At 46.7% G+C, this 576,716-nt stretch overlaps 7 protein-coding genes and 3 long non-coding RNA genes across 17 annotated transcripts in view; 5 read left to right on the top strand and 5 right to left on the bottom strand.

Moving 5' to 3' along the window:
* LOC308588838 overlaps positions 1–229,178 on the bottom strand; it is a 407,342-nt gene extending 178,164 nt beyond the window's left edge. Inside the window, exon 1 of the long non-coding RNA XR_014008914.1 lies at positions 229,030–229,178. This is a non-coding gene — a long non-coding RNA (uncharacterized lncRNA). The remainder of the gene's footprint in view (positions 1–229,029) is intronic.
* On the top strand, positions 58,718–211,963 carry FCHSD2 (FCH and double SH3 domains 2). Of its 5 annotated transcripts, none has more exons than XM_081197350.1 (20): positions 58,718–59,071; positions 64,251–64,348; positions 88,444–88,489; positions 130,584–130,660; positions 133,726–133,870; positions 138,421–138,554; positions 138,843–138,897; positions 139,932–140,060; positions 161,204–161,326; positions 163,614–163,709; positions 175,249–175,365; positions 178,741–178,845; positions 191,216–191,377; positions 198,503–198,637; positions 201,269–201,352; positions 201,878–202,055; positions 203,478–203,698; positions 206,636–206,765; positions 208,434–208,519; positions 210,242–211,963. In XM_081197350.1, the coding sequence occupies exons 1-20, from the start codon at positions 59,051–59,053 to the stop codon at positions 210,320–210,322; spliced, it is 2,223 nt and encodes a 740-aa protein (XP_081053476.1). In that variant the 5' UTR covers positions 58,718–59,050; the 3' UTR covers positions 210,323–211,963. The 5 variants fall into 5 exon arrangements, with proteins under 5 accessions (XP_081053476.1, XP_081053477.1, XP_081053473.1 ...); XM_081197351.1 differs by having other exon boundaries at positions 58,756–59,071; positions 208,428–208,519; XM_081197347.1 differs by lacking the exon at positions 58,718–59,071 and adding an exon at positions 63,960–64,108 and having other exon boundaries at positions 208,428–208,519.
* A 1,470-nt stretch (positions 229,179–230,648) lies between the features above and the next one.
* Positions 230,649–238,695, top strand: RPS3 (ribosomal protein S3). Its single transcript, XM_081197474.1, has 7 exons — positions 230,649–230,807; positions 232,221–232,351; positions 233,821–233,914; positions 235,157–235,251; positions 235,957–236,144; positions 237,796–237,992; positions 238,623–238,695. Exons 1-6 carry the CDS (start codon positions 230,778–230,780, stop codon positions 237,987–237,989), a joined length of 732 nt encoding a protein of 243 aa, XP_081053600.1. The 5' UTR covers positions 230,649–230,777; the 3' UTR covers positions 237,990–237,992; positions 238,623–238,695.
* Positions 238,696–242,480: 3,785 nt separating this feature from the next.
* On the bottom strand, positions 242,481–260,373 carry SERPINH1 (serpin family H member 1). Of its 2 annotated transcripts, XM_081197427.1 has the most exons (6): positions 260,234–260,373; positions 256,342–256,385; positions 248,237–248,886; positions 246,953–247,051; positions 245,241–245,473; positions 242,481–243,922 (listed from the first exon to the last, which is right to left on the bottom strand). In XM_081197427.1, the coding sequence occupies exons 3-6, from the start codon at positions 248,862–248,864 to the stop codon at positions 243,620–243,622; spliced, it is 1,263 nt and encodes a 420-aa protein (XP_081053553.1). In that variant the 5' UTR covers positions 248,865–248,886; positions 256,342–256,385; positions 260,234–260,373; the 3' UTR covers positions 242,481–243,619. The 2 variants fall into 2 exon arrangements, with proteins under 2 accessions (XP_081053553.1, XP_081053552.1); XM_081197426.1 differs by lacking the exon at positions 256,342–256,385 and having other exon boundaries at positions 260,234–260,355.
* LOC308588845 lies at positions 242,481–508,414 on the bottom strand. Of its 2 annotated transcripts, none has more exons than XR_014008922.1 (2): positions 508,372–508,414; positions 242,481–243,196 (listed from the first exon to the last, which is right to left on the bottom strand). It is a non-coding gene; the product is annotated as an uncharacterized lncRNA (long non-coding RNA). The 2 variants fall into 2 exon arrangements; XR_014008923.1 differs by lacking the exon at positions 508,372–508,414 and adding an exon at positions 383,427–383,546.
* GDPD5 (glycerophosphodiester phosphodiesterase domain containing 5) lies at positions 305,379–469,582 on the top strand. The gene is made up of 16 exons (XM_081197519.1): positions 305,379–305,535; positions 378,734–378,913; positions 421,944–422,047; positions 426,902–426,995; positions 427,430–427,489; positions 429,612–429,710; positions 432,724–432,817; positions 436,719–436,864; positions 444,763–444,845; positions 445,633–445,783; positions 446,418–446,636; positions 450,170–450,327; positions 453,494–453,641; positions 458,111–458,193; positions 467,732–467,844; positions 469,002–469,582. Exons 2-16 carry the CDS (start codon positions 378,797–378,799, stop codon positions 469,115–469,117), a joined length of 1,785 nt encoding a protein of 594 aa, XP_081053645.1. The 5' UTR covers positions 305,379–305,535; positions 378,734–378,796; the 3' UTR covers positions 469,118–469,582.
* Positions 477,628–488,268, top strand: KLHL35 (kelch like family member 35; the record flags this gene model as incomplete). Its single annotated transcript, XM_081196943.1, has 6 exons — positions 477,628–478,508; positions 479,297–479,481; positions 480,719–480,837; positions 482,731–482,919; positions 483,448–483,636; positions 488,009–488,268. 6 exons carry the CDS (start codon positions 477,628–477,630, stop codon positions 488,195–488,197), a joined length of 1,752 nt encoding a protein of 583 aa, XP_081053069.1. The 3' UTR covers positions 488,198–488,268.
* Positions 491,910–498,524, bottom strand: LOC308588782 (uncharacterized protein). 2 transcript variants are annotated; one of them, XM_081197453.1, is made up of 3 exons: positions 498,375–498,524; positions 496,774–496,880; positions 491,910–492,941 (listed from the first exon to the last, which is right to left on the bottom strand). In XM_081197453.1, the coding sequence occupies exon 3, from the start codon at positions 492,908–492,910 to the stop codon at positions 491,999–492,001; it is 912 nt and encodes a 303-aa protein (XP_081053579.1). In that variant the 5' UTR covers positions 492,911–492,941; positions 496,774–496,880; positions 498,375–498,524; the 3' UTR covers positions 491,910–491,998. The 2 variants fall into 2 exon arrangements, with proteins under 2 accessions (XP_081053579.1, XP_081053578.1); XM_081197452.1 differs by having other exon boundaries at positions 498,145–498,509.
* LOC308588830 lies at positions 504,515–507,032 on the top strand. The gene is made up of 2 exons (XR_014008904.1): positions 504,515–504,733; positions 506,451–507,032. It is a non-coding gene; the product is annotated as an uncharacterized lncRNA (long non-coding RNA).
* An 11,647-nt stretch (positions 508,415–520,061) lies between the features above and the next one.
* On the bottom strand, positions 520,062–575,907 carry MAP6 (microtubule associated protein 6). Its single transcript, XM_081197414.1, has 4 exons — positions 574,213–575,907; positions 537,753–537,966; positions 533,455–533,651; positions 520,062–520,270 (listed from the first exon to the last, which is right to left on the bottom strand). The coding sequence occupies exons 1-4, from the start codon at positions 575,037–575,039 to the stop codon at positions 520,171–520,173; spliced, it is 1,338 nt and encodes a 445-aa protein (XP_081053540.1). The 5' UTR covers positions 575,040–575,907; the 3' UTR covers positions 520,062–520,170.
* Between the last annotated feature and the right edge of the window lie 809 nt (positions 575,908–576,716).

Here is a 576,716-nt window from a genome sequence, read left to right as displayed (position 1 = left end):
AGACAGCTGCCCTGGACACTGACTTGACCTGCGCCTCCATGGACAGCTGTGAGTCTAAAATGACTCCCAGGCTGCGCACCTGGTCCTTCAGGGGCACAGTTACCCTATTCATTCAGGACCTGGGATAGTGGTAGTAGCTGCTGACAGTCTTATCCATGGGTAGGCAAACTAAAGCCCAGGGCTGGATCCGGCCCAATCGCCTTCTAAATCTGGCCTGCGGACGGTCCAGGAATCAGCGTGTTTTTACATGAGTAGAATGTGTGCTTTTATTTAAAATGCAGCTCTGGGTTATTTGTGGTGCATAGGAAGTCGTTCATTATTTTTTATTTTTCAAAATATACTCCCGCCCCCCACAAGGTCTGAGGGACAGTGGATTGGCCCCCTGCTGAAAAAGTTTGCCGACTCCTGTTATCCTTCGTGAATTTGCCTTATCCTCTTAAAACCAGACAGGTAAGCAGCCATCACTGCCTTAGATTACTTTGCACTTTGTGAAGAAGTTCTTTCTATCGTCCGTCCTGAATTGTCAGTTTCGCTGGATGTCCCCAAATTCTGAGAGATGGAGGAAAACTTCTTGTTGCTCACGTCCTTTTTGCCACTTCCCTTTACCCTACTCCTCTTTTTTTTTTCTAAACCAAAGAAACCCCAAACCTCAAATGTCATAACCTTTTCCCCCCACAGTGGGATTATTCCAGCGCCTTGGTTGTTTGTTTTTTGCTTTTTCCTGCCTGCCTGGGAGAGAGAAAAATGTGAGTATGCTTACAAAACAGTAGAGGGGCCATTGGACAACAACCTTAAAATAACCATAATTGGCCCCTGCGAAAGATACGTTTGTTTGTACTCATCCATGACAGGCATTCATTCCAGGCATAAGTTTGTTTGTCGGCCTGTTTGCTTGTAATATGCGACAACGCCTGGAACGTCGAGGTGCAGGATTAATGTCAGATGTGTAGGCTTATGCCTTTTACTTTGCCAGAGAATTGCTTACCCGCGTCCCCAGGGCCGAGAAGAGAACAAAAAAAGTTCCAGGAAAGTTTCTTCTTTGGAGAAAAGAGTTTTATTGCAAATCTGTGCACAGTGACAGTCAGCAGAATAATTTCTGAAATCTGACTGTGTTGTTACCATGTTCAGCAAGCATTTTTATACCTGAAAGCATTCACCCTCCTCCCATACCTCCCCCCCAAAACTTCCCCAATCAGCTGGCAAGTTTTCAACTCATTACCTTTTAGGGCATATCTATATTTGCTGGCTAAGGCTGCTAGCTAAGCACTTCCTCTGCTGGTTAAGCATTTTCTCTGCTCAGTAAGCACCCCCTCCCACCTCCTTGTACACGTGTCTTCTTTTGCTAGCAAAGCATTTCCTTCGTATCTTCTTCTTATCTTGCATTACTTAAAAGCAGAAGCAAAGCAGGAAACATCTTGCTAGTGGTTTTTCAGTTAACAGCAGTTTCTGGCTGGGCAGGAAGCGACCTTCTGACCTGTAGCTAACATCAGCAGTTCCAAATAGCTGATTAGGCAGGAAGCGGCCTCCTAACCTGTCTGTTTTAGGCTTTTGCAAATAACTGCATTTTTTTAGCTGTGTAACCATCTTAGCAGAGTGCAGGAATTTACTATGTGTAGATAATATTAATGATTAACCGTTCCCCTCTCCCTTCACTCCCTCCTCTTCTTCTGAACAACCTAATACTTAGGTTCGTTCTGGGGTATGGGCCTATACTCCCTCATCACAGCGATGACCGTGGGTCCTAGCTTTCGTGACAGGAGTCTATGCATCATTTGCTGCAAGCATTGCAATAAGCAGGGGATACAGAGGCAAAGAAGCAAAAGGATTAATAGCGGTCCTGCTAATAATACTATAACATTCCTGAGCCAACTGCCATCAGGGAGCCAGGAATACAACCAACCCCATGCATCACTCCCTGTGGCTTTCAGCGGGTTTTCAGCTATCATTGTTTCCATGTGGTTGATGGTGGCTGAAATACTGACATTATTATCTGGGATGAACATACAACAATGAGAATGAACCAGTGCACAAACCCCACCCTTTGAGGCCAACATCACATCCAAAGCATAGCGATTCTGTAGGACAACCTCCCTCATAGCAGTCACCTCTCGATTGAGCTCCTTCAATGCTTTTATGGTATCATTGAATAATCCTTCTGTCCAATTGGCCAGCAGATGAAGATCTCTATAATTCATGGCTGCTCCTAAAGAAGGTAGCAGGGCTCGTGATATCTGGGTCCCAATATAGTGGCTAATAGGTGTATTAACTGCCCTGCGGTTACGCAGCCTGAGAGATGTTGGTAGCTTTTCCACCTTATATAAAAGGGGGATCACCATTCCCAAGGTACAAACCCCAGTAAGGTCTCGGGGAATAGTTTTGAATGCTGCATCGCCACAAATCAACCATAGTTCCTTCGGAAGAAGGCGACTGGTGTTTCGGCGTTGCTCTGACCACTGGAAGGCTTGCGAAAACAGAAGGCTTATGTGCCATTGCTCCTCAGTGAAGTTTAACAGGGCTATAACGGAAGAGTTGGATCTAGAGCTTTCGTGGAGGTGGTGCATGTCTGTCAGTAACTTGGAGCTAGTATCAGATTGATAACACCGGGAGGTATTACCATAAGGAAAGAAGGCGGTGCAGGTCCTATTGAATACAAAATTTAAGACATATTGGCAATTGGGGTAAATCCCCCTTAGATTTGGCCCTTCAGAAAAATTTAAACAAATAAAGGCTGGCTCGGACAGGGCTATTTTTACAGGTGGCCATTGAGCTTCCTCGGGATTCAACGTATTTTCTATGCTAAAGATGGTATCAATGGGAATTCCGTGTAGCATCAAACCTGGCCGTTGTGCATAAGGTGGTATATGCATACACAGCCAACAATCGGAGAGTTGTAACATAGTAGCGAACTTAAACATATCCTTGATATAAACATTGTCTTCCCACATCTTATGGTAATCTTCTCCCCTGGATGTCTTGTTTAACAAACCAGTTCCCCCTTGGCCTTGCTTGTCAGTCCTTGCCTCTCCCCCTACAATAGCTAACATAAGATATACTATGAGGATCATCATGGGGATAGAAGGATCTGGCCGTCGTCTCCCGCAGAGTCTGTGACGCTCATGCCAGCAAAAGAAAACACACATCCATATGACAAGAGCGGTTGAGATAACCCCTATCCACCAACCCCAATCCTTCCATGGTTCCTCCCACCAATATTCAGGGGGTGTGCTCATTGTTGAAGAGCCCACTGATATTTGTGCCCGACTACCTGCTGAACCTCAAGGATGAGAGCCCACCGGTGAGCTGAGGCTCCCACTATGTGGGTCAATTTTTCTACTAACCCTGTTGGGTGGATTGAACTCTCGTGCTGTCTCTCTTACTGGCACTTGTTTAGCAATTTCAATGTTAAGGCTCCCACCCCTGCAATACTTGCATCAAGATAGGTTCCGTCCCATCTATCACCTGGATTAAGAGTAGGACCTGGTCTATCAAATGAGGTTGGTACAGTGCTCTACCTCCCAGATAACAGTTGATTACCCTCCCACAGCAGCAAGAGCGGTCCAGAACTCGGTAGAGTTCGATCGTTTCTGCAACTTCCCGTATGAGCACTATCCACGCGTGTTGGACAGTGGTGTGGGAGAGGAGCCACAACGGGGCAGTGGGGTGTCTCAATACGGCAATCTCATCAAACCCCAGCTTCCAATAGCCGAAGAGCACACCATCTCTTACCACCGGCAAGACGAACCACTCGTAGCAGAGGCCAGCAGGCCAATAAGGGCGGTATGGCTCAGTGGGGTCAGGGCTGTGGGACATAGAGCAGATAACAGAAAAAAGAAAAGAGAAAGTCCTTATGGAAATATTAAATGTCCTGGTGGACTTCCTGGATTAGTCCCGGCACGGGTTTTCACGTTGGGGACGCTGCCCGCGGGCGCCCCTCCCATCCAATTCTTCAGCCGTGCGTAGAGATATCAGCCTCCGGAGTGATATCAGCAGGGCGGTTGTCTACCGGGCGTCTGGAGATGGTCAGCCGAAGGGAGTTCTCTGGATCTGGTGTTACTGTCCAATCTGAAATGGCTTTCTTCACTCGAGTATGGTGGACCCACGGGGTGATGCCGGCAACCTTCACAGCAGTAGGGGTAGAGAGTAGCACGGTGTATGGTCCCCTCCAGCAGGGCTGTAGGGGGGCTCGCTGCCAGTCTTTCACCCACACTTCGTCACCTGGCTCGAACTGATGGAACGGTTCAGTTAACACACATGGGGTGCGAGCCTGGGTCCACCTGTTGAGATAAGAAAGAACTCGGGAGAGTGACTGTACATAATTATTCAATTGCACATCTTGGCTAACATACGGAGTTAACATTCTAACATATGGGACTGGTCTCCCAAACAGAACTTCAAAAGGTGACAAGTGGGTCCGTTTTGACGGAAGACTGCGGACCCTGAGTAATGCCAAGGGCAACATGGTCACCCAAGCAGACTTGGTTTCCTGTGTCAGCTTGGACAGCTGATTCTTTAGAGTCCTGTTCATTCTTTCAACCTTTCCAGAACTCTGGGGTCTATAAGCAGTATGCAGCTTCCAGTTGATCTGGAGTGCTTTAGCCAGTCCTTGTAGGACTGCATGAACGAATGCTGGTCCATTGTCAGATCCTATGGATCTTGGCAACCCATAGCGAGGGACGATTTCCTTAAGCAGGCACCTGGTTACTTCAATTGCCTTTTCAGTCTTTGTTGGCCATGCCTCGACCCATCCGGTGTAGGTGCACACTGCCACCAGCAGGTAGCGATATAATCCACAACGGGGTAATTCAGTGAAGTCTACCACAAGATCTTCCATTGGTGCAGTTCCACTGTGCTGAACTCCCGGGGGAGCCAGTGGTCCGGTTCTGGGATTATTCTTTTGACATAGCAGGCATTTCCTGGAAACCTGGGCTGCCAGTTGATAAAGGTGGGCTATATAGAAGCACTTTGCCAGCTGCTTGGTGGTAGCATCTGGCCCCATGTGGGTTGACTCATGGTACCTCTGAGTTATCTGTCGAGACAGGGACTCTGGAATCCATATCCTGTCATCAGGTGTGAGGTACCATCCTTCGTTGGTCAATGTCAACTCCTGGGCGTCTGCAGTGTCCCTTTCCTGTTTTGTGTAAGCCGGCTTGTCAGCGGTGCTTAAAATCTCTTCTGGGATCAGTGCTCCAATGATCGGAGCTGGGGCCAGTTCCCGGGCTGCTTCCTTGGCCACTTTGTCTGCCAATCGATTTCCTCTGGCCACTTCCCCTGGTCCAGTTGTGTGTCCATAACAATGGATAACTGCTACCGCTTCAGGCTCCCATACAGCATCCAGAAGGTTCAACAAAGCTTGTGGGTGGGCCACCTGGTTTCCTCTGGAGGTAAGCAAACCTCTTTCTTTCCATAAGGCTCCATGGGCATGTAAAGTCAGGAATGCGTACTTAGAATCTGTATAAATGTTTATTTTCTGATCCTTTGCCAGGCTCAGGGCTCTGGTAAGCGCAGTTAGTTCTGCCAGCTGGGCTGATGTTCCAGGCGGGAGTGACTTTGCTTCGACCACCTGGTCGTCCAGGGCTACCACTGCATAACCTGCCTTCCGCTGCCCAGCCTCGACAAAGCTGCTTCCATCCACAAACCATGAAAGCCAGTGGGGGTTTGCCTCGTCTTTGAGATCAGGCCTGCTGGAATATACTTCGTCCATTACTTCAATGCAATCGTGCGTCTGCTCCTCACCTTCTCCTACCGGCAACAGGGTAGCTGGGTTGAGGGCGGTGGTGACCTGGAACTTCAAGCGCGGGTGCAACAATAGCATCTGGCACTTCCTCATCTTTGCTTGGGAGAGGAAATAGGTACCCTTCATGTCAAGCAGTGCTGGGACTGCATGCGGAGTCACACAAACAGTGTCTTGGCCAAAAGTAAATTTGTCAGCTTTGTTCAGTAGGGTGGCTACTGCCACAACTGCTCTCATACATGGCGGTAAACCTTGTTCTGTGGGCGTCAGGCGCTCAGATAGGTATGCCACGGGCTGTTGCCAGCTCCCCAATTTCTGGCATAGCACTCCCTTCGCTGTTCCCTGGTCCTCATCCACAAACAGGGAGAAAGGCTTCTCAGGATTTGGGATACCCAGTGCTGGTGCTTGCTGCAATGCCCTTTTCAGATCCTTGAAGGCCTGCCGTTGCTCCTCACCCCACACAAAGGGGTCCTTTTCAGTTCCTCTGGTTGACTCGTGCAGAGGCTTGGCAATTGTGCTGAAGTCAGGGATCCATATTCTACAGAATCCTGCCGAGCCCAAGAAGCCACGAAGTTCTCTGCGATTCTTTGGCTCTGGAATCTGGATAATGGCTTGCTTCCTTTCTTCTCTTAGGGTCCGTTGCTGATGGGATATATCAAATCCAAGGTATTTTACAGTGGGTTGGCATATTTGGGCCTTTTTCTTAGATACTCGGTATCCTGCTTCAGCCAAGTGATTTAACAAATCTTTGGTGGCTTTCATACACGTGTCCTCGTCTGAACAGGCCAAAAGAAGGTCATCTACGTACTGTAACAAGACCCTGTGTGGGCTGGTGGGGAAGCTAGACAGGTCCGAGGCCAATGCTACCCCGAAAAGGGTTGGGGAATTCTTGAAACCTTGTGGAAGCCTCGTCCACGTATATTGCACCTTGGTGCCTGTTCCTGGATCCATCCATTGAAATGCAAACAGGGGCTGACTTTCCTCTGCCAGACGGCAGCAGAAGAATGCGTCCTTCAAGTCCAGTACCGTGAAATAGCAGGCAGTAGGAGGTATTAAACTCAACAGTGTGTAAGGATTGGGCACATTGGGGTGGAGGGTTTCCACAGCCTGGTTAACTAATCTAAGGTCTTGGACCGGACGGTACGAGCCATCTTCCTTCTTTACTGGCAAGAGTGGGGTGTTCCACTGAGACTGACACTGTCTCAGGATGCCATGGCGAAGCAACCGTTCCAAATGTATCCATACTCCTTCTGCAGCACGCCGGGGGATAGGGTATTGGTTCACGGCCACAGGGTTAGCAAATGGCTTGGGCTTAACTATTACAGGTGGGATGTTCTTTGCCATTCCGGGTGGGTTGCTTTCTGCCCATACACCAGGGTTAACTTCTTGCAGGAGGTCCTCTGGAATAATCCCCTCCTCTTCTTTTACCATCATTAGGCGCCAGTGTTCCCTTAAGGGTACCTCTAAGGAAAGTTCTCCTGTTTGCCCTGTAGTCATTGTCACTTCTCCTGTCGGTTGAAAGGAAATCTGGGCTTGCAATTTGGATAGCAGGTCTCGGCCTAATAGTGGGATCGGACACTCCGGTATATACAAAAACTTGTGTTGGACTACTTGGCCGCCCAGGCGGCAGATAACAGATTGCAGGAAGGGGGCTCTTTGTGATTTCCCTGTGGCTCCTATTATGTTAATTGTTTGCTTGGTGGGCTTGGACACTGGTATGGGCAAAACAGAGTGGGCGGCTCCTGTGTCAACCATAAAGGGGATAGTTTGGTTCCCTGTTTGTATTTTGACCATGGGCTCACGGGAACCTAAATCAGCTGGGCCCGGTCTGTCCTAGTATTCTTCCTCCTCTCTCAGGCTCATCATGCCGGGCTGCCTTTGGGCTGAGGGGTACCAGGGAGGTCCCTGTCCACGTCCTCTACCCCTGCTGGCATTTGTCGATGACCAAGGTCTCAGTTCCTGTCCAGGTCCCCTGGGGATTGGGCCTGAGACTCGTTCTCCTCGTCCTCTTCCTCCTAAGTGGGCCTGTGGGCATTCTCCTTTCCAGTGCCCTTCCTGCCGGCAGATGGCGCACTGATTCCTCCCCAGGCGGCCTTGCCCTCCTCCCCGGGCACTTCCTCTTTTCTGAGGGATGGGTGCGGTAGCCTGCAACGCCATCAACTTCTTTGCTTGATACTTCTCCTTTTTCTTTTGTTCCTCTTCTTCCCTCTGATTGTAAGTGGTTTGAGCCAGTTCTAACATCCACTCAAGGGTGTGGCCCATGAACCCCTCGTGTTTTTGAATTTTTCGGCGGACATCGGGCGCCGCTTGCGCCACAAAAGCAGCCTTTACAATAAGGGCGTTGGCAGCCTCATCTGGGTCTACTGGAGTATACTGACGGTAGGCTTCCTTCAGGCGTTCCAGGTAAGCCCCTGGGGCCTCTTCATTCCCCTGCACTACCTCTCTGACCTTCACAAAGTTGGTGGGTTTCCTGGCCGCTCTCCTCATACCATTTAACACATTCTGGCGGTAGGTAGTGAGGGTTTTCTGGCCATCAGCAGTCTGATAATTCCAATTCGGTGTACTATCAGGGTATCCTGTTATAATGTCTGCATCCGGTGTTCCCTGTGCTCTCATGTGTACTCGGGCTTCAACATGGATTCGCCTAGTTTCTTCTGTGGTTAGCAGCGCATCCATCAAATACTGCACATCATCAAAAGTGGGATTATAGGTTTTAAAAATCCCTTCAAACAATTTTATAATTTTTGCTGGATTCTCCTCAAAGGAAGGATTTTGATTTCTCCAATTACAAACATCTGCACTTGAAAAGGGTATATGCTGGACCGTGTAGGTCCGTGGTACCTCCACCCCACCAGGCCCTGGAGGTCCCGGTGGGTCATAAACCCTTCGGAGGGGCATTACTCCTGCTGCCTGACCCTTCCTGGTTTTCTCATATTGTCTATGAGACATAACTCTCTTCGCCGCCTCTCCCCACTTACGTTGCCATTTCTTTCTCCTGTCCGGGGTACAACATTCTGCTGCCTCAACTAACAAGGGGCTCACATCCAACTTTTCCGCATAGGGGCTCACGTATGCCGTAATGCGTTCCTCTTGTCCCTTGGTCCACTTCTTATTCTCCTCAGTCCATCTCATCAACTTCTCTATAAATTCCTCATCATCTCCTTCCTCCTTCTTTTCCTCTAAATCATCATTCATTAACAAGTCGCTGTCTTTTTGTTCTGGGCTTGATGGGGGGCTTGCTTGGGCTTGGGGGCCAGTTCCTCCCAGTGCTTGGGGACCTGTGCCTGGGGGATTTGCTAGAGGGGCAGTTGGTGGAGCATAGGGTGGTGGCGGTCTGATGACTCCCCCCTCCTCATCTTCTGGGTCTGGTATCACCGGGGGCTTTTCTGCCTTCCCTGCCGGTCGAACTGCACAAATTGTATTTCGTGGGGCGTCGCCTTGGCAGGCTTTCAACCATGGTGGATTCTTTTCTACATTGGTTTTCCAAGTAGAAATGTAGGGGATTTGGTCTGGGTGGACATTCAATATGTTCTGATATAATGGGCTGATTAGTTGCAAATCAAAGCTTCCTCCTGACGGCCAATTAGTTTGTGCGGGCCAGTCAACTTCACATAATGTCCTCATTCTCTGTTTTCGCAATTTGATTCCCCAATCATCATGCTTTGTGGCCGCTTTCCAGTTGTTTAAAAAACATTCCAGAGGACTACATTGGCTTGCCCCAGACCCCATTTTTTTTTCAGATACTCCGCACCTAACCGGGCTGTAAATTCTTTCACACTCCACACGATTCAGATTGTGATCTGGGCGAGGTCTCCCTGCCAGAAAAATGCACAATCCTGCAATCGCCCGGCCAAGGGGAACGCTAGGCCCCGGCCCACACTCAAAATTCACTCACAAGAGTATCTGAACATGCAACATACAACATACAAATCATTCCATTACAATTTCCACATGCAACACACAGCAATACAATTTCCCCTCTGTTTCCCTTTTTTCCCAACCTTACTGGCGGCCCCCCCCCTGTTGCCACGGCCAGTTCCCTTCCTGGTAGCACTGTACTGCTATGACCAGGTGAGGCTGATGAGGCCTCTGGCCCTTTCCCTCGGGCCCCTAGCCCTTTCCTTCGGGCCCCTAGCCCTTTCCTTCGGGCTTACCTTTTCCTTTCCGCTGCGGATTCCCTTCCCTGGCCAGTCTTGTCTTTTCTCCCTCGACCGAAGTTCCTGCTCAGGAGCGGTGTGGCCGGTTTCCCCCACGAATTGGTAGGGTGCGCGCTGAAAGCCTGCTGACTCCGGTCCGAGCTGTCCACCTGGTCGAGCCTGGCTCTCCCCGGGGCCCCTGGGGTGGGGCGATTCCCGGCCAACACACCAAGCTGTAGGCTTATGCCTTTTACTTTGCCAGAGAATTGCTTACCCGCGTCCCCAGGGCCGAGAAGAGAACAAAAAAAGTTCCAGGAAAGTTTCTTCTTTGGAGAAAAGAGTTTTATTGCAAATCTGTGCACAGTGACAGTCAGCAGAATAATTTCTGAAATCTGACTGTGTTGTTACCATGTTCAGCAAGCATTTTTATACCTGAAAGCATTCACCCTCCTCCCATACCTCCCCCCCAAAACTTCCCCAATCAGCTGGCAAGTTTTCAACTCATTACCTTTTAGGGCATATCTATATTTGCTGGCTAAGGCTGCTAGCTAAGCACTTCCTCTGCTGGTTAAGCATTTTCTCTGCTCAGTAAGCACCCCCTCCCACCTCCTTGTACACGTGTCTTCTTTTGCTAGCAAAGCATTTCCTTCGTATCTTCTTCTTATCTTGCATTACTTAAAAGCAGAAGCAAAGCAGGAAACATCTTGCTAGTGGTTTTTCAGTTAACAGCAGTTTCTGGCTGGGCAGGAAGCGACCTTCTGACCTGTAGCTAACATCAGCAGTTCCAAATAGCTGATTAGGCAGGAAGCGGCCTCCTAACCTGTCTGTTTTAGGCTTTTGCAAATAACTGCATTTTTTTAGCTGTGTAACCATCTTAGCAGAGTGCAGGAATTTACTATGTGTAGATAATATTAATGATTAACCGTTCCCCTCTCCCTTCAGATGAGCATGGTCACAACACATTTCTCCGGGTCAGGACTGAATGCCAACACGTTCTCCACATCAGTGCCGGATTTACATATAAGCTAAACAGGCTATAGCTTAGGGCCCCACTCTCTTGGCCCTCCCCCAAAATTATACTTCTTAATTGTATTTCAATTCAGCAATTACTTTGATAAAATACATATTTTGTTATGTGCTAATGGCTTGAGATACCTATTAAAGCCAAAGGTAAAGGGACCCCTGACCGTTAGGTCCAGTCATGGCCAACTCTGGGGTTGCGGCGCTCGTCTCACTTCATCTACCTGCACTTTGACATGCTTTCGAACTGCTAGGTTGGCAGGAGCAGGGACCGAGCAACGGGAGCTCACCCCATTGCGGGGATTCGAACCGCTGACCTTCTGATCTGATCGGCAAGTCCTAGGCTCTGTAGTTTAACCCACAGCGCCACCCATGTCCCTTGCAAATGGCCTAAGATACCTACTAAAGGTAAAAGTAAAGGGACCCCTGACCATTAGGTCCAGTTGTGACCGACTCTGGGGTTGCGGCGCTCATCTCGCTTTATTGGCCAAGGGAGACAGTGTACAGCTTCCGGGTCATGTGGCCAGCATGACTAAGCCGCTTCTGGCGAACTAGAGCAGCGCACGGAAACGCCGTTTACCTTCCCGCCGGAGCGGTACCTATTTATCTACTTGCACTGGTGTGCTTTCGAACTGCTAGGTTGGCAGGAGCAGGGACCGAGCAACGGGAGCTCACCCCATCGCGGGGATTCGAACCGCCGACCTTCTGATCGGCAAGTCTTAGGCTCTGTGGTTTAACCCACAGTTCACTATTAATACACTTCTTCTTAATTGTATTTCAGTTAAACAATTACTTTGATAAAAATACATATTTTGTTATGTGCAAATGGCTTGAGATACCTATTAGGTCCATAAATTACCATATGGCATATATTCAACACACGAAAAAAGCGACAATTTGTTGTTGACAAAGGACAGCTGGGCATAGAAAGGGCCCCATTACCTTCAGTAGCTCAGGGCCTCATCAAACCAAAATCCGGCCCTGCCCCACACCCCCATTTCCAAAGGAGCGGGGGGAATTCAGCCCCACAGTGTTTCACTTCCAACCAAAACCTGGCGTCCCCTTTCAGACTTCCACATTTCATGTACAAATCCCAGCTCAAGACACACATTCTCTCTCTCTTTTTTAGAAAATCTTTAATAATTTTCACATAGACAAATATACATAACATATAATACAAAAGGCGATACAAATGAATAAAAACAATAAAGAATAGAGAAACAAACATAAACAAATACAATATATTGCATTTACATAACAAATTAACATATGACTTCCAATGATTCTCATTATACTACGTTACTTATGTTATCTGTATTCCTTTCACAGATTCATATTATTTTATTTTGTATATAGATATATAAACCACTATTACATTTTATTCTTGGTTATCAGTATCACTTTATTTCTGCAAGTATCTTATTGTTCGTACAGTACATTTCCAAGTATTCTTTATATATTTTCCATTCCCTAAATACCTTTTGGTCTGACATTCCTCTTAAGTTTTCCAGTCAGTTTTGCTAGTTGCAGGTATTCTGTCCTAAGAATTTGCCACTCTGTGATCGTTGGTAAGGTTTCATTCTTCCAATTTCTTGCCACTATTATTCTGGCTACTGTAACTGCATACATAAACAATGGTCTTGTATATGTTATTATTTCCATTGGTAGTATTCCTAATGGAAAAATTTCTGGTTTTTTTTTTTTTTTTTAGAAATGTAAATTTGAATAGTTTTTTAAATTCGCTGTAAATGTTGTTCCAAAATTCACGGATAGCACAAATTGAGAGGTGGGTGTGGGGAGATGATTCCCTTGCATTGTTTTTGACCTGTCTTAGTAGGACGTCCCCTGGCTCAGGTGGGAAGAAGTAATTTAAAAATCACGCTTGTGACCCTGGAGAGTTGCTGCCTGACAGTGTAGGCTGTTATGTACTGAAGTTCTCACCCTGGGCCAGCAGGGGGATACTGTAGATAGTTATGCAAATGAAGGATCGAAAGTGACGTTCAGTGATTGGATAGTTTTAGAAAGTTGTTACAGTAACGTGGTACTGGAGCTCTATATAAGCAGGCTGGCTGAGCCCTTCAGTTGAGTTCTGTCCTGGCCTCTGAATAAACAAGAGCTGTTTGAAGAATTGCTGTGTCGTCTGATATGTTCACCCACAACTTAACATAGGCAATGTTGGACTAGATGGGTAAATAGTCTGGCCTGCGACAATAGATGTTCCCATGTTGGGGAGGCAACCGCTCTGGACGCAGAAGCCTCCTGGCTGGATGCCTAACCTCCCTCCCCAGTTAAAAGCATCACGTTGCAGGCAGCGGTGGAGGAGAAATCTGATTCGTTTCACATTTAAAGGTGAATCTACCTAAGCACTTCCCGAAACAAGAGGTGAGTCGAAACACAGGAATCCTTCAGTATCCTCACTTCTCTGATTTTTGCAAGGCAGCTCTCCTGCCAAGTAATGTGTGCAAAAACGCATATGCGCCAGGGTAAGGCATGCATGCAAATCATAGAATCATAGAATCTATCAGGTACTTAATCTTGGGGTTTTGAGTTCGAGTCCCGCGTTGGGCAAAATGAGAGCCTGGGAGAAACCAAAATTTGTACATCCATAGCCATGTGTCAGCTTCTACTAGGGCAATCAATCAATCAATCAATCAATCAATCAATTGTCCTCCTGTTCCCCCTCATTTTGAGCCTGGCAACCCCTCAAGACTCATGCATGAGACTCTTAATCTCATACTGTCTCTACACCTTTTCACATGCAATCTTGCCTAAGATGCACATTTCCCCCCCACAAAGAAATAAAACACGTTTTTAAATGCCATTTTCGCAAATGCAGAACTGAATTTGAGGTTGGAAGGACGAAAAATGGAGAGAGAGGCTGCATACCCTCCAACATAACAACAACAACAACAAATTTATTATTTATACCCTGCCCATCTGACTGGGTTGTCCCAGGCATTCTAGACGGCTTCCAACATACATAAAAACATAATAAAACATTAAATATTTAAAAACCTCCCTACACAGGGCTGCCTTCAGATGTCTTCTAAAGGTTGCATCGTTATTTATCTCCTTCACTTGGGGGTCGCATAACCATACCCTCCAACATTTCTCCAGTGAAAATAGGAACGCGGTTGGCGCTGTGGGTTAAACTACAGAGCCTACGACTTGCCGATCAGAAGGTCGGCGGTTCGAATCCCCGTGACGGGGTGAGCTCCCATTGCTCTGTCACTGCTCCTGCCCACCTAGCACTTCAAAAGCACGTCAAAGTGCAAGTAGATAAATAGGTACCACTCCAGTGGGAAGGTAAACGGCATTTCCGTGTGCTGCTCTGGTTTGCCAGAAGCGGCTTAGTCATGCTGGCCACGTGACCCGGAAGCTGTACGCCAGTTACCTCGGCCAGTAAAGCGAGATGAGCGCCGCAACCCCAGAGTCGGCCCCGACTGGACCTAACAGTCAGGGGTCCCCTTTACCTTTACCATACCTTCCAACATTTCTTTGTTAAAAGTCGGGACATCCTAAGGAAAAGCGGGACATTCTGGGATCAGATCAGAAAGCGGGACAGCTTCTGTAAATCCAGGACTGTCCCCTCTCCCTTCACTCCCTCCTCTTCTTCTGAACAACCTAATACTTAGGTTCGTTCTGGGGTATGGGCCTATACTCCCTCATCACAGCGATGACCGTGGGTCCTAGCTTTCGTGACAGGAGTCTATGCATCATTTGCTGCAAGCATTGCAATAAGCAGGGGATACAGAGGCAAAGAAGCAAAAGGATTAATAGCGGTCCTGCTAATAATACTATAACATTCCTGAGCCAACTGCCATCAGGGAGCCAGGAATACAACCAACCCCATGCATCACTCCCTGTGGCTTTCAGCGGGTTTTCAGCTATCATTGTTTCCATGTGGTTGATGGTGGCTGAAATACTGACATTATTATCTGGGATGAACATACAACAATGAGAATGAACCAGTGCACAAACCCCACCCTTTGAGGCCAACATCACATCCAAAGCATAGCGATTCTGTAGGACAACCTCCCTCATAGCAGTCACCTCTCGATTGAGCTCCTTCAATGCTTTTATGGTATCATTGAATAATCCTTCTGTCCAATTGGCCAGCAGATGAAGATCTCTATAATTCATGGCTGCTCCTAAAGAAGGTAGCAGGGCTCGTGATATCTGGGTCCCAATATAGTGGCTAATAGGTGTATTAACTGCCCTGCGGTTACGCAGCCTGAGAGATGTTGGTAGCTTTTCCACCTTATATAAAAGGGGGATCACCATTCCCAAGGTACAAACCCCAGTAAGGTCTCGGGGAATAGTTTTGAATGCTGCATCGCCACAAATCAACCATAGTTCCTTCGGAAGAAGGCGACTGGTGTTTCGGCGTTGCTCTGACCACTGGAAGGCTTGCGAAAACAGAAGGCTTATGTGCCATTGCTCCTCAGTGAAGTTTAACAGGGCTATAACGGAAGAGTTGGATCTAGAGCTTTCGTGGAGGTGGTGCATGTCTGTCAGTAACTTGGAGCTAGTATCAGATTGATAACACCGGGAGGTATTACCATAAGGAAAGAAGGCGGTGCAGGTCCTATTGAATACAAAATTTAAGACATATTGGCAATTGGGGTAAATCCCCCTTAGATTTGGCCCTTCAGAAAAATTTAAACAAATAAAGGCTGGCTCGGACAGGGCTATTTTTACAGGTGGCCATTGAGCTTCCTCGGGATTCAACGTATTTTCTATGCTAAAGATGGTATCAATGGGAATTCCGTGTAGCATCAAACCTGGCCGTTGTGCATAAGGTGGTATATGCATACACAGCCAACAATCGGAGAGTTGTAACATAGTAGCGAACTTAAACATATCCTTGATATAAACATTGTCTTCCCACATCTTATGGTAATCTTCTCCCCTGGATGTCTTGTTTAACAAACCAGTTCCCCCTTGGCCTTGCTTGTCAGTCCTTGCCTCTCCCCCTACAATAGCTAACATAAGATATACTATGAGGATCATCATGGGGATAGAAGGATCTGGCCGTCGTCTCCCGCAGAGTCTGTGACGCTCATGCCAGCAAAAGAAAACACACATCCATATGACAAGAGCGGTTGAGATAACCCCTATCCACCAACCCCAATCCTTCCATGGTTCCTCCCACCAATATTCAGGGGGTGTGCTCATTGTTGAAGAGCCCACTGATATTTGTGCCCGACTACCTGCTGAACCTCAAGGATGAGAGCCCACCGGTGAGCTGAGGCTCCCACTATGTGGGTCAATTTTTCTACTAACCCTGTTGGGTGGATTGAACTCTCGTGCTGTCTCTCTTACTGGCACTTGTTTAGCAATTTCAATGTTAAGGCTCCCACCCCTGCAATACTTGCATCAAGATAGGTTCCGTCCCATCTATCACCTGGATTAAGAGTAGGACCTGGTCTATCAAATGAGGTTGGTACAGTGCTCTACCTCCCAGATAACAGTTGATTACCCTCCCACAGCAGCAAGAGCGGTCCAGAACTCGGTAGAGTTCGATCGTTTCTGCAACTTCCCGTATGAGCACTATCCACGCGTGTTGGACAGTGGTGTGGGAGAGGAGCCACAACGGGGCAGTGGGGTGTCTCAATACGGCAATCTCATCAAACCCCAGCTTCCAATAGCCGAAGAGCACACCATCTCTTACCACCGGCAAGACGAACCACTCGTAGCAGAGGCCAGCAGGCCAATAAGGGCGGTATGGCTCAGTGGGGTCAGGGCTGTGGGACATAGAGCAGATAACAGAAAAAAGAAAAGAGAAAGTCCTTATGGAAATATTAAATGTCCTGGTGGACTTCCTGGATTAGTCCCGGCACGGGTTTTCACGTTGGGGACGCTGCCCGCGGGCGCCCCTCCCATCCAATTCTTCAGCCGTGCGTAGAGATATCAGCCTCCGGAGTGATATCAGCAGGGCGGTTGTCTACCGGGCGTCTGGAGATGGTCAGCCGAAGGGAGTTCTCTGGATCTGGTGTTACTGTCCAATCTGAAATGGCTTTCTTCACTCGAGTATGGTGGACCCACGGGGTGATGCCGGCAACCTTCACAGCAGTAGGGGTAGAGAGTAGCACGGTGTATGGTCCCCTCCAGCAGGGCTGTAGGGGGGCTCGCTGCCAGTCTTTCACCCACACTTCGTCACCTGGCTCGAACTGATGGAACGGTTCAGTTAACACACATGGGGTGCGAGCCTGGGTCCACCTGTTGAGATAAGAAAGAACTCGGGAGAGTGACTGTACATAATTATTCAATTGCACATCTTGGCTAACATACGGAGTTAACATTCTAACATATGGGACTGGTCTCCCAAACAGAACTTCAAAAGGTGACAAGTGGGTCCGTTTTGACGGAAGACTGCGGACCCTGAGTAATGCCAAGGGCAACATGGTCACCCAAGCAGACTTGGTTTCCTGTGTCAGCTTGGACAGCTGATTCTTTAGAGTCCTGTTCATTCTTTCAACCTTTCCAGAACTCTGGGGTCTATAAGCAGTATGCAGCTTCCAGTTGATCTGGAGTGCTTTAGCCAGTCCTTGTAGGACTGCATGAACGAATGCTGGTCCATTGTCAGATCCTATGGATCTTGGCAACCCATAGCGAGGGACGATTTCCTTAAGCAGGCACCTGGTTACTTCAATTGCCTTTTCAGTCTTTGTTGGCCATGCCTCGACCCATCCGGTGTAGGTGCACACTGCCACCAGCAGGTAGCGATATAATCCACAACGGGGTAATTCAGTGAAGTCTACCACAAGATCTTCCATTGGTGCAGTTCCACTGTGCTGAACTCCCGGGGGAGCCAGTGGTCCGGTTCTGGGATTATTCTTTTGACATAGCAGGCATTTCCTGGAAACCTGGGCTGCCAGTTGATAAAGGTGGGCTATATAGAAGCACTTTGCCAGCTGCTTGGTGGTAGCATCTGGCCCCATGTGGGTTGACTCATGGTACCTCTGAGTTATCTGTCGAGACAGGGACTCTGGAATCCATATCCTGTCATCAGGTGTGAGGTACCATCCTTCGTTGGTCAATGTCAACTCCTGGGCGTCTGCAGTGTCCCTTTCCTGTTTTGTGTAAGCCGGCTTGTCAGCGGTGCTTAAAATCTCTTCTGGGATCAGTGCTCCAATGATCGGAGCTGGGGCCAGTTCCCGGGCTGCTTCCTTGGCCACTTTGTCTGCCAATCGATTTCCTCTGGCCACTTCCCCTGGTCCAGTTGTGTGTCCATAACAATGGATAACTGCTACCGCTTCAGGCTCCCATACAGCATCCAGAAGGTTCAACAAAGCTTGTGGGTGGGCCACCTGGTTTCCTCTGGAGGTAAGCAAACCTCTTTCTTTCCATAAGGCTCCATGGGCATGTAAAGTCAGGAATGCGTACTTAGAATCTGTATAAATGTTTATTTTCTGATCCTTTGCCAGGCTCAGGGCTCTGGTAAGCGCAGTTAGTTCTGCCAGCTGGGCTGATGTTCCAGGCGGGAGTGACTTTGCTTCGACCACCTGGTCGTCCAGGGCTACCACTGCATAACCTGCCTTCCGCTGCCCAGCCTCGACAAAGCTGCTTCCATCCACAAACCATGAAAGCCAGTGGGGGTTTGCCTCGTCTTTGAGATCAGGCCTGCTGGAATATACTTCGTCCATTACTTCAATGCAATCGTGCGTCTGCTCCTCACCTTCTCCTACCGGCAACAGGGTAGCTGGGTTGAGGGCGGTGGTGACCTGGAACTTCAAGCGCGGGTGCAACAATAGCATCTGGCACTTCCTCATCTTTGCTTGGGAGAGGAAATAGGTACCCTTCATGTCAAGCAGTGCTGGGACTGCATGCGGAGTCACACAAACAGTGTCTTGGCCAAAAGTAAATTTGTCAGCTTTGTTCAGTAGGGTGGCTACTGCCACAACTGCTCTCATACATGGCGGTAAACCTTGTTCTGTGGGCGTCAGGCGCTCAGATAGGTATGCCACGGGCTGTTGCCAGCTCCCCAATTTCTGGCATAGCACTCCCTTCGCTGTTCCCTGGTCCTCATCCACAAACAGGGAGAAAGGCTTCTCAGGATTTGGGATACCCAGTGCTGGTGCTTGCTGCAATGCCCTTTTCAGATCCTTGAAGGCCTGCCGTTGCTCCTCACCCCACACAAAGGGGTCCTTTTCAGTTCCTCTGGTTGACTCGTGCAGAGGCTTGGCAATTGTGCTGAAGTCAGGGATCCATATTCTACAGAATCCTGCCGAGCCCAAGAAGCCACGAAGTTCTCTGCGATTCTTTGGCTCTGGAATCTGGATAATGGCTTGCTTCCTTTCTTCTCTTAGGGTCCGTTGCTGATGGGATATATCAAATCCAAGGTATTTTACAGTGGGTTGGCATATTTGGGCCTTTTTCTTAGATACTCGGTATCCTGCTTCAGCCAAGTGATTTAACAAATCTTTGGTGGCTTTCATACACGTGTCCTCGTCTGAACAGGCCAAAAGAAGGTCATCTACGTACTGTAACAAGACCCTGTGTGGGCTGGTGGGGAAGCTAGACAGGTCCGAGGCCAATGCTACCCCGAAAAGGGTTGGGGAATTCTTGAAACCTTGTGGAAGCCTCGTCCACGTATATTGCACCTTGGTGCCTGTTCCTGGATCCATCCATTGAAATGCAAACAGGGGCTGACTTTCCTCTGCCAGACGGCAGCAGAAGAATGCGTCCTTCAAGTCCAGTACCGTGAAATAGCAGGCAGTAGGAGGTATTAAACTCAACAGTGTGTAAGGATTGGGCACATTGGGGTGGAGGGTTTCCACAGCCTGGTTAACTAATCTAAGGTCTTGGACCGGACGGTACGAGCCATCTTCCTTCTTTACTGGCAAGAGTGGGGTGTTCCACTGAGACTGACACTGTCTCAGGATGCCATGGCGAAGCAACCGTTCCAAATGTATCCATACTCCTTCTGCAGCACGCCGGGGGATAGGGTATTGGTTCACGGCCACAGGGTTAGCAAATGGCTTGGGCTTAACTATTACAGGTGGGATGTTCTTTGCCATTCCGGGTGGGTTGCTTTCTGCCCATACACCAGGGTTAACTTCTTGCAGGAGGTCCTCTGGAATAATCCCCTCCTCTTCTTTTACCATCATTAGGCGCCAGTGTTCCCTTAAGGGTACCTCTAAGGAAAGTTCTCCTGTTTGCCCTGTAGTCATTGTCACTTCTCCTGTCGGTTGAAAGGAAATCTGGGCTTGCAATTTGGATAGCAGGTCTCGGCCTAATAGTGGGATCGGACACTCCGGTATATACAAAAACTTGTGTTGGACTACTTGGCCGCCCAGGCGGCAGATAACAGATTGCAGGAAGGGGGCTCTTTGTGATTTCCCTGTGGCTCCTATTATGTTAATTGTTTGCTTGGTGGGCTTGGACACTGGTATGGGCAAAACAGAGTGGGCGGCTCCTGTGTCAACCATAAAGGGGATAGTTTGGTTCCCTGTTTGTATTTTGACCATGGGCTCACGGGAACCTAAATCAGCTGGGCCCGGTCTGTCCTAGTATTCTTCCTCCTCTCTCAGGCTCATCATGCCGGGCTGCCTTTGGGCTGAGGGGTACCAGGGAGGTCCCTGTCCACGTCCTCTACCCCTGCTGGCATTTGTCGATGACCAAGGTCTCAGTTCCTGTCCAGGTCCCCTGGGGATTGGGCCTGAGACTCGTTCTCCTCGTCCTCTTCCTCCTAAGTGGGCCTGTGGGCATTCTCCTTTCCAGTGCCCTTCCTGCCGGCAGATGGCGCACTGATTCCTCCCCAGGCGGCCTTGCCCTCCTCCCCGGGCACTTCCTCTTTTCTGAGGGATGGGTGCGGTAGCCTGCAACGCCATCAACTTCTTTGCTTGATACTTCTCCTTTTTCTTTTGTTCCTCTTCTTCCCTCTGATTGTAAGTGGTTTGAGCCAGTTCTAACATCCACTCAAGGGTGTGGCCCATGAACCCCTCGTGTTTTTGAATTTTTCGGCGGACATCGGGCGCCGCTTGCGCCACAAAAGCAGCCTTTACAATAAGGGCGTTGGCAGCCTCATCTGGGTCTACTGGAGTATACTGACGGTAGGCTTCCTTCAGGCGTTCCAGGTAAGCCCCTGGGGCCTCTTCATTCCCCTGCACTACCTCTCTGACCTTCACAAAGTTGGTGGGTTTCCTGGCCGCTCTCCTCATACCATTTAACACATTCTGGCGGTAGGTAGTGAGGGTTTTCTGGCCATCAGCAGTCTGATAATTCCAATTCGGTGTACTATCAGGGTATCCTGTTATAATGTCTGCATCCGGTGTTCCCTGTGCTCTCATGTGTACTCGGGCTTCAACATGGATTCGCCTAGTTTCTTCTGTGGTTAGCAGCGCATCCATCAAATACTGCACATCATCAAAAGTGGGATTATAGGTTTTAAAAATCCCTTCAAACAATTTTATAATTTTTGCTGGATTCTCCTCAAAGGAAGGATTTTGATTTCTCCAATTACAAACATCTGCACTTGAAAAGGGTATATGCTGGACCGTGTAGGTCCGTGGTACCTCCACCCCACCAGGCCCTGGAGGTCCCGGTGGGTCATAAACCCTTCGGAGGGGCATTACTCCTGCTGCCTGACCCTTCCTGGTTTTCTCATATTGTCTATGAGACATAACTCTCTTCGCCGCCTCTCCCCACTTACGTTGCCATTTCTTTCTCCTGTCCGGGGTACAACATTCTGCTGCCTCAACTAACAAGGGGCTCACATCCAACTTTTCCGCATAGGGGCTCACGTATGCCGTAATGCGTTCCTCTTGTCCCTTGGTCCACTTCTTATTCTCCTCAGTCCATCTCATCAACTTCTCTATAAATTCCTCATCATCTCCTTCCTCCTTCTTTTCCTCTAAATCATCATTCATTAACAAGTCGCTGTCTTTTTGTTCTGGGCTTGATGGGGGGCTTGCTTGGGCTTGGGGGCCAGTTCCTCCCAGTGCTTGGGGACCTGTGCCTGGGGGATTTGCTAGAGGGGCAGTTGGTGGAGCATAGGGTGGTGGCGGTCTGATGACTCCCCCCTCCTCATCTTCTGGGTCTGGTATCACCGGGGGCTTTTCTGCCTTCCCTGCCGGTCGAACTGCACAAATTGTATTTCGTGGGGCGTCGCCTTGGCAGGCTTTCAACCATGGTGGATTCTTTTCTACATTGGTTTTCCAAGTAGAAATGTAGGGGATTTGGTCTGGGTGGACATTCAATATGTTCTGATATAATGGGCTGATTAGTTGCAAATCAAAGCTTCCTCCTGACGGCCAATTAGTTTGTGCGGGCCAGTCAACTTCACATAATGTCCTCATTCTCTGTTTTCGCAATTTGATTCCCCAATCATCATGCTTTGTGGCCGCTTTCCAGTTGTTTAAAAAACATTCCAGAGGACTACATTGGCTTGCCCCAGACCCCATTTTTTTTTCAGATACTCCGCACCTAACCGGGCTGTAAATTCTTTCACACTCCACACGATTCAGATTGTGATCTGGGCGAGGTCTCCCTGCCAGAAAAATGCACAATCCTGCAATCGCCCGGCCAAGGGGAACGCTAGGCCCCGGCCCACACTCAAAATTCACTCACAAGAGTATCTGAACATGCAACATACAACATACAAATCATTCCATTACAATTTCCACATGCAACACACAGCAATACAATTTCCCCTCTGTTTCCCTTTTTTCCCAACCTTACTGGCGGCCCCCCCCCTGTTGCCACGGCCAGTTCCCTTCCTGGTAGCACTGTACTGCTATGACCAGGTGAGGCTGATGAGGCCTCTGGCCCTTTCCCTCGGGCCCCTAGCCCTTTCCTTCGGGCCCCTAGCCCTTTCCTTCGGGCTTACCTTTTCCTTTCCGCTGCGGATTCCCTTCCCTGGCCAGTCTTGTCTTTTCTCCCTCGACCGAAGTTCCTGCTCAGGAGCGGTGTGGCCGGTTTCCCCCACGAATTGGTAGGGTGCGCGCTGAAAGCCTGCTGACTCCGGTCCGAGCTGTCCACCTGGTCGAGCCTGGCTCTCCCCGGGGCCCCTGGGGTGGGGCGATTCCCGGCCAACACACCAAGCTGTAGGCTTATGCCTTTTACTTTGCCAGAGAATTGCTTACCCGCGTCCCCAGGGCCGAGAAGAGAACAAAAAAAGTTCCAGGAAAGTTTCTTCTTTGGAGAAAAGAGTTTTATTGCAAATCTGTGCACAGTGACAGTCAGCAGAATAATTTCTGAAATCTGACTGTGTTGTTACCATGTTCAGCAAGCATTTTTATACCTGAAAGCATTCACCCTCCTCCCATACCTCCCCCCCAAAACTTCCCCAATCAGCTGGCAAGTTTTCAACTCATTACCTTTTAGGGCATATCTATATTTGCTGGCTAAGGCTGCTAGCTAAGCACTTCCTCTGCTGGTTAAGCATTTTCTCTGCTCAGTAAGCACCCCCTCCCACCTCCTTGTACACGTGTCTTCTTTTGCTAGCAAAGCATTTCCTTCGTATCTTCTTCTTATCTTGCATTACTTAAAAGCAGAAGCAAAGCAGGAAACATCTTGCTAGTGGTTTTTCAGTTAACAGCAGTTTCTGGCTGGGCAGGAAGCGACCTTCTGACCTGTAGCTAACATCAGCAGTTCCAAATAGCTGATTAGGCAGGAAGCGGCCTCCTAACCTGTCTGTTTTAGGCTTTTGCAAATAACTGCATTTTTTTAGCTGTGTAACCATCTTAGCAGAGTGCAGGAATTTACTATGTGTAGATAATATTAATGATTAACCGTTCCCCTCTCCCTTCAGATGAGCATGGTCACAACACATTTCTCCGGGTCAGGACTGAATGCCAACACGTTCTCCACATCAGTGCCGGATTTACATATAAGCTAAACAGGCTATAGCTTAGGGCCCCACTCTCTTGGCCCTCCCCCAAAATTATACTTCTTAATTGTATTTCAATTCAGCAATTACTTTGATAAAATACATATTTTGTTATGTGCTAATGGCTTGAGATACCTATTAAAGCCAAAGGTAAAGGGACCCCTGACCGTTAGGTCCAGTCATGGCCAACTCTGGGGTTGCGGCGCTCGTCTCACTTCATCTACCTGCACTTTGACATGCTTTCGAACTGCTAGGTTGGCAGGAGCAGGGACCGAGCAACGGGAGCTCACCCCATTGCGGGGATTCGAACCGCTGACCTTCTGATCTGATCGGCAAGTCCTAGGCTCTGTAGTTTAACCCACAGCGCCACCCATGTCCCTTGCAAATGGCCTAAGATACCTACTAAAGGTAAAAGTAAAGGGACCCCTGACCATTAGGTCCAGTTGTGACCGACTCTGGGGTTGCGGCGCTCATCTCGCTTTATTGGCCAAGGGAGACAGTGTACAGCTTCCGGGTCATGTGGCCAGCATGACTAAGCCGCTTCTGGCGAACTAGAGCAGCGCACGGAAACGCCGTTTACCTTCCCGCCGGAGCGGTACCTATTTATCTACTTGCACTGGTGTGCTTTCGAACTGCTAGGTTGGCAGGAGCAGGGACCGAGCAACGGGAGCTCACCCCATCGCGGGGATTCGAACCGCCGACCTTCTGATCGGCAAGTCTTAGGCTCTGTGGTTTAACCCACAGTTCACTATTAATACACTTCTTCTTAATTGTATTTCAGTTAAACAATTACTTTGATAAAAATACATATTTTGTTATGTGCAAATGGCTTGAGATACCTATTAGGTCCATAAATTACCATATGGCATATATTCAACACACGAAAAAAGCGACAATTTGTTGTTGACAAAGGACAGCTGGGCATAGAAAGGGCCCCATTACCTTCAGTAGCTCAGGGCCTCATCAAACCAAAATCCGGCCCTGCCCCACACCCCCATTTCCAAAGGAGCGGGGGGAATTCAGCCCCACAGTGTTTCACTTCCAACCAAAACCTGGCGTCCCCTTTCAGACTTCCACATTTCATGTACAAATCCCAGCTCAAGACACACATTCTCTCTCTCTTTTTTAGAAAATCTTTAATAATTTTCACATAGACAAATATACATAACATATAATACAAAAGGCGATACAAATGAATAAAAACAATAAAGAATAGAGAAACAAACATAAACAAATACAATATATTGCATTTACATAACAAATTAACATATGACTTCCAATGATTCTCATTATACTACGTTACTTATGTTATCTGTATTCCTTTCACAGATTCATATTATTTTATTTTGTATATAGATATATAAACCACTATTACATTTTATTCTTGGTTATCAGTATCACTTTATTTCTGCAAGTATCTTATTGTTCGTACAGTACATTTCCAAGTATTCTTTATATATTTTCCATTCCCTAAATACCTTTTGGTCTGACATTCCTCTTAAGTTTTCCAGTCAGTTTTGCTAGTTGCAGGTATTCTGTCCTAAGAATTTGCCACTCTGTGATCGTTGGTAAGGTTTCATTCTTCCAATTTCTTGCCACTATTATTCTGGCTACTGTAACTGCATACATAAACAATGGTCTTGTATATGTTATTATTTCCATTGGTAGTATTCCTAATGGAAAAATTTCTGGTTTTTTTTTTTTTTTTTAGAAATGTAAATTTGAATAGTTTTTTAAATTCGCTGTAAATGTTGTTCCAAAATTCACGGATAGCACAAATTGAGAGGTGGGTGTGGGGAGATGATTCCCTTGCATTGTTTTTGACCTGTCTTAGTAGGACGTCCCCTGGCTCAGGTGGGAAGAAGTAATTTAAAAATCACGCTTGTGACCCTGGAGAGTTGCTGCCTGACAGTGTAGGCTGTTATGTACTGAAGTTCTCACCCTGGGCCAGCAGGGGGATACTGTAGATAGTTATGCAAATGAAGGATCGAAAGTGACGTTCAGTGATTGGATAGTTTTAGAAAGTTGTTACAGTAACGTGGTACTGGAGCTCTATATAAGCAGGCTGGCTGAGCCCTTCAGTTGAGTTCTGTCCTGGCCTCTGAATAAACAAGAGCTGTTTGAAGAATTGCTGTGTCGTCTGATATGTTCACCCACAACTTAACATAGGCAATGTTGGACTAGATGGGTAAATAGTCTGGCCTGCGACAATAGATGTTCCCATGTTGGGGAGGCAACCGCTCTGGACGCAGAAGCCTCCTGGCTGGATGCCTAACCTCCCTCCCCAGTTAAAAGCATCACGTTGCAGGCAGCGGTGGAGGAGAAATCTGATTCGTTTCACATTTAAAGGTGAATCTACCTAAGCACTTCCCGAAACAAGAGGTGAGTCGAAACACAGGAATCCTTCAGTATCCTCACTTCTCTGATTTTTGCAAGGCAGCTCTCCTGCCAAGTAATGTGTGCAAAAACGCATATGCGCCAGGGTAAGGCATGCATGCAAATCATAGAATCATAGAATCTATCAGGTACTTAATCTTGGGGTTTTGAGTTCGAGTCCCGCGTTGGGCAAAATGAGAGCCTGGGAGAAACCAAAATTTGTACATCCATAGCCATGTGTCAGCTTCTACTAGGGCAATCAATCAATCAATCAATCAATCAATCAATTGTCCTCCTGTTCCCCCTCATTTTGAGCCTGGCAACCCCTCAAGACTCATGCATGAGACTCTTAATCTCATACTGTCTCTACACCTTTTCACATGCAATCTTGCCTAAGATGCACATTTCCCCCCCACAAAGAAATAAAACACGTTTTTAAATGCCATTTTCGCAAATGCAGAACTGAATTTGAGGTTGGAAGGACGAAAAATGGAGAGAGAGGCTGCATACCCTCCAACATAACAACAACAACAACAAATTTATTATTTATACCCTGCCCATCTGACTGGGTTGTCCCAGGCATTCTAGACGGCTTCCAACATACATAAAAACATAATAAAACATTAAATATTTAAAAACCTCCCTACACAGGGCTGCCTTCAGATGTCTTCTAAAGGTTGCATCGTTATTTATCTCCTTCACTTGGGGGTCGCATAACCATACCCTCCAACATTTCTCCAGTGAAAATAGGAACGCGGTTGGCGCTGTGGGTTAAACTACAGAGCCTACGACTTGCCGATCAGAAGGTCGGCGGTTCGAATCCCCGTGACGGGGTGAGCTCCCATTGCTCTGTCACTGCTCCTGCCCACCTAGCACTTCAAAAGCACGTCAAAGTGCAAGTAGATAAATAGGTACCACTCCAGTGGGAAGGTAAACGGCATTTCCGTGTGCTGCTCTGGTTTGCCAGAAGCGGCTTAGTCATGCTGGCCACGTGACCCGGAAGCTGTACGCCAGTTACCTCGGCCAGTAAAGCGAGATGAGCGCCGCAACCCCAGAGTCGGCCCCGACTGGACCTAACAGTCAGGGGTCCCCTTTACCTTTACCATACCTTCCAACATTTCTTTGTTAAAAGTCGGGACATCCTAAGGAAAAGCGGGACATTCTGGGATCAGATCAGAAAGCGGGACAGCTTCTGTAAATCCAGGACTGTCCCTGGAAATTGGGGAGACTTGGAGGGTCTGAGATTGACCGGTTTGCTCATTCCTGATTGCAGGGATCCCTGCTTGAGAACCTAGAAAGCCAATGTCAGAGAGCAGAGTATCTGGGTGAGATGGCCTGTCTGCAGCCTATTTTGCTCCTAATGCAACTGGCCTTCCCTGCGGTCCAAGCGAGAGCCATTCCCATGTTTTCTGCCGGCTGGCTGCCGCTGCCTTGTCAGCAACACAGGGGAAACAGGAAAGTTGTGCTGCTTAGCAAGGGGTGCCGCTGGCGGCTTCTGCTGCTGCTGGCAGGCGCCGGCCCTGCGATGAAATCTGAGCCCTCTGCACATGGATTAAATCCACCAGGAGGCTGCAGAATGCTGTTGCGTCATCCCATTGACTGGCAGGGCCTGATGGTTCCATGCCCTGCGTTGAGGTCACTATTGTGCCGGATGGCTTCGCATTTTCACATCCTCGTTCGTTTTGTTCCCTCCGGCGTTTGGCCGTCGTCCGACATGTGTCTGCCCCCCCCCCAAAGCCACAATCAACTAAATGCACAAGTGGTGCAAGCTGGTTCACTTTTAAACCCATACAAGGATTGTAAAACGGGGGAAATCACTCTGTGGGAAAAACTCTGGGAAAGGGACTTGAAGTTTACACCATGTTATTCTTTGAAGGAGAACTACATGAAAATGATTCACGGATGGTATTTAACTCTGAGGAGGCTTGCTAAGATGTACAGTGGTACCTCAGGTTACAGACGCTTCAGGTTACAGGCGCTTCAGGTTACAGGCGCTTCAGGTTACAGACTCCGTTAAGAACTTTGCTTCAGGATAAGAACAGAAATTGTGCTCCGGCAACGCAGCAGCAGCAGGAGGCCCCATTAGCTAAAGTGGTGCTTCAGGTTAAGAACAGTTTCAGGTTAAGAACGGACCTCCAGAACAAATTAAGTACTTAACCCGAGGTACCACTGTATTTATTTCCAATCCCAAATGGTTTTGAGGCAGAAAGAATCTGTGTGTGTGTGTGTGTGTGTGTGTGTGTGTGTGTGAGAGAGAGAGAGAGAGAGAGAGAGAGGGGGGGGGGGAGGGGGAGAGAGGAAAGAAGGGAGTTGTAGTGCAATTTTGGGGTGTGTAATTCCCAGAGCCTTCCCCACCCTGGCCCTGGGAGGATTACGTCAATGTTTGTTCTGAAGCACCACTTTAGCTAATGGGGCCGCCTCCTGCTGCCGCCGGGCCGCCGGAGCACGATTTAAAATGTAAAATGAGTATTTTAAATTGTAAAACAGAAAAATTAATAAAAATTACATGCAACAAAATATATAAAATGGCTGAAATCACAAAGTTCCAGGCTGCTTGAAAGTTGGCACACGACCGTGGTGTTTTCCGGTTGGCCCAAATAAAGATCTTGTTTTGCTCTTAGCAGAAGGAAGGATGATTTAGCCACCTCCAGAGATGCACTCAAGCAATTTCCTGATGTGCAACTTGGGAATCTTTCTGGGACTTGGCAAGGATTGCGATAATGGTGATGATTTCAGTAACACCTGTGGGAGGGAGTTCCATAGTTTAATTACGTGACCTTTCTTTTATCTGTCCTGAATCTTCATAGCATTTCCAGGAATTCTAGCTTTATGAGAGTGGGAGAGAAAAAATGCTTTCTCTGCCCATTTTCTGCATGTTATTGTTTAGTCGTTTAGTCGTGTCTGACTCTTCGTGACCCCATGGACCAGAGCACACCAGGCCCTCCTGTCTTTCACTGCCTCCCGCAGTTTGGTCAAACTCATGTTGGTAGCTTCGAGAACACTGTCCAGCCATCTCGTCCTCTGTCGTCCCCTTCTCCTTGTGCCCTCCATCTTTCCCAACATCAGGGTCTTTTCCAGGGAGTCTTCTCTTCTCATGAGGTGGCCAAAGTCTTGGAGCCTCAGCTTCAGGATCTGTCCTTCCAGTGAGCACTCAGGGCTGATTTCCTTCAGAATGGATCGCTTTGATCTTCTTGCAGTCCATGGGACTCTCAAGAGTCTCCTCCAGCACCATAATTCAAAAGCATCCATTCTTTGGCAATCAGCCTTCTTTATGGTCCAGCTCTCACTTCCAAACATCACTACTGGGAAAACCAGAGCTTTAACTATACGGACCTTTGTTGGCAAGGTGATGTCTCTGCTTTTTAAGATGCTGTCTAGGTTAATTTTCTCCATACCATGTATAATTTTATAAACTTCTATCTTATCGGGTGTTCCTCGCCTTTTCTCGAAAGTAAAAAGTCCCAGACGCTGTAACCTTTCTTCAGAGAGGAGTGGTCCCTTCCCCTCAATCATTTAGGTTGCCCTTTTCTAAAACTTTTTGGACTCTACAATATCCTTTCTGAGGTGTGGCGACCAGAACATTACACAGGATTGCAAATGCGGTCGCAGGACAGAGTTTCATAAAGGAAATGTGATATTGAGAGTTCTATTTTGGCTGAGGCTGGATAGCTCAGTTGGTTAAGAGCGTAGTGCTAATGATGCCAAGGTTGCAGGTTCGATTTCCATTTGGGAAAGCTGTGATTCAATTATGTTGTTGTTGTTTAGTTGTTTAGTCGTGTCCGACTCTTCGTGACCCCATAGGCCAGAGCATACCAGGCCCTCCTGTCTTCCACTGCCTCCCGTAGTTTGGTCAAACTCATGCTGGTAGCTTCGAGAACACTGTCCAACCATCTCGTCCTCTGTTGTCCCCTTCTCCTTGTGCCCTCCATCTTTCCCAACATCAGGGTCTTTTCCAGAGAGTCTTCTCTTCTCATGAGGTGGCCAAAGTATTGGAGCCTCAGCTTCAGGATCTGTCCTTCCAGTGAGCACTCAGGACTGATTTCCTTCAGAATGGATAGGTTTGATCTTCTTGCAGTCCAGGGGACTCTCAAGAGTCTCCTCCAGCACCATAATTCAAAAGCAAGGTACATTTGTAGATAAGAGAAGTCTGAGTTAGGCCTCAGACTTTCTACCTTGTGGCTTCCATCTTCTGTAAGGATGAGCTGCTGGCTAAGAGCCAGCAGAAGAGTCCAAAAGGGCAAAAAGAAGGCAAAGAGCAAAAAAGGATGATGGCTGTGTGACTGGCCCTTTTATAGGGTCTGCTAGGGTGCTGCCCACACACACAGGGGGAGGATGCTCCAGACCAGGTGTATTTACTACTGTAGGTAAATACAAGCAGCACTCCCCACCCCCTTTTCTTTTTCCGAAGAGGTTCTGTCCTTCAGCTGCTACATTCCAGTCCTGGGAGTTGTCCCACTAAGTCTCTCATGGACCTATCAAGTCAGGTTTACTCAAGGTGGGGACAGCGAGGCAGGGGGTACATGGTCACAAAAGGAGGATCTGCATTCCTAATTCAAAAAAAAGAGGTCTGCAATTATCAGTGGCGTATGGTTGTTTGTATATTTAGCCACGAAGTTAATTGCAATACAGTGGTACCTTGCCAGGTTATCTGATAATGCCTTATCGGATTGCCTTTCCTGGTAGTCTGGCCATTCCTTTGAGATGGTGATTACCCAATTCCTGTGACAAGGAAGGTTTTTTCACCTCCTCCCTCCTTACAGAGAAACATTTGCTCAGTTTGGGAGTCAAAATGGTTTCAGGACTGTCTTCCTGTGCTGCTTCAGACATGTGGTTTAAATATTTATGTACATGTTTGCTTGGTACATTTATGAACATTTACTATATATCAAGCGGGACGCAGGTGGTGCTGTGGACTTGCCTAAGACTTGCCGATCAGAAGGTCGGCGGTTTGAATCCCCGCGACGGGGTGAGCTCCCATTGCTCAATCCCTGCTCCTGCCAACCTAGCAGTTCAAAAGCACGTCAAAGTGCAAGTAGATAAATAGGTACCGCTCTGGCGGGAAGGTAAACGGCGTTTCTGTGCGCTGCTCTGGTTCGCCAGAAGCGGCTTAGTCATGCTGGCCACATGACCCGGAAGCTGTACGCCGGCTCCCTCGGCCAATAAAGTGAGATGAGCGCCACAACCCCAGACTCGGCCACGACTGGACCTAATGGTCAGGGGTCCCCTTTACCTTTACCTTACTACAGTGGTACCCCGCAAGACGAATGCCTCGCAAGACGGAAAACCCGCAAGACGAAAGGGTTTTCTGTTTTGGAGGCGCTTCGCAAGACGAATTTCCCTATGGGCTTGCATCGCAAGACGAAAGCCCATAGGGAAATGCTGGCGGTCAGGAGCAAAGACTTTCGCCCACAGCCGGCCTTCAGAAGAGGACCTCTTCTGAAGGCCGGCGGGGGGCAAAAGTCTTTGCTCCCCCCGCCTGCCTCCCCCCGCCTGCCCCGGGCGATCTTAAAATGCTGGCGGGCGGGAGCGAAGCGTTCGCTGCCGACCCCCAGCATTTTAAAATCTCCCCGTGTCCTGGGAAGATTTTAAAATGCTGGGGGTCGGGAGCGAAGCGCTACAGACCCCCAGCATTTTAAAATCTCCCCGTGTCCTGGGAAGATTTTAAAATGCTGGGGGTCAGGAGCGAAGCGCTGCCGACCCCCAGCATTTTAAAACCTCCCCGGGACACGGGGAGATTTTAAAATGCTGGGGGTCGGCAGCGCTTCGCTCCCCACCCCCAGCATTTTAAAACGCTGTTCCGAAGTGGGGGGGGCGGGAACACCTGGCCCCGCCGCCCCACTTCGGAAAGCTCTTCCGAAGTGGGGAGGGGGGGCGGGAACACCTGGCCCCGCCGCCCCACTTCGGAAAGCTCTTCCGAAGTGGGGCGGGGGGGCGGGGACACCTGGCCCCGCCGCTCCACTTCGGAAAGCTCTTCCGAAGTGGGGCGGGGGGGCGGGAACACCTGGCCCCGCCGCCCCACTTCGGAAAGCTCTTCCGAAGTGGGGCGGGGGGCGGGGACACCTGGCCCCGCCGCCCCACTTCGGAAAGCTCTTCCGAAGTGGGGCGGGGGGGGCGGGGACACCTGCCCCAGCCGCCCCGCTTCGGAACGCTGCTCCGAAGTGGGGCGGGGGGCGGGAACACCTTCTGAAGGCAGGCAGGGGGCGAAAGTCTTTGTCCCCCCTGCCTGCCTTCCCAGGGGCTTTTAAATCGCCCCGGACAGCGGAGAAGTCCTCCGCTGTCCGGAGCGATTTTAAAATGCCGCCCGCCAGCATTTTAAGATAGCCCCGCACAGCGGAGAAGTCCTCCGCTGTCCCAGGGTTTTTTAAAATGCTGGGGGTGGGAAGAAAAGCCCTTGTCCCCCCCCCCCAGCCTTCAGAAGAGGTCCGGGGACAGACTGTCCCCGGACCTGGCCTGAAGGTGGTTTCCCTAGGAACGCATTAATTGATTTTCAATGCATTCCTATGGGAAACCGTGCATCGCAAGACGAAAAAACCGCAAGACGAAGAGAATTGCGGAACGAATTAATTTCGTCTTGCGAGGCACCACTGTATATATCTAAGACCTAAAAATTCTTAAAACAATATGTATGAGCAGTAATGGGAGCCTTCCAGCTACTCTGAGATATGCTGGAAAAGAAACTCGGCTAGCCATGGTTCCTGTAACAAACTCCTGACATGCCTTGCAAAACGACTCCCTCTTTCAGCAGGTGGAGAAAGGAGAGAGGGGGTTGTTCCTGGATTGGACCCAAACCAAGTAAGGAAGATTTGGGGTTGACACGCCGGAAACAGCTAGGCCGCAAAAGGTTACAAACAGGAATGCAACACATCTAGGGCAGTTCTGGTGTTCTGATGCTTCACGCACAATTAACTATGTGAAATATGCTTCCGGAGGCGGGCGGGCGGGGGGGGGGAATATTTCCAGGTGCTGCTCAGATTTCATTGCAACAGCTGTTTGAATGCGGAAAAATGGATCTTCAAAGTGGAATAACTCCGGTTCTTGGGCAATGTGTTTAGTATCAGCACAGGAAGTTTTGCATTGCCATAGTTACGCAATAGGTTTACACCCCCACCCACAATGTGTTTGTTCTGTTTGTTGTAAGGATCCCAGAATCTGCTCCGTAGTAACTCAGAGCAGGGTGAATCAGTCTTTTCCATGAGTGTCTATTTTATATTGTTGGTGTTTTGACCTTCATGGTTATATCAAAGTGTTGGTGCTGACCTTGAAAGCCCTAAATGGCCTCGGTCCAGTATACCTGAAGGAGCGTCTCCACCTCCATCGTTCGGCCTGGACACTGAGGTCCAGCTCCAAGGGCCTTCTGGTGGTTCCCTCACTGCGAGAAGCCAAGTTACAGAGAACCAGGCAGAGGGCCTTCTTGGTGGTGGCACCCGCCCTGTGGAACGCCCTCCCACCAGATGTCAAAGAGAAGAACAACTACCAGACTTTTAGAAGACATCTGAAGGCAGCCCTGTTTAGGGAAGCTTTTAATGTTTAATAGGTTATTGTATTTTAGTGTTTTGTTGGAAGCTGCCCAGAGTGGCCGGGGAGGCCCAGCCAGATGGGCGGGGTATAAATAATAAATTATTATTATTATATCAGCCATGTCACGGTCCGGTCTACGGGAGATTGAAGTCCCAGTTGAGGTAGTCGGGACTGGGGGCAAGATGGCGGGGTGGGAGCAGGAACGTGAGTCCAGAAGCCAGGGGTCCGAAGGTCAGGAAGCAGGGAGTCACAAAGTCAAGGTCCAAGGATCAGGAAGCAAGAAGCCCAAGGCAGGAAGCGTGTTGCTGTGGCAAAGAGCCGAAGGGAAATGCTGACCTTATATCCCCTCCTGGCTCTTGCCACCAGGGGCAGTGAGTTACCAAGCGGCCTCACCTGTGCGGCTGCACCTTGCCTCTCCAGAACAAACTTAGGAAGGCCCCGATCCTGCGAAGCCCTGCTGGTCACAGGGCCCGGCTCCTGCACGCACTCCTGACAAGCCACAGAAAAATAACAACATATACTGGTGGAATATTGAAAAACAGCATTGACCAAAATGTCTTCACATTATTATTATTATTATTATTATTATTATTATTATTATTATTAACAAAAAGGTTAAAAAAGAATAAAACCAACCATATATTAAAATGCAAACGGTTAGGAGAACTAATACATTTAAAAGCATCCAGATAAATTTGAAAATCAAACGATCCAATTAAATCAAGGCAATTTGGCACATTCGTGTCAGTAAGATTTATCCTTCGCTCTTGGGCTATGGCTGCAAATCTTGTAATGTCATCTGTCACACGTTTGTCAGAATCAGACAACAAATACAGAATGTTTGCTCAATCATCAATATCAGGTTTCTTATTTAACAACTGCAGAATAAACTTTGCCCGTGGTTCAGGGACGGTATAGTAAATAATGATAGAGATCTTCAACTGCATGGGCAGCACATAGGTGCTGTTCTTCCAGATTCTTTCCATAAAGTCCTTCGAAATATCAGTTTTCCTGCTGTTTTTCGTGTTATTGGTTGCTTTTTTTTGTACATCGCTTTGAGACAATTGTGTAGAAGGCGATTAATAAACGGTTGGTGATTATCACAAGAAATTCTGACCCTAGTTTATTTCCCACAGAGGTCTGGCGAAATGTAGCTTGTGTAAACTGGTAAACATTAGGATGAGCATGCCGAACTTCTCTGCAACTACTGGAATCATCATGTTAATTACAGTGGTACCCCGCAAGACGAATGCCTCGCAAGACGGAAAACCCGCTAGACGAAAGGGTTTTCCGTTTTTCGATGCGCTTCACAAGACGAATTTCCCTATGGGCTTGCTTCACAAGACGAAAACGTCTTGCAAGTCTTGCGATTTTTTTCGCCCCCCCCCTTTTCTAAGCTGCTAAGCCGCTAATAGCCTTTTAGCCGCTAAGCCGCTAAGCCTTTAATAGCCGCTAAATCGCTAATAGCGCTAATCCACTAATAGGGTTGCTTCGCAAGACGAAAAAACCGCTAGACGAAGAGACTCGCGGAACGGATTATTTTCGTCTTGCGAGGCACCACTGTATTCTTTTCAGGCCATGTCTGAGATAGGAGTTTGCACCAGGGTCGCAGTCACAGACGAAGCGGTTTAGCCATGCTGGCCACATGATCCGGAAAGGCTGTCTGCAGCCAATAAAGCGAGATGAGCATCGCAACCCCAGAGTCGGTCACGACTGAACCTAATGGTCAGGGGTCCCTTTACCTTTACCTTAGGGTGGACAGCACTGGGGACGAGTTTATGGAACCAAGAGGGCAGTAGCCTGAAAAGACTTTGGAAACCACTGCTCTAACTTTTACCGTATTTTTGGCCCCATAGGACGCACCGCCCCATAGGACGCACCTAGATTTTTTTGGGGGGGGGGAAATAAAGAAAAAAATTTATTCCCCCCCAGGTGCGGGGCTGGCGTGGGGGAAGCCCAAGCTTCCCCCCACCCCAGCCCCCAGAACAGGCTGCTGCCTGCAAGACTTGCAAGCCTGGCGGGACCTCCTGCTGGACGTGCGAGGTTTGCGGACATCTGCCCAAAGCACAGGGCGTGCTCCGCAGCGCGCCCCGTGCTTCGGGCTGCAGGCTGCCGCCCCAAGCCTTGCGCGCCCGGCGGGACCTCCCGCCGGGCACGCGAGGCTTGCGGATAGCTTCCTGAAGCCTGGAGAGCGAGAGGGGTCGGTGCGCACCGACCCCTCTCGCTCTCCAGGCTTCAGCGAAAGCCTGCATTCGCCCCATAGGACGCACACACATTTCCCCTTCATTTTTGGAGGGGGAAAAGTGTGTCCTTTAGGGCGAAAAATACGGTAAGTGATGTGCCACTAAACATGGATGGAGCAATATACATATTACACAAGGCAGGAATCCTTCTGCGCTTGTTAACCACGGCAGGTCACTGGCGCCCGCAATGCCATTTGCAGACCGAATATGCCACCTATGTTTCTCAGTGGATTAATAAGTAACAGGGAACTTGTTGGGGCAGATTTCTCTGTGGTGAAGGAAAGATTTGGATGTCCAGGCTGTTGTTGCCTGGCCAGAGATTTTTATAATGCTAAACATCAGGCAGGGACGTCTCTAGCTCACATACAGTACATGTGAAAAGGATCTCGGGGTCTTGGTAGATCACAAGCTTAATATGAGTCAACAGTGTGATGCAGCAGCAAAAAAACTTAATGCTATTCTAGGCTGCATCAACAGGAGTATAGTGTCCAGATCAAGGGAAGGTATAAAGGTAAAGGTAAAGGGACCCTGACCATTAGGTCCAGTCGTGACCGACTCTGGCGTTGTGGCGCTCATCTCGCTCTATTGGCCGAGGAAGCCGGCGTACAGCTTCCTAGTCATGCGGCCAGCATGACTAAGCCGCTTCTGGTGAATCAGAGCAGTGCACAGAAATGTCGTTTATCTTCCTGCTGGAGCAGTGCCTATTTATCTACTTGCACTTTGACGTGCTTTCGAACTGCTAGGTGGGCAGGAGCTGGGACCAAGCAACGGGAGCTCACCCCATTGCGGGGATTCGAACCGCCAACCTTCTGATCAGCAAGTCCTAGGCTCTGTGGTTTAACCCACAGCACCACCCGCGTCCCAAGGGAAGATATAGTACCACTCTATTCTGGTTTGGTCAGACCACACCAGGAGTCCTGTGTCCAGTTCTGGACAACACACTTTCAGAAGGATATTGACAAGCTGGAACATGCGCAGAGGAGGCAACCCAGATGATCAAGGGTCTGGAAACCAAGCCTTATGAGGAACAGTTGAAGGATCTGGGCATGTTTACCCTGGAGAGACTGACAGGAGATATGATAGTTAACAGATTGAGGTTGAATCCTGACAAGACAGAAGTACTGTTTTGGGGGGACAGGAGGCGGGCTGGTGTGGAGGATTCCCTGGTCCTGAATGGGGTAACCGTGCCCCTGAAGGACCAGGTGTGCAGCCTGGGAGTCATTTTGGACTCACAGCTGTCCATGGAGGCACTGGTCAATTCTTTGTCCAGGGCAGCTGTCTACCAGCTCCATCTGGTACGCAGCATGAGACCCTCCCTGCCCGCAGACTGTCTCGCCAGAGTGGTGCATGCTCTGGTTATCTCCCGCTTGGACTACTGCAATGCGCTCTATGTGGGGCTACCTTTGAAAGTAACCCGGAAACTACAACTAATCCAGAATGTGGCAGCTAGACTGGTGACTGGGAGCAGCCGCCAAGACCACATAACACTGGTCTTGAAAGTCCTACATTGGCTCTCAGTACGTTTCCGAGCACAATTCAAAGTGTTGGTGCTGACCTTGAAAGCCCTAAAGGGCCCTGGGCCAGTAGACCTGAAGGAGCGTCTCCACCCCCATCGTTCTGCCCGGACACTGAGGTCCAGCTCCGAGGGCCTTCTGGCGGTTCCCTAACTCAAGAAGCAAAGTTACAGGGAACCAGGCAGAGGGCCTTCTCGGTAGTGGCACCCACCCTGTGGAACGCCCTCCCACCAGATGTCAAAGAGAACAACAACTACCAGACTTTTAGAAGACATCTGAAGGCAGCCCTGTTTAGGGAAGCTTTTAAGGTTTAATGCATTACTGTACTTTAATATTTTGTTGGAATCCCCCCCAGTCGGGGTATAAATAGATTATTATTATTATTATTATTATTATTATTATTGCCATCTTCAAATATTTCAAGGGCTGTCCCATGGAAGATTGAGCAGCTTGTTTTCTCCTGTTCTGGAAGGCAGGACTCAAACCCATGGCCTCAAGTTACAAGAAAGGAGATTCTGGCCAAACATCAGGGGAAACTTCCTGAAAGTAAGAGCTGCTTGACAGTGGAATCGTCTCTCTCTGGAGGTTGTAGACTCTCCTTCCTTGGAGGTTTTTAAGAAGAGGTTGGATGGTCATCTGTCCTGGATGCTTTGGTTGAGATTCCTGCATTGCAGGGGGTTGGACTAGAATCATAGAATCATAGATTTGGAAGAGACCACAAGGGCCATCGAGTCCAACCCCCTGCCAAGCAGGAAACACCATCAGAGCACTCCTGACATATGGTTGTCAAGCTTCTGCTTAAAGACCTCCAAAGTAGGAGACTCCACCACACTCCTTGGCAGCAAATTCCACTGTCGAACAGCTCTTACTGTCAGGAAGTTCTTCCGAATGTTTAGGTGGAATCTTCTTTCTTGTAGTTTGGATCCATTGCTCCGTGTCCGCTTCTCTGGAGCAGCAGAAAACAACCTTTCTCCCTCCTCTATGTGACATCCTTTTATATATTTGAACATGGCTATCATATCACCCCTTAACCTCCTCTTCTCCAGGCTAAACTTGCCCAGCTCCCTTAGCCATTCCTCATAAGGCATTGTTTCCAGGCCTTTGACCATTTTGGTTGCCCTCCTCTGGACACGTTCCAATTTGTCAGTGTCCTTCTTGAATTGTGGTGCCCAGAACTGGACACAGTACTCCAGGTGAGGTCTGACCAGAGCAGAATACTGTGGCACTATTACTTCCCTTGATCTAGATGCTATACTCCTATGGATGCAGCCCAGAACTGCATTGGCTTTTTTAGCTGCCGCATCACACCCTCGGGGTCCCTTCCAACTCTGCAATTCTATTATTCTAGAATTCTAGGGTTCTTCTGATGGGAGCAAAATGATGCATTTTAACCTCGGTTTGCTCCGCTCATGTAGAAGGGCAGGAGTCGAGTTCCTGATAGCGCTGTGGTGAAATATCTTCCTTGTGTTTCTTCTAGTGTTCTCCATCAATGGAAGACAAAAGAAATTGCATTTGAAAATGATCAAAGCTAATATAGGCTTAGACTTGACAATTGCTGGAGACGTGGTTCAGTTAAAGCTGATTTTATACGTATCTCTTGTCTGCAGCTCCAAATCTTTTGGAAAACAGTGCAGAATGATGGGATGTCATATACCTTTGGAACCTAAAGCCTTCCTGCTTAGATATTGTTTTGGAAAACGATTTAGAAATAGTAATTAATCTTCTGAAAGCTTCAAGAATAACGACTGCTAAGACTTGGGGGAAGGCATACAGAATATGAATGGATAAAAAAAAGGTCTGGTCCATTGTAACACTGATTAAGTTAAAATACTACAAAAATATATATCATGTAATAAGTTAATAGAAAAATGGGTGCTCTTTGGAATGATTAGTTTAATGACAACATTCAGTCCTGTGTGATTTTAATCTATTCTAATGGTATCTTTTTTGACAAATGAGGTTTCTTTTTGATCTCTTCAATGTATTAATGGTAAAAGAAAACTGTTATGTACTGAGTTGAATAGGATCCAAACTGCAGCAGTCTGATTGGTCCTAGAACAATAGGATCCAAAATGCAGCAGTCTGCTTGGTCCTAGAACAATAGGATTCAGAATGCAGCAGTCTGATTGGTCCTAGAACAATGCAGCAGTATGATTGGTTCGCAGGAACCACCCAATCCTGCTCCAGATAGAAGTGAATCCACAACCTGATTGGCTTACAGTAGAATTCCGGAATTAGCCAATCATGTGCAGCCCATTGTGTAAATAATGTATATAAAGCAGATACTGTGAGGGGACTTCCATTCATTCCTCCTCACCACTATGAGCTGAATAAAGAGCATGAAATCACTTTGCGACTCTGAGTATATTTCAAAAACTATCAAAGGGAAGAAGAAAAGGCTGATGAGATTCTCAAGCGAGACATGCAGCAATCGTAACTTGCATTAGGCTCAAAATGCCAATCTATGCAGCTCTGCACATTTTCAGTATGCTTTGCACTCTATCCTGAACTGGATAACCACAGAATGAGCACAAGGGGATGTTAGATGGCAGTAGGAGTGTCTCTGTGCTGTGTGATCTGAAGGAAGCCACAGTTGTTCCTACAAATGAGTCTTCCGTGCTGGCTGACTCAGATAAGGGGAAAACCCAGGCTTTTGTTCTGGGAGTTCAGGGAGCCCATTCATCCCACGCAGAAGCCGTGCCAAAGCATTGTACATTGCAAAGCACGATGCCTCCTGGCAGGGGAAAGGATGCAATTCAACCCTATTGAAAATCGCAGGGAGGAGGAAGAAAACACGGCTTCCATTGGGAGTATTTATTGGAGACAGAATTAAAGCCTTCCTTTTCTCTGGGTGTTTCTTGGGGGTTTGAATCACTTCTTCAAGGAACGCATTGTTCATCGTTGGACAGCCTTAAGAAATACCCCCCCCAATAAAGCCACACACACACACACAACAACAACAACTACCAGACTTTTAGAAGTCATCTGAAGGCAGCCCTGTTTAGGGAAGCTTTTAATGTTTGATGCATTACTGTATTTTAATATTTTGTTGGAAGCCACCAAGAGTGGCTGGGAAAGCCCAGCAAGATGGGTGGGGTATAAATAATATTTATTTATTTATTTGTTTGTTTGTTCATTCATTCATTCATTCATTCATTCATTCATTCATTCATACCCTGCCCATCTGGCTGGGTTTTCCCAGCCACTTTGGGCAGCTTCCAGCAAAATATTAAAAACACTATAATTAATCAAATATTAAAAGCGTCAGATGTCTTTTAAAGATAAGATAGCTGCTTATTTCTTTGACATCTGATGGGAACGCGTTCCACAGGGTGGGCGCCACTACCGAGAAGGCCCTCTGCCTGGTTCCCTGTAATCTCACTTCTCGCAGGGAGGGAACCGCCAGAAGGCCCTTGGAGCTGAATCTCGGTGTCCAGGCAGAACAATGGGGGTGGAGACGCTCCTTCAGGTTTACTGGGCAGAGGCTGTTTAGGGCTTTCAAGGTCAGCACCAACACTTTGAATTGTGCTCAGAAACGTACTGGGAGCCAGTGTAGGTCTTTCAAGACTGGTGTTATATGGTCTCGGCGGCCGCTCCCAGTCACCCATCTAGCTGCCGCATTCTGGATTAGTTCATAGAATCATAGAATCATAGAGTTGGAAGAGACCACAAGGGCCATTGAGTCCAACCCCCTGCCAAGCAGGAAACACCATCAGAGCACTCCTGACATATGGTTGTCAAGCCTCTGCTTAAAGACCTCCAAAGTAGGAGACTCCACCACACTCCTTGGCAGCAAATTCCACTGTCGAACAGCTCTTACTGTCAGGAAGTTCTTCCTAAGGTTTAGGTGGAATCTTCTTTCTTGTAGTTTGGATCCATTGCTCCGTGTCCGCTTCTCTGGAGCAGCAGAAAACAACCTTTCTCCCTCCTCTATGTGACTTCCTTTTATATCTTTGAACATGGCTATCATATCCATGGAAGTTGTAGTTTCCGGGTCGCCTTCAAAGGTAGCCCCACGCAGAGCGCATTGCAGTAGTCCAAGCGGGAGATAACCAGAGCATGCACTAAAGGCCAGACATGGCTTCCCCCGATGAGGGAGCCTGTCGTGGGGTGCCTGGTTGCGCCCCCTAAAAAAAAATGCACCGGTGGCTACGGCTCCCAGCCCTGCAAGCTATGCCATTGGCTCCGAGGGAGCATCCCATTTCCTCTCCATGGCTACTGCTGGCGGCCTCCTCCCTTGGGCAGCTCATAGCAGCTGCTGGGGAGCGGACGAGGAGGAGAGGCTGGCAACGCCAAGGCCCAGCCCTGCGTGACGCACCAGCTCTGAGGAGCAGGCAGAGGGCACAGGGCCGCGTTTGGAGGGCCGCATTTGCCTATGCCTGCTTTAAAACAAAACAGTTAAGAGTTAGGCTTCTGCTAGCATCGCTGTTCCTCGGGATTCGGCTCCCTGCCCACTTTCTCTGGAAGTTCTATACAGGGCCGGATTGAGGTTCGATGAGGCCCTCAGCTACTGAAGGTAATGGGGCCCTTGATATGTCCAGCTGTCCTTTGTCCACAACAAACTGTCCCTGTTTTTGATGTTGAATATATGCTATACGGTCATTTATGGAACTAATAGCTATCTAAAGACTTTGCACACAACAAAATGTTTTTTATCTTACATTTTGGAAATGTACGTCCAGTTGTTTTCTCCTTTGATTTTTTTTGGGGCCCCCAAGAGAGTGGGGCCCTACGCTATAGCTTGTTTAGCTTATACGTAAATCCGGGCCTGGTTCTATATCTGAGTGAGGAATGGCAGCATCTCACCGCCAGCACGCTGCTAGATAAATGCACGCCACAGCCTGACACTTCACGCACCGCAGCCACCCGTGACATATTATGAACTGCTGAAAGCATATTGCATGGCAATTACACCGTCTAGTATATTTTTAACTAGAAGCAGCAACACCCTCTCGGCTCTTAAATCAAGGCAGGGTGTTCCACACCAAACAGATGCATCATCACGCAGCAAGAAAGAGCCTGTAGGAATGGGAAGGAAGAAGAACGTGCCTGCGGTTGCTGATGACGCTCGGTCTCCGAGCTAACAGTATATTTTCATCTGCATGCCAGTGTATTTTCATCTATGAGCTTACGCCATCTCACGTGGGGAAAGGTAGATGCAAGACGAACAAGTTCCTTGCGATCTTTGGGCCAAATCTCACAGTCCTTTGCGTCCTGGCCAAGGTGCCTTATTATGCAAGCAATTATTATTATTATTATTTAGAATTTTTATTGCAAATACAGTGGTACCTTGGGTTAAGTACTTAATTCATTCTGGAGGTCCGTTCTTAACCTGAAACTGTTCTTAACCTGAAGCACCACTTTAGCTAATGGGGCCTCCCGCTGCCACCGCGCCACCAGAGCACGATTTCTGTTCTTATCCTGAAGCAAAGTCCTTAACCTGAAGCACTATTTCTGGGTTAGCGGAGTGTGTAAGCTGAAGTGTATGTAACCTGAAGCGTATGTAACCTGAGGTACCACTGTACATCAATACCAAGCCATACATAAAGAATAATATAAAGACAAAGAAAAAAGAAAGCAAAAAAGTGAAAAAAGTAGACAGTAAAAGAATAAAGAAAAGTATACTCCAATACAATAAACACTGTTTTACAAAATAATAGTAATAGACTTCCATCACTCTCACAACACTTCCTTTCACATTTCATATTTTATCTGTATTTCAGTATTATTTTCATCTTAATATATAGTGGTACCTCGGGTTAAGTACTTAATTCGTTCCGGAGGTCTGTTCTTAACCTGAAACTGTTCTTAACCTGAAGCACCACTTTAGCTAATGGGGCCTCCTGCTGCCGCCACGCCGCCAGAGCACGATTTCTGTTCTCATCCTGAAGCAAAGTTCTTAACACGAGGTAATATTGCTGGGTTAGCGGAGTCTGTAACCTGAAGCGTATGTAACCCAAGGTACCACTGTATAGATGTGTGTGTGTGTGTGTGTGTGTGTGTGTGTGTATGTATATATATATATATATATATATATATATATATATATATATATAGTTTCCCCTTTTCCATTCACGAGGTCATTCTAGACACAGTCAAATTTTTACATTAGAACCTCATCTTTCTAAATAACCATTCAACCATTTCCATTCCTTCTGGGCTGTATTCATTGGCTTTAATCTTATTATATCCATCAATTTGGCCAGTTCCAAATATTCACATAATTTACATAACCATTCCTCTTTGGCCGGTACCTGGTTACCCTTCCAGTACTTAGCCACCAGGATTCTCGCTGCAGATGTCGCGTACAGAAAGAATTTAGTATTTTCTCTAGAAATATCACTATTCAATATTCCCAAAAGGTATGTTTCTGGTCTTTTGCTATGTGAAGTTCTTAGTAACTTTTTTATTTCTTCATGGATCATGTCCCAGAACTTTCTGATCTCTGGACATTTCCACCACATATGGTAGAAGGTTCCAATCTGCTTTGTGCATCTCCAACACTTATTACTAAGCAATTTATTCATTTTAGCCAATTTCTCCGGTGTTAAATACCACCTAGGGTGCATTTTCAGGTAGTTTTCTCTTATTAAATAAAGTGAGATGAGCGCCGCAACCCCAGAGTCGTCTGCAACTGGACTTAACTGTCAGGAGTCCTTTACCTTTACTGGCACTGGTTCTATAAGGTAAAGGTCCTTTACCTTTACTGCGCACTTTAGCATATGCATTTTTTAAAACATCACTTGTGTGGGGAACTGCATTTCTGAAAAATGCAAATTTCACAGGACAGCTGTCTGCCTGTTCACATTTCGTTTGGGAAAGCGTTGATTTGGCAGGTTCGCCTTTAAAATGCAAACTTTCTCCTTCAACCCTCAAGAGAAGAGTAGCCGGGCAAATGCCAGGGAGCCTTTAAAGGCAGGACGTCACATTCAGAGAGGTGAATAATAATAATAATAATAATAATAATAATAATAATAATAATAGTAGTAGTAGTAGTAGTAGTAGTAATAATAATAATAATATTTTATTTATATACCCCACTCTCCCCGGCCAGAGCCAGGCTCAGGGCGGCTAAGATCATAAAACTAACACAGTATACAAAGAGCATAAAAACATAAAAACAGGCAATCAATTAATTAAAATACATCTTAAAACTAGTTCAGAACAAATTAAAATCTGGACAGATGGCAGTCCACGGGTAAAATTGAGAGTGGTTAATATTTTCCAGGGCCAAATGTGAACCAAAGAGATAGTCCACCTGATCTAGGATTCTGTTTTCATTTCCCATCTATCTGCGGTTCTACCTCTCCCAAGCCAAACATTTAAAAACCCATGAGAGATCTACGACTGGCAGCTGGCGCTGTGTTGCAGATGTTTCCCATGGAGACTAATCCCGCTACCAACACCCAAGGAACATAAATATTATGAGTCAAAGAGTTAACAGCCAAGCTAGCAGGACGCATGAACGGAATTGCTGCACTCCGGCAGGCTTGAAATAGTAATAAAGAACAAAGGGGGGCTTTCCAGGCTGTTACTATTTTGGGGTGAGATTCCATTGCATGCCAGCAAATTTGGTTTCTGAAATTATGGTCTATGGGGTGTTAGACCTTTAAAGGGTGTTTTAACCTTCAAAGCCCTATACGGCCTAGGACCCTCGTACCTACAGGACCGCCTCTCCTGGTATGTCCCACAGAGGAACCTACGGTCTGCAAATAAAAACATCCTGAAGGTCCCAGGCCACAGAGAGGTTAGGCTGGCCTCAACTAGAGCCAGGGCTTTCTCAGCAGCGGCTCCAATCTGGTGGAACGCTCTGCCCCAAGAGACCAGGGCCCTGCGGGACTTGACATCTTTCCGCAGGGCCTGCAAGACAGAGCTGTTCCACCAGGCCTTTGGTCAGGGCGCAGCCTGACTCCCTCCTCTGGCAACCTGCACAGAATTTTGCTTAACGGTTGCCATTAATTTGATTTTAATTAATTTTTATAATGAAATGTTTTTAGAATGTTGGATTATTTGATTGTTTGATTATTTGATTGTTGTTAGCCGCCCTGAGCCCGGCTTCGGCTGGAGAGGGCGGGATATAAATAAAATTTATTATTATTATTATTATTATTATTATTATTATTATTATTATTATTATTATTATTATTAGTGTTGGGGGGCTCATCAGCCTGGGAAGGTAGCCCGGATTGTACCCAAGAACACCTGAGTAACACCCTGAAAGATACCTTTTCCAGGAACTGCAGCCAGGTTTCCCCCCCCCCCTTCTCAGCCTCAGTTTCCTCTATGTAAAATGGGAGCAACAAGCTAAACCACAGCACTGAGGTATGTGGCAGAATGGCTATTCGAGCACCTCATTCTTTCTGCATCCAACTGACATGTCAACACATTTTTTATGATGGTCTCCCCCTTTATTTTTAAAAAAACAACACCGGGAAGGGATCATGTGACGAGAAGCCATCCCAAAGGTGCAAATAGTCCTGCCATGGATATGAAGAGGCAGCAATGGTTTCACCTGATGGATGCCTGCCTGTTGAAGAGATGCCTAAGTTTGCAGTGGCGCACTGGCATCAGCAGAAAGTTGAATCCGTAATGTTCAACACTTTACCAATCCAGTGCTCCTTAAATATGATCTCATTTTGTCCTTCAGAAATATACTTTCCTGGCCTTTGGTTTGTGAGTAATATCCAAAGGCAACGCGATGCCCAAGTACAACAATGCGATGTCAATATAAACTCTTTATATAATCTTTCAGAGACCTATAAGACTTACGGTATGTTTATTTGGTTCTCTGTTTTCAAGAGAATCCATCAAGAGTGCATGTTTTGTGACTTTCAGAGATTTAGAAGATTTCTGTTTATTTGGTTTTGCAGAGAGTGCATATTTCATATTGTTCAATGTTCTGTATAGATTATATAAAGTTTATATTGACATCGCATTGTTGGACTTGGTCATTGTGTTGCCTTTGGATAGTACCGATACAGTGGTACCTCAGGTTAAGTACTTAATTCGTTCCGGAGGTCCGTACTTAACCTGAAACTGTTCTTAACCTGAAGCACCACTTTAGCTAATGGGGCCTGCTGCTGCTGCTGCACCGCCAGAGCACAATTTCTGTTCTCATCCTGAAGCAAAGTTCTTAACCTGAAGCACAATTTCTGGGTTAGCGGAGTCTGTAACCTGAAGCGTATGAACCTGAAGCGTATGTAACCCGAGGTACCACTGTATTTGTTTGCAACACACAGGGGTTTAATTGTTTGGTTACTTTGGTTTGTGGGAGCAGCTCTCCCTCGTGTGGCAAGAACCAAAACAACAGGGAAAGAGATGGGGGGGAAAGGATGTGTAATAGCTTGCACAAAACAGCAAACCATGGTTTGGGCAGAATACTTAAGCTAACAGCTTTCCCAAATCATCTTCATCATCCCACCATTGCTCCAAGGTGGCATACTTTTGTGCTTCTTCTTTGGAGAGCCCTTGTAGCCAAGTAAGATTGTCTTCCATAAACACAGTTTTAACAATGAGTTCGTAAGTGACTGTGGAGGCCAATTCTGGATCCACACGTCCTTCCACAGTGGGGACATTGATTTCCAGCAGGAGTTGATCACGGTGAGGGTTTGCCAAGCATGCCTTCCTCCTAGCGCTTTTCTCCCTTTCGCCCTGAGTTCGAGTGTCTTCAGAGCCCAGGACACCTTTGGCAAAGGCTGTTCTCCAACTGGAGCGCTTGCAGGCAAGTGTTTCCCAAATGAAAATAATGAACAGAGTTGGGGCAATAACACAACCCTGTTGAACACCTGATCCCACTGTGAATGGTTCACTTTGAGAGCCATTGTTATCTGCGATTGTTGCTCTTATTATCATGGAGGAGCCGAAGGATGTTCACAAATTTATCTGGGCAGCCAATTTTCACAAGGGCAGTCCACAGGGCATTACAATTTAGTGTCAAAAGCCTTAGTCAGGTCAATAAACGCCATATACAGGGGTTGGTTTTGCTCTCTGCATTTTTCTTTACAAGTAGATAAATAGGTACTGCTCCAGCGGGAAGGTAAACGGCGTTTCCGTGTGCTACTCTGGTTCGCCAGAAGCGGCTTAGTCATGCTGGCCACATGACCCGGAAGCTGTATGCCGGCTCCCTCGGCCAATAAAGCAAGATGAGCGCCGCAACCCCAGAGTCGGTCACGACTGGACCTAATGGTCAGGGATCCCTTTACCTTTAACATGAATTTCATTACCGAACGAGACCATTGATCCATAAAATGAAAGCAATAAAGAATAGAAACAACACTGGGGATGCATCACAGAACTAATAAAGAGGAATGGTGCGTGGACTGACCAGCAGAAATCCACCATTCAAGAAATGGGTGACATGTTACACTCTCCACCCTGCAAAAAATCCCCTCATCTAATGGGGCTCATCTCTGGTGTCTTCTGAACTCCAGACAAGATCCAACCAGTCTAGCCTATGACCTGTTCTTCTCCTACACCTAAGACACAGCCTCCAGCCAGGTGAGGAGAGCAAAGTCTGCTCCTCCTTCTGGAAGCCACACTAAGTAAGAAGTTCGCTCGTCACACTGGAAGCGACTGAAAATACTACCTTTTTCCATACAGGGGTACCTCGGGTTAAGTACTTAATTCGTTCCGGAGGTCTTTTCTTAACCTGAAAGTGTTCTTAACCTGAAGCACCACTTTAGCTAATGGGGCCTCCCGCTGCCGCCACGCTGCCGGAGCACAATTTCTGTTCTCATCCTGAAGCAAAGTTCTTAACCTGAGGTACTATTTCTGGGTTAGCGGAGTCTGTAACCTGAAGCGTGTGTAACCCGAGTTACCACTGTACAAAACTGCACCGCCAGTGTTGCTGTGTTATAGCAGCCGTGTGGGTACAGCTGCAGGCGAGGGTACAGATGTAGTGGTGGGGCTGGTGGCAAGGCGGTGCAACGGCAGGCACAGGAACGAGGTAGGGGCATCAGGAAGTTTTGCCTATAGTGCCAAAATGCCGCAGAGTGGCCCTGGTAGAAATCCCTGCCTTTAGAGAGCTGGAATGTAGTCTGCACAGGGAGAATCATAGCACACAACAATAACTACTAGTTATGGTAAAAAAATTCCTTCCAGTAGCACCTTAAAGACCAACTAAGTTAGTTCTTGGTATGAGCTTTCGTGTGCATGCACACTTCTTCAGATACACTGAAACAGAAGTTGCCAGACTCTTCTATATAGTGAGAAGGTGAGGAGGGGTATTACTCAGAAGGGTGGTGGGAATGGGAGATTGGCAGATAGCTGAGATGAGCCTGTTGACGACTCTTAACAACTGCAATAGGTCTTACAGGTCTTTTATTTTGACTATGGCAGACCAACATGGCTACCTATCTGCTACTAGTTATGGGGAGGCCATAATAGAGTTCTAATAGAGTTCTGTCAAGAGAACAAGCTGGTCCTCACAAACATGCTGATGTTGGGAAAGATGGAGGGCACAAGGAGAAGGGGACGACAGAGGACGAGATGGTGGGACAGTGTTCTCGAAGCTCCCAGCATGAGTTTGACCAAACTGTGGGAGGCAGTGGAAGACAGGAGTGCCTGGCGTGCTCTGGTCCAGGGGGTCACGAAGAGTCGGACACGACTAAATGACTAAACAACAACAAATGGGGAGGCCTCTAACTTTTTGCTCAAGGATTACTGTTCATTAATAATCAAAGTTGTTTTATGTGTGTTAAATCAATCACAGTTGTAATTCTGCTTCGTCACATTCCCATTTTGCAGATGAGAGAGCAAGGCACTGGACCTCAGACAGAGATGGGACATGAAACCAGGTCCATTCCCGCCTCCGCCACTTTCCGCTGGGCTACAGCAGCTTTTTGGAGGAAACAGCCCGTTCTTTATCCATCTTCCCATTCCTAAGGAACAACTTGCCCTTTCAAGCCAGGGATTGCTTTAAGGGCTTGTGTATAAAACCATCAATTGATCTGCTGAGTCCATTATCTTATGGAGTTGCTCTTCGCAGCTTTGCCAGAAGGCAACTGAGAATTCAATGCCTCTTATTGTATTTTATCACTGGCTGGTGATCTACAAAAGATTCTTTAAAGGGCTGCCAAACAGATGTCTACAAGCCACTGCGGGCAATGACAGGCAGAAATACACAAATACAATCATTTTTGTTTTGCTGTTAAGAGAAGAAAAAAGACATGGTGGGAAATTCTGATAGCTAGCAATTTTGACGACGAAACCAAAGAAATAACCCTGGCAACATATGCCCCTGTAATGGGATGATTAGCTGCTTGTGCGTAAAATCGTGCTCCCTCAGAGTTTGTGCGTCTCCACAAACCTCTGTGTGTGACAGAGCTCCTCAAACATGTCTGCTCTAGTCACTCGTAGAGTCTGACAGTGGCTGTCTGCGGAAGCGCTTCCAGCAAAGAAGCTCCTTAACGGAAACGCGTCTCCTGGACTCACGGCGTGACAGTTTCCGGCGAGGCGTGGGTCTCCCTATGGGAGCCTCAGATACCTCCCCACTGTTCTCGCTGGAAGCGTCTCTGAGCCCTCCCTCCTGCTCGCATTCCCTCAGAGATCCACTCCTCCCCCTGCTGGTTCCTGCTTCAGCTGTTGAGTCTCTTTCTTCCTCCCTGAGCCCCTTCACCACCTGTTCCTCCGATGGCAGTTCCCTGACATCCACCTCCCCTCCAGGGCCCCCCTCACCCCCTCCCATTTCCTCTCCTCTGGGAGGTGAAGGTGTAAAACCCCAAAAAGAATCTTCTTCATCTTCAGACGTCTCAAACAATTCCCTCCATCGATCGCCGTCCTGGCTCGCTGAATCCTCCTCCTCCTCGGAATCTGTGAACCCCTCCAACTCCTCTTCTTCGTCGGTGGTGGCAAAGTATTCCCTCCGGAACCTCGCTACAGGCTGAGGTTTACGTGGGAACCTCTGATGAAAAGTTTCTATTAAAACTTCGTCATTGACATCCTCTGCCCTAACCCAGGTGTTTTCCGACTCCGGTTCCCCTTCCCACATTACCAAATACTCTACTTGATCTCCCTTCCACCTGGAATCGATGATCTCCGCTACATGGTAGCTGTGTTCCTTCTCCTCCATTGCTGGTCCCCTATTGACCCTCCCTTCTCTGTCCCCTTTATACGGTGACAGCAACGACCTGTGGAAAACTGGGTGCAGCTTCATGTGGTTCGGTAACCGGAGTCTGAAAGCCACTGGGTTGACCTGCTGCGTGACTTCAAATGGGCCCAGCCTTTTGGGTCTTAACTTCTTACAACCCCCTTTGAATGGTAACCCTTGGGTTGACAGCCACACCTGGTCCCCCACCCTAATGCTTTCACCTTCCCTTCTGTTTTTGTCTGCCTGCCTCTTATATTCCTCCTTAGCCCTGTTTAAGTTAAGTTGGAGCTGGCGATGGATCGCTTCCATTTCTTCAACGAACTGTTCTGCAGCTGGAACGCTCCAGTTCTCCCCTTCCCCCCCTGGGAAGGCTCGGGGATGGCACCCGTGATTAGCCAAAAAGGGGCTCATCCCCGTGGACACGTTCTCTGCATTGTTGTAGGCAAATTCTGCCAACGCCAGCTTCTCCACCCAATCATTTTCTCTGTCATTCACATAACACCTCAAATATTGCTGGAGGACACCATTAGCTCTTTCCGCCTGCCCGTTGGTTTCTGGATGACGGGCAGTTGAGAAATTAACCTCTACATGCAGTAAGCTCATGAGCTTCCTCCAGAACCTGGAAGTAAATTGTTTCCCTCAGTCTGAAACCACCCTCAAGGGGGCGCCATGCAACCTAAACACATTTTCTACAAACAATTTAGCGGTTTCTTCTGCTGTGACCGCATGTGAGCAGGCTATAAAGTGGGCCATTTTAGTTAACAGGTCTACCACAACCATGATGGCTGTTTTCCCTCTAGACCTTGGCAGATCAGTCATGAAATCTATTGCCACTGTTTCCCATGGTCTTTCAGGTGTGGGTAGTGGTTCTAATAAACCTGCCGGTGCCCGCCTCTCCCCCTTGGCTCGTTGGCATTGGTCACACCCTCTCACATACTCCCGCACATCTTCCCTGACCTTGGGCCACCAAAATTCCCTGGTAACCAGCCACATGGTTTTGTGTTGCCCAAAATGCCCTGCTGTGGGACTATCGTGCAGTTGCTTGAGTACCTTCTCCCTCAATTCCCCTTCAGGTATATATAACGCTCCCTTGTAGTACAACGCCCCGTTTCTCTCCTCAAAACCCCCGGGTTTGTCTCCCTCCCTCCTGAGACCCCTGAGTTTGTCCCTGGGCGTATTCATCATGCACCGTTCCCTCTACCAATTCCCTTTGCCCCACCAATGCCGCCCCACACACCCAGCGGTCCTCTGGGATGACATGGGTCTCTTCGGGTGCTCCCTCCCCCTCCAAATATTCAGGTTTGCGTGAGAGAGCGTCCGCCCTAACGTTCTCTGGGCCTGGCACGTAACAAATCTCAAAGTTAAATTTGGAGAACTCCTGGGCCCATCTCAACTGCCGTTGGTTGAGCACTCGCGCAGTTCTCCAATACTCTAGATTCTTATGGTCCGTGCACACTTGCACCTTATGTTGTGCACCAATTAGCAGGTGCCTCCATCTCCGGAAAGCCTCATGAATAGCAAGAAGTTCCCGGTCGTACACCGTGTAGTTCCTCTCGGATTTGTTCAGCTTTCGCGAAAAGAAGGCACACGGTCGCCACTCTGACTCCTCCTTCCCCGGCTGCAGAAGAAGAAGCACCGCCCCTATGGCTCTGTCAGATGCGTCTGTTTCGACCCTCAGCTTTTTTTGTAAATCCACATGCAGAAGTTGTCCTTCAGAGGCGAAGGCCCTTTTCAGTTCCTCAAACGCTCGCTCCGCCTCCGCCGTCCAAACAAACTTCTTTTTACTGCTGAGACAGTCCGTAATGGGCGCCGTCAGGTGGGCGAAGTTTCTGATGAACTTATGATAAAAGTTTCCAAACCCTAGGAACCTCTGCACATCCTTCTTGGTTTTGGGTGTTTTCCATTCCAGCACTGCCTGAACCTTGCCGGGATCCATGGCCAATCCCTTGTCTGACAGGCGGTACCCCAGGAATTCCACCTCCTTGGTATGAAACTGACACTTCTCCAGTTTCACCCACAGCCTGTTGGCTTGCAGCCTGCTCAACACTTCTCTGACGTCTCTCACATGTTGCTCCTCATTCTCCGAATACACCAACACATCATCCAGGAAGGCCACGCAATTCTTGTAGAGCAAAGGACCCAGTACGTGGTTCATAAACGATTGAAAGCACGCTGAGCCTGCTTGTAATCCAAAAGGCATAACGAGATATTCAAATGCCCCCAAAGGGATGAACATGGTGGTTTTCCATTCATCCCCTTTCCTTATACGTATCAGGTTGTACACCCCCCCTTAGATCCAGCTTTGTAAAAATCTTTCCCTTCCGCACCCTGGTCAAAATATCATCAATCCTGGGCATAGGGAAAGCCACTGGTTCAGTCACTGCATTTAACCGCCTGAAATCACATACAAGTCTCGGCTTGTCCGTGTGCTTTTTATCCACAAAAAACACTGGGCTACCCCCCGCTGCTTTGGACTCTCTGATGAAGCCTCTCTTCAGGTTCTTGTCAATGAACTCTCGCAACTCCTGCATTTCTCTGTCTGACATGGCATACAACTTGCCTACAGGAAGCTGTGCTCCAGGGAGTAAATTGATCTGGCAATCAAAGGGCCTATGCGGGGGTAGTTGGTCAGCTTCCTTCTCGCTGAACACGTCGCTGAGATCTGCATACTGTGGTGGTACCTTCACCTTCTCCATTACTTCAGTTCCTGCTAGGGTGGCTTGGGCCCCTGCTGAACCCTTTTCCCCTTTGCAGTGTTCTAAGCAATGTGCTGAACCAAAGGAAACCACTCTTTGATGCCAGCCCACCAGCGGATCATGTAGCGCTAGCCAGCTCATTCCCAAAATAATGGGAGCGCCTCCCAAGGTGGCCACATTAAACGCTATCAGTTCTGTGTGCCTTGCCACCCTCATTATCATTGGGACGGTCTGCAAGCTGACTCCTCCTCCCAACAACTCCCTGCCATCGATCGTGGTCACCTGCAGGGGGTTGCTTAAAGGGATCGTCTGTATCTGGTGTTCAGCAGCAAACTCCTTGCTCATAAAATTGCAGGAGCTGCCTGAGTCCAACAGCGCCTTTATTTTTAGGGGGTGTCCATTTTGCAGCTCTAGCGACACTTCAATCACTAGAGCAGGTTGAGGAGCTTCTGGCACGGGCACTTTCACTGCTCTTTGGCCTGGCTGCAGTGCCCAGACTGTGGCAACCAGGCGTTGGCTTTTACCTGCTCTGTTTCTCCCTGCTCTCCTCCATCAACAGCTCCCACCATCCCTTGCCATTCCTTCCTCTGGGGGCAGACTCTGGCAAAGTGGCCTGGCTGTTGGCAGAGATAGCATTTCCGGGCGCCCTTTCCCTCCTTCTTAGCCCCCTCACTGGGCTTTGAAAATGCGCGCGCGCGCGCTGTTCCGATTTCCATCGGCTCTGCCGGCGGGAAAGCTGGCTCAGGAATGTCTGGAATGCGGAACTCCTTCCAACGTTCCCCTCTCCCTTCCCGCCTCTCCAAGGCTCTTGCCTCCTGACGCGCTCCTATGGTCAGCGCAGATTTGGTCAGCTGATCCATAGACACCGCCCTGGGGCTCCGGGACAGTTCGTCTTTCACAGCCGGAGAAAGACCTTCTTCAAATAGCATCTGAATGGGTGCCGCCGATAAATCCCACCCCAATCTGTGAACCAGCATGGTAAACTCAGTCCAGTACTCACGGACAGATCGGCTTCCCTGCTTGCAAGCCATTAGCTGTCTGCGCACCACCCCTTCCTCAATATCGCTGGAAAACATGATATCCATTGCACGAAAGAACTTCATCGTGTCCTTTAGTACGTCATTGTGCGTTGCCATTAGGGGTCGAACCCAGTCCCGCGCCCCTTTCTCAAGATGCCCAATTACGAAAGCAACTCGCGATTCCTCATCAGGGAACTCATCAAACTGCACATTAAGGGCATATTGCATCTCTGTCCTAAAGGCATGGTAATCCTTGGGGTCCCCCCCAAACTTCTGCACCAATCCTGGTACCTTTCTGGGGAACTGAGTGGCTCTCCCCTTCTTGTCTGCATCCTGAGCCCTTCTCTCCTCAAGCCTCGCCGTCTGCAGCGCAAGTTGGACTTCCAACGCTCGGTATCTTTCTTCCAAGCTTGGACCAGCTCCAACCCCTGCTCCTCCGGTTCCGGCTGGGTCGCTCATGATGCTTTCTCCTGCACAGGCAGCGTACAGAGACTGTCAGACTGCTGTAATGGGATGATTAGCTGCTTGTGCGTAAAATCGTGCTCCCTCAGAGTTTGTGCGTCTCCACAAACCTCTGTGTGTGACAGAGCTCCTCAAACATGTCTGCTCTAGTCACTCGTAGAGTCTGACAGTGGCTGTCTGCGGAAGCGCTTCCAGCAAAGAAGCTCCTTAACGGAAACGCGTCTCCTGGACTCACGGCGTGACAGTTTCTGGCGAGGCGTGGGTCTCCCTATGGGAGCCTCAGATACCTCCCCACTGTTCTCGCTGGAAGCGTCTCTGAGCCCTCCCTCCTGCTCGCATTCCCTCAGAGATCCACTCCTCCCCCTGCTGGTTCCTGCTTCAGCTGTTGAGTCTCTTTCTTCCTCCCTGAGCCCCTTCACCACCTGTTCCTCCGATGGCAGTTCCCTGACAGCCCCCTAGTGGCAAAGAGACCAAGATGATAAAAGATCTGGTTTCGTTAGGCAAGGTTGGAATAAAACAGGGGTCAGTAAACTTTTCCAGCAGGGGGCCGGTCCACCGTCCCTCAGACCTTATGGGGGGGCAGACTATATTTGGGGGGGGAAATGAACAAACCTATGCCCTGCAAATAACCCAGAGATGCATTTTAAATAAAAGGGAACATTCTACTCATGTAAAAACACACTAATTCCCAGACTGTCCGCAGGCCGGATTTAGAAGGCGATTGGGCTGGATCCGGCCCCCGGGCCTTAGTTTGCCTACCCATGGAATAAAAGGTAAAGAACACCTGACAGTTAAGTCCAGTCTGGGTTTGCAGCGCTCATCTCACTTTACTGGCCAAGAGACGTTTGTCCGCAGTTTTTCCGGGTCATGTGGCCAGCATGACCAAGCCACTTCTGGCAAAACCAGAGCAGCGCACTGAAACACTGTTTACCTTCCCGCCAGAGCGGTACCTATTTATCTACTTGCATTTTGACGTGCTTTCGAACTGCTGGGTTGGCAGGAGTTGGGACCAAACAATGGGAGCTCACCCCGTCGCAGGGATTCGAACTGCCAACCTTCTGATCGGCAAGCCCTAGGCTCTGTAGTTTAGACCACAGTGCCACCCACGTCCCATTAAGGTTGGAATAGCCATTTATAATTAGTACTTTGCAAGAACTGGAGTACCTATCCATTCTTAAGGAAATCAGCCTTGGACAGATCCTGAAGCTGAGGCTCCAATCCTTTGGCCACCTCATGAGAAGAGAAGACTCCCTGGAAAAGACCCTGATGTTGGGAAAGATGGAGGGCACAAGGAGAAGAGGACGACAGAGGACGAGGTGGTTGGACAGTGTTCTTGATGCCACTAACATGAGTTTGATCAAACTGCAGGAGGCAGTGGAAGACAGGAGTGCCTGGCGCACTCTGGTCCATGGGGTCACGAAGAGTCGGACACAACTAAACAACAAGAACTGGAATGGTCAAGCCCCATGTATAGGAGCCAGCTCCTAGGGGCCGAGATGCCTGCACCCCCCCCCAATAAAATATTTGAGGGCTGGCCCACCCCAAAGTTGATGGACATTGCCATTCAAATAGATGTCTGTGCACCGTGTCATGTGATCAATTGTGCAGGGCAGGGCTTACTTGGGCCGTCCAATCAAGTTAGCACCCCGATTCCATGTAATTTGCATTTTGAGTTTGCCCATTGTTTGGACCTCTATTACAGCCTGGTAGATCCCCAGCACTATCCATTCTCCTTACAAAACGACAAAGACTGAAATCTTATATCCCTTTTACCTGAGAGTAAGCACCACTGAATTCAATGGGCCTTTCAGGTACTTTTGAGTAGATACAGTTAAGGTTGCACTGCCTTGTTTATTTAAAGAGAAGGACCATGCATGCAAAATCCTTGACATCTTCATGTAGGGCTGAGGGGAGCACTGCCTTAAAATCTGAAAGCCACTGTGGTGTAGTAGTTAGAGCAGTGGTTCTCAAACAAGAAGCATATTGGGAAACAAAAATTAAAAAACACCTATTGCTTGATTTATATCACAGAACACAACTACTTTATAATATGATCAAGGGACATCCAGAAAGTATAAAACGATACAGCTACATAAGAATGTGAATCATCCCCAAAATATAATTATAAATGAGCCACTTGCTTTTATACACACACACACACACACACACACACACCTGAAGTATGTAAACAAACTCAGCGAGAGATGTGAGCTTTCTTTTACAGGGTAATCTCATTTATTAGGTCTAATTTTGAGACAAACACACTCCCATCTCCTCATCAATACAAAGAAACCTTTCTCTTTTCTGATCTTTCATATTTGTCAGAGTTGAAAATCCTTCTTCACAACAATATGCTGTGGAGAACTTTAGAATAGGCAATGCTCCTGCTTTCATTTGAAAAGATATATATATATATCCATATTCTGCAAATTTAATTTTCTCCTATAGTATCCTATATGACACTGAAATGTTTCTTTGGTGGTCCTTGAATCTTCCCACACTTGTCATTCCATCCTGCCACACCAATGTGGTATGCCATATTCTTTGAGAACCACTGGGTTAGTGTTGAACTGGGAGACCAGGGTTCAAATTCTCACTTTGCCATGAAGTTTGCTGGGTGACCTTGGGCAAGCCTAAGCTATAAAGCGAGGAGGGTAACTATGTACACCACCTTGAGTTTCTTGAAGGAGCAGGCTAGAAATGCAGTAAGAAACCTTGGAGAGCAGGCTGTGCAAAATCTGTTCACTCTGCATCCAGCACACCTCCACCACTGGTTTTGTGGTGCCGGACACATGTACGTTGGCCATACCCCATTGTTTCTCATGACCTAATGCATTTTTAAAGCGTTAACCGCCGCCCCCCAAAAAATCCTCAGCTCTGATCTGAATTACGAAAAATAATGACTTTTATTTTAAATTGACCCTGAGTCTACAGCCTCAGAATAAGGCAGCTTGCCATGAACGCATGGAGGCTTACTACCCCGCAACCACGCACCGGATGACCGAATTCCCAGGCGATTGCACGCAAGCTCCAGCAGCGGGACCCCAACCCGATCACACGTGCATAGATAGGATCTGCAAATGTATCTCGCTTGCGCCTCCACGACTCGCTGCATTCCCAGCGTCTTTCCGCTAGGGGGCAGCAGCAGCCAAGCCGGCTCTCACTATTTAAGCACGCTCGCACTCGACAGCCAATAGGGAGGCGGGGCAGCGTCGGCGCGCGCGCGCTCCTTCCCCGCCCACTTAATCCGCCTGTCAGTCAAATCAGAGCGCGAGCGCCCCGCTTAAGCCCCGCCCCTCAAGACTCTCCCGTGTTTCCCCGCCCATTTCTCTCCCCGTGTCTAGGTGGTCGTCTGAATCGGCGGGATGCGGGGCTGGCTTGGAAAGACACCCCCTTTTTGGGGAACGAGAGAATGAAACGGAGACGGAAATCATTCGCGTTCTCGTTATCTCCCCGCGCCGCCATCCCTCCCCCCCCCGCCAACGTTGTCACGGATGTGAAGCGCGGCGGGTCCCCCTTCACACGTGCGAGGCGATGAAAAGCCGGTCCCGCCTCTGTCACACCGACACGCGCGAAGACGCCACCCCCTAGAAAAAATAAAATCCTATTTTTTTGTCCCTCATTTTCCGCCTGTCAGGCCGCCGCCTCCTCCTCCTCCCGCTTCTCTCCCCTCACAGTCCTCTCTTCTCCTCACGACGGTGCGGGAACCCGTATCCCGCTCCTCGCCTTTTCTCCCCCGACAAATCTCTCTCTCTTTCTACTCGCTCCCCTCAGGCCCACACGGGAGGGAGGCGGGCACGCGCGCGCATTCCGTTAGCTGGGCGGCAAAGCCGGCGGCGGCGGCGGCGCCTCAGTGAGAAGACCCCGGCGTCGTCGGCGCCGCCGCCTTTTATAACCTCGCCTTCTCGCGCGCCTCCCGCGCGCGCCCCCGACGCGAGGTCTTTCTGCCTCTTTCTCTCGCGCGCCAAGCTCCTCCCCCTTCTCTCACAGACGCTCGGCTCCTTCCCTCCGGCGGCGCGGGAAAGGGCGGGCCGAAAGCCGCGCCCCCTTTTCTTCCTCCCCCCCCCGGCGCCGTAGCCACGCCCACCGCTCGCTCTCCCTCTCTCTCCGCCCTGGCCACGCCCACCCGCAGCTCCCTCTCTCTCTCGCTCGCTTTCTGCCTCTGCCGCAGAGAGAGCGAGACGCGCCGGGGACCGAGCTGGGCCGGCTTCGCCTCCTCCTCCTCCTCCTCCCTCTCCCTCCTCCGCCGTCTCTCCCGCCGCCGCCGCCGCCGCCTCCTCGGAGCCGACCGTTGCCTGCTCCCCTCCCCCTCCAGCTCCCCTCAGCAGAGCCGCCGTTGCCTCCGCCGCCGCCGTTTGGGGCGGGGAAGGGATTGATGTGGAGGCCGAGAGCGGCAGCGCCGCCGCCTCCGCCATGCAGCCCCCGCCGAGGAAGGTGAGGAAATGGGGGGGGACTTGGAGGGGCAGGCCGTGCGGGGGAGACGGGACTGAGGTAAAAATTAAAACGTGGGGGGGGGGGAGGAAGGAGGAGAGGTGCTGCCCCCTCACAGGCGGGGGGGGCAGGCTGAATTGAGGGAGGGGGGCTCTGAATTGAGGAGGGGGGGATGCAGAGAGAAAGCCTTGGTTGCAAAAAGGGGGGACGGGTAGTGATGTGTGGGGAGGGAAAGGGGAGCGAACGAGAGGGGTGGTCCGTGCTTTAGAGAGGTTTAGCGTGGGGGGGGGAGAAGAGGGTCGTTGAAGGCCCCATGGGGGGGAGTGTGATTTGGATTTTGGGAGGGTGGGTATATGTGTGTTATAAATGCGTTGCATTTGGGGGTGCAGGGGCTGCAGAGGTGTCGCCTGCGGAGCTGGATTTCAGGGTGCGGGGCATGGCAGGCTTGGCTCTGTGGGGGTGAAGGCGGCAGCAGACAGGGACTTTTGATGGTGGGGGGGGGTCTATTAGCTGTCAGACAGGCTGCAGGAGCCTCTGAATCGGGATGCAGGTGGAAGGGATGCTTGGTGTTGCAGGCCGGTGGGCAAAGCCATAGGCTTTCGATTTTGGTGGGGGGGGTGGCATCTTGGGGGGAACAGGAAAGGAGGGTTGCAAAGGTGCTATTTGTGTGTCTGCTTGGGCTTCAGAGCTGCTTGTGGCAAAGGTGGCATAGGGCAGGGAGGTGCAGAAGACAGGCATGTCGCTGGGTCTCTTTCCATGAATTGAGGCTTTTTAATTTCAGGGGGAGGTACAGTGCAACTTGTGAATGTGAGCAAGGGTTGCTAGATATACAGTGGAACCTCAGGTTACGTATGCTCCAGGTAGCAGACGCTTCAGGTTACGGACTCCGCTAACCCAGAAATAGTACCTCGGGTTAAGAACTTTTCTTCAGGGTGAGAACAGAAATCGTGCTCTGGTGGCGTGGCAGCAGCAGGAGGTCCCATTAGCTAAAGTGGTGCTTCAGGTTAAGAACAATTTCAGGTTAAGAACGGACCTCTGGAACGAATTAAGTACTTAACCTGAGGTACCACTGTATTACTGGTGGAAGGTAGGTTGCTGTCCCTGTGGGACGACATACACTAAGCGTTTTGGAGGTTGGATTCAGATTGCAGTGGGTGGAGGTTGGTAGCAGGTTGCCCTGGGGCATGGAATTAGTGGGGCCTAAGGGTGCTTTTGACATACTGAGATTTGGGGTGTGTTGAGTGTCGGATGGGCTAGTGCCATGCAGGCTACCTAAAAGTAAGGGGCCGTTGGCACAGTGAAGGGGGCACGGGGCTTTGCAGCAGTGCCATATGCTTGCAGCTGAATTGGTGGAGGGCAGTGTGTAATTGGGATGGTTGTAACAGCAAGAGAACAAGCAGTTGTGAGGTGCTGAAGAGGTGGAGAAAATAGTTGCAGTGAGAGCTGTAGGGATTTTGAGCGTAGGCTGCAGAGGAATGGGAATTGTGGCAGAATATGATTGTTAGGGAGGCAAGTTGGCATCAAAAGTGTCTGAAGGCTGTGGTGGTCAGCTATGGCGATTTGGTCTGTTTGGGGGTCCGGTTGCTTGTAAGGGGGCAGATTGCCTGCCTTGGTTAGATATGGGGCTAAGTGCAATTTCTGGTGGATGCTGGCTGTCATAGGAAGTTGGAAACTGACTGGGTTAAATAGGAATGATCTGCACTGCAGAGAGCAAGGGGGAGTGGAAGGTAGGATTCTGGTATAAGAGGACTAAGGTCCTGATCAAAACAGCTATATGGATGCTTGATTTGCTGTGAGTGCTATGAGATTGGAAGGCTGCTGCTGTTTTAGGGTCGGGTCATGTTGGATCACACAGAACGGGCCACAAAAATATGTGCGGTGGATGCTAGCAGGGGTTGTAGCTCCATTGTAAAGCACCTTCATTGCATGTGCAAGGCCTCAGAAGTTTGCTTACAGGTACCGGTAATTGGCCAGGAGGCCTGCAAAAGACCTTGGACAGCTGCTGTTCATCTGAGTGCATATGTACAGTGCCAAATACACGAGCAGGATACCGAGGCAGCTCCTTAGGGATATAGGATGCATTAGCAAAGTTTGGTGACTTTGTGATGGCGGGGAAAAGAGGAAGTGAGTGTTGGTGACAGCATTAGAGAATAAAGAATCTTTGTGGTGTCAGGTGTCCTAAAGTTGACTTTGACTACATTGGGATGTTAGGAGGTTGGTCAGCTGTTTGCATTGCAGTCATATGATTCAAGAGCTCTGGTAGGTCAGGACAGCACCATGCTAAAGCCTCTAAAGAAATAAGAGAGGGTTGTAGATTCCTTTCTTTTGTGGTGCTTTTGCAGCATCTCTGGCGTTGACACCCAGTGGTGGGGATAATCACTTTGAGAACCTGGGCAGTGAGTTACAGAAGGACTATAAATAGCAATTCAGTCTACAGGACTCGGATGAGGGTGGGTGGAGTTAACCATTTGTGATATAAAAGGGGGAATGAGTAAGTCTCAAGAATTTAGGAGCCTGGATGGATCAGACCAAGACCCAATCTAGCCTAGCATTCTGTTTTCACAGAACTATGCACTGTGTGAAGTACTTCATGTTGTATATCCTGAATCTTGATAACCAGCTTAATTGCAAAGCCCTGAGTTCTAGTATTATCAGACAGCTTGTTTAATGTGATGCACGGGATTGGGGATAAAAAAAAGAATTCAAAAAATGCTTTTGGTAGTGTTAGGAGTGGGGTATAGTGCTGTAAGAGTTGAGGACATTACCCTTGAGATACCGGGGCCTGTTTACTAGAACTCTGTAAAGAGCTGCATATATATGTTTGTGTGTTTAAAATGGAACTTGGATGCAACCGAATATATTGGAGAGAGTGTGTGTGTTTGAACTGTGTAAAACAAAAAGCCTGAACTCCTCAGTGCATCAAGATAGCTTGTTATGTTTGGGGGAGGGAACAAGGATGCTTTTCTCTGCCACTCTGTTGTTTTGAGGGTGGACTTGGCCAGGAAGCAGAGTTTATGTTAAAGGCCATTCTAGTTTCCACTCTGTTTATATTGCATGCAAGTTTATGCATTGTGCACTGTGTTTCAATTTCACAAGGGGATTTTATCTCCATTCCATGGGTTAAGGCAGCTATGCTTGATGAATTTATTTTTTGTGCTGTTTGGATAAAATTCAAACATGTTCAGCTTTTTGGTTTTTAAAAAAAGAATACTGGATTCTCCATTTGTTTAAAAGTACTAAGTCTTGGCTAACTGGGCATAAAAGCTTGCCTCTTCGTGTTTTTCTAGGATTGGGGCATTCTTGTTGCTGGGGGAATATTTTCAGGGTTGGGATTGCCAGAAGAGGGGGAGGTGAGATTTCTGTTGCCTAGTGGATAAGATGGGGAAGATTGCTTTTGCTTGAGGGAAGGTCTGTTTCCCTGTTTTTCTTCTTCTTTCTTTCAGAAGAGTTGTGTTTTTTCTCTATATAATGATCTGGCTCAACATGATGCTAAAAGCAAGAAGGGTTAAAAGGTTTGAGCCTGTGTCTTTTAAAAAATGTTTGTGAATTTCTGTGGTGATGCCTGTAACGAGTCAGTCCAACCCCTGTCATGCTGCTAAGCGGCAGCTTGAAAAAAACATGACCTCAACATGATGTATTGATACGACACAAAGGTATATTTGACTGCTATATTCAGAAAACATCTTTAAGGATATTGGACTCTCGACTGAGATAATTGCATTTAAAGGTTGATGTTACATGGAGTCAACCAATGTGTAATTTAGTTCCATCAATTGCACCGTTCTACAAATCTAATTAATAATAATAGTAATAATAATGATAATATGTCTCTGAATACTAGTTGCTGGGAATTGCAGCCGGGAGATATGTTAAACCCACATCCAGCTTGCAGGCTTCCCAGAGGCATCTTGTCAGCTATCCTGAGAACAAGATGCTGAAGTAGATGGACCATTGGCAATTCAGCAGATTCATCCTGTGTTCTGGTGTTCTTCTTAAACCTCCTGAGTTTTGGAGTGCTTTACCTCTTTCCCCTCAGTATTTGCACTCTTGCTCCAAGCACTACAGAGCTGAATCTCTTGTTGCAAGTGGGTCCGTGCTTGGATGTTTAGAGAGAAGTGAACATATTGCTCGCAGTACCAGGAAGCAGTGATAGGCTGTGGGTATGAAAGTTTAAATTCAATACAGTGTTTAGAACAGAGAGAAATAAGGACTCACGTAATTCACATTATCTGCATTTTAAGAATAATTTTGAGAATCGTTTCAGTAAGCTTTTTTGCACCTTGGAATTCTGAGCACCCTCTCCCTCCTTGTTTGTTTTTTGCCAACTTCATATGTGACCTGACTGCAAGGTGACATCTCAGTAGCTCAAAGCTTGAGACTCTGAGTTCCCTTGATTGTTTGACTGTTTAGCAATCTGAAAACTTTGCTTGCGATACCATCCAAAGGCAAAGTTTTTTGCATTGTGCCAGCTTGAGGTATTCAAAATAGGATATGCAAATGACTTTACTTTGGCAAATGGTATGAATTTAAAAACTCGCCGATGTTAGTTGCTACAGTTGTCAAATTATAAAATGAGAATATTGTGGATTAGGGATCCATAAATTTTAGGCTGGCTCACTAGTTGGCCGTTATTTGCCTTTGCTTCTAACTTGTTCTCAAGCTCCATAGTACATCCTGGGGTAGCTTGGCTGAGTGGGAGAAGAGATTCGGAAAAAGAAAGAGGGGTGTTTTCTGTAATACCAGATTTGGGTAAAATTGTGAGAAACATTCTGCCTTCTTCAGAGCTCACTGCAATAGAGAAGTGGCTCCTACTCTTCCTTCGTGGTGGTGAGGTGCTTTCCGTGCTGACATTTGGTCTGCTTGCTTCAAATCATCATGACATGAGACCTGCTCCTCAAGTTTACTGCAGTTCAGAGAAAATTCAGAGGAGGGGTATGTTTGCTACATGGTGCCTTCCAGGAGTGTAGATCATATACTGTAAACAGATTGGTGGAGGGCATGCTGCCTATTCTACAAAGTTTGGAACTGCAATGTTTAGAAGTAAGCAAAAACATGTCTCTGTTCATGGAGCTTGTAATATGAAATAACATGTTCCAGAATCTAGCATCTTGAGAACCAACTTTACAAGACTAAAACAGATTTTAAATCACACCTTTCGCTATATGTCTTTTTATTTTTTAAGGTGAAAATCACTCAAGAGCTAAAACTTATCCAGGCTGAACAGATGACAAAAATTCAGGCCAAACATCAGGCAGAATGTGACTTACTTGAAGATATGAGGTAAGGCTACGACAAACACTCCCAGATTCCTTTCAGAGCTCCTTTTTGGAAGAACATTTGGGTTACAAAACTCCGGGAACTGACGATGGAATTTCCTCTTGGATTTCCTGCTTTTAGACTCTTAAAGCATTGACACAGCTGGAAATTATAACTGGAACTAACACAATGCATACTTGCTCAGTTTGAAAGAGGGGTGGTTATAAATATGTGTCATGAACAATCCAGGTCCTTCTGGCAATATTCTTCTTATAGAAAGCTCTCCGATGCTTCCTAGCTTTACCTTACAAATGTCTGGGTGTGGCAATTCACCTAAATTTCATTTAACTAACGTTTCTTAATTCAGCCTTTATGCAACTGTCTTTTATGTTGATCAGTACAAAATTCGTTTATAACCTGATCTTAAAGAGGAATTTCTTGTTCTTAGTGTTTATGCATTTTATTGTCAAAGCAACTATGGGGAGTAATGTGTATCTGAGAAGCATCTGGAGAAATAATCAATGGCTCCATTTAGAGACCATTGATTTCTAGGATGGACATGTTGAGGAATATTTAAATGTCAATAAACCTGTAGCTGCCCTTTCCCTCTCAGTACTGTGTTTCACTAACTGCGAATTCAAAAAGATTACCTAGGCTTACATAACAGCACATAGAAAAGGTGGAAGAGACAGATTAGAAAGTGTCGGCTTGATAAAGTCCTATAATCTGACAGTACTTCTGTATCACTGAAATTCTTCTAAAAAGTTCCATAGTCTACGAAGATCAATATCTTAACTAGTTAAACTTGCTTTTTATGGGAAAGATTGCAGCATATGTTATGTAAAAATAGCAAGTATGCATTATTGGTGAAATAAAACTTTAGTTAACCACGGTCAGGTTGATTTGAGTAGGATGTTTATAGGGATTACACTTTATGACCGTGGCACTTGGTTGCAAGTCCAGGAACTCTTCTCTCAATACTTTCTATAACATGACACATGTAAAGTTGTGATATCTAGGATATGTAATCATAGGGTCATCTAGTCCAGCCCCTGCAGTGCAGGAATCTTTTGTCCAAGGTAGGGCTTGAACCCACAACCTGGGATTAAGAGTCTCTGATTGAGCCATCCCAAGCAAATATGTCTGTTGTAATATAATATATGGTAAGTGATTGTTTACAGTCTTCAGTCTTTATCAAGCAAAAGACCTGTGCGGAGCAGTCTATAGTTTCATGAGGGATGTAGCTGCAGCCACCCCACCGCCTGCAAACAAATTCCCAGGATTCCTTATTTGGGGGGGGGGGGGTCCTCCATGTTTTACATGGAATGGCTATGTAGAATTTCTAATATGATAAATTGGGGTAACTCACACGTTCAAAATTTCAGGTATGCCCCTAAAACCTGGGTATTTGTAAATTCAGGCTTACATTCTGTTCTTTTCTATGTTAGTTTCTGAAGCATTGCAATGCAAGATAAGGGGGAAGATAACAGGTGCAACTACATAGAGAGCATCTGTAATAGAGAATTCGTTACCAGTGCTGATCTGCAAAGTGTTTCCGTTCTAGTTTATGAAAAGGATCTGCAGCTGGCCTGCCGTTGTTGTGGTTGGAGTTTGATCTCTTCTTCACTATAGCAATCAAAGGTTCAAGGTTCTTCGGAAATAACAAGACCGTACAGCATAGGCTCTGGCCCTTTTCCAGTTTTGAGGCTTTGGCAGGTTGATGAACACCACCCAGCATATGAGTGCTGGGGAACCTCTGACCTGCTGGATGCCGCAGCAGCTAATATTCTTCCAATACTTGTCAATATCCATGCCCTCTTCATGTGTTATAACTAGAACGCATCTCTGCCCCAAGACTGAGGGACAATCACAGTCCATCAAACTTGCACAATCTCATACAAATCCAGTTGTGAAACTTCTGCAGGGAAACAAGTATCCTGCCTAATAACTGCTAGATCTTACAACAGTTCATGCATTAAAATAAGACAGGCAGACACTAACCAAATGGTTCATCTACTTTAGGCTGTAGCTACCTTTTTTAAAACAACAACAGCAACAACAACAGAGACCTGGGCAACAGCAAACCTTGTCTTTCTGGTGGGTAGAATCAGATGCCCCCTGAAATCCAGATGGGGTGGTTTAGTTATATTTCAAAGTTCTCTTAAGATTCACTAAACTTTAGAGTGTACTGTTAATTAAGTGCCAGCATGCTCTTCTCTTTTTTTCCTCATCTAACTTGTTAAATATGAGCTGAAAAATCTGTTGTCTGCCGACAGCCAATTTTAAGATTCTGTGCTGTTACTGTTGAAAGATATTTGTAAATGCCTGAAACATAAGTAATCTGATTTTTCCAACTGTGCTTCAGTTGTCATGTGTTCCCATTCTGGCTGTGATAATGTCCATTCCTGATCATAAAGTTTTTGGACTGCTTTTAAAAATTATTTTGTAATTTTGGTGTCAAATATGCACTGCTAATTATTGCAGAATAATTGGCACTTCTACACTTAAATGTAACTAGCAATTCAGAGTCAGCACTGATTATTCAAAGCAAGTAGAATTAAGGGGTACTCTTAGCAGAACAGAGGTACATGGACAAAAGCGCATATCTGATTTAACATACAAAGGACTGTTCCCTTCTGCACATGGTAGTTTTGTTTCTATAGTAAGTCTATTGCTGTTGTTATTATTGGCTTAATAATTAGGGTCATATTATACATGGATGGTGAATGCACAAGAGTTCAGGTTCATGCTTCGGCTCTGGTCTTTGTGGCCTGGGTTCGTGTTTGGGCTCTGGTGTGGGCAGCCTGGGCTCAGTTTTGGGCTCTGGCATGGGCGGCCTGGGTTCAGGCTCTGGCTCTGCCCCAATTTCTTAATTGGGTTCAAAAAAATAGGGCTTGTTGGTCTTATTCATGGGGGCATCTTATACATGGAAAAATACGGTACTTAAAAATTCAAATTCAAATAACTCCTAATGAATGGATTTCTGCACCTATTGAGCAATGGAGGGTGATAATTTATGCTCTTCAGCAACTGAGATAGCAATAGAGGTGACAAAATGTTGCAGCGTGAATAGTATCTGTTCAGGGTTCCTGCCATTCCATCCCCCCTCCACCCGGTTATTCAACAGGCTTTGGCTGTTGAGCTGGAGTGGGGGCTTTTGCAAATTTTGAGGTTCCATTTGTGTGTGTGTGTGTGTGTGTGTGTGTGTGTGTGTGGTGCCATTTTTGACTACAATAAGAAGTGGCACTTGGGAGAATTGGGAGCTCTGTTATCATAGATGAAGTGCAACTGAACTTGATAAATGAGCTGTGTTCTTAAAACTGCTATACAGTACAAGTTACTAATTCGTGCTTTAGCAAATGTGATTAGTAAGACTGAGAACATTCTACAAATGTGCACACTTTTTTTTTTTTTTACTCCTGCAATTTGTTTGGGGAAATGGAGGTCCCTCCAGAGGTTACAGATCTTTTTCTGAACTAGCTTCTTTTGCAGTTGCCTTCTATAATGTAAATACACAAGGAAAATGTTTTGTTTTAAACATGAATCTTAATTTACTGTGCACTGTAGTTTGCAGGAATTTTTAGTAACTAGCCACATGGCATATTGTTGTGGAATAGATGACTTCTTTTGACTCCTACTGTGCTGTCCCAGATTTGACTTGGTGTTCAGAACTGTGTTTGTAAAAGAGTGGTGTTTATTTTTAACCACCTTGCTTGTACAAAAAGTGAAAGTAATCTGATGCTGGAACTTGAAGTGATACAAGCATGGAGGTGTGGATTTGGCATGGTAGCTCATCTTCACAGAGGGACAGAAGGTTGCTTGTCTTAGGAGTATGTGTCATGGCTTGTTTATAGATGAGCCAATGCTCTCTATTATGCACCAAAGCTCGCGTTTAATAATGTGCTCCAAAATGAATTCAGTTCTTTTTAGTATTTCTCAGCGGCCACTTTGCTGTAAACCACACCCAAATTAAAAACACAAAAAGCCCACAGATTAAAATATTAAGTCCCCAGCAGCTTCACATCACGGTTAAAATGTATAAATTAGAATGGGTTACCCATGCCATCCACCGGAAGAAAACATCTACTAAAACTGCCATGTCTTCAACAGGCAGTGAAAGAGCCAGGCAGACCTTTCTGAAAATGCGTCCTAAAAAGTGGGGGCTGTTTGGGAGAAGACCTGGCCTGAGCTTAACTGCTTGAAGGAAAGGCTGTAAAGTGAGGCCTTCCAGGTTTAAATAAGGCAGTGCATTCAACAGGTGGTATTCCTTTAGGAGCTTAGTCCTAGCGTTTGCTCTCTTTGCAGGGCTCGGACCTTTAATAATTCACTACAGTACAGTCGCATCTTAAGCACTTTTAACTTGGGTGATTTCAACCATATGTGGCTGAACGCTGGTGACTGAAATCCCACAAGTTAAATGCAAGCAAGGCAGAGAGCTTAAAAGCTTTTTTGTGCTGGTAAAACCTGCTGCAGAAAGAGCTTTTTAGCTCTCTGCCTTGCTTTGAGGGACAGGGAGGCCAAGGCCTTCTCGGCACGCTGCCTGCAGCGGCCCCAGGATGCTCACTGGGGAGTTTCCCCCCCAAGGGTTTAGATATACATGATAGAATTTTATTTGTATGCTGCTTTTCCATGGTTCAAACCATGCTCAAGGGCGGCTTACAACATGAAGAAACACATAATTGCAACATAAACTATCCAAAAACACACAAGCAAATTGAACAATTTCCACATAAATCATAATATCTAAAAAACAAACATCAGTAACAGCAACAAACCCCCCTAAGCAATACTTGAGCCCAAGAGTCTGTTTATCGGCTTATGTTTTGTAGCTGGAGTCAGTCTGGGTCCTGCCTTCCAGGACTCACAGCCACATGCATTTTTGCATATAAGTGCAACCCTTGGAACCAAACACCTGCATAAGATACTGTACAGTATTCTGTCCTTGAACACTGAGATAAAACTAGTGGTGTAGGCTATAGCCACACAATTAAGAACTCTGCTTCCAGCAGAGGCTTCTGTAAATTCATCAGATGGTATGAAACTGATAACTGTCTCCAGCATCTGGCAATCATAAATTAAGCATGTCACCTTCAGAACATTAGGGTTCTTTTCAGCTATCCTGGCCAGAGCTATTGATAAAAAGACACATCTTCCATTGATTTCTCTATTTCTTTTCAAAACAAACTGGCTGACTTAATGCCAACCACTGAAATCCACCCACCACTTCCTGAAGCTCTCCTGGCTTTACCATGTCTTCAGAGGAAGGGAGTTGGTAAACATGAAATAGCCACATGAAAGACAGAACACACCCACTGCAAATAAGATTCACTTCTGTACAGATTCTTCATGAGGCATTGCCTGAACAGAGGTTTTATTATTGAAGCTTTCTCACTGATAATGTGCTTTTTTTGAGCACTGACTTACTGTCTATCTTTTTCACTCTATGAATTGAGCTACTGGGTTTTTCCGGGTTGCATGTATGTGTTTTGCCAGTGCTGGAATGGAATAATAGTAAAATTGAAAGGAACCCAGGCACAATTTGGCCATCCAGTTCAACTCTTGTAACTTGTGACTCATCACACCAAATGGGAGGTAGGGGGCGCTTGGTGGGTCAGTAAACATTTTGTTCTTGCTGCCTGTCTGGAACTACAATGCCAGGGGGATTGTCAGGCATCTGACACCCCCCCCCCCAATATATGCCTGGCTTGCAGCTTGGTAGGTCACAAATTGTGTAAGACCCACCTACCGTATCCTCTGCCCAAATGCAGGGCCATCCATCCACCAACCAAATAAAGCTCAGCTCCCTTACCATCTATCCATTAATTTTGTTGGCATCCATCTGTCTCCAGAGAGAATGGAGTGTACTTTGGGGGGTGAAGTCAGATCCCACTGCATTAGTAGTACTGAAGTGACCTCCCCGAGGCACAAGCCTGGGCAGTGTGTCTGGAGGTCCTGAGAGGCCCAGATAACAAAATCTCCCTCTCAGCCTCGCTTCGCAGTCCAAAGAAAAGCAGAACAATACATTTAGTACCAGCTTAGCTGCAGGAGTTGCTGGAACGAGGCGTACAAGGCACCATCCAACCATCTTAGGGACGCCACTCTAGATTTCTGTAGGATTTACTCCTTAGCCTTTTCTTCTCATGAAGATATCCCACAAGGCAGCAGAGCTTTAGGATCCATTTCCCTTTCCCTAGGTGGGCTCCCTTCCCAGGTTGATGAGCCCCATCTGCCCCTCACTTCCCTCTACAGCTCATGCAGAAACCACCTTCTTGACATCGGACCCGCTATTGGTCTTGTCTGCGCAATCTGCCAGAGCCTGTCTTTGAATGCAGGGATAGTCCTTAACTCACTGAGGGTTTAAGACTCATTGGCTACGCTCACCTGGTTTAGCCGGCCAGTCAAAGCTAGAATTTACTATGTACTAAGGTAAAAGGTAAAGGACCCCTGGACAGTTAAGTCCAGTCAAAGGCGACTATGGGGTGCAGCTCTCATCTTGCTTCAAGTCGAGGGAGCCAGTGTTTGTCCGCAAACAGCTTTCTGGCTCATGTGGCCAACATGACTAAACCACTGCCAATCATTCTCAAATACATAAAAGCTTGGTGGGTTATCCTTCCATCTTTTATGTCACTGCAAAAAAATAATAAGTGTAGATAAAGAATACTTGGTTATGTGGTTTCTATCCAACAAGTATCTCAGTAGGAGGCAGGAATAGATTAAAGTACTGTATCTAAATTTGGAAAGAGCCTAGTCCTACAGAAGTTTGAAATTATGGGGTGAAATCAGAAGATGCTACATACTGCTAACTCAGGTATCGTAAGATAGTTATTCTAGGGCAGCAAATCATGTTTTGATTATTGGGTATATGTCTTAAACGGAATAACTGAGTATAGCCTGTCATTGATGATGTACCTAACAAAACATAAAAGCATCAAAGCAGAAACATTATTTCATTACATTGTTGTAACAATGTTAGTTAACAAGCGACACAGATCCAAGCACTAATTAGAGAAATATGTTCAAGAAATAGACTTCAAAATCAAGATGCCTATTGGACATAGACTGTGGCATTGTAGAGACTCAACATGGGAATAAAAGCAGTTATTGAATTCAATTTTCTCCTAATGTATAGAAATTGAAGAACAGGGTGAGAAAAGGGTACTTGGAGAAAAACTCCTACAAATAAAATGTGCTTTGAATAACTGTAATTCACATCATCTTTAACACATATCTTAGCAGCTACAACTTGGTTTACCATGTGAAAAGGATCAGAGGTGAACATATTAAGGTCTTCTGCTCTTTGAGTAGATTTTAGTAAAAAAGCACTTTCTTTCCACTAATCAAAGTCATGGCTCTAGAAAGAATTATTAAGACTGATCAGATTTCTAGGCTCTCCTTGCACTGAAGGTTTTTCAAATACTATTGATGTTTACCTTGTCCTGTTTCCAGACACCAGCAATCTAAATTTCCTTTCCTTTTAAACTTTCCAGTTACAAGAAAAGCTTCTGAGTCTGCCTTCCAGCCTTAGCATTTTTTGTTTACTGTAGAAGAGACTGCCTTGTGTTTGGGAATGCACCTGAGCATGTAGTGGAAATCTTAAAAGCAAATACGTTCAGCTAGCAGGCACAACTTAATGCGTTGCGTGAGCCATAGAATACAACATGTACAGCAAATATGATAAACAGGGATCTGTGATCAGGAATCTGATTAGAGGAAAGAGGGAGGAAATTGAGAAATGCAATACTTAGTGGCTGAGTTGTGAGACTACAGCTTGCTGTTTGATTTGCATCTCTTTCAAAGCAAATGCTTTAACAATATTGAGCAGGGGAAATGTTATATTGAAAGGACATTAATGCATAGCATGGACAGAGCTCTGGATTTTGCTTCTTTTTGAAGGAATTAAATTAAAAGTGTTGGTGCCTTTCAGTCGTACTCTTATTACAACAGACAGGTAATTTTTGAAAAACAGATAATATTTCCTAGGTTTCTTTCCTTGGGGGCACCTAATACAGTTTCTGCCACTCCTTCATTCTCCACCATAATTATTTTCTTACTAATGCCAGGTCTTTTTTTAAAAAAAACACACACCAAAAAAAGCACACCAAAACACTCTTGAAAGAAAATCAGCAAATCTAGCAATTATTCTTCATTATAGTTACCAGACTATTTTATATTCTAAACCACTCTGTGATCTTAGGATGAAGAGCAGTGTAGAAATGTAATAAACAAACAAAGAAACAAACATTTTACTTATTTGCTGGTAGCCTCTAGACGGTTCTTTGTGCCAGAGTTTGTGAGTCCAACCGCTTTCCCTACTAGCCTTAGGATATTTGGAACACTAGTAGTTTCAGGGGTGAGATCATCCAGCATTTCTTTCTATTATTACTAGAACTTTCTAGCTAAGGTCTTATAGACACATGCTAGTCAAAACCCTCCATGTAACTTCAACACCATTGGCATTTCAAGTTCTCTGAAAGACATGCTGGTCGCTAGTTTGCTTTTCATGAAGCTGTTTTGTTTTGAAATGGAGCAATATTTAGATCACACATGTTGCCATTTATTTGTTTTATTTATTGGTTTAAATTTGTATATCACCCGTCATCGGCAGATTCTCAGGGCTGTTCACAGCGTAATGCAATATAAAAGCACAAAATACACAATAAAAACAGGAACAGAAAGACACAAACCAATAACCCCTCTCCCTTCCACCCATACAGTATGCATACTGGATCCGTTTCAGTCGGGACTTAGGCCTGGGTTTGGCACAGAAACTGCTTTGGTCATCCCGTATGATGACCTGTTGGGGGAGAGACAGAGGAAATGTGTCCCTGTTAATTATCAACATCTCAGTGGCTTTTCATACCATCAACCATTCTATCCTTCTGGAGTAGCTATCCTACTTTGCAGGGTTGTGGGATGACACTGTGTTGTGGTGGTTCCAGTCCTACTTGGATGGCTATTTCCAGAGGGCGATGCTTGGCGAGTGCGACGTGGCCCCTTGGAGCCTTCAATGTGGGGTTGCTCAGGGTTCAGTTTTATCCCCCATATTGCTTAACATCGACATGAAACCACTAAGTGGGGTCATCCAGAGTTTTCGAGCCTGTTGTCAGCAGTATGCTGGTGACACACAGCTCTGCTTCTCATTTACATCTGAAGGTGGGGCGGTGGATGTGCTGGACCATTGTCTTGTCTCAGTAATGGCCTGGATGAGAGCCAACAAACTGAAGCTCAATCCAGAAAAGACTGAGGTGCTATTAGTGGGTAGTTCCCTAGACCGGACGGATGGGAGGTTGCCTGCTCTTGATGGGGAGCAGATATGTAGTTTAGGGTACTTTGGGATCCATTACTGTTGTTTGAGCCACAGCTGGCCTTGGTGACATGAAGAGCCTTCCATCAGCTTTGGCTGGTGGCCCAGCTGTGCCCCTACCTGGGCAGGGATAGCCTAGCCTCTGTCATCCATGCTCTGGTGACTTCTAAGTTAGATTACTGCAATATGTCATATGTGGGGCTGCCTCTAAATACAGTCCAGAAACTTAGGCTGGTGAAGATTTACATTAATCTTGTCTCTGGAAAATTCTGTATCCCATAATATAGCCTCGGGAGATTTGGTAGATTAACTTTGATCGCAGTGACATTTTAGCCAATATTTGGAACTATGGGTTGGAACCCAAGAACCATGAGTGGAGTTCCATTTGTGAATGAGGCATTCCTGCCCCTTCCCTCCTGGCTGTACACATATGGGGCAGCATTTTTGTTAGTACAGTGGTGCTCCGCAAGACGAATGCCTCGCAAGACGGAAAACTCACTAGACGAAAGAGTTTTCTTGTTTTGGAGGTGCTTCGCAAAACGAATTTCCTATGGGCTTGCTTCGCAAGACGACAATGTCTTGCGAGTTCCTGCTGTTTTTTTCCCTCCCCCCCCTTTTCTAAGCCGCTAAGCCGCTTATCAGCTGATCCGATCAGCAGATAAGCCGCTAAAAGCCACTAATAGCGCTAATCCATCAATGGGCTTGCTTCGCAAGACGAAAAAACCGCTAGACGAAGAAAATCACAGAACGGATTCTTTTCGTCTTGCGAGGCACCACTGTACAAGGGTTAATGCTCACATAAGAGGATTTCCTGTTTCCCCATTAATTTCTCTGGAGGGTTTGGTGGAACCACAAAATTACTTTAAAGGGGTATTGGGGGATGAAAGGGGGAGATAATTCCATTGTCGCACCAGCACAAGATTTTTCCTTCACATTCTGCTGAGCGCTATATTGAATATAACCCTTGGTTTCAACTAGCATGTTAGATTTTCTGAGTTGAGCCCAAACCATTGCCCTGGGGATTAGTGAATAATATAGATGGCCTTGGCAGTTATAAACCCTCCAACCTGGCACACAACACCCTTTTAAAGAAAAAAATATACATTTACTTCATTGTTTATAACTAATACTTCATTGTTAACAATGATGGGGTCCAACCCTCCTTTCTGGAAAGTTTAAATGTTGGTTGCAAATTTCCATAGTGGATATTACAGTGTTTCTTGCTATAATTCCTATAGATTGCTATCTTGCTTTGACTACAGAATACCAAAGAGCCAGCCTTTTGTTTATCTGTGACATAAATTGGCACCATGTGGTGTAGTATATCCGTAAAATGGGTGATGTATAGGTGACATGTTCAAAGATTATGATAACACGAGGGGACAGATATCACATGGTTCTGCTTTTTCAATGAAGTGTTTGTGAAGCTTGCAGCTGCTTCAGATAGAATTGTGTGTCAAGTTAAAACTGCACCATACCGGTATGCTTTTGGTATGTGCCATGGAATGCTTTGACTTCATGAAACAGTACCTTCTTTTATCATCTGCAAATCCAAACATCAGTGAGCACTGTGACCTTGACTTCGTGTCTTAGCTGTAACACCTTTGCAAATATCAAAATTCAGTTCTATGTCCATACAACTGTTCTTTCTTTTCTAATGTCATGTGACTCCACCAGAGTACACAAACATTGGATCACAAGTGTAAGCTACTACAGCTTAAAATTTCCATTCCTTCCAAGACCTGAACAGATACTGCTTGGTTATCGCTTGGCGGGCTCATACTTCTTCTGTATTGTAGATCTGTGAGATATAATGACCAGGAGGGGTGAGCAATGAGGTGGTCAAGTTGTAGAAGACTCCAAATTGTTTGTGTGAGCAATGAACACAAAGGGATTTCTAAGAGCTGCAAAATGATCTCTTGAAACGCTGTGAGCAGGCAAGACAATGGCAAATGTCATTCAGTGAAAGCTTAATGCGATGCACACTGGGACAAAAATTCTTCTTTCAACTATACACAGATATAGACTGAGTTGATGGTGGCTAAGCAGGAAAGAGGTCTTGGGGTAATGAGGGATTGTTCAAGGGAACGTCAACCCAGTACACAGCAGCTGTGAAAGGCAGATTCCACACTGAGAATCATTAGCAAGAAGATCAAAAATAAGCCCACATTGTAATGCCTATATAAATGTATATCATGTTCACTCTTAGAATTTTGTTTACAGCTCTGGTTGCTACACCTTGAAAATCTTGAGAAGGCTATCCTGCTCATGTCCTGTTTTTGGTTGGGTGCTGAGAAGAAGATGCTAGACCGCATACTGTATTATTTTTCCAATATTCTTCCCACCTATGCTTTCTGGGATGGCAGTGGGTGTGTTGTGCATGCAGAATCCTCCAAGTTCACAGAGTGCATCAGACCAATGCTCCATGTCATCCAGGTTCAGTACAAGAAGCTGGGTTTTGCTGTATGAGCTGTCAACACTTTGGGTCCTTCCTATATTCAGAAGCTGCCCTCCTCTATGTGTTCCGTTGTGATCTTGACCTCTCAACTTTCCATCAAGCTTGTATGATGGGGTATCCTGCAGTTCTGGCACTCCTTCTGGAGATTTGCCAATAAACTCAAGCACTTCCCAGAAGTGCTGCAATACATTTTTATTTGCACTGGCATTTATAATTGGAAGGTCATTCTCATTCTGATGCTATCTTAGTACATTAATAGGTGTATCTGATGGTTCGCTGTGGACACAGGAGGTTCCTGAATCACAATGAGTGATGACATTTCTTTCTTGGAGGAAAGAGCTGCTTTTATGCTTGACTCAGAAAGGGATACAGGATCACATGTGCAGTTTGCATGCAACTCTATTCCAGGGTTGCAGGTCTTCGCCACCAGTGGAGGCACTTGATAGTTTGACCATGTAGTCAGGCGGCTGTTGAATTCTCTGCTGGAACTGGTGAGATAGTAGTTGCAAAACTCACATGCTTGCTCAAGTAAACTTTATATGTTCTTAAGGATGCTCAGACTTTTTGTTAACTCTCAGGATTGAGGGGAGCTTTAACAGAAAATACCTCTTCAATGGTTTTGCCAGTTAATACCGGATACCCAGAGGCTGTTTTCCACTGTTAAACATGTTGGTGGTACATGAGTCTCCAAGGCTTGTAGGGTACAGGTGGCATACTTTGTAGTCCAGGCATTGAGCCAGCCCTTGAGTTCATCTGGTGATATATATATAAACAATATGTGAAGAGATAACCCATTGGATTGTTGTATCAGCATTCTTGTTAGAGGGGCAGCACTAGCTATTGCCTGCTAATTCTTGGAAATATGAGAAAGGATTGATTTTGTAGAAATTACTTGTATTACTTTTGTTCTTTGTTCAATAAAAAATTAATTAAAGGGTAGCTTAATACTGTCTAGACCAGTGATGGCCAAACTTGGTCCTCCAGCTGTTTGGGACTACAATTCCCATCATCCCTGACCACTGGTCCTGTTAGCTAGGGATTATGGGAGTTGTAGTCCCAAAACAGCTGGAGGGCCAAGTTTGGCCATCACTGGTCTAGATGAAGTAATTACCCACAGCAAAAGCCAGTTAGGGCTTTTATGATATATTTCTAGCATATTTGTCGTTGTGTATATAAAATCAAGCACATCTGTTACTAGCAGCTTTCATTTTAATGTCAGCAATTCTATGATTACCTTCTTCCATAGCTACCCCGCCCTGCCCCTCCCCCCTGGGAAAAACCACCAGTCTTGGTACTCCATTGTGTCTAGGATGAAATGTTCTTCTAAGCATTTGATGTACTCCAGTGTCTTTCTGATGAAAGCAGAATTGCTGCCTAGGATTTACTACTTCTATTGCTAAGGGAATTCTAGATGCCCCAATCTGATTTTTTTTAAAGCTTTGTTGCCAATAGCAACACATTGTAATCCTTTACAGTATGTGGCTTATCCATTTTTAAAACTGTTACACAGACTAGAATATTTTTCCTCTTGGTGTTTACATATATATATATATATATTCATGCTGCTGGGGTTAGAAGGTTTTATATAGACCTTACAAGTCCTAAATAGATACGGTGTCAGGACAATAGAATCTGACTTCTGCATGCAAAATCTTGGGTGACACAGTTTCTGTGCTAAAACGAGACGTCATTTAATTGCTTCTAGTAAAGCTATAAAGCCAAGTTTACAATTTCACAGTGTTGTAGCTGACTGCCACCTGTCCTGTATTGTTGCATATGGCTTCTGGTCAGTAATAAATGACAGCCAGGTAGGAAGAATAGATGTTTCATACTGGTTGAACTTTTGCATTAAACCACAGTGAAAAGACAATGGTTAGTGAAGGAGTTGTCAGTCCCCATGTTTAGTTTTATTTTCCAAGGAACTAAACGGGAAACCCTCCGTGGCAGAAAGATTTACATAATAGCCTTTATAGGGGTAGTTGCTTTTTAGAATTTGGGGCAGTAGAGTGAACACAGTGTGTCAAAGACAGAACTTCATTTCCCAACTTAAGATGTAACTGGCTGGACCTCTTGAAACGAGATGGTTTTTATTATGTGCAATGGTCTAATATTAAATATCTATAGGTAATCAAAGGAAAACAACATATCTTCCGCTTGGCAGCAGAGAAAGCAGCTGCGTGCACTATTAAAGTGTTTTATTCTTTGGAACCTGAGGCAGTCTAGGTTATATAATAGTCCTTGCATAACAGAACATGAACCAACAGGAAGAAAATATTATTTCTCAATGTAGACTTTTTGTTTGCATTTACAACCTGGCAAAACTTTACATACGAAAAGTCAACATGACCTTTGAAGCATAGGACCAGAAGGAAAATAATTTTCTGCATTACGTTTAAAACTTGTCCTGTACCTCTGAAGAATCTTGGAAGCATTTTCAAATGTTAATGGTATAAAAGAATGAAACAAGCAAAATCTGCGCATTCAAAAGCGCAGAGGGTGACATCCAGAAATGAAGCCGCAGCCAAGTGGTAAAACAGCAGGCTGGAGGAATGGCTTCTTGTCAGCTGTGAGGTTCACTTGTTCCAGTTCCAGGCATCCGGAAATATTTTGCCAAAACATTGCAAAACAACAAATAATCCCAAAGTTTGTTTGTTTATTTGTTTTAAAACTGCCTTTTGCTTTTGGAGCCTTGAGGTTCATGTGTTCTCTGCACTGCTAACCTTTTCATAAGCATAAGCTGAAGTTCCCAGGCATTTTGCTCAAGCTGAGAGCCAAGGGCTTAACATTGGAGAAGTTTCTTGTCAAATACTGCAACATTCACGATCAAATAATACAAACTGACAAAAAAACCCCAACACTGTTTAATGTGGGGGTGTAGCAAAGCGCAATAGTGTGCAAAGGCTTTCCTGCAGAAATGGTTTGTGGGTGCCTGTTGAAACTTGCACAGTCAATTGCATATACATTCGTTGAGGGATACAGGTGAGCTACACTGGTAGAAACTGCACTTTTGAGATTTAAGGACCAGTTCATGCATGTATACCATGTCTTACAGTCAGAGCTTGAAGGCTTGCAAGCCAGCGTGTAAACTCACTCCATCAAAATACCGCGTGTGATGGTGCTGTCTCTGCTGTGTGTTTTGTAATGGCTCATAAGCAGTGCTTTTTTTCTGGGGGGACACAGGGGTACACGTACCCCTAAACATTTTGTGAATCTAAGTTCGGCCTCATTGAGGGGCAGTATTTCAATATGAGTAGGAAAATGAGAGTGCCCCTAAACATTTTTTTAAAGAAAAAAAGCACTGCTCAGAAGCAAACTCAGGTCATCAAATGACGTGTAAAGTAACCCTAATAAAGCTGGAATAGCCCTTGGTGGTTGTATTCAGGGGTCCACAATTTGCGGTCACCTAGATTTTACTCCTCCCTAGCTCAGTTTGAACCCTTGTTCCTACACTACACAGTGTGTGGCATTATTTTCATCACATCAATTTGGTATTGGAGAATGGCTTGGGATCCCAAGAATGTTTCAAAAAGTGGAGGCATTGTCAACTATAAGGGATGATGTGCCTCTTTATTACGCCATTTCTTGGTGGATTGAGCATATATCACTTCCATGCGGTTTCTTGAAAATCTGTCATGTGGGAGAGATTGCAGGGAGTGGGAGGCAGACTGAAAAAGACCGTGTCAGGGCCTGCCTCAGTTGTACTGTCGTCGTCACCCCCCAGCAACACAGGGTGATCCACCATCTACTATCGTGTGGGGCAGATCCTGCTATGTCCCCCCCCCTTTAATATGCTACTGTTGTGTATATAATTGAATGTTATTTGAAAGCTGTCTTGATTGGATTTAGATTCAGAAAGGTGTGAGATAATGTTCATAAATAAGGTTTTAAAAGAAAACTTGGATAAGTAGCTTTTAAAGTGCACGTTGAGAGCGATGGCAGAATGGCAACTAGTGTTGGAAAAATTAGACCTGGAGACTTTGAGTCACTGGAAAAGCTTCATCCTTTTGAAAACAAGTGGCAGCACAGACATAGAGAAGCTTTCCTTTGCTAGCAAGTCATATATTTACCCATGTTTTATTGCCTTACAATTGTAAATGAAACAAAGGTTTTTTCCTTCAGTTTCCATCATTGGATGTTATAGTAAAGCCGGGTGGAAAAGTCCACATGTCTTAAAAGAATAAATTCCTTTTTATATTTGCTGGACAGGTGTAGTACTTACTTTTCCTGAACTCTGACTCAGAGCATTATGTACATGTGAGATAAACTTTTAAAAAGACTGCCTGCACTCAGCCTGGTATAAAAGTCTTGGGGGACCATGGAGAATAACTAAAGGGGGAAGGATAGCATTGGACAACTGACGAAAACTGTGAGCAGACTCTGGCAGCCCCAGCAGGTATTTGACACTGGACTGTACAGATGGGTGTCTTGCATTCACCAGTTGAGTACAAAACTAGAATCAGATTGTGTACCGGAGCACTTGAAAGATTCTCCTTGTCAAATGAGGTTCTTCCACACTGTTAGTATACCTGAGAAGATCACCACAATCACAATCCTGTTCATTTTGAAGTCTGGGTACTCTGTTTCATGAACATGCTCCTTTCTATTACCGTTCGATGCCTTTATTAGCTTTTGGCCCCTGCTCCACCGTAACTTTCTAAACCTTTACAATCCCAACCTGCTTCCTGCATTGAATTTCAGTTTCGCATCAATTTGAAAGCTACAAGGGTGACAGAAAGAGGATGTGCTGGCAGGTGTGCCAAATTTAGTTTGAGTCTTCATGATCTTCTGAGAATCATTAGAAGAAGTCTGTTTCTCTGGGTTCAAATGTACCAGCTTCCTAAGATAACGAGAGGGCTTAATCTGACTCCATGCATCGACATAGGAAAAGGAAACAAAGAAAAGAATGCAATTGGTAGGCACTTAAATACTTTTTAAACAAAAAAGGTAGTATTTACATATCACAATCTACTTTCACAATGAGTGGCAGCGAGCCGTGTATGGAACTGGAGTGGTACAGTCTTGGCTTGGGCTTTTTTTCCTGTGCCACACATGCCAAAAAATAGTTGGCCAATTGTGTTATGCGGTAAATGGTAAATTTAAATAGTAATTAGTAATTATTTTAAGCAAAACAAAATCATGCTGCCTTTCCCTCCTGCAGTGTGAACTTCCTTAAAGAGCCTTTATAACTGTAAATTTTATAAATTATAACTTGTGACAGTTCTTGGTACAAGGCAGAAAGCTGATTTATAAACACTGTATTAAAACAGACTCAAAGCCACAAAGCTGTCATCTAGCTCTAGCTCTCTGAAGCTAGTCTTTTCTGTTCATTTAAGCAACACTTTGCTGCATCTTGACTTAAGATCTTGCAGTGGCATTGCTTTATAAAGGCATCCATTTCAAGATGGTGTGTAGAATATTATTTGTTAATCAGGGCTATAAACTAGCTCGCCAGTTGCAGCAAACAATCTATAAGGAGGCTACATTCTGTCTGCAGTGGTACATTTCTTGCAAATCTTCTGAAACTGGAGTTGTTCATGAACCTGCCAAGTTCTGTCAAGTGTGTGTGTATGTGTACACACACACACACACACACTGCTTGCTTGTTTTGGTATAAGGAGGAAGAACTCTTTTAAAAGCCAGACCACATAATACTAGTTTCCTCCACAGTTATGTATAGAGGAAGAACTAACGTATCCCCCTCTCACCAGTTTTAGGTGATTCCCATGGGTACTGTTGCTAGCCTTTCTGTTCCTCTGGAAAGTCCAAAATGTATCTTTGAATGTATAAACTACACTTATATAAAGCATAGTGCAGCTAGCTAGCAGCCCTTGAAAGGAAAAAAGAGAGAGAGAGAGAATTGTTGGCTTCCATCATTCCATTCCCATTGGATTGAAAAAGCTTCCCCTAACTCTTGTGTATGCTTTTTCTCAATGCTTCCTTTGTCCTTCCCTAGTATTTTATTTGTAGAAAGAGGCAGGGGGATCCAGCAGAATGAATGGTGGGGACAGCAAGAAACTTTGGGTCAACCATCTTATTATGCAACAGATTTTTAACCAATGTTAGAAACTCAGATATATAAGCTCAGCGCCAAATAAAACCAGTCAAAATAAAAAAAATCCTTCCAGTAGCACCTTAAAGACCAACTAAGTTAGTTCTTGGTATGAGCTTTCGTGTGCATGCACACTTCTTCAGATACACTGATGCACACGAAAGCTCATACCAAGAACTAACTTAGTTGGTCTTTAAGGTGCTACTGGAAGGATTTTTTTTATTTTGACTATGGCAGACCAACACGGCTACCTATCTGTAAATAAAACCAGTGTTATAGTTGCCAAAACGGAACACCTAGTTGCCATTTTTGGGCCAGAAGGCCCGAAAACCGTGTTTTTCAATACAACTTTTTGGTTCCTGAAATTCATTCTGATCGTGCAGATAAAATATGATGGATGGAATTCTACGGGATGTGTTGCTAGTGTGTGAAAATAGTCAAAATCCGAGGATCCCCAGGCATGCATCTCCAGGAGGTGGAGACTTCAGGCGACATCTTGGCGCCTGGGTGTCTTCACTTGGTCACAAGTGACAGACAGCCAGGTGCAAAATGCACCTGGCGAATTTCAAACGCTGCTTTTAACTGCACATTAGGAAGTCATCCAATGTGAATGGATATCTCCCTTTCCCAATGTAATAGCAGGGACTGGTTAGAAGTGCACCAGAAACGTCCTCACTATTGTGCTCTCTAACCTTGGCTCATGCCTTTTTGCTATCCCCTATGTGCATTCTACACCAGTCTCCTGACATGGCTAATACCTCTACAGTGGTACCTCGGGTTACATACGCTTCTGGTTACATACACTTCAGGTTACAGACTTCGCTAACCCAGAAATAGTGCTTCAGGTTAAGAACTTTGCTTCAGGATGAGAACAGCAGCAGGAGGCCTCATTAGCTAAAGTGGTGCTTCAGGTTAAGTACAGTTTCAGGTTAAGTATGGAACTCCGGAACGAATTAAGTACTTAACCCGAGGTACCACTGTACTGTGTTTCTATCCCCACCCCTTCCCTTTTATTGATTCTAGGAGTTCCCCTGGTTTTGAAGTCTTTGCTGCTTTGAGAAGAGGCCCTCCCTTCTCAGAAAGCATGGTGGAATCTCCCTTTTAGGGCAGAACTGTCAAACTCATGGCTGCCTGTTTTCTATTAGCAACCAACAGAGCGCACAAGACAGAGACTCAAGCTCTTGTTTTGAAGTTTACCTGGGGCTACATAAATTATATTTACCGAGCGCTTGGCAGGCTGCAGTACAAGACCGGCGTGTTACAACTGAGGCCCCGCGGGGTTGCTGGCTTGGCAGGTCTGCCCCAGGAGCCATCCTTTGTCTAGCAAATCTTAATGGGGCAGTAACAAGAAGGCCAGAACATGACAATCTCACTTAATTTCAAATGAATGAGTTGTATATAAAATGCCCATCTGAAGAATTTGCGCAGGAAACCAATTTTGTACCAAAAATGACATCTCTCCTCATCCCCTGGTTGACATAGGATAACTGTTACACATATTCTATTTCCAAAGTTGTTGTTGTTTAGTCGTTTAGTCATGTCCGACTCTTCATGACCCCATGGACCAGAGCACGCCAGGCACTCCTGTCTTCCACTGCCTCCCGCAGTTTGGTCAGACTCATGTATGTAGCTTTGAGAACACTGTCCAACCATCTCGTCCTCTCTCGTCCCCTTCTCCTTGTGCCCTCCATCTTTCCCAACATCAGGGTCTTTTCCAGGGAGTCTTCTCTTCTCATGAGGTGGCCAAAGTATTGGAGCCTCAGATTCAGGATCTGTCCTTCCAGTGAGCCCTCAGGGCTGATTTCCTTAAGAATGGATGCGTTTGATCTTCTTGCAGTCCATGGGATTCTCAAGAGTCTCCTCCAGCACCATAATTCAAAAGCATCAGCCTTCTTTATGATCCAGCTCTCACTTCCATACATCACTAACGGGAAAACCATGGCTTTAACTATACGGACTTTTGTTGGCAAGGTGATGTCTCTGCTTTTTAGGATGCTGTCTAGGTTTGCCATCGCCTTTCTCCCAAGGAGCAGGCGTCTTTTAATTTCGTGACTGCTGTCACCATCTGCAGTGATCCCCTTCATGGATCACTGCCTTGCCATGGCGAAGGGGCTTGAATAACTCAGAGAAGCTATGAGCTATGCCGTGCAGGGCCACCCAAGATGGACAGGTCATAGTGGAGAGTTTTGACCAAACGTGATCCACTTGGAGCAGGAACCGGCAAGCCACTCCAGTATCCCTGCCGAGAAAACTCCATGGACAAAGGCAACAGGCATTTCCAAAGTAAAGCCCTTTAAATCATTTACATGTTTGTTTTCTATCTTGGCAAGCACTTGAGAGGCAAGTGGATTGTTGGGGGCAAGAAAAGATGCATTGCGGAGTCATGAGGACCTGATGTAACTGGGGGGGAATATATGGCTGCACATCACCCTACCCAAAGGCCATTGCTGATTTCTGCCCAGCCCTGATTCCTGGTGTGAGCAGCTTCTTCTGATGTCTGCATATTGTCACATTTTACTCTGCACCCAAGAAACCTAGGAGGTTGCTTTTTAAAGGAGGCATAAGACAGGTACATGATTTCATGCTTGTTCTTCCTGGCCCTGAGTAGTTTAGGAGAATAAATGTGAACTTAAATCAGCATATATAAAAAAAAAGGCAAAGCATTTTCCCCACCTTGGTCATCTAAAACAAAACCTTTTGCTTTTTCTGTGTGCTCTTATAGAAAAAATGAAGGTAAACATTGGAAGCATACTGCATAAATACTCTGATAGGACAAGGTTTCCTTACTTGACAGATTTCTTGAAAACACCAGCTTCTGCCTCAGAGACAAGGTCGGAGGGAATGCAGTTTACCATCTTTAGCCTTCTTTTGTAGCAATTATTAATGTCGAAGTCATGCATATAAAACAGCAGTTATGAATACATGTGCGTAATGCCTAACAGATGGGGGAGGGGGTTGTGCAAGCAAATAGGGTCTTTCCAGGATTTTAATGAGTGCTACAGAAGGCTTTTGTTAATATATAATGCCAAACATTCTCTACTAGAATGCTGGGGAACGAACAAGCCCCCTCCCCTCTCTTGAATTAAACTGTTAAATCTGAAATTCTTGACATTGTACAAATGTGGAATGTCAGATTACTCAAGATAAGACAGTAAACGTTTTAGATCAGTGACTTTTTTCCCTGCTGCTAGCAGAGGTTCTTTACTCTTGGGAAATCTGACTCTTTAAATCTTGTTTCTCTTGATGTCTGGTAATAAACGTCTAGATGTCATAAGAGGGTTCCTGTATAAACTGTCCTGAGGTGGAAAAAAAAGCTTTGTATATGTCTGTTTAGGGATGTCAGTAACACAGCTGGAGAGAACACAAATCCTGAAAACATAAAAGGCTGGTACTGTCAATCTCCAGTATTGCTTCTTCCTAAGTCAATTCTTTGCAAAGAGAGAATAAAATGCAATAGCTAGTTCATGCTGCAATTAAATATTGGGGGCGAGAGAGGCTTTTCCTGTACCTTAGAATAGCATTGCTACAAAGCAAGATTTCTAACATACTGCTTGATAATGATCACAGGGGACAAAAAGAAAGTTTTTAATCATTGTAGTGCATTCTGTGCAACTTAGTGTATCTGCTATTGCAGATGTTGGGTATTCTGTATCTTAAAAGCTGCTTGTCTCTTTCACAAAGTAGCATGAGCAACGCTCATAGTTGCTGTACAGTATTCGTTCCTGCAATAGAGCTTCAAGTTATCTTGAAGGGAGACTCATACAAAGCAGACTTCTGTGAGAGGAAGCAAGTATGAATTGAACTTATGTTTCAAGTCAGCTTCTTAGGGGGAAATCCTCAAGGCCTTATCACTACTGTTAGTTTATGCTTGGGGGGGGGGACAAAAGTTTTAAGCTAAACAGTGAGCCATAGCTTAATGCAATTACACAAATTTGCATATTTCTGCAACTCCTGCTCTCGCATAATTTATCATGGTTTTGCTAATCAGAGGAGGGGCAAGGACTTTGGAAAATTTCACAGATTTTAGCAGTCAGAAACGTGCTTTTTAAAAAAAGCAAGCCGAGATTATGAATAATAACTCCATGCTAAACACTATATTCTGTACTCTTGCAGAATTGTAGGAAACACACAGCCATGACTAAAGCTTGAATGTGTACACCTAAATCTTTTTAAAAAATGAATAAAGGGAAAATATTTATTTAAAGATAATAAAAATATTTGAAATAAAGAATTGGTTTGAATATTTTCATTTGAAGTATATAAAAAGGTAGGTCAGTAACTAACTTGGTTTGAAAAATTGTTAGTATAATTACAGGCGACTCAGAAGGAGATATCTAAATTTTAATGGAGAATGAAAAGAATGAAAATGCATTATTTGAAAGCCGAATGAGCAAATTATTGTCAGGTAGTGATTAATGAAAATATAGAGAGAGCATTTTCTTCATCATCATCATCATATAGTATTATTATTATTATTATTATTATTATTATTATTATTATTATTACTACTACTACTATTACTGTTACTATTACCCACCCATCTGGCTGGGTTTCCCCAGCCACTCTGAGCAGCTCCCAACAGAATATTAAAAATACGATAAAATATCATACATTAAAATTTTCCCTAAACAGGGCTGCCTTCAGATGTCTTCTAAAAGTCAGATAGCTGTTTATTTCCTTGACATCTGATGGAAGGGTGCCACTACCGAGAAGGGCCTCTGCCTGGTTCCCTGTAACCTCACTTCTTTGGGAGGGAACCGCCAGGAGGCCCTCAGTGTCCGGGCAGAATGATGGGGGTGGAGACGCTCCTTCAGATATGCTGGGCCAAGGCTGTTTAGGGCTTTGAAGGTCAGCACCAACACTTTGAATTTTGCTCAGAAATGTGCTGGGAGCCAATGCAAGTCTTTCAGAACCAGTGTTATGTGATCTCAGTTAAAAATCTCAGTCTCAACATGACTAAGTAAAATAAATAAGGATGCACTTGTGTTAGAGATGTGCTGAACCAATACCATATGGCCTTCCAGGTGGGCATGTAGAGATATTCAACAGCTCTGAAAGAAATCTGTCAAAATTATTAAGAATTGCTATGTGTGAATTTATTAATACCATTAAGGCTATTACATGGTTATAATGAGGACCTGGTACCTAAAAGATAACAAGAATTGATGTAAATTCCCACAGCTTGAAGAAAGCTTGCTGAAACTCATCTGTTAAAATTGGAATATATTTTCATGGAAATATAGCTCTGTTGGTCGAGCATGAGGCTCTTAATCTCAGGATTATGGGTTCAAGCCCCCATTTCACAGGGTTGGACTAGATGATCTTTGGTTCCTTTCAACTCTGCAATTCTATGGTTCTAAGTTTCTGGTATAATGTAATATTAATGGGTTATTTTATATAGAGCATATGATTTATAACCATTATTGACCAAAACAATAAGAAAATACTGGGGGGTTTTAATCTCAGTTTTCAGTTACATGGTCTTTATGTTATTTCTCTGTTGAGAGTTTCCTTTTAAGTAGATTATATATATATTTCATTCTGGTGTTGCTTTTATTACCAAGAATTTTAAAATATATCTTGGAATGTTCAGGTTATTACTTGACAAACCTTTACTGAATTTGCTGAAAAGTAGAAAACTGATAAAATAAACACCAATAAAGAATGAATGTCTTTTCACCTCTCAACTAGGACTTGTTCATTACAAGGAATAGAATTGTAAATTGACATGCAGATTTTCAGTCTGCATTTAAAGAAAGCCGTCCTGATGCCCTGGAGAGTGATTTAATTTATTTTAACTTAAAACCTTGCCTAATATTTATTTGTAGTTTGCCGCTAATGAACTTAGGAAATGGAAAAAAAATCCTCAGAAAAATGAAGCACTGGGAAATTTTCCATTTCACTTCACTGACAGTAAGGGGATTTGTGCCAATGTGACTGAAGCAGGGCATTTCTTTGAGAGGGGATGAGAGTCTTGCACTTGGAAAAACTGGCCAAACATGCTAAGGATAGAACTGGAACAGTTCCTTTCAAAAAGCCTGGGTGAGGCTCAGCTGGGCTGGTTGAAATATCTTGTGGCATCCCCAAGAACTGTCCTCCACTTGAGGCGGAAGTGCTTCTGAACCCATAAGCTGCTGGTGCCCATTAATGTTTTAATCATTGAACAGTTCATTGTTTGCGTGTTTTCTTGCCAGGGCAAACCTACAAAGTGAGCTGAGCTTATGCAGAACTTATATTTAAAGTGCATCAGTTGCATTTGCCCTGTAATACTCTCTGTTTTGATGACGTTTCCTTCATGTTTCTTGTAGGATATTCAGTCAGAAGAAGGCTGCAATTGAGAGAGAATATGCCCAGGTAAGTCGCAGAAGAACTCTGTGCTGATTGTCTGAGGGCTGGCAAAGTGTCTCTTTTCCTCTGCTCCAAGTCTTCTCCCCTCCCATCTAACCAAAAAAAGCCCGTCCTGGTGACACGGCCACTGCCAACAAGGCAGACCCAGAAAAGGTAGCAGCGGTCCCACAAAAATTAGGTATAGAGAAACTTAACTAACCTACACATTCCTGGCAGTAGGAATGTTCTTGTTGTATACAGGGTCTTGCTGATGATCTGTTCCCTTGCCTCAGGTATGAGACATTTGGCGTTCCTTCTTCCAGTGCGCTTAAGACAGGGATCGGCAACCCAAGGCCCATGGGCCGGTAGCGGCCCGCGAGGCTTGTCTAACCAGCCCATGGCGACCCCTGCCCGCTCTTACCAGCGCGGCACGGGGACCAACTTCCAGATTGATGGCGCCTATGCGCACGAGTGCTCCTCCATCCTTGATGTGCGCCGGAAATAGCGTGTGTGCATGCGTGCGGGATGGAGAAGCGTCCGGCACCCGTGCGCATGCGCACACACTATTTCTGGTGCTCTTCCAGGTCAGAGTAGCGCCGGAAATAGTGTATGCGCATGGGCGCTCCTCTTACCCGGAAGAGCGTGCATGTGCGCATGCTCTAGCCCATCCTCTGATGGACGGAGCGTCAACCAGCCCACCCTCCGATTAAGGTTGCTGGCCTCTGACTTAAGAGCTGGGAAAGAGACTTTGGAGTCTTTGTGCCACAAGGCTGGGGTTGCATAACGTGGCCCTGCCTTCAGTGTTCTGCACATTGTTCTCTATTCTTAGTACACTTATTGCGTGATCCAGTGTGGTGCTGTTGAATGGCTTTGGACCTCTGAAACCTAGGGATAAGTCTCCTTCACCGTGAAGTCCCTAAATAGCTTTGAGAAATGCAGGGTCTGCCTCATTAAAACAGAAATAGGGGCACTCTTCTCAGGCTCTCTTAAGAAGATGAATTTCGCGAGAAATTGGATATCCTTTGCACATTATATCCCACGTGGACAATAAATAATACCAACAGCACTACTAAAAATGCTACACTGATGCACACAGTTAACTATTCTGGTTTAATTTGGTGCAACTGAACTATTCATGTGCCTGCAAGTGTCTGTGCTTTGCTGGCATGCTGACCATCAGCTCGTTAGGCGAATTCGGACACTAAATAAAAACATTTTCTTTTCTGTCTGTCTGCAACATGTCTGAAATTCATTTTCGTTATTTCTGACAAGGAATACATGTATAATGCCTGCTGGTCGCAGTTCTGTCAGACATGTCACATCCCCCCCCCCCTTTGTGTCTCCCCTTCTGCTATCTTACGGTCTGTCAATTACCAAACATTTATCTTCAGTTGTTTGTTGTTTGAAGGCAGGGGAAGAGTTATTGAGGGGAAATGTAGCTTGCCAATAAATTTTGAGTGGCATGTTGAAGACCACAAGCAGTGAAGAACAGACCTCATCGTGAAACATTTGGCTTCAGCGAGTCCCTCTTATTGCCCCTTCCTTCGGACAGAAATAGTAACCTTTTTTCTTGCTCTTCAGAAAACGAAATGGTACAGATGGAATAAACTGCTTTGTGTGAGTTCTTTGGTGCTGTGCCAGCCATGTCTTGTTGGAAACAAAGAAATGGCAGTGTTTTGTCATTTAAGTCCTATAATAAAACATACTGAATTGCAAAGGCTGTACTCTTTCATGGTCAAAAATGTGTCGATTGAAGGAACATGCGCCAGCATTTCTGAGCAGTAGGAGACCTTGAAGCGGATTGAAACATGAATTGGATGGAATATGTCCATCCTTCAGGCGTAGGTGTTTGTGTATAGTCCTGCTGGGGCCCTTTTCTGTAGCAGTAGTTAAACTATAAAGTTGGCCATGGTTCCCATACATTTAGTACAAATTAAGCCAGACTTTTATTGACCATCCTAAGGACGCCCCTGATTTAGTGAGCAGGACTTTACAGGAGACCCCACCAGATGCATTGGATGGCTACGAGCACAGCTGAGCAAGATGGTTTGAACAGTGCTTTTTTTCTTAGTCTAGGGAATATAAGGGGCATAGTGAACTCCTTAAAGCCTGTTTCCCCTCACTGCAGTGCTAGAAGCAGTGCTTTCAGTCGCAGAGAAATCCAGAAAGTGTTGACAGCTAAAGAAAACAGAGAGAATGTTTAAGTTAAATCTGTTGTAAATGATTATTCAGTATATAAGGTCCTAAGTGTACAGTAGCTGACTTGTTTGGCTTCGAGCAGATAAAAAGCCTTCTATCAGCCCAGCTCTCCAGCCTTACCCTCCCAAGGAAAGAAAAGGGGGGAGAGCGGAAATGTAAGGGTGGCCAAGTCGACTCAGGAAAGTGGCCTGTGCCAGCTGCCAAGTAATAAAAAGGCAGGCTCCTAATCTGACAAATATTTGCTACCTGCAGAGAGAAGTTCCTGTAGGGCCAAAGGTAGTGGGTTATATTTGGCTGACCATCGTGAAGGCTGCAGTGCTGCATCTTCCATTGTCATAATTATCTTAAGCAATTCAGGATCAAATTCCAATTCCTCACCTGAAGTGTAAACATTCACTTGGATAGCCTTATTTCATTAACAAAACTAGAACCCCCCCTCTTTTTTTGCAATTAATGCTGGATCACATGCAATATCACTGAGATCTGAATCCACTAGTGTGACTTAAGGCTGCAATTCTACGCATTTCCTAGGAGTTTATCTTATTGAACTCCGTAGGAATTTCCTCTTGGTCAGTGTGCGTGAGATTATAGTGCGAGGCAAGTTAAGATCTGGGTTGCTGTCCAGACAAGAAAAATACTTACTGAATGAAAGTATTGGATTTAAGTTTAAAACCCACCTCCTGCATCTTTCAGTTACAGCACGTTACTGAACTTGTTGGCATAATGGTAGTGTAACCCATCATGCCATCTCTGTCTAGTAGAACTTGCATTCTCCAGCTTTTCATGGATCCTTTAAGAGTGCTTTTACAGGAAAGGTACACACATCCATTGCCCAGTGATCTGAGGACCACTCCGCCCTGGCTTTGTTTGAACATATTGCATAGAGTGGCATCAGTTTCATGTGGATACCCATTTGGACATCTAGAAAACTTTAAAAACTCATATATTTAGCTTAAGATGCATGCCCTGGTGGTTACTGTATCTTTAATGTGAACTGATCATAGTGGTTTTTTATTACTATTAGTTTTATTTATATCTTACATTTTTTTCTTTCTTAAATTTCCAAATAATAAAGGGTGTGTGAGCTTGGTGCTTAATATTTTAAAATTAAAAGTCCAAATTCTGTTCAGTGGGGTAGTACATTTTTGCAACCTGAACTATTGTGTCTTGCCTATTAGACACAAGTTTGTCTTCTGCTAATGTCACAAGAAACAACACAGAGCATTGCAGACTTCCACTAGGACCTGTTTGGCGTGTCCTTCCCCAGGGTGTTCTGAGATTTCACTAAGCACTTTGAATATTGTCATAACTTTCTCTGTAGCCCTAAGGTCCTTCTTTTTTCTTTTAAAAAAGATTATACCCTAATTTGAAGGAGTGCTGCATTTAGTGATAAGGATCAAACTCCAGTTCAAATGGCCAGAAGACTGACTGCCGTGAGCAATGTGATCTTATTTAGCCACTACAATGGGGTAAAGGAAATATGCTTAGATTTTTCTTCCCCTTTCATAATTTCTGTGCTATGAAGTCATCTGTTAAGGGTTTTAAATTGTGTGTGAAAGATCATGGTTCAGATCCCAGGGACTGGTGAACTTCCTGTGCAAATGTTATTTTGTTCAGTGTGAGAGAGATAACATATAGCTTAATGTCTCCCGCACTGAACAAAATATTTCATACACAATTTAAAACCCTTAACAGATGATTTCATTATAACTCTGCTGGTTAATTGCAAACTATAGAGAAAGAAATCATGCATACATTGACCTTAGGAATGACTGTCTGAAAGTCACACATTCATTTCACAGAATGATCAGCCCTCTCAGTGGGTTATTATTTGGATAAAAGCTGCCTGAAGTTGGACTCTAGTGATGTCCAGAGGGCCAAAGATTCCTCATCCCTGACATAGTAAGTTGCGAGCTTAATGTATATGTAATGACCAAAACAGTTCTTCGATTTTAGCTTCAGCGTGCTTTTTGCTCACGAGGAGTGAAACACGTATTTTAAAGAGTCAGTTTATATGTTTGCATGTCGCCCTTTTACAGAAGTCAGAATGGCGCATGTAAGACTTCCTGTTCCCTTCAGTTAGTGCCCAGCCTCTTCCCACATGGAGAAACATTAGTGGACTAATGTGAGATCTGAACTTCCAATAGTGAGCAAACTCCACTCTCTCCAAGTAGTTTGGTTTTGGCTCATTGCTTTGTCAGAGTTGTAGGGAGTCTGAAATATTTTTAGTCTCTTGGTAACAAGACACCAGTTTTTTTTTTTAGTTTTTTTTTAATCATATTTATTAAAATTTCCAATAATAACAGAATAAGAAAAATAGAGAAGATAAAGAAAAGAAAGAAAAAGAAAGACAAATTTAAATTCTTACTTTCATAACCTTCTTTCTAGGACTCCCTCCTTCCCCTCCCGACTGTATTCCCCTTTCCCTAAGTTGGTTCCACAAGCTCTCATTCCCAATTAAAACCTAATATGTTTAACCCATTAGCCAATTTAAATTTATACAATCTTAGCATCACTCCTCATCTTTAACAGAAATAGAAAAAAGATTTTTCCCCCAAGATCTGCCCCAATTTCCTTCCACGAATTCCCCCTTTTTTAAAAAAAAACATGATAGATCAAGATACCGAAGTTATATAAAGAAATAGAAAATAAAAGATATAAGAAAAATCAAAAAGTTGGTTACATAGCCTTTGGATTCCAAGATTCCCCCTCCATTCCCCGGTTTGAATTCCCCATGTCCATCAGTCTGTATGTTATCGGCCTGGAGGTCTCAAGTCCACAGCCAAATTTTTCTCATTCCACTTTGCCGGTTTTCTTTAAATTTATTTGTTTTATTAATGTTTAACTTCAAAAGTCCAGTCTAATAGAGGCCTTTAGTTTCCTTGGTCTTTGTTGCTCCTCCCATTGTTCTTTCCGTGTCGTAGTTGGTCCTTTGTTCTTTTTATTCCTTACTTTCTCAGGTTTCTTGTCTTGTTCAGCTGCTAAACGTTCTTATTCCGAGATCTGGTATCTCTACAGAGGTTTGTTATTCAGGAACAAAAACTTGCGTCCAGTCCCTTCCTTTCTTCAATAGAAAATTCTATTGTCTCCTTTTAATGTAAACACCTCTGTAGACAAAATACTGTTTCAGTTTTGCAGCTTTCCCAGAGGATAAGACCTGTACACATCCCAGAGTAATTTTCCACATACGACCACTTGTAATGTCCCGAAACCCCTCTAGGGGGATTGCAGTAACTTTGTATCCTCTAATCCAAAAGTCAAATAGTTGTTTCTTTTCTTTTCCCGACAGTTTGTATCCATATTATATCAAATTGTAACAGAATTAACCAGCAAAATACTTGTAACAAAGTCCTCTTTATATTCTCAAGATTTGACAGCTACTTTGACAGCTGTCAAATTCTCTGTCTCTCTTCGCCAGGTTCTACGAATCGCCCCGGTTCCCAGGGGGGGTTGCCTTTTCCCTCTCGCCCTCCACTCTTCTCCTCCAGCACAATTCTTGTAGTTTCCCATCGTGGAATTTATAATTTTTATCAGCAGTAAACTTCTGGATCGATCTTGGTTACCCAGTCCTTGTTTTAGCATGTTTACAATCAGGTGGGGACTGACTTCCTTTTTAGATCCCCCCCGCTCGTGCCGAATCCGAAAAAAAATTCTTTTTTTCTCCTTTTGTACCCTGTTTCCCAATTACTCACGGGTTGTTGTTAAAAGTCCGAATTTCCAATGGAAGAAGCCAGCGCTCTCCGTCGAATGGCATGCGGCTGTGCTCGGCAGGGGAAGCGAAGGACTCACAGCACCACGCCACTCCCCGGCACCCGATCCGAAGCCTTTAAAAAGGCTCCTTCACGAGTCGGGAGGGCGCTATCGGTGCCAGCCGAGTCACCATGTCCACGGGCTCCGTGCCCGTGGTTTTTGAGGGTCCCCGCGTCGCCGGCGCGGTAGGACCCAGCCCCTGCCGAGCAGACTCCCTCCGGAGCTCGGAGGGAGTCCGCCATTCGGCGATGGCGCCAACCCGGAAGTCACAAGACACCAGTTTAATTACTCAGGTTTCCTTATCCACAATGGCTAGGTAACAGTCTTCCTTGGCGATGAGATATAGAAGGTAGCCTCAGTTCCAAGGTTTATCTTGTAAGGTCACACTCAGCTTTGTACAGGAAGAAGGGTTCGATTTCCCTGTCTCTAAAATGTAAGGCCCTTAGTACAATCACGGGAACACCCTTGCCTGACAGCATATTATAGGACAGGACAAATCTGGGATGGAGAAGCAGGGAGTGCAGGCAAAGTCCCCTCCTGAAGATCTGTCTGTTATCGAAGGCTGTGTGTTGTCCTAGGCCGGGAGAGTACAATTTCAAATTCACACCATCCCTCAGCGGAGGAGACGGATAACTATGACATCTCACTGATTTTAAAAGTCTATCTGTGGCCTTCTGTTGGCTTTCAAGCTGCCACTTCTTTCAAAATCACACCATTGCAACATCTGGAAATTCAGCAGAAGCTCAGTTTGTGTAATGAGATTCCTTTAATGGCTGTTGAAGATGGTAACCAAGTTATTGAGAGAGAATCAAGAGTGAGTAGACTTTAATTAAATATCACATTGGCCACAAGCCCAGAAGCAGCGCTTGGATAAAAAGAGGTGTGTTTGTGAGATACAGACTGAGTGAATACTTATTTTTTTTGCTTTATTTATTGCCATTGGCTTCAAGATACTCATGCAATGCAGATGTTCAGTCTGTATACAGGTACAGGAGGAGTATTATTGCGAATTATTGGTATCAGTGGTTCTTCTTTTTAAAAGAAGTTTGCCCTGAGGTTCCTTATTTTTTATATGGAGGAGATAAAAAGGTTACTAATTTTTTATACAGTGGTGCCCCGCAAGACGAATGCCTCGCAAGACGGAAAACCCGCTAGACGAAAGGGTTTTCCGTTTTTGAGCTGCTTCGCAAGACAATTTTCCCTATGGGCTTGCTTTGCAAGACGAAAACGTCTTGCGAGTGTTCCGATTTTTCCCCGCTTCCCCCCCTTTTTCTAAGCCGCTAAGCCGCTAATAGCCTTTTAGCCGCTAATCCGCTAAGCCTTTAATAGCCACTAAGCCTTTAATAGCCGCTAAACCGCTAATAGCGCTAATCCGCTATTATAGCGCAAGACGAAAAAACCACTAGACGAAGAGACTCCCGGAACGGATTAATTTCGTCTTGTGAGGCACCACTGTATGGAGGAGTATTATTGCCAATTATTGGTATCAGTGGTTCTTTTTAAAAGAAGTTTGCCCTGAGGTTACTTATTTTTTATATGGAGGAGATAAAAATGTCCAAACAAGCATAGCTGTGTAGACAAAAAACTGTCTATCCCCATGTGTGCATGTTGTGTGGACTCTGCACAGGAAAATTCCTGAAACCCCCCGACAATTCCTTAAGGGCATAAGAGGTAAGGAGAAAACGTAACAGTTCCCTCCGTTGCCACCTGCTCACTTCTTGAAAAAATGGAGTGATGCAACGCTGGAGTCATATGGGATTGCAGATCTTTCTTTATGAAGTGGAAAATTGAGTTTTCTATTACCTTATCATCCTTTAAATTTCTATACTGCCCCTTCATCTGAGGATCACAGGACCATTTGCAATATATAAAAAAAGAAGTATATAACATGGTAACAAATAGAAACACACGCACACACAAAGTTTAAAAGGCCACAGATTGTTTAATTAGCCAAAGGCCTGGGAGAAGAGGAATGCTTTTGCCTGGCACCTAAAGATATGTAATGAAGGCGCCAGGAGGGCCTCCCTAGGGAGAGCATTCCACAAACGGGAGCCGTTGCAGAAAAGGCCAGCTCTTGTGTCGCCGCCCTCCAGGCCTCTTGTGGAGGCACATGAAGAAGGACCTTCAATGATGATCACAGGATCTGGGTCAGTTTTCTAGCTCGTGTAAGAAGAGCTGTGTGTCTGTCCTCAGATTAGCTTTCGTAGCTTCCTTTACTTTCTCCATTCTCTTAACAAATCTCTGCAGCGCCCTCTTCTCCCTTTAGTGTCTTCCTATATATAGTTTCCTGTTATTGATGGGACTTCTGTATCACACTGGAGTGCAGAGCTAGTGGCTCAGGGAAGGAAGTGGATAGTGTTGTGCTGAGATGATCAGTGTAACTATATATTTAGGAAAACCACTAAGTGTGATATTGGCATCAGCAGTTTGGGAATCTCTGTTTTGATTTATTTTAAGGCAAATTTCTAAATATTACAGTTGTGGTGATCTATTTGAAAATCTTTGGGCAATACCAGATGAAATCTCTGAAGCCAGAAAAGTGATTCAAGGACATGCCGATTGAGCTGCAGTATGTTCCAGTAAAGGAGGGTAGCTGAATGCAAAATGTCCTTATGGATTCATGTCCACATGACCTAGTGACAGTCAGTGGCTTAGACCTACCCTCCATGAGTCAGTTCTGTCAATCATGGAGCCTTACTTGATGCTTGTAATGATAGGTGCTGGTCTGAACTTTCTACATGCTTTATGTCTATGGATCATGGCATTCATGCACCCGGCATGAGTTTAATATAAAATATACAGCTCATGAACTATCTGTGACTTGAACTGGGAAGAACAATTAACATCTTGTTCCACAATAGTTGCAAAAAAAGGAAAAAAGATCAGCATACTAATCCTTGTATGTTCCAGAAAGGTTTAATTATCACTCTCCTGCAAGCAGAAACCAGACTTCATACAGAGAATGAAAACGTTTTAAGGTGACTTAGTGATTCAGGTGTTGGGAAAGTTTGAGGGCCCAAGGAGAAGGGGACGACAGAGGACAAGATGGTTGGACAGTGTTTTCGAAGCTACCAGCATGAGTTTGACCAAACTGCGGGAGGCAGTGGAGGACAGGAGTGCCTGGCGTGCTCTGGTCCAGGGGGTCACGAAGAGTCGGACACGACTAAATGACTAAACGACAACAACAAAGTGATTCAGGAACTGTAAAGGTGAAGTTTGTGGTCTTCACAAAATTAAGGTCATGTCCTCTTCACTTCAAACTCACCTTACTAAAGACAAAGGTGAGCTAGAATGAATAAACAACAGTTCCAAAGACTTATGTGTTACGTTATTCTCTCACTAAGAAACCCCCTCCCCTCTCCATAGAAGTTAGAGTCAAAGTAAACTTAATACCCCCCACTCCATTTAATAATTACTAGTCAGCACACAGACAGAAGCTACCTTTGAAGGTGACCCGGAAACTACAACTAATCTAGAATGCGGCAGCCAGACTGGTGACTGGGAGCGGCTTCCGAGACCATATAACACCGGTCTTGAAAGACCTACACTGGCTCCCAGTACGTTTCTGGGCACAATTCAAAGTGTTGGTGCTGACCTTGAAAGCCCTAAACGGCCTTGGTCCTGAAGGAGTGTCTCCACCTCCATCGTTCTACCCAGACACTGAGGTCCAGCGCCGAGGGCCTTCTGGTGGTTCCCTCACTGCAAGAAGCCAAATTACAGGGAACCAGGCAGAGGGCCTTCTCGGTAGTGGCACCCGCCCTGTGGAACGCCCTCCCATCAGATGTCATAGAGAAAAATAACTACCAAACTTTTAAAAGACATCTGAAGGCAGCCCTGTTTAGGGAAGCTTTTAATGTTTAATAGGTTACTGTATTTTAGTATTTTGCTGGAAGCTGCCCAGAGTGGCTGGGGAAACCCAGCCAGATGGGATGGGTTTAAATAAATAATAATAATTATTATTATTATTATTATTATTATTATTATTATTATTATTATTATTATTATTATTATCTCTCTTGGCCACCTCCACTCATACAACAGAAGGCAGCAATAGCCTAGCAGGCTTTCAAAGAAGATTAGACAAATTCATTGAGGTGAGGGCTACAGTGGTGCCCCGCAAGACGAATGCCTCGGAAGACGGAAAACCCGCTAGACGAAAGGGTTTTCCGTTTTGGAGGTGCTTCGCAAAACGAATTTCCTATGGGCTTGCTTCGCAAGACGACAATGTCTTGCGAGTTCCTGCGGGGTTTTTCCCCTCCCCCCCTTTTTCCCAAGCCGCTAAGCCGCTTATCAGCTGATCCTAAGCCGCTAAGCTGCTTATCAGCTGATCTGCTAAGCCGCTTAACAGCTGATCCGCTAAGCCGAGAAGCCGCTTATCAGCTGATCTGCTAAGCCGCTTATCAGCTGATCTGCTAAGCCGCTAAATCGCTTATCAGCTGATCCGCTAATAGCGCTAATCTGCTAAGGGGCTTGCTTAGCAAGACAAAAAAACTGCAAGACGAAGAGACTCGCGGAATGGATTCTTTTCGTCTTGCGAGGCACCACTGTACTTGCCACTATGGCTACGCTCTGCCTCCACAGCTGCAGCCAGTAATGCGTCTGAAAACCAGTTTCTGGAAACGGAAGGAGGGGAGCGGGCCCTGGTTCTCAGATCTAGCCTGCCAGATTCCCACAGCCATCTGGCCGGGCACTGTGAGAACAGGATGCCGGACAAGATGGGCCCTTGGCCTGATCCAGCAAACCCTTCTTATGTTAAGATGTGACGAAAGCTCCAAAGGAAATCTATAAGGACTCTGACTTGGCTTTTTTAAAAGAAAAAAACAAATCTAAACTTAAACCTGCCTTGGGGTTTATTTCCCCTATTTCCTGCCAGCCATTCTAAGAAATGCGTTTTCAGTGTAATCCTGGAAATACTTTGTTTCCTCCTGCTTTGTAACATTGAATAAAGGAGCTTGAGGCTGTTAGAACTGCGGACCAAAAAAGAAAAGTCCGGTTTTCGTGAAATAGCCTTTGTGGAGGGAAGAGATTTTCCTCCTCTTGGCACATCTTTCAGGGAGACGAGACACTGTCTGGCTTAGCAACTGCTGCTGGCTGTTTTTGTTAAGATGCAGAGCTGGTGTAGTAACTCATGAGTGGAAAAACAAAACCCAAGTGAGAGCTGTCCTTCAGTTGCTGTGTGGTAAGAGCTAGGTTGCATGCCATTAAATTAAACTGGTAATTTGCTATTTCCCAAGTGCCGTTTGCCCATGAAGGAAATTGTCTGGGGAAACCTTTCCTTTCAATTCCTTCTTGCTGCTTCTCTGCGCAACTAGGCATTCCACTGTTATCTTCCCATATTAGTTATGGAAGCCCCAATTCCAAAGACTTAACCGTAGGAAGAGTGTGCAGCCCGGTCTACATCCAGCCCATCACCACCTCCAAGAACTGGTCTAGTGCTTCAACCTCATCTCTTGATTCAGATGGAGTAGAGAGAGAAATCTGGTGTCATCTGCATGTTGGTGATACCAGATCTCCTGATGACAGCTTCCAGTGGTTTCAGGTAGATGTAGAATAGCATAGGGGGCAAGACCGAAGCCTGCAGGATCCAACAGACCAACTTCCATGGCACTGAACAGTCCCACACACACCATATCCCCCTTGGGTGACCAAGGCTTTTCCTGTGCGATGACTGGGCATGAAGTCAGACTGAAATAGTTTCAAATAATCTGTTTCCTTCATCCATGCCTGAAGCTGGCCTGCCACCACCTGTGCCCTCCAAAGAGGATATTTGTCACAGCCTCCAAAGAGGATAGTTGGCATTTCTGGGTTCAGAGAAATCATCTTAAGGAGGGGATGTGCCACCACCTCCACCACCTCCTTCAAGGCAGATGACACAGTACCTCTGTCTCCTCTAGTGAAGCATCACTCACTCCCAGGACCAACCAGTCAGTCCCCTTTGGCTAGCTCTAAGAAGTTAAACGGCTAAACAACAACAAGAAGAAGTTGCCATGGGTCAGGAAGGCAGGTGCTCAGCTGCACTTCCCAACATGTTGTTGTCGTTTAGTCGTGTCCGACTCTTCGTGACCCCATGGACCAGAGCACGCCAGGCACTCCTGTCTTCCACTGCCTCCTGCGGTTTGGTCAAACTCATGCTGGTAGCTTCGAGAACACTGTCCAACCATCTCATCCTCTGTCGTCCCCTTCTCCCCGTGCCCTCCATCTTTCCCAACACTAGGGTCTTTTCCAGGGAGTCTTCTCTTCTCATGAGGTGGCCAAAGTCTTGGAGCCTCAGCTTCAGGATCTGTCCTTCCAGTGAGCACTCAGGGCTGATTTCCTTCAGAATGGAGAGGTTTGATCTTCTTGCAGTCTATGGGACTCTCAAGAGTCTCCTCCAGCACCAGAATTCAAAAGCATCAATTCTTTGGCGATCAGCCTTCTTTATGGTCCAGCTCTCACTTCCACTTCCCAACATACCTCCGCCATATCCGAATATCTTGGGGGAGTTGAGTTTTCAGAGAACTCGTTTTTTTAACAAATCCTGCTCTCCACCTTCAGAAAGATTTTGAATTGAAATTCCATTTATTGTCAGTGCTGTGGAATTCTGTTTGCGTCGGAATTTTGAAAATGAACAGTTTTGCTGTTTTCCAGTATGAACTATATTAAATCTTGTCTGCTAAGCTTGGTATTTAGAATTTGTGGGTGATAGCCATTTGTGTCTACCCATGCGTGGAACAGGCTTCCCTGAGTGGGAAGAGTTCCCAAGAGTTATGGGACTCTCCGGAGCAGAGGCAGAAAAGTCTCATAACTTCGGATACAGGTGTCAGAAAAAGATTTTTTTTCTTCTTTATTCAGGGTAGGCTTTTTTAGTTTATTTAATATTGGCTGGAATCCAAATAATGGAGCGACTAATTCTGTACTGGGGAGGGACAGTTGGACCTGTGTGTGGAATGTTTGATCTGGTGTGTGGGACTGTTGTGGTATTGAAATCTAAAAGTCCTACATTTCTGCACCTGATGATTACTGGCATTGTAGTCTGTTCTTAGTGAGAGGGCTGCATATGTATCAGCCAAAGGTACTTAAATTTTTACACTGTCCTTTAGTGAGATCCTTCAGAATTGGCTCTCAGCCACTGATTATCATAGCTTCAGTTTTGTCATCATTTACTGGAAATTCAGGAAATTAAAGAGCACTTTGCTGCTTGTTACTGCTGACCAGTAACTCATCATCTTAAAAATCAACATGCCAATAAGCAGCAAAAGATTTCATTCAACCTCCTTATTTTACTTTTATTGACCAATGTGTTCTCTCTCTAGGCACTTCAGTTCATCATTTTGAACATGGGATTATTGCTTCCTTTTATTTTATTTTTTTGCCAAATTATTTTGTGCTTGTGTGCTCAAATAATACCCCAGGGTATCTGGTTTCCTGTACAGCATTATATACTTCTTGTTGAGAACGCAAGTCCACAGACTCCTCAAGAACACAGGAAGTGTTCCATTTGAGTGTACACCTTTTATCGGTGATGACTGAGTTAGGTTCCCCGAATTAATGCAGAATATAGTACAGTTGGAATTGGTAGGCTTGAGGATAGGTTGAATCTGCAGAAGTATTATGTGTCTAGGTCCTTGGGCCTTTTTCAACCTAAGGGTCATATTCCCTCATAGGAAACTTTTCAGGGGGATGAATGCCTTTGGTGGGTTGGGCCACAGGTAAAACTGGAGAAAGCAATGGATGTGACTTCTGCCTTTGCACATGCACATTAGGCAACACTCCTGCCACTCCAAAATATCAGAGGGCTGTGTCATTCAGATATGCCATGTGCATGCACACATATAGCCAAGCAAGGAGGAAACATCACTGTTCAATGACACATACCAGCCAAGCAAAAGTTCCTCCTCCTGCTCCTCCTTCTTATTCATACCCCCCCACACACACACACATGACTGGGTTGCCCCAGCTACTCTGGGCAGCTTCCAACATATATAAAATAATAATAATAATTTATTATTTATACCCCACCCATCTGGCTGGGCTTCCCCAGCCACTCGGGGCGGCTTCCAACAAAATATTAAAATACCATAATAATCAAACATTAAAAGCTTCCCTAAATAGGGCTGCCTTCAGATGTCTTCTAAAAGTCTGGTAGTTGTTGTTCTCTTTCACATCTGGTGGGAGGGCGTTCCACAGGGCGGGTGCCACCACCGAGAAGGCCCTCTGCCTGGTTCCCTGTAGCTTTACTGCTCACAGAGAGGGAGATCCTCTCTGCTGGATTTCATTGTCCGGGCTGGACAAAGGGGGTAGAGATGCTCCTTCAGGTTTACTGGGCCGAGGCCATTTAGGGCTTTTAAAGTCAGCTCCAACACATTGAATTGTGCTCAAAAATGTACTGGGAGCCAATGTAGGTCTTTCAGGACCAATGGCCTGGGGAGGGCCCCCCCCAACAAGAACTGGATGGAGGGGCCTGGAGGGCCACATCTAGGTTTGAGGTTCCCCACTTCTGTTCTAGGATATATATGCCTGTTGAAAATGTCAGCAATGGTAGTGATATCTGCAGCCTGCCAGTTCTTGTTGCTCCTCACATGTGGCTTGACAGACACTGGTATGCAATACTCATAGAGGCTTGGCAAAATTGTAATTCTGAAAGGAAGGCAAGTAAGGGAGGAGTTGAAATGAACCAAAAGGAAATTGTCCAACCCCCTGCCCAGCCAGCCTCCACAAATAAACCTACACACTGCTGTAATTACCAGATAGCAGGTAATGTTGCATGCATTTATATTTTTGCATCACTAAGCATATGCTATCAATATTTGCATGGGGGTTCCTATATTATATAAAATCTTTGGAAATGCACTTGATAATCATGAAACTGAGCTTTCGAGGTGTGTAGCAGAATTTGTTTCCTGCAGCTTCAGCACCGCTTTTGACCTGCACAGTCATACAGGTTACAGACACTTCAGGTTGCATTTTTTTGGGTTGCGGACCGCCGAAACCCGGAAGTACTGGAACGGGGTTACTTCCAGGTTTCGGTAGTCATGCATGTGCAGAAGCGCCAAATTGCAACCCACGTGTGTGCAGATGCGGGTTGCGAATGCTGCAGGTTGCGAATGTGCATCCCGCACGGATCACTTTCGCAACCCGAGTATCCACTATATTAACATGTCTTTTAGAGGTAGCACATCTTCTGTTTTGATCTCCCTCCCTCTCCCTCTCTTGCCCACCTCTCTTTCCGATTGTGCCACACTTCTGTGGAACAGCAGGAGAAAGGGGGACTTGGGGAGTGAGTTGCGAGTAAGTTAATTTTGCCCTCTTACACTTCGGCACACACGTCCACAGGCAGGCCTGCACGCTCTCTTCCCCTCTCTCGCTCCTTTCCTCGCCTTTGGGGAACAAGCAGAGAGGGAAATCCTGGTTTGTTTTTCCACATGACTGGGAAACAATCGCTCTTTCCACATGGACCCCTTCTCCCATTCCTGGGAAAATAGCAGGGAATAGTGGCTATTTGCATAATCGTCTTTAGTACTATTGTGGGCGGGCTCTGGGTGCCAGTGTGGAGGAGCAGACTGGCCACCTGTCCAGAACAAATGAACTTAGCCTTTGTGCAACGTTTATCTCTGTTTCCACAGTGTTATTTCTGTGTAATGAATAACTTGATTAAAATATTATAAAACTAATCACTCAGTAAATGCTTGTGCTGGGTTTTTAATCCCCCCTTTCAAGGGAGCGAAGGAATTTCCTACTTCTATGCTAACACAATGATATTTTGAAGGTCCTCTCTGACATAGTTTTATAACTGCCTTTGTGAAATTATCCTCATGAATATTAATTAGGGGTGTGGGAATTGTTGGGGGGGGGGAGAAAGAAACCCCTCCAAACTTCAAAATGTTTTCTATAAATTAAGTGTTGTCCAGCATTCGCTAATGGTCCAGTTCACCTATGCAGAGCAATTAAATAATGATAATATTAATGACGATGATGATGATGATGATAATAAAATAGAAAATGGGGAAAAAAGAAAGTTGCTGGTAACCAATTATGGAGATGATAAACTTCACTGATACTTCATTGCAGGAAGTTACATGAACCTCAGAAAATGCTGCATATGAATATAATTTCTAATAAGCAAACAGAAATAAAGTAGAAATAAAAATACCTACTAAATGCATCCATTATTTTTTTTTTAACCTCCTTGTAAGAGGCATGTGTAATGTTCCCCAGGTGATTATTTGGCCAAGAAAGTGGGCTTACGAAGCTAGATCCGTTTGTACCTCTTTATAAAATGTAATTTTATAAAATGTAATTTTATAAAATGTAAATGTAATGTATTTTGATAAAGTAATATTTGTTGTTAGTTGCTTTGTGCATGGGATTTTGTTGTTGTTGTTGTTTACTGTGGGGGGCGCATTAAAATAGAAACTATACCATTTGGCTGCATGGATTTTCACCGCATCATTCTGACCTTTCTATGTAGCCCCTGTTTGGTTTAGTCATTAACCCTCTTAAGAACAATAAAATGCTGCTGATTTTCAAAGCTGAATAACTGCATTACTTCTTGCCAAACTATATTAAGACATCAAGTTGAAATCCAAATACAAGGACTGTTTATATTTAAAGAGGTATACTATAATATTTCTAGCCAGCCCTTTCTCTCACATCAATTTACTTTTATCTATGTGTACATGTGGGGACGCAGGTGGCGCTGTGGGTAAAACCTCAGCGCCTAGGACTTGCCGATCGCATGGTTGGCGGTTCGAATCCCCGCGGCAGGGTGAGCTCCCGTCGTTCGGTCCCAGCTCCTGCCCACCTAGCAGTTCGAAACACCCTTAAGTGCAAGTAGATAAATAGGTACCGCTTTATAGCGTGAAGGTAAACGGCGTTTCCGTGTGCTGCTTTGGTGCTGGTTCGCCAGAGCAGTTTCGTCACGCTGGCCATGTGACCCGGAAGTGTCTGCGGACAGCGCTGGCTCCTGGCCTCTAGAGTGAGATGAGCGCACAACCCTAGAGTCTGTCAAGACTGGCCCATACGGGCAGGGGTACCTTTACCTTTTTATGTGTACGTGTACATCCACACGTAACACCCAGTATGTAAGGGTTAATTCATGTCACTAGATTACACTCGATAGCTGACTTCCTATGAACTGACGTCATTAGAAAGTATGTTTGAGAAGCTCTTGAAAGGACACAAAAGTTCTGTCTAATGCATGATGTTTTTTGTCACCACTTCCTGATGTAATTGTGGAATGGTTGTGCATTGATGTGTCTCAGGTTGATACACTTTTATGATAACACAGCTTTTTAAGAGCTGCCTTTTGTACTTGGATAATGAAGGGTTTGCAGTAGCATAAGCAATTGTTTGATTTGGTTCCTACAAATGGTACAGTGTCTCCCACTTAATGCCACTTTTTCCGATAAGGTTGCTTCATGAATGTTTAAATATAACATCTCTTTCTGGGATATAGATTTTTGTCCTTTTTTTCTGGTCTGGAATAACAGAGCATCCAAACTGAGATCGTTAGAGATGCTGCAGATAAAAATATAGGGGTCTTTGTATTATACCAGGATTCAGGCCAAAGAGTTGTATACTGGACCTGACAACGATCAGGATGGCACACTTTTGGCAGGCAGGGAAAAATATTACTGAGAGAGAAGCTCTGTGGATCCTGGTTGGTGACAAACCATTGCTCTAGAGCAGGAATAACTCACTCAATGCCTTCCAGATGTTAGACTACAGCTCCCAGCTCTCTCTGGCTGTGATGGCTGGTGCTGCTGGGACAACCCTGGAGGGTGCCATGTTGACTACCCCTGTTTTAGAATCAAGTGATTCCATCCAGCTGCAGTGGTTAAAATTCTGGCAGCTAGTTTGAAGCTTCTGAGTCTTCTCCAAGAGCTCCAAATAACAACAATAATAATAAATTTATTATTTATACCCCGCCCATCTGGCTGAGTTTCCCCAGCCACTCTGGGCGGCTTCCAATCAAGTGTTAAAAACAATACAGCATTAAATATTAAAAACTTCCCTGAACAGAGCTGCCTTAAGATGTCTTTTAAAGATAAGATAACTGCTTATTTCCTTGACATCTGAAGGGAGGGCATTCCAGGGGGCGGGCGCCACTACCGAGAAGGCCCTCTGTCTGGTTCCCTGTAACCTCACTTCTCACAGTGAGGGAACCACCAGAAGGCCCTCGGTGCTGGACCTCAGTGTCCGTGCAGAACGATGGGGGTGGAGACGCTCCTTCAGGTATACAGGACCGAGGCCATTTAGGGCTTTAAAGGTCAGCACCAACACTTTGAATTGTGCTCGGAAACGTACTAGGAGCCAATGCAGATCTCTCAGGACTGGTGTTATGTGGTCCTGGCGGCCACTCCCAGTCACCAGTCTAGCTGCCGCATTCTGGATTAGTTGTAGTTTTCGGGTCACCTTCAAAGGTAGCCCCACGTAGAGCGCATTGCAGTAATCCATGCAGGAGATAACTAAAGCATGCACCACTCTGGCAAGACAGTCCGCAGGCAGGTAGGGTCTCAGCCTGCATACCAGGTGGAGCTGGTAGACAGCCGCCCTGGACACAGAATTGACCTGCGCCTCCATGGACAGCTGTGAGTCCAAAATGACTCCCAGGCTGCGCACCTGGTCCTTCAGGGGCACAGTTACCCCATTCAGGACCCCATTCAGGACCACATATAAAACACATTGCCGCAGAGGTAGCCAACGTGGTGCTCTCCAGCCTCTGGAAGACTGGGAGCGCTCATCAATCCCTGTCTATTGAGCACGAAGGCTGAGTAATTCAGTGGAAAGGCTACCAGATGATAGGTCACTGTGGCTGAACGATCCTTCCCTAGGAATGGTTGTAGCTAATGAACCAACTGATGCCGGGAAAAGATATCCAATGCAGCAGAGACCTCCTGAGCCTCTAGTGACCATGCTTGGATCCAGGAATAACCCCAGTCTGCATATCTGTTCCTACATAAAGGGTACTGTAATAGGTATGAGTTACTCGTGCGTAAACTGGTGCCTTTCTCGGTTAATTTGCTTTGTCAAACCTTTCTGACTGCACAGCCCCTTCTCATCGTGGCTGCCTCAGTCACTGGCAGAATCCGTCAGTGGGCGTTTCTTGAACCTCTTCCAGCATAAAAGTTGCTTGACGCCCAGTCTCCTCCTCCTCTCACTGCGCAGGAGTCTTCTGCGCAGGGAAGGCGTGGGTAGCGGAGGACCTGGGCTCTCCTCACTGATGTCCAGTGAAGAGTCCTGGAGCCCTCTCTCCACTTCCCCCGTCTGCCTCCCTTTATCCCCGGTGTTGCGCTGATTGGCTTCCCCCTCTACTGAGCTGTTTCTCCCCCTGCTGCTGGGTCCTTCGCCAGCATCATCTGGGAGCCTCCCCTTCGCCCCTCCCTCCGATGTCAGTTCCCTGACAGGTACCTTGGTTCTCAAACTTAATCCGTTCCGGAAGTCTGTTCCAAAACCAAAGCATTCCAAAACCAAGGCAAGCTTTCCCATAGAAAGTAATGCAGAACGGATTAATCTGTTCCAGACTTTTAAAAACAATCCCTAAAATAGCAATTTAACATGGATTTTCAGTAATCAAGCAGTAATCAATGTACTGTACAGTGGTACCTCCGGCTAGGAACAGGATCTGTTCCGGAGGCCTGGCCGTATCACGAAGATTTCGTAACCGGAGGACCACTTCTGAGCACGCATGCGCTGCCGCAGAGCGCTACTGCGCACGTGCGAGCGGCACACCCACTTCCGGGTTTGCGGCGGTTGCAACCCAAAAATTATGTTACCCGAAGGTAAAGTAACTCGAGGGTCCACTGTACTAGAAAATAAATAAGCAGTATTGTAGGTAATAAAAATAGAAATTATTTTTTTTCCTTACCTGCACTGATGATAGTCATTGTTTGGATGGGGAGCTTTTATCAATTTCCACAGTCACACAATCAATCAGTAGCTGAACTGGGTTCCGCACAGTCACAAAAACAAATTAACCGAAAAATCCTCAGAAACAAAAACGCAAAATAAATAGCAAAAACAAAAGCGCCAAATACAGTAGTACCTTGGTTCTCGAAGTTAATCCATTCCAGAAGTCCGTTTGACTTCCAAAATGTTCGCAAACCAAGGCACGGCTTCTGGTTGGAGCAGGCGCCCCGGAAACAATAGCCGACAACCGCATCGGATATGCAGCTTCCGAAAAACGTTCTAAAACTGGAACACTTACTTCCAGGTTTTTGGGAACCAAGACGTTTGAGAACCACTGTGCTTTTTTTCACTCCACAGGCTGCAGAAACTAACTCCTGGGCACAGGAACATCTAGCTATACTGTATTTCTGTCTTATTGCGATTTAGCTTCTGTTTTTTGTTCCTCACCCACCCCATTCCATTACTGAATACAAGCATGTTATTTAGGAAGGTCTTCAGCAAAAGAACTTATCTTCTCATGGTGCATATGTTTTGGTTGTTTCCATTTTTTGAGATTTGAGAGTTGCTCTGTGTTGCTTTCGGAATGCTTCTGCTTTTATGAAGCGGTGTTCTCTGGTGTGGTTTAATAATTTTTGTGGATTTATTTTGTATCTTGTATTGTTGCAAGGCGCTTTTGAGTTTTTAGGGGGGATGGGAAGTAAGATGCAAGTTTTAAAAATAGATATAGTTAAGTAAACAAGTGACAACTGGGGACTGGCTGACGCATAAGTGAGTCCATAATATCTATGTTTGTCTTTAAGGTGGCACAGGACTCCTAGTTTATTTGCCACAGTGGAATAACCTCGATATCATCTTCTAGAAACGGTTACAAATTGTTAGATTACTTCCCCAAAAGTTAAAAACCCGTCTACCTGGTGTGCGCACATTCAGGGACTAGAAAAATCTGAAAGCGGTCATCTGAGTATGTCTCCCTTGAGTACCCTAAAGACATAAGAGATTTTCATGATATCTAAAAATCTGACATTTCCTAATGTTTTGCACGAGGAATGACTAATTTTCTGAGCCTGGATGGCTGAATTTTTTCCACCTCTATCATGATGATATTACCCTCTCTCCCCAGCATTCATCATCATCATCATAGACTTTTGTTGTGCTAGTCATAGGCCATGGCATCATTCAGAAAAATAACAAAAAGAAAAACAGCAATAACCATAAAAGTCATCAGGCACCACACATACAAACCACGGTCACAACTACTAAGATTGTTTGTTGCATTAAATAGAATAGCAGAAGATTCTCTAGTAAAATGTGCCAAATTAAATATCCAAATCCCCTTTGCAGTTGACTGCTATTTTATCTCTCCCCAGCAGCTTTTCCAGGAAGATCCTGTTCTCCCAGACTCAGTACGCTTACAGTTCATATAATCATAAAACTGTAGAGTTGGAAGGGACTCCAAGGGTCATCTAGTCCAACCCCCAGCAGTGCAGGAATTTTTGCCTAACGTGGGGCTTGAACCCAGATTAAAATCTATGCCAGGATTCTAAAATTAGAAGCCGTGTACATGTATGCATGCTGGGTTCAATCCAGTAGGTGCTCTTTTCTTTGCAAAATGAAATTTACCCCAGAGGCTTTGGGATAGTCTCTCATTTTTGAATGGGAGAAGTGCCCTTTAAGATAAGTGAGCACATGTCTCTTCTTTGACTCTGCCAACCCAGATTAGACTTTAGCCCTCTTGGTTCCTGATGGGAGGGAGCCGTGTCAGGTAAGAAGCGGTGCAGCTTGATCCCCTATTCTGGGCTACAGAGGGATGGCAGGGGCCAAGGTAACCCAGAAAGATGCATAATATGGCCCCTGGGCCTGAAGGTTACCCACCTTGGGACCTTAGGGTGAAGGATGGGTACAAAATATAAACATATTCATAATCCCAGAGACATCACCTTGCCAACAAAGGTCCGTATAGTTAAAGCCAGGGGTCTGCAACCTTTAAGACAAAAAGAGCCACTTGGACCCGTTTCCGAAGAAAAAACAACAACTGGGAGCCGCAAAACCATTGCGACATTTAAAACAACTAACTAACGCACGCACCGCCCCCATGCGACGTCACAGCCAGTACAGCGCCCGCCACAGTGAGGAGTGTCGGGGCGCACAATGCGCCCCCTCCCCTTGCTAATATCCGCCCCGGAGCCGCAGCAAAGATGTAAAAGAGCCACATGCGGCTCCGGAGCCGCAGGTTGCAGACCCCTGGTTAAAGCTATGGTTCTCCCAGTAGTGATGTATGGAAGTGAGAGCTGGACCATAAAGAAGGCTTATCGCCGAAGAATGGATGCTTTTGAATTCTGGTGCTGGAGGAGACTCTTGAGAGTCCCATGGACTGCAAGAAGATCAAACCTCTCCATTCTGAAGGAAATCAGGCCTGAGTGCTCACTGGAAGAACAGATCCTGAAGCTGAGGCTCCAAGACTTTGGCCACCTCATGAGAAGAGAAGACTCCCTGGAAAAGACCCTGATGTTGGGAAAGATGGAGGGCAGAAGAAGGGAACGACAGAGGACGAGATGGTTGGACAGTGTTCTCGGAGCTACCAGCATGAGTTTGACCAAGCTGCGGGAGGCAGTGGAAGACAGGAGTGCCTGGCGTGCTCTGGTCCAGGGGGTCACGAAGAGTCGGACACGACTAAACAACAGCAACAACAACAACAATTCATAATCCCTGGTTTAATTGTCTTTTAGGCTTGCCTCTGTTATTAAACCAAACGCCAAGCAAGAGCAAGCCAATATTTCCAATAGCAGCCATGAATGCAAGCTTAAGCTGTGCAAGTGTGTTCTGCTGTAAAACTAGAATTCATAAAAGGCGAAAGATTTATACGATCTGAAGAGAATGAAAATGATATATAGGTGGTATTTAACTCTGAGCAGATTAGCAAAGAAGTATAAATCTGAATCTGATGTGTGCTGGAAATGCAAAGAAGTAGAAGGAACATTTTGTCATATGTGGTGGGCATGCAGAATAGTCAAAGAATATTGGGAAATGATATGCAATGAGATGAAAACAATTCCACCCAAAACCAGAGGCATGGTGCAGACAGAGGTACCCAGGAATCAGAAAAACCTATTTATGTATGCAACTACAGCAGCTCGGATTTTGTTAGCCAGAAAATGGAGGGTGAGAGAGGTCCCTAAGGAGGAAGAATGGTAACTTAAAATGATATACTATGCAGAGTTCGCAGGTCTAACCAGCAGATTAAGAGAGCAAGAAGGTCACGTATCTGAAGAGGAGTGGAATATCTTTGTGGAATATTTGGAAAATAATTTTAAACAAGTGAAAATGTTAGCAGGATTAAGGTAAATTTGACAGTATAATGTATAATAAAGAAATAGGATTGGGGAAAATTAAATTAAATGGGGTGGGTTTTTTCAGAATATGCAGAAACTATGGGGAAATTAAAAGAACCATGGGAGGGGAAGAAGGGAAGTCGATTAATGTGGATATTTAATGGTGGAAATGTATATTCAAAACCTTTTTTAAATTCATTTATTTTTTAAACTAGAGTTTGGAAGCATTGTTTTCTAGACAGCTTAAGCAAAAAGCACCTTAGTACTTTCAAAAATAATGCAAACTTTGTTAGGTGATGAAACATATAGCCCAACACTGATGGGTTAAATTTGACACCCATATGGAAAAAAATAAAGGAAGGAAATCCACGGTTAGAGCAGGGTGTTGCACTTTCCTCAGCCACCAGCTGTGGAAAGCATGGTGGCATCACCCTTTCAGCTGTTGCTTTTTATGCCATTTAATTGTAAGGTCAGCTTTCTTAAAAAGCACCTTATGGTCAGTTCGGTATGTGAATAAAATGCAAGTTATTTTGATTTGTCTTTGCAGTTAGCACAGAGCGCAGCTGACTTTGCAGCTTGAAATGATAAATACTTTCAGACACACTTTGCCAGTATTTTGACACCTAACAATTCTGTATCCTGGGGTGTTAAAGCTCGTTACCTTTGGAACTTGAATGCAAACACATCTGCAGTGATTACAAGTCTATCAGGTATTCAGTAATGTAGGGAAAACAAAGGAGGCATTTTCTATTTTAAGAGAACCTCAGGGTTGCATTGGCCACAGCTCTTTTAAAAGGAATCTTTTTAAAGTTGCTCAACTCTCGCTTTGGACTAACATAGCTCAAATACTTGAGCTGTTACAGCGTATTTTTATAAGCACGTCCTCTAATCATGTATGAGATGAAGGGAGCTTTTAAGGGAGCCTTTAAATATATTTTAAATTTGTTTCAGTGGAATTGGGGGGAAAACACTTGGGTTTCAGGGGGTGTATGAGATGCCTTCACACCGTTGCTTAGACATATTTGTCTAGAAAGAACACAGATTAGAAAAAGCACAAATAAAAAGGAGTCAGTATGTTTAATATCAGAGTCAAGAAATAAGTGAAAATCTTATGCAAATGGTTAAGCACAAACTTCATCTAATCCAGTGTAAAGCTCCAATTCGGCATACCCAAAAACAAGCATATAAATATCTGGCAAACAACAAGGTGTCAGCCTTTATTACCTGAATACCACCATCTTTTTGGTAATATGTTAGCTTGGTTGAAACACACACACACACACACACACACACACACACACACACACACACACACACACAAAATTAGCAGCTTTCCACATAGTATTGATTTGTGATATGACCACTTTAAGGTATCGCATGAGAGGCTGGGTGTTAGGATTAGCAGTTCTCCCCCAGTATGAGGAGGAACTATCCTTTCCCTGGCAATGGTTCTAGGATGATCTGATGGGCATCCACATAAAAGATGGTTCTGATGCTTTCTAGTGTCCTGAATCCCCACACTGAGCAGCTATCAACCTATAGGGCATGGAGTACCAAAATGAGAAAGCTGCTTTTTGTAGCATTAGGCTGACATTCTTCTTCAGTCTCCTATGAAGTTGCTCAACAATACCTGTATCTGCAGTTGGACTTCAAATCAATATGCTTCCCTTTTTTAGGTAAAGGGACCCCTGACCATTAGGTCCGTTCGTGACCGACTCTGGGGCTGCGCCACTCATCTCACTTTATTGGCCAAGGGAGCTGGCATACAGCTTCCGGGTCATGTGGTGAACCAGAGCAGCGCACGGAAACGCTGTTTACCTTCCCGCCAGCGCGGTACCTATTTATCTACTTGCACTTTGACATGCTTTTGAACTGCTAGTTTGGCAGGAGCAGGGACCAAGCAATGGGAGCTCACCCCGTTGTGGGGATTCGAACCGCCGACCTTCTGATCGGCAAGTCCTAGGCTCTGTGGTTTAACCCACAGCGCCACCCGCATCCCTACTTCCCTTTTTTTACTTGCTCCTTAAAAAAGGAGGGAGCAGTGTATGTCACAGCAAATGATTCATCTAAAGGGGTTGTTTTTGGAGGATTTGAGAGACTTTCCATGATTTGCAAGAATGAACTGGAGGACATTGACAGGATGATGCCTCCCTCTGGATCTGACAGGTATGGTCTTCAGAGACTTCTGCATCCTAAGGGAAGGAGCTGTCCCACCTAGATCTGATCTGCCTCTTGTCTACAATAGACTGGGTATTTTATTGCTGTGGCTTAGTTTGGCCACTGTGAGCAGGACTTAGGTTAGTGTGGATTCTGTTAGAATTTGGATATTCTGAAGCAAGAATACCATTCTTCATTAAATTTACATATCATCCTTCATCCAAAGATCATGTCTGGTACTAGAAGCAAGAACAGAAGTACATTCAGAACATAAGAACACAGGGATGAAAGGATGACCAGCAAACATCAGCCAAGCAAGAGGACAGGCAGAAAAGAAAGCTAGGAAAGTCGGTGTTAAAAAGAAATGTAAAATACCATGCTGATGAAAAACAGAAGCTAAGGGTTCCTTTCACAGGCTAGCAACAAGTCTTCTCTGAAGGCAGAAGTGGTTGAGCCATCTAAGAGGTAGGAGCTCAGCTGAATGGGATGGAAGAAGGAATGATTCAGTATTCTCAACTAAGTCTCACTCACCACAGCTCAGTCCCCTGATCCTGACACATCCTTCTGGGAAACTGCACTTAATCTTTCCCCCTTTTTTGGTGGTAAAGTAATTTAAACTAGAATTTAATTTGAGGCAGAATAGACTTCCATTCCCATCTGGGTGGGGATTCTGAGGTGCCTGGAGGAAGGGTGAATTCTGAGGCAGTTGAAAAGTGTGGAAAAGTAAAGGGACTGATGACTTGATTAGGGATTAATACTCAATGTGTGTCATGTTCTGTGTCTGGCCTCAGTTTCCCATCTGGCCAGAAGATGTGGCTTTACCAGAGTCCTTAGATTTGGAGGGTGCCCCCTGATGTGTTCCTTGCCCTTACACACTAAGAGCCAGTGACTGCAAAACTGGGCAATGGCCCTTAGCTGGAGTGGGATTAACTGCAGGTCCAGACTAGCCAGCTTTCAGAAGACAACAGCTCTCTTTGGGGAGTTCTAGCCAACACCTGCCACAGTTATCTTTCTATCTATTACCTTGCCTGTTGTGATCTGGCATAGTCTATTTTCACTTTGCACCATGTCACTCTATCAATGAAAGGACACTAGACAATGCTGATCGGATTGCCTCCATCTGTACACTTGCTGACACTCTCAAAGAAACCCTAAAAGATTACAGAGGCCAGAATTACCCTTGCAGAAGCCATTCTGTTTCTGCCTTGGCAAGGCACATTCTTCCATTTGCTTCCTGTGTCTATCCTTAATCATGCTTTCCACCCATTTTCCTGGAGCAGACATTAAGATAGCCAGCTGGTAGTTTCTTGGATCCCCTCTGGGTCCCTTTTTCAGAAGGGTATCACAATGCCCACTTCCCAGAGGCTGATCTTATTTTTTTTTTTAATAAAGTTTTATTGCTTTTTTCCAGGGTAAAAGAAAGGTATATCATCCATAGCACATCAAAAGCAGTTTTACAGAAAAGAAAAGAAGTTATAAAAGAAAAAGAAGAAAAGATTCACATTTTTCACATCCATTTTCATGATCGATCAGACTTCCCCACGTCCCCCATCCCCTGTTTTCTTTACAATAAAAATAAACAGCAAATTAATACCTTATTTCATATGTTTTTGTGTTTTCCTTTAGTTATATAGTCCACAATTTATACATTTCGAAATCTTAACTTAATTTTCAACATTTACCAAATTCAATACTGAAGCATGTTTTTCCAGAACATTTAGCAAATTCTCAACATTCATATAGCTTATAATATTTTTGTAAATAGTCCTTAAATTTCTTCCAGTCCTCTTCCACGGCGTCTTCTCCCAGGTCTCGGATTCTGGCTGTCATTTCAGCTAATTCCATATAGTCCATCAGCTGCAAATGCCATTCTTCCAGCGTGGGTAACTCCTGTGCCTTCCAGTGTTTAGCTATAAGAATTCTTGCTGCTGTGGTTGCATATAGAAAGAAAGTTCTATCTTTTTTTAACACTCTCTGGCCCACAATGCCCAGGAGGAAGGCCTCTGGTTTCTTGTGAAAGGTGTATTTAAACACCTTTTTCAACTCGTTATAGATCATTTCCCAGAAGGCCTTCACCCTCGGGCATGCCCACCAGAGGTGAAAAAAGGTTCCCTCAGCTTCCTTACATTTCCAACATTTATTGTCAGACAAATGATATATCTTTGCAAGTTTGACTGGGGTCATGTACCACCTGTATACCATTTTCATGATGTTTTCCTTTAAGGCAGTACATGCCGTAAATTTCATACCGGTGGTCCATAACCTTTCCCAGTCTTCAGACATAATGTTGTACCCGATGTCTTGTGCCCATTTTATCATAGCTGATTTAACTATCTCATCTTGAGTGTTCCACTTAAGCAGCAAATTATACATTCTTGAAAGCACTTTCGTCTTAGGTTCAAGTAATTCTGTCTCTAATTTTGATTTTTCCACCTGGAAACCAATTTTTTTGTCTTTTTTAAAAGTCTCTAAAATTTGGGCATAATGAAACCAATCTCGCACCTTTCCTTTCAGTTTTTCGAAACTCTGCAACCTCCAAGTGTCACCATCTCTTTCAATTATCTCACAATATTTCAACCAGCCAGTCTCCATATTACGAAATTTTACGGCCTTAGCCTCTACCGGTGATAACCACCTCGGAGTCTTACTTTCGAATAAGTCTTTGTATTTAGTCCAGACAATAAGTAGAGCTTTCCTGACAATATGGTTTTTAAACAGTTTATGAGACTTTGCCTTGTCGTACCAGAGATATGCATGCCAACCAAAAGCATTGCTATGCCCTTCCAGATCTAGGACATCAGTGTTTTCTAACAAAAACCAATCTTTCAACCAGCAGAGGGATGCAGCTTCATAGTACAGTCTTAGGTCCGGCAGGGCAAACCCCCCTCTTTCCTTTGCATCTGTTAATATTTTAAATTTTATTCGGGGCTTTTTGCCCTGCCAGACAAACTTCGCAATGTCCCTCTGCCACTTTCCGAAGCATTCCACTCTGTCCACGATCTGCAGGGTTTGAAACAGAAACAACATTCTTGGCAATACATTCATTTTGACTGCAGCTATTCTGCCCGACAAGGTAAGTCTCAGTCTCGACCATGTTTCTAAATCCTTTTTGATTTCCGACCAACATTTTTCATAATTATCTTTAAACAAATTCAAATTTCTCCCAGTCAGGTTAACCCCCAGGTATTTCACTTTTGGAACAACATTTAATTCTGTTTCCTTCTGAAACCCATCTATTTCTGAAGGTGTCAAGTTTTTAGCCAAAACCTTGGTTTTTTGTTTGTTCAGCTTAAATCCCGCCACCCGACCAAATTCAGAAATTAGTTCTAAGGCTCTTTTTGTACTAGCTTCTGGCTCCTGTAATGTCAAAACCAGGTCATCTGCAAAGGCCTTCAATTTGTATTGTTTTTCCCCGACCTGTATTCCTTCCACCCGCTGGTCCTTCCTAATCATATTCAGCAACACCTCCAGGACAGAAATAAATAACAAGGGTGATAATGGGCACCCCTGTCGTGTCCCTTTTTCGATTTTAAACTCCTCAGTCACCACGTTGTTTACTATCAATTTAGCTTTTTGCTCTGAATAGATTGCTTCAATACCATTTTGGAACGCCCTTCCCACTCCCATCCCTTCCAAATTTTTCTTCATAAATTTCCAAGATATGTTATCAAAGGCTTTCTCAGCATCTATAAATATCAAAGCTGCCTTCGTGTTCAGATTTGTCTGTAATAACTCCAAAACATCAATGATATTCCTAGTGTTGTCAGACATATGCCTGCCAGGGAGAAAGCCTGCTTGGTCTTTATGAATTACTTCATTCAAGACTTTTTTCAATCTGTTTGCCAAAATGTTAGCAAAAATTTTGTAATCCACATTTAGGAGTGAGATAGGGCGATAATTCCTGAGTTGAGTCTTTTCAGATTCCAATTTAGGAATCAAGGTGATGAATGCCTCTTTCCACGATTCGGGTGCCCCCTTTCCTTCCATAATTTGGTTACATACCTCCATTAATGGCTGAACCAAATATTCCTTCAATGTCTTGTAGTATTTGGAGGTAAGCCCATCTGGACCTGGAGATTTGCCTAGTTGCATGTTCTGAATGGCACTTTCAATCTCCTGTTGTGTTATTTTGTAATTCAGGGCTGTTTGCTTGTCTTGTGTTAATTTTTGGAGGCCATAACTTCCTAGAAAATTATCTATCTCAGTCTCCACTTGGGGTCCTTGAGTAAACAATTTTCTAAAATATCTCTGGAAGCACTTTCTAATATCTTCTGGTTTCTGAATACATTCTCCCTCAACCTCTAGATTGGTAACAAAGTTCAACTTTTGTCTCTTTTTCAGCTGCCATGCCAGCAGCTTCCCACATTTATTTGCCGATTCGAATGATCTTTGTTTCATTTGTTTAATTTTCCATTCAACTTCTTGATTTATCAATTTTGCATATTGTGCTTGATGGAATTTTATTTCTCTTAAAACTTCTTTTGATTTTGGGTTTAGTCTCAACTTTTTCTCGCCATCTCTTATCTTCTCCAAGATCTTATCCTTTTTACCATTCCAGAGTTTTTTCTTGATAGAGTTCTGCTGTATCAGAAATCCTCTCATCACAGCTTTACTTGCGTCCCAGATTGTTTTCTTTTCCACCAAAGTATTCAAATTTATTTCGAAATAATCTTTCAGCGTTTTTTGGGCCTTCTTCACAATCTCCTGATCTCTAAACAAATAGTCATTCATTCTCCATCTGAAGGATCCAGCTGGTGCCAGTCTTAAATCTATTTTCAAGGCGTTGTGGTCAGAGCAAGTTTTAGGGCAGATCTCGACTTTTTTTGTCTTAGGTGCCAGTCCTCTAGATGTCCAAATCTGGTCGATTCTTGTCCACGAAAGATGGGCCTCAGAGAAAAAAGTTCCCTCTTTACCTAGAGGGTTCTTTGTTCTCCAGATGTCAATCAAGTCCATATTGTCTGTAAGTTCAAAAAAAGTCTTTGGGAGTCTGCCATCTTTGGTCAAGTTCTGATTTTGAGACTTATCCATATGTGTGGAGACAACTCCATTCATATCACCCATCAGGATGATGTTAGTATAGTCAATATAGTCCAATATTGTCTCATGTAGCTTCTTATAAAATTCCGATTTCCCATCGTTTGGTGCATAAATTCCTACAATCAAAAATTTCTCTCCTTGTGCTTGAATTTCAATCGCCAAAATTCTTCCTTGTTCATCTTTAAAGATCAATTTTGGTGCTAGAGTCTCCTTTGCATAAATCACTACTCCTCTTTTTTTTACCTTATCTGATGAGATAAATTCTTGGCCTAGTCTCTTGTTAATTAATACTCTCCTATGGAGCCTAGTCACATGCGTTTCTTGAAGGCAAATAATGTCTAATTGTTCTTTTCTCAAAATATGAAAAATCTTTTTCCTTCTTTCAGGAGAATTTGCGCCATTAATGTTCCAACTGAGAAGCTGTAGAGACATCTTGGACTAATTATTTACCTGCTGGGGTGTCTCCTTTTTCGTTTTTTTCTGGAGGTGGAACCGGATTCAATCCAGGCGGAGGAGGTGGCCAGGCACCTGCTATTCCTTTCCGAAGGTCTTCCCCGTGGTCGTTTAGGAACTTTTCTTGCTCCTCTGCTGTTCTGATTCTTACCCTCACCCCTTTCAAGGTAAAAGATAATCCTTGAGGGAATTCCCACCTGTATGGGATTGTGTTGTTTCTCAGTAAGCTTGCTAAGTCTTTATATGTGGCTCTTAAGTCCAGAAGTTGTTTTGGTATATCTCTAAAAATTTCTGCCTTTTTTCCCTGGATCACCAATGGATTTTTAAAATGCAAGCCGAGTATGGTTTCTTTTTCTTGCCTAGATCTGAAAATGATCAGGCAATCTCTTGGTTTATCCTTCCTAGCCACTCTTCCTAGTCTGAAAGCGGTGACAATTTTAAAATCTTTTTCCTCTGCCACACCCCAGAATTTGGATAATTCTGTTGTCAAAAATCCAATCAAATCCTCCTTTTCTGATTCTGGAATGTTTCTAATTCTGAGGTTATTTTCCCTATTTTTCAGCTCTGCAAGGGACAGGTACACTTGTTGTTCAGTCACCTGTCTACTCAGTGGTCTGACTTCGCCTCTTAATTCCTCTATCCTCTTTTTATTTTCGTCTGCTTTTGTATTTGCTTCCTGTGCCAGTTTCCGATTTTCTGTTGCAGTCTTTTCAATATTATCTATGGCCTGAGAGTTTTTAGAAACTTGGTCTGTCAATTTGTTAATTGAGGCTGTTACCTGGTCAAGTTTAGCAGCTTGTTCATCAAACCTAAGTGCTTGTTCATCCGCTTTCTTGTTCAGTGCTGCCAACTGCTCCAATATTTCTTTAGATACGGAGTCTATCCCTCCAGCAGCCATCTCTCCAAAAGTAGGCTGTATAGCTTGTCCTTCCTGCAGGCCTGTCACAATTGGGACAGATGATCTGCGTGGCTGCACAGGCAGAGTTAATTGCAAAAGTTCAGTTTGTTTTGCTTTTTTTCTTTCTGCAGCCCTTGTTTTTGCTGTGCCACTCATTCCACAGCTGTCCCAGTATCAAGGTCAAATTGTAAATCCCATGGGAAAATTAATTCCAGAAAAAATAAACATCCGGGCAGGAAAATTCCAAGACTAGTAGCAGTTCTCAAATACTATTAAATCCACAATCCAGCAGGGGGAGCTCCCTAAAAATTAGGGAGAAGGATAGGAAATTTCCACCAAAAGTTCCCTTTACACACAAAAGAAAAATATTATCCAAAACAAGAGGGGGGAGCCCCTCTCCTTAAGCTTAAACTGCAGAGAATAAAAGTTCTTTACCAAGGTGCTTGCAACAGTTCCTTTTCCCGGTTACAAAGTAGCCCAATGTTACTTCTAACTTTGTCTACAGTTACTGCAGACCGATGTTACTTGTATCCAGTCAGACCGAGAACAGGGTTTCAAAAATTTGTAATCCACAAGGTAAAAGAAAGAGGAACATAAAATTGTCACTTATAAAACTGTTATGTCCTTTCTTTAACTTTTGATCAATCAAGGTCGAATTTGCAGATAACTTCCAACTCTTTTAAGATTCCTTTCAGCGCTTCAGCTTTAAAGGGACTTTGCTCAATACTTTAAACAGAGCCGGGAGACTGACTTCCTTTTTAGCGTCTCCCGCTTTCAGCCAAATTTCTCCAAATTTAGTTCGTACAAAGCTTCAAATTTCCTACTCACGAGTAAGTTGTTTCAGTTCGATTGTTGAAGGAAGAAAGGTCAGCGCTGATCAGCAGCAGCCGCGCGGCTTCACTTCCGCGGAAAGAGCGATGGATCCACAGCACCGCTACCCCCTTCACGTTCCGAAACCCCTTACGGGGTCCCTTCTGCGTTTCGGAGGTCGCTCCTGGTGCCCGCCGAATCCCACGGCCACTGGCTCACTCTACCAGTGGTTTTTCTTCATGGGTCGTCGCTGTGCCGCAGCGCACGACCCTTTTCCGCGGAGCCCCTCTTCAGCAACTGAAGAGGACCGCCATTGCTGAGCGCGCCGCCTCCGGAAGTCCCCCAGAGGCTGATCTTAAAGACAAGTTACTCACCCCCCCCCCGTTTCTTTCTTTCTTTCTTTCTTTCTTTCTTTCTTTCTTTCTTCTTTTTTTCAAGATCACCATTTTCACATTTTAGGACTTTGAGAACTCTTCTGTGGTTGCCACCCAGACTCAGGTTTTAATTTGCCAGCAAAGCCTAGAACTTCATCTCTTGTCACCACTCCTTGCCTCAGTTCCGCAATACTTTCCTTCCTGAGAAAGTTAGTTCAATCCCTGGAGTATTATTGTTGATGAGAGGCTGGGTCTGAGACAGTGGTTCACCTAAACTCACTCTTTGTTCATGCTTGAGGTGCTAGTTCAGGGGTCAGCACACTCTTCCAGCAGGGGGCCGGTCCACTGTCCCTCAGACCTTGTGGGGGGCCAGACTATATATATTTTTTTTTGGGGGGGGGAGAAGAAGAACGGATTCCTATGCCCCACAAATAACCCAGAGATGCATTTTAAATAAAAGCACACATTCTGCTCATGCTAATACACCAGGCAGGCCCCACAAATAACCCAGAGATGCATTTTAAATAAAAGGACACATTCTGCTCATGTAAAAACATGCTGATTCCCTGACCATCCGTGGGCTGGATTGAGAAGGTGATTGGGCCGGATCCGGTCCCCGGACCTTAGTTGGCCTACCCATGTACTAGATGAACCAGGGACTTAGTAGCATGTGTCTCAGTCACTACACTAAACCTGTTCTGGGAGAATGTGGCCCACATGCATGCGGAACATAGAGCTCCCCTGGACCAGTCAAGGATACTGTTAACCAAACCAAGAAATAACCATTAATTTGGCTAGCTTGTATGTACTGTGTGATACAGCAAAGTGTTCAGCATTTAATGATAGGTATTTATCACTGGACTTTGGAACAGCACACACAGTTGCAGCAATGTTCTCATTTAATACAATGCAAAGAGAGGACAGAGCAAAAAATATTCCACCCACTTTTATATTTGTTTAGGGCTATTATAGAAGCAGTGTGTTGCAGAAAAGGATATCCGGAAAAGAAGTATATAAAAAAAATCTTCTTTATTTTGCAGTGTAGATGTTATGTGAGAGATCTGGATGGAGCACTTTATAATAAAACTTTAAAAGGTTTCCCTGTGGAAAGGCGCAAGGCCAAATGTATCAGATTTATAATAGTTGACAGCATGGCTATTTTCCAAGTCTTGCTCAATGACCTTCCCACTGCCCCCCGGAGAGGGGCTTGTTTTCCTCACACTACCATCAAAGCTAACTCTCCCCCTTTCATATCCTTTAATAAAAGAAATAATTGCATTTGGAACCACAGCGTGGTTCACCTGTTCCATTTTCATAACCCATATTTGGACTTGTTTTCATTTTTAAAAGAACTGCCCATAATGTGATCAACTGATTAAGACAATCAACATGGCTGGGTTGGGTAGAGCAACAGTACAACTCACTGATTCTGCCCCCGGCATTCACAAACTAAGAGTGGCTCCATATGGTACCATCCCTTTTGAACCTAGGTGCAACTACAGTGGTGCCCCGCAAGACGAATGCCTCGCAAGACGGAAAACCCGCTAGACGAAAGGGTTTTCCGTTTTTGAGCTGCTTCGCAAGACGATTTTCCCTATGGGCTTGCTTTGCAAGACGAAAACGTCTTGCGAGTGTTCCAATTTTTTTCCGCTCCCCCCCTTTTTCTAAGCTGCTAATAGCCTTTTAGCCGCTAATCCGCTAAGCCTTTAATAGCCGCTAAGCCTTTAATAGCGCTAAGCCGCTAATAGGGTTGCTTCGCAAGATGAAAAAACCGCTAGACGAAGAGACTCATGGAACGGATCAATTTCGTCTTGCGAGGCACCACTGTATGAATGGACTTCCTTGGAAGGTGGTGGACTCTCCTTCCCTGAAGGTCTTCAAACAGAGCTTGGGTGGCCATTTGCCAGGGATTCTTTAGCTGTGATTCTTACATCTGCAAAGGGTTGGACTAAATGGCCTCTGGGCTTCATTCCAACTCTACCTTTCTCTATGTGCGCATAAAACAAAAGGCCCAGCCCGTGAACTTCTTAAGTGAGACCATTGGAGCTCCAGTCCGTTTCCGTGCAGCTTCCACCACCATCTCGTAACCCTTTCCTTTTATTACCTACCTTGGTCCTGTTGTTGTTTAGTCGTTTAGTCGTGTCCGACTCTTCATGACCCCCTGGACCAGAGCACGCCAGGCACTCCTGTCTTCCACTGCCTCCCGCAGTTTGGTCAGACTCATGTTAGTAGCTTCGAGAACACTGTCCAACCATCTCGTCCTCTGTTGTCCCCTTCTCCTTGTGCCCTCCATCTTTCCCAACATCCGGGTCTTTTCCAGGGAGTCTTCTCTTCTCATGAGGTTGCCAAAGTCTTGGAGCCTCAGCTTCAGGATTTGTCCTTCCAGTGAGCACTCAGGGCTAATTTCCTTAAGAATGGATGCGTTTGATCTTCTTGCAGTCCATGGGACTCTCAAGAGTCTCCTCCAGCACCATAATTCAGAATTCAATTATGGTGCTGGAGGAGACTCTTGAGAGTCCCACCTTGGTCCTACTTGCAGAGAAATGGTGGGGAGCCTGGGAAGATAGGCTTGAAATCATAATAGGCTGTGACAGGAGTGCTTCCCTTTGCAACAGCAGGTAAGGCTGGAACCTCTGTTGGAGAACTCCAGGGTCCAGACTTGAGAGGCTATCTCGCTTAAGAGTTTGGCTGTACAGTAAGCCTGTTCTTGGCAGTAGCAGTGCATTGAGTGGAGCAAAGCCACCAGTCTGGTGATCCTACTGGTTCAAGCACACAGCCACGACCCCATCTAATTAAACAGCTGTGTCAGTGTCAGCGGCGGTGGCCTCAGCACACAAGACACCTCTAGTCCCTGCACTGCCCCACTTCACTGAGGATTGCATGATGGAGTTCGCCTGTGCGCAAATTTACTTTCAGCAGAAAGCTAAGAGTCCTGGCATAAGCTTTGCCTTCAGTCCTTGTTAGTGATGCATTCTCACAGCAGTGCAGCTACATGCAAAGGAATACGCAGTTAAACACCAGCGCTTTGCTTTTTGTGGACGCGGGTGGTGCTGTGGGTTAAACCACAGAGCCTAGGACTTGCCAATCAGAAGGTCGGCGGTTTGAATCCCTGCGACGGGGTGAGCTCCCGTTGCTTGCTCCCTGCTCCTGCCCACCTAGCAGTTCAAAAGCACATCAAAGTGCAAGTAGATAAATAGGGAAGGTAAACGCCGTTTCCGTGTGCTGCTCTGGTTCGCCAGAAGTGGCTTAGTCATGCTGGCCAAATGACCCGGAAGCTGTATGCCGGCTCCCTCGGCCAATAAAGCAAGATGAGCGCCGCAACCCCAGAGTCAGACACGACTGGACCTAATGGTCAGGGGTCCCTTTACCTTTACCTAAAGTTTGTTCTTATTATTTCATTTTATAATGTATATAAATCAGAGAGAACACTTGTGAAGCACCAGTGCTTTACTGCTCCTTTAAAACAATGAAACCTCTAACCAATTGTACAGATAATTGTATGGGGTTTTTTTTTTGTGGTGCAGGATTTCATACTGTTGCATGACTTCATATCACTGTATATTTGTTACTCTATTGCAATAGCATCTGCAGTTATTTGCGAGGTTTTTTTTAATATCCATTAGTAAGTCGTAATGGAGGAAACAGTATTGTATTGTCTGAAGAGAGAGAAAACATTTCTTGAAGTTTTATCTTGGAATGTAGAATATTGTTACTTCTATAGAAAGAAGGCATTGAAAGAAGCATCTTTCCAGCATTTGCAAAGTGGAGGTGGATTTGAAATTCACATTTCTCTAATGGACATCAGCCCATAATTTTGTGATAGGCAGCTTTATAAAATAGCCCCTTAAAAGAAAAATTAGTTAAGACTTTGATGAATAACTACAAAATTATGTAGTGGCTATACATATACATGTAAATTCACTCAACTAGAACTAGAACATTTTTACAAAATGCATTAAGCTGGATTTGGAAGAGTGACTGCTAACCAGCAATTTGGTTGTGCTTATTATATCAGAATTGCTAGCTGTAAATTGGATAATATTCAGTAAGCATCTCTTTCTCTTCATGATCTGTTTGCAGTTCTCATATTTTGGGATGATGTGCACCCAGAGCACATATTGGAGCTTTCTATGGAATGTTGACATTTAAAAGTTAATTTATGGTTTGTAATCTGTAGAATAAATGAATTGTATGTTTTTAATCGGTTGTGAGTTGCCTTGGAAGGATTTAGTCCTAGAAAGGAACAGACAATAAATTAAATATCTACTTTTTATTTTTAAAACTTGCCTAGGGAGTTTTGGGAAGAGCTTAGGGCAAGAATATTGCCCTTGAAAGTGTTCGCTATAGGTCTAACCTGATGCTCACTTCTTTGAACAATTTGACCACCATATAATTCAGGATTGTCAGTTGACTGGAAGCAGGCAGCCTAGTGTATTTCTGTGCCTTTTAACAGCAGCTTGTTCTGTGAAAATCACCAGGTGAATCTTTTAATGGCATTATTATCAACTAATAGCTTCAGCTAAAGGCACAAGAGCAGACGCTTGTCCAAAAGTTGGCAAATCTTGCTTTTACATATTCTCCCTCTCGAATTGCATCAGGTTTTCTTTAATTCTGGGAAATTTTCGTGGATAAGGTTTAACTATTTGAAACATTAAATAGTTTGGAACTGTTTCCCATTTTTGCCAGAGCATGCAAATGCAAGGAGGAAAACCAGAAAAATATGGGTGTTGGTGCTACAGGAGAATAACAGTAAAAACCTATACGGCTGTGCTCTTTTGTATTCTGCAGTGGGGTTAAGTGATCCCTGAATATACTTTAAAGATGACCTTTTAATATCCTGGGTATGGAGTCCTTAACTGATGCAGCAGTTACTTCTGCCTGTGATAAAATTGCTAAGTGCACTGAAGCAGCTCAGCTAGGCTGGGGCAGAGCATTCTGCAATTTAAATTCCAGTCAGAGGATGGCTTGGTTGCATCGAACAAAATGCATTATCTGGACCAGATAATTTTTCCTTAACAGTGGGGAAAGTTCATCACTACTTTCTCATCTTCTCTCAGATTAGCCTTATTAGGCTGTAAAGGTGGAATATAAAAGCACAGGCTAGAAAGGGGAGAGCTCACTAATTGCATAGGAGGATGTTTTCAGAGGAGCTGGCCTTTGCTTCTCGTAACTTTCTGCTTGACAGATGCATTGATCTTCAGCTTCCTCTCCCTCTTCCCTTTCTAATGGTATATTATGTGAAAGTTTAAGAATAATATCAGAGGACTATGCACGGAGAGGAACAAATGTATTTTCTTATGGCTGGTATAGAAGAGACCATGATTTCTTCTGCTGTGAGTTTATAAAACCTTTACCTGCTCATTGAAAAGAAAAAAAGTGGGGCAAAATAAGAAATAAAAAGCTGAGTTGAAGCACATGCACATCATTTGTGCGCGCACAGTCCATTTGCCTATGTGGACATCACTCCCTGCTCCCAAGCCCAGAAACAGAGTGGAGAGGGAAGGGAGCTGGGGAGCATGTGAGTGCAGTGAAGGGACAATGGTAATGCCCATCAACTGGGGAAGGGGTGGCTGGCACCCTAAAATATTTTATTGGGGGGCCAAAGAGCCCTAGGCCCCTAGGAGTTGGTTTCCTTGCCCACAATGGCTTCCAAAGAGCTGGGCAAGAGCCCTAGCCCAAGCAGAGAGGCTGCAACTGCAGAAATAATCCCTGGAGTCAGGTCTAAAGAGGAAGTATGGTGGGGGGAACCAAAGAGTTAAAGGATGAAAAAAAATTCCTCTTGATCCTTCCTGTCTTCTTTCCATTTTTCAAAGGCTTTTCACTCATCTTGTTAATTATATATTCATGTGAGTATCTAAATGCAAACAGTGTGGCTGCTTGCTACTCTGCCAATACAATTTCTCCATTTGCTTTGTTCAGCAATCTAGAAATTGCCTTGCAGGCAAGCAAGAAAGCAAGCCATAGACTGTTTCTCCAAAGCTTGTTTAGTTTGCCAACATCTGCAGTGAGGTAGCCAAGCACACCATGGTTAAGCGAGGCTTCTAGGTTCATAATAATAATAATAATAATAATAATAATAATAAATTTTATTTATATCCCTCCCTCGCCAGCCGAAGCTGGGCTCAGAGCGGCTAACAACAGTAAAATGATAAAACATTCTAAAATCATTTCATTATAAAATTAATTCAAATCAAATTAATGGCAACCATTGGGCTAGAGTTCTATGAGGATTGCCAAAGGAGGGAGTCAGGCTGTGCCTTGGCCAAAGGCTTGGTGGAACACCTCTGTATTGCAGGCCCTGTGGAAAGATGTCAAGTCCCTCAGCGCCCTAGTCTCTTGTGACAGAGCGTTCCACCAGATCGGAGCCACAGCCGAAAAAGCCCTGGCTCTAGTTGAGGCCAGCCTAACCTCTCTGTGGCCCGGGACCTCCAAGGTGTTTTTATTTCAAGACCATAAGTTCCTCTGTGGGACATACCAGGAGAGGCGGTCCCGTAGGTATGAGGGTCCAAGGCCGTATAGGGCTTTGAAGGTTAAAACCATCACCTTAAACCTGATCCTGTACTCCACCGGGAGCCAGTGCAGCTGGTCTAGCACCGGGTGAATGTGATGTCGCAGCGAGGACCCTGTAAGGAGTCTCGCCGCAGCATTCTGCACCCGCTGGAGTTTCTGGGTCAGTCTCAAGGGCAGCCCCACGTAGAGTGAGTTACAATAATCCAGTCTGGAGGTGACCGTCACGTGGAACACAGTGACTAGGTCAGGGCGAGAGAGGTAAGGAGACTACTGCTTAGCTTGGCGAAGATGAAAAAATGCCACCTTTGTTATACATTAATGCCAAACCATAGTTGGAACATGCCATGGTTCAAAAGCCAATGGTAAACAGTGGCTTCACATCATGGTTTATTTCCAGAAGAGAAACCAGGATTAGTTTGTAGGGCTTGATTTGGACATTCAAACAAACCACACCACATTTTGGCTAAATAAACCGGTGGCTTAGTTTTACGTGTGAACCACGCCTGTGTGAAATGCTGATCATAACTTAGGCTGGTGTGGCTGAAGAATACGATACAATACATATTCTCCATGCTGTTCACAGCATTTGTGGGGATGGAGGGTATTTTTGTCAGGACCGTGATGAGCAGGAAAGGGTTAAATCTACATGTTGCATTCGAAGTGCAGGGCAGTGTCCGGCACAAAGTATTTTAAGATTCTAAAAACTACCAGTTAACATACTCAGGCATATATCATGGATGTCATATATCTATGAAAATTACCTTCCATTGTGTATTATGTGAGCAAACCCTCAGATTGAAATATTAGGGAATCCAGAGGTTAGGCAACAGTACCTTTTAATTTCTACATAGGAATTTTTAAAAAACCCACCCCAGATTTTTTAGCCCGAATCTTTACAGTTGGACTAATTGTCATATGTACAATAATGGGATTTTGCCTTCATTTAAATATTGCAACCACGACTGTTTGAATTAAAAGGTTGCCAAGTGACCCACAAGCAAGTACTGAGCGCACTCCTAAGCCTCATGCTCTATATAACTGTGCCAAAGGTTAAACTATTGGTAGATTTCCCAGTTGGAGCCAAACAGTGATGGTCTTTGTCTTGGGGACCTTTTGAGAGGAGAAGCAGCAAGTGTCCTTGAGAACAGAACAAGGAGCACCTTATATTATACGCTTGCTGCAAATACAAACCCACTGTACTAGTCTTCACTGGAAAAGAGATACTTTTGCTGCCATTTATGGCTACGTATGTGAGATCCCACCCACCAACCCAAAAAATGTGCAGGCCTTTTGACAATTTGGGTGAATGACAGAATTTTTATCTAGGTTCAGTAGTGCAGAGGATTAGCTGGGTATTGGTAAAATCACAATATGTTCTTTTCCACCCTATTGCAAGAGATCATGACTGGTCTCGCAATACTTCAGTTGCGTTCGTGTCCGCAGTAGTTGTGATAGTCGTTTTCTGGTGTCTCCCACATCTAAGCCCCTTGGTCTTTCTACTGTACCATATTGGCTTCATGGCATCTCCCCAATTCCTTGGCAACATTCCCGCAAACCACTAAAAAAATTGTTCAAACAACCATGGCACAAAAAGCGTTGTGGAGGGAAATGTATATAAAAAATCCAGAATTCCTTATTACAATAAAATAAACACTATATTTACAAACAACCCAGTAATAAATCCTTATTAGGCCAGTCCTGTACAGTATATTTTAATATAAGTCAAACACGTTTCAACAGAAAGTCTTCAACATTCGCCTAATATAACATCAGAAAAACTAAACAAAACTGGTTTTTAAAGGAACTTAAGGTCAGAATAAGCAACCATGCATAAAAAACAGGATAGCAATATTCACCACTAAAGAGTCAAAGAAGGGGGAAGTTAAACGTTTACTTCAAATTTCCATTATAAGCAGCCTTCCTGGATAAACTAAAAAATGTCAACAATCACTCATTAAATTAATTTTAAAATCTGCATTCGCAAATACAAAGCCGCAAAAATTAATCTCCACAAACTTATTGAAGTGTTATTTATGGATGCAGTCTTTTGCAGGCCAATTATTATAACCTACAACCAAATTTAACTTCATTCAAGCCTTTAGTGTATACGTGAAACCTTTTCCTGCTTCAGCCATAAGTACTTTATATAAAGGCTGTGTTACCTAATAGCCATACACTACCTTAAAAGGCATAAAGGATTTCACATATAATTCTTTTATTGAAATAGTCAGATTTCTTTTACACAGATCACTAGTAGTAATAAAATAGTGTTAAATACACAGCTAAAATCGCCACTGATGCTCTTCAGGAAAATCTCTCTGCAAGGTTACCAGCTTCATTGAAATTGACAGCAAAAAGCAGTCTTGGGAGTGACAGGCATAAACACAAGCCACTTTGGGGCATAGGCTTTCTGTGAAACAAATGCAGCAACACAAGTTTTCATGCTACCAATATTTAACTCCTGTCGTAAATGTGTACCGTGAAGCATCTTAGTAGCCGTCAGTGCTGTGATCCATGAGGGTATGTTATGCCATTCTTTGAGAGTGTAGATGGGTCTTGGGTTGCTGGTCCTGTTGGGAATTCAAATAGAAGGAATTCAACACCTCCTGAAAAACCACATTTAATATTTTGGAGAAATGCCAAGAGTCCAAATTCATTTGTAAATAATTCATTCTCTCTCTCTCTCTCTCTCTCTCTCTCTCTCTCTCTCTTAACAGGGCATTCAGAAATTGGCTAGTCAGTACTTAAAGAAAGAGTGGCCTGGAATAAAAGCTGATGATCGACATGACTTCAGGTAATTTCAGCAAGTTCACTTGCGTTGCTGACGGCATTCCATGCCGAAGATCAATGCTCTTTATTTTCTTACAGATATTCTATATGGACCTGGATCCCAACTTGGTTTCTGTGGGTAGGAGCCATCCCCAGAGCAGAATTCTGGAGCAAAGGATGCCCCTGCTGGTGAAAGCAGGGGCAACTTTCACTAATTCCCCCTGCAACACTTGCATCCTCTGAAAACCTGCTCCAGATATTGGTGACCCTCCAGAATAGTGGGAGGAGCTGTGGCGTGGGGCAGGAATTAAATAACTTCTCTCCCACCCCATCCCAACTCTGTCGGCAAAGTCTCTGCTGCATCAAAACCTTTTGTGCATTGAATGAACCCTTTGTCAGAGGCTAAATTTGAATTGAAGCTATTGAAATTATGAAGTTCCGTGGCTCATAAAGTTCTGGGCCTAATTCAAAGTGCTGGTTTTGGCCCAGAAAGCCTTCAATGGCTCAGGGCTGCAATACCTCAAAGGCTGCCTCTCCTGGACTCTGCGATCATCATCTGAGGCTCTTTTTTGAGGGCTCTCGGAGAAGTCCAGAGGGCAGCAAAACGAGAATGGGCCTTTTCTGTGTTGGTTCCCTGCTTGTGGAATGCTCCCCCCCCCCCGGCACCTTTGTTATATATCTATAGGTGCCAGGCAAAAACATTCTCCTAGGCCTTTGGATAATTTAACAGTCCGTGGCCTTTTAAATTAGGAGGGTATTGTTTTGTTGGTTACAGTGGTGCCCCGCAAGACGAATGCCTCGCAAGACGGAAAACTCGCTAGACGAAAGAGTTTTCCGTTTTGGAGGTGCTTCGCAAAACGAATTTCTTATGGGCTTGCTTCGCAAGACGACAATGTCTTGCGAGTTCCTGCTGGTTTTTTCCCCTCCCCCCCTTTTTCTAAACCGCTAAGCCGCTTATCAGCTGATCCGATCAGCAGATAAGCCGCTAAAAGCGCTAATCCACTAATCTGTCAATGGGCTTGCTTCGCAAGACAAAAAAACCGCTAGACGAAGAGAATCACAGAACGGATTCTTTTCGTCTTGCGAGGCACCACTGTACTATGTTATGTACAGTGGTGCCTCATGTTACAGACGCTTCAGGTTACAGACGCTTCAGGTTACAGACTCCGCTAACCCAGAAATATTACCTCGGGTTAAGAACTTTGCTTCAGGATGAGAACAGAAATCGTGCTCCGGCGGCAACAGGAGGCCCCATTAGCTAAAGTGGTGCTTCAGGTTAAGAACAGTTTCAGGTTAAGAACCGACCTCCGGAACAAATTACGTTCTTAACCTGAGGTACCACTGTATTTTTGTGTTTTTATATTGTAAACTGTCCTGTGATCCTCAGATGAATGGCAGTATAAAAAATAAGTATGAGCAAATTTGCATATGCTATTGTGCTAAATGTTATAAGTTGCTTCCATGGAGGAAGTTCATGAGAGATGGATTGATAAGGATAGAAAGGTGAAAAAGAATAATGGAGCGTTTCATTCTAGCTGCTCTTTATTAGGCATAGCAAACCACACATTATAAAACAAACACCGTATACAAATTGTGGAAAATACGGATTCAGCATAACAATTTGCATAAATAATACAGTATAACACTACCACATCACCGACCAATCAAGAACCACTAAATTTCTCTATAATGGCCCAGTCTTTCCACATGGACAGCACTCAAAAATTTAGCCACTATTAAAGTAATTTGATCATTCCTGTCCGAGAGCAGGTCCTGAACCGTTGGCAGCATAGAGCCGAGCCTGTTAAGTTGCAAGGCCTCCAACAATTGTCTTCTGGCATAAATGCCAAAATCACAAGGGTAGAAAATATGCTTCAACATATCAGGTTCCTGCCTACCACATTTGCAGAGACACTCTGCTTCTGGGAGAGCTAAATATCTTCCTCTTACTATTATTGAGGGAAACATATTAAATATGGCTAGCGTAAACAGCCTGCACAGTTCATGATTCTTCAGATTTGCCATGTAACCCTTTTGAAAATCTCTACACAAAGGGAGATTTAAATAGAGAGGAGAGCAAGTGCTGTGTTTTGCAACCTTGAAAGTGGAGAGAACACTTTTTTCTGTAAAATATCAGAATTATCGTGGGGTTGAAACAACTTCCCTGTAAGGAAAGGTTGCAGCTATTTAGTAGAGGGGAAAAGGCAAATAAGATGTCGATACAGTAAGTAAAGGTAAAGGGACCCCTGACCATTAGGTCCAGTCGTGGCTGACTCTGGGGTTGCAGCGCTCATCTCGCTTTATTGGCCGAGGGAGCCGGTGTACAGCTTCCGGGTCATGTGGCCAGTATGACTAAGCCGCTTCTGGCGAACCAGAGCAGCGCACAGAAACGTCGTTTTCCTTCCCGCCGGAGCGGTACCTATTTATCTACTTGCACTTTGAGGTGCTTTCGAACTGCTAGGTTGGCAGGAGCAGGGACCGAGCAACGGGAGCTCACCCCGTGGCAGGGATTCGAACTGCCAACCAGTAGAGGGCATGTAAAAATAGACATATTTGTCTCTCTCATATTTGTCCAGGAAAAGGCACAGTTGATGCTGCAACTGAAGCTGGTGATGGGCACTCTTTACCATGAAGGGTCCTGGACCTCATGGGCAGAGATGGTTCCAAGGGCACTGTCTTCTTCAAAGTGCTGCACACCACATCCTCATGCAAGAATATGCCAACTACCCCCTGGATTCACCTGCTCATTCCTCCCCCACCCTTTCACGGATAAACCAGGAAGGGCAAGGGTCAAGAGGGCAAGTAGTGGGATGGACAGCCAGAATCGCTTTATCAGGCCTGATTCCACAGACTCGAAAGTCAGTCAGATTTCACAGATTCGAAAGTCAGTTCCACAGTCAGGCCTGATTCCACAGACTCGAAAAAGTCACCTCACCAAAGACAGGATTGCAGCAGCATGAAGATGAGCGATTTGCCCTCAAATTGCCTAGCAAGCTTATCACAGCAGGCCTTTGATGGTTCCCACAGCCCATTAACTGGTGCAAGTGATACCAACCTTCTCTCTCTCTCTCCTTTTTTTTTGTATTTTAGGAGCATGTATCCAGTGTGGAAATCATTTCTTGAAGGCACAGTGCAAGTGGCTCAATCCAGACTCAATATCTGTGAAAATTACAAGAACCTAATTTCTGAACCTGCCAGGGCAGTCAAGTGTTTTAAAGAACAGCAGCTGAAGAAGGTATTGTCCTAACAGTTCGTCCGATGTTTCAAACGTTTGTGTTCCAGGGTACAGATTTGAAGAGAGAGGAGTGAGGGGGAGATGTACCCCCCACTAAGGTTATTTTGTTAAGTGTGTTTCATCTGAGGCAAAGGGGCTTAGCGATTGAGCCAGATGACCTTGAGGCTTGTCTCAACTCTACTGCTCTTGAGATGATGTACACAGATGCTTTCTGTTGAAGTTAAAACTGAGTTTCTTTTTTCTGAAGCAACGAAGTACCATCATGTGCCTTGTATTTTAGCTGAAATAGCTGGGTGAGAACAGGCATCACAGCTTGCTTTCTCAATGAAATCAAATACATCCCGTGCCGCTGCAAAAAAATCTATGAAAAATAAGCATCTTTGGAGGTAGCTTTGAACTTTTCCCAGTTAGTCTGGGGTAGGCTTTGAATTTAAGGTGTGGTACCTTTTTAAAATGTTTGAGGAATTATTGAAGGATCTAAGGGTGTAGCGGAAATCGAGATGATTCAGCCACATCCTGTAAAGGCATCCCAGGCAGCTGGCCAGAAAAATCAGTACAGAGGCAACCTTGTGCCTTAATACACAAAGGGGGCTATTCTGATTAAAGGAGGCAAATGTTACTTTTCCTTTTCCCCCCCCTCCTTTCCTTTTCCTCTTTTTTTGAGAAATGATTCAGTAGCTGAAGGGTCAATCTCCTAGCTTTGTAGCAATATATTTAATGTATGTGTACCTGAAACATGTCCAGTGTGAAAGGTACCAATTCATCAGTTTAGATGCTAATCTTCAGCTGGTTTTAAAGTGACATCGTGGCAATTAATTTTGCATTGGGTAAATGGGTTGCAGGTCAGTGTTAGGATAGAACTTAATGTATTTTCTGGCATATAAGACTACTTTTTAACCCAGGAAAATCTTCTCAAAAGTCGGGGGTCGTCTTATACGCCGGCTACAGCAGCAACGCCCCACCAAAGGACAAAACGAGAGTAAATGAAATCAGAGGACACCAAGCTCTCTAGATGAAGCAGAAATACGCTTGAAAATTGGCCCCAGGTGCCTCCCCAATCACCAGCAACAGAATGACCCTAACCGCTCCCAGTAGTAGACCACGTGGTCCAAAATGGCAGCCTCGCGTTGCCCCAGCAGCTAGACACGTGGCCCAAGCAGCCCCCGAGTAAAAGAAAAGGAAAGGCTCACAACAAAGGCAGGGAACCAACAACAGCATTAAGCGCACCCCCGGCCACTGGGAAGTGGAGCGGATTTCCGAGCCGGACTGGAGACTGTTGTTGTTTTTTTTAATTTTTATTTGCTGTGTGTTGGAAGAGGGGTAGTCTTATACGACGAGTATATCCCAAACTCTATATTTTAACTGGAAAAGTTGGAGGTCGTCTTACACGCCCAGTCGTCTTATACGCCGGAAAATACGGCAGTTCAAAACCATGTGTCGCTAATTTAACTGCATCTCACAGGGTAAAACAGCTTTGGGGAAAGGGCAGTGGAGAGGTGACAGGAGAAGACTATTTAATTCTTCCTCCAATCCCTGCTTTTCTCCTTCAAATCACCCCTGAAGCTGCTTCTCGCCTCTGCTCGGTTCTAGATGCATGTGTGGAAGAATAATCGTGTCCTGAACTTGTGCACGTGTGTGTAAATGCAGTTGAAAAGCAGCAACTGGGAGAAGCTTCTCATCCCTCTTTGTTTCAGTTCAAGTCACATCCTCCCAAATAAGCAGCTGCCTGGGTTTTGTTCAAAAGCATTTGTGTGTATTGTGTGTTTTAGTCCTACTTTTTTCTTTCTTTTTTTAGTTTTATTTATTCATTAACATTCTTATGTTACATCAGTAAACATTATATTACATTACAAGGCTTGTTATAATATAATTTTCAGCATGTATACAAAGTTTATTTACAAAGTTTATATACCTAAAGAAAAAACACAAAGACAAAAAACTATTCCAAAAATCATATATGCACCAACACTTTGGACTTCCTGTCTATCCCGTTGTATATTCATTTTTTTACAAATGACTGTACTCTTATTATGGTACATTTCTTTACATTTTATCTAATACATTCCTATATCAATATGTACCCTTGGTCTTATTTCTCAACTCAGTCTCTCTCCAGCGTCAATCGAATGCTAGCATAGATAGTGAACCTTTACTGTAATTTTGAACATAAATCTTATATCTATCCCACTTTTCCATAAATTTTTGTTTTGAATTGCTATTTGTCAACGGCGCCATTTCAGCAAATTCTTGTAGCTTGTTATGCCAATCCGTTATTGTCAGGACTTTTTAGTCCTAAATCTTGGGTGTACTTGTGCACCAGTGCAGCAGCTTCTTAAAGAATGCAGCACTTAATTTACATGTGTTGGACAGGTCCGTTTTAAGCCCTGTGCGCATCAGTATAGAAGTATGAGTTGCCTTAACCAAAGGTTTTTGTATCCCAGCTCACCCTACCAACTCCTTTCTTTATGTTGGTTGGTTTAAAATATTTACATGCTGCCCTTAATTATCAAATTCCAGGATGGTTTACGAAATGTATTAAAACAGTGTATATTAAAACAACAACAGGGAACATCACAGTAAAGAAACGAGCGCAGTAAAGAAATCTAAAAACAGAAAGATAGGTCTGTAACAGATGTCAGAACACAGTTGAGATGGGCGCTTGTCATGCTTCAGGGGGGAAGGAATGCCAAAGGCTGAGTCAAAATAAAAAAATTCCTTCCAGTAGCAGCTTAAAGACCAACTAAGTTAGTTCTTGGTATGAGCTTTCGTGTGCATGCACACTTCTTCAGATACACTGAAACAGAAGTTGCCAGATCCTTCTATATAGTGAGAAGGTGGGGAGGGGTATTACTCAGAAGGGTGGTGGGAATGGGAGATTGGCAGATAGCTGAGATGAGCCTGTTGACGACTCTTAACGACTGCAATAGGTCTTACAGGAAAAGGCAAGGGGTGAGAAGGTGAAAAATGGCTTAGTCATGTATAATGAGATAAGAATCCAATGTCTCTGTTCAGACCAGGTCTCTCCATGGTTTTGAGCTTGGTAATGAGTTGCAATTCAGCAGCTTCTCTTTCCAGTCTATTTCTGAAGCTTCCAGTCTATTTCTGAAGGCTGAGTGTCACAGCAAGGAGGCTGCAGGATGTTCAGATGCAGGTGACAGAACAACCAGGAGGGCCTGATGTGTAGATCTCAAGGGTACAGGACAAGGTGCTCCCTCACATAAGCAGGTCTCTAGCTAATTAGCACCTTGTGCTTCAACCTGGCATGGTAATATACTGGCAGCCAGTGTGGTTGTATGAGGACAGGCTTCTGGTAGGCTGCACCATGTAGTAACCTATCCGCTGAGTTCAGCATTCCCTGCAGTTTCTGGACTACCCTGAAGCAAAACTCCCCAGAGAGCACATTGCAGTAGTCAATCTCAAGGTTAATATTGCCGTCCTTGTCCGGCAAAGACTGTAACTGGCACATCAGCCGAAGCTGGTAGACAGCTCTCCTAGGCCCTCCTCCTCTTCCGATTTATCAAAAGACATTCTCATATAAATAGCAGATCCGAAATTAATTATTGTACTTGTTCCCTGTATCCGCAACGGTGAGGTCACAAGAAATGGCATCTATTTGTTGCTTCGCTTGCATTCTGCAAATGGAAGTTGTAATTTTTCCAAGAAAGATCAATGAAAATTTGGAGACCATTGTCATAGATCTGGAGAGACTGCAAATGGTAGCTGAATGCCTCGCTTGGAGTTCCAAACGGGACTTAAGCGCACATTTCTTTGTGTGTGTGTGTGTGTGTGTGTGTGTTATGCAGGGAGAGCTGCTGTCTATAACACACACATTGCATGCCATGTAGCATCTGTAACACTCAAAAAAGAAGCACGTCACAAAAATAACTCTTATATGAGAATTTGCCTTGGGAAGATTTATGTTCTGGAGTAAGAGCCATTCTTTGAGGTGAACTTACTGAGAGTCAAGGTAACCTAGTCACACATACACAGGAATCCAAGGTAAACCAATGGTCCATCTCCACAGATGGTGCCCTACCTGGTGCTCCAGGGATGATCTCAAATAATATTTGATGGAGAAACTCATCCCCCCGTGTGTGGGGTCCCTGAAAATGGAGTTGTATTTCTGGCTATTATAGCTGGCGGTGATCAGTAGAACACCTTCTCTCCAGTGCTCTTTAAAAAACCATTTATCCCAGTGGCCATTGCAGCATCCTATGGCCACGCTCCCATGGAGTAAGTGCAATTACTTGCTATGTTGGCAGTGCAATTACTTGCTATGTGCTGAGCATCTGTTAAACCTTTTTGCCTGCGTCATCTTCCCAAGTATAACAGTTTGCACTGGCTGCGGTTACACTCTGCAATGTTCCCATAGTGGACAATGTCAGCTTGCAGCAGCATGTACAGAATACGAATACTCTGTGTCAATATGTTCAGAATGGAAGGTTTTGTTGTTGTTGTTTTGAATTAGGGATACAATAGTAGCGACTATTCTACTTTGATGATGATAGCAATAATAGTTTTTCCTCTTTTGTGTGTTCTTTTTTGTTCAGTGTGTGGACCAGCTGACCAGAATCCAGGCCGAATTGCAAGAGACGGTCAAAGATTTAGCTAAGGGCAAGAAGAAGTACTTCGAAACAGAGCAGATGGCTCACGCTGTCCGTGAAAAGGCCGATATTGAGGCCAAGTATGTAATGACGTGTCTACAGTTCCTGCGTCTAAATGTGTTTAAAATAGCTTTATGTAATGCACCCTGCTTGAATATTAGTGATGTAATTCAAGCCTGTAAACAGGCACTCTGCTGGTCACCTTTAGAATCGAATCCAGTCGCTAGGAAAGAGTTGTCTCCATTTTCTCTAGTGCTGTGTCTATGTTACATCCATATTGGATCCACATCATCTCCAGATGAGCTGCTTTCTAAATGTAATTCCTGTTCTAGACATCTGCTGATCGATTGTCTTGCTTTCGTTCACAGGTCTAAACTTAGTCTTTTTCAGTCAAGGATAAGCTTACAGAAAGCAAGTGTAAAGGTGAGTGTTGCACAGTATAATTCTAGGGATATATTGGGTCTAGAGGGTGAGCTGGAAATGTCCCTAAAGCAGAGCCTCATTAAACTGGCCAAACTGTGAACCAGGGCGGGCTTGTTTTCTAGGTGTAACAGTAGATTAGAATCCATTCAGAACAACCCAGGAATTTGAAGTTCTAAAGCATTTCTCATCAGCATCACGATATAGCTGTCTATAATCTGCGAGAACTTTTTCCATCTCTGCCACAAGTGCAACTCTGACCTCTTCCCAGAGGAGGAAATACTGCCCAATGCCAAAGCCTTCCCACCTGCTGGGTTTAGCAAGCAGGGTTTTAGCAGAGCTCTTGGCTTTGGCTAGTTAGCCTGTTTACCTGATTATATTTAATATGGTCTTGTTTTGCTTACCTCATTGTGTACGGCAAAGTGTCTCCTGTAGCTACTTTGCCAGCCCAGTTAGTCTGCTTATGGCAGGACAATGTTTTTTTGCACTGAGAACATTCTGCAATACACAATTTGCAGAAGGCAAAAGGGCAAAGACTCAGATTCCATCTCAGGTTATAGGAGTGGCAGGCAATTCTTCTGGTTGTTATGCAGTACTTATGCAACCTTCATAAAATATATTATTTATGTTCCTTACTAGAGCCATTTAGGGGTAGTGTGATGCATTCTTGTCCCCAATGAAGTTAAAATCTCCACCGGTGACATTAAATAACCCACTATGTCAAAAGCTTAGCTTTTCATTTATATTGTGGGGATAATGATCCGCTCTGTGGGGTTATTAGTAAAAGAACATACACGAAATGTTTCGAGCCCTCAATGACAAGTTGTATTATATATTTGTACCCTGCTTATTTTATTTCAAAATTGTGTATCTAATTAGATACCTATTCTAGTCCATAAAGAATTGCAGCAGGTAGCATTGGGAAGATATACTGGGCTGTTAAACTTCATCCTCTTATTGCTTCACAATGTTAAACTTTCATGTCTTAATCATTGCTCATCATTTGTTTACCAACTAATTTTGTTTTATTGATATAGTTAAAAGCACGACGGTCTGAGTGTAATTCCAAAGCTACTCATGCGAGGAATGACTACCTTCTCACTTTAGCAGCCGCGAATGCACACCAAGATCGCTACTATCAGACAGACTTAGTAAATATTATGAAGGTAATGGCAGATAAAATTTAGTCAAATAATTTATATTTCCCCCTCTGTATTATAGATTCTGTTATATGATACAGTGTTGGAATAATATAAGAGCGTTATTGCTTTGTGCTTAAGTTCATGCTGTGTCTTAAGATTCTGGAAGATTCAAAAATATTTCTGTGCTTCCTTACTGTGTAATACCAGCCAAATAAAGCTGTAACTATGTTTAAACACTGTCAAGTTACAAACCCCCTAGATTATGAGTAGAGAAAATGGGTCCGTTCATATATCAGACCGTGCCTGTATGTGTTACTGAAGTCAGAGTATGATGTTTGACTTGAGAGTTTGGTTTATGGTCAGCCGTAAACCAGCACTGGAAATCATAGTTGGATTTTACAGGCCATTGTTGGTGCTGAGAAGATAGTCAGTGAAAGCAGTCACTTTTGGATAGTGTGCATTTGAAAGCTCAAACCGTGATTTGGGTCCTAAACCTATGATTAGTGCATGTGGGTTTGGTGTTAACAACTGAATTGAGCCAGCATTGCTGAAAGTTGAATTGGTGCACACTGAGTATTCTGTAGCCTGGATCTAAAGAACCAGGGAATTACCGTATTTTTTGCACCATAACACTCACTTTTTTCCTCCTAGAAAGTAAGGGGAAATGTCTGTGCATGTTATGGAGGGAATGCCTACGGGTGGCATGCCTACGGATTTTCCTCCTCTAAAAACTACGTGCGTGTTATGGTCGGGTGCGTGTTATAGAGCGAAAAATACGGTAGTTCTACTTGTTCAGAGAGCCTTTGGACTTGTAGTTACCCTTTTACCATGCTTTTGAATTTTGAGTGGTGTCCCAAAGGCGCTGTGGTCTGAATGCCCCACCAAGAGAGGGCACTCCACTGGGCATGCTCAAACCTTTTGAGCACACACGAACAGCATTTTTTAAAATCTCAGCCTGGTTTTTAATGTATGTCCGTAAAATGGTGTTAAATGACTGAGCTTTTTCTACCCTGTCCCCAGTCATCAGCTGTCTGGTGGTAGATTTGAACTGATCTTTTGTAAACAGTCTGGAGATTCTCCACAGTCTGCAGCATCTATTACCATCCCCACCCCTGGCCAAAAAAACCCTGTGCAGTAGTAATAGCAGGCTTTGAAGCAATGTATGGCATATTAGAGGGACACGGGTGGCGCTGTGGGTTAAACCACAGAGCCTAGGACTTGCCGATCAGAAGGTCAGTGGTTCGAATCCCTGTGACAGGGTGAGCTCCCGTTGCTCGATCCCTACTCCTGCCAACCTAGCAGTTCGAAAGCACGTCAAAGTGCAAGTAGATAAATAGGTACCGCTCCGGTGGGAAGGTAAACGGCGTTTCCGTGCGCTGCTCTGGTTCGCCAGAAGCAGCTTAGTCATGCTGGCCACATGACCCGGAAGCTGTACGCCGGCTCCCTCGGCCAATAAAGCAAGATGAGCGCCGCAACCCCAGAGTCGGTCACGAGTGGACCTAGTGGTCAGGGGTCCCTTTACCTTTACCTAGCGGAAGGTCTAATTAATCTTTGCAACTGTACAACAGAGCTCTGTAACCGATCCCAGTGTTTTCCTTGCCTTGTGTGTTTTCCTTGTGTGTGGTCAGCCCTTGCTTATTGCCCTTTTTTAAGGTTTTAGGTCCTCAAAAAAAATTTATTTTATGTTGAGAACAATTTGTAAATACAGGGGAGGCTGGGAGGGGTTTTGTAAAAATTTATCATGTTTTAAGAAATGGTTGATAATGGGAAATATTTTTTCCCAAATCGTACTGTCTCCCCAAATATTTGCAGAGGTTCACATTAAGCAAATAGCTCACCAGGTGGCTAAAGAGCAATTTTCTGTGCTTCTTACACCAAGGTAATAGAAAGTTCCAATTTAAGCAAAGTGTAAGTTTTGTTTTTTTTTAAGTCCTTTCTTTTTGCAGATTTTTGATAAACCATAGTTAGCAAGGGGGAAGGGATCTGGGTCTGCTCGGTCCCTGCTCCTGCCAACCTAGCAGTTTGAAAGCACGTCAAAGTGCAAGTAGATAAATAGGTACCACTCCGGCGGGAAGGTAAACGGCGTTTCCATGCGCTGCTCTGGTTCGCGAGAAGCGGCTTAGTCCTGCTGGCCACATGACCCGGAAACTGTACGCCGGCTCCCTCGGCCAATAAAGCAAGATGAGCGCCACAACCCCAGAGTCGGTCACGACTGGACCTAATGGTCAGGGCTCCCTTTGCCTTTACCTATGGCTTATTTATGGAACAATGATAGATCACAATGAGAAAAGTTTTGCAGGATCTTTGTAATGTATATGGCTGGCAGGGGTTTAGTTTGGAGAACAAAGTTTGTCCCTGACCAGTCTGCTGTTAACTAAATAGCAGTTCATCTGGTGATAGAGAAGCAACAACATTGCAAGAAAAATCCGCAGAGCCAAGACATGCAAGGCATGAATGTATTCTGCTTTAGGTTTCCCTACCCGCTAGTAGAGAACGATAGCCGCCTTCTGGAGCTGGAGGCTAAATGGATCATCGGACTGCAAAACCTGACACTGAAAAGGTTCGATGAATAGCTGCACTTGGTCACTTAGGTCCAGACTGCATTTGAACGGAGCCAGGGAGGGGTCGATTTAAAGTGGCACAGTGCCTTGAATGCATACACAATCCTTCTGTGTTACTTTTATTGTTGTTAGCCGTTCTGAGCCCGGCTTTGGCTGGGGAGGGCGGGATATAAATAAAATTTTATTACAGTGGTGCCTTGCAAGACGAAAACAATCCGTTCTGTGATTCTCTTCGTCTAGCGGTTTTTTCGTCTTGCGAAGCAAGCCCATTGACGGATTAGAGGATTAGCGCTATTAGCAGCTTTTAGCGGCTTTTAGCGGCTTATCGGATCAGCTGATAAGCGGCTTAGCAGCTTAGAAAAAGGGGGGGAGGGGGGAAAACCCGCAGGAACTCGCAAGACATTTTTGTCTTGCAAAGCAAGCCCATAGGAAATTCGTTTTGCGAAGCACCTCCAAAATGGAAAACTCTTTCATCTAGCGAGTTTTCCGTCTTGCGAGGCATTCGTCTTGCGGGGCACCACTGTATTTTTATTATTCCTATTATTCTGCAGTTTTTCCCCAGCAGCACGTAAACTGGGATAGCACAGTTGGTAGAGAATGAGACTCTTAATCTCAGGGACATGGGTTCGAGCCCCACGTGGGGCAGAAAGCTTCCTGCGTTGCCAGTGGGTGGTGGGTGCTGACCTTGAAAGCCCTAAACGGCCTCGGTCCAGTATACCTGAAGGAGCGTCTCCACCCCCATCGTTCTGCCCAGACACTGAGGTCCAGCGCCGAGGGCCTTCTGGCAGTTCCCTCGCAAGAAGCCAAGTTACAGGGAACCAGGCAGAGGGCCTTCTTGGAGTGGCACTCGCCCTGTGGAACGCCCTCCCACCAGATATCAAAGAGAAAAACAACTACAGTGGTACCTCGGATTACATACGCTTCAGGTTACAGACTCCGCTAACCCAGAAATAGTGCTTCAGGTTAAGAACTTTGCTTCAGGATGAGAACAGAAATTGTGCTCCGGCGGCGCGGCGGCAGCAGGAGGCCCCTTTAGCTAAAGTGGTGCTTCAGGTTAAGAACGGTTTCAGGTTAAGAACGGACCTCCGGAACGAATTAAGTACTTAACCCAAGGTACCACTGTACCAGACTTTTAGAAGACATCTGAAGGCAGCCCTGTTTAGGGAAGCTTTTAACGTTTAATAGATTATTGTATTTTAATATTTTGTTGGAAGCTGCCCAGAGTGGCTGGGGAAACCCAGCCAGATAGGCGGGGGTATAAATATATTATTATTATTATTATTATTATTATTATTATTATTATTATTATTATTATTATTATCATCATCATCATCATCATCATCATCATCATCATCACTTCCAACTCTACAATTCTATGATTTTTACCAGCTGGGGCAGTATAGGCTTAGAAGATTTCGGAGACTTTTGCCCCCTCATCACTATTGAGCTTCTGCATTTGTGAACCAGGCGTTATACTGGGTTTAGGACAAAGCCTGCTTCCTGCCTTCCCCGCTACCCCAGAAGCTCAAATCTCAGTGGTGTCACTAATGACTACCCTTCTGCGCACAGACCTTATTGTGAGCCCCTGTGTGCATTTTGGTGGTGCCTGTGCAGGAGCCGTTGCTTGGACTTTGTCTTGAGGGTGAAATATGAGATGGGCACTCTTAAATCCCCAGACAGACAACTGTGCAGTGTGCTTTTCAAAATGCCGTTTTAATTATTAATACAGTCTGGGAGGATGATCCAAAAATCAATTTAATGTCACTTTTCCTGGAGACCCTCCATGCCTCTTAATTTCTTAAATTATTTATGTTTTCTCTCCCCCCCCCACCACTCTCTCTCTCTCTCTCTCTCTCTCTCTCTCTCACACACACACACACACACACACACACACACCACTTTGGCACAGCAGAGCATGATGTAATTTTAGTTCTGTCATACATATTTGGAATACAAATGTGCTGGACCAAAAAAGAAGAAGAAAATCCAGTGATCTGGTCAGATTAGTAATTTGAAGCCCAGGATGAGCTTTCAAGGCACTTTGATTTGCAATATCCTTAAATCATAGCTAAGCTGACGTGTTGTTGTTTTTATTCTAGCCTGTGCTTGTCTTCTTAAGTTTCATACAAATAATTTTGTAACCTCAGCACCAAATACTTGAGCATATCTGATTTCCAATGAGCAATTTGTCTAGCATCATATGACCAGTGGCAATATTTGTGTCTTCAGAGAATTTCTTTGGGAGTAGACATTTAATTATTTATTAAATTTCTATGCTACCGTTCCTTCAAGGATCACAGGGCAGTTTACAATATAAAACCACAAAAATACACAACAAGCAAAAAAATAACCCTCCCACACACACACACTGTTTAAAAGGCTATAGATTGTTTAATTAGCCAAAGGCCTGAGGGAAGAGGAATGTTTTCATCTAGGTCAGCAACCTTTTTCAGCCGTGGGCCGGTCCACCGTCCCTCAGACCATGTGGGGGGCCGGACTATATTTTGAAGAAAAAAATGAACGAATTTCTATGCCCCACAAATAACCCAGAGATGCATTTTAAATAAAAGCACACATTCTACTCATGTAAAAACACCAGGCAGGCCCCACAAATAACCCAGAGATGCATTTTAAATAAAAGCACACATTCTGCTCATGTAAAAACACGCTGATTCCCCGACCGTCCACAGGCCGGATTAAGAAGGCGATTGGGCCGCATCCGGCCCCCAGGCCTTAGGTTGCCTACACCTGGTCTAGTGCCTAAAGGTCTATAACGAAGGTGCCAGGCGATCTTTCATGGGGAAAGCATTCCCCAAACAAGGAGCCACTGCAGAAAAGGCCTGTTATTGTGTTGCCACTCTCCAGACCTCTCGTGTATGGGGCACATGAAGAAAGGCCTCAGGTGATGATTGCCAGGTCTAGGTTGGTTCATATGGGGAGAGGTGGTCTTTGATGTGGTATGGTCCTGAACCTTGACAGTAATGTTGCTTGTACTTTATGCAGAAATGCCCCACCCTTACACTTAGAATGCAGAAATTCAGCTAAATTTCCAAAATGCAACTTTTCCCCAGCTAAATTTCCAAAATGCAACTTTTCCCAATACAGTGGTACCTTGGTTTAAGAACTTAATCCGTTCCAGAAGTCCGTTCTGAAACCAAAGCGTTCTTAAATCAAGGCGTGCTTACTCTTAGCAGCAGGGGACTCAATTTACAAATGGAACACACTCAACAGGAAGCAGAACATGTTCTGCTTCCAAGGAAAAATTCACAAACCAAAACACCTACTTCTGGGTTTGCAGCGTTCTTAATCCAATCCATAAACTAAGCTGTTCTCAAACCAAGGTACCACTGTATTGGGAAAAGTTGCATTACACAAAAGTTGCATTGTACAGTGGTACCTCAGGTTAAGTACTTAATTCGTTCTGGAGGTCCGTTCTTAACCTGAAACTGTTCTTAACCTGAAGCACCACTTTAGCTAATGGGGCCTCCTGCTGCCGCCGCGCCACCAGAGCACGATTTCTGTTCTCATCCTGAAGCAAAGTTCTTAACCTGAAGCACTATTTCTAGGTTAGTGGAGTCTGTAACCTGAAGCATATATAACCCGAGGTACCACTGTATATTTAAATGAGGCTGGGAGATCAATGGCAAAATGAATGCTTCGTATGCAGAAGAACTGAGGGGCAGTTTGTGGCATCTTTTGATTAAAAGAATATGGGCGAAGTCTCCACCTGACGGAGCTATAGCCAGCAAGAGTAGGTGGTCTGCATTGGTTTATGGCAGCATCATTTGTTCATATGAGCCAGGAGGACAAAGAAGGAAGCAACGGGCATGGAAACTGTTTGATGAAGATGTACAAAACTAGCCATCAGAGAAGGGGGGGGGTAATGTTGAGACCCATGTTACATCAAAACAACATGGTGTCTCTGGTAGCAGGCGGGGGCTGCTGCAGAAATTCTTAGTGATCAGAAAGATCTCTAGGAGCACTTAACCTTGTATGTTGCTTTACCTTCTTGGGAGTTAAATTCTTTGCCATATGCTCCCAGGGTTGCTCTTGCGTCCACTCAGACCTTGAAGACAATGGGGTCCAGACTCTCCCCTCTTTCAGGACGCTGCTTCCATTTCAGATTTGTGCAATCTCCAGTGTACAATCAAGAACACCTTGTACTGTCCCAAACTTCGGAAACTTGGGAACAAAACAGATGTGGCACAGCATGTTTTTCCTTTGTTACGAAAGGATCCATGGGAGGGCTGCTAATTTTGACTGAAGGACCAGCACTGGGGGAGGAGAAGGGAGAAGAAGCAGAATGTTTAGCCCTCTGCGGCCCCTGCTACTTAATGCCTCCATGTGCAGCCCCAAAGTGCTGCCAGCGGCGCTTTTGCTAAACGAAAATCCCTGACATTATCTCAAGATGGTTTTGCACCATTTAATTACAATTATTTGATTCTAACCTCGGTGTTTCTCTTGTACCGCAACTGCGATTTTGCAAGTTCAATCTCTTTGTCAGATTATTTTTTCCAAGTACAAGAATTTGTGCTGCGGTTCTTTCCTATCGGAGGGGCAGCTGCCACTGATCTGCTTGACAGTGTGCTTGTTTGATGCCTGACTTGTTTTGCTGGAACGGATCCAGTTCAGAGATTGTACACGTTAATTGCTGTTGACTTGAGGTTTTCTGAGGAGTTGCTTCTGTTGATGCATCTGCCATTGCTGTGACCTTGCCATTGTACAGATGGGTTGTGGTTTTCCTTGAAAGCTTGCTATTCCGTTCTTTATCATTTTCCGAAACTGTTGGGGGAGGTTAAACGCAGTACAGGCTTCATTCCTGGGGTGGGGTGGTATAAGAATCTTCATTGTTGCACTCGGCCCTAGGCTGCGGGATCTGTTGTCTTGTGCAATGTCCTGGACATCTCAGTTTTCACAGTTGCACTGGAAATCTTGGAAATGTGTCCTTGATTGCTGCTAAAGGTTAAAACAGAAACTGAGGGGGCATTGCAGCTGTGTCAAGACAATGATGGCTGCCTCTGGTCTGACCCAGCCTCCTAACCCCTACGGAATTATTCTCCCTTGGGTGTCAACTGTGCGTTATTTCTCCATTTGATGTACAGTACTTACTGGTCCAGGGACGCGGGTGGCGCTGTGGTCTAAACCACTGAGCCTAGGGCTTGTCGATCAGAAGGTCGGCGGTTCAAATCCCCGCAACGGGGTGAGCTCCCGTTGCTCGGTCCCTGCTCCTGCCAACCTACCAGTTTGAAAGCACGCCCAAAAGTGCAAGTAGATAAATAGGTACCGCTCCAGCGGGAAGGTAAATGGCATTTCCGTGCACTGCTCTGGTTCGCCAGAAGCGGCTTAAGCATGCTGGCCACATGACCCGGAAGCTGTCTGCGGACAAACGCCGGCTCCCTCAGCCAGTAAAGCGAGATGAGCACCGCAACCCCAGAGTCGTTCGCAACTGGACTTAACTGTCAGGCGTCCCTTTACCTTTATCTTACTTATTGGTCCAGACTATAAGGACCTTGTGTCTTGTGCTTCTGTATTCTGGGAAGGTGAAGATTGTGTGTGTGCAAAATCTGCTGCTCACCTCTTGGAAGGAAAATGGATCCTGTGGCGTGTGTGTGTGTGTGTGTGTGTGTGTGTGTGTGTGTGTAATGCCCCCTTTCTCATTACAGTGAGCTACAAATGAGACCCTAGAATACATAGTCACAGTATTCTTCAGATGTATGTCTCTCATGAACCCAGGGTAGTCTTTTGTTTCTGCAACTGTTCCAGGCAGAGGACTTCCCAGCTCCAATAGTGGTCAGAGAACTGCCTAGAGAGCTCTGGTTATGGGGCTGCACATAGCTCTGATTAATAAATACATTAAAAGTGATGGTGTGATGTGACTAGAGAATGTTGGACTTCAGCCGGGAGACCAGGCTTCAGGTCTTGGCTTATCCATAAAACTCCCTATATATCTCAGCCTAACCTGCTGCACAGGGTTGTTGTCAATCAGAGGACTGTGTGCATTGCCCTGGAATCCTTGAAAGAAGAGCAAGGTCCCAATAAACAATAAATAAACAAACAAACAATAGTTACAGGTAGGTTGGTCTGCCATAGTCAAAACAAAATAAAATAAAATAAAATTCCTTCCAGTAGCACCTTAGAGACCAACCAAGTTAGTTATTGGTATGAGCTTTCATGTGCATGCACACTTCTTCAGATACCTTATTTTATTTTATTTTAAATAAACAATAAAAGTCAAGTGCTGCTATAACAGCTGCCCTAACACTCCTGGAGTTTTCACTGGTAAAGAAAGCACTGTCATAATCGGTGTGGAATGGGGCTCAGCTAGTATTTTTAGCTCTGTTTTACTTGGATAACCCAATTTGGGTTGCAGTAGGGAGAGAACTGCCTTCTATCTAAACCTTGAAAAAAATAAAACAGTAAATTTTGTTTAGAACAGGCATAAAATACCAGCACTACTTCTGAACTCCCAGCAGAAACTGTGTATGTGTGTTGCAGTGTATCAACTTGAGAGATATCATAGAAAAGGCTTTGCATATGGCAGGTGTCCAAAGCAAATAAGCTTATTAATTATATTTTCCTGGAAAATGTTTGCTTAAGTATTTCTCCCCACACCCACCCAAGAATATGTTAAAGCAGGCCCTGTACAGAAGAACTGTCTCCACAAGGTTTTGAAACATGCTAGAAATAGTATCTCACGTGAGTCTTTTTTGAAATTTTTTTTTGATTGAAAATTAGAAAAATACATAATTATATGTGCACTAAATGTGAGTCTTTATACTTAGCTGTGCATAAAATCCCGGATTTACAGTTGTTTTGGTGAATTATGCTGTTGGCCTCATAAATCACATTTCAGACAATGGGTTGTATCCAATGTTGCTGTGGCGCCAGTGGAACCGACTTCTGCTTGCGCAGTGGGGCTTACCCTCTCCAGATGGGGGGACCCTCTGGAGCAGATTTGGGGTGACGTGTGGGAGGCAGCAGAGGAGAGGAAAGTCCTGTTATCTTAGCAGGGCTTGGCTCACGCAGAACTGGTTACAACCCAACGCTTGTGTTGAAGAAAGTGACAAAAAGAAACTGCGGTGGTCTGCATAACATGGAGCTGTTTAGAGACTTTGATTGATGAAATTACCATCAAATCTGGGGGGTGGGGAACCATTATTGTGAACTTAACAGGTAGTGTCACAAGTCAGATTTTCTACATAGTCTTATAGCCCCCCTCACCAAAGTATGTGCTATTAATCTTATTTTGATTTTTTTAAAAAACGAGAAGGATAGCCCAGACCTTTTGAGATACAGTCATACCTCGGGTTGAAGTAGCTTCGGGATGAGTATTTTTGGGTTTCGTCGCTTGCGCATGCGCAGACGGTCAAAATGATGTCACTCGCGGAAGCGGCAAATCGTGACCCACAGACGCGGGTTACATTCGCTTCAGGGTGCGAACGGGGCTCCAGAACAGATCCCGTTCGCATCCAGAAGTACCACTGTATCTTAGAGAGGTTGCCCGCTTTATTCCTCTCCCTTTCTGTTTGGCAGCTTGCAAAATCCCCTGTCTTCCTTCCGCTCCCTATTGATTTATCTCTCTGCTTTTGTTTGTGGCATTTTAGGGGTGATGCGCAATGTTGGCTCCCCAGGGGGAGTGGGAACCTTAAGCTGCAGGTTCTCTGTGTATTCTAGACAGAGGGCAGCTTACAGACAGACTGTGAGGTACTCTCAGCTTGGTCAGGGAGGTTCCTTTGGGGTGTTTGCTCCACAATACAGTGGATGCTCCGGTTGCGAACATGATCTGTGTGGGAAGCACGTTCGCAACCCGCAGCGTTGCCTCTGCGCACACGTTCTGGTACTTCCAGGTTCGGCGCAGTGCGCAACCCGAAATCGCGCAACCCAAAGCGTCTGCAACCTGAGGTATGACTGTAGTTTCTAGATACTGGAATTCAGGGCTCCTTGAATATACTGTTTGTGCCCAGATGTTGCAACAAATGTAGGAAGAGGTCATCTTGGTAGCCCAGCTGGCAAGTTCTTTCCCCACAGAGGCTTATTAGAGCTGCTTTTGGGGCACATGGGCCTTTTAATCTGGAATGACTTTGAGCGGCTTCATCGAGTGATGGAAAAATGCAGGCTTAAATGTTTCCTAGTTGTAGTGGTTACTTTTTGTGTGCTTTGGGTGTTTCGTTTCTTTGACAAGGGTGGAATTGAATTCGTATGTTTAGGGAGCCAGCCTTGAGGGTGAGTAAGAAGGGAGGTGAGTTTAGGTGTGGATACATTTGAAAACAGGGGAGAAAGAAAGGGCATCTTCATGTGTACTTTTTGGTGCAGCCCAACATGTGCTGAAAGTTCAGTGTCCTCCTCCTTGTTCTAGAACCCTGCCTCCCTCCCTCCGTCCCTTGAAATGCAATGTCACAAAAGACCTTGTTGCCTTTTCCAAAGCCCTGCACACAAGAAAATGAGAACTGACATCAGCTAGTCCCATCTGTCTGTGCTTCCAGAATCATGCCTTAACCTTTAGTAATACAAGCAGTCCTTTGGAGAGCTGGGTTCTGTTTGGTACTAGATGAAAGGTGAACAGGAGCTGACTGCAGAATGTTGGAACTAGTTCCTTTGAGATGTGCCAAGGTGGAAGGAGGCTGCAAAGTTAAAGCCCTGTAGCGTTAAACCTTCAGAACATCGAAAAAGAAAAATGGTGGTATGTTGGCTTCTGGTGACTAAAGAGTAAGAGGCAAGCTGTCTCAAGGAATTCTTTGCATTTTTACATACTGTGAACTCTTCAAGTTGTGGCGGTGTTTCTCCAGTCAGATGCTTCCTCTTTCCTCTCTGAACTGTTCAAATCTTCCTCTGTCTCTAAATCAAAAGACGATGAGCAAGTTCATAGTACTTCATTCCCTCGGGACATCCATGCAGTCCAAAAGAAAGCATTAACCAAACAGTTTTAATTTTGTTGTGGGCTTAGTCTGTGTGTGGTTTTAGTGCTGGCTGTGTGTGAGACAAGCCCCAGTTCCTCACTCCCCTCCTGTTAAAGGCCGCATCCAGCAATCTCTCTGCTTCTCATCTTTTCTGGGTTAGCGAGCTTGTCCTGAAGGGAATGAACTTGTTCCTGGAGAGCCAGCCGCTCATTGCTCATTGGATTTTTGTGCAACAGGGAGATAGCTGTATATGTGACATACAGTAAAAAGAAAGAAAGATAATAACCTGGAAATCCCCCACATGCCTTGCTTGCATTTCACTAACATACAGTAATTAATTTTCTAATTTTAATTGCTTTATTTAGAGGGAGGGTTAAATCAAGGAAAGGAGGGGCAGAGGAGCGTGCCCTGAACTCATTTGTCTGTCAGCTCAGGTTTTTAAACTGTGTAATACATACTGCAGTCCTTTTCACAAGCCCCTGGGATTTGGTGGTACATAAAACAAATTATTTAAAAATAAATAAAATAGATTCACTATAAATCTTCAATGGATGATATATTTCCTCTTTCCCAAAGGGGTGTTTAAAACACACACACATGTCATCTTCTCCATTTCATTTCTTCTCTTTAGCCTCTGCTGTGACAGCCCCTGTTCCCTTACTCAGTCACAGCTTGGTGGCATAACATATTCTTTCATTTCTCCCCGATGTGCAGATTTCAGAATTTATTAACTACTTTTACAGTGCCCTGCATCTATCTATCTATCTGTCTATCTTATCTGTTTAAAATTCAGCCCAGCCGGTAGGAGTTCATGGTTATTTCCCGCAACAGTTTTGGCATTGATTTCACAGAGGCAGTTTTGTTGTTCTTTGCGTTACTGAATGTTGAAGGAAGCCCCTGTGAAACACCCTGCCCTGGAGATGAGAGCAGATTGCTGATAACCGGGTGATTGCTTCAATCTTGTGGCATGCCTTTCAAACAGACCCATGTGATTTGTCAAACAGGTCATTTCTAGACTTTGGGGATCCAAAGGAAACCTTAGCCTTTTATAATGTGTCCTCACCACTATTGCTACCACATCCCTACCCATCTTTTATATAACTCTTTTCTCCTAAGAGGCAAAATATTGTATTTGGTCTCCAGGATCTGTCTGAAACAATTAGGGGAGCGGCTGTCCTTGGCTTGGCTGCTTGCTTGCCTAGAAGCCTGGAGCAAACACCCCATTTGCCTCCTCATTGATCTGCCCCTAATGTTAGTTTGTAAGTTAAAAGATTCCAAATCAGAATGATATTTCGGAACTGTTCTCCAGTGAAAGACAGAGCAGCTATAAGGATTAAAGATAGGGCTAGGAACATGTTTTGAAAGGTGAGAAATATCCAGTAATACAGCTTTGCTAGCATTGCAGACTCTGATCAGTACTGGACACAGTGTAAAACATCTGAGTGAAACAGATTCTCCCTAGTGGATTTAGAGAGAAGGGAAATGGCTTGGTCAAGAGACAGGATAGCTCTTCAAGGCTGAAGGAAGTGCATGGGGGGGGGGTGGATGGAGCAAAAGAGACTGAAAATTGTATTGCTATTTATCTATACCTATAAATCGGTTATATAAACTGATAAAGCAGAGACATCACCTTGCCAACAAAGGTCCGTATAGTTAAAGCTATGGTTTTCCCAGTAGTGATGTATGGAAGTGAAAGCTGGACCATAAAGAAGGCTGATCACCGAAGAATTGATGCTTTTGAATTATGGTGCTGGAGGAGACTCTTGAGAGTCCCATGGACTGCAAGAAGATCAAACATCTCCATTCTGAAGGAAATCAGCCCTGAGTGCTCACTGGAAGGACAGATCATGAAGCTGAGACTCCAATACTTTGGCCACCTCCTGAGAAGAGAAGACTCCCTGGAAAAGACCCTGATGTTGGGAAAGATGGAGAGCACAAGGAGAAGGGGACGACAGAGGCCGAGGTGGTTGGATAGTGTTCTCGAAGCTACCAGCATGAGTTTGACTAAACTGCGGGAGGCAGTGGAAGACAGAAGTGCCTGGCGTGCTCTGGTCCAGGGGGTCACGAAGAGTCGGACACGACTAAATGACTAAACAACAACAACATAAATCGGTTAAAAAAGACCATCTTGGGTGCTTTTTTGTGGCTTAACATTTTACCAAGCAGAGAAAATTTCAGAAAAGAACAACACCTATTGCTTTTTAATGTCCATAGATTTTCAGTTGTTCAAACATCTGCACTGGCTGTCAAATTTACTGTCAAGCCAGCTTCAGTGTCCTTGTGTTCACTTACAAAGCCCTGAGCAACTTGCCTTAGGCAACCCAGAACCGCTCCATCACTGAAATCACCTGTAGGAGCATCACTGTTTGTCCCCAGTGGGTGAGGCTCATTTGACATCAGCATGAAACTGAGCCTTCCGTATGGTTGGCCCAGTCTTGTGGAATGCTCTTCCAGTAGAGATTCACCAAGCACCTTCTGTGTTAACCCTCAAATGCTAGCTTTGCCACCAGGCGACAGTTAAGGAAAAGGTTTTCCATGCTATCTCGTGATCTACTGTAATTTTTGTGTGTTTTTTTAATTGTTTTATAAATCTTCGTCTCAAGATCATTTTATGACACTATTCAGAGGTACGTATGATTGCAGCAATTCCTCGGTGTACATGTTACCCACACAAAGGTCTCTTATTCTGAAATGATAAAGCTGGATAGGAACTTGCTAGAGTGCCTTAGGGACGCAGGTGGTGCTGTGGGTTAAACCACAGAGGCTAGGGCTTGCCGATCAGAAGGTCGGCGGTTCGAATCCCCGCGACGGGGTGAGCTCCCGTTGCTCAGTCCCTGCTCCTGCCCACCTAGCAGTTCAAAAGCACGTCAAAGTACAAGTAGATAAATAGGTACCACTCCGGCGGGAAGGTAAACGGCGTTTCCTTGCGCTGCTCTGGTTCGCCAGAAGCTGCTTAGTCCTGCTGGCCACATGACCTGGAAGCTGTACGCCGGCTCCCTCGGCCAATAAAGCAAGATGTGTGCTGCAACCCCAGAGTCGTCTGCGACTGGACCTAATGGTCAGGGGTTCCTTTACCTTTAGAGTGCTTGAGGTATGGGATAGCCCATCTTACGAACTAAATGATTGCTGGAGTCCCTTGCAACTGTGTTTCCCTAAAACTCTAAACTTTTGATATAATACCTTAAAATGCTTGAGGGGAAATAGTATGGTCTCCAAAAGAATCCCACCTATGGTGCAATCTATGACTAGATGCACACTTTTTAAAAGTCTTGATTGTTGGAAGACACTTGAGGTTGTCTAAAAGGTGAAGCAAGTATCTGTTTTACTTTGGGCCACAAACATGCCAGTTCAAAGTGCTCTACTCTTTCCATTATAAGGCACTCTTTTCAGTTGCCCAGAAATTGACTGTCCAGGCTCAAACTTTCCATAACAAATATGTACCATTAGGCTGAACTGTTTGAGGTTTCTGCCAAAAAACAACTAAAATTCTAGCTTGGGGGAGGTGAGGAGAAGAGTAGATCCCTAGTAAGTGATGTGTGAGGCTTTTGATTTGCTGCCGGGAGAAGCGTCTAAAATATGTAACAAATACACTTTGCTAAGAGACCGAATTGGTGTGGAATGCAGCTACTAGCAATGAGCTTTTCCTGTTCATCCTTCCTAAAAAAAGAAAGTGTTGGCCACCCCTCATATTTTCTGCTAGTCAGAGTGTTGCTGCTGATCTCAGCAGAGTTAAGGTATGTTAAGTTCATTATTAATGTCCAGAAACTGTTAAACTGGAAATTCCATTAAATACAAAAATTGTCCTAAGCAGTAACAGTTCCGTTGACATGGTAATAAGATCAAGACTGTGTTTTTCAGGAATATAAACCTTTTCCTTCTTGTTATTTGAGCGGTTTGCTCGCTGTGTAGTTCACCAGGCCAGTCTTAAGTTGGTGTCGCACCACTACAGCGACACATGGTGCTGTAGCCATCCCATGTTGTGTCCCTTCCCAAGTATAAAGGTAAAGGGACCCCTGACCATTAGGTCCAGTCGTGGCCGACTCTGGGGTTGCAGCGCTCATCTCGCTTTATTGGCCGAGGGAGCCGGCGTACAGCTTCTGGGTCATGTACAGTGGTGCCCCGCAAGACGAATGCCTCGCAAGACGGAAAACTCGCTAGACGAAAGGGTTTTCCGTTTTTTGAGCTGCTTCGCAAGATGAATTTCCCTATGGGCTTGCTTCGCAAGACGAAAAACGAAAACATCTTGCAAGTTTGTTTCCTTTTTCTTAACACCGTTAATACAGTTGCGACTTGACTTCGAGGAGCAACTCATAGAACGCGGTGTGGTAGCCTTTTTTGAGGTTTTTGAAGACTTTGGTATTTTTGAAGCTTTTCCAAAACTTATTTTAAACTTTTAAAACTTTTTTTTGGGGGGGGGTTGGATTTTGGGTTGGGGTGTTTGGAATTCAAGGACTTGGTGTTGGGGAGGGGTTTGCAAGAATCTGGAAGCTTGTGGTTTTTTTCTGCATTTTTATGATTTTCTGTGACCATTGGGCCACTCTGCTGTTTTTTTTAAAAAAAATCTGGATTTGAATTTCTGTGTGGTGGGTGGCTGGGGGAACAGTTGAGGAGGGGGTTATTCAGCAAGAAGCAAAGAGTGGAAGAGGAACCTTCTTCGAGTTGTCCCCCAGAGTCTTAGAAAATGTACTGTACACTTTGTTGATTTTTAAATGTTTTTCTGTCATGTTTAGAAACTTAATTTATTGTTCCTTCAATTTTTGAAATGCTCTTTACAGTATGTGTGACTTTAAAGAGCACTTAATAAACTCTTGTTGTACCAAATTTGGCTTTGTTTGGACTTTTTTTGGCCATAGGAACGCATTAATTGAATTTCAATGCATTCCTATGGGATTTCGTGCTTCGCAAGACGAAAAATTCGCTAGACGTAAAAACTCGCGGAACGAATTAATTTCGTCTTGCGAGGCACCACTGTATCCAGCATGACTAAGCCGCTTCTGGAGAACCAGAGCAGCACACGGAAATGCCATTTACCTTCCCACTGGAGTGGTACCTATTTATCTACTTGCACTTTGACATGCTTTCGAACTGCTAGGTTGGCAGGAGCAGGGACTGAACAGCGGGAGCTCACCCCATTGCGGGGTTTCGAACTGCTGACCTTCTGATCGGCAAGTCCTAGGCTCTGTGGTTCAATCCACAGCGCCACCCGTGTGCCCTCTGCCCAAGTATAATTTGTACAAAAAGCGGGTTATAGGGACAGAATAAGAGAAGCAGGCAGAACCAGGGGCTTCTAAAACACTAGCACAAAATTGTGCCTACTGAGTGCTGAGGCTCATCGCCAAGGAGAGTCAGCACAATAAAGGCTTGTGTGGTACCATTTCTTGTAGGACGTTGAATCATTTTACACCAGTGCAGGTATATGAAGCAATAGGTCCTAGAGAGTAAAAGATACAAGACAGATGCCTTTTTAGTGAGTGTTCTTCTGGTGTGAGTTTGCCAGTTAACAATTAGAGAACATTATTTTTCTCTTAATCCAGGGTGTTTCTGTAACTCAAAAGCTTGCATGCTCTTAAAAGGAATGTTGTTGTTTAGTCGTTTAGTCATGTCTGAGTCTTCGTGACCCCCTGGACCAGAGCACGCCAGGCACTCCTGTCTTCCACTGCCCCCCCAGTTTGGTCAAACTCATGCTGGTAGCTTTGAGAACACTGTCCAACCATCTCATCCTCTGTCGTCCCCTTCTCCTTGTGCCCTCAATCTTTCCCAACATCAGGGTCTTTTCCAGGGAGTCTTCTCGAATAGTCAAAATAAAAAAATTCCTTCCAGTAGCACCTTAAAGACCAACTAAGTTAGTTCTTGGTATGAGCTTTCGTGTGCATGCACACTTCTTCAGATAAAGCTCATACCAAGAACTAACTTAGTTGGTCTTTAAGGTGCTACTGGAAGGAATTTTTTTATTTTGACTATGGCAGACCAACACGGCTACCTATCTTCTCGAATAGGTTTGATTAAATATATAGATAGAACATTTGACCATGTGATGCCACTTTGTCCGTTGGGAGAAAAAGTTAGTTCTTCCATTGGCGCTGGAAGCAGAATCATGCACAGGGCAGTATGAATTCTAGGATTGTCCCTGTGATTCTAAGACTTTATAGCAGAACTGCTATCCTGTGCATAGTTGCTCTTATGCAGCTGTTGAAGATTTGAGCAGGAACTTTGCCTATGTCAAGGAGGAAAAGCTAGAAAGCACATTAAAACAGTATTTGAAGTCATGATAAAACAGTACAAGTCCCACTGGAATTTAAGCCTGCTGTTAAAAAAAGAAACACCTGCCATTTCTCTTGAAGCTGTTGGTTTCACTTCCTGAAAGTCCTATGGATTTTTGAAACCCCAAACCACTGATGATTGGTTCTGTCTCAGATTTAGGAAGCAGGCAGTTGATGCGGTTTATATTATACCGCTTGATGAAGCTCTTATCTTCCTTAAACTCTTAGCCTTCCTCTAAATGAGTTTGTAGAACAGCAGTTGTTTTAAAAGCAAGTAGTGTTCACGTACTGGGGTGGGAGGTGGGGAATCCAACTAAGTTAGCAAAGCAAATATATTTGTTTACTTCTTCAGTCATTTGTACAAGAAATTGTTCCTGACATAAGCTAAACTTGTCGTTTAGTCGTGTCCAACTCTTCGTGACCCCCTGGACCAGAGCATGCCAGGCACTCCTGTCTTCCACTGCCTCCCACAGTTTGGTCAGACTCATGCTGGTAGCTTCGAGAACACTGTCCAACCATCTCGTCCTCTGCCGTCCCCTTCTCCTTGTGCCCTCCATCGTTCCCAGCATCAGGATCTTTTCCAGGGAGTCTTCTCTTCTCATGAGCTGGCCAAAGTATTGGAGCCTCAGCTTCAGGATCTGTCCTTCCAGTGAGAACTCAGGCCTGATTTCCTTCAGAATGGATAGGTTTGATCTTCTTGCAGTCCATGGGACTCTCAAGTCCATGGGACTCTCCTTCATGGATCACTGCCTTGCCGTGGTGAAGGGGCTTGAATAACTCAGAGAAGCTATGAGCTATGCCGTGCAGAGCCACCCAAGATGGACAGGTCCTAGTGGAGAATTTTGACCAAACGTGATCCACCTGGAGCAGGAACCGGCAAGCCACTCCAGTATCCCTGCCAAGAAAACTCCATGGACAAAGACAACAGGCATATAAGCTAAACTAGATACTTTTAAATGACTTAGTCAATGGGCTATGCCTTGCAATAATCTCTTCCACTGCCCTAGAAGCTTCTGTCTATTGCAGGTCTCTGATTCTATGATGTCTCTAAGCATGCACCTTTCCCTCCTATATAAATTGTAGAAATGTAGAGTTGGAAGGGACCCTGAGAGTCATCTAGTCCAACCCTTTGCACTGCAGGAATCTCAACTGAAGCTTCCGTGACAGATGGCCATCCAACCTCTGCTGCCACTGTCTGCCACTCATTCCTAAGGGGAAAGTGTGTTTGAGATGCCATCATGGTGATGTGAACTCCCATAGCCTCAACGCAATACAGCATCAGACATAAAAAACTTCCCTAAACAGGTCCGCCATCAGTTGTCTTTTAAAAGTAAAATAGTTGTTTATTGCCTTGACATCTGGTGGGAGGGCGTTCCACAGGGCAGACGCCACCACCGAGAAGGCCCTCTGCCTGCTTCCCTGCAACTTTGCTTCTCACAGGGAGGGAACCGCCAGAAGGCCCTCGGCGCTGGACCTCAGTGTCAATGAGGACAATGGACAATGGGGGTGGAGACGCTCCTTCGGCCCTCTGCCTTTTGTTATATAATGCGAATGGTTTTGTGGCCAGTCAAAATCAGCCATTACAACCCTGATGGAAGTGTGATATAAATTACATTATGCCTATTCACACATTGTTAGCTTTTTCCTTTCTGAGCAGTTCTCGGATTTTCACTTAGCAAGTAAGTTTATATTGCTCCTAAGGCGCTCCCTACCATGGCTGTATACTTGCTTCGTATCTCTTGCTTGCCGTGAATTAAAAAAAATCTTTAGAGTCCCTGCTTTATCTCAGCTGGTTACAATTAAAGCAGTAGTTCAGTTCATATATGCTGAATGTCAGCATGAATGTTCTCCTGTTTAATTAACTTCTCGCATGATCCAGGGATGTGTTGACAACCACTTTACACTGAACTTGAGAGATACCAACATCTTTAAATGCAGTAGGTGAAATGAGAAAGCTGCAAACATGCTAGCTACGGATAATTCTCTTGCATATCTAGAAATAGCACTGCATACATTTTCACTTTGACAACCTCCGATAATTCTCTGCCAAGTGGCAGAAGCTATCGCAATGGGCATAGGAGTAAGTGAGGGAGTCAATTTTATTGTATGTAGCCAAAGGCCTTTACAATGGACGACAGAGAATAAAAGGGAAAACCTTCTTCTAAAATCATACAATGTAACCTGTAGCAGTTTACAACATAAAAAGGAAATTTACAACATTAGATTTTAAAACTGGAGTGCATTCACATAGCTGGAACGGAGCTTCTTGGCTGCCGGTGCAAATTTGGCTACCTGGTGTGTAATATATAGATGTTTCTCTGCTAGGAGTTCAACTGTCACTTCCTGTGTGGATTGACCTGGAAGCCAGCTAACAATTGGTGCAGATAGCATGTGATGACCTCTACCTGATTGTATCCATTTATACATTTGCGATCCATATGGGGAATTTCCTGATATCTCCCCTTTAAATATGCCAAGGAATCTTAGTTCTACAAAGGCCCTGCATAAGTTATGGGAAGGTCAGAGTCTCAAGGTAATGGGGCCTTGAGTGATTGGCCTTAATTTGAGGGTACCAAGTTAGAGGAACAGGTGGCAATGATGGTTGCTGTCTTGGTTGGCATCCTGGTCAAAAATCCAATTTCTAAGGCCACATGATTAAGGGGTGTTCTTTTTCAGAAGGTCAGCGGTTCGAATCCCCGTAACAGGGTGAGCTCCCGTTGCTCTGTCCCAGCTCCTGCCAACTTAGCAGTTCAAAAGCACATCAGTTCAAATAAATAGGTACCGTTGTGGTGGGAAGGTAAATGGCATTTCCGTGCGCTCTGGTTTCCATCACGGTGTCCCGTTGCACCATAAGCAGTTTAGTCCTGCTGGCCACATGACCCAGAAAGCTGTCTGTGGACAAACACTGGCTCCCTCGGCCTGAAAACGAGATGAGTGCCACAACTCCATAGTCGCCTTTGACTGGACTTAACTGTCCAGGGGTCCTTCACCTATTATTTTCTGTGACTAGTCAACTACAATTTATTAGCAATTAGAGTATCCTTAAATATTATTACTCTTTCAAGTAAAAGCATTTGTTAAGAAAGCAAATGGTTAATCGAATAGGAATTGTGTGTTTCTTGCGGGGACAATCACTTCTGCGGATGAAATGCAACCTTTCTAAGCTAAATATATTATTCAGACCTGATATCTCCAATATATGTTATAGGTACATCTCCTTTGTGAAAATGCAAAAAAAGTGTTTTTATTAGCCCCTATTGGCTTTTGGAATACTCTTTAGTGCCAGCTAGTGGGAATAGATAGCAATTTCAGTTCTGTTGGGGGATGCGTATGAGCCCAAGATGACCAAGCATGAAGGTGAATAAATGCATTTTATTTAGATAGCGGATATTCACTCCACCATTTGAGCATGAATAGGATTTTTCTTTTTTGCTTCTATTTTAATACAGGCTCTTGATGGGAATGTATGTGATCACCTTAAGGATTATTTAATGGCATTCAGCAGGACTGAATTAGAAGTATGCCAAGCTGTACAAAGCACATTCCAGTTTCTTTTGGAAACTTCCAGTCGGGTAAGTTTTTCAGCAAACTAGTTTTTTTGTCTGTGTTCCAAAATAGTTGTGACAGGGTGGGCCCTGTGACCTTTTTTTCGAAAATGGGAGGAGCCTGAAGAGGTCACAACCAGGGAAGTAGAATACTGCACCACCACAGTGTTAATACTAGCCACCATGAAAACGGGTGGTGGGGGCAGAGAGGCCAGCATTATGGAGATGGCCAGCGCTTGGTAAGGTAGTGATTTAACACTTAATAGTGAGCTTTAAATGCAGGCAGTCTGAGGTTCTGTCCGTGGTGTCAGTTAAACATCTATGGTGGCAGAGCTGAGAGACATGTCTTCCTGCAACAGAGGAGAACTGCTGCCAACCAGATTAAGCGCTGGCTGGCTGGCGCAGTGGCCTGAATCTATATAAGGCAGTTTCATATACCTGGGAATAATTCGGAGTGAAAACCTGACATCGCCACCCCCTACTCCATTTCTTACAACAGGGATGTCCAACAGGTCGATCGCGATCTACTGGTAGCTCCCCACAAGGTTTTGGTGGATTGCAGTCGATCGCTGGCTCCCTTTCGTTAGCGGTGGTAAAATCTGGCTCAACGTTGACCTGAACCCCTAAAAAAAGGGACTTTCCTCCCTAAAAAAAGACAACAACTTTGCCCTGAACCCTTAAAAAATGGGACTTTCCTCCCTAAAAAGAAACTGGTAGATCACTGCCAGTTTTTTATTCTGTGAGTAGATCGCAGTCTCTTAGGAGTTGGCCTTCCCTGTCTTACAACAATAGCATTATCCCTTTGACTTGGAGCTCTGCACTGTTATGAGAGTTGGCCTGGAATCCTCCAAGTATAGTTTAAAAGCAGTTTCAAGTTCTGTAACTGTTTACAATGCAGTTACAATGCTCCTTGAGGAATATTTTGCAGCATTGGTTTTTCCTAGGATATGTTTATATAGTCTCCCTTAGCTGGCAGTTTCAATCCATCAAATGGATTTATCCATTACGCATCACCTCTGCTCTGTCCAATCACCTCTGCACAGGACTGTAGTTGTACAGGGCAACTGGAGGAATCCACATAAGACTTTATCTGCATTGCATTTGATACTGATGTGGTTAATCCACCCTTGCTGTCTGTGAAATGTTTGGATATCCCAAGCTCATGATGGTTTAATCCGGCTTCTCTAGTCTCTTCATAAGCCTTGTGACTTTCTGATACTACATTTCACTCTTAATGTTCTGCGGTTTCTAAAAATATAGATATAAATAACAGACACTTACAACTCCAACCCAATTTGTAGAGTTTTAAGAATTAAAATACACCCTGATAAAGATGGCGCACACTATTGAACAGGTGGCTGCATTGGATTCTGGGATCATATATGCGTTCTTAAGTTTCCTGAATAATGTTCCCGTTTAAGATCAATATGCATTCCAGCCATCAGGCATCTACAAATCCTGTATACATTGCAATTGTATACAAATTGAGAGCCAGTGTGGTGTGGTGGTTAAGAGCAGTGGACTCGTAATCTGGTGAACCGGGTTCGCTTCCCTGCTCCTCCACCTGCAGCTGCTGGGTGACCTTGGGCTAGTCACACTTCTCTGAAGTCTCTCAGCCCCACGCACCTCACAGAGTGTTTGTTGTGGGGGAGGAAGGGAAAGGAGAATGTGAGCCGCTTTGAGACTCCTTCGGGTAGTGATAAAGCGGGATATCAAATCCAAACTCTTCTTCTTCTTCTTCTTCAATTGCAAATTGCCAGTTTGCTGCTGGGCCAGGTTTGAGGAATTTACATTAATTCAAAAAGCCCTAAACAGCTTGGACCCAGAGTACCTTAAAGATGGCCTGGTTCCAAAAGCTCCAACTTGAAAGGCTGAGATCCTGTGATCAGGCACCTCCTGTGTTTTCCCTTGTGCCCCCCCCCCCAAGGTTCAGCTGGTCTTCACTTAGGGCCAAACTTTCAGTGTGGCAGGCTCAGCTCTTTTGAACCCCCTACCACTAAAGGTTGGGCAGGAACCATGTCTCCTTTCTGCATATGTCCTGTGAAAACTTTTTTTCTTTAGACAGGCCTTTACAAAATTGTTTTTTTTAAAAAAAAATCCAGTAAGTATTCATTGTTGTTTTATTGGTATTTTAAATGATGTTCTTACAGTATTTTCGTTGATTTCATTTTAAATGTTGTACTGCACCTTGCAGAACTTCTGGTGTTGGCTTAACTATTGCAGTGTTACAGTTTCTTCAGTTTTTCTGTCTCATACATTCTCTCTTTAATATCAGGGATTAAATGCCTGTAAATGTATTCATTGTCTCTTTCAGGTAGTGCGAGATTACAATTTTCAGCTGTTCTTGCAAGAGAACTCCGTGTTTCATAAACCGCAGTCCTTCCAGTTCCAGCCTTGTGACAGTGACACCGTAAGGGCATTTTTAAAAATACATTAATTCCACTCCCTTGGTCAATGCTTTGAATGAGCCACAATCCAGGGAAGCCGCTTTTGTAAGGGGAACAAGGTCTACGTGCAAATAAATTGCCATGTGCAGTTGTCTGCCTGGGCATGACCCAAGAAATTCTAAAATCCATACTTCTGCAGGGAGAAACACACTGATGTGCTGTCCAAGAGTTTTGCAACCTCGCATACCCTTTTTAAGCCTTTCTTCAGCAGACAGGGAACACTGGATTGTGACCCAGGTGTGCTAAGGTGCGCTGAGTCAGGTGTGCTAAGCCTGTTAAAAGGAGTGGCCTCAAGTGCACATAGTTGCTTTGGACAACAGCAAAATTTAATGAGTGCTACCCCTTTTCAAGGGACGCGGGTGGCGCTGTGGCGTTAACCACTGAGCCTAGGGAGGTTGGCGGTTCGAATCCCCGCGATGGGGTGAGCTCCTGTTGCTCGGTCCCTGCTCCTGCCAACCTAGCAGTTTGAAAGCACTCCCAAAAGTGCAAGTAGATAAATAGGTACTGCTCCGGCGGGAAGGTAAACGGCGTTTCCGTGCGCTGCTCTGGTTTCGCCAGAAGTGGCTTAGTCCCGCTGGCCACATGACCCGGAAAAACTGTCTGTTGACAAACGTCAGCTCCCTCAGCTAGTAAAGTGAGATGAGTGCCGCAACCCCAGAGTCGTTCGCGACTGGCCTTAACTGTCAGGGGTCCTTTACCTTTCTACCCCTTTTCGAACATTCAGATCCCATGAGTGGTGGGAGATTGGGATTATACCAACCTACCCCACTCAAGGTGTATCTTCCTCACCCGATACTGCACATTCAACTTAATATATCCGTAGGGACCTTGGTGTCTAGAGCCCAGCACGAGTTCTTCCTGTTGGCCCCACACAAAACTGAGCTGTACAATAGATTGTATTCTATTCGTGCCATTCCCTATGTCCAACATGCAAATGTTGTATGGGGTGAATGCATGATGAAAGGTGAGGCCGGATCCCCTCCCACATGTAGGATTTGAGCAGTTGCACTGGTGGGTTAGAATTTGAAGCTTATTAAGACATCTGTTCATTTAGACACATTTTTAGAGTATGGTAGCAGAAGGTCTGGGACGTGGGTGGCGCTGTGGGTTAAACCACAGAGCCTAGGACTTGCTGATCAGAAGGTCGGCGGTTTGAATCCCTGTGATGGGGTGAACTCCCGTTGCTCGGTCCCTGCTCCTGCCAACCTAGCAGTTCGAAAGCACGTCAAAGTGCAAGTAGATAAATAGGTACCGCTCCGGTGGGAAGGTAAACGGCATTTCCATGCGCTGCTCTGCTTCGCCAGAAGTGGCTTAGTCATGCTGGCCACATGACCCGGAAGCTGTATGCCGGCTCCCTCGGCCAATAAAGCAAGATGAGCGCCGCAACCCCAGAGTCGACCACGACTGGACCTAATGGTCAGGGGTCCCTTTACCTTTACCTAGCGGAAGGTCTAATTAATCTTTGCAACTGTACAACAAAGCTCTGTAACCGATCCCAGTGTTTTCCTTGCCTTGTGTGTTTTCCTTGTTTGTGGTCAGCCCTTGCTTACTGCCCTTTTTTTAAGGTTTTAGGTCCTCAAAAAAAAATTATTTTATGTTGAGAATAATTCGTAAATACAGGGGAGGCTGGGAGGGGTTTTGCAAAAATTTATCGTGTTTTAAGAAATGGTTGATAATGGGAAATATTTTTTTTCCAAATCGTACTGTCTCCCCAAATATTTGCAGAGGTTCACATTAAGCAAATAGCTCACCAGGTGGCTAAAGAGCAATTTTCTGTGCTTCTTACACCAAGGTAATAGAAAGTTCCAATTTAAGCAAAGTGTAAGTTGTTGTTTTTTTTAAAGTCCTTTCTTTTTGCAGATTTTTGATAAACCATAGTTAGCAAGGGGGAAGGGATCTGGGTCTGCGTTGCATTAGGGGAAAGACAGATAAAAATGAGTAAGCCTTGTTAAAAACAACAAACTTGCCCTTGAAATTCAGGTGTTTTCTAACTTCATCCTCAACAAAAGATAAGTTAATTTTGTATCTCTGACTATCCCAGCACATTGTTTACATCAGGTCCAAGGGTATATAAAAGGCAGTGGGCTGAGTTTTCCCTGACTAACCATATTTGCCTAATTGTGTTTGCCTTGCAGTTCTAACTGGTGTGTGTGTGTGTATGTGTTTGTGTGTGTGTGTGTGTTTTGTCCTTGTGCAACCTTTGACATTCAGAGTTTTAATGCCGTTCAGCTGGTGGATATTGAGCCTTCACCTGTCAGTGCTCTGAGAATGACCTTAGTAGAGGTATATGGCAGCATCTGCTCTCACCATTTACTGTCTCGTGGTATTGCTGATATGCATGATGAAAAGGACTGTTATGGTGCAACCTGCTTCCATGCATAAAGTGACAAATGAATGCATAACGTGTTAAAAACCAGATTCCTACTGTCAAGATCTGAGAACTGAACTAAATTCTCGGAGGCCTGCTTAACTTTGCTGGACCAAACAGCGCACAACTTATAATAATTTGGAATTTTGAAGTGAGATGTCAATGTACCATCTGATATCTAGAGTAGCTTTACATAATCCTGTGACCAGAAGTGCCCCCTTCAGCACCATGTACCCTTCTGGGAAAGCGGAATAAAACTACCATACTCTTGATTTCAGTTAAACTAATTAAGATATTTATATGTCATTTTTCTGCCTTAATTGCTAAAGCGCCCGAGGCAGCATACTTCAGCAGCAGCAGCAGCAGCAGCAGCGAACAAATATTATTAAGATAGCAGAGAACAGCAGACAAAAATAATTCATCTGCTAGGACATCCTTCCCCAACCTGCTGCCCTCCAGATGAACTACAACTTCTGTCATCCCTGACCATTGCCCATGCTACCTGGGATCAGTGCGAGTTGTAGTGCAAAACATCTGGAGGGCACCAGATTGAGGAAGGCTGCCCAAGGGATTAAAATACCTTAAGCTGTGGCCAAAAGCCATCTTGAACAATAGTCATCGAGTGGTCCCTGGTGCAAGGTATTGCACAGAAAATGCCCTCTTAAGCACCCCGTTTAACTTCATCTTTGAAGGTACAGTGAGATACAGAAGGCCCCGTAATTAACTTGTCCTAATCTTCAAGGGACGTGGGTGGCGCTGTGGGTTAAACCACAGAGCCTAGGACTTGCTGATCAGAAGGTCAGCGGTTCAAATCCCCGTGACGGGGTGAGCTCCCGTTGCTCAGTCCCTGCTCCTGCCAACCTAGCAGTTCGAAAGCACGTCAAAGTGCAAGTAGATAAATAGGTACCGCTCCAGCGGGAAGCTAAACGGTGTTTCCATGTGCTGCTCTGGTTCGCCAGAAGCAGCTTAGTCATGCTGGCCACATGACCCAGAAGCTGTACGCCGGCTCCCTCGGCCAGTAAAGCAAGATGAGCGCCGCAACCCCAGAGTCGGACACGACTGGACCTAATGGTCAGGGGTCTCTTTAACTTTAATCTGAAGGGGCCGGGTAAAGGATTGGGTACAGAGCTCAGTTAGCCCCGCCCCCCAAAGATGCAGAAGCTTCAAACTATAGTGTAGGCTCCATTATTGAACCAGTACAAATGTATTCAGATACAGTACTTGAATTTTTTCTTTGGTTTTCATTATACTGAAGTTGACATAAAAGCAAGACAAGCCTTGTTTTGCTTTTCCAAAAACACGTGTCATAAAATTGGATCCAGGAAACTGATAGTGGGCTCCTTATTTCTATCAGTCCACGTAGCCAATGTTTCATTTTTGGCCATTTTACTTTCCTACTAAATTTCATCCCGCAAGTCAGTCTTTGGATAATACTCAAAACCAGGAAATCTATATTTTTCTATTCGTCAACAATCCTTGAAGTAGGGGTAAAAACATGCAACTGTTATGCATTTTAGTCACTTCATTTCCATTCTGTGTTGGAGCTGTTCGGCGCAAGTAGCTTTTTCATGGGATATGCATGATTATTTTCAATGGGCAAACTGTGCAGTGAACATTATGGAGTAATCTGCTGACCTGAACTAAAATCAAGACTTCCCCCCCCCCCCCGATCAACGACTAATTTTCAATCAAATAAATAGTTCAACAGAACTTGGGTGCCTCTTCCGAGAGAGGTTTCAGTTGCTTAACTGAAGCAGGGAGAGATAGGGGCATATGCAGTCTAACATTTAGACTTGGCAGGGGGTTGGACTCGATGGCCCTTGTGGTCTATTCCAACTCTATGATTCTATGATTTATAGCTATTCAACTGCTGTGTCATTTTTCTGCTTGGAATAATTCAGCATGTTTTCAGGGTGCGAGTGAGAAGCCGGCTGTCTCTTGGGAGGGTTAGTAAAGTCGCCTACCCAGTATAACACCTTCAGCCACCGAACACATGTAAAAGGGGGTCAGTAATAGAGGCAGGCGACTCTCTTGCTTCCAACAGAGAGTTGTTGCTTATTTTACCATACAGCTTCTCATCCAGCTCCCTGTACAACAGCAAGCAGAAGGTGAAATTTCAACACACAGCCATTCTCAACTTGCTGGATTATCCCAATCGCTTTGTACAGGGAAGGTGTATCCCCAGTTTACACTCCTACAAGATTATCCGCCAACATTTGTATAGTGCTGGGACCCGGTAAAGAATTGAGTACCTGCCCTGGTCACGTAAATTACTGGCTATGGAACATTGGGTTCCCACCCAACCGTCGTGCTACCCTTTGCAGGAGGATGGTAGATCACATTTGAATGTTGTGGTACAAAGCTGGTGGCTGAAGGAATCCAGGCTGAAGGAAAATTAGAAAGACTTTGTCTTGAGGCCGAGGTTGGGGAATTGGAGGGTGGAGGCATAGCAAACAACAGAAGGCAGTGGGAAGAGCAATGGAGGGGAACAAAAATGGGTGAGATCACAGGCTTAAAGGAGGTGGTTTTAACTTAGCAATGGGGTGAGTGGGGTTTGATCAAATTTTGTTAAAAGCAAATGGACTAAAATCAAATCCGGACCACAAAGCTGTCAGCAGGCAAGGTAAACTTCTTAATCAGAAGTTCCCCCAAACTGCAGTGCACAGAGAACTTACTATCAAGCTCACTAATGCATAGATAAGCATATTTGCAACAGCATGGCAAAATATAGGAGGAAATTTGCTAGCTCTTTATATTTCCTGATTGGAAATGGAGGCCCCTTCCTCAAACAGCATGTGATCCTGTGAGAAAATGCAATAAACAACTAAATCTACTGCCAAGATAATGGCCCCAAAGAGCTAAAACGTTTTTTTAAAAAGCAGTTCTTTCCTGTTTTTGCCAAGTTGCTGCCTGTGATATTATATTCTGTACATTGGAGGTTGACTGCGTTAACCTTGGGGTATTGCAAAATTCACACATGCCTGATTCATTCCAGCCAATATGCAGAGTGATGGTCAGTGCTGAAGTGTAGAATTCTAGCTGATACTAAATACTACAGGTTTTATTTATTTATTAAATTTATATCTCACCCTTCTTCTGAAAGGAACCCAGAACAGTGAACACCAAGTGATAAAGCAATAAGCCCATATTTAAAGCACCTTAAAAGCAATCCCGATACAGATTGGAAAAGATATTAGCTTAAAGCAGGCTTCCTCAACCTCAGCCCTCCAGATGTTTTGAGACTACAATTCCCATCATCCCTGACCACTGATCCTGCTAGCTAGGGATCATGGGAGTCGTAGGCCAAAAATATCAGGAGGGCCAAGGTTGGGGAAGCCTGGCTTAAAGGCTTGCTGAAAGAGGAAGGTGTTCAGTAAGCTGCAAGTCTCCTTGGAGTATTGGATCAGAATCCACAAGTTATTTCACATTCTGACCTAAAAGTGGGTCACACCAATGGCACCCCACAATTTTTTGGTGTGTTTTTTCCAGCAAGGGGGTGAAAGGGCTAAGGAAATAAAACATGCAGAAAGAAAGGCGAGTACAAAGAAACAAACGGTGAGTGTGTAGGTTAATTTCTTCTTGCAGATACTGTGGGACCCCAGGTCTGAAACGGTTGAAAACTATCACTCTCACCCTTTGAGAAAACCTGCCACAAATGAAAAACAGGACTGTAAAGTGAGAGCCATTCTTCTCTCCGAACTTCCTTTAGGGTTTTCCGAAACTCCTGGGAAGGCGGTGAATAGATAAGGCAGAACAAAAATAGTATTATTAACAAAGTTGGGTATTTGTGCAGGGGCATGAGTCACTTCATTCTGTGGGACCCAACAGGCTTGTGAACACCCCCATTTAGAAAGTGAACTTTTTTTCTTCTCCTCTTTGCAGTCTTCCTTAGACAATCAAGGAGTCTGTAGTTATGTGCCAAGAGCCTTTCAAAGATGCTTCTCTCCCCGTTCCCGCACCCCGCCTCGGAACTGGGGATGCTTTAACAGGAACCTTTCTTCTGCTTCTATTTAAACATCTGCACGTTGCATGTGAGAAGTGCTAGATTCTAACACAGCTGCTGTGGTAGTTGGCTTGTCTACACAGAACGAGGAATTGTTGGGAGTCTTTGTGCAAGTTTTCACACTGCGTGTGAGCGCTATTAACAGAAGAATACATTATCCCGCAGTGCCTTTCGAGACTCCTCTAAAGTAGAAACGGTACAGCGACTAGTCCTACAACTAAAGTAAAAATAAAATAAGCCACAATAAATCCAGACTGAAAACGAGAAAGAGGGGCATCAGGGTGGTAAATTCAACTGTGCCTTTTTAAAAGGCAGAAGTCTGTGAACCCTAAATCGTGCATATTCTCCTGCTCTCAGTGGTTGGGCCCTACAGTGGTGAGCTGTAGAAACCTCGCCCCATGTCTGTCCAAAGCAATGACTGAGTTGTTTTGTTGCACTTTGTGTATGGTAGCTGGCATGCAATAAATGCTCATTTCTGTTGGGAGTTTTCTGATTTTTACAATGATCAGCTAGGCATTCCCTTTGCAGCTCTAATGAGAGCCTAGCATGTTGCTGGTTTTTTTAGACTTTGAGCCGTTCCTCTCTCAGACTCCTCACTATTTATGAGAAAATAGGTGAGAAATCAGGTTTTCTCCTGAATAAGCAATCAAGCTTGCAACCCAGTCCATCAATACATATTTGACCCAGTCTTTCTGCCTTTCTGTAAGGCAGGTGCGGTGCTTCTGATGGGGAACAGAGTCTAGAGATTCTGAAATACAGGCTGTGGCCTGGTTGAGGTTGGGCTGAGCAACTTCGGACTGGTGGAATGCTCTTCTGTGCGCGCGCACACACACAAATAAATAAATAAAATCTGTGCAAATAGGAAAGTAGCTTGATAGGGAAATGGCTTGGCTAACATAAGAACATAGGGAGAGCCTGCTGTATCAGGCCAATGGCCCAGTGTAGTCCAGCATCCTGTTTTCACATTGGCCAACTAGATGCCTGTGGGAAACAAGGGAGAAGACTATAGGCAAAACCTATTGGTGTTTCGCAACTTTCCGACTAGTTGCAGGACCTTAGCCAGACCTAGCAGAGTAACGCAGAATCCACAGAAGCAATTGGCAACTTGGCTGCAGACAGGATAGACAAAGCAGGAAACAGGAACTTGTAGTTAGGTGTTTATTATATACAGTGGACTATTTACAGGAACAGAACAGAACACGGATCTTTAGCTAACTCTCTCATACACGACTCACAACTCTCAACCTCCAACTCCTACACTCAAACTCGTACTACTGAACTAACACATTCCAGTTAGTAGGCCGTTAATCATCACTCCCTTGAGAGAGCTTGACCAATCATGGAGCTGTCTCCATGCCTCTGTATCACCAGGCAGACTCACTCCTCCACATTGCCTTGGCTGTCTGCCAAACCCTAATTGACTCTGTGTGAGTAGCTGCACGTATTCAGATTCCCAACAAAGACCACCATCATTTTGGTGGCCCTTTTCTGAGCTTTTTACAACTCCACAATATCCTTTTTGAGATGAGACGACCAGAACTATACCCAAATGCAGTCGCACCATAGATTATAAATTGTGATATTGGCAGTTTTATTGAGGAGCGTTTCATTATGCAACCCTGACAAAGGCCCAGTTACTATTTGTAAGTTCTACACAATTGCCTGTAGTTCTTTGATCTAATCTGTTTGAGAATCAGTATGTTAGTTACTAACCTGGCTGGTAGTTGTCGGCTTGCAGTGGGTCCAGAGGCCAGCTGGCTAGCCCTAGCTGGGTCGTCTCCTTCCAGCCATCCCACTGCGAAGACCCATCCGCCTCTGCTCCGACGTAAATCAGCAACCCAGGCTTCAAAGCCAGGGCACACTATATTAGCAGAGCAAACTGCACACACAGAATAGGCGTGAGGCTTGTGGAAGTATACTACAACTACGAATTTATTAATCATAAATCAGGACAAAGAAACATGTCGTCTCTCTCTTTGTCTTCTCGGCAAAAGAATCAAAAGCAAAAGCTATACACGCGATGGAAGTTCGCAGCAAACTGTGCTGGAATGTAAACAGACATGTGACATGTAATAATCCCATGTTTGCTCCTTAAGGTGGAATGGAATTTTCCAACAGTTTTGTCAAGCAGCCAAGCTGGTCTTTGGCTGAAGATGCTGTTAATGTTCATATCTGGGATCCCTAAACAGCATCTCACATTACGTTATAATGTCGTGGTCCCCAGTTTAGATTCTACTTTAGTGCTCCAGGCACAATTTCTGGCTTCCCTTGTTGCTGTTTGAGCAAACCATGCCGTTTTTTGGCATCACTTCCTATCTCATGACGCCTGTCCATTCCCCTGCCTCCTTTTTTGATAGACAGTTATTCTACCACTTCTTAGGAGTAACACTCTTTTCAGGTAGGGTTCATCTGGCTAGATGGTTGCGCCACGGGACGGCTGATATTGTGCCATTTTGTGTACTTGAGTGCTCTCTTTTGCTTTCAAAGGCTGAAGGGTTTTTCAGAGCGCTTTCGCTGCAAGTCTCAAGGCAGAAAGTGAATCTATAATTAGCTCCGCTTTTTGGACTGTTGTTTGTCCTTTCAGGCCAAAATGGGGGAGGGTTTGTTTTCTTCCTCCTGGATGGAGTTGGAACTAAGATCCCGTAATAAACATTGGCACCATCTCAGCAAATACACATCCCTGCTGGAATTCAGTTAGTGTGGCTGAAGCCTATATGAGCTTGTAGCCCACGCAAAAAAAGAGGGGCATTTCAAGAACTGTTGGAATTCTTACGTCAAGCAGCCCACAGCTGAATAACAATGGAATAGACCATTATGTGTCCTGTGTTTCGAGGCAGAAACACGTTGTTCCTAGCAAGTGAGCTGGCACAACATACCAGATTAGGCCATACCCACCAAAGTTTTCCCTGGAGCTGGAGAAATTTTCCTCATGGTGCACAAGACGTGTGATTGGTTGGTTGAAATAAATGGTCCAGCAAAATCTATAATCTTACAGAATAATAGGATTGATGAGCAAATCATGCAATTTTCTTGGTGGGACACTTCAAATAACCCAAGAATCTTACGGCGCTGAACCAATGTGTTGGCATTATGGCAACTGAATACCGTCCATTCCAGCAGAAACAACCAGCACAGCTACCCTTCAGGAAATGTATTGGCATGGTTTCTATTTTATTTCAGAGACAAGCCGTATTTTCTTTGGCAGCTGACACTCAAAAGTGGCACACATCCTTTGTCGGCATCCGTCTGTCTTAAGAGTGTGCCTCTTAAGTGACAGCACTGAACTAGATGAACCCAAAGGTCTGACTTGTGGCTTCCTATGTAGGTGGTGAGAGAACTGAAGTCTTCTACAGTCTGGCCCCTTCTCCCAACATCAGGGTCTTTTCCAGGGAGTCTTCTCTTCTCAGGAGGTGGCCAACGTATTGGAGCCTCAGCTTCAGGATCTGTCCTTCCAGTGAGCACTCAGGGCTGATTTCCTTAAGAATGGATAGGTTTGATCTTCTTGCAGTCCATGGGACTCTCAAGAGTCTCCTCCAGCACCAGAATTCAAAACTATCCATTCTTCAGTGATCCCTGGACAAAGACAACAGGTATAAAACATTAAGAAAAATTAATTAGTGGAACAACAGGGACACTAGTTGAAAGTCACCAGAAATACCCAAACTACCCTAGTGATGCAATGGGTCCATGTGTCTGGCTGTTAACCAGAAGGGTGGTAGTTCAAGCCCACCCAGGGATGGCTGTGGGCTGGATTACTTCATTGCAGGGGATTGTACTAGATGACCCCCCTCCAACTCTGCAATCCTATGATTCTATCAATTTAGTTCTGAGACCTTTTTTTTTTTAAGGAATAAAAATATCTGCCTGGTACTGAAAATATAAAAAGCAAGCCTCCCTGGCCAGGAGTGGGGGGGGGGGGGAGAGAGAGAGATCCACTGGTGGGGTGGATAAGTGTGGGAAATGTCCGCTCCCCAGCTTCCTGCTACTGGGGCACCTTGCGGGAGGGCATCATCCGACAACATCTGTTGCTTAGGGGAGATTTCTTATAGAACCTTTAAAGAGGAGACTGGAGGCATTCGTAAGTGTAGTTTGAAGGATTAAAGTGGCTGGCTCTTCGATTTTCCCCCAATAGACGTAAAAGTCCCTATTCACGGGGAAGGAGGTAATGGGCACAATCTTCCTGCTTTAGAAGAACGTGCTTTTTTTGCATCTCTGCAAGATGCTCTGATGAAAGAGAAGGGAGGAAACCAGCAACTGTTACAGTGGAGGGGATTGCCTCTCCTCAACTTCTGGACCACTTGTACTTTATATGCTTCTTTGGATGATGGAGACCTTTTCCGTTCTGTGACGTGCAGGAGCTCAGGGTTGAATGCATATCCCTTTATCATCCAGCCCACCCCAAACACCCCTGCTGTCGGCTTTTGCAAAACGGGGTTGTCCCATCATAGGACCGTTGCCTGTGATGCGAGAACCGTCCTGTAATGGTGCAAGTAAAGCATTGCATGCGCTTGTCAGCTGCTGGAAATTTCTGGGGTGGGAGTGCGGATCAATACCTTGCTTTTGCCTCGATTAAATGCATGGGCTAGTTTGGTAAGTATTCAGGGTCTTTGTGAAATCATCTTTTGTCCATGTGTTCACCAATCTCGTGAAAGCTTATGAAACATTGGGAAACGCAATGCAGAATAAAGTTTAGATCTCAGCCCCCAAATTCCCTCTTTGCCTGAGGCATTTTGTCTGCTCTTTGTTTAGTTCCTCTGCTTCAGAAATTTATCGTATTAAAGATAATTCATTTTCACTTTACAGCAGCCTCTTTTTTTAAAAAAAAAGAAAGAAAACAACCCGATCTTGCTTTTGAAAAGCATTAAAGAGCAAATTACACTGGTTACAGTTTTTTCATTTCCCCCATGACAAAACTCATGGACAGACGGCAGGGCTTTTTCTGTATTTGAAATTTGCTTGTTATGTTCGGCTTCATATAACAAGAATCTGGGAAAAGCCCTTTTGCGAAGTCTTGTAAGTGAGTTAAATAACATTTTTCGGATGGCTACATAAACGAGGATGTCACAGGTGGGAAGGCCAGACCCAGGAAATCCCCTCACTCACTTTCCTTTCTTGTATGTGTGTGTTTCAGAGTAGACAACTGGAATCTGAGACCGGAACGACAGAAGAGCACAGTCTGAACAAGGAAGCCCGAAAATGGGCCACGCGTGTGGCGAGAGAGCACAAAAACATTATTCACAGTCAACGGGTGGGTTGAAAACAAATAAGATTATTGGCGGCTTCTTACCTGTCCTGTTAATCCAGCCACCTTGGTGAAGGATTACACCACTCATATTCCATTTCACAGCATCTGTCATTCCATGAGGAAAGGAGACAGCTTCCTTGGTATACCCTATTTTTCGCTCCATAAGGCGTGCCAGACCATAGGGCGCACCTAGTTTTTAGAGGGGGAAATCAAGAAAAAAAATCTTATTTCCCCCCCAGCCCCAAAGAGCAGCGGACAGCCTGTGCACAGCCTGTCCGCTTCTCCCAGAGCTCCTCTTTAGCCGTGCGCAACCTCTCACTGCCAGAGGGGTTGCGCGCGGCTATGGCACAAGCCAAGACAGCGAGCGGGATGGATCCCGCTCACTGTCTTTGCTTCCTCTTTAGCTGCACGCAACCTCTCCAGCCAGGAGAGACTGCGTGGGGCTAAAGAAGCCATAGCTGCGTGCAGCCTCTCCCTGCCGGAAGGGCTGCTTGCGGCTATCCCTGAAGTCTTCGGAGCGCAGCACAAGTTCCCGCTGCGCTCTGGAGGCTTCGGGTTCCTTTTGCTGAAACCGGGAGAGCAAGACTCTCCTGGCTTCAGCAAAAGGAACCTGAAGCCTCCAGAACGCAGCGGGAACTCACGCTGCGCTCCAAAGGCTTCAGGCGGCTATCCCTGAAGCCTGGAGAGCAAGAGGGGTCGGTGCGCACTGATGCTTCTCGCTCTCCAGGCTTCAGTGAAAGCAACACGAAGCCTCCAGAGCATGGAGGGAGCGCTCCCTATGCGCTTCGGAGGCTTCGCATTGCTATCGCTGAAACCAAGGAGCCTGCATTCACTCCATAGGACACACACACATTTCCCCTTAACTTTTGGAGGGGGAAAAGTGTGTCCTATAGAGCGAAAAATACGGTATATATTCCATCCTATGGCATCCCACGTAACTCTGGCTTTGGCCTTGTTTGCACTGAGTTATTTGTTCCACATTGTCCCAGTAAATCACCTTGTTCTTCAAAGTGCTTTAACTGGGATGTGTGATAATTAACACATGATAATTACTCTCAGTCATGTTGGCCATGTTTTAAAGGGGCTTGCCTTTGCCAGAGTTGTCTCTTTTGTTTATTAGTTGTGTGCTGCCACACTACACTGCAACGTTACCTTGCCAAGATGTTTCGTTTTTAAGGGCAGTCCAAATTAGAGGTCTCTGGTTCATTTGCAAATCTATGTCCTTGTCAGTTCGCACCAGGAAGGCCTATATGACATTTAGGATTCTGAGAGGTGGTTCTCCTTCTGGTTTTTCAATCCCCTAATTTGTGTAGCTTCCAAGTAGCTTCAGGAAACATTACATGGCACTACCTGTATGCACCGCTGAGGAAAAAAGGTAGTTCTCCAAATATGCAAAGCAGTAGCTTTATACTGGTATAAATCTCAATTCTATTCGGACTCTTCTATGTGCTGTTACACACACATTTGTTTTAAAAACAAGCCTACAAGGTTTGGTTTTTATGTAAGCAAGACAACATGGGTAAAAGCTTGTACCTGAGAGGACATAGAATTGGAAACAAATAAATACTTCCCTCAATGTATCGTCATCTTCTATGTCTTCCTTCAGTTGTCCTTACCTTACAAGTCTGTCATTTAAAATAATCCTTATTTATTTTACAAAATTTATTTTAACGGCTTGCATACTGCTCATTCAAAGACCTCGTAAGCCACCAACAATAAGAGAGCAATTCACATCGCAAATAATTGACCCAGGTGCGCTCCTGCACTCTTTCCATAAATCGTTTACATTTGCAGACATCTATTTTTATATATTCATGGTACTGGAACCACACCTCTTTTCCTACATTTAAGGCTGCACTTTTGTCAATTTTTGTTTGCATTTTGTTTGAGAAGCAAGCAGAGACACTGCCCATATCTGAGCAATTGTATTTGAGTGGAAATGTCCAGATCAAAGGGTTATATCCTTAATTCTCCTTTCCTCCCTCTTCTCCCCAAGGGGGTGGGCAGGGAAAATCTTGGTACTCTGTAGCATGGCTGTGACATTGCTGTTTAAATTTATAAACAAAGCCAGCTGAGTGAGACAGTTACCAAGTTTCTTCCTTTCTTTTCCTCCTGATCTCTTGGAAAGACACCAGTCAGAGTAGGAAAAGTGCACGGCTTGGAACGTCCACCCTTACAGCATTAGAAATCAGAGCAAGCTCCGGCTCTTTTAGTTGTTTGTGCTGTGAGTTGTGGTTTGCATAAAATACAAACTCTGTTCGGTTCAACACGGGCAAAGGCACCGCTGTCTTAAGCAACCATGATGAGATGTGTGGACCTAGATCTGGGTTCAAATGCGAATGTGTAAAGTGAGCAGCATTAAGGGCTACGTGTCTGGTTTATTATTATTATTATTATTATTATTATTATTATTATTATTATTATTATCATTTATTTGTATCCCACCCTCCCCAGCCAAGGCCAGGCTCAGAGCGGCTAACATCATAACAACACAATATGCATAAAAACAGACATCAATTAATTAAAATGCCTCTTAACATTATAGAATCATAGAATCATAGAGTTGGAAGAGACCACAAGGGCCATCAAGTCCAACCCCCTGCCAAGCAGGAAACACCATCACAGCACTCCTGACATATGGTTGTCAAGCCTCTGCTTAAAGACCTCCAAAGTAGGAGACTCCACCACACTCCTTGGCAGCAAATTCCACTGTCGAACAGCTCTTACTGTCAGGAAGTTCTTCCTAATGTTTAGGTGGAATCTTCTTTCTTGTAGTTTGGATCCATTGCTCCGTGTCCGCTTCTCTGGAGCAGCAGAAAACAACCTTTCTCCCTCCTCTATGTGACATCCTTTTATATATTTGAACATGGCTATCATATCACCCCTTAACCTCCTCTTCTCCAGGCTAAACATGCCCAGCTCCCTTAGCCGTTCCTCATAAGGCATCGTTTCCAGGCCTTTGACCATTTTGGTTGCCCTCCTCTGGACATGTTCCAGTTTGTCAGTGTCCATTAATTCAGACAAGTTAAAATCTGGGCAGGTGGCAATTATCAGGTTGGAATTGAGAGTGGTTGATACTTGCCAGGGCCAACTGTTTCCACTGATCATACAAGGACCTGTGAGCGGGTTGGGGGCCTCCTTCGGGCTCGTTTTATACAAAGGGAAGTAAATCAAACTGCATAAGGGAGAGCAGCAAAGAATTCTCTTCTTCCCATTTGTGGCTGTTTGTAAATCAGGATGGCGGTCCGCCTGTTAAAGCCTTGCAAAGGAAGAGCTTCTGCGCGAGGTTTGAAGCGGCGCTTCAGATCCCTTCCAGAAACAACAGTTCAATTAAAAACACACCAAATGTTTTCCCCCTCCCCTTCCTGTTTTTGGCAGACTCTGGAAGAATTAGAATGCCACGGGTCTGTGGTGTCTGAGCAGAGCCGAGCAGAACTGGAACAGAAGATAGACGAAGCGAGAGAGAACATCCGCAAAGCCGAGGTGAGAGGAATGTTAGCTCCAGCCTTATCTCTGATGGTTTAGGGCAGTGGCTCAGATTGCAGCAGCTAGTGGGTCGTCTTGCACCAGCGGTACATTATTTTTTTTAGCAGTTTTCTCGTTGTGTGTGCAGCAGCTTAAAACATGCAAAAGGGTTCCTAAAATCTGTTTTAGATTGATAAAATGCAGAATAAACATGAGGCTGTGAGGAGAGGAAATAGCTCTCTTCCCCCCCAACCCCCCCCCCCCAAAAAACTGGGCAGTGTTGTGTTAAGGGTATGGTCACTGATTCAAGACACCTGTTGGCAAAAACAAGAACTGATGTTGCCAGGTTTCTTGGCTGAATGGGCTGCAGTAATTAAAGCAGCCAAGGGGAGGACTTCAATTACGTCAGTGATGTTAACTCCCAGGTAGTTTTGACAACTCCTCCATCTCCAACTCCTTGAAAGATTCCATCAACGGTGTCTCCGAAATTTTTTACACATGCCTTGGGAAGACAGGCGAACTAATGCCAGTGTACTGGAAGAAGCAAAGATCACCAATGTTGAAGCAATGATTCTTCAACATCAACTTTGTTGGACTGGTCATGTTGTGTTGATGCCTGATGATCATCTTCCAAAGCAACTACTCTATTCCAAACTTAAAAATGGAAAGAGTAATGCTGGTGGTCAACAAAGGAGGTTCAAAGACTCTCTCTGGGCAAATCTTTAAAAATGTAGTATAAACACCAACAACTGGGAAACACTGGCCTGCGAGTTCTCCAATTGGAGAACAGCCTTTACCAAAGGGGCTTTGAAGACACTCGAACTCAGGACACAAGGTGCTAAGAGGAAGGCACGCTTGGTAAATCCACACTGTGATCAACTCCCGCCTGGAAACCAATGTCCCCACTATGGAAGGGTGTGTGGATCCAGAATTGGCCTCCACAGTCACTTACGGACTGATTGTTAAAACTGTGTCTATGGAAGACAATCTTACTCGGCTATGAGTGATCGCCAAAGAAGAAGATTGGGTACAAATTGCTACTGGAAAGGAAACTTTTTTAAAAAAAAAAAAACTTCCCCATGCTTTACCACCTAACATTTATCTGAGTCGAGTCTGTGTCTTGCCAGTAACAGTTCTCTTTTAACTGATCCTCAGTCATGCTTCGCATGTGTCGTCCTCTCTGAAATCCTGCAGCCTTTGTCTGTGTGTGTGTTGCATCTCAGTGCCTGGGCCTATCTTTCAGCCTCCTGGTGTTGGCATATTTTTTGCTCCTAACTTTTCACCTCAGTGCTGACGTTTGCCTGGTTTTCAGCACATATTAATAGAGTCTAAAATTAACCTAGTCTGTTTTGGGGAGAAAATGAGGAAATCAATGAGAAAATGATTTCACACCTTCAGTAAGGCAAAGCAGCTGCTGCTGGCATGTGCCTTAGTGCAGAAAACCTTTGTGAGGGAGGAGGAGAGTGCGAAAGTATTGAATGTTGACTTTTCCCCTCAAAAAAGAACGTAAGGGCCCTGCTTGGAACAGACCAAAGAATCTGGTTCCACATGCTGCCAAGAAGCCCATAAGCAGGTCAGAAAACAAGGATTTATTTTTACTGTTTTTGCAAATTGTGAACATCCACCATGCCTCTGTTTCTTTTCTCTTTTTTTGTTGGCATCTGTCTGTCTCGAGACACAATGCAGTGCACCAAAGTCAAACTACTGGAGAATCACAGCGACTGCTGTGGCTGCAGAGACTGGTAGCTCCTAACTGCTGCCTCCTGCGTTGTTTTTGCTGCTTTAACAGCACGAAAGCCACCTCTCTGGAATTCAAGCCTGGACAGTGTGTCTGGAGGTCCTGGGCTTCCCACACAATGACCCACCTCTTGGCCGCACTGATGAGGTCCAAAGGAGAGCAGGACATTTGGCACCAGCTTGGCTGCAGGAGTTGCTGGAAGGAGGCCTACAAGGCACCATCCAACCATCTTAGGGACTCCACTCTGGATTTGTGTAGTTGACTCCTTAGCCTTTTCTTCTCCCAAAGATGTTCCATAAGGCAGTCGGTATGGATTTTTCCTCTGGGTTTACTCCCATAGCCTTTCTCAGGAATGGGTATAGCTGCAAGGCAGCAGAGGTTTAGCTTCAGAGTTTTCCTTCTCCTAGGTGGGCTCCCGTCCGAGGTTGATGGGCCCCATCTGCCCCACATTTCCCTCTACAGCTCGTGCAGAAACCACCTTCTTGACTGTGGGATCCACTCTTGGTCTCATCCACTCAATCTGCCTGTCTTCACATGCAGGGAAAGTCCCTAACTCACTGAGGGTTTGAGACCCTCACCTGGTTTAGCTGGTCAGTCGAACCTCTCTTCAATACATTACTGCTTTTTATCTTCCAGTGTAGATCATGGTTTCTGTGGCAGCCCCTTTTTGTTGCATGAGTTTTGGGAGTGTTTGCCTCCCATGTACAATGATAAAAATGCTGTGTGCTGAGTAAACCTTATTTGTGTTATAATAAATGGGTTTCCACCAAAGCTGTCATGGGTTACCTGCTAACTTGTGGAACAAGTAAATATTTGTAAGGGGAAATGGCTGGAAAAATCCACTACAGCACTTGCAAAACAGCTGCTAGTAGCTGTTTATAGTTGTACTTTATTTCGTTTCTGCATAGTGCTGTTTTTCTGCATGGATCTGCTCAGACAAAATAATGAACTGTCCTGCTTTTTGTGAAGTACTTTGCTTCCCATAGTTTAATATTTAGGCAAACCCAGGCTTAACAGAATTTCAGGTGTTATTTTTCTGCTAGTAAATCATCTCCTAGGAATGTTCAACTGAGTCATGTTACTGGTCAATTATGTTCAGAGACGCACATGCCTAAAATTAGATGTCCAGTCTCACCAAAGCCATAATACTGCTTTTATGAAATCTGCTTTTAAAACATTCCGAAGAGCCTTGCTGCATTAAGTAGCTAAAAATGATGTGCTCACCTGTACATTGATGAGGGAATGTTGCTTTGCCAAGCTTCTTTGATCAGAAGCTGAGGAGTAGCGTCGGGTTAATTGCCTTGGCTATGTTGATTTTTCACTAAATTCCAGAATATAATGACAGTTAACATTTCCTGTGAATGGTGACCTTCACCAAACTTGGATACAAATTATAGCATCGATGCAAAAGTAACTAAACTAACATCACCCACCAGATTATAGAAGGCCTGGCAAAATCTTGCCTGGAGACTGCTTTTTAAAAAACAAACATCCCCTGTTTCTGCTTACGCATAAGTATATATTGTACAACATTCACTTAGCAATCTTGTGTGTATCCGTATATTTTAATAAATCACTAAGTGCAGGAAGCCAGTTCATGGGTTTTTTTCCAGATAATCACTTCAGAAAACTGAAGAGCTCTGCTGTGCTGTTCTATCCCTGCTCCGGCTTCTGGAAGTTATCCGTGTAGCTTTTGCAGACATCAGCATCTCTTTCCAGCTCTGGGAAACAATTTCCCCTCTCCTGAACATTTGCCATCGCATATCTGCCCCACAGCACTGCTGGGACAGGCCTCCAGCACCTATTTTGCTGTTTTGTGCTGATGTGCTGGAATAGACAATGGAATATTGTGTCCTAAGGACTTGAATCAGCTGGTGCAGTAGTTTTTAGCCTTCACTTGCAATGCAGGGTTGGGTCAACCTGCAGTCCTCAGCCTAATTCCAAACGCAGCCTGCAAATGATTGGTTCAGGCTTGTGGCAGCAGCAGCAGCTTGTCCCTCGACCCCACAGCTTGCTGGGCAGGAAGGTAAAGGGACCCCTGACCATTAGGTCCAGTCGTGACCGACTCTGGGGTTGCGGTGCTCATCTCGCTTTATGGCCGAGGGAGCTGGCGTACAGCTTCTGGGTCATGTGGCCAGCAGGACTAAGCCGCTTCTGGCGAACCAGAGCAGCGCACGGAAACGCCGTTTACCTTCCCGCCGGAGTGGTACCTATTTATCTACTTGCACTTTGACTTGCTTTTGAAGTGCTAGGTTGGCAGGAGCAGGGACCGAGCAACGGGAGCGCACCCCGTCGCAGGGAATCGAACTGCCGACCTACCGATCGGCAAGTCCTAGGCTCTGTGGTTTAACCTTTAGCGCCACCCGCGTCCCCTGGGCAGGAAGGTAGAGATGTGGAAAGACAAGGGTGTGGGGACACACTGGCCACTGTGATCTATGGCAGGTTACCCTCCAGGAAAGACCCTCTACAGAAGAAAGGTTGCTGCTGTTGTTCTATTATCCTTAGTCTTTTCCACTGAAACCTCTGAGGAGACCCAAAACTGCAAGGAGCTTTGCTGTATCGGGTTATGCAGTAGCAAGGTGAATAATAGATTTTATGAAAGCCCATTTGTGTAGGGGGGGGGGGAGAGGCCACCTTATTGCAAGTCAGGTCGGTCCATCTAGCCCAGTTCTGTTTGCACTGATAGGCAGTGATTCCCAGGGGTTTCAGGTGAGGCTTTTCCCAGCCCTGCCTGGGGATACCTGGGATTAAACCTGGGACCGGCAGAGCAGGTGGTCGGCTGCTGAGCTGCAGCCTCCCCCCCATGACCGATCTTTTCCCACAAGGCGCAACCGCTGTGGATTATTTGGGACAAATTCTGGCATTTGTGCAGAGCAAAGGCAAGCACTGCCAGTGCTCCAGGTGGATGGAGTGCAAGCCCAAGGAGAAGTAGTGGAATCTTCTGCAAAGTGCAGGGGAGCCCATGGAAAGTGCATTGGGGTTATTGGAAAGGACTGTAGCTCACTGCTAGAGGACACGCTTTACGTGAAAAAGTCCTCAGGTTCAGTTTCCATGTAAAGGTAAAGGTAAAGGGACCCCTGACCATTAGGTCCAGTCATGGCCAACTCTGGGGTTGCGGTGCTCATCTAGCTTTACTGGCCGAGGGAGCCGGCGTACAGCTTCTGGGTCATGTGGCCAGCATGACTAAGCCGCTTCTGGCACACCAGAGCAGCGCACGGAAACGCCGTTTACCTTCCCGCCAGAGCAGTACCTATTTATCTACTTGCACTCTGACGTGCTTTCGAACTGCTAGGTTGGCAGGAGCAGGGACCAAGCAATGGGAGCTCACCCCGTCGCGGGGATTCAAACATCCGACCTTCTGATCGGCAAGCTCTAGGCTCAGTGGTTTAACCCACAGCGCCACCCAGGTAGTTCTGGAGAATTCTGGTTCCTGAAACTCTGGAGAACTGCTGTCAACTAATTCAGTTGACAGTACTGAACTAGATGAACCCAAAGGTCTGACTTGTGGCTTCCTATGTAGATGGTGTAAAAAGCAGAGACATCACCTTGCTGACAAAGGTCTGTCTAGTTAAAGCTACGGTTCTCCCAGTAGTGATATATGGAAGTGAGAGCTGGACCATAAAGAAGGCTGATCGCCGAAGAATAGATGCTTTTGAATTCTGGTGCTGGAGGAGACTCTTGAGAGTCCCATGGACTGCAAGAAGATCAAACCTCTCCATTCCGGAGGAAATCAGCCCTGAGTGCTCACTGGAAGGCCAGATCGTGAAGCTGAGGTCCAATACTTTGGCCACCTCATGAGAAGAGAAGACTCCCTGGAAAAGACCCTGATGTTGGGAAAGATGGAGGGCACAAGGAGAAGGGGACGAGAGAGGACGAGATGGTGGGACAGTGTTCTCAAAGCTACCAGCATGAGTTTGACCAAACTGCGGGAGGCAGTGGAAGACAGGAGTGCCTGGCGTGCTCTGGTCCACAGGGTCACGAAGAGTCGGAAACGACTAAACAACAACAAATGTAGATGGTGAGAGAACTGAAGTCTTCTACAGTCTGGCCCTAAGGAGGTGACAGAACTGACGGTAGCTCACTATGCCTTGTTTGCAAAGCATTTTGAGGATAAAGTTGCTTGCATCCACTGGGACCTTGGCTCCATTGTTTCAGCAGATGAACCTGAACCAGTCCAGAGCACTGTCTAGTCGTATTACATTACATTAGTAAGGCTCAAAGGCATGGACAAGGTGCTTTCATCGGTCAGGATGACTGCATGCCCTTGCTTCAGCTGGTAGCCCAGCTGCGCCCCTCTCTGGACAGGGATAGGCTAACATCCTCTGAAGACAGTTCAGAAACTTCAGCTGGTGCAGAATTCAGCAGCCAGGTTGCTCACCGGGTTAAGACGGTTTGAGTATATAACGCCAATCCTGGCCCAACTACACTGGCTGCCAATTAGTTTTCAAAGCCCAATTAAAAGTCCTGGTTTTGACCTATAAAGGCTTAAATGGCACAGGACCACAATATGTCAAGGACCCATATGAACCTACCTGGACCCTGAGATCATTCATTCTTCATGTGCCTCCTCCAGGAGAGGTCTGGAAGGTGACCTTTTCTGTGGTGGCTCCCTGCTTGTGGAATGCTTTCCCTAGGGAAGCTCACCTGGTGCCTTCATTGCATATCTTTAGGTGCCAGGCAAAAGCATTACTCTTCTCCCAGGCCTTTGGCTAATTAAATGATCTATGGGCTTTTAAAGTGGGGAGGAAGATATTGGTTTTGATTGTGACTATGGTATGTATTTTTCAGCTTTTAAAAATGCAAACAGTCCTGTGATCCTCAGATAAAGGGCAATATAATTTTTACAACAACAATATTCCTTGGCACATAGGTTGGTGTAGAAAAGATTACCTGAGGATAGAAAGTTGTGACAAATAGTGTGTTAAACTAGGGCTTTAGGAAATCAGACTGGGGAGGTCTAATTTCTTGTAGACAATGAAATTCAGTTTTTGATTTTGATTGTAAGTGGAAGAGGGTAGACTAGAAATGCTGAAGGAGACTCTCCCCACCCCTTTGCGAGCTCATTCTCCTCTTACTTCATGAGAGGTTCAAAGTAATTATTAATGTTACAAGTTCTGTCCAAAAATGTTTCATCTTAACAGGTTAGGATGCAATGTAACTATTGTTACTGTTTTTCTTTCCTTCTGGAACATATTTTTCTGCTTCTGTTGCAAACTCATGATTCTGAGAATTATGCTGACAGGAAAGGACAGTTTAGACGGTTTCCTTGTAACGTGCTTCATTGTTTTAACTCGTTACCCTGAGGCTTGCTTAATAACAGGAAAGAGGGACAGGCCCCATATTAGACCAGTGTGGGCTCACCTTGAGCTGGCTGTGCAATCTCTAATCTTCTGGTCCGAATTCAGGATGCTGATACCAGGGCTGTCTTAAGCATATGCGGCGCTGGGGTACAAAGATCTGCCTGGTGCCCCCTCCCCGGTTGCCAAGTCCCAGGCGCGCAGCAGGGCAGAGCCAGCCAGCCGCCTCAGCATCTCACTGGCTCAGTCGCCCCAAACTCACGGCACCGAGATGCCCGCAACAGAAGAGTCCTCCGTGGCGCTCCAGCCGATGGGCAGGCTCTTCCCCAGACTCAACTCTCGGGCCCCGGACTCTCAGCCTGGTGCCCCTGAGAGCCCAGCACCCGGGTGCCCCACACCCCTAGAGCATATGGGTAAGACGGCCCTGGCTGATACTTCCCTTTAAAGCAAGTTTGGGGAAACTGTGACCCACCAGAGTCATTGGGTCGCAGTTCCCACCTCACTGATCGTTGGCCAAGCTTGGCAGGGGCTGGTGGGAGTTGGAGTCTTAGTAACATTTAGATGGGCACAGATACCCCCCCCCTTGCTTTAAAGCTTTAACTGGCCATGTTCTGATATATTTAAAGGGTGTGCCTTCACCAGTATGATCCTTCCCACTATTTGAGATCTGAGGATGCATCTGTGTTCAGGCTTGCTCTGCTGGAGCATGCGGCGGGCAGCGCTTTATCTGTGGTTGTTCCCACGCTCTGGGTTGCCATCTTCAGTGAGAGACGTGGGTGACCTCACAGTTTTTTAGCTTTAAGTGGAGACTGTTTCTTTTTTTAAACAATTCTGCTGCCAACATGACGGCTTCCGCTGGTGGAGCTTGCATTTTTACACTGGGGTTTTATACTGATTGTGCCACTTTGTAAGGGGTGTTTAAAACTGTGTTTCTGTGGTGGAAGTGCGTTGGTTCTTCCTCACCTGAGGTACCACTTCTCCTAGTAGATTATCAGTCTTGCGCATGCACAGAAGAGACCGGCCACGTTCTCAGCCTGCGGCAGCTCCCCTTAACATGTTCCATGCTGTGCTATCTTACCGGATCCTTGTTTCCTCTTCCTGCCTTTGATTGGATCCTCGGTGTCAGGGGACTGCCTGGGAAGGGAGGCAGAGGGGCAGTTGGGATACAGGGGCCCTCCGAAAATCTTGCGAAGCAGTTCCTATTCCTGCGGTGGGGAAATCCACACCTCCAGTGGGGAAGAGGGGAAGGGACCAGAGGATGCTGCTGGGAGCCCCAGCGCCGCACCTCAACAGTCTGAGGGTGGGGAAAGCCACACCTCCTGGGTAAAGGGCTAGGGGAAAGGGCTAGAGGATGCTGCTGGGAGCCTCAGCACCACTCCTGGCCAAGCCAGCCAGGAGAGAAGCACGCCTCTTCCGTCGCCCACCTTGCGCAGAGGTGTAAAACGCAAAGAAGGAAGGAAAAGGCTGGGGGTGACTAAGCTCTTATGTTGGGGGAGGACCCAGAAACGACCACCCCCGGATTCTGCTAGCGATCGAGGCAGACATGAACGTGTGGCTCTGCACTGTAAATAGTTTTGCACCAAAATAAAACCTGTAAAAGACAGGTCAGAGTCCTGACTGGTTACTCGCGAGCAACCACCATTGCCACCTGACACTCAGCATTTTAATACAAGTTGAAGGCAAACGGTGTGCGGGCACGCATTCGCTGTCGCATGAGAGAATTTTGATTTCTCGTTTGAGAAATTTGCCCGTGAGAATCGGCATCTGTGGCATTAAATCATTAATCCGATGGTTCGACGATAAGCAACATTGCCTGAGCGGCTGTGATGCAGAAACCTTTTCCTGGTTCAGTAGCCGTGCTCTTTCCCACAGAAACGCTGCCCTGAACTCTTGCTCCCATCATCCACTCCCCTATTCCCTCCTTCCAATCCTTAATAGGAGTATAACCTGGTTTTTTTACATGGTGTATTCCAGTGCCTTTTAGGTTGCTGTTCTTGTTGAAAAATACATGCTTGTCACTGTCAGGCCTTGCAAATTGGGGTCAATGAAGTGGGAACCTCTCACCCCCACCCCCTCCGATTCAAGGGCACGCTACTATGAAGTCTGCTTCCCACGGAACGTTCAAGCAATGCTGGATTGGTCTCATGAGTCACTTCCTTGTCTAAATGATCACATGGAAAGAGTTGTTGTTGTTGTTTCCTACTATTTCTGGAAGGAATGGTGCACACTGGCAAGCTGCTCCCAAACCAGCAGTATACCTTTAACCCTTATGCAGACGTCCTGCCGCCACGTGTCAGATTTGATGGGGATCGTGCCCCGCCTCACCTGACATCCGTGAACGGTGCTCCTCCATCCTGTAGTGAAGATCACACAAGTAGGGTCCTCTTTTGATAACCTCTAGACTTCTTGGCCCATGTGAAATCCAACATGTGGGTATACAGGGTAGAGGACCAAGGCAACTTTAGGTGCATTGTATATGGAGTGGTGAAGGGATGCAGGTGGCGCTGTGGGTTAAACCACTGAGCCTCTAGGGCTTGCCGATCGGAAGGTCGGCGGTTCGAATCCCTATGACAGGATGAGCTCCCGTTGCTTGGTCCCTGCTCCTGCCAACCTAGCAGTTAGAAAGCACGTCAAAGTGCAAGTAGATAAATAGGCACCGCTCTGGCGGGAAGGTAAACGGCGTTTCCGTGCTCTGGTTTGCCAGAAGTGGCTTGGTCATGCTGGCCACATGACCCGGAAGCTGTACACCGGCTCCCTTGGGCAATAAAGCAAGATGAGTGCCGCTACCCTAGAGTCAGCCACGACTGGACCTAATGGTCAGGGGTCCCTTTACCTTTATATGGAGTGGGGAGATATCTGCGTGGGGCTTGGGCTTTTGTTAAAGGTAGTGGTATGTTGTATTGTTCACAGTTTGCTCTCTGTGGGAACCCTTTGTTTTTATTTCGTAGATAAATAAAGGTGGTATATAGGGAGTGTCAGCAACACTTGTGCAACACTCATCAAGGAAAGAACACTGAGGTTTTCTGAAATAGCATTTCTGTTGAGATACAATGGGTGCCTCACTTTCTGGAAGGAGTTAAAGACATTTTTGTTCCTACAGGCTTTCGCTGTCAGATGAATGGGTCCTTACCAAGTGTCCACTTGCTAGGGTTTTAGCCTTGTTTTAAATGTATTTGTTGCTTTTGTGTTTTTAACTCCTGTGTGTAAATCACCTTGAGATGGTGTTTTAGAAGGCAATGAATGAATTGTGGCAATAATTTTTTTCTCAAGAGGTTGAGCTATTGTGGGCAAGATGGTCCAGACACTGCCCACCCAACAATAACATTGCAGTAAATGTCCTAGTTTCACAGTCCTTTTCTGGGACACTTCTGGGCCATCTCATTGAACTTTGGGCATATTTGGGAGATGAGAAGCTTCAGGTCCTTCCAGACTGCTTTGCTGTATTTAAAGTTTCCAAAGAGATGGTTCAGGTATACCTGAAGGAGCGTCTCCACCCCCATCGTTCAGCCCGGACACTGAGATCCAGCGCCGAGGGCCTTCTGGCGGTTCCCTCATTGCGAGAAGTGAGGCTACAGGGAACCAGACAGAGGGCCTTCTCGGTAGTGGCGCCCGCCCTGTGGAACGCCCTCCCATCAGATGTCAAAGAGATAAATAATTACCTGACATTCAGAAGACATCTTAAGGCAGCCCTGTTCAGGGAAGTTTTTAATATGTAACGCTGTACTGTTTTTAACACTGATTGGGAGCCGCCCAGAGTGGCTGGGGAAACTCAGCCAGATGGGCGGGGTATAAATAATAAATTGTTGTTGTTGTTGTTGTTGTTGTTGTTGTTGTTGTACTGGCAGTGAGCAATGAGATGGGTACAGTAATGTGTGGAAATTGTTCCTTAGTCTTTGCGTTTGAAAAGCAAGGGATGTTTGCTCTCTTCTTCTTTCCTTCTAGTTTCCGAAGCTTTTAACACTTTGCTTTAAGGTTTTGACAGCATTTGAAACTGCCTTACATTGAGATCAGGCTATTTGTCCATCTAGCCAAGTAATGGCAGCTGCTCTCCACAGTCTCAGGCACAGAGAGAGAGGTCTTCCCCAGCCCCGCTATAGAGTTCCTTTTAGCTGGGACGTACCAGAGATTCAACACAGACCCTCTGTATGCAAACCATGTTCTTAACCACTGAACTGAAGCCCTCAAACCACCAGCAGATCTCAGAATTCTGAGCTTGTATTATTCAGCTTTTATTTTTCTATATGCAGGGGGGGTTGCACAGAGCTATTTTTTAAGCGCTACCTTCAAACAAAACAACAACTGATAGTAAATGTGTAAGTCCGAAAGGGTGGCTGTGATCATGAATCTGTACGTCTCCCCCGGCACACACTGTTTTATTTGTATTGTAACATACTGTTGAATCGTATGATGAAGGGCAATCTAGAAATCATGTTCTGAATAAATACAGTATTTTGGCAAATGCTTCCATAACTCTGTACTACAGATGCTGCAGAATGAAATTTATTTATTAGATTTCTATCGCTCCCCATCTCCCTTTAGTTGAGATTTCTGCATTGCCAGGGGGTTGGACTGGACGACCCTCTGGACCCCTTGTTACTCTGCAACTCTATGATTTCCAAAGGAGCCCGGGGTGGCAAGCAACCAAGCAGAAGACCAAAACAATAAATAAAAGACTTATTTAAATCAGCCCTTTAAAAGCAGTCACACACCCTCGCAGCTAATCATTTCAAGATTACCAGGGACAGTCTCTTTTAGCCATCAAATGCCTGAATGAACAGGAGTGTTTTTAAATTCCTCCTGAATGCTAATAATGAGGGAGGCAAGTGCAGCTCACCAAGGAGTGTGTATTCCGCAAAAGGTGGAAATGCCACCATTAAGGCTCTGTTACGGGTCAGCGCCACTCAGCACTGGCACCACGGGCAGGACCTTTGCTGCTGCTCGAAGGGCCCAAAATGGTGGGTGGGAGGGAGAACAACTCTTTTAGGTACCGTATTTTTTGCTCTATAAGACTCACTTTTTCCCTCCTAAAAAGTAAGGGGAATTGTGTGTGCGTCTTATGGAGCGAATGCAGGCTGCGCAGCTATCCCAGAAACCAGAACAGCAAGAGGGATTCCTGCTTTCACTGCGCAGCAATCCCTCTTGCTGTTCTGGCTTCTGAGATTCAGAATATTTTTTTTCTTGTTTTCCTCCTCCAAAAACTAGGTGCGTCTTGTGGTCTGGTGCGTCTTATAGAGCGAAAAATACGGTACTTCATTCAAAACCAGATCTTCTTGCTGACGTCCGTCTTCCTCAAGCAAGTGCCTCAGGAAGTGCAGGGAGCCTAATTGCTTTCTCTTTTCCCTTCCACCAACAGATAATAAAGCTGAAAGCAGAAGCTCGACTCGACCTTCTGAAGCAGATTGGGGTTTCAGTGGACACCTGGCTAAAAAGTGCAATGAATCAAGTCATGGAGGAACTGGAGAATGAGAGATGGGCCAGCCTCCCCATGGTGGCCAATAACGGCTCTTCGCACTTGGTACATTCCTCTTCATGACGTTTGCCTTTCCCCTCCTCTTTACTTTTCAACCCTTAGTTACAGTCACGCATCCCCGCGGTGCGTCTGCGTCTCCTCTGGTACAGCTTAAGTGGAACAGATAATTGCAGGTTGTCAGTGGGTGTTAGAAACCATCAGAGGTGGCTGTTTCTAACTTCAGCCCAGCAGATCTGTGAGTGCATATTCCAAATCAAAGTGGAATAGAGGGCCACACCAATAACAGGAAAGATGGAAGAGGACTGAGCCAAAAGGTGTGGTTATGATTTCATGAGTATTGATGTGTTTTGGCTATCTCTATACCAGGAGGTTTTATACAGCCAGTAGCTAGGTGGCCAACTGCATCTCCTTTTAATATATCATATGTTGCACAATCTGCAGAACGGAAGACGGAGTTTACTCAGTGAGGCTGTTTGTTTCCTCAGCAATCTGTGAGTGGCCCTCCCAAGAGCTTAGCCTTGATCTCCCCCAAAACGGGGCTTTCCTCCTCCCTAAAAAAAGCTCAAAAGATCACTGCCAGTTTTTAATTCTGTGAGTAGATCGGAGTCTCTTGGGAGTTGGCCACCCCTGGCTTAGCGCATCTGCTCCAATGCAGCCGAGCATTTCATGGTCCAGACAAAGGTTTCACAAGAAACTGCAAACCACAGGCACATTGCTAAGTAATCCCCGTGAGGGGCATTTTTGTGGGAGAGATGGGTACAGGAGAGAATAAGCACTCCTGCCCACTGACCAAGTCCTCCCACTCTCCTTCTTTCCTCACCTCCCTTCCTGCCACATTCCTATTACAGTGGTGCCTCGCAAGACGAAAAGAATCCGTTCTGTGATTCTCTTCATCTAGTGGTTTTTTCGTCTTGCGAAGCAAGCCCATTGCCGGATTAGCAGATTAGCGCTATTAGCGGCTTTTAGCGGCTTTTAGTGGCTTATCGGCTTATCGGATCAGCTGATAAGCGGTTTAGCAGCTTAGAAAAAGGGGGGGAGGGGAAAAAACCTGCAGGAACTCGCAAGACATTTTCGTCTTGCGAAGCAAGCCCATAGGAAATTCGTTTTGCAAAGCACCTCCAAAACGGAAAACTCTTTCGTCTAGCGAGTTTTCCGTCTTGCGAGGCATTCGTCTTGCGGGGCACCACTGTATAACTGCTGTGGATCACTCTGGAAACCCTGCAAGGTTTCCAATGGGTTGTCTCAGCACCGTCCCTGAGAGCTTTATTTCTGCAGATGGTTATAATCAGAATTGCAAACCGAGGTCTACATTCAAGCTGCCGTTGCAACTGGTATCAAGGTGCACATTCCCCCCCCCCTTACATTTATATCACACCGTTCCTCAAAAGAGCTCAAGGGGACGCATGTCACTCTCATGCCTTTCCTCACAGCAACCCTACGAGGGCAAGTTGGGACTGTCTCAAGGTGACTCACATGGCTGAATGGGGGTTGTGAACCCTGGTCTCCCAGCTCCTGTGTCAGATACACAGCCCCCTTACACCACATTGGCTTGACAGGGCAATATGGGGGGGGGGGAGAAAGCCACTTTCTTCCAAGGAGCTTACAGTATACATTTTGATGGTGGGTGGGTTGGGGGTTGGAAAGGATGCAGAGGCTAGGCTCAAGAGGAATGTGAATGCACACAAATGGATTTAAGTGAATTTGGGCTTTGTTTCTGCTGGGAAGAGGCCTGGGGGGATTAAGCCTTAGATCTCTTTTCACCACCACGCAGAAAAAGAAACATCTCATTCCTCCAAGCTGCTTTCTCCCTCCCTCCTTTCATTTGGCTCCCCTCTTCCCTTCCTGTTGCAAATCCTGGATTCTCCCCAACTCTCTTCGTCTGCCCAGTGCAGCATGCCAGCAGTTGGAACGGCATCTATAGCCGTTGCCAGTCTCTGACAAACTGGCAGATGCTGGAGTGTGGGAGGATAAAATCTAATTTCCATTTCCCCCCTTTGACACACACTCCCTCTAGCCAGCTTCCTGGCTTGCCCTTGGCAGGCATGCTGGAGTTAGCTAGAAGCTGGCTTTTTTTACAGCAGTTAAAGGTGCGAGTTTCCGAAACAAAAATACCTGACTGTCTCATTCTTGTTCTCTGTTGTACATTCCCTAGGGGCACGTGCGATTAAAAAAATGACAACAGCAAAGCTATTTCTGCCATTCCTTACCAAACGTATCTTAGCAAAGGTACATTTGTGTTCTTTGCATTTGCATTTGCAGACCCATTTTTTTCAAGAGGTTCTTGACAGCTGTGTGCCGAACAAATTCTAAATAAGAGAATAGCGCCCCTCAAGCAGCTTGAAAGTTCAATATTTAGCCTGTCAAAATGCTTACTAAAGAATCAGTTTCAAGAGGGGTAGCAGTGTTAGGCTGTTGCAACAGCAACTAAAAGATGGTGTTTTACAAGCCAGCAAACTTATGGCATAAGCGTTCATGGACTATAGTCCAAGATTGTATGCTATTACAGAATCCATTTCCCAGTAAGATACTCCTTTGGCCTGCCTTTGTTATTTAATGCGTAGAGGGGGATAATCTGACTGCAAAAAACAGCCCATGTAGTCACTTGTGGCAGCAAAAACGTTTCAGTGCGCCACTGAAGCAACACGAGACCTAATGGATTTGAAGATCCCTTGCAGAAAGCGCTGGAGCTCTCCAATGGATCACGTTGGAACAGTTGTCTCAGGGCAGGAAAGCCTCATGCGTCATTGATCCAAGTTGTGCAGACAGCAGCTTTTGTAATTGCATGTTACCTTTGCTAATACCACCGAGGCCCCTTCGTTCTTCATCTGCAGGTTGAGCAGAGCTTTCGTCAGTAAGTCATTTTACTGTAGGCTCACTTTGAGGAAGCAGTGAAGGCTGGTGGGTTAGGCCCTGCCACCACTTTCCAAGCTGCAAAGTTCTGTGGCCACAGCCAGGGCTTGTTCGCACCTCACTACTCTAGGAATGGCACCTAGAGGATGTAGCAGGAGAGGCATGGAATTGTCCCAGTTGCTGATACGATACAATAATCTTTATTGTCATTGTCCCATACAGAACAACGAAATTGGAAAAATCTACATAAGACATTCAAAAACCAACAAGCCTGCTATCCCAGCCTGGTTAGCCCCCTAAAAACTCTGATACCCCATTCTTAAATACAATATACTCCCATAGAGACTCCTTACACTGCGTTTAAAACCAAAACCACATTTGGATAGGAATTGTTTCTCAGGCGGCTAGTCCTGGTCTTTATAACCCTGGACCTTCTTCCAGAAGGCAGAAGCTGAAAGAGATCATTTCCGGGGTGCGCACTATCCTGCGCTATCTCTGCAGCTTGCTTATGGCACCTGGAAGCAGAGATTTGATCCAAGGTGGGAAGAGTGCACCCAATTATTCTCTCCGCAGTCTTTACAGCCCTGGACAGCATTGTTTTCCCCTGATGCCTACTTACTGTGTGTGGCAGATTGCTACGGACAGCCAGCTTTCCCATATACTTGCACAGAAAAGTAGGACAGGAGAGGATTGCCCTTTATGAACACATAGGTTCTTGCAGATTTGTTTTAGAAAGATCAAGAGATCCAGTTAGAGTATCAAGCATACATGGATTTGTTATTTACAATTTTGAGTCTGGTTTCGAAATTCTTCCACAATAATAACTTCCTCCTCCCGCCCTCAAAAATTACAATTTATTCCAATTCTAGTTTTCCTATATCCTGAATACTGCTTGTTCTGCTTTGCACATCGCACATTTAAGCACCTCTCCCCCACCCTCCTCAAAATGTTTGCCGTTCACAAATGAGCATGTTTTTAAATGAATGATGCCCAAAATTGCTCATACTCTGAAAAGACAATTGAAATAAATGAACTTAAGTCTATTCATTTTGGTGGTTCTCTAGGCTGTTCATGACTTCAGGTAGCTATCACCCTGTGTTTTAAATTACAACAAAGGTGTCTGTAGGCACAGTGTGGTTGTGTTCCACGTTTTATAGGACTACAAGCTGCTGAACTGGCAATAGCAATTGCAGCAGAGTGAGCCAGCTTCTAGCTTGTGACATTTACAGGCTGCCAGCAGTTGTATTGCACATTAAAAAATAAATAAATGCAGGCTTCCAATTGGTTGTTGTTTTTTAAAAAAACATTTTTGGTTTAGAATCTTAAACTTTCAGTAGAATGTCCAGTACACTTCCTATTCAATTACATCCTGCTAGCATTCTTTGATTTATTGATTTATTTCTTAAAATGTTTATTCTGCTTCAAAGTGATGTTTTCGAAGCGTGAGGGGGCACTGGGTACTTGTTTACGTTCTGCAGGTTGGCATTTCTTTGACATTCTTCTTGGGATTCCAGCTTCCCTGTGCAGGAGCAGTGGCTTCCAGGCTGTTTTGGAGCTGTGCATATTCTTTGCTGACATCCCATTGCTTAGCCTCACTTGATCAAATACAGTTGTACCTTGGGTTTTGGAACAGCTTAGTTCCCAAACATTTTGGCTCCCAAATGCCGCAAACCCGGAAGAGACTTTTCCGGTTTGCGAACTATTTTTGGAAGCCGGACGTCCGACAGGGCTTCCTGCTGCCGATCAGAAGCTGCGCGTTGGTTTCCGAACGTTTTGGAAGTCGAACGGACTTCCGGAATGGATTCCGTTTGACTTCCAAGGCACGACTGTACTCATGTGCACAGAGAACCACTTCATAATGTCCGGATGTGACTCTTAAAAAATAATCATCATCATTTTTACTAGGTTTTACAATACAAAATTATTTAAAATTTCAAATACATAAGCATATGCAGAGATTCCTCCGAATCTCAGGACTTACCCCCTCCCTGGAGTCCCGTTTTAAACAATTAAAACTGCTTCTTCTTCCGCACTCTAACTATTATATCAATTCATATTTTCCATGATAATTGTTACACTACAAGTGAGATCAAAATCCTGCCTCTTGCCACACCTCTTTCTTGACTTACCTGGTGACTGTTTCTCTATGGAATTGGGAGATATGCCCACCAGAGCTAACCCTGCTGCTTGGTTTGCACATTTACTTTTCCCTTGCATGAAATACAAAGGATTCAAGAGGCAGCAAATGTTGCCACCCCTAGTTTCTGAATTAACAATTGTACATGCAACACCTTGGAGGCCGGTTAAATCTTTTTGGACGACTGCATTGCAGGCTTCTCAGCATAGGTGATTGTGTAAAAGGGCCCTAAGTTGCAGCAAAATCCTGGCTCTTAACACCTTTTCCCCCACAAATTCATGTAAACCCAAAAGAGCCTCTTGGTTTAAAAAGGAGATCTCCAATTCCAGGACTTCCTGCCCTGAAGCTTCTCAGGCATTTAGGGGCCATAAATCCATTGGATAATCTGATTGTCAATTGCCTCTTCATGTGGAAACTGAGGGGTAATTAACATACAGTTGTCTTAAGGCCACATGGGTTACAAAACTTGAAAGTGCTAGAAGTTTTGACCCTAAGGGCTTAGAATGTGAAAGAATGGAGCATGCCTCCAGTTTTCAATTCAAGTAATGTTGTAAGTCCTCCCAGAGATCAGAGGTTTGGGAAACGCTGGCCTAAGGACCAGACCGCTGGAACACCAAAAGATAGGAAATGCAAAATAGAGCCATTTCTGTTTGCTGGCAGCACTCTGCACTGTCTGTGAAATTGTCAGCAGTCACATTCCGTTCCTTTGAGGATGCCGTGCCAGGATTGTCTGGAGAGAGTTGTTTCCAGGATTTTTCGACTGGTGGGAGAAAAAAGAGGACATTCCTGACTCTCTTTGTGCTACAGCCTCTCCCTGCGTACAAAAAACTACCGTATTTTTTCGCTCTACAGGACGCACCCGACCATAGGACGCACCTTGTTTTAGAGGGGAGAACAAGAAAAAAAAATTCTCCCCCTCTCTGCTCAGCGCCCCTTCAGCAAAGCGGCAGGAGAAACGGAGCCCCTTCCATTTCTCCTCCCGCTTGGCTGAAGGGGCGCTGCGCAGCTCTCCCTCTCTGCTGAAGCCAGGAGGGCCTTGCTGTCCCGGCTTCAGCAAAAGGAACCCGAAGCATTCGGAGCACAGCGCGAGTTCCCGCTGCGCTCCAAAGGCTTCAGGTGGATATCCCTGAAGCCTGGAGAGCGAGAGGGGTTGGTGCGCACTGACCCCTCTCGTTCTCCAGGCTTCAGTGAAAGGAACGCGTAGCCTCTGGAGCGCCACGGAGCCTGCATTCGCTCCATAGGACGCACAGACATTTCCCCTTAATTATTGGAGGGGGAAAGGTGCGTCCTATAGAGCGAAAAAGACGGTAATGCTTTTCTCCATGGATGGTCAAACTGAGACATGGCAGGTACTGCAAGCGACTCAGGGCTTCCGAACAGGAGGCGGAAGATTCATGTGTGTGGCCGTCGGAGAGGTTTGCCATCCACAAAGTAGCGCAGCTGCTTCTGTACGTAGAAGAGGGAAGGAGAGAGAGACACACAGAGTGAATTTCCATAGGAGGGAAGGATCACACAGGCCAACTTGTCGGTCGCTTTCTAACTCATTCATGGAGAAGGCGTACAAGGCAATTCACACCTTTTTGATTTGGTGCTTTTTTCATAACTGACTTCACAGCTGGGATAATATCCAAGGTAGAATGAAATTGTTTGGGCAGCAGTGGTGCCTAAACAGCTTCTTGGCAAATAATGTTGTTATCTCAACAGCTCGGTCCCCTTGCTGCCTTTGCTTTTGGATCCTCACTTGGCAAGTGTCCTGCTGGTGTTCCCTTTAGGTTGTAGGTATAATTGTGGGATGCGGGTGGTGCTGTAGGTTAAACCACAGAGCCTAGGACTTGCCAATCAGAAGGTCGGCGGTTCGAATCCCCACGACGGGGTGAGCTCCCATTGCTCGGTCCCAGCTCCTGCCAACCTAGCAGTTTGAAAACACCTCAAAGTGCAAGTAGATAAATAGGTACCGCTCCGGCGGGAAGGTAAACGGCGTTTCCGTGTGCTGCTCTGGTTCGCCAGAAGCAGCTTAGTCATGCTGGCCACATGACCCGGAAGCTGTATGCCAGCTCCCTCGGCCAGTAAAGCGAGATGAGCGCCGCAACCCCAGAGTCGGCCACGACTGGACCTAATGGTCAGGGGTCCCTTTACCTTATAATTGTAACAGGTTTTTCCTCTTCCAATCTCTCTCCTATTAGCTAAATGTTGACATGGAAAAGGAAGAAGGGGAAGAGCTAGAGGATGGCATGGATGCTTTCGATGACAGCAGCTCCAGTCCTTCTGGTACGCTCAGAAACTACCCGTTGACCTGCAAAGTTGTTTACTCGTACAAGGTATGTAAAAGGGTGGGATTTTGTTGTGAGTCGAGGACCTGCCACCCACATAGTAGTAGTAGTGATAATAATAATAATAATAATAATAATAATAATAATAATAATAATAATAATAATAATAATAATAATAATAATTTATTATTTATACCCCGCTCATCTGGCTGGGTTTCTCCAGCCACTCTGGGCGGCTTCCAACAAAACACTAAAATACAATAACCTATTAAACATTAAAAGCTTCCCTAAACAGGGCTGCCTTCCGAAGTCTTCTAAAAGTTTGGTAGTTATTTTTCTCTTTGACATCTGATGGGAAGGCGTTCCACAGGGCGGGCGCCACCACCACCGAGAAGGCCTTCTGCCTGGTTCCCTTTAACTTGGCTTCTCACAGCGAGGGAACCGCCAGAATGCCCTCGGCACTGGACCTCAGTGTCCAGGCAGAACGATGGAGGTGGAGACGCTCCTTCAGGTATACTGGACCGCATAGGATTATAATAAGACACAAAGACACATTATTTTTGGTTAATGGGCAAAATAAGGCCACAACTTTATTGGTTACAGCATGTGAGTAGTATTGGCTTAGGCACTGGATAAAACAGCAATACATGACTCCACCCCGCTCAGCAAGGAGTCATTTCAGGGTTAACAACCAGTGGGAGGAGCTTGTTGATGCAAATACAACTGGAAGCTTCCCCATGACATCACCAGGGGGTCGTGCCATGGCCCTAGCCACCAGCAGGGCATCGGACAGGATCCACGACCGCCGGATTCCTTTAATGGAATACCCAAAAGAGGAGGCGTAGATTATGGGCATACCCAATCCTCCAACACAGTACAGTGGTACCTCGCAAGACGAATGCCTCGCAAGACAAAAAACTCGCAAGACGAAAGGGTTTTTTGTTTTTTGAGTTGCTTCGCAAGACGATTTTCCCTATGGGCTTGCTTCGCCAGACGGAAACGTCTTTCAAGTTTGTTTCCTTTTTCTTAACACCGTTAATACAGTTGCGACTTGACTTCGAGGAGCAACTCATAGAACGCGGTGTGGTAGCCTTTTTTGAGGTTTTTAAAGACTTTGGTGATTTTTGAAGCTTTTCCAAAACTTTCCCGACACCGTGCTTCGCAAGACGAAAAAACTCGCAAGACGACAAAACTCGCGGAACGAATTAATTTCGTCTTGCGAGGCACCACTGTACACATGCCTAACCGCCAAAGTTGTGACGAGTTGCTACGAGGTAGGCGAAAAAACCAAGAGGCTGGTGCCAATTTGCCAAATGGATAAAAAAAGTCCTACCAGGTCCCTTGGGCAACCGAGGCAACCGACCGAAGTCCATAGCAAGGTCAGTCCACAGAGGAAACTGACCTAAAGAAAGGGAGGGCGGGAGATCCGATGCCAGCAGGAACAGACTGGGGACAGATCGCTGCTGCGGCTGCTTAAATGCAGCTAACCCCGCCCACCAGCCAGCCCTATTGGCCGACTGAAGGGCATGGTCGCGGTAGCAGGGAAGAACAGAAGCAGGGAGCTGAATATGCCTCCCTGCTGCCGCGGGAAGCTGCTCCCACTCACAACCCCTCCCTTCCGGGAAGAGGAGAGGCCTTGGTAAACAAATGATCATATCGACTTTGACATCAATGAAGCCTCAGCTGTGTTCAAAATCAGAGCATCCTTAGCAGACCTGTGTGAAGCACTAGGTTTCGGTTAGAATGAATGCACTGCGTTTGGAGGAAGGGACTGTTTTGCACTAGCTCTGGCCCCTTTCAGAGGAGCAGCTCCTGAATTTCCCAAAGAGATTTCCAAAAGTGGGGAAAGCCATAGTCGTTTTTTGGTTCTCTGCTATAGAGAATGAGGAACACAGAGCTTCATTTTACAGCGCAGCTTCAAATCCAGAGTACATATCGAGGCAGAGGGAGCAGAGAGCGGCATATAAACAGATCAGATTTTTTAAAAATCATTTTTATTTGATTTTACTAATATAAAATTATAACAATCCAAATGCATATCCATATATAGAGATTACTCTGAATCTCGCGACTCCCCCCCCAACCCCTTCCATGGGTCCTATTATTTACAACTGCATATTATTCCATACTCTATATTTTATGTCAATCCAAATTATCCATGGTATCTGCTACATTACAAGTGAAATTAAAATCCTGCCAATCCTTCCATCTGCTTGTAGTAGTCTCCTAGATATGTTATAAATTTTTCCCATCCTTTTTTAAAAGTTTTTCTCCTCTTGGTTCCTGAGTTTTCCAGTCAGCTTTGCCATTTCAGCATAGTCCATCAGCTTAGCTTGCCATTCCTCTCTGGTAGGACCTTCCATCTCTAGCAGATTTTTATTTTTTTTTATGACCAGAATACAAATACAAGGTGAATTTGGGGAGCATAGGTCTCTAGGAAGCGTGATAATTAACTGCACCTGGTTCATATGGGAGTAGGTACTCTTTCAGTTGTGAATAGTTTTTTGTCTTGCGAGGCATTCGTCTTGCGAGGTACCACAAGAAATCGCTTGACGGCTGCTTCAACCAGGGAGTGGCATCCTTGATCCTTCCTCTGCTAAGATTGACCCATTACAAGTTGCGTTTTCCTGAGCCTTAGTATCTATATGCCAAGATATTTATCGCTCTTCTTCACCACAGGCTTCCCAGCCAGACGAGTTAACCATTGAGGAACATGAAGTTTTGGAAGTTATTGAAGATGGAGATATGGAAGATTGGGTAAAGGTATCATTTTGCTTTTCCTGTCGTTGTGGCATGTTGAAAGGGCCGTGGCGGGTGGTAGGCTGCCCCTTTTTAAACGGGAAAAGAAGACAGAAAGGTGTATGTATATATATGTATATATGTATATGTATATATATATATGCTTTCGTAGATTTTCACGGGTACAGGAATGTAGGTTTTGGTGTCTTCGGGTGTCTTCCCGTGTAAGAGTTGGGGTGTCTAGGCGACGTTTCGACGAGGTCTCACTCGTCATCTTCAGGCTGGTGCTTTCGGCTTCTTGTTACTAGAACAGAGCTCTGTTCTAGTAACAAGAAGCCGAAAGCACCAGCCTGAAGATGACGAGTGAGACCTCGTCGAAACGTCGCCTAGACACCCCAACTCTTACACGGGAAGACACCCGAAGACACCAAAACCTACATATATATATATATATATATATATATATATATATATATATATATATATATATATGCTCCTCCATCCATTTGCCCCCTTCTCTTAAGCCTTTCATTTTCTCAACTCCCGCAGGCTCGGAATAAGTCTGGCCACGTGGGCTACGTCCCAGAGAAGTACCTGCAGTTCCCAACTTCCAACAGTCTCCTGAGCATGTTGCAATCACTGGCAGCGTTGGACAGTCGGTCTCACACTTCTAGTAATTCAACGGAAGCCGAGCTGGTCTCAGGGAGCCTCAACGGAGACTCCAGCGGTGAGTGCCAGCAACTTCTGGTGTTCTGCGATGAGCTTCAGTCCTTCAGATGGCGAACGTTTAGGGTTAGGGTTAGGGTTAGAGTTGGGATTAGGGTTAGGGTTAGGGTTGGGGTTACAGTTGGGATTAGGGTTAGAGTTAGAGTTAGGGTTGGGGTTGGGGTTATGGTTAGGGTTAGAGTTGGGATTAGGGTTAGGGTTGGGGCTAGAGTTGGGATTAGGGTTGGGGTTAGGATTAGGGTTAGGGTTGGGGTTAATGGAAGCAATGCTTAAGAACAAATTCGTTTGCTGAAAGATAAGTGGTACACAACACTACCAAACCTATAGTTACATAAATCCAACTGACAATAACACCCACAATGTAACTGGCTGTGTTTAACTATATGAATTCTTTATACATCATATAATCATACCTCTTTTCACATTATCAAATTAAGTAGAAGCAATTAAAGACCAGCACTTGAACAGGAAATACAAATAGATCAGTTCTTATATATGTAATGTCCAAATAGAAGCTTTTTTTGTGTTCCACGTATGTCTTTACGAATACAAGTGTCAGACGCGACAACTTTAAGGAGCAGTACTTGCAATAAATGAACTTTTTCTTTGTAATGTTCCACATATGCCTTTGCGAAGTATAGTTGCATACAGCCGAGCATACTATGCTGACGAAGCCCAGCAGGGGGAAACAAGGTATTATTCCAGGAATCCTTGTCTTAAGTTCTTTCGTCTGATACCTGCATACAGCAACTATATTTTGCAAAGGCATATGTTAAGATCTTTCATATGCATACAGCAACTGCATACGACAACTATACTTTGCAAAGGCACAGCCAGTTACGTTGTGGGTGTTACTGAAAGATAAATGGTAGCCCAAATGAGCCGTAAACCTCTCCCACAAGAACCGCCATTGTCCAGCTTTTGTCAGCCGCGGAAAACTTGCCTGTTTAATATACGACTCCAAACTGATTGTTTTAGCCGGCTGCTTGAATATTTTTATTGTATTCTATAACCTGTTCTGGGATCATAAACTAATGAAGGGCAGGATAAAACTAAAGTACAGTGGTACCTCTGGTTACGTACTTAATTCGTTCCAGAGGTCTGTTCTTAACCTGAAACTGTTCTTAACCTGAAGCACCACTTTAGCTAATGGGGCCTCCCGCTGCCGCCGCATGATTTCTCATCTTGAAGCAAAGTTCTTAACCCGAGGTACTATTTCTGGGTTAGCGGAGTCTGTAACCTGAAGCGTATGTAACCTGAAGCGTATGTAACCCGAGGTACCACTGTATAGCTGTGCTGGGAAAAGCTCCAGGAGCCACCCTTAGGATTCCAGCAGAAACTGATCTAGGAAGCACATTCCACCAAAATACGTTTCAAACCTTGTCAAATTCTTGTATCATGATATTTGCCATTTCTTTCCCAGTATGTTTTGTAAAAGCACTTTATGATTACGAGGGGCAGACAGACGACGAACTGTCCTTCCCAGAGGGAGCGATAATCCGGATCTTGAACAAAGAAAACCAGGACGATGATGGCTTCTGGGAAGGGGAGTTCAACGGATGTGTCGGGGTCTTCCCATCCGTACTAGTAGAAGAGCTAACCGCCTCGGAAAATGGAGAGATTCAGTGCGTTGTGGATGCTCAGGTATGGGAAGAATTTTGCCCGTGCCCTGAATGGGCATGCATGGGACTGGACAAAGGCTTGTTCAGCCACAATGTAATCAGCAATTGCCACATTTCCCCTGTTTCACTAGACAGTTGTGCTTTTCAGAGAGTGCCCTTAACGCTGCAACAAAGGCAGGCAAGTATCTGGGAGCTAATCTCTTCCTCTCCTAGCTCAGGAGCCAGGTGGCAGACTGCTTTAACACTGGCAAACTTTGATTGCTGGATTTCTCGAAAAGGTCAGCTTGCAGCGTTCCGCACAATGACACGTCCAGCAGAGGTGTAATATTTGAAAGAAGTTCCACCTACATGTCTGCGCCACCATCGAGGGAACAGGTGCACAGCCAAAGCAGCAGGGTTCCATCCTGTTCATCTTGGCAAGTTGCAAAGCCCTTCCTGATTCCAGAAAGAGCGTGCATGGAAATCCCTCTCCTAAAACAAAAGTTCCTCCCCTCCCCCACTCATTTTAGCAGAGGATCCCATGTAAACCCGTTTCTGAACCCCTGCTAAAACAAGAAGGTGGGGAGTCTTCATTTTAACAGGTGATACCAATGCAAATGTTCTGTAAGCCACCCAGAGTGGCTGCAGAAACCCAGCCAGGTGGGTGGGGTATATATAATAAAATTGTTGTTGTTGTTGTTATTGTTAATAACAACAACAACAACACCTTCCTGATCCAGGAAGGGGTTTGCATCAGAATTGCCTACTAAAAATGGGGGAGGGGCTTTGTTTTAACATTGGGTTGCGAGGTGCTTTCAAATCCTGAATGTCATTGTGACATCAAGTGATGGACAGATGAGCAGCTCCCTCCACCAATCAAATTTGACCTGTGAAGCCAGCCCCGATGAGAGTCTGGCCTGTGGAGCCAAAAAGGTTTCCCATGCCTGCTCTACAAGGACGAGGCCACATTATGGGCCGACAGAACGTGTAAGGATCACTTATTTCAGTATCTCTGTGCTCCTTAGTTTTTGTAAGTGCTCATCAAAACCCTGGGATCCCTTTGTGGAAGTTGTAACAGCCACCTAATCCTAACTTTCCCCCTATGATTCGGGGTAGTATCTGCTTGTTAGAGCTTTAAATGCCAGCGTAAATGGCATTTAGTTTTTGGAGAATTGCAAACGAAGGCCCCAGCCCTTAGCTTTCTTTGCCCGAGTCCATTTAATATTAATCGTGCTTCGAACATTGGCAAAGGTTAACAGCAGATGTGCACAAAGAATGAAAGGAGTGGTGAGGGGCAAAAAGGAAATAAGAGGCAGAAGAAGGAAGTTCCCCGTCTCCTTCCTGTAATTAATCTCTGTGTGATACATTGAGAGATCAAACAGAGCTTGGCAGCCGGAGAATTGCCAGTTCTTGCAGTTCCAGCCTAGTGTGTTCATTTCTGAAAAATGCGCCTTCATTTTGGAGTAGTGAGTCAACTTTTTATTGTTGAACTTGCTTCCTTGCTTTCTTTTACATTAAAAACGTCTTTCCTTTGTTTGTTTGTTGCCTCCTCTTTCTCCAAGGAGCGAAGGGTGATGCATGTGGGGCTATTCCTGTGTGGCGGCATGGGCTGAAAACACACTCAGTGAACTTCATGGCCTTTATCTTTCACACCGCTTCGGCCGCTTTGCACTATGAAGCAGTCTGCGCATTTGTGGTTTTTTTAAAAAAAAAAATAGACAAGCGGGGATTCGAACTCGGATCCCCGCTGTAGCACATTGATTCTGTAAACCACGCACGTGGCAAAGGCGTGCTTTTGGCCACTTGCATCTTTCAATTACACGCCACGGAACTGGACTTGGCTGCAATTCCATTCTGCATTTACACACACGAGGGCACCACTCCTTTGACACTGCTTAAATGGTGGAGAGGCCTGTAGCCCAGAGCTCTGTGGGTTCTCTGGTACGCAGGGAGATCTCAATGAGCAAGGAGCTTTGGGGGAAGCTCTGCAAATGCCATGCAGATGTGCCCATGAAACTTATCTCCAGCTGTGGAGTTATCTCCCTCAGGAGGTCTACAGGAACCCTCCTGGCCTCCCTAAAATTGTTTTATTCCGTTCTGTTTTTAGAGGGGGAAAGCAAGAAAAAATATATTCTGCGCAGAGCATGTAAGCGGCTCTTGCTTTTCTTGCTTTAAACCCTTCCGTCCCTCCTCCTGCTTCGCTGAGAAGCCAGCAGAGCAAGCTGCGCAGCTCTCGCTGAAGCCAGCAGAGCAAGAGCAATAGCTGCACAGCGCCTCTTCTGCTGGCTTCCCAGCAAAGCGGACGAGGGACGAAAGGGAGCCCTTACAAGGGAGTGCTGAGCAGAGCCTGACACCGTCTCTTGCCGTCTTTTCCGGGAGGTGTGGGAAGGGACAGAGGGCAGCCCATCAGTCCCTTCTCCCACCTCAGGGAAAAGCCCCCAAGAGCCGCACACACACTCCGCGTGGCTCTTTAAAGGGAGCGCTGAGCAGAGCCTCCCGCCTGCATTCGCTCCATAAGGCGCACACACATTTCCCCTCACTTTTTAGGAGGGGGAAGTCCGTCTTAGGGAGCGAAAAATACGGTAATCTCAATTTCAGTGTCTTGCTTTTAAATTTGTTTTCAGCGCATTGGATTTTTTTTAAAAAAAAGTTATGCTTTTGTTTACATAATGCGTGCCTGCCTTTCTTCCCTTTTTCCCCCCGTGAAGCCAAAAGCAACTTACAAAGTAATCTTGTTCTTTGCTCACCTTGAATCACTGTGACAAATCGGTCTTGGATATAGTACTCATAAATAACAAAACATTTTTTTCCAGTTGCAGAATTACGGTGAATGAATGAATGCTTCTATTCCTGTCGTTTGAAATGGTTTGTTAAGATAACCCTGAAAAGAGCCTATTATGCAGGCGCGACTCGTTGTAGGCAGAAACTACCTGGTTTACTTTGTCGCAGCTCTTCCTACTGTTTACTCCTTGTATTGCAGGTATCTCCATCTCCAGCACCCCAGAATTCTCTGGCGCCACTGCCGCTCTATGACCAGCCTCCAACCAGTCCTTTCCACAGCCCTGATAAGAGAAGCTCCCAGTATTTCCCAAGGTCTCCAACGACAAATGGTAAGAGAGATGAAAGCTCTGGCGCTAAGATGAAAGCCTGGGTGTCTCTGTGTACCCTGCAAGAGAGAATAGCCAAATTTTGTAAGGTGTTGGAGCAAGTTTAATGTAAGGTTGTAGCAGGGAGCACTGCAAACCACTGGGGTTTGCCCTTCTGACTTCTCAAAGTCCTGCATACACCAGGAGCTAGGGCAGCAGTGGCGGTGGATAACCAGAAAATAAAGACTCTCAGAATGTTACATTTTGAATGAGGTGTTGTTCTCTTATGTGGCCACACAGAAAACACACATCCCTGAAGTTCCTGAATCTCCATTGCAAAAGAAAAAAGTCTCCCCAAAATTAATGTTCTTACACAAGGCTTGAAATCCTAAAGTTCTCCACTCAGCATATGTCAGTGGTGCAGCCTGTGTGACCGATTTCGTCTAGAAGGAAATATTGTCAGGGACTGGCTGGACGAGGAGGAATGGTGGGAGAAGAGGAAGGCTCAAAGCCCAGGGAGGGGTGGTGGTGGGGACGCTGAAGACAGGTCAGAGTTTGAAGGGAGGGGGGCAGAATGGTTGGATGCTGAACAAGCAACAGGCTGGAGTGAGAGAGAGGAAGAAGAGGCAGAAAGCACTGCAGACGCAGGACAGGCAGCTGAGGAGGAGGGGGGGGCCATAGCTGTCAACTGTCCCTTATTTGGCAGGAAACTCCCTTATCCCAGTGCCGTTTCCTGCTGCTGTCCCGGATTGATGATATCCCGTAAATTTCCCGGGTTTCAAAGGAAGCAGCTCCTCTCCCTCCCTCCCTGCCGGCCAGGGAGGAGGGAGGCTCCAACTGTGTTGCTTGGCTGTGTTGCTCACCCAGTAAGGAGTCTAAGAACAACTGGAGGGTGGAGCTTGCATGCCTTGTGCCTATCAAATCGGCCGCGTTGCCTGGGGACTCGCCTTTGCTCAGCACTTCTCAGCGGAGAGGTGACGGTGGTTTTCCTTGCTGCATCCCCTTTGCTGGGTTGCTGCGCTGTGGGAACCACCACTTGAGGCTTCGTTTGGCTGCTGGCTGGGCTTTTCGCCTTTGGCTCGGAGGGGCTCAGAAGTTGAACATACCTGTGCTCGGAATCGGATGGATACGTCATCGACAGCCCACTCACCCTTGCCGGGGATATGGTTTGTCTGGAGCGGGGGCATATGGTGGGGGGGGGGAGAGAGAGAGAGAGAGAGAGAGAGAGAGAGAGAGAGAGAGAGAGAAAGGAAATCCCTTATTTTGGCGGCTGATCCCTTATTTTCAAATCTGTAAGTTGACAGCTATGGTGGGGGCTGAGGCTGCAACAGATTCACAAGAGCCGGCCAGTCCTACTGTATTTAGCTCCCCTCCTCCCTTGTCTACAAGGGCACGGAGTGCTTTGTGTGGAGCAGAGTAAAGACAACCGAGTCCCTTCCCAGCGGAGTTTAAGACTGCTGGGAAAACAGCCGGACGGGGAGGTGACTAAGGGGGAAGTCGGAGGCACAGGTTGTCAGTTCTGGCAACTGCTTTACAGGGGCCAGTCTTGCCCGTAGCTTTATCTGTTTGTATTCTGTTTCCTTGAATAAAGGATCGGCTTTACTGCTCGTCTCTGTGCTGACCTGCAGCTGCACCAGTCCTGACATACGTTTGTTTTTGTTTTGTTTCTCTCCCCATCCCCACCAGTTTCAGAAAACAGCTACACTGCAAACTCTCCTGGGTTCTCTCAGCCACCACGACCTCTTCCCGAAAGCACTTCGTATGGCAAACTGAGACCAGTAAGTTTTCCTAACACACTGCAGAGCTACAGAAATTGAGTGTTGCTGCTCTGACTCTCGCGGGGTAAAGTCAACAGCTTAACTGCACTGGGCCCAAACACAAACTGGCTTAGAAACAGTCTGCTGCACGCTGCACCTTTGGGCAGAACTTTGTCATTACGTTTCATTGGTGGCCAGCCTGAGATTCGGTTGCCATGGGTAGCCGAGTCTTCTTGGATAAGAGGCTTGTAAGCTAGGTTGTGGCACCTGTTCTCCTCTGTTCTTCTACTTCCTGCTCCCCAGTACAGTAGACCAGAGAAAAAGGTTGCCCTGAGCAATGCCAGCAGCCATGGTGGTGGCAGCAAAAGCGGTGGCCAGCATTGGCACACAGCCCTGGCAACGAGGATGCTGTCCCAGAGACAGAAGATGCCAGGCTAATTGTCGTGGTGCCAGTGGTGCAGTCCTGTGACTCCGTGGGGCTCAGGAACCTTGCAAGATTTTTGAGTGCTGGCAGGGAGCATGTGCAGGAAGTGGTATATAATGACAGGGCCATGTTCTTCCTGCCCCCCTTCCCCCATCAAGGCTGTGCTGGAGCAGTCAAGCAGATCCCAGGGGCGAGGGCAGAAGAGGAGTTTGGTGGCGGATCACCCTCTTTCCACGATGCGATGCTGAGAGGCGTCCAATCTTTCACACCCCAAATGTGGAAGGCCTTAGATGCATGAAGAACCTAAGAAGAGCCACGCTAAGTCAGACCACAGATCTAGCTAGGCCAGCGCACTCTTTCCAACAGGGGTCGGCTGCCTGCTTGCATAAAAGCTCCCCAGTAGTCCTGTTGCTATGGCCACAGCATCTCATGTTCAGAAGCAGACTGAATAGATGGAGGCTCCGTTTAGCTCTCCCGGCACGATAGGCAAAGCATCTCGTAACTTTACCCTTGATTTGTGGCACCCTTCGCCACCTCTGCTGTAAATAAGGAAGTGCACCACCAGTAAAATAGGGAGATAGCCACAAAGATCTTTGCTGAGCACCCAAACCAGCGGCAGCTTGTGGTGGAGGGAGCTATTGATGGCTATCCATGATGGCTACAGTTGGAGGCAGCGATGCTTCTGAATACAAGTTGCTGAAAACCGCAGGAGGGGAGAAGAGAGCTCTTGTTATTGCCTTCTTGCAGGTTTTCCACAGGCACCTGGTCGGCCACTGGGAGAGCAGGGTGCTGGTCTAGGCGGGCCATAACACCGGTCCTGAAAGACCTACAAGTCCCAGTATGTTTCCGAGCACAATTCAAAGTGTTGGTGTTGACCTTTAAAGCCCTAAACGGCCTCAAAGGCCCAGTAGACCTGAAGGAGCGTCTCCACCCCCATCGTGCAGCCCGGACACTGAGGTCCAGCGCCGAGGGCCTTCTGGCGGTTCCCTCCCTGCGAGAAGCAAAGCTACAGGGAACCAGGCAGAGGGCCTTCTCGGTGGTGGCGGCACCTGCCCTGTGGAATGCCCTCCCACCAGATGTCAAAGAAATAAACAACTACCTGACATTTAGAAAACATTTGAAGGCAGCCCTGTTTAGGGAAGTTTTTAATGTGTGACACTCTGATGTATTTTTAAACTTTGTTGGAAGCTGCCCAGATGGGCGGGGTACAAATAATAAATTATTATTATTATTATTATTATTATTATTATTATTATTATTATCCAGCAGGGTCTTCTGTGCTCAGGTTGGTTTCTCATGCTCGGTTTTGGCTGTTTCAGGTGCGAGCTGCCCCTCCCCCTCCCACTCAGCACCGCAGGCCGACAGAGAAGATTGAGGATGTTGAAATCACCTTGGTGTGACCAGCGGGGACGAATTGCGCAGTAGTGCTACAATCAAGGCCAAATGTTGGCGGTGTTTGGTCAGCTCTCATTCTTGGGCACCTTTGCATGACGATGATGATGGAAGAGACTTTTTTTTAAAGACTTGAGGAGAAGCGGGAGGATTCTCCGGGGCCATGGACGTGGCGGTGGCCCCTTCTTCCCACGGTCATTAATATTTTGTGCCTTTTTATTTGTTGCTGTTTGGTTCCACTTTATATATCTGCCATCCTTACTCCTTTAGCACAAAAAGCAAGCAGACGAACGCCTTTGCAGCTGAAAAGCTGGCCGTCTCAGTTTCCGGCGGAGGCTTCTGGGACCTCCCCTTTCCGTGTCGCTTACAGCCGGTCTACAGATCGCAGCTTCCCTTGCGGCAACCGTTCTGCAGGTTGACTCTTCCCCGTAACTGCTGCAGCGTGTAGCAGCACGAGTTAAGGCCCCCTTCCTCGTCGCATCAGACACCTTGAGACCTCTTGACAAGGGAAATGGGGGCGATTTTTATCGGTGCTTGCGGGCTGCAGCAGGAACGGAAAGTCACCGCAGGAATACATTTCTGCAAGGCGGAAGCTGGGCATGTAGACCAGCCCATAGTCTTGCATACATAAACCATGTGCATTAGTACAGTATATTACTGTTGCCATAGGAATGTGTCAAAAAAAATTTCTTTTTCCTATTCAAGTAGCGTTACTTATCTGATTAGGTTTATTAATCAGAATGTATGGGATAGAGGAGGGGATGCACACAAGTGTAAGTTAATGGAGAGGCTGGCTCCTCTCTCCCCCTCTCTCTCTCTCTTTCTCTCCCCTGCCCCGAACAAAAGATGAAACAAACAAAAAAACCCCCAATCCTACAACTAAAGAAAAGCACTGCAGATCCTATTGGGGTTAATTACTTCCGTGCGCACCTCTTTTCGTAATTAACCGCGAAACCCGAGTGCTGAACGTTCCTTTTGTATTGATATTTATGTGGTGCATTTAGTAATAGAGTATCTACTACTACTACAGAAATGCTGACTTAGTAGCAACGACATGTTTTTCTTAGGGTAAAACTGAATAAGCAGGATTCTCATCATAGAGCTGGAACTAGCTGTTCATTTCCTCTTTGAGAGGGTTCCCCCCACCCACCCGTCCTTTTGTACTTGTGTCTCTCCTGGCCCCAGTTCTTGCTGTACTGTAGTTTGCTCTCTTGACATTAGCAGTATATTTTGGACACTGGAACATCCGGCTAGAGTGAAGAAGTTTTAAATGTTTAGAATATTGACGTGTGGTGTCTAGCTTTAGCTTTGGGTAGTGCTAGCTCAGAACGCCGCGCGAAGCCCAACGGCCAGCCTCAGACCCGGGGGGGCAGCGGCGGTGTCGGCTGGAGACGGACAGTCCTTTGATTTCTCCTCCTCACCCCCAACGGCGTTGAAAGAGGCCCAGCGGCGCCGTTGCCACCTCCCGCCTGCAGCACTCGTTTTGCTTGTCCAGCTATCGCCTCTGTTCCAAAAGGCTTTCGAATAATCTCCCCACCCCCAGCCAGCTCTGCAAAAAATCTGCAAAACCTGCTTGGCAGAGGAAATGGCACCGGGTCAAAAGAAATCGACAACAAGGCCTCCGTCTTGCCTCTCTCTCTCTCTCTCTCTCTCTCTCTCTCTCTCCCCGCTCTTGGGACTGGGGCAGGGGAATGGCAACCATGCCCTCCCCAAATCAAGCTCAAAAAGCCATCCCTGGGGTCTTGCCAGCTCCTTCGCCCCACTTTTGAGGGCGGAAAGTAGATGTTCTCGGGGGGGGGGGGCGCAGCAGAGAGGCCCCTTCCAAACCCCGGTTTCTCTGAGCGAAAGCCGCTTGCGACTTTCGAGAGAGGCAGTCGTTTTGTAGTTGAATAACAGTCAAATAAGAGGGAGAAAATGTATTTCGGATGGAATTAGTCTCTGAGGGGCAATACTCAAGAGGGAAAAGGAAGAAGGGGCAACCATTTGAATCAAATTCCGTCCCAAGTAGTTTCCAACCAAAGGGCTGGGATATATATTTTTTAAAAAACCAACTACAGAAATGTTCTCGGAGCTGAAATGTCAGTCCTGTTGAAAGAGCTCTTGTACGTTCCTTCTCCAACCAACCACCCCGGCCCCCCCTGCAAAGCGAGTAAAACCTAGAATCCGTTTCCGCACTTTGTTGCCTAATGGAGTACATCTTCTTTTTTTTTCTTCCTTTTTAATTCTGTGGCTGCATTTCGTGAAACCGTTTGACGAGATTTTCATCTTAAAACTTTGCACAAATAATCTTGGCTGGGTCTCTGGACATATGACTGTTTTTTGCCAATTTTTTATTTCCCTTTCGTTTGGTTGGCCTGAGCGAGGGAGGAGCTGTTTGAAGCATAAAATAGCGCCTTCTGCAGCAATTGCCAAATATCTGGCAGATTTCCTGTGAAGAATTTTTTTGGGGGGAGGGGTGGGGGGGTTGCGGGGGGGGTGCTAATTCTGTCCTGTTGATCTGTTTGAGGTCTTTTAAAAAAAATGTTTATCAAACTTATTCTTAAGTTTTTTTAAAAACAACAACAACACAAATCCAATTTTTTAAAGAGCTGTACTGCATACATTTTGAAATGCTTCATGAAAAACGTTGCCAATAATATCAACATGTTCCATTTGGTTGGCCAGTCTCCCCGCATATTTTTGTGTGTGTGTGTTACCCAGACTCTCAAAATTCAGAAAGTGTTATTTAAAAAATAAAAAAATCTTCTTAGTTATATTTTAAAAATATTTTCTGTAAGAGCTGCTAATTTTTATTTAAAAAATAAAAGTTGTAAAAATACACCTCCTTTTTAAACTTCATACAGGGCATGCAATAGAACATATCACTGTGTACACCGACAGTACACTTGAAAGCAGAACTTTGAATGCTTTCTTTATATTGGCTGTAAAACTTTGTATTTATTATGTATAAAATGTTGAATAATAAAAAGTGGCTTTAAATCATGGGGTGTGGCTTAGTGCATATTGAATGCTGGGGTATTGCCTTTCATCAAGCTTGAACAAGTGGGGCACTTTTATAAAGGGATTTAGGGTGGCGCTGTGGGTTAAACCACAGAGCCTAGGACTTGCTGATCAGAAGGTCGGCGGTTCAATTCCCCGCGACAGAGTGAGCTCCCGTCGCTCGGTCCCTGCTCCTGCCAACCTAGCAGTTCGAAAGCACGTCAAAGTGCAAGTAGGTAAATAGGTACCACTCCGGCAGGAAGGTAAACGGCGTTTCTGTGCGCTGCTCTGGTTCGCCAGAAGCGGCTTAGTCATGATGGCCACATGACCCAGAAGCTGTACGCCGGCTCCCTCGGCCAATAAAGCGAGATGAGCGCCGCAACCCCAGAGTCGGCCACAACTGGACCTAATGGTCAGGGGTCCCTTTACCTTTACCTATAAACCTGAATGTCTGTGGGTGTCTTATCCTGAATCGGACCTTTGGCCCATCTCAGTTCAGTATTGCCTTGACTGATTGGCATTGGCTCTCCAGGGTCTTGGGCAGAGGCTCCGGGGTGACTTACAGATCAATACGATCAAGAATCGTAGAAGTGGGAAGCATCTTGAGGTCATCTAGTAAAAAAAACCAACCCTCAACCAAAGCAATGTCCAGTTCTTCCACTCCATTATCCATACATTTCAAAAATCTCAAAACACACACACATGCTTGTTTGAGATACATCCTAAATATTACAATGCTCATAGAATTTTAGAAAGGACGCAGGTGGCGCTGTGGGTTAAACCACAGAGCCTAGGACTTGCCGATCAGAAGGTCGGCGGTTCGAATCCCTGTGACGGGGTGAGCTCCCGTTGCTCGGTCCCTACTCCTGCCAACCTAGCAGTTCGAAAGCACGTCAAAGTGCAAGTAGATAAATAGGTACCGCTCCGGCGGGAAGGTAAACAGCGTTTCCGTGCGCTGCTCTGGTTCGCCAGAAGTGGCTTGGTCATGCTGGCCACATGACCCGGAAGCAGCACATTTAAGTGAGCAAGGTCCCAACCAAAGAGAACTAGCAACCTAAGTAGACAGAATGTGCGCAGCTTGCAGATTTAACATCTAGAACAGGCATAGGGAAACTCGGCCCTCCAGATGTTTTGGGACTACAATTCCCATCATCCCTGACCACTGGTCCTGTTAGCTAGGGATGATGGGAGTTGGAGTCCCAAAACATCTGGAGGGCCAAGTTTGCCTATGCCTGATCTAGAATAAGAGAGCAAGAAGAAATATGTTTAAAGAAGATTGGAAAACATCGAAAATATACGGCTGAAAACGCTGGCAGCACTAAGATAAGTAATTTTTGATGGATGTAAAAGTAGGAAATTGATTTGAATGGTCATAGTAAAATATGCAGGGATGTATGATATGTAAAATGAACCGTGGAAAGAGAAAGGGGAAGTCATTGGATATTTTAAAGTTCGTAAAACGTTTATTTGGAATTGTAAAACAAAAAATTTAATAAAAATTATCATCATTGAAATAGCACGTGTACAAGCCAGGCGTTGTTACACGTGGAAAAGCTGGATCGATGAGCTGAGTAAAGAGACCAAAATGGCTGGGGAGGGGGGTACAGCAAATAATAATAATAATAATAATAATAATAATAATAATAAAATATTTATACCCTGCCCTCCCTGGCCAGAGCTGGGCTCAAGGCGGCTAACACCAGTAAAATTACAAGAAAAACATAATGGGGGAGGGGGAGAAAAGAAAAGAAAAAAACAATTTAAAATACGGGTTAAAATACTATTTAAAATGCAGCCTCATTTTAATAGTAGCCCATAGATCAAGACCATAAGGGGAGGGAAACATAAGGGTCAGACCGAGTCCAAACCAAAGACCAGGAGGAACAGCTTTGTCTTGCAGGCCCTGCGGAAAGATGTCAAGTCCCGCAGGGCCCTGGTCTCTTGTGACAGAGTGTTCTACCAAGTTGGGGCCAGTACTGAAAAGGCCCTGGCCCTAGTTGAGACCAATCTAACCACCTTGTGACTTGGGACCTCCAAAGTGTTGTCATTTGTAAACCTTAAGGTCTTCCGTGGGACATACCAGGAGGGGCGGTCCCGTAGGTACGAGGGTCCTAGGCCGCATAGGGCTTTAAAGGTCAAAACCAGCACCTTAAACCTGACCCTATACTCCACCGGGAGCCAGTGCAGTTGGTAAAGCACTGGATGAATGTGCTCCCATGGCAAGGACCCCGTAAGGAGCTTCGCCGCAGCATTCTGCACCCGCTGGAGTTTCTGGGTCAGTCTCAAGGGCAGCCCCGCATAGAGTGAGTTACAATAATCAAGCCTGGAGGTGACCGTTGCATGGATCACTGTGGCCAGATCAGGGCACTGGAAGAGCTGCTTTTCCTGCGTGGTAAGAATTGTGCAGTGTGGAAACTGGCAAAATTGGGTATAAGTCTTCCAGGCCGCTGCAAGCTGACTGTGTGAGCGAAAGAGAGAGATCTCTGCCTGTTATCTACACAGCAGGATCCAGGAGATGCTGAAAATGTTCTTGGAAAGGTGAGCTGCTCCTACCTGTCCCCAGCATTAAACCCAGAGGAACTGGGATTATAAAACTGATTGAAGGCTCTGACCGGAATGTGAACGAGCCTCTGCACTGCAGGAGAGGAGGAAGGGAGAAGAGGAACCATTTTTACGGACGGATGGAAAGGGAAATGCACGCCGAGGAAACTAGGAGTCCTTGAGGCAGGGGTTGCTATGTGCAAATGAAGCAAAAAAAAAAAAAAAAAAGCAAAAAGCTGCCCGCAGAGAATCATCCGAGTTGGAAGGGGCCCTCCAGAGGTCATCTGGACCAACCCCCTGCGACGCCGGAATTGCAGCTGAGTTTCTGAACGGGACCCCAACAGATCCACTTTGGTTAACGTGAGTCCATCCCAGAGGATAACTTGTAAGCTGCACAATATTTCCCCCTGAAAGTCAACGATGAGGAAGACCAACCCATTTCACACGCCGTGGGGGGGGGCGGATGGGGGGGGGCGATTCTGCAAGTCACCACTGAAAAGGCCCTTTGGAATGGCTTTCAACCCTTCAATGAGAAAACTAAGACCAAAGAACAACCCTGCAGGTAGAAAGCCAGCAGTGGTGTGCCCCCCCCCCCGCCGGTGTTTTGCACTCGCTGCAAGAATAATAATATAATAATCTATTATATATACCCCACCCATCTGGCTGGGCTTCCCCAGCCACTCTGGGTGGCTTCCAACAAGGATTAAAAATACATCAAAATGTCACACATTAAAAACTTCCCTAAAAAGGGCTGCCTTCAGATGTCTTCTAAATGTCAGGTAGTTGTTTTTCTCTTTGACATCTGCTGGGAGGGTGTTCCACAGGGCGGGGGCCACTACCGAGAAGGCCCTCTGCCTGGTTCCCTGTAACTTGGCGTCTTGCAGGGAGGGAACCGCCAGAAGGCCCTCGGAGCTGGACCTCCGTGTCCAGGCTGGACAATGGGGGTGGAGATGCTGCTTCAGGTCTACTGGGCCTTTGAGGCCATTTAGGGCTTTCAAGGTCAGCACCAACACTTTGAATTGTGCTCGGAAACATACTGGGAGCCAATGAAGATCTCTCAGGACTGGTGTTATATGGTCTCGGCAGCCACTCCCAGTCACCAGTCTAGCTGCCGCATTCTGGATTAGTTGTAGCTTCCGGGTCACCTTCAAAGGTAGCCCCACGTAGAACACATTGCAAACGCAAACCCAAACTTCTGAGGGAGGTAGAACTGCCAAATAGCTTCCACACCTCCTGATCTTAACTGCCGAGAGTGTCTGTAGGGAAGAAGGTGGTCTCTCAGATATGTGGGGCCTGATCCAATCTTCCTGGGTGCAAACATAAAGCTCCTAGCAGAGGTATTCGCTTCATAGGGAATTCCCTAGCAGAAATAATAATAATAATAATAATAATAATAATAATAATAATAATAATAATAATAATTTATTTATTGTTTATACCCCGCCCATCTGGCTGGGCTTCCCCAGCCACTCTGGGCGGCTTCTAACAGAATATTAAAATACAGTTATGCATCAAGCCTTAAAAGCTTCCCTAAACAGGACTGCCTTCAGATGTCTTCTAAAAGTCTGGTGGTTGTTGTTCTCTTTGACATCTGGTGGGAGGGTGTTCCACAGGGAGGGTGCCACTACAAATAGATCAGTTCTTATACAGTGGTACCTCAGGTTACAGACGCTTCAGGTTACAGACTCCTCTAACCCAGAAATAGTACCTCGGGTTAAGAACTTTGCTTCAGGATGAGAACAGAAATTGAGCGGCAGCAGCATGGCTGCAGCAGGAGGCCCCATTAGCTAAAGTGGTGCTTCAGGTTATGAACAGTTTCAGGTTAAGAACGGACCTCCGGAACGAATTAAGTTCTTAACCTGAAGTACCACTGTATATATATGGGGGCACCAAAATATTTTAAGTGCTGTGCGCCTCTAAAGGTTTAATCCAGCACTAGCAGGTGGAAATGAGGCATCTTCATGAGGGGTAGGACAAAGGACCCAGATGGTGAGACCCAGTGGGAACACCGATTTCTTCTCATTGATGTGGCCCCTCTATGTTTGGGGCCCAATACAATTGCCCCCATTATATCCCTCCCATACACAAAGGCCTTCTGCTTCCATAAGCAGATTGTTCATAGAACTGTAGAGCTGGAACAGACCCCAATAGTCATCTAGTTAATGGGTAGGCAAACTAAGGCCCGGGGGCTGGATCCAGCCCAGTCGCCTTCTCAATTCAGCCCGCGGACGGTCCAGGAATCAGCATGTTTTCACCTTAGTAGAATGTGTGCTTTTATTTAAAATGCATCTCTGGGTTATTTGTGGGGCATAGAAATTCATTCATTTTATTTTTTTCTCAAAATATAGTCCGGCCCCCCACAAGGTCTAAGGGACAGTGGACCGGCCCCCTGCTGAAAAAGTTTGCTGATCCCTGCTCTAGTTAGTACAATCCCTTGCAAGGAAGGGATCTCAACATTCAGCCCCCCATCCAAACTGAAACCATACCGGACGCTGCTTTGCTCTGCAAATGTGCTAGAGGTTTTATTCCTGCACCACCCATCAGCAGTTTGAACTTTGTTAAACTTCAGTAGGAACAGAGCAGCGATGTGCAGACACACATTTTTGGCCGATTAGGGAGAATTTGCGCTAATTAATCAAGGGGGAAGGAACGGAGGAGGAGGCATCTAGGACTAACTGCAAGCCTTAACAAGTATTAATTGCTTCTTCTAAAATCTTCTGAACTGGCCAGGTAAAAATCAATGGCAAGGATCCAATTAAAAAATTGTTCTGAGCCCGAGGATTAAATTCATTCTCAGGCATCAAGCGTATTGAATTTTCGCAAAAGCGGGAAAATGTTTTATTTGGTGAACAGAAGCAAAGTTGCCAAAGAAGATCAAACCTATCCATTGTGAAGGAAATCAGCCCTGAATGCTCACTGGAAGGACAGATCCTGAAGCTGAGGCTCCAATACTTTGGCCACCTCATGAGAAGAGAAGACTCCCTGGAAAAGACCCTGATGTTGGGAAAGATGGAGGGCACAAGGAGAAGGGGACGACAGAGGACGAGATGGTGGGACAGTGTTCTCGAAGCTACCAGCATGAGTTTGACCAAACTGTGGGAGGCAGTAGAAGACAGGAGTGCCTGGCGTGCTCTGGTCCAGGGGGTCACGAAGAGTGGGACACGACTAAACGACTGAACAACAACAGTGGCTGATGCAAATAAAGATTCTTCTGATTTTGATTCACTTTAGCTCTAATGATCACGGACTGTAACTTTTGCATCTCATTGCCATTCAGCTCCCACCATGTGATTCTTCCCCCCCCCCCCCTTGGAATAAAGGCCGGGCCAAGATTTAACTTCCTCCTGCATCTCACCAAAGTCGGCTGAAGTGCATGAAAGCTTATTATGATGCCACCAATGTGTTCATCTTTTGAAATGGCACAAGACTCTTAGCTGTTTTCTCCACAAGGAGATGATACAGCTGCCCTTCTGGAAATTCATAGAGCAACATCTGTCCTCCAGGCCGGACATCCTATCATCGCCTTTTCTGTTTCTGCCAACGTTTCAGTTTGTAACTTGTTCTGCTTTTTAAGCAACCTGCTTTTCCGCTTCCTCTTAAATCATGTGAACATTCAGCGGATGCTGACTCTTGACTATATATATGTGGCATGTCTTTTATTATTATTATTCCTTCTTGGAAACAACCTCATCTGGCAAAGGGCCCCTGCGTCTCAACGGCCAGGCTGCCTATCTGCCCAGACCATCTGCAGCAGAAAAGTTCCCTTCCGCAGAAATGCCGAGGGGTCATAATTCTTGCTGCTGCATCACACATGCCAACCTGTCTCTTGGCTCCAGAGGCGGCAGGTTCACTGGGGGGAAAAACTTGTACTAGTGCGTACTCGACTAGACTCAGATTTTAGGAGGAATAAGGGATAGACGCGTGGGCTTTGCCACCCCTCTAACCTCCAGTTTCTTCCCTGAATCTCTCAGTACATAGGAACACAGGAAGCTGCGCTTAGGGTCAGGAGCGAGCCAGCAATAAATCACACGGAGCAATGGGAGTTAACTCTTCATTAGCCAAAATGGTCTGAGCAGAAATGAGCACAGCAACTCATCTCCAGCAGGTCTTGCCGCCATGAAACATGAAGGTTTACACCGCCACACAGCTGTCCAAGTCCCCCCTACTTTCCAGGGCTTTCCCCAAGCAACCAGAGACTGTATCTGCATGCAGCTAACTCAGTTCCGAATTTACCTACAGTGGTACCTCGGGTTACAGACGCTTCAGGTTGCAGATGCTTCAGGTTACAGATTCTGCTAACCCAGAAATAGTACCTCAGGTTAAGAACTTTGCTTCAGGATGAGAACAGAAATTGTGCGGCGGCAGCGGGAGGCCCCATTAGCTAAAGTGGTACCTCAGGTTAAGAACAGTTTCAGGTTAAGAACGGACCTCCAGAATTAATTAAGTTCCTCTCCAGCATTTCGGTGAGGTTCCTGGGCGTATTAGCATTAGACATGGAGACAAATAGAAGAAACCTGTTTGCCGTGCTTCTGAACTCCCACTCAGCTGTCCTCAAAGGGAGCAGTGCTCCCTGCTTTCCAGTCCATGGGTTAACCCAGGCGAAGGCTAAATGCAGCTGCTTCATTAAAGTGTAAAGAGCGGAACAAATGCAGACTAAATCGCTCCTTGTTCTTTCTGTCTTCTTCCTTTCCTATGTTTACACACCCGTCACTTCAATAATTTAGTGGTGCTTTAAAATTAAAAAGAGAGAGAGAAAGGAAACAACCTCTTTGGAGTGAAATGCTACTGGGAAAGCAAATCTCTTGTTTGCAAAAAGACAACAACATTTCCCCTGTTTGTACCTGGATCCTTCCCCCAGCTTCCTGGAGATCAACAACACCGTCATTTTATTTGCAGGCCGCCTTTCCATTGTTAAAACTATTGGTGGCAAGGGGGTAAAATAGGCCTAAAAGGAGAATTCCTGGATGCTAGGATCCAAGTTTTTGGTGAGAGAACCCCGAAGAGATGTAGAATCGCAAAATATGCAACAAAATAAAGCATGGAAATACAGGCTGTTAGACTTTTAAAATATGACCAAGTACCTTCCAAGGTTCCTCTCTTTCCCTACCACAGAAAAAGACCACACATTCGTTAAGTTATTTGATTTACTTACAAACACTTCAAAGGTCAGGTTCATGTGCTTTTCCACACATCAGTCAGAAAACACAGGCCGTAAAACTTGGTTTAGTTTCCTAAATTATTGGTATAGGAACTCAAGAGTGGCTCGTGAAAGTCATGCAGTCTGAGCTGCAGCAACCAGCTCAAAGCCTCTTCACCTTCTGAAATTCTCTGGCAGACTGAAAGTATAACCATAGACTTTTTATCTTCCTCTCAAGGTGAGGGGGGGGTGACCTAGCCAAGCCTGGCAGGACAGCTTACTCTGTGGCATTAACCCCTTCATGCATTAATTAGACTTAAGCATGTTGGTTAGATGAGGCTGGTTATACCACAAAATCCATGTCAAAGCAGCTTGTGCAAATAAATTACACCATTACAAAAGTAGCTGTAAAAAATGGGTAAAACACATAAAAAATGACACAAAATTGAACAATTTCCACATAAATCATAATTAGATTTAAAAATAAATATTCCCAAAAATTCGTGATTTTTGTATACTACTTAGATATTTTTAATAGTAAGTCGCTCAGAAATGCAGACACACAGAGTTATCTGCTGCCCAATTAATCGGAGATGCTTTTCAAAATATTTTGAAATTGATCAGTTTTAATTTTAAAATCAACCAGTTAATTGATTACACATTGCAGCACTGGTGGTTTGTTTGTTTTTTTAAGAAAAACCATGATTTAATTGGGGATCCAGCCTCAAATTTATAAAGTGCTTTCTATTGATCCTGCAAGTGCTCTTTTGGTCTCCTGTAATGGACGGCATTTGAGTAAAGCAAATCCTTTTAAATAAACAGCCAACTTTGCATTTGGTAATGCAAAAGTAATTCTTGGGAGGCAGCAATTTAGCATTTTGGACCACAGGCATTAATCACCCGGTGTTTTAGCACGCCTGTTTTCTTTTGGTTTATAACCCTCTTCGTTGTTCCAGCCCTTCTGGGGTTTGTAGAAGTTCCAGAAATAGCTCTGAGGACGGACTCTGAAGCCTTCTGCAGCTTGTGGGTACAAGGTGAGTTCTTGCCCTTCCGAGGTCTTTTGTCCTCCAGACTTTGAGCATTGAAAAAAGAGAAGAAGTTCCTCTCTAGCAAAATGCTGTTGTTGTTTGGTCGTTTAGTCGTGTCCGACTCTTCGTGACCACCTGGACCAGAGCACACCAGGCACTCCTGTCTTCCACTGCCTCCTGCAGTTTGGTCAAACTCATGCTGGTAGCTTCGAGAACACTGTCCAACCATCTCGTCCTCTGTCGACCTCTTCTCCTTGTGCCCTCCATCTTTCCCAACATCAGGGTCTTTTCCAGGGAGTCTTCTCTTCTCATGAGGTGGCCAAAGTATTGGAGCCTCAGCTTCAGGATCTGTCCTTCCAGTGATCACTTAGGGCTAATTTCCTTTGGAATAGATCGGTTTGATCTTCTTGCAGCCCATGGGACTCTCAAGAGTCTCCTCCAGCACCATAATTCAAAAGCATCAATTCTTTGGCGATCAGCCTTCTATATGGTCCAGCTCTCACTTCCATACATCACTACTGGGAACACCATAGCTTTCACTATACGGACCTTTGTTGGCAAGGTGATGTCTCTGCTTTTTAAGATGCTGTCTAAGTTTGTCATTGCTTTTCTCCCAAGAAGCAGGCGTCTTTTAATTTTGTGACTGCTTTCACCATCTGCAGTGATCATGGAGACCAAGAAAGTAAAATCTCTCACTGCCTCCATTCCTTCCCCTTCTATTTGCCAGGAGGTGATGGGTCCAGTGGCCATGATCTTTGTTTTTTGGATGTTGAGCTTCAGACCATATTTTGCACTCTCCTCTTTCACCCTCATTAAGAGGTTCTTTAATTGCTCCTCACTTTCTGTCATCAAAGTTGTGTCATCTGCATATCTGAGGTTGTTGATGTTTCTTCCGGCAATCTTAATTCCGGCTTGGGATTCATCCAGTCCAGCCTTCCGTGTGATGAATTCTGCATATAAGTTAAATAAGCAGGGAGACAATATACAGCCTTGTCGTACTCCTTTCCCAATTTGGAACCAATCAGCCACTAGCCATAGCAATAAAATAAAATACAATGTACTAAAGATAGAGGTATAAACTTAACTGTACAAAATACATTCTGGAGATTTACATCAATAATCAATAGCCTTATTCTAATTTCCCCTGCTAATTTTTTTGATCTGCTAGGAGAAAGGACACAGTAGCAACAGTTGAGCGATCTGGCATGGATAGTAATAGAGGGGTAATAACTTCACTCCTCAAATTTTTATAAAGAGTGCAAGCTAGAAGCACAAGCCACTGACTTCACTACTGCCATCTCCACATGGGACATAACTGTTTTTCCCGCGGAATTTTTTGAAACCAAAATATATTTACACAGCATCTTTAATCTTGCACAAGTGAAAACGCGTCGGTATTTTGGAATTGTTAAATTTTGCAAATAGGGTGGCAACGTATCAAAATGACTAGGTGGGAAATAATCATACCATGGACAAAATTTCCTTACCGTGGCCAAATTATTCTGCCGCTCGATATCATATAGGTGCTGTCTAATTAAATTATTTAGAGCTAAAGCGTATGATGAGTTCCTGATTAGGTGTGGTGTAGTGGTTAAGAGCGGTAGTCTCGTAATCTGGGGAACCGGGTTTGCGTCTCTGCTCCTCCACATGCAGCTGCTGGGTGACCTTGGGCTAGTCACACTTCTCTGGAGTCTCTCAGCCCCACTCACTTCACAGAGGGTTTGTTGTGGGGGAGGAAGGGAAAGGAGAATGTTAGCCGCTTTGAGACTCCTTAGGGTAGTGATAAAGCGGGATATCAAATCCAAACTCCTCCCCCTCCTCCTCTTCTTCTTCTTCTAGGTTCAAATCAGGAAGAATGTGAATGGCATGTTTCCCCATTTTCTGTGCTCAGACTGCATTTTTAAAGATTTGCCTTGAGAGCATCTGTTATGTACTGAGTTGAATAGGATCCAGAATGCAGCAGTCTGATTGGTCCTAGAACAATGCAGCAGTATGACTGGTCTGCAGGACCCACCCAATCCGGCTCCAGATGGAAGTGAACCCACAACCTGATTGGCCTACAGGAGAATTCCGGAATTAGCCAATCACGTGGGGCCCATTGTGTAAATAATGTATATAAGGCAGACATTCTAGGGGAACTTCCATTCCTCCTCACCACTATGAGCTGAATAAAGAGCATGAAATCCACTCTCGACTCTGAGTATATTTCAGCGTCTTAATATAGAGTAGTTGCTTTGGAAGACGATAATCAGGCATCCGAACCACACAACCAGTCCAACGAAGTTGATGTTGAGGAATTGTGTTGAAGAAGGTGCCCTTGGAGATTGAACCCCTGGGACCTTCTGCATGCAAAGCAGGTGTCCTGCCAACTGAGCTTGTGGCGCTTCCTCTGAAAGCAAGAACCCTGCCTTCCCGGATGTGCTCAAACTGCTAAAATCCACTACACGTCGCCGCTTTCTGCAGAGACCTCTTTCTTGGCGAACAAAGCTGGGTCTGTCTTGCAGCCGTCTTTGCTTTGGCAGCGGAGAAATCAAGGCAGCCTCGCATGAATATTTGCGTGGTCCAGATAAGAAGGTCTGAAGGGGGACTGTGCTCTGCTTGTTTGCCCTTGCTGGGGACAGGATACGAGCCTGTAATTATCTGCGCTTTGTGTTTTTGCCTCCTTGACCTTCTCCTCTTGCTTCGGCTGCAGCCGACAACCAAGGAAAGCAGCCATTTATTTACTATATACTGTATTCGTTGTTTATAAGAACACGAGAAGAGCCCAGTGGACTCTTGCTATGATTATTAACTCTCTACCCTCCAAACGGGGGTTATGAATGGAAATCTCTTTTAGGAAGGCACTACTCATCTCCCTCCCTCTCTCTCTCTCTCTCTCTCTCTCTCTCTCTCTCTCTCTCTCTCTCTCTCTGCAATGTCCAGTATACCTGAAAGAGCGTCTCCACCCCCATCAGACATGGAGGTCCAGAGAGGGTGGTGGCACCCGCCCTGTGGAACACCCTCCCATCAGATGTCAAGGAAACAAACAACTGTCTGACTTTTAGAAGACATCTGAAGGCAGCCCTGTTCAGGGAAGTTTTTAATGTTTGATGTTTTATTGTGTTTTTAATCTGTTGGGAGTCTTCTCTTCTCATGAGGTGGCCAAAGTACTGGAGCCTCAGCTTCAGGATCTGTCCTTCCAGTGAGCACTCAGGGCTGATTTCCTTCAGAATGGAGAGGTTTGATCTTATTTCAGTCCGTGGGCCTCAAGGATGAAAACATTAGCAGGATTTTAATCTCACTTGTAATGTAACAAATACAGTGGTGCCCCGCAAGACGAACGCCTCACGAGAAGAAAAACTCGCAAGACGAAAGGTTTTTTCGTTTTCGAGTTGCTTCGCAAGACGAATTTCCCTATGGGCTTGCTTCGCAAAACGAAGCTTGTCCCCGCACCCCGGACCTCTTTTGAAGCAAGGGGCGGCGGGGAGAAGATCGCTTCTCCCCGTTGCCATCCCCGCAATCTCCGGGGACAGAGGGGAAGGCGCGCGCGCGCCTTCCCCTCTGTCCCCGGACCCCTTTTGAACCAAGGGGCGGCAACGGGGAGAAGCGATTCTCCCCGCTGCCCCTTCCCTTGCTTTAAAACAGGTCCGGGGACAGAGGGGAAGGCCCGCGGTGCTTCCCCTCTGTCCCCGGACGGTCTCCATAGGAACACATTGATTGATTTTCAATGCATTCCTATGGAAAACCGTGATTCGCAAGAAGAAAAACTCGCAAGAAGAAAAAACTTGTGGAACGAATTAATTTCGTCTTGCGAGGCACCACTGTACTATGGACAATATGGATAGATTTAAAATATAGATTATGAAATCATGTGCAGTTGAAAACGTTGCCAACAGGACCCACGGAGGGGATGGGGTGAAATCTCAAGATTCAGAGAAATATTTGTATGGATATGTATTTGGTTTTGTTATAAATTTATCCAGTGGTACCTCGGGTTAAGAACTTAATTCGTCCTGGAGGTCCATTCTTAACCTGAATCTCTTCTTAACCTGAGGTACCACTTTAGCTAATGGGGCCTCCTGCTGCCGCCGCGCCACAATTTCTGTCCTCATCCTGAAGCAAAGTTCTTAACCCGAGGTACTATTTCTGGGTTAGCGGAGTCTGTAACCCGAAGCGTCTGTAACCTGAAGCGTCTATAACCCGAGGTACCACTGTATGTGCAAAATCTAATAAAAACGATAATAAAAAAAAAATACATTCCACCTTTACCGCCCAGGACCTCAAGGTGGTACACGAGGGTCTCTCCTCATTTAATCCTCACAACAACCCTATGAGGTAGGTTGGACTGAGAACCAGTGACTGCCCCCTGCAGGTCACCCAGTGAGCTTCAACTTGGCTCAGTGGGAGATTTGAACCCTGGTCCTAGTCCAACACACTAACCATTACACCACACTGTCTCTCAAACTACAGTTCCCGGGATTCTTTGAGGGAAGCCATGGCTGTTTCAGTCGCCATGATGATGCTTTTTTTTTTGCAGAAGAGTCCTGAAGTTGCATCTTCTCACGGCTTCAGCTATTGGGCTTTAGTCACGGTGTGGCAGTGGCCCAAAAGGCCACAATAAATGTGATAATGTGTACCCCTGTAAATCCTTGAGTGTGCTTCTAATAGAGAAGTTATGGGAGCCTGTTACTTTATGAAACATGATTTTGCAAGTTGCCAAACCCCCCCCCCCCCAATTGGGGCAGAAATACAGCTAATTATGTGAACCACAAAGATACTGCTCAAAGCTAGAACATAAGTTGCTACATGGTCAAATGGCTCCATGTAACACAGTTTCCCAACACGCACACTAACACAATGTAACAGAACACGGTGGGAATCAGAACTTAATCAGCAGAAATTGCCAGTGCTTATTGCGCATGTGTATTGAACATGAAATGAGGTGATGATGTGTATGATTGGTGAAAATTGAAATGCTTTGTTTGAAATTTTATAAATACCACTGCCTTGACCACTGGGCGGGGTTGCAGTTGTAATAAACGAAAATCTGCCTTTATTCCCTTATGGGGGACACAAGAGCCCTTACAGAGTCCTTTGCAGGTTTTCCATCGGTTGGAGAAAATAACAGAAGCTAACCAGAGAATATTGAGAAGCAAAGCAGCTAGTAAGCCTGATCTTTACTGAACTGTTGGAACAGGGTGTCCTCTTTACACGCAGGAGGAGGACCCTGAACCAAGGTATGCCTGCCCTTATATAGACATTTTAAATTGCCCGCCCTGGAGTCCAAGACCAGATACATCATACCTACATCACAGAAAGGGCGGTCTACAACAGAAATCCGAGTGTGTTGTTTATCTCCTGTCTGGCAGGTTATCTGTTAATGGTTACTTGATTGGATACCCTGGGGAGCCTGGCCAGTCTTTTGTAATAACAAATACTTAGTTCCTGAGCCAGGTCACAGGCTCACACCCTATTCATACACAGACATACCCTTAAGGCAGGATTTGTGAATGAAAAGACAATGGGGAGGCTTTTCCATTTTCCTTGACCTTGCAGAGAAACCATTTGGTCAGTTTGGGAGTCAAAATGGTCCCAGGGCTGTTTTCCTGTGCTGCTTCAGACACATGGTTTATATATTTATGTACATGTTTGCTTGGTACATTTTTGTTGTTGTTGTTTAGTCGTTTAGTCGCGTCCGACTCTTCGTGACCCCCTGGACCAGAGCACACCAGGCACTTCTGACTTCCACTGCCTCCCGCAGTTTGGTCAAACTCATGCTGGTAGCTTCCAGAACACTGTCCAGCCATCAGTATGCAGATGACACCCAGCTCTACTTCTCCTTTAAATCAGAACCAGTGAAGGCGGTGAAGGTCCTGTGTGAGTGCCTGGAGGCGGTTGGAGGATGGATGGTGGCTAACAGATTGAGGTTGAATCCTGACAAGACAGAAGTACTGTTTTTGGGGGACAGGGAGCGGGTTGGTGTGGGGGATTCCCTGGTCTTGAATGGGGTAACTGTGCCCCTGAAGGACGAGGTGCGCAGCCTGGGAGTCATTTTGGACTCACAGCTGTCCATGGAGGCGCAGGTTAACTCTGTGTCCAGGGCAGCTGTCTACCAGCTCCACCTGGTACGCAGGCTAAGACCCTACCTGCCCGCGAACTGTCTCGCCAGAGTGGTGCGCGCTCTAATTATCTCACGCTTGGACTACTGCAATGCGCTCTACGTGGGGCTACCTTTGAAGGTTACCCGGAAACTGCAATTAATCCAGAATGCGGCAGCTAGACCGGTGACTGGGAGTGGCTGCCAGGACCACATAACACCGGTTCTGAGAGATCTGCATTGGCTCCCAGTACGTTTCCGAGCATGATTCAAAGTGTTGGTGCTGACCTTTAAAGCCCTAAACGGCCTCGGTCCTGTATACCTGAAGGAGCGTCTCCACCCCCATCGCTCAGCCCGGACACTGAGATCCAGCGCCGAGGGCCTTCTGGTGGTTCCCTCATTGCGAGAAGTGAGGCTACAGGGAGCCAGACAGAGGGCCTTCTCGGTAGTGGCGCCCGCCCTGTGGAACGCCCTCCCATCAGATGTCAAAGAGATAAATAATTACCTGACATTCAGAAGACATCTTAAGGCAGCCCTGTTCAGGGAAGTTTTTAATATGTAACGCTGTACTGTTTTTAACACTGATTGGGAGCCGCCCAGAGTGGCTGGGGAAACTCAGCCAGATGGGCGGGGTATAAATAATAAATTATTATTATTATTATTATCTCGTCCTCTGCCGTCCCCTTCTCCTTGTGCCCTCCATCTTTCCCAACATCAGGGTCTTTTCCAGGGAGTCTTCTCTTCTCATGAGGTGGCCAAAGTATTGGAGCCTCAGCTTCACGATCTGTCCTTCCAGTGAGCACTCAGGGCTGATTTCCTTCAGAATGGAGAGGTTTGATCTTCTTGCAGTCCATGGGACTCTCAAGAGTCTCCTCCAGCCCCATAATTCAAAAGCATCCATTTTTCGGTGATCAGCCTTCTTTATGGTCCAGCTTTATGGTCTTTATGGTCCACCCCTTCATGGATCACTGCCTTGCCGTGGCGAAGGGGCTTGAATAACTCAGAGAAGCTATGAACTATGCCAAGCAGGGCACCCAAGATGGACAGGTCATAGTGGAGAGTTTTGACCAAACGTGATCCACCTGGGGCAGGAACCGGCAAGCCACTCCAGTATCCCTGCCAAGAAAACTCCATGGTACATTTATGAACATTTATTATATATATAAGACCTTACATTTTTTATTTCACAGTTTTGCAGAACGATCCGACTGTAACCTATTGCTTTGCAATAATCAACGCTGGACTCCTAACTCCTCACGTTTCTGAGTTTTATTGGCGTAAAGGAGATAAGTTATTTTCTGGCTTACAACAATGGGAGTGTTGATTTCAGCTGAAAAGGAGGAGGAAGCAATTGGACCATGGAACCAGTGACAATTGTGGACGATGGTGAGCTCTCAGTGGCTCAAGTTCTCTCCTATGTGTGACCTTGGTGGCTCAGCATATGTCTGATACTCGAGACCAACAATTGGCTGTACATCACTAGAGGTTTGTGGGCTCTTGTCTTCTAGGAAATCATCTCTCTTGATTGTCCTCTCATTGAGGAAGCCCCTGATCAGCTTCTAAGGAAGCACAGAGTCCACCCGCCCCCTTGGAAAATGTGTCTATCTTAGGCTAAGCAAAGCATGCATCTTATTCTGCAGGAAGGGAGTGCCTCACTGTGGTCATATCTAGAAATTTTCCTTTTTTAAAAAAAGATACATGGAATCATAGAATTGCAGAGCTGGAAGAGTTCCAGAGCAGTTTTGGAAACTCAGATGTAGAAGCTAATTGCCAAATGGCACCTTAAACCTAGGTTATGGTCAGCACAACGAAATGGCTAGGCACCATTTTTTTTTTTACAATGAAATTTATTATTCTTAGTCATTTCATTTCTATACCGCCTTATATTTTAAAGGGGGGGGGAATCTCGAAGTGGTTTACAACACATCACAACATCAAATAAAACAACAGGAAAAACAGATGCTGTACTAGTGGAGCGACAGCTTTTCCTCTTATTGCATCAGGCCACCTGTTCCAAAATACTCTGGAGGCGGCCAGCCAGATGCCAATGCAAGTACACCAACAGCTTCTCCATTGCTGGCTGTCGCTGTCGTCTGGCACTTAAAGGTAGACTGCCTCTGTTCCTGGAGGTTTCATTTGCCTATTAGCAATTTTATTATATTTTATCATATTTTATTATATGGCCATACTTCCCTCAAGCAGCCCTGTTCAGGGAAGTTTTTAATGTATGACATATTAGTGTATTTTTGGTCTTTGTGGAAGCCACCCAGAGTGGCTGGGGAAACCCAGCCAGATGGACAGGGTACAAATTAATCATCATCATCATCATCATCATCATCAAGCGACTAATGTGCGCTGCTGTGAATTATCTTTGCGCTCATTTAACAATATTTCACTCCTCGACCCCGCAAAGTCTGGCCAAACTCCTTTTAATTTGGGTTAAAAAGCACAGAAAGACTACATTTCCCATGATGCACTCTTGCGGGGGCCACCGCGGACCAATGGGAAGCAGCGAAGCGATGCGACGAAATCCCGCATGCGCTACGAGGCGCGCTGCGAAGGGAATTCGACTACGTTTCCCAGCATGCAGAGCGGCTCCCCCCACGTGACACCCGCGAGCCAACGGAAAGCAGCCTGCCCGCCCTATAATCCTCCGCGGCGGCGGAAGCGGCCTCTTTTCAGCCCGGGCTGCTCGGCTCAAGATGGCGGTGCAGATCTCCAAGAAGCGAAAGGTGAGGAGCTCGGGGGCCGGTGCGGAGCCGCGGGGACTGGAGCAGGGAAATGAGGCTGGGATGAGGAGCAGAGGGCCGAGCTGTGGGGTTTGAGGTCTCCGGAGGGGCCGGCGGCGGGGCGAGACCGGCGGATGGAGGTGGATTGAGGGCGGTTTCCCCCCTCTCCCGGCTGGGCCTGGCTTGAAGAACATGGCGGCAAGGCAGAGGCCGGGTGGGCCCTGGACAGGCCGGGCTGGGGAAGAAGAGAGGGCCGCTCGAGGCCCTCAAAGGTTTGCCCAGGAGTATATATAGAACACAGGAACCTGCGCCATGCCCCGCTTAGGCCATAGGTCTGCCTGGGCCTATATTGCCTGCACTGGCTGGCAGCACCTCTCCAGGTTTTGGGGGAGGGGACCCTCAAAAAAGTTCCTGGAGGGGCCGCTGGGGGTTGAGCGTGGGGCCTGTTGCACGCAGTGCAAGTGCTCTCGCTGCTGAGTGCGAAGAAATGGCTTTCTTTAGTGGGAAAAGGATGAGAAGCTGCATTCCAGTAACAAACTCTTATTCCCAAATGAATAAGAAGGGTCTGTGACTCTCAACTAGATGCCCTTTGGGGACCATTAAAGCACCAGTATCTCGGTGACTGGTATATTTGGCAGGGATGCTGCTTCTCCACGTGGAGGTTCTGGGGGGCTGTCACGGCTAAGAGCAATTGCTAGGTTTGTCCCCGGAAGCTAAATGAAGTGCTGGAGGACCAGGAGTTTTTGCAGGAAAAGGGGACTTCTTGCAGGGGTGCATCGTGTTTTGATGTCACTAATGCATTATTTTCCTGTTGCATGCTGCTGCTCTGACAGGGTAGTACATTGCCTTCGTTCAGGGTAGACAAAAGTACAAGGTTTCGGCTGAAAGTTTTCTTTTAAAAAGTGGCAACCCGGTTCTGTGGACAGCAGGTTCAAGAAATTTGTGTGTGTGTGCGCGCGTGCGCTCATATCTACATTGTACATGAGAGCAGGATCATACCACTTAAAACACTCAGAGCTTCCCCCAAAGCATCCTGGAACTAATTTATTAAGGGTTCTGAAAGTTATTAGACACCCCTATTCTCCCGTAGAAAACTACAGTTCCCAGTTTCCTGTGAAGAGGGATTGATTGTTAAACCACTCTGGGAAGTGTAACTATATCACTTAGCTAAGGTTCTTCCAAGAGTCACTGCAGAAACTTGGGTGGTTCTTAATCCAGTCCATTTCCATTCTGAGTGAAATTCTGAGCCTTTTGGTTATTCTGCACATGCACTGGGCAGGATTGGTGCACATCAGGCCCAGCAGATAGTAACTGCTTGTCGATTACTACATAATATTTTTTAAACCAGACTTTTCCCCTGGGGTTTGCAGGGTTAAACTGCTGCTGGCTTCTAATAATCTGTTTTGCTCTTTGTAGTTTGTGGCTGATGGTATCTTCAAAGCTGAACTGAATGAATTCCTGACTCGGGAGCTGGCTGAAGATGGCTACTCTGGCGTGGAGGTCAGAGTTACCCCAACAAGGACAGAAATCATCATCCTTGCAACCAGGTGACTTGCATCTACGTGTCTGGTGGTGGGCGAACAACTCTGCCGTTGCGATAACCCAAAAGTCTGGCGGTGTGTTCATGTAGGGTGGTTTGACTGAATCCAGGAGGCAATTGAAATATTGAAGCCTGTACCTACTACAGACATGTATACACTGCAGGAAGATTGAGTGGGTTTGTAAATGTAGGGCTCATGTCTTTGAAAACTACCATATCTCCAGTCTCCCACACATGCGAAGTTTGGGGTGGAATATAGGAAGATGCCTTTTACCAAGCCAACCATTGGATCAGCTAACCCTGTATTGTCGACACTGACTGGCAGAGGTTTTCCAGGGTTTAAGACGGAGAATATCCCTGGCCCTACATGGAGAGGCTAGGGCTTGAACACGAGACCTTCTGCATGCATAACACATGATCTGCCACTGCAGCCCCTCTTCTGCATTTTTACCATCTACTTCATTCTTGTTGGATAGGAATGGTTTCTTCCTGAATGTTGGAGTTGGATCAGAACAGTTGCTGTGGTTTGCATGGTTTCCCTATATATATTGCTCTGTAGAAGCAAACAGCTTGCTTTGTATTCCTCACCCTTTTCAAAAACCACGGGTGCAGGAGCCACTTGGACTCACTTGGTCATAGATCCAGATTCAGACAGTACTTTCCCATGAACTGCAGGGTGAAATACTGATCTTCTGCGTGTTGGTGCCCTCTGACTGTTGTAGACGACTGTTATCCTGGTCCCTGACATTCGGTCATACTGGCTGAGGCTGATCGGAGTTGTGATCCGTGAGGGTAGGGGTGGCCTAGGTGCTGCTGCACCTGGAAATCTAACCCATGTTGGGTCAAACAACATGTTTCCAGCATTTTCAGGATTTTGTGCAGCAAAAATTAATGTGGGATTCATCAGTTTCAAGTGTAGCTTAGTTCCTTTTTAAAATGTGTGTTTTTGTAGTTTTAATTCATTTTATGTTGGAAATACTATTATACTTCCTGTTAATGGGTCAGGGACTGTATAATAAAATTGATTTAATTAAGAGCTGGGCCTCTTAATTACATCTGCTGCAAATGATTTGGTGTGGAAAACAATGGCAGACCCTTCCACCTGTGTGTTGACCCAAGGCCTGCTTTTTGCTAAGAAAGAGTCATGTCCAGTCCTAAATGCACAGCCTAATGTAACTGGGAATAATTCACCTTCCTCCATATCAGCCTACACTCACATGGTCAGCTCCTTCAGTTTAACATCTCTTAATGTGTTGAACTCTGGCAGTGTCAGAGTTAGGACGGGACAAATGGTTGCTTTTACACACTGTTTCTAAAAGGGAAAAACCTGCTGGATCAAGCAACCTGCCTCTTATATTCTCAGTGCTGATAACTTCTAGAATACCCCATGTTATTTCAGCGATTTCAAAATGGAGACTAAAATATCTGAACATCTTAAGTGAGGACTTAATGCCTTGCCTTTGCTCCTTCTTTCAGAACTCAGAATGTTCTGGGCGAGAAAGGGCGCCGTATTCGTGAGCTGACTGCTGTTGTCCAGAAGCGGTTTGGTTTTCCCGAGGGAAGCGTTGAGGTAATGGCTTCCACAGTTTTCACTTTCTGCTTATTGTGTGCCAAGTTCCCCCTTCAGTGATGATCTGATGACGAGTCAGAAATGGCCACCTGCCTGCTCAGAGTAAACAGCACAGCGCCACGTTCTGTGGTGCTGTGTGTGGGTGCTTGGGCAAAGGTGTCCTGTTCATTGGATGATCTTGAGGCATTTGTCTGAGAAGGGCGAGTCAAGGTTTGGGGAGTATTTCCTCAAACTGGTTTCGATTTATTGATCTAGGCTAATGTGATTGTAACACTACGAGAATGGGGTTTGTTTTTCAGAGACAAGAGCAGCCTTGTCTAGCCAGCCACCCTCCCTCCAGTTGCCAGTGGTCCACAACTTATATCAGTCCAGTATGGCCAGAGGTTGTGTTTGGTGGAAGCTGGATCCCAAAACATCTGGAGGGTTGCAGGAGTCTAGGTTGGAGCATTGGCTACGAAGGTCAGAGGCTTCAATTCTTCTGGGTGGATGAGGGTTAAAATTAGCAAAGCCCCTAACCATCAGAATTGCGAATCTAAAACAAATTTGCGAACTCAATTACCCTTTCAACTTTCATTTAGCTGCTGGACTCGCCAAACACCTATGTTAACCATTAGTGAGCTTTACAAAGCTGTAAGAATCTACTTTTATGCCACAACCATGCTAGCTGGGGGTGCTGGGAATTGTAGTTCAAAACATTTGGAAGGTGCTGGGCTGTGTTAAGAGACGTTCTCAGCTGTTGGCTTCCCAGCTAGTGCTGTTTTTCCATCCCTTGCGTATATGGCCCTCTTACTATTAATTTCTTTTTAAGTTTTTAGCCCCTTTGCCCCTTCTGTGCTTGGCATGTCTGGAATGATGTTTTTGCCCAGTATTGGCCAAACAGGTTGAGTCACCTGGTTGAGCTTTCCGTAGACACTTTCCACCCTTGGAAGTGTCTCAACGGTGGCATCTCCAAGTTGGCCAACGGTTCTGGAACCAAACTGGCTTTTAAAACGCATTTTCATGATACTGCAACAAGGCACAGCGTAAGTGGGCCCTGCACTGAAAACTGGTGTGTTTATGGGATGCCTTGGCTCAGCCTGTGGAGCGGAGGAGAACACCTACAAACCCTTAAGGTCATGTAAGTATTTTCAGAGAGTTTGTGAGTGCAAAGTGAAGATGAGCCTGTAAAGCAACAGAGGTGCCTGCAAGCCTGAACTTTGCAAAAATGAAAAATGGACAAAATGTTCCTGCTTTCTTTTCCAGCTGTACGCTGAGAAGGTGGCCACGAGAGGGCTGTGCGCCATTGCTCAAGCAGAGTCGCTGCGTTACAAGCTTCTAGGGGGGCTTGCCGTCCGTAGGTAAGCAAGCAACACTCCGTCTAATCATTTTGCAATAGCATTTAGAAAACTGGAGTTTTAATTGTGCCTCTGCGGAAGTTTATAATCAACACATTGGGCTGAATAAATCCCACCTTAATGAACCTTAAAGCTCCCCTCAGCTCTGCACTGGTGCAGTTGCTCCGTTCTCTTCTGCGTAATGGGCAAAATTATTTATGTAGCATGGTGTTTCAGAGGTGAAGACTGCCCTGCGGAGCTTGCAATCTGATGTTCAATATAGGGAAAGGGAGAGCAGAGTGGGGAGACCCTGACCCAGGCAAGTTTATGCCACAAGGAATTTGCGAGATTCTTGTTTCTACTCGAGCTAACTTGCCTTGCCAGATTCCCCCAAAGTATGGCCTCTTCCTTGAGCGTTGTTGAATGGCAACCCTTGTAAGAAAGGAAAGAAAAAACCCTTCAGTGATGATACGATGACGAGTCAGAAACGGCCGCCATCCTGCTTGGAGTAAACAGCTCAGTGTCACGTTCTGTGGCGCTGTGCTTGGGTACTCTCAACAGAGGCGTCCTGTTCATTGGATGATCTTGAGGCATTTGTCTGAGAAGGGATGAAGTCCAATGTTGGAAGTCTATGGGGATGGGGGGTGGGTTGTCCTCCTTAACTTGATAATAAAGCAGTAGATCAGAGGAGAAGGCCCAGCGCAGTTCAACAGAGAGTTTTCCTTCTAGGGCGTGTTATGGTGTCCTCCGCTTCATCATGGAGAGTGGAGCCAAGGGCTGCGAAGTGGTGGTGTCGGGAAAGCTCCGTGGCCAGCGAGCCAAGTCCATGAAATTCGTGGATGGCCTGATGATCCACAGCGGAGACCCCGTCAACTACTACGTCGACACGGCTGTCCGCCACGTCCTCCTCAGGCAGGGTGAGTGGGGGGGGGGGGCAGGCAATCTCTCAGGCAGCCCCCAGTTGGCTTCCTTGTTCCTAAAAAGATTCTGGGCGTTCTGTAAGCCCCGGCTGCTTCGTAGTCTAGCCGGGCTGGTTCTCCTGTTGCGTCAAGCCGTGGTTTGGCAATAGGTCAGAAGCGGGGAACCTTCTTTGGCTCTTCCCAGCCTCCTTGAGTGTTCCCTTCTGGAGGGCCACGTGCCAGTAGTTTAGGGGGCCAGAGGCAAAAAGCAGGAAGAACAGCTGGTGTTACCTCTGCACAGTGTGGGAACTTCTGTGTACTCTTAACATAGGGCCCTAAGGAAGTTAGATTAGCCTCAACCAGAGCCAGGGCCTTTCAGCACTGGCTCTGGCCTGGTGGAACGCTCTGCCTCATGAGACCAGGGCCCTGCGGGATCTGATTTCTTTCCGCATTTCTGGCCTGTAAGACAGAGTTGTTCCGCCTGGCCTTTGGCTTGGAATCTGTTTGATTCCCTCTTTCTTTTTTCCTTTCTCCTCCTGTGATGGAACTCCTATTTGGGGACTTCCCTGGCTTTTTTCCGGCTCAAGTAGGACCAGTCTGGATAGTTAGCCTTGGTGAAGATTTGACATTTTCATCCCCAAAAAAGTTTTGATTTGATTTGAGTTTCTATTGAAATGAGGCTGCATTTTAATGTTTGAATGTTGTCTTTTAATCTTGTTTTTAAGTTGTATTTCAATCAATTTGTTTTTATATTGGTTGTTAGCCGCCCTGAGCCCGGTCTTGGCTGCGGAGGGCGGGGTATAAATAAAATTTATTATTATTATTATTATTATTATTATTATTATTATTATTATTATATCCCTTTCTACCCTGAATCCAGGAGAACAAGGAGCATTATCAAGAGTTCACAGCCAGGGCCGGTGAAGGGTGTGGTCTGGGGAGATAAATCCCAGGGGCCAGATAGAGGCCTGCGTTTGGACCTAAGGTTTCAGACCCCTGCACTAGATGATTGAGCCTTCAAGGACCTTTGGACTTATTGGTACCCCTACTTCCTTGGTTTGAGGCAAACCATAGTTTGCTGTCTTGTCATAGCTTGCACCTGTCTTGCTAACAGTGCTTAAAAACCTCATTTCTTATCTTAGCTTGGTATAAATAATAAAGTTGTTATCATACAATAGTTGCTGGTTGGGACAAAATTGCACACTGGTTTGCCTCAAGCCAAGGGAAGGAACTGCCATGTGTTGAGGGGGGAGCACTGAACCTGTAACTCCTTGAAAGCTCAGTTTCACGGCCTGTGAACCAGCTTGCAGAAGCGTCTCAAGAATCTTTTCTGGCTTGTTTCTCTATTTTTCATGCAGAGGTGTGAGAGGTGCTCAAGGACAATGTTCTGAAACACCAAACCCCCCAATACTGCGAGAGGGGAATTGCCTGCTTGGTCTCTCTCTCTACAAGGACAGCAAAGACTAAGACCAGGCATAGGCAAACTTGGCCCTCCAGATGTTTTGGGACTACAACTCCCATGATCCCTAGCTAACAGGACCAGTGGTCAGGGATGGTGGGAGTTGTAGTCCCAAAACATCTGGAGGGCCAAGTTTGCCTATGCTGTGGGTGGCAGAGGAAAGTCTCGGCCCAGGCTGCTTTTCTTGACAGTGTCTCCTTGTTACTCCAGGTGTGCTGGGCATTAAAGTGAAAATCATGCTTCCCTGGGACCCAAGCGGGAAAATTGGCCCCAAGAAGCCCTTGCCAGACCACGTCAGCATCGTGGAGCCCAAGGAGGAGATCTTGCCCACCACCCCCATCTCGGAGCAGAAAGGCACAAAGCCAGAACAGCCCCCCATGCCGCAGCCCGTCCCCACGGCATAAGGGGTGAGTCGCTTTGCTTTATTCCTCACGGGTTTTTGGGAGAAAACGTTGGGGGTGAGCCGCAGTGTAAACAATAATAATTAATAATTTATTATTTATACCCCGCCACTCTGGGTGGCTTCCAACAAAATATTAAAATACAATAATGCATCAAACATGAAAAGCTTCCCTAAACAGGGCTGCCTTTAGATGTCTTCCAAAAGTCTGGTAGTAGCTGTTCTCTTTGACATCTGTTGGGAGGGCGTTCCGCAGGGCGGGTGCCACTACCAAGAAGGCCCTCGGCACTGGACTGAGGCCGTTTAGGGCTTTCAAGGTCAGCACCAACACTTTGAATTGTGCTTGGAAACGTACTGCTCTTCTTGGCTGCATGTTGCTGCTAGTGTTTCGTAGAGGGCAATCAGTGTATTTAATGCTTTATAACTGCAGCCCATCAGATGTTGCAGGACTACAACTCTATCCCTCACCACTGGCTTTGTTGGCTCATGGGAGCAGGAGTCCGTCAACCTCTGGAGAGCTACAGGTTCCCTGTACCTGCTTTACAGGGATAAAGCAACGCAGGCTGTTGCCCCAGGGATTGTGTTCATGGTATGGGTATTAGCTCCCCACTCACTAATTCTTCGGTTTCTGTTGCAGGTTTAAAAACATCTGGAACAAAGAGTTTGGCGTCTTGTACAAATATCTCTTTAATAAAATCAGAAAAAGACAACATGCTGGAGGTTGTTTCTGTTACCTGCTCACCTTACTTTTTTTTGCCCGCTCTGAGACCTAAATCCTGGCCAACCAATATCTGAAACTTTCTAGATTTGTTCCCTGTTGATACCCCAGCTCAGATTTAACCATTGAGTCACCCATGTGTTCAAAAGTTTCTATGAACATTCTCATTAGCACCGACCTCGATCTTCAAGCTGAAGGGATAGTGATTTTGCTCTCCCCCGTTAATTACAGCTGCTGTTTTATTTGCTGCCCCTTTTTCTGTAGCTGTTTGAGATTCCAACCAACCAGAAATTGCATTCTAGCCATTTCCCAGCACTGTTTATATGCTGATGTCACTAGCTCAAGCAAAGTCTTTTGGAGGTATACTTCCTAGATGTTGGCAACATGAGCAATCCTAGCTCATTGAGATCAATGTTTGAATCAAAGCAATTTCTTAATCCTTTTGCGGTGATCCCTGTAAAACCAATAGCAGGAGAGAAGGGATGGGAAACCTGAATTAGTCTGACTCCTCAGCGAAACACCTGCCGCCATTTTGACTTGACACTCATTCTCTTGCAGCAAAGTGTCTTTGTGTGGAGTGTGCTTGTGCCAGGGTGCCAACTAGCCAGCCATGCCTTAGTTCACGAAGGTCTGGCTGAACATCCTGCCAAATTTTCAGTCTGCATTGTGTGACCACTGAGTGTGCTCATTGGGGTGTTTTCTGCTTCTAATTTATTCCTTTTTGTATTTCTGTACATTTTGAGGATCCCCCAAGCCTCCTGACACCTCCCTTATTGTGGGGGGGGGGATAGTACTATTTGGCTATGGAAGGATTTGCATGGGCAGAGGAGGCGGTGTGTGCTATTTTCACTGGCTGAGAACCCCTTGACTTGCTTAAGGCTAGCAGGTGAGGTGAGATCAAAGCCAAGCACACTCCGCAGATTGCTTTTGTGTGTGCTGTAGTATCTAGGACCCCAGCACAACAAATACTTTCAGAAAAAAGCTGGAACTGTGCCTGGAAGTCTCAAAAGCTGCTGCCCAGCCTGTCCCAAGTCTTCCCTCGATAGGGGCTGCTGCCTTGCGTCTCTTCCCTCGATAGGGCAGTAGCCCAACGCTTTGTGCACAAGTGGGGGCGGAGGGGGGTAGTGTTCAGCGCATGAACCATGTATTGTGTGCAATTCAGTCCCACGGGAAATAAGATTGCCGCCAACGGGGATTAAGAAAAATTCATAGTGTATAAGGTTCTTGCCTCCTGTCAAACGAAACCAGAAAAGCCACCATACCAGCTCCTTGTGTGCTTTTTTCCACTTGGCTAAAATGTGTCCTTGAATTGTAGCAAGACCTTTGGATGGATTGGGTCCTGTGTTGGTGTGTTGCTGTATACAGAAATGCTTTTTTGTTTTTCTGTGAAAGCCAGACCTGCTGCTTCACTCAAACTGGCATGTTGCCCACAAAGTTTCCCTTGAGGTCAGGTGTCCCTCTGGATCATGGGTAGGCAAACTAAAGCCCGGGTGCTGGATCCAGCCCAATCGCCTTCTCAATCCGGCCCGCGGACGATCCAGGGTAGTGAGTAGAATGTGTCCTTTTATTTAAAACGCACCACTGGGTTATTTGTAGGCCCTGCCTGGTGTTTTTACGTGAGTAGAATGTGTGCTTTTATTTAAAATGCATCTCTGGATTATTTGTGGGCCATAGGAATTCGTTCATTTTCACACACACACACCAAATATAATTCAGCCCCCCACAAGGTCTGAGGGACAGTGGACCGGCCCCCTGCTGAAAAATTTTGCTGACCCCTGCGTCTGGATGCCAGGAAGCATCAATGCTTCTGAACACCACTAGCTAGAAACCAGTTGTGCTCTTGCTCTCAAATCCCGAGTTTCCCATAATGGACACCTGGTTGGCCAGAGAGGACAGGATGCTGGAACACATTTGTAGCTCAGTTAGTAGAGCATGAGACTCATAATCCCAGGGTTGTGGGTTTGAGCCTCACATTGAGCCAAAGGATTCCCCGCATTGCAGGCGGTTGGATGATGACCCTAAGTGTCCTTAGGTTCTTACGGTTGTCCACCTGAGCTGTAAAGTAAGAGTTAGTGTGTTCTGGATAATCCATGTGAGAGCTGAGATCCAAGCTTCAGGCTTGAGATTTTTAAAAAGGTGGGGCTAAACCTCTAAGGCAGGGGTCTGCAACCCGCGGCTCCGGAGCCGCATGTGGCTCTTTTACACATTCTCCGGGGCGGATACTAGCGAGGGGAGGAGGCGCATTGTGTGCCCCGACACTCCCCACTGTGGTGGGTGCTGTATTGGCTGTGACGTCGCATGGGGGCGGTGCGTGCGTTAGTCACGCACCGTCCCAACGTGACCTTCCCGGCCGCTGTCAGATCGGACATTAAGGTAAGAAACAATATATGCAGTGTTATATTTGTTTTAAATGTCGCAATGGTTTTGCGGCTCCCTGTTTTTTCTCTTTGGAAACAGGTCCAAGTGGACCCCTGCTCTAAGGGAAGCAGCGATGAAAAATGTCAACTAGAATTAGGAACGGAACAGCCTGGCTGGCAGCAAATGATTGCCTAGTTTAGTTCCCTGTTGCCAATGGTGTCTCCCAAGCAGCATACAGTGGTACCTTGGTTGTCAAACCTAAGCCATTCCGGGAGTCCATTCAAAAACCAAGACGCAGTTTCCGATTGGCTGCTGGACCTTCCTGCACTCAAATCTGAAGCTGCGTCGGACTTTCGGCTTTCAAAGAATGTTCGTAATCTGGAACACTTTCGGGTTTTTGGCGTTTGGAAACCAAAACATATGTACCAAGGCACAAGCCAAGGTACAACTGTACTGGGTCATCTTGGGAGTGGTGGGTGATGAGGAATTAGGTGGCGGCGGCAGCTACCCTTGGCAGGTCCTACAAAACATGGTTGAGGGGCCTGCTATCTTGACGCTGGACTCAAAACTCATCAGCCCCAGCCACCATGACACATGGTGAAGAGTAGTAGATAGGTAGCCGTGTTGGTCTGCCATAGTCAAAATAAAAAAATTCCTTCCAGTAGCACCTTAAAGACCAACTAAGTTAGTTCTTGGTATGAGCTTTCGTGTGCATGCACACTTCTTCAGATACTTCAGATGGTATCTGAAGAAGTGTGCATGCACACGAAAGCTCATACCAAGAACTAACTTAGTTGGTCTTTAAGGTGCTACTGGAAGGAATTTTTTTATTTTGACATGGTGAAGAATGATGGGTGTTTACTGCATCCGTTTATGGAGCAACAAAGCATCGGCTTTGCACATAGATGGCTTCAGTTAAGGCCAGCGGAGAATGCTGGGGAGCTGCTGCCAACCTGTGTGGGCAGTACTGAGCTAGCTGGACCACTGGCCTAAGTAGGAAGCATCTTCCTATGTCCATCCCCCTGTTGTCATGGGCTTTGAAGACACTCGAACTCAGGACACAAGGGAGAAACGTGCTAGGAGGAAGGCACGCTTGGCAAATCCACACCGTGATCAACTCCCACCCAGAAACCAATGTCCCCACTGTGGAAGGATGTGTGGATCCAGAATTGGCCTCCACAGTCACTTACGGACTCCCTGTTAAGACCGTGTTTATGGAAGACACTCTTACTCGGCTACAAGTGGTCGCCGAAGAAGAATAAACTGCATCAACACACAGTATTCATAGATCTGTCAGAAATATGGGAAATATGTGGCCTGTGTTGGAAATCTCGTAGGACCTGCAAGCCTCGAGAGTTTGATGACTTATGCATATGGCAAGAGCCACCCTCCTGCTAAATTCAAGGGTTTTAGGACGAGTCACCGAAAAATATTTTATTGCAAAAAAATCGTACGACAAAGGTTTTGTGCGACCATAGAAAATAAAGGCATCTGATACTTGCATTCACATAACACAAATCAATCATCTCACAATTGCGCTTTGCCCTGTTCTCTTCCCCACCCAGACCCTCTTCCCAAAGTGTATAATAGCACCAGGATTCAGTGTGTGAATTGTTCACTGTAAGGCCCATGTTTTGTGTCCATTGCCCTGCGCCCACCCTCTGGGTTTATTCTTGGCATTCTATCTTTTTTGGCACCCTAAATGCTTCCTTGCCTTACTACGCGAATGCTGTTAAGAAGGGCCAAGAGTTGCCAACGTTAACTCCGGTAAAAGGGAATGTTAACAGTGGGGAGCCTCAGCACAAAGGGAGAAAAAGAAATGGCAAGGTTAAGGTAAAAAGATAAGGCACCCATCGCCAATGCAAGCTTCAGCTGCTCGTTCCTTCAATGATGGATGTAGCCTCTTAGGAGGAAAAGCACCAGTTAGTTACTAAGGGGACATTACAGGAGTTGAGAGGGACGTGGTTGTCTGGAAACACAACTGGGAACCAGAGTGGTTTTTTATGTAACCCATCACAACCGGAATCTTTTTTTCCACTTCAGAAAATGTCCCAACTAAAAACAAAGTGGGCTTTTCAGCTGACAAAAGGATGCACTAATGAGAAATCCTTTTAATTCACCCCTCCCAATGACTACTTGGGTCTTATAAGTAACGGGTACGAACTCAGAATTTCACCTATTAGTGATCAAATATTGCGTGTAGCTGGTTGTACCCCTGTTTCACATTCAACAGCAGCAAAGACACCTACAAATTAAAAGGATCTCTCGCCGGGCAATGGATGCCACCCTGATAGGGATATGCTCATGAACAACGAAATTTGGGAGCTGTTTCCCCCTTTTGGTGCCAGGGCAGGTCTTAAGAGGATAAGGTGTAAAGCGTCAAAAAGTGGTTTCTCGTGGGGATGGCTCCCTGACCCAAACTCCCCGCTGCTTTACGACCTCCAATATTTTTTAGTGAGTTAATGGCATGGGTGCACCAGTTTGTAGAAGATAAACCATATTCCCCCCATTAAAAAAAAAATAAAACACAACACGAATGGCATATTTGGGCTCACACACTACAATTCATCACGCATCTTGTCTCCTTTGGGCCTCACTAGTCGGCCAATGAAAAGGATGGAGTTGGTCTTATTGTCTTTGATCAGGAAGAAGAATGGGTGATCTGCGTAGAAGAGCTTTGGGTTTTTCATCTCTTCCCGGGCGTAGATGTCCCCTTCAAAGGGGTTCCCCTCCGTGTCCCACTCCAGGGCCGCAGCGTGGAAGACGTTGGAGAGGTAGAGATCCTTCTTGCCCGAAATCTTAGAAAGGTCAGCCTTGTTTTTGTCGACGGCTTCTGTAAGGCCAAGATCAGCCAAGTGTTTCTGGAAAACGAGGGCACATATATATTATATTCTAATGGATTGTTGAATATTGCTTTACAGTGGTACCTCGGATTATGAACTTAATCCATTCCAGAAGTCCGTTCTTAAACCAAAGCGTTGTTAAACCAAGGTGTGCTTTCCTATAGCAACGGGGGGCTCAATTTACACATGGAACACACTTAACAGGAGCGGAACATGTTCTGCTTCCAAGGCAAAGTTCACAAACCAAAACACCTACTTCTGGGTTTGCAGCTTTCTTAGTCCAAGTTGTTCATAAACTAAGCTGTTCTCAAAGCAAGGTACCACTGTATTTGACCTGTTGTTACTGTGACTTTTTTTTTGTATTGGATCGGACTCTTATTTGTGATCTTTCCTGTCTGATTCATCGTTTCCTCAGCTTACAAACCACCTTGTGCATAGTAACATACAAAGGTGGTATACAAATTATAATATATATATATTTGAAAACAATGCAATTAGTCAAACATTTTGCAATACACATTCCCTTGGTAATCGACTTCCCTTCCACCCTTCCATGGTTTCCTCAAATTATCTATTACTGCTGCATATTATAATTATTTGAGACCTTCTTTCCTCCACCATATTCTCAGAGTAACTTTTACTGATGAGCTTACTCCAAATCTGCTAGCATTTTAACACACACACACACACACACACACAGAGAGAGAGAGAGAGAGAGAGAGAGAGAGAGAGAGAGTGTCAGAGTCGTACCTTGGAAGTCGAACGGAATCTGCTCCAGAAGTCCGTTCGACTTCCGAAACCAAAGCACGGCTTCTGATTGGCTGCAGAAGCTTCCTCGAAAGCCGCTCCGAAAACCAAGGTACGGCTGTTATATAATCTACAAATGTTTTCCAATCCTCCTTGAAGGCTGTCTCGTCTTGTCCTCCAGTTTTATGAGTTTAACTTGCAAATTCGCCATACAGTGGTACCTCTGGTTACATACTTAATTCGTTCCGGAGGTCCGTTCTTAACCTGAAACTGTTCTTAACCTGAAGCACTACTTTAGCTAATGGGGCCTCCAACTTCTGCCGCCGTTGCACGATTTCTGTTCTCATCCTGAAGCGAAGTTCTTAACCCGAGGTACTATTTCTGGGTTAGCGGAGTCTGTAACCTGGAAGCGTATGTAACCCGAGGTACCACTGTACTCCCATCCATTTCAACTTCCACTCTTCTTTCATATGCCATTTGGAGGCATCAAGTACCCTCCTCATGGCAGTAGTCGCATACAGAGAGAAATTCCTTTGATTCTAGTAGTGTACAAACGAAAAGCGAAATGCAATGCAATGGTGGTACTCACGTGCAGATCGTGGCTGACTTCCAGGCTGACCTTGGGCAGGGAGATGGCGACGGCTCGCTGCTTCATCTTCCCCAGCCAGACCTTCAGCTGTTCCCGGGTCAACAGCTTCTCTAGCCTCTCCAGCGGCTCCACATGGTTGGGCATGATGAAGATCATGCTGGACAGCTTGTGCGCCAGAGGAATCTCCACCATCTGCAGGTTCTCCGCCTCGTCATTGAAATAGTTGTACAGCCCTGCGGAAACAAGGGGGAATGAGTCAGCGGCTGCAGGGAGACAGGCAAAGCAGGCAAGTGCGCAGCGGCACATCAATGCAGATTGCACTATTCTTTTCTGGCAACAATTTTTATAGGGGTTTCTATGGAGGCAAGGCAAGGGACACGGGTGGCGCTGTGGGTTAAACCACAGAGCCCAGGGCTTGCCAATCAGAAGGTCGGCGGTTCAAATACCCGTGACGGGGTGAGCTCCCGTTGCTCGGTCCCTGCTCCTGCCAACCTAGCAGTTCGAAAGCACACCAGTGCAAGTAGATAAATAGGTACCGCTCCAGCGGGAAGGTAAACGGTGTTTCCGTGCGCTGCTCTGGTTCGCCAGAAGCGGCTTAGTCATGCTGGCCACATGCCCGGAAGCTGTACACCGGCTCCCTCGGCCAATAAAGCGAGATGAGCGCCGCAACCCCAGAGTCGTCCATGACTGGACCTAATGGTCAGGGGTCCCTTTACCTTTACCTTTATGGAGGCAAGGCAAAACAGTGCCGAGAACAAGGGAAAAAATTAAGCAACTAAAGAGCAGTCATGCCACTTAGGATCAGAATTAGGGCTGGCCAATGTCTGTTTTTCAACATCGTGATAGATCACCAGCTAAACATCACAATGTAAACCACTTATAAACGCCATCTCCAACTCCTTGAAAGATTCCATCCACGGTGTCTCCTTAAAAAATTACACATCACCTGGGAAGACAGGCGAACTAATGCCAGGGTACTGGAAGAAGCAAATATGACCAGTGTTGAAGCAATGATTCTTCAACATCAACTTCGCTGGACTGGTCATGTTGTGCGGATGCCTGATGATAGTCTTCCAAAGCAGCTACTCTATTTTGAACTTAAAAATGGAAAGCTTAATGCTGGTGATCAACAAGAGAGGTTTAAAGACTCTCTCAAAAAATGCAGTATAAACACCGACAACTGGGAAACACTGGCCTGCGAGCACTCCAGTTGGAGAACAATCTACCAAAGGTGTCATGGACTTTGAAGACACTTGAACACAGGACAAATGGGAGAAACGTGCTAAGAGGAAGGCATGCTTGGCAAATCCACACTGTCATCAACTCCCGCCCGGAAACCTGTGTCCCCACTGTGGAAAGATGTGCGGATCCAAAATTGGCCTCCACAGTCACTTATGGACTCACTGTTAATATTGTGTCTATGGAAGACAATCTTACTCGGCTATGAGGGATAGCCAAAGAAGACAAAGACTATGACTGCATCGATGGCATGTTGTAGAAGATACCCACAAAACACCCATCTGGAGGGACCCTACATTCCATCTTACTTGGCTATGAAGTATCACCAAAAATACTGATATACCACGAAGTCTGAAATAAGGATGGAGCCACGCAGAGGCGAAGGGGGCCATGTCCTGGAAAGTGTTAGCAGCCTAAAACGGAAGCTTTTCCAGCCAAGAATGAGGCCGGGCACCTTTTCCAGGCTCTCTTACCGGTGCGGTGCATCATGGGAATGCCAACCGTGTAGGAACGCGTCACCATAAAGCCACGATTGTCCACCATCTTGTGATGGAACCTTTCGTCCCAGTGAGCTGTGGAAGCAAAGAGATGAAGCAAGGCCGGTTAACAGCAGGACGGACCAGTTTGCTGTATCTCACGCATCTGATTCAATTGCGCGTGCCCCCCCGGCCACAATTCAAAGAACACACAGCTGGTTCTTGCTTTGTAGCTGCGGTTTCAGGCCTTTCAAGAAGCCAAACCCAGAAGCAAGGAACTTGCACAAAACACAGCTGCCGGCATTTTGACTGGCACTTGCAGGCAATGCTATTTAACACTATTTATTCTGTGCCGTCTTTACATAAGCAGGCCAAATCCAGGGTGCTGATATTAATATACAAAGCCCTTAGAAGCTTGGGATTGAGGTATTTATCTGAGTGCCTCTCCCCGGGCCAGCCAGCTTGCACCCTGAATGGATGCCCTTTCAACAATAGGTGTTGCTCACTGAATGGTGACTCAGAACAGGGCCTTCTCTGTGCACCCACAGTTATGCAACTCCTTTCCCCTAAAAGGAACCAATTGCCACCACACTGTTGACGTCTCGTTCTTGCTTGTGCCCAAAGCCCACACTGAGAGTACAGTGGTACCTCAGGTTAAGTACTTAATTCATTCCGGAGGTCCGTTCTTAACCTGAAACCGTTCTTAACCTGAAGCACCACTTTAGCTAATGGGGCCTCCCGCTGCTGGAGCACGATTTCGGTTCTCATCCTGAAGCAAAGTTCTTAACCTGAGGTACTATTTCTGGGCTAGTGGAGTCTGTAACCTGAAGCGTATGTAACCCGAGGTACCACTGTATTGCCAATCTCTCATTACAGCCCTTTACCAATTGATTGATATTCCTCTGTTGCTGATACTTTCACTATATCTTCCATTTTATTTATATTATTTCGGTGATCTTAACGCCGCCAGCGTTTTCAGCTGTACGTCATTATTTCCCATATATTCAATAAACATTTTCCAACCTTCTCTAAGCGCATGTTGTTCTCGTTCTCTTATTCTATACGTTAAGTCTGCGAGCTGCACATATTCTGCCAACTTGAGTGGTCATTCTTCTTTGTTTGGGACCTCGCTCGTTTTCCATTTCAGAAACCCTTGGTTTCATCCAGTGGGGCTCTTCCTGCTGGCTGAACAATTCCACCACTCCTATCTGGACCCCACATGCTCAGCAAGACCTCAGGGCTTGCACCCCAAAACCACCCTCCCCGCCGGCTTCCACTTACGTTTGAAGAACATGGCGTTGACGATGAAGGCTCCGTCCGTCTTCTCCACATCCTTAGTGACCTCGGGCAGCTTGCCGTCGGTGGTCTGGGAGGCCCACTCGTTGATGGACTTGAGGGCGCTACGCTTGTCCCGGAAGTTGATCTTGGAGTGCTCGTAGTTGTAGTGCTTCTTGCTGCTCTTGACGAAGTCGTCGGCGAAGCTGATGGAGCTGGGGCCATATAGGCGGCTGCCCATCTTCCAGGTGACGTTGCGGGCCGTGGAGTTGCTGACCTCGCTCAGGAGCTCCGAGAGGCCACTGTGGACGTAGTCGTCGTTCAGCTTGTCGGCGCTGAGCAGCGCCTTGGCCTGTGAGGCCGTGGTGGCCTTGCCGCCCAGGGACACCAGCCCGAGAGAAGACGCCACCACCACCGGAGACACCAAGATGTTCTCCATGTTCTTCTCCTTGGCCATGGCGTGGTAGAGGTTGAAGGCCAGGGTGGCGCTGCGGTCAGCCAAGGTGGCTGCCTTGTCGCTCAGCTTGTCTCCGGAAGAAGCCTTCTTCTCGCTCTTCTTCTTGTCCTCCGGGGGAACGGCAAGGACCAAGGCGCAGAGCGCAAGGAGTCGGATCATCCACATGGTGGCTGCCATGGACGCTGGGAACCAGCTGAGCCTGCAAGGAAACAGAAGGCAAGGATCAGCGAGGCTGAGCAGTCCCGTTTCCCTGTTCCTTCTCCAACCAGGAGATGTATTCTATGGGTAAAGAAAACCACCAGCGCTGGAAGGGCCTATGTAGGGAAGGGATGTTGCTTAGTGGCAAGTGTAGGGGCAATCAAGGAGTTTAGTGACCTGACATGGTCTTTTCTTCCTGCCTGTGTTTACTTCCCCTCTATCTCTTGTTAAAGCTATGGTTTTCCCAGCAGTGATGTATGGAAGTGAGAGCTGGACCATAAAGAAGGCTGATTGCCGAAGAATGGATGCATTTGAATTATGGTGCCGGAGGAGACTCTTGAGAGTCCCATGGACTGCAAGAAGATCAAAATTATCCATTCTGAAGGAAATCAGCCCTGAGTGCTCACTGGAAGGACAGATCCTGAAGCTGAGGCTCCAGTACTTTGGCCACCTCATGAGAAGACTCCCTGGAAAAGACCCTGATGTTGGGGAAGATGGAGGGCACAAGGAGAAGAGGACGACAGAGGATGAGATGGTTGGACAGTGTTCTCGAAGCTACCAGCACGAGTTTGACCAAACTGCGGGAGGCTGTGGTAGACAGGAGTGCCTGGCGTGCTCTGGTCCATGGGGTCACGAAGAGTCGGACATGACTAGATGACTAAACAACAACATCGCTTGTTCTGCTCTTTGATGGCTGAGAGTAGCCCTTAATGTGTCATCTGGTGGAAGGAAGAAGCGATAATGTTGGCTACCTTTTGACCTTCTTTGATGTACAAGCATTGGGAAGAGGGTGACGAATGAACAACCTGCACGTAGTGACGAATGAATAAACTTCAAACCAGAGGCATATTGACTGGGTATGATTGATGTGGACTTTCCTAATCAATTTCAGGATATCTTTCTCTATGCAACGGTGGCAGGGAGGGTTCTTATAGCCACAATGTGGGAAAGTAAAAAAGCTCCCTCAAGACAAGAGTGGGTCCAAAAAATGATTGACTATGCTGAGTTAGACAGCCTATCTGGAAAATTAAATAAAATTTTATTTTATTTTATTAAGGAAAGGATTTATTTCAAAATAGGAAGCATTTAAAATATATTTGAAAATTAATAATACTGACTTAAAATCCATTGCGGCATTTGAATACCAGCAATATCGTTCATTAGGTATATGGTATAATACATTTTGAACTGATTTGAGATGATAGCAATAACATGTATTGGCAGCAAAGAATGGTAATTAGATTTATGGAGTAGATGGGAAGTCGGATTTAAAAGGAAGAGATCATTACCGTTCATGGATCATGGAATTTATATGAATTCTTTATGTAATGTGCGACTGATGGTATTCTTATTATGGTGGAATATGTCTTTTTGTTGTTGTTATGTGTTGAGGAAATAAAATTTAATTTTTTTAAAAAAAAATAAAAATAAACTGCATCTAGGCAGTTGGACAAGCCATACAGGCTAGCTATCAATAATCTATAAATCAGATGGTTTTGGGACATAGTTCTGAGAAGCTTGCACATGGACTGATGGCCGCAGGGCCGTGCAAACAAAGACCACCTGGCAGATCGATTCACCACTTCTCAAGGGCTTCCCAGTGGCAGATCAAAGTGCTTGCTTGGTAATGTATATAATGCTTGCTGTTCAGAACAGAATCTTTAATCTTCTCACTCGCTTGTGCTTGTATTGCTCCTGAATCTCATTAAAAAGAACCACCTTGCATTTGGCAAGACAACAGGACACCTGCCCTGCATGCAGAAGGTCCACGGTTCCATCCCCGGCATCTCCTGCTAGGGATGGGAATGTCCCGTCTGAAATCCTGGAGAGCTGCTGCTGCTGCCAGCCACGAGTTGACAATATAGAGGTCCATGAATCAGCAGCGCGGCTCAGTGTAAAGCTGTATCTGGAATGCAGCATGTGGTTCTGGTCTCCTCATCTCAAAACGGTGGTGGAAAAGTAGCTGGGGTGTTTTTAATGTATTGTTTCAAGGGGGCCTTTTTTGTCCCAATGTGGGTTTTTGTTTGGTTGGTTACAAGCTGCTGCAAATCACCTTTGGCCAGTAAATAGTAAGAGGTGCAAAACGAGGACACGTCCCTGCCAAGGAATCGAGTTGAACTCCAGTTCCCATCAGGCATGTCTAATGGCTATGGATGATGGGAGTTGTAGTCCAACCATATTTAAAGGGCCACTGGTTCACCATCCCTGCAAGTATTTAGGGCCATCAGGTTAGATAAAAGGAGGAATATGAAGGAGGTTTGCAAAGTCCTGCATGCTGTGGAGGAAAAGGACAGAAATCGGTTGCAATCTCCAAATGTCAACATGCAGCTATTTGCACTTCCTTGTAGGACCCACCAGAGGGAGCTTTCGGATTCTGAGAAAGTTTGAGTATTTAATGGTTGTCCCCCACCCAAAAAAATCGTATCACAATCTTATTCCTCCCATTAATTAAAAATGTGATGTATCCACTACTCTCCCTGCACCTGAAAAAGCTTCGTTTCAGCATGCAAAAAAATTAAAAATTAAAAAAATTTCTGCACCAGCCGTTATTCTGGGAAATACCGTATTTTTTGCTCTATAAGACTCACTTTTTCCCTCCTAAAAAGTAAGGGGGAATGTGTGTGCGTCTTATGGAGCGAATGCAGGCTGCGCAGCTATCCCAGAAGCCAGAACAGCAAGAGGGATTGCTGCTTTCACTGCGCAGCGATCCCTCTTGCTGTTCTGACTTCTGAGATTCAGAATATTTTTTTTCTTGTTTTCCTCCTCCAAAAACTTGGTGCGTCTTGTGGTCTGGTGCGTCTATAGAGCGAAAAATACGGTACTTCTGGCTGAATGGTGTTAATTATTTACTTTAATCCCAGAGCACAGACTCAGGCAACAAAGCAACGGGCAGCCTCTCCCAGAGGTAGGAGATTCTCTTGTGACTCCACATCAGGGCTAACTGAATGTTCCCACTAAAACATCTGTACCACATCTGTCCCAAATCCAATCTCCGGCTACATCCCATAATCTACGACCACTCGTGAGGCCAGGTGAGGCCGATGGGACTTGGAGTCCAGCGACATGAGGACACCAGCTTTAAGGAAGGCTGGAACAGGTTGTTAAATGCTTTGGATTTGTCCGAATTGGCTAAGTGCCTCGATGGTGCAGTATTAATAGTAGCAACTGCCTGTTGAAGAAGCCTTAATCCCAGATATTCCCACTGGGGAGGAAAATGTCCTTTTGCCAAACCGGAGGGTCGAATCAATGCACAGAGCTGCTGCCACTACTGGGACGTTGTCCTTTTTCTCATTCAAGAGAGGTTAAAAAGTAGTTTCCGAACGGGAACACAAAGCCAAAAGAGCATAAAAAGAGCTGGCTGGATCAGGCCAGGGACTCATCTGTGGGAAGCCAGCGAACAGGATTTGAGCACAAAAGCCCTCGATTCTCCTATGGTTTCCTCATAAGCATTGCTGCCTCAAACTGCGAAGGCAAGGCACAGCCTTCGTGGCCAGTAGCCACCGAGACCCTCTGTGAATTTGCCTGACCCTATTTTATTTTAATTTATTCATTTGGTTTTTCAAATTACAGTTTTACAATCACAACATCAAACATAAAAACGAGATTCCAAAGAATCTCATAGACTTCTCTCTTTGACCTTTGTGGGTCCTGTTGTTAATCATTTCCTCCTGCATCTTTTAGGATAATCCAAATCTTTTACCTCTCCATTGTGTCCAAAATTCACCATTAAACTACAAGTGTTATTCCAATCCTACTAACGATTTTAATGGTTTACAGTGGTTTTTAAGGTAAATTATAAATTTCCCCCCATTCCTTATTAAAATCTGGGTCTTCCTGATTTCTGATTCTTCATTTTTGCCATTTCTGCATAATCCATCAACTCCATCTGCCATTCTTCTCTGGTCAGGACTTTATCTTCTTTCCATCTGTCTAACTCTCTTTTAAAGCCCTCTTGAGTCGGTGGCCATTATGACATCTGGCTGGAGCAAATTCTATAGCTGAACTTTGCACTGTGTGAAGAAGCACTTTCTACCTGTTGCAAATATTCCAGTGTTCAGCTTTATTCAATGTTTCTCTTCGGATTTCAAAAAGTGCCCTAAATAATACTATTTATCCATCACTATTATTATTATTATTATTATTATTATTATTATTATTATTACTACTACTACTACTACAGGGACGCAGGTGGCGCTGTGGTCTAAACCACTGAGCCTCTTGGGCTTGCCGATCAAAAGATTGGCGGTTCAAATCCCCGCAATGGAGTGAGCTCCTGTTGCTCGGTCCCTGCTCCTGCCAACCTAGCAGTTTGAAAGCACGCCAGGCCAAGTAGATAAATAGGTACCACTGCGGCGGGAAGGTAAACGGCGTTTTAGAAGACATCTGAAGGTAGCCCTGTTTAGGGAAGCTTTTAATGTTTAACAGACTACTGTATTTTAATAGCTTGTTGGAAGCCGCCCAGAGTGGCTGGGGAAACCCAGCCAGATGGGCGGGGTGTAACTATATTATTATTATTATTTGCGCTGCTCTGGTTTCGGTTTTCCGCTGCGCCAGAAGCGGCTTAGTCTTGCTGGCCACATGACCCGGAAAAACCATCTGCGGACAAACGCCGGCTCCCTCGGCCTGTAAAGCGAGATGAGCGCCGCAATCCCAGAGTTGTTCGCGACTGGACTTATCTGTCAGGGGTCCTTTACCTTTACCTATTATTATTATTACTCCGCCTTTCAGCAATCTGGTGCTCTCCATGGAATCTTAGCGCTAGAAGGGACCCAGGGGTCATCTAGTCCAGCCCCCTGCAATGCAGAAATCTCAGGTCAAGCATCCATGACAGATGAGCATCCAACCTCTGCTTTAAAAGGAAGGAGCGTCCAAAACATCCAGATGTTCCAAAACACCTGGAAGGCACCAGATTAGCAAGGGCCAGTTCAGACAAAACTCTTTTTGAGCTTCCACTCTGCTCCCAATTCTGAATTTTTCTTCCCTGATCCCATCTGGGAGGTAGCCAAGACCTCATCCAGCTGCGCTCTGTGGCACTGTGCCAAGGGTGGGGTCTGAGCTATGTACTCTTCATGCAGCAGAATAAACCAAAGCGAAGGAAGTGGGAGAAGCCATTTTCCCCCGCCTCCCCCCGGGACATTCCATGCAGAAAGGGGGGGGGGGGAGAAGAGCCACGCAGGCAGGCGGGCAGGAAAAAGGCCCTCTGCAATTAACTCCTGGAAATAGCACAGCTTTCCACCGTGGGGTCAAATTATAGTTCCGAGCAATGCAGATAGTTAAAAAAGGTCTTTTTGGTGGCGGTGGTTGGGAGGGAGCAGGGATGGAGATGAAAAAACACAAAGGCTTTTAAAACCAGACGTCTTCTTTCTTGCTATATATATTCTGATCTGGTTAGAACCAGTCCCTGGTTAGATCTGGCGGAACAGGATCTGAAATGTCCACTTTGCGAAAGGTACAGCCTGGAGCAGTGGTTCTCAGCCTGTGGGTCCCCAGATGTTGTTGGACTACAACTCCCATCATCCCTGAGCTCTGGCCTTGCTAGCTAGGGGTGATGGGAGTTGTAGTTCAACAGCATCTGGGGACCCACAGGTTGAGAAAGGCCGGCCTGGAGGGTCACTCTGGATCTCATAGTACTGTAGAGCTGGGTTTATTATTAAGGCAGCCCTGTTCAGGGAAGTTTTTAATGTATGACATATTAGTGTATTTTTGGTCTTTGTGGAAGCCACCCAGAGTGGCTGGGGAAACCCAGCCAGATGGACAGGGTACAAATAATTTATTATTATTATTATTATTATTATTATTATTATTACCCAACATGGGGATCAAACCCATGACCCCAAGCTTAAGAGTTTCATCGTCTTTCCCAATGTGTCTTGAGCAGCTGGTGTCTTTGCAGCTATGCTCCAGCGGCACATTCAGCAGTAACAAATCCCCTATGACGGCTGTAGCTTCGGCCAGCAAAGATTTACTCCTCTGTGGTCCACAGGGCTAACACTCTCAAACTGCAGCAAAAGCTGGTCTTCAGCGGTTAAGCAAACAGCGTTAGCAGCTTGGACACGACAGACAGGGACTATAGGGGAATCTCTGTCCCTCTATATGATTGCGCCAAATATGATGATGGTGATTTGTAATTTGAAACATCTGGAGCAGGGATGGTGACATCTTCCAGATGCTGGTAGACTCCATCTCCCAGCAGCCAGCAAGGAAGATGGGATATGTCGTCCAAAAACAATGGAGGACAAAAAGTTTCGCTACAGAAGCAAAGTAATTGACTGCTGGGGTTAAACTGCTTGTCTCTGAGAACGTTAAGAGTGAGCTCGCCTGGAGCTGCCAACTGCAGAGCTCTCAGTCTCCAACATATTCTCCCAGTATGCCCCGTGGAGGACCTTAAGGTCCACAAATGACAAAACTTTGGAGGTCCCAGGTCACAAGGTGGTTAGGCTGGTCTCGACTAGGGCCAGGGCCTTTTCAGCACTGGCCCCGACGTGGTGGAACGCTCTGTCACAAGAGACTAGGGCTCTGCGGGACTTGACATCTTTCCGCAGGGCCTGCAAGACAGAGCTGTTCCGCCTGGCCTTTGGTTTGGACTCAATCTGACCCTTATGTTTCCCTCCCCTTATGGTCTTGATCTATGGGCTACTATTAAAATGAGGCTGCATTTTAAATTGCATTTTAACTTATATTTTAAATTGGTTTCCCCCCTCTTTATGTTTTTATTGTAATTTTACTGGTGTTAGCTGCCCTGAGCCCGGCTCTGGCCAGGGAGGGCGGGGTATAAATAAAAAAACATCATCATCATCATTATTATTATTAACAGCTCTGCAGCCAGGAGGAAGATACAGGAAAGTTTCTACGCTTGTCCTTCACCTGTGTCTGCAGAGCTGTTAAGACCTTCTCCAGGTTGTGAACTGACGGCCCAATTATTTTCAGACCTGCCGCTCCACCACTCACAAGGTTTTCAGAAAGCAGGCGGTGCCGAGGCTCTATATTAGGTTCCCAGCAAAGAAAAGCGTTTTAACTCTCAAGAAGGTGATTTCAGCTTAAACAGGGAAATAAGCATTAGTTGCAACTGAGCAATGCAGTGACCTGACCAAGGAGGTTGTTGAATTATTATTATTATTATTATTATTATTATTATTATTATTTTTGCAAAAGGCAGCGCTCTTTCAAATGAAAAAGCAATTTTTGGGGTGTTTTTTCCATCAGAAAAACGATTTTGGTAGTCTCCCCCCCCCCACAAAAAAGCTTTACAATTTTCGGGGTATTCTGGTTTTTACTTTTTGAAATATGGCAACCCTATATGGGCCAAACTAGCTATTTTGGATGTTTTTCCTGGACCAGGTTACCCTGTCTCAGGGCAAGACAGAGTGCTGGCTTTTAGGCGTCATTTCATTTTGGATGTGTGCTGTGACAAGTGTGGAGAGTTTTTGTTTAGTTTTTGTTGTTCTTCTAAAGATACCTTGGAACTTTCTCTTAGTGTGGTCAACGTTTGGCTTTTTCATTCTGAAAAAAAACAAGACAAATCAGGCAGTTCCTTCAAGGATCCGAGAACATTTGCACAGAACAGATCAACAGGATGCTTTAGAAATTACAGTTTAGATGTCAGCAGGCCAGGAAGGAATCAGAGGACGCTGCTAGCTAGGAGGTTTGGAGTGGTTCCTTTAATTGCAAGAAACAACTTTCTAGACCTCACTGTTCCAAGCGGACTTTGAAATCGGAAGGGGACCAATCACAGAGCGACGCGGCCGCCCCTCTGGAATTCCTGCCTGCAAGCCAATGCCTGGGCGGTCCTCCTTCTCGCTGTTTTGCATAGCCCCTCCCACTTCCACATGGCATAATGTGGGCAGGACTTCCAAGAAAGAGGGTGGGGCCTCAGGGCCAGGTGGGCGGGGCCAGCAGCTGTGGAACTCCCTGGGACCATAGATATGTGGGGAAAAAGAATTTGGGTGCCCTAACTGAGCAACCCTCCTCCTTTTCTCAACCAAACTGATGGTGCTTCGAGAGCAATTTGTGAGATCTGGGGTTGGCAGTCCTGGGATTTCAATTTTTTTCAATCCACCCTTTAGGAAATTAGTTAGCTACCAGCTTTGGAATGTTAAATATGCAATTATAAGCATTTTAGGAAACCGGTTAGCTACCAGCTGTGGAATGCAAAATATGGGTAGAGCTTGTAGTGTTTGCTACGCACTTGAATCTTAAAATGCTGGTGCTTTTCCTCTACTGGGCTGGTGCTGCCGTTACCTGGGAGACCAGGGTTCAAATCTCCACTCAGTCATAAAAAGGTTCCTTGGAGCATTTAAAAAGGTGTGGCAGAAATGAAAGAAATCTGTAACATGTTCCAGAAGTGTGCTAAAACTTTCCCCAAGTGAATGGGCAAGCTGGAAAATGCACAAATCGACCTCTGGCAGCACATAAAATCAACACTGCATCCTTTGCAGTGTTCCCTCAGCGCTACACATAATGAAGCCCCTCCTACGTCTCTGGCTGCCCCCACACGCCACGTAAGCAAGCCGAGGCAAGACCAGACACCGAGAGAGTTAGCAATGGTATGCCATATCTAAACCAAAGCCGGGCGCAGTCTGCACAAATTAACCCTCGTCAAAAAAGCATCTCAGACAAATATCGCCCACTGTTTATCCGTACGCATCGCAAAAATTGGGCTTTCGTGGAATTTGGTTTATTTTGGCAAAACATTTTAAATGGAGTGACCGGGGATGGGGAGGGGAGAGAGATGCAGAGCTGTACAAAACACACCCATCAAAATGTAAGCCATTGTCCCAAATGTCCTTGCTACGCTGTTGAGACTTTCCCACGAGGGCCTGACACTTATTTTTAAAGAGAACCATTTTTGCATTCTGCGTTGGATTTCAGAGTTTGCACGTGAAACGTGACAGTATTTCTCGGGTTACCAAAAGATCCGACCCTCAAAAGTTAAAAAAACAGATTCTGGGTTTGCAAAGAAACCATTATGTCACAGCGGCTGCAGTTTAGCAAAGAGGTAACATTTTGTAAGTTGTACAAGAGAGCACAATGCGCCTTTTTGAACTTGGCTTTCTTTTACCTTTCCAAGCTTTGCCTATCAGGGGGAACTCTGGGTTCCCACGGCAAAAAGGGAGGATGGGTTTACACTTCTCGTTTCATATTGTAGGCACACTACACCACATTGGACCTGAAATAAGCCTGTCTGCTATGATTCTGGAACACCTACCTTTTGTAAAAATAAAAAAAATTCCTTCCAGTAGCACCTTAAAGACCAACTAAGTTAGTTCTTGGTATGAGCTTTCGTGTGCATGCACACTTCTTCAGATACACTGAAACAGAAGTTGCCAGACCCTTCTATATAGTGAGAAGGTGGGGAGGGGTGTTACTCAGAAGGGTGGTGGGAATGGGAGATTGGCAGATAGCTGAGATGAGCCTGTAGACGACTCTTAACGACTGTAATAGGTCTTCCAGGAAAAGGCAAGGGGTGAGAAGGTGAGAAATGGCTTAGTCATGTATAATGAGATAAGAATCCAATGTCTTTGTCTACTTTGTATTTATTCATCCAAACAAGGGATGAACTGTATGGAATTATTTTTGGAGATTCCAAACCACAAACCCTTCACACTGACCAAGATGCTAATTCTGCTCTCATTTGGGGGGACAAGTTACCCCCTCCCCCAAAGTTAGTGGGGCTTGCAGCTTTTAGCTGTTTTGTTCCCATGCAAGGAACTGATGAGGGCAACAGGTTTCAAAATATATAGATATTGAGTCTGATCCAAAAGCAAGTCTATTCCTACCTTTTAAGGCACTTAAACTTCTCTCATGGGATGTGTTTAGCACTGGCGAGCTTGCGCCCTCTCTGCCTCTTTCCACTGCTTCTGCCATCCCCAAATATTTAGTGGGTGCCTGCCACTCCACCCCACATTTGAGACCTTTGGGCATCAGGGTGGGGGTGGGGAATAACTCAGCATTTAACCTGGAACGCCCTCCCCCAATCTAGGCACTGAACGCAAAGTATAGTACCCAAATCGCTACCACCAAAAACAAACAAACATCCCTTCTATGGGGCCAGGCTTGTATAATCGGGAGCATCCTTCCCCCCACCCTTGCTACTGTTTTTTCCCCGCGGGAGGGGCGGGGGTACATTTCCTCCAGCAATCTTTCCATGCAGTCAGCAGCCGCGAGGAAACCGGAGCAGGCTTAATCCTGCCGGCAAAAGTTGCAGCCAACTAGCTCGCAAGGCCCAGGAATAGCGCTTGGAGGAGGGAGAGAGAGACGGGGCGGAGGCGGCTGCTCCCCACAAGGAAAAGGGCGATCTCACGATCCTCCCTGCTCTCCAGGAGATCCCGGGGGTCCCTCTCGGCATCCGCTCTCCAAAGACGGGTCCTAAAGAGAGCGGGCGCACGGGCATTGCGCGCGCCCTGCAGAGCGCACGGCGAGGCGCATCCTAGAGCGCAAGATGCGCCCCACTTGAGTTGTAGTCCAACAACATCTGGGGACCCACAGGTTGAGAACCGCTGGACTAGACCAACCTTGGCCTCTGGCTCCATCACTGCCAGGAGCCCCCGCCTAACGCATTTCATTGTATAGCCTGGATAACTCAATTTGGATAGAGCCTGGTGTTGATAGTGCCAAGGTTGCAGGTTCGAGCCCTGATTGGGACAGCTGCATATTCGTATTTTCAGGGGGTTGGACTAGATGATCCCCAAGGTTCCCTCCAACTCTACAATTCTGTGATCCTGGATGGGGAGACCGGAGGCGTTGCATGAAAAAGCCGCCTTCCCCAAATAAGGAGAGCTCGACGGCTCACCGACGTGTCTCAAAGGTCCCGCCTGGTGGCGACGGAGGGGGTTTCTTTTGAGCGCACCCCCAAAAAGCCAGCAAATGAATCAGCTACAAAAGGAATGCAGCTTTGCAAAAAGGAGAGGAAACTGATCCCCCTACGCCCCTGCGAAGTTCAAATCCAAGATCCGCTCCACCCATGCTTAATCCGAATTCACGCCTGGGGCAAGCGGGGGTTAAGGAGGCCACCCGGGCGCGGGCCGTTCTCCTGCCAAAGCTTCGGGACCACGACGGCACGGCTTCTCCCAGCGGGGCTCGCGCAAGAGAACCACCCGCAGGGAACGGACGCCTCGCCGTCCGGAAAGGGAGAGTCGCTTTCCCAAGCAAGGCAGGCTTGCCAAAAAGGAAAGCTCCCCAAACCGGCCTTAAGGAAGCTTTGCGCTTCCTTGGGAAGAAGTCCCGCTGAAGGTCAAGGGGCTTACTCCCGAGTAAGCGGCCACTCGGAGCCGTCAGCGGCGCAGCGCGCGCAAGCTGCGCCGGGTTCCCCGAGAGTTGCGCAAAAAGTCTCCAAAAGGCGCCCCGCTCACCTCGGAGATGGCGCTCGGGCGGCGGAAGGAAAGCCGGGCTTCTCTTTGCGCTTTCTGCGACGCGGCGGCCCGGAGGAGGGGGCTATATAACCCCGCGAGAGAAACTTCTGGAAAGTTGTAAGGGGGGGGGGGGAGGAAAAAGCGCTCTCCAGCTGCGTCTTTGCAGCAAAGGATGGGGCCCCCGTCCCGAGCAGCGCTCCTCTCTCCCCACCTCCTGCTGCTCCCTCCCGGCCCTGCAGGGTCCTATAGAGAGTCCAGTTCCCAGGCGCACAGACGTCGCTCTGTCTCCTTTTCCCTCCCACGTCCTTCAAGCTCTCGCTGCAGATCGGCACGAGAAGCGAAGGGTTTCTTGAAACGTTGCAAACGTGAGCTGTTCTCCCTTCCACCCACCACCTCAACCCCGGTCCTAAGTGGAAAGGCAAGGCATAAAATGGATTTTATGCATGTGCTGGTTCTGCTTTAAACTGTCTTTATAGTTATAGAAACAGGATTATAGAGTTGGGTCACCAAGTCCAACTTCTTGCAACGCAGGAATCTCTTTGCCCAACGTGGAATAATGATAATGATAATAAAAATAAAAATAAATAAAATGGCACCCACCTGACTGGTTGCCCCAGCCACTCTGGGTGGCTCCCCCACAAAATATTAAAAGCACAATACAACATCAACCATTAAAAGCTTCCCGATACAGGGGTGCCTTCAGATGTCTTCTAAAGCTTACATGGTTACAGTGGCACCTCGGGTTACATACACTTCAGGTTACAGACTCCACTAACCCAGAAATAGTACCTCGGGTTAAGAACTTTGCTTCAGGATGAGAACAGAAATCGTGCTCTGGCGGCCCAGTGGCAGCTGGAGCCCCATTAGCTAAAGTGGTGCTTCAGGTTAAGAACAGTTTCAGGTTAAGAACGGACCTCCGGAACAAATTAAGTTCTTAACCCGATGTACCACTGTACTCATCTCTTTGACATCTGATGGGAGGGTGTTCCACAGGGCGGGCGCCACCACTGAGAAGGCCCTCTGCCTGGTTCCCTGTAACTTTGATTCTCGCAGGGAGGGAACCACCAGAAGGCCCTTGGATCTGGAACTCATTGTCTGGGCTGAACGATGGGGGTGGAGATGCTCCTTCAGGTATACTGAGCTGAGACTGTTTGGGGCTTTAAAGGTCAGCACCAGCCCTTGAATTGTGCCCGGAAATGTTGTTGTTGTTGTTTAGTCGTTTAGTCGTGTCCGACTCTTCGTGACCCCATGGACCCCATGGAGCCTCAGCTTCAGGATCTGTCCTTCCAGTGAGCACGCAAGACGACAGCCCATAGGGAAATATCCGGGACAGCAGGGAAGCGCAGCGCGTCTTCTCCACTGTCCTCGGACCTCCTCCGAAGCCGGGCGGTGGGGCGGGAACGCTGATTTCCTTCGGAATGGACCGGTTTGATCTTCTTGCAGTCCATGGGACTCTCAAGAGTCTCCTCCAGCACCATAATTCAAAAGCATCCATTCTTCGGCGATCAGCCTTCTTTATGGTCCAGCTCTCACTTCCATACATCACTACTGGGAAAACCATAGCTTTAACTATAAGGACCTTTGTTGACAAGGTGATGTCTCTGCTTTTTAAGATGCTGTCTAGGTTTGTCTAGATTTATTCATAAGACAACCAAATATAGATGGTACCCAAATAGAAACATATCAGCTTAAATTATTTCTAAGAATTACACATAAACGTAAAACACATGACCTGTACAATAAGCAAAAGGTAAAGGGACCCCTGACCATTAGGTCCAGTCGTGGCCAACTCTGCAGTTGCGGCGCTCATCTCGCTTTATTGGCTGAGGGAGCCGGCATACAGCTTCCGAGTCATGTGGCCAGCATGGCTAAGCCGCTTCTGGCGAACCAGAGCAGCGCACGGGAACGCCGTTTACCTTCCCGCCGGAGTGGTACCTATTTATCTACTTGTACTTTGACATGCTTTTGAACTGCTAGGTTGGCAGGAGCAGGGACCAAGCAACGGGAGCTCACCCCGTCACGGGGATTCAAGCCGCCACCTTCTGATCGGCAAGCCCTAGCCTCTGTGGCAAACTGTAGTTTAAAAACAGAATATTAAATCTTGAGGAGGGGGATGCACACGACAGAATTGTAGAGTTGGAAGAGACCCAGAGAGTAATCTAGTTCAACCCCCAGCAATGCAGGGAGCTCACCCAATTTTCAAACCGTACCAAGCCCTGTTTAGCTTTGCAAAAGGCGCTAGCAGTTTTATTGCTGCGCCACCACACTTCCGTTTTGCCCTTCTATTGGTGAGTTCATTCTATCTACCTACTTAACTGTGTACTGCTTTAAATATATATGTGTTGGTTATTGCTGCTCTCCCCTGGGGAAACCCGGTTTTTAGCGCTGAATTGGAACGAAAAGGCAATTGGGTTTCCCGTGGACTGTGGTTTGTTCCGATTTAGCCCTGTTGAAACCAAGACAACAGATATTGCATCTCAGCCACATCACTGAGTGTAGCAAGCACCATGAAAAAGGATTCTCAGTAGGAATGCCTAGCTCTTTCACACAGTTTACAGAATAGCATACAATGCCTGGCTTCCTCTACCCAGGGGCTGCTTCATAGACAAAAGCACCAGTCTCAGAAAATTCGACTCCATTGCCTGCGAGTGTTTTGCAGAGAAAAGGTGGATTCAAGCTCAGATCGATATTTCTCTTCCCTGGTTTCAAAGTGTGTGTGTGTGGGGAGCACTGGAGAAACTAACAGCATCCATGTCTGGTTCTGCAAGCAGAGCTTGGAGTTACTCTTATCAAAAAATAGCTCAAAAAGAGAAAGAGGTGTCCTTACATGTCCTCAGTGTTCCTAGGCAGAAAGAAACATCAGGTGGCATAAGAAAAAGAAAGAAAAAAGGATTTTTGCTAGGGGGAAAATGTCATTCCTGAAGAAGCCACGGGAAGCAACCTGAAGGCCATGTCAGATTGTGGCTCATCTAGGCTGGTATTGTCTGCACTGAATGGCAGCTGCAGAAGCTGCTGTTGTTGTTGCACCCACAAAACATGTTCTCCGCAACTGAGCTGCAGACCTTTGATCTATCTGTTGGGATTCAAGCCTTTATCAGGAGAAACTGGCCACTCTCCAGGCACCCGGCTTGATCTCCGGTTGACCTCCCTGTCTGCATTCCCCGGCAGGATACAGGCTAGGTCGCGATAGGTGATCCTTCTCAGCGTGAGAAGAACACCCCCCCTCTTTCCTGCCCCCCCCCCAGGCAGGGGAAAGAGATAGACAGAAATGTATTTACATGCCTTTATTTCTGTCTTTGCAGCGTTACAGAAAACACGACTGCTCTCTTCAAACTCCAACAGCCGAGAGACAAACTCCTCCTGTACTTCCTGTACAGCTCATATTACACTCTGAGCTAATTCTGGTGCTTCGCACTGTGAATAGACTGTCCCTCTGTTTCCCACGGAACAGTCCCAACATTCCCATTATGTTTTGCTTTCAAGCTAGCAGCTCGCGGCCGCATTGCTTCTATATCATAACACTATCAAGGTGGACTTGTGAGTGTGGAGACACAAACACCCTGTTCAGATGGAATGATGGCCCCCCAGGTAGTTATCTTGACAAGGGGCTCCCTGTTATGTACTCAGTGATCGGTGTTTGCCTGAGCTTGAGTCTAAGGATTGAGTTGAGTCTAAGAATTGAGCTTGAGTCTAAGGACTAAGGATTCTGAGCTCCTGTGTTCTGATTCGATGCACGATGTCCAATCACAGAACATTTCAGGATTTGGGCCTCTGCCATTGGCGCTTGAACTCTTGAGTCGTGATTCGCAGCTTGGAAGTTTAGACAGCCAATCACGTTGGGAGTGGGAGTGGCCCAGGCTTTCAGGAAAGTATATAAGCAGTTGCTTTGCCCCCCGTTTTCCAGTTATGTAGTTCAATGAATGTTCTTGCTGTTATCACTGTGTCTTGCCTCGTGGGAACCCACCTATACTTCACTCCCCAATCACATTGAGTAGGAAAGAGTCACTTAGGGTCCTTCCAGAAGACCCTGTGAATCCATTTTGATTTGTGCGCAAGGAGATTAGAGAAAGAAAGCGGCAGAGATAGTGCAGGATAGTGCGCACCCCAGAAATGATCTCTTTCAGCTTCTGCCTTCTGGAAGAAGGTACAGGGTCATAAAGACTAGGACTAGCCGCCTGAGAAACAATTTCTATCCAAATGTGGTTTTGGTTTTAAACGCAGTGTAAGGTAGTCTCTATGTGAGTATTCAGTTATGGGGTATCAGTTTTTAGGGACTAACAAGGTTGGGATAGCTGGGACAGCAGACTTGTTGGTTTTTGAATGTCTGATGTAGATTTTTTCAGTTTCGTTGTTCTGTATGGGACAATGACAATAAAGATTATTGTATCGTAGATGCTGCCAGCTATTTAATGAACATTCATCCTGACTTGTTCGCAAGGAGGTTCAAAACAATGGTTGCCCCTCCTTCTCCCATGCACCCCTCCCCCATCATTTTTCCTATCACAAAGAGTCTGATCTTTCGGGGAAAGTGGGTTTGTTGCACAAGTCCTCCAATCGCACCACCCAAATTTAATGGCGCAGGATTGACTCCAACCTGAAGAGAGCAAGTGTCTGGAAGCGTCCCAAGGTGGCAATGGTAGGGTTACCAGACGTCCCGGTTTCCCGAGGACAGTCCCCGTATTTGCGAATAAGTCCCTGGGCAAATTCCATACCCGGAATGTCCCCGGATTTCATCTAATGTCCCCGGGAAATGCAGCAGCGGCAGTCTCAGCAGCCCGGAGCAGTTGGCTCTGGCTGGCTTCAGGAGCTGCTCGGAAGTCCCCATGTGATGGTGGTGCAGGGGCTCGAAGATGCCGCTTCCGGGCTGCCTCCACCTTCCCTGACCCCAGCAACTAAGCTGTGAAGGGAGGCTTCATGCTGCCTATCAGAGCTTGTGTGCAAGCAGGAGGGGGCAAGGATCTCTCAGTTAGGCAAGGGGAAGCCTCCCTTCCCAGCTGAGGGATCCCCGCCCCCTCCTGCTTGCATGCAAGTAGGAATGGGATTGGGGCTGCTCCGATGGGAAGGGAGGCATCAAGCTGCCCGAGCCTCACCGCCGCCGCTCTCGGCCCTCTTCAAAGGGGAAACATGGCAGTTAAGGTCAAGGCCGCAGCCGCCCCTCTGCCACCGCCATCACTGCATCATCAATGTCCTGAACTTGTAGTATGTATGTACAGTGGTGCCTCGCAAGACGAAAAGAATCCGTTCTGTGATTCTCTTCGTCTAGTGGTTTTTTCGTCTTGTGAAGCAAGCCCATTGAAGGATTAGCGGATTAGCGCTATTAGCGCTTTTAGCGGCTTATCTGCTGATCGGATCAGCTGATAAGCGGCTTAGCGTCTTAGAAAAAGGGGGGAAAGGAAAAAAAAACAGCAGGAACTCGCAAGACATTGTTGTCTTGCGAAGCAAGCCCATAGGAGATTCGTTTTGCGAAGCACCTCCAAAACGGAAAACTCTTTCGTCTAGCGAGTTTTCCGTCTTGCGAGGCATTCGTCTTGCGGGGCACCACTATATGTATTTAAAGTGTTCATTGAAAAGAATATGGTAACCTTAATGAACCTAACTGCATTCGTATAGGGCCAGAAACTTCCTAGATTCAATTCTTGCAGAGCTGAGCAGGGACCTAAAGCGTGATCTCATCGCAGCTAAATCCTGTTCCGGTTCTTGTTGGGGAGAGAATAAAGCTCTCGTCCAACTTCCTGGCTGGTCTGTCTTCCGAGCTTCCCATTACACACGTGGCACAGTCTTCCTGGGACTGGTTGGGAGCGGGTGTCATGTGATCAAATGCTCCCCCGTGCCGAAAACTCCATTACGTTGGGAAACCTGTACGCCCGGGAGAAGCCAAACCAGGGATACAGAACTCATGCGCCAGGCAGGAACTTTTCTCTATGAGGTTCTCTCCCCTGCGGAAAAGGGAAACCCCAACAAATCCCAGTGTTGCTATTGTTGTTTTGCTGCATGAACAGCTTGGGGTTTTTGGAATCAGGAAGACGGTCCTCTTCCTCTTCATGACCTTACTATCCTGTCTACCTTCTGGAGTTCTGTTGTTCTCCTTCCAGATGACTGCATTTTTGTGCGCTCCATGTGCCGCCTCCAATGTAATAAATGGTTATTATGGGGAACAGATGAAACAAGCTATTTCGCTCACAGCTGGACACAAAAGATGGGCAATAGGAGGGGGGTGAGGAGACATTCCTGTCTCTCTCATCAGCCATAATACCCATTAGCAAAGGCTGGTTGGAGACTAGATGAGGGAGATATATGGAGATTTTGCTCTCAGTTCATCTGAGGGCAGATTAATTTAATTCATTGCCTTCAAGAATCCATGCACTGGTTCCCAACCAGAAAGAAGAGCGAATGCAATGCAGTTTACAAAAGAAATCGAACCCTATGAAACAATAGTTTATAACGCAGGTCCCTTCCCAGACTGTCAGTGTCTTCGGCAAATTCAGGCTGCCACAATTATAGGTGATTGGGAGGTCTTGCACAACAAACCCATGTCCCAAAACAATAGATTTTCAGTAAAGGAAGTGATAGAGAAATTGACTGGAAACCGTGAGGTTAAGTCTTTTAATGCTTAAATGTTTCTTTGAGTGTGCTTGAATCTTCCTGCCACACCAGTGTGATGCTCCACACCCTTTGAGAAGCCCTGCTTTAACTGGAACACATTCTCCCCTGGGGAACATCTGACTGGTACATGCTCTGGTTAACTCCCACTTGGACTACTGCATTGCGCTCTACGTGGGGCTACCTTTGAAGGTGGCCCGGAAACTACAACTAACCCAGAATGCGGCAGCTAGACTGGTGACTGGGAGCAGCCGCCGAGACCATATAACACCGGTCCTGAAAGACCTAAATTGGCCCCTAGTACATTTCCGGGCGGTGACAGCAGCCACGAAATTAAAAGATGCCTGCTTCTTGGGAGAAAAGCAATGACAAACCTAGACAGCATCTTAAAAAGTAGAGACATCACTTTGTCAACAAAGGTCCGTATAGTAAAAGCTATGGTTTTCCCAGTAGTGATGTATGGAAGTGAAAGCTGGACCATAAAGAAGGCCGATCGCCAAAGAATTGATGCTTTTGAATTGTGGTGCTGGAGGAGACTCTTGAGAGTCCCATGGACTGCAAGAAGATCAAAAATAACCATTCTGAAGGAAATCAGCCCTGAGTGCTCACTGGAAGGACAGATCCTGAAGCTGAGGCTCCAATACCTTTGGCCACCTCATGAGAAGAGAAGACTCCCTGGAAAAGACCCTGATGTTGGGAAAGATGGAGGGCACAGGGAGAAGGGGATGACAGAGGATGAGATGGTGGGACAGTGTTCTCGAAGCTACCAGCATGAGTTTGACCAAACTGTGGGAGGCAGTGGAAGACAGGAGTGCCTGGCGTGCTCTGGTCCAGGGGGTCACGAAGAGTCGGACACGAGTAAACGACTAAACAACAACAACAACAAATTAATAAATCTAGAATAGGAATTTAGACGCAACCGACTACAGCTACCCCCCCAACCCCCAGTGCTGCTGCTTCTCCTCCTCTTTCTCCTCCTCCTCCTCCTCCTCTCTCTCTCTCTCTCTCTCTCTCTCTCTCTCTCTCTCTTTAAAAAAACCCTTGCTCTGCAAATTTCTGGTGCAATCGCATGAAATCTGAGAAATCTGAAGGGGTGTGGCTTTGCAACTCTGCATCTTCCAGCCTCCACCCCACCCACTGCCACGCTGGACAGTTTGCCACAAGTCAAGGGGGAACTGGAGCTGAGGGAAGGGGGGGGCGACGTACATTTGTGTAAGCATGGAAGGAGAAGTCTCTTTCTCTAATGACAGGCCTCAGCTGCCAAAGGACCTATCTCCTCCTATAGCACATGCCAATAGACGTAAATAAGCAAATCCCTGCTGCACGCACAGCTCCATCTTGCAACGAAACAGCTCCCTGGATCATCTGCAGCGCTTGTTCTTAATTTTTGCCACTGTCCTCTTTGTCATTGCCCTGTTCTGCTTCTGGATCAGGAACAAAAGCTCCAGAAATTCTAGGATGTGGTTGTGCTAGTTCTGGGGTGGCCAGCCCGATTATTTTATCTCCTGTGCCTGCCGCTGTGCTGTTTTTACCTTGCATACAGTCAAACTTTAATTGCTGCTATCTGTACTTTTTGAATTTGTCTTTCCCTTGATGGTACCGCTGCCTGCGATGAAAGATACTTCATGCATCTGGTGAAAGGGACCACAGTCTACAAAAAGCTTATGCCACCATGAATTTGATCGTCTTTAGGGACGCGGGTGGTGCTGTGGTCTAAACCACTGAGCCTAGGACTTGCCGATCAGAAGGTCGGCAGTTCGAATCCCCGCGACGGAGTGAGCTCCTGTTGCTCGGTCCCTGCTCCTGCCAACCTAGCAGTTCGAAAGCACACCAGTGCACGTAGATAAATAGGTACCGCTCTGGTGGGAAGGTAAATGGCACTTCCGTGCGCTGCTCTGGTTCGCCAGAAGCGGCTTAGTCATGCTGGCCACATGACCTGGAAGCTGTACGCCGGCTGCCTCGGCCAATATAGCGAGATGAGCGCCGCAACCCCAGAGTCGGCCACGACTGGACCTAATGGTCAGGGGTCCCTTTACCTTTACCTAGTGTATTGCAAAGCTCTCTGTCTTTTGACTCAATCAGAAAACATTTTCAGCAGGAGTCCGGTCTACTGTCCCTCACATAATGAACGAATTCCTATGCCCCACAAATAACCCAGAGATGCATTTTAAAGAAAAGGACACATTCTACTCATGTGAAAACACACTGATTCCCAGATCAGGTTTGGGCCGGGTTTAGAAGGCGATTGGGCCGGATCTGGCCCCTGGGCCTTAGTTTGGCTACCCATGCAATAGAGCCTCTGTAACTGACTAGTACCTGCTTGCTTCTCACTGTCCGGTGGCGCAGAAGGCAATTCTTGTCTCTTGCCAATGCGCCCCAAGGGAAATTCCTCCTGCACTCCCAAATGAAAACAGAATGCTGTTATTCTGTGCAGAAGACTCCAGCTTGGGTAATGCCGGCTAGGCAAATTCCCCCAATCCAATTGCAAAGGGTGATGCATAATTTACCGTATTTTTCGCCCTATAGGACGCACTTTTTCCCCTCCAAAAATGAAGGGGAAATGTGTGTGCATCCTATGGGGCGAATGCAGGCTTTCGCTGAAGCCTGGAGAGTGAGAGGGGTCGGTGCGCACCGACCCCTCTCGCTCTCCAGGCTTCGCGGACCTCTCCGCAAGCAGCGGGAGCCAGCGCTGGGCTCCCACGGCTTGCAGAGAGCTGCCTGTTTGGGGGCTGGGGTCGGGGGAAGCTCGGGCCTCCCCCGCCCCAGCCCGCGCCTGGGGGGGAAATAATTTTTTTCCTTTATTTCCCCCCCCCCAAAAAAACTAGGTGCGCCTTATGGGACGGTGCGTCCTATAGGGCGAAAAATACGGTAACTCCAAGGGTGTAAAAGCTTCAGGGTTCAGTGTGCAGCTGCCCCATGTGGTGAAATGCGGGACTGCAGGGGCGGGACTTTCTCAGGGAAGAAGCTTCCGGTCCTGAACTGACTCCACCCACTGAGGCTTACCATTGGATGTCCCTGGCCGGAAGGGGTATAAAAGGGCTTCCTTGGGTCCAGATGTGCCTTCTTTGGACATCAAGAGCTTCTTGGTGGCCTCCATTATCCTTGGTTGCTGTTTGGTCCTTACTATTGCTTCCTCCAAACGACAGAAACTTTAAAGCCCTAAATGGCCTCGGTCCAGTATACCTGAAGGAGCGTCTCCGCCTCCATCGTTCAGCCCGGACACTGAGGTCCAGCTCCGAGGGCCTTCTGGCAGTTCCCTCCCTGCGAGAAGCCAAGTTACAGGGAACTAGGCAGAGGGCCTTCTCAGTGGTGGCACGTGCCCTGTGGAACACCCTCCCACCAGATGTCAAGGAAATAAACAACCATCTGACTTTTAGAAGGCATCTGAAGGCAGCCCTGTTTTCATCTGCTGCTGAAGTGACTTCAGAAATACCATTGAGCCTCTTGGGCTTGCCGATCAAAAGGTCGGCGGTTTGAATCCACACGATGAGGTGTTTCCGTGCGCTGCTCTGGTTCGCCAGAAGCTGCTTAGTCATCCTGGCCACATGACCTGGAAGCTGTACGCCGGCTCCCTTGGCCAATAAAGCGAGATGAGCGCCGCAACCCCAGAGGCGGCCACGACTGGACCTAATGGTCAGGGGTCCCTTTACCTTTACCTAGGATACTGCAAAGCTCTCTGTTGTTTTGACTCAATAGGTGGGAAAGTAAACAGCGTTTCTGTGCATTCTGGTTTCTATCACAGTGTCCTGTTGTGCCAGAAGTGGTTTAGTCCTGCTGGCTGCAGGACCCGGAAAGCTGTCTGTGGACAAATGCCGGCTCCCTTGGACTGACAGTGAGATGAACGCCGCAACCCCATAGTCGCCTTTGGCTGGACTTAACCGTCCAGGGGTCCTTTACCTTTACCTCACCTTTACACCTGTCCTCATCCCTGACCAACAGCCATGCTGTCTGAGACTGAAGGGTGCTGCCTTTCAAAACGGGGCTGGGGAAGGCTGATCTAGGGACTGAACCAAGCGACACGTGTGCATCCAAATTGTGGGCTTGAACATCAAACCGTGGACTCCTCTGCCTGTCACCCAGCTGAGCTCAGTTTCTTCCCGCATGCTCATTGCGATCTCTGCATCTTGGCACCCGGCCCGTGAGAACAGGAAGGGTTCCCAATTCTCACCACCCACATTCTGCAGAAAGCGGATGCTTGCTTTAGCTGACCCTCCAGATGTTGAACTACAATTCCCATAATCCCTTGGGTCGGAGGAACTGGCACTTTTACAGGTTCGCACAACACCTGATCTGCATTTGTAACAGCTCAATCTTTTAGTGTGGCAACTTTGGAACTCCCTGCCTATTGATGTCAGGCCTTTGTCGTACTCTTTTCGGCACCTGCTGAAAGCATTATTGTTTAGACAAATCTACCTAGTTGTTAGGATGCGGGTGGTGCTGTGGGTTAAACAGCACAGAGCCTAGGGCTTGCCGATCAGAAGGTCGGTGCTTCGAATCCCCGCGACAGGGTGAGCTCCCGTTGCTCGGTGCCTGCTCCTGCCAACCTAGCAGTTCGAAAGCACACCAGTGCAAGTAGATAAATAGGTACCGCTTCAGTGGGAAGGAAAACGGCGTTTCCGTGCGCTGCTCTGGTTCGCCAGAAGCGGCTTAGTCATGGGCCACATGACCCGGAAGCTGTACGCCGGCTCCCTCGGCCAGTAAAGCGAGATGAGCGCCGCAACCCCAGAGTCGGCCACGACTGGACTTAACGGTCAGGGGTCCCTTTACCTTTACCTAGTTGTTAAGAATGTTGGTGCGAGTTTTAATCCAGTGTTGAGGAGCACGAAGCCTCTTTCAGGCAGAACTTCCAGGAGAAAAAAGTCAGACTAAGTGTTGACAGCTGGGCCAGAATTGAGGAACTGGTCGGCCAAAATTATGTAAATCCAGAGCTATCTTCCAGAGGCCAGTCCTCAGCATTTTGCCAGCATTCTTTGGATGGCATTGATCTTTTTCTGGGTGAAAAAGAAATCACAGGGATGGCTAGCAGGAACTGCACACAGTGTTTAATTTAGCCCAACACAAATTCTCCCTGTTGAGAAAATTGCCTGTTTCCTTTGCACATTGATGTAATGCCTCCTGCATTGTATAGATATACAATTTAGACTTCAAGCCCCCACAGAGGCAGAGAGATGATTGTCTAGAAAATTCTGGGAGTCGGCATGATGCAACTCTGGAAAAATATTGCCAAGCGATGTCTGCTAAGAGAAATGCAGATGTCGGGAGTCCTGGCCAGCAGCTGTGAGAGGATCTCCTCCACAACTCCCCTCCCTCTTCCCTCCCTTCTTAGGATTCGTGCTTCCAAGCTGGGAACGCTGTGAGTTTGGGGAATGGCTCTTCTCAAAGCTGCATTTAAGAGTCAGGCAGAACACTGTGTTCATTCTGGGGTTAAAATTCAGCTACACTCCACCCCCCCCCCGGGAAAAGGTTCAGAAAAGAGCAGCCAGAATTATCAAGGCTCCTCTATGAAGAACGTTTGCAGCATTTGGAACTTTTAAATTTAAAGAAATGGCAAATAAGAGTTGATATAACAGAAGTTTATGAAAATTACTCATGACTTGGAGAAATTGGATAGAGGAACGTTTTCCTTCCTCTGTCACAACAGTTGAAGCTGAGTGAGTGGGGAGGCCCAGCCAGATGGGCGGGGTATAAATAATAAATTATTATTATTATTATTGGAAGATTCGGGGCAGAGAAAAGAAAGGGCTGCTTCAAGACTGTGCACAGTTTATCTGTGGAGCTCAATCCCAATGCTGGAGGTCATGACGGCCGCCAACCTGGGTGGTTTTAAAGAGGATTCGACAAATTCAGCCCTCTCAGCGAAGACACCCGGAGCGATCCGTCCCCACTGCATCCCGCTTCCTCCGTCCCTGGTCACAAGTTAATGCCAAAAAACCCAGCCTTGTCCGATTGATTCCAAACACAGTTTTGCGCCTAGATGGGCCACTGGCCCAATCCAACCGGCTGCTGTCATGTAATAATAATAATAATAATAATAATAATAATAATAATAATAATAATTTATTTGTACCCCGCCACTCTGGGCAGCTTCCAACAAAGATTAAAGATACATTAAAATGTCACACACAAAAAACTTCCCTGCCTTCAGATGTCTTTTAAAGAGAAGATAGCTGCTTATTTCCTTCACATCTGAAGGGAGGACGTTCAACAGGAAGGACTCCATTGCCGAGAAGGCCCTCTTCCTACTTCCCTGTAACCTCACTTCTCCCAGTGAGGGAACCGCCAGAAGGCCCTTGGAGCTGGACCTCAGTGTCCGGGCAGAACGATGGGGGTGGAGATGCTCCTTCGGGTATAAAGGTTGTTTAGGGCTTTAAAGGTCAGCACCAACACTTTGAATTCTGCCCAGAAATGTACTGGGAGCCAATGCAGGTCTTTCAAGACCAGTGTTATGTGGTCTCGGTGGCTGCTCCCAGTCACCGGTCTAGCTGCCGCATTCTGGATTAGTTGTAGTTTCCGAGTCACCTTCAAAGGTAGCCCCATGTAGAGCGCATTGCAGTAGTCCAAGTGGGAGATAACCAGAGCATGCACCACTCTGGCGAGACAGTTTGTGGGCAAGAAGGGTCTCATGCTGCGTACCAGATGGAGCTGGTAGACAGCTGCCCTGATCACAGAATTAACCTGCGCCTCCATGGACAGCTGTGAGTCCAAAATGACTCCCAGGCTGCGCACCTGGTCCTTTGGGGGCACAGTTACCCCATTCAGGACCAGGGAGTCCTCCACACCAGCCCGCCCCCTGTCACCCAAGAACAGCACTTCTGTCTTGTCAGGATTCAACCTCATGTGCACTTTCTGAATCACAGTTTGCAGGCTGCACCATTTTTAGACGGGGTGACGCTCCCTTCTCTGTGATTCAGCCCCACTTGCGGTTTCTAAGCCATCAAATGGTTTTTCCAAAAAGCCTTCGTTGAGGGCAGCCTTTCGTCACCTTCCTGAAATGCTTCTAACGGGGTCTCCTCCTCTTCGCCGTGCCTGAACACGAAGGATCAAGCTGCCTTTAGAAGGAAACATCTTGCCTGGAGACACTCGGCTCTGTGTGACTCAGCTCGGTGAAGCATTTCACACTCTGCTGTCAAACGGAGGTAGAGTTTCCCAGCCCTCCCTGGGTCAGCAAAACGAAAAGCGTTGCAGCTTTAAATTGCCATTGGAAACGTTCTAACAGTTTGGCCGGGTCTCAAGTTTGGTTCAGTTACGCTTTTCTCCTCAGGGCCTGAGGTGAGGCACTTTGCTATTTCAGTGGACGGGTCCCCCATCTATCCCTGGGCACGAATAGCCAGACCACCGTAGCGCAGAGCTGGCTGTGGCTGATGGGCTTTGTAGTCCAAAACATCTGGCTGGGGAAGACCGCTTTACAGTAGCCCACTTACCCAATGGCCTGCAAGGCAATGTGGAACATGCAAGTCGAGACAAGATTTAGCCCAGATAAATACATCTTGCTTTGTGGAAGCAGAAGAGGCAGGAAGGCAAGATAAGGAGACATTAGCGCTGATTTGGGATGTACAGTGGTGCCTCGCAAGACGAAAAGAATCCGTTCTGAGAGTCTTCGTCTAGCGGTTTTTTCGTCTTGCGAAGCAAGCCCATTGACGGATTAGCGGATTAGCACTATTAGAGGCTTTTAGCGGCTTACCTGCTGATCGGATCAGCTGATAAGCGGCTTAGCGGCTTAGAAAAAGGGGGGGGGAGGGAAAAAAACCAGCAGGAACTCGCAAGACATTGTCGTCTTGCGAAGCAAGCCCATAAGAAATTCGTTTTGCGAAGCACCTCCAAAACAGAAAACTCTTTCGTCTAGCGAGTTTTCCGTCTTGCGAGGCATTCGTCTTGCGGGGCACCACTGTACACCTAGACAGTGAGTCTGACAAATGGCTGCTCTAATTTGTCCCTCTGTCTTCAGTTAGCAAGACCATTCTTCCAGGTTCGCCACACCGAGCAGGCTCAGTACAGGGGGGAAATGCCAGCACTTTTTCAGGGATTAGCAATTGGGAGTCATAGAATCACAGAATCATAGAACTGTATAAAATTATTATTATTATTATTATTATTATTATTATTATTATTATTATTATTATTATTATTAACAAAAGACGAGTAAGAGAGGGTGGCTAGGTGACCTACGCTGCAGAAGACAGTTTTATGGCACCCTCTGGCTGCCTGGTCCAAATCCACTTAAAAAACTAAATATTGCCTATGGAATTCTGCAAACGTCCTTATTCTGCATCCATGATGATTTGTGTTCATGATGGTATCAAGGCATTTATACAGTATCCCACTTTCAGTCCTTTTTGCTCCTGCAAAACCATAATAATAATAATAATAATAATAATAATAATAATAATAATAATAATAATTTATTTATATTTTGGAAATGTGCATCCAGTTTTTTCCCCTTTTAATTTTTTGGGGGCCCCCCAAAAGAGTAGGGCCCTATGCTATAGCTTGTTTAGCTTATATGTAAATCCAGCACTGCCTTTGAACTGCAAACATATGCTTTTTCCACTGAGCCATTACTCTTCCATTCCTTCTGCCCGTGCAGAATAGTACCATGTCATCACGGAGAGTATTTCTGGAGGGGGAAAAGTGCTCAGAGTGCAAAATAATCCTGCATCCAGTCATTCTATTAATAAAGCTGACCTAATAGGAGACTTCCCTTTTTTTAAAACAAAAACAAAAACAAAAAACGAGTGTTAAATTGCTTCCAAGGCAGAGATGTGTGTCTGCCAGCAGGTGGCGAAACGTCACCGTTCCTAAAACACTTTCCTGCAAGCGAAGGATGCTCCAAACACATTTCCTGCAAGGGTAGCAGTTAGAAATGCAATGCACGCATGCCCCCAAAATCGGTTGCAGGAACCAGTGCTGGATTTATTTAGAAGCTAAACAAGTTATAGCTTAAGGCCCCACTCTCTTGGGGGGCCCCCACAAAAATTTAAAGGTAAAAAAACTGGATGTACATTTCCAAAATATAAGATAAAAAACAAATAAAATACCGTATTTTTCGTCCCATAGGACGCTCTGTCCCATAGGACGCACCTAGGTTTTTTTGGGGGAAATAAAGGAAAATAAATTTCCCTTTATTTCCCCCCCCCCAAAACCAGGCCGGGGAAACCGAAACAGGTTGAGGAACAGCGGGATGGCAGCGCTGCGCCTCCCTGCTGTCCCCCAAGCTTGTGGGGCTGGCTGATGTCTGCCTGGCGCGTGAGGTGCTCTGCGGGTGGCAGGCTGCTATCCGCACCGTGGGGAGCCCTGCGGGGAACTCCTGCAGGGCTCCCCACGCTGCGGATGTCTGCCCGGCGCGAGGGGCGCTCTGCTTCAGGGTGCCCCTCGCGCCGGGCGGCAGGCTGCTAATCGCAGCCTAGACAGCCCTGCGGGACCTCCCGCAGGGCTGCCTAGGCTGCGGATGTCTTCCTGAAGCCTGGAGAGCAAGAGGGGTCGGTGCGCACAGACCCCTCTCGCTCTCCAAGCTTCAGCAAAAGCCTGCATTCGCCCCATAGGACGCACCCAGATTTCCCCTTCATTTTTGGAGGGGAAAAAGTGCGTCCTATAGGGCGAAAAATACGGTAAAACCTACATGCAGGAACAGTGTTTTGTGTTGTGTAGGCTCCTATGATGTAAGTCATGGGCCCCGCCTGCTAGCCTGCTCCTTAAAATATCACTGGTTTGCTCATTTCTATATACAGTGGTACCTCAGGTTACATACGCTTCAGGTTACAGACTCCGCTAACCCAGAAATATTACCTCGGGTTAAGAACTTTGCTTCAGGATGAGAACTGAAATCGTGCGTGTGGCCCCATTAGCTAAAGTGATGCTTCAGGTTAAGAACAGTTTCAGGTTAAGAACGGACCTCTGGAACGAATTAAGTTCTCAAACTTAATCCGTTCCGGATGTCCGTTCCAAAACCAAAGCGTTCCAAAACCAAGGTGCGCTTTCCCACAGAAAGTAATGCAAAACAGATTAATCCGTTCCAGACTTTTAAAAACAACCCCTAAAACAGCAATTTAACCTGAATTTTACTATCTAACCAGACCATTGACCCATAAAATGAAAGCAATAATCAATGTACTGTACTACAAAATAAATATAACAGATAAAAAATTAAAATTAAAAAAAATTATTACCTGCATTTCTTACCTGTTAGGTCCATAAATAACCATCTAGCATATATTCAACACAAAAAACAGCAACGATTTGTTGTTGACAAAGGACAGCTGGACACATGAAGCTGGACATTACCTTCAGTAGCTAAGGGCCTCATCAAACTTAAATCTGGCCCTGAATGCACACACGCCCCCAAAATAGGTTGCAGGAACCAAAATTTATTCAGGCATCCTCTCCTGGGCCCAGCTACCTGGGGAGCAACAACAGGAACATAAAGAGATGTTCATAGCAATGCAGAGAAGGGGTCAGGTGTCCATCTTTACAGAGGGCAGCCCTCTCTACCCAATGGGCCATCAGAGGTTGGTTGGGAAATAGTCTATTTTTACAATGAGGCTGTTATCAACATTTGGATCTCCGCTTTGACCCCAATTAAATTGTGATTCATTTATTTATTTTACCCAAAATATAGCCTCTCAGTCACAGGTTAGACAGTCTTAAAATCGTGTCAGCAGGAATATTTGCAGATGTAAACAGACAAGAACATTGGCAGGATTCTTGTAATAACCTGCAGTTTCATAAGCGTATACAGTGGTACCTCGGGTTACAGATGTTTCAGGTTACAGACTCCGCTTCTGCGCATGCGCGTGGCATCATTTTGAGCGTCTGCGCATGCGCAAGCAGCAAAACCCGGAAGTAACCCTTTCCGGTGCTTCCGGGTCGCTGCGGGACGCAACCTGAAAAGACGTAACCTGAACCGAATGTAACAAGAGGTATGACTGTAGATGAATAAATGAGCAAATTTAGTTAATTTGGATATGCGGAAGATATTAAAAATAAACTTTAGCAACCGCACAAAGGGGGGAGGGGAAAGGAAGCTGAGTTTTGAAATGTTGAAATGATTGTAAAATGAATGAGTGAAATGTATAAAACTGAAAAGCAGAGGAAAAGAAAAAAGAACCGTGTCTGCAAGAGTACCTGTTCTGAGACGGAAGAGGGAAGTGAGCAGAGAGAGAAAGAGAAAGAGAAAGAGAGAGAGGAAAAAATTTGGACCAGGGCTGTATCTGCCTGAATGAGCCAGAAACATAAATCTCCTGTTGCATTCTAGAGCCTTGGTGATTTCCAGGAGCCAGTTATGTGCTAATCTTGGGAGGCCACAAATGAGGAAACGTAAGTCAGCAGTTCTGCTTGCTAAGGACTTCGGGGCAAATGCCAGGGCCTCATTTCGTAGAGGAAACAGGAGATTCTTCAAGCACCAGGGACCCAGATTGTGGGTGGCAGAATTCCTCTGTTATTGCCTGCATATTGCGAATGCTTTTCATCGCTGCTGTTGGGAAGCAAGATAGGTATTTTGTTTTCCCCGATGTGTTGCATGGAACATTAAGGGATTCTATCTTTCCCCTCTCCTTCCCTATGGCACAGTCCATTTGTGCAGACATATCCTCTTCAACGAAAGTTACTCTACACGGAGACCCGGCACGACTGTGGTCCAAAACATCAGAAGGCTGCCACCTTTGGCAGAGCTGGTTTTAAGGTAACGCAAGCAGTGCCGGATTTTCGTATAAGCTAAACAAGCTATACAGTGGTACCTCAGGTTAAGTACTTAATTCGTTCCAGAGGTCTGTACTTAACCTGAAACTGTTCTTAACCTGAAGCACCACTTTAGCTAATGGGGCCTCCTGCTGCCGCTGCGCCGCCGGAGCACGATTTCTGTTCTCATCCTGAAGCAAAGTTCTTAACCTGAAGCACTATTTCTGGGTTAGCGGAGTCTGTAACCTGAAGCGTATGTAACCCGAGGTACCACTGTAAGCTAAACAAGCTATAGCTCAGGGCCCCACTCTCTTGGGGCCCCCCAAAAAATATAAAGAGGAAAAAACTGGGTGTACATTTCGAAAATATAAGATAAAAAAACAAATAAAATAAAACCTACATACAGCAACAGTGTTTTGTGTTGTACAGGCTGCTATGATGTAAGTCATGGGCCCCGCCTGCTAGCCTGCTCCCTAAAATATCACTGTTTCGCTCCTTTCTATATATAGGGTGCCTACATTCTGCAGGGACTGTTATGTGCAAATGGCTTGAGATACCTATTAGGTCCATAAATTACCATAGAGCATATATTCAATACAAAAAACAGCAACAATTTGTTGTTGTCAAAGGACAGCTGGACATATAAAGGGCCCCATTACCTTCAGTATCTTAGGGCCTCATGAAACCTAAATCCGGCCCTGGCAGTGCCATATTTTGCAGAGCAAAAAAGAGGACACATTTGCCGACTTCTGCTTTTAACTATGGCTCGCTATGACGACTCTCATTTTACCTACCCATTAAAAAGAGCCTTATTATTTTATATTTTACCTACCCATTAAAATTGCCTTATTATGCCCTGGAAAAAGAGGACATATGGCAACAACGTAGCCAGAGGAAAAAGCTGGCCACGAAGGAACCTGAATTAAGGCAGGGATATACTCTTCTATTTAGGGCATAATCAGGCAATTTTGGGACGCATCTGCTTTGCTTTTTTTGCACTGACAATTACGCACCTATTTTTATCCCCTTTTTTAAGTTTTTCCCAGGTTCTGAAACAGAGCCTTTGTGGGATCCTCAAAATCAGATCTTTGTGGAAGCGGAGCAAAAACCAGGAGAGCTGCTAAGGTTTCAGACTTCAAAAGATACAGAGAGGAACAACGGCAGCTAATCTACCTCCTTGCTGAAACTCTTTAAGATTTGCCTGCCCCTCGCCAGTCAGGGGTGGTTATTTTATTTTGTTTTGCAGCGTGTCTACCTGCTGGGAAGAGCTGAATTTTCCACATAGAGTCTAATCCAGGCTTGCGCTCTCTCTCCCTCTCTCTCTCCCCCTCTCTCTCTCTCCCTCTCTCTCTCTCTCTGAGCTTACATAACTGTTCAGGGCGTTCGATTTTTTACAGTTGCGGGTGCCCCAGCTTCCACCCTAGAACAGCAAACCAGCTTTCTAATTAAGTACACGCTGAACAAGGCGGGCAATTACACACAGATAAGCAGATGAGTCAAATTAGCTGTCTGCCTTGTGGGCCTGGAGCCACACTCACACACTCACACAAACAGTGTCCAGAGCTGGTGGGTTGTGCAAACCGCTAGTCTGAACGATTCTTTTTATAGACTAGGGGGTGCTGGGTTTACGGAACCAAGAGGGCCCCCCAAAAAAGTTTGGGAAGCACTGCGTTCGTCTATATACTGATTGTTCCTTCTAATCAGCTCAGGGGTACATGTTAAAGGACAACAGACTTTTATTCTCCACTCATCCAGATTTGCTTTTGGGACATCTGCACATCTTCCTCTTGGCCATTCATTCAAGCCCCACACTTCAGTGCCTTCTCCTAAAGGTAAAGGTAAAGGGACCCCTGACCATTAGGTCTAGTCGTGGACAACTCTGGGGTTGCGGCGCTCATCTTGCTTTATTGGCTGAGGGAGCCGGCGTACAGCTTCTGGGTCATGTGGCCAGCAGGACTCAGCCACTTCTGGCGAACCAGAGCAGCGCACGGAAATGCCATTTACCTTCCCGCCGGAGTGGTACCTATTTATCTACTTGCACTTTGACGTGCTTTCAAACTGCTAGGTTGGCAGGAGCAGGGACCGAGCAACAGGAGCTCACCCCGTCGCGGGGATTCGAACCGCCGACCTTCTGATCGGCAAATCCTAGGCTCTGTGGTTTAACCCACAGCACCACCCACGTCCCTAGATGGGCAGGGTATAAATAATAAATTATTATTATTATTATCATCATCATTATTATTATTATTATTACTACTACTACTACTTGAAATGTGTAAACCCGAATTCCCTATACGCCCTTTAATCCCTGCTGCCAAACTCATCTGGAGACCCCAGACCATCTTTGTCCCTTATTCATTGCAGAAGTCCTTTCCTGGAAAGAAGAGACCTTTCCCCTTGGGATGCACACACACTTGGGCTGCCGAGTCTCGTGTCCTATAAAAGGCTGGGATTAAACACCCGCCTGCTGCAGAATTTGACCCCCTGTGACCTGCCAGACTTTGCCGAGGTAAGCCCCAGTCAGCTGATGTATCTCTGCACACTCATTAAAGGAATTATTTTCTGCTGACATTCAGTCGGTGGCTGTAAAAAGAGAAAGAGAGAATGGGGAATTCAGAGAGGTGGGAGAGAGGCTGCGGAAACAGCAGGATTGGTTTTATGTAAGCAGGAATTAAAAATGGTTTTTCAGAGAGCGCAGAAAGGATAGACATTCCCCGCGTGTTTTCTGTTTACCTGATGAAGCAGAGTTTAAATCCCTGGATGGTTTTTGCCCCCCCCCTTTTTTTAGTTGACTCCGAACCGCAATTACACGATGATGTCTTTGATCCACGTGTTTTATCTGCCAGACACGCATGCTGGATGTTCTTTGTGACAGCCTCTGCAGTGATGCTCCCGAAGGCCTGCTCCCGCCGACCTATTTATCGAGCATCCTTGCACCAAGTTTGCTCGGAGGTTAAACCAGGCAGTGGCGTAGCGTGGGGGGTGCAGGGGGGCCTGGCCGCACCGGGCGCAACATCTGGGGGTTAGGGTTAGGGGGCGCAAATCCACGGGTTAGGGGGCGCAAATCCACGGGTTAGGGGACACAAATCCACGGGTTAGGGGGCGCAAATTACTTGCCTTGCCCCGGGTGCTGACAACCCACGCCACGCCACTGAAACCAGGGCTTGTTCCAGCTGAGTTCTGCAATGGGGCAGAGGAGGAGGAGGAAATTGGGGGCCAGTGCGGCCCTTTGGACTGGTTGCAAGCAATGAAGCAGGGAGGCAGCGGCCAGCTGAGGTTTCAGGGGCAACACCCCATTTATCCTAATGCACCAGAGTCCACTGGCTTCCGCACTCTTTGGTGACATTTTCCTTGGCCGAATAAAGGGATTGCCCTGATGGGTAGAATAATAGAATCGTAGAGTTGGAAGAGACCACAAGGGCCATCGAGTCCAACCCCCTGCCAAGCAGGAAACACCATCAGAGCACTCCTGACATATGGTTGTCAAGCCTCTGCTTAAAGACCCCCAAAGGAGGAGACTCCACCACACTCCTTGGCAGCAAATTCCACTGTCGAACAGCTCTTCCTGTCAGGAAGTTCTTCCTCATGTTTAGGTGGAATCTTCTTTCTTGTAGTTTGGATCCATTGCTCCGTGTCCGCTTCTCTGGAGCAGCAGAAAACAACCTTTCTCCCTCTCTATGTGACATCCTTTTATATATTTGAACATGGCTATCATATCACCCCTTAACCTCCTCTTCTCCAGGCTAAACATGCCCAGCTCCCTTAGCCGTTCCTCATAAGGCATCGTTTCCAGGCCTTTGACCATTTTGGTTGCCCTCCTCTGGACACGTTCCAGTTTGTCAGTGTCCTTCTTGAACTGTGGTGCCCAGAACTGGACACAGTACTCCAGGTGAGGTCTGACCAGAGCAGAATACAGTGGCACTATTACTTCCCTTGATCTAGATGCTATACTCCTATTGATGCAGCCCAGAATTGCATTGGGTATTTCAGAGATGTATTCAACTGGCTTTCAGGGGCATCTCTCCTCCATTAAGAAGAGGTGGCTTAGGGCCCTCGTATCTACGGGACCACCTCTCCTGGTCTGCCCCATAAAGGACCTTAAGGTCCATGAATAACCATAGTTTAGAGGTCCCGGGCCCTAAGGAAGTCAGACTATCCTCCACCAGGGCCAGGGCCTTCTCAGTGATGGCTCCGACCTGGTGGAATGCTCTGTCCCATGAGACCAGGGCCCTGCAGGATTTAATCTCCTTCCGCAGGGCCTGTAAGACAGAGCTATTCTGCCTGGCTTTCAATTTGAATTTAGCCTGATCTTTTATTCCCCTTCCTTCTCCTCCTCCCCTTTTTATGAAGATTACCTGCTCTGGGATCCCACAGCTAATTCTCGCCTGGTCTCCTCGCTGGCCCAAGTAGGACTAATTTAGCCAGCTAGCCCTGGGGATCATCTAATGTTTATTGGATGGATTTCCCCCCAAAATTGATTTTTCATTTTATTGTTATTCACGTTTTATACCGTATTTTATGCTTATATATTATTATTATTATTAAGAGCACATGCACATCTTGCCAGGAGTGAAACTCATCACGCACCTTTTGCAACATCTCAGGTAGAGGGAGCCAACAAGCTGAGCTGATTCTGCAGCCCCTGACAGGAGCCACTATGGGGCACGCTCTCTCTTCCTCTGCCCTCCCCACCGCTCTCTCCTCCAACCACCAGTCAGCCTTCAGACTCCCAACTCCCACCAGCTACCAGCCAACGCACCCAGGGCAGACTTTGGTCATCTTGTGTGCTCTGGAGAGCCCCAAATTCAGCACCCCCGAATTGATCTTCTCAATTTTGTGCTCCCTTGCATTGCCGCCCTGGGCGGAAACTGCCCACACTTTCCCAAATCCGGCGCTGAGACCAGGAAAGCTGCCCTGGGCAGGACTGCCGCTTCATTCCACATGGCTGGCTTTGGACGCCCTGGAAAAGGGTGTCAGTTCTGAGCAAGCATCCCAGTGACACAAAGGCCATCGCTTGACAGGTCCGCTGCCCGCCTCCTGACAGCCAGGAGAGAACCGGCAAGGGCCATTGCTGATGAATTTGACAGGTTCGTGCCATCGAAGCCGAGGCAAGCTTGCTTTTTAAAATGCTTGGTAAAGGGGTCTAGATCGGACAAAGGAAAAGGGAATTGAAATCTTTCACATATTTTAATATTTTGTTGGAAGCTGCCCAGAGTGGCTGGGGAAGCACAGCCACATAGGCGGGGTATAAACAATAAATTATTATTATTATTATTTATTATTATTATTATTATTATTATTATTATTATTATTATTATTATTGCTACTACTACTACTACAGAATTCTAGAATTGTAGAGTTGGAAGGCGGGTCCCAGGGTCATATAGTCCAACCCCCTGCAATACAGATGAATCTCAACTAAAGCATCCAGGACAGATGGCCAAGGCAACCACGGCATTTTGTGGAGGGTAGTGGTATTTCAGTGTTCTTCTTCCTTGGCGATCCCTTGTAGCCGAGTAAGATTGTCTTCCATGAACATGGTCTTAACAGTGAGTCCGCAAGTGACTGTGGAGGCCAATTCTGGATCCATACGTCCTTCCACAGTGAGGACATTGGTTTCCAGGCGGGAGTTGATCACGGTGAAGGTTTGCCAAGCGTGCCTTCCTCTTAGCACATTTCTCCCTTTCATCCTGAGTCCGAGTGTCTTCAAAGCCCATGACACCTTTGGTGTAAAGGCTGTTCTCCAACTGGAGCGCTCTCAGGCCAGTGTTTCCCAATTGTTGGTGTTTATACTACATTTTTTTAGATTTGCCTCGAGAGAGTCTTTGAACCTCTTTTGTTGACCACCAGTGTTACGCTTTCCATTTCTAAGTTCAGAATAGAGTAGTTGCTTTGGAAGACGATCATCAGGCATCCTCACAACATGACCAGTCCAATGAAGTTGGTGTCGAAGAATTATTGCTTCAACACTGGTGATCTTTGCTTCTTCCAGTACACTGGTATTAGTTTGCCTGTCTTCCCAAGTGATGCATGTCACAACATTGACAAAGGGATGACAGAGGACGGGATGGTTGGACAGTGTTCTCGAAGCTACCAGCATGAGTTTGACCAAACTGCGGGAGGCAGTGGAAGACAGGAGTGCCTGGCGTGCTCTGGTCCAGGGGGTCACGAAGAGTCGGACATGACTAAATGACTAAACAACAACAACATGCCCATTCCTTTTATCATGTCCCCTCTTCCTTGCCTTTTCTGTAGTCTAGACTACAGAAGTCCCCAACACTGCATTGCAACCTTTCTTCGCAACTCCCAGCTCTGCTTGATGGGAGTTGTAGTCCAAAAATATCTGGAGTGCGTTCTGTTGAGGGCGCCTTCCTTTAGCCGTGGGGACTTGGAGTGATGGTTGAGTCACACGCGACACCAGCAAATTCCTCACTTTGGTTCCCGGAGGCTTGTGACCTCTCGGCTTAATTTTTGATGTTTCATAATTAAACTGGCACAGCAAATTATGAAAATGCAATTGGCAAATGCGTGAGAGAACTTGCAGCTTAACACTCTTCAGGTCCGTTCAAGATCAAACAGCTTGAAGCCCAGAAGTGAAGAGACTGCAGCTCAATCAAGCTTTGCATGGATGAGTTTCCGGGTTCAATTCCATTAATAAACAGGTAGAAATTATTATTATTATTATTATTATTATTATTATTATTATTATTATTATTATTATTAAAATATATCCATTCTTATTAATAATACAAAAACGTACAAAAATTCAGATGACATACAAACGCAAATGTCTTTTTCAAAGATTGTGTGTGATGCTTCATTCTTCACAAGTGCTGTTTTATTCATATTACTAGTATTATTGTATTTTCTTTTCTTTTCTTTCTCATGCTCCTTTTTAATACCTGTGCAATCAGGACAACTTCAAAGGGTCTACTTGTTCCCGGCATACGGAGGTAACAATGGGAGAATTCCCCGCCACCCTATTATTAAAGGTTCCCAGCTAGGAAAAAAGCACAGGGAAATCTCATTCATGCAACAGAGCACTCAGAACACATATCGCATGATACGTCTCCAAGCCTGCTTGCAAATAACATCTTTTGTCCGCCCGCCGGACCATCAGAGGCATCTTGCAAAAAACCAGAACGGGTCTGTGAAGCAGGCAAGACAAAACATGCCATTTAGGTTTCCTTCCACCGCAGCTTTTGTAATCTGCCACCTTTACAGGCCAATTAAAGTTTTCAGGAAGATGGACAGTGTTGGTGTAATACAGCCTTCCCCATGCTGATATCGTTGGACTACAACTCCCATCATCCCCAGTCAGCAAGGTCCATGCTAAGGGATGATGGGAGTTGTAGTCCAACATCTGGAGACCCATGGGTACCACATCTCTGGTGTAGGCAGTACTGAGTTAGATGGACCAGTGGTTTGACTTGGTCTAAGATAGCTTCCTGCATCCCTGGAGATGCCAGGATTCGAACGTGGAGCCTTCTGCATTCCAAACAAGTGTTCTGCAACTGAGTGGTGGGCTTTCCTGAGACACCGCAAGCACACTGCAAGTCAGAACTACTTTAATATTTGATATGCTGGAAGGGTGGACTTGCAACACTTCTTTTATCCGTGCACCATTTAGTTTTGCTCCTGTAATTATGATCCTATTTTATTTTCTTGGAGAGGGCAAAATACCCTTTTAATGTGCCTTTTAAAAAACCCCTGCAATTAATGAGCTAGCGGATTCTTTGCGGAAACAGCTTGCAGCCCTTAAAAACCAGCAGGTCCAGGAAAGTTCATGGCACCTGTTGAGGCCAGATTTATGTCACCAGTGTCAGGGTGTTCCCTGGTATTTGGTCACAAGGTACGGATTGCAAAAGGGACATTTTTGAACATGACCTAATGTCTAGCAGAAACCAAGGAGTTGCAACACGCTTTCTGCTGTTTGTGCAAAAGCCAGTAACTGCTGGCTAACTGCACTAAGCAAAAGCATGACAACGGCGAGGAAGTACCGTATTTTTCGCTCTATAAGACGCACCAGACCAAAAGACGCACCTAGTTTTTGGAGGAGGAAAACAAGAAAAAAAATATTCTGAATTTCAGAAGCCAGAACAGCAAGAGGGATTGCTGCGCAGTGAAAGCAGCAATCCCTCTTGCTGTTCTGGCTTCTGGGATAGCTGCGCAGCCTGCATTCGCTCCATAAGACGCACACGCATTTCCCCTTACTTTTTAGGAGGGGGAAAGTGAGTCATAGAGCAAAAAATACGGTAATTAGAGGAAGCATGGAAGGAGTGCTTAGATTGGATGCACGGGCAAGAGAGGAGCAGAGCAGCCAAGAGACTGGCAGATGAATCAGAAAGTCCTTCCCTCAGATCTTGTCTCTGCCACGAGGCACTAGAATCCACTGAATGGATTACTTTCCTTCGGCTGCTCCCTGCTCAACATGCAGCAATTGAGGACCAACCTTATAGTGCCATTCAGTGGCGTAGTGTGGGTTGTCAGCACCCGGGGCAAGGCAAGCAATTTGCGCCCCCTAACCCGTGGATTTGCGCCCCCTAACCCTAAACCCCAGATGTTGCGCCCGGTGCGGCCGGCCCCCCGTGGAACCCCAACGCTACACCACTGGTGCCGTTGTGAGGATATTGCATGCGAAACACTCTTCGACTGAAAAAATACTAAGAACAGTCAACTCCTCCTCACTGACAGTTCTCTCAGGTCTTCAGTGCAAGTAGATGAAACTTTTCCTCCACTTTGCATTTCTTATGTGGCTTTCGATGGTGGCAAAGGTAAAGGGACCCCTGACCATTAGGTCCAGTCGTGGCCGACTCTGGGGTCGCGGCGCTCATCTCGCTTTACTGGCCGAGGGAGCCGGCGTACAGCTTCCAGGTCATGTGGCCAGCATGACTAAGCCGCTTCTGGCAAACCAGAGCAGCGCACGGAAACGCCGTTTACCTTCCCGCCAGAGTGGTACCTATTTATCTCCTTGCACTTTGACGTGCTTTCGAACTGCTAGGTTGGCAGGAGCTGGGACCGAGCAATGGGAGCTCACCCTGTCGCGGGGATTCGAACCGCCGACCTTCTGATCGGCAAGCCTTAGAGGCTCAGTCGTTTAACCCACAGCGCCACCCGTGTCCTTTCAATGGTGGTAGGACAGCAGAATTTCAACAGGTGTGACCCCCCCTGCACCAAATCTCAGCGCTGGAGAAAGCTTCATCGGTTGAACTTCAGCCTGTCATACATTTCTTAAAAGGACAGGAAGCCTGATAGATACATAATGGCAGCCAGTGGTGCCGGGAGGTATCTATTTCTCACATCAGGATATTGCATTCTGTTTTCCAAATGAGATGGAATGTAGGGTCCCTCCAGATGGGTGTTTTGTGGGTATCTTCTGCAACATGCCATCGATGCAGTCAAAGTCTTCTTCTCCTTTGGCGATCCCTTGTAGCCGAGTAAGATTGTCTTCCATAAACCCAGTTTTAACAATGAGTCCATAAGTGACTGTGGAGACCAATTCTGGATCCACACATCCTTCCACAGTGGGAACATTGGTTTCCAGGCAGGAGTTGATCACAGTGTGGATTTGCCAAGCGTGCCTTCCTCTTAGTGTGTTTCATCCTGAGTTCGAGCGTCTTCAAAGTCCAAGACACCTTTGGGAAAGGCTGTTTTCCAACTGGAGCGCTCGCAGGCAAATGTTTCCCAATTGTTGGTGTTTATACTACATTTTTTAAGATTTGCCTTGAGACAGTCTTTAAACATATTTTGTTTAAAGTTCATTTTTAAGTTCAGAATAGAGCAGTTGCTTTGGAAGATGATAATCAGGCATCCACACAACATGACCAGTCCAATGAAGTTGATGTCGAAGAATCATCGCTTCGACACTGGTGATCTTTGTTTCTTCCAGTACACTGGCATTAGTTTGCCTGTCTTCCCAAGGGATGTGTAAATTTTTTTGGAGACACCGTTGATGGAATCTTTTGAGGAGATGGCGTTTATAAGTGGTTCATGTTTCACAAGCATACTACAAGGTTGGTAGTACCATAGCTTTGTAAACAAGCATTTAGGTTTCCCTGCAAATGTCCTGGTCATAGTGCATTAGTGCTGGATGTACAGCGGTACCTCAGGTTACATACGCTTCAGGTTACAGATGCTTCAGGTTACAGACTCTGCTAACCCAGAAATAGTACCTCGGGTTAAGAACTCTGCTTCAGGATGAGAACAGAAATCGTGCTCCGGCGGTGCGGCGGCAGCAGGAGACCCCATTAGCTAAAGTGGTACCTCAGGTTAAGAACAGTTTCAGGTTAAGAACGGACCTCTGGAACAACTTAAGTACGTAACCAGAGGTACCACTGTATACTGGAGCATCTGCACGTCATTCTGCTTTCTTAGTTGTTCTGCGCTGCTTCCCCAGTGGAGGGGAACTCTTGCACTATAGCACAACAACAACAGCAGCAAGGGAACAAATGCAGAATATTTGTCATAGGAAAAGTGGCAGGATTTCAGCAGGAAGCCGCCAGGAATGCATGGATTGAGAACGAAGCGGTGTGTCTGCCCCTAAACTTTTGCAGGCGCAAACAGTATTTGAAGTGGGGTCGTGTATAATGCCCTCAAGAGTGCAAATCATAATCGCATAATAAAAAAATACTTTCATATGCACAAAGATGTAAAAGACTCATCTTTACCAACAATGGAGGAACGACTGTTAAAATGATTGGACTTAGCCGAGATGGAGAAATGTTTAAGCAGAGAAAAATCATTGTTAACACTTGCTAAAGATTGGCAACCTCTTATCGACTTTTTGCATGAAAAAGAAAATGAATTAAGGACATTTGGGCTTGAAGATGATGTTGGTTTATAGAAAGTGGTTTTGATAGGTGTAATATTGGAGTGGATGAGTTGAATAACGTTTATAAATAGCTGATAGACAATGAATTAGGTCTTTATTTTCCTTCTTTTACTTTCTCTCTTTATTTCTTAGCTTTCTTTCTTCTCTTTCCTGTCAATCTTTCTCTCCTCCTTTCTAGCTCTCTCTTTTTTTCTAGGTTGTGCTTTTATCTAGATTAACATTTTGTTGTTGTTATTGTTTAGTCGTTTAGTCGTGTCCGACTCTTCATGACCCCATGGACCAGAGCACGCCAGGCATTTCTGTCTTCCACTGCCTCCCACAGTTTGGTCAAACTCATGCTGGTAGCTTCGAGAACACTGTCCCACCATCTCGTCCTCTGTCATCCCTTCTCCTTGTGCCCTCCATCTTTCCCAACATCAGGGTCTTTTCCAGGGAGTCTTCTCTTCTCATGAGGTGGCCAAAGTATTGGAGCCTCAACTTCAGGATCTGTCCTTCCAGTCAGCACTCAGGGCTGATTTCCTTCAGAATGGAGAGGTTGGATCTTCTTGCAGTCCATGGGACTCTCAAGAGTCTCCTCCAGCACCAGAATTCAAAAACATCAATTCTTCAGCGATCAGCCTTCTTTATGGTCCAGCTCTCACTTCCATACATAACTACTGGGAAAACCATAGCTTTTACTATACGGACCTTTGTTGGCAAGGTGATGTCTCTGCTTTTTAAGATGCTGTCTAGGTTTGTCATTGCTTTTCTCCCAAGAAGCAGGCGTCTTTTAATTTCGTGGCTGCTGTCACCATCTGCAGTGATCATGGAGCCCAAGAAAGGAAGGCAAACCTGCCCAGTCCACGCTTTGCAAAACAGTAGGTGAACCAAAGCACAAACATCTTTCCAAATGCAATTTCTGCATACCTATTTCTAAATTCCAATAAAATCTATTTTTTGAAAAAGAGTGCAAATCATAACTATACATGGATGTTTGGATGGGTCCTAATCCTGGCCCAATATATTGTCTGTGCACATGTAGTGGAAGAAAGAGCTGCTGTCTTTTATTCATTTATCATTATTTATTTCATAAAATTTATACACTGCTTGTTTGCAAAAAGCCTCAAAGCGGTGTACGAAAGGTTGTGGTTGTTGTTTTTTGTAGCCATGGTGCTTGTGCCTTTGGTAAACATTGGTTTGCCAGGCAGACGCCCACAGGCGACACTATCTATTACCAGGCATATTTCTGGACAGAAAAATTGTTGATTTTTTTTTTTTTTTTAGTTTTGGCCAAAGTTGTTGAGCTATTTCTGAGGGAAATCAGCATAAACGACACGGGAGACATGGGTTGCCATACGTACGTGAAATATACTCGGAGCTGAGAGTGGATTTCATGCTCTTTATTCAGCTCATAGTGGTGAGGAGGAATGGAAGTTCCCCCAGAATGTCTGCTTTATATACATTATTTACACAATGGGCCCCACGTGATTGGCTAATACCGGGATTCTCCTGTAGGCCAATCAGGTTGCGGATTCACTTCCACCTGGAGCTGGATTGGGTGACTCCTGTGGACCAATCAGACTGCTGCATTCTGGACCCTATTGTTCTGGGACCAATCAGACTGCTGCATTCTGAATCTTATTGTTCTAGGACCAATCAGACTGCTGCATTCTGAATCCTATTCAACTCAGTACATAACAGTACGGATTTCCCCGGACATTTCGCTTGCGGCTGCAGTATTCCGGACGTCCGGCAACCTTATCTTCTGCTGATTTCTGAAGATGAAGCTCTTGCTGAAGGCACAAGGACAGGACAGTGTCCCCACAAACCTGCTCTCGTTCGCTCCTTGCACATATGCTCAGGTTTCCCTGTTTATGTCCCAACCAAGAGACCAACTTCGCTTTGTTTGCAAAGATCTGGAATTACCGATTGAGGTGGTTGGGATGAAACCCGATTCAATGGCAAAGCAAATGCCATTAAACATTTAGAAAGGAGATGGTACAATTTCGCCCTGCCCTGCCAACCGGCCTTCCTTCTCCCATACAGGGTTGAGATCAGTTGGAAGACAGAGCCTGTGCTGTTTATATTTAATTGCTCTGAATTTCCTTTGAAATTGCAGAGGGCTTGAAGGATTTAATTGGCGGGGCCGAGTAAAAGTGGATGTTTACTCCTTAGGAAACAGCTTAAGCCCCTCTTTAGTTCCAAAGTGAAATTATATATTTTTTCAAGTGAGAAATGTTTGCAGGAAGCCTCGCTGTTTTTGTGGCCGAGGAAATCCGTAATTGGAAATTGCTGAGCAAGGGCTGGTCATCCTGAATTTTTGCAGCTCTCTCTCTGTGTGTGGAGAAGGAATTTCTAAAACACACCCGGTCTATCAGGTGAGGATGAGAGCCACAAACCCATAGTCGCCTTGGACTGGAGTTAACCATCCAGGGGTCCTTTACCTTTTTCCAAGGACAGTCCCGGAATTACAAAAACCATCCTGGCTCCTGATTTGATCCTAGGTAAAGGTAAAGGGGGACGCGGGTGGCGCTACGGGTTAAATCACTGAGCCTTGGGCTTGCTGATCAGAAGGTCGGCGGTTCGGATCCCCGCGACGGGGTGAGCTCCCGTTGCTCGGTCCCTGCTCCTGCCAACCTAGCAGTTCAAAAGCACACCAGCGCAAGTAGATAAATAGCTACCGCTCTGGCGGGAAGGTAAACGGCGTTTCCGTGCGCTGCTCTGATTTCGCCAAAAGCGGCTCAGTCATGCTGGCCACATGACCCGGAAGCTATCTGCGGAGATGTTGCGGGGATTCGAACTGCCGACCTTCTGATCAGCAAGCCCTAGGCTCTGTGGTTTAGACCACAGACCACTCCCCTCCACCAACACTGCTGAGCTTGGGGAAGGATGAGATGATGCTTGTGCTGAGCAATGGCGACTGCGAAGGAGCAGCCCGTTGCCTCTCCATGGCCGCTACTGTTGGCCTCTTCCACACAAGACCCAGCTCCACTTGATGTGTCAGCAGGAAGAGGCCAGGGCTGCCTTGGGCGGAAAAAAGGGGAGAGGAGTGCAAGGAGTCTGGATTTTTTTAAAATAAAAAATGCTTTGTGCATCTGTGTCTATTTTTGCCCCTTTCTAAAATTTATTTATTGGTGTGTGTGTGTTTCCCTTTTTGTAAATCTACCAAAGGATGTAATAAAATAAAACCAGGATAAAGAGGTTTTCTCAGTACAGTGGTACCTCGGGTTACAGAGGCTTCAGGTTACAGACTCCGCTAACCCAGAAATAGTACCTCAGGTTAAAAACTTTGTGTCAGGATGAGAACAGAAATTGCGCAGTGGCGGCGCAGTGGCAGCAGCAGGAGGCCCTGTTAGCTAAAGTGGTACCTCAGGTTAAGAACAGTTTCAGGTTAAGAACGGACCTCCAGAACAAATTAAGTTCTTAACCCAGGATACCACTGTACATTTTTGGTGTCCTGTTGCTGAAATACTGGTGGCAGGGGGGATGGGACAAAAATGGGTGTTTGTGTGTTAAGAAGGGCCAGTTGGTGGGGAGTGAGAAATGTCCTTATTTTCATCTGAGGAATGTTTGGAGAGCATGTGACTTCTCTCCAGACAGGCAGAATGTGGTACATGTGATATTTAGCGCAATACCCTGGAAACTCCCATCACTTCTGCTGGTTTTCAGTCTGCTAAACTGTTTCTTCAGCTTATTATTGAGTTGCTTTTGTGGGCTTCTCCCCAGAAAGATGTACAGAAATGAAGGCCAATCGTACCTCCAGCTTAGAGTTGTCAACTTTCTTTATAGACTGTGCTCCTGTGCCTTTGACAGCAGCGTAGAAGTTAAGCAAGCAAACCTTTGCCCTTCCTTCCTTCCTTCCTTCCTTCCTTCCTTCCTTCCTTCCTTCCTTCCTTCCTTCTTCGTAGCCAAGTTAGATTGTCTTCCATAAACATGGTTTTAACAATGAGTCTGTGGAGGCCAATTCTGGACCCACAAGTCTTTCCACAGTGGGGACACAGGTTTCCGGGCGGGAGTTGATCACGGTGTGGATTTGCCAAGCGTGCCTTCCTCTTTGCACATTTCTCCCTTGCGTCCTGAGTTCGAGTGTCTTCAAAGCCCATGACACCTTTGGGAAAGGCTGTTCTCCAACTGGAGCACTCACAGGCAATCACCTTGTTGTGGTGGGTGGGCTTGCACATTCCTATGACTCTTGTGAGTGAAGCTTTTACTTCTATCCCCGCTGAGAAAACTGCCAATATCTTAATTTCTGCATCACACAGCTGGATAAAAGACCCAGGAAAAAACATTGGCAGTCAGACACATCCCTTTTGGAAGGTGTAAGAAGGAAGGAGTGTTTTTTGATGAGCAAGGCTGGAACTCATAAGCCAATAGTCCCACTGGGATGTGCTTGATAAAATGGGAGATATCTATGTAACCTGTCCCATTAACTGCATTTGGGTTCAGTTCCCAGTCATTGCTGATTCCACTCTGGTTCTCTAATGGCTTTGAAACATCTCTGTTTACAGCTGCGCTGTAACTCCTGTAAATATTTAACTTGGGCAAAAAAGACAAGACAAAAAAAATCATGGAACAGGAGAACAGCTCCTCTGCTTTAAAGAAAGCAATAGGCTTAGCTGCTCTCCTTAGCCATGAGGACTAAAACCTTGGCGTATTCGATGTGACGGAATACCAGATTGCAGGATGTTTTCCTAACCCTGGAAGCAGCCAGAGAGTGCCCCAAACAACAGACACGGTAGATACTTTCCCAGTATTAATCAATAATGGCTAAGAGCTTGTTATTCATTAAAACCTGGACGCCATGCTCCCGGACATCAATCAATCCCTTTCATAGGCCTCTCTTTACAGTCACATTCTTGATAAGTGATCTCTTGGGTTAATATGTTTTTTTGTTCCCAAGGGAGTCACGGAGCCTATGCACTCTCTATTCCCGTATCTTATTCGCAGGCCGTTCGGATGGAGTGACTCTCCCAACAACACGCTACTGACTTGGACCTTGTTTGCTGAACAAAAGGCCTCTTATTGCATTGCCGGATCACATTCCTGCTTATCTCGGTGCCATGCTCTCCTTGGCCAAAAGTTCTGGAGCTGCGCTCGCCTGGCGATGCCATGATGCTTCAGGTTGATCCGCCACACAAACTCAGACCCGTTGGAAGTCCGGTGGATAAAATTTCTTGACTGGTGCAATTCGGGTTGCTGTCATCTGCACATTTTAAAATCTCTATCCTACTGTTCAGCAAGCTGGATCGCTATTTTGATTTATTTATTAATTGCAGCTTGTAATTTGTTTTTTTTAAAGATTCAGACAAACCACAGGGAGCAGCAAGAGCAGCAGCAATAATAATAAAAAGCAGCAATAAAGAAAACAGCGGGAGTGAGATAAATTATCCATGAAAAGTTCTGGAAAATCAGATTGTCTTCATTGAAAGCTGAAAAGCTGAAACCTAGATGCTGCTTATAAGAATATAAAGTTCACATCACCCGTGTCTCTGAGCAGTGAGAGGGGTCCCAGGCACTTGCCAAGCAGGGCCAATCGTGTCTTTAGGATAAATGCTTTTATTACACATGTATACAACCTAGCAGTTCGAAAGCACGTCCAAGTGCAAGTAGATAAATAGGTACCGCTCTGGCGGGAAGGTAAACGGTGTTTGTGAACTGCTCTGGTTCGCCAGAAGTGGCTTAGTCCTGCTGGCCACATGACCCGGAAGCTGTCTGCGGACAAACGTCGGCTCCCTCGGCCTGTAAAGCGAGATGAGCACTGCAACCCCAGAGTCGGCCACGACTGGGTCCCTTTACCTTTACAACCTGAGCATGAGATGGAGGAGCTCAGAGCATTAACACCTCAACAGATCTTAATTCTCCATTAGTCACAACTTTGGATCCAGCACAGAACACGCAGGTCTCTGTGTCTCCCGCTTCCCGTCTGCTTCCGACTCAGCTCTCACACAAAGCTCTAGCTATTGTTCTCCTATACAGAGGTGATATCTGGTTTTCAACTTTGTGATACTGTCATACCTTAGGTTACAGACGCTTCAGGTTGCGTTTTTTCGGGTTACGGACCCGCCGAAACCCGGAAGTACCGGAACATGTGCAGAAGCACTGAATTGCAACCCGCACATGCACAGACATGGCGCTGTGACTTGCGAGCATGCCTCTCACACGGACCACGTTTGCAACCCGAGCATCCACTGTATATCACCAGCTAAACATCACAATATACTGATGTACTGATATATCACAATGGAAGGGAGTGGGTGGTGCTTTGGTCTAAACCACTGAGCCTCTTGGGCTTGCTGATCGGAAGGTTGGCGGTTCGAATCCCCGTGACGGGGTGAGCTCTCGTCGCTCTGTCCCAGCTCCTGCCAACCTATCAGTTCGAAAACATACCAGTGCAAGTAGATAAATAGGTACTGCTGCGGCAGGAAGGCAAATGGCGTTTCCGTGTGCTCTGGTTTCTGTCACGGTGTCCCATTGTGCCAGAAGTGGTTTAGTCCTGCTGTCCACATGACCCGGAAAGCTGTCAGTGGACAAACGCCGGCTCCCTCGGCCTAAAAGCGAGATGAGCGCCACAACCCCACAGTCACCTTTGACAGGACTTAACCGTTCAGGGGTCCTTTACCTTTTTTACCTATATCACAATGCCTGAAATAAAGATGGTGTTATGGAGAGGTATTGGCTGGCTTCATGGTTTTTTTTGTGATTTTTTGCACAGCACACACACACATCTTGATTTGCAATATATTGCCAGGTCAAAAATTGTGAAACCGATAATCACGATATGGTCTTCAAACCAGTTTTGGACGATATATTGCCTAGCCCTAATAGTAGGTAGGAGGGAAAGTCCATCCAAAAGTCTGGAGGGTGTTGCCACTTCACTGTATCTCTTCTAACCTTGCTCATTCTTTTGGGATGTTGATGAGTATACTTAAGTGACAAGGCCCCTGTCATATAAATAAATTTGTCTGACTAGTTCGGCAGCCTTCTGTCTCAGATTCGAACCCTCATTGGGCCAGAAGAACTGGAAGAGATAGGGAAAACAGCCCCAAATCTTACACCGGGTGCTTGGTACCACTCACTCTGGAATATAATGGATAAAATTATCCATAATTTGAGATTTCGACAAGGATCAGAATCCCCAGAGACTTTTCATAAGATTTGGCATTCTTTTAGGACACGTGCAGCAGAACCACCATTTCTCATCACAAACCTCACAAATCTGGGACTAGAATTGATAATCTGATAATCGGGGGCAACTCAGAGATGGGCGGGGTACAAATAATAAGATTAAAATTACTGTTCTGTAGATAACACTGATAGTCTTTACTTGGGCTTTGTTATTTCAACCCACATGCAACTGTGCTCATTCTACTTGCCTATTTTATAGTTTTGTTTCTCATCTTTTAATTTCCATCTGGTGTTATAACGCTTCTCTCTGTTTTATATACCATTGCAAAATGAAATATTAATTTTAAAAAACTTTACCAAAAAAAGCCCCAGATAATTGGAAGGGATTCAGGGCATCATCCAGACTGACCCTGCCAGACCCACAACATCAGTAATAAATATAGCTGGGATACCTCAGTCAGTAAAGTGTAATAATAATAATAATAATAATAATAATAATAATAATAATAATTATACCCTGCCCATCTGGCTGGGTTTCCCCAGCCACTTTGGACGGCTTACAGCATATATAAAACCTAGTAAAATAATCAAACATTAAAAACTTTCTGATACACGGCTACCTTTGGATGACTTCTAAAAGTTGTGTACAGTGGTACCTCTGGATATGAACGGGATCCGTTCCGGAGCCCCTTCGCATCCTGAAGTAAACGTAAGACGTGACTGCGCGTCTGCGGGTCGTGTTTTGCCGCTTCCGCACATGTGCGTGACGTCATTTTGAGCATCTGCGCATGCGCGAGCGGCAAAACCCGGAAGTAGCACACTCCGTTACTTCTGGGTTGCCGTGGAGCGCAACCCGAAAATATTCATCCCGAAGCTACTTCAACCCAAGGTATGACTGTACAGTGGTACCTCGGGTTACAGACACTACGCTTCAGGTTACAGACTCCGTTAACCTAGAAATAGTACCTTGGGTTAAGAACTTTGCTTCAGGATGAGAACAGAAATTGCACGGCGGCAGCGGGAGGCCCCATTAGCTAAAGTGGTGTCTCAGGTTAAGAACGGTTTCAGGTTAAGAACGGACCTCCAGAACAAATTAAATTCTTAACCCGAAGTACCACTGTAGTTCTTTATCTCTTTGGCATCTGAAGGGAGGGACATTCCACAGGGAGGCGCCACTACCGAGAAGGCCTTCTGCATGAAACTCTTAACCTCAGGGCTGTGGGTTCGAGGCTCATGTTGCGCAAAAGATTCCTGCCTTGCAGGGGCTTCTACTAAATGACCCCTTCCAAATCTACAACGCGAAGATTAAAAAATGGAAGGAAACACACATAGATATCGACAACACGTACGTTGGCCTGGAGATTTTGCAGAGCAGAGTGTGTGCATTTCACAGAGCGCCTCCTGGGCTCCCCCTGACACCTCGCGCAAGGTGATCTGCTGCTGCACATGGTGCGCTCCGGAGGCTGTGACGGCTGCTGAGCGAGGGAAGGCGGCCGAAGCACTGATCCTATTATCCGCCTGCTGTCGCTGGAGAGAGCGACGGAAATTCTCCCATTATGTTTGCGGCAATTGCTTTGCCTGCAGTCGGTGCAGCTTCAAAGGGAGCAGGCGGTCTGAACAGCCACAGGGTGCCCAAGCCGCAGGGTGACAGGAACCAGCTGAAAATGCCAGGGCGCCAGCTGAGCAATGTTTGCTCATGGGCTGTGGTGTGGTGCTGTGCATGTAAGCAGGCTGCTCAGGCCTGGCCCAAGACGCTTTTGGCCCTCCCAGCTGCTGGTGAATCGTGGCAAGATGGTTGCACCATCCATTTAAAGGTCCCCGCAAAGGATCCTGGGAACTGTAGTTTGTTAAGGGTAGCTCCATGAGGGGTGAACTACAGTTCCCAAGATTCTTTAGGGGAAGCCTTGGCTGTTAAAAGGGGTACATATGTGCTTTAAATTGTACGTACAGTGCACATGTGAGTGAGTTTGTAGTAGTTGTAATAAATAATAATAATAATAATAATAATAATAATAATAATTTATTTAAACCACACCAATCTGGCTGGGTTTCCCCAGCCACTCTAGGTGGCTCCCAACAGAATTAAAAGCATAATAAAACATCAAACATTAAAAACTTCCCTAAACAGGGTTGCCTTCAGATGTCTTCTAAAAGTCAGATAGTTGTTTATAGTGGTACCTCGGGTTAAGAACTTAACTCGTTCCGGAGGTCCGTTCTTAACCTGAAACTGTTCTTAACCTGAAGCACCACTTTAGCTAATGGGGCCTCCTGCTGCCACTGGGCTGCCAAAGCATGATTTCTGTTCTCATCCCGAAGCAAAGTTCTTAACCCGAGGTCCTATTTCTGGGTTAGCGGAGTCTGTAACCTGAAGCATCTGTAACCTGAAGCGTCTGTAACCTGAGGTACCACTGTATTTCCTTGACATCTCATGGGAGGGCGTTCCACAGGGCAAGCGCCACCACCGAGAAGGCCCTCTGCCTGGTTCCCTGTAACTTCACTTCTTGCAGGGAGGGAACTGCCAGAAGGTCCTCAGAGCTGGACCTCAGTGTCTGGGCTGAATGATGGGGGTGGAGACGCTCCTTCAGGTCTACTGGGCCGAGGCCGTTTAGGGCTTTCAAGGTCAGCACCATACGTTGGATTTCCTTGGCTGCTACCAGGTGCTTCAGAAATATTATTCCCTTCTTCAAGAGTCTGTTTTGGCAACCCAGCCCAGCTGGCAGACTTGATGTGACATCTGACAGAGCTTATTCCGCCTCGCTGGAAATAAAAAGGCCTATAGGGGGAAGGGTTCGGTAGAGCAGTGTTTCCCAAACGTTTTTGGGCAACGGCACACCTGTTTACCGGAAAAAAATCTCGCGGCACACCACCATTAAAGCCCCGCCCCGTGACGTCAGCGCGCAGCGTCACGCCGGGAGGGACGCACAAAAGTGAAAGTTTTTTCCCTCCCCCTTGCCGGGGTGGGAGGAGGCAGCAGAGCGAGGGACTGAGGGACCGCGGCAGCTGAGGCGGCCACCCCTCGTCGCCGTCCCAAAAGCCGCCAAAAAGCCCTAAAAAAAGAGGAGCAGCACAAAAAACACACCACACACGGGGGGCGTGTTCTAATTCGCTTCTAACTCCGGGTTAGAGCGCAGCACGTGGAGGATGGGTGGGGAAAGAGAGAGGAGGCGCACTGATAGAACGCCAGGCACGGGGGCCGCCAGGGAGAGCCAGCGCGCGCCGCGCCCCGGACGCTCGCGGCCACCGCCATCCCTCCCTCCCAGGGAAGGCGGGATTAGAGCAAGCGCCCGGGCAGCAAGAAGCGCGCGCGCGCCGGCCCTGCCCTGGATCCCTCAGAACCGCCAGTCTCTGGGAAAGTGGGCGTGGCTTCAGAACTCTCAGGCAGCAGCACCCGCCGCCCGGCAAGGCTTCCCATTGGGAGGCGCGAATGCTTTAGTGGGCGGGGATTGGTGCAAATATAGGCAGGGCGGGCTGAGAGGAGGAGCCGCCGCCGAGGAGCAGCGACACCAGCAGCGTTTCCTCTCCCCCCTCCCCTCCCGTGTCAACAAGCGGGGCGCCTGCGCCGGGGGTTTGCGCGTCAGGCAGGCAGCCAGGCAGGCAGACGGCGAGAGCCCCGCGCTGGGCGGCCGCTGCTCGCCGCCGCCGCCCCGCGTCTCGCCGCCCGACTCGCCCGCCTCCCTCCCACGGCACACCAGGCAACGTCTGGCGGCACACTAGTGTGCCGCGGAACACCGGTTGGGAAACACTGCGGTAGAGCATCTGTCTCACATGCCACGGATTTCAGGTTCGGCTCCTGGCATCTCCAGGTATGGAATGTGAATATCTGAAAACCCCGGAGAGCCTCTGCCAATCAGTGCAGGTTATATAGGGCAAGGTGGACCAGTGATGATCTGACTTGGTAAATCCCTGGATTCCTAAAGCAATTAGGCTTATCCTAGGTTGGTGGTGTGGTGTAGTGGTTAGAGTGTCAGCCTAGGATCTAGGCTGACCTTGCGCCAGTCGCTCCTCTTCAGCCTAATATTGCTGTAAAGGACAGGATCCGGTCCCTGTTCCTGATAAGCTGCTGATTCCAAACCTTTTGAGTTATCTCTTCGCCTTGAAACCTGTAAAGAAAACCGTGCAAAGAAAATATGGAGGAGGAAGACAGAATTAAGGTTATCAGTCTGTATATTGAGCTGCCTTCAGCCTGTGTTATTGTTGTTGTTCTGCCCGGACACTGAGGTCCACCTCAGTAAAATTATAATTATGGAATGGGTAAAGGTAAAGGGACCCCTGACCATTAGGTCCAGTCGTGGCCGACTCTGGGGTTGTGGCGCTCATCTCGCTTTACTGTCCGAGGGAGCCAGCGTACAGCTTCCGGGTCATGTGGCTAGCATGACTAAGCTGCTTCTGGCAAACCAGAGCAGCGCACGGAAACACCATTTACCTTCCTGCCGGAGTGGTACCTATTTATCTACTTGCACTTTGTTCTGCTTTCAAACTGCTAGGTTGGAAGGAGCAGGGACCGAGCAATGGGAGCTCACCCCGTCACAGGGATTCGAACCGCCGACCTTCTGACTGGCAAGTCCTAGGCTCTGTGGTTTAACCCACAGTGCCACCCGTGTCCCTCTAATTATAGAATAGGATATCCTTATTTTTATCGGAGAAATGTTGGAGGGTCTGTAGGGGAAGCCCTCTCTGGACTTCAATGAGATCCAAAGTGCTGCCCTGGACTTCCCCGACTTGACTAAAGTATGGGGAGAGGGAGCAAGTAAGCGCTGCGCTTCATAACTGATCACATGGTGCAGTGCGCATCCTCCATTTGAATGGCAATGCCCATCAATTTACAGTGGTGCCTCGCAAGATGAAAAGAATCCGTTCTGTGATTCTCTTCATCTAGCGGTTTTTTCGTCTTGTGAAGCAAACCCATTGACGGATTAGCGCTATTAGCGCTATTAGTGCCTTTTAGCGGCTGATCGGATCAGCTGATAAGCGGCTTAGAAAAAAGGGGGGGGAAGGGAAAAAACCTGCAGGAACTCGCAAGACATTTTCATCTTGCGAAGCAAGCCCATAGGAGATTCATTTTGCGAAGCACCTCCAAAACGGAAAACTCTTTCGTCTAGCGAGTTTTCCATCTTGCGACTCATTCGTCTTGCGGGGCACCACTGTATTTATTATTAATGTTGCAATACATATATGCAATCTTTACATATGGATACATATACATTATATTTGTAAATCCACTTTTTCACATTTCATTATGTACCAACAGTTATCCATTTCTTATTTCTCGCCCTGTGTCTTCCTTCCACCCGTGCGTGACTTCCTTGTTATTATGTAACTTTATTATTGAGATTGTAATTTTGTATCTTAGTAATTAAACATTCAATCTTATATATCTGCTTAGCTTAATTTAACTTAACTTTGTGAAATCAGTCTATACATATCAATAAATTCTTGTTGGAGCATCTTTTCGTCATGTATTCTTCTACACATTTCCATTCCTGTTTGAGATTTTGATTAGATCGCATTCTAACTGTTGCCGTCATTTTTGCTAATTCAATCATTTCAAAAAAATTATTTTGCCAGTCTTTCAGTGTTGGTACTTCTTCTGATTTCGCCTCAAATTATTTTATTGGGGGACAAAGAGTTGGCTCTTATGGCTCCTGGGGAAGGGCTGGAGGAGGTCAGCAACAGAACACCTGCCTTGCATTTAGAAGTTTCCAGGTTCAATCCTCAGCATCCCAGGTAAGGATGAGAAACTGCCCTTGGAGAGCTGATGCCAGTCAGAACGGGCAATACTGAAGTCCATGGTAGTCTGACTCTGTTCAGAAAGTGGTGGTGGGGGATGAGTGTTCAGACCCCTGGGCTCTCACTTGTGGGGTGCCTCAGGGTTCTGTCCTCTCCCCCATGCTTTTCAACATCTACATGAAGCCGCTGGGAGAGATCATCAGGGGGTTTGGACTAGGTGTTCATCAATATGCAGATGCTACCCAGCTCTACCTCTCTTTCAAATCAGAACCAGTGAAGGCGGTGAAGGTCCTGTGTGAGTGCCTGGAGGCAGTTGGAGGACGGATGGCGGCTAACGGATGGAGGTTGAATCCGGACAAGACAGAAGTACTGTGTTTGGGGGACAGGAGGCGGGCAGGTGTGGAGGATTCCCTGGTCCTGAATGGGGTGACTGTGCCCCTGAAGGACCAGATGCGCAGCCTGGGAGTCATTTTGGACTCACAGCTGTCCATGGAGGCACAGGTCAGTTCTGTGTCCAGGGCAGCTGTCTACCAGCTCCATCTGGTACGCAGGATGAGGCCCTCCCTGCCCGCAGACTGTCTCACCAGAGTTGTGCATGATCTAGTTATCTCTCGCTTGGACTACTGCAATGCGCTCTATGTAGGGCTACCTTTGAAGGTGACCCAGAAACTACAACTAATCCAGAATGCAGCAGCTAGACTGGTGATTGGGAGTGGCCGCCAAGACCATATAACACCCGTCTTGAAAGACCTACACTGGCTCCCAGTACGTTTGCAAGCACAATTCAAAGTGTTGGTGCTGACCTTGAAAGCCCTAAACGGCCTCAAAGGCCCAGTAGACCTGAAGGAGCATCTCCACCCCCATTGTTCAGCCTGGACATTGAAGTCCAGCACCAAGGCCCTTCTGGCAGTTGCCTCGCTGTGAGAAATGAGGTTACAGGGAACCAGGTAGAGGGCCTTCTTGGTAGTGGCACCCGCCCTGTGGAATGCCCTCTCCCCAGATGTTAAAGAGAAAAATAATTACCAAACTTTTAGAAGACATCTGAAGGCAGCCCTGTTTAGGGAAGCTTTTAATGTTTAATAGGTTATTGTATTTTAGTGTTTTATTGGAAGCCGCCCACAGTAGCTGGGGAAACCCAGCCAGATGGGCAGGGTATAAATAATAAATTATTATTATTATTATTATTATTATTATTATTATTATTATTAGGCAGCTTCCTGTGTCTTCAGGAAAGGGCTGTAATTTGGTGGTTAGAGCATCTGCTTTGCATGCAGAAGGTGTCAGGTTCAATCTCCCGGTAGGGCTGGGAATCCTGGAGCTGCTGCTGCTGCCGGCCAGTGCTGGCAATACTGATCTAAACGGCTACACAAAACTTCCTGTGTTCCCCAGCTGAACTCACCATCTTTCCATACTACAGGGATGAATGCTGGGAGATGTCTGAAAAATAGGTGCTGGGGCTGATGTCTGGGAAGCAGCAAAAGCTTGCTTACGGTAGTAACCCTTTCCTCTCTGGATGCATGCAGGTTTTGTTAAGTTGTGGGTGAACATATCAGACGACACAGCAATTCTTCAAACAGCTCTTGTTTATTCACAGGCCAGAACAGAACTGAACTGAATGGTTCAGCCAGCCTGCTTATATAGAGCTCCACTACAAAGCAATGGTGGGATGTGGGTGGCGCTGTGGGCTTGCCGATCAGCATGTCGGCGGTTCGAATCCCTGCGACAGGGTGAGCTCCCGTTGCTCGGTCCCTGCTCCTGCCAACCTAGCAGTTCAAAAGCATGTCAAAGTGCAAGTAGATAAATAGGTACCGCTCCGGCGGGAAGGTAAACGGCATTTCTGTGCGCTGCTCTGGTTCTCCAGAAGCGGCTTAGTCATGCTGGCCACATGACTGGCTACACATGCTGGCTATACGCCGGCTCCCTCGGCCAATAAAGCAAGATGAGCGCCGCAACCCCAGAGTCGGCCATGACTGGACCTAATGGTCAGGGGTCCCTTTACCTTTTTACAAAGCAACAGTAACAACTTTCTGTAACTATCCAATCACTGAATGTCACTTTCAATCCCTTATTTGCATATGTGGACCTGAGTGAAAACTATCTACAGTATTTCCCTCCTGGCCCAGGGTGAGAACTTCAGTACATAACACGTTTAATACATAGAAGCCAACTCCTAGGGCAGTGGCGTAGCGTGGGGGGTGCAGGGGGGGCCGGCCGCACCGGGCGCAACATCTGGGGGTTAGGGGGCGCAAATCCATGGGTTAGGGGGCGCAAATCCACGGGTTAGGGGGCGCAAATTACTTGCCTTGCCCCGGGTGCTGACAACCCACGCTACGCCACTGCCTAGGGGTCAAGGTCCCTTCGGCTGCCCCAATAAAATATTTGGAGGCTCCCCCCCCCAGTTAATAGGCATTGCCATTCAAATAGTGTGCGTGCGCCGTGTCTTGTGATCGATTATGTGGGGCGGGGCTTAGGCTTACCTGCCTCCCCCCAATATTTTATTCAAGTTGCGCCCCCCCCCCCGTTTAATAATATAAGGTCCCGGGGCTGAATGCTGCTGGAAACCAAACGCTTCCCTACCTGGCTGAGACCGGAAAGCGAACGGTTCTCAAACCAAAAGGTGCTGAAGGCTGGGTCTCCCCGGACACTCTGCCTGCCGTGACCCTTTCCTGGCTGAAAACGGGCAAAAATCACCTTCCCGCCGCGGAGAAAGAAAGGTCCCGGGGCTGAACTGCGTTATAGTCCCCGCTTTCCTGGCTGGCTGCGTGGCTGGGCGGGTCCGGGCGCGGAGAGCTCCGCCTCTGCTTCCTTCTCCGCCTCGCTCGTCTTCGGGCGCCCGGGTTGGAGCAGACGCGGTTCTCTCGGCCGTCCTGGAAGCCCGGTGGCTCGGAGCCGCGATGACCCAGCCCGGGGCTACTCGAGCGGGGTAGCCGAAGCGCCGCCAAGCCGGCCGGGATTAGGAGAAGCGGGAGAAGGGAGAAAGAGGGAGAAGGAGGAGGAGGGCGCACGGCTCGGGCGCCTTGGAGAGCTCGCTTTTGTTCCGCTCCTTGGCGCTGCGGCAACTCCGCCGCCGCCGCCTGCCCGGAGCGCAGAGCCTCGGGGAGGGGGGGGGAGAGAAGCAAGAGACGGGCCCGGCCGCTCCCCGTCCTTCCCCGGCTCTGGGTCCCGCAGGGCCGCCGCTGCGCGAGGGAGGAACACGGCAGAGTCCGGCCAAGGGTCGCTTGCGCCCGGCGCGCCTCGCCTCTCCAAAGGCACCGAGGCGCCCCCGCCGCCGCCGAGGTTACACAAGCGCGCCCAGGGAGCAGGAAGGCGCCGAGGCAGCCCCACAAGTGCCCGCCGGAGCCGGAGCGTTTCTCGACCGAGGCGAGCCAAGGTAAGCGCGGCGCCTCGCCGGGACGCCCAGGCGAGGTTTGCGCGCCCCTTCCCCCAAAACCGGCGCGCCCGGGACTCCTCGCGCTCAGGCTTTTTGCGCGCTCGGGGACGTGGGCTAGGTTTGGGAGGGGGTGCTTTATGGGGTCTGTGGAATCGAGCCTTGTTTTCAACCCCGGTGTTAGTGGCTTTCCCTGGAGCGCATAAGGAGCGCTCCTTAACGCGCGGCTTGGATACGCGCAAGTGTGAGGTTCTTCGGGTTGCCAACTTGCCGGGGTGGTTCTGCTCCTGTGGCTTTGAGAGGAGCTCGGCCGGGGTAGCCTGCTAAGCGCTGGAGGCGGAATTGTGCCGGCGCAGCCACGGAGGCAAGGTTAAAAGTTGGCAACCCTGGGAGTGGCTGCGGATCCCATTTCAACTCCGTTCCATCTATGCAAGTTTGCTGGGAGGTACAGCTGCCTTCAGTGGGGCTTACTCCGAAGTAAGTAGGGCATGCAAAGGAATGCATTCTCAGGTGCATTTTCTGTTAAAGAAAACAGGAGAGAGATCGCCCAACTTAGATTCCTGTATCTTGTTATTCCTTGCCCCTAGTCTTTGGTTTGTGGTGGGCTATATGCATTGTTTGTGTTTATGTGTGAATTATCCTCTCTGAGGGGGCCTGTACTGAAGATGGTGCCACCTCCCTTGAGTAAAGCGATCGACTTCTTTTCATTCCTCTAAGTCTCTTGTGCTGTGTTAGTTGCACGGGAGGTAGATGTCCATCAGGTGTAGCTCACTATCTTCCTTACCCCTGCAGCATCCCAATACCCTGATGGGGAAAACCTTTCCTGGCTGAATTTCTGCTGGGTAAAGGCATAGCAGCCGCACCATTTAAATGAAGGAACCGTGGCTCAAAGATCTCTGGCTCCTCATTGCCCAAATCTACAATGTAAGTGCTTTGGGGCTAGGACTTGTTGTCTCTGACCACATCTGTTCTGTACCTTTAAAGCACTATGCTACTGCTTTAAGCAGTCATGGCATCCCCCAAAGAATCCTGGGAAATGTAGTTTGCTGAGGCTACGGAGAGGTGTAAAGAGACCCCCCTATTTCCCTCACAGAGCTATATAATTTGCAGAGGGGTTTAACCGTCAGTCCCTGCTCCCAGGGAACTCTGGGAATTGTAGCTCTTTGGGGAATAGGGGTCTTCCACCAATGCGTGGACAAACTACACTTCCCAGAATGCTTTGGGGGAAGCCGTGGCTGTTAAAGTGGTAAGAGGGCTTTAAATATTATGGAGCGGCTGTGGCCTCTGTTTATGCTACCGTGAAGCAGGGATGAATGGAGACTGGACTCTGTTGGTTTACAGCAGGAACAGAACTACGTTCTCCCACCCAATTTGGCGGCTGAAATGAAGTGATGTGACTAGGAGTGGATTTTGCATGTGTGTGAAAGGCCTGTGAGCTCATCTCCACTCTGAAAGCAAATTCCTAGGGTTCAGGAGGTGCTTTGGCCACACCCTGTTCTTTCCTTCTAACTGTATGGCTGCTTCCAGGTGATCTGTGCATTGTGTGTTTATCCTGATACGTTCGCAGGGAGGTTAGACCAAGTTGCGTCAAACAAGTGTTGTTCCGCCTTTTTTTGCTGCATTTCCCCTTCACTTCCGTAATTGCAAAAAAAGAGAAAGAAAGTACGATCTTTTTGTGGAGGGAAGCGGGTTTGTGTGCGAGGCCTCCCAGTCGACTATAACTGCTCAACCCGACTGTCCCACTCTGTGATTGGTTCCTTGCCCGCCTCCCCCTGCCTTGAAAATAACAACAGTCTGGAAGCCCCCTAACACCTTTTGCACCTGGCTGTGCATGGGTGGTATTTGTTTGTTGATTTATTTTTCTATTTCTGGCCTCTCTTTTGTGCTTCATCCCACAATCACCTGCCCAGGTGGGTTACATAAACTGAAACGCAATCACGAAATAATAATCAACAAATGGGAAAATGGAAACGTTGGGCTTCTAGCAAAAATTGCGAAGCAGATCGGACGAGTGTGAGATCCACTCATTCTTTTGGTAAAGGACCATGTGTCAGGGATATGGGAGCTCAGGCCTTGTGGCCCTCGAACCTCTCTGAGGGCCACGCTCCCTTCTCAGCCTTGCTTATTCTCTCCACAGAATTTCTCCAGTGTTTTCTCTTGTCCTTGCGCTCTGAGGGTGATGCTTCTTGTTTGCCTGGATGGAGAATAGAGATGGATGCCTGAGAAAATTTGTTGCTCCTCCCACTTTTGCTCCTAGCCCTGCCCACCTGCATGTGGCCCCTGAAAGCTTGCCTAAGAAGGAATGAGGCCCCTGGGCTGTGAAAGGTTTCCCACCCCTGTATTATACTGGGAGGTCTGTTCTGTGATTAGTTCATACGCCTCCCTCATCTTCCTGCTCGCTTCTGCCAAAGTGTTTTGGAACCGGCTTGCCATTAAAACTGATGCTCAGCGTGTCCTGGGTTGTAGCGGAATGTGTATTTTTGAAGTTAATGTTTCCCCGACGTCTTGGACGAGCGTCTCTTGGCTTGCTCGGCTGACTTCGTTCCGCTCATGCCATAAATCTCTGCTTCACTTAATTTAGGACGGAACTATTTGTCTCTCTTCTCCCCCGGCACTCCCTGGCCGAATCTGGACAGGAGAGGTGGCTGCGATGGTCTCACCCTCTACCCGAAAGGCCACATCTGCCTATAGCGTTTCCGCAGTGACCTGTGCAAATCCCTCGTGGCACAGAAGTCTTGAGGCAAATGTGCGATCATCCTTGCGGGGAGCTGATGTTTCCATGCCAGCGGGAATATCCCAAGCTCAAAAGAGATCTCCCTTGACATTTGTTAGTGCAATTTATTTTCCTCTTAGCTACCCTGTCAGCCTTCCCCAACTTGGTGCCCTCCAGATGTTCTATTATCTATCACGTCAATATCCCAACTTTCCCCAAGGACCTCAGGCATGTGGTTCTCCCTCTCCCCTTTCCACCCCCTCACGACAATCCTGCGAGGTGGGTTAGGCTTAGAGGCAGTGTCTGGCCCAAGGACACCCTCAAAGAGCTTTCTATGGCTGAGTGAGGATTTCAACCCTGGTCTCCCAGGTCTGAGTCGGACACTGCCCTACACTGGCGCAGTCGTTGTTTGGAACTACGACTCCCACCGTCACCCTGAACCAGCATGGCTGTGTGGTGCCAGCACGGTTTGAAATTGTTGTTGTTGTTTAGTTGTTTAGTCGTTTCCGACTCTTCGTGACCCCATGGACCAGAGCACGCCAGGCCCTCCTGTCTTCCACTGCCTCCCGCAGTTTGGTCAGACTCATGTTCGTAGCTTCGAGAACACTGTCCCACCATCTCGTCCTCTGTCGTCCCCTTCTCCTTGTGCCCTCCATCTTTCCCAACATCAGGGTCTTTTCCAGGGAGTCTTCTCTTCTCATGAGGTGGCCAAAGTATTGGAGCCTCAGCTTCAGGATCTGTCCTTCCAGTGAGCACTCAGGACTGATTTCCTTAAGAATGGAGAGGTTTGATCTTCTTGCAGTCCATGGGACTCTCAAGAGTCTCCTCCAGACCAGAATTCAAAAGCATCCATTCTTTGGCGATCAGCCTTCTTTATGGTCCAGCTCTCACTTCCATACATCACTACTGGGAAAACTATAGCTTTAACTATACGGACCTTTGTTGGCAAGGTGATGTCTCTGCTTTTTAAGATGCTGTCTAGGTTTGTCATTGCTTTCCTCCCAAGAAGCAGGCGTCTTTTAATTTCATGACTGCTGTCACCATCTGCAGTGATCATGGAGACCAAGAAAGTAAAATCTCTCACTGCCTCCATTTCTTCCCCTTCTATTTGCCAGGAGGTGATGGGACCAGTGGCCATGATCTTCGTTTGAAATTAGCCAGGCGCATTTTGCACCTGGCTTTCCACTCAGGAGCCAGTGGCTGATAGCCGGTTGGAAAACACGCCTGGCGAATTTCGAATACAGCTCCAGTGTTAACCTCTGCTCCCCCCTGGCTGCAGCATTTTGTGAACATCAAAAATTTTGGTTTGCATTTCTTTTTAAATTTCTGCTTGACACCTAAATAGAATTTAAACTTTCCCAGATTTCTTTGGGGGGTGTTATCTGTACAGATATCTTGGACCGCCTGATCAAGATTAATGGTACCTCATCAGCTTAGCCAGGAGGAGTGGGCTGGGTCAACGCGACCAATTAAGAGCCTTCCTTAATGTCTTAATAAGCCTGATGGCTTGGACAAGCTGATGGCACCATGGAGGTATTGCAGCTGAAAGCGCCTTCAGATCTGAGCACTTCTCTCTCGGGGCAGGAGGGAGGGAGATGGTGGCAAAGGTGGGACCTGGTTTTGCGGACAGTGAAGGGATACAATTTATGCCAAAGCCCCCTCCGGTGCAGAGGAAGGCAGCTACTCCAGGCTTCAGGCCGAATAACGTTGCAAGGAATCACTCTTTTAATGTGGCAGCCCGTGTCCCTCTGGAACTCCCTGCCTCTTGATATTACGCCTGTGCTTTTATTGCCCTGGTTTTGATGCCTGCCAAAAGCCTCATCATTTGGGCAAGCCTGATGTTGCATGCTGTTGTATTGTGTACACCAGTTTCTTCTTTTGAACTGTCAATTTTATCTATGTTTTGAGCTCCCGCCCCCCACTGTCATACTGGCAAAGAGGTCGTCTTTTGCTTGCTTTAAAGAATCAGCTTGCCTCTTCCGCAACAGGACCCCTTTCCAGAGAAATTGGGCAGCCAGGTTCAATTACGGGTGCCTGTAGCTCGCATGCCCTCGACGCCTTGCGTATTATTTCCACTGGGGGTTTCCAAGCTCGCCTGGGAGCCGTGGAGCGAGCGAGGTGAAGGGATGTGCTCAACTCCCCCTGTAATGGATGGAAAAAATCCTATTGACACGGTGGATACAAAGGGTTGGGAATGAAGCGTTCCTGAGCTGTCCAAAGGAAATAAAAGAAATCAGATTAATGAGCAGAGGTGGAAAATTAGGAGGGGTCTGTATGGAGCTGCAGAAAAAAATTTGTGGCAATGCCTTGCCTTCTACTCAGGATCCCTTTTCTCATCTGCTCTAAGCCTGTCCTTAAATAACTGCAAGGTGGCGTCGCGCAGCGAGGAAGAACATTGAACTGTGAGCTTTTAAATCCTCACTTCGGCTAAGCAGAGATTTCCGCCCGCTGGGTGGCCTTCGGTAACTGCTCTCTTTCAGCCTTTTGACCCCCGTTCATCCATCAGATGGGTGTGAAACTGGACTACCTGATACAGGCATTTAAAAGGTGGCGGAGGACTTGGGAAATGGCTTTGAGCTGCCTACAAATGGGCTCCCCTGCAGGGGAGGGTTTGGGATACAGTGCTAGAAACTCGGATATATATAAGCTTATTGTCAAATGGCACCTTAATCCTAGGTTACGGAAGCCACAACAGAATGTCTAGGCGCTATATATATTTTTTTACAATGAAATTTATCCCCCTCCTTTTAGAAGTATATCTTTATTGATTTAAAATAAATACATTTATGGGAAAACAGACAAACAAGCATATAATCAAACAAACAAATAATGGAGAAGTCAAACAAACAACCACAATATAATTTTAATTTCCTTCTTTATAAGTTTTATAATTGATTTCAGTATCGGGAGTATAAATGATGCTAATTACACTGATTTGTTGTTTCCTACAATGAAATTTAGTATTGTAATTATTATTATTATTATTAGTTTCATTTCTATACCGCTTTACATTTTAAAGAATACCAAAAACAATTTGTGACACGTAAAAACACATCAAATCAAGCAATCCCGAATAAAACAAATTCAAGCTTCCAGGAAAATATTTCAGATCCTTCTCTGAGTGACCTTTTCCTTTCCCCATGTTTACCCACTTAATTTATAGGGCTGCGCCATAGCAGAAGAACTCTGGAAAGCCCGTGTGCTGTAGTGGTTAGAGTGTTGGACTAGGACCTGGGAGATCAGGGTTCAAATCCCCCCACTGCCATGAAGTTCACTGGGCGACCTTGGAATCAGTCACTGCACCTACCTCACAGGGTCATCGTAGGGATTAACTGAGGAGGGGGGGGATGTACCCCTTGGAGAAAAAGGTTTGATATAAATGCAATCAATAATCTCTTCTTCTGACCTGCTTAAGAAAGCTGGAGGGGCCAGCCAGGTGGAGCTGTCAGTTGCCAACCTGGCAACCCAGAGATCTTGACGTGGTCGCAATTGGACCCACGCCAGTTGCAAAATCTGCCTAGCTAATTTCTAACACTGTTGGGGAACCTATGATCAGTGTTAGAATTTAGCCAAGTGTCAGGTGTGTTTTGCTACTGGTCCAATTGTGACGACGTCGAGATCTTTGGGTTGGTGACAGAGGAAAGCAACATGTCACTTAGGGAAGGACCTGAAATATTTTCCCTGAAGCCTGAATTTGTTTTATTTGATGTTTTAATGGGTTGTGAACCACTTTGAGATTTTCTTTCTTTCTTAGAAAGCAGTATAGAAATAGAAAGCAGTATAGAAATAATAATACAGTCATACCTCGGGTTACAGATGCTTCAGGTTCTGTTTTTTCGGGTTACGGACCGCCGAAACCTGGAAGTACCGGAACGGGTTACTTCCAGGTTTCGGCGGCCGTGCATGCGCAGAAGTGCCAAATCGCAACCCGCTCGTGCGCAGGTGCGCCACTGCGGGTTGTGAACACCTCAGGTTGCGAACATGCATCCCGCACAGGTCACGTTCACAACCTGAGCATCCACTGTAATAATAATAATAATAATAATAATAATAATAATAATAATAATAAACAAAATAACCTGACTACAAAAAAGTGCCTAGACATTCCATTGTAGCAAATGCAGCTGACTGCCTATATGATGATCCTGGACTGCAATTGCTGTCATCTTTGACTGCTGGCGAAGGCTCAGCTCGTGACCAAGCGAAGATTTTGGCAGCTTTGATGCAGAGCGTTCACTGTGGAACAGCTCTGTGTTTGAACATAAGAAAAGCCTGCTGGATCAGGCGAAAGGTCTGTCTCGTCCAGCATCCTGTTCTCTCACAGGGGCCACAATATGCCTTGTGGGAAACACCCAGGTAAGGACCTGAGGTGCAGCGGCGCTTTCCCAACCTGCAATACTCATTGGCTGGCGTTTGAGGCCTAGCGTTCTGGCACTCAGATGTAGCACGCACCCTTATCCTCCACAAATTTCTCCAATCTGCTTCTAAAGCCATCTGAGTTGGTCATCAGTACACCTTGTGGCGGTGAGTTCCACAGGTTCACTACGCGCTGTGTGCAGATATACTTCAATGTGCGGGTCCTGAACCTTCCAGTGTTCAGCTTTGTTGCATGTCCCCAAGGGGCATAAAAAAGTTTTCTTCACAACACACCGTACATAATTTTTATACTGTACACCTTTCCCCGGTCTCCTCTCAACTCTGCATTTCTCTCAACTAAAAAGTCCCAGTGGCTGCAACAGACAGGGCAGTCACTTCATCCCTTTGATTATTTCAGTTGCCTTTCTCTGAACTTTCCCCAACCCTACAGTATCCTTCTCCTTGTGTGTTCAGACCCAGAAACCTCCCCACTAAATAAATTCACACTTGACTCAAATTTTTGGTTTGGTTTTTGGCAGAATTTAGGCCACAACTTAATTGATTAAGGCAAGTGACTGGTTGCATAGGCTCTGGTTCGACTAGCTCTCTGCCATGCAGGTAGCGCTGACCCAGGGTTCCAGCATAGGTCAGCCAAGGGTGAACACCTGGGTAAGCGGGAAGCCAGGAACAGGCTTTCTCCGCCACATAAATGTCCCCTGGACTCAGGCACGGGCACAACCCCCTCTCAGGGCTTGACCAAACCATCGAGTCCCTGGATTCCTTTCACGGAATCCCCTTCACATAGGGATGGTGAGAGCGTTCTCCCATCCCTATCACCTGAACCAGTGCCTGTCCGCAACCTTACAAGTTGTGACGATTTGCTACGTGGCAGGCGAAACCCAAATGGCAACAGCCAATCAGCCAAGTGGGGGAAATTCCTGCTGTGCCCCTGTCCCAACGGCACACGACGGCATAGCGAGGTCAAGCGCAAAGCCCTAAAAGTAGGGAGAGGTGGGCGGCTGGGTCCCCTTTTGGACTGGGTCCCATTGGCCAGATTGAACCCAGGTTTGAGGGACCTACCAATTGGGTGTTGTGGCTGACCAATCATACCCACCCACAACACAGGGAGTCGGTTGTCCAGGTCCCACCGCAATACGTGCCCCCTTTAAGGGAGGACCCAATTTGGCATTCTGCTCAAAGCAACATTCCTACATGTTTTCCCCATTTAGCTTTTGCACCTCCCCCCCCCTTTTTTTGGAAAATCTGACTTTTCCTTTTTCCTTTTTTTTTTAGCACAATGGAACAGATGCTCCATTTCCCTGGGTGTAAATTTCCTAAGCCCACAGCTGTTCGTGTATGAGCATAAGTGGGATATGTGTCTTGCATCCCAATAAACCCTGACTGATGGGACTTAGCAGGCAAATCTAGAGGGAGATGGGTTCAGGGACAGGTACCAAATATACGATGCAAGAGGGGAGGGCATATTCTTACCCCACCAACCCACAACTGAGCACCTGAACAGCAATTAATTCCCCCTCTCTACTTAAATAGGCTTTTTAGCATATTTGTACACCCATACCAGGTGTTTTGCATGAAACTGTTAACAGTCTAATGTAATGGATCTAGGAGCATATTTTTAAAATGCATTGTTAAGCAGAAATGTGTTGTTGCAGTGTTTGGGACTTTTTAATGCAGTCTGGTGCAACCTGCCACAGAGCAACTTCACGTAACGTAAGTGTGGTGTAGTGGTTAGAAGAATATCGGTCTGGGATCTGGGAGACACGGGTTTGAATCACCACTCGGCCATGAAGCTCACTGGGTGACCGTGTCCTAGGCAGTCTCTCTCATCCTAATCTTCCATCTCTTTTAAATGTGAAGGCAGTGAAGGTCCTGTCTGGAGGCGGTTGGAGGATGGATGGCAGCTAATGGATTGAGGTTGAATCTTGACAAGACAGATGTACTGATTTGGGGGGACAGGAGGCGGGTGGGTGTGGGGGACTCCCTGCTCCTGAATGGGGTAACCATGCCCCTGAAGGACCAGGTGCACAGCCTGGGAGTCATTCTGGACTCACAGCTATCCATGGAGGCGCAGGTCAATTCTGTGTCCAGGGCAGCTGTCTACCAGCTCCTGGTACACAGGATGAGACACCACCTGCCTGCGGACTGCCTCGCCAGAGTGGTGCATGCTCTAGTTATCTCCTGCCTGGACTTCAATGTGCTCTACGTGGGGCTACCTTTGAAAGTGACCCGGAAACTGCAATTAATCCAGAATGCGGGAGCTAGACTGGTGACTGGGAGCAGCCGCCGAGACCACATAACACTGGTCCTGAAAGACCTACATTGGCTCCCAGTACGTTTCCAAGCACAATTCAAAGTGTTGGTGCTGACCTTGAAAGCCCTAAACGGCCTCAGTCCAGTAGCCCCGAAGGAGTAGTAGAGTGTCTCCACCCCCATCATTCAGCCCGGACACTGAGGTCCAGCTCCGAGGGCCTTCTGGCAGTTCCCTCGCTGCGAGAAGTGAGGTTACAGGGAACTAGGCAGAGGGCCTTCTCGGTAGTGGCGCCTGCTCTGTGGAACGCCCTCCCAGCAGATGTCAAAGCAATAAACAACTATCTTACTCTTAAAAGACAACTGAAGGTGGCCCTGTTTAGGGAGGTTTTTAATGTCTGGTGATGTATTGTTTTTAATATTCAGTTGGAAGCCGCCCAGAGTGGCTGGGGAAACCCAGCCAGATGGGCTTGGTATAAATAATAAATTATTATTATTATATAAGGTTGTTGTGGGGACGAGAATAAATGTACGGCCACCTTGAGCACCTTGGAGGCAGTGTTAGAAACTCAGATATTTAACCTAGGCCCCAAATAGCTCCTTAAAACCAAGGTTACAGTCGCCAAAATGGAATGTCTAGTTGCCATTTTTTGGGAGGCAAGACACTCTAGATTCTTTGTTTTTCAAATGACGGACTGACTGTGACTGATTCTCAGTTGAACATCTGGCTAGTTCGGATGGCAACCTGGAGCTAGCTTAAGAGCTTTGAGAACCTAAAGAAGAAAAATCACTTGATCCAAACAGTCCACTTTTCGTTTCGCCTATCCTGACCTCTTTTTCCAAATGGCGACTGTTCCTAATCAGGCTGCACAGAAAAAGTTCCAGAAATTCATTCCGATTGTGCAGATAAAATACGACCGATAAAATGGTACAGGATGGGGTGTTAGTGTGCGAAAACAGTCCGGATCCAATGATCCCCGGATGGAGAGATTAGACGCCATCCTGCCCCTGGGCATCAATCACTTGGTTGCAGGTGGCCGATAGCCAGGTGCAATACGTGCCTGGCGCCTGGCTAACTTCGGACACTGCTTGGAGGAGAGGTGAGTTCTGAACGCAATCGATAAACGAAAGTCAGCTCTTCAAATTTGTACGTTTCCCAGCTGTACCAAACTCCATTCATCTTGTCCGTTCTTTGCTACAGCAGGAATTCTGGTCTCTGACCAGATGGCAAACTAGGATCTTTCCACGCCTGAAATCTTTGCCCTCTCCAGATTTGAAGCACTTCCTATTTTTAGAGGCAGCAGGGCTTAATCTGTCTGCAAAGGCTTCCACAAATCCTGTCTTGTTTGCCTGCTTTCGGACAGGAGGAAAGGAATTGGAGTTAGCATGGCAAAGAAGGAGGGCTTTTATCTTTTGCAGCAAGCAAGAATCAGAGATGTTCTGTTTCTGCACGTTACATCTGCTGTCTTAAGCAGACTGCCTTGTTTTTCTGTAAGATCCTATCCCTTTGCCATGCAGAAGGGAGGATGCTTTTGGAATATTAAAAGCAATCATTTAAAAAAAAAAAAGTGGGAGTTTGTGAATTAAAATAAAAACTTCTTAATGAAAATCCTGTCCTTTCAGATTAAGCTCCAAGTGAGTTGCGGTCAGACGAACCTGTTTGTGTGTGTGCTGAGTTTTTGTAGAAGGAAGGGAAAGGGAAGTCACGGAAGGTATAGATTGGCTTCAGATTCCCAGGAACTTTCACATCCAGTTTGAGAATGTGTCTGTTTGAAAGCAAGCTTCTTGTATATGCTGGGGGAAATTTCTCTCGCCAGGTGCTTTCCTCATCTCAAAAAGGATATTGTAGAGCAGGGGTCAGCAAGGTTTAGCTTTGTAAAAAAAACCAGAAGCCTTTTTATTAGGTATTTTAGGTCAAGACATACCAAAAGAAATGAGGACCATATTTATGTATGCCACTACAGCAGCAAGAATGTTGATTGCACAAAATTGGAAGACAGGAGAAATACCAACTAAAGGACAATGGCAATAGAAGTTGATGAACTATGCAGAACTGGTAAAAATGACAGAAAGACTAAGAGAAAAAGGCAACAGAGACTTTGAAAAAGACTGGGAACCATTCGTTACTATATTTGCGGAAACAAAGAAAGGCAATAGACTTGATGGCAGGATTTAAATAAACATCCACATTATTGTTGTTGTTGTTTAGTCGTTTAGTTGTGTCCAACTCTTTGTGATCCCATGGACCAGAGCATGCCAGGCACTCCTGTCTTCCACTGCCTCCCGTAGTTTGGTTCAAACTCATGTTCGTAGCTTCGAGAACACTGTCTCGGCTTCAGGATCTGTCCTTCCAGTGAGCACTCAGGGCTGATTTCCTTCAGAATGGATCAGTTTGATCTTCTTGCAGTCCACGGGCCTCTCAAGAGTCTCCTCCAGCACCAGAATTCAAAAGCATCAATTCTTCGGCGATCAGCCTTCTTCATGATGCTTTTGAATTCTGGTGCTGGAGGAGACTCTTGAGAGGCCCATGGACTGCAAGAAGATCAAACCGATCCATTCTGAAGGAAATCAGCCCTGAGTGCTCACTGGAAGGACAGATCGTGAAGCTGAGGCTCCAATACTTTGGCCACCTCATGAGAAGAGAAGAATCCCTGGAAAAGACCCTGATGTTGGGAAAGATGGAGGGCACAAGGAGAAGGGGACGACGGAGGACGAGATGGTTGGACAGTGTTCTCGAAGCTACCAGCATGAGTTTGACCAAACTGCGGGAGGCAGTGGAAGACAGGAGTGCCTGGCGTGCTCTGGTCCAGGGGGTCATGAAGAGTCGGACACGACTAAACAACTAAACAACAACAACATGGTTCTAATCTAGCCCTGTTTAAGCAACAGATCTTTTTTAGTGTGCCTGTGAGTGAAGCTGTCTCATTCAAGCTTTGCCATTCTGAGACACCCCCGCCCCCCACTCTGCCTTGTCCGGTGAATTTTGCCGTTCGTTCGGCTGATTTTCCATTTGGACGTATCGGATCTGGGAAGGAGCTGTCGCCTTTGTGGCTGAGTGCCGAAGAGCGATCTGCTGCCTCCTTGGGCAGAGAGCCCGGCTGTGATTTATGAGCAAGTTTGCCTTGATTCTTAAGCCGGGGCACGTGTTATCCTTTGGCGTGTCTGTCAGATTGCAAGGTTATTTATGGATCCGAGAACGTCTGCGTTAACCTGCCTTGTGCCGTGACTCTCTGCCTCTCTGTGCTTTTGGGGGGGGGGGGATAAATCGACGGCTGTGGATCTGCTTGCGCTTGCTTCAGAGGAAGCCCCACTGAACTCCATGGGAGTTGCTTTCAGGGAAAGCCGCAAGTAGGATCCTTCCATTTCAATATGTCGCTGACTGGTCTCCTTCCACTTTGGTTGGTGGCCTTGTGAAGGCCAACACTTCCCATGGGTTTGACAGCCAAACAGAATAGCAGAATCCTATTAACAAAAATGTCGTCTTTTTTAATGTTCTTTATTGGTTTTACAGATTTTCCAAATTTTGCCATCATAATCGTCCACCACTGGACCTAACGGTCAAGGGTCCCGTTACCTTTACCTTTAATACATAATACATACCTTATTTCTTTTAACCTTAATACTTTAATTTTAAACAAATTTGTACTTCCCTCTCTCCTCCTTTTGGCTTCTCTATATTTACGCATTTGTCATGTTTACATTCTCTGTGTACTTAATACTATGGAATAATACTATTCAAAATTTCATTCATGTACATCCTTCAACTGTTGCAATATGTTTGTTCAATATTCTTAAATCCAAAACGAATGATTTTTAATAAACATTGTGAGGTCTATTTCCGTCCCGAGAGTCTTTATTTGTGTATACAGTGGATGCTCGGGTTGCGAACGTGATCCGTGCGGGAGGCACATTCACAACCCGCAGTGCCGTGTCTGCGCATGCGTGGGTCACGATTCGGCGCTTCTGCACATGCGCAAAGTGTGATCTAGTGGTTCTGCACGTGCGCAATTGCCAAAACCTGGAAGTAATCCATTTCGGTACTTCCAGGTTTTGGCGCGTCCATAACCTGAAAACACGTAACCCGAAGCGTCTGTAACCCGAGGTATGACTGTAGTTCTTTTCTATGTATGTTGTAAATTTCAACCAATCTCTTTGGAATGCTTCGTTGCCCTGTTCTCTGATTTTTCCAGTCAATTTTGCTATTCGCTGACCCAGCACCCAGAAATCTTCACATGGTCACAGTTGGACCCGCTCCGGAAGCAAAACATGCCTGGTGTTATGTACTGAGTTGAATAGGATCCAAAAGGCAGCAGTCTGATTGGTCCTAAAACAATAGGATTCAGAATGCAGCAGTCTGATTGGCCCAAAGGAGCCACCCAATCCAGCTCCAGGTGGAAGTGAATCCGCAACCTGATTGGCCTACAGGAGTATCCCGGAATGAGCCAATCACATGGGGTCCATTGCGCAAATAATGTATATAAGGCAGACATTCTGGGGGAACTTCCATTCCTCCTCACCACTATGAGCTGAATAAAGAGCATGAAATCCACTCTCGACTCCGAGTATATTTCACGTGGTGATTGAATTTCGAACACCTCATGAGGGTGGCTTCCAATTCCTAGTTTCGAAGTTGTTTTCCTGGAATGGGAATGCGGAGGTCAAGAACAGAAGACGGAACGTAGGTGGCTTTTAAAGGCATTAACCCTCTGCCTTTTTATTACCATCTGATCTGTGCTGCATCTCGGTAGCTGGGCATACATTTTGCATGTGAGGAAAGCCCTGGATCCGGTCTCCCTCCTCCACAAATCTCTGGGGAGAAGAGATCAGGCAGCCCATCCGGCAGAGGTGAACAGCAGCAGCCGCAGCAGTGAGCATAACCAAAGCCGCATTTTGGCCGAGGAGGCCGTTACGGGTGACTGCGTCGCCACGGGCATGGCAAGTGCTTGCGGGCGAAACATCAGGCCACCCAGAGGCCTTGCCAGCTGGAGAACCTGAGGACCTTGTCAAACCAGAGAGAAAATGATGTGCTTCGTAGGGAGAGGCATAGTGGACTTTTTTTTTTTTTTTGCAAATGCATTACTCAGTCGTCTCAATTTCTTAGTCACCCAGGCTGATCTACAGGAACCGCCTGGCCTTCGTATTGAGGCTTCCTGTCAGAGCAGTGATGCCCAACCCGAACGACCATTCTGGGAGTTGTTGTCCTAAACGTCTGGAGGGCACGAGGTTGGAGAAAGCTGCTCTGGTTTAATAATAATAATTGGAGGACGGTTGGAGGATGGATGGCGGCTAACAGATTGAGGTTGAATCCTGACAAGACAGAAGTACTGTTTTGGGGGGACAGGAGGCGAGCAGGTGTGGAGGACTCCCTGGTCCTGAATAGGGTAACTGTGCCCCTGAAGGACCAGGTGCGTAGCCTGGGAGTCATTTTGGACTCACAGCTGTCCATGAAGGCGCAGGTCAATTCTGTGTCCAGGGCAGCTGTTTATCCGCTCCATCTGGTACGCAGGATGAGACCCTCCCTACCCGCAGACTGTCTCGCCAGAGTGGTGCATGCTCTGGTTATCTCCCGCTTGGACTACTGCAATGCGCTCTACGTGGGGCTGCCTTTGAAGGTGACCCAGAAACTACAACTAATCCAGAATGCGGCAGTTAGACTGGTGACTGAGAACGGCCGCCGAGACCATATAACACCGGTCTTGAAAGACCTACATTGGCTCCCAGTACGTTTCCAAGCACAATTCAAAGTGTTGGTGCTGACCTTTAAAGCCCTAAACGGCCTCGGCCCAGTATACCTGAAGGAGTGTCTCCACCCAAATCATTCAGCCCGGACACTGAGGTCCAGCACCGAGGGCCTTCTGGTGGTTCCCTCACTGCAAGAAGCCAAGTTACAGGGAACCAGGCAGAGGGCCTTCTTGGTAGTGGCGCCCTCCCTGTGGAACGTCCTCCCACCAGATGTCAAAGAGAACAAGTACCAGACTTTTAGAAGACATCTGAAGGCAGCCCTGTTTAGGGAAGCTTTTAAGGTTTGATGTATTACAGTATTTTAATATTTTTTTGGAAGCCGCCCAGAGTGGCTGGGGAAGCCCAGCCAGATGGGCGGAGTATAAATAATAAATTATTATTATTATTATTATTATTATTATTATTATTATTATTATTATTATTATTACATTTTATTATTATTACATTTTATTTATACCTCGCTCTCCCCAGCCAAGACTGGGCTGTGGGCGGCTAACACTAAATATAATAAACAATTGATTAGAATACAGCTTAAAAAACAAAATTAAAATGCAACATTAAAACATTAAAGGAGAGTCTTTGGGAACATAGGAAGGTGCGTTGCTCAGTCAGAGTGCTTGCTTGTCCTTCAAAGCCAATATTGCCTATTCTGACTGGCAGCTGCTTTCCATGACCTGAGCTTTCCCCCTTCCCTTGCTGCCAGATCCTAATTAGAAATGTCAGCGATCTTCCCTCTGCTATATCCCATCCATCACTGCCTAAGAGGGAGGTGTTACCAAGAAAAGGGTAGGAGCAGATTTTGCAATGTGGGCAAAGACGTTTGCAAGACGTTGGCCAGGCAGATCCTGCGCAGCAGAGCTCTGAACCTTTTGTGCAAGTTCAGCCCGCGTCAACTCCATAGCTGTCAACTTACAGATTTGAAAATAAGGGACCAGCAGCCAAAATAAGGGACCTGCAGCCTCCCCTGTTCCAGGCACTCCAGTCTTCCTGTCCTCCTGCAGTCTGGTCAAACTCATGCTGGTAGCTTTGAGAACACTGTCCAACCAGCTTTGTAACCAGAGGTTCAACTGAATAGAATCTGAATCACATGCACCACAAGGCCTATGCAGCCTCAACTTAAGATGGCTCCCCGGCCTGGCTTTGCACTGCAAAGTTTTCAGCAGCACGTGCAACAAAATGGCGTCCAGCATTCAAAAAACCCCTCAGCTTGCATTAACTAGCCACACACAAGGCATGCAAGCTCCACCCCCCAGTCGTTCTTAGACTTCTTATTGGGTGAGCAACGCAGCCAAGCAACACAGTTGGAGCCTCCCTCCTCCCTGGCCGGCAGGGAGGGAGGGAGAGGAGCTGCTTCCTTTGAAATTTAAGGGACATCCATCAATAAGGGACAGCAGCGGGACATGGCGCTGGAATAAGGGACTGTCCGTTCAAATAAGGGACACTTGACAGCTATGCAACTCCTTTGCTCTTTCCTTGCGTGGTTTGCTTGTGTGCCGGAATTTAGGAAGCTGCCTTATTATGAGTCGGCCATGTAGTGCAATGTTGCCCACACTGGCTGGCAGCAGCTCCCCAGGGTTAGAGGCAGGGGACAGTCCCACTCCTGTAACAACAACAACAACAACAACAACAACAACAACAACAACAACAACAACAACAACAACAACACTTTATTATTTGTACCCTGTCCATCTGGCTGGGTTTCCCCAGCCACCCTGGGCGGCTTCCACAAAGACCAAAAATACACTAAGATGTCACATATTAAAAACTTCCCTGTTAGCAGATGTTTGATTCTGGATTGCTTTATTGGATCTTTTAATGTGTTGTAGTAGACCGCTTTGAATCCCTCCCCCTCTTTAAAATATAAAGCTGTATCGAAATTAAATGAGTACAGTGGTACCTCAGTGTGATGGGACGATGAGCTGCTTGTGCGTAAAATCCAAGTCCCTCAGAGTTTGATCAAGTTTGCAAACCTCTGTCTGTAACGGAGCCCCTTAAACATGGCTCCCTCAGTCGCTGGCAGATTCCGACAGTGGTTGCTTTCGGAATCGCTTCCAACATAAAAGCTCCTTAACGGAAACACGTCTTCTGGACTCTCTGCGTGACAGTTTCCGGCGAGGAGTGGGTGTCCCTACGCGAGGTCCTGAAACCTCCCCACTGCCCTCGCTGGAAGTGTCTCGGAGCCATCCCTCCTGCTCACTTTCCCGCAGCTCAGCTCCTCTCCCCCTACTGGTTCCCTCTTCAGCTGCTGAGTCTCTCCCAACCTGTGTGAGCCCTTCCACCTCCCTTCCTTCCGATGGCAGTTCCCTGACATCCACCTCCCCTCCAGGGCCCCCTTCACCCCCTCACGCCCCCTCCTCTATGGGCAGTGAGGAGGCAAAACCCCGGAAGGAACTTCCTTCATCTTCCGATGTCTCGAACACTTCTCTCCACCTGTTGCGGTCCCGGGTCTCGAAGTACTCCTCCTCCTCAGAGTCCATCTCCCCTTCCCCTTCCGAATCCGTGAATCCTTCCAACTCCTCGTCCTCCTCATCGGTGGTGCCAAAGTATTCCCTCCGGAACCTCTCCACAGGCTGAGGTTTCCTTGGGAACCTTTGATGGAACGTTTCTATCAATACCTCGTCATTGATATCTTCTGCCATTACCCAAGTGTTTTCTGACTCCGGTTCTCCTTCCCACGCTACCAAATACTCCACCTGATCCCCCTTCCACCTGGCGTCAAGGATTTCTGCCACATGGCTGCTGCATTCCCTTTCTTCTATGACCGGTCCCCGAGTGGACATCCCTTCCCATCCCCCCTCATACTGTGACAGTAACGACCTGTGAAATACTGGATGCAGTTTCATGTGGTTGGGTAACCGGAGCCTGAAAGCCACTGGGTTGACTTGTTGAATGACCTCAAATGGACCCAACCTCCTGGGTCTTAATTTCTTGCAACCTCCTTTGAACGGCAACCCTTGGGTTGACAGCCACACCCGATCTCCCACCCTTATGGTTTCACCTTCCCTTCGGTTCTTGTCTGCCTGCCTCTTGTATTCTTCCTTCGCCCTTTCTAAGTTGAGTTGGAGCTGACGATGGATTGCTTCCATTTCTTCCATGCACACTTGCACCTTATGGTCTGTGCACACTTGCACCTTATGTTGTGCCCCAATTAATAAATGCCTCCATCTCCTGAACGCTTCATGAATAGCTAGTAGTTCTCCGTCATACACCGTGTAGTTCCTCTCAGATTTGTTCAGCTTTCGCGAAAAAAAGGCACACGGTCTCCACTCCGACCTCTCCTTCCCCCCAGGCTGGAGAAGCTGGAGAAGCACCGCCCCCACAGCCCTGTCTGATGCGTCTGTCTCCACTCGCATCGGTTTTTGTAAATCCACATGCAAGAGCTGTTCTTCCGAAGCAAACGCCCTTTTCAGTTCCTCAAAAGCTCGCTCCGCCTCCGCCGTCCAAACGAATTTCCTCTTACTGCTGAGACAGTCCGTAATGGGAGCCGTCAAGTGTGCAAAATTTCTGATGAACTTCCGATAGAAGTTTCCAAATCCAAGGAATCTTTGCACATCCTTCCTTGTTTTCCATTCCAGTACCGCTTGGACCTTGTCAGGATCCATAGCCAATCCCTTGTCCGACAAGCGGTACCCCAGGAATTCCACCTCCTTGGCATGAAACTGACACTTCTCTAGTTTCACCCACAGCTGATTGGCTTGCAGTCTGCCCAACACTTCCCTGACGTCTTTTACATGCTGCTCCTTAGTCTCTGAATATACTAACACGTCATCTAAGAAGGCCACACAATTCTTGTAAAGCAAAGGCCCCAGGACGTGGTTCATAAACGATTGAAAGCACGCGGAGCCTGCTTGTAGGCCGAAGGGCATAACTAAATATTCAAATGCCCCCAAAGGGGTGAACATGGTGGTTTTCCATTCATCCCCCTTCCTTATTCGTATCAGGTTGTACGCCCCCCTCAGGTCCAGTTTGGAAAAAATCTTTACCTGCCTGACCCTTGTCAAAATGTCATCAATTCTGGGCATAGGGAAAGTCACTGGTTCTGACACTGCATTCAAGGCCCTGAAGTCCACTACAAGCCTGGGTTTGTCCGTGTTTTTTTGTCCACAAAAAACACTGGGCTGCCCCCCACCGCCCTGGACTCTCTGATGAACCCTCTCTTCAGGTTCTTGTCAATGAACTCCCTTAGCTCCTGCATCTCTCTGTCTGACATGGCATACAGCTTGCCTACAGGGAGCTGTGCCCCAGGTAGTAAATTGATTTGACAGTCAAAGGGTCTGTGTGGGGGTAGTTTGTCTGCCTCCCTCTCGCTGAAAACGTTGCTCAGGTCGGCGTACTGTTGGGGAACCTTCCCCTTCTCCGTTACTTCTGTCCCTGCTAGAGTGGCTCTGGCCCCTCCTTGAGCCTCCCGCTCTTTGCAGTGTTCTAGACAATGCGCTGACCCAAAGGAGACCACTCTCTGATGCCAGCCCACTAGCGGATCATGTAACGCTAGCCAGCTCATCCCCAAAATAATGGGAGCTCCTCCCAAGGTAGCCACATTAAACGCTATTAGCTCAGTGTGTCTTGCTACCCTCATTATCATTGGGACGGTCTGCTGGCTGACTTCTCCTCCCAGCAGCTCCCTTCCATCGATCGTGGTCACCTGCAAAGGGTTACTTAAAGGGATAGTCTGTATCTGGTGCTCAGCAGCAAACTCCTTACTCATGAAATTGCAGGAGCTGCCTGAGTCCAATAGCGCCTTTATCTTTAGTGGGTGTCCGTTAGGCAGCTCTAGGAACACCTCTATCACTAGGGCGGGTTTAGGAGGTTCCGGCGTGGGCACTTTCACTGCTCTTTGGCCTGGCTGCTGTGCCCCGACGGTGGCAGCCAGGCGTTGGCTTTTACTTGCTCCGGTACCTTTTCCTCCCTCTCCCCAACAGCTCCCGCCATTCCTTGCCATTCCTTTCTTTGGGAGCAGACTCTGGCAAAATGACCTGGCTGTTGGCACAGATAACATTTCTTGGCGCCCTTCCCCTCCTTCTTCCGCTCTACACTGGGTTTTGAAATTGCGCGCGCTGTTCCAATTTCCATCGGCTCTCCCGGCGGGAACGGTGGCTCTGGAATCTCTGGAATGCGAAGCTCCCTCCAATGTTCCCCCTTCCCTTCCCGCCTCTCCAAGGCTCTTGCCTCTTGGCGCGCTCCTATGGTCAACGCTGATTTGGTCAGCTGGTCCATAGACTCCGCCCTGGGCGCCCGGGAAAGTTCATCCTTTACCGCCGAAGCAAGCCCTTCTTCAAAGAGCATTTGAATGGGTTCCGCCGATAGATCCCACCCCAATTTATGGATCAACATGGTAAACTCAGTCCAGTACTCACGAACAGATCGGCTCCCCTGTTTGCACGCCATTAACTGTCTGCGTACCACCCCCTGCTCAATATCGCTGGAATACATCAAATCCATGGCACGAAAAAACTTCCTCGTGTCCTTCAGGATGTCATTGTTTGTTGCCATCAGGGGCCTCACCCAGTCTTTCGCCCCCTTTTCGAGATGCCCAATCACAAAAGCCACCCGCGATTCCTCGTCGGGAAAGTCATCAAACTGCAGGTTAAGGGCATATTGCATCTCTGTCCTAAAGGCATGATAGTCCTTGGGCTCCCCCCCAAACTTCTGCACCAATCCTGGCAACTTTCTGGCGAGCGGGGCGGTTTCCCCCTTCTCTGCATCTTGAGCCCTCCTCTCCTCGAGCCTTGCCGTCTGCAGCGCTAGCTGGATCTCCAACGCCCGGCACCTTTCTTCCAGGCTTGGACCCGCTCCAGCTCCTGCTTCTCCGGTTCCGGCTGGGTTGCTCATGATGCCTTCTCCTGCACAAACTGCTCACAGAGACTGTCGGAATGCTGTGATGGGATGATGAGCTGCTTGTGCGTAAAATCCAAGTCCCTCAGAGTTTGATCAAGTTTGCAAACCTCTGTCTGTAACGGAGCCCCTCAGATATGGCTCCCTCAGTCGCTGGCAGATTCCGACAGTGGTTGCTTTCGGAATCGCTTCCAACATAAAAGCTCCTTAACAGAAACACGTCTTCTGGACTCTCTGCGTGACAGTTTCCGGCGAGGAGTGGGTGTCCCTACGCGAGGTCCTGAAACCTCCCCACTGCCCTCGCTGGAAGTGTCTCGGAGCCATCCCTCCTGCTCACTTTCCCTCAGCTCAGCTCCTCTCCCCCTACTGGTTCCCTCTTCAGCTGCTGAGTCTCTCCCAACCTGTGTGAGCCCTTCCACCTCCCTTCCTTCCGATGGCAGTTCCCTGACACTCAGGTTACATACGCTTCAGGTTACATACGCTTCAGGGTACAGACTCCGCTAACCCAGAAATAGTACCTCGGGTTAAGAACTTTGCTTCAGGATGAGAAAAGAAATCGTGCAGCGGCGGGGCAGCAGCAGGAGGCCCCATTAGCTAAAGTGGTGCTTCAGGTTAAGAACAGTTTCAGGTTAAGTACGGACCTCCAGAACAAATTAAGCTCTTACCCCGAGGTACCACTGTAATAATAATCTACCACTGAACTACAACCAGCTAGATTGGTGACTGGGAGTGGCCACCAAGACCACATAACTCTGGTCTTGAAAGAGCTACATTGGCTCCCAGGACGTTTCCGAGCACAATTCAAAGTGTTGGTGCTGATCTTGAAAGCCCTAAAAGGCCTCGGCCCAGTAGACCTGAAGGAGCGTCTCCACCCCCATCTGGAGGGCCGAGTTTGCCTATGCCTGGTTTATCCACACACCTGAGGTCTGAGTCTGCTCTCTTTTCTTAGCCACGGGCCTTTCTGCCATGCCTTGAACTCTGATAATGCTATTTGATTGCCAGGATAGAGGTAGAGGAGGATTTGTGAGCGAATGAACTTTGTGGCTCCGTCTGCTTTTGGTTCCGGCCCCTCCTGCCACTAGTTGTGGCCCCCATAAAGTTCCTTTGAAGGGGATGTGGTGGCCCCCATCTTGGAAATGGCTCTCCAACCCACTGCTCTGCAAACATCTAATTCTGGTTTTAATGGTGCGCTAGTTGGGCACAACAACAACCTTTTGTATGTATCCCAAATTCTCAGCCGGATCAAAATCAAGGAATTTTGTTTTATATAATTCGTTCTAAATTTGCTCTCTCCTCATTGCGTTTTATGTAATCGGACCTCCGTCAGATTCTCCCCAAATTTAGGCAAATCATAGTTTCCACATTCTGAAAGCCAGTTGACACTTTTGGCCAAATAACACTTATATTTGGGAGGGATAATCACTTCTGTCTTTCCATCATATACTTCTTGTTGTTTAGTCGTTTAGTTGTGTCCGACTCTTCGTGACCCCCTGGACCAGAGCACGCCAGGCACTCCTGTCTTCCACTGCCTCCCACAGTTTGGTCAGACTCATGTTGGTGTCTTCAAGAACACTGTCCAACCATCTCATCCTCTGTTGTCTCCTCCTTGTGTCCTCCATCTTTCCCAACATCAGGGTCTTTTCCAGGGAGTCTTCTCTTCTCATGAGGTGGCCAAAGTCTTGGAGCCTCAGCTTCAGGATCTGTCCTTCCAGTGAGCACTCAGGGCTGATTTCCTTCAGAATGGATCAGTTTGATCTTCTTGCAGTCCATGGGACTCTCAAGAGTCTCCTCCAGCACCATAATTCAAAAGCATCAATTCTTCGGCGATCAGCCTTCTTTATGGTCCAGCTCTCACTTCCATACATCACTACTGGGAAAACCATAGCTTTAACTATACGGACCTTTGTTGGCAAAGGTCTCTGCTTTTTAAGATGCTGTCTAGGTTTGTCATTGCTCCATCATATACTACTCTTGTCTTAATTCTTGCTGTGTTCTCCCCCCCCCCCCCCGATGAATTTTAATACCAGTTATTGCCATTTATTCATTTGTATTCATTTTTTGCTTTGATATCTTAATAGGCAGTGTCCGAGTCAGAAAGTTCGCCTCGGGTAATATCGTTTTAACAGCTGAGATTCTCCCCCGAAAGAGAACAAGGGCAAATGTAATTCCACCCCCGTCTGAAGCAAAAGTGATGAAATATTTCTTCTTCTCCCTTGTTTTCATGCAGTTTCTTCCTATTGCCTGTTAATTTAGTTCTTGGACATTGACTATCCCTCTTTCCCCCCAATTATACTTAACTTTCTTCTTTAATTGTTTTTCTGGATTGCTAAGAATCATGGTTTAATATGAACAATTTTGCCTCTTTTGAAGGTCACCCCCCACTTTACTTTTGCTTGATGCTCAGGCCCAGGGATTTTTTTGCTGTGATTCCTAAATCGCAAAGGGTTGTACTAGATGATCCCTGGGTTCTTTCCCGAAAGACAGTAGCTAAAGAGGGCTCTTTTAGCACCGCTGCGGGTTAAACCACAGAGCCTAGGACTTGCCGATCAGAAGGTTGACGGTTCGAATCCCCACGACGGGGTGAGCTCCCGTTGCTCGGTCCCTGCTCCTGCCAACCTATCAGCTCGAAAGCACGTCAAAGTGCAAGTAGATAAATAGGTACCACTCCGGCGGGAAGGTAAGCGGCGTTTCCATGCGCTGCTCTGGTTCGCCAGAAGCGGCTTAGTCATGCTGGCCACATGACCCGGAAGCTGTACGCTGGCTCCCTTGGCCAATAAAGCGAGATGAGCGCCGCAACCCCAGAGTCAGCCACGACTGGACCTAATGGTCAGGGGTCTCTTTACATTTATGATTCATGCACTAAACCAGTATTGTTTTGCATAGATGGTCACACAAATCATGACACCCCACTCCAATACAGTGGTACCTTGGTACTCAAACACCTTGGTTCTCAAACGCCGAAAACCCAGAAGTAAGTGTTGCGCTTTTTAAATGTTTTTCGGAAGCTGAACTTCCGATGCAGCTGTCGGCTATTGTTTCCGGGGCGCCTGCACCAATCAGAAGCTGTGCCTTGGTTTTCGAACATTTTGGTTGTCAAACGGACTTCCGGAACAGATTAAGTCTGGCGCTTTTGTATTTGCTATTTATTTTGCGTTTTTGTTTCTGAGGCTTTTTCGGTTCATTTGTTTTTGTGACTGTGTGGAACCCAGTTCAGCTACTGATTGATAGATTGATTGTGTGACTGCGGAAATGGATAAAAGCCCCCCATCCAAACAATGACTAATATCCGTGCTGGTAAGAAAAAATAATAATTTTAATTTTTATCATCTACAATACTGGCTTATTTATAGTATAGTACAGTACATTATTGCTTTCATTTTAGGGATCCATGGTCTTGTTAGATAGTAAAATTCATGTCCAATTGCTGTTTTAGGGGTTGTTTTTAAAAGTCTGGAACGGATTACAGTGGTACCTTGGGTTACAGACGCTTCAGGTTACAGACACTTCAGGTTACAGACGCTTCAGGTTACAGACGCTTCCGCTAACCCAGAAATAGTACCTCGGGTTAAGAACTTTGCTTCAGGATGAGAACAGAAATTGCATGGTGGCGGCGCGGCAGCAGCGGGAGGCCCCATTAGCTAAAGTGGTGCTTCAGGTTAAGAACAGACCTCTGGAATGAATTAAGTACTTAACCTGAGGTACCACTGTAATCTGTTTTGCATTGCTTTCTATGGGAAAGCGCGCCTTGGTTTTGGAACACTTTGGTTTTGGAACGGACTTCCGGAACAGATTAAGTTTGAGAACGAAGGTACCGCTGTACTGCAAAACTATTGCATGGATTTTAGTTTAATGGATAAACAACAACAACAACAGGTCTGCAGGGAGAGGGGGGAGACTGAATCGTGACCCAGTACCCTCGAAACGTGGTTGCATGGATCTCAGCTTAATGGGCAAATAACCCAAACGACAAATAAACACATGCCTGCATTGGAAAAAAACCTTTTAGAAGTTGTAATAAGAAAATGCTTGCCAGGCCGTGATATCTAAGAGGAAGCAGAGGAAGGATAAACACCGCCCGGCTTTTTAGTAAATGCAGTTCTGTGTACTGAGGGGTCAGGGATGTTGAAAGTTCCCCTCCTTTTAAGCAAACTCCCCTCCCCATCTGTGTGGTCCCCCCCCCCCGGAGGGAGGGAAATGTTGGCAACTGCCTCACAACTGTAGAAAACGTTGCAGTGGCTTCTGTTTCCCCCCCGCCTGGAAAATGTTCAGAATTGTTTCGTAATTAAAAGGTATCTGGTTTCTGTTCCTTTTTTGAAAAGAAAATGTTAAGAGCCGAGTGTAGCAAGCTGTTCTGCTGGTCCTCTCCCTGCCCAATTAATTTACAAGGATGGAGGCCGTGCGATGGCTTTCTGATGATGAGCCTGTTGCAATGTGATTTCAGAGGAGGGCTAGGTCATGAGTTGGAAGTCTGGTATTTCTCCTTCCCTAGAATCATAGAATCATAGAATCATAGAGTTGGAAGAGACCACAAGGGCCATCGAGTCCAACCCCCTGCCAAGCAGGAAACACCATCAGAGCACTCCTGACATATGGTTGTCAAGCCTCTGCTTAAAGACCTCCAAAGAAGGAGACTCCACCACACTCCTTGGCAGCAAATTCCACTGTCGAACAGCTCTTACTGTCAGGAAGTTCTTCCTAATGTTTAGGTGGAATCTTCTTTCTTGTAGTTTGGATCCATTGCTCCGTGTCCGCTTCTCTGGAGCAGCAGAAAACAACCTTTCTCCCTCCTCTATGTGACATCCTTTTATATATTTGAACATGGCTATCGTATCACCCCTTAACCTCCTCTTCTCCAGGCTAAACATGCCCAGCTCCCTTAACCGTTCCTCATAAGGCATCGTTTCCAGCCGTTCCTCATAAGGCATCGTTTCCCTGACCTCTTCAACTTGCCTTTTCAGAGTTGGAAATATGAACACACCTCCACTTTGTCCGGCCGTGTGGCAATTCATGTTGGCAGTGTTGTTTTGGGTGATCTCCCTTAAAAATAGCAAAAAACGTTTTTCAACAACTTTGGGCAAAAACAAACCAAACCAAAAACCCTCAACAGCTTTTTCGCTTTTTGAAACATGGCAACCCTGCATAATGCCAGAGTACACGGCACCACGCAGAGTGCAAGAGAATGGGTCTCTGCCCCGAGGTGTTTACAATCCAAAACGAAGATGTGAAAACTGCCGCATTAACAGCTTAGTTCTAAAACATTTTGGCTCGTGTACACCGCAAACCCAGAAGTGAGTGTTCCAGTTTGTGAACCATTTTTGGAAGCAGAATGTCCGACGGGGCTTCTGCGGCTTCTGATTGGCTGCAGGAGCTTCCTTATTTGATTGTATGTTTGTTGGTTGGTTGGTTTCCTTTCCTGGCATAAATGCATCTATTCTAAAACAATAAAGATATACAGTGGTACCTCTGGATGCGAACGGGATCCGTTCCAGAGCCCCGTTTGCATCCAGAGCAGAACGCAACCCGCGTCTGTGGGTCGCGATTCGCCGCTTCTGCGCATGCACGTGACTTCATTTTGAGCGTCTGTGCAAGCGGTGAAACCTGGAAGTAATGTGTTCTGTTACTTCCGGGTCGCCGCAGAGTGTAACCTGAAAACGCTCAACCTGAAGCGACTTTAACCCGAGGTATGACTGTATATTTAAATACAGTGGTACCTCGGGTTAAGTACTTAATTCGTTCTGAAGGTCCGTTCTTAACCTGAAACTGTTCTTAACCTGAAGCACCACTTTAGCTAATGGGGCCTCCCGTTGCTGCCACACAATTTCTGTTCTCATCCTGAAGCAAAGTTCTTAAACTGAGGTATTATTTCTGGGTTAGCGGAGTCTCTAACCTGAAGCGTATGTAACCTGAAGCGTATGTAACCCAAGGTATCACTGTAGAGAGTTTGGTCTTAAAGGAGAATGGTGGGATGTGGCGATGGTGCTGATTCAAGCTGCAGAAGTTGGATTTCTCGAGGATGTGAGAGGCAGGGAATTGCCAGCGCCAGGTGAAATATTTCAGAATCTCAACTGTAAACAGCCAGCGAGTGCAGCATGCCATTATCACACCATTACCGGTCCAATTATGGTGCCTGCTCAAAGCTGGAGATAAAGATGACAGAAGAGTCTGGGAGCGAGCTGTGATTATCGTAAGTGGTGTTCAGCTGCGCGTGTAGGCCTCTCCTGCTCCCAAAACAAAGACGGCTTAAGTTTGCAGTATTTATAGACGGGAATTTTGAAAGTTACTGTATTTCCTTTCGTCCTGAACCTTCCAACATAGGGTTACCAGGCATCCCCGGTTCCTGGAGACAGTTCCCGGATTTGCAAATCTGTCCCCGGGAAACATGGCAACGGCAGCTTCAGCAGCCCAGAGCCAGCCTGGTAGCGCAGTTGGCTCTGGCTGGCTTCAGGAGCTGCTTGCTGCTGTGGTCGCCCGTCATTTTTCCATTTTTATGGTGCTGGAGGAGACTTTTGAGAGTCCCATGGACTGCAAGAAGATCAAACCTCTCCATTCTGAAGGAAATCAGCCCTGAGTGCTCACTGGAAGGACAGATCCTGAAGCTGAGGCTCCAAGACTTTGGCCATCTCATGAGAAGAGAAGACTCCCTGGAAAAGACCCTGATGTTGGGAAAGATGGAGGGCACAAGGAGAAGGGGATGACAGAGGACGAGATGGTTGGACAGTGTTCTCGAAGCTACCAGCATGAGTTTGACCAAACTGCGGGAGGCAGTGGAAGACAGGAGTGCCTGGCGTCCTCTGGTCCAGGGGGTCATGAAGAGTCGGACACGACTAAATGACTAAACAACAACAACAAACTGGTATGCATAGTGCTTGTGCGCCAATAGAATTGCTTTCCAACCGCAGGATTGTGAGCCTAGGTCTGCAGCTTCTGTATAAATGTCCTTCAGGGCCATTCAGGGAAGCTCCATAGATCAGTGGCAGAACATTTGCCCTGCATGCAAAGGTCCCAGTTCTGGCCTGCAAGGGAACTCTGCCCCAAACCCTGGAGGGCTGCTGCCAATCAGTGTAGACAATACTGAGCTAGGTGGCCTGGCTCAGTATAAGGCAACCCCCTATGTTTGTATAGGGACATGGGTGGCGCTGTGGGTTAAACCACAGAGCCTAGGGCTTGCCCATCAGAAGGTTGGCTGTTCGAATCCCCATGACGGGGTGAGCTCCTGTTGCTCGGTCCCTGCTCCTGCCAACCTAGCAGTTCGAAAGCACATCAAAGTGCAAGTAGATAAATGGGTACCACTCTGGCGGGAAGGTAAACGGCGCTTCCCTGCGCTGCTCTGGTTCGCCAGAAGTGGCTTAGTCATGACCCGGAAGCTGTACGCCGGCTCCCTCGGCCAGTAAAGTGAGATGAGCGCCGCAACCCAGAGTCGGCCACGACTGGACCTAACGGTCAGGGGTCCCTTTACCTTTACTATGTTTGTATAAGCAAGAAATGCAATTTTTCCGGTCTGCGTATGAGCTCTTCCTCTCCACCTTGGCATCAACCATATCGGCTGGTCCAGCCAAATGATGTCTGCAATCTCTCAAGCCAACTGGAACGGGAACAGTGCCTGGCAATGCCTGGAAGCCACGGGAGATGTAGATGCTTTCCAGTAATTCGTCAGCCGCTTGTCTTGTTTGCTTTTTTAAAATCCTTGGCAACTGGATTGGAGATGATTATTTTTACCCAGCGAGTTACAACAGATATTGCAGGGCGAGGGGTGCTGGGGTCCGCTCCCCTGGATAAGCGCAAAAAACCAGAGAAAATGGAGTTTGTACAGTGGTACCTCGGGTTACATACGCTTCAGGTTACAGACTCCGCTAACCCAGAAACAGTACCTCGGGTTAAGAACTTCAGGATGAGAACAGAAACCGTGCTCTCGCGGTGCGGCGGCAGCGGGAGGCCCCATTAGCTAAAGTGGTGCTTCAGGTTAAGAACACTTTCAGGTTAAGAACAGACCTCTGGAACAAATTAAGTACTTAACCCGAGGTACCACTGTACATTGTTTATTGCTCTGTTAATGGATCGGTAGTCTCGTTATATAGTAAAACTCATGTTCATCTGCTGTTTTAGGGTTTGTTTTTAAAAGTCTGGAACGAATTAATCCGTTTTGCATTACTTTCTATGGGAAAGCGCACCTAGGTTTTGGAATGCTTTGGTTTTGGAACGGACTTCTGGAACGAATTAAGTTTGAGAACCAAGGTACCACTACCTATTATAGATCTCTGTTTCCTTGGAGGTTTTAAAGCAGAGGCTGGATGGTCATCTATGATATTAATAGTTTAAAAAATGCATGCATAAAAAAAAATTTAAGCACACCCACACACTCACATAGAGAGAGATTAAAAAACAACAGTGTGAATATGGTATCTATTCAAATTCAATGCAGATACCAACTCTTTCCCTATTTTCACACAAATATTTGCGCAGGTCACATGAAAGTAACCTGAGCAAAGCATTCCTTGCCACATCCTGAAAATTTTTACAGCAATATTTTCCCCCAAACAAAGGTCTCAGGGCCATTTTATCCCATGGTTAGTACGAAAGGATCAGCCACACCTTGCGGCAATTGTCCTCTTCAGAATTAGTTCAGTTAATCTCCCCAAAGCCTAATAAACCCAGAGAGAACGGAGCCTTCACACACGCCAAAGCAAATTGAGCCATCTCCTGGGTGAGACTGAGTAAATGGAAGTATTTGTCTAGAGAGACCACACATACACACACACACATAACGTGCCGTAGATTCCAGCTCTGGAACTTCCCGGAAAGCTTTTGTTGCAAATCCCTCTGCCACATGCAAAGGCGGCTTGTCAGGAGAGAGAAACAGCTAGAGCTGTAATTATGTCAGCTCCTAAACTCGGCACAATGGAGAGCAGCCCAGCCACCCCATAATTAAAGCAGCATCTGGGAGAAAGAGACACAATGGGAAAACTCCACACATTTTGCAGACCTTGTTCCATGCTCACTTCGCGGGAAGAGGAGCAAGCCATGTTGTTCTAAATGAGCGTCAAAGCTCCTTCGAGGCATTTAAACAGAAAATAAAACAAAATCCAGGCACATTTTTGCCCGAGAGGGGTGGGGGGTGGGGAGAAAGGAGTTGGCTCCTTACCTCTCTTGCCCTGACCTAGCCACTGTGATCCACACAACGGTCACCTCCAGACTTGATTATTGTAACTCGCTCTACGTGGGGCTGCCCTTGAGACTGACCCAGGGTGCTCTTAAAACCTGCTGCCAGCAATGTGATTTCCACACATTCATAGAGGCATTTGAATAAAGATTAAGAAGAGATGCACGTGCTTTCATTGGGCCCTGCAAGATGTCCAAAAATCAATCCCACCCAAGTAAGTTTTCGGGCATTTCAAGGAGTAACGCAATCCCTTTTAAGTATTGAAATCTCCAACCAAGGAAACATAACATCCGGATGTTGATGCTGCAAAATTGCTAAAGAAGGGATGACATCATTTCCATGCAAGCCTCTAGCTCTCCAGACACACACTTGCCACCGGCTTAGGAAGGGGAATTGAGTGCAAGAAGTCTCCTAAAGATGTACAGGATGTGCTTATGGAAATATTTAATTGGGATCCGCCACAAAATGCAGAAATGGATTCTCGCCTCCTAGTAGGTGTTCCTGCATTTTAAGACTGTCACCTTGAACTTTTAGGAAGGGTGGGATATAAATTAGTTCAAGTAAGCGAGGAGGGTACTTGCCAGCCGGCCAGACATGCCCTCCTCCAGAACTCTATTCCATTACCCTCTCCACTTACCGTATTTTTCCATGTATAAGACGCCCCATGTATAAGATGACCCCTATTCCAGCCTGAGTTTGACCAAACTGCGGGAGGCAGTGGAAGACAGGAGTGCCTGGCGTGCTCTGGTCCACGGGGTCACGAAGAGTTGGACACGACTAAACGACTAAACAAAAAAACAACATTTTTCTAAAACCCCAAATTAAGAAATTAAGTTGTTTAGCTTTTTTGGGGGGGTGTCGGAGGTCACTTCTGCCAATCGCTCACCTCACTGCAGCTGCCAATTGTCTGCCCGCTCACCGCCACCAACAGCCCTCCCGCCACTCGCCACAGCCGCCAATCGCCTGCCTGACTCACCACAGCTGCCAATCACCTGCCCTGTTGCTGCAGCTGCAGCAAATCGCCAGTAGGCCTTGCCGCAGCCACCAATCGCCGCTGCCAATCTCCTGCTTGCTGCTGCCATTAATTGCATTCACTATCCATGCATAGGGATGCGGGTGGCACTGTGGGTTAAACCACAGAGCCTAGGACTTGCCGATCAGAAGGTCGGTGGTTCGAATCCCCGCGACGGGGTGAGCTCCCGTTGCTTGGTCCCAGCTCCTGCCAACCTAGCAGTTCGAAAGCACGAAGTGCAAGTAGATAAATAGGTACCGCTCTGGCGGGAAGGTAAACGGCGTTTCCGTGCGCTGCTCCGGTTCACCAGAAGCGGCTTAGTCATGCTGGCCACATAACCCGGAAGCTGTACGCCGGCTCCCTTGGCCAATAAAGCGAGATGAGCGCTGCAACCCCAGAGTCGGTCACGACTGGACCTAATGGTCAGGGGTCCCTTTACCTTTACCTTTATCCATGCATAAGACGATGCCCAATTTTTCCTAATTTTTTTTTAAGCAAAAAGCATTGTCTTATACACAGAAAATTTGGCATTTTCCTGTCTTCCCCAATGGACTGTCAGCATTATGTGGCTACTGCGTGAGCTCATTCTTCATCCAAGGAAGGAGAGGCCATCTCTTGTGGAGGTCTGTTCCACTGTCAAACAGCTCTTGCCCTTGGATAGTGCTCCCTGATGTTTAGTCGGAATCCCCTTTCTTGTGTCTTGAAGCCATGGGTTCGAATCTCGCCCTCCAGAGAATGAGGAAACAAGCTTGCTCCATTCTCCATCCTCCCTGAGATATCCTCCACATAATAGCATTTCCCTTGCCCCGAAGATCAGCTGTGGGGCTGTACCTATGGATGTCTACCCCAGTGAATTCAAGGGGGTTTGCCCTCTGGAAAGCACGTACAGAATTGCATCCTTAGTTACCTTGGTTATGGAAGCTATCCTTGAGGTATTCCTCTTCTTGCTGTTTTTGGTTTTTTTCCCCTTTCCAAGGGCTGCATGTAGTTGAAAAGGAAAGGAAGAATTACCGTATTTTTTGCTCTATAAGACTCACTTTTTCCCTCCTAAAAAGTAAGGGGAAATGCATGTGTGTCTTATGGAGCGAATGCAGGCTTTCGCTGCACAGTGATCCCTCTTGCTGTTCTGGCTTCTGGGATTCAGAATGTTTTTTTTCCTTGTTTTCCTCCTCCAAAAACTAGGTACGTCTTGTGGTCTGGTGCGTCTTATAGAGCGAAAAATACGGTAATTTCTGGTGGTGTAGAAGTGGTGTCAGAAGTGCCCCTAAAACAAGGGTAGCTAATATGGAGCTTTTCAAATGTTCTGGACTACAAATCCCATGATCTCTGAGCTTTGGCTGTGCTGGTTGGAGTTGATGGGAGTTTGGGAGTCCATAACATCCATGCTTGTATGAGACAGAAGGATGGTTTGAGAAGGCAGAGGCCTTCCTATTTGCCCTGGAATTTTAAATTCCGAATGACTTTCCTTTGTTGAAGTTTGTTCTTTAGTTGTTTAGGGGTCCAGTCGTGCTGTCTCGCATTTTATTCGGTCTATTTGCTGGTTCAAAATTACGTTTGTGAAATTTCTTTCCACACTGCCAACGCCTTCAGAAAAAACACCACGGCGGTTTATAAGGTTGTGTTTGGATTATTTAATATAATACAGCCTATTATCCATAAGTATGAAAGCGTTTTCCAGCAAGCAGCACAAAAGTTAATTGAAAGGATGCAACAAAGATTGGTTTAATAGATTGTTAATAAAGCCACAGTTTGTACCGTTCGCTTAAGTGCAGCGTGTTCTAATTATGCTTTATTTGCACATCTTGCACATTTCTGGTTAGGGATACCTAGCAAATATTGTAAGTGATGCATACAATGGTTTATTTTATTTTATTTCCGTGTGTGTGTTTCCCGAAAGACGAGGGGCGCATGGACCCCCTTTGCCACCCGCTGTGTGAATTTATGGGCGGTGGAACAAAAGTCCATTGGCTGAAAGCGTTGCAGCGGGTGCAAGCTGGTCAAGGGTGACTTTGGGTTTGATGTGACCCGTGGGGCATACAGGAAAAGGAAGCAGTTAATCATAAAATGGGTGGGAGGCCTTTGGACAATGGCTTCTCTGTGCTTGGGTCCTGGTTGTGGCTGTCGAAGGCTGAAGCGAGGAGAGGAAGGGAATTGGGTAGAGAATCCTGCTACACTCTTTAAGTTGTCGTCGTCGTCTTCTTCTTCTACTTTTATTTTTATTTTACAAGTGTAGAATTCTAACAACTCAAAATACATATCCATATTTAGAGATTTCTCTGAAGCTCCAGACTTCCAACTATCCCCTCTATTGTCAACTTTTTCGACTATTGTCTATTATTTTGTAATCCATATTTTATATCTATCCGTATTGCCCATGATATTTGCTACATAACAAGTGTTATTAGAATCCTGCTAATACAGCCATACCTCGTGTTGCGTTTGCTTCAGGTTGAGTGTTTTCAGGTTGCGTCCCGCGGCGACTCGGAAGTACCAGAAAGGGTTACTTGCGGGTTTCGCCATTTGCACATGCACAGACGCTCAAAATGTTGTCATGCGCAGAGGTGGTGAATCGCGGCATGCACAGACACACTGTCGCATCTTACGTTCTGTTCAGGATGCGAACGGGGCTCCGGAACGGATCCCATTCACATCCTGAGGTACCACTGTATAATTACAGTGGTGCCTCGCAAGACGAAAAGAATCCGTTCTGTGATTCTTTTCGTCTAGTGGTTTTTTCGTCTTGCGAAGCAAGCCCATTGACGGATTTGCGGATTAGCGCTATTAGCGGCTTTTAGCGGCTTTTAGCAGCTTAGCGGCTTAGCGGATCAGCTGATAAGCGGCTTAGCGGCTTAGAAAAAGGGGGGGAAGGAAAAAAAAATGCAGGAACTCGCAAGACATTTTCGTCTTGCGAAGCAAGCCCATAGGAGATTTGTTTTGTGAAGCACCTCCAAAACGGAAAACTCTTTCGTCTAGCGAGTTTTCCGCCTTGCGAGGCATTCGTCTTGTGGGGCACCACTGTATAACAATTCAAAATACATATCCATATATAGAGATTTCTCTGAAGCTCCAGACTTCCTCCCCTCCCCTCTATTGTCAGCTTTTTCGACTATTGCCTATTATTTCGTAATCCATATTTTATATCTCTCCATATTGTCCACAATATTTGCTACATTACAACTGTTATTCGAATCCTGCTAATATTTTCATCTGCTTACAGTGGTCTCCTAAATAAATTAAATCCCCCCCTCCATTCTTTATTGAAGTTTTTTGTCTTCTTGGTTCCTTAGCTTTCCAGGTTAATTTTGCCATTTCGGTGCACTCCAACAGCTTGGTTTGCTATTTCTCTCTGGTAGAGACTCTTTCCATCTCTGGGCTAGTAGCATCCGTGCGGCTGTTGCCGCATACATAAAAAGTCTTTTTCTGCTCCTTTGGAATGTTGGTACCTACAATTCCTAATTAAAAAGCTTCTGGGTTGTTTTTTTTAAAAAAATAAAGGTTATTTTAAACATTTCCACCCCAGTTCATTATATATCATTTCCCAGAAAGCCTTTATTACCTTACATGACAACCACATATGATAAAATGTACCTTCTTTTTCTTTACATTTCCAGCAAATATTTGTAACTTGTCTTATACATTTTCGCCGGCTTACTAGGAGTCAAATACCACCGGTACGTCATTTTCAAAGTCTTCCTCTTCGTCATGTGGGAATGTTTGAGGGTTACAGGTAGAGAAATGGTGGAGAAATCCGGTTTTGTTTGCATTTTGAAGAGAAAACACCCAGTCCACACATCTTGAAGCAATAAGCAAACTGAAGCAGAGCCACTCTTTGAAATTTGCAATTCCCTGAATTTTGTGATGCAATGTGCACGAAAACCGATCTGCCAAGGAAAAAGTCATTCATCTCTTGATGGTAATCTGTTTTAAATGTTCTGTTTTTGAATTGGTGAAGTTACCTGTCTTGCGGCCTCATGGAGAAGGGTGGGTTAAGAAATAATAATAATAATAATGAAAAAAATGGCTTTCACAAATGTGTATATTAGTGAAAACTGCAGGCAAAAAGTCTGTTTATTATGAGAAATTCACACTAAAATGCTGACGTATCTTCACAGGAATTTAAAAAAAACCAATCTTTGCAAATAGATGCAGAGGTGCGGAGAATGGATTTGAGATTGGGGGAAAAGGAGAAACGGAGAGAAATTAAAACGGGAAGGTTTGTCTGTTCCTAATTCTAGGCTGCGTCTGTAGTAAAACAACCAAGATCTGTTAGAAACATGATGTTTAAACCACATTGCTGGAGTAGAGTAGAGCCAGAGGTGGACCGGTTGCCGAGGACCTTGTAAACAAAGGAGGCGAATGCGAAGAATGGAGAGAAGAAGCCTCTTTTCCAAAAAACACTCAATTTAAATGAGCTTGGAGGAGGTTATTTGCAGGATCACACTGTGGCTGGACCTGCGTTCAAAGGTCTCTAGAGTTTGAATGCATTGACTGCAGTGGCCTTATGTACTGGGGGGGGATGTATAGAAACGCTTCTTTTTATTTATTTATAGGGATGCTGTGAATTATGAATGGGGTGGGGGAAGGTCCTGTTTGGAGCAGCGCTCGAGGTCCCCTGCAGAATTGGCTTCCTAATGCGTGTCCCGATCGATGCATTGTCTAGGACTTCCTGTACGGCGAGGAGGATTTCATTTCCCCCTCCCTGCATATCTCGCAGAGGATGTTTTCCCACGGATATTCCTTCTGCGCTCGAGAACGTCTGTGCTGTTTCGCACCAGTTTGACAGCCCCCTCCTCCCAGCGTCCTCTGTTTTGGACCTCAGAGAAGTGGATTAAAAAATGCATTTAAAAGAAACCCAAATAGCTCCTGTCTGGGCCTCCCTTTGTGGTAAATAAAAGATAACTGATTAGAACCCTGCAGGAGGTGGTATTTGCACAGCGAGTTCACGCCCCCCCCCAGTGGAAATAATGACACAATTATTAAGGTTAATGGGCTAAACAAGGCCACAACTTTATTGGTTACAGGTGATGAGCGGTATTGGCTTAGGCATTGGTCCTAATCGACTATATCTGACTTCAGCCCATCTGCTAGAAGTCCAGGAAGGGTTAACCACCCGTAGGGGGAGTCCTGCTGATGCACATCAACTAGGAACTCCCCCGGGGTCACCAATAGGGGGCGTGCCTTAGGCCCTCACCTCCATAGGCTTTGGACATGCCCATGGCCCCTGGAATCCTTTATCAGACTACCCTTCAACATTTTACCTTCTATTTATTAAATTTGTTAGCTGCTTTATCTTGCCCTGGGGGCAACCCAAGAGCGACTTGCAACCCAACCTCTCTGCTCTCATCGTCCTTTCTGGAGGGGCAGTTAGCATCGACCGGTCCTGAGCTCTGGGCTGAATTGTTGCCCTTCATCTCGGGAGGGCGATCAACCGCCTTCCTTAGTAATAGCATCTAATGGAAGCGGTTTGTAGCAAGCAGCCAGTGCTAAGGTATTTGGAATCCACGGGGAAGATCTCCGGCTCGTAATGGAGACAGCAGGCAGCAATTATTCATGAATTGTCCGAGATGCGTCTGCGCTGCTAATGGCTAAAACCACCACCTCCTGCAGGTGGACCGAAGGAAAGAGTGGCTTCTGCTGAGATGCGGAGCGTGGCCAGCTGGGGCAGACGAAGGCGGTCAGGGGTTTAGTACAGTGGTTCCCAAACTGGGTGGAACTCCCTCCCGGGGGTGGTATGATTATCTAGGGTATGCTTACCAGATTTTTTCCAATGAATCCGTGGACACTTTTATTATTATTATTATTATTATTATTATTATTATTATTATTATTATTAATATTACAGTGGTACCTCAGGTTACATATGCTTCAGGTTACATACACTTCAGGTTACATACTCCGCTAACCCAGAAATAGTGCTTCAGGTTAAGAACTTTGCTTCAAGTTGAGAGCAGAAAACGTGCTCCGGCAGCGCGGCAGCAGCAGGAGGCCCCATTAGCTAAAGTGGTGCTTCAGGTTAGGAACAGTTTCAGGTTAAATACGGACCTCCGGAACGAATTAAGTACTTAACCCGAGGTACCACTGTATTATTATTATTTTGAAGCTGAGTAGCAACAGGATAGGGACGCAGGTGGCGCTGTGGGTTAAACCACAGAGCCTAGGACTTGCCGATCAGAAGGTCGGTGGTTCGAATCCCCGCGACGGGGTGAGCTCCCGTTGCTCGGTCCCAGCTCCTGCCAACCTAGCAGTTTGAAAGCACACCAGTACAAGTAGATAAATAGGTACCGCTTCGGCGGAAAGGTAAATGGCATTTCCGTGCGCTGCTCTGGTTCACCAGAAGTGGCTTAGTCATGCTGGCCACATGACCCGGAAGCTGTACGCCGGCTCCCTCGGCCAATAAAGCGATATAAGCGCCACAACCCCAGAGTCGGCCACGACAGGACCTAATGGTCATGGGTCCCTTTACCTTTACCTAGCAACAGGGAGTCCTCTGGTTGGCAGCAGGGAGTGGTACCTCTGGTTACTTACTTAATTCGTTCTGGAGGTCCGTTCTTAACCTGAAACTGTTCTTAACCTGAAGCACCACTTTAGCTAATGGGGCTTCCTGCTGCCACCGTGCCGCCGGAGCCCGATTTCTGTTCTTATCCTGAAGCAAAGTTCTTAAGTTGGATTTTTAAAATAAAATGCTATTGGAGGGAAAATCTTTCTAAAGATAGTTTTCTATTTAAGTTACATTATAGTCTAAAGGCTATTCATCGGGAAATAAGGATTTCCCTAGCCACTCTGGGCAGTTCCAACAAAATATTAAAATACAACAATTCAATAACTAAAACTATAAGTGATAGCAATGGAAAATCTCCCTGCGTCTCCCAGTTTAATATGGTGAGATATTTGGCCAAAGTTGGCAGGGCTTAGACTCCAGGTCTCTAGAGGTTACCCAGAGGAAAGCTGGCAGCAAAGTCGCAGAATAAAGAAAACGTGTTGTTGTTTTTTAATATGCTGGGGCTGGATGTTGCAGTTGATGGCTGGCGGCTATTGAAAGCGGCACCTCTGCAACAATATGCGATGCGAACGGTGTCATGGCTCTTGCAAGATTCCTCGCACACGGAGATTCCCAGGGACGAGAGCTTTCGCAAATGTACGGAGCTGAATGCTCCTGGGAAAGCGTGGGGGATGGACTGACGTGCGTTTGTGGGTCCGGGGCTTTGAAGAGCTGCTTCACGTGGCCTGCAACGCACACAGCTCCCTCAGAGGATCTGCGTGAATAACCCACAAAAGAACTTCAAAGCATTTATTTGCATTGGAAATTTCCCTGTTTGCATAAGTTGCTGTAAAAAGGGCTCTCTCTGACCAGTGGCTCTCAAACTCTGCTTGGAGCATCCTTTGGGTACCACGGAGGACCCAGCAAACGGCAGGATTGTATCCCTGGGAGGAAGAATGCCAAGCCTGCTCTCCATCTTCCTTTCCTATGCAGAGTCCTGAAGGGGATATTGATTTTACTTCTTTATTTTCTTCTTCTTCTTTCTTTGGCTATCATTCATGGCCGAGTAAGATTGTCTTCCATAAACACGGTTTTAACAACGAGTCCGTAAGTGATTGTGGAGGCCAATTCTGGATTCACACGTCCTTCCACAGTGGGGACATTGGTACTTGAACAGCTTCGACACCTGAACAAATCGGTTCCCGAATGCGGCAAGCCCGGAAGTAATCGTTCTGGTTTGCAAACATTTTTCAGAAGCTGAAAATCCGACGCGGCTTCCGATTGACTGCAGGAAGCTCCTACAGCCAATCGGAAGCTGCCCCTCGGTTGTCGAACTGTTTTGGGAATCGAACAGACTTCCGGAACGGTTTTAAGTTCGAGAACCAAGGTACCACTGTAAAACGTTGTTCATTGCTCCTTCTCAGGCTGCACAGAAAAAGCATTAGGGAAGTTTTTTAATGTTTGATGTTTTAGCGTGTTTTGCATGTTCTGTTGGGAGCCACCCAGAGTGGCTGGAGAAACCTGGCCAGTTGGGCAGGGTATAAATAAATAAATAAATAAATAAATAAAATAATACAGTGATACCTCAGGTTACATATGCTTCAGGTTACACACTCCGCTAACCCAGAAATAGTGCTTCAGGATAAGAACAGAAATCGTGCTCCGGCGGTGCAGCAGCAGCGGGAGGCCCCATTAGCTAAAGTGGTGCTTCAGGTTAGGAACAGTTTCAGGTTAAGTACAGACCTCCGGAATGAATTAAGTACTTAACCCGAGGTACCACTGTAATAATAATAATTACAGTCATACCTTGGGTTACAGATGCTTCAGGTTGCGTTTTTTTGGGTTACGGACAGCCGAAACCCGGAAGTACCGGAATGGGTTACTTCCGGGTTTCGGCGGTCACGCATGCGCAGAAGCGCCGAATCACAACCTGCGCATGCGCAGATGCGCCGCTGCGGGTTTGTGAACGCTGCGGTTGCGGGTGTGCATCCCGCACAGATCACGTTCACAACCTGAGCATCCACTGTATTTATTTTGGTTCCAGAAATTCATTCCGATTATGCAGATAAAATATAACTGATGGAGGCTCTGCAGAATGTGGTGTTAGTGTGTGCAAACAGTCGAGATCCAGTGATGCGCAGACATGCGCCTCCAGAGAGTGGAGACGTCCAGCACCATCCTGGCGTCTTCACTTGGTCGCAAGTGGCCGATGTTGTTGTTGTTTAGTCGTTTAGTCGTTGTGTCCGACTCTTTGTGACCCCTTGGATCAGAGCACGCCAGGCACTCCTGTCTTCCACTGCCTCCCACAGTTTGGTCAAACTCATGCTGGTAGCTTCGAGAACACTGTCCCGCCATCTTGTCCTCCATCTTTCCCAACATCAGGGTCTTTTCCAGGGAGTCTTCTCTTGTCATGAGGTGGCCAAAGTCTTGGAGCCTCAGCTTCACGATCTGTCCTTCCAGTGAGCACTCAGGGCTGATTTCCTTCAGAATGGATCGGTTTGATCTTCTTGCAGTCCATGGGACTCTCAAGAGTCTCCTCCAGCACCAGAATTCAAAAGCATCCATTCTTCGGCGATCAGCCTTCTTTATGGTCCAGCTCTCACTTCCATACATCACTACTGGGAAAACCACTACAAACCTTTGTTGGCAAGGAAGGGCAGTGATCCATGAAGGGGCCAATAGGCTGCTGCAAAATACGCCTAGCTGCTTTTGAACATGGGCTCAGATCACTGGTCCATCTCAGTATTGCCTACACTAACTGACAGCGACTCTCCCGGATTTCAGGAAGTAGTGTCCTTGCTCTACCAGCCTTTCTCAACCTGTGGGTCCCCAGATGTTGTTGGACTACAACTCCCATCACCCCTAGCTAGCAAGGCCAGAGCTCAGGGATGATGGGAGTTGTAGTCTAACAACATCTGGGGACCCACAGGTTGAGAACCGACTATCTGGAGATGGCGGGAATTGAACGCAGGACCTCCTTCTTGCAAGGCGGGTGCTGTTCCACTGAGCTACTGCCCTTCTCGGTTTCAGCAGCTGGATTTAGGCGGGAATAGTGGCTTTGTCTGCATTGTTGAAACAACTGGGAGACAAATGCTTGCTCATCCACTGCAAATCGCGCCCGGGGGCATTGTTACAGCGGCAGAGTTATGAAACATGGCATGATCTATATTCATCAAAAGAAGGAGAATATTCTCAGTGATGTGTAGGAAGGCAGTTGCAATTCTGCCTTTAGCTTTCAACAGAGGAGCAATTTCTGGGCACCGCAAGAAGCCCCAACCTGGAAATGCAACAAAGTCTTTTGAGACAGGGAGCCCAAAAAACAAACAGCTTCCTCGAGATCGCAGGGGATCTCTTCCTTCTCTCATAACAAAGAAGGGAAACTTGCCTCTCTCTGAAAATTATCCATCCATTTCAGAGGGAAACCTTCCAAGTGGCCAGTAAGCTCTTTTTTATCTCTTTTTTTTTAAAAAAAAAAGAGATTTGTTATGACAGGCCTGGCCACAGGATGATCGAGGGGAGGGGGACCATGGTTTGTTATTATATCGGACTGTGAGTTTGACCTGGCAGGGCCCCCTGAGAAAATTGAGGAGAGACTGGCAGGCCTGTGGAAATTAACGGACAGACTTTGGGAATGTTTTGTACGGAGGTACGGAAATGGCATCTGTCTATTTTGATATGGCTCTTGGAGGAGTGTAAAATCCACAAATAACAACGTTTGTTTTCAACCCGCTTGTGGAGACTACCAGAGATCACAAAGAAAGGAATATATGATAACAACAAGAAGATGAGGAAAATAACAAAGAGAAGGTTGAACAGAACTGTGAATACTATTTTGACAGAACTGTGTACATCAGAGCAGCAGCAAGAGAGATGTTTGGATCCCTTTCTGAGCTCGAAGTATGGGTAACCCCCAACAAAATTTAAAAATTTGGCTGTGTAATTTGGAATTAATGTGATTTGATTGGCCTGTTAATAAAAATTATTTGGAAAAAAAGTGGCCAGTAAGCTCCAGCTGGTGGGGTTTCCCCCCCCCTGCTTAAAGACATTTATTGATTGGAAAATAGTTTTCCTCCACGTTTTCAGCGGAGTTTAAATTGCATCCTGTGTGTTGTGTGTGTGGGGAGGGGGGAGGAAAGCAAATAATGAGGCCAGAAATAGCAGCTGTTTATGGCTCTCTGCTCTCCGGGGACTCTCAGAGTTGTTTGCTTTCGTCCCTCGCCTCTGGATGGAAATCTGCATCTGTTTTCTGGGAGTCGTTCAAAACAGACGGCGAAGTTCCTGCAGTCCAGCAGGAATCCGCTTGGCCCCCAACCAATTATTTCCCCACTTACCTAAACATGAAATTTATCCGAGGAAAAGCTGTTGGACGTGCCAGCGTTTCGCAAGCTAACTTCTGCGAGTTCCAGAAGTGTTGCTGTGTTTTGCTTTGTGCGTGTGTTTGGCCGAGTTATGTTTCCAGCGAGTTCCGGGTTCGAAACCCTGGACATGAGCTGCCAGTCCGTGCTGGCAGTACTGAGCTAGATGAACTCAAGGCTCTGACTTGGCCTAAGGCTGCTTTCTAGGTTAGTATGGCAGAAAGTGAGGAGGAATTAAAGAACCTTTTAATGAGGGTGAAAGAGGAGAGCGCAAAATATGGTTTGAAGCTCAACATCAAAAAAACGAAGATCATGGTCACTGGTCCCACCTCCTGGCAAATAGAAGGGGAAGAAATGGAGGCAGTGAGAGATTTTACTTTCTTGGGCTCCATGATCACCTCAGATGGTGACAGCAGTCACAAAATTAAAAGACGCCTGCTTCTTGGGAGAAAAGCAATGACAAACCTAGACAGCATCTTAAAAAGCAGAGACATCACCTTGCCAACAAAGGTCCATATAGTAAAAGCTATGATTTTCCCAGTAGTGATGTATGGAAGTGAAAGCTGGACCCTAAAGAAGGCTGATTGCCAAAGAATGGATGCTTTTGAATTCTGGTGCTGGAGGAGACTCTTGAGAGTCCCATGGACTGCAAGAAGATCAAACCTCTCCATTCTGAAGGAAATCAGCCCTGAGTGCTCACTGGAAGGACAGATCCTGAAGCTGAGACTCCAAGACTTTGGCCACCTCAGGAGAAGAGAAGACTCCCTGGAAAAGACCCTGATGTTGGGAAAGATGGAGGGCACAAGGAGAAGGGGACGACAGAGGACGAGATGGTGGGACAGTGTTCTCGAAGCTACCAGCATGAGTTTGACCAAACTGTGGGAGGCAGTGGAAGACAGGAGGGCCTGGCGTGCTCTGGTCCAGGGGGTCACGAAGAGGCGGACATGACTAAACGACTAAACAACATGCATAGTACAGTGGCCGAGCAACACTGTGGTGACAGAGCGTAGTCACTGCGGCTTGTAGCCACAGATCGCTTTCTCCTCCATGAGTTTGTGACTGCAGTGCCTCTCGAATCTCTTGTTTACACCATTAAAAGTCCATCGTTCGTCCCCCACAAAAAATCCTGGGAACTATAGTTTGCCCCCTCATAGAGCTGCAATAATCCACAGTGTGCTGAACAAACTACATTTCCCAGATTCCTTGGGTGAAATTGTGTGCTTTAAATGTATCATGTGTACTGAAGTAAAAAAATTAAGGCCTTATATATATAATAAATGTTCATAAATGTACCAAGCAAACACGTACATAAATATATAAACCACATGTCTGAAGCAGCACAGGAAAACAGTCTTGAAGCCATTTTGGCTCCCAAACTGACCAAATGTTTTCTCTGCAAAGTCAAAGGAAAATGGAAAAGCTTCCCCACTGTCTTTTCCTTCACAAATCTTGTCTGAAGGGTATGTCTGTGTATGAATAGGGTGAGCCTGTGACCTGGCTCAGGAACTAAGTATTTGTTATGACAAAAGACTGGCCAGGCTCCCCAGGGTATCCAATCAAGTAAGCATTAACAGGTATCCTGCCAGACAGGAGATAAACAACGACAGGAGATAAACAACGCACTCAGATTTCTGTTGTAGCAATCAGCCTACATCTGTGATGTAGGTATGATGTATCTGGGGGTGGTCTTGGACTCCAGGGCTGGCAATTTAAAATGTCTATATAAGGGTGGACACACCTTTGTTCTGGGTCCTCCTCCTTCTCCTGAGTGTGAAGGGGACACCCTGTTGCAACAGTTCAATAAAGATCAGGCTTACTAGCTGCTTTGTTTCTCCATATTCTCTGGTTGGCCTCTGTTATTTTCTCTGACTAATGGAGAACCTACAAAGGACTTTATAAGGGCTCTTGTGTCCCCCATAAGGGAATAAGGGCAGATTTTCGTTCATTACAGTACATAGGCCATAGTACTTTGGTTTGTTCTCTGCCTGCTTTTCTGTTGATGCAGACCTGCAAACGTAACAAGCCGCAGGGTGTTAGCTTGGCAGGCGCAAATTTTTGCCCCACTGCAAATAGCTGGCTGATCCCAGGCTAATTCTGTGTGGCTGGAGAGAGTTTCTGTTGGTTTTTCTAATAATAGGAAGCTTTAAGCGGGCTTAAGAGGGACAGACTCACCTTATCCAATATCCCTAATTCTACCCTGTTGGGTCAAAGGGGAAGCTTCTGTTTCAGCATTTAAGGCCTCACGTAGGGAAATCTTAGGGGTTGAAAAGGCTAGGGAAACAAATATTCAAAACATTGGTACTGTTTGTTCATTGGGAGAGCAATTTGCAGCAGTCGCTCGCTATGACAAATGAGCTTTCTTTGCATGTTCCAGCGGCTGCAATAATTCATTAAAAATGGTTTGGCAAATTGAGTTTAAGAGACATTATCTTGCATCGGTTGTTCCCAGACTCTGGACTGTGACGTGATAGTGTGGTTGGGAATGAAATAAAAAAAATTACAGTGGTGCCCTGCAAGACGAATGCCTCGCAAGACGGAAAACTCGCTAGACGAAAGAGTTTTCCGTTTTGGAGGTGCTTCGCAAAACGAATTTCCTATGGGCTTGCTTCGCAAGATGACAATGTCTTGCGAGTTCCTGCTGGTTTTTTTTCCTTCCCCCCCTTTTTCTAAGCCGCTAAGCCGCTTATCAGCTGATCCGATCAGCAGATAAGCCGCTAAAAGCCGCTAAAAGCCGCTAATAGCGCTAATCCGCTAATCCGTCAATGGGCTTGCTTCGCAAGACAAAAAAACCGCTAGACGAAGAGACTCTCAGAACGGGTTCTTTTCGTCTTGCGAGGCACCACTGTACCTATTAGGTCCATAAATTGCCATCTAACATATATTCAACACAAAAAACAGTGACATTTTGTTGTGGGCAAAGGACAGCTGGACATATAAAGGGTCCCATTACCTTGAGTAGCTTAGGGCCTCATCAAACCTAAATCAGACTCTGGTCAGGGGTTTGATCCCCACACTGGACAAAAAGATTCCTGAATTGCTGGGGGTTGGACTAGATGACCCTGGTACAATGCAGGAATCTTAACTACAGCATCTATGGCAAATGGCCACAGAACGGATTCTTTTCGTCTTGCGAGGCACCACTGTAAGGTCTTATATATATAATAATTGTTCATAAATGTACCAACCAAGACATACATAGATATGTAGACCACATGTCTGGAGCAGCACAGGAAGACAGTCCTGAAACGATTTTGACTCCCAAACTGACCAAATGTTTTCCTGCAAGGAGGGAGGGGGTGAGGGAACCTTCCCATTGTCTCAGGAATTGGGAAATCACCATCTCAAAGGAATGGCCAGACTTCTGGGCTTGTGGTGGCAAGTTGTGGTTACCTCATGGTAATGGAGAATGTACTCTGCACATGCTCAGGAGAAGAGGGAGAGCCTCTTATGCATTATTGGTCTCTGCTTGATCTCTGGCTCGTGTTTTATATTTCTTGATGTTAACCAAATCCCTAAATATTTAACCTTTTTATGGACTTCAGTCTCAATGTTTTGTTCTAATTCGGTTCTTTCTTCTTCCTTCATGTTTTTAACTAATAATTAGTTTTATTCCTATTTAGCTTAAATCCTGCCACTTCCCCAAAATTCTGAATTTTTTTCTATTACTTTAGGGAGTGAAATTTTAGGTTCCTCCACTGTTATCACTAGGTCATCTGCATACGCTTTTAACTTGAATTCACTTTTCCCAGTTTTTACACCTGTAATCTCTTTATTTGCTCTTATGTTTTTGGCAAGTACTTCCAAGACCAGAATAAACAATAATGGTGATAATGGGCATCCTTGTCTTGTTCCTTTTTGGATCTTACAGTCATCCGTTATCACCTGATTTATAATTAGTTTAGCTTTTTGTTCTGAATAGATTGCTGCTATTGCTTTTAAAAACTTGGGACCACTTCTGATTTGTTCTAACAGCTTTATCATGAACTTCCAAGAAACATTATCAAAGGCTTTTTCAGCGTCTATAAACATCATTGCCACTTTCTTTTCATTTTTAGCCTCCAAATATTCTATTATATTCAAAATATTCCTTATATTCTCCTTCATTTGTCTCCCTGGTAGGAACTCGGCTTGATCTTGATGTATATATTCATTTAATTTTTTTTTAAATCTGTTAGCTAGGATATTTGCAAACAATTTGTAACCTGGCTCGTGCTTTAAACTCTCTGTATATTTCATGCTGTTGTAGAAGGTCTGTTCTCCAGAGCTGTCACTTTCGAAACTTTCTCTGCTATCAAGTTGTTTGTTTAGATTAGCCAGGGAAGGACTCTAGTGTTCTACCTGCCAAATAGAATCTGATGAAGGGCATTCTCTGGCTTCTTTTCAGGCACTGTCAAATTACTTTTTTTTTTACTGCCTGTAAACTGCATTTTCTTTTCAATTATCCAAGGTGGACTGTGGGCTCTCTTGGTGCCTAAGACACCGCCATTTGGCCATTTATGCCTGATCCTTGGCCTTGCAAGATTCTCACCTCCCTTGTGCGCTCAGATATCCTTCCTGGCTTCCCGATTCAAACAAACCATGGTTTCCTGGTACACCCAAAGTCCACACTGCAGTTTGTGCAAACCATAGTTTGCCCCGTTTGGCCAACAAAGTAAACGGCAGTTTGCTCTAGTTCCCTACTTTGTTGTTGTTGTTGAGTCGTTTAGTCGTGACCGACTCTTCGTGACCCCCTGGACCAGAGCACGCCAGGCACTCCTGTCTTCCACTGCCTCCCGCAGTTTGGTCAAACTCATGCTGGTAGCTTCAAGAACACTGTCCAACCATCTCGTCCTCTGCCGTCCCCTTCTCCTTGTGCCCTCCATCTTTCCCAACATCATTTTGCAGATAAGTTGCAGGCACATTGCACAAAGCAGCAAACTTTTCAGGTTTATTTCCACTTAGAGCTCAGCAAATTATGCAGAGCCTGCTAACAATCAAAGAGGCAAACTAAACAAAGAACTGGAAAGCAATTATTTCTTCCCTCACCCGTGAAAAAAAGAGGGGGAAGAGTTTTTATCTTCATTTTCTGGTGGCGTTTATGTTGTTGGTTTCCCCTAAATAGCTTTCCTCCATATTAAAATGGAGGGGTGTGTGTTTTTTTTAATGTAAAGGAGACTATCTTTTTGCTTGCATGGCCTCCTTGCCTTTGATGAGGGCTTTTTTGGGGAGGGACTTCTATGGGTGGGGGTGGAAATGGAGGGGAGAAGATTTAGCTGGCTGAAATGGGAGGTTGGTTGTTGTGTGAGAATGGCGAGGAGAGTGTTTTTCAGTAAGCACTGAAAGCAAATGCGTGTCTACTCACAAGCAAGCCCTACTGAATTCAATGGGGCTTACTCCCAGGAAAGTAGAAGTAAGTTTAGTTGAATTCAGTTGGGCTTATGCATGCACAGATTCCACTTAGACCTCTGAGCGGAAAAGCAGATGCAAATTGACTAGTAAATCACTTAAACTACTCATAAATTAGTTGAAAATATCTTAAATATAAAAGGTAAAGGACCCCTGACAGTTAAGTCCAGTTGCGGATGACTCTGGGGTTGCTGGCGCTCATTTCGCTTTACTGGCCGAAGGAGCTGGCATTTGTCCGCAGACAGTTTTTCCAGGTCATGTGGCCAGAAGACTAAGCTGCTTCTGGCAAAACCAGAGCAGCGCACGGAAACGCCGTTTACCTTACTGCCAGAGCGGTACCTATTTATCTACAGTGGTACCTCAGATTACAAACACTTCGGGTTACAGACTCCGCTAACCTGGAAGTAGTACCTCAGGTTAAGAACTTTACCTCAGGATGAGAATAGAAATCGTGCTTTGGTGGCGCAGCAACGGGAGGCCCCATTAGCTAAAGTGGTACCTCAGGTTAAGAACGGTTTCAGGTTAAGAACGGACCTCCAGGATGAATTAAGTTCTTAACCAGAGGTACCATTGTACTTGCACTTTTGACGTGCTTTCGAACTGCTAGGTTGACAGGAGCTGGGACTGAGCAATGGGAGCTCACCCCGTTGCGGGGGTTCGAACCGCCAACCTTCCAATCGGCAAGCCTAAGAGGCTCAGTGGTTTAGACCACAGCGCCACTCTTATCTTAAATATAGGGACATTTATTTAAATTTTTTATTAAAGCTACAACTTCCTTCCATTTTAAGGTCCTCCACTGCCACAGGGAGCCTTGCCAAGGCCCTCGGCTGCTGTGGGGAAGCATGGCACACCCTCTGCCGTTGTGAGGAGGTACGGCGGGACCACCTGCCACTGCGGGGAAGTGTGGCAAGGCCCTTTGCTACTGCAGGGAAGCACGGCACACCCTCCACGCCATGTGGAGGTAGGCGGGACCCTCTGCCGCTGTGGGGAGGTCCGGCAAAGGCTCTCTGCTGCTGCAGATATATATCACGATATATTGCGATATTTATCTGGTGATATATTGCGACGTTGAAAACCAGATATTGCCCAGCCCTATTTCCTGCCTAGCTTTCTGCTTCGTCAGCTGTAGCTACTTTGCTTTTGTATCCAAATGAGGGGTAAACTATGGTTTGTGAAAACCATGGTGCACAGTGGCATATCGTGGGTTGCCTGAGCTGGGGCAAGTGTTGCATCCCCTGGTGGATTGGGCAGCTGGGCTGGAGGCGCGTGGAGCCTGCCAGGAACATGACTCTGGCGTTGCCGCTGCTGCTGTCGGATGCCACGCGCCTTCTCAGCTTGGATGCTCTGCCGCCTCCCGGCTTGGTGAGCCCAGGGGGCATGGGTGTCCCTTTACTGGCCGCAATGAGAAGGAGTCTTCCCGCAGCTGGCCTCCCTGGGGCTCCAGAAGGCTGCAGGACCTCAGCTATGCCAGGGAACCTGTCATGGGGGCACCTGCTTGCGCCCCCTCAGAATTTTGTGCCCGGGACTGCTTCCCCTCCTGCCATCCCATGCTGTACCACTGACATTGTGGGCTTTGAATGCCACAGGAAATACAGTGGTACCTTGGGTTACATACGCTTCAGGTTACATATGCTTCAGGTTACAGACTCCGCTAACCCAGAAATATTACCTCAGGTTAAGAACTTTGCTTCAGGATGAGAACAGAAATCGTGCGGTGGCGGCGCAGCAGCAGCAGGAGGCCGCATTAGCTAAAGTGGTGCTTCAGGTTAAGAACAGTTTCAGGTTAAGAACAGAACTCTGGAAAGAATTAAGTACTTAACACGAGGTACCACTGTGCAGTCATACCTCGAGTTGAATGTGTTTCAGGTTGAGCGCTTTTGGGTTGCACTCCATGGCAACCCGGAAGTAACGCAGCACGTTACTTCCGGGTTTCATCGTTTGCGCATGCACAGACGCTCAAAGTGACGTCATGGGCATGCGCGGAAGTGGTAAAACACGACCCCTGCACTTGCAGACGCGCCGTCGCATCATATGTTCCATTCAGGATGCAAATGGGGCTCTGGAACGGATCCCGTTCGCATCCCAAGGTACCACTGTATAAATAAGCATAAATAGCCAAATCGTGAACCAGTAAGTTTGGGAGGGAACGAGCTTATAAAGGAAGTGAGATGATAGTAGTAGTAGTAGTAGTAGTAAAGGTAAAGGTACCCCTGCCCGAACGGGCCAGTCTTGACAGACTCTGGGGTTTGTGCGCCCATCTCACATCTATTGGCCGGGGGCCAGCGCTGTCCGGAGACACTTCCGGGTCACGTGGCCAGCGTGACAAAGCTGCATCTGGCGAGCCAGCGCAGCACACGGAACGCCGTTTACCTTCCCGCTGGTAAGCGGTACCTATTTATCTACTTGCACCCAGGGGTGCTTTCGAACTGCTAGGTTGGCAGGCGCTGGGACCGAGCAGCGGGAGCGCACCCCGCCGCGGGGATTCGAACCGCCGACCTTTCGATCGGCAAGCCCTAGGCGCTGAGGCTTTAATTTATTATTTATACCCCGCGCATCTGGCTGGGTTTCCCCAGCCACTCTGGGCGACTTCCAACAAAGTATTAAAATACAGTAGTCTGTTAAACATTAAAAGCTTCCCTGAAGAGGGCTGCCTTCAGATGTCTTCTAAAAGTTTGGTAGTTGTTATTTTCTTTGAAATCTGGTGGGAGGGCGTTCCACAGGGCGGGTGCCACCACCGAGAAGGCCCTCTGCCTGGTTCCCTGTAACCTCACTTCTCACAGGGAGGGAACCACCAGAAGGCCCTCGGAGCTGGACCTCAGTGTCCAGGCAGAACGATGGGGGTGGAGACGCTCCTTCAAGTATACTGGGCTGAGACTGTTTAGGGCTTTAAAGGTCAGCACCAACACTTTGAATTGTGCTTGGAAACGTACTGGGAGCCAATGTAGGTCTTTCGAGACACGGTGTTATGTGTTCTCGGCGGCTGCTCCCAGTCACATCATCTGAGCCTATGGCGCGTTTCTCATTCTGCAGGCAGTGGAAGATGGGCAAACTCCCTTTTTAAAGTCATTCTCTCTCCCCATCCCCTGCACATGTACTCTCTTGCCTTGAGTCACTTGCTTAGTGCAGATGTAACATCCTAGATATGCCCTGAGCGTCGCAAGCTGTCTCTGAGGCTGATGTGCGAGGCAGCAACTGCTTTTCAGTGAATCATCTCTGCTCTTGCCGTAATTGTTTGGGAACAAATGTTCCCGGAGTATGGACTATTGTTCCGGCCTTCAAGTATTTTATCCTTATCTGGACATTTCTGTATTATTGTTGTAAGAACAAAGCAGATTGGAAAGCAACTAAAACTAATACTTAACTGCGCATGGAGGAGAGGCCGGCTCGAAAGTCCTTTTATATATATAAATTTTTATTAGTTCTTTTTTAACATACCATTTTCAACGGTGATTAAGCATATTTTTACATCTAATTCAATTTTTTACACTTCCATCAGTCCTGCCTGAAAATTTTCCAATCTAATCTCTTAGTATACATTTCTTATTTTCCCTGTTACATTTAAAACTCATAACCAGTATCTCTATTCCTTATCTACTTTGTAGCACTTCGTATATTTCTCCTTACAAAACTTCTTGTAGTCCTGCTAGCGTAATTTGTTGATTACAGTTGCTCTTCAAATACAGTGGTGCCTCGCAAGACGAAAAGAATCCGTTCTGTGATTCTCTTCGTCTAGCAGTTTTTTCGTCTTGCGAAGCAAGCCCATTGACGGATTAGCGGATTAGCGCTATTAGCGGCTTTTAGCGGCTTACCTGCTGATCGGATCAGCTGATAAGCGGCTTAGCGGCTTAGAAAAAGGGGGGGGGAGGAAAAAACCCCCGCAGGAACTCGCAAGACATTGTCGTCTTGCGAAGCAAGCCCATAGGAAATTCGTTTTGCGAAGCACCTCCGAAACGGAAAACTCTTTCGTCTAGCGAGTTTTCCGTCTTGCGAGGCATTCGTCTTGCGGGGCACCACTGTAGTTCATATACTTCTTCCAATCTTCTGTAAATCTCTGGTCCCGCAGGTTTCGAATCCTTCCTGTCATTTTGTCCAATTCTGCATAGTCCATTATTTTCGCCTGCCATTCTTCTTTCGTCGGAATTTCTTCTTGCTTCCATTTCTGGGCTAACAATACTCTTGCCGCAGCTTGAAAGTCCTTTTAGCTCGCTAGCTGCTGAGCTTCTCTTTGGATTCCAGCTTTCAGGCCATCGCCTTCCACCCTCTCTCCTTGGCTGCCCCAAAACATTGTCTTAAAAACCCCTCAAAGCATAAGAAGAGCCCAGCTGCTGGGATCAGGCCCATAGACACCAGCATCTTGTTCCCAAGGTGACCAAAAGGGAAGGCTGCAAGCAAGATCTGAGCACATCCACCTAGGACCACCTGAATGACAGTGGCTGGTTCTGTCGCCCTCTTGCATTTTAATTGTACCGTATTTTTTGCTCTATAAGACTCACTTTTCCCCTCCTAAAAAGTAAGGGGAAATGTGTGTGCGTCTTATGGAGCGAATGCAGGCTGCACAGCTATCCCAGAAGCCAGAACAGCAAGAGGGATTACTGCTTTCACTGCACAGCGATCCCTCTTGCTGTTCTGGCTTCTGAGATTCAGAATATTTTTTTTCTTGTTTTCCGCCTCCAAAAACTAGGTGCGCCTTGCGGTCTGGTGCGTCTTATAGAGCAAAAAATACGGTATTTTGCAGTGTGGCTTGTCTAGTTTTATTTATTTTGTGGGTGGAAGGTTTTTGTAAGAAGCTTGGTGGGCACAGAGGCAGTGTTAGGGACTCAGATATACAGTAGTACCTCGGGTTACATAGGCTTCAGGTTACAGACTCCACTAACCCAGAAATAGTACCTCGGGTTAAGAACTTTGCTTCAGGATCAGAACAGAAATCATGCTCCAGTGGCGTGGCAACAGCAGGAGGCCCCATTAGCAAAAGTGGTACCTCAGGTTAAGAACAGTTTCAGGTTAAGAACGGACCTCCGGAATGAATTAAGTACTTAACTCGAGGTACCACTGTGTAAGCTAATACCCAATACGTTTCCGAGCACAATTCGAAGTGTCGGTGCTGACCTTGAAAGCCCTAAATGGCCTCAGCTCAGTAGACCTGAAAGACCATCTTCACCCCCATCATTCTGCCCGGACACTGAGGTCCAACTCCAAGGGCCTTCTGGTGGTTCCCTCGTTGTGAGAAGCAAAGCTACAGGGAACCAGGCAGAGGGCCTTCTCGGTAGTGGCACCCGCCCTGTGGAATGCCCTCCCATCAGCTGTCAAAGAGATGTCTGACTTTTAGAAGACATCTGAAGGCAGGTCCAGTTTACCCGGAAGGAGCGTCTCCACCTCCATTGTTTTGAGGGCAAGGGTATGCAAAGTTTTATTGTTCTTTCGTGATGGGTATTTAAGAGGCTGATGTGGGTGGCGCTGTGGGTTAAACCACAGAGCCTAGGACTTGCCGATCAGAAGGTTGGCGGTTAGAATCCCCACGATGGGGTGAACTCCCATTGCTCGGTCCCTGCTCCTGCCAACCTAGCAGTTCGAAAGCACGTCAGAGTGCAAGTAGATAAATAGGTACCGCTCCGGCGGGAAGGTAAACGGCGTTTCTGTGCGCTGCTCTGGTTCGCCAGAAGCAGCTTAGTCATGCTGGCCACATGACCTGGAAGCTGTACACCGGCTCCCTCGGCCAATAAAGCGAGATGAGCGCCGCAACCCCAGAGTCGGCCACGACTGGACCTAATGGTCAGGGGCCCCTTTATCTTTACCTTTTTACCCTGGTTCCGTAAAGTATGTGTGCTATGAGGCAGCTCTATTGTTACGGAAATGACATGGGGAGGGGGGAAATCTTAAAAGTTGTTACAATGTTACAAATATTGTGCCTGAATGTATCCTTTCGACTTGATAGCTAATGGGAAGATACCAAGCTTTAAAAAATTGGAGAAAATCCATACAGTGGTGCCTCGCAAGACGAAATTAATTCGTTCCGCAAGTCTCTTCGTCTTGCGGTTTTTTCGTCTTGCGATGCACGGTTTCCCATAGGAATGCATTGAAAATCAATTAATGCGTTCCTAGGGAAACCGCCTTCAGACCAGGTCCGGGGACAGTCTGTCCCCGGACCTCTTCTGAAGGCTGGGGGGGGGGGGACAAGGGCTTTTCTTCCCACCCCCAGCATTTTAAAAAACCCTGGGACAGCGGAGGACTTCTCCGCTGTCCGGGGCGATCTTAAAATGCTGGCGGGAGGCATTTTAAAATCGCCCCGGACAGCGGAGGACTTCTCCGCTGTCCGGGGCGATTTAAAAGCCCCTGGGAAGGCAGGCAGGGAGGACAAATACTTTCGCCCCCTGCCCGCCTTCAGAAGGTCTTCCCGCCCCCCTCCCCGCTTCGGAAAGCGGGCTAAGCGGGACCTCCCGCCGGGCATGCGAGGCTTGCTGACATCTGCCTGAAGCAGGGGGCGGGCTCCGCAGCTCACCCCCTGCTTCGGGATGCAGACTGCCACCCCAAGCCTTGCGCGAGGCTTGCCGGCATCTCCCCCAAGCAGGGGGCGGGCTCCGCAGCTCACCCCCTGCTTCGGGATGCAGGCTGCCGCCCCAAGCCTTGCGCGCGAGGCTTGCCGACATCTGCCTGAAGCAGGGGGCGGGCTCCGCAGCTCACCCCCTGCTTCGGGATGCAGGCTGCCGCCCCAAGCCTTGCGCGCAAGGCTTGCCGACATCTGCCTGAAGCAGGGGGCGGGCTCCGCAGCTCACCCCCTGCTTCGGGATGCAGGCTGCCGCCCCAAGCCTTGCGCGCAAGGCTTGCCGGCATCTCCCCCAAGCAGGGGGCGGGCTCCGCAGCTCACCCCCTGCTTCGGGATGCAGGCTGCCGCCCCAAGCCTTGCGCGCGAGGCTTGCCGACATCTGCCTGAAGCAGGGGGCGGGCTCCGCAGCTCACCCCCTGCTTCGGGATGCAGACTGCCGCCCCAAGCCTTGCGCGCGAGGCTTGCCGACATCTGCCTGAAGCAGGGGGCGGGCTCCGCAGCTCACCCCCTTCTTCGGGATGCAGACTGCCGCCCCAAGCCTTGCGCGCGAGGCTTGCCGGCATCTCCCCCAAGCAGGGGGCGGGCTCCGCAGCTCACCCCCTGCTTCGGGATGCAGGCTGCCGCCCCAAGCCTTGCGCGCGAGGCTTGCCGACATCTGCCTGAAGCAGGGGGCGGGCTCCGCAGCTCACCCCCTGCTTCGGGATGCAGGCTGCCGCCCCAAGCCTTGCGCGCGAGGCTTGCCGACATCTGCCTGAAGCAGGGGGCGGGCTCCGCAGCTCACCCCCTGCTTCGGGATGCAGGCTGCCGCCCCAAGCCTTGCGCGCAAGGCTTGCCGACATCTGCCTGAAGCAGGGGGCGGGCTCCGCAGCTCACCCCCTGCATGGCGGAGATGCCGTCAAGCCTTGCGCGCGAGGCTTGCCGGCATCTCCCCCAAGCAGGGGGCGGGCTCCGCAGCTCACCCCCTGCTTCGGGATGCAGGCTGCCGCCCCAAGCCTTGCGCGCGAGGCTTGCCGACATCTGCCTGAAGCAGGGGGCGGGCTCCGCAGCTCACCCCCTGCATGGCGGAGATGCCGTCAAGCCTTGCGCGCAAGGCTTGGGGCGGCAGCCTGCATCCCGAAGCAGGGGGTGAGCTGCGGAGCCCGCCCCCTGCTTCAGGCAGATGTCGGCAAGCCTTGCGCGCAAGGCTTGGGGCGGCAGCCTGCATCCCGAAGCAGGGGGTGAGCTGCGGAGCCCGCCCCCTGCTTCAGGCAGATGTCGGCAAGCCTCGCGCGCAAGGCTTGGGGCGGCAGCCTGCATCCCGAAGCAGGGGGTGAGCTGCGGAGCCCGCCCCCTGCTTCAGGCAGATGTCGGCAAGCCTCGCGCGCAAGGCTTGGGGCGGCAGCCTGCATCCCGAAGCAGGGGGTGAGCTGCGGAGCCCGCCCCCTGCTTGGGGGAGATGCCGGCAAGCCTTGCGCGCAACGCTTGGGGCGGCAGCCTGCATCCCGAAGCAGGGGGTGAGCTGCGGAGCCCGCCCCCTGCTTCAGGCAGATGTCAGCAAGCCTTGCGCGCAAGGCTTGGGGCGGCAGCCTGCATCCCGAAGCAGGGGGTGAGCTGCGGAGCCCGCCCCCTGCTTCAGGCAGATGTCGGCAAGCCTCGCGCGCAAGGCTTGGGGCGGCAGCCTGCATCCCGAAGCAGGGGGTGAGCTGCGGAGCCCGCCCCCTGCTTGGGGGAGATGCCGGCAAGCCTTGCGCGCAAGGCTTGGGGCGGCAGCCTGCATCCCGAAGCAGGGGGTGAGCTGCGGAGCCCGCCCCCTGCTTCAGGCAGATGTCGGCAAGCCTTGCGCGCAAGGCTTGGGGCGGCAGCCTGCATCCCGAAGCAGGGGGTGAGCTGCGGAGCCCGCCCCCTGCTTCAGGCAGATGTCGGCAAGCCTCGCATGCCCGGCGGGAGGTCCCGCTTAGCCCGCTGTTCCGAAGCGGGGAGGGGGGCGGGAAGACCCCCCCTGCCTTCCCCCCGCCTGCCCCGGCGATCTTAAAATGCTGGCGGGCGGGAGCGAAGCGTTCGCTGCCGACCCCCAGCATTTTAAAACCTTCCCGGGACACGGGGAGATTTCAAAATGCTGGGGGTCGGCAGCGAACGCTTCGCTCCCGCCCGCCAGCATTTTAAAATCGCCGGGGCAGGCGGGGGGAAGGCAGGGGGGGGAGCAAAGACTTTTGCCCCCCGCCGGCCTTCAGAAGAGGTCCTCTTCTGAAGGCCGGCTGTGGGCAAAAGTCTTTGCTCCCGACCGCCAGCATTTCCCTATGGGCTTTCGTCTTGCGATGCAAGCCCATAGGGAAATTCGTCTTGCGAAGCGCCTCCAAAACAGAAAACCCTTTCGTCTTGCGGGTTTTCCGTCTTGCGAGGCATTCGTCTTGCGGGGTACCACTGTACTTTAACCGACTCTCCTCATTCCAACGCCATTTTAACCATTAAAGAAAGGTGAATTTTCGTTCCACCTCCCTCCATGAACCAAGAAGTCGGAAGTCACATAGCCAGCAGGAACAGGGCATCCCGCCATAATTCCCCAAGCGTGAGAGCACAGACACGGCCCCCCACCCAGGGAGCAACCGGGGGGAACAATCGACATCCACAGAGGCAGTTGAGCAAGTCATGTGTTATGAAAGCCCATCTCCAGGCAAGATTTGAGGGCAAGGATATGTCAAGAGTTTTATTGTTCTTTCGTGATGGGGTCTTAAGACGTTGGGACGCGGGTGGCGCTGTGGGTTAAACCACAGACTTGCCGATCAGAAGGTCGGCGGTTCGAATCCCCGCAATGACAGGGTGAGCTCCCTTTGCTCGGTCCCTGCTCCTGCCCACCTAGCAGTTTGAAAGCACGTCAAAGTGCAAGCAGATAAATAGGTACCACTCCGACGGGAAGGTAAACGGCATTTCCGTGCACTGCTCTGGTTCGCCAGAAGTGGCTTCGTCATGCTGGCCACATGACCCAGAAGCTGTACGCCGGCTCCCTCAGCCAATAAAGCGAGATGAGCGCCGCAACCCCAGAGACTGGACTTAACAGGGGTCAGAGGTCCCTTTACCTTAAGAGCTGTTGGGAAAGGTGTCTGATCAAGTGGCCTAAAGTTGAACTTGTGTAACCCTTGTATACCCCTCCCCATTTGTGACATGCTAGTGATGCAGTGATGCTGTATCAATGATGCTGCTTGAAGTGTATTCTGGGGGGACGAGGGAAGTTTTAAAAAAAGTTCTTACTCCTGTGGGGACCTGTTGTGCAACAATAAAGATCATGATCTACTGACCACTGTTTTAGTTTGTACCCCACCCATCTGACTTGAGTTTTCCTAGCCACTCTGGGCTGCTTCATGCTTATGTAAAAACATAATAAAAGTTCCTTGAAATAACTCTTGTTCTTTGCCACCCTTCAAAAGGAACCAAGCCATTTTCCTGCCATTTCCAGGTTGGCTTAAACCAGGCGGTGTTCATAGGTCTTCCCTGCAAGCTCCTTTAATGAGAAATTCCTTTCATAATTACTTTCTCATCTCATCTCTGGTTTTGTTTTTTTTCCTCCCCTTGCTAAGCTGTCAGGCCAAAAGCTAATGCGTGGGCAAATTATTATATGCGTGTGCGGCTAAAGATCCTTTAATTAACAAACGCTCACTTAACCTCAGCTTAAGTCTTAGACTGAATGAGAGGTCAAAAAAGCATCTTTCGTAGAGGCAGTGAAGAAGTGCAAAATCGGGGGAAACGTCTCCCCTCCTACACACAGGGAGGGTGAATTGTGGCCCCCGCCAAATCAGGATTTGAACACCAAAGTAATAACTCTTCCATGCTTTTCCCAAATCAGGTTTTAATATCAGCACTTCCTTTTGGAATTGCAGTGCAGTGGTACCTTGGTTTTCAAACGCCTTGGTGCACAAAAAAACCTGGAACCCAAACACTGCAAACCCGGAAGTAAGTGTTCTGGTTTGCAAACGTTTTTCGGAAGCTGAACATGCTCCGTTTGAGTGTCACGCTTCCGATTTGAGTGCCACATTTCCGTTTTGAGTGTTACTCTGAGGCCTGTCTGTTTTTGCTATTTATTTTGCGTTTTTGTTTTTGCGTTTCTTTTTCATTTTGTTTTTGTGACTGTGTGGAACCCAGTTCAGTTCCTGATTAGTTGATTGTGTGACCGCAGTGCATTGTTTATTGATTTCATTTTATGGATCAATGGCTCCGTTAGATAGTAAAATTCATGTTAAATTGCTGCTTTAGGGGTTGTTTTTAAAAGTCTGGAACGCTTTAATCCGTTTTGCACTACTATCTATGGGAAGGCACGCCTTGGTTTTGGAACGGACTTCCAGAACGGATTAAGTTTGAGAACCAAGGTACCATTGTAGTCTCATTGGCAGAGAGGACACTGTGGGTCTAATTCCCCCTCGGCCCATTTGACTCACGTTAGGAAATAAGAAACTTACTAGGTAAAGGTGAAGGGACCCCTGACCATTAGGTCCAGTCACGGACGACTTGCCAAGGGAGCCGGTATACAGCTTCTGGGTCATGTGGCCAGCCTGACCAAGCCACTTCTGGCGAACCAGAGCAGCGCACGGAAACACCTTTTACCTTCCCGCTGGAGTGGTACCTATTTATCTACTTTGACATGCTTTTGAACTGCTATGTTGGCAGGAGCTGGGACAGAGCAATGGGAGCTCACCCTGTTGCGGGGATTCAAACCACCGACCTTCTGATCGGCAAGCCCCAGGCTCTGTGGTTTAAACCACAGTGCCACCTTCGTCCCTAAGAAACTTACTAGCCTGCAATTTATTTAGGGGTATTTTTTTGCTAGTATGTGAAGAGGGATAGCGCCTGTATCTCCATTCTGTCTGCAGGTGAAGAGACGCTCTCCCTTTGCTGGCCATCCATCTCTCCTTGGATTGCAGATGGTCCCAGGTACGCTCTCTGGCACCTCCCAGGTATGGTTGGGGATGTCCCCTGTCTCAGACCTTGCAGCCAGGTGCAAGGTGCACCAGTGACCTGACTTAGTAAAAGGTGGCTTCTAGAGAGCGGCAAAGTTTTCCCTGTTTGAGTGCCTTATATCAAGTAAACATAGGACTCTCTTTCATTGGAGGCATTTAAGTAGATCCTGGAAGGCCGTCTTTCAGTGATGGTTTAGTTGAGATTCCTGCATTGCAGCGGGTTCGACTGGATGACCTTTGGGGGCCCTTCCAACTCTTCAGTTCCACAAAAACTGCTTAATATTGGGTGGTATCTCTGGCACCAAGATGGGCAGAGGTGGCCTTTGTGGTTGTTCCTCTAGCCTCAGAGGTTCAATGGCCTGCAACATGGGAGCAGGGCCTTTTCTGCTGTGGCTCCATGTTTGTTCCATCTAGGAGTCTTGGTTGACCACAAACGTGACATGAGCCAACAGTGTGACGTGGCAGCTAAAAAAGCCAATGCAATTCTGGGCTGCATCAATAGGAGTATAGCATCTAGATCAAGGGAAGTAATAGTGCCACTGTATTCTGCTCTGGTCAGACCTCACCTGGAGTACTGTGTTCAGTTCTGGGCACCACAATTCAAGAAGGACACTGACAAACTGGAACGTGTCCAGAGGAGGGCAACCAAAATGGTCAAAGGCCTGGAAACGATGCCTTATGAGGAACGGCTAAGGGAGCTGGGCATGTTTAGCCTGGAGAAGAGGAGGTCAAGGGGTGATATGATAGCCATGTTCAAATATATAAAAGGATGTCACATAGAGGAGGGAGAAAGGTTGTTTTCTGCTGCTCCAGAGAAGTGGACACGGAGCAATGGATCCAAACCACAAGAAAGAAGATTCCACCTAAAGATTAGGAAGAACTTCCTGACAGTAAGAGCTGTTTGACAGTGGAATTTGCTGCCAAGGAGTGTGGTGGAGTCTCCTACTTTGGAGGTCTTTAAGCAGAGGCTTGACAACCATATGTCAGGAGTGCTCTGATGGTGTTTCCTGCTTGGCAGGGGTTTGGACTCGATGGCCCTTGTGGTCTCTTCCAACTCTATGATTCTATGTGGAATGTTCTCCCTAGGGAGGTTCATCTGATGACTTCATTACACAGTGGTCCCTCAGGTTACAGATGCTTCAGGTTACAGACTCCGCTAACCCAGAAATAGTACCTCGGGTTAAGAATTTTGCTTCAGGATGAGAACAGAAATTGTGGCACGGCAGCAGCGGGAGGCCCCATTAGCTAAAGTGGTACCTCAGGTTAAGAACAGTTTCAGGTTAAGAATGGACCTCCAGGATGAATTAAGTTCTTAACCCAAGGAACCACTGTATATCTTTAATTATTATTCTTATTATTCTTATTATTTATTATCTTTATTGCAAAACATACAACACAAACAGACAAAAACAATTCCACAAGAATACAGTGGTTACATACGCTTCAGTTTACATTCGCTTCAGGTTACAGACTCCGCTAACCCAGAAATGGTGCTTTAGGTTAAGAACTTTGCTTCAGGATGAGAACAGAAATCGTGCTCCGGCGGCGCAGCAGCAGCAGGATGCCCCATTAGCTAAAGTGGTGCTTCAGGTTAAGAACAGTTTCAGGTTAAGTATGGACCTCCAGAACGAATTAAGTAGTTAACCCAAGGTACCACTGTATATATATTTTTAAGGAGCAGTTCTGTTGGCTTCTAGGGGGGTGCTCTAGTGTGAACATGCAAGCTCGGTATCTGTCAGTCAATCCTTATTACCCTCAGTGGCTTCACAGCCGTCAGAAGATAATAAAATTGCATCACAACCCACTATCCAATATTGCCAACCTTATTCTTAACCAAATCTGATCCCTGCAGCTGAGATGTGTGGAAAGGGACGTCATTTGCTTCCCCTTTCGCACTCTTGAAAGCATCCCGGGCGACTGAGCATTTAGAATTATCTAGCTAAGCATGAAGGTGCTAAATGAAGAGGCCTAAATTGCAATGCTATGCTGAAGCAGCTGAAAGTCTGTGGCGCGAGCTGTGTGCAGAAACGTCAGTAATTTGTGTACAGCCCTAAGCAAAGGCACATCATGTTGCCATCCGGGAATAGCTTTCAGGGGTTCTTTGGCTGCAGAAACAGCTAATGCGGTTCTAGGCTGCATCAACAGAAGTCGAGTGTCCAGCTCAAGGGAAGTCATAAAGGTAAAGGGACCCCTGACCATTAGGTCCAGTCGTGGCCGACTCTGGACCTGCGGCGCTCATCTCGCTTTATTGGCCGAGAGAGCCGGCGTACAACTTCTGGGTCATGTGGCCAGCATGACTAAGCAACTTCTGGCGAACCAGAGCAGTGCACGGAAACGCCGTTTACCTTCCCACCAGAGCGGTACCTATTTATCTACTTGCACTTTGAGGTGCTTTTGAACTGCTAGGCTGGCACGAGATGGGACGGAGCAATGGAAGCTCACCCTGTCGCGGGGATTTGAACCGCCGACCTTCTGATCGGCAAGTCCCAGGCTCTGTGGTTTAACCCACATCGCCACCCGCGTCCCAAGGGTAGTCCCACTCTATTCTGCCTTGATCAGACCACACCTGGAAGACGGCATCCAATTCTGGGTACCACAATTTAAGAAGGATGTTGGCAAGCTGGAAGGTGTGCAGAGGAGGGAGAGCAAGATGATCAAGGGTCCGGAAACTCAGCCTTATGAGGAACGGTTGAAGGAGCTGGGTACGTTTAGCCTATAAAAGAGGAGGTTGAGAGGAAATCAGAGAGCGAGACTGGTGACTGGGAGTGGCCGCTGAGACCTCATATCGCCGGACCTACATTGGCTCCCAGTACGTTTCCAAGCACAATTCAGAGTGTTGGTGCTGACCTTGAAAGCCCTAAACGGCCTCAACCCAGTAGACCTGAAGGAGCATCTTCACCCCCATCGTTCAGCCTGGAAACTGAGGTCCAGCTCCGAGGGCCTTCTGGCGATTCCCTCGCTGCGAGAAGTGAGGTTACAGGGAACCAGGCAGAGCACCTTCTCGGTAGTGGCACCTGCCCTGTGGAACGCCCTCCCACCAGATGTCAAGGAGATAAAGAGCTACACAACTTTTAGAAGACATCTGAAAGCAGCCCTGTTTTGGGAGGCTTTTAATGTTTGATTCTATTTTTAATATTCTGTTGGGAGCTGCCCAGGGTGGCTGGGGAAACCCAGCCAGATTGGGGGGGGGGTATAAATAATAAATCCGACCAGGGCCGGATTTAGGTTTGATGAAGCCCTAAGCTACTGAAGGTAACGGGGCCCTTTATACTGTATGTCCAGCTGTCCTTTGTCAACAACAAATGGTTGCTGTTTTTTTGTGTTGAATATTTCTCTATGGTAATTTATGGTCCTAAAGGTAAAGGTACCCCTGCCCGTACGGGCCAGTCGTGTCCGACTCTAGGGTTGCGCACCCATCTTGCTTAAGAGGCCGGGGGCCAGCACTGTCCGCAGACACTTCCGGGTCACATGGTCAGCGTGACGAAGCTGCTCTGGCGAGCCAGCACCAACGCAGCACACGGAAACGCCGTTTACCTTCCCGCTATAAAGTGGTACCTATTTATCTACTTGTACTTAAGAGTGCTTTCGAGCTGCTAGGTGGGCAGGAGCTGGGACCGAACGACGGGAGCTCACCCCGCCGCGGGGATTCGAACCACCGACCATGCGATCGGCAAGCCCTAGGCACTGAGGTTTTACCCACAGCGTCACCCGCGTCCCTCAATTTATGGTCCTAATAGGTATCTAAAGTCATTTGCACATAACAAAGTATGTTTTTTATCAACGTAATTGTTAAACTGAAATACAATTAAGTATATTAATAGTGAAATACAATTAAGAAGTATATTAATAGTGAAATAATTATTAAGCTCTAACTTAAAATGATTTTTTAAACTTAATAATGCAAACCAGTGATATTTTAGGGAGCGGGTTAGCAGGCGGGGCCCATTACTTGCATCAGGGGTCAGCAAACATTTTCAGCAGGGGGCCGGTCCACTGTCCCTCAGACCTTGTGGGGGGCTGGACTATATGGGGGGGGGAATGAATGAATTCCTATGCCCCACAAGTAACCCAGAGATGCATTTTAAATAAAAGGACACATTCTACTCATGTAAAAACATGCTGATTCCCGGACCATCCACGGGCCGTATTTAGAAGGCAATTGGGCCGGATCTGGCCCCCGGGCCTTAGGTTGCCTACCCATGACTTACATCACAGGAGCCTACACAACACAAAGCACTGTTGCTGCATGTAGGTTTTATTTTATTTGTTTTTTCTCTTATATTTTGGAAATGTACATCCAGTTTTTTCCCCCTTTACATTTTTTGGGGGCCCCCAAGAGAGTGGGGCCCCAAGCTATAGCTTGTTTAGTTTATACGTAAATCCGGCGCTGCCCACGACCCTGAGATTAAGAGTCTCATATTCTACTGACTGAGCTATTTAGCTTCCAGGGGTCTTGCAGTGATGTCCAAATGCAAAATGAATACAAAATTATAAAACGGAAGAAGATTAAATGACAAAGAGCCCAGGGAAGTACTGATTAAATACCCGCAAGACAAGTGCATCAGGCATCTTAATAAACTGACCGCAATGATTTTGCTTGTGCGTGTGTGTTGAAAGGTGTCTTAATTTGCAAAGATGTTTAACGCCATAATGGATGGTTCTGCACTTTATTGTGAAATGGCTGCAAGCCAAATTCAGATTTTACTGTTTGGTTAGGCAGTTAGACACAGGAGCACATTTTTTTTTTTAATTAAAAAAACCCTTCCTTAAAGGCACTGATTTCTTGGGGGTTGATTTAAGTACCAGAAAGCAGCGATCCTTCCTGATATATGTTGGGTACAGCTGGGCTGAATATTGTTGTATTGGTTTGCGCAATTTAGACCTGCTACTTGCTGCGAGCCGGCAAAATGTGTTTTGTGGCTTTGGCGCAGAAGCAGGAAAATGAGAAAAATATATCAGATGGAAGGAGATAGCAAGCGCTGGACTGCATTAAGAGTTCAGGGTAATAAAAAACGAATTCTCTGCCCCCCCCCCCGGCTTGAAAGCACTTTGACTGAATAGATATTGGAGTCATCCACTAAGAGAGTTGATGATTCCCTCGTGGTTTCTCTTTGTGAAAGGCTGATGAAGGGGCTGCTGATGAAATGGATTTGCAAATAGCCTCTTCCTTCGCCTTCAAAACCCCCTAATATGACCTGCCAGTCAGATGTTCTCGGAGTGAATTGTGATCGATTCTCATCATCCTCAAGGGCTTCCTTGAGCCCGTAAGCTTACAAAATAAAATAAAATAAAATAAATCCAATTGGGCCTGATCCGGCCCACGGGCCTTAGTTTGCCGACCCATGGTTTAGGGGGTCCCTCCCCAAATCCTTAACGTCAGATTCATTGCTCTGGCATGTGGTCTTTGGAAGGGAATGTGGTGTTTGTGGTAATGGTAATAAAAATAAAAATTACAACAATTATTTATATGGGTTTCCCTCTCTACTCTTCTTTTAGGACAAACAAAGTGGTGATCCAATTGGTTCCCGTCTCATTTCAATCATGTTCTTTGTTTTTTTTAAAAAAATAAAAAATTGTCTGGCCTCCCACAGATTCCGAGTTGGCCTTCAGCTTATTCAGGAGGACTTAATTGGGTGCTTCTGGCAGCTCAAGTGGCACTCCTTGAGAGCTTGCAAACACTTCAGCAGGCGGAAAAAAATAAAGAAAAGTTTATTTTTGGTATTCCCCCCAGTGCGCGAGACGGGAAGTAATCTTCTAACGAGCCTGGAGAGATTGCAAATGTGTTTGGCACACAATTACCCAGATCTTTAATAGGCTTCGCAATCGCTTATCGCTTTGTTACCGTGGTTCACCCCACCCTGCTAAAAATGTCACGGATACCCATGCGAAACACATCTGGCTAATTGAGCCCGAGCTGCGTATGCCTCTCCTCTCAAATATTAATTGACTGGAGTTGCGTTATGAAAAAATGGTTGGCTTGAAACATGTGGCAAGGGCATAACCTCACCTGGGTAGTCAAGCTTGATGCTTTAAATTCTGTTTTAATGGGCCATTGGCTTCGCCGCATGTTTTCAAGTTCTCTACCACTGAGCTTATTTCTCCGTTCCTGAATCTTGGGGGAAAGATTGTGTTGTTTCTGATGGACAGGGGGTGGGAAGGTGTGTGGGGCTTCCTGGTCCTGAATGGAGTGACTGTGTCCCTATGTGTTTCCTGCTTGGCAGGGGGTTGGACTCGATGGCCCTTGTGGTCTCTTCCAACTCTATGATTCTATGATTCTGTGGACACATTGTCAACCAAGGTGGAGTCTTGTATCAAAAGAGTGAGACTTGCAGACTTCCTGCACATAATGCGGAGGTGAATATATTTTTTGCGGGTTGGCTGATGGGGAAATGGGGTGGCAGCAGGTGGCAACTGTTTTCATCTATTCATTTGCGCCGTGGAAAAGCTGCTCCGCTTCTCTCCGGCTGTGTTGATTTATTTTCACCCAAACGGCGCTTCACCGGAAATTGTAACGGTAGAAACTTGGCTCTCGACCAAGATGCTCATCAGCAGAACTTGGTCCGCCTGCTAAGGGCAGTGGATGTAAAAGCATTTCCTTTGCTTCCTAATAGCGAGGTGCATATTTGTGGCCAGCTAGTAAAGGAACCACCGAAAAGCCAAAAAATGGGTTTTTTGGAGCTGGTGTCTTGCCTGGCGTTCCCATGTTTGGTGATATTAGCACCTTGCCCAGGGGTCAGCAAACTTTTTCAGCAGGGGGCTGGTCCACTGTCCCTCAGACCTTGTGGGGGCCATACTATATTTTGAAGGGGGGGGGAATGAACAAATTCCTATGCCCCACAAATAACCAAGAGATGCATTTTAAACAAAAGCACACATTCTACTCATGTAAAAACACCAGGCAGGCCCCACAAATAACCCAGAGATGCATGTTAAATAAAAGGGCACGTTCTACTCATGTAAAAACACACTGATTCCCAGACCATCCGCGGGCCGAATTTAGTTTGCCAACCCATGACCTTGCCTGTTTAGCGTTAGTTGTGTTACGCAAATGACATGGGGGGCATTTTTAAGTTGTTACAATGTTGCAAATATCATGCCTGGATGTACAGTGGTGCCTCGCAAGACGAAAAGAATCCGTTCTGTGATTCTCTTCGTCTAGCGGTTTTTTCGTCTTGCAAAGCAAGCCCATTGACGGATTAGCAGATTAGCGCTATTAGCGGCTTTTAGCGGCTTTTAGCGGCTTTTTGTGGCTTATCTGCTGATTGGATCAGCTGATAAGCGGCTTAGCGGCTTAGAAAAAAGGGGGGGGAACCCAGCAGGAACTCGCAAGACATTGTCGTCTTGCGAAGCAAGCCCATAGGAAATTCGTTTTGCGAAGCACCTCCAAAATGGAAAACCCTTTCGTCTAGCGAGTTTTCCGTCTTGCGAGGCATTCGTCTTGCGGGGCACCACTGTATCCTTTCGACTTGACAGCTCAGGGAAGATACCTAGCTCTATATATTCGTAGGAAATTCATACTTTAACTGGCTCTCCTCATTCCAACGCCATTTTAACCCTTAAGGAAAGGTGAATTTGGGCTCCACCTCCCTGCATGAACCAAGAAGCAGGAACTCATGTAGGCTGCAGGAACAGGGCATCCCAACATCATACCCCAAGCATGAGAGCACAGACACGGCCCCCCACCCAGGGAGTGACCAGGGGGCAACAATCGACATCCGCAGAGGCAGTTGAGCAAGCCAGGGTTCTGAAAGCCCATCTCCAGACAAGTCTTGAGGGCAAGGAGGTGTCAAGAGTTTTATTGTTCTTTCAGTGATGGGGACTTAAGAGGTTGGGACGCGGGTGGAGCTGTGGTCTAAATCACTGAGCCTCTTGGGTTTGCTGATCGATTGGAGGTCGGCGGTTCAAATCCCCGTGACGGGGTGAGCTCCCGTTGCTCTGTCCCAGCTCCTGCCAACCTAGCAGTTTGAAAGCATGCCAGAGCAAGTAGATAAATAGGTACCACTGCAGCGGGAAGGTAAATGGTGTTTCCATGCACTCTGGTTTCCATCATGGTGTTCCGTTGCACCAGAAGTGGTTTAGTCCTGCTGGCCACATGACCCGGAAAGCTGTCTGTGGAGAAACGCCGGCTCCCTCGGCCTGAAAGCGAGATGAGCGCCACAACCCCATAGTCACCTTTGACTGGACTTAACCGTCCAGGGGTTCTTTACCTTTTACCTTTTACCTTTACCTTTACTTAAGAGGTGTTGGGAAAGCTGTGTGATAAAGTGACCTAATGTTGTGTGTAACCCTTGTACAGTGGTACCTTGGGTTACAGATGCTTAAGGTTACAGACTCCGCTAACCCAGAAATAGTACCTCGGGTTAAGAACTTTGCTTCAGGATGAGAACAGAAATCGTGCTCCGGCAGCGTGGCGGCAGCAGGAGGCCCCATTAGCTAAAGTGGTGCTTCAGGTTAAGAACAGTTTCAGGTTAAGAACGGACCTCCAGAACGAATTAAGTACTTAACCTGAGGTACCACTGTATACCCCTCGGGGTTCCTTACTCCTTTGGGGGACTGTTGCACAACAATAAAGATCTTGATCTACTGACCACTGTTTTGCTCCTATACAGTGGTACCTCGGGTTACATAGGCTTCAGGTTACAGACTCCGCTAACCCAGAAATAGTACCTCAGGTTAAGAACTTTGCTTCAGGATGAGAACAGAAATCATGCTCTGGTGGCGTGGTGGCAGCAGGAGGCCACATTAGCTAAAGTGGTGCTTCAGGTTAAGAACAGTTTCAGGTTAAGTACGGACCTCTGGAATGAATTAAGTACTTAACCACTGTATTTGACTGGAACTTCCTTCCTTTCTGACCGCATAGACCCGCGGGCTCTGCCCTGACGAGTTAGGCCGTTGAGTAGCCTCTCACCCTAGAACTGTCCTTATCAGTTGTGAGATACGTGGAGGTCAGAGATTCCTCCGGTGGGAAATCTTAGGAATCGCTCCTGAGTTCCAGCATCTTTCTGTAACTTGGTCACACCATGGTGTGACCCTGGCTGCATACATATTGAATGTCCGTAAATAGGGAGTTGCCCCTGTTTGTAAATGGTATAGAAGTCGTTCTGGCATGAAAGCTGCATATTAATGGAAAGCGGCCAAAGCACCCCCCCCCCAAAAAAAAATTGAAAGGGAGTTCTGCAACTGGGGTGCAGCCACAGAGAGGAGCTCGTGCGACGCTTCTCCCTTTGATGTCACCACTGGTTTCGGTCCGAAATAATACCATTGATGGCACAGAACCCAGCCTGCTGCAAAATTCAGGATGCATAAAAGGAAGTTCTTTGTGCAGTGCAGTTAGACTATGGAACTCACTGCCACAGGAGGCCGCTGCAGGAAGTACTGAGTTGGTTGGCTTTTAAAAGAGGATTAGACAAATTAATGGGGGAAGAGAGGGCTACGGATGACTGCTAATCCTGATGGCTATGTTCTGCCTCCTCCAAAGATGGAGAATCATAGAATTGTCGAGTTGGATGGGAACCTGGGGGGTCATCTAGTCCAGCCCCCAGCAATGCAGGAATCTTTTGCCCAAGGCTTGAACCCTTGATCCTGAGATGAAGAGCCTCAAATTCTGAATCCCAGTTTCTGGAAACGTTTCCGAGCACAATTCAAAGTGTTGGTGCTGACCTTTAAAGCCCTAAACGGCCTCGGTCCAGTATACCTGAAGGAGCGTCTCCACCCCCATCATCCAGCCCGGACACTGAGGTCCAGCACTGAGGGCCTTCTGGTGGCTCCCTCCCTGCAAGAAGCCAAGTTACAGGGAACCAGGCAGAGGGCCTTCTCGGTAGTGGTGCCCTCCCTGTGGAACGCCCTCCCACCAGATGTCAAAGAGAATAACAACTACCAGACTTTTAGAAGACATCTGAAGGCAGCCCTGTTTAGGGAAGCTTTTAATGTTTGATGTATCACAGTATTTTAATATTCTTTTGGAAGCCGCCCAGAGTGGCTGGGGAAACCCAGCCAGATGGGCGGGGTATAAATAATAAATTATAACAACAACAACAACAACAACAACAACAACAACAACAACAACAACAATTTATTTATACCCCGCCCATCTGGCTGGGTTTCTCCAGCCTCTCTGGGCAGCTTCCAGCAAAATATTAAAATACAATAATTCATCAAATATTAAAAGCTTCCTTAAACAGGGCTGCCTTGTGTTCGAATCCTGATTGTGGGTTTCCTGCAGGCATCTTGGTCAGCTGCTATAGGAACGGGATGCTGGACTAGATGGGCCGCTGGCCTGATCCTGCGTTCTCATGTTCTCCTTGAGAACAAAACAATTCGCAATTATTCTGCGCAAGCGTTCGTATTGGCACTCAGCAAACCGATTTCATGATCTTTCCTGCGAGGTGATTCTGCATGTCGTCGGAAAGCAATCGCTGATGAGTGGTGCGGGGGGTTCTTTCCTCTCCCCCACCTCCCTGATTTCTCATTTTCTTTTCTGTTTTTTTTTTTACTGGTGCACCTTGCGAAAACGTGAATAATTGATTCCCCCTTGTCCTGCTTCCTGTTTTATTTCTGTACGCGTAACACTAGCCGGCAGAGGCTTCAATCATTCATAGGCTGCGTCTCCCCTGTGGCAGAACTGCGGGGCCAGAGGGGAATCGCTCTCTCGCAGGCCAGAGCCTGGGGGCTGGTTTTGTCAAAGAGAGGACGGGGAATCCGCTGGGACAGGCACTCGGGGGACGAAGAAACAACAAAACCCCGCAGTTCCCGTGGGGGAAGCCCAGAGAGTGGAAATGTTATTCTCGGCCCAGTTGCTGTTTGCTTAGGATGTTGGCTGGATGCTGGAAGGGCCAGGATTCTGCCGCTTTGCATCGTGGGAGTTTGTTACCTGTCGAGGCAGGTGGGTGATGGAGTTTGAAAGGGTGACCGGTCAGACGAAGAGGTTAATCTCTCTCTCTCTCTCTCTCATTGGGTTTTACATTACAGTGGTACCTCTGGTTGTGAACGGGATTCGTTCTGGAGGCCTGTTCACAACATGAAAAGAGCGCAACCTGAAGCGCTGTATCTTCGCAGGTGCGCGGCGCGATTTGCTGCTTGTGCACATGCGCAAAGTTTGATTTAGCGCTTCTGCGCATGCGCGAGCGGCGAATCCCGGAAGTAACCCTTTCCGGTACTTCTGGGTCATTGCGGAACTTAACCTGAAGGAACATAACATGAAGCAAACGCAACATGAGGTATGACTGTACAAATTTGAATTCAAACAATAAACACCATTATCATCATTTAGGATTCCTTGAATCCTTTGACTTCCCCTCCAACCCTTCCATGGTTACCATTTCCAATCTTTCTCCACTGTTTCACTTGTTTTCTCTATTTTTCTTACATAATCCAGTTTTACCTTAATTTTTAGTACATTGCAAATGGTACTCGATTGCTACCAAAGTTTTTAGTTGTTTACAGTGTTCTCTTAAGTACGGTGTAAACTTTTCCCCATTCCTTCTTAAAGTTCTTCTCTTCCTGGTTTCTGGTTTTCCCGGTCAATTTCGCCATTTCGGCGTAGTCCATCATTTTCATCAAACCATTCATCTCGTCTCTCTCTCTCTTAATTAGTAGCAGAAGGAGCTACATTATTATTATTACTATTACTATTATTATTATTTATTATTGTTATTATTACTATTACTATCTATTGCTAGAATCGTAGAGTTGAAAGGGACCACGAGGGTAATCTAGTGCAATGCAGGAATCTTTTGCCCAACATTGGGCTTGAACCCACAACCCTAAGAAACGGGGAGCCACCGCAGAAAAGGCCCTGTTCTCGTGTTACCGCCTTCCGGACCTCTCGTGGAGGAGACACACAAAGAAGGGCCTCAGAAGATGATCTCAGGGTCTGGGTAGGTTCATATGGAAAGAGGCAGTCCTTGAGGTATTGTGGTCCTGAGCCGTTTAAGGCTTTATAGGTCGTAGCAGCACTTTGAATCGGGCCCGGAAACTAATTGGCAGCCATTGCAGTCAGGCCAGGATTGGCGTTATAGCAGCCTTTCTCCACCTTGGGTCCCCAGATGTTGTTGAACTACAACTCCCATCACCCCAGCTAGCAAGGCCAGAGCTCAGGGATGATGGGAGTTGTAGTCCAACAACATCTGGGGACCCACAGGTTGAGAACCGCTGTGTTATAAGATCAAACTGTCCTGCCCAGGTGGGAAACCGGGGCCACGGAATTCTTTATACTGAGTCCAGCCGTTGGTTTGTCCAGCTCAGTATTTTCTCCTACACTGGCTGGCAGGGACAGCATTGCAGAGGGTTGGACTAGATAGCCCCTGGGGGCCCAAACCGAGTCTACAATTCTGTGACTGCGAGCATTCTGGCTGGTACCGTATTTTTCGCTCTATAGGACGCACCTTGTTTTAGAGGGGGAGAACAAAAAAAAAATCTCCCCCTCTCTGCGTAGCGCCCCTTCAGCGAAGCGGCAGGAGAAACGGAGCCCCTTCCATTTCTCCTTCCACTTGGCGGAAGGGGCGTTGCGCCAGTGTGGTGTAGTGGTTAAGAGCGGTGGACTCGTAATCTGGGGAACCGGGTTCGCGTCTCCGCTCCTCCACAGGCAGCTGCTGGGTGACCTTGGGCCAGTCACACTTCTTTCAAGTCTCTCAGCCCCACTCACCTCACAGAGTGTTTGTTGTCGGGGAGGAAGGGAAAGGAGAATGTTAGCCACTTTGATACTCCCTAGGGTAGTGATAAAGGGGGATATCAAATCCAAACTATTCTTCTTCTTCTTCTTCCCTCTCTGCTGAAGCCAGGAGTGTCTTTCTCTCCTGGCTTCAGTGAAAGGAACCTGAAGCCTCCGAAGCGCAGCAGGAACTCGCACAGCGCTCCACAGCGCTCCAGGCTTCAGGCGACTATCCCTGAAGCCTGGAGAGTGAGAGGGGTCAGTGCGCACCGACCCCTCTCACTTTCCAGGCTGCAGCGAAAGCAACGCGAAGCCTCCGGAGCACGGAGGGAGCGCTCCCTCTGCGCTTCGGAGGCTTCGCGTTGCTATCACTGAAGCCAAGGAGCCTGCATTCGCTCCATAGGATGCACACACATTTCCCCTTAATTTTTGGAGGAGGAAAAGTGTGTCCTATAGAGCGAAAAATACGGTAAATGTGGGTTCGCTAACCCACCCCCTTTCCCTTGCCCATCTTGCTTAACGGCAGCGAGCTGCAACAAAAGCCCTGATCTGTGACCCTCCGCCTTCATTCTTTGTTTATCTCATTCCCCACCCCGCCCAATCCGCCCTTTTATTTGATTTCCCCCAGTTCCGTAATACACAATAATCATATATTATACATCCGGTTAATGAAATCATACTGACTTCACATCCATCGTTACTTCTTCATTTCGTTTGTACTGATTCCAGCGGTTACAACTCCGCTCTTCTAATGGCCCCTTCTCTCCCATAATTGCTTGTATCTTGTTTTATTTATAATGATTACATCCCAAATTTTCCACTCCCTGTTTACTTCAGAAATGAAGAAGTGCCTTCCTTAAAACTGTCTGGCTTGGGTTTTGTGGTCGGGGTAGGGAAAGTCTCATAGTCGGCGATGTGAGATGAGATGTTCTGTGGTGGAACTCCTTTCCGGATGAAACATTCTAGCGATGTTCAGATGCACTTTGAATATTTTTCTATTCATCCAGAACTTTGAGGCGTTCTTGAGAATCCTTCCTGTAAACTACATGGGACTGGCAGAAATGACTGGCAGAATCCGAAACCAGGGAAGAGAGACGGCGGAAGAAGATTGGAAGAAATTTAAGGACTATCTTGGGAAATATTAAAAAATTAGGGAATGTTAGATTGATGTTGGATAGAATCTAAGTGGTTATCAGCTGTAATGATAAAGATAAATGGGGAAAAAAGAAGAAAGAAAGGTGTAAAATTAAGTGAAAATTAAGGGTGAGGATTTGCTGAATGAATAATTTGAATTGGAATACAAAAAGGGGAGGTATGAGGAAGTCCGAGAAATAAGTCAAAAGAAAATAAGTGAATGAAATTATATGTGTTTTTAATTTTTGTATTTTTGTTTTTTGTCTTTTTTGTATAAACTTTGCAAAGTTAATAAATATATTTTTTTAAAAAAAGAGAGAATCCTTCTTGACTCAGCTGCTGCTGCTTTGTACACAAGTTTTATGTTTAAGACAGCTTGATGGTGACTTGACCAATCTTTTAATTCTTTCATTACAGTAGTACCTTGGTTCTCAAACGCCTTGGTACTCAAACCCAAACACTGCAAACTCAGAAGTAAGTGTTCCGGTTTGCAAACTGTTATTGGAAGTCAAACATGTTCCGTTTTGAGTGCCACACTTCTGTTTTGTGTGTTGCAAGAGGGGTTGGTCTAGATGACCGCTGGGGGACCCCCTCCCAACTCTGTGATTCTCCATGTTCCTTCTTCTTCTGACTGCCCACTCTCTTTTCTTGTAGGGCATTTCCCAAGGCCCTGATGGATTTCTGGTAGCCCGCTGGTGACGATCCGGGAAGAAGAGCATGGTTAAACACCAACCGCTACAGTACTACGAGCCACAATTGTGTTTGTCATGTCTGACGGGGATTTACGGTTGCCGTTGGAAACGATACCAGCGGTCACATGATGACACCACCAAGGTGAGTCGCTGGAATTTATTCTGTATTTGTTGGCAGGCTGCCCCCGTTTTTGAAATCTTGCGAGGTTGCGGGGGGGGGGGTGTCTGTGTGAGTGTGTGAGCTGCCTCGGATGTGAGAATCTGAGAATGTGATTCATCCGTGAAGATTAAGAAACGTAGACCTTTAAGGTTCGACCACTCTGTCGGTGGTGAGGCGAACTACTTGTGGAACTGTGTGCGAATTCCCCAGGCTCTTTGCTCCTTGTCATTTTTGCTTGCGGAACTACAGGCAGATTTAACTGATTATAGCATTTCTACCCAGTTCTTCAGCAGAAAGGAATAGGCTTCCCAAAGCTGCTTACTAATGGAAGTGGCGAGACAGTTCCTTGGGCTTTTGCAGTCTAAAAGGCGTGGCACGAAAGGAACTGGGCTTGGGAGGGAGGAGGAAAAAAGAAAACACAGGTGCTGTTCCGTACTTACCGAGTTCTTGTAATGGCGATTGGACCGGAGAGATTTCAAGGAGGCGGGGAGCCAAAACTTGCTGGTTTTCCAGCAGACAGGATGAAGAGATCCTGCAGCCTCATTTCTCCCCTTTTTCCTGTAACCCATGGGTAGGCAAACTAAGGCCCGGGGGCTGGATCTGGCCCAATCGCCTTCTAAATCTGGCCCGCGGATGGTCTGGGAATCAGCATGTTTTTACATGAGTAGAATGTGTGCTTTTATTTAAAATGCATCTCTGGGTTATTTGTGGGGCCTGCCAGGTGTTTTTACATGAGCAGAATGTGTGCTTTTATTAAAAATGCATCTCTGGGTTATTTGTGGGGCATAGGAATTCGTTCATTTCCCCCCCCCCAAAAAATATAGTCCGGCCCCCCACAAGGTCTGAGGGACAGCGGACCGGCCCCCTGCTGAAAAAGTTTGCTGACCTCTTCAATGGAACTTGGCTGTGATAATTTCATATGGTTCATATCGTTATGTGGTTTTTGTGAATACTGTGTGCAGGCAAATCTTGCATGCTTCTAGGTTGCTTTAAACAGAAGAATCGCTATTCCAAGTTGGAAGGAAGTTGTAGCTGTTTTTTATTTTAAAAATTGACCAGTGCATGGAGGGAATATCTATGATCTCTTAGCCACATGGAACCTTTTTGTTCTGAGGCAGCCTACCTGCGAGACCTGGGTGCAAAGTACAAACAGTACGTTGCCATCACCTTTGTGCCCTGCTGGTGAACCTACGAAAGGAATCTGACTTTTTTGGAAGTCAGGAAAATAAGTTAACTAAAGAGGAGTTAAAAAAGAGGGAGTTTTTTTTTCTTTTTTATGTGTTTTTCATTTTTCTCCTTTTTTGTGTTTAATGTTTGTATTTTTGTATTTTGTATTGTTGTATTTTGACTTTGTATTTTTCTGTTTTTGTATTTTTTTCTTCTGTTTTTGTATTCTTTTTGAACTTCTTTATTGAGAAAATTTAATAAAATATTAATAAAAGAAAAAAGAAAAAAAAGAACCTACGAAAGGAATCTGACTTTTTGTATTCTCCTTATTTGTGTCATCCACAAGCTACAGCAAAGGAATCAAATACAATCAAATACAGCTATAGCTGGGTGCTTGGCTATGCAAAAAAGAAAGAAAGAAAAAATTTACAACTAAACAAATGAAAGAGTTAATAACAGTCCTTCACTACAAATAAAACATATGAAGGAATGGGCTTTCTTTGCTAGGCATTTAATATGTCAGTCAGGTGGTAGATCTTATTCTGATTGTCCCAGCTAAATTTTTTGCCGTGTTTGCTGTCCTCTGGTAATCTTGGTCTGCAAGAAGGAAGGATCTTGTAGCAGTGGATGACAGAAGGATATCCCTTGTAACTTCTGAGGAGGATAGATTTTGTTGTGCTTTTAAGGGCCGTGATAGCCACAGAGCCCTTGTCATCTCGCCTGTCAAGCAAGAGGATTATGCTCTCCTGTTTCTCCCGATAGCCGTTTACAAGCGATCTTGTCTTCTGTGTCTTTCAAAATCCAATTAATATTTCAAGGTATCAGCAAGGAAAAGGCCCAGCCAGCAGTTTTTTTGTTTTCCGTTTGCCGCGCAAGACTGTTGATTGATGGCTCGCCTAACTGAGTGAGCGAGAGAGAGAGAGAGATCTTCATAATAGCACCCTGTATGTCAAATTCTTGGTTACGGGGTCCCCGGAGCCTTTCAAACCCTTTTCCTTCAGCAAGAATCCTCCTCTGCGAACCTGGGAATGGTTACACGAGAGCGGAGGCTTGTAATAGATGCTGTCAATTTGAAGGGCTGACGCTTAGAATCCTCAAGTCTTGCTTTAAAACCAGAATAGTCCTAAATCCTGAATCCTCTCAAGGCTTTGCTGCTCTTTTTGGACTTCTCAAAATCATCTGTCATCAGTAGGCTGTGGCCCATGAAAACCTATGCCGTAATAACATTTATAACTGTTTGGAGACCCTTTGTTGTATTTGCTACAGCGGGCAAATAGGTCTGGACCTCTGCAAAGTCCTCAGAACATCTGTATACTCATCTCCAGTTACAGCCCCTATTGCACCGGTGTTGTGCAGTGGTTAACTCGCTGGTTCTCAAACTTTTTTCTCTGGGCCACGCTTTTGGAATAAGAATTTTCTTGAGCCACACTGAGTTTTTTTTACTGATAAATACATTGAACAACTCCTAGCAGTGCTTGATTTATAACATATAACACAACTGCTTTAGACAGTGGACGTTCAGGTTGCGATCCATGCGGGATGCACGTTCGCAACCCGCAGCTGCGCATCTGCGCACGCGCGGGTTGCGATTCGGCACTTCAGCGCATTCGCAAAGCGTGATTTAGCGCTTCTGCACATGTGTGACTGCTGAAACCTGGAAGCAACCCGTTCCGGTCCTTCCGGATTTTGGCGGTCCGTAACCTGAAAAAACACAACCTGAAGCGTCTGTAACCCGAGGTATGACTGTAATAGGGTCCTGGTATGTCCAGAAAGTATAAAACAAGGCAGCTATGTAAGAACAGGAGTCATTTCCAAAATATAATGATAAATACAAATACTGTACAACCTTAAATAAAAACTCAGTGAGAGGTGTGAGCTTGCTTTTGCCGGATGATCTCATTTATATTAGGTCTTAATTTGAGACACATTCTCATATCTTCATTAACCCAAAGAAGCCTTTCTCTTTTCTGATTGTTCGTATTGATCAGAATTGAAAATCCCTGTTCGCAACAGTATCGCTGAGGGGAAAACCGTAAAATAGCCAATGCTTTTAGACGAGAGGCATGGATACGCCTCAAGTTTCCAGTGCTCCTGAATGCTTTGGTTTTTATTTTAAATGCAGTGTAAAGTAGTCTCTATGGGAGTGTATTGTATTTAATTATGGGGTATCAGAGTTTTGGGATACAGGTGGCGCTGTGGGTTAAACCACAGAGCCTAGGATTTGCCAATCATAAGGTCGGCGGTTCGAATCCCCGCAACGGGGTGAGCTCCCGTTGCTCGGTCCTTGCTCCTGCCAACCTAGCAGTTCGAAAGCACGTCAAAGTGAAAGTAGATAAATAGGTACCGCTCTGGTGGGAAGATAAACGGCGTTTCCGTGCACTGCTCTGGTTCGCCAAAAGCGGCTTAGTCCTGCTGGCCACATGACCCGGAAGCTGTACGCCGGCTCCCTCGGCCAATAAGTGAGATGAGCACTGCAACCCCAGAGTCGGTCACGACTGGACCTAATGGCCAGGGGTCCCTTTACCCTTATCAGAGTTTTAGGGGGTTAACCAGGCTGGGATACCTGGGATAGCAGGCGTGTTGGTTTTGAATGTCTGATGTAGATTTTTTCATTTTCGTTGTTCTGTATGGGACAATGACAATAAAGATTATTGTATCGTATCGCAGTCACTGAAAAGCTCCCCTTTTTTGCCGAAACCCTGCTGTAGAAATAGTGACAGGTCTCTGAGGCGCCAGGTCACGACACCTGAGCTGAGCAGGCCGAGGATTAGCCCTGACTGGTCCCGCTCCTTGGAGAAGCTGTCTGGGCACAGCGCTCAAACACCTTTTGCCAGCCTGCAAGCAGCCGTTGTGTGTGGGTCTCTTGTGTGCAGAAGCAGTGTGCTTGTGTTGGCAGAGGAAGGAAACTTTCTTTTTAAAAAAATCTGTTGCTGTGTGAAAATGCTAATGGCTTGGCATCTACTTGACGACTCTCTTCCCTGCTGCATAATTTTTAGTTCTGCTTGTCTGGCTATATCGGCCGCCTGCGACCAAGCGAAGATGCCCGGGCGCCAGGTTGCTGCCTGACGTCTCTGCCATCTGGAGGTGCGAGCCTGGGGATCCTTGGGCGTGGGCTGTTTTCACATGCTAGCAAAACACATGTATGGAAGTGAGAGCTGGGCCATAAAGAAGGCTGATCGCCGAAGAATGGATGCTTTTGAATTCTGGTGCTGGAGGAGACTCTTGAGAGTCCCATGGACTGCAAGAAGATCAAACCTCTCCATTCTGAAGGGAATCAGCCCTGAGTGCTCACTGGAAGGACAGATCCTGAAGCTGCACTCGGTCTTACCATATTTTTCGCTCTATAAGACACACCAGACCACAAGACGCACCTAGTTTTTGGAGGAGGAAAACAAGAAAAAAAATATTCTGAATCCCAGAAGCCAGAACAGCAAGAGGGATCGCTGCGCAGTGAAATCAGCAATCCCTCTTGCTGTTCTGGCTTCTGGGATAGCTGCGCAGCCTGCATTCGCTCCGTAAGATGCACACACATTTCCCCTTACTTATTAGGAGGGGGAAAGTGAGTCTTATAGAGCAAAAAATACGGTAAATTGTGCGGCGATATTGTTGTAGCCTGCTGTGGGTCCTCACGGGAATGCCGTATAATATCTTAGAGCTGGAAGGGACCCTGATGGTCATCTAGACCAACCCCCCGGAATATGCAGCTATCCCATATGGAGATTGAACCTGCAACCTTGGTGTTATCAGCAAAGCGCTCTAACCAGCTGAGCTATCCAGGGCCTTAAATGAGGCCGGGTCACAGTAAATTGCAATGCGAACGGATTTCCCCCCGCCCCCCCGTACCTAGTTTTTACTGCCTCCTGCCCCTTTCGGCAGGCAAAGCGGCTTTTGCAGGCTCCGTAGGCAGTAAATTAGGCTTTATCGCAGCAGCGAAACCTTCTCACGTCGCTCTTGAATCAGTGTGTGGGTTTATCGCCACTGCTATATAATCCCAGCGTATGTGATTTCTGACGGGAGCAGGCGGCAAAGAGACGGAAAATATAATAATAACGAACTGGCCTTTTAAGCCGCTTTAATTGAGCTGTAAACCGTGCTTCTGACAATGGTGAATCACTTTTGCTTTGAAGAGGCTTTCCCCCCATCAGCGGCTATGCAGAAACACTTCAAATATTTGCCCTTACCTGCAGCAGCTCAGCGAAGAAGCAAATTCTTAAACAAAATGTGGCTTTTATAATGAATGACCTTGGCGTGGAGGAGAGCAGGCGTTTCCTTGCCTTTTCAGGAATGTTTTGCAACTGCGGCGTCAGGGATGCTTAGTTGGAAAGCGGCAGCGTTCAAAGATTTTGGGCACTTTCAGATTGCTGCTGTTTTCAGGTGGGATTCAATCGCACGCCGGCCGGTACGTTCAAGATGCATAATTATAGTTGATTGGGAGGTCTTGCTCAGCAAGCCCGCTTTCAAACTTCTCGCAATAAGGAAAGCTATCTCATGAGAAGAGAAGACTCCCTGGAAAAGACCCTGATGCTGGGAAAGATGGAGGGCACAAGGAGAAGGGGACGACAGAGGACGAGATGGTTGGACAGTGTTCTCAAAGCTACCAGCATGAGTTTGACCAAACTGCGGGAGGCAGTGGAAGACAGGAGTGCCTGGCGTGCTCTGGTCCAGGGGGTCACGAAGAGGCGGACACAACTAAATGACTAAACAACAACAAACAATGGGGAAAATGCACATGGAATCATAGAACCGTAGATTTGAAGGGACCCAGGGGTCATCTTGTCCAACCCCACCCAATGCAGAAATCTGAGCTAAAGCATCCATGTGAAATATATTCAGGAGTGGATTTCATGCTCTTTATTCAGCTCATAGTGGTGAGGAGGAATGGAAGTTCCCCCAGAATGTCTGTTTTATATACATTATTTACATAATGGGCCCCACGTGATTGGCTAATTCCAGGATTCTCCTGTAGGCCAATCAGGTTGCAAATTCATTTCCACCTGGAGCTGGATTGGGTGGCTCCTGCCAACCAATCATACTGCTGCATTGTTCTAGGACCAATCAGACTGCTGCATTCTGAATCCTATTGTTCTAGGACCAATCAGACTGCTGCATTTGGGATCCTATTCAACTCAGTACATAACTTCTCCTTAAAGGTAAAGGCAAAGGGACCCCTGACCATTAGGTCCAGTCACTCTGGGGTTGCGGCCCTCATCTCGCTTTACTGGCCGAGGGAGCTGGCGTACAGCTTCCGAGCAACGGGAGCTCACCCTGTCACGGGGATTCAAAGCACCGACCTTCTGATCGGCAAGTCCTAGGCTCTGTGGTTTAACCCATAGTGCCACCCGCCTCCCTCACTTCTCCTTAGGCCATCCCTATTTTCAGTGGAGAAATGTTGGAGCATATGGAGTTATGTGACCCCCAAACCAAGGAGATAAGTAACAGTACAACCTTCAGAAGGCAGCCCTGTCTAGGGAAGTTTTTTAAAAAAATATTTAATGTTGTATTATGTTTTTATATACAGTGAGGGGAAAAAGTACAGTCATACCTCTTGTTACGTTTGCTTCATGTTACGTTCTTTCAGGTTACGTCTCACGGCAACCCGGAAGTACCAGAAAGTGTTACTTCTGGGTTTCATCACTCATGCATGCGCAGACGCGCAAAATGACGTCACGCGCATGCGCAGAAGCGGTGAATCGCAAACCATGCGTGTGCAGATGTTCCGCTGCAGGTTGCGCTCCTTTCGTGTTACAAACGGGCCTCTGGAACGGATCCCGTTCTCAACCAGAGGTAGCACTGTATTTGACCCCCTGCTAAATTTGTCCGTTTGAGGAAGAAATGGCCATTCCATAATTTTAATGGAAGGTTCATTGTAGCTGTGAGAGACAGAATAACAACAGGAAAAAAACCCAGTTACCCCATTCAGGACCAGGGAGTCCCCCCACAACAGCACCACCACCACCACCACTTTGTACCATGTTTTTATGTTCCGGCTTGGGTGATTGCATACCATGGCTTTCTCAATTCAGACCGCGTCGTACAAGGAATAGATACCGTATTTTTTGCTCTATAGGACTCACTTTTTCCCTCCTAAAAAGTAAGGGGAAATGTGTGTGCGTCTTATGGAGTGAATGCAGGCTGCGCAGCTATCCCAGAAGCCAGAACAGCAAGAGGGATCTCTGCTTTCGCTGCGCAGTGATCCCTCTTGCTGTTCTGGCTTCTGGGATTCAGAATATTTTTTTTCTTGTTTTCCTCCTCCAAAAACTAGGTGCGTCTTATGGTCTGGTGCATCTTATAGAGCAAAAAATACGGTATGTCAGCTCCTTTAACCCCGGTTTGGTCTGATGCCTCCAGATTGCACTTATATACTTTGCCAGCGTCTCGAGAGCCTTGGCTGATCCATCCCTGCTGTAAGTCATTCTCCCTTTTGAGGAAATTGTTGTGGAAGATTGAAAATAGAAGGCTGAAAATAGAAGGCTGGCTTTCTGCCGGTGTTCTGGGACCATATGCTATGTCTCTCCAGAGTTTCAGAATATCAGGTCGTCCGCCCTCCCCCTCCCCTTCTCCTCCTGCTCTCCCTCCAGGGAAAATTGCCTGATCCTGCCATGATGTGTGAAAACCGCTTGCTGGTATGTCCCTGAGTGTGTCTGCTTCACAAAACCCTAATGTGTGAAAATCCTGCAGTTTCCCCTGGCGCTTGACTGTGAACTGGTCTTGGGCACTTGCGGGCAAATAGCGAAAAGAAGAAGTGTGATTTCCTGTAGTGATGATATATACACTTTCAAAATAGGAGAAATGGCACTGTTTTTCGTTCTCTCTTACTCCGCTCCTTTCATTCGTTTCCTGGCCACGAGGCAAAAGTCTGGGGAATATAATGTGGCTTTAGAGCCAGCGTGTTGTAGTGATTAGAGAAGTCGGAGCAGTTCAGATAAAATACATTTTTAGGATGGGAGTCATGAAAGACACAATTTACCGTATTTTTCGCTCTATAAGACGCACCAGACAACAAGACACACCTAGTTTTTGAAGGAGGAAAACAAGGAAAAAATAATTCTGAATCTCAGAAGCTAGAACAGCAAGAGGGATCGCTGCGCAGTGAAAGCAGCAATCCCTCTTGCTGTTCTGGCTTCTGGGATAGCTGCGCAGCCTGCATTCGCTCCATAAGACGCACACAAATTTCCCCTTACTTTTTAGGAGGGAAAAAGTGAGTCTTATAGAGCAAAAAATACGGTATTTCTTTTTCGGAAATCTAGCACAAGGGGCAAGCACCCCCTGAACAAACAAAATTGCTTCATCCCCTGTTTGTTTCTGCTGTTTCCACACCAGCTTTTCCTCTGAGAATGTGACTTGATTGATTGATGATGATGATGATGATGATGATAATAATAATAGTAATAATTTTATTATTTACACCATGCTCATCTGACTGGGTTGCCCCAGCCACATATAAAAACATAACAAACCGCCACGCATTAAAAAACTTCCCTAAACAGGGCTGCCTTCCGATGTCTTCTAAAGGTTGTGTAGTTCTTTATCTCCTGATAGGAGGGTGTTTCACAGGGAGGGTACCACAACCAAGAAGGCCCTGTAACCTCACTTCTTGCAGTGAAGGAACCCTCAGAAGGCCCTCGGAGATGGATCTCTGTATCTGGGCTGAACAATGGGGTGGAGACGCTCCTTCAGGTCTACTGGGCCGAGGCCGTTTAGGGCTTTAAAGGTTTAAAGCACCAACATTTTTATTTCTATGCATGTATAAAGCTAATGGTCATTTTCTGCAGGCTGATCCAGAAAGGCCAATGGTCAAGGATAACAGCCCAGCAAATCTACAAATGTACAGCCCCCAGCTCAGGTTGGGATGATGCACATAAACTTGCAAAAGATTCTCTCCCATGGACGTTGACTATCGCACCTTCCTGAAGGAACCTGTGAGCCATTGTGGCATGCTGCCATCCTAGGAGAATGAAATAATAATAATAATAATAATAATAATAATAATAATAATAATAATAATAATAATAATAATAATATTGTATTTATACCCCTCACATCTGGCTGGGTTTCCCCAGCCACTCTGGGTGGCTCCCAACAGAATATTAAAAACATGATAAAACATCAGTCATTAAAAACTTCCCTGATGTCTTCTGAAAGTCAGATAGTTCTTTATTTCCTTGACATCTGATGGGAGGGCGTTCCACAGGGCAGGCGCCACCACCGAGAAGGCCCTCTTCCTGGTCCCCTGTAAGCTCACTTCTCGCAGTGAGGGAATTGCCAGAAGGCCCTCAGAGCTGGACCTCAGTGTCTGGACTGAACGATGGGGGTGGAGACGCTCCTTCAGGTCTACTGGGCCAAGGCCATTTAGGGCTTTCAAGGTCAGCACCAACAATTTGAATTCTGCTCGGAAACATACTGGGAGCCAATGTAGGTCTTTCAAAACCGGTGTTATACGGTCTTGGTGGCCGCTCCCAGTCACCAGTCTGGCTGCCGCATTCTGGATTAGTTGCAGTTTCTGGGTCACCTTCAAAGGTAGCCCCATGTAGAGAGCATTGCAGTAGTCCAAGCGGGAGATAACCAGAGCATGCACCACTCTGGCGAAGCAGTCCACAGGCAGGGAGGGTCTCATCCTGCGTACCAGATGAAGCTGGTAGACAGCTGCCCTGGACACAGACCTGACCTGCGCCTCCATGGACAGCTGTGAGTCCAAAATGACTCCCAGGCTGCGCACCTGCTTCTTCAAAAGGACAATTTCCTTCTTCCCATAGATGCAGGGTTCGCGGCGCGGATTCCTGCAAGCTTAATCGAAGATCTGCCCTGCCTTTGCCTTGCCTTGTATATCTCCTCTCTCACTGCGCCCGACAACAGAGGCATTGCCGCCTGTTCTAAAAATGCCACTCGGATGCTGATGAGGAATATCATTAGCATAATTTTAAGCTGAGCACATCACTTGGCTTATGAAAATATTTTGGCAGCTGTCCTACCTTATTTTAGATGAGTGGTGGAAGGGAGGGTCGGATGCAAGCCGCCGTCGGATGTGCCTTGCATGGCAATGACCTCTTTCCTTTGGCGATAAAGATGTTCAGGAGAGCGACTTGTGTTCCAGGCGTTTTGCCAGCGCACCTTCCTTGCATCCAATTCTTGGCTCTGTCCTTCACCTCCCAGGGACCTGGCCAGGATAAATGTGCCCCAGGATTCGCTTTTGCTGTTCAGAAGTCCTCGTGATATTAATATTATAAATCTCTCTCTCTCTCTCTCTCTCTCTCTCTCTCTCGTTTTGTTTTCCTCCTAAACAGATTTCACAATCAAATCTTGCCATTTTGTTAACACTTCATTTAGGATTTTGAGTAGACTAAAAAATAAAAAAAAATCAATTCTTTATTTTTATTTTTTTCAGGGTTCTTCCCCCTCCTTAGCTGCAAATAAAGATTCAGGAAGCTGAAAACCTTGTGCAGGCAATTGAGAACACACTTCACTACAATAGTTAGCTGATTTCTGATTTTAACTTTATTATATATATGGATTTCATGGTACAGTTTTTCTGAAGGGTGGCACGCGAACATTCAGTTTTTAATACTTCGGTTTTTGCATCAACCCTGGGGTTGGGAACAGCCAGCTAAGAACACTGTTTGAGTGCTTTCTCCAGCTGGCAAAAGGTTGCAGTGGGCGACTGAAGGCAGCTATTCGCCTAGCGCTAAAAGCGACTCGCCAGAGGCGAGCTGCAAGTGTTGTTTGTTGCCTGTGGCTTCCTGTTGCTGGACTTTGCCTCCTGTGCAAATGCGTAGAAAGCAAACGGAAGTTGTTGAGTTTGTGGTGGAAAACGAAGCCGAGGGCAGCTGTTCTCAGGGCACTTTCTCTGCAGAGCAGGATATGAAGGAAGGAAGCGCTTGAGAGTCAGCATTCTGAACTGCAAATTCGGGTTTTTTTCTGGTGCTTTTGCTTCTTCCTGCTCCTTGAACTTCCTTCCTTTCGACACCCCACCCGCCAGCTCCTTCCCTTTCTCACCTTAAAGGTAAAGGGACCCCTGACCATTAGGTCCAGTCGTGACCGACTCTGGGCTTGCGGCGCTCATCTCGCTTTACTGGCCGAGGGAGCCGGTGTACAGCTTCCAGGTCATGTGGCCAGCAGGACTAAGCCACTTCTGGCGAACTAGAGCAGCGCACAGAAACGCCGTTTACCTTCCCGCCGGAGTGGTACCTATTTATCTACTTGCACTTTGACGTGCTTTCGAACTGCTAGGTTGGCAGGAGCAGGGACCGAGCAACTGGAGATCACCCTGTTGCGGGGATTCGAACCGCCGACCTTCTGATCAGCAAGTCCTAGGCTCTGTGGTTTAACCCACAGCGCCACCCGTGTCCCTTTCCCACCTTAGGTGGCTTAAAAAAATATAAGCTTGAATCATAAAATGTAGATGCCCCAAAGGTAAGGTTACTAGATTCCCCCCCCCCCCAATGAATCCAGGGACACTTTTCAACTTCAATGGATTTTGTATAGGGACTGATTTATAAATCCAAGAACTGTAACCTTACCCAAAGGGTCATCTCATCTAAACTCCGAAATTTACAGTATACCTGAAGGAGCGTCTCCATCCCCATCGTTCTGCCCAGACACAGAAGTCCAGCTCCAAGGGCCTTCTGGCGGTTCCCTTGCTGTGAGAAGTAAGGTTACAGGGAACCAGGCAGAGGGCCTTTTCGGTGGTGGCACCTGCCCTGTGGAACGCCCTCCCGCCAGATGTCAAGGAAATAAGCAACTATCTGACTTTTAGAAGACATCTGAAGGCAGCCCTGTTTAGGGAGGTTTTTAATGTTTGATCTTTTTCTGTGTTTATAATATCCTGCTGGAAGCCGCCCTGAGTGGCTGGGGAAACTCAGCCAGTTGGGCGGGGTATAAATAATAATTTATGATGATGATGATGATGATGTGGATAATCGGGTTTCTTATTTGGGAAAATTGTAGCAGAGTGCCCCCAGAGCACGCACAGAGTGCCTTTTGTGTATTTCTTCCTTGCAGAATCCAGCGCTACCTTTTCTCCCTTCCATCCTTCCTGCCTTGGGCTTAACTCTTTGAACGCTGTTCCTCTCAAAGACTTGGAGAGCCTCTGTTCCTGGTGCGGGCTTTTCTCCCAGGAAATCTACATCCTTTTATTTTTATTTTTGGAGACAGCTTGCAGTACGCTTGTTGCCTTGGAAGCTTCAGGGAGTCAGCCTGTGTCCTGATACCGAAACCCCTGGGGTTAGAGCTTTAGATCCTGCGCAGCAAAGGGATTTGTTGAGTGTTTCTCACGTTGAACAAAAAGTACATCTGTTACATTTCCCCTGCTTGGAAGATTTCCCCCTTTTATCTTGGGGAATGAAAATTCAAAATGCAAACAAGGGCAGTGATTCTTCTTGAAAAATTTTCAGCGGGCCCATGGGAGGCAGAATCAAAGCGGTGCAGATGCCTGTTCCATTAATTTTTTCCCCAAACATTATTTTGGGCTGCTTCAAGAACATTTGGTTCTTTTCCTGATATTTTGGTTCTAAGTTTTATGGCTGCAATGTTCCTGCGCTCCTTGAGGACTAGAAAATTAGCTGTGTGTTGTTTGATTTTGAACCGAGGAGGCTTCATTTCCAATTTGTGCACTTTGGTTGAGCAGTTCCAAAATTGTAAAAGGTTGTTGTTGTTTAGTCATTTAGTTGTGTCCGACTCTTCGTGACCCCCTGGACCAGAGCATGCCAGGCACTCCTGTCTTCTACTGCCTCCCGCAGTTTGGTCAAACTCATGCTGGTAGCTTCGAGAACACTGTCCAACCATCTTGTCCTCTGTCATCCCCTTCTCCTTGTGCCCTCCATCTTTCCCAACATCAGGGTCTTTTCCAGGGAGTCTTCTCTTCTCATGGCCAAAGTCTTGGAGCCTCAGCTTCAGGATCCGTCCTTCCAGTGAGCACTCAGGGCTGATTTCCTTCAGAATGGAGAGGTTTGATCTTCTTGCAGTCCATGGGACTCTCAAGAGTCTCCTCCAGCACCAGAATTCAAAAGCATCAATTCTTCGGCAATCAGCCTTCTTTATGGTCCAGCTCTCACTTCCATACATCACTACTGGGAAAACCATAGCTTTGACTATACGGACCTTTGTTGGCAAGGTGATGTCTCCGCTTTTTAAGATGCTGCTGTGAAAGGTACATATGCAAAACCACCGTGTTGTTTGGTGCACCCTAAACCAATCACCCCCAAACTGTCACATGGAAGAAAGAACAAATTGTTTTCTCCTGCTCTGGAAGGTAGGATGACCATCCAAGCTGCTTAAAAACCTCCAACGAGTCCCCCACCTTCCGAGGGAGCCCCTTCCACTGTCAAGCAGCTCTTACCGTCAGAAAAGTCTTCCTAATGTTTAGCCGAGTTATCATTTCTTGTAATTGGTTTGGGTTCTTCCTTCCAGAGCAGCAGCAGTAGCAAAAAAGCTTGCGCCATATTCCCTGTGACAGGCTTTTAGATATTTGAATATGGCTGTCACATCACCTCTCGGTCTCCTCTTCAGGGCAAACACACCCAATTGTTAATAATAATAATAATAATAATAATAATAATAATAATAATTATTATTATTATTATTATTATTATTATTATTATTAATAATAATACCCCGCCCTCCCCAGCCAAGGCCAGGCTCAGGGCGGCTAACAAGCAATAATAAAAACAAATTGAATGAATGCAACTTAAAAACAAAAATAAAATACATTAAAACATTGAAACCTCATCGCAGGAGGAGAAACAGGGGGAGGGAATCAAACTGGCTCCAAGCCAAAGGCCAGGCGGAACAACTCTGTCTTACAGGCCCTGCGGAAAGAAATCAGATCCTGCAGGGCCCCATGAGACAGAGCGTTCCACCAGGCCGGAGCCAGTGTTGAAAAGGCCCTGGCTCTGGTTGAGGCTAATCTGACTTCCTTAGGGCTCCCCGGGACCTCTAGGGTCCTGGGCCCTTAAGGTCCCCCGTGGGGCATACCAGGAGAGGCGGTCCCGTAGGTACGAGGGCCCTAAGCCACAAAGGGCTTTTAAGATCAAAACCAGCACCTGAAATCTGACCCTGTACTCCACCGGGAGCCAGTGCAACTGGTAAAGCACTGGGTGAATATGCTCCCATGGCAGAGACCCAGTGAGGAGCCTCGCTGCAGCATCCTGCACCCGCTGGAGTTTCTGGGACAGCTTCAAGGGCAGCCCCGCGTAGAGCGAGTTACAGTAGTCAAGCCTGGAGGTGACCGTCGCATGGATCACTGTGGCCAGGTCGGGGCGGGAAAAGGAAGGGACCAACTGCCTGATGCGGCGAAGGTGGAAAAATGTCGCCTTGGCTGTCCCTCCATGGAAAGGGAGGCGTCAGGGATTACACCCAAACTCTTAACGGAAGGCAATGGCACTAATTGGGCCCCCGCAAGAGAAGGGAGTTGGTCCCTCATCCTCATGCCATCCTGACCCAGCCAGAGGACCTTGGGACTTTGTTGGGATGCTGCCGGGAGATGGGGACATTTGGCAGGCCCCCAGCTGGCTCCAGCCACCGGCTCTTGGAACTCTGGTTCTTGGAACAGCATCAAAACTGCGACTCAAGCCTCAGATACCTTTAGAGACTCTGAGCACGCAAACCAGCAGAGATAAGAACCCTTTTTCAGCAGAAGAGGCGGACAGAGACATATGTAAGCAGTATTTATAGGCGTTTTATTCAACATAGTTCAGGAACCAAGGTAAACATGTCTGCTTCCCTTCATCTCCAACAAAACAGCAGTAATGCAAAGGTTATAGCTCCCAGCAAGTGCTGGAAGTAAACAGGCATGTGACACACAACAGCCTGTTCCCTTTTAAGGTGGAACGGAACTATATCCTAACACCAACTCCCTAACCTGCTCCTCATAAGTTTCCAGACCCTTAGTCATCTTGGTCACCCTCCTCTGGGCATGATCCAGCTTATCAATATCCTTGGAATAGGTGAAAAAGGTAAAGGACCCCTGGACGGTTAAGGCCAGTTGAATTTGACCATGGGGTGTGGCGCTCATCTTCGCTTTCAGGCCGAGGGAGCCGGCATTTGTCCACAGACAGCTTTCCGGGTCGTGGCCAGCAGGACTAAGCCGCTTCTGGCACAATGGGACACTGTGACGGAAACCAGAGCGCACGAAAATGCCATTTACCTTCCCACCACAGTGGTACCTATTTATCTACTTGTGCTGGTGTGCTTTCGAACTGCTAGGTTGCCAGGAGCTGGGACAGAGCAACGGGAGCTCAGCCCGTCGCGGGGATTCGAACCGCCGACCTTCTGATCGGCAAGCCCACCTGCGTCCTTTGGAAAAGGACCACTACTGGTTTAGACCCCTGCCTCCCTAAAACTGCCTTCCTCCTACAGTTTCGGCTCATTGCTTTTAAAAAATAAAATACAATCCCAGTGGGTCGGATTCCTGATTGCCACTTCTTCTGCCTTTTTTACGTGAATGTGTGGAAAGGCAGCGCAGAGAAGACAAAGCCCCAGCTCTTGCTATTATTTACTCTGCTCTTCCCAAGCTAGTAATTAGCCTCCTATTGTACGAAATCTCCCCGTGATGTGCGTTTCTCTTGTTGTCGGAGGCACTTGAGAATGAAATGAACGGATAAAATGGAGGCAGTTTAATTCCAAAAACAGAAAGCAATTTAACCAATTTAATTCCAAAAAAACCCTAGTGAGCTTCATGGCTGAGTGGGGATCCGAACCCTGGACTCCTAGGCCCCATCCTGACACTCTAAACCAGGCATAGGCAAACTGGGCCCTCTGGATGTTTTGGGACTACAATTCCCATCATCCCTGACCACTGGTCCTTCTAGCTAGGGATCATGGGAGTTGTAGGCCAAAAGCGTCTGGAGGGCCGAGGTTGAGGACGCCTGCTCTAACCACTACACCACCACTGCCTCTCAGAGAGCCAGGACTCCGGGTTCCTCATCCCAGCTGTACTGCTTCTTGGGCTTTTGCACGACCTTCCTGCATCCAGTTGCTGCAATAAAGATCTGGAAGCTGGTGTTTTGAAGGGCAGGGAGCTGATTCAGAACACTGCCAGGAGGCGCCTGCTTCCCCATCCCTCTTCCTGGTAGCTTCACAGATGGGCCCAGTGAGATAGAGTAGCTAATCTAAGGAGATTTTTGTGATCAGACAGCTGTTTCCTGTCTGAGGGCTTCCAGAGCCTCGGCCTCATACCAACTGAAAGAAAGAAAACACACTGTGCCAACTTGCTGGCAGCAGGAGAGGGCTCATTTAAAGGGGATCAGCCCCAATTGGGGGGTGGGCAGAGGCGGTTTTAGGGCAGCGCGATTGAATTGGCCATACTGGGTGCCAACCTGCAGGGGACGCGACAGCAGTGCCCTGAAACATAGCGTGAGAGGCCGAGGTTGCACAAGGTCTCCTCGCTGGCCCAAGTGGGACTAATTTAGCCAGTGATTTAGCCTGGTGATCATCTGTCAGGGAACTGACATCGGAGCCTGAGGCGGAGGGAAGGCTCTCAAATGATGCTGGAGAAGGGCCAATCAGGGAGAGAGGCAGTTCCGCAGAGGGGGAAGCAAATCAACGTTACACCAGGGATAAAGGGGGGCAGATGGGGGAATCGGCGAGAGGGCTCCAGGACTCTTCACCGGACACCAGCGGGGAGAGCACGGGTCCTCCGCTACCCACGCCAACCCTGCGCAGAAGACTTCCGCGCAGAGAGAGTAGGAGGAGACTGGGTGTCAAACAACTTTTATGTTGGAAAAGATTTAAGAAACGCCCACTGACGGATTCTGCTAGCGACTGAGGCAGCCACAAATTGAAGGGTTGTCCAGACAGAAAGGTTTAACAAGGCAACATAACCAGGAGAGGCGGCAACTTACGCACGAGCAACCCCATACCCATTACATCATCTAATGTTTATTGGATGGATTTCCCCCCAAACTGATTTTTGATTTTATTGTTATTTACGCTTTATACCACATTTTATGCTGTTTTTTGTAGCATCAATTAAGTGTTTTAAATTTGTTGTTAGCCGCCCTGAGCCCGGTTTCCTGAACCGGGAAGGGCGGGGTATAAATAAATAATTTATTATTATTATTATTATTATTATTATTATTATTATTATTATTATTAAATTTGAAACGCCAAATTCTGCCCCTGGGACCGACAGGGAGAGCCAGCAGCAGAGCTTAAGCAAATTCGCTCTTTGCAAAGTCTATTTCTGGGGAAGAGAATGGACGCACTTGCTGACATTTCCATCAGTAAAAGGTAAAGGGCCCCCTGGACGGTTAAGTCCAGTCAAAGGTGACTCCGGGGTGTGGCGCTCATCTCGCTTTCAGGCCGAGAGAGAAGGCGCCTACTTGATATCAATAGGCAGGGAGTTCCAAAGTTCAGGTGCTGCCACATTAAACCGTTGAGTTCTCACCAATGCAGAATAGGTGTTTTGTGGCACCTGCAATAGTGCCAATTCTGCCGTGGTGTAAAAGGTAAAGGACCCCTGGATAGTTAAGTCCAGTCAAAGGTGACTATGGGGTCGCGGTGCTCATCTCGCTTTCAGGCTGAGGGAGCCAGCATTTATCCGCAGACAGCTTTCCGGGTCATGTGGCCAGCAGGACTAAGCTACAGTGGTACCCCGCAAGACGAACGCCTCGCGAGACGAAAAACTCGCAAAACGAAAGGTTTTTTCGTTTTCAAGTTGCCTCGCAAGACGAATTTCCCTATGGGCTTGCTTCGCAAAACGAAGCTTGCCCCGGGGACAGCGGGTCTTCTCTTTTGAAGCAAGGGGCGGCGGGGAGAAGCGATCTTCTCCCCGCAGCCCCAGGTCCGGGGACAGCGGGAAGCGCTTCCCGCTGCCCCCGGACCTCTTTTGAAGCAAGGGGCTGCGGGGAGATCGCTTCTCCCCACCGCCCCTTGCTTCAAAAGAGGTCCGGGGGCAGCGGGAAGCATTTCCCGCTGTCCCCGGACCTGGGGCTGCGGGGAGAAGATCGCTTCTCCCCGCCGCCCCTTGCTTCAAAAGAGGTCCGGGGGCAGCGGCAAGCGCTTCCCGCTGCCCCCGGACCTCTTTTGAAGCAAGGGGCTGCGGGGAGATCGCTTCTCCCGGTGCTCCGAAGCGGGGCGGGGGGGTGGGAACACCTTCCCCCACCGCCCGGCTTCGGAACGGTGCTCCGAAGCGGGGTGGGGGTGGGGGGTGGGAACACCTTCCCCCACCGCCCCGCTTCGGAACGGTGCTCCGAAGCGGGGTGGGGGGGGTGGGAACACCTTCCCCCACCGCCCCGCTTCGGAACGGTGCTCCGAAGCGGGGCGGGGGGGCGGGAACACCTTCTGAAGGCTGGCGGGGGGCAAAAGTCTTTGTCCCCCCTGCCTGCCTTCCCAGGGGCTTTTAAATCGCCCCGGACAGCGGAGAAGTCCTCCGCTGTCCCGGGGCGATTTTAAAATGCCGCCCGCCAGCATTTTAAGATTGCCCGGACAGCGGAGAAGTCCTCCGCTGTCCCAGGGTTTTTTAAAATGCTGGGGGTGGGAAGAAAAGCCCTTATCCCCCCCCCAGCCTTCAGAAGAGGTCCGGGGACAGACTGTCCCCGGACCTGGTCTGAAGGCGGTTTCCCTAGGAACGCATTAATTGATTTTCAATGCATTCCTATGGGAAACCGTGCATCGCAAGACGAAAAACTCGCAAGACGAAGAGACTTGCGGAACGAATTAATTTCGTCTTGCGAGGCACCACTGTACTTCTGGTGCAATGGAACTCTGCGATGTAAGCCAGAGTGCACAGAAACGCTGTTTACCTTCCCGCCACAGCTATACCTATTTATCTACTTGCACTGGTGTGCTTTTGAACTGCTAGGTTGGCAGGAGCTGGGACAGAGCAATGGGAGCTCACCCTGTTGCGCGGATTCGAACTGCTGACCTTCTGATCAGCAAGCCCAAGAAGCTCAGTGGTTTAGACCACAGCGCCACCTTTACTGTGTATCTGAATGTTATGCACTTCTTGGATGCAGAGGAATGGTGGGAGGAACCAGCTAGGGGACCCCCGAGGGAAGAAGGCGCAGAGCCCAGGGAGTGGTTGTGGGACCACAATGGGTGGTCCGAAGGAGAGGACGGGGAGGAGGTGGTGTTGGAAGCTGAAGAGGTAACAGGGTTTCGTGAGCGGGGAGAGTCTGTGACAGAGGAAGCCCAGAACTGAGGCAGAAGCTGAAGCAGGAGGGTGGGAGGAAGGAGGCCAAGAGGCAGAGAGGAGTCAGGTGCGAATTTAGTCACTGCCCTGTCTCCAGGGCATGGGCAGAAAGTAGCCGAGTTGCGGTTGCATGAAGTGCAACTCCTGTGCCGAGTCCCAAGAAACACACACACACACACGCAGCAGAATTCATGAGCGATAATTTACGGAGGTTTAAGAACTGGATATGGAACAACTGATTGGTTTAGAATTGGGAAAGGAGTACGACAAGGCTGTATATTGTCTCCCTGCTTATTTAACTTATATGCAGAATTCATCATGCGAAAGGCTGGGCTGGATGAATCCCAAGCCGGAATTAAGATTGCCGGAAGAATTATCAACAACCTCAGATATGCAGATGACACAACCTTGATGGCAGAAAGTGAGGAGGAATTAAAGAACCTTTTAATGAGGGTGAAAGAAGAGAGCGCAAAATATGGTCTGAAGCTCAACATCAAAAAAACGAAGATCATGGCCACTGGTCCCATCACCTCCTGGCAAATAGAAGGGGAAGAAATGGAGGCAGTGAGAGATTTTACTTTCTTGAGCTCCATGATCACTGCAGATGGTGAAAGCAGTCACAAAATTAAAAGACGCCTGCTTCTTGGGAGAAAAGCAATGACAAACCTAGACAGAATCTTAAAAAGCAGAGACATCACCTTGCCAACAAAGATCTGTATAGTTGAAGCTATAGTTTTCCCAGTAGTGATGTATGGAAGTGAGGGCTGGACCATAAAGAAGGCTGATCGCTGAAGAATTGATGCTTTTGAATTAGGGTGCTGGAGGAGACTCTTGAGAGTCCCATGGACTGCAAGAAGATCAAACCTCTCCATTCTGAAGGAAATCAGCCCTGAGTGCTCACTGGAAGGACAGATCCTGAAGCTGAGGCTCCACTACTTTGGCCACCTCATGAGAAGAGAAGACTCCCTGGAAAAGACCCTGATGTTGGGAAAGATGGAGGGCACAAGGAGAAGGGGACGACAGAGGACGAGATGGTTGGACAGTGTTCTCAAAGCTACCAGCATGAGTTTGATCAAACTGCGGGAGGCAGTGGAAGACAGGAGTGCCTGGCGTGCTCTGGTCCATGGCGTCACGAAGAGTCGGACACGACTAAATGACTAAACAACAACAACAACCAACAAAAGTGTAGAAATGATTACAAAGTCCAAGTTCTTACTGGATCCCCAGTAAGGCTCAAAACTTCAGCTCATGAGAGTGCATCCAGTTGTAGAAGTGAAGAATAGACAGGATAGACTGTGTGTGCAGAAAGATGCAGAGCTGCTCAGTGGCAGAAGATATAGTTCCCTTCTCTGTGCATTGACCTCGAGTCCCGCAGACTAACCAGAAAAAAACGGCTGCATGCATGTTCTGAAAAAGTTCTGCATCCATAAAACTCACACTCCTTGACAAGGGAGGTGAACACTCAAGGGTGTCTTCCCCTCCTGCTGTGAGAAGCTCGCTTCCCTGCTGTCTCCCAGAACCAGAAGAGGCGTGAAAAGGGCAGAGGAGAGGTTGGCTGCATGCAGGCGTAGTCTCTGATTGCTTGGGGAGGAAACCCTGGAGAGGAGGGATATAAATGCAAGAAATAAACCCTTCCGCCTACCTGCTTAAAAAAGCTGGAGGGACCAGTCAGGTGAAGATGTCAGCCACCCACCTGCCACCCAGAGATCTCCATGTGGTTGCAATTGGACCTGTGTGAGTTGCAAAGCGCACCTGGTGCCTGGGGAATTTTTAAAACTGCTCAAAGGTTAAGCCGAACGAGTGGTATAGATGGCAAACCCTTTTGAGCAAGACTGATTCCATTCATTTGAAAGATGCTTGTTTTAAAAAACTGAGTGTGTATGTTGCACCAGAGTTTAAATGCTTTGACATGCTTCTGAGCATAGCTGTCAACTTACAGATTTGAAAATAAGGGACCAGCAGCCTCGAAAATAAGGGATCAGCAGCCAAAATAAGGGATTTTCCAAACACAGGTATGTTCAACTTCTGAGCCCCTCCGAGCCAAAGGCAGAAAGCCCAGCCAGCAAACGAAGCCTCAAGCGGTGGTTCCCACAGCACAGCAACCCGGCAAAGGGGATGCAGCAAGGAAAACCACCGTCACCTCTCCGCTGAGAAGCGCTGAGCAAAGGCGAGTCCCCAGGCAACGCAGCCGATTTGATCAGCACAAGGCATGCAAGCTTCACCCCCCAGTCGTTCTTAGACTCCTTATTGGGTGAGCAACGCAGCCAAGCAACACATTGGAGCCTCCCTCTTCCCTGGCCGGCAGGGAGGGAAGGAGAGGAGCTGCTTCCTTTGAAACCCGGGAAATTTAAGGGACATCACCAATAAGGGACAGCAGCGGGACACGGCGCTGGGATAAGGGAGTTTCCTGCCAAATAAGGGAAGCTTGACAGCTATGCTTCTGAGGCGCATCTCCCCGCTCCCTGTAGTGGAAAGCTGGAAGGAGCCGCTAAACGTTTCCACCGTGGGGATGTTTATGTTCCTCCTTTGAAAAATGAATCCTGGAGCCAAAGGAATCTGTCTCTCAACTCCCTCGCTGGAAATGAGCAGTTTAAAATGGGCAGCAGTCATTTTTCTCATGAAGCATTTCATATTAATCACTCCTTTATTGCGGCAGCTGAACTAATACTGTGTGGTTCCAGCACAAGGGTTAATCTGCCTGGTTTCTCAGCTAGTCCCCCCCCCCCCGTATTTTCTAGATTTCAGAAGAATGAGCTGCTATTACTTGAGTTAATGGGTGTAATTTTAGTTCAGGGGCGTTCCCCATTTCAATGGTAGGCAGCGGTGATGCCAAGCTCCGATGCCTGTGTGTTACCTTCGCTGTTGGAGGCAGAATGTCTCCGTATTCCAGTTTGGGGAATCATAAATGGAGGGAACTGGGAGAACAGGATGCTGGGCTAGATTTGGGGGTTAGACTAGATGACCCCCAGGTACCCTTCTGTCTCTGCAATTCATTTCCCCCCCTATAATGTTTATTAAATTTCATACAAAAACAAAACTTTAACATAACAGAAAAAGAAAAAACAATAACAAAATAAAAATAAAAAAGAAAAGAAAAGAAATAAAGTATTTCAAACCTCACATAGACCACCACATACAATAAGACTTAGTTAATTAATTAAAATCCAACTTCATAAACATATTACTTGACTTCCTCTAATCTCTTCCAGCTGAATTTCCTTGTAAATAAATGTAGCTGTTTCCAATATCATTATTCCATATAACAATATTCTGGTCATAATCAAATTTCCTAACTTTTCTTATCATACTTTTTCTTATTTATTTATTTAATCCTAGGCCTAATTAGTTCTTTCAAGTGGTTACAAATCTTTAATATTACAATATTTATTCAAATAGTCTTTAAATTTCATCCAGTCTTCTTCATATTCCTCTTCCTTCTGGTCACGGATTCTCCCGGTGAGATCAGCCAGCTCCATAAAGTCCATCATCTTCATCTGCCATTTTTCTATCTCTGCAATTCACGAGGCAGGGATATGCAGGCATCATTGTGTGGGGTGAGATTCTGCGGAGGCACTTCAAAGGACCAGAATTGGGCACTGATTTCAACTTCCTGGGGATCACTCTCTCTCTCTCTCTCTCTCTCTCTCTCTCTCTCTCTCTCTCTCTCTCTCTCTCTCTCTCACACACACACACACACACACACATTTTAAAAAGCAAGTTTATAGTCCTTATGAATTTGCAGGACTTCTTTTTGACTGCACTTTTGGAAATCTCCAAAGGATCCAAACCAGCACAGAGGGCGATAAGGCTTCTTCTAAAAAGACCCCCTTTCACATTGATTGGGCAACTCTAGGGTGCTGGAGGCAGGATCCTTGCTGCACAAATAGTGACAGGATTTGGCTGCCTTGACTGCTGCAGGAATTTATGTATAGTTTTTTGGGGGGTTGCCCCTCCAGCAGATATCATGCACATGGAGCCCACTACCAAAATCAGCACAATCACTTTTGTGACGTTTGTGATTTGTCCCCACAAAACACTTCATCACAGTTTCTTCCTATCTATTCAAAGGGCCTCTGCTGCACGATACCAAATTTAAGAATTCACTGATAAATGTATCTATGTACTGGCTCACTGGGAAAACTTCAGAAATTCATATAGACATGTGAGCTCAGGTCCTCAGCAGCCCCTCTGCCTGAGTGATAATCCCTGGCATCCTGATACCTGAGTGCCAGACAGGTAGCCATTCCAGATATAACAAACCCAGATGAAGACAAAAGGGTGTGATGAACTTGGCTGGGAAACAGGGAAATGTAAATATCTCTTTTGTTACACTTGATGGGTGTTTGGTGGAGGGCAAGGAGAACCATGGGGCAGGGTCCAGGAAGCTCAGATTACTGCCACCAGACCTCTCCTTTCATGATGTAACCATGATGTATTAGTGATGTAGTTTTTTGGGGGGTGTAACATGGGGATTAGCAGCGAAAGCAACGTGAAGCCAAGGAGCACGGAGGGAACGCTCCCTCTGCGCTTTGGAGGCTTCGCGTTGCTATCGCTGAAGCCAAGCAGCCTGCATTCGCTCCATAGGACGCACACACATTTCCCCTTAATTTTTGGAGGGGGAAAAGTGTGTCCTATGGAGCGAAAAATACGGTAATACTGGGATGCATTAACAAATAGACCGGCCTGTTAAAATGCAGATGCGTGTTTGTAAGGAACGAGACCCTGCAAAAGGCACATTTCTGAGCCCACCTCCAAACCCTTGAACGATCCCTGGGTCTGCTTCTAAATGCACGGTTTGTATTTAAGAGTCCTTTAGGGTCTTGGCATTGGACGATGCATCTTGCAGGATTGCAGTTATAGCACAGCCCTGAGCCTTGCCTTGTGTTTATGGCTGCTAGGAATGTCAAGAGAACCTGTTAACGCTCCTGCCCCCCCCCCGGTTTGTGACCTCAGTTGCACTAATGGGCTTCCTGCTTGCACCTGGCTGTCAATATTTCTGTTGCCCCTCCAGGAATCCCTGGAATAACAGTAATAAAAGGAAACACGCCAGGGCTTAATTTAGGCTCCCGGCTGGCAGCAGCGAGCGGCTAGCGAGGCATCGACCCTTTGCTAGGCTGATCCATCTCCCGCTGGTGCTAATTGGAGTTAAGCGAGTGTGTCTGTGCAAGCTGGGATCCCTCCTCTTCTGCTCAGAACGGATCGGGGATGAAGGAACAGATTGGCTGCAGGGCTCTTCCAGGGCAGAATTATTCCGCGCTTCTCAGCTGCCTGCAATGTACCGTATTTTTCGCTCTATAGGATGCACCGGACCATAGGAGGGGGAGAACAGGAATTTTTTTTTTCTTGTTCTCCCCCTCTAAAACAAGGTGCGTTCAAGGTGCATTCACCCAAAGCCTCCGGAGCACAGTGGGAGTTCCCGCTGTGCTCTGGAGGCTTCAGCCGGCTACCTTGGAAGCCTGGAGAGTGAGAGGCGTCGGTGCGCACTGACCCCTCTTGCTCTCCAGCCCTCAGTGAAGGCAACCCGAACCCTCTGGAGCGTGGCGGGAGTTCCCTCTGGGCTCCAGAGGCTTCAGGTTCCTTTCAACCTGCTCTTTGGGGCTGGCGGGGGGAGGCGCTGCTTTCCCCCACTGCCAGCCCAAAGAGCAGGTCAGGCTTGCCGCTGCCCCCCAAGCTTGTGGGGCTGGCGGTGGGGGGAAGTGTTGCTTTCCCCCACCGCCAGCCTCAAAGATCCCTGAAGCCTTTGGAGCGCAGCGGGACCTCGAGCTGCGCTCCAAAGGCTTCGGGTTCCGTTCGCTGACCCAAAGCCTTTGGAGCGCAGCGCGAGTTCCCGCTGCTCTCTAAAGGCTTGAGGCTTCGGGGACAGCCTTTGTAGCCTCCGCAGGGCAGCGGGGTGAAGGCACCCCGCTGCCCTGCAAAGGCTTTGCGCAGCTAACCCCAAGCTAGAAGAGTGAGACGGAGCGCTCCGCTGTGCTCCGTCTCCGGTTCTGGCTTTGGGCTTAGCCGCGCAGCCTGCATTCGCTCTATCGGACGCACGCACATTTCCCCTTAATTTTTTGGAGGGGAAAAAGTGTGTCCTATAGAGCGAAAAATATGGTACAACCAAGGACGGCATGGGGTGCTGTCCTCCTGATCTCTGAGCAGGCTGCAAGCTGCGGTCGCCTGCTCTGGGTCCGGGCTCTGGGTGGAACATAGGAGCCTGAGTCACAGAACTGGTCCACCTAGTTTAGTGCTGCCTACACTGGCCGGCAGCGGCTCTCCAGGATTACAGACGGGAGCCTCTCCTCGCCCTACGTGGAGATGCGGGGGATCGGAACTGGAACCCGCTGCGGGCAAGACAGGTGCTGCGGAACTACAATTCCCAGAGTTCCCTGGGAAGAGGGGCTGGCTATGCTGCACGGGGGTTGGGCTAGATGACCGTTGGGGGTCCCAGTCCTACAGTTCTAGGACTGTTCAACCACTCTGGAAATTGTAGCTCTGTAAGTACTCTCTCATCACTCTGAGCTTTTAACGTTTGAGGTTTTATTAAGTTTTTAAATGGGCCGAAAGCTGCCCAGAGTGGCTGGGGCAACGCAGCCAGCTGGGTGGAGAATAATAATAATAATATTAATACTACAGTGGTACCTCGGGTTACAGACGCTTCGGGTTACAGACGCTTCGGGTTATGAACTCCGCTAACCAGGAAGTGGTTGCTCCAGGTTAAGAACTTTGCCCCAGGATAAAAACGGAAATTGCGCACCAGCGGCACAGCGGCAGCAGGGGGGCCCATTAGCGAAAGCGCGCCTCAGGTTAAGAACCATTTCAGGTTAAGAATGGACCTCTGGAACGAATTACGTTCTTAACCTGAGGTACCAGTGTAGTACTGTTTAAAGTGGCATGATATTGCTTTAAATGTAAAAGGTAACAGTTAAAGGACCCCTGGATGGTTAAGTCCAGTCAAAGGCGACTATGGGGTTGCGGCACTCATCTCGCTTTCAGGCCAAGGGAGCCGGCGTTTGTCCACAGACAGTTTTCTGGCTCATGTGGGCTGCAGGACTAAGCCGCTTCTGGTGCAACGGGACACCGTGACGGAAGCCAGAGCGCAAAGAAATGCCGTTTACCTTCCTGCCAGAGCGGTACTTATTTATCTACTTGCACTGGTGTGCTTTCGAACTGCTAGGTTGGCAGGAGCTGGGACAGAGCAACGGGAGCTCACCCCGTCACGGGGATTCGAACCGCCAAACTTCCGATCGGCAAGCCCAAGAGGCTGAGTATTTAGACCACAGCGCCACCCGCGTCCCTGCTTTAAGTGTACAGTGCAGATGGCACCTAGTTCTCTCTCTCTCTCTCTCTCTCTCTCTCTCTCTCTCTCTCTCTCTCTCTCTCACACACACACACACACACACACACTCCCTCTTTCCCCTTAATAATAATAATAATAATAATAATAATAATAATAAAATAATAATAATAATAATAATAATAATAATAATAATAATAATAATAATAATAATAATAATAATAAAAATAATTTATTATTTATACCCCACCCATCTGGCTGAGTTTCCCCAGCCACTCTGGGCGGCTTCCAATTGAGTGTTAAAAACAATACAGCATTAAATATTAAAAACTTCTCTAAACAGGGCTGCCTTCAGATGTCTTTTAAAGAGAAGATAGCTGCTTATTTCCTTCACATCTGAAGGGAGGGCATTCCACAGGGCGGGTGCCACTACCAAGAAGGCCCTCTGCCTGGTCCCCTGTAACCTCACTTCTCGCAATGAGGAATCCACCAGAAGGCCCTCGGTGCTGGATCTCAGTGTCTGAGCTGAATGATGGGGGTGGAGACGCTCCTTCAGGTATAACTGGCAGCTTTTGCTTTACCTTTCTCTCCAGCCCGCCCGCCCCCCCCGACTTGGTGGTCGCAGATGGGCTCCACAGTCGGATACCAGTAGCTTTTGTACAGGGAAAGGATGTGGGGCTTTCCCAGCCATCTTGCAATTTAGGGAACTTATTCACAGCGATCATCGCAGAGAGAAACTCCCATAATGGCTCGAGAGAGATGCCCTCTGCTTTCCCACTGCCCTGCTCAGTTGCATAGCAAATGGGCCGCGTTAATGTGTGGAGACCTCATTCAGGGGAGCAAGATTCAATTTGGCTTCTAGCGCAATAAAACGGGATAGTGCCACAGGGGCTCTGGCCACCAGAACATCAGCGCATGCATGTGAAAGGCAATAAAGGAGATAAGGAACACGCGAGCGCATGAACATGCTTTGGCAAAGCAGGGAAAATGGAAATCTTCTGCCGCTCTTAAGATGCAGGCACACTGAACCATTTGTAGCCCAAAGATGTGTTTTTTCTCAGTCTTCAAAAAGGGACACAGCCTCCTTCGTGTGGTGGTGGACTTGCTTTCATGGGGGGTTTCTAAACTTAACGATTTTGTGATTCTATGAAACTTTATTGGGGCCTGCAGCTTACTGCTTTTATCGATTTGGTTTTTATAAACCTCACTGTGGTTTTATTGCAAAGGATAAACCGATAAAGCTACCGGTTAAGAGCCAGAATTTAAAACTTTCCCCAAATAATGGAAAGCAACAGTAAGCTTTTAAAAAAGACATGTGTCTGAAGAGGCTTAGCTAAACAAGAAAGCTTTTAGCCAGCACCTAAAACTGAAGGCGCCTGCCTGGTGTCAATAGGCAGGGAGTTTCAAAGGTTAATTCCTGACAAGTGCAGAACGAGGACGTTGTGTCCTTGAGCCTGCCTGATTTTTAAAAACATACAGTATTTTTCACTCCATAGGGCGCACCGGACCATAGGGCACAACTAGTTTTTAGCGGGGGAAATAAATTTTTTTTATTCCCAGCCCCAAAGAGCAAAGAAGCCAAGATAGCGAGCGGGATCCATCCCGCTGGCTGTCTTGGCTTCCTCTTTAGCCACGCGCAACCTCTCCAGCCGGGAGAGGCTGCACGCAGCTTTGGCAGAAGCCAAGACAGCGAGCGGGATGGGTCCCGCTCGCTGTCATGGCTTCGTTTTTAGCCGCGGGGCTGGGGTGGGGGAAGCCCGAGCTTTCCCCCGACCCAAGCCCCCAGAACAGGCACTCCTGCTGCGTTCTGAAGGCTTCCAGATAGCTGCCTGAAGCCCGGGGAGTGAGAGGGGTCGGTGCGCACTGACCCCTCTTGCTCTCCAGGCTTCAGCGAAAGCCTGCATTCGCTCCACAGGACGCACACACATTTCCCCTTCATTTTTGGAGGGGGAAAAGTGCGTCCTATAGAGCGAAAAATACGGTAAGAAGAACATGCTGGATCAGATAATCTAGTCCAGCATCCTGTTGTTGCCAGGGGCAACCAGGAGTCTGTGGGAAACTCGCAGGCAGGATTCGAACCCAAGAGCCCTCTCCCCTGCTGTGGTTTCCAGGAACTGAGATTTAGGAGCATTCCTGCCTCTGACCGTGGAGGCAGAGAATAGCTGTCGTAACAGCCATTGCTAGCCGTCTCCTCCACGAATTTCTCTCATCTTTGCAGCAGAACCTTCCATTTCCCGACTGGGAACCACTGGGTATTTCGGCCGTAAAATTAAAGCAGGAACCCTTTTAATTTCTTTGTGATCCCTTACCCTCCCAGGGTGGCACTTGAGTGCCTCTGCATTGTGACATTTCCCCATAGTCAGGCCCGGCCACTGATATTAATTGCAGCCCTGGGTTTGGCTATACATAGAACGCGCTGCTTATTTTGGGTGGCGAAAGGCAAAAAGCCGCCCTCTGGCTCCCCCGGCAGCCGGGCATTTAAATAACACAGAGTCACCCGCTTGGGGTCCTGCGCAGGGCAGCCGTCGCTTCAGATCTGCTCTGCGGTGAGCTAGGGTGCTCATTTGTGCAGAGAAGGGCTGTGGTTTTCCTCACCCCCACCCTCAGTCTTGGCATGGGTGGGCCTGAATGCTGGTGTCGGTTTTGCAAGCTCTAATCATCTTGAGCAGCCTTCCTGCCAAAGTCGAAATCTTAATTTTTGCTCGTTCTGGGAGAAATCAAAGAGAGCTGGGAGGATGGCGGGGTATGGGGAGAGAGCAGAGGTTTATTATTATTACAGTGGTACCTCGGGTTAAGTACTTAATTCGTTCCGGAGGTCCGTTCTTAACCTGAAACTGTTCTTAACCTGAAGCACCACTTTAGGTAATGGGGCCTCCTGCTGCCACCGCGCCGCAGGAGCACGATTTCTGTTCTCATCCTGAAGCAAAGTTCTTAACCTGAAGCACTATTTCTGGGTTAGCGGAGTCTGTAACCTGAAGCGTATGTAACCTGAAGCATATGTAACCCGAGGTACCACTGTGTTAGTTACAGGTAGGAAGCCATGTTGGTCTGCCATAGTCGGAACAAAATAAAAAAATTCCTTCCAGTTGCACCTTAAAGGTAAAGGGACCCCTGAGCATTAGGTCCAGTCATGGCTGACTCTGGGGTTGCGACGGTCATCCCGCTGTATTTGCTGAGGTAGCCGGCGTACAGCTTCCGGGTCGTGTGGCCAGCATGACTGAGCCGCTTCTGGCGAACCAGAGCACGGAAACGCCGTTTACCTTCCCACCGGAAGGTACCTATTTATCTACTTGCACTTTGACATGCTTTTGAACTGCTAGGTTGGCAGGAGCAGGGACCGAACAAGGGGAGCTCACCCCGTCGTGGGGATTCAAACCCCCAACCTTCTGATTGGCAAGTCCTAGGCTCAGTGGTTTAACCCACAGCGCCACCCGCATCCCATTGAAATAAGACCTCCTTAAAGCAGGAATCAAGGGGGAAAGCCAGGCTAGTCCAGCTTCGCTTTTGGTATTCTCGCAGATCCTCCCTCCTGCACCTGTGATTTGAATTCCCTCGGCGCTGTCTCCATCCTCTAGTGGCGCAGGAGGGCATTCATCTTGGTCTGTGTCTCCTGCTCCTCGGTTGACATGCGCCCTGCTACCTTCCTGGTTCTGCTTCAGCGATGCGCCTGCCTCCAAGCGTCAAACAGAACAAACAAGCCGTCTCTCTAATAAGCCCGAACTCTTCCGTCAAAGTTCGGCCTGTCCTCCTTTGCCCTTGCACGCTCGTTTTCCCTGTCCTTCAGAAATCCATCTCAGCAAGCAAATCCTTTCTCCCTGTGTGTCTTTTAAAGAAGCAAGTCTTCGCTGCAGAAAAGGTCTGGCTTCAAGCATCTCAGAGCCTTTTGGAGCAAGGAACAGTGTCAGAGGGGTGAGGCAGATGATTTCTTCGTTGGGAACAGCATGTGCACAGAACAGCTTCTTCTTCTTCTTTGGTGATCACTCGTAGCCGAATAAGATTGTCTTCCATAAACACGGTTTTAACAGTGAGTCCGTAAGTGACTGTGGAGGCCAATTCTGGATCCACACATCCTTCCACAGTGGGAACATAGGTTACCGGGTGGGAGTTGATCACGGTGAGGGTTTGCCAAGCATGCCTTCCTCTTAGCACATTTCTCCCTTGTGTCCTGAGTTCGAGTGCCTTCAAAGCCCATGACACCTTTGGGAAAGGCTCGTCTCCAACTGGAACGCTCGCAGGCCAGTGTTTCCCAGTTGTTGGTGTTTATACTTCATTTTTTTTTAGATTTGCCCTGCAAGAGTCTTTAAACCTCTTTTGTGGACCACCAGCATTACGCTTTCCATTTCTTTTAGTTCAGAACAGAGTACAGTGGTACCTTGGGGTATAGACGCTTCAGGTTACAGACGCTTCAGGTTACAGACTCCTCTAACCCAGAAATAGTACCTTGGGTTAATAACTTTGCTTCAGGATGAGAACAGAAATTGTGCTCCGGCGGCAGCGGGAGGCCCCATTAGCTAAAGTGGTGCTTCAGGTTAAGAACAGTTTCAGGTTAAGAACGGACCTCCAGAACAAATTAAATTCTTAGCCCGAGGTACCACTGTATTTGCTTTGGAAGACAGAACAGCAGAAGCAAACAAGATTCTGGGCCACAGAGTGTCCTGAGGCTGCTAGGTTTAGATATCTGGAGTGGTGCTGTTGCCAATTACCATTGTCGTTTCTGACAATGCTTGAATATGCCCCCAAGAAGCATTCCATGCCTAGGCAATGTAAATTCCGCAGTCAAATATTAAGCAGGTTTGTATATGGTGCACTTGCATTTGGAATGCTGTGTACAGTTCTCATGGAATTGTAGAGTTGGAAGGGGTCCGAGGGTCATCTAGTCCAACCCCTCGCAATGCGGGAATCTCAGCTAGATCATACACGTTTAGCCTGGAAAAAGAGGAGACCGAGAAGAGGCAGAGCATAGCCATCAATGAATCTGTCAGTGAATTTGTCTATCCCTCTTTCAAAGCATCCAGGTTGGCAGCCATCGCTGCCTCCTGTGGCAAGCTGTTCCATAGTTTAACTGTGTGCAGTGTGAAGACGTATTTTTATCCATGTAACATTTTCTGAAAGCGAGGACATGCCTAGTGCTCAGTGAGACAGTGGCCTCATTACGCTGAAACAAAATTATATCCTGGTTTGCTGTGTTCAGATATCAGCACTGTTTTACAGGATTATCTTGTTCAATTTAGTTAAATCCCATGAGAAGACCTTTTACATTCCTTAGCGTTAATCTGATGCCGACAGGTGTTCCGGAAGGGAGATTTGCCTGCTTATGTTTTTGTGGTGAGGGAGAAACTGAGGATTATTGTACGCTTATCTTTTAAACTGCCTTATTGTGCTGGTCCGGGGGGGGGGGTGTTACCGTGCGGCGTGGTCTAAGTCCGGTCCTAGGTAGAGGGTAAGGAGGCTGTCCGTCAGGGGCGAAGCGAGGAGTCGGGCGTGGTCATGAACTCAGGAGAACAGGACAGGGTGCTGGCAGGAACAGGTTACCAACGATGTTGCTCCCACAACCTGGGACTGGGCTGGCTGGCCTTTATCTCCTCCGAGGCGGCCCCGGTCCACAGGTGCCTCGCCTCTCCTGGCCTGGAGGCGAGCACTTCTCCTGCGGGAACTTGGTTCCCTCCGCCTCTCTGCCCTGAGCCTCTGCAGCTCAGGAGAGGCTGGAGGGTTACTGGACCCAGAGGCAACCTCAGCCTCCCCTGACGGGGCTGAGAGTGGAGCACCTGCAGGCAATGGGTCCTCCATCCCCTCAGGAGCCAGAGCAGACTCACCTGGTGCCTGCACCTGAGGATCCAGCACAGGTGAGGACCCTTCAGGCTCAGGCCCCAGCAGGGACTCCTGTGCAGGCTGGGATCCCTCGGGTTCAGCCTCTGAGTCTGAATCCCAGGCCATCACACATATGCAGAGTCAAACCCCTGGTCTATCTGGCTCCATATCGGCTGCAGCAGCACTCCAGAGTTTCAGACATCTTGGTTAAAAGTATATACCGTATTTTTCGCCCTATAGGACGCACCGGCCCATAGGACGCACCTAGTTTTTTTGGGGGGGAAATCAAGGGGAAATTTTTTATTTCCCCCCTAGGTTTGCGCAGCCATCCCCAAGCTAGAAGAGGGAGACGGAGCGCTCCGTCTCCCTCTTCTGCCTTCAGGGACAGCTCGCCCCGCTGTCCCCCGAGTTTGTGGGGCTGGTGGGGGGAGAAGCAAGCTTGCTTCTCCCCCCCCCGCCAGCCTCCAGATCAGGTCGGGGAATAGCGGGGTGGTGGCGCTCCGCCTCCCCGCTATCCCCAGAGCTTGTGGAGCTAGACCAGGTCTGGGAATAGCGGGGTGGCGGCGCTCCACCTCCCCGCTATCCCGCGAGCTTGTGGGGCTGGCAGGGGGGAGAAGCAAGCTTGCTTCTCCCCCCCCGCCAGCCTCCAGATCAATTCGGGGAATAGCGGGGTGGCGGCGCTGCGCCTCCCCGCTGTCCCCCGAGCTTTTGGGCTGCAGGCTGCTGCCCACAAGCCTTGCGATCCCACGGGATATCTCGCCGACCCCTCTCGCTCTCCAAGCTTCAGCGAAAGCCTGCATTCGCTCCATAGGACGCACACACATTTCCCCTTCATTTTTGGAGGGGAAAAAGTGCGTCCTATAGGGCGAAAAATACAGTATATCCCCCAGTTGTTGGGAAATGAAGAAAACTAACCAGGTTTCAAAAGATGGGCATTATGTTTACAAAGATGGTAATACGCTTGTGAATTGCTGTTGTTATAATATATATGGAAAGTCAATTAACTGGGAATTAATTGCAACCACAGGCCTGAGGTCTTAATTACAGCATAATGTTTAGCAAATTGCCTCATAACGTCCTAGACACTAGGCTGAGTGGTTGAGCTCTGCAAACATTGGAGCCTTTGGCTTGTGATGCTAAAATACTCTTTAAGAAGTTTAAAATGTTTTTTTCCCTGTTAGCGTCCTCCAGTTCTTGCCAGTGCCTAAAATTTTATTTGTCTGTCGTATTTGGGCTTCCCATCCTGGATAGAGCATTGAAAGTAGTTTATCCTCTCAAAACCATGTGCATATATTCGAAACAAAACCATTTAAAAAAAACACCCTTCGGTAGCAAAATCCATTAATTTTGTTAAGATTTTGCTAACACCCCTGCGTTGTGTGACTTCACCACCCGAAAAAGCAGGGAAGGGCTGAGCTCAGGCAGACCTTACTCAGTAGAGAATTCTGTAACTGTGAAACCGCAACTGAAAACGCCCTTCTCTGTTTCCCTCATTGGTTTTAATCAGCGGACCTTGGGTCAGAGGCATCCCTGTTCAATCAACAAAACAATATTTGCGGCCAGTATTAGCTTCGCCAAGTTAGCACATTTTATTTCTGTTCCGCCTTGAAGATGCTTTAATGAGAGCCTCCTTGTTTTCAAAGCTATTGTACTGCCGACCTTACTTGTATGCTTGTGAAAAATGGACCACTTATAAACTCCTCAAAAGATTCGGTGTCTCCAAAAATTTTTACACATCACTTGGGAAGACAGGCGAACTAATGCCAGTGTACTGGAAGAAGCAAAGATCACCAGTGTTGAAGCAATGATTCTTCAACATCCTCTTCATTGGACTGGTCATGTTGTTTGGATGCCTGATTGTCGTCTTCCAAAGCAACTACAGTGGTACCTTGGTTTATGAACTTAATCCATTCCAGAAGTCTGTTCTTAAACCGAAACCATTCTTAAACCGAGGCGTGCTTTCCCTAATGAGGCCTCCCACCGCCGCTGCCCTTCCACCGTTTGGATTCCGTTCTTAGACCGAGGTAAAGTTGTCAAACCAAGACACTATTTCTGGTTTTGCGGAGTTTTTAAACCAAATCATTCTTAACCGGACTGTTCTTAAACCAAGGTACCACTGTACTCTATTCCAAACTTAAAAATGGAAAGCGTAATGCTGGTGGTCAACAAAAGAGGCTTAAAGACTCTGGCAGTGCAAATCTAAAAAAAAAAAAAAAATAGTATAAACACCGACAACTGGGAAACACTGGGCTGCAAGCGCTCCAGTTGGAGAACAGCCTTTATACCAAAGGTGTCATATGGTTTGAAGACGCTCAAACTCAGGACACAAGGGAGAAATGCGCTAAGAGGAAGGCACGCTTGGCAAACCCTCACCGTGATCAACTCCTACTGATAAACCAATGTCCCCACTGTGGAAGGACGTGCGTATCCAGAATTGGCCTCCACAGTCACTTACGGACTTACTGTTAACACCGTGTTCATGGAAGTCAATTTTACTCAGCTATGAGGGAATGTCAAAGAAGATCCCTGCCTGCCTTGTTCTTTACTCATTCCGGAAAGCAAAGAATACGAATGGGCAGAAAATTGGCTCGTATTGTGTCATAATTTGAACCTAAGTCTCATTTAGGGGACGTGGGTGGCGCTGTGGGTTAAACCACTGTGCCTAGGACTTGCCAATCAGAAGGTTGGCGGTTCAAATCCCCGCCACGGGGTGAGCTCCCGTTGCTCGGTCCCTGCTCCTGCCAACCTAGCACGTCAAAGTGCAAGTAGATAAATAGGTACCGCTCCGGCCGGAAGGTAAAACAGCGTTTATGTGTGCTGCTTTGATTCGCCAGAAGCGGCTTAGTCATGCTGGCCACATGACCCAGAAGCTGTACGCCGGCTCCCTCAGCCAGTAAAGCGAGATGAGCGCCGCAACCCCAGAGTCGGTCACGAGTGGACCTGGTCAGGGGTCCCTTTACATCTCATTTCCTGAAACAAGAGAGATAGCTCAGTTGGTTAGAGTGTGGTGCTGATAATGCCAAGGTTGCGGGTTCGATCCTCGTAAGAGACAGTTGCATATTCCTGCATTTCCGGGGGTTGGACTACGTGATCATTGTTGTCCCTTCCAGTTTTATGATTCTGTGACCCAAAATGCAGCCATCCTTTGAAACTTTCACTTCTCCAAATTTTGCGGCACAGTTTTCCAACCCAGTAAACGTGCAGGGGGAAAAGGCAGGTTATTTTGGGGAAGATTCCCTAGGAATGCATATGTTTGTAAAAGGAGCATGCAAAAAGGCGTTATGCTACAGAAGATTGCTCTGCAGAAATGGGCGTATTAGATAAGGCAGGATACAATAATTGGTACCTTTGCAGAAATGCAACAATGTGTGTGCATATTAAGAGAAGTGAATCTTTTGTGAGGACTGTGTGTGTGTGTGTGTGTGTGTGTATATATATATATATATATATATATATATATATATATATATATATGGAGGGCTTGCAAACTGGTGCAGGAATGTGGCAGACGGAATTTAAGATGGGGGAGAAATGAGAAACTGAAACGGACAAATTCTTCCCTCCCCAGGAGAGGAATGTGGGAGCATATCGCAAAGCATTGCTCTGCCAGTGTCAATTTTCTAAATGTGCTCGAGAAGAATTCTTTTACATCAAACAGACTTTGTTGGCTGAGTGGGAGGGCATGCTAGGATATGATGACTAATGGGATCTAGATTAAGCTGTCATGTCAGTTTCTCTGGAACGAAAGGAAAGATGCAGAGGTGATAAAGCCCGAAAGTAGTAAAAATCCGTTCCTTTGTAAACGCGAGCTTAAAGTTCACGAAACCACCGCTTGGGAGTTAATGGCATTGCCTTCAAAGTGGCGATAGCGATGTGTTTTGAGTATAATGCCACCTTTGCACCTGTTCTTCTTTGGCACTCTCTCGAAACCCCCTGGCAGGTGTGTGCATTCCAACAACTCACACTTTCTACTTAGGACTCTTAAACGCACATTACTCATGCACTTAGCATTTCATTATCCCACACAGGAGTGTGATTCTCATTCCTTCTCATATATACCGTATTTTTCGCCCTATAGGACGCACTTTTTCCCCTCCAAAAATGAAGGGGAAATGTGTGTGCGTCCTATGGGGCGAATGCAGGCTTTCCCGGGCTTCCTGCAGCTCTGCGCCACCCTCCGGATCCCGGCGCGAAGCCGCGCGGGGCTCTGGAGGGTGGCGCGGAGCTGACTGCGCTCCAGGGCTTCCTGCAGCTCTGCGCCACCCTCTGGATCCTGGCGCGAAGCCGCGCGGGGCTCCGGAGGGTGGCGCATAGCTGCCTGCATTCCGAAGCCTGGTGCGCGCTGAAGAGCACCCCCGGGCTTCGCGCACCTCTCCGCAAGCCTGGGGAGACCGGAGCGGCTCCCTAGGCTTGCAGATAGCAGGCTGTTCTGGGGGCTGGGGTCGGGGGAAGCTTGGGCTTCCCCCACGCCTGCCCCGTGCCTGGGGAGGGGAATTTTTTTTTTCTTTATTCCCCCCCCCCCAAAAAAAATTAGGTGCGTCCTATGGGATGGTGCGTCCTATGGGGCGAAAAATACGGCACACACACACATACGGAGTTGAGCAGCTGGCTAACGCTGGCTTGTGTTGCCCCCTGTTCCTGCCAGCTGCCCCCCCCCCCGACCCGAGGTTGCCGAGGACAAATAAAATAAAGCACTTCTTCACGCAGCAGAGAGTTAAATTGTGGAACTCATTGCCACATGAGGCAGTGATGGCTGCTGCCAACCTAGATGGCTTTGTAATGTTGCTGTTGTTGGCATTGCGCTGCCTCTGCAGTCGGAGGTGGCATGGTTTTGAATTCTGGTTGTTGGAAACCACACGGGGGGAGGGTCTTGTTGTTGTGCCCGGATTCTGTTTGTGGGTTTCCCACAGGCACCTGACCAGCCATTGTGAAAAGAGGATGCTGGACTCGATGAGCCATTGGCCTGATCCAGTAAGCTCTTCTTTACGTGTTACAGAATGTTTAGGAGTGGTGCATGCTCTGGTTATCTCCGGCTTGGACTACTGCAATGCGCTCTGTGTGGGGCTACCTTTGAAGGCGACCCGGAAACTACAACTAATCCAGAATACGGCAGCTAGACTGGTGACTGGGAGCAGCCGCCGAGACCACATAACACTGGTCTTGAAAGACCTACATTGGCTCCCAGTACGTTTCCGAGCACAATTCAAAGTGTTGGTGCTGAACTTGAAAGCCCTAAAAGGCCTCGGCCCAGTAGACCTGAAAGAGTGTCTCCACCCCCATCGTTCTACCCGGACACTGAGGTCCAGCACCGAGGGCCTTCTGGTGGTTCCCTTATTGCGAGAAGCAAAGCTACAGGGAACCAGGCAGAGGGCCTTCTCGGTGGTGGCGCCCACCCTGTGGAACGCCCTCCCATCAGATATCAAAGAGATAAACAACTACCAGACTTTTAGAAGACATCTGAAGGCAGCCCTGTTCAGGGAAGTTTTTGATGTGTGACATTTTAGTGTATTTTTCGTCTTTGTTGGAAGCTGCCCAGAGTGGCTGGGGAAACTCAGTCAGATGGGTGGGGTACAAATAATAAATTTTTGTTGTTGTTGTTGTTGTTGTTGTTGTTGTTGTTGTTGTTGTTGTTGTTGTTGTTGTTATGAACATTCAGCCGTGTCTGTCAGCACCTAAGTCAGCGTTAAAGGAGGATTTCAGGAACTTCACCCCTTGCACCTGCGACAGGCCCGACGCCTCAGTTACCGCTCGTGCCAACTTGCCTGCTCTCTCTTACCTATGTTGCCCCCATCTCACTGAACAGCCCTTAAAACAAATGCTAACTATCCCAGAGAATCTCATGGGGGATCTTTGTGTAGGGGATAACCGATAAGTTGGGGTCTCAAGCTGGCATTCTTCAAATAAACAGTAACAAATTATTTTTAAAGCAAGGTACAGTCATACCTCGGGTTACAGATGCTTCAGGTTACGTTTTCTCGGGTTACGGACCACCAAAACCCAGAAGTACCGGAACGGGTTACTTCCGGGTTTTGGCGGTCGTGCATGTGCAGAAGCTCTAAATCGCACTTTGCGCATGTGCAGAAGCACTAAATCGCACTTTGCGCATGTGCAGAAGCGCTAAATCGCAACCCGTGTGTGCACAGATGCGCTGCTGTGGGTTGCGAACGCTGTGGGTTGCGAACGTGCATCCCACACGGATCACGTTCGCAACCCAAGCGTCCATTGTAGTAAAATACAAGTGGAAGAAACTCAGGTTATTTCAGAATTGATACGCTAGTTTAATTTAATTCGTTTCACAGAGCTTTCGGCTTTTTAGTTTGGTTCCTTTCTGAGGCGGTACTTTCCTTCAGGTACCCACCCCTTTAACAAATCCAGCTCCTGAGGTTACTTTCAGTAATAGTCTTAAGGGCTCACCACACAGCCCTTCCGTCACTGGGTCTCTGTGTCCCTCTCCCCTTTTAAAAGCCAGAATCTGGCAGGCTGATTGATTTCGTTGAAATGTCAATGAGATTAGGCAATCAATAGAAGAATAGCATTAAACGGCAGTTGTATCAATATCTGCGTATTCCGTAGCAGAGATCGCGCTTATGAAATCTGCGCCTGACCTTTACAGTAATATGTGTGTAGAAAGCAATTTCAGAATTCCAGTGTGCCGTGACGAAAAGGATATTGGATATGCGACTTTGGGCTGAAATTCCTGCTTGGAAAAATTGGAACCTCCTGCTTAGTCTTCCTCACAGGGCCGTTGTCAAGATAAAGCCACTCCCGACATTAGGAGGGGGGGCGTTGCGGGCTCACGCCCCATCTACAACCTCAGCCCCGCGGGACTTGGGAATCCCGGGGATTATCTCTTACGGCGTCAGCCAATCGGCTGGCGACAGGGGCGGGGTTAGGTCAGGTCATTTAAGGTCGGGGCAGCCCTTTCTTTTCCTTCAGCCAGCAGAGGTTTCCCACCCTCCCGCCCTTTAGGTTTTCATTTGGACTTTGCTATGGGCTTCGGCTGGTCGCCGCAAGGGGCCTGGTAGGAGTTTTTCCATTTGGCTAATTGGCTGTATTTTGGAAGCCACTTGGTTTTTTCGCCTACCAAAAGCAAAACGTCACAACACCTTGGTTTGGCGGTTAGGCATTGGCAGGGGTATTATTATGCAAATGAGTCGGGGGAGAGGAACGCCACCACCTCCCCCAAAGTTGAAGGGTAGTCCGATAAAGGACTCCGGGGGGCATCGCCTTGTCCGAAACCTACGGAGGCTAGGGCCTAAAGCGCGCTCCCGAGCGGTAACCCCTCGGGGAGCGCCTAGGAATGTGCATCTTGGGGGCTCCCCCTGTTGGTGCTTAACCCTTCCCGGTTCTATACCGGTTAGTCTGATAGGGCCAATGCCGAAAGCCAATACAGTGGTGCCCCGCAAGACGAATGCCTCGCAAGACAGAAAACTCGCTAGACGAAAGAGTTTTCCGTTTTGGAGGTGCTTCGCAAAACGAATCTCCTATGGGCTTGCTTCGCAAGACGACAATGTCTTGCGAGTTCCTGTGGGTTTTTCCCCCTCCCCCCTTTTTCTAAGCCGCTAAGCCGCTTATCAGCTGATCCGATAAGCCGCTAAAAGCCGCTAATAGCGCTAATAGCGCTAATAGCGCTAATAGCGCTAATCCGCTAATCCGTCAATGGGCTTGCTTCGCAAGACGAAAAAACCGCTAGACGAAGAGAATCACAGAACAGATTCTTTTCGTCTTGCGAGGCACCACTGTACCACTCTTACCTGTAATCAATAAAGTTGTGGCCATTTTTCGCCCATTAACCTAAATTCTTGTGTCCGGTGTCTTTATTTATTCCAACTGTGGGAGGGGGCAGGAATCGCCACGCAAGTGAATACTAACTTTCAGGGCTGCTATTCAAGCAACAAAGGACCTCTCCTAATTTATAGTTTTGGGCTCTGCGTTGAGGTCAAATGTTTTCCGTTTGCTGCTGGCTTTCGGATGCACCGGGTTTGTAAATTCACTGTTAATCTATTCTGCTAAGCCCTGTGGACAGTTTGGTAAGACATTTTAATGAATTAAAAGCTGGACTAACGCGGTATCATTTTTTTTTTTTTGAGCTGTGGTAACCAGAACTGTATTGAGTTGGAACATTTATTCTGGCCGTAAAACTGTTGCTATTACATTGGCTTCAGAGATACGGCTCTCTAATTTAAACTTGCGCAGAATAAATTTTAGCCGTGGGCCTCTGCCATAGCTATGCCTCTGACACACACATATCATTTCTCTCGTTAATCTTGTCCGCCTTTTATGAAGCTACGTCTCACTGGGACGTTGCATGACATGGAAGATACATAAAATGTCGCGGGGGAAGCCACAGATTGGCAGAGCAACCCAACCCCTTTCCATCACAGCAGCTGAAGCGGGAGACGGATGACATAGTACCCCCCAGAGGTCAGGAAAGCCAAATGAGATGCTGGCTTGTTAAATGCAAAAAAAGTTAATGACCTCCTTTTAAAAAACCACAAAACCTTACTTGGTTTATTTATCGAAATTGCTGTCACCCTTGTTTTGAATGAAGCTCAAGGTTATCTCTGATTTTATATACTGTATCGAGAAAGGGTGTATGTTGTGTTATGGGCAGGGTAGTACCTCTGGTGGGGACGCACATGTCCTGCTGGGGTCTTTTATTCACCTTTGGCCCCCACCCTGCACTCAGGGTCCTACTGGGACACGGGTGGTGCTGTGGGTTAAACCACAGAGCCTAGGACTTGCCGATCAGAAGGTCAGCGGTTCGAATCCCCGCGATGGGGTGAGCTCCCATCGCTCGGTCCCTGCTCCTGTCCACCTAGCAGTTCAAAAGCACGTCAAAGTGCAAGTAGATAAATAGGTACTGCTCCGGCGGGAAGGTAAACGGCGTTTCCGTGTGCTGCTCTGGTTCACCAGAAGCGGCTTAGTCATGCTGGCCACATGACCCGGAAGCTGTACGCCGGCTCCCTCGGCCAGTAAAGCGAGATGAGCGCCGCAAGCCCGGAGTCGGCCACGACTGGACCTAATGGTCAGGGATCCCTTTACCTTTACCTGCACTCAGCTCTCACATGTGGTTCATAGAAGCTGTCAGCAGGCGACAGCGGCCACACACCAGGAAATGGCTTTGACCAGGGGTCCCCAAAATAAGGTCCACGGGCCAGATGAGGCCTGAGGGACTCATTTATCCGGCCCACAAGCCCACAAGCTTGCTTCTCCCCCCCCCCAGCCTCCAGATCAGGTCGGGGAATAGCGGGATGGCGGTGCTCCACCACCCCGCTATCACCCGAGCTTCTGGGGCTGGCGGGGGGGGGGGAGAAGCAAGCTTGCTTCTCCCCCCCCCCAGTCTCCAGGTCGGGGAATAGTGGGGTGGCGGCGCTGCGCCTGCACGCTGTCCCCCAGCTTTTGGGCTGCAGGCTGCTGCCCGCAAGCCTTGCAAGCCCGCGGGACATCCCACCGGGCTTGCAAGACTTGCGGATAGCTTCCTGAAGCCTTGAGAGCGAGAGGGGTCGGTGCGCACCTGCCCCTCTCGCTCTCCAGGCTTCTGCGAAAGCCTGCATTCGCCCCATAGGACGCACACACATTTCCCCTTCATTTTTGGAGGGGAAAAAGTGCGTCCTATAGGGCGAAAAATACGGTACTTGCTTGGTTATTTTATTTATTTCTTGTATGGTTGTTGCCCGGAATAGTTGGATTCTGGGGCACTCCCACCACATGTGGAGGTATGTGCCTTTGGAGGTGCACCCTCTCCAGCATTTTGGTGAAGTTCCTGGGTGTATTAGCACTAGTTTTCTTGGTGTTAGGTACCACCTGTAGGTGAGTTGCAGAGTGAGTTCTTTTCTTTTCGTTGATATGGATTTAAAGGGGGGTTTAGACCACATTTTGGTCCATTGAGTGGGGTTAATTTCATAGCCTATGTCATCCTCCCATTGTTTGGCAACGTGGTGGCAGCACTGTGGCTTTTTTTGGAGGCACAGATGGGCAGAAGGGTTTGCCAGAAAAATAAATAAATCCCAGAGAAGCGAGAATGGAGGATAGGGGGTGTTGTCGTTCCCTGGACACAGACTGAGCTCCACCTTCCTCACGATGGTGAGAGGTTAACATGTTTGTTTGTGCAGAGAGAGAGAGAATGCCATTATTTCCGGATTTGCATATATCAGTATAAACCAGCCCAAGGAGATGAATTTATTTGACCCTAACTACATCAAGCTATATTCTATCTTTATCACCAAACTCCGAATATAATTGCACATTGTATTAATTAACATTAATTTTTAATATATTAGTGGCCATGTGATAATTTTAGCTTATAAATTTTATTGTTTAACGTTTTAACTTGTATATTAAGGTACTTTTATAGCTCTGTTTAGAGTAGGTAAGGTCTTGATAATATAATTTTTTAAAGTTTTTTGTGTCAATCCGGTATATTTTCTTTTAATCGTTGAATGATTCTGTGTACGTTGCAGCAGCCTTTGGCTATGTGCAATAAAACTGACCGAGTGGCTGATATCAGTATAAATCAGCCCATGCAGATTTTGTGCAAATATTTGCTCTCTTTTGTCGTTTTTGAATGGCACCTAAACGCCCTTTACTAGCCCCGCCAGCCTCTCACATTTCTTCTTTTCTTTTTGCCTCTGCAGTGGGAACGCCTCTGGTTCTTAATCCTCACCTTCTCTTTCTTCCTGACCCTGATCTGGTTTTACTTCTGGTGGGAAGCGCACAACGACTACAATGAGATCAACTGGTGAGTAGAGAAAGGGAGCGTGTTTTACCTCTTACCTTTACTGGGGGAGGTTGGGAGCGGGACCTGCGCCAAGTGGGGGAAGCAGGTGCCCTGTGTGCAGAAAGTCCCAGCGTCAGTCCCTTCTCCCTCCTGGGGAAAAGCCTGCAAGAGCCGCGCGAAGCTTGTGTGTGGCTCTTGGGGGCTTTTTCTGCTTGCCTCCCCCCCCTGCATTCGCTCCATAAGACACACACACACATTTCCCCTTAGTTTTTAAGATGGAAAAACTGCGTCCTATGGTGCGAAAAATACGGTATTCAACACAAAAAACAGGGACAATTTGTTGTTGACAAAGGACAGCTGGACATATAAAGGGCCCCATTGCCTTCAGTAGCTTAGGGCCTCATCCAGCCCTGGGCATCTTGCATAGGATCTAACATTCTGTGTTGTTTTTTTAATAGCTTGCGTGCCTGCTTCTGCCAAATTCTTTAAGGAAGTTTTCTTAGTGGCTGGCTCTCGATTGTGGAATTTCCTTTCCTGAGCTCTTGCCAGGATCCAGAACTGACTGCTGCAATCCCACTTCAGGGAACCTCTCTGTTCTGGGGCTTTTGCCAATATGACTTTGGTTTACTGTGGGAGACCCTTTTTCTTCCCCACCCGAGACCCTCACTGTGTCTTGGCCAGCCCTGGGATGCGAAGAGGGAATGGTTGCGTTCCATTAATGGGTGTGGCGAGTGCAGAACGGACCACCGTGCAGTACGTGCAAGACATGCGTTGTCAGACGCTTTTAATCATTTTCAAATGTTCAAAACATGTTTTTATTCTTATTTTTCATTGCACCGTTTTGTCACCGGGGCGCTTTTCGACCTGGGCTTCTTCAGAAGGAAAGAAGGGAGATACATACAAATAATGAAAACATGTAATAATGGCATTTTTAAACAGATGGCACTTCTGTCATGGAAGCTTGAGTTGAGATTCCTTTTATTGCAGGGGGTTGGACTAAATGACCGCCGGGTCCATTCCAACTCTAGGAGTCTATGATTGTATTATTCAAATCAATCAATAAAAATATGTAAAAACTGGAGAATTCGAGAGAGATATAGCCCCACTGGCAGCATATCTCTTCTTTCTCATATCCAAAAATGCAGGAAAGGCTTTTACACTCACCAGAAGCTTGGCTTTGCCCTTGCCGGTTCTGGAAGGAGCCTTTAAAAAAGTCCCATATGCTTTGCGCCTGTTCATTGGGGGAGAGAGGAAGCCCAGAGCACTTGTTCTTTAAATGTCCCTTTTATGAAGAGGCACGTAGTGAGACCATTGATCCCCTCTGGTGAGGCTCGCTGACCTCCCAGAAAAGCAAAAACTTGACCTTTTCCTGTTAGGCAAAGATCATAAGACGACCCGGATGGTCGCCAGATTCTGTGTACAGATCTGTAGGCGCAGACCATCCCCCAACCCAAACTAGTTTGTTAAGAAAATCCCCAAACTTGGTTTCATGGGTGACTCTGGGTCATCTCTCTGCGGTAGCTTATCTTAAAGTTTAAGTGTCTCTACGCTTATCGCATTTATAAATTTTAAATTTATTGTTGTACATTGTTTTAAATGTTTGTTTCCCTTCTGGGATTGTACCCCCAAGTGTGTTTTATAAGCTGGTCTCCGACCGTAATAAATTATCTATCTATCTATCTATCTATCTATCTATCTATCTATCTAAAAATATGTAATATACTCATATGTTCCCCCCTGCACAGTGCACCGTTAAACTATGGAACTCCTTGCCACAGGGTGCACTGATGGCCACCAACCTAGATGGCTTTAAAAGAGGATTGTAACTGATCTGTAGAACATACTCTATGACTTGGGGTTGGATGCTTCAGCCCAAGATTCCCGCATTGCAGGGGGTTGGACTAGATGACCCCTGGGTCATCTAGGATTCATCCAATGTTAGGATTCTGTGAAAACAGGAACATACGTACCATTGTTAACTATGGAAATCCTTTAATAACAAAAACTTTGGAGTATTGCAGTCTCAGCTTCAGGATCTGTCCTTCCAGTGAGCACTCAGGGCTGATTTCCTTCAGAATGGATAGGTTTGATCTTCTTGCAGTCCATGGGACTCTCCAGAGTCTCCTCCAGCACCATGATTCAAAAGCATCCATTCTTCGGCGATCAGCCTTCTTTATGGTCCAGCTCTCACTTCCATACATCACTACTGGGAAAACCATAGCTTTAACTAGATGGCCCTTTGTTGGCAAGGTGATGTCTCTGCTTTTTGAGATGCTGTCTAGGTTTGTCATTGCTTTTCTCCCAAGAAGCAGTGATCATGGAACCCAAGAAAGTACAATCTCTCACTGCCTCCATTTCTTCCCCTCCTGAATTAACTTTACCCAACTTGCTCTTCAGGGGTTCATTTTGATCCTTGCACAGAGGCTCACTGTCTTCTCCTCTCTCTCTTTAATTAACTTTGGGTTTAGCGAGCTTTATTAGGAAGTGTGTCTCTATTTAAATGCAAATTTTGACATTTTTGTCTGGGATAGGATGGAGTCAGCGCTTGTGGCAGAGATTTATGGGGACAGCTCTTGGGGGTCTCGCTGCCAGATCAGTGTGGTTCTCAAACTTTTTTTTCCTCTGGGCCACAGTTTCAGAATTAAAAATTGCTCTGTGCCACACAACGAATTTCTTATTGAAAAGAAATACGTTGGAAAACAGCAGGGAAGATCCCCGTGCAGTGCTTTATGTACAGCATAGAACACAGCAACTTCGTGATATGAGAGCCAGTGTGGCGTAATGGTTTGCAGCAGTTCTCAAGCTGTGGGTCCCCAGATGTCGTTGGACTACAACTCCCATCATCCCTGACCACTGGCCATGCTGGCTAGGCATGATGGGAGTTGTAGTCCAAAAACATCTGGGGACCCACAGGTTGAGAACCTCTGGTTTAGAGTGTCTGACTAGGACCTGGGAGAGCAGGGTTCGAATCTCCACTCAGCCACGCAGTGGCATAGCGTGGGAGGTGAAGGGGGGGGGGCCCGGCTGCACCGGGCGCAACATCTGGGGGTTAGGGTTGGGGGCGCAAATCCACGGGTTAGGGGGCGCAAATTACTTGCCTTGCCCTGGGTGCTGACAACCCACGCTACGCCACTGCAGCCACGAACCTAACCTTGGGCCAGGGGGCATCTCTTAGCCTCCTCACCAGCCCAGTGCTGGATATTCATATACAGTGGTGCCTCGCAAGACGAAAAGAATCCGTTCTGTGATTCTCTTCGTCTAGCGGTTTTTTCGTCTTGCGAAGCAAGCCCATTGACGGATTAGCGCTATTAGCGGCTTTTAGCGGCTTATCTGCTGATCGGATCAGCTGATAAGCGGCTTAGCGGCATAGAAAGGGGGGGGGAGGAAAAAAAACCAGCAGGAACTCGCAAGACATTGTCGTCTTGTGAAGCAAGCCCATAGGAGATTCATTTTGCGAAGCACCTGCAAAACGGAAAACTCTTTCGTCTAGCGAGTTTTCCGTCTTGCGAGGCATTCGTCTTGCGGGGCACCACTGTAAGCTAAACAAGCTATAGCTTAGGGCCCCACTCGCTTGGGGGCCCCCAAAAAATTAAAGGAAAAAAACCTGGATGTACATTTCCATAAGATAAAAACAAATAAAATAAAACCTACATACAGCAACAGTGTTTTGTGTTGTGTAGGCTCCTAGGATGTAAGTCATGGGCCCCGCCTGCTAGCCTGCTTCCTAAAATATCCCTGGTTCGCTCATTTCTATATATAGGGTGCCTACATTCTGCATGTGCAAATGGCTTGAGATACCTATTAGGTCCATAAATTACCATATATCAGGGGTCAGCAACCTTTTTCAGGCGTGGGCCGGTCCACCGTCCCTCAGACCTTGTGGGGGGCCGGACTATATTTTGAAAAAAAATATGAACGAATTCCTGTGCCCCACAAATAACCCAGAGATGCATTTTAAATAACACATTCTGCTCATGTAAAAACACCAGGCAGGCCCCACAAATAACCCAGAGGTGCATTTTAAATAAAAGGGCACATTCTACTCATGTAAAAACATGCTGATTCCTGGACCGTCCGTGGGCCGGATTGAGAAGGCGATTGGGCTGCATCCGGCCCCCGGACCTTAGGTTGCCTACCTCGGTATATAGCGTATATTCAACACAAAAGCAGTGACCATTTGTTGTTGACAAAGGGCAGCTGGACATACAAAGGGCCCCGTTACCTTCAGTAGCTTAGGGCCTCGTCAAACCTTAATCCAGCCCTGAGCCTACCTCACAGGGCTGTTGTGAGTGAAATGGGGAATCATAGAATCATAGAATCATAGAGTTGGAAGAGACCACAAGGGCCATCGAGTCCAACCCCCTGCCAAGCAGGAAACACCATCAGAGCACTCCTGACATATGGTTGTCAAGCCTCTGCTTAAAGACCTCCAAAGTAGGAGACTCCACCACACACCTTGGCAGCAAATTCCACTGTCAAACAGCTCTTACTGTCAGGAAGTTCTTCCTAATGTTTAGGTGGAATCTTCTTTCTTGTAGTTTGGATCCATTGCTCCGTGTCCGCTTCTCTGGAGCAGCAGAAAACAACCTTTCTCCCTCCTCTATGTGACATCCTTTTATATATTTGAACAGGGGAGGAGGAGAACCCATTGCCTTTGGGAGATAAAGGTGGCTTATAGATGTACTAAATAAATAAACCACGGAACCAGACCATGTCCAGAAGGACCTGCAGGCTGGTGGTTGTGTGTCAATTGGACGCTCACAAAATAGTCGCCACCTGTATTGATTGCCCCTGAGTCTTCCTGCCACAACTGTGTGATAGTTTACAGAGCATCGTGCCTGCCTCTGATCATCCTTCTCTCTCTTGATCCTTCAGGTTTTTATATAATAGAATGGGATATTGGAGCGATTGGTCCGTTCCGATCCTTGTTTCAACGGCAGCTGGTTTCACGTATATCACAGCGTTATTGGTAAGTTTTCTTTTTTTAAATTCTTATTTATACTTTTCAAAGTTATACATTTCACCAATTTTAGTCATTTTGGCATTTATAAAACTTGACTTCCTTCCCCCTCTTTCTGCGGTTCCCTCAATTTATTTTTTAATATCTTCTGCATATCCCAGTTAACTTAATTTCTCAATTATTCATCTTTAAATATATGCTCTTGTGAAACAGCAGGTTGTTACAGTAATACTGCCAGTATTTTTTTTATCTGTTTACAATTTATCTGTAAATATTCCATAAGAAATCAAGTAACAAACTTTTTATAAACAACTTTTTTAAAAGTTTGAGAACCTCCGGGCAAGACTGACCAATTGCCTTGACTTGGTGGAAGGAAGTTTCCTGGATTCCTAATCAGCTTTTTCCCCTTTCTCTCTCTCCTTCCCAACTTGGTTGCCTTTCAGATTTTAGCACTATGTCACATAGCAGTAGGACAGCAAATGAACCTACACTGGATCCACAAGGTAAGGCACCTTTTGATACACAGTACTGTGGGTGGGTGGGTGGGAATTGGGTTGGCTTTTGCAGCCCAATTCTCCAGTGTCCCCTAAGTCCATTAATCGGTCAGAGAAAAATGAGTGGAAGCAGGAACCAGTAGAAGGAAAGAAAGGCATATCTTCAATTGAATGGCAAGACCCCAAGCCCACCCCATCTCTAGATAATGAAACACACGGACACCAATATTTTGGGTTAATGGGATAAATAAGGCCACAACTTTATTGGCTACAGATGTGAGCGGTATTGGTTTAGGCACTGGAACTGAACCGACTATATCTGACTCCTGCCCGTCATGCGGGTAGTATTATAAGGGTCAGCCACTAGTAAAGGGAGCCCTTTTGATGTACATCAGGGGTCGGCAACCTAAGGCCCACGGGCCACAAGCGGACCGCAGCTGATTGGCAAGCAATGGAGAGGGGGATAAGGGACTCTAGAGATCAAGGAGGCTGCCTGGGAGGGGGGAGGTAAAGACAGCGAACTTGCAAGGAGAGGAGACAGGAATACTAAACAAGCAAAGAGGAGAGAAATTAGAAGAAAAGGAGGAGCAAAAAAACTGCTCCAGCTAAGGAAAAGACACTAAGGCAAACAAGAGGGAAGGGGGTGTTGAAAGGAAGCAGCTGATCGGCAGGCGATCGGGAGGGAGATAAGGGACGCTAGAGATAAAGGAGGCTGCCTGGGAGAGGGGAGGTGAAAGCCCATGGATCCTCAGGATTTTTGCATTGGGTCACCCCAAATTCACCATCAGATCACATAGCATGTCCATGGCTACAGCCTGCACCCCAAAAAAATCACACACCCACTGTTTCATGGGGCCGCAATTACGCAAAAGCATGGTTACAAAGCAGGGATCCACATGGATCCTCAGGATTTTTGCATTGGGCTACCCCAAACTCATCGTCAAATCATGTATCCTGTCTGTGGCCACAGCACGAACCACAAAAATCATACATCCACTGTTTCGTTCAGAATATTTTTTTTCTTGCTTTCCTCCTCTAAAAACTAGGCGCGTCTTATGGTCAGGTGTGCCTTATGGAGCAAAAAATACAATACTCTGGTTGGCCTCTGTTGTTTTCTCCTACCAATAGGGAACCCACTTAAGGTCTCCCACTATACGGGCTCTGGGATACCCCATAAGGGAAAGGGAGCAGTTTTTCTTACAACAGCTGTGAGGGTTGCTGTGTTGGAGCGTGTGGCGTGGCTTAAAAGTGCTTTGCGACTCTTAGGTTGAAGAAAGTTGGGTGGGCAGAACTCTGCAAACACACAGTCACTTTTTTGCACTGATCCTGTTAGTTTCACAGGAGAAATTTGAATCCTACAATGTCTTCTGCTGCCTTTGGTCTTCCTTTGTCCCTACGCCGCCCTGGCCCGGTCTGGCTCATTCTTTCTTGCTTCCGATTCATGCCTCTCCGAATGAAACCGCGTTGGCTTCACAATAGGAACCCGGGTCGCAGTGGTAGATGAGATAAAGGAACAGCTTGGCTATTGCTGCCTTTTAGTCTTATGAGTGATTTTTTTTGGGGGGGAGGCAGCAGGAGAGAGATTCTCCAGTACGTTTGCTGCGCTTCGCCCTTCCAGCGATTGCAATCTGCGGCGAAGTGAATCTCATTACGTTACGCCCGTCACAGTGAAATGTGTTATTAGTGCTTTGCCATTCAAGCTCCTTTTGAGACCCTCTACATCGGTCAGTTCCGGGGATTAATCTAAATCCCTTTTTTAAGAAAAGAAAAGAGAAGAGAAGCGGAGAGAGAATCCCATCAGCCTGTATCTCCTCCTCAAAGAAGAAAAACCCAGCGAAATGGAGCGCTTTCCGCTTCAAACTTAACAGGATTTTGTCTCTGCTCGCTTAGTGCAAACCGTAATATTTGCAGAGCTGGAAGGGACCTGAGGTCATCCAGACCAACCCCTCAGTTTAAAGCTACGGTTTAATTGTCAAAAGCAGGTGTTTGTGAAGTTGAGGGCGGGCTGGCCTTCCACGCTGGCTCGACTCCTTTCTCGGATACAAAGAGTGCCCGAGCTTTGATTAGCGCTTCCTCGCAGCGCCAGAGGGAAGAAATACAATGAAATCTCTGCCCTTTCCTTGCCTTGCAGATTGGGTTGATAACCACCTTGATAACGATCGTTGTCACCATGTGCTCTATAGCCCAGCTATGGGATGATGAGTGGAGCATGGTCGCCATATCCTTGCAGGTAAGTGTCATGGCAGAGGGCAGGAGCCAAGCACGGCTTTTCCGCCCTCCCTAAATAGCTGTCTGGATCAGGGCCGGATTTAGGTCTGATGAGGCCCTAAGCTGCTGAAGGTAACGGGGCCCTTTATATGTCCAGCTGCCCTTTATCAGCAACAAATGGTCCCTGTTTTTGTGTTGAATATATGCTATATGGTAATTTGTGGACCTAATAGGTATCTCAAGCCATTTGCACATAACAAAATACATATTTTATCAAAGTAACTGTTGAACTGAAATACAATTAAGAAGAAGTATATTAATAGTGAAATACAATTAAGAAGAAGAAGTATATTAATAGTGAAATAATTATTACGCTCTACCTTAAAATGACTTTTTATTTATAACAAACTTAATGATGCAAACACATTGGCATTTGGCAATAACAATAGTTCCTTTAGAAACACATTTTACAAAGACCCATAATCTAGACTCTAGAAACTTGCTATAACATGAAATAATAATAGGTGTAAATATAGGATGCAAACTACATTATAAATAGCAGAATGTAGGCACCCTATATATAGAAAGGAGGAAACCGGTGATATTTTCGGGAGCAGGCTAGCAGGTGGGGCCCATGATTTACATCGTAGGAGCCTACACAACACAAAACACTGTTGCTGCATGTAGGCTTTATTTTATTTGTTTTTTATCTTATATTTTGGAAATGTACATCCAGTTTGTTTTTCCCTTTAATTTTTTTGGGGGGTTCCCAAGAGAGTGGGTCCTTGATCTATAGCTTGTTTAGCTTACACAGTCATACCTCGGGTTACAGATGCTTCAGGTTGTGGTTTTTTAGGTTGCGGACCCACCGAAACCTGGAAGTACCGGAATGGGTTACTTCTGGGTTTTGGGGGTGGCGCATGTGCAGAAGCACTAAATCGCGCATGCGCAGAAGCACTGAATTGCAACCCGCGCGTGTGCAGACGCACCGCTGTGGGATGCAAATGTGCATCCCTCACGGATCACGTTCGCAACCCGAGCGTCCACTGTACGTAAATCTGGCACTTTTTCGGACTTTCCTGGGCCACGGCCTTTGTTGGTGCCACTATGCGCTCCAGTGCGTTGGCCTGGCTGGAGACATGTCCTTGAGCTGGGAAATGGCCTCACAGAATCGTAGAGTTGTAAGGGAACCCAATGGGTCATCTAGACCAACCCCAGCATGATTGGATGAAGGCAGACTCAGAGCAACAGATCCTTCAGAGACGTCGAATCAAAGTTAGAAGGGACTTTGGAGGCCAGCTCCCTCATCATTGAAGGTTTCAGTTGCAGCAGCCTGGGAAAATAGCTTCCAAGCATCTGCTGAATTTCCCCCACTGATTGATAGCCAACCGCCTCCTGCGGCAGGCTGGTCCGCAGTTACCTGTTAGGAAGTTTCCAATGAAATCTGCTTCCTTGTAGTTTTTCACCTCTTTTCATTTTGTGGAAGCCGGTTCTGCTCCACCTTCAGCTTCAGATTCTTGAAGGAAGGCCTCCTCAGTTCCCAGGAGTTAATAATAATAATAATAATAATAATAATAATAATAATAATAATAATAATAATAATATTTATACCCTGCCCATCTGGCTGAGTTTCCCCAGCCACTCTGGGCAGCTCCCAATCGAGTGTTAAAAACAATACAGCATTAAATATTAAAAACTTCCCTAAACAGGGCTGCCTTCAGATGTCTTTCAAAAATAAGATAGCTGCTTATTTCCTTGACATCTGATGGGAGGGCGTTCCACAGGGTGGGCACCACGAACCTCACTTCTTACCATGAGGGAACGGTCAGAAGGCCCTCGGAGCTGGACCTCAGTGTCTAGGCTGAATGATGGGGGTGGAGACGCTCCTTCAGGTATACAGGACCGAGGCCATTTAGGGCTTTCAAGGTCAGCACCAACACTTTGAATTGTGCTCGGAAATGTACTGGGAGCCCATGTAGGTCTTTCAGGACCGGTGTTATGTGGTCTTGGGGACCGCTCCCAGTCACCAGTCCAGCTGCCGCATTCTGGATTAATTGCAGTTTCTGAGTCACCTACAAAGGTAGCCCCACGTAGAGCGCATGGCAGTAGTCCAAGCGGGAGATAACTAGAGCATGCACCACTCTGGTGAGACAGTCTGTGGGCAGGGAGGGTCATATCCTGCGTACCAGATGGAGCTGATAAACAGCTGCCCTGGACACAGAATTAACCTGCACCTCCATGGACAGCTGTGAGTCCAGAATGACTCCCAGGCTGCGCACCTGGTCCTTCAGGGGCACAGTTACCCCATGCAGGACCAGGGAGTCCCCCACACCTGCCCGCCTCCTGTCCCCCAAAAACAGTACTTCTGTCTCGTCAGGATTCAACCTCAGTCTGTTAACCGCCATCCATGAATGATCTATTTTAGGCTTCCCCAAGTGGGTGTCCCTCCGACTGTTTAGGACTACAACTCCCATCATCAGCTCCTCCCAATGGGAGTCACAGTCAAAAACACCTGGTTAGGGGAGCCTCATCTGATTAGATGGCTTTTTGTGGCACTCCTGCGGTTGAGCAACAGGGACCCTGTACGTACAGCTGGATTGTATGTAGCTGAAAGGGACCCCTGCGGTCATCTAGTCCAACCCCCTTCAGTGCAGGAACCGCAGCTAAATCGCATTATGATTCCTACATGACATTTCCTACTGCTTTCATTGGCTATATAGCAGGGATGTCCAACAGGTCAATCACGATCTGCTGGTGGATCCCTGCAAGGTCTTGGTAGTGAGTGACCTTTCTCCTTTAACCCCCCCAAAAACAGACGTTCCCCCCCAAAAAAAACCCTTTAAAAATGGGGGATTTCTCTTCCCTAAAAAAAGCTCAACATCTTTGAGCTTAACCCCTAAGAAACAGGAGTAGGTCACTAGATCACTGCCAGTTTTTAATTCTGAAAGTAGATCGCAGTCTCTTGAGAGTTGGCCACCCTACTATATAGCAAACGTATTTGCGTACGTCACCGTTCCCTGCTCTCTTTTTCCTAGGCAACAGCGCCTTTTCTGCACATAGGAGCCCTTGCGGCTGTCACCGCCCTGTCTTGGTTGGTGTCTGGGCAGTTTGCAAGAGCCGAAAGAGCCAGTGAGTAGTTGCTTGTTTCTTTCTTTCTCGTCACGGAGGGCAAGATTTGTGTGTCATTGCTGTGTGTTGTGTGGAGGGGGCTGTACCCAGGGGTTGAACCCTGGTTGGCGAACCCTGGTTAAAGCTAACCATGGTTTACTGTCCTCCTACCTGCAGGCATGAACTTCACCATGGTTAGCATTAAGACGTGATGGGGTGGGGCTTAACTTGGGGCTTGAACCCTGGTTGTTGAATCATTGTTAAAGCTAACCATGGTTTACGGTTCTCTTTCCTGCAGGCATGAACTTCACCATGGTTAGAATTGAGGGATAGGGAGGGGCTTAACTTGGGGCTTGAACCCTGGTTGGCAAACCCTGGTTAAAGCTAACCATGGTTTACTGCCCTCCTTCCTGCAGGCATGAACTTCACCATGGTTAGCATTAAGACGGGATGGGGTGGGGCTTAACTTGGGGCTTGAACGCTGGTTGTTGAATCCTGGTTAAAGCTAACCATGGTTTACTGTTCTTCCTGCAGACATGAACTTCACCATGGTTAGCATTAAGATGGGATAGGGCAGGGCTTAACTTGGGGCTTGAACCTTGGTTGGCGGATCCTGGTTAAAGCTAACCATAGTTTACTGTTCTCCTTCTTGCAGAAATGAACTTGACCATGGTTAGCATTGAGGGATGTGGTGGGGCTTAACTTGGGGCTTGAACCCTGGTTGGTGAATCCTGGTTAAAGCTAACCATGGTTTGCTGTTCTTCTACCTGCAGACATGAACTTCACCATGGTTAGCATTAAGATGGGGTGGGGTGGGGCTTAACTTGGGGCTTGAACCCTGGTTGGCGGATCCTGGTTAAAGCTAACCATAGTGCTCCTTATTGCAGAAGTGGCTACACCGTGGTTAGCGCTGAGACAGAATGGGAGAATTTGTGGAGGGAAGGAAAGTCTGGGAGCCTGCAGCTTGCACCCAGCTGGCTAGTAATTGTGGTTTGATAGGAGAAAGCAGAGCGCAATCCCAGATCGGGACATGACATGACCTGCTCACACAGAGATTAGAGCAAAGTGGGAGTACCCATACTGTGTGCATTGGCACGTTGCATAAGCCAAGTTTTATGGCTTAGTGCAAACATGACCTTCTTGTTTATTTTATCATAGCTTTCCCTCTATTGTTGTGAAGCTAAATTCAGTGCTTTTGTAAGACAAACACAGACCGGAATGGTCCTTCAAATTACCGCTCAGCAGGTAGAGTCTTTGCATGGCATGGCTCCCTAGCACACCTGTACACCTGGATTTACCTGTGTGTTTAGGGATGAGAATTGTCTGCCTTCCACTCAGACAGTGCTCCCCCCCAAAAAAAATGTTTAAGGGTGCTCTCATTTTGACTAAAGAAAACCACCATTTTATAGTTCAAATTGGGGAAAATAAATACAGTGGAGGGACGCGGGTGGCGCTGTGGGTTAAACCACAGAGCCTAGGACTTGCCGATCAGAAGGTTGGCGGTTCAAATCCCTGCGACGGGGTGAGCTCCTGTTGCTCGGTCCCTGCTCCTGCCAACCTAGCAGTTCAAAAGCATGTCAAAGTGCAAGTAGATAAATAGGTACCACTCCAGCGGGAAGGTAAACGGCATTTCCGTGCGCTGCTCTGGTTTGCCAGAAGCAGCTTAGTCATGCTGGCCACATGACCCGGAAGCTGTACGCCGGCTCCCTTGGCAAGTAAAGCGAGATAAGCACCGCAACCCCAGAGTCGGCCACGACTGGACTTAACGGTCAGGGGTACCTTTACCTAATACAGTAAATGGACAAAAGTACAAAGATTCACAAAATGTTTAGGGGTATGCGTACCCCTGTGTCCCACCCCCCAGAAAAAAGCCCTGCACTCAGAGATCTGACTTCTAAAGGTGCTGGCGAGGAGGGAGGCTGAACCTTGGAGAAGGAATTAATGATTTTCAACAAGTCAATTCCCTAAATAAGCTGTGTGGATGATACTATTCTGAGAGAGTGAGAGAGAGAGTGATTTGATTGATTCTATTCCTATGCTGCTTTTCATTCAAACGCATCTCAAAGTAGCTTACAAACAATAAATAACACTAACAGAACAGAACATCAGAAATCCCAGAACAAATAACTCAGTTAGTAGAGCATAGCTCAACATCAAAAAAACGAAGATCATGGCCACTGGGCCCATCACCTCCTGGCAAATAGAAGGGGAAGAAATGGAGGCAGTGAGAGATTTTACTTTCTTGGGCTCCATGATCACTGCAGATGGTGACAGCAGTCACGAAATTAAAAGACGCCTGCTCCTTGGGAGAAAGGCGATGGCAAACCTAGACAGCATCTTAAAAAGCAGAGACATCACCTTGCCAACAAAGGTCCGTATAGTTAAAGCTATGGTTTTCCCAGTAGTGATGTATGGAAGTGAGAGCTGGACCATAAAGAAGGCTGATCGCTGAAGAATTGATGCTTCTGAATTATGATGCTGGAGGAGACTCTTGTGAGTCCCATGGACTGCAAGAAGATCAAACCTATCCATTCTGAGGAAATCAGCCCTGAGTGCTCGCTGGAAGGACAGATCCTGAAGCTGAGGCTCCAATACTTTGGCCATCTCATGAGAAGAGAAGACTCCCCGGAAAAGACCCTGATGTTGGGAAAGATGGAGGGCACAAGGAGAAGGGGACGGCAGAGGACAAGATGGTTGGACAGTGTTCTCGAAGCTACCAGCATGAGTTTGACCAAACTGTGGGAGGCAGTGGAAGACAGGAGTGCCTGGCGTGCTCTGGTCCAGGGGGTCACGAAGAGTCGGACACAACTAAACAACTAAACAACAACAACAACAACAACAAGACTCTTGATCTCAGGCTCATGCGTTCGAGTCCCACAGTGGGCTAAAAATTCCTGGAAGTTAGATTAAATGACCCTCATGGTTCCTTCCATCTCTACAATTCTGTGATTCTATGGCATGTAGCATAAGTCGTATAAAATAATTAACAAACCATCAATAAAACCACTACAATTTGTAGAACGTTATTAACGAAAATACGCTAAACATCGCAGTCGCAGCAAAAATTATGTTATATGATGAACAAATCAATATGGCACTTACAATCTATAAAACAATATTAACAGCATTAGCAAAATAGCAACTAAGAAAAATAAGCAAAGTGAGTGGAAGAGTCAGCAAAGTGTTTCTGGTTCTTATGGAGCTGGAAAAGTGTTTGTTTTGCATAGGCACAGCCTCAGGGTACAGACACGCAACAGATGTTTTGGACTCTGTTGGCTGTACAGTGGCAACTTGGTTCTCAAACGCCTTGATACTCAAACAACTTGGAACCCAAACACCGCAAACCTGGAAGTAAGTGTTCCGGTTTGTGAACTTTTTTCGGAATCCGAACGTGCTCCTTTTTGAGTGTTACGCTTCCGTTTTGAGTGCCACCCTTCCGTTTTAAGTGTTACACTGAGGTCTGTCTGTTTTTGCTATTTATTTTGCATTTTTGTGGCTCTTTTTGTTGTTTTTGTGACTGTGTGGAACCCAGTTCAGCTACTGATTAGTTAATTGTGTGACTGCAGTACATTGTTTATTGCTTTCATTTTATGGGTCAACAGTCTCGTTAGATAGTGAAATCCAGGTTCAATTGCTGTTTTAGGGGTTGTTCTTAAAAGTCTGGAACGGATTAATCCGTTTTGCATTACTCTCTATGGGAAAGCGTGCCTTGTTTTCAGAACGGACTTCCAGAACGGATTAAGTTTGAGAACCAAAGAACCACTGTAGTATTCCAAAATAGCCGGAGGGCACCAGAATGGGGAAGGCTGCTCTGTGGACTTCCTGAATGTCTTGGGAACAGCCTCTCCTCCCTCCTTTTCCTGGATCCCTGTTCACCCCCCCTCTCTCTGTCTGTCTCTCATCTGTTTGCCTCTTCCTGCAGCCTCCCAGTTGCTGACGTTTGGAGCCTACTTTGCGGTGGTCCTGGCGTTGTACCTCGTCCCACTCACGGTCTATTCCCCTTGCATCATGGAGAAGAAGGACCTTGGGTCCAAGCCTGCCATTATTGGACACCGGGGAGCGCCAATGGTAGGATCCCCTTCTTATGACTCCCCCCCCCAGTCATCTATTTTTTTTAAAAAAATATAAATTACCGGTAGTCTCCACCCCCATCATTCTACCCGGACACTGAGGTCCAGTGCCGAGGGCCTTCTGGAGTTGGACCTCAGCTGAACAATGGGAGTGGAGACTGTTAAGTTGTGGGTGAACATATCAGACGACACAGCGATTCTTCAAACAGCTCTTGTTTATTCAGAGGCCAGGACAGAACTCAACTGAAGGGCTCAGTCAGCCTGCTTATATAGAGCTCCAGTACCACGTTACTGTAACAACTTTCTAAAACTATCCAATCACTGAACGTCGCTTTCAATCCTTCATTTGCATAACTATCTACAGTATCCTCCTGCTGGCCCAGGGTGAGAACTTCAGTACATAACAGAGACGCTCCTTCGTAGGAGATGCTTCTGAATGCCAGTTGCAGGAGAGGAGAGTTGCTCACGTGTGTCGGTGCCTCTCCTGCCAGCATCAGTCAAGCGGTTCAGTAAAGGAAGGCAAAATGTGTTTGCCTGTGCTCTCTTAGACAGCTGGAACATAGTGATAGAAGACCCTCTCTCAAACACATATCACCTCCTAGCCTTACAGAAAATAAACCTTTTTTAAAAAATGTCTGGTCCAACTTCTGGAATCCTTCCTCCTAGCCAAGAGTGTTTACTTTTGAACCTCGGCGTCGTCTTAATGCCCTCTGCCCAAGGCTTTCTGTTAAGAGCAGCTAATTCGCACACTAATACTTGTTGATCTTTGGCTCAGAATGAACATATGTTCCGTGAAGAGGAATTTGTTTTGGCAGCTGTTGCTGTGCCAGGAAGGAGTCGACGGCCTAATTAAAAATCTAAAGATGTCTCATTCCCCAGAATAGAGGGTGTGTGTGCAGGAGAGAGATGTTTTTCTTCCACCTTGAAGGTAAAGATGAAAAAGGCTCAAAAGTAAACGAGGGGACATGAATCTGGCGTAATAGGATCGCCCCCTTTAGGATCCAAAAATCTTCATTCATTAGGTCAAGATGTCTTTTGCAGAGAGAAGGCAAAATAAAATCTGAGAGCCAGGATAAGAGAGGCAGCTTCTAGGCAGTGATTGCAGCTTTGATAAATTCGAATAATAATACTAATATGAATCAAACAGGTAACAGCAAATTTGTTGTCGTTTAGTCGTGTCCGACTCTTCGTGACCCCCTGGACCGGAGCACGCCAGGCACTCCTGTCTTCCACTGCCTCCCACAGTTTGGTCAAACTCACGCTGGTAGCTTCGAGAACACTGTCCAACCATCTCGTCCTCTGTTGTCCCCTTCTCCTTGTGCCCTCCATCTTTCCCAACATCAGGGTCTTTTCCAGGGAGTCTTCTCTTCTCATGAGGTGGCCACAGTCTTGGAGCCTCAGCTTCAGGATCTGTCCTTCCAGTGAGCACTCAGGGCTGATTTCCTCAGAATGGATAGGTTTGATCTTCTTGCAGTCCATGGGACTCTCAAGAGTCTCCTCCAGCACCAGAATTCAAAAGCATCAATTCTTTGGCAATCAGCCTTCTATATGGTCCAGCTCTCACTTCCATACATCACTACTGGGAATACCATAGCTTTTACTATACGGACCTTTGTTGGCAAGGTGATGTCTCTGCTTTTTAAGACACTGTCTAGATTTGTCATTGCTTTTCTCCCAAGAAGCAGGCGTCTTTTAATTTCGTGACTGCTGTCACCATCTGCAGTGATCATGGAGCCCAAGAAAGTAAAATCTCTCACTGCCTCCATTTCTTTCCCTTCTATTTGCCAGGAGGTGATGGGACCAGTGGCCGTGATCTTCGTTTTTTTGATGTTGAGCTTCAGACCATATTTTGCGCTCTCCTCTTTCACCCTCATTAAAAGGTTCTTTAATTCCTCCTCACTTTCTGCCATCAAGGTTGTGTCATCTGCATATCTGAGGTTGTTGATATTTCTTCTGGCAATCTTAATTCCGCCCAGGGATTCATCCAGCCCAGCCTTTTGCAGTGATTGTAGCTTTGATAAACAACAACAACAACAATAATAACAACAATAATAATAATATGAATCAAACAGGTAACAGCAAATTTAGGATGTGCAGTTAAAAGTGGATCAGGTGCACTTGCAGGGAAATAATATTTCCTTTGGTCTTTCCTGAATCTTCCAACCTTCAGCTTCGTTGGATTTCACCGAGTTAAAATCCTAGAGTTGGAAGGGACCCTAAGGGTCATCTGCAATGCAGGAATCTTTAGCCCAACGTGGGGTTTGAACCCACAACTCGGAGATTCAGAGCCTCGTGTTCTCTACTGACTGAGCTGTCTGTTACGAGGGCAAGAGGAAAAATCCTTTTCTCTACTTCTGCGCATAATTCCCATCCCATCTCCGCTTCCTCGCCTTTTTCTCTAGAGGAATTACGGTTTCCAGGACTGAAATGGGTGTTAATTCGTAAGTTGTTCTTCAGCGTAGCCGTGCTTCTTCTCAGCGGGTTGGAAGGAAAGTCTCTGCCGCCCCTCTGATCCATAATTTAACAGACGGTTTGGTCTTCCTTTTAAACACTGCAAATCTCTTCCTTCCGGAATCGAGGTTTTTAAGAGCTCCTTTAAACCAGAAAGGACAATCCCCAGGTTTCAAAGCCTTTCTCATCCTTTGTTTTATCTGTTTTGTAGAATCCTCTTCCTTTGCAGTGGATTAAAAGGCTCATTTCCTGCTTAGGCAAGTCGCTCCTATTTTAGCTTCTTCCCCAATTTGACCTTTAGATCGGATTTTGTATTTTTTCAAAATAAAAAAAGTCCAATATTAAATGTCACTCTTGAATCTTTTAACGTGAGGGGAAGCAAGTTGGAAACATCATTGTTCCAGAGATGTATTTTTCCTGTGGGTCATAACTAACAGGCTCACGGTTATTATTATTATTATTATTATTATTATTATTATTATTATTATTATTATTATTATTTTAACACCTACTTAATACAATGCTTCAAACTGACAAATGCTATTGCGCCCTCCTGAAAGGTGAATGCCAATACAATCTGAGGGTATTTCTTCTTCTTCTTTGGTGATCCCTCGTAGGTGAGTAAGATTGTCTTCCATAAACATGGTTCTAACAGGGAGTCCGTAAGTGACTGTGGAGGCCAATTCTGGATCCACATGTCCTTCCACAGTGGGGACATTGGTTTCCAGGCGGGAGTTGATCATGGTGAGTGTGCCAAGTGTGCCTTCCTCTTAGCACATTTCTCCCTTGCATCCTGAATTCAAGCGTCTTCAAAGCCCACAACACCTTTGGTAAAGGCTGTTCTCAAATTGGAGCGCTCGCAGGCCAGAGTTTCCCAATTGTTGGTGTTTATACTGTAATTTTTGAGAGACTCCTGAAACCTCTTTTGTTGACCACCAGCATTACGCTTTCCATTTCAGAGTAGAGTAGTTGCTTTGGAAGACGATCATCAGGCATCCGCACAACATGACCAGTCCAACGAAGTACAATGGTACCTCAGGTTACATACGCTTCAGGTTACAGACTCCGCTAACCCAGAAATAGTACCTCGGGTTAAGAACTTTGCTTCAGGATGAGAACAGAAATCGTGCTCCGGCGGCGCAGCAGCAGCAGGAGGCCCCATTAGCTAAAGTGGTGCTTCAGGTTAAGAACAGTTTCAGCTTATGAACGGACCTCCAGAACAAATTAAGTACTTAACCCAAGGTACCACTGTATTATCAGACACGATAAGGTTACCAGATTTTTTTTCAATGAATCCCTGGACACTTTAAATACGTACATACATACATACTACGTTCGGGACATTGATGCTGCAGCGATGGCGGTGGCAGTGGGGCGGCTGCGGCCTTGACCTTAACTGCCATGTTTCCCCTTTGAAGAGGGCCGAGAGCGGCGGCGGCGAGGCTCGGGCAGCACGATGCCTCCTTTCCCATTGGAGCAGCCCCAATCCCATTCCTACTTGCGTGCAAGCAGGATGGCGCAGGAATTCCTCAGCTGGGAAGGGAGGCTTCCCCTTGCCTAACTGAGAGATCCTTGCCCCCTCCTGCTTGCACACAAGCTCTGATAGGCAGCGTGAAGCCTCCCTTCACAACTGAGAGCTCCCTGCCCCGCTCCTGCTTGCATGCACCTGGGAGTGGGGAGGCTGCTCTGATAGGCAGCATGAAGCCTCCCTTCACAGCTGAGTTGCTGGGCTCAGAGAAGGTGGAGGCAGCCCGGATGTTCGAACCCCTGCACTACCATCATATGGGGACTTCCGAGCAGCTCCTGAAGCCAGCCAGAGCCAACTGCTCCGGGCCATAGCTGTCAACTGTCCCTTATTTGGCGGGAAAGTCCCTTATCCCAGCACTGTGTCCCGCTGCTGTCCCTTATTGATGATGTCCCGTAAATTTCCCGGGTTTCAAAGGAAGCAGCTCCTCTCCCTCCCTCTCTGCCGGCCAGGGAGGAGGGAGGCTCCAATGTGTTGCTTGGCTGTGTTGCTCACCCAATAAGGAGTCTAAGAACGACTGGGGGGTGGAGTTTGCATGCCTTGTGCCGATCAAATCGGCCACATTGCCTGGGGACTTGCCTTTGCTCAGCGCTTCCCAGCGGAGAGGTGACGGTGGTTTCCCTTGCTGCATCCCCTTTGCCGGGTTGCTGCTCTGTGGGAACCACCGCTTGAGGCTTCGTTTGGCTGCTGGTTGACTAAAATCCCTTATTTTGGCTGCTGGTCCCTTATTTTCGAGGCTGCTGGTCCCTTATTTTCAAATCTGTAAGTTGACAGCTATGCTCCGGGCTGCTGAGACTGCCACTGCTGCGTTTCCCGGGGACATTAGATGAAATCCGGGGACACTCATTTGTCCGGGGACTAATTCGCAAATCCGGGGACTGTCCCTGGGAAACCGGGACGTCTGGTAACCCTATGCTGCCAAATGCCAGGGGAAACCGAAATGCCTTTCCTAGGCACCTAAATGTTGGTGCCAAGGCTCATCTATCTGTGGAGAGCAGTCCACAGTCGTGGAGCCACCACCCAGAAGACCCTGTCCTGTGTTGTCACTCTCCACGCCTCCCATGAAAGTGGAAACACCGAGATGGGTCTCCGATGATGGGTGCAGGGTCTGGGTAGGTTCCTGCACAGAGTCCCAAAGGTATTGACGTCCCAAGTCTCATCGCGCTTCATATATTTAGACCAGCACTTCAAATTGAGCCTGGAAATTAATCTCTAGCTGGGACGGGATAGAATTTTACCTGATCGGACCTCCTGCTTCTAGTCCACAGACTGGCTCCAGAATTCTTCAGCGGCTGCCGTTTTTCAGCCAATTGATTGCCATCTTATTAACTGATAATAATAAAGATAATGGTAATAATACTACCTAATAATTACTTATTTTTATCTAAACAATTTATCTACCGCTCAACTGCAGTCGTCTGTAGGCAGTGGAAAACAAATGCAACGTGGAAAAATTAGTTAAAGTGAGCTGGGAGCCAGTGTGGTGTAGTGGTTAAGAGCAGTGGACTCGTAATCTGGTGAACCAGGTTCGCTTCCCTGCTCCTCCACATGCAGCCGCTGGGTGACCTTGGGCCAGTCACACTTCTCTGAAGTCTCTCAGCCCCACTCACCTCACAAAGTGTTTGTTGTGGGGCAGGAAGGGAAAGGAGAATGTTAGCCGCTTTGAGACTCCTTACGGTAGTGATAAAGTGGGATATCAAATCCAAACTCCTCCTCCTCCTCCTCGTCGTCTTCTTCTTCTTCTTCTTCTTCTTCAAGTCAGACTTCAATGATGCGTCTTCCTGTTAATCATTTCTTCATCCTCCTACTTCACTGTAATTCCTGCATCACTTTCCTAACAGCAAAAAGTTCGTTTTTTAAAATAGAAAAAAGCAGGTTTATTGTATGAGTCGACAGAGCACTTTAATCCACTTTAATTTTGCAGACCTCTGTTTCCTTCCGTAAAAGAGTGTCCGTCTAGGAGGCACCCACAGCATTCCCGCAAAGCACCCTTTTATAGAAATATTTGTGCCATGTTCTATATATATATATATATATATATATATATATATATATATATATATATAAAATATTTATTAAAGTTTCACAAATTATACAAACAGACACAACAATACATACAAACACAAACAGAAAAAAACAAGTATAATTTCAAACCCTTATTTTCTTATAACTTACTTCTTCGCCCTCCTCATACCTCCCCTTTCTGCATTCCAATTTCAAATTTTTGTTCAGCAAATCCTCACTCTTGATTTTATCTAATTTTTAATCTTTCTTTTCTTTTAACTTAGTCCTTACAACTGTAATCCACTTAATTTCTAAGCCAGCATCATTCTAACATTCATTAATTTTGCAGTATTTCTTAAGATAGTTCTTAAATTTCTTCCAATCTTCTTCCGCCGTCTCTTTCCCCTGGTCTCGGATTCTGCTGGTCATTTCTGCCAGTCCCATATAGTCTATAACCTTCATCTGCCATTCTTCCAAGGTGGGTAGATCTTGTGTCTTCCAATACTTTGCGATGAGTATTCTTGCTGCTGTTGTAGCATACATAAAGAATGTTCTATCTTTCTTTAACACCAATTGGCCGGGCATGCCCAGAAGAAAGGCCTCTGGTTTCTTAGGAAAGGTATATTTAAATACCTTTTTCATTTCATTATATATCATTTCCCAGAAAGCCTTAATCCTTGGGCATGTCCACCAAAGGTGAAAGAAGGTACCTTCAATCTCTTTACATTTCCAACATTTATTATCAGGCAAATGGAAGATTTTTGCAAGCTTGACTGGGGTCATGTACCACCTATAAATCATTTTCATAATATTTTCTTTTAAGGCATTACATGCCATAAATTTCATACCGGTGGTCCACAACTGCTCCCAGTCAGCAAACATAATGTTATGACCAATATCTTGTGCCCACTTTATGATAGCTGATTTAACTGTTTCATCCTGTGTATTCCATTTCAACAGCAAGTTATACATTTTTGACAAATTCTTAGTTTTGGATTCCAACAACTCTGTTTCTAATTTTGACTTTTCCACCTATTTGTGCCATGTTCTTGAGGGTTCCATATATATATATATATATATATATATATATATATATATATATATGCAGGTTTTGGTGTCTTCGGGTGTCTTCCCGTGTAAGAGTTGGGGTGTCTAGGCGACGTTTCGACGAGGTCTCACTCGTCATCTTCAGGCTGGTGCTTTCGGCTTCTTGTTACTGGAACAGAGCAGGATCTCAGTGTTTGAGTTCCTATAAATACTGTTGAGGGGGTGTGGTGTATAGCCTCCAACGTTCTGGGCAGAGAGGAAGTTCCCAGGTTAGTGTGCCTTTTCTTCTTTTGTTCATTAATTGCTTGAGGGATGAACAAAAGAAGAAAAGGCACACTAACCTGGGAACTTCCTCTCTGCCCAGAACGTTGGAGGCTATACACCACACCCCCTCAACAGTATTTATAGGAACTCAAACACTGAGATCCTGCTCTGTTCCAGTAACAAGAAGCCGAAAGCACCAGCCTGAAGATGACGAGTGAGACCTCGTCGAAACGTCGCCTAGACACCCCAACTCTTACACGGGAAGACACCCGAAGACACCAAAACCTGCATTCCTGTACCCGTGAAAATCTACGAAAGCAAATATATATATATATATATATATATATATATATATATATATATTCTGCAAAACACCCAACGGACTCTGCCCCATCTTTTGATCTCCTCAAATTAATCTCCTCCGTATTCTAGAGATTATCATTTGGCAGCCCGATCCCTTTCTGTGTCCGATGCTATTTTAAACACGTTTGGATAGTCGATGCTGGCATTTTAACTGACTGCTCTATCTCTTGTACGCTGTCCGGTTTGGCAGCTTGCTTAGATGAATAAATGATATTGTTTGTTCATCTTTCTCTCCTTCCCAGATGGCACCTGAAAACACTCTGATGTCCTTCCAGAAAGCGGTGGAGCAGAAACTCTATGGAGTGCAGGCAGATGTGGTAATAAGGCAAGTGCCTCTCTCTGCTCTCAGGTGCAGAGTTGAATTGTAGAGTTGGAAGGGAGACCAGGGGTCATCTAATCTGTTCCCTTGCAAAGCAGAAATCTCAGCCAACGAATCCCTTGTCACGCTAGTTTCTTTTCAAGTTTCCTGCCCTTATTTACATTTCTGGGCTCGGAGGTGTGTAATTTGCCATATTTGTCCAGGCCGAGTGGGCAAGTGAGGATGCTTTTAAGCACAGGGTTGTGGAATTGGGGAACTGGTACCTTTTTCCGAGCACAATTCAAAGTGTTGGTGCTGATCTTGAAAGCCCTAAATGGCCTTGGCCCAGTAGACCTGAAGGAGCGTCTCCACACCCGTCATTCAGCCTGGACACTGTGGTCCAGCTCTGAGGGCCTTCTGGCGGTTCCCTCCCTGCGAGAAGCCAAGTTACAGGGAACCAGACAGAGGGCCTTCTCGGTAGTGGCACCTGCCCTGTGGAACGCCCTCCCACCAGATGTCAAAGAGAAAAACAACTACCAGACTTTTGGAAGACATCTCAAGGCAGCCCTGTTTAGGGAAGCTTTTAATGTCTGATGCATTACTGTATTTTAATATTTTGTTGGAAGCCGCCCAGAGTGGCTGGGGAAGCCCAGCCAGATGGGCGAGGTATAAATAATAAATTATTTTACTGGATAACCCTCGGGTGTCCCTTACAGCTCCGTGAGTCTACATGGAACAGTGGATGCATTCTGCATCAGTCGAGCGCTGCCTTGCAAATGTAAAGGGAGACTCTTTTTCTCTTTCCGTTGCACAGCTACGACGGGGTGCCTTTCCTCATGCATGACAAGACGCTACGGAGGACGACGGACGTGGAGGCTGTCTTCCCAGAGAGGGCCTACACACATTCTTCCATGTTCAACTGGACAGACCTGGAGATGCTGAACGCCGGTGAATGGTTCCTCAAGGTATGGGCCGAATCTGGAGGGTGGGGTGGGTCTCCCCTGCCCTTGCTTGCTTGCTTGCTTGCTTGCTTGCTTTATTCAATCAATCAATCAATCAATCAATCAATCAATCAATCAATGGTGGTTGAAGCATTAGAGGGCGAGGCTCTACTTCCCAAATTGGCCTTTCCAAACCAGCCTGGTTGTCTCCTTCTACCACGATGGATGCTTTTGAGAACAGAACGAAGCACCCCATTAATCAACCTGAAAGACAGAGAGAGATCTTGAAAACGCCCTTGCGTCTTGGAGGAAGGTTTCCCCTTCATCCCTTCTCCTCTTTCTCCTCCTCGCTTTCAAGAAAGCTCGTGATGTGCAAAGCATTTTTTTTGCTGCCTCCCAAGATTCTTTACAAGATGTTTTGTCAGGGGGGCTGAGGGAAAAGAAAAGTTTGCAGAAACGAGTTAACGTGTCTCGTTGGTTTTCCGGAACGGGCTTTTACGTTGTGCGAAAGCTCAAATGAAATCCGGAAATCGACGGCCAGGGAATAAGCTGCCGCGCAGATGTCGCCTAAAAGATGGCTTCCTCAAAAATAAAAACGTTGGCTTCGAAAGCGATAACGTTGAACACTGGTCTCTCTGTTTGCTCCCCCTTCCCTCAGAACGATCCCTTCTGGACCGCCCAGTCGCTCTCCAGTTCCGACTTTGTCCGAGCCGCCAACCAGTCCGTCTGCAAGCTGGCCGAGATGCTAGAGGTGGTCAAGGGCAATGCCACCATCCTCTTAAACTTCCAGAGCTTGCCCCGGGACCACCCTTACTACAGCGCTTTCATCAACATCACCCTGGAAACGGTCCTCGACTCGGGCATCCCTCAGCAGGCTGTGAGTTCCACGTCACTTTTGTAGGTAGATGCTGAATAATGTATGTGGGGGCTTCTGCTTCGGTCGGAGAAGCAGAAACTAGAGGCGGGCTTGGGAGAGGTTTATGGGCAAAACAAGCTTTTGGGGGGGGTCGCTGTAGCTTTCCGGATGATGAGCGAGAAACGTCTCCCCAAAACCTGCCCCCTGCTGCCCACAAAATGCACCTTGCTCATTGCGCTTGCTTCCGTCCTGAGTATTGCGGGGGGTGGGGGTGGACTAGATGTTCCTTGGGGATCCCTCCTGATTCTATGAACTTCCTTTTCGATGTGCCTTGCCTTCTCATTGGCTGCGTGGTCCTAGCCAATCAGGCAGCACGTAGTCATGGTGATCAAATGGCGAGGGTGAATGAAGATTTTCCTTGCCCTCCCTGGGAATGGCCTTCTTGCTGAGGATTCCTAATAATAATAATAATAATAATAATAATAATAATAATAATAATAATAATAATATATTTATACCCTGCCCATCTGGCTGGGCCTCCCCAGCCACTCTGGGCGGCTTCCAATGGGATATTAAAAATACGATAAAAGATCAAACATTAAAAGCTTCCCTGAACAGGGCTGCTTTCAGATGTCAGGTACAGCGGTACCTCAGGTTACAGACGCTTCAGGTTACAGACTCCGCTAACCCAGAAATAGTACCTCGGGTTAAGAACTTTGCTTCAGGATGAGAACAGAAATCGTGCTCCAGTGGCGCGGCAGCAGTAGGAGGCCCCATTAGCTAAAGTGGTGCTTCAGTTTAAGAACAGTTTCAGGTTAAGAATGGACCTCTGGAATGAATTAAGTTCATAACCCGAGGTACCACTATAGTTGTTTATTTCCTTGACATCTGGTGGGAGGGCAGTCCACAGTTTGTTGCTGGTGCCATTGTCAAATCATTCCAGAGATGTTTCTCCTGCTGAGATCTTCCCTCATCCCGGAGCAGCTGTCTTCTCAGTGACAGCCCACCACTGATTATAGTGTCCCCAGTTCAAGACCCAAACCATTTCGTGAAGGTCCATTCAATGTGGGACATCTCTTCCTGATGTCTTCAACCTGGGATATCCGGGCAGCTGGGAGGCATCTGCCTAGAGCAGTGGTTTGGGCGGTGACATTTCCATGTGTCCTGAGATCCTGGCGCTGTGGTCTAAACCACTGAGCCTCTTGGGCTTGCCGATTGGAAGGTCAGCGGTTCGAATCCCCACAATGGGGTCAGCTCCTGTTGCTCTGTCCCAGCTCCTGCCAACCTAGCAGTTCGAAAGCACGCCAATGCAAGTAGATAAATAGGCACCACTGTGGCGGGAAGGTAAACAGCGTTTCCGTGTGCTCTGGTTTCCATCATGGTGTCCCATTTTGCCAGAAGCGGTTTAGCCCTGCCGGCCACATGACCCAGAAAGCTGTCAGTGGACAAACACTATCTCCCTTGGCCTGAAAAATGAGATGAGTACCGCTAGTGCCAGATTTACGTATAAGCTAAACAATCTATAGTTTAGGGCCCCACTCTCTTAGGGGCCCCCCAAAAAATTTAAAGGAAAAAAAACTGGATGTACATTTCCATAATATATGATAAAAATCAAATCAAATAAAACCTACATACCGCAACAGTGTTTTGTGTTGTGTAGGCTCCTATTAGGTCCATAAATCATCATATATAGCATATATTCCACACAAAAACCGCGACCATTTGTTGTTGACAAAGGACAGCTGGAGATATAAAGTTCCCCATTACCTTCAGTAGCTCAGGGCCTCATCAGACCTCAATCCGGCCCTGAGTACCACAACCCCATAGTTGCCTTTGACTGGACTTAACTCTCCAGGGGTCCTTTGCCTTTACCTTTTACCAAACAGCCTTTCCAGTTAAGGGTGTGAGAGTTATGTTGTTGTTGCTCGCCGCGTTCAATCCTGAAGTATCTCACACACCCACATATGGAGCAATTAACTTGGGGGACGACTCCACATTTAGTTTCCATCTGTTCTTCCTAAGAACACTGGCAGCCAGTTTCCAATCCGACGTGTGTCTTGCTCCACTGGGTCCTCATTCAAGGAAGCCGCCTGCTTTCATCCTGTCAGCCTTTTCTCTTCATCCACCCCCAAAAATAACCTTTTGGAGGCAGCGTTTGCGCTTCTAGCTTGGTTTAATTCTGCCTGTTGAGGACACAGGTTCTATCCACAAGGACATCTTATTATGTTGTTACATTGCATTGCATTACATTAGATTGGCATCCCTCCAATGAGCTCACGGTGGTGTATGTAGCTCTTCTGATTTTATCTTTACAACAACCCTGCGAGGTATTTTGGCAGAGAGGGAGTGTGTCAGGCACCGGGCGTTCCAATCTGCCAATTTGGAAGGGTATAAACTCAGCCAGAGAGGTGGGTCCCACAAAACGAAATCCCTTCACTGCCAAAGGACAGGGGAGGCGAAACCTCAGGACCTGGCTATAATTGTACAGCGAAGGCTCTCTAGGTGCCCCTTTGGACTGAAAAGACCAGATGATTGTTAGCAATGGGAAATAATTTCAGGTTGGAGAGAGAGAGAGAGAGAGAGAGAGAGAGAGAGAGAGAGAGAGAGAGATAAAGTATCTCTCTCTCTCTCCAACCTGAAATTATTTCCCATTGCTAACAATCATCTGGTCTTTTATTTGCACTGATCGGACGCGGGTGGCGCTGTGGGTTAAACTACAGAACCTAGGACTTGCTGATCAGAAGGTCAGCGGTTCGAATCCCCGTGACGGGGTGAGCTCCCGTTGCTCAGTCCCTGCTCCTGCCAACCTAGCAGTTTGAAAGCGAGTCAAAGTGCAAGTAGATAAATAGGTACCACTCCGGCGGAGAGGCAAACGGCGTTTCTGTGCGCTGCTCTGGTTCGCCAGAAGCGGCTTAGTCATGCTGGCCACATGACCTGGAAGCTGTACGCCGGCTCCCTTGGCCAATAACGCGAGATGAGCGCCGCAACCCCAGAGTCGGCCACAACTGAACCTAATGGTCAGGGGTCCCTTTACCTTTACCTATTTACACTGATCAGGAAACCACACTCAAGATTGCTGTGCCCAGATACACAATGGTACGTTTACATAACACAGAAATGTTCCATAATTTTAAAGTGAAATATTTGCACCAATTTTAAGCCGTGGTTTTGAGAAACTGTTTTTGCTCCTTGAGCGAGGAGTGCAATCTTTTGAAAAGCAATGCCGACCGTTGAAAAGCTTTTGCAGCCTTGACCTCTTGGTAATGGCTGCTCTTTTCTAACGCTAGAAAAGTGCAACCTGTGCTGCTGATATAAGTAGTACGACTCATGCAACACGTCGGTGACTCATATACACACAATAATTACCAAAATAATTATGCATTCTTTATCAATCTTCTGAGAAAAATATAAAACCTTGTGCAAAGCCACAGAAACTTGCAAACTGTCCAGTCTAAGATGAACTTATAATGTCTGATTTCAATAGATTTTTCAAACGCACTTTTCTAACGGCGACTGCTACCGGGTTCCTTTCGTTTTGTTTTCTGCCCCATCAGGTGATGTGGTTGCCCGACTCTGACCGCCGACTGGTCCAAGAGGTTGCCCCTGGTTTCCAGCAGACCTCTGGCATCAAGGCTGGGGCTCAGCCTTTGAGGGACAGAGGCTTTCAGAAGCTGAACCTGCGTTACACCAAAGTCACCAGGGACGATATCAGGTCTGCTGTGGGCTTTCACTCTTCCACGTGCCTTTGGTCTCGTTCTCATAAGCATCCTTATCTTTCTGGACTGTACCACTTTCGGCCCAAGGGAAGCTTTCATGACGGAACGTTTCTCCCATTTTTTTTAAAAAAAGGGAAACGTAAACCGACACCCTTGCTTCTAGAAAAGTAGAGTGCCAGGGAAGGTAATGTCTGGATTTGGCTTCTCCCTGATGCGCTGGCTTTCTGAGGTCAGGGAAGCCTGCAATCTACATGAATTATGACCAGGGGTGGGGTGCTAGTGTCACACACAGTTCATCGTTCCTCCCACCAAAATATCTAGGGAAATCAGGAAGGGTTTTGCAACATAATGAAATTGTAGAATAAATTCCTCAAGGCAAGATGCTTTGCAGGAGGCTGAACTTTGGGTACCTTCCAGCTCTATGATTTTGTGACTCCTGCAAGTGAAATAGATTGCAGAATTGACCTTCTTGTTAGCAGATACGACTACGGCCCTGAACAGAGCTAGCGGTGGAGGAAAAGGCCTTTTGACAGGGGTGCCTAATGATGACTAAGGGCCTGCAGAGACAATTGCATGCCTGGAACGTAATGGATGGCTTTGTGAGGCTGCCTCTAATATCCTCTCTGGGCACTTTGAGAGACAAGCTCCAAACCACTTGCCACGCTCCTTATCTCTCTAGCAGCCGCTGCTGTTACCATGGAGCTGTGAAGAAGTCCAAGGTCCCGGTTTTTATTTCAGAAATTACTTTGTGCGCAAAAAAACCCAGCCCATTAATAGCCTTTGATCCGTCCGTCTTATCTTTCGACGGACGTTGGCTGGGACACTTTCCTAGAACAACGCGTGGTTGCGGTTTGCCGATTGGGGAACAGGCTGGAATAATATTTTGGGGATGTAGATCGGGAGCAAGTGAAGGCGTTTGTTTTGCAGCAGGATGAGAAACGTTTGCTTCTCAGCCTCGACGTGTTTGCTTGCTTGTTCCCTCGGGGGGTTGAACCAACATTTGCGGGTGCCGCTGTGACCCTCAAAAACCCACAGTGTATGAGAGACACTTTGCTCTTCCTGCTCAAATCAACTCTGCACGGGCTCAGTGTCTCCTGTATTGAACAAAATAAAAAAAATTCCTTCCCGTACCACCTTAGATACCAACTAAGTTTGTTATTGGTATGAGCTTTCATGTGCATACACACTTCTTCAGATAAGTGCACACTTCTTCAGATAAGTGTGCATGCACACGAAAACATGGTCTCTTAGTTGGTCTCTTAGGTGCAACTGGAAGGATTTTTATTATTTTGTTTCGACTACGGCAGACCAACACGGCTACCTACCTGCAACTCCTGTATTGAACATCCCCCTTTAAACGTGCCCACAGTGCATTGCATGCTAAAATCATTTGACCAGCCTCTCCCCTCCCATTCCAAACAGAAGAGAGTTGCAGTGAGCTTGCCTCTGTGAGCGAGCGGGCAATGGGTGACGTGGGCGCCATTGCTTCACTGACAGAGCAGTTGATGGCTTGGTTAGGGCCTGCCTTCATTGCTGCAAATAAAACAGGAGCACAACATATGGCAATGTTGTTCCTAGACTGTACGACTCCATAGTGGTTGGCCTCCATCGGCCTCGAGAGACAATGGAGTGTGCCTCTGGAGGTAAAGCCTAACCGCTGGAGAATCAGCTTTGGCTGCAGAGATCAGTGACTTGAAGCAGCTTCCTCCTGTATTGCTTCTGAAGATATAATAATAATTTATTATTTGTACCCCGCCCATCTGGCCGGGCTTTCCCAGCCACACTGGGCAGCTTCCAAGATTAAAAATACATTAAAATGTCACACATCAAAAACTTCCCTGAACAGGGCTGCCTTCAGATGTCTTCTAAATGTCAGGTAGTTGTTTATCTCTTTGACATCTGATGAGAGGGTGTTCCACAGGGCAGGCGCCACCACTGAGAAGGCCCTCTGCCTGGTTCCCTGTAACTTGGCCTCTCGCAGTGAGGAAACCACCAGAAAGCCCTCAGCACTGGGCCTCAGCGTCTGGGCAGAACGATGAGGGTGGAGATGCTCCTTCAGGTCTACTGGGCCTTTGAGGCTGTTTAGGGCTTTCAAGGTCAGCACCAACACTTTGAATTGTGCTCAGAAACATACTGGGAGTCAATGTAGGTCTTTCAGGACCGATGTTATGTGGTCTCGGCGGCCGCTCCCAGTCACCAGTCTAGCTGCCGCATTCTGGATTAGTTGTAGTTTAGATATCCCTATAGGCAGCAGGTATATTCAGAAGCAGAGTACCCTCAAGTACCAGACACTGAGGACAGGCAGGGGAACGGCCTTCGTTGCTGCCTTTTTGGCGTTCTCCTTCTCGAACCTTGGTGATATGGCCTGAAGCCAAAATTTGACTCCCCCCTCCAGCCCTCACCCAGGCTTGGAGAAGGAAGCATAAGAGCTCTTTCAGGGTCTCAGAGCCCTTCACCCTCCTTCCTAAAGCCCAGTTAGCAGTTGCCCAGCTTTGGGAAGGAAGAGGATGACCCTGGGACCTTGTCAAAGCCCTCATACGTCCTGTGGCGCTGTGGTCTAAACCACTGAGCCTCTTGGGCTTGCCGATCAGAAGCTCGGGGGTTCGAATCCCCGTGACGGAGTGAGGTTCTGTTGTTCTGTCCCAGCTCCTGCCAACCTAGCAGTTCGAAAGCACACCAGTGCAAGTAGATAAATAGGTACCACTGTGGCAGGAAGGTAAACGGCGTTTCCGTATACTCTGGTTTCCGTTATGGTGTTCCATTGTGCCAGAAGCTGTTTAGTCCTGCTGCCCACATGACCCGGAAAGCTGTCTGTAGACAAATGCCAGCTCCCTCGGCCTGAAAGCGAGATGATCGCCACAACCCCATAGTCGCCTTTGACTGGACTTAACCATCCAGGTGACCTTTACCTTTTATCTTTACCTGCCTCCTTCCCAAAGCTGGAGAAGCGCTTACCAGACTTTGAAAAGGTACCACCTCAGCCAGTGCGGCGAGCCAATGGCGCTGCCCTAAAACGGCCTCTGTTCTCCGATGTGGTTCTCTGATGGCAGAATCTGGGACCAGACAGAACCCAGCGTCCCAGCGAGATCCAGCAAATGCCATTTTGACATTCTTCTGCGCTTTTTAAGGCCCGTCCTTCTCCTCGCTCTGCTTTCTCAACAGGGAATACGCCATGGCGAACTTGAGCGTCAATCTGTTTGTCGTGAATGAGCCTTGGCTCTACTCTGTCCTGTGGTGCTCCGGGGTCCAGTCCGTCACCTCCGACAACTCTCGCGTCCTCAGCAGGCTGCGTTCCCCCGTCTGGATGATGGTAAGAAGGGCTGTGGCTTTGCGTCTGTTCATTTCCAGGCGTATGAACGTCAGGAGGAGAAGCAGCCTGCTGGAACAGGCCTGCCGGGTTGTGGGCATCTGAGGGAGCTGAATGCTGCAAGATCCGGTACTGATAAAAGAAAGCCCTTTTTCACACAGCACGGAGTTAAACTGTGGAACTCCTTGCCTCAAGAGGCAGGGATGGCCACCAACTTGTGTGGCTTTGAAAGAGGATCGGACAAATTCATGACAGAGGATAATATAATATAATATAATATAATATAATATAATATAATATAATATAATATAATATAATATAATATAATATAATAATAATATAATATGTGGTACCTCGGGTTAAGAACTTAATTCGTTCTGGAGGTTTGTTCTTAACCTGAAACTTTCCTTAACCTGAGAGACCACTTTAGCTAATGGGAACTCCCACTGCTGCCGCGCCGCCGGAGCATGATTTCTGTTCTCATCTTGAAGCAAAGTTCTTAACCCGAGGTAATATTTCTGGGTTAGCGGAGTCTGTAACCTGAAGCGTCTGTAACCTGAAGTGTCTGTAACCCAAGGTACCACTGTAATATAATTATTTATACCCCGCCCACCCAGCTGGGTTTCCCCAGCTACTTGGGCGGCTTCCAACCCAAGTGAGAGCCTGTGAGAGCCACACTGTGAGAGCCAGTGTGGTGTAGTGGTTAAGAGCGGTAGACTCGTAATCTGGGGAACCGGGTTCGCGTCTCTGCTCCTCCACATGCAGCCGCTGGGTGACCTTGGGCTAGTCACACTTCTTTGAAGTCTCTCAGCCCCACTCACCTCACAGAGTGTTTGTTGTGGGGGAGGAAGGGAAAGGAGAATGTTAGCCGTTTTGAGACTCCTTCGGGTAGTGATAAAGCAGGATATCAAATCCAAACTCCTCCTCCTCCTCCTCTTCTTCTTCTTCTTCTTCTTCTTCTTCTTCTTCTTCTTCTTCCTCCTCCTCCTCCTCCTCCAACAAGAGATTAAAAATGCATTAAAACATCAGTCATAAAAAACTTCCCTAAACAGGGCTGCCTTCAGATGTCTTCTAAAAGTCAGATAGTCCTTTATTTCCTTGACATCTGTTGGGAGGGTGTTTCACTGGGTGGGCGCCACCACCGAAAAGGCCCTCTGTCTGGTTCCCTGTAACCTCACTTCTTGTAGCAAGGGAACCTGCTCCTTCAGGTATATTGAGCCGACGCCGTTTAGGGCTTTAAAGGTCAGCACCAACACTTTGAATTGTGCTTGGAAACGTACTGGGAGCCAATGTAGGTCTTTCAAGACCGGTGTTATGTGGTCTCGGTGGCTGCTCCCGGTCACCAGTCTGGCTGCCACATTCTGGATTAGTTGCAGTTTCCGGGTCACCTTCAAAGGTAGCCCAGAGCGCATTGCAGTAGTCCAAGCGGGAGATAACTAGAGCATGCACCACTCTGGCGAGACAATCCGAAAAGGGCTCTTAGTGGCTACTAGGCGCTGCCTCCACAGCAATGCTTTTGCAGATCCTTCCCCTGCCCAAAGATGCCACAAATACTTATTATTGTTTTTATTATTTATTAAATATGTATCTCCGTCCGTAGATCTCAGTGTAGTTCACAACACAGAAATGCAAATTTAACCCTCCCCCCAAAATCCACATTGAAAACAAGAACGAAACCGGTATACGCTTCAAACGTAGGGCCAAAAGCTTCAGTAAAAAGGAAAGGTTTTGCCTGGTGCCTTAAGCTAGACTACAGAGCATCGGGAGCTTCCCTGGGGGAAGGGCATTCCACAAATGGGGAGCCAACGTTGAAAAGGCCCTGCTCTTGTTTTGCCGCCTGCTGGACCTCCCATGAAGGGGCTCAGGGAAAAGGGCCTCAGAGGATGATCACAGGGTGTGGGCTGCTTCTTATGGGGAGAACCCATAAGAGTCTTTGAGGTACTGGGGTCCTGCATAAGGCTTTATAGGTAAAAATCAGCACTTTGAATTGGGCCCCGAAGCATCATAGAGGAGGCAGTGGTTCATACAGGGCTTATATATATATATATATATATATATATATATATATATATATATATATATATAAAATATTTATTAAAGTTTCAGAAAAAGGAATTACATAAGAACAAAAAATACAAAAGTAAAAGACAAAAATAAAAATACAAGAAAAATACAGAATAGGTACACTTACAGAAAAAAGAAAAAAACGAAAAATAAAAAATCAACCTTTCCAAATCTTACATTCATATCCTTGTTTCCCTGACCTCCTCATACCTCCCTTTTTGTATTCCAATTCAATTAATTAATTCAGCAATTTCTTTCCCTCCTTATTATCCTGATCTTTAATCTTAATATATTATAACATTAAATTTTTACCTATTTAGAAATCCAATTTTTCCATATTCTTTTATATCATTACAGCTAGAAACCGCTTAACTTCAATCAAACATCATTCTAGCATTCATTAATTTTGCATTACTTCTGTAAATAGTCTTTAAATTTCTTCCAATCTTCTTCCACCGACTCTTCTCCCTGGTCTCGGATTCTACCAGTCATTTCCGCCAATTCCATGTAGTCCATCACTTTCATCCATACAGGGCTTACCTGGGGTTATCTTCTTGCTCCGACACACATGCACACGATTATACTTCTTATTTCTGAAAGAGAAAGGGGATAAACCTCTACTCAGGTCAAATCCATTCGTTGGTTAAAGGGGGAAAGCAAATTGACAGTGCTTGCAGCTCCCAGTTTAGTGGCCCAGGGCACCATCTAGTGGTCGCGAAAGTGCTTACTCTTAATTCATGCGCAGGCATTTATTTGAGCTCCAGTCTTATTGCTTAGTTTGGTAGATTAATAAACTAAAGCTTTGGATCGGGGCGGTTCTCCTGACCAAGGGCTGACTTGACCTGTGGACAATACTCTGGCGCCTGAGTGTCAAAATAGACGTGGTCAAAGTGTAAAACTGAGCACGGCCTTTTTAAAAAAGCAAATATTGGGTAGAGGGCCATGAAAACCTTTTGGCAATGCAGCAGGAAGCCTCGGGGAATGATCATATCTATTGATTGATCAATAGATATAGATATGGAAATATTTGGGGGGACTTGAGGGCCGCAATTTGTTTGGCTTCAAAAATTTGCTTTAAAAAGTTTCCTGTTTTAAAAATGAATTTTGAAGGATATTTGGAGCAACAGAAGACCTCTTGCGGTCTGGATTCCATGGCGTAAGCCCCCCTATCCTTTTGTTTTAGAACTGTGAATTAAGGTCACGGTTTTCGAAGCTGCTTCACTCCTGGTGTTACTGTAAGAGAAGGAATAATAATAATAATAATAATTTATTTATACCCACCCATCCAGTTGGCTTTCCCCAGCCACTCTGGGCAGCTCCCAACAGATTAAAAACAGAAAAAAACATCAAACATTAAAAACTTCCCTAAAACAGGGCTGCCTTCAGATGTCTTCTTAAATTCAGGTAGTTGTTTATTTCCTTAACATCTGATGGGAGGGCGTTCTGCAGGGCAGGCACCACTACCGAGAAGGCCCTTTGCCTAGTTCCCTGTAGCCTCACTTCTTGCAGGGATGGAACTGCCAGAAGGCCCTCGGAGCTGGACCTCAGTGTCCGGGTAGAATGATGTGGGTGGAGACGCTCCTTCAGGTATACTGGGCAGAGGCCATTTAGGGCTTTCAAGGTCAACACCAACACTTTGAATTGTGCCCGGAAACGTACTGGGAGCCAATGTAGGTCTTTTGGTACCTGTGTTATATGGTCTCAGCAGCCACTCCCAGTCACCAGTTTAGCTGCCGCATTCTGGATTAGTTGTAGTTTCCGGGTCACCTTCAAAGGTAGCCCCACGTAGAGCGCATTGCAGTAGTCCAAGTGGGAGTTAACCAGAGCATGTACCACTCTGGCGAGACAGTCCACAGGCAGGGAGGGTCTCCTCCTGCCTACCAGATGGAACTGATAAACAGCTGCCCTGGACACAGAATTGACCTGCGCCTCCATGGACAGCTGTGGGTCCAGAATGACTCCCAGGCTGCGCACCTGGTCCTTCAAAAGGACAGTTAAAACAAAAGGCCTGCCCTGGACGCAAAAGAAGGCTTTTCGTTTTAACTGCCAGTTTGTTAAAGTTCCCTTACGGTTACAGGGGCCAGTTAGCCAAATCCAGATGAGTATTGTAGTGGAAACATTTGGAAGCCACCAGGGGGAAGAAGGAAGCTCTCCTATGAGAGAGTTTTATGCATTTTTAATTTTTGCCCTTATTTATGTTATTGCACCCCCTTTGTACGTGTTTCCATTGCTGCCATGCTGCCATTATCTTATTTGTTTTCTTGCGTCACCGAGAGAACTGACTTCATTGCCTGCTAATAAATGTCTCAAATATATCTGAAACCAGAACTCTGCATCCCCACATTGAGAGAAACTATTATTGCGTTAAGCCAACTGCATCCTTGTCTCCTCTTTTTCCCCTCTTCCAGTCTCCGGACGAATACTATCTCATCTGGATAACCGCTGACCTCGTTTCGTTCGTCGTAATCGTAGGAGTTTTTATATTCCAGAAGTAAGTAGCTGGGGGCAGTGGTTTTGCAGTGTTCTTCGCCCCCCCCCACAAAAAACAACAAACAACCCATGTCTGAAAAGGCCCCTTTAAGGGCAGTGGAATATTTTCAGCAACACTTTAGAAGTTGACCCAGTTCCCACAACGCAGCAGCAATGGGGCTGGTGCTCCTTTGAGGTGCCACCCTAGTCCTGTAAGTAGATCGAGAGTGCAAGGGTTGAATGGGGAGGGCACAAAGGAAGTGGGCACCACGCCACATCTGTAACCAAGACGCCACCTGAAAACGTTGAGGGAGGGAGTTGGCATGCACCTCCTCTAAGATGTTTTGTTTGGAAAGGCCCTCTTTTCTGAATCTCCCCCACATGTAGAAAGCTAGCACGTCAGGCTTCTTAGCCCACTCCCTGACACACCAGTTTTCTACATGCGGGGATTTTAATTGTTATTATTTCACGTGCTGTCTGCACCATCATTGCTGAGGTGATCCGGCAGGAGCGAAACCCCGTGCCTCTCTAAATAATTCTTTCGGGGTGGTACGTCCTGGGTTCTGGAGTGAGATTTAGGTGGAGGTCAAGGGGTCCCCCAAATTAGTTGTAGTGAATTCACAGCTGAGCAAGGGTTTAGCGAGGGGGTCATGAATAACACAGGATTTGTTAGCATGGTGCCTGGCACTCTGTTGTTTTCCTACGTAATTCTTGAGGCCTGGGAAGTCACAGTAAGCCTGTAAAAGATGCTGTGTTGGAGTCCCGGGCATCTAGTCAGAAAGAACTCAGAGGAGAGAAAATACAAAGCCAGGATGAAGGCTCTGGTCAGCTGCTGGTTTACTTGGAGGTTGACTTCAGGAAGGCCCCAAAAAACAGCAGGCCAGCACCAAAATCCGGGCACCTTAACCCACTGCCAGGTTGTGTTGCCGCAAATTGCCCTTTCTCCACTTTCACAGCAGCGGGGCAGATTTGGCCTGGCGGGCTTCTAGCTGCTGATCCTTAGCCTTCAAATCCAGCGTAGAAGTAACATCCTAAAGATCCACAGAGTGAGGCGAAGGAGGAAACCTAGGCAAAATTCTTAGATGCTTTGAAAGAAGAGAGGGCAGCCATTTTTCCACCCTCCCGTCCAGTAGGAGAAGAGAGGACTGTTTTCCAGCTGCGAATTCCAAGAGAGGATCTGAGGGCACTTTGCTGACTAGAATCCTCTCCCACAACCCCTTTCGAGCAAAGTTTGGGCAAGCAATATCCACTCAGGGTGCCCTAGGTCAGGGGTGGGGAAGCCCCACGGGTGTTTTTTGGACCCCAAGGTGGCCAGGGATGATGGGAGTTGTAGTCTAGCAACATCTGAAGGGATGCAGGTATCTGACACACTCTCGCCTGGGGTTGGGGTAGAACGCCTTCTCCCAGTTTTTTGCAGCTAGTTGGACGAGAGGGGATTGGCCCAGAGACCCAATGGGACAGATTCTGAGTCTTCCACACCAGCAGTTAAATCTCCTTTGCCCTGACACTGCATTGGTAGTTTTGCTCCCTGGGGAGGAATGATGGACTCAAAGGAGGTGCCCTATTCCTCCTTGGTTTATTTTTCTTACTGCTCTGACCTTGTTGCATGTTCCTCCTTTCTCTCTCTCTCTTTTTCTCTCTTTCTCTCTCTTTCTTTCTCGCTCTCTCTGCTGCTGCATTTTGGCATCTTTACAGCTATCACATAATCAGGTAATTTCTGATGCCTTCTTCCTCATCCCACCTTTCGTCTGTTTCCTTCCTTCCTTCCTTCCTTCCTTCCTTCCTTCCTTCCTTCCTTCCTTCCCACCTCCCTCAAAAAACAAACCAACCAAAAAGCACCGCTGCAAAATTGGGTTAAAAAGCAGGGTCGTTTCCAGAAGAAACCCTCTAGAAGTTAAAAGTAAAAAACCCAGAAAGAACGACCGTCCAGCTCAAGCAACGTACTAGGCGGGGATTTTCCTGCCCGCGGGACTGGGATCTGAGTGCATTCAGCAGCCTCGGTTTGCAAAACTCCAAGTGTCCCTGACAATGGCAACCCCTGAAATGTGTCCTGTTTCTTTATTTAATGCATGTATAAAATAATAGAGAGTTATCTAGGAGTCTTGGTTGACCACAAACTTGCCATGAGCCAACAGTGTGACGCGGCAGCTAAAAAAGCCAATGCAATTCTGGGCTGCATCAATAGGAGTATAGCATCTAGATCAAGGGAAGTAATAGTGCCACTGTATTCTGCTCTGGTCAGACCTCACCTGGAGTACTGTGTCCAGTTCTGGGCACCACAGTTCAAGAAGGACACTGACAAACTGGAACGTGTCCAGAGGAGGGCAACCAAAATGGTCAAAGGCCTGGAAACGATGCCTTATGAGGAACGGCTAAGGGAGCTGGGCATGTTTAGCCTGGAGAAGAGGAGGTTAAGGGGTGATATGATAGCCATGTTCAAATATATAAAAGGATGTCACATAGAGGAGGGAGAAAGGTTGTTTTCTGCTGCTCCAGAGAAGCGGACACGGAGCAATGGATCCAAACTACAAGAAAGAAGATTCCACCTAAACATTAGGAAGAACTTCCTGACAGTAAGAGCTGTTCGACAGTGGAATTTGCTGCCAAGGAGTGTGGTGGAGTCTCCTACTTTGGAGGTCTTTAAGCAGAGGCTTGACAACCATATGTCAGGAGTGCTCTGATGGTGTTTCCTGCTTGGCAGGGGGTTGGACTCGATGGCCCTTGTGGTCTCTTCCAACTCTATGATTCTATGATTCTATGAGAGTTGGAAGGGACCCATGGGGGTCATCTAGTCCAACCCCCTGCAGTGCAGGAATCTTCATGACAGATGGCCGTCCAACCTCTGCTTAAAAACCTCCAAGGAAGGAGAGCTCACCACCATTTCCGAGGGAGGCAGTATATTCCCCTTTTTTTCCTCCTCATTTAATCCCAACAACGGCTCTGCGAGGTAGGTTAGGCTGAGAGGCAGCGACTGGCCCAAGGTAGCACCTAGCGAGCTTCCTCCTGGCCAAGTGGGGATTCCTGGTCTGCCCCACAGAGGACCTTCAGGTCCATAAATAGCAACACCCTAGAGGTCCCTAAGGAAGTCAGATTAGCCTCAACCAGAGCCAGGGCCTTTTCAGCACCAGCACCGTGAGCAGTTGAGGTTTTTCTTCTTGGCCACATTCTGCTGAAATGGAGGCTGCCTCTATGTCCTCAACCCATTCTCATTTTTCCAATTGGCCCCTGCGGTCGTTTTTCTTCTCTTCTGGCGAGCATTTGAAACCTGCCCCCCACCCACCCCACCCCATTTTTGCAGCCAAGCCCCAATTCCTCGTTTTCGTTGTTTACCCAAGCGTTCCGCCTCCACACATTATCTTCCTGCAACGTTTGGTTGTGTCGCGGAGAACCATTCTCATTGGTCTGTCTCTGCCTTTCCCATTTTTTTTTAAAAAAACAGAAATTTCTTTTCTTTTTAAAATATATATAATTTCTGTGCATTATCAGTGTTTTCATGGAATAACCAAAGCGACCGTAGGCCTGAGCGGGATTCGAATCCGCTGCCTCGGCTTTCCTCCGCTGTGCGTTCTGTATTGGAAGGCAGCCTGAAAGCGATGTGTAGATCCGCTATGTGGGATCTCGCTTGGGGGAGCAAGGGGGAAGGTTTCAGGTTCCACTGGATCCCTCCAGAAAGAGGCACACATGAAAATATGTCTGTGTGTTGTGCATGTATTACCTCTAGATGGATTCTGAACTTTCTGGGGTTCCCCCTTCCCACTTCTTCCACACTTTCTCTGCAAGGAACAACTTTTCCATGCGCCGAAGGCACACAGCGAGCGTGCAGCGCTTTTGTAGTTTGTACAATTATGCTTGGCTCGGAGAAAACAGAGAAAAGCTTTCCTCCCTCTCTCAAACTCGAGGCCCTCCGGCAAAGCTGAGCATTCTGGAAACACATGAAAGAAATCGCTTCTTCCTACAGCACAGATTTAAAACTGTGGGACTCACTTCCACAGCAGGCATAAGAAGCGATCAACCCACATGATTTTAAAAAGGATTAGCCGAATTCACAGAGGAGAGGACTATTACAGCATTTTAATATTTTTTTGGAAGCTGCCCAGAGTGGCTGGGGAAGCCCAGTCACATGGGCGGGGTATAAATAATAAAGTATTATTATTATAATATATTATTATTATTATCGGTGGCTGTGATGGGAGACAGCGCTCTGTCTCTGCGGTCAGAGGCAGGAATGCGCCTGAATCTCAGCTGCTGGAAACCGCAGGTCATTTTAAAAAAAGCAAACCTCAAAGTGGTTGCAAGAATATAAAGCCGTAAAATCGAGAAAAAGGCACAGCCCTACTGTTAAAGTTAAAATACTGAATCAGATTAAAATCACCTTGGCTTCTTAAGAATCTGGGTGTGCACGTCCGAACAAAAATGTTTATAGCAGGCGACGAATAGAGTGCGGAAAAGGTGCCTGCTTGATATCTAGAGGCAGGGAGTTCCAAAGTTCACTAAACCGTTGAGTTCTCACCAATGCAGAACAGGTGTTTTGTGGCGCCTGCAGTAGTACCAATTCTGCCGTGGTGTAAAGGTAAAGGACCCCTGGATGGTTAAGTCCAGTCAAAGGTACTGTAGGGTTGCGGCGCACATCTCGCTTTCAGGCCGAGGGAGCCGGCGTTTGTCTGCAGACAGCTTTCTGGGTCTTGCGGCCAGCAGGACTAAACCGCTTCCGGCGTAACGGGATGCCGTGATGGAAGCCAGAGCGCACGGAAACACCGTTTACCTTCCCGCCGCGGCGGTACCTAGTTATCTACTTGCACCGGTGTGCTTTCCAACTGCTAGGTTGGCAGGAGCTGGGGCAGAACAACGGGAGCTCATCCCATTGTGGGGATTCGAACCGCTGACCTTCCGATCGACAAGCCCAAGAGGCTCAGTGGTTGATACCCCAGCGCCACCTGCGTCCCATAAGGCGATCTCGTGGGTGGGGAGAGTTGTTCTCGAATCCTGCTCCCCGGTTTCCCCAGACATCTGGTCAACCGCTGGGAGAAGAGGCTACAGGTCTCTTCTTCTTTGGCCTGGGAAACTTTATAATAATATAATAATAATTTATTATTTGTACCCCGCCCATCTGGCTTGGTTTCCCCAGCCACTCTGGGCGGCTTTCCACAAAGACAAAAAATACGCTAAAATGTCACACGTTAAACTTCCCTGAACACGGCTGCCTTCAGATGTCTTCTGAATGTCAGGTACAGTGGTACCTCGGGTTGCATATGCTTCAGGTTACAGACTCCGCTAACCCAGAAATAGTGCTTCAGGTTAAGAACTTTGCTTCAGGGTGAGAACAGAAATTGTGCTCCAGCGGCGTGGCAGCAGCAGGAGGCCCCATTAGCTAAAGTGGTGCTTCAGGTTCAGAACAGTTTCAGGTTAAGAACGGACCTCCGGAACGAATTAAGTACTTAACCTGAGGTACCACTGTAATTATTTATCTCTTTGACTTTGCGGGAACAGCAGCGATCGCAGGAAGTAAGAAGAAGCGCTTTGGCTGATGTCATCTTCCTCCGTCATTCATCCCGGCTGCTTCCGCACACGTCTCTGCTTTTATCAGCTCAGCGTCTCCTCCTCCTCCTCCTCCTTTCCTGACCCTCTCTCTTTCCTCCCCTTTTACGAAGAGCAACTCCCTTTGGCTTTTCGAGGGCTGCATTTGACACGGGTGTGTGTGTGCGCAATTGGCGTCTTTGCACAAGGAAGCCTGCGCACCACGGCGATGGTTTGTGGCGGAGGGGAGGGGAGAGGGTGTGTGTATTGGACCTAACCCTGGGTGCTGGTCATCATACTGGGTTTCTGCTAAATTTGGGGACTTGCGAGCCTTTTGTACCTCCCTGTGCGTGACCGCGCCAGGCCAAACTTATTCTGTGTTTTTATTTTGTGATGTTACGTTGTGAACCCCTTGGAGACCTGCTGGTATAGGACTCTCTACAAATTTAAAAAAGAAAACAAAATGCAATAAAATGTCGGGAGCAGGGTATCTGTAACCTGCGGGTCTCCACAAATAGTGGTACCTTGGTTCTCAAACTTAATCCGCTCCAAAACCAAAGCGTTCCAAAACCAAGGCACGCTTTCCCATAGAAAGCAATGCAAAACGGGTTAATCCGTTCCAGACTTTTAAAAACAACCCGTAAAACAGCAATTGAACATGAATTTTAGTCTCTCACGAGACCATTGATCTGTAAAATGAAAGCGCTAATCAATGTACTGTACTATAAAATAAATAAGACAGTATTGTAGATGATAAAAATAAAAATTATTTTTTTTTCTTACCTGCACTGATGATAGTCGTTGTTTGGATAGGGGGCTTTTATCCATTTGCACAGTCAATCAATCAATCAATCAATCAATGAGTAGATGAACTGGGTTCCACACAGTCACAAAAGCAAATGAACGGAAAAAGCCTCAAAAACAAAAATGCAATATAAACAGCAAAAACAAAAGCGCCAGACTTAATCCATTCCGGAAATCCTTTGGACTTCTGAAATGTTCGAAAACCAAGGCGCAGCTTCTGATTGGTGCAGGCACCCTGGAAACAATAGCCGACAACCGCATTGGAAGTTTGGCTTCCGAAAAATGTCCGAAAACCGGAAAACTTACTTCTGGGTTTTCATCGTTTGAGAACCAAGGCACCACTGTACTACTGAACCACAACTCCCATCATTCCTGACCATGGGCTGATGGGAATTGTAGTTTGACGTCTAGAGAGCCACTGGTTACCTGCCCTTGATGTAGGAAGACCCAGCTAGATGGGCGGGGTACAAATATTATTATTATTATTATTATTGGAAGGGGAGTTGTAAATGCAAAATTGCTTGCAAGCTTCTCGTTCCAGAAGCACTGCAGCCCATTCTCCCAGCAAGAGGGCCTTTTGGTTTCGGGGTCCCCTTGGGGTGGGGATAGAAGCTGGGTGCACCTGGAGCAAAATGCCGACTCCTCTATTTTTTTTATTGATTTGGCAGCAGACCTGATGCTAGCACACAGGCCTGTTGAAATCGCATCCATTGGTGGTCTTAGGTGGGTGATTTAAATGACCACTAGGAGGTGCAACGAAGGCGAAATTGGGGTGGGGTGTGGCTGCTTTGTTTGTGGTTTCGGTGTTCGTATTTAATCTTACGTATGTATTTGATCTTTTGTGTGTGGTGTGGTGTGTGTGTGTGTATTGGAGGCACTTTTAAAAAGTGCAGATGACAAACACAAGCTTTAGTGAGGCTCCCCCTTTATATATGATTTTATTTTATTTATTTTATTAATTTCATTTAATATGTGTGTGTGTGCGCGCACACACACGCACACACTCTAACAATCTGATTGATTGATTGATCGATCAATCAATCAATCAATCAATCAATCAGGGTCACCTTTTTTAGATGGCTTGATTTAAAATAAATAAATAAACGGATCGGGTTTTTTAAACATCGCAGATCCGGCCCAAGGTTTTTGTAAAGTCGCCGCTTTAAGTGGTCATTTGAGAAGCCCAGAGCTCTCACGCTTTGTGTCAGACTCAAAAGAGCCAGAAATGATTAACTGGAAAATTCAGACTCGCTCTGACTCCTGTTCCCCTTGGTGGGATTAAGTTGCCTGTGCCTGTTTTGCTTAGCATCACCCCTCCCAGTAGACCTGAGATCGAATCCTGCTCATCACACCTTTTTTTTTGCTTTGCTGGAGCGGGGAGGGCGTTGGTCACTGAGCAGCTGCCTCCTTTTGTAATACTTTTGCTAACCTCTGGTCCTTTCTCATATTTCCATTGAAAGCATGTTAATTATAATAATATTTTTTTATTTATACCCTGCCCTTCCTGGTTCAAAAAAACCAGGCTGGCTAACAACAAATTTAAAACACTTAATTGATGCAACAAAAAACCAGTATAAAATACAGTATAAATACAGTATAAAACGTGAGTAACAATAAATTCAGAATTGCGGCCCCCTCCCACTAACTCCCCCCCCCCGCTCCAATTTGAGAGGAGCCTGTCACGGAATCTGTGCTCGGCTCAGCAGAAAAGGCCCGTTCTCATGTTGCCACCCTCCAGACCCCTCGTGTTAGGGGCACATGAAGAAGGACCCCAAAGGATGATTTCAGGGTCTGGGTCAGTTCCTATGCAGAGAGGCAGTCCTTGAGGCATGGCAGTTCTGCGCTCGTTAAGCGGGGGGAGTCCATCAGTTTCGTTAGATCAATTAAACTAAATAGCATTAATTGGTTTTTCAATAAATGTGCCATTAATGGTTGCTGTTTTGGATTTCATCACGTTATTATCTTATTTTTATTGCATTATTATTTATCAGCTCCCTGCTTGTGGAATGCTCTCCCCAGGGAAGTTCGCCTGGTGCCTTCATTACATACCGTATTTTTCGCTCCATAAGACGCACACTTTTTTCCTCCTAAAAAGTAAGGGGAAACATCTGTGCATCTTAGGGAGCAAATGCGTGGTCCCTGGAGCCGAATTGCCCAGGGGCAAAAAGCAGATCGTGGTTTTGGGGTTTTTTTAGAAAGAGGGAAGGGGGTGTTGAAAGGAAGCCGCTGAGCAGCTGATTGGCAAGTGATCGGAGGGAGATAAGGGACGCTAGAGATAAAGGAGGCTGCCTGGGAGGGGGGAGGTAAAGACAGTGAACTTGCAAGGAGAGGAGACAGGAAGACTAAAACAAGCAATGAGGAGAAAAATTAGAAGAAAAGGAGGAGCAAAAAAACTGCTCCAGCTAAGAAAAAGACACTAAGGCAAACAAGAGGGAAGGGAGTGTTGAAAGGAAGCAGCTGATTGGCAAGCGATCAGGAGGGAGATAAGGGGCACTAGCGATAAAGGAGGCTGTCTGGGAGGGGGGAGGTAAAAGCCCATGGATCCTCAGGATTTTTGCATTGGGTCACCCTAAATTCACCATCACATCACATAGCATGTCCATGGCTACAGCCTGCACCAAAAAAATCACGCATCCAGTGTTTCGTGGGGCCACAATGGCGCAAAAACGTGGTTAAAAAGCATGGATCCACATGGATCCTCAGGATTTTTCCATTGGGCTACCCCAAACTCACCGTCAAATCACATATCATGTCTGTGGCCACATCATGAACCACAAAAATCATACACCCACTGTTTCGTTCAGAATATTTTTTTTCTTGTTTTCCTCCTCTAAAAACTAGCGTCTTATGTTCAGGGGTGTCTTATGGAGCGAAAAATACGGTATTTTTTTTAGGCACCAGGCGAAAATGTTTCTCTTCAACTAGGCGTTGGGCTGATTTATATTCTGTAGTCTTTTAAACGTGTCTGTGAGAAGGTGGGGAGGCTATTGTCTTTCTGTTTTTATAATTATTTACTTGTTTTTATTCTGTGTTTTATTCTGTGAGCCGCCCCTGAGACAGTCAGGCCGGCTTGCAGAGTTTCAAAACAGAAGGAAAACGAGTTTTCTGTCGCTGTGCTAGGAGAATAGCGCAGAGTCGCTTCCTCGTGAGTTTGAGAGCCCATGGATTGTGAGCTCCTTGCCTGGAAACCTGGTCAGGCGCATGAAAAGTTCGGTTCCCGACATTCTCCTTGTCCGTTTCAGGTGGCGCATGGGCAGCATCCACAGCTACAACCCCGAACAGATCATGCTCAGCGCTGCTGTCCGAAGGTCCAGCCGGGATGTCAACATCATGAAGGAGAAACTCATCTTCTCAGGTGAGGCAATTCGAGGCTGGATTCCACGTGGCTATAACTTGATCTGTGGCAGAGAAGTAACTTCCTGTGGGGATGTCTTGCTATTCTTCGGGTCTTCAATTCGAATCTCGCCAGAAATTCATTGTCATGCGGCTAAGGTTAAGTCTTTTTTAAACATTACAGCCCAAGGTTTTGCAGAGTCGCTGCTTTAGATGGTAATGTACTTTTGAATAAATAAGGCATACTATTCATTGTATCAAATTGTAGATTTCAGCGGAGGTCTCATAAAGTTCAATGAAAAAAGCAGAAGACCCAGTGGATCAGTTCATTCTCTAGTCAGTTCATGCATAAGGTCCATACATGTATAAGTATTTATAGATCAATTTGATTCCCTCCCCCCTCTTTCTTTTTTCCTTTCTTCTTCTGTGTTGGAACTCCTGTTTGGGGACTTCCCTGGCTTTTTTCTGGCCCATGTAGGACCAGTCTAGATAGTTAGCCTTGGCGAAGACTGACGTTTTTATCCCCCAAAAAGTTTTTGCTTGAGTTTCCAATGAAATGAGGTTGCATTTTAATTTTTTAATGTATTTTAATCTTGTTTTTTAAGCTGTATTTCAATCAATTGTTTTTATATTTGGTGTTAGCCGCCCTGAGCCTGGTCTTGGCTGGGGAGGGCGTGGTATAAATAATTTCTTCTTCTTCTTCTTCTTCTTCTTCTTCTTCTTCTTCTTCTTCTCCTCCTCCTCCTCCTTCTCCTTCTCCTTCTCCTTCTCCTTCTCCTTCTCCTTCTTCGTCTCTATTCCACCTGTCTCTTCAAAGAGTCCAATAATCTACACGAAGGGTTGTTACAGTTCCACAGAAGACAATATGTAATATCATAGGATAGTGGATCTTATAGCATATTACATATGAGCCTGTTCTACTGATGAAGCCTAGGATAGCGATACAAGGCTAATATTCCGGAAATCCTTGTCTTAGACTCTGTGAAAGGATTCTGTGGAACTGTAACAACCCTTCATGTGGATTATTGGCTTCAATAGGGGGGATTCAAACCCTGGTCTCCCAGGTCCTAGTCTGACACTCTAACCACTACACCGCACTGCCTCGCGTTAACCACAGCATCTATTCAGATCCTTCCCCCTCCGCCTTCTAACACCCCACGCTTTCTCTTTCCTCCTCAGAGATCAACAGCGGCATGGAGACGACGGACGAGCTTTCTCTGTGCTCAGAGAACGGCTACGCCAACGAAGTCGTCACCCCCCTGGACCACCGAGAAGTGAAGCTTCGTATCAACTGAGGGGGCAGCGGGGGAGCGGTTGGGGGGCTCCGGAACCTTCCGGCGCTTCCTTGGTCCTTGCGTGGACTGCCTGGGACTCTTAATGCAACGGACTTCGTGCGGGTGGCCTGGTGCCTCTCTGGAAACTGAAGCTGGACTGGGTTTCTTTGATTTTTTTGTCGTTGTTGTAAATATCCCCCCTTTTTGTGACCCCTTTTCTTGCCTATCATGGGATTGGGGGCGGGTGGGGCAGGATTCGGCATGTTTGCGAGGAGCGATCTGGCGATGGGACCCACTAGAAGATAGCCTTCAGAGGTGTTGCCGGACTACAAGTCCCATCATCCAGGACCATGCATGGCTACATCTGATGGGAGTTGTAGTCCAACGTCGTGCAGGGTCATGTGACGGAAGGAACCCCACTGTCTTTCTCTCCTCTCCTCGGTGCAGCGATTGTTAGCTGAACTTATTTAAAGATGTATGTTGTGACCTCTTGGCGAAGCGTGGTTATTATCCGTATTTTTATGGGTTTGAAATCTTCCGGGCACTGGGAAGGTGTCCAGCCTGAAATCTGAGGGCTGCATTGCCCATCTGGACAACGATCCAAGAGCCGTGTGACTGGTGGCGGAGCCAGAAGCAAAAGTGGGGAGGAAATACCGTATTTTTTGCTCTATAAGACACACTTTTTCCCCTCCAAAAATTAAGGGGAAATGCGTGTGCATCTTATGGAGCAAGTGCAGGCTCCATGGCTTCAGCAAAAGCAACGCAAAGCCTCTGAAGCGCAGCAGGAGCTCTCCCGCCGTGCTCCGGAGGCTTCGCGTTGCTTTTGCTGAAGCCCGGAGAGCAAGAGGGGTCGGTGTGCACTGATCCCTCTTGCTCTCCTGGCTTCGCTTCGCTGGAAAGGCGCTGCGCAGCTTTCCCTCTCTGCGCAGCGCCCCTTCAGCGAAGCGGGAGGAGAAATGGAAGGGGCTCTGTTTATCCTGCCACTTTGCTGAAGGGGCGCTGCACAGAGAGGGAGAGAATTCCCCCCCTTGTTCTCCCCCTCTAAAACTAGGTGCGTCCTATAGAGCGAAAAATACGGTACATTCCAAGGACGCATTGAAGACGGGCAAGGGTGCTTGGGGTGAGAAGCAGGGCTTGTGAGGGGTGCTGGGGGCCACATAGAGAGCCCTGGAGGGCCATTTTCAATGGGTTTGAGGTTTCCCGATCCTGATTTGCAGGTAGGATGCTGTGCAGACCGAGAAAAGCTCCAAGCACGAAGAAGGGAGACATTAACTGGAAGTATTTTACAAGCCTGAACATGGAATGACTCTAATCTTCCTACTTTCTCAATGGCAGCAAAAGGGAGCAGGGCTGTCTTACGCATATCCGGCGCCGTGGTGCAAAGATCCTTCCGGCGCCCCGCCATGCAACTCCAAAACAAGGGAGAAGGTGGTAGAAAATGTCCTCTGCCTCCCCCACCGCCCCGATCCCCAGCGTGGTGGCGGTGATCAAGCAGGAAAATGTGCTGGCGGACATGCTCTCTGGCATTGGGGCGCCCAGGAAGGCTATGCGCCACCTTTGGCCAGGAAGCAGGAGGAGGACAACGACTGGGATCAGGGCCGTCTTTAGCTGTGCTGGGCCCAGGGGTAACCCAAGAATCGCAGTCCAGGTCCGGTCCAGAATCCGTAGGTTCTGCTAGGAGTCAGTCCGACAGGGTCAAGGCAGGACACGAGGCAGGAAACCAGGCAAGGACAGGTACAGGATCTCAGGCAGGATCTGGCATACAGCAATGTCGCTCCCGCAACCTGGGGTGGGGTCCAACAGCCTTTTATCTCTGTCAGGGTAATGGCCGGTCCTGATCCTCCGGCGACTCACCTCCCTGTTTCGCCCGAAGGCGAGCACTCCTCCTGCAAGTACTCAGGTCTCTCATTCTCTCAGACCTCAGTCTCTGCAGCTCGGGAGACGTCGGTGGGTTACTAGACCCAGGGGCCGCCTCAGCCTCCCCTGACCAAGCCAGTAGTGATGCTGTAAGTGATGGCCCAGCTGGAGGCAACGAGGTCATCCCCGCATCTGGAGCCAGGGCAGGCTCACGCCCCTGACTCAGCCCAGCTGGTGCTTTTTGCAGGGGAACCTGTGCAGACTGGGACTCTTCAGGATCAGGCCCCAGACTTGGTTCAGATGATGCCTGAGGCAAAGGATCCAGTGCAGACTGAGACTCCTCTGGTGCCAAGCCGCGCAGCTCCCCCACTCGCTGGGGCGCCCCTGAGAGGCCTGCGCCCTGGCGCAACGAACCACCAAGACCAATGGGAAAGACGGCTCTGAGAGGGAGAATGGTGCATGGCAAAAAGCAGTTGTGGGGTGATCAGCGGGTGGCCCCACTGAAGGCTGTGCTAAGAATAAAGGCTGCAAGCAGTATATCCCACATATAGGAGCAAATCTCATTTCCTGGATCTCTCTCTAGGGCAGTGATTCTCAACCTGTGGGTCCCCAGATGTTGTTGGACTACAACTCCCATCATCCCTGACCACTGATCATGCTGGCTAGGAATGATGGGAGTTGTAGTCCAACATCATCTTGGGACCCACAGGTTGAGAACCGCTGCTCTAGGGGAGACCGAGTCAAGATGCAATGCAAGACTGATACATTGTTTCTTAAAACAGGGGGCTTCTCCAGATGTTTTGCTGGACTTACAACCCCAGGAGATGTATTTTCATTCCCCAAGGTTTATGTACTGCTTGATTCTCGTAAAATATCAAAGTGGTTTACAGAAGCAAAAAAGAGGGGCAAAATGACCGGTTAAAATCAGCTCTTTAAAACAGTCCGCAAATAAATAAAATCAGCACACCAGGTTAAAAACACCTGTCGACATTTTACATGTCTTGTTAGGCTTTCCTAAACAAAAATGTTTTCAGCGGGGTGTCAAAAGGAGTGCAGTGGTACCTTGGTTCTCAAACTTAATCCGTTCCGGAAGTCCATTCCAAAACCAAAGCGTTCCAAAACTAAGGCACGCTTTCCCATAGAAAGTAATGCAAAATGGATTGATCTGTTCCAGACTTTTAAAAACAACCCCTAAAACAGCAATTTAACATGAATTTAACTATCTAAGGAGACCATTGATCCATAAAATGAAAGCAATAAACAAGGTACTGCAGTCACACAATTAACTAATCAGGAGCTTAACTGGGTTCCACACAGTCACAAAAACAACAAAAAAGAGCCACAAAAACGCAAAATAAATAGCAAAAACAGACAGACCTCAGCATAACACTCAAAATGGAAGTGCGGCACTCAAATCGGAAGCGTAACACTCAAAACGGAGCATATTCAGCTTTCGAAAAAAGTTCGCAAACCGGAACACTTCCTTCCGGGTTTGCAGTGTTTGGGTTCCGAGTTGTTTGAGTACCAAGGCGTTTGGGAACCAAGGTACCACTGTACAGTGAAGGTACTGATGTCAACCGGCAGGGAGTTCCAAGTGCGAGTTCTGCCACACTAAAAGATTGATTTCTTACAACAGTAAAATATTATTTGGCACCTTTAATAGTGTGAGTCCTGCAGATTGAATGTCCACATACAGGTAAGGTGACTCTACAAGTAAACTGGTTCCAAGCTGTTCAGGGCTTTATATACTAACACCTTGAACTTGGCTCAAACAATCAGGTCCCTGAACAGAGATGTTATATGCAGACAGGGGATGGAAAAACCCCTCGCCTTGTCAGCAATTATGCCGCAGCATTCTGCACTAATGGCAGCTTCCGGATCAAGTGCAAGGAAGCCGCACATAAAGTGCATTGTCGTATTCTTGAACCAATGAATTAGAATTGCAAGAAAGGAGAGTCTGACTGAACGTTAGGAGTAACTTTCTGACGGTGAAATCTATTTGATGGGAACAGTCTCCCTCGGAAGGTGGTGGACTCTTCTCGGACGACTTCAAGCAGCGGTTGGGTGGCCATCTGCCAGGGATTCTTTTCTTTTTTCTAAGCCCAAAGTTTATTCGTCTTATTTCTATGCATTTTTCTTCTTCTAGAAAGCTAACACAATGGAGGACCTATTCACATGGGCTGCACACACCATGCATTTAAAGAACACCAACTCCCCAAAAGAACTATGGGAGCTGTAGTTTTCCCCTCACAGAGCTACAAATCCAAGAACCCTTAACAAACTACAGGGTTCGCTTCCTCTCTCTGTGTGTGTGTGAATTAAATGCATGTATATACATCCATAGGGACGTGGGTGGCGCTGTGGGTTAAACCACAGAGCCTAGGGCTTGCCCATCAGAAGGTCAGCGGTTCAAATCCCCGCGACGGGGTGAGCTCCCGTTGCTTGGTCCCTGCTCCTGCCAACCTAGCAGTTCCAAAGCACGTCAAAGTGCAAGTAGATAAATAGGTACCACTCTGGCGGGAAAGTAAACGGTGTTTCCGTGCGCTGCTCTGGTTCGCCAGAAGTGGCTTAGTCATGCTGGCCACATGACCCAGAAGCTGTACGCTGGCTCCCTCGGAAAATAAAGGGAGATGAGCGTCACAACCCCAGAGTCGTCCCTGACTGGACCTAACGGTCAGGGGTCCCTTTACCTTTATATACATCCATATTTAATTATTTTGCAACATTGCTTTGCTTAAAAATTCAGGAGATACCTCCAAAGTCAATTCGGAAGAGCTAGCCAAAAAGGAGCCATACCTGGAGATGCCAGCATTGAACCTGGTGCCTTCTACTTAGCTGGGATAGCTCATTCAGAAGAGTACGAGACTCTGAACCTCAGGGTTGCGGGTTCGAGCCCCACATTGGGCAAAAGATTCCTGCACTGCAGAGGGTTGGTCTAGATGACCCTTGCGGTCCCTCCCATCTCCATGACTCTATGATTCTCTACATGCAAAACTGATTTTCTACCACCGAGCTGAGACCCTTTCCCGTATTAGTGCCAGCTGTTCTAGAATGGCTATAAAGCTGAGCATCGTCTGCAGGGTCTTGGGAATCCCGCTTAGCTTTCCCTAAGTGGCTCAGGGAGGTGGACCATGGTCTGCAGACACTGGTGTTGCCAGAGCCATGAGGCCATGGGCTTAACCTGGGCCATTCCACCCTGAAAACGTCTCCTTTTCCGTGCAAATTTGCCAGGCTCTCGCTCGAACGATGCTTTTCCTCCGGGCCACAACTGCTTTTCCAGATGGGCCGCTGACTCTAAGCTCTCCCCTGGGTGAACTCCCCTCTGCATCCTCACGCCCTCCCTTCTGCAGAGGCGACAGGGAGATTCCCCCTGCCTGAGCCGTCACTTGGCAGCCGCAGCGAATGCCAGGCAGATCCGCCGAGCGCATCATAATTACCAGGAACAAAGCCGAACCCGATCGTCTCTTGCTTTGTGGCTTGGAGGCTGGAGGGTTATTATTGGTCTTGGGCAAGCGCAAAAGCAAAGGGAGTGCTGGCCAGTTTACATCGGTCAAGGGGTTGCCAAAACCAAGCCGTGATGCTCTTTGGTCCAATGCCTTCGGATGAACATACACCTGAGCCGTTATCCTTCCATTCCAGGTGATGGGATCTCCATCAGACAGGTGAGAAAGACCTTCCCATACAAAGGGGATGATGCCTTATAAGCAAAGAGACCAGGCGAGGGGGGTGTAGGAATCTGCCTTCTACAGAATGTTGGTGCCTCAAGCTGAGCACTGACTGGCAGCAGCAGCTGCCCTGGGTTTCAGGCAAGGGGTTCTCCCATCCCTACTTGGGGATAGGAGGAAGTGTAAAGCATATGCTCTACCATTGAGATGTGGTCCTTTCCCATATTAGATCAAGCTGCTCCACTAGCATGGGTATATAGCTGAATGTCATCTGCAAGGTCTTGGGTTCGAATCTCCGTTCGCTTTTCCTAGGAATTGAATTGAATTCCTGCGGCTTGATGGAGGTAGAAACTGTCTCTCATGTCTTGTTACACTGCCGTTTCTACGGGGATATAGGCTCGGTATTTATCACTCCTGTTATACAAAAATCTCCAAATGGGTCCGAACTTCAATGTCTAAAACTCCTGGTAGAGGACAAGGATCTAGAGATCGCGCTAAGGGTGGCCAAATTCTGTGCAACTGCCATAAAACTTAGGGAACAAGCTGTACTACCAAAACGATTAAGGTTTTAAACGACAATTTTAGGTTATATTTTAGTGATCAAGATTTAATATATATTTTTCCCTTCCGCAGGGCCTGTAAGGCAGAGCTGTTCCACCAGGCCTTTGGTCAGGGCGCAGCCTGACCCCCTCCTCTGGCAATCTGCACAGAATTTTGCTTAATGGTTGCCATCAATTTGATTTTAATTAATTTTTATAATGAAAGGTTTTTAGAATGTTGGATTATTTTGATTGTTGTTAGCCGCCCTGAGCCCAGCTTCAGCTGGGGAGGGCGGGGTATAAATAGAATTTATTATTATTATTATTATTATTATTATTATTATTATTATTATTATTATTTAACTGCCGCTATATCTGAATTGCCTCTGTTATACCCAATTGCAATTCAATGTTTTATGATTTTCCTGATATTGGAAGTGAGCCGGAACTGGTCTGTGACCGTAATAATGAAATTCAATTCAATTCAAGTTTTAAGGCAACCTGATGGGTCTGAGCTGCGAAGGTGAAATGGGAGCTACCCAAGGAATGCTTTCTTGAGCTCCTGAGGTCAAGGTTAGGATACCTGTGCTAAAATGTATTTATATTTATATTTCTTATTGAATTTATACAGTCTATTTTGCTCTTTGATGTAGGTTTTTGGCGTTCTCCAAATCTACTCTCTGGCAGATTTTACCTGTCTGGCAGACTTATCATTGGAAACCATGTTGTGCGCCTTGACATTTTGCAGTTCCCAAACGATGGAACGTTTTCAGAAGCGAGACACGCAACAATGAACGTGCAGGCAAATTTATGTCTGTATGCAAAAGCCTACTCTCTCTGATTTGAAGGAATTGCACAATGGGGAAACCAAGGGTTTGAACTTTCTTTGGGGAATCATGTCCTCAATGAAATATCCAGCTCCTCTTCTCCTTCTTGGTGTTTGAGCTCAGGAGATGGAAGGTGGAGTGGGGGAAAAACCCTATTCCTGGATTGAGGGAAGAAAGAATGTTCTCTTGTCCATGGTATAAATTCTGCTTTGATTTTGCCAGCTATAAGGCTCATTGGAGAGCAAATGAAACAATGATAACAACAAGGGGTACATGCTACTGGGAGGACACAGGGGGCGCTGCGGTCTAAACCACTGAGGCTCTTGGGGTTGCCGATCAGAAGGTCAGCAGTTCGAATCCCTGTGACGGAGTGAGGTCCCGTTGCTTGGTCCCAGCTCCTGCCAACCTAGCAATTCGAAAGCACACCAGTCCAAGTAGATAAATAGGTACCGCTGCGGTGGGAAGGTAAACTGTGTTTCCATGCACTCTGGTTTCCATCACGGTGTCCCGTTGTGCCAGAAGTGGTTTAGTCCTGCTGGCCACATGACCTGGAAAGCTGTCTGTGGACAAACGCCGTCTCCCTCGGCCTGAAAACGAGATGAGCGCCGCAACCCCATAGTCGCCTTTGACTTGACTTAACCGTCCAGGGGTCCTTTACCCTTTACCTTACATGTGACTGTTAGAACCATGGGTCAAATTAGGGCCAGAAAAAGGCTTGCTTTGTAAACAATGGGCTATTGTAGTTAAAGACAGATGGAAAGTACACAAAGTTGAACTTTCGGCGAAATTTTGGCAGGAGTTTGAATATAAACTGTTTGGCATTGGGTGGAGGAGAATTTAAAGGTTTGCGGAGGAAAGTTCCCTCATGCCCCTTTAGGCTCCCCTGTACTGCCAGCCATCATTCTCCCAGCCTACAAAATACCCTGGAACTACGCTATGTCATGAAGAAGCACAATTCCAGATCATAAGCAAGTTCCTAGTCCTCAAGTAAACTTTTAGGTGGGCAATGTTTTCAAATGTTTTATCGTGTTTTTAATATTCTGTTGGGAGCCGCCCAGAGTGGCTGGGATATAAATACAGTCATACCTCGGGTTACAGCCGCTTCAGCTTGTGTTTTTTCTGGTTGCGGACTGCAGAAACCCGGAAGTACTGGAATGGGTTACTTCTGGGTTTTGGCAGTCACACATGCGCAGAAGCGCTGAATCGCAACCCATGCGCAGACGAGGGTTGTGAACACTGTGGGTTGCAAACGTGCATCCCACACAGATCACATTCACAACCCGAGCGTGCACTGTAATATATTTTTATTATTATTATTAAATTAATATGCATCTCCATTATGTCCAAAATTCACCATTAAACTACAAGCGTCACCACTACTTCTCCTTCTTCTCTTCCCTCTTCTCCTCCTGCTCCTCTGTCGTCGTCTTCTTCTTCTTCTTCCTCCTCCTCCTCCTCCTCCTCCTCCTCCTCCTCCTCCTCCTCCTCCTTCCCTTCCTTCCTTCCTTCCTTCCTTCCTTCCTTCCTTCCTTCCTTCCTTCCTTCCTTCCTTCTTCCTTCCTTCACTCCAAGGTCCTGGAGAAGATTGCAGCATTAAAACACACTATTAAAAGCAATTCAACTTTTTCATGCCCTGAATCGGGATGAAACAAGAGTCCCATTCCGGAACGGGCATCAGCGATCACCCTGCCTCTCTGGTACGAGGCAGCGGAAACCTCCACGCAGAACTCTGCAGCGGGTCTCGCCACGCCGAACAGATCCTCCAGACTCTCAACTCCTACCGGCTGGACGGCATCTTCACTGACGTGGTCCTCACCATGGGCGGGCAGGAATTTCCTTGCCACCGGGCTGCCTTATCCGCCAGCAGCACCTACTTCCGGGCTCTGTTTGCCGGGGGCGCGAAGGAAGTCCGCCAAGGCACCGTCCATCTCCGTGAGGTCTCTGCTCCCAGCATGAGCCTCATCCTAGACTACATCTATGGCGGGGACATCCTCATCCAGGAGGACAACGTGGAAGACCTGCTGGAGCTGTCCAGCTTCCTCCAAATCCCAAGGCTCAAGGACGCCTGTGTTGCCTTCTTAGAAGGCCAGCTGCATCCCCACAACTGTCTGGGCATCTTGAAGGTCGCCAACTCTTTTTCCATCCCATCTCTGACCGAGAGGAGCAAGAACTGTCTTCTGGAGGGCTTTGTGGAGGTCTCTCACCACAAGGAGTTCCTGGAGTTGGATGCCAAGGAGCTTACAAGCTGCCTGTCAAGCGATCGCCTGTCTGTCCCCAAGGAGGAAGCCGTCTTCGAGGCAGTGATGCGGTGGGTGAACCACGACGTGGTTGCCAGGAAGGGGGCCCTGAAGGATTTGCTCCAGCACGTGAGGCTCCCCCTGCTAGACCCTGTTTATTTTCTAGAAAAGGTGGAGACGGACGAGCTCATCCAGGAATCCAAGGAGTGCATCCCTTTGCTGCTAGAAGCCCGCAAATATTACGTCCAAGGCAGCGAGGTCAGCTCTCGGCGGTCTAGACCCAGAAGGTAAAAAGAGAGAGAAAAAGTTGCTACTAGGGCTGGGAAACATATCGATATATCATCCCAAACCGGTTTGAAGTCCATATTGTGACACCGATTCCATAAGTTTTGACCTGGTAATATATATAACTTCCCTCCTCCCCTTTGTGGATCCTATAGTTAGTCCTTTCCTCCTGCATTTTTTATAATAATCCAAATAATAATCATAATTTATTATTTATTCCCCACCCATCCGGCTGGGTCTCCCTAGCCACCTTGGGTGGCTTCCAACAAAGTACAGTGGTACCTCGGGTTAAGTACTTAATTCGTTCCGGAGGTCCGTTCTTAACCTGAAACTGTTCTTAACCTGAAGCACCACTTTAGCTAATGGGGCCTCCTGCTGCTGCTGCGCCGCTGGAGCACAATTTCTGTTCTCATCCTGAAGCAAAGTTCTTAACCTGAAGCACTATTTCTGGGTTAGCGGAGTCTGTAACCTGAAGCGTATGTAACCTGAAGCGTATGTAAGCTGAGGTACCACTGTATTTATTAAATTCATATACCGCTCTTCATCCTAAGTTCTCGGGGCTGTTCACAGAATAAAATACAGGATGAAAACAAGTAAATAAGTAAAATAAAAGAGCAAATTATTCAGTTATTAGATTTATATCGTCAGCACTAAAGGTCAGATGTCGTTTGGGTCTTAAGGGGCACAGAGGTCGTTGTCTCCTCCACCTTTATAGGGATGTGGGTCATGTTGTGTTGCCAAAAGGGTCTTGCCGTCCTCTGAGACTAACAAATTTCTTTTCTTATCCCAGATACATGGAGTTAGCAGAGATGATCGTTGTGATTGGAGGCTGCGGCAAGAAAGGGTCCTTCAAACTTCCTTTTGTGGATATCTTCCACCCTGAAAGCAAGCAATGGAAGCCACTATCCAGCGTCCCTGGATATAGCAAGTCAGAGTTTGCTGCCTGCACCTTGAAGAACGACGTCTACATCTCAGGTGAGATGGCTGCATAGAATCATAGAATCGTAGAGTTGGGACCCCGAGGGTCATCTAGTCCAACCCCGCAGAAATAGCCTCCTCCCTTCCTTGGGAGGAGATGGAGAAGACCACTGTATGACTGATGGACTGATTAATTAATTAATTGCATTTCTATTCCGCACTTTTCTCCAAGGAGCTCAAAATGGCACACGCGGTTCTCTCCCTCCTCATTTGATCCCCACAGCGACCCTGTGAGGTAGGTAGGTTAGGCTGAGAGGTAGCAACTGGCCCAAGGTCACCCGGGGAGGTCCATGGCTGAGTGGAGACTAGGTCCCAACCCGACACTCTGTTTCCCAGGTCCCAACCCGACACTCTAACCATTACACCACACTGCCTTTCTGTATGTGTATGAGAAAGAGCCAAGGTGCCCATATCCCCTTCTAAGTTTCTTCCAAAATCCCCCGCTTCCCTCAGCAGAGAAAGAGACCACACATTTGGTCACTTTAAAATGATTTACTTACAAATCCTTCAAAGGTCAGATTCATGAGCTTTCCCGCACAGCGGCAAGAAAAGGCAGGCAGTATCACGTCGGTTACAAAATGTTCAATGCTTCTAAATTATTTGTATAGAAACACAAAAATGACTTCCTTAAGCCACATGGTCTAGGCTTGGAGCGGCTAGCTTAGACAACTTTATTTGTAGAGTTTGCATGGTGGAAGATGAAGGAACAAAGAGTTTGGTAGCCCTTCCTCCCGTAGTGAGCTGGTGTGACCTAGCTAAGCCTGGCAGGACAGCTTACTCTATGGTTTTAACCCCTTCATGCATTAATTAGAGCTAAGCATGCTGGTTATATGAGGCTGGATATAACCCACAAAATGGCCCTGAATACCAGTTGGTAGGAATCTCAGGTGGGAGAGAGCTGTTGAGCTCAGGTCCTGCTTTTGGTTTTCCATTGTGAGAACAGGATGTTGGATTAGATCAGCCGGGGGCCGGTCCACTGTCCCTCAGACCTTGTGGTTATTTGTTTTGGAAAAACAAATAACAAATTCCTATGCCCCACAAATAACCCAGAGATGCATTTTCAATAAAAGCACACATTCTACTCATGTAAAAACATGCTGATTCCCGGACCGTCCGCGGGCTGGATTTAGAAGACGATTGGGCCAAATCCGGCCCCCGGGCCTTAGTTTGCCTACCCATGCCTTAAGTCTTTTGGCTCCTGTGTTATGTGGCTGCCCTGTGTCTGCTTTTGCAGGAGGCCACCTGAACGGCAGAGATGTCTGGGTGCTGAGCTCCCAGCTGAACGCCTGGATGAGGGTCGCCTGTTTGCAGAAAGGGCGGTGGAGGCACAAGATGGCCACCCTCCAGGGAAAGGTACAGGCTTCTCTTTGCTTTGTGATTGGTAGGGGGTGTCTTGGCCGCAGGAGAGAGAGGCATTTGTTCCTATTCCTCAACCTGACCCATCTCTGCCTCTCCTCTCCTGCTTCAGCTTCTTCCTCTGATTCTGGCCGCCTCTCTGCCACCGACTCTCCCCGCTCACTAAGCCCTGTTCCCTCTCCATCTTCTGACGCCTCTTCCTCCCAGTCTTCTCCCTCTTCTCCCTCTGACCACTCATCATTGCCCTACCACCACGCCCCAGGCTCAGCAGCTTCAGTGCTTGTTATGTTATGTATCTAAAATGCAGCAGTCTGATTGGTCCTAGAACAATAGGATTCAGAATGCAGCAGTCTGATTGGTCCGTAGGAGCCACCCAATCCAACTCCGGGTAGAAGTGAATCCGCAACCTGATTGGCCTACAGGAGAATCCCAGAATTAGCCAATCATGTGGGGCCCATTGTGTAAATAGTGTATACAAAGCAGACATTCTGGGGGAACTTCCATTCCTCCTCACCACTATGAGCTGAATAAAGAGCATGAAATCCACTCTCGACTCCGAGTATATTTCAGTGCTGGATTTGCCTATAGCTTAGTGCCCTGCTCTCTTGGAGGCCCCAAAAAATTTAAAGGAAAAGAACCCCTGGATTCACATTTCCAAAATGTAAGATCAAAAAAATAAATAAAATAAAACTTACATACAGCAACGGTGTTTTGTGTTGTGTAGGCTCCTACGATATAAGTCATGGGCCCCGCCTGCTAGCCTGCTCCCTAAAATATCACTGGTCTGCTCATTTATATATATAGGGTGCCTACATTCTGTTGGGAATACTGCCAGGGAGATATAGTCCATCATGGCCCCAAGCCAGCTGCCGGACGTCCATCGATCCCTGTAGTCACGCAGATCCAGCAATTAGCGACACAAAGTTTCCTGGAAATAACTTTGCCACATTCCAGGGCTCGTGCACACTCTATCAGCAGATAAAGCACAGCCAGAAAGTTGCACCGCAGAAGAGCATATTTACAGACTTTATTTAGCGTTGAACAGAACAAAGAAAAACATGACCGTTCTGAGTCAGTGTCTCCGACCGACTGCAAATATAATATAATAATAATAATTTATTATTTATACCCCGCCCATCTGGCTGGGCCTCCCCAGCCACTCTGGGCGGCTTCCATAAAAACCAAAAATACAGCAAAATCGAAAGGAACAGCAAACATAAACATCCTGTGAATAGGACATGCGCAGACTCTGTGACTCACAAAGCCTGCTCCCTTTTAAGGTGGAACGGAAATATCCTAACACATTCTGCATGGACTGGTTATTTTGTTATGTGCAAATGGCTTTCGATACCTATTAGGTCCATAAATTACCATATAGCATATATCCAAAACAACAACAAAAAAAACCCAGTGACAATTTGTTGTTGACAAAGGACAGCTGGACATATAAAGGGCCCCATTACCTTAAGTAGCTTAGGGCTTCATCAAACCTGTATCTGGCCCTGCTTCCATGTATTTCAGTTCTAGCACCTGTGTATTTCCTTTCTATTTATTTATTTGCAAATTTACAAGCTGCACTTCCATTTTTTAAAAATGGTTGGCTTTAACCCAGCAATTTCTGTCATCTCCTTAAATACCCTTTGCCAAAATTCTTTTACACAATTTACACCATTTTACGTTTCACAACAACCCTGCAAAGTAGGTCGGGCGGAACGACTGAGGCTGGCCCAAGGTGGTTTTGCGGCCGAGTGGGGGATTTGAACCCTAGTCCGGCACTCTAACCACTGTACCACGCTGCCTCTCGCTCTGCCCACACCCCGTTTACAAGCCCTGCATCTGGGTGAGATCAGAGATCTGATGAATCGCGTCCCCCCCAATTCTCACCGACAGATCTACGCAGTGGGCGGCTACGACGGCTTTGGCCGCCTGGCCAGGGTGGAATGCTACGACGCCTTTTCCAACAGCTGGGCAGATGTTGCACCGTTGCCTGAGGCAGTGAGCTCGGCAGCCGTGGTGCCGTGTCTCGACAAGCTGTATGTGATCGGGGGCGCCGTGGAGGACGGGGCCAACACAGATAAGGTACTGCCGGGGTTGCCAACCTCTGGGGGGCCGTGGGGACTTTTGCAAACTGAGCCTCTGCAGCTGTCTGCCTCTCCTGGTATGTTTCACCTTACGGTCTTCAAACAAAAACATCTTGGAGGTCCCAGGCCACAGGGAGGTTAGGCTGCCCTCAACCAGAGCCAGGGCTTTTTCGGACGTGGCCCCGATCTGGTGGAACGCTCTGTCCCAAGAGACTAGGACCCAGCGGGACTTGACATCTTTCCGCAGGGCCTGCAAGACAGAGCTGTTCCACCAGGCCTTTGGCCAAGGCACAGCCTGACCCCCTCCTTTGGTAATCCTCACAGAACTCTAGCCCAATGGCTGCCCTTAATTTGATTTGAACTGATTTTATAAGGAATTGATTTTAGAGTGCTGTATTATTTTACTGTTCCCTGAGCCCGGCTTCAGCTGAGGAGGATGGGATAGAAATAAATTATTATTATTATTATTATTATTATTATTATTATTATTATTATTATTTTTTTTTTTTTTTTATTGCTCCCCCAGGTTCAGTGCTATGACCCAGAGGAAAACAAGTGGATCCTTCAGTCGGCAGCCCCTTTCCGCCAGCGATGCCTCAGCGCCGTCACTTTGGATCACTTGATTTACGTTGTTGGGGGACTCCTGAGTAAAATCTTCAGCTACAGCCCCCAGACAGACACTTGGGCTGAAGTGGCGTCCCTCCCAGGACCTCTGGTAAGGAGAATGCCATTGGGCCCTGTAATGGGTATGGGGTTGCTCGTGCGTAAGTTGCCGCCTCTCCTGGTTATGTTGCCTTGTTAAACCTTTCCTGTCTGGACAGCCCTTCAAATCGTGGCTGCCTCAGTCACTAGCAGAATCCGTCAGTGGGCGTTTCTTAAATCTTTTCCAACATAAAAGTTGTTTGACACCCAGTCTCCTCCTACTCTCTCTGCGCGGAAGTCTTCTGCGCAGGGTGGGCGTGGGTAGCGGAGGACCCGTGCTCTCCCCGCTGGTGTCCGGTGAAGAGTCCTGGAGCCCTCTCGCCAATTCTCCCATCAGCCCCTCTATATCCCTGGTGTTGCGCTGATGTGCTTCCCCATCTGCGGAGCTGCCTCTCTCCCTGCTGGGCCCTTCTCCAGCATCATTTGAGAGCCTTCCCTCCGCCTCTAGCTCTGATGTCAGTTCCCTGACAGGCCCTTAGAGAATTTGCTGTGGGCACCAGTTCCAAGATGGGGTGCCACATCTAAAAGGGCAGAAAAAAGACCCCAGAATGGTGAAAACAGGCTCTTCACCAGCCATCAGTAGGGATAAAGGCACCTACACCAGCTATTGTCTTGCTTGCTCACAGGAAGTAGCTATTTTATTATTTTCTATTATTATTCACTAAAATTATTAGTAGCTTTTTACTTTTTTACAAATGTAAATCAAAGCAACTTGCAGCAATAAATAAACAACGCATACCTTAAAACCGGCACGAAACAAACACAGAAAAATCCAAAGCACAGTCGTATTTTTGAAAGGCAGGATTCAAACCTCCCGCCCACTAAAGGAGGCCATAAATAATTTTTAAAAATTGATTGGTAAGTTGTTTTGAGTTGCCCTGGGTGCAAGATAAAGCAACCAAGAAGTTTAATAAAAAAAATAAAAGCCAAAGGCCCCTAGTGGAAAATAAATGTTTTCGCCTGGCGTCTAAATGTATGTAATGATGGGGCCAGGCAAGCCTTTCTGGGGAGAGCATTCTGTAAGCGGGGAGCCACCACAGAAAAGGACCCGTTCTTGTGCTGCTCCTGTTCAGAACCACAAGGAGGGTGGGTGTCCAACCCTGGTATCAAATGAGATGTGGCGGGGCCGGCCCAAGACCTTTTGGTGCCTCATGTCAGGAACGTGGCCCCCCAGAGCACAGGGGATGAGTTAGACTAGAAATAGGTAAAAAGGTAAAGGGACCCCTGACCATTAGGTCCAGTTGTGGCCGACTCTGGGCTTGCGGCGCTCATCTCGCTTTATTGGCCGAGGGAGCCAGCGTACAGCTTCTGGGTCATGTGGCCAGCATGACTAAGCCGCTTCTGGTGAACCAGAGCAATGCATGGAAACGCTGTTTACCTTCCCGCCAGAGTGGTACCTATTTATCTACTTGCACTTTGACGTGCTTTCGAACTGCTAGGTTGGCAGGAGCTGGGACAGAGCAACAGGAGCACAGCCCGTCGCGGGGGTTCGAACCGCTGACCTTCTGATCGGCAAGTCCTAGGCTCTGTGGTTTAACCCACAGCGCCACCCATGTCCCTAGATTAGAAATAGAACTAAGTAAATGAGGGACTGACTCTTCAGATGAGAGTTGACTGACAAAGTCAAGAAAGGGCAATTTGACCCCCCTTCCTGGGGAAGACTGTTAGCTCTCAAGGAGAGGAAGAGTTGGGAGGCAGCCAGAGCGTTGCTAGGCAATCAGCAGATAAGCCGAGATCTGAGTCTGTGTCGAGTGACAGTGGGGAGGAGGGGGCAGGCCCACTTCTCTCTTTTTTAAAAAAATAATTTTTATTAAATTTCATATTTCCAAATTAAACACATCAAATCAATTAGTCCAAATTATAACAATACATATCATATAGTCCAATTGTTTCCAAATATAAATTTTTTTGGGGGGTACCCATGCTTCTTGATTGGCAGGAGTCCAATCCTCGAATATTTGTTCTGCTTCCATATTAAGAATGATGTTTCCAGTTTCCTCTTCTCAATACTTGTCATTACTGTGGTGTAGTGGTTAAGAGCGGTAGTCACGTAATCTGGGTAACCGGGTTCGCGTCTCCGCTCCTCCACATGCAGCTGCTGGGTGACCTTGGGCCAGTCACACTTCTCTGAAGTCTCTCAGCCCCACTCACCTCACAGAGTGTTTGTTGTGGGGGAGGAAGGGAAAGGAGATTGTTAGCCGCTTTGAGACTCCTGAAGGGGAGTGAAAGGCGGGATATCAAATCCAAACTCTTCTTCTTCTTCTACTCATTTTCCTTTCCATTTTCCTCTGATATGCTCCGCAAGTGGGTTGAAAAAGACAGTCTTATTTGTATTTCTGTGTGGGCTTTGTGCTGCTCTCTCGTAAATCACTCTCCTCCAACAGTCCTTTCCGCTCGAGCGAGTAATCACCAATTTTGTCTTTCTGATGAAATACAGTCTAGAAACTCGCTCTTTAGCTTTTCCGACCTGTTGCATCGTAAATTAGTCTTTTTGCAGGAGGGCTGCCTCTTCCAGTTCGCAATCTCCTCGAAAATAATATATCTTCGGCTCGCTCTCCCCAAGACCAACTGCAGCAACACAGGTCTCTTATCAAGTTTCCATTCTTACTGCGTCACAAGAGAGAGCCCTTCTTCTTTCCAAATCCTTCACAGAGTAAAACCTTTAAGTTCATAATTATTCCTGCACAATTCATTTTTAGTCCCATTTGCAATTAATTTCTGTGACAGATCTTCAGGGGGAGGGTTATTAATAATCACATAGAGCAAAAGAAATAAAAAGTCGCCCCCCCTTAGTTCCGGCATTCCAATCCACATACCATCTCAGTCCGTCTCAGTCTTCTTCCTTTCAGTGGTAAAATTGTTAGCAGATAAAAACCTCCTGCCTCTCTTGAAGCATGTGCGTTATCTTTCCCAATTTTTTTTCCTTTTAAGTAACGCAACTAGTTTTGCACCTGGAAGCAGCTTCGGAGGAGTTCCGAGACCCTCCGAGGGTTGTGCACCCAGTGCCTTGCCCCCTCCTTCTTCCGAACTCGGGGGTGATTTATGGCAACAGCGGGTGAAAACGGCATCTCTCCCCCCTGGAGAGATGAAGGGAGACTGATATACTTCCCATAATCAGCCTCTAATTACCTCGTGCAAGCTGGATAGATGTTAATATCCACCATCTTCCAAGGCGCCCCCTAGCGCCCCCATCAGTCCCCGTTCTAGGCATCTGGATAAGATCTGATGGCAACGGAAGGCAACGGCAGGAGTTTGGTGTCCTTCCTGCTGTGGGAGGGGCGAAAATTCAGACTGATCAACTATCGTAAATGCGAGCAGGTGAGAAGCTGTGCTCTGGGTGTGTCTTTTTTTAAATAAACGTACATAAAAATGCTGGAGGGTCATTACTTCTTATCGGGCCTTGCTTGCCTGCCAGAGATCATTACACCTGAGTAGACCTCAAAGTGGTGTCCTTCCTTCCTTCCCACCAGGTGAGGGAAGATCTGCATTTGGAACAAGGAAGGGAAGAACGATCTATACAGTGGTACCTCGGTTTACGAACTTAATCCGTTCCAGAAGTCCGTTCTGAAACCAAAGCTGTTCTTAAACTGAGGCACACTTTCCCTAATGAGGCCTCCCTTCCACCATTCGGCTTTCCCTAATGAGGTGCCCTTCCACCATTCGGCTTCTGTTCATAGACCGAGGTAAAGTTCGCTAACCGGAACCCTACTTCCGGTTTTGTGGAGTTTGTATACCGAATCGTTCATAAGTGGGGCTGTTATTAAACCGAGGTACCACTGTATCGAGATAATAATAATAATAATAATAATAATAAGAAGAAGAAGAAGAAGAAGAAGAAGAAGAAGAAGAAGAAGAAGAAGAAGTTATTTATACCCCACCCATCTGGCTGGGTTTCCCCAGCCACTCTGGGCAGCTTCCAACAAAACACTAAAATACATTAACCTATTAAACATTAAAAGCTTCCTAAACAGGGCCGCCTTCAGATGTCTTCTAAAAGTTTGGTAGTTGTTGTTCTCTTTGACATCTGGTCGGAGGGCGTTCCACAGGGCGGGGGCCACCACCGAGAAGGCCCTCTGCCTGGTTCCCTGTAACTTGGCTTTTCGCAGTCAGGGAGCCGCCAGAAGGCCCTCAGACCTGGACCTCAGTGTCCAGGCTGAACGATGGGGGTGAAGACGCTCCTTCAGGTATACTGGACCCTGTAGGTTTTGCCACCTCACCTTGCCTCATGCATGGGCCGGCCCTGAGATGTGGGCAAGTTTAAAGGGGTGGGTGTTCGAGGAGAAGCTGAGCCAGCACAAATAACAGCTGAGCTGAGAGGCCGTTTTTTGTGGATTTTTGAGGGGATATGGACCTCTCCTCTTTCTGACTTTCCCCTCTTCCTTCAGGAGAACTGCGGCGCCACCGTGTGCTCTGGCAAAATCTACATCCTGGGGGGCACAGATGAAAACGAGCAAGGCACAGACAAGGTGTTCTCTTTTGATGCAGAGACTGGGGTGGTCGAAGCTGAGACCCCACTCCAGCGCTGCACCAGTTGCCACGGTTGCGTGACCATCCTCCGGAGCAGGACCAGGTGACCCCAGTGGTGACCCCCTCCCCTTTTCCTCCTCTACGCAACCATGGCCCATGTATAATTGCTCCTTTGAAAACTGGTCCTCGAGAGAGGGCTCTCCCAATTTGTTGTTTGGTCATTTACTCACGTCCGACTCTTCGTGACCCCCTGGACCAGAGCATGCCAGGCACTCCTGTCTTCCACTGCCTCCCGCAGTTTGGTCAGACTCATGCTGGTAGCTTCGAGAACACTATCCAACCATCTCGTTCTCTGTCGTCCCCTTCTCCTTGTGCCCTCCATCTTTCCTAACATCAAGGTCTTTTCCAGGGAGTCTTCTCTTCTCATGAGGTTGTCAAAGTCTTGGAGCCTCAGCTTCAGGATCTGTCCTTCCAGTGAGCACTCAGGGCTGATTTCCTTCAGAATGGAGAGGTTTGATCTTCTTGCAGTGCATGGGACTCTCAAGAGTCTCCTCCAGCACCAGAATTCAAAAGCATCCTAATAGGGATGGGCAATTTTGGTTTCTCATTCTTCCAACCTTAAGTTCAGCCCCTCTCCATTTCCACAACAGTTGGGCGTTTCATTTCCCCACCCCAGAAAATCTGCACATGTCTTTCTTGTGCTTAACGAGGACCATTTTGTACGCCGTTTTGCCTCTCGCACACATTTCTCCGGTCAGTTTCCTCTGATATAGTGCAGGGTTGTTGTTTTTTGTACATTTTGAATATAAGCACTTTTTTTTTTTGGTGTCTGCTCTTCCCATTGCAAAAGTTGGTGCTGAATTCCAAGAGACAGCTGCCTTTCATTTTGCATACTGCTCAGAAAGTGCCAGTTAACATAGATTTGCATCAAAATGTGAACCGAAGGAATCTCTCTCCTCATCCCCACCTCCAAAAGTTGTTGGACTCCAACTCCCATTAGCCAGACTGACGGGGGCTGATGGGTCAGTCTGAAACATCTGGAGGGCACCAAATTGGGGAAAGCTGCCCTTATAACATAAAACCTTGTGGCTGGTACCATATTTTTTGCTCTGTAGGGCGCACCGGACCATAGGGCGCACCTAGTTTTTAGGGGGGGGGGGAATAAAGGGGAAAAAATTATTCCCCCACCCACCTACCCCAAAGAGCAAAGAAGCCAAGATAGCGAGCGGGATCCATCCCGCTGGCTGTCTTGGCTTTCTCTTTAGCTGTGCGCAACCTCTCCAGCTGGGAGAGGCTGCGCGCGGCTTTGGCAGAAGCCAAGACAGCCAGTGGGATGGATCCCGCTAGCTGTCTTGGCTTCATTTTTAGCTGTGGGGCTGGGGTGGGGGAAGCCCGAGCTTCCCCCGACCCCAGCCCCCAAAACAGGTCCGAGAGCAGTGGCAAGGTTGCGCACAGCCTTGCCACCGCTCCCAGAGCTTGTGGGGCTGGGGGCGCGCTCCGAGGGTTTGCGGATAGCTGCCTGAAGCCTGGGGAGCGCTGCGGGAGTTGGCGCTGCGCTCCCCGGGCTTTGGGCTGCAGGCTGCTATCCGCAAGCCTTCGGAGCCCGGCAGGAACTACCGCCGCGCTCTGAAGGCTTGCGGATAGCTGCCTGAAGCCTGGAGAGTGAGAGGGGTTGGTGCGCACCGACGCCTCTCGCTCTCCAGGCTTCAGCGAAAGCCTGCATTCGCTCCATAGGACGCACACACATTTCCACTTCATTTTTGGAGGGGGGAAAGTGCGTCCTATAGAGCGAAAAATACGGTATTTGGTTTTTTCCAGCCATAATTTTGTCTGTGGCAAATCCCAGCAGCTGCAGAACTGGACTGCTGACCCTCTAATATCATTCTTATATATATATATATATATATATATATATATATATATATATATATATATATAATCAGGAGTCCCCAAAGAGCTTCTTCTTCATTAATTGTTTTAACCTAACGACAGCCCTTCAAGGCAGAACCCATATGAATGATCACCATGTTGCAGACAGAGACAAGGCCTGAGGTGCTTAAGTCTGTGGCTCATCTACAGCTACCTAGAGAGATGAGGAGGGAGGAGATATTCAAATTGTTCATGTTAAATCCTTGGCCCCAATCCTGCCCCATTTCTTCTCTGTTTTTCTCCCAATGAACCCTTTGTTTCTGCTGCTGCTGCTGCATCCCTCTGCTTCCCCCGAGGCCAATTCGTACAGATGTGCCGCCCCGGTTTTAATCGCCTTCATTTTCACATTTATCGTCCGCGCATTGCTAAAGAACTCCTAATCTCACAAAGGCAGACCCCTTTCTCCAATCCTCTGGAGCTGCCACTGTGTTGTGTGGGTGGGTGTTTTCAGAAATATATAATGGGGGTGTCCAGCTGGTGTGGGTTGATAGAGCTCTCAAAATGAGCAACGTTGAAAGACCCCCAGCTGAGAAGGCAGGCGCTCAGCGATTAACGGAGATAAAAGGTCGCCATCGCCATCTGGGAACTCCCGCTATGGAGACAATGAAGGCAGGTCATTGCGGGGCTCGGCAGTATTAAGTGTTTTAAACTGATTTTAATATTGTATTTTTATTTGGTGATAAGATGCCCTGGGAACCTCTAGTGAAGGGCAAGTATGAAAGGCAATGACCATTTGTCGTTTGTTATTACGCAGGTCTGCAGTGTAGGAAATGCAGGAAGATGTCTCTTTGAACACCGCTGACCACAAGGGAAAGAGGCAAACTCTACCTTTCATACAGCAAAACACCAACACCACAAACTGGCTTATAAGTATAAAACCAAATTGACTAGAATAATAGCTAGAATAGAGATAGACCTATAACCATTCAAAGAACAAACATACTAAGGTGCCATGTGCAAGACAAAGCCTGGAGATTGTGTTCCCAACTCAAGACCCATTGAAGAACATCTCATCCAGTTCAATCTTTGAAAACGAACTTTGAAAAACTTTTTCATATTCTCCAGTGTGCTACCCTTGCCGTTGTGGCAGCACGGGGTTGCCGTTCCGTGATTGGACTTACGCTATTTGTTGAACGGCTCATTTATCCAGTCTGTATAACGTTTACTGCACATGTAACTTGTTAAGATAGAGTTCCATGTTCCACTCCATGTTTACAGTATCTCCAGGCTTTGTCTTGCACCTTAGTATGTTTGTTGTTTGAATGGTTATGCCTATCTGTATTCTAGCTATTATTCTAGTAAATTTGGTTTTATACTTATAAGCCAGTTTGTGGTGGTGGTTGTTTTGTTGTATTATTATTACTGTCACCACATTTGATACTTTGTGTATATACTACCTTTCATACCGACCACCCCAGATTTCAGTCCCAACTGTCCTCTCCAGGTGGGGCTGGCTGAGGTTCCCTGCCTGAAATCCTTGAGAGTTGTCACCCATCAGAATATTGAGTACCAATTGTCTGACTCAGCTTAAGGCAGCTTCCCATGTTCCTAAAATGTAATTTAGAGAGATGCTACTTCCTCATCTAAGAGATACGGTTCCTCTTAAGAGACTCTGAACCAATTTTGCTTGCTGGCTCCTGAGATCAAAGAGCAGATTTTTGCCTATGTTTGGATACAGCTGGACACCATTTTGAATCAAGATGGCAGACCAAACCATTAAAAACACGGCATTTTTTGTTTCTTCAAGCAATGCTAAGGTATGAGGCTGCTAGTTAGAGATAAACTGGAGTGGCCTTTGTCTTTTATCTGCCCCTGAATTGACTGTCTTTTACGCCAGCGTAAAAACCAAGCACAATGAAATAAAGAAGGAGAAACAACCAGACCCGTCTATTGAGATTCTTACAAAGTTTTTAAATCCATAGATTTCTAATGTCAAAATCAAGTTGTAGGAGCGCGGAGGAGTCCAGGCGGGCTGCGTTTCAGAAAGGCAACAGGCCGTCGTTCCTCCACGTCAAGTAGTGAGCAAAGCCTTGCACGATTCTGTTGACGTTGTGCTCACCGAGAAACGCCAGGAGAGTCTCCGCCATGAATTCGTGGTTGAAAAAATAGGTGTAGCATAAGGCCAGGGTCAGCAGGAGAACGCAGCCGAGCACCAAGACGCTCAGGACTTTGCCCACCTGCCAGAACCAGTACATGGCTTTCCTGCTCTTTGACTGCTGCAAGGCAACATCCACCAGTTTGGCCTCCACGATTTCGTGCATTAGCGAGCCGATCTGCACCCTGTTTTCCTGGTCCAGCCTCAAGATGGTGGCCTGCTGCACGCAGGTCTCTAGCTGGGCCTGCAGATCTTTGATGTCGTTCCTCTGGCTCTGGCGGAGTTGAAGAAGCGCCCCGACTTTCTCCCTCAGCTGGGAGGAATTGTTCTTCTCCGCTTGATAGTGATGCTCGGTCTCCTGCAGCCTGTCTTCCAGGCTCTTCAGGTATTTTTTGACCTCCACCGACAGGTTCTGCATCTCTCGAAGGTCCTTCTCCTGAGCGGCTTTGTAGTCTTCGAAAAGGGCTACCTGGGAGGTCACCTCGCGGAGTTCCTTGCTGAGCTCTGCGTTAGCTTTCGCCAAGGCCTTGTTCTGGGCATCCAGTTCGTGGATCCTCGCGTTGGTGTGGTCCATCTTCTCTCTGATGTCCTCCACCTTCTTCTGCATCTCCTCCATGGCGGCCTTGAATCTGTCCGCCGTCTCTTGCAGGCTCCGGTTGTGGCCCTTGATGGTGCTGTTGTCCTTCAGCAGGGCCTGGTTCTCAGAATCAAGGTAGGCCACCGTCTCTGTCAGGTCATTGATTTGGTAGCGGAGCTTTTCGTTCGTCGTCGACAGTTCCTCCATCGTCAGCGACATGGTGAAGACGTTTCATTCAGAGCTGGAGACCCTATGAGAAGATCAAAAAGGTAAAGGTAAAGGACCCCTGACAGTAAAGTCTAGTCACGAACGACTCTGGGGTTGCGGCGCTTATGAGGAACGGCTAAGGGAGCTGGGCATGTTTAGCCTGGAGAAGAGGAGGTTAAGGGGTGATATGATAGCCATGTTCAAATATATAAAAGGATGTCATATAGAGGAGGGAGAAAGGTTGTTTTCTGCTGCTCCAGAGAAGCGGACACGGAGCAATGGATCCAAACTACAAGAAAGAAGATTCCACCTAAACATTAGGAAGAACTTCCTGACAGTAAGAGCTGTTCGACAGTGGAATTTGCTGCCAAGGAGTGTGGTGGAGTCTCCTACTTTGGAGGTCTTTAAGCAGAGGCTTGACAACCATATGTCAGGAGTGCTCTGATGGTGTTTCCTGCTTGGCAGGGGGTTGGACTCGATGGCCCTTGTGGTCTCTTCCAACTCTATGATTCTATGATTCTATGATCTCACTTTACTGGCCGAGGGAGCCGGCGTTTGTCCACAGTTTTTCCAGGTCATGTGGCCTGGACTAAGCCGCTTCTGGCAAAACCAGAGCAGCACATTTAATTATTTAAATTGTATACCGCCCTATCCATACCTGCAAGTCTCAGGGCAGTTCACAACATAAAAACACAAAACATATAATAAAAATAAAAAACAAAACATCTCACTAGTCCCCTCCCAAATGCATTTTAAATGGGCGCTGAATGCTGCACATTTCTTCTTATTTTAAATTTTGCGGCCCACCCATTTTGTTGTTTGTTTGAAAGAAAGAAAGGCATTCTATGAATCTCTGCTTACTCAAATCCTACTTAGAATCACTGGTCCCATTCTAAGGCTCCTTCCTTTTCGATTTTGAGGTGCCTCCTGAAGTCATTTGAATGTGGTCAGGCTCATGCAACTCATTTTTGTTTCGTTTTAACCGGTTTGCACTGTTTTTATGGTGTTTTATGTCTCATTGCCTATGCTGTTTCACGCCGTCATGCTGCGTTGCATGAGTTGGCAGTGCGTAAATACTTTTACAAATAAAGAAGATATTGCAGAGAGAGAGAGAGAGAGAGAGAGAGAGAGAGAGAGAGATTTGTTAAGAGGCAGAGAGAAAGCAGTTAATGATGAACGGCTTGACAGCGAAAGAGCCCCTCAAACAGATTAAAGGGACAGAACGATTCTAATTTTGAGCCTCTTATTTGAAGACAGCTAAGCCCCAGAGGGGGAAATGACAGAGATTTATTCCAGCCAAGGGAGCGCCTAATAGCTGATCATCATGATAAATATTTATGCCCAGCTGGGAGCCTTGAGCCTTCAATTCTTCACCCATATGCACTGAAGCTTGGAGCGAGCAATCTGCAGCAAAGCAGATCAGGACCCTGGTCAGCTCCCAGTGGCTTCTCATAGCTGAGCCAAGGAAGATGTTGTCTCAGCCAGAGCCACCTGAAGGCCTAAGAAAGCTGGTGAGGTTGTCTCTTCCAGGGACTTCACCTCCTTAGGAGGGGTGGTCTGCAGTCTTAAAGGGCCCATAGCCAATTCTATGGGAAATAATAAGGGTTTTGACCTTTAAAGCCCTATGCGGCCTAGGACTCTTGGACCTACGGGACCGCCTCTCTTGGTATGCCCCGAGGAGGACCTTAAGGTCCACAAATGACAACACTTTGGGGGTCCTGAGCCTCAAGGAGCCTCAAGGAGGTTAGACTGGTCTCGACTTGGGCCAGGGCCTCTTCATTCCTCGCCCTGACTTGGTGGAACACTCTGTCGCAAGAGACTGGGGCCCTGCGGGATTTGACCTCTTTCTGCAGGGCCTGCAAGATGGGGCTGTTCCACCTGGCCTTCGGCTTGGACTCACTCTGACCACTTACTGTATATGGGATTTGGTATATAAATGTTCCCTTGGCTGTTTTGCTGGCCCATGTAGGACCAGCATGGATAGCTGGCTCGGGTGAATATCTGATGTTTCCTCCCTTTATGGTCTTGATTTATGGGCTGCTACTAAAATGAGGCTGGGTTTTAAGCTGTATTTTAAGCCACATTTTAAATTTTTTTCTTTTCCCCCCTATTGTTTTATTGTAATTTATATTCGGTGTTAGCTGCCCTGAGCCTGGCCCTGGCTGGGGAGGGCGGGGTATAAATAATTATTATTATATTATTAATTATTATTATTATTATTATTATTATTATTATTATTATTATTTTGTTAATTAATTAAATTTGTATACTACCCTATAAAGGTAAAAGGTAAAGGTAAAGGACTACTGGACGGTTAAGTCCTGTCAAAGGTGACTATGAAGTTGCAGCGCTCATCTCGCTTTCAGGTCGAGGGAGCCGTCATTTGTCCACAGACTACTAAACTGCTTCTGGCGCAACGGGACACTGTGATGGAAACCAGAGCGCACGGAAACACCATTAACCTTCCTGTCACAGTGATACCTATTTATCTACTTGCACTGGCGTGCTTTTGAACTGCTAGGTTGGCAGGAGCTGGGACAGAGCAACGGGAGCTCACCCCATCGCGGGGATTTGAACCGCCAACCTTCTGATCAGCAAGCCCAAGAGGCTCAGTGGTTTAGACCACAGTGCCAACTGTGTCCCACCACCCTGTACCCATAGATTTCAGGGTAGTTCACAACATAAAATTACAACACCAAAACCACAAGGTACATAATAAAAACAAAAGGAAAGAGAACCCAATTAACCCCCCCCCCACAACACATTTCAAAAGGACCTGAGAGGTCAATGAGCCAAAGACCTAGTTAAAGAGGAATGTTTTCACCTGGTGACTAAAGGTGTTTAATGAAGGCGCCAGGTGAGCCTCGCTGGGGAGAGCAGTCCACAAATCCTGCAGGGTTTTCATGGCTGCTAGCTATGATGGCTAGGGACGCGGGTGGTGCTGTGGGTTAAACCACAGAGCCTAGGGCTTGCCGATCAGAAGGTCGGTGGTTCGAATCCCCGCAACGGGGTGAGCGCCCGTTGCTCGGTCCCTGCTCCTGCCCACCTAGCAGTTCGAAAGCACGTCAAAGTGCAAGTAGATAAATAGGTACCGCTCCAGTGGGAAGGTAAACAGCGTTTCCATGCACTGCCCTGGTTCACCAGAAGCGGCTTAGTCATGCTGCCCACATGACTGTACACCGGCTTCCTCGGCCAGTAAAGCGAGATGAGCACCACAACCCCAGAGTCGTCTGCGACTGGACCTAACGGTCAGGGGTCCCTTTTCCTTTCCATTTAGACCCATTGAAATCAACAAACATGACTACAACACCATGCATTTAAAGCACTATTCTAGCACTTTCACAGCCACGGAGCAGCCTGGGAACTGTAGTTTGCGAAGGGTGCTGACCTCCTAGAGCTGCCATGCTCAGCCCTCTTAAGAAACTACAGTTCCCAAGATTCCCCTTGTCTGTTAAAGTGGCAGAATAATCCTTTCACTGTGTTTTGTGGATGACACCATGGTTAGGCCCATTCATTTCAATAAGTCTACTCTGAGTAAATTTAATGCCACTCCTTCAGCCAAAATTGTGCCCCCCATCACAATTAGGTTTAGAAAAAGGTTATTTTTGTATAAATGGGACCTTGATTCCTGCTCACAGGGGAGATTTTGCAGGAAGACTGCATATGCCCACTTTAATAACATAACACCTTTCCAGTGCTTGCTCCTGAGCGTAGCTGTTATTTTAATGAATGGGAAGTTGCTTATTCAAGTAAACCTAGGTTTTAAAATCCGTTTTGGTATATATGTAACAAATGACTTTGCCGGCACATGTTTAAGGCAAAAGAGCCCCCTGCTGGTGCATGTGTAGTACTGCAGAAGGTTTTCCAAGACTCACTCTGTCTCCTTGGGACCCACGAAATTTGCACCAGCGGGGAGAGAGAAACTGTTCTCCTCAGGAAAAATGGGGAGGAGCGTTGGCGGATCAAGCCTTCTTTATGGAGCCTGGAGAATGAAAACAAAGGGGGTCTTTAAAACCCTGCCTGAGTGCTTTGCCCGTGCTCCAATGTTCTATTGATTCCACACACAAAAAATAAAAATAAAAAGATTTTCTTGGTTTGCAAAAGTATGTGTGTTCTCTCCTGCGCCACCTCCAGGTTGTAGAATCTTTTGTACAGATCAATTACATTTGATGTGAGACATTACTGTTGTAAACGGTATAATGTTGCCCCTTCTGACCGCAGCAATAATAATAATAATAATAATAATAATAATAATAATAATAATAATAATAATAATAATAATTTATTTATACCCCGTCCATCTGGCTGAGTTTCCCCAGCCATTCTGGACGGCCCCCAATTGAGTGTTAAAAACAATACAGCATTAAATATTAAAAACTTCCCTAAACAGGGCTGCCTTCAGATGTCTTTTAAAGATAGGATAGCTGCTTATTTCCTTCATATCTGATGGGAGGGCGTTCCACAGGGTGGGCGCCACCACCGAGAAGGCCCTCTGTCTGCTTCTCTGTAACCTTACTTCTCGCAATGAGGGAACCACCAGAAGGCCCTCGGAGCTGGACCTCAGTGTCCGGGCTGAACGATGTTTGGAAATGTTCCTCTATCCAAATGCTTGTTACATGAAAATTCATTTAACCAAACTCAAGGAATCAGTTCCCAAACCTCACTAAACGCACCGCAGATTGAGATATCCAAACAGCCGGACCTGTTTTTTCCTTCCTTGTTTGCCTTTTGCAAGGTTTCAGAGGGTTTTCCTGGGTTAGAAATTTCCCCATAGAAATAAATGGAAGTGATTGACTCATTATGTGCTCACCTAAACAAACAATTTCCTGAGAATGCATTGTGTTTGGGAGGTATTGTTCCCTCAGGACAGGAACTACAGTTCCCAGAAATTATTTTTTGGCGGGGGGCATCATGCCTTGGATGTGTGTTCAATATATGGCATGAATCCAGTTTCGCCAATCAAAATAGGCACATCTCAGATGTTGAGGTCTAATTCCAAAGCCAAAAATTGAAACGGCGAGTCCTGCGGTCACCGCACCCCCAGCAGGTGAATGGCCATGTTTCATGTATGACCTAGTTGAGATTCCTGCAGTGCAAGGGGTTGGACTAGATGACCCTTGGGTCCCCGCAAACTCTACAATCCTTTGATTTTTAGTATTTAGCCAGGCTTGGGCATTTTGCGAAATTTCATCCCCGCACGAATTCCCCGCCTCTGACCCTCAGCCTCCGTTCTGGAGATGCTATACCTGTGTGACTCAGCCGCAGGTGCGAGGGCTAGCAAGAGAATTTGGCACTGCCATGGCGCCCCGGTCGGACTCCTCCCTGGCTGGTCGTGATGAGAATCTTTCTGGCCTAGCACCCCAATTCCGCCCTCACTGCGTTGTCCATTGCAACTTCCCTCATTCCCCTGCTTTCCACTTTCAGATATTCAGCATTTTTTGGCCTCCAAGCCCAAAAACACGGGTAGAAAACACACCCCTCTTTCCTATATTGCCGGCTGCCAGCTCCTCGTTTGTTTCCATCTGTCTGTTTTTAATTCGGCACCCGTGTCAGGAAGGTAGAAATCACTCAGGGCGCCATTGTGTTGTCGTTCGTCATGGCAACGCCTCGGCCAATAGCGTCAGTGGGGAGGCAGGGTGATGTCACAAACCTTGGCTCTGATTGGGCTTTTGAATTCCACTTTCTTGAAAGGTTCTTTGAATGCCATTTTTGAGAACTTGCCACTGCATTTTGGGCGTGTGTTCATGGAGGAGTGGGGAGGTGGTCATGGGAGAAGCAGGTATCTTTGTCCTCTAGGCCCATAGCCTAGTGGGTAGGGTGCGGAAGGCCTCAGGTATGACCCCCAGCTTCTCCAGATGGGGCCATAGCATTGGTTGGCCTTCTGCCATGTCCAGAGAAGAGGGAGTTCTCTTAGATGGAACAAGAAGAAAAGGGTGGACAAGCAGGAGGAGAAACCGCCATAAAGTCAAGGAAACTGGTCACTTCTGGTGGTTCCCAGCACAGCTCCTGGGGTTCTGCTGACCATCATCAAGGACCGAGCTTTTAATGTGGCAGACCCTGCCCTGTGGAACTCCCTGCCTCTTGAGGTTTGGGGTGAACCTGTTAGGATTCTTCCTCCGTGTTTGCAGTCATGAGATTGTCTATCACATGACGGTGTATGTTTTCATTCCACAGTGACGGAGACAGGATGTTTGGTATTACTGTGTTCCATGAAGTGGGACTATTGTCCTTTGTCCTTTCTCTCTTTGCTGTCTGATGAGAAAGAGGAAGGAGCTAAGTCAGAATGCTCCGAGTGTATTATATGTAAATAAAGTAGATTAGCCAAGATGCTGAGCTATGGAGTCTGTTACGCGAACCGCCAATACTCTGCAGGTTCCTAAGTGTGCTGATGCTTCTTGGTATCAGTCGCTGCGATGTTCGGGCTGAAGAAAGCTTTTGAAGCTCCCGAAGGACAGACCAGGAGGAAGAGAACTTGCCAGTCGAACATGTGTCTCTGCCAGGGTCCTACTTGCGAGTAGGACGATCCTAACAGAACCATCTCTCCATTCATTCATCCCTTGAAGACTCTCTAGAATGGAGAGGCATCTGCAGTGTGAATTTTCTTCTTTTAATCCGGTTGTAATAATAATTTATTATTTATACCCCACCCATCTGGCTGGGTTTCCCCAGCCACTCTGGGCGGCTTCCAACAAAATATTAAAAACACAATAAAACATCAGACATTAAAAACTTCCCTAAACAGGGCTGCCTTCAGATGTCTTCTAAAAGTCAGAATAGTTGTGTATTTCCTTGACATCTGATGGGAGGGCGTTCCACAGGGCAGGTGCCACCTCTGAGAAGGCCCTGTAACCTCACTTCTCTCAGGGAGGGAACCGCCAGAAGGCCCTTGGAGCTGGACCTCAGTGTCTGGGCTGAACAATGGGGGTGGAGACGCTCCTTCAGGTCTACTGGGCCGAGACCATTTAGGGCTTTAAAGGTCAGCACCAACACTTTGAATTGTGCTTGGAAACATACCGGGAGCCAAGGTAGGCTTTCAGGACCAGTATTATGTGATCTCGGCAGCTGCTTCCAGTCACTGATCAGACCCCTCCTTGTACCTTAAATGGAGTTGTTTTTCACTTTTAACAGCCAGCAGTTAGGTCCCAGCCCCCACCCACCCCAGTTTTGCAGTCAGGCTTCACTGATAATGGGTAATGAAATATACTCGGAGTCGCATAGTAATTTCACACTCTTTATTGCAGCTTGTAAAACAGTGAAAAAATTTCCCCGAAGACCTCAGGCTTTATATACATTATTTACACAATGGGTCCCATCTGATTGGTTGATTCTGCTTCCCTCCTGGAGCCTGATTGGGCTGCTCCTGCAGGCCAATCAGGTTGTTGCATTCTACGATCCTACCTGCCTATTGATTTCTAGGATCCAAGCTCAATACATAACAGGTAAGAGAAATTCCACCTCATTGGGGAAGTAATGGCATTGTCCAATGGGGTCCGTTGTTGTCACAACATGCCCATTGGGGTGAATGAAACTTAGCCAGGTGTCGTCATCTTTGGTGATCACTCATAGCCGAGTAAGAATGTCTTTTATAAATGCATATTTAACAGTGAGTCCGTAAGTGACTGTGGAGGCCAATTCTGGATCCACGCGTCCTTCCATAATGGGGACATAGGTTTCCAGGCAGGAGTTAATCACGGTGTGGATTTGCCAAGCGTGCCTTCCTCTTAGCACATTTGTCCCTTGCATCCTGAGTTCAAGCGTCTTCAAAGCCCCTGACACCTTTGGTAAAGGCTGTTCTCCAATTGGAGCGCTCACAGGCCAGTGTTTCCCAGTTGTCAGTGTTTATACTACATGTTTAAAGATTTGCCTTGAGACACTCTTTAAACCTCTTTTGATCACCAGCATTACGCTTTCCATTTTTAAGTTCAGAATAGAGCAGTTGCTTTGGAAGATGATAATCAGGCATCCGCACATGACCAGTCCAACGAAGTTGATGTTGAAGAATCATTGCTTCAACACGGGTGATCTTTGCTTCATCCAGTAAAGTGGTACCTCAGGATGCGAACGGGATCCGTTCTGGAGCCCCATTCGCATCCTGAATGGAACGTAAGACGTGACGACGCATCTGCGCATGTGTGGGTCGCATTTTGCCGCTTCCGCGCATGCGCTTGATGTCATTTTGAGCATCTGTGCATGCAAGAGTGGCAAAACCCGGAAGTAACGCACTCCATTACTTCTGGGTTGCCGCAGAGTGCAACCCGAAAGCGCTCAACCTGAAGCACATTCAACCCGAGGTATGACTGTACATTGGTATTAGTTTGCCTGTCTTCCCAAGTGATGTGTAAAATTTTTCGGAGACACCATTGATGGAATCTTTTGAGCTGTTGGAGATGGCGTTTATAAGTGGTCCATGTTTCACAAGCATATAGTAAGGTTGTGTCAGTCAAAAACTCACAGTTCCATAATGCAACAGGTACTGACTGCATGTCTGATTTGCAGCAGTCTGATCTGGGTAGAAATAAATGAGCTCCCGATCACAAGAAAAGAGTTTCAAAGCTTTACTGCAAACGGTCTTAAACAAGTTACAAAACAAACGTTGGAAGAATACAAAGTAACACATTGCTCTTTAACAAGCCAGCAACGCAGTCCGGTCTTCTTTTTAATACTGTTCAATAAACTTTCCTCTCTCTGGTGCCAGTGAGAGATCCCATGCAAGTGTCGCTGAGCCGAGCCACTACTGCTGATGGCGCCAACGACTGATTTAGATGCTGAGTTTTCAGGTTTAATTTCATGCTGCAAGAGATCTCTATTTGGGCTTCTGGGATGCGTCGTCAATTAACCTGAAATGGAAACAGCCACCCTTTCCCATGGCATTTGCTCTAGCTAAAATTCCTGAATAATGCAAGCATCTCTGCATAGTATTTTAAGCAAAATGCATTCAAACAAATTTCATGCATATTAAACTGATATCTTTAACACTGCTGTGCGAAAGGAACGTTAGGAAACAGGACAGAAGTTCTAGCTTTGTAACAAGGAAATCTAATGCAATATTCCTTGCATCTGAATGCACCAAACACAAAGGGATGTTATGAAGAAATATATGGAAGCTGCTTCTCACAGATAAGGTGGTAGATCTAAAAGAAATGGGGACGACCTTATAAAAACCTACAGGAATCAAACTTCTTATTCTGCAATGACAGCTTAAGTGTTGTCTTCCTTCTCTCTGTTGCACCTCCCAGCTCATTCCAATGCAAGGCCTCAGGAGGCATCGCCTTCTAAGCTAAACAAGCTACAGTGGTACCTCGGGTTAAGAACTTAATTTATTCTAGAGGTCCGTTCTTATCCTGAAACTGTTCTTAACCTGAGACAGCACTTTAGCTAATGGGGCCTCCCGCCACAGCCACGCCGCCACGCAATTTCTGTTCTCATCCTAAACCAAGTTCTTAACTCGAGGTACTATTTCTGGGTTAGCGGAGTCTATAACCTGAAACATCTGCAACCTGAAGCGTCTGTAACCCGAGGTACCACTGTATAGCTTAGGGCCCCACTCACTCTCTTGGGGTGCCCCCAAAAAATTTAAGGGGGAAAAAACTGGATGTACATTTCCAAAATATAAGATAAAAAACAAATTAAAATAAAACCTACATACAGCAGCAGTGTTTTGTGTTGCTCCTATGATGTAAGTCATGGGCCCCGCCTGCCAGCCTGCTCCCTAAAATATTACTGGTCTGCTCCTTTCTATATATAGGGTGCCTACATTCTGCATGGACTGGTTATTTTGTTATGTGCACATGGCTTTAAATACCTATTAGGTCCATAAATTTCCATATAGCATATATTCAACACAAAAAAACAGCGACCATTTGTTGCTGACAAAGGACAGCTGGACATAGAAAGGGCCCCATTACCTTCAGTAGCTGAGGGCCTCATCAAACCTAAATCCGGCCCTGAACAGGAAAGGAGATTCTGACTAAACCTTAGCCAGAACTTTCTGACAGTAGGAGCCATAGCTGTCAAGCGTCCCTTATTTGGCGGGACAGTCCCTTACCCCAGCACACGTCCCGCTGCTGTCCCTTTATTGATGATGTCCCTTAAATTTCCCGGGTTTCAAAGGAAGCAGCTCCTCTCCCTCCCTCCCTGCCGCCCAGGGAGGAGGGAGGCTCTAACTGTGTTGCTTGGCTGCGTTGCTCACCCAATAAGGAGTCTAAGAATCACTGGGGGGTGGAGCTTGCATGCCTTGTGCTGATCAAATCGGCTGCGTTGCCTGGGGACTCGCCTTTGCTCAACGCTTCCCAGCGGAGAGGTGACGGTGGTTTTCCTTGAGGCTTCGTTTGGCTGCTGGCTGGGCTTTCTGCCTTTGGCTCAGAGGGGCTCAGAAGTTGAACGTACCTGTGCTGAGTGCTCGGATCGGAATCGGATGGATACGTCATTGACGGCCCACACACCCTTGCTGGCGAAAAGGTCTGTCTGGAGTGGGGGCACATGGTGGGGGGAAAGGAAAGGAGATCTCGTGGGAGGGGGGGCTTTTGAATTTGTTTTGGAGGCTCCTTCAATTGACTTATGGGGGAAAAGAAAGGAGCTGGTTGACTAAAATGGTGGGTGACTGGCGTTCTTGTGGTGAGGGGGGGGAGGCTGTGTGTGTGTGGCTAGTTAATGCAAGCTGAGGGGTTTTTTGAATGCTGGACGCCATTTTGTTGCACGTGCTGCTGCAAACTTTGCAGTGCAAAGCCAGACCAGGGAGCCATCTTAAGTTGAGGCTGCATAGGCCTTGTGGTGCATGTGATTCAGATTCTATTCAGTTGAACCTCTGGTTACAAAGCTGGTTGGACAATGTTCTTGAAGCTACCAGCATGAGTTTGACCAGACTGCAGGAGGACAGGAAGACTGGAGTGCCTGGAACAGGTGAGGCTGCAGGTCCCTTATTTTGGCTGCTGATCCCTTATTTTAAAGGCTGCTGGTCCCTTATTTTCAAATCTGTAAGTTGACAGCTATGGTAGGAGCCATGGAAGGAACACCCTTAAAAGCTGGCGGACTCTCCTTCCTTGGGGGTTTTAAACCAGTGTTTCCCAAAGTCGGGACTCCAGCTGCTTTCAGACTACAATTCCCATCATCCCTGACCTAGCTGGTCTTCCTTGCTAGGGACGATGGGAGTTGTAGTCCAAAAACGGCTGGAGACTCAACTGTGGGAAACACTGGTTTAAACAGAGGGTGGTCGGCCATCTGTCAGGGGTTCTTTCTCTGTGATTGAAGGGGGTTGGACTAGATGACCCTTGGGGTCCCTTCTAACTCTAATTGTATTCTATGATTTTGCCCGACCTGCAATTGCCAGCAGCTGGCATTCAGATGCATATGAACAGAGCCACCATGGTTGGTAGCCATTGGTAGCCCTCTCCTCCTCATGAATTTGCCCAGTCCTCTTTCAAAGTCATCCGGGTTGGGGGCCATCACTACATCATGTGGGAGGGAGTTCCATAGCTTTAACTACGGTCTGTGTGAAGAAGTACTTTCTTTGATCTATCCTGATTCCTCCAAATTTCGGCTTCATTGGGCGTCCCCGAGTTCTCGTGTGATGAGTGGGAACGGAGAAACATTTCTCTATCCATTTTTGTCCATGCCAGGCATAGTCACCCGCAAAGGCCAAGTCATTGTTGGCTCACACTGCCTCCGTCAAATGTGATTGGCCTACAGGTTCCCACGGCAATAATGCAAAGGGTCATTTCCCCACCATCCCCTCTGCTCCTGACATGTCCGCTCTGGGGTTGGGGGTGGGGGGATCATTAAGAACAGCTGCGTGAACGAGATCAAGCAGACGAACACCTGGCAGCTGGCAAGAAAGGGGTTTGTTCCGTAGCTTAATATAAGGTGGGTGCCGTCCTTGAATCACAGAGGAGCAGAAGAAACCTGGACCCCCTTAGAAGCCCACGGCCTGGCTGAAATTGTACGGTGCTAGGGGATGGGGTTTTCTTAAGCCCACCCAGTGGTGTAGCATCGTTTGCTGGTGCCTGGGACACCCACACATGCACCAGGTGGGACCAGGAGCTGGGCAGAGAGAGGGAACAAAACCCACCATGCCAGCCCAACTCTCACAGGGCTGGCGTTAGACATGGAGGGTTCACGGGGCCACAGAAAAGTCCCTGTGGTCACAGAGGGTCCCCGGACGTTTCACCATCTATTGATCCCTGTGCCACCACTTTATTTCTCGCTGCCACCTCCCAGGCCCTACCTGGTACAATACTGAGTCCTGTCAGGGTTAAATTGGAACCTAAACTTCTGTTTATTTATTGCAGTTTAACAAGCGTGTGGTTTCATAAACGGTATTGGTGAATTACAATCATGGGGTGCCTATCCAGACCTATAACTTCCGCTACCTCCTCTCCCTCACTAAACCACCTCTCAGATATTGACTTGTCTTCCTAGCTCCTAACTGTTCCTGACTCAGCTTTTTTTGCAACACTAAGTCAACCTACCCAGTGGCGTAGCGTGGGGGGTGCAGCGGGGGCCGGCCGCACCGGGCGCAACATCTGGGGGTTAGGGGGCGCAAATCCATGGGTTAGGGGGTGCAAATCCATGGGTTAGGGGGCACAAATTACTTGCCTTGCCCCGGGTGCTGACAACCCACGCTACGCCACTGAACCTACCCACAAACTCTATCCCAATTCACTCCCACTCCAACCAACCACCCAGCTCCTAACGAACTCCCGCCTTCGCCCCTCTCAGAGCTGCTTTTATAGTCCCTCTGACTCCACCCCCTGGGTCCCTGCTCCTTTGCTGGCACCCGGGACACCCAAGCATGCACCAGGTGGGACAGAGGGGGGACAAAACCCACCACGCCAGCCCAACTCCCACAGGGCTGGCGTTAGACATGGAGGGGTCATGGGGCCACACTACATTGCCCACCTGCCCATCGGTGCAAGGGGGAGACCGGCCAACTGATGCAGCCATTGGCAGGTGACCCTCCCCAACACTGGTCAGACAGCCATTCAAGAAGGGGGCCAGGGGCATGGAGGCCTGGCCCTGGGCTCTGGGGCCCAGAGACCCCCAGCGGCAGGCAGGGCAGGGATCCCTGTGTGGGGTACCCAACTCGCGCTCCTCAAAATAATGTGCCTGGGGTTATGGCCCTCCTATGGGCTCCCCACGCTATGCCCCTCAGCCCACCTTCTATATTTCCCTACATTTCCCTTCTATTTTCCTTCTTTCCTTCTATATTCCAGTCACTGGGTGGGGGGGTAGGCAGAAAAAAAAAAACAAATAGGCACAGGTTACTCAAACAGCAGCATCTAACAAATGGGGAACAAGTGCTGTCCAAAATGGTGCTGGACTACAAGTCCCATCAGCCCCTGCCAGCAGATGGCAGCGGTCAGAGATGATAGGAGTCTCAGCCCAGCAGGAGTGGGGAATCTGTGGCCATCCGGATTTGTTGCTTTCATTTATTTATAGCATTTATAAACAGATTAACAGTTCCAAAATGTATTTGGACTACAACTCCCATCACCCCTGACCATTAGCCAAGCCTAGTACATGAATAAAAATAATTTCGCCCCCTATTTGTATTCAGAGAAGGCCGCCACCGAACGAACAATATCCGCAAGAAGCAGCTGTCTGTACCCAGCCGGCGACGCCACAACGAAACCTAATCCACAATCTCAGAGGCAGCGGGGAAATATTCGATCTGGTTCGCCTCGATCTGGAGAAACGAAATTTGTGCTGGAAAAAGTTTTAAAAGGAAAAGAAGAAGAGGAAGGGAGGAAGGAAGGAACCCAAATATATCAAGAAGATGAGCCAGAATTTGCAAGACACTCTCGAGAAGTTTCGGAACGTGATGGAAGAAATGGAGCGGAAAGTGGCGGCCATGCGGGAAAGGACGGAGGAGGCTTACAGAAAGATCAACGAGCTGGAAGAGCAGAAATATTCGCTGATTGACTCCAGCGAGCAGCTGAGCAGGGAGCTTCACAAATTGTCCTACCAAGTGGCCCTCTTTGAGACCCAGAAAAACCCTCAAGAAAAGATCTATCAGACTCCCAGGCCGAAGGGAAATTTTGCCGTTGAGAAATGAACAGGAGACAAAAGAATAGCAAAAAAAAAATTTTTTTTGCTAATGATTGCAACCAACAGCGTGAATTAAAAAAAATGACACAAACGTGTTGGTTGTCCCACTTTTTAAAATAGCTCAAGGGTCCCCGTCCTCAAGAAAAGACCAGGAGACATAGGGGGCCTGTATGTAGGTTTTATTTGTTTTTTATCTTTATTTTGGAAATGTACATCCAGTTTATTTTTCCTTTAATTTTTTTGTGGGCCACCAAGAGAGTGGGGCCCTAAGCTTGTTTAGTTTATATGTAAATCTGGCACTGTTCCTGTCATTTGAATCCATTGGCCCAGGTCCTTGCTTCTGGAGAGGAGGAATGCAAGCTTGCATTTAGAATCATAGAATCATAGAGTTGGAATAGACCGCAAGGGCCATCGAGTCCAACCCCCTGCCAAGCAGGAAACACCATCAGAGCACTCCTGACATATGGTTGTCAAGCCTCTGCTTAAAGACCTCCAAAGCAGGAGACTCCACCACACTCCTTTTTTTTAAAAAAGACATTTATTAAAAGTTTTAAACAATAAATTCACCAAACACATAAAATACCATCACCAAAATACAACAAACAAAGAAAAACAGAAAGAAATAGAAAGATTAACATATAATAGAAAGCATGCAACAAAATCAAATATCCAACAACCATATTTCCTTAACCTTTTGGACTTCCTCACATCTCCCATTCCTGTGTTCCCAGTTATAAACTTATAAGCAGCAATTTATCACCTTGTTTCAACTCTTATTTGGTAATTTTCAAATATTATGTCTCCGACTTTAGAGACTCCACCACAGTCCTTGGCAGCAAATTCCACTGTCGAACAGCTCTTACTGTCAGGAAGTTCTTCCTCATGTTTAGGTGGAATCTTCTTTCTTGTAGTTTGGATCCATTGCTCCGTGTCCGCTTCTCTGGAGCAGCAGAAAACAACCTTTCTCCCTCCTCTATGTGACATCCTTTTATATCTTTGAACATGGCTATCATATCACCCCTTAACCTCCTCTTCTCCAGGATAAACATGCCCAGCTCCCTTAGCCGTTCCTCATAAGGCATCGTTTTCTGCCAGATATTTTCTGCCAGATATTTGAAGATGGGTATCACATCGCCTCGCAGTCACCTCTTTTCCAGGCTAAACTTCCCCTTCTCCCTCAACCGTTCCTCATAAGGCTTCCAGACCCTTGACCATCTTGGTTGCCCTCCTCGGCACACCTTCCAGCTTGTCAGTGTTCTCCTAAAACTGAAGCCCAGAACACGGGTGTTGCGGTACTCAGGTTCTACTTTTGAGCTGGTGGACTTGTAAAAGGAGTAAAAGATTATTAGGAAATAATTTGTAATGAATTGAAAAAATATATATTTAAAAGTACTTTCCCCAAAATCCAGAGTCCTTTTTGTTGGGAATACCGTATTTTTCGTTCTATAAGACGCACCAGACCACAAGACGCACCTAGTTTTTGGAGGAGGAAAACAAGAATATAATATTCTGAATCTCAGAAGCCAGAACAGCAAGAGGGATCGCTGTGCAGTGAAAGCAGCGATCCCTCTTGCTGTTCTGGCTTCTGGGATAGCTGCGCAGCCTGCATTCGCTCCATAAGACGCACACAAATTTCCCCTTACTTTTTAGGAGGGAAAAAGTGAGTCTTATAGAGCAAAAAATACGGTAATTCAGACAGAAATTCCCAGCATAGCTGTCAATGTTTCCCCCCCCCTTTTTAAGGGAAATTCCCTTATTCTGAATAGGATTCCTCGCAAGAAAAGGGAAAAGTTGACAGCTATGATTCCCAGGTGTCAAAAAAATGTTATTTATGTATTTCACTACTGCGGTCCGTGTTTTGTTAACCCCAAAATGGAAAACAAGTGAGGTCTCAGCCAAACTTAAACTGATGGAATATGCGCAGCTTGCAGACCTAACATATAGAATAAGAGGTCAAGAAGAACATGCATTTAGAGAAGATTGGAAAACGTTTATTGAATATATGGGGGGATATTTGAGAAAATGGGCAGCATTAAGATAAATTCAGCAGTGTAAATAAGTTTTGGTGGATGTAATAATGGAATACTCGATTTAGTTGATATAAAATATGCAGGGATTTATGTTAGGCAAAATGAACCATGGAAAGAGAAGAAGGCAAGTTGTTGATATTTTAAGGTGGTTTAAATGAATATTCTAAAACGTGAAACAGAAAATTTAATTAAAAAATATGGGGGGGGCAGGGAAAGGTTCTGCTTTTGAGCTTTCCAGTTGGCTACTGTGAGAACAGGATCCTGGACATCTTAGCTTAGCAGACTCATCAATCTGCCTTCTCAGAGAAGTGCCATCCCGAATGATCAATGAAGATGAATGATGGGGCTTTCAAATTGCTCGTCTATTGATTGCCCCCTCCTTCTGCTTGCTCCCATCTCACTTTTCAAAAATCCATCCTTAGTTATCAAGAACCATCCTGCAGGCAGTTAATCCTTTTGTGAATACAGTGCTACCTCAGGTTACAGACGCTTCAGGTTACAGACTCCACAAACACAGAAATATTACCTTGGGTTCAGAACTTTACCTCAGGATGAGAACAGAAATCGCACGGTCGCAGCGGGAGGCCCCATTAGCTAAAGTGGTGCTTCAGGTTAAGAAAAGTTTCAGGTTAAGAACGGACCTCCAGAACGAATTAAGTTCTTAACCCGAGGTACCACTGTGTGAGTGTGTGTGTGTGTGTGTGTGTGCGCGCGCGCGTGCGTGCGTGTGACTGAACCCTTTCCCCCTACAAATTCCCACCCCAGAACCAGAGCATCACCACCTGCTCCCCATAAAGGCTCATTGCAGCCACCCATCTGCCTTCTCCCCTCCATCTGTCTTGTCCAATGGACAGTCGTATCTGGGGTTAAGCCAGAAGAAGGCAAGATTTCATGGCAATAAATCACGGAGGGAGAAAATATCACTGTGGATCATAAACAGTAAATCTGGCGCTTTAATTAAACAGTTGGTTAATTGACGAAAACACTTCTGACTACAGTGGTACCTCGGGTTAATTACGTAATTCGTTCCGCAGGTCCGTTCTTAACCTGAAACTGTTCTTAACCTGAAGCACCACTTTAGGTAATGCGGCATCCCGCTGCTGCCGGAGCACGATTTCTGTTCTCATCCTGATGCAAAGTTCTTAACCCAAGGTACTATTTCTGGGTTAGCAGAGTCTGTAGCCTGAAGCGTATGTAACCTGAAGTGTATGTAACCCGAGGTACCACTGTAATGAGAAAGGAACCTTTAATGATTTGGGAGAGTAAACTGTTTTCATCATTTTTTTTTTTTATAAAAACCCTCCTGCCTTGCAGGGGGTTGGACTAGATTACCCTCGGGGTCCCTTCCATCTCTGCTATTCTATAATTCTATATAATATAAATAAATAAATAAATAGCAAAGGCAGCCACCTTGGCCCACAAGGGAGATTCAAAAATCAGGCTGCGGGAGAAGACCCTTTTGGAGCGGCAACCAAAATGTCACAAAATTGTGTGCAAGCTTTTGAGTTCTACAGAAATCTTCATCGGGCTAGATATTAAGAGAGAGAGAGAGAGACTAGTTTTCACAAGTATGGCTGCCTCTGACTGTGGAAGCCGATCAGAGCCATCCTGTTGTTGCAGGAATTTATGTCTAGGTTGTGGGGCGTTTTGCCCCTCCAGCAGATATCGTGCACATGCAGCCCACCAGCAAAATCAGCACAATCACTTTTGTGACGTTTGTGATTTGTCCCCACAAAACACTTCATCACAGTTTCTTCTTATCTATTCAAAGGGCCTCTGCTGCACGATACCAAATGTAAGAATTCACTGATAAATGTATCTGTGTATTGACTCACTGGGAAAACTTCAGAAATTCATATAGACATGTGAGCTCAGCTCCTCAGCAGCCCCTCTGCCTGAGGGATAATCCCTGGCATCCTGATACCTGAGTGCCAGACAGGTAGCCATTCCAGAAATAACAAACCCAGATGAAGACAAAAGGGTGTGATTAATTTGGCTGGGAAACAGGGAAATGTAAATATCTCTTTTGTTACACTTGATGGGTGTTTGGTGGAGGGCAAGGGGAACCATGGGGCAGGGTCCAGGATGCTCAGATTACTGCCACCAGACCTCCCCTTCCATGATGTAACCGTGATGTATGAGTGATGTAGTTTTTTTTTGGGGGGGGTGTAACACGGGGATTAGCAGCTAATAAAAGTTTGGGGGCTCTTTTGTTGGGGGCTTCCATCTTGTTCCACCTTGTGGCAGGTGGGAGTCCTGTCGCGACAGTCTTCAATAAAGACCAAGCCTACTGGCTGCTGTTTTGCTCTGGTATTCCTGGCTGGTGTCCTTGTTTTTTGTCCAAGGGAGCCCTCAGATTTCTCTGTTAACAGAAGGAACACCTTTAAAAGCTAGTGGACTCTCCTTCCTTGGGGGTTTTAAACTGGTGTTTCCCAAAGTGGGGAGTCCAGCTGCTTTCAGAATACAATTCCCATCATCCCTGACCGCGGGTCTCCCTAGCTAGGGATGATGGGAGTTGTAGTTCAAAAACAGCTGGAGACCCAACTGTGGGAAACACTGGTTTAAACAGAGGATGGTTGGACATCTGTCAGGGGTTCTTTCGCTGTGATTGCAGTGGGTTGGACTAGATGACCCTTGGGGTCCCTTCTAACGAAAACCTAAATCCAACCCTGCACAATCAGGATTCGAACACAAATCCCCCCTCTCTCCTTCAGTGGTTTCTGGCAACTAGTATTCCCAAGTATGGCTGCCTCCGACTGTCTGTGACTGCCTCCGATAGTCTCCTCCTCCATGAATTTGTCCAGTTCACCCTAAAAGCTGTCTAGATGGGTGGCCTTCACCGCTTTCTGCAGGGGCGAGTTCCAGAACAGAACAATGCGCTGTGTGAAGGAACACTTTCTCAAGTCAAGTTCAGGACAGGGCATTGAGAAATGGCAGCCAGAGTCATTACGGCCCTTAACTTCCTCTCCCTGCCAAAATGCTACACTAGTTTTTGGAGCGGTTGCTCAGGGCCAGCTCTTAGATGACGGGCATCTCACCCCTTTTGCCCTCGGATTACATAAAAGCTGCAAAAAACGAGCACACGCTAGTCGCTCAGAGTAATCCGGCGTTTGTTTTTATATAACTCTTCTTTAAAAAAAGAAAATCAACGGGTGGAAACAGAGATGAGCTGTAGCTGTTCTCATTTAGCTGTCTCTCAAAGAGCCTTTCTGGTCGTTTGCTTTTGTTGAAAAATGAGGCACAGCTTAGTCTTTCTTTCAAAGTGTTAGTGCTGACCTTTAAAGCCCTAAACGGTCTTGGCCCAGTAGACCTGAAGGAGCGTCTCCATCCCCATCGTTCTGCCCAGACACTGAGGTCCAGTGCCGAGGGCCTTCTGGCAGTTCCCTCCCTGCGAGAAGCAAAGCTACAGGGAACCAGGCAGAGGGCCTTCTTGGTGGTGGCACCTGCCCTGTGGAACGCCCTCCCATCAGATGTCAAGGAAATAAGCAACTGTCTAACTTTTAGAAGACATCTGAAGGCAGCCCTGTTTAGGGATGTTTTTAATGTTTGCTGGACCACTGTATTTTAATATTTTGTTGGAAGCTGCCCAGATGGGCGGGGTATAAATAATAATAATAATGTGCAACTTAGTTTTTCATAAAAGGCTGTATAATAACAATTGTAAAGTTATTTACTAGAAACTACTTCTCAAAATTATATACAGCTACTTCTCAAAATTATATACTAACACGAATAAGTTCCATGTAGCTGTTATATACAGTAACAAACTGTGCACTGATGAAGCCCCTTGGGGTGAAACAGGGAAATATCCAGGAATCTTTGTCTTGTCTGCCTGTGCCAGCATCTACCACTGCCAGTGTTCAAATGATTTGAAGTTGTACTCTTCTAAGGAATACGTCAGATAGAAAAATACAGTGGTACCTTGGATTAAGTACTTATTTCATTCCGGAGGTCCGTTCTTAACCTGAAACTGTTCTTTTTTTAAAAAAAATAATATTTATTAGTTTTCCAACAAATTAAACACAACACTACAAAACACCAAAAAAGAAAAAAGATACTGTCAGGGGTTCAGGAGCAGAGGCGAGGGCATGGGAGGAAACAGAGAGCGAGGGGGAGGAGTCCGAAGAGAAAATGAGTGATGACGACGACCCGAGATCGCCGAGTCTTTCCAGTGAATCAGAAGATTCACAGAAAGGAGCGCCAGTGGCCAGAGCAAGGGGGGAGCCTAGGGGGACACCCCAGGAAGAAGGGTCCAGAGGGGACTCAGAGGGCAGCAGTTGGAAATCGGGGCCAGCGTCACCAACAGAGCGCAGTGGAGAGGAAGGGCGCCAGGTATCGAGCTCTGGCAGCTCGCAGCAGGGGGGAGGGCACGAGTCAGGAGTGGCCACACCTCCATCGGGGAGCGAAGAAACGGTTAAGCAGAAAGTGGAAGGTTGGGCGCGCGCGCCAAGTTCAAATGCACAGGAAGGTGGCGCAGTAAGCAGCCCGGAAAGGGAGCCAGGTCCTAAAGCCCGACGCAAGGAGACAGAAGGGTCCGGGGGGTCAGCGTCAGAAGAGTCCAGGAAGGAAGAGACCACGGGGGGCAGAGGGACCCAGAGAAGAACGGTCAGGCGGAAAAGGTGGAGTAAGGCTAGGTTAGTAAGCTGGTGCACAGGGGGCGGAGACTCAGACGGAGCTCCGCCGGTCTAGCTCATAAGACGTAGAGCTGCACGCGGTAGCTTGAGAATGGAAACTGTAACTCAATAAAGACTTTTATAAAGTGAACGCTGGCTAGCGTGATCCTCTGTGAGCTAGGATCTGGAAGCAGCTCTGACAGATACAATACAATACAAAAAAAGAAACAAACAAAACAAAACAAAAACCATTTAAAACACAATCCAATTTCAACATCTTATCTTTCTTTCCCTTATTTCCTCGACCTCCTCACACCTCCCTTTTTGTATTCCACTTCTATTAATTGTTTCAGCAATTCCTTTCCATCTTCCTCTGTTTTCTATCCTATAATTGCCTTAACACATTCTAACCATATTTTTCCCTTTAAAGCTCTATTAATCTATTTATACTTAATTCCTTGTAACATTTCTACTAAAGCCATATAACTTCATTCCAACATTTTTCTAACATTCATTAATTTTACAATATTTCTGTAAATAGTCTTTAAACTTTTTCCAGTCTTCTTCCACCGACTCTTCCCCCAGGTCTCGGATTCTGCCAGTCATTTCCGTTAACCTGAAACTGTTCTTAACCTGAAGCACCACTTCAGCTAATGGGGCCTCCTGCTGCTGCTGTGCTGCCGGAGCACGATTTCTGTTCTTATCCTGAAGCAAAGTTCTTAACCTGAAGCACTGTTTCTGGGTTAACAAAGTCTGTAACCTGAAGCGTATGTAACCCGAGGTACCACTGTACAAGAGAAGATGAAGAAATTAGAAACAATATGCTATGGGACTGACAAAATAGGAATTGCATTTTGTACATACTGGACTTGGTGGTCAACTGACAAAGGGATAAAGGGGTAAAGTCGCTCACAAAAAGATCGCTAGGGATGAAAACAGCAGCACAGCAAAAGCTCCATCTTCCCTTCCAGAGATCATAAATAGGTACCGCTCCGGCGGGAAGGTAAACGGCGTTTCCGTGCGCTGCTCTGGTTCGCCAGAAGCGGCTTAGTCCTGCTGGCCACATGACCCGGAAGCTGTACGCCGGCTCCCTCTGCCTATAGAGCGAGATGAGTGCCGCAACCCCAGAGTCGGTCACAACTGGACCTAATGGTCAGGGGTACCTTTACCTTTACCTTTTACCAGTAGATTGCAATCAACCTGTTGGACATCCCTGCAGCAGACGATGAAGCTGAACTACTCAGATCATTTTCTTTGTTGGGCTAATGGCCTTAGCTGCTCTGCTAAGCACTGCCGTTTGCATGACTAAAAGAGTGGCCACGTTGCCGTAGCAACAACCAAGTGATGGCTCTCTCCAGGAACGGGCTTTGCATTTACCCACACACCTTACTTGGCTGGACGCCATGTGCAAATAAGGCTGCGTGTGTCTCAGTATATATAAAAATGAGTAGATGTGCAAAACGCCCAAGAGAGAACTTTTGACAGCCGCCCAGATGAGAGGGTCATCATTCATGCGAGTGCCTCTGAAAAGAGAAGAAATACCGCAGGTGTTTTCAGGTGTTGGTGAAAGCCACCAAAGATTCCCAGTAGCTGCAACATCACTGAACATTTGGAACGTTCTCTGGAAGATATAATCAATGGTGGACGGCTAGACAGCATGGAATTCAGCGGTTCTCTGGATTCCCAGGAAGCTGCAATCGATCACAAGGATTGATGATCGAAGAAGTGATCGAGAAAACAGAGCTCAGCATAAATAGGAGACAGATTTGGACAGATCCAACATTTGCATTTTGAATTATGGTGCTGGAGGAGACTCTTGAGAGTCCCATGGACTGCAAGAAGATCAAACCGATCCATTCTGAAGGAAATCAGCCCTGAGTGCTCACTGGAAGGACAGATCATGAAGCTGAGGCTCCAATACTTTGGCCACCTCATGACAAGAGAAGACTCCCTGGAAAGGACCCTGATGCTGGGAAAGATGGAGGGCACAAGGAGAAGGGGACGACAGAGAATGAGATGGTGGGACAGTGTTCTCAAAGCTACGAACATGAGCTTGACCAAACTGCGGGAGGCATCCATTCTTCGACAATCAGCCTTCTTTATGGTCCAGCTCTCACTTCCATACATCACTACTGGGAAAATTATTATTAGAAACCTGCTTTCTTTTTTTAATGGAGAATTGGGATTCTTGATGTGGAGTTCAGTGCCCAATGCCAACTTTCCTGCTTTTACGGCGCGGTCAGAAAATACATGAAATCTCCCCCACCCCCGAGGTGTTGAAAAGTAGTGGAAAGGAAGATTATAGAATCGTAGAATCGGAAAGGACCACGAGGGTCATAAAGCCCAACCCCATGAAACCCTGGAATCATTCGCCCAACGTAGGACACAAACCCACAACCTTGAGATTATGTCTGTAGTTCTGAGGTTCCTGCATAATCCCAACATGTTACTTACGTTACAGATGTAGATCTGGATGGAGAAAATTGCCCCCCCTCCCATTTCACTTCCGCAACATGACACAGAAAGACGTTTAACTCCGGGGTCCTGACTTGGTTATACATCATTAATGCCTCTGCCTAAATAATGTATCGCTCATTAAAAATGGAACACTATAATATATATTATTCTGAGGTGGAGGAATCCTGATTGTGACCCAGAAATGTCACAAGGGTTGATGGTTGGTGGTTACTGAATGGGAAATCCTTGCCCATCTTAAATAATAATGTAGATCTGGGATACATATGTGACTATTGCATAGTTAAGGAGAGAGGAGGAAAGGATGGAGCTGACATGAAGGTAGGGACACAAAGGAATGGGAAAAAGAGACAAAGAGAATGAGACTTCCATCCAAGCAAGGACCTCAATGTAGACTTGTGTGTGTTTTAATAAATATGGGTCTCTTTAATACCCTGGATGTCAGTGTCAGTATTCTCAGCCGCAGTCAGAGGTAACTGGCCTCACTCCAGGCAATCGGCTGAGATCCTTGTTGACCTTCCCATCTGCGTCTCCCGGCAGGATACAGGCAAGGTCACAAATCGGCGATCCTCCTCAAACGTGAGAAGAACACACCCTCCTCCCTCCTTCCCACAGGGAGGGGAAAAGAGACAGACAGGAGTCTATTTACATGTCTTTATTCCTGTCATTTCAGCAGTACAGAGAAACGTGTCTGCACTCTCCAGTCTCCAGCAGTAGAGTCACAGCTCCACCCCTGTACTTCCAGTACAGGTCAGATGACACTCTGAGCTAACATCCGGCGCTCAGTACAGAGAATAGACTGCCCCTTTTCCCCAATAGTACAGTTCCAGACATCAACATCCTGTTTTGCCTTCCAGCCACCTGCAGCTGGCTTTTGCATTGCTGCTTTTTGCTGACAGTCAGTGCTTAGAGCAGGCTTCCTCAAACTCGGCCCTCCAGATGTTTTGAGACTACAATTCCCATCATCCCTGACCACTGGTCCTGCTAGCTAGGGATCATGGGAGTTGTAGCCAAAAACATCTGGAGGGCTGAGTTTGAGGAAGCCTGCTCTAAGCACTGACATCCAGGGTATTAAAGAGACCCATATTTATTGAGGAAGCCTGGCTTAGAGACTCTTGTTTTTTAACACAAGAATGGAGATCCTGTGGACCTGGTGATGTTGGTGGGACTCCATCAGCTCTGACCAGCATGGCCACTTGTCAGGGATAATGGGAAATGGCAGCCCAAGACTTGAGATTCAGTGTGACGTAATGGTTAGAGAAGCCTTTCTCAACCTTGGCTCCCCAGATGTTGTTGGGCTACAAATCCCCAGCATCCCTAGCTAGCAGGACCAGTGGTCATGGATGGCAGGAGTTGCAGACCGACAGCATCTAGGGACCCAAGGTTGAGAAAGGCTGGGTTAGAGTGTTGGGCCTGAAGACAAGGGGTTCAAATTCCCACTCAGCCATGGAATCGTAGAACTGTAAAGTTGGAAGGGAACCCAAGGCTCATCTAGGCCAATGGAGGAATCTGAATCATGTATGCCGCCTTGGGGAAAATAAGGTGGGATATGAAAGAAAGAAAGAAAGAAAGAAAGAAAGAAAGATCCTTGCTGAATCAGGCCAAAGGCACCCTGTTCTCACAGTGGCAAACCAGATGTTCCATTTGGGAAACCCCTCCAGGAGGACCTAAGATCTGTGGGATATATCCAGTCTCATATAACCAACATGCTTAACTCTAATTAATGCATGAAGGGGTTAAGACCATAGAGTAAGCTGTCCTGCCAGGCTTAGCTAGGTCACACCTACTCACACTGGGAGGAAGTGCTACCAGACTCTTTGTTCTTTCTCTTCCACCATGTGAACCCTTCCAATGCGGGCGTCTGAGCTACGTTGCTCCAATCCCAGGCCGTGTGGCTTTAGCAAGCCACCTCTCTGTTTCTGTACAGATAATTTAGAAACCATTTTTGAAACTAAGTTGTCTGTCTTGCTGCTGTGTGGAAAAGCACATGAATCTGACCTTTGAAGAGTTTGTAAGTAAACCATTTTCCAAGTTACCAAATATGTGGTCTCTTTCTATGCTAAGGGAAGTGGGGAACTTTGGAAGCAACTTAGTGTAGTGATCAGGTGGGATTGCTATGAGGAATTATAAAATATATGGAGCAAGCCATTTGTGTCAGCAATGAAAGCATTGCGTTGACTGGGTTTGAACCATTTTGATATGATTTCTGATCAATCCACGTCTCTGTCTTATTTCTCTACACCTGACAGGCACGTATAAGCATTCTGAAACACAGGCCAGCTGCTTCATCAGGCATCCTCAGTACATAAAGATAGTAGGTAGCTTCTTGGATGTAGCTATTGTTAGTTTCGTTAATCTTAGGGCCAGCAGGAGAGTTCACAAAGAGATGGTAAATACTACCCATCCTTTCTCTCCTGTTTACTGCTTGTTTATGACCTCTGGGTTTCCTAAAAGCATTCCTCTAGTCCTGTTTTATTTACTCTCAGAGGACGCGGGTGGCACTGTGGGTTAAACCACAGAGCCTAGGACTTGCTGATCAGAAGGTCAGTAGTTCGAATCCCCACGATGGGGTGAGTCCCGTTGCTCAGTCCCTGCTCCTGCCAACCTAGCAGTTCGAAAGCACGTCAAAGTGCAAGTAGATAAATAGGTACCGCTCCGGCGGGAAGGTAAACGGCGTTTCCGTGTACTGCTCTGGTTCGCCAGAAGCGGCTTAGTCATGCTGGCCACATGACCCAGAAGCTGTACGCCGGCTCCCTCGGCCAGTAAAGCGAGATGAGCGCCACAACCCCAGAGTCGGCCACGACTGGACCTAATGGTCAGGGGTCCCTTTACCTTTACCTTTATGTATACATGTTCAGAGTAGTCTTTGTAGTTAACAGGATTTCTTCTGATCTGACTTTGTCCCATGTGGGGTTTTTTTTTAAATGCTCAGAGGAAATCTGATTGGTTCTTATGAACACTGTGTAAAAAGTTATTTTGTGAATAAAACGACCTGGGCCGAGGGGTGGAGAGGAATTATTATTGGCACCTCCTCCCAGAGTCTTGCTGGTCAAGCCTCACGTGTATTCGTGTATTCTATTAATCAGAGTCCAATCCTTCCTTGTTTTGAGAACGCTACAACTTAGAAGGGGATATTTTAAAGGTCTAACAGGTTACATTCCCACTCTTCACTTTGATGAATGTTTTGCGATTTTAAATCTGTTGGGGTTCTCTCCTGAAAAGTACTTGCCCTGAACCTGGATCTAGGCATCCAGAGAGCTATCCTTTTACCACTAAAATATTTTTCTCCCCTTTCAAACAATTGGAAACAAGATCTACAGTGCTCAGCCTGCTAGGAATCCCTAGTAATTGGCCTGTAAAGGCACAGAGCCTTTAGCAGCAGAGATTTGGAACTTTACTCTTTAAAACAGGCACGGCAGACTGGGGGCGGCCGCCGAGACCATATAACACCGGTCCTGAAAGCCCTGTGTTGGCTCCCAGTACGTTTCTGAGCACAATTCAAAGTGTTGGTGTTGACCTTGAAAGCCCTAAATGGCCTCGGCCCAGTAGACCTGAAGGAGCATCTCCACCCCCATCGTTTTGCCCGGACACTGAGGTCCAGCGCCGAGGGCCTTCTGGCGGTTCCCTCACTGCGAGAAGCCAAGTTACAGGGAACCAGGCAGAGGGTCTTCTCGGTGGTAGCACCCGCCCTGTGGAACGCCCTCCCACCAGATGTCAAAGAGAAGAACAACTACCAGACTTTTAGAAGACATCTGAAGGCAGCCCTCTTTAGGGAAGTTTTTAATGTGTGACATTTTAATGTATTTTTAATCTTTGTTGGAAACCACCCAGAGTGGCTGGGGAAACCCAGCCAGATGGGCGGGGTACAAATAATAAATTACTATTACTATTACTTTTTGCTCTCCATTTTTGCCAAAATCCAACCCTTGCCATTCTCATCTGGGGAAGCAACTTGATGGGATGGATCCAGACACAATTCTGCAAATGATTCCAGAGACAACAGAGGATCTAGCACCACTTTATTGATTTTTGAATTATTATTATTTTTTGTACTATTATTCAAATAAGTCTTTTATACGTTTCATGCAGGCTACATGCTTGTCCCATCTGCTTACTCAGGAATGGAAGGCAGGGGCTTAACGTCGACCAGTTGGTCCCGTCCTAAGGAAATGGGTTCCTTGTCTGTAGCACCAGTTGTTTTAATGGAGGCACTGAAAGCAAAAAGAAAGAAAGAAGTCATCATGCCACAAGACTGACCGAAAGCCTATTCTGTCACACATAAAAGCAGCAGAACTTGCAATCATTTGTGTAGAATGTGCTCCATAGGCAGCCAACTAAGGTGTCATCGGGTTGCAGCCGGCTAAGAAGCTACCGAAATCTGTCACCATTCTTCTACTGTTGGTAATTGCTGCTGTTTCCAAACCCATAGCTGCCAAGTGTCCCTTATTTGGTGGGACAGTCCCTTATCCCAGCGCCATGTCCCGCTGCTGTTCCTCATTGATGATGTCCCTTAAATAAGCTACTGAAGGTAATGGGGCCCTTTCTATGTCCAGCTGTCCTTTGTCAACAACAAATTGTTGCTGTTTTTTTGTGTTGAATATATGCTATATGGTAATTTATGGACCTAATAGGTATCTAAAGCCATTTGCATGCAACAAAATATGTATTTTATCAAAGTAATTGTTGATCCCTTATTTTCGTAAGTTGACAGCTATGTCCAAACCTGGGCTAGCAGTAGGTAATGGAATATGCAGAAATAGCCAAACTAACGGGGGAAATTTGACCACAGGGTGAGGAAACATTTCAAAAAGAGTGGGGGAAATGTATGTTGTATCTAGGAAAGATAAGATGAAATAGTAAAACCAGTAGAAATGGAAACAAACCTCATAACGGGAAAGATTAAGAAAAGTGATGGACAATGAAAATAATAAGAAGCAAAATGTATAAGGAAACTAATATAATGAACAGTAGTGGTAAATGAATACAGACAGACAACAAGAATTGTATAAACATGAGGAATTATTGTTTATGGATACACTATGGACAGATATGGAAAATGAATAACAATAGATAAAATGGAAGAAAATTATATGCGATATAAAAAAACCAGAAGAAGGAAGGAGGGAAGTCAGCTCTGAAGAGCAAGTATAAATGTAAAATATAATACAATATGTGTATGTGGAGTATCTAATTGAAAAACTAATAAAGATTATTTAAAAAAAGAAGCAGCAGCTACCGAAATCAATAAACATCACTATCTGTAGTCCATTACTCCAATGGGTCTACTCTGAGCATGACTTCGTTGGATAAAAACTCATAAAAACAATTCATTGGGTAGGGTTGCCATATGTCTGGATTTCCCTGGACATGTCTGAGATTCCAATAATGAATTTCGGGAAATTGGGAAATGTCTGGATTTTCTAAACTTTTTCCCAAAACTCAACAACCTTTCTTAAATTTATTTTTACTTCTTGAAATGTGGCAACCTTATCATGGGGTGTTACTGCTCTCAAACGTTGGCCTAAACCCGAGCTACTAAGCTAGGCTGGTTTCATGGCATGTTGAGCCCTCTGTGAGTTCCATACCTCCCCCATCCAATATTGGCTATTAAATGGATTTGCCAATTATTATTACTTGCATAGAAAGCAAAACAACTCCCCAAACTGTCTACTTAACGAGAAAATTAGAACCATGCTCCTGTCAACAGCTGTGTGTAATGGAGCCATGTTGAAACTGGCTTTTGATATCGCACCCCGAAGGCTTACAATATGGAAGAAGATTCACATTTTATATATGAATAATCCTTTGTGATAGTGTTTATTTCGTTACGGGTCTGTAGCCAAAAGGTGGACAATAATTTAAGAGTGAAAAAAATCCAGAGTTGTTTTTCCTTTGGGTCATTTTCTTTTTAAACTCAGATAATACGGCTCCTAAACAGCCCGATATCCAAAGGAAGATGATGTATATTCTAGTCTGAGGCCTGGCCCCTGTTGTAGATGAGAGATAGTCAGTCCCTAAGCGGGGAAAATTTCTAATCTGCTTTTGCAAGATGCACCTCGACATCCTTATGTTGAAATTTCAACCACATATTTTGGAGTTTATTCAAAATGACACCCAGGCCATTTGCTTCCCTTTATGGCAAAAGGTAAAGGTAAAGAGACCCCGACCATTAGGTCCAGTCATGTCCAACTCTGGGGTTGCGGCGCTCATCTCGCTTTATTGGCTGAGGAAGCCGGCGTACAGCTTCCGGGTCATGTGGCCAGCATGACTAAGCTGCTTCTGGCAAACCAGAGCAGCGCACGGAAACACCGTTTACCTTCCTGCCGGAGTGGTACCTATTTATCTACTTGCACTTTGATGTGCTTTTGAACTGCTAGGTGGGCAGGAGCAGGGACTGAGCAATGGGAGCTCACCCCGTCATGGGGATTTGAACCGCCGACCTTCTGATCGGCAAGTCCTAGGCTCTGTGGTTTAACCCACAGCGCCACCCGCGTCCCCCAAAAGGTAGAGGCTGGAAAATAGGAACCCCTTTGGCATCTATGAAGAATGAATTTGCCAGGATGTGCTACACTGTACAGAAAATTCTGATAGGTCATAGTGAAGACTTGACAGCACAGAGAGAGAGAGAGAGAAAAGACCGGAGATGGCTAGACACTTTGACTCTCGCTCGCTTGCAAAGCTTTCCCCAAAATGACCCACTTGGTTCACATCTGCGTGTCACAAATAATCTCTCTCTCTGTGTTATAGTTGTTATCATGCTTTTGCAAGTCTTTATGGCATTTTAATCTCCTGGGTCCTGTTTTAGAGATGTTTATCGTGTGAATTGGGTGGGAAATCTGTGTGGGAGGGAAGGGTTAATTCCCCCCCCTCCAATGTGCCATGGTTTCCATCTTTAAAAGATGAAGGAAAATAATCAGCAGGAGGTGCAGTCACCCGTCTTCTTGCAAAAGCCCATAATATGTTTGAACACCCCCAATGCTGGTCCAGGGTTTAGTGGATTTGCTAAGGAGATTTGCAGCATCCATTAAGCGGAAAGATCCAGTGGTCACAATCCAAGTGAATTGCATGAATTGCATTGGGATCGGTCGTCTTAACTCTTGTTTGTTTCTTAAGTATCTGTACAGGACTCTAAGTGGCAATTTCCAAAGCCAAGTCGGACATTTTGTGGAACCGAATTCTTGGCGAAACCGGGTTAAGTTCTTGAGAGCATCTTGAACCTGAAAACATTTATTATGGTGTGTGCTTGCGTAGGCGTGAGAGACAAAGAGAATTTCTGGGTGTGCGAGGCATTTATTTTATGGGAATTTAACGTAAAGAATGCAACTTATTCTTAGGGACCAGGCAAGAAAGAGAGCTGATGATCAACACCAGGTCCTGTCTCTGAGCTTCCTACAACAGCTGGCTCACTGCTAGAGGTGGGTGAATTTGTTAATTATGGTTTCTTCGTTTCTCATTTTCTCAGCCCACTATAATTCTGCTTAAGTTTGCAATTAAAGGAACAACTCCTTGTGAATATTCAGCAGCATGTTAATTCCTCTTTATCCCAATATATGCATTTTTTTGTATGCAATTTTGTCTCATATATGCATTTTCACACTTAATTCCCCCTAACAATTTTTGTACACACTTTTTGGTTGCTGAACTGCATTGCAAAATTCAGAGAAGTGTGGATGTCAACGGCGACCTGTGTTAAAGTTTGCTAATTGTTTCAGAAAGTACAGATTAAGTAAGTATGCATCGAAATGCAATCCAAACCAAATCTCTTCCCCATCCTTGCTGACTGCTGTGGTGACAAAAAACTACTTTTGCAATTTTTCCAAATTCAGTGCAAGTGGAGATTTCTCCCCAATAGCTCTGGTTACTTCTTTCCCCTGCTTTTAGTTCGGCGCTCAGAACCAAAATTATTTCCGGCCTTCCTCTAAATAAAAGTGTGGATTTATTCCATTTGCTTGTTTCATCTGAGGTTTTCCTTCAAACATTTTGTGGTGTTTGTCTAAATCAGGCTTTGTCCAGGACAGTCGGGGTGCTTTCGTCTCCAGCAACAGGCTAGAAGATATTTTGCTGCCTGAGGCAAAGGACAAAATGGCTAAACCAGCCCATTTCATGTGCAGGAGCTTTAAAGCCCTAAATGGTCTCGGTCTTGTATATCTGAAGGAGCGTCTCCACCTCCATCGTTCTGCCCGGACACTGAGGTCCAGTTCCAAGGGCCTTCTGGCAGTTCCCTCACTGAGAGAAGCCAAGTTACAGGGAACCATGCAGAGGGCCTTCTCGGTAGTGATGCCTGCCCTGGGGAATGCCCTCCCAGCAGATGTCAAAGCGATAAACAACTACCTGACATTCAGAAGACATCTGAAGGCAGCCCTGTTCAGGGAAGTTTTTAATGTGTGACATTTTTGTGTATTTTTGCTCTCTGTGGAAGCCGTCCAGAGTGGCTGGGGAAACCCAGCCAGATGGGCGGGGTACAAATTATTATTATTATTATTATTATTATTATTATTATTATTATTATTATCTTGTTTCGTTTCATTTACAACCCAATTTTCCTCTAAGGTACTCCAAGCAGCCCACACGGTTCTCGCCATTTCCCACCTCAACATCACAACAACCCGGTGAGGTAGGGCAGTATACATCTCGCCTAAGAAACTCTCCCTAGTTGAGAGGGGATTTGAACCCGCACCTCCTCGGTCCTAGAAGGACACTCTGCCCCCTGTTTCTAGAAAGGGGAATGACCCATGAGGGGAGATCTACCTGACAACAGTGCTGGAAAACTATACTGTCTTATAGGCTGAGTAGAATTGGATCCAATAAAAATGGATTTGGGAGGCGAGGAGAGGGGAAAACGTCTTAAAATACTTCAGTTGTGCAAAGCCACATATTGGAAGGCCAAACATTAGTTTGGAATGTAAAAAGATAGATTGTCCAATTTGAAATTATTAGAGGATTTTCAATGTTGAGTGGAGGCAATGCTTCCCCCCCCCTTAAAAAATGTTTAGGGGTACTCTCATTTTGACTCAAGAAAATCACCATTTTATACTTCAAATCAGCAAAAACAAATACAGTAAATGGACAAAAGTACAAAGATTCACAAAATGTTTAGGGGTGTGCGTCCCCCTGTGTTCCACTGAGTGGAGGTATTAGAGTTTGGCATCTTTTCATGTATTTGCAGATGAAATTTGAAAGAAGACGACTCCAGGGTTCAGCCCAAGACATGCCATCTTTGAAACCCAACACATCACATTGCTATGCCCTTGACAGCCACACTGTTGAGCAAAATGTTTAATAAAACCATCCTCCGATGGTCACAATATGCACCCACATTTTTAAAAAAGGATTGTTTGAGCCTCCACACAAAACGGGAGATTCTAGTCACACGTGTAACATCAAAAAAAAGTTGTCGGGTGTTTTTAAGAGCAGCTTTTCATGGTGGGGCAATGTCGCAACACAAAGAAATTTCTTCCCACGCGATCGCGTCGGGTGGAATCCCAATCAATCATCTGCCATTTTCTCCTTTTGTCTCCGGTGAAAGAGTGTGGCAGGGACTTCATCAGGTAACGCTCCCATAAGCAAAGTGTTCTCAGAAAATGCATTCAAGAGTTTATCCTGCTGTTCACATTAACTGCTTCCTAAGGGTCGGGTTAGGGACACGGGTGGCACTGTGGGTTAAATCACAGAGCCTAGGACTTGCCGATCAGAAGGCCGTCGGTTCAAATCCCCGCGACGGGATGAGCTCCCGTTGTTTGGTTCCTGCTCCTGCCAAGTAGATAAATAGGTACCACTCTGGCAAGAAGGTAAACGGTGTTTCCGTGCGCTGCTCTTGTTCGCCAGAAGCGGCTTAGTCATGCTGGCCACATGAGCCGGAAGCTGTACGCCGGCTCCCTCGGCCAATAAAGCGAGATGAGCGCCGCAACCCCAGAGTCGGCCATGACTGGACCTAATGGTCAGGGGTCCCTTTACCTTTAAGGGTCGGGTTTAGTTGGACAAGCTGTTCCTGTGACGACTGCATTCATTACAAGATGGGCTATGAGGGAGGCTGCCTTACCCTATGTAATATTATTTGCCATCTCGGTTTCCTTCCATTCAAGGAAATGAAGAAGAGGTTTTGTGGAGAGCTACATCCGCAAGCACCAAGGCAAACTCAAAAGGCCGCGATCCCAGGCACCTTTGCTTGTTCCTACACAAAAAGGTTCCGAGTTCCAATCTCGCTGCTGTCGGTAAACAGATACCTACTGTAGTAGATGAATCATGAACCCTTTTAAAAAGCACTAAAGCCTGTTTGCTGACACTGGGGGCATGTGTTTTTCATTTATATGTGTGGATTTGATTGTTATATGCCTTTGAAAACCTACATTGAACGGTAAAAGCCACCAGCCAGTTTATCAATGCAATTAAAATAGTTTCCCATGATTTGCGGCATAGCTCCTGGGATTTGCACCAATAACCTGCTATACTCCTCCCACCAATAAAATGTGTGTCTAAGATGCAACTGTCAATTTTGTGGCTGAATCAATAAGTTCATGTGCCACTAGACCTCAGCATGGGCGCCTTTTTGAGATCTGTAGGAGGCATAATATTGTAATAAAGCAAACCTGCCACGCAGGGTTAGGCCTGAGGACAATTTTCTCGCAAGTTCCCTTACTCATTCCTCACTGCAAAAGAATACACCAGAACCAAAGGCTGCCTAAACAATGAAGAAGAAATACCTTTAACTTGCAGCTAGGGGACAGTGGCTATGTCCATCTTGGTACCTCATTTCCCCAGTCTTAAAATTCAGTTCTCCACATTACGTTTGCATATATATTTTAGGGCATCCCTCCCTCCCACCCCAAACACATTTATATATGCAATTTTGCCTAATATTCACATTTTTGCAAAACAGTTTCTCCTAACAGAGTGCTTTTTTGGTATGCTATTGTCACAAATAGGTAAAGGTACCCCTGCCCGTATGGGCCAGTCGTGTCCGACTCTAGGGTTGCACGCTCATCCCGCTCAAGAGGCCGGGAGCTGGCGCCGTCTGAAGACACTTCAGGTCACATGGCCAGCGTGACGAAGCTGCAACTGGCGAGCCAGCACCAGTTTACCAGACGCCGTTTAACCTTCCCGCTATAAAGCGGTACCTATTTATCTACTTGCACTTAGGGGTGCTTTCAAACTGCTAGGTGGGCAGCAGCTGGGACCGAACGACGGGAGCTCACCCCGCCGCGGGGATTCGAACCGCCGACCTTACGATCAGCAAGTCCTAGGCACTGAGGTTTTACCCACAGTGCCACCCACGTCCCAATTGTCACTAATATATATATATATTAATGCACACCACCTCCTTCACCATAGTAATATTTGCTTGTTTGTGCACATTACTTGGCTAGAGAAATGTACTGCAACATTCAGAGAAGCGCGTGTTTGAAAAGGTGGCTGTGCAGTTTTGCAAAGTGTGAATTGCGTAGGCTCACTTTTAAATGCAAACTGAAGCAAACTTTTGACTCCATCCCTACTTTCCCCCTCTTCCAATTATTATTATTATTATTATTATTATTATTATTATTATTATTATTATTCCTAATCGATCAATCAGCTCAAGCTTGAAAGAGAACCAAACTTTGCAGAGCATTGTTCTCACGATTTCTCCCAGATGGAACTAAGGTCTCTTGTGGGACTTACCGTCAAAAAAGGAAACCTCTTTGGCTTACTCAATTCGGAGGGTAAAAACAAAAAAATCAAGGAGGTGGGTGTTTGCGTTCAGCATTTATTTATCGTTGTCCAGGAAGAAGAAGAAGAAAAAAGTGACCCTCTATTTGAACAAACACACCACAATCTATTGGCTATACATTAATATCGGTCTGGCTGTGATTATACTAACAGCAAAACTGAAGGCAGTACTAAGACAGTGAACTCTTAGCGCAGTTTAGGGAGACAATTTCGCCACCTCTTGGTGATAACGCAGCAGAATTGAGGCCACAAAACATCCCTTAAGACAACTTGGCTGTGCCTCGCAGAATCATGAGCATGGATGCGCTTGTGAAAAGACCACACAATACCCCCCAACAGAAACACCGCAGATGAGCAAAGCGAGTGGTTGTGGAATTTATTTCAGTTTTTTTGTTTTTTTGCAAAGCCAAGGTGAGTGGGGGTGTCAACAAGCCGTGAAGAGGACTTTAAGCACCATCTCACGCAAAAAAGAGGCTATAACAGTACAAGGAAGTGATCAAACAAGCAGAGAGAAAGCGCAGGAATATTCAAAAGGAAGGGGAGGAAAACGGGAAGGGAAGCCAGCAAGCAAATATTTGTAAAAGGAATGCAAAGAATGAGGGAGTTACAGAAGTTTGCCGAGACACAGTTCGGAAGGAAAACCTGAATGGCTGAATAAAACTAAATCGTGTTTTGCATCCAAGACCACATGAGATTTCAGGTGCTGCTGCTGCAATATGTCGGTCTTAAAAGAGACACTTGGGTGTTAACCAGAGAAAAGATAAGTCACTAAAGGCCTCTTGCACCCTCCATGACCCACGAGGATTTTTTAAATACAAAAACAAAACAAAACAAAACACACCTCCTTGTTTCATTAGACTGGAGTCTCCCCATGGACCGGTAGGGGCATCCAAGCATCCTATAAGAGGGCAGGTGAGCATTTAAGCTGCCCAGTTATGCTCAATGGGGCTTTGGATCAAAGCAGAAAATGCATTAGTTCAGATTTGGCCAACCTTGGCCCTCCAGATGTTGATGAACTACAACTCCCACCACCCCTGGTCATTGGATATGCTTGCTAAAGCTGATGGGAGCTGTAGTTTGGAGACATCTGGCAGGTCCAAGGTTCCGCGCACTTGCATCAAATCAGTCTTTCCCAAACTTGGGTCTCCAGCTGTTTTTCGGACTACAACTCCCATCACCCCTAGATGGGAATTGTAGTCCGAAACCGGCAGGAAACGCTGAATTAGATCAACCTTTGCTAACCTGAGAGTTCTCAAATCAGCTCTTGCATCAGACTGGCAAAGATGCATATTTGAGGTGTGTGATTTTTCCTTATTTAAGTGTGTGTGGTTTTTGTTCTTTGAACAGCCATCTCAGTGAGGAGGGGAGGTCAGGATTCGGACTGTGCAGGGAGAGGCGGGGCCACGCTTTTCCTCCTGCACCACTGTCCTGGTGAAAAGTGCACATGCACGCACACCTAAGATGCTATTCAGCCTGCGAAGGAAGCTCCTGGTCTCCTGCCTTGTTCGGCTGCCTGAGCCAGGCTGAATCATATCCCAGTTCTGCACAGGACTGGAGAAAGCATACCGGTAGTATAACATTTTTCTATGGCTACCCTTTGCTCTGTGTATCAACTGACAGTGCTTCAAAGATCAAATGTAGCACCTTCTCCCTCCACTATCCAAATCCATTCCCTGTTCCCATCCACCCAAATAAATATCGGTCACCCCAAATTTCCAAATACAGTGGTGCCTTGGTTCTCAAACGCCTTGGTCCTCAAACAACTTGGAACCCAAACCCTGCAAACACGGAAGTAGATGTTCCGGTTTGCGAACTTTTTCCAGAAGCCGAACGTGCTCCGATTTGAGTGCCACCCTTTTGTTTTGAGTGTTACGCTGAGGGTCTGTTTCTGCTATTTATTTTGCGTTTTTGTTTTTGCGGCTTCTTTGTTTTGTTTTTGTGACTCTGTGGAACCCAGTTCAGCTACTGATTGATTGATTGTGTGACTGCGGTACATTGTTTATTGCTTTCATTTTATGGGTCAATGGTCTCGTTAGTAAAATCCATGTCAAATTGCTGTGTCAGGGGTTGTTTTTAAAAGTCTGGCACAAATGAATCCATTTTGCATTATTTTCTATGGGAAAGCACACCTTGGTTTTGGAACGCTTTGGTTTTGGAACAGACTTCCGGAACGGATTAAGTTTGAGGACCGAGGCACTACTGTGTGGCAGGAGAGAAAGGGAACGGATTTATTCCCTGCTTGAGCTGGGTATTTGAAACCGCCTGTTTAGCTGGGGAAAGGCTGATGCAATGCTTCCACTAGGGTGAATGAGACTGCTGTTCCCAGCTGGCAGAAATTCAAGAAGAAAAATGGGCCCAGGCCAGTTTTAAAGGTTGCGGATTCCTTAGGGTGATGGTGGTTAAGCGAAGGAGTTAAAAAAAAAACCAACTCTTTATAAAAACAGAAATATACCCCCTGGATCATGGCCCAACTTTTTGCTGCAGGGCTCTCATGGAGCATGTAGATGAGATGCTATCGCAGAATGAAGCAGCATCTTTTCAGAGTTGCAAATTTGTATGATCAAGCAATGTCCATGCAGATGTTTCCCCCCCCCTTTTCCTTTTTAAAAAGCATTCTGAATAGCAAATGAGCATTATGGATCAATCAATGAAGCTCTCCACGATGCATGTATCTTTGTTGAGATTTTTTTTTTCCTTTTTAATGCATCACACATTTGCAATTATATTTCTACGCTTCCTGATGGATATTCCTGCATTTCTCCAAAGCACTGGAGGTATAAGAACTTGCCCCCGACCGACGACCGACCCGAACCCCCCCACCCAACAACCCACAAACACACAAACCTGGCTATACTTCATACTCTACAAGTTCTAATATAGCTACACTTGGAGATACACCACAGAATTTGGTTACACATACTCTATAGCCGAAAGCATTCAGGAGCAAGCCTTAATAGAACACGTCACACACAAATACAGTACGGTTTTTGCATTCAGTTCAGGAGTCAAAGCCAAGCCCACAAACATTTGCTACCCAGTTATCATACAGCTCACCCTACCCTCACCCCCACCCCACCCCAGCCTCTGAGGCTGCAATCCTAAAACCTCCACTTACACGGGAGTAAGCCTGGCTGAATTCAATAGGCCTTACTTCTGGGCAGACATGGTTAGTAGGTCTGCAGCCCGAGATCTGTTTTTTTTCCCCTAACCTGGTTCTGCGGCAAAGACAGTATTTCTGCTTCTTTCTCAACTACCTCAAAAAATTTACATTCTGCAAATCTTGCGCTCTATAAATAATAATACTAAGAAAGATTCATGGGGTAGGGTGTGGGGGTGTGGAAGCCTTTCTTGAACATCTCCATGGCAACTGTGGACCTGGAAATTTGCCCTTTTGATCCATCCCAATCGCCCTTCCTGTTTTGTTAGTGTTCTTTTAAAAACTAATTGGCAATTTGAGGCCAAAGAGCAATTAAACCCAACGGCTGCTTCTCTGGGCAGTGAATTATTATTTTTTCAGTCGCTTGTGGTGATGTTCTTACTTGCACATTGGAGGAACCAGAAAAACAAACTAAAAACTGTTTTGTCTTTGACACAAGAAAGCCCCCAGGGCCTTTGATGAACCTACCCTGTATTTTCAGAACTCACCTGGAGAGATACTAACTAGTATTCTTAAAATTTGTGATGGTGGTTCAGCAGCGATCAGCTGACATTTGCATGACGCCATCGTCAGTTGCGTGACATCATCACGAGGTCATCTGCTGGTGCCGGCTGTCCTCAGCAGACTCCAGGTTTATACAGTCTCTCACATCACACCTGCGTGGATATCTGACATAGCATACATGTGGCACACACAACGCTTGATCTGCCCTTTTTCGGAGGCGAAAATGTTGGGCAAATCATGACGTCGGTGCACATGGCTGCCAAGTGGAGATCTTGAAATTTCATGTTATTTTCAGCATGGGGTGGAAATGAGGAGAGTTCTCTGCTGTTGGCAATGTATGAAACCAACCTCTGCTGAGGACAACCGGTCCCAACATGCGAGCTCAGGTAGGGCTAGGAGAGACCTCTGAAACCTGGGGAGTTGCTGCCAGCCAGTGTAGGGAATGCTGAGCAAGGTAGACCGAGGGCATGGTACAATGCAGCTTTCTATGTGCCATAATCTGAAATCAGCAGGATTCTGGCCATACCGTTTAGACTGGTCACAGAAATCCCTGGGTCTTTTTTTAATATTCTGGAAACCAAACCTTTTTATTTTCTGGTTTCTGATCTACCGTATTTTTCGCTCTATAAGATGCACCAGACCACAAGACGCACCTAGTTTTTGGAGGAGGAAAATAAGAAAAAAATATATTCTGAATCTCAAAAGCCAGAACAGCAAGAGGGATCGCTGCGCAGTGAAAGCAGCAATCCCTCTTGCTGTTCTGGCTTCTGGGATAGCTGCGCAGCCTGCATTCGCTCCATAAGACGCACACACATTTCCCTTTACTTTTTAGGAGGGAAAAAGTGAGTCTTATAGAGCAAAAAATTACGGTACTTCTGCAAGGTTTTCTACCCCTGAACCTCAGAGCTACGTAGACTTGAAAGCTGAAAAACAGCATTTCCTCTGGGAGACGTTTAACGTCGCCATTACAATTTTCGAAACCTCGCACGGTGCAGGCTGCAGATGTCCAAAGAAACTAGGTTAATGGGAATTGCACAGTTCCTCCCCCCTCTTTCCTTCTGTCATGCTTAGACGAACTTTCTCCTAGTGACATCACAACATGAGACGCTCTCCACCCTGATTGGGCGAGGCGGGGCTAGGAAATACGGGACGCTGCGACATCATAGCAAGCGCCACGTTCTCCTAAGGCATTGTGGGTGGGAAGGGGTGGGCTCTCAAATTCCAGGTCACGGGTTTTGCATCTGTCCTCAGAAATGAAGGGGCTGATCCTGTCCCCTTTCCAAATTGCTTAGGAGTGACAAGGCTGTCCCGTTCACCCCCACAGAAATGCAAATGTCTCATCGACTTTCAAAAAACACCTCAAGGAGGTTCGGGAGGGCTACCAGATAGATTATTTTTTACACACGAACCAATATTTATTTTACACCCTCTCTTAGTGGTATGACTTGACGTTATTCTTCCTCTGAGCTTTATAGGCTAAGGCATAAGAAAGGGGTAGTCGGGCAGAGACTAGTATTTGTTTTTAAGGGAGCTGGAAGTGGTGCAAATGGGATTCTGCTTTCAGTGTGTGAATACACACACACTCCCTTTGCCACATTCTTGCCCCCGGGTCCAACAGGTTTGGCAGGATTTTTGATGCCCCCCAAAACCAGGCCAATCTGTTTCTCCAGGGCGAAAGCTGGACGAGAAGACCTGTCTTCCAGCCACTCTCCTATTCTATCTCCCCCCTAAATCTCTGATGTACATAGATTGAAAACTAATCTGCTGTGCCTTTTCCTGCCTCCTATTACGCTAGGCAGCCAAACAAACCCCCCCTTGCAAAAAGGAGGCTTTCTAATCCGCCTTTGAAATCAAAAATAAAAAGCTTCTAATACAATTGGAACACAGGCAGATTAGAAGCCTCTAATTAATTTTGTGGCCTTTATTTAAAGAAAAGGAAAAAAAAATAAAGAAAATAAAAGGAGGGGGGTAGAAAACGAGAGAAAGAGAGAGAGAGAGAAAGAGAAAGCAAGTAAGAGCAGTGAAATTTACTCTTTCGCCTCGGCCAATTTATTGTTCATCTCTTTACTCTTCTCCTTTTCCTCGGCGTTTGTTGCGCTGGGCCCCTCGGCGCTCTTTTTCTTAGACGACCGGCTCGAAACCATCTGTTTATCTTTGGCTTTTTTCAGGGGTTTATGGCTTGTGGTCGTCTTTTTTGGCTTAGAAGGCTGAGGGCTCGGCTTCTCCACCTGGGCGGGTGCAACCGGCAAGCCGCCGCCGGCACACAAGAGAAACAACACACACAACACACAAGGAGAGGTGAGGGGGAGGGAGGAGAAAAGCGAATTTAGAGAGGCGTTGCCGAACGGTGGCAAAGGTTTCATCAAGAGGGCAGCGTCAAGGCCTTTAAACCAGGCACAGGCCAACTCGGCCCTCCAGATGTTTTGGGACTACAACTCCCATCATCCCTGACCACTGGTCCCATTAGCTAGGGATGATGGGAGTTGTAGTCCCAAAACATCTGGAGGGCCGAGTTGGCCTATGCCTGCTTTAAGCTGACTGGTGAACTAACCTGTCCTTAGAAGCACTAAACCCTCTTCGGGTATGCACCACCATCAGGGTTGTGGGCCGTAAGATTTGCCTTGTACCTCTGTCTGATATACAGCGGTACCTTGGTTTAAGAACAGCTTAGTTGATGAACAACGTGGATGAAGAACGCTGCAAACCCGCAAGTAGGCGTTTTGGTTTGTGAACTTTGCCTTGGAAGCAGAACATGTTCTGCTTTCCGTTGAGTGTAAATTGAGTCCCCCGGTGCTATGGGAAAGCACGCCTTGGTTTAAGAACGCTTTGGTTTAAGAACGGACTTCTGGAATGGATTAAGTTCATAAGCCAAGTTACCACTGTATTAGGGGACAGTTAGTACCTCTGATAGGGACATGCTGTGCTCCTTCTGGAGTAGTTGGTCCAGTTTTGGTGGCCACCCAGCTCTCACCTGTGGCTCTGCGGAGGACCTTAAGGTCCAGAAATGACAACATTTTGGAGGTCCCAGGTAGCAAGGATGTTTAGGTTGGTCTCAACTAGGGCCAGGGCCTTTTCAGTACTGGCCCCGACTTGGTTGTACACTCTGTCACAAGAGACCAGGGCCCTGCGGGACTTGACATCTTTCTGCACGGCCTGCAAGACAGAGCTGTTCCACCTGGCCTCTGGTTTGGACTCAGTCCGACCCTTATGTTTCCCTCCCCTTATGGTCTTGATTTATCGGCTACTTTAAAATGAGGCTGCGTTTTAAATTGGTTTCCCCGCCCCCTCTCTTTCCCCCCTTGAAATATACTTGGAGTCGAGAGCGGATTTCATGCTCTTTATTCAGCTCCTAGTGGTGAGGAGGAGGAATGGAAGTTCCCCCAGAATGTCTGCTTTATATACATTATTTACACAATGGGCCCCACGTGATTGGCTAATTCCGGGATTCTCCTGTAGGCCAATCAGGTTGCGGATTCACTTCCACCTGGAGCTGGATTGGGTGGCTCCAGTGGACCAATCAGATTGCTGCATTCTGGACCCTATCGTTCTAGGACCAATCAGACTGCTGCATTCTGGATCCTATTCGACTCAGTACATAACACCCCTATTATGTTTTTACTGTGATTTTATTGGTGTTAGCCCCCCTGAGCCCTGCTCTGACCGGGGAGGGCGGGGTATAAATAAAAATTTATTATTATCATTATTATTATTATTATTATTAGATGCTGTCAGGAGGCAACAGCGGCCACACCCTAGGAATGGCTTCGACTGGCCAGCTAAACCAGGTGAGGGTAGCTGATGGGGTCTCAAACCTTCAGGGAGTTAGGGGTTCCCCCTGCATGCGAAGACCGGCTCTGGCAGTTGAGTGGATGAGACCAAGACTGGGTCCAATGGTCAAGATGGCGGTTTCTGAACATGCCGTAGAGCAGAGATGTCCCGCTCCCATGAAATTGTGATTTACTCACAGAATAAAAAACTGGCAATCAGGTCAAAGTTGTTGAACTTTCTTTAGGGAGGAAAGTCAAAGTTGTTGACCTTTTTCAGAGGGGCAGGTAGAAATGTTGAGCCTTCTTTAGGGGGAAACGGAAAAAGTCAACGTTTTTGTTTTTGCAGCTTCTTTGTTTTGTTTTTGTGACTCTGTGGAACCCAGTTCAGCTACCAATTGATTGTGTGGCTGAGTGTGACACGGCAGCTAAAAAAGCCAATGCAATTCTGGGCTGCATCAATAGGAGTATAGCATCTAGATCAAGGGAAGTAATAGTGCCACTGTATTCTGCTCTGGTCAGACCTCACCTGGAGTACTGTGTCCAGTTCTGGGCACCACAGTTCAAGAAGGACACTGACAAACTGGAACGTGTCCAGAGGAGGGCAACCAAAATGGTCAAAGGCCTGGAAACGATGCCTTATGAGGAACGGCTAAGGGAGCTGGGCATGTTTAGCCTGGAGAAGAGGAGGTTAAGGGGTGATATGATAGCCATGTTCAAAGATATAAAAGGATGTCATATAGAGGAGGGAGAAAGGTTGTTTTCTGCTGCTCCAGAGAAGCGGACACGGAGCAATGGATCCAATCTACAAGAAAGAAGATTCCACCTAAACATTAGGAAGAACTTCCTGACAGTAAGAGCTGTTTGACAGTGGAATTTGCTGCCAAGGAGTGTGGTGGAGTCTCCTACTTTGGAGGTCTTTAAGCAGAGGCTTGACAACCATATGTCAGGAGTGCTCTGATGGTGTTTCCTGCTTGGCAGGGGGTTGGACTCGATGGCCCTTGTGGTCTCTTCCAACTCTATGATTCTATGAGGTACATTGTTTATTGCTTTCATTTTATGGGTCAACTGTTAGAGAGTAAAATCCATGTCAAATTGCTGTGTCAGGGGTTGTTTTTAAAAGTCCAGCGCAAATTAATCCGTTTTGCATTATTTTCTATGGGAAAGCGCACCTTGGTTTCGGAACGCTTTGGTTTTGGAACAGACTTGCGGAACGGATTAAGTTTGAGAACCAAGGCACCACTGTGTGGCAGGAGAGAAAGGGAACGGATTTATTCCCTGCTTGAGCTGGGTATTTGAAACCCTCTGTTTAGCTGGGGAAAGGCTGATGCAATGCTCCCACTATGGTGAATTAGACTGCTGTGGCCAGCTGGCAGAAATTCAAGAAGAAAAATGGGCCCAGGCCAGTTTTAAAGGTTGCGGATTCCTTAGGGTGATGGTGGTTAACCTAAGCAGTAAAAAACAGAGCCTAGGACTTGCCGATCAGAAGGTTGGCGGCTTGAATCCCCGCAATGGGGTGAGCTCCCGTTGCTCGATCCCTGCTCCTGCCAACCTAGCAGTTTGAAAGCACGTCAAAGTGCAATAGGTACCTCTCCGGCGGGAAGGTTAACGGCGTTTCCGTGCGGTGCTCTGGTTTGCCAGAAGCGGCTTAGTCATGCTGGCCACATGACCTGGAAGCTGTACGCCGGCTCCCTCAGCCAATAAAGCGAGATGAGCGCCGCAACCCCAGAGTCGGCCACGACTGGACCTAACGGTCAGGGGTCCCTTTACCTTTATATCTGCGGTGCCGGATATCAGTTCTGCACATGCCCAGATGCTGAAAATTGCGCCTGCATGCGGGCATGTGCAGAAGCAATTTCCGGCACTGCGGACATGCGCAGACGCGATTTCCGGCATCTGGGCATGCGCAGAAGCGATTTCCAGAGCAGCGGAAGAGAGTCCCCACGCTGTGCTGTGCCGGTTTAGTGCAGCACGCAGGGACGTTCCAAGAGGGCAGCTTGGTTTGGGGGTGGCTCGGGGGCCAGTTAAACGGCCTCCATGGGCCGCTTCCGGCCCATGGGCCACAGGTTGGCTTACATCAAATCATGTATAGATTTGTAGTGAACAAATGAGGGCACACAGATATACTAGGGGTTATTATAGGCCCTGAAAACAAAACAAAAACCCCAAGCCCTGAAGCTTTTGCAACAGTGGGAGCCTGATCTGACGGTTCCTAGTCACTGTCGAATCTGGTTTGTGGGCCAAAATGAAACTGAAGTCAAATCATAGAGCAGTCCAAGGAGCTGAGAACTTCTGAACTAGCCAACCAACTGGACAGGATGTTGGTGGGATGCGCGGGGAAGTCGTCAATCCTGCTGACCCCGCAGAGACTCCCCCCCTCCCCAAATTTGCCACAGAGCAGGGAGGGAGAACCCCCCCTCCAGATGACGCTGGACTCCAACTCCCATCAGCCCCAGCCAGCGTGCGAGGAAGCAGCGTACAAAAGTATGAAATGAATGAATGTTTTGTTTCGGCGGGGAAGTATCCCACAGAGGAGCCGTACTGCCCGTCTCCCGTCTCCCTTACCTTTGCGATTTCCTTGTAGGGCTCGCTGTACAGGCTCCGTATCCTCCGATGTTCGAGGAATTTGTTATCCGAAGGGCCGGGCTTTGCCCCTTCGACAGTGAACTGGGTGCTGTAGCTCGTTTTGTGGTTCATCTTCCCCTCCGGAAACTTGTACTGGGGCTTGACCTTGATGGCTTTCACCGGCTTGACGTCTGTCCAGGGTTGGAATTCATTTCTGAGCGAAAGGGGGAGAGCTTGAGTGAGAAGCAGGGAATCAAAAGGCTGGCCAGAACAACTAAGAAATAGAATGGCTTCAGCAGCTTTCTATTTGTACGCACCATTATGCTGGACAGTGTCATTTGTTTAATTGACACCGAAAGTGTTTAACCTTAGATCTGGTGGCAAAGGTATTCGGTTGCAAATGCGCCATCTTGGAAGGGTGCTGGCTACGTCTTTGCTCTCAGGCTCTGTGGGAGTGAGATGCTACCCATAACCTAAGATGCTGCACAGCCTAAGGGGCTGAAATGCAGGCAAAATGGAGCCCGTGTGAGAGAGAGCTTTGTTAGTCAGCTCTGATTATAAGTTTCTTTTATTTCTAAGAAGACGGGCCTGTGTTTGACTTGCACAAGATGAAATTATGGAAAATCAATTAAAAAATAATTAGCACACAAAAAAGATATTGTATGGAATTATTTGGATGTATCTTTGATTCTATCATTCTGTTTTTGAAGCAAGTTCTGCAAGTAAAGTTTCAACAATCTAATGGGTCTAGACCAGTGTTTCTCAACCTGTGGGTCCCCAGACGTTGTTGGACTACAACTCCCATCATTCCTAGCCAGCATGACAAGTGGTCAGGGATAATGGGAGCTGTAGTCCAACAACATCTGGGGACCCACAGGTTGAGAACCACTGGTCTAGACAATGTTTCGCTCCAAAAGGAGCAAGTCTTTATGCATCTGGTGACTTCACGCTGAGCAATATTAATATCTGCGATAGACACAGAGGGCTCCCCCACCCTCTACCCAAGGGTTTGGGGGAAGAGGCTGTTGCCATGTCAGGTTGCCTGGTCTTTCAAAACTCAAGAACCAGAGCTGGAGGCTACAGAGTGATCAAGGGCTGGAGCTTAGTATCACTTGGTAGGGGAATAAGGTGGTCCTGGGCAGGTCCAAAAGAAGATCCTGGTTTAGATCTGTTAGATCAAGGGTGGACCACTGAACCTGGAAGACAGGAAATTGCCTTGTACTGAGTCTGACCATTGGTCCATTTACCTCAGTGATGTCAGCACTGACTGGCAGCAGCTCTCCAGGATTTCAGGCAGAGGAGATGCTGAGATGAAACTTGACAACCTTCTGCACAAAAAGAAGGTGTTTCCCCATCTCCAGTCAGTACGTCTGTCTCATGCTTGTGGGGTTCAGTGGCACTGTCAAACTTTGAGGCCACTGACAGTGGAACCTCGGTGGTCGAAGGCTTCGGAAGTCGAACGTTTCAACTTTCGAACACTGACAACCTGGAAGCAAATTCTTCCGTTTTTTTCAAACGCGCTTCAGAAGTTGAACAGCTTCTGAGGCACATTTCTCATTTTTTTCCAATGGATTTTGCCAGCCGCCTTAGTTGTCGAACGTTTCGGAAGTCAAACGGAACGGATTATGTTCGACAACTGAGGTTCCACTGTATAAGTTTTCCCCCTCTGTTTGGGGGAGTTTTATTTGTTTGGGTGATTTGTGCAGCCTCTCTGGAAGCCTCCCCCCTTTTTGGGGGTAAAGTCATTTAAATAAATAAATGTATGATGATTAGACACCATTCCATACATGTTTTTGTTTGTGGTACTGCATGCCCGCCCGTGGAATAAGAGAGTTCAGTAATAATCTCTGAATTGGGTTTTCTGTGCATCCTAGTTCCAATCTACAGCAGAATGCGTTTTGCTTTTCATATGTTTCAAAGTGTTGTTCTTTTAAAATAAAAACTGAGATTTCCCAAGTTTGGGAATGTCACAGTCCTATTGTTTTTTTCCTGTTCTTTTAGATGCAGCCATCTTGTGCTATGCCACACCCCTAGGGCAGCCATTTTGTGTTATGTCATGACCCGTTGACAACCATTTTGGCCCCCATAGGAGCCATTTTGTGACTGGTGTCCATGACCACATCCTCAGAAGACCTCACAAGGTCAGCGAGCTTTTCCGCAGCCCAACACGCTCAAGGGCTGTGTGCCTTTGGTATTCATACTCCGAACAGTCACTTATTTCATGAGTTTATAACAGCCGGAACCAGTAAGCTGGCCAGAAATTTAGGGGACGCTGGGGAATATTCACATCCTCGTTTTTGTGGGGCAGGGAGCAGAATCCACTGACTCAACGTGATATGGATAAAATGGATAAAATGAAGTCCCTGGAGACTGAAATGTGGAACAAGGAGACTTGATTCAACACTACAGCCGAGCTCAAAATGGCTGCTGTCCGTGGTTCCATTCTTCGCTGGTGTTCCCCCAAAATGTTGTCCTCCATGCACCCGTTCCCCAAACACTTTGGTTCCTGCTACTATAATGAAGGAGGCATGTTTTTCTATTTTACTGTTTTTTTGCGTATTAGCATTGTTGTCTGTTTTGTAATTTCAGGGTTCATAGGGCTTTTAAATCATCATCATCATTAGTAGTAGTGGTAGTAGTATGCCAGCTTAGAGGAATTTTTTTTTTTTAAGGTGAGCTTTCTGAACAAGAAAATAAACACCCATAAACTTCATATGAGCATACAAAGAGCCGCCTGGATCATAGCTGTCAACGTTTCCCTTTTTTTAAAAGGGAAATTCCCTTATTCCAAATAGGATTCCTCGCAAGAAAAGGGAAAAGTTGTCAGCTATGGCCTGGATAAGGCCAAAGACCCATCTAGTCACACCTGTTCTCACATATCCCTTCAAATTCATAATATTTTTGTTTACTGTACCATAACTTTAATGTAGTTCTATTTATATCTAAAACTTTCAACTCTTCCCTCTTTTGGTCTAATTTTTCCTTATCCTTCTTTTGCTTAGACATCCTAAATTTCTCCTCCAATATCCTGACCTCCTCTTCTACCTCCCTAATCCTTCTATCTTTCCCTTTTTTAAAAAACACTGACAAGCTCTGAATACATTCTCCCCTAATGACTGCTTTCATTGCTTCCCATTTTGTTGTTAATGGGAGATCCGGGTCTTTATTTTCCTCAAAATACCTTTTGAGCACTATTTTTATTTTAACCTTACTCTGTTCATCAGCTACCAACCAAGGGTTAAACCTCCAAAAATAGGACGTATTAATATGACCTATTTGAAGGATGGCAGATACAGGGGCATGGTCAGTGATCTTAATCATTCCGATATTCATTCCCTTCACCCATGCCCTAGCCTCTTGCAATATTAAAATACCAACAGGATTTGAACACAAGACCCCTCTCCTCTCCTGCAGCTTCCAGGAACTGGTACCCGGATTCTGACAGGTGATGGGCTCAATATAAACAGCTGCACAACTCTACTGGTACTAACAGTTATAGCTCAGGAGCACAGTTCAGGGGAAGTTGGCTTTCTGTTCTCTATATCTCCCCATCCTCCTAAAACAAACTTTCCAAAGTGGGAGATAACTGTCACTCTCAAACGGGGGGGGGGGGCACTATCCTTGGGTGTGATTGGGCAGGGGGGTGTTGAATAAAAATAAGGGGCACTGGAAGCATAAAGAAGAGAAGAAAATTTTTTAAATTAGCTAAAATGTATAAGACAAATAATAAATGTTGGAAATGTAAAGAAAAAGAAGGAACATCTTATCATATGTGGTGGGAATGTAAAAAAGTAAAGAACTGGGAAATGATATATAATGAGATGAAAAAGATGTTGAAATATACATTTTTTTAAAAACCAGAAGCATTTTTACTTGGTATTATAGGTCAGGACATTAATAGGCAAGATGTTAAATTGTTTTTATATGCAACAACTGCGGCAAGAGTATTGTTAGCCCAGAAATGGAAACAAGAAGAAATTCCGACGAAAGAAGAATGGCAGATGAAATTAATGGACTATGCAGAATTGGACAAAATGACAGGAAGGATTTGAAACCTGCAGGACCAGAGATTTACAGAAGATTGGAAGAAGTATAGGAATTACTTGAAGAGCAACTGTAATCAACAAATTACGCTAGTAGGACTGCAAGAAGTTTTGTAAGGAGAAATAAGAAGTGTTACAAAGTAGAAAAAGATAGAGATATTTGTTATGAGTTTGAAATGTAACAGGGAAGATAAGAAATGCATACTGAGAGACAAGATTGGAAAATTTTCAGACAGGATTGATGAAAGTCAAAAATTTGAATAAGATGTAAAAGTATGTTTAATTACTGTTGAAAATTATGTTTTAAAAACTAATAAAAATTATATATATAAAAAAGAAGAAAATTTTGAAAAACCGTTCACATATGTTCCATGTGTTGTGTAATGACGCTTAGCAATGCAACATCAAAGCTGCGGCGAGCGCTTTATTTTCCAAATAAACTCGCAAAACTTTCTGTGTGTAATGTGAATACAGGGGTACCTCTGGTTGCGGACGGGATCCGTTCCGGAGGCCCGATCGCAACATGAAAATAGCGCAACCCACAGCGGCGCATCTGCGCACGCGCGGGTTGCGATTCGCCACTTCTGCGCATGCGGTCATTTTGCGCTTCTGCGCATGCGCAAGCGGCGAAACCCGGAAGTAACCCTTTCCAGTACTTCCGGGTCACCGCGGGACGTAACCTGAAAGAACGTAACCTGAAGCAAATGTAACATGAGGTATGACTGTATCACTATGGTTGATTTTAATAAATCATTTTATGATTTCAAGCTTCAAGGTGTCTCATTTACAACAACAGCTTTCTTTACTGTGTTTCAGGACACAGGTAGAAAGAAAGATACAGTGGTACCTCAGGTTAAGTACTTAATTCGTTCCGGAGGTCTGTACTTAACCTGAAAGTGTTCTTAACCTGAAGCACCACTTTAGCTAATGGGGCCTCCCACTGCGGCTGTACAATTTCTGTTCTCATCCTGAAGCAAAGTTCTTAACCTGAAGCACTGTTTCTGGGTTAGCGGAGTCTGTAACCTGAAGCGTATGTAACCCGAGGTACCACTGTACACAAAAGAATGCAAATTTATCTCTGCATCTTTGTTTTTTGTTTTTTTTGCTTAAAGAAGGTAGATGGGGTGTGCGTGTGTGCTGAGTAAATCTTTCCCCCCTGAAAAGTAGGGTGGTAGGCCAAATAAGTTCAGGAACCCCTGTTCTAAAATAGCAATGAGAGGTAGGGTGTGTTGCTGTCAAACATCTCTGAGTTTCCACCATCCTCAATGGAAAATAATCAATGAGAGTTGATGGTGGACTGACCAATAAGGTCTGCTTTAGTCCCCTCTCCCCTTTTCAGGATGATCAATCCACTTTGCAATCCATTTGAGCGACAGCAGGCCGTGATGCTGCGTCCTTACTCCAGGGCAGAAACACACCCATTAATTAAAACCTAGCCGGTCGTTAATATTCAGCGCACACCCCAGGCTAGCGGCAAACTGCTTGCGAAGACCACACCGCAAACACCACAAGCAGCCAATGTGTGTCTGCACGCATATGATTTCCCCCCTTGCATTAACAGCATCCCAGAAGGGAGATTTGCATGTAGATCAGGGCTCCACTCAGTGGATTGAGATCTGATTGCAGAACAGGTCGTTTCTAACAAGGAACTTTGGTCCAGACCAGCCTTTCCTCAACTTGGTGCCTCCAGATGGCTTTGCTGGCTGGGACCGATGAGGGTTGTAATAAGGACAAATTCGGCGTTCTGAGCGCAATGCAAAGTTTCGGTGCAGACCTTTAAAGCCCTAAACGGCCCTATATACCTGAAGGAGCGTCTCCACCCTTGTTGTTCAGTGCAGACACTGAGGTCCAGCTCCGAGGGCCTTCTGGCGGTTCCCTCACTGCGAGAATTGAGGTTACAGGGAACCAGGCAGAGGGCCTTCTTGGTAGTGGCACCCAGTTTGTGGAATGCCCTCCCATCAGAAGTTAAACAGATATACAGCTATACGATTCTTAAAAGACACCAGGGAAGTTTTTAGTGTGTGGTGTTGTATTGTGCTTTTACCATTTTTTTGTTGGGAGCCGCCCAGAGAGACTGGGGCAACCCAGTCAGATGATATTATTATTATTACTATTATTATTACTGTACTACTACAGTGGTACCTTGGTTCTCAAACGTCTCCATTGACGAATGTTTCAGAAACCAAACGCTGAAAACCCAGCCCTTTACGCCTCAGTTTTCGAACATTTGGGAACTCAAGCCATCTTCCAGAACGGATTATGTTTGAAAACCGAGGTACCACTATATTATTATTATTATTATTATTATTATTATTATTATTATTATTATGGCTATTGATGGCTACTTGTAGGGCCGGATTTAGGTCTGATGAGGCCCTAAGCTACTGAAGGTAATGGGGCCCTTTATATGTCCAGCTGCCCTTTGTCAACTACACATTGTTGCTGTTTTTTGTGTTGAATATATGCTATATGACAATTTATGGACCTAATACAGTGGTGCCCCGCAAGACGAAATTAATTCGTTCCGCAATTTTTGTTGTCTAGCGAATTTTTCGTCTTGCGAAGCACGAAATCCCATAGGAATGCATTGAAAATCAATTAATGCGTTCCTATGGTCAAAAAAAGTCCAAACAAAGCCAAATTTGGTACAACAACAGTTTATTAACTGCTCTTTAAAGTCACACATACTGTAAAGAGCAGTTCAAAAATTGAAGGGAAAATAAATTAACTTTATAAACAAAACATGTCTTTGTTTTTAGACAAAGGAAACAAAGCCGCGAGACGTTTTTGTCTTGCGAAGCAAGCCCTTAGGGAAATTTCGTCTTGCGAGGCAAATCGCGAACGGAAAAACCTTTCGTCTAGCGAGTTTTTTGTCTTGCGAGGCATTCCTCTTGCGGGGCACTACTGTAGGTATCTCAAGCCATTTGCACATAACAAAATAACCAGTCCATGCAGAATGCAGGCACCCTGTATATAGAAATGAGCAAATCAGTGATATTTTCGGGAGCAGGCTAGCAGACGGGGCCCATGACTTACATCATAGGAGCCTACACAACACAAAACATTTTATTTGTTTTTTAACTTATATTTTGGAAATGTACATCCAGGTTTTCCCCCCTCTAATTTTTTGGGAGGCCCCCAAGAGAGTGGGGCCCTAAGCTATAGCTTGTTTAGCTTATACAGTGGTACCTCGGGTTACAGATGCTTCAGGTTACAGACGCTTCAGGTTACAGACTCCGCTAACCCAGAAATAGTACCTCGGGTTAAGAACTTTGCTTCAGGATGAGAACAGAAATCATGCTCCGGTGGCGCAGCAGCAGCGGGAGGCCCCATTAGCTAAAGTGGTACCTCAGGCTAAGAACAGTTTCAGGTTAAGAACGGACCTCCAGAACGAATTAAGTTCTTAACCAGAGGTAGCACTGTACGTAAATCTGGCACAGTGGGAAGCAGAAATGCTTCTGAACATCAGTTGCTGGAAACAGGAAGAGATGAAAGGGCTCATGGGGTTCAATCTGGCTTGCAGATTTCCCACGGCCATCTAGTTGACCCCTTGCCTTTCCGAGACTGAAACCCTCCAGCTGTCACTCCTACCGTCTTAAGAGCATCAGAAGTTCTGACAGCGGCCAACTGGATGCTTGTGATGAAGCCCAAAAGCAGAACTAGGAGCAACTCTCCCCTCCAGTGGTTTCCAGCAACTGTTGTTCAGAATCATTGGAAGGGACCACCTGTTAGAATTCCTGCTCCGTGATTGCAGTCATGGGGTTGTTGTCTTTCACATGACATGATATGTTTTGACTCCGCAGAGTGGGAAGTGATGGAGACAGGAAGTTTGTGTGACTGTGTTCTGTGAAGTGGGACTATTGTCCTCTGTTCTTTTTCTCTTTGCTGTCTGCTGCTAGAGAGAGAGGGAGCCATGTTGCAGTGCTCCGGGTGTGTTCATATGAAATAAAGTAGATTAGCCAAAATGCTGAGTTGCTGAGGTCTGTTACGCAAGCTGCGATGACTCTGCGGATCCCTAAGTGTGCCGGTGTCGGTGGGCATCGGTAGCTGTGATGATCGGGCTGAAGAAAGCTTTTGAAGCTCCCGAACGAAAGTCCAGGAAGAAGAAGAAGAGTTTGGATTTGATATCCCGCTTTATCGCTACCTGAAGGAGTCTCAACGTGGCTAACAATCTCCTTTCCCTTCCTCCCCCACAACAAACACTCTGTGAGGTGAGTGGGGCTGAGAGACTTCAGAGAAGTGTGACTGGCCCAAGGTCACCCAGCAGCTGCATGTGGAGGAGCGGGGAAGCGAACTCGGTTCACCAGATTATGAGTCCACTGCTCTTAGCCACTACACCACACTGGCATGTGTCTCTGCCAGGGTCCTACTCGGGTGTAGGCTGAACTCCTGACACCACAAGGATCATCTAGTCCAAACCCCTGCAATGCAGGAAATGTTTGTCCAGTGTGAGGCTCGAACCCACAACCCAGAGATTAAGAGTCTTGTGCTCTAACGGATGGAGCTATCCAGTTTATCCAAGCAATGTGTTCTCCAGCCACAAAGACAAGAGCATCACCTTCATGCCTGACAGCCATCGATACCTCTCACCTCATCCATGAATTTGTCTAATCCCCTTTCAAAGCCATGTAGGTTGGCGGCCATCCCTCTTGTGGCAAGGAGTTCCGTAGTTCAACTATGTGCTGCTTTTTCTCTCTGTCCCAAATCTTCCAACATTCTGGACTAGATGCATTCGGGATGCCGGACTAGATGGGCCATTGGCCCTGATCCTGCGGGCTCGTTTCATCTTCTTGCAGGAAGCCAGAGGCATTGATTGATGTTCCCTTGGTAGCAGAACACTGAACCTTTTAGTCTGAGAGTGGAAGGCAATTCTGAATGTGTTCTTCCTTGAAACCCCCCGAGTCCAGTAGCCACTTTTCCTACTTGCCTGGCCCTAATGCAAAGATGAGGAGGGGGACCTCCAGGCAGGCACGGAAAGAGACACGCCACCCAGTGCGCCTTCATTAAAAAGCTCTGCCTCGTGCGCATCACCGAGACAAAAGGCACATGAATAATGTAACGTGCAGGAGCTAAGAATAAGCGCAAGCCGTACGGAGCTCTATAACTGGTTTGGGGCCTGGCACGCGAGTCTCGTTTCGCTGTAGTTTTTCTTTTAAATTTATTTAATCATTTTTTCGATACAAACAACAACCGCAAAAGACACACACAACAAAAGCCATAATAACACAGTTTGACAATTCAGATCTGAATACACTGATATACCTATGACTACACCTTTTTAACAATCTTTTCCCACCTCTCTCTCCTCCCCCCCCACTGTCCGCCTTTTCGCTTAAATATTCATTCCAGATTTCTCCAGATTTCTCCATTCTTAATTTGCGTCAACATGCCATTCATTCATATGTAGCTAATCTGTCCATATTATCAATCTGTGTGCTCAATGAAATCTTTTTGCGGCTCTTCCGATTCATCAAAACAAGTTTTTTTGCTTCTAATATAGCATGGTACATCCATTTTTTCCCTGTTTCACTGTAGTGAAATTAAGGGAGATGACAGCATCGCCGAAGGCAGCCTCGCCCACAGTAGAAGAACCCGGACGATATACCCGCAGCAAGCATGTTCGCTGCAGGCACAGAGGCCAGCATTGCATGCAGCGACCGTCCCCTCTGTACATGCTCGCTGGGTTTGGATCCTGTGGCCCAGGTGTGGGGAACTCTTTGGCCCTCCAGATGTGGATGAGCCACAACTCCCATCACCCCTGGCCATGGGTCATGCTTGCTGGGAGTTGTAGTTCAACAACACCTGAAGAACCCAAGATACCCACACCTGCTCTTGGCAGACACAAATCATGAAGGCGGCCTTTAAGAGAAATGGGTCAGTGGTGGTTCAGTGGCTGGTGGTTCAGACCCACCCAAGGACGGTTGTGGGCATGGGGGTTGGTCTAGATGACCCTCAGGTGCCTCCCAGCTCTGCAATGCTATGATGCTATGATTCTATTGGGACGTGGGTGGTGCTGTGGGTTAAACCACATAGCCTAGGACTTGCTGATCAGAAGGTCGGTGGTTCGAATCCCCGTGACGGGGTGAGCTCCCGTTGCTCGGTCCCTGCTCCTGCCAACCTAGCAGTTCAAAAGCATGTCCAAGTGCAAGTAGATAAATAGGTACCGCTCCAGCGGGAAGGTAAACGGCATTTCCCTGTGCTGCTCTGGTTCGCCAGAAGCGGCTTAGTCATGCTGGCCACATGACCCGGAAGCTGTATGCCGGCTCCCTCGGCCAATAAAGCGAGATGAGCACTGCAACCCCAGAGTTGGCCACGACTGAACCTAATGGTCAGGGATCCCTTTACCTTTACCTTTGCTTCTCCAAATGAGTCAGTACAGCATGTAAAGCATGTAAAGCCATTGCCAAAGCATCCTCCGTAGTAGCCCTCAATAGCCCTCTCCTCCACCGTGAATTTGTCCAACCTTCTTTTAAAACCATCTACATTGGTAGCCATCCTTGCCTACTGTGGCAGGGAGTTCCATAGTTTAACTACGTGCTGCATGAAGAAGTACTCTCTTTTGTCGGTACTGAACCTGCCAATGTTACATTTCTTTGGACATCCATAAGTTCTAGTGGTTTGAAAGAGGGAGAGAAATGTTCTCTGTCTGCTTCCTCCTTTGCATGCATAAATTTACAAACTTCTGTCATGTCCCCTTTCTCTCTTTCCCCAACCTAGTGCCTTCCCCGGCTGTGGCTGATGGGAAGTGTTGTCCAAAACAGCTGGGTTGGGTGAAAGCCAGTGTTAGCCCCTGAACACCGGGAGAGGTAAATAAATTGGCAGCTGTGCCCCCTCAAAAACTCTGGTTGCTATGAAAATCTGAAGCAGTGGTATGTTTGTCGAGTCTCTCCCTGGAAACGAAGGGCGAGAAATGCATCCCAAATAGTTTGGCTCATTCCAGACCACTTAGAAAGCTGGACATTGGCACATGCAGAGTCTAAGATGCTTGGATGACTGGAAAATCCGAAAGCATGAAGGAAAGCAAGCCTGAGTTTCCTGGCCCCTGAATTGGAGATTGCCTGGGACCCTCACCATGGATATCCCCTTGATTTCAATCAGAGAATAAAGATGCGGTGCAAATTTCACTAAGAATAATATATGTTTGATATGTTCCATCTGCAAGATGAACATTTTCAGCTACATGAATCTCCACCAAACCAAAAAGTCCAGCCAACTCCACCACAACTGCTCCCACCAGATTTCCTTTCTCAAACTCCAACTTTCCCCAAGACTCAGAGGTTGGTGCAAAGGCTCCTGGGTTTGGCAGCCGTTTTCGTGTTCCTTCTGCACCATTTTTGCAGTTTCCCCGCTGGTTCGGGGTTGGTTTTGCCGGTTTCATGCCTTTTCCCAGTTTGAACTGATTTAGTTAATTATTTCCTGGCACCACGCATATCGCCGAGGTCTCACACAAGTCAATCACATGGAAGTAGGGATGAACCTGCCCACATGTTTGTATTTGAAAACTACAATCGTGTGGATGAAATAACTTCAGCAAAGCAACTACCTGTTTGCTTGCTGATCTGTTCACTTGACCACTTCCATCTGCAGAACCATTGCAGGAGCCAAATAACGCCCATTCAAGATTTGAAAGAAATTAATCTTTCCTTATGGTAGCAGCCACACTTGGAACTCCCTGCCTATTGATGTCAGGCAGAAACCTTCACTGTACTTTTTTTTGGTGCCTGCTAAAAGCATTCTCCGCCTGCTTTTTGGGAGAAAAGCCATGACAAACCTAGACAGCATCTTAAAAAGCAGAGACATCACCTTGCCGACAAAGGTCTGTCTAGTTAAAGCTATGATTTTCCCAGTAGCGATGTATGGAAGTGAGAGCTGGACCATAAAGAAGGCTGATCGCCGAAGAATTGATGCTTTTGAATTCTGGTGCTGGAGGAGACTCTTGAGAGTCCCATGGACTGCAAGAAGATCAAACCTATACATTCTGAAGGAAATCAGCCCTGAGTGCTCACTGGAAGGACAGATCCTGAAGCTGAGGCTCCAATACTTTGGCCACCTCATGAGAAGAGAAGACTCCCTGGAAAAAACCCTGATGTTGGGAAAGATGGAGGGCACAAGGAGAAGGGGATGACAGAGGACGAGATGGTTGGATTGTGTTCTTGAAGCTACCAGCATGAGTTTGACCAAACTGCGGGAGGAAGTGGAAGACAGAAGTGCCTGGCGTGCTCTGGTCCAGGGGGTCACGAAGAGTCGGACACGACTGAACAACAACAACAAAAGCATTCTCATTTAGGAAAGCCTATCCAGCTATGCTGCCATGTCTTTTAATGTGATTTCTAGCTAATTGCAGATTTGGATTCTTTTCGAATGTCTTAAGTTAGTTGTTTGTAAGTGGGTTGTTTTAAGCCAATAATTTCATTGTTTCATCCTTTCTGTCTTGCGCAAAAAGTGGTGGCCCCTCCCAGCTCTCACCTGGGAGCTTTCCCTCCTCCTCCCAGTGTCTCACCCTGCAGGAGGCGGTCTTCCCTTCTCCGCTTCTCAGGGTCCTTATACCACCTTCATGGGTATGTAATCCTTGGACCCTGATAACAGGCCAGAGCAGAGAACACCAAAGGAAAACAAAAAAGAAGAGAAAGGAGAAAGGAGATAGAAGGAAATAACAGAAGAAAGAAAGAAAGAAAGAAAGAAAGAAAGAAAGAAAGAAAGAAAGAAAGAAAGAAAGAAAGAAAACAAGGACTTTTCCTTTTTCATCTATCAGTTAAATAAAAGAAATTACCGGTATTCATTCCCTCTAGGATGACATCCAGCTATTCTACTTTCCGTTAAGCAATATTTCCCCAATCTTCAGACCCAAATGTCTGAAATTGTTTTTAACGGATAATTCCATTGTTCTATTCTTTTTGTCAATGGGTGGTATATAATTTTTTTCCTTCCAATATTTTTTATTATTTTCTTTACATTACATATTCTTTCTTATCATAGTAAAGGTAAAGGGACCCCTGACCATTAGGTCCAGTCGTGGCCGACTCTGGGGTTGTGGCGCTCATCTCACTTTATTGGCCGAGGGAGCCGGCATACAGCTTCCGGGTCGTGTGGCCAGCATGACTGAGCTGCTTCTGGCGAACCAGAGCAGTGCACGGAAACACTGTTTACCTTCCCGCTGAAGCAGTACCTATTTATCTACTTGCACTTTGACGTGCTTTCGAGTTGCTAGGTTGGCAGGAGCAGGGACCGAGCAACGGGAGCTCACCCCGTCGTGGGGATTCGAACCGCCGACCTTCTGATTGGCAAGTCCTAGGCTCTGTGGTTTAACCCACAGCACCACCCGCGTCCCCTTTCTTACCATACATTTATCAATATATAAACCTTTTTGCTCTGCCGAGCTTGTGACCTCCCTTCATCCCTTCAGTTGGTATCCCTTATCAATTTCTTTTTGCGTATTTTAGCATCACATCTTATCTATTTTACATTGTAGGAATTACTTCAATACTGCTAGCGTTTTTAAGTCTTTACAGCTGTCCTTTAAATATTCAATAAATTTACTCCAATTGTCCTGGAATCTCTGCATGGTATATAATTTTTAATGAAACAAATCACTATGAGCACGCTTTCTGAACTTATTCTGGTTGCAGTATATGATGTGATGCAAAATCTGATCTCTTTGAAAAGAAAAGAAAAAATATTGTACATGCACAGACTAGGCTTCGCTGCAGCAATGCCTCAGGAAAGCAAACTTAGGAGCTCTCCGTCGTTTCAACACCATTTTCTACAAACGGATGACCTCTTTTGCAAAAAATAAAAAAAATAACCCTGGAGCCCAGCTTCTCAAACTACTAATTTAGCCCTGCTTCTCCCCATGTCAAGAATCTCTGCAAACATCAGGGCCACCCCCAAAGGTCTCAGGGGAGTCTGCAAGGCAGGCAGAGAGCCTCGAAGCAGATGGCGAGATTGAGAGTCATCTTTTCTTTGTTTAATTAGCCATCCACTATAAAAGGACTCTGTGACTGAAGTGGAGGCAGCAGTTGACAGGCTTTTGCTGTGTCACAGGTGGTGTTTGTAGGAAAGCCATCATTAAAAGAGGGGGAGGGGGGAAATCAGTGTCAACCATCACATTCTAGATAATGTGCAACGAAGCTTCGCAGACACTCTGCTTAAAATTTAATGCGTGCCACGGTTTAGTCCTTGCGGCTTAGTCCAAACTAACGCTCCCTTTATTTCTGTTTGATCCTCTCCCGCCCCAGGGGGAAAAACAGCCTTTGCATGTCTCCTGAATATGCACAAGTCCTTATCAGGTTCCCCGTTCATAACACTAAGGGGGGCATCTAATACACTCGACGCTGTTAGTAGGCGCAGCAAAAGTTTCCCTTCTTTCCTCCGCCTGAATGTGCCCCACAGTTCTGCTCTGGAGGAGTAGGAGAACCCCCAGAACAGATTTAGGGGATGGAGATGGGGAGAACATGCAAGACGAACAGTCATTAAGCAGCCTGGTAGTCATTCTGGACTCACAGCTGTCCATGGAGGCACAGGTTAATTCTGTGTCCAGGGCAGCTGTTTATCAGCTCCATCTGGTACGCAGGATGAGACCCTCCCTGCCCACAGACTGTCTCGCCAGAGTGGTGCATGCTCTAGTTATCTCCCGCTTGGACTACTGCAATGCGCTCTACGTGGGGCTACCTTTGAAGGTGACCCAGAAACTACAACTAATCCAGAATGCGGCAGCTAGACTGGTGACTGGGAGTGGCCGCCGAGACCATGTAACACCGGTCTTGATAGACCTACATTGGCTCCCAGAACGTTTCTGAGCCCAATTCAAAGTGTTGGTGCTGACCTTGAAAGCCCTAAATGGCCTCAGGCCAGTAGACCTGAAGGAGCGTCTCCACCCCCATCGTTCAGCCCGGACATTGAGGTCCAGCTCCGAGGGCCTTCTGGCGGTTCCCTCATTGTGAGAAGTGAGGTTACAGGGAACCAGGCAGAGGGCCTTCTTGGTGGTGGCGCCCACCCTGTGGAACACCCTCCCATCAGATGTCAAGGAAATAAACAACTATCTGACTTTTAGAAGACGTCTGAAGGCAGCCTGTTTAGGGAAGTTTTTAATGTGTGACGCTTTATCGTTTTTTTAATATTCTGTTGGGAGTCACCCAGAGTGGCTGGGGAAACCCGGCCAGATAAGCGGGGTATAAATAATAAATCACTATTATTACTATGGTGATGACGATGATTGCTTTCTCCTGCTCTGGAGAGTAGGAACCAAACCAACATCTTCAAGCTACCAGAAAGGAGGACTAAACATCAGGAATAACCTTCTGAGAGCGACAACAGTTTGACATTGTAATGGACTCCTTTGGAAGGTCGAATGGATTCTCTATCTCTGGATGGTCATCTATCAAGTATGATCTAGTTGAGATTCCTGCACTTCAGGGGGTTGGACTAGATGACCCCTGGGTTCCCTCCCAACTCTACAATTCTGTGATTCTATGGCAGCTCCCTGTGTTATCAATATGATTCCTAATCTGGGGAAGAGGCTCAGTGGAAGAGCAACTGCCTTGTATGCAGGAAGTCCCAGGTTTGATCCCCAGGATCTACAGATATAATTGGGAATCCCTAAAGAGCTGCTGGCAGTCAGTGTTGGCAACACTGATCTAGATGGACCAGTGGCCTGATTCACTGTAAGACAGCTAGCCTAGGTTCCTATGAATTGCAGTGCAAGAAAGGAAGAAAGCACCCATCGCTTGAACCAGAAGCGACGAACCCTTTCTTTGGCCCAAGACCTGTATTCCTCCTTGGCCAAACATTCCTGCCATAAACATCCCCTGATAAAAGGGCCACTTGGAGCTAGCGGTCATCGCCACATTTTGTGGCAGGGAGTTCCACAAGTACGCAGGAATCTCCCCATTGCCGTCTGCTGCAGGAGTGGACCAGCCCAAGATATGCTTGTGGTTGGAGTAAAGGTCAAGATGTTCACATCATTCAACTCAGAGAAGTTGACTGGCGGCGGAATGCTATTTCAGCACTGGACAGCGCCCTCCTGGGGGAGGTAGACTATTGCAGGTGACACAAGGAAGACTCAGTGACCCTTTTCTCCGTATCACCACCCTCACAGGCATGGTTGGTGGGAATGCAGGAGAGGGTCTTCTCCCTTTCTGGAGAAATTCAGAGGCCTCGGTCCTGTATACCTGAAGGAGCGTCTCCAGCCCCATCGTTCTGCCCAGACATTGAGATCCAGTGTCGGGGGCCTTCCGGCAGTTCCATCATTGCGAGAAGTGAGGTTACAGGGAACCAGGCAGAGGGCCTTCTCAGTAGTGGCGCCTGCCCTGTGGAACACCCTCCCTTCAGATGTGAAGGAAATAAGCAGCTATCCTATCTTTAAAAGACATCTGAAGGCAGCCCTGTTCAGGGAAGTTTTTAATATTTAATGCTGTACTGTTTTTAAAATTTGATTGGGAGCCGCCCAGAGTGGCTGGGGAAACTCAGCCAGATGGGCGGGGTATAAATAATAAATTGTTGTTGTTGTTGTTGTTGTTGTTGTTGTTGTTGTTTCCTCCTTTCTGCCCTTCTGCCCGCACCTTTGTTCCAACAGGCCTTAGGGAACTGACTGCCTTTCGTGAAAGAGCTGGTTCTATCTCGCTTTCATTGCAATTATTTGTATGGCTTTAATAGATTAGATAAAATGGTAAAGGTAAAGGACCCCTGACAGTTAAGTCCAGTCACAGACGACTCTGGGGTTGCGGCGCTCATCTCGCTTTCAGGCCGAGGGAGCCGGCGTTTGTCCAAAGACAGTTTTTCCAGGTCATGTGGCAAGCATGACTAAGCCACTTCTGGCAAACCAGAGCAGTGCACGGAAACGCTGTTCACCTTCCCACCGGAGCGGTACCTATTTATCTATTTGCACTTTTTTGGCGTGCTTTCGAACTGCTAGGTTGGCAGGAGCAGGGACTGAGCAACGGGAGCTCAGCCCGTCGCGGGGATTCGAACCGCTGACCTTCTGATCGGCAAGTCCTAGGCTCTGTGGTTTAACCCACAGTACCACCTGTGTCCCATTTTAAGTTAGAGCTTAATAATTATTTCATCATTGATATATTTCTTCTTAATTGTATTTCACTATTAATATACTTCTTAATTTCATTTCAGTTCAACAATTACTTTGATAAAATACATATTTTGTTTTGCGCAAATGGCTTGAGATGCCTATTAGGTCCATAAACTACCATAGAGCATATATTCAACACAAAAAAACAGCCACCATTTGTTGTTGACAAAGGACAGCTAGACATATAACGGGCACCATTACCTTCAGTAGCTTAGGGCCTCATCAAACCTAAATCCGGCCATGTGTGTGTGTGTTTATGTGTGTGTAGGGTTAGGGAACTTGCTGAGCCCACACCCATCCATGCACCGCAAATTTATTGCCAGGTAATTACTTGTCTGCTCCAGTTACTGCGATGTGATGCAGTGGGGAAGAAGAGGAGGGTGTGTGCAGGCTTGCATTATATCACGGACGCTCCACTCCCCTAAAGTGCTTTGCTGGCAAGCACTCTGGGCTCAGGTGTGCAGAGGTCAGCAGAGTAGCTCAGAAAGGGAGGGGGGAAATGGATTTGGCTATAAGCCAAATGAGAGAATGTCGAGCGCAGCTTTTGAAGCGTCCAACCTCTGCTTTGTTAATGTAAGTATAACATAATATATAGCTGGAAAAGGAGATGGTGTTGGACATTCAGAGGAAGAGAGGAGAACTAGCCCCGCTGTACATCGGGGAGGGCTGTGTGGAGAGAGTCTCTTCCTTTAAATTCCTAGGAGGTTATCTCAGTGAAGACCTTACTTGGAAAATAAATACAACCCAGGTGGTTAAGAAAGCCCAACAGAGACTCCATCTCCTCAGAGTATTGCAGAAGAACGATGTCAATCAACATTTGATGATCTCCTTCTACTGGTCCACAATAGAAAGTGCCCTTTCATACTGCATCACGGTGTGGTACGCTAGTTTGACATCAGCTGATAGGAAGTGCCTACAGAGGGTGGTGAATACAGCACAAGATATTATGGGCTGTCCCGTGAAACCGCTGGAGGAAATAGCGGAAGAACGTTGCCTCAGGAGAGTGAGGAAAATTCTCAGGGATGATTCACACCCTGGCCGGCACTTTCTTGATCTCCTGCCCTTGGGCAGAATATATAGAAGCATGATTAGTCGCACCAACAGGGTAAAGAACAGCTTCTATCCATGGGCTGTTAGGCTGCTGAATGAAAAGATAACAACAGGGCGACTGACTTTTGGGTTTGGGGTGTGTGTGTGTGTGTGTGTGTGTGTGTGTGTGTGAGTAAACGAGTGGAATTAAGACTAAGAGAGCTGAGTGGGGGGGGGGGGCTTGTGTAATCTCACTGTATACAAGTTGTACAAGTGACAATAAAGTATTTCAATTCAATAACATAATATATAGCTAGAAAAGATAACAAATGGATTCAGGGGGCCCTTTTCAGGTAGAATCATAGAAGTGTAGAGTTGGTAGGGACCCTGAGACAGGGGCGTACGAAGTGGGGGGCAGAGGGGGCGGGCCGGCCCGGGTGCCACTCTGGGGTGTGTGTGTGAGAGAGAGTGAATGACAAGATGGCCCCTTCCTCCCCCCAGCTGTAGAGCGGCCAAGGGTGTGCGCAGTTAGTATGTGCGCTGCTCGCACAGCGTCCATATGGGCTGCCACGTGGGCGCACTCTGTACGGGATGCCACACATGTGCACTCCGTACGGATGCCGCGCGGGCGCCACTGGGCGGTTTGCCCTGCCCTGCCCCTCGGCGTCCCACCCCAGGTGCCAGAGAGGGTTCCTCTGCCACTGCCCTGAAAGTCATCTAATCCAACCCCTGAAATGGAGGCTTTGTGTCCTTTCCCAACCCCAGTCCTAAGGACCCCAAAACACCTCCTGCCACATTCTCCTCTAAACATCATTTATTCAGCAGATACAGAACGAACATATTCCATTCCTTATCATTCCACTTCCTGCCTTTCTATAGCTTTCTTTTGCAGCAGTTACTGGGTTGTGTTCATTTTCGTTTTCATTATGTATTTTGTGCTTTTATACTGTGGCTTTATGTTGTAATGGCCCTGAGACCTGCAGGTATGGAGCAGTATACAAATTTAATTAATAATTTAATGTTGTTGTTGTAATGGCCCTGAGACCTGCAGGTATAGAGCAGTATACAAATTTAATTAATTTGTTGTTGTCGTTGTTCCTTGGCTACTGAACATGCTCAATCTTCAGTGAGCTGTTTGAAAAACAGTGACTTCTCCCTCTGATTATTATTTTTAAATTTTCCAACTGAGACCTCCTCCTTGCATCTCAGTGGCCCCGGGGGGGGGGGTGGCCCATTGGGGCAAATGCAGCTCTGACCCACTAACCTCATTCTTCGCTCGCCAGTCTTTGCCTGCCTGCCTTCCTTCCTCCTATCTTCCTATCAGCTTCCTCCTCCATAGGCTCACCTTAGGACTTTATAGAAGGAAGAGGATGGGGACAACGCTAGAATTAGTTGCCTCTGCCAGTCATTGGCTCTGCTTATAGAATTATGGAACTGCAGAGTTGGAAGGGGGTTGCAGGGTCATCTAGTCCAACCCCCTGCAATTCAGGAACTTCAACTAGAGCGTCCAGGACAGATGGCCATCCAACCTCTGCTTGAAAACCTCCAAGGAAGGAGAACCCACAACCTTATGAGGCTTTGCCCTCGGGTGGGAAAAATATTGCGCCTGGGAAAGGGAAGTGGGAGTCAACAGACACTCAAGGAATAGTTTTGGAGAAAAGGCTTTTATTTCTACCATCCATGAACTGGTAGAAGGAGCAAGTGTGATAAGTCACAAAAAGCATGCACGAGTTCACAATCATGTGCACAAGCATATATACCCCTTTCCAGTTCCCTCCCCCTTTCTCCTCCCTCAGGAGTTCCTCTGAGCATGAACAGAAAGCTGTCTTGGGACTCTTGGACTCTTGGCACCCTTCCCAGGAAAAGGGGGGGGGTGAGAAGCCAAGGGGTTTTCAGCATGTTCAGATATGTTTCAATCTCTTGTTCTGGCATGGTTCCCGGACAGAAAGCAAGTTGCAAGGTGGTTCTTTAGCAAGGCCAGAAGACATGAGAAAGGCCTGAGAAACAATGGACTGTTCTCTACCTTTGTTACAGCAGAGCGGAATGTTTCTGATGCTTAGCTGCTGAGAAAATGATTTTGAGAAACTTTGAGACTGCTTTGGGGGGGGTGACTTCGGGCCTAGGTGAGGTCACCTGTCCTCACCTTCCTTCATTGGGAGTTTGTTCCATGGTCAAACAGCTCTTACCACCAGAAAGTTATTCCTGATGTTGAGTCAGAAGCTCCTTTCTTGTAACTCGAAGCTGTGGGTTCCAGTCCTACCCTCCAGAGCAGGAGAAAACAAGCATACTCCTCCTCCCATGGGACAGCCCATGAGATATCTGAGGATGGCTGTCACGTCTTCTGTCCATCTCCTCTTTCCCAGGCTAGACATGCTTGGCTCCTTCAACCATTCCTCATCAGGCTTGGTTTCCAGACCCAAAAACATCTTGGTTGCTCCTTGCCTTCTTCTCTACCAGTCACAGCGGTGACCAGCCACCGCTGGCTACAATCTCCAGGCTCTTTTTGTTGGCCCTCACCACTCATGCTCACAGCTGTTCCCCAAGATAGCTGCTACTTGAACCCTCCGTCATTTTCCTTCGGGTTCTTTCCCGTTAACAAATCCGCAAGCAGAGTAAGATATCAGGCACAGAGGAGGAAGGATGAATAATAGTTTTGGTGCGGTGTGCGGGGGTGAAAATTACTTTTCAGAGGCTTGCAGAGCATGCAAACAAATAAACATACACTCCTAAGGAGTGGGTGTAATTAAAAGCTTATTGAATGCCAAATCAGGCCAGATCTCAGATCCTGTTACTTGCAGATCACAGCTGCTTCACAAACTCTCACAAAAACCAGTCACTTGCTGGCACTCACTTTTGTGAATGAGTTTGGCACACCCTGCTTTTCCCAGACCTGTGAAACTCATTCTTGTGAATGGACTAGTCACATGCCCCTATGTTTCCAAGCTTGTCGCGTTCTTGCATTTTGAATATGGCCTTATTGAATGCTACAACCTATTCCCTTCCCCCATGCTATGAAACCTGCATTTTCTTAAATCTGGCAACGAAGACCTCCAAAACGACATCATCGGTGACTGATGTGAGCTTTCCAGGAGCTGCTCAGATCATGGCAAATCTGTGTAGTCAACATGCAAACTTTTGCAAAATTCCTGCCTGCAAACTGTAGCTCTTATCTAGAGTCTTGCAACAGGACATTGCAATGTTTTAGAGAAGAGCTGTCCAGACCAGGGGTCAGCAACCTTTTTCAGCTGTGGGCTGTTCCACCGTCCCTCAGACCATGTGGTGGGCCAGACTATATTTTTTGGAGGGGAAATGAACAAATTCCTATGCCCCACAAATAACCCAGAGATGCATTTTAAATAAAAGCACACATTCTACTCATGTAAAAACACCAGGCAGGCCCCACAAATAACCCAGAGATGTATTTTAAATAAAAGGACACATTCTACTCTTGTAAAAACACGCTGATTCCTGGACCGTCCGTGGGCCGGATTGAGAAGGCGATTGGGCCGCATCCGGCCCCCGGACCTTAGGTTGCCTACCCTTTGGTCCAGACTCTCGGGAGCAGTAAGAGCTATAGATTCGGTGCTTTCTGCCACTGTGGCAAGGTCCCCACAACATAACACATGATACAAAATTCTTATCACAGAATCATAGAATTGTAGAGTTGGAAGAGACCATGAGGATCGTCTTGTCCAATTCCCTGCATTGAAGGAATATGCTTCTGTCCCATACAGGGATCGAACCTGCAACCTTATCAGCACCACGCTCTAACCAACTGAAATGTGTCCAAGGATGCTTGTACCTTAACTCTCTCATTCATTTGCTCCAGGTGAGCCTGTGGTCCTTCAGATGGACTCTGACTCTCATCACCTGTCCCCACCCACCAAAGCCATTGCCCAGGAAGAAGATGAATTGTAGTCTAACTTCTTCTTTGGCGATCCCTCGTAGCTGAGAAAAATTGTCTTCCATAAACACGGTTTTAACAATGAGTCTGTAAGTGACTGTGGAGACCAATTCTGGACCCACACGTCCTTCCACAGTGGGGACATAGGTTTCTGGGCAGGAGTCAATCATAGTGAGGGTTTGCCAAGCGTGCCTTCCTCTTAGCACGTTTCTCCCTTGCGTCCTGAGTTCGAGTGTCTTCAAAGCCCCTGACACCTTTGGTAAAGGCTGTTCTCCAATTGGAGCGCTCGCAGGCCAGTGTTTCCCAGTTGTCGGTGTTTATACTACATTTTTTTTAGATTTGCCTTGTGAGAGTCTTTAAGCCTCTTTTGTTGACCACCAGCATTACGCTTTCCATTTTTAAGTTGGTGGCTATCCGTGAAGCACATTCTGCAGATTAACAATGGTCTGTGCCCTCCTTCTTTCTGTCTAGCCTGAATCATCCAACGTTCATTTTTATTATTATTGGATGTTCCTGAGTTCCATTGTTATGTGCGAGGGGAAAGAAATCTCTGCTTTCTCTGCACCATAATTTTATACGCTCCTGGTCATGGTTCCCCCATCTTACCCTCCTTTCCACCAACTTAAAAAGGGAGAGTTGCACCTTGATCGTTTTTGGGTGGCCATTTCTGAACTTTTTCCAGCTGACACCATCTGAACTTTTTAGAGTCTTCCAAGTGTGGTTGCACAAGGTGATTTCTGTTAGCGATTTTTTGCTATTGCAATCAAAGTGGCTTGCAAAGGAGGAGAGGAAAGGAAAAGAAAACCAAATTTAAACGTCAAATAGCACTTTAAAATGATAGGAAGCATGACAGTGGCAGTTTTCTCTCTTTGGCGATCCCTCGTAGCTGAGTAAGATTGTCTTCCATGAGCACAGTCTTAACAATGAGTCCGTAAGTGACTGTGGAGGCCAATTCCGGATCCAGACGTCCTTCCACAGTGGGGACCTAGGTTTCCGGGCGGGAGTTGATCACGGTGTAGATTTGTTGACCACCAGCATTATGCTTTCCATTTTTAAGTTTGGAATAGAGTAGTTGCTTTGGAAGAAGATAATCCGGATCTGAGAGGCTGCAGAGTCCCCATGCCAAATTTGTTCCTACACGGCTGCAACTCACGCACAAAAATCGGGTAGCCTGATATGTCAACCTTAGAACCACTGAAGTTAAAGGACTAAGCCCAGAGCGCTTTGGCATGCACCAGGAATCCCGAATATTCTTATATTAATCTCTCCTTTTATCTCTGGGTGCTTCCCACACAGTCTATCAGATTACACTTGAGCTGGGTTGGACTAAGCTCATTCTGGTTGGCACCCTTGTTATCCTTGGATGAGTGCAACTTGGTGATGAAGGAGCCCTCCCCTTTAACAGGCTGTCTGGCTGATTTCCTGTCTGTCTTGACCTTGAGATCCCTTGCATCTTTCCCCATGCTCCCTGGAGGTTCAGAGCAGCATCTAGCAATTATAATTGTAATAGAAAGTGCCTGGTGATGGATGGAAGGTCCATAAGGATTCAAATTATCCTGATGGCTTTTCTTGATCCATAATTTGCACTGTTTTTCTCTCTGTCTCTCGCTTGCGCCACCCCTCCCCACATCAATAAATATTATGGGAGTAACTCAGCAGGTTATCTGCTGACTTCAGCTTCTTCCTCTGTGGCGATTCCTCGTAGCCGAGTAAGATTGTCTTCCATGAACACGGTCTTTGCAGTGAGCCCGTAAGGGACTGTGGAGGACAATTCTGGATCCACACGTCCTTCCACAGTGGGGACGCAGGTTTTCGGGTGGGAGTTGATTACGGTGAGGGTTTGCCAAGCGACCCTTCCTCTTAGCACGTTTCTCCCTTTTGTCCTGAGTTTGAGCGTCTTCAAAGCCCATGACACCTTTGGTGTAAAGGCTGTTCTCCAATTGGAGCGCTCGCAGGCCAGTGTTTCCCAGTTGTCAGTGTTGATGCTACATTTTTTTTAGATTTGCTTTGAGAGTGTCTTGAAACCTCTTTTGTTGACCACCAGCATTACGCTTTCCATTTTTAAGTTCCAAATAGAGTACAGTGATATCTCGGGTTAAGATATAACTTAATTCATTCTGGAGCTCTGTTCTTAACCTGAAGTACCACTTTAGCTAATGGGGCCTCCTGCTGCCGCCACACCGCCGGAGCACGATTTCTGTTCTCATCCTGAAGCAAAGTTCTTAACCTGAGGTACTATTTCTGGGTTAGCAAAGTCTGTAACCTGAGGCGTCTGTAACCCGAGGTACCACTGTAGTTGCTTTGGAAGACGATCATCAGGCATCCGCACAACATGACCAGTCCAACAAAGTTGATGTTGAGGAATCATTGCTTCAACACTGGTGATCTTTGCTTCTTCCAGCACCTCCATGGCAGACCACATCAGCTGCAGACCACCATCCAGAAGTGAGCTGACACAGGGTGTTTTACCACCCAGTTCAATAAGAACATAGGAAGCTGTCTTAAAAGGAATCAGAACATTGGTCCATGTAGCTCAATAGTGTCTGCACTGACTGGCAGCAGCTCTCTGGGTTTTTTTGGGCAGGGGACATTCCTAGTCCTACCTGGGACCTTCTGCATTCAAAGCAGATACTCTACCACCCTCCAGCTGTCCAAGAGGTTTGCCTCCATGTGAACTCTTGCAAATCTTTTTCCTTTATTTTGTTTTCATTTTAGAACATTTGTAGGCCAGTGCCCATTTTTTCCTCTTACACTCATTCTCCAGGGCTAGCAAATAAAATAAAATAATAAAATAAAATAAAATGACAGCTGCCTCAAGCAGGGACAGCAAAGTGTTGGGTGTTTTGGGGGCCATTATTATTATTATTATTATCGTTATTATTATTACTTTTTTCAGCTGGAACTCAGTTCTGTCACCACTCAGGTGGGCACCATTGCCATTCTAAAAGAACGAGGGAGGTGTTCATGGTGAATTCTGGCACCCCTTTCCCTAGAAAAATAGCACTGGTTATTATTTATTTTATACCCTGCCTTCTTCCCTGACAGGGGCAGCATACAGATAAAAACAAGAACCGCTAGAAACATAGAAAAAGTAATAATTGAAAAACAATTGATAGAATCAAAACTATCCAATCTATTGGGATGCGGGTGGTGCTGTGGTCTAAATCACTGAGCCCCTTGGGCTTGCCAATCAGAAGGTTGGCAGTTCGAATCCAACCTAGCAGTTCGAAAGCACGTCAAAGTGCAAGTAGATAAATAGGTACCACTCCAGCAGGAAGGTAAACGGCGTTTCCATGCGCTGCTCTGGTTTGCCAGAAGCGGCTTAGTCATGCTGGCCACATGACCCAGAAAAACTGTCTGCAGACAAATGTCGGCTCCCCCTGCCAGTAAAGCGAGATGAGCGGCGCAACCCCAGAGTCGTTCACAACTGGACTTAACTGTCAGGGGTCCTTTACCTTTTTTTTAAAAAAAAATGTAGGATTTATTTTAAAATGGCCCTAAACAGCCTCGGCCCAGTAGATCTGAAGGAGCGTCTCCACCCCCATCGTTCTGCCCGGACACTGAGATCCAGCACCGAGGGTCTTCTGGCGGTTCCCTCCCTGTGAGAAGCCAAGTTACAGGGAACCAGGCAGAGGGCCTTCTCGGTGGTGGCACCCGCCCTTTGGAACACCCTCCCACCAGATGTCAAGGAAATAAACAACTATTCTGACTTTTAGAAGACATCTGAAGGGAGCCCTGTTTAGGGAAGTTTTTAATGTTTGATGTTTTATCGTGTTTTTAATATTCTATTAGGAGCTGCCCAGAGTGGCCCGGGGAAACCCAGCCAGATGGGTGAGATATAAATTATTATTATTATTAAGCATATGCAAGAAGAGTTTTGTGCACTGGCCACAGTGGTGGGGGAGAGAAGAGGCAAACCTTGTCAAAGATTTGGCAGGAGCATTAAGCTTTAAGCACGGGCTATAATTGTTGTATTTCTAAAAGCTCCTCTGTTGGCTTCTGCTCACTGATGTCCGGCAAAGCTCAGCTGCCAGGATATCAGGCGGGTACTTGGATCCTCAAAATAGTATCCGAAGAAGAGCTAAGATGTTTATCCAGAGATTAGCCAGACAATGCTATTATTAATGAAAGTGAGTAGGACTTGGGTATTATTCACCAAGCAGCAGGGATTTCAAAAACCAGGCAGCTGCAAAGGTTGCAGTGTGGACCAAAAAGGAACATTCTACTCTTTTTGACACCTAAAGAGCAAATTCAGTGGTTAACGAAACCAACTAGAAAATGCAGGTTCAAATCTCTCGCTATCTGTGAAGAACCTTTTCTGATTCTGAGGCACACACTTTTTGTCCTGAATTAAAACAGGAGTGCATCTGAGCATGTAAAAGTGAGGAGTCCAACTCCGTTCTCTCTGTGTGAGTTGCTGATCTGGGTGTGCCTCTTCAGAAAGCCCACGGGAGGAACCAACACAGAGATACAGTGGAATTTTTTTAAAAAAGGTAAGATAATTCTGCTACGGGACACGGGTGGCACTGTGGGTTAAACCACAGAACCTAGGACTTGCTGATCAGAAGGTCAGCGGTTCGAATCCCCGCAACGGGGTGAGCTCCCATTGTTCGGTCCCTGCTCCTGCCAACCTAGCAGTTCGAAAGCACACCAGTGCAAGTAGATAAATAGGTACCACTCCGGCGGGAAGGTAAACAGCGTTTCCATGCACTGCTCTGGTTCGCCAGAAGCGGCTTAGTCATGCTGGCCACATGACCCGGAAGCTGTACGCCGGCTCCCTCGGCCAATAAAGCGAGATGAGTGCCGCAACCCCAGAATCGGTCACGGCTGGACCTAATCGTCAGGGGTCCATTTACCTTACCTTTAATTCTGCTACATCACTGAATTGGATTACAATAGTTGGAGAGAGACTCATCTCCAGCTGAATGGAAGGGGGGGGGGAGGCCACAGGGCATACAGAGACATAACAGGAGGCTTCCGCTGTTGCCAGGGACATTGAGTTCACCAAAACCTTTCACTATTTCATTCTTTTATGTGTCTAAGCATCATAACCAGGTTTCTTGTGGCCAGGGCTTTGCAGAGCCAGGCAGAGGCCCGGGCCAGGTAGATAATGTGCCCCCTTTTTTTTACCCTGGGGATAACTGGTCTTATAAATAAGTGAGTATATAAATAATTTTCACAAAAGTTATGCTGACAAATAATTCTATTTCAAGGCTTGAACCGCATCTGCATATAAAGACAAAATGGAAAATATAGATAAATATGCTGACCGAGGCCCCCTTTGGAATCGGAGGCCCGGGCCAAGTGGCCCATATGCCCCTCCCCCCTCTGTCTGGGCCTGCTTGTGACTCCAGCTGTCACGGACTGGCTGGAGAATGATGGAAGGAACCAGCTGGGGAACCCCCAAGGGAAGAAGTCTCAGAGCCTGGGGATTGGTGGTGGGACAACTATGAGTGGTCAGAGGGAGAAGACTGGGAGGCGGAGGGGTCAGAAGATGGAGAGGGAACAGGGTTTAGTGAGCAGGGAGCATCTGTAGCAGAGAGCAGTCCAGAATCAGAGGCAGAAGTGGAGGCAGGAGAGGAGGGAGACCAAGAGGCAGGCTGCAGAAGAAGCTGGGGTCTCCCCCTCCTGCTGCAACCTGTCCCCCCCCCCCACTGGTCTCCTAGGACCAGAAGTGGTATGAAGAGGGTGGAGCAGAGACACGCAAGGCGGCAAAGTCTCAGATTGCTTGGGAAGGATCCAGGGGAGAAGGAGACTTAGGGAACTGTGGCATCAAGGCAAGATCTACCGGACAGAGTTGTGCTCCCAAGCTCCTCCTGAGCTGCTTGTTTCTTTGCATAAATAGTTGACTTCAATGACGCCATGTGAGTCCTTACTTGACCTGCTCTTGGCACCCCGATCTGACACCAGCACAGAGTCTGGGCATTCCTGATCTAAATAGTCACATCCAACAGGTCCATTCAACATAGTGAGAACAGGATATAGCATCCTAACTTGGACATAACATCTACTGAAACCACAAGGACTGTCTTTGATAATAATAATTATTTATTATTTATTATTTATTATTTATTATTTATTATTTATTATTTATTATTTATTATTTATTATTTATTATTTATTATTTATTATTTATTATTTATTATTTATTATTTATACCCCGCCCATCTGGCTGGGCTTCCCCAGCCACTCTGGTAGGCTTCCAACAAAATATTAAAATACAGTAATGCATCAAACATTAAAAGCTTCCCTAAACAGGGATTTGATTTGTGTGTGTATTTAAAAATATTATCCACTGTGTTTAAATGTCCCTTTTTTTGTCACCATCCGCACCAGCAGTCTTATTGCATCAGACCTGAAATCCCTCTGGCCTTTTCGTTGTGTAAAGCATAAACGCTTAAATGCAAACAATATAATATTGTTTTACAGGTTGCCCGTTTTACAGCAAAAATGCTTTCACCTGCCTTTCCCACCCATCCCCTTCCACACACCTGAAGCTGCCTTAGACTGAGCCAGTGACCAATCCCACCAGAATCTCTCCCAGATCTCAAGATCAGCGAGTTTTGCAGCTTGGCTGGTGTGCAGCCTCCACAGCTGAGAAGCAAAGGAGCAAAACCAAGTAAGTCTTATCCAAGCAAATCGTTATTTATAGGTGCCACATAATACCCATGGTGACAGCAGCCACGAAATTGAAAGACGCCTGCTTCTTGGGAGAAAAGCAATGACAAACCTAGACAGCATCTTAAAAAGCAGAGACATCACCTTGGCAACAAAGGTCCGTCTAGTTAAAGCTCTGGTTTTCCCAGTAGTGATGTATGGAAGTGAGAGCTGGACCATAAAGGAGGTTGATCACCGAAGAATTGATGCTTTTGAATTATGGTGTTGGGAAAGAGAAGAAGAAGGGGACGACAGAGGAGGAGATGGTGGGACAATGTTCTCAAAGCTACCAGCATGAGTTTGACCAAACTGCAGGAGGCAGTGGAAGACAGAAGTGCCTGGCGTGCTCTGGTCCATGGGGTCACGAAGAGTCAGACACGACTAAACGACTAAACAACAACAATACCTATTTTGCATTCTTAAGAAATTGATATTTTAGTGTGGCAGCACCTACACTGTGGGACTCCCTAATGACATCAGGCAGATGCCTTCACTGTACAATTTCAGGGCTTGCTAAAAAAACAAAAGGAAGTCAAACCTTGAATTGTTCAGATGATTGTAAAATTAATGAAATGTATACATTTGAAGAGAATAAAAACTTTTTAAAAAATAACAATAATATTAGCCTGTTGATCAATTGACAGTTGATTAATTCATCTAATAGATCAATTCATCTAACCAAACAAACAAACAAACCAGATCTAATCAATCAATCATTCAATCTTACCAGATCTAATCAAATCATTTTAATTAGAATCACAGAACTGAAGAGTTGGAAGGGACCCCAAGGGTCATCTAGTCCAACCCCCTACAATGCAGGAATTTTCTGCCCAATGTGCGCCTAGGACCCACAATCCTGAGATTAACAGTCACACGCTCTACCGGTTGACTAATCATTCAAGCAAACATTGCAGCCGTAGTTGTGATGCATGCATTTACAAAAACATTTGTCTCTGTTGTCTGTTTCTAGGGTGCACTTAAAAACAGCATTCCCCAACCTAGTGCCCCCCAGTACTTTCACCAACTCAAAGCCTTAAAAAATGGAGGTTAATGTGCCTATTGACCCATAGATCTTGTCTGTTTTATCATGCAGGGGTCAGCAAACTTTTTCAGCAGGGTCCACTGTCCCTCAGACCTTGTGGGGGGCTGGACTATATTTTTTTTTGGGGGGGGGATGAATGCATTCCTATGCCCCACAAATAACCCAGAGATGCATTATAAATAAGAGCACACATTCTACTCATGTAAAAACCCCAGGGAGGCCCCACAAATAACCCAGAGATGCATTTTAGATAAAAGGACACATTCTACTCATGTAAAAACACGTGGATTCCCAGACCGTCCGCGGGCCGGATTGAGAAGGTGGTTGGGCCGGATCCGGCCCCCGGGCCTTAGTTTGCCTACGCATGGTTTAATGCATTAACAATATCGGGAAATAATAAGCCATTGCCATGTTTGCTCCTACAGCCACAGTCGACCAACCTACCTTTCCAGACAAGAATTACTGTAGTTAATTTTGTGGATTCCATTCACTGAAACTAAGAACAGCAAAGCATTCTGAACACTGCGCTGTCTGCACCAACACTATCACACAGTTTTGGTTATCCTTGATTATTTTAAGGAAAGGAGAAGGAAGACCTTTCTCTCTCTCATACTCACATCAAACACACATGCACACACCGTACCGTCACTTCTTAAAGATATGCAGCAAAACCATTTGGAAAAAACGAAGGAAATTTCTCCAAAAAACCCCCACACACAGCAGAAAATCAGCCCTGGTTTTCACTGGCGGGTGTGTGGGTGCTTTTTAGGAAACAGGGATGCCGAAAGGCTCTCTGCACACAGCCGCGGCTAATTGAAATGGGAGGAGTGCTCTGCAGTGCCTTTTTAGAAAACCAGAAGATGATTCACGGCGTCCCTTTTAATTAAATATAACTGCATCTGGAAGACCTACGATTCTATTCCTGTTTTCCAGACTTGACTGCTTTCCCAGCTTTTCAGGGACGGCATTGTGCTGACCTACGAGGGCAGAGAGAGAATTTGCCAGGTCCTCTGCTAAACGATAGCCGGCCTTCAAACACAGGAGAAGGGCGACAGAAACAGGAAAAGGCGAAAGGAGAGGAGCAACTACGTTTGGGCGGTGGGAGTACCGGATTGGCTTCGCTGGTGCGTCTACACCATGGGTAGGCAAACTAAGGCCCAGATCCGGCCCAATCGCCTTCTAAATCTGACCCGCGGACGGTCCGGGAATCAGCGTGTTTTTACATGAGAATAATGTGTGCTTTTATTTAAAATGCATCTCTGGATTATTTGTGGGGCATAGGTATTTGTTCACTCCCCCCAAAAAAAATATAGTCCGGCCCCCCACAAGGTCTGAGGGACAGTGGACCGGCCCCCTGCTGAAAAAGTTTGCTGACCCCTGGTCTACACAGCCACGACCACCCCTCACTTTGCATCTCCCTCTCTTGGAAAGCAGCAGGTATGCCTGGAAGCTGGTCAGGGTGGATAAAAATCAATGACTTTTTTTTAAAAAAATCAATCCATCAATCAATTATTTTTAAAAATATAAATATAATAAAAATCAGATTTATTTTTTAAAAATTTAAATTGGATTTTTAAAATTTTAAATCAGTTTTTAAAAAAATAAAATGCTTTTTTGGGGGAGGGAATCTTTCTAAAGATAGTTTTCTATTTAAGTTACATTATAGTCCAAAGGCTATTCACAAAGAAATATGGATTTGTTTTTAATTACGTAGCATGAGGCTTTATATGCAATGTTTAAATTTTTCCACTAATACATTCACAAAGTCATGCTCTTCCAGAGGTTTCTGTAAGATTATTTGGGGCAGTTTTTCTAATGACAAGATATTATCACAGATGCTTGTTTTTGAAGAAGATTGTGCTACAGAAGTTTTAAGTTTTTCCTGTGTGCTAAAATTCAGTCTAAGGTGTGTGTTTTTTTAATTGCTTAACCACATCAGTTAAGAAACGTGGATACGTATTGTTTAAATTGTTGTTAAGGAAATGCTTATTTTTCTCCTTCCAATAAGGTACAGCAGAAAAGTTGTCCAAATATAAAGCTAACTTATGAAACCTCACAATAATTTCACAACTATCTGCCTCTATATATTTCTTGCAGTACAGTGGTACCTTGGTTTACAAACAGTCTGGTTTGCATACGTTTTGGATTACAAACACGTCAAACCCGGAAGTGCATGTCCCGGTTTGCAAACTAGTTTGGATTACAACCCCTTTTTTTGCTATTACGAACAAATTTTGGGGGCATGTTCATCTGAGAATCAAACACAGTCGGTGCCGAATTTGCATATAAGCTAAACAAGCTACAACTCAGGGTCCCACTCTCTTGGGGCCCCCCAAAAAAATTAAAGGAAAAAAACCGGGATGTACATTTCCAAAATATAAGATAAAAAGCAAATAAAATAAAACCTACATACAGCAACAGTATTTTGTGTTGTGTAGGCTCCTCTGATGTAAGTCATGGGCCCCACCTGCTAGCCTGCTCCCTAAAATATCACTGCTTTGCTCCTTTCTATATACAGGGTGCCTATATTCTGCATGGACGGGTTGCACGGCAACATGTGCAAATGGCTTGAGATACCTATTAGGTCCATAAATTGTCATATAGCATATATTCAACAACAAAAACTACAACAATTTGTTGTTGACCAAGGACAGCTGGACATATAAAGGGCCCCATTACCTTGAGTAGCTTAGGGCCTCGTCAAACCTAAATCAGGGCCCGATCACAGTCGGTTCATCGTTTGAAAAATGAGGCTTTAGAGCCATCTTGCCTCCAAAATGGCAACCAGACTGGGCATGGGTGGCGCTGTGGGTTAATCCACAGAGCCTAGGACTTGCCGATCAGAAGGTTGGCGGTTCGAATCCCCGCGACGGGGTGAGCTCCTGTTGCTCAGTCCCAGCTCCTACCAACCTAGCCGTTCAAAAGCACATCAAAGTGCAAGTAGATAAATAGGTACCGCTCCGGCGGGAAGGTAAACGGCATTTCCATGCGCTGCTCTGGTTTGCCAGAAGCGGCTTAGTCATGCTGGCCACATGACCCGGAAGCTGTACGTCGGCTCCCTCGCCCAATAAAGCGAGATGAGCGCCAAAACCCCAGTCGGCCACGACAGGAACTAATCGTCATGGGTTCCTTTACCTTTACCTTTTAACCTTAGTTTAAGGAGCCATTTTGCACCGAGTCCCCCCCACCCCCGAGTATCTAACACTGCCCCCCAACCTCACAATGTCCATGAAAGCAGTGACACACAGTGAATGTAACTGGAGAAAGGACTCTTTGCATACTGGGAACCAGGCAGAGGGCCTTCTTGGTGGTGGCACCCACCCTGTGGAATGCCCTCCCATCAGATGTCAATGAAATACAGTCATACCTCGGGTTATAGCCGCTTCAGGTTGCGTTTTTTCGGGTTACCGACCACCGAAAACCGAAAGTACTGGAACGGGTTACTTCCGGGTTTCGGCGGTCGCGCATGCGCAGAAGGGCTGAATCGCAACCCGCGCGTGCGCAGATGTATCGCTGCGGGTTGTGAATGCTGCGAGTTGCAAACGTAAATCCCGCATGAATCACATTCGCAACCCGAGTGTCCACTGCAAACAACTGTCTGACTTTTAGAAGCCAACTGAAGGCAGCCCTGTTTAGGGAATCTTTTAATATTTGATGAATTATTGTATTTTGTATTTTAATATTTTGCTGGAAGCCGCCCAGAGCTGCTGGGGAAACCTAGCCAGATGGGCGGGGTATAAATAACAAATTATTATTATTATTATTATTATTATTATTATTATTATTATTATTATTATTATTAAAAACAGAGATGTTGCATGTACCCTTTAATAAATCCTTTAATAAAGGATCCTTTAATAAAAAACAATCCTTTAATAAAACAACAACAACAACGTATATATCGATAGAAAAATTAGATATCGATATAGATGGACACACACATAATTTCATTTAAATGCACAACGCCTTGGAATATAACTCCTCTGTAAATAGGAAGTTGTCTGTATAACAGCATCGTACACAAGAAATAAGTTTCCTTGATCTGCTGTTTGCAACCCATTCATTCCCTGCTCAGCCCCCAGGAACTGAGGGCACCACGCCCGAGACTTACTATTCTACTAGCATTCAAAGATTAAGACACGGGTGGGTCACAACCATAGCTGTCAACTTTCAGATTTGAAAATAAGGGATCAGCAGCCTCACCTGTCCCGGGGACAGTCTACGGGATATCTAACAATCCAGGATAGCAGCAGGAAGCAGCGCTGGAATAAGGGAATTTCCCGCAAAAAACGGGAAGGTTGACAGCTATGGTCATAACCCAAAACAGCCAGCTGTTGATTGCTGATTTGCAACTGTACGCAAGTCTCCTCCCCAGGAACCGTCCTTCAGTTCAAGACATGTTGCTCCCAGGTAAGCATATGGTGGGGCTGCCGTCTTAGTCAAGTGTCTTAAGACAGGGGCTGCCTCCAGAAGAGGCTGGACTACAACTCCCATCAGCCTTGGCCAATGGTCAGGAGTGATGGGAACTGTAATACAACAAGATTCAGAGAGCTACCCTTGGCTAAAGATATAATCCTAAAGCCTTCAGAGCCTCAGTTCTTCTCTCTCCAACCACATGTAGTTTCACAAAGGCTACATAATCTTCTTTCTGGCCTTGCAAGGAATCAAGCCTTCTGTATTACAGCCTATCCTTTGGAACTCCCTGCCCAGTGATATTAGGCCAGTGTGTCTTTCAGGATCTGCTAATACTGGGGGGTTTTTTGTTGTTGAAGCATGCCTACTCAGACATGTCAATTCAACATGTATTTTCACGTGTAATTTTAGTTTCTATTTTTATTTTTTTTAAATCTGCTGGTTTCATTTTGTTTTTAACATCTGAGCTTATCAGTCATTTTAAAGTATGTTTTCTATTTCATGTAAACCACTTAGAGGTTATGATGATTTAAAACATATATGAATCCTGTGAAAGGAACTGAACGGATGACAGCAATAAGAAGTTTTAAAAGGCACAGGATAAACTTGAAATATAAAATTCTGCAAGTTCATATATGTACCCTCATATAATTTGGGGGGGGGGAGAGATTTATAGATGGCAGAATTAGGAACACCCAAGTGAATTCTCTCAGCAAATGTCAAAGTCTTGGTTCTGGGTGCAAAAATTCAGTCCCGGGTGTGACATTTTGTACCGTCCGTGTGAGAATTCAAGGACGGCAAAATTTCAGAGCCTCTTACAGAATTTCATCGTCAGCTCTGGAGGCAGAACTAGAGTCGACACTTGTTATTTCTAAAGCCATGAAATCTGTTGCATTTGATGTTAGAGGAAGAAAAAAGGAAAGAAGTTTATCTCCCACAGCACGCAAAATTGGCCAAAAACATTTTGACTCCCAAGGAGAAATATATATATAATGTGCCCCTGCAGTTATTTATCTGGGAAACAATCCAATAGAGTTTTCACTAATCTGAATGCAAGCTGTAAAAGGAGAGAACCATTCATACAAGCATGTATATGCCAACCACTGACCCACCTGCCTCCATATTGTCTACTCTGAATGGCAGAGGCTCTTCAGATACCCAGGAGAACATTCCTAGCCCTGTAGTCAAGCATCTTCTCAATGGGAAACGTCAGGGATGGATCCTGGGAGATTCTGCATGCACAGCACAGGTCCTACCAACTACCTCCTTTGGTGATGGCAGCAGCTGGGGGGCAGAACATCTGCTTTGCTTGCAGAAGGGTCCAGCTTCAATTCTTGGGCCTCCAGGTAGGGTTGGGAGATTCTCCCTTGTCTGATGCCGGTCAATGTAGGCAATAGGGAGCTAGATGGAGCAGTGGTATATAAGGCAGCTTCTGGTGTTCCTCATGTCAACGTGGCTTATGGAGGAGAACCGCCTTGCGGTTTGTGCCCAGTATACCTGAAGGAGCGTCTCCACCCCCATCGTTCTGCCCGGACACTGAGGTCCAGCTCCAAGGGCCTTCTGGTGGTTCCCTCCCTGCGGGAAGCAAAGCTACAAGGAACCAGGCAGAGGGCCTTCTCGGTGGTGGCGCCCACCCTGTGGAACGCGCTCCTGTCAGATGTCAAAGAAATAAACAACTACCTGACATTTAGAAGGCATCTGAAGGCAGCCCTGTTCAGGGAAGTTTTTAATGTGTGACATTTTGATGTACAGTGGTGTTTCCTGCTTGGCAGGGGGTTGGACTCGATGGCCCTTGTGGTCTCTTCCAACTCTATGATTCTATGATTCTACCTCAGGTTAAGTACTTAATTCGTTCCGGAAGTCCGTTCTTAACCTGAAACTGTTCTTAACCTGAAGCACCACTTTAGCTAATGGGGCCTCCTGCTGTCGCCGCGCCGCCGGAGCACGATTTCTGTTCTCATCCTGAAGCAAAGTTCTTAAGCTGAGGCACTATTTCTAGGTTAGAGGAGTCTGTAACCTGAAGCGTATGTAACCTGAGGTACCACTGTAATTTTAATCCTTGTCGGAAGCCGCCCAGGGTGGCTGGGGAAACCCAGCCAGATGGGCAGGGTACAAATAAATTATTATTATTATTATTATTATTATTATTCCCGGTGACAAAGATCCAACCATCTCCCACGAATTTGGCAAGCCCCCTCCCTCCGCTTGGCAGTCAGGCCCACCTCCAACCGCGCGACTGGACCAAGCAGGAAGTCCTACCATGTATGGGTCAACCTGCTGGAGCTTCTTACCTGTAGGAGGAGGTGCTCACCCGGGCTGTGACTTCCTCCTTGATCTGCCGGTTGAGCGCATCCACGGCCGCCCGTCCTTTGCTGGTGTCGAGCGACGTAGAGTACCCGGCCGCCACCTGCTGTTGCTGCTCTATCGGGTCGCCCTCAGATACAAGAACCTTCTTCTTGGTCTTCTTGACTCGCCCTTCTTCAGGCCTGGTGGGGTTGGCCTCCTCTTCCTTCCCTCTCTCCTCCTTCTCTGGAGCCACATGGGTCTTCCTCCTCCTCTCCAGGCTCCCAGGCCTCTCCTTGGAACCTTTGTCCAGATCCACCGCAGGAATGGGCATAGGTTTGGGGATCCAGGGGTGGTCGCCTCTCTTGGGGATGGGCCAGGCACGGAAATCCTTCTGGTACTGGCTCTCCTTCTCGAAGGGCGTGTCCGACGGCTGGTACTCGCTCTTCGGCTTGCAGCTGGGTTCAGGTCTCTGCACCTTCCAAGCCCTGTAGTCCTGGCGCATCACCGAGTCGGCCGACGGGTCTTTCGGCTGCTGCCCAGGCTTGTGATGGCCTCCCGGGGCCGCGTGGTCCACAGCTGCAGAGGTCGCCCTGGCAACCGCATCCAGGTCACCCCCGCCAAGGGCAGAGGGCTGGGTCTCGATGGCCGAGGATGGGCGTGGCAGGTGGTGCTGCTGCTGCTGCTGCTGTTGCTGCACCACAACATGGGTCCCCGGGATCTCGGTGGCTTCCGAGTATTTGGTGAAGACCAAAGGCACGGCGATGTCGGCTTTGTCCAGCTGGTTCCAGAAGCGGGCAATGCAGCAGGCCCGGCTGATGCAAGGCCAGGCCATCTTGGCAGCCTGGTCCAGTTCCACCCCTCCCTCCACGTTTGGGGAGCACCTGCTCACTCCCTCCCCCTCCCCAGATATAGATAGATGCACACACAGACAGACAATGGGAGCCACCAGCTCAGTGGCGAACCAACTCTCTCTCTCTCTCCCCCCTTACTTTACAGGCGTGATTTTGCACAAAAAAATCAAAGTGCGCTTGGCGAAAGCACCCAAGCTTGATCAGAGGTGGAACCCCACTTAAGTAAGACAAACAAACACCCAGCAATTAATAATAATAAAAATCTAGAGTCATTCAGAAAAGAGGGTCAAACAAATTCGGAGCCTCTCCCTTTGGCAGGGGGTTGAAGTGTCCGGAGCCCCCAAGAGAATGATGATCAGGGATGGGGAGGAAATTGTCCTATATCCGATTTGCCAATATCCAAAGCAGAGGTCGCCGGCAAGCCCCAAAAGGGAGACTGGAGACCCGCTTGCTTTCAAAGGGCATCGCCCACCCGAGGAGGAGAAAGGGGGGTCGTTCGGAGCCTCATGGCTGAGAGAGCGGACGGAGGGGTGATGGATGGCGGGGGGAGAGACCCGGCCTTGCAGCCCCACCTCTTTTCTTTCGCTCTGTCTGTCTGTCTGCCTGTCTTTCTCTCTCTCTCTCTCTCTCTCCGGCTCCACTGCTTGCAGACACCGAGTCAGGCTTCAGAAAGAGCCGCGCGCCTCGGGGCTCCGGCCATCGCCATCCGACGGCAGCGGCGCAAGGACGGCCGCGCTGGTTGCGGCTGCGGCAGAGAGGAGAGCGGACCGCACCCAGTCGCGCGCCCGGCGGAGAACGATGCTGGAGGGAGGCGATGCGGTCGGATCACCTGCCTCCGTCAGCACGCACTGCACGCCGGGGAGGGAGGGGGAGGTGGGGGAGGAGGAGGAGGAGGAGGAGGAGGAGGGAGGAAGCAGCCTTTAACCCTTCCCGGCCTGGACAGTAGAGGGAGGCTTTCCCCAAGGGTGGGAGGCGTGCGTTCTTCCCAAGGAAGAAAGGCGATTGGCAAGATGCGTAAAAAGCGCTCCACGTCTCCAAAGCGCTGCGCCAGGCAATGGCCGGCTCGGGATGGTCCGGAGCAAGGCTGGCCCTCGGGTTCTTCAGCGTTGTTGTTGTCGTTTAGTCGTGTCCGACTCTTCGTGACCCCCTGGACCAGAGCACGCCAAGCACTCCTGTCTTCCACTGCCTCCTGCACTTTGGTCAAACTCATGCTGGTAGCTTCGAGAACACTGTCCAACCATCTCGTCCTCTGTCGTCCCCTTCTCCTTGTGCCCTCCATCTTTCCCAACACCAGGGTCTTTTCCAGGGAGTCTTCTCTTCTCATGAGGTGGCCAAAGTCTTGGGGCCTCAGCTTCAGGATCTGTCAGATCAGGCAACCCTGTCAGATGGGCGGGGTATAAATAATAAAATTATTGCTATTACTATTATTATTACCATTATTATTATTATTGGAGGGGCGTGCTGGGGATTGAACCTGCAGACTACATTCAGAATCTTTTCTCTTTCTCTCTTTGGCGATCACTTGTAGCCGAGTAAGATTGTCTTCCATAAACACAGGTTTAACAGTGAGTCCGTAAGTGACAGTGGAGGCCAATTCTGGATCCACACGTCCTTCCACAGTGGGGGCATTAGTTTCCGGACGGGAGTTGATCACAGTG

Source organism: Podarcis bocagei (assembly GCF_964188305.1).
Source record: "Podarcis bocagei genome assembly, chromosome: 6".
In the NCBI taxonomy this organism is placed as follows: Eukaryota; Metazoa; Chordata; class Lepidosauria; order Squamata; family Lacertidae; genus Podarcis; species Podarcis bocagei.
Note: the sequence above shows the minus strand (reverse complement) of the source record. Positions and strands in the feature narration are given on the sequence as shown.

Coding starts and splice junctions, on each gene's coding strand:
- GDPD5 (XM_081197519.1), top strand. CDS start 378,797: ATGGTTAAACACCAACCGCTACAGTACTACGAGCCACAATTGTGTTTG. Junction 378,914..421,943: donor CACATGATGACACCACCAAG/GTGAGTCGCTGG, acceptor TTGCCTCTGCAG/TGGGAACGCCTCTGGTTCTT. Junction 453,642..458,110: donor GTTCCCCCGTCTGGATGATG/GTAAGAAGGGCT, acceptor CCCCTCTTCCAG/TCTCCGGACGAATACTATCT.
- LOC308588782 (XM_081197453.1), bottom strand. CDS start 492,910: ATGTCGCTGACGATGGAGGAACTGTCGACGACGAACGAAAAGCTCCGC.
- RPS3 (XM_081197474.1), top strand. CDS start 230,778: ATGGCGGTGCAGATCTCCAAGAAGCGAAAG. Junction 230,808..232,220: donor AGATCTCCAAGAAGCGAAAG/GTGAGGAGCTCG, acceptor TGCTCTTTGTAG/TTTGTGGCTGATGGTATCTT. Junction 233,915..235,156: donor TTCCCGAGGGAAGCGTTGAG/GTAATGGCTTCC, acceptor TTTCTTTTCCAG/CTGTACGCTGAGAAGGTGGC.
- FCHSD2 (XM_081197347.1), top strand. CDS start 64,067: ATGCTGCCTATTCTACAAAGTTTGGAACTGCAATGTTTAGAA. Junction 64,109..64,250: donor TGGAACTGCAATGTTTAGAA/GTAAGCAAAAAC, acceptor TTATTTTTTAAG/GTGAAAATCACTCAAGAGCT. Junction 201,353..201,877: donor ATATGGAAGATTGGGTAAAG/GTATCATTTTGC, acceptor CAACTCCCGCAG/GCTCGGAATAAGTCTGGCCA.
- MAP6 (XM_081197414.1), bottom strand. CDS start 575,039: ATGGCCTGGCCTTGCATCAGCCGGGCCTGCTGCATTGCCCGCTTCTGG. Junction 537,967..574,212: donor GTGAGCACCTCCTCCTACAG/GTAAGAAGCTCC, acceptor CCTTTCGCTCAG/AAATGAATTCCAACCCTGGA. Junction 533,652..537,752: donor CCTACAAGGAAATCGCAAAG/GTAAGGGAGACG, acceptor GCACCCGCCCAG/GTGGAGAAGCCGAGCCCTCA.
- SERPINH1 (XM_081197427.1), bottom strand. CDS start 248,864: ATGGCAGCCACCATGTGGATGATCCGACTCCTTGCGCTCTGCGCCTTG. Junction 247,052..248,236: donor CAACGCCATGTTCTTCAAAC/GTAAGTGGAAGC, acceptor TTGCTTCCACAG/CTCACTGGGACGAAAGGTTC. Junction 245,474..246,952: donor TCCCATGATGCACCGCACCG/GTAAGAGAGCCT, acceptor TTGTTTCCGCAG/GGCTGTACAACTATTTCAAT.